This window comes from Phyllopteryx taeniolatus, chromosome 11, assembly GCF_024500385.1.
Source record: "Phyllopteryx taeniolatus isolate TA_2022b chromosome 11, UOR_Ptae_1.2, whole genome shotgun sequence".
Lineage (NCBI taxonomy): Eukaryota > Metazoa > Chordata > Actinopteri > Syngnathiformes > Syngnathidae > Phyllopteryx > Phyllopteryx taeniolatus.
In genome coordinates, this window is record NC_084512.1 from 27,812,703 (window position 1) to 28,270,651 (window position 457,949).

The window sequence follows — 457,949 nt, forward strand, 5'->3', positions numbered from 1 at the left end:
GGAAAAAACGAAGTTGACGAGAGCAAAAGAACAGAAAATGAAAGAAGTCAACCACCAGAGGACAAACTCGCTTCTTTTTTTTTTGGTTTTGGAAAAAAAGTGTCAATGTCCAATGTGTGTGCGTGTGTTGTTTTTTTTTTCAAGAAGGAAAACAATTGGAGGAGGGGATGGAAAGAAAAAGGAAGCAAGGAGAGAGGGAGGATGTGTGGTATTGGAAGGAAGGAAGGAGTGATGGAGGGAAGAAGGACAGAAGGAAGGAACTTTTCTTCTTGTCGTTTCCTCTCTTTGTGACATCGTCCAAGATTCGTCCAATCGGCGCGGAGAACGTGCAAAGCGGAGGCCGCTTCGTGACCTGCGCAAGATGGAAGCGACGAACGAATGAGCGGAGACGCCGTTGCGTTCGGGAAGGCGAGGATGGAGGGAGGAAAGTGGAGGGAGAGGGAGAGGAGAAGTGGATGAGGAAAGGCGAGATGTTGAGGCGCCCACAGCAGATGGCGAAGGTCCGCCGGATAACCTCGCGCTCTGCTAAATTGACGCACGCACACGCGCAAAGTCAATAAATAGCTTTGCGTTCAGCAACAGCCGAAGTGGCTCAGACATGGAAGTAGCCAGTGGGAAGGCTGCCGGAGCTGCCGGCACACGTGCGCTTGCTTACTCCAAATTGCTGCACGCACACACACGCTTGTCCTCACTCGTGTCTGCTCTTCGCCGTCCTCCTTCCTCCTCACGTGAACGCACACACCTTGTAAATTGCATCGCACACAGCTGCCACAGCAGAGCAAATAACAGCAATCAGGCTGCGGGAGTGCCGACGACTCACACACACACACACACACACACACACACGCGCGAGTTAAGGGCGAGTGGTCCGACGTGAGGTCAACGCGGTCCAGCTCCCGCTTGAGGTAAAAGTTTGGTTTTTTTTTTATCCCGCGAAGGCGATTTTGCTGCAATGAAGACGGAGGTACGACCCGCAACCGACACCAAACATTCTTCAAAAGAGCAAATGGCGTGCTAGGGAAGTCGGCGTGCAGTCTATTTCCGCCTCAAAATCTTCTGCGTATAAAGTGGGCCGACTTTTCTATTAGACGGCTTTTGCCGGAAAAGCCACAACAGCAGCAAAGTTTCTCAGCTAATAATGGAGGGCGGGTGAGAAAATCAAAGTGCTCACGACTCGAAACACGCCTCGTGAAATAAAATGCGGCAGGCGCTCATCCAATCAGAATCCGGCCCAAAGTGGGACAACAGTTCCCACGATCCAAAGTTTCCGCTGGTTGAAGTCGCACACTCACTCGGAGCGCATGTCAGTCGGTGCAAAGGAAGTACAAGCTCCGAGAACTTTTCCAATGCGACTCCCGAGCGCCAAAGTGTTAACGGTGCGTCTGCGCGTGCGTGTGCGCTTGTGTGCAGCACAGCGACGGTACGCTAATGATTTATTGGAGACCAGTCGCATTGAGGGAACGCCTTCATCTTTTTACACACACGCACGCGCTATCTGAGTGCGTTGATGCAGCTGCACCGCAGGCGTGCATCCTCCCTAAACACAGTCAGGAGCGCCTTCCCAGATCCATGTACAGCTTCAATTCCGATATGCTTCCATGGAATTGAATGAACGCATTCCCTACAGTCTACTCTCCTCATTTTTGTAGCGTTTCTCTTTGCTGCTTCCAGTAGTCGTATGGGAATGGAAGATTTTTGTTTCTGTTTTTTGCCCAATCAAATTTGGGCCTCTGTAGGTTGTTGCTATGTCAATGTAATCTGCCCAGCGCCGTCAGAATCAGTCCTACGAGCCCTTGTAACTTGGATGATATCAGGCTGTTTCGTTAACCAATCGCATTTCAAACACGCCCTGGCGCGCAGCGGCGCTTCGACTTACTCGTTGAGCCGACTTACAGGTTTTCCCAGATACGAGCCGTTTTGTCGATGTTTTGGGCGCACTGGCACGGATTCATGGCATTTCCGTTCATTTCAGTGGGGTACATTCCTTTGTCATTCATCCAGTAAATAGACCGAGACCGAGGAAGAAGTTCGCCTTTTCCGCATGCGGACCGACCGCTCGAATCGCTCGAAATTCTTCGCACGCTCTCTCGCCGTCATTGCGCCGCACGAAGACGACGAAAGAAGAAGAAAGTTTGCTTGTGATCTGTTCTCGTCCCGTCTGCTTTGTGACTAAGTGACTAAGTGTCGATGCTCGACACGTCTCAGACGGTTAGTCGCCCTTACGGCTCCAAAACTTGAATAACTTTCTCCATTTTGATCCCATTTTCAATAAAGTCGGCATCATCGGACAAATTGCTCAACGCAGAAACCGACAACATATAACAATCATTTGAAAGATTTTGTTGAAATAATTCTGAAGTTAGAGAATGTGGCACAAAACACAAAAAGAAAAACAATTCACTGTTGTTAAAATACAGAGGAAGGAATAAATATAGCACTGCAAAGAGGCATTTGTAGTTGATAAAGTTCACGAAATTAGCGTTGCACGCGAAAGGAAATCTACAGTATGCGACGTATGTGCCGACCGGAGTACGTCACAAACATTTGCACGTGCCCAATTGCAGAAAAATAGATCAATCCGATTCTCGTAGCGATTAGAAAGAAGACGTCCGGAAACACACACAATCGCAAATTCCTGCTTTGGAGTTATTATCGTTACAATTATTATTATTGTTGTTGTTTTTATGAATGACTGTAGTTGCAACACGGTGTGCATCCTCGGTAAAAGATGTGTTTGACGTTTTTTTTCCCAGCACCGATTTGTGCGTACGCCGATTGTTCGCAGAGCACAAACCAAAACAAGTACGAACATATCGATGAATCACAGATTCGTGTGTCAATCGTGCGTACGCACGATTTAAGCGCAATTCTGCGCGTACGCTCGGTTGGCGAATGAGGCCCAAGACCTGCAAAAGAGCGAGCAAAAAACGTCTGCTAGCTTGACGGAGAGAGCAGTTGGAAATCGCCAAACGGCAGAGAGGCTTTGACCCGAACAAGACGCGTCGACGTACCGCTCAAAATGAACGGCGTTCTGGCTTCGGGGCAACCGTGCCCAAATGGATTCAATCAAGGATCAGTGGATGCTGGATGAGACCTCGGTTGCGGGAAATGTTGGTGAAATTCAAACAAACAAATACAAAATTGCGAGCAATTATTCCCTCTTTTTTCGCTTTGTTCTCCTTGCATCTCCTCTTAAAGTGCTGCTGCCAGCATCTTCCATTCTCCTCTGAGCAGCGGACGTTTGCTTCATCTGGCAGTCAAACGCTGCCACGGCAACGTTCAAATAGACCCCCCCACACACACACACACACACACCGCCCCCCCCCCCCCCCCCCCCCCCCGTCGTCGTCGCGACGATGGTTTCTGCCACTCAAACTGTTCTCAATCCACACGACCCTCAGGGTTCATATCTGGGCCTCATCTCGCTCCTCTGTTAATATTGACTTCCTCTCGCGGGGGGGGGGGGGGGGGGGGGGACGTGAGCGTCTTACTTGCAAAGTCCCATGCACACACACGCACACACACACACGCGCGCGCGCACACACGCCATTCCATCCAAATGAGAGCCATTCAACTAAATGTCCCTGCTGACTACTTCAGCTGCAAGTGTGTGTGTGTGTGTGTGTGTTTTAAATGTCTTTACTCTCATTCGCGTGCGTGCGTGCGTGCGTCTGTGTGTATGCGTGTGCCCCACTGATAGCCAGCTGTCCCTTCAGGTAATGTCACGGTTGACAAGAGAACGAGTAAGATGGGGAGAGTGGGAATTTAAAAAAAAAAAAAACATTTAGTACTGCTTCCTTCATGTTGGCATTAATATTCCAAGTGTGTGTGTGTGTGTGTGTGTGTTAAATATCATTTTTTTTTGTCACCTATTTATTTGCCCGCGTGTCTTCAATGTAGTTGTGATGGCTTGCGTAATTTATTCCACCCCCTCAAAACAGCACAATACGTCTCACGGGGGTGGTAATCATTAATAAAGGGCAAAAAAAAAAAAAGGGCATTTAGGAAGTGTGCGGATGACAGGTGAAGCACACACACACACACACACACACACACAACCAGGAAGTGTGCAAATGGCGTCCAGAAAGGTTTAACTGCTGCAAATGTTAAATATTTAAATCCACAATAGTTTGGCAGCTGCTGGTAGCAGATAGTGGAATCGCGCGCACACACACACACACACACACACACACGTGCACGCACACGCACTTTGATCCATATGTACTTCACAGAGCGAAAATACTTGGACAAATGTAAGACTGTGAAAAGCAGTCACGAGCCGCAGCTGCGCTTGTCCGAGCGCTGAACTAAACAAGGTTTAGGACATGTTTATTATTCATGAGTTCATTTTCTTTGGACACCACAAAAAAGTTTAGCAGTGATTGCAAAGAGGAAAAATATCACCGTCATCCTCCAGGCGTCCATCTTCTGAGCCGCTTCTCCTCACGCGGGTCGCGGGCGTGCCGGAGGCCGTCCCAGCTGTCATCGGGCAGGAGGCGGGGTACACCCTGAACTGGTTGCCAGCCAATCGCAGCGCTCTGGACCGCACCCGGCCAATCACAGCGCAGATACAGACAAACGAGCATTTACACTCATATATCGTACAGCTGACTTTTCCTCGCGTTGGCAAAACAGCTGACGAGCAGAATCGATGCCGGGCCTCCCCCGAGGCGCTCGGGATCGCAAGCGAGACTTTTGCACGTCACTCCTGCCGCTTGACCGACGGATTCCGCAGTGTGGAGGTTGAACTTGTTCTCATCGAAGACGCTTTTTGTGCGCAAACCGGGAAGAACTCGCTGCGAGGGTGGTCTGGAACATGAGCCAGCGATGGAGGCGGGATTACTGTACATGAATGTGGAAATTTCATTTTTGCGATATGACATTCTCCTATTTCGTGACATTGAGAGTGTGACAACAGGCGCTAAAGAATGGTTTAAAAAACAAAAAAGTGTGTTTGAATAAGTTTGTACATCTAAAAATGTCACATGAAGAATCCAGCGTTTTTCTACGTGGAATTACCTTTCGCACAGCACCCAGCAAAACGGTGTCAAAGCTGAGCTCAGAGCGTTAGCCGCCATCTTGTCGTGGAAAAATGCTTTATTGTCCCCGAGGGAAATTTGCAACAAGCGGATTGGATGCATTATTTATGATTATTGTGGTCAAGAAGGCTTCCGTGCAGCGCAAGGTTTGGCGGGATGTGCTTTTGTGCCACATCTAAGGCCTGAAACAAGCTTGCTTGTTTGTGTGCGCGAACCTCATGACAAGGCTCGGCGGGGGGGCACTTTGTCGGCCCGCCGCAATCTTGCGCCGCTGTTAGTAACCGGCGGATTCTCTAATGGAGACCATTAGGACGAAGTGCACACCAAAACCAAGGGAACTCAAGAGCCCCGGTGGCTTTCTAATGCTGCCGTGCGTTTGGTAACCGTGGCGACCAGGAGTTCCACTAATGCACTTGTGAGTCTTTCCAAGGTACAGCACAAATGTCAGCCGTCACTACACACACCTCACTTTCATACAATGACGAGGAAGGCTTTCCTGTTCTGTTCAAACCAAATGACTCCTTACATACGATGTCTCATTTGGAAGCAACTACGGTACTTAAGATTACAATACGGTGCGTTTACAGACAAGTTGCGCACATGAAGTGCAGTACCACGTTGCGCCACAACACGCAGGGCAACACTGAGCTCTACTGGAAGAGATGCAGCGTAATTAACAGCAGGGAGAAGAAGCAGAGAAGGTCGCCAACTAAACTCCAGTCACAGTCGTCGTTCCCACCGGGCAGAATGAATGTGTTTGTATGCGTTTGCAGCGCCGTGATTTACAGTCACCGTACCATTGATGCTAACTTCCGTTAGCCCGTCTAGGGCGGTTTGCACTATAGGTTAGCATGAAGCTAGCAGACTATTTGCAGTTCGGCATTTGCGAATTCAGCTATTTGTGGATTTTTGGGGGAACCTAAAAAAACCTGTTAATGTGTGTCTGTGCATGTGTTTTAGTGTGTACGTGTGTTAGTGTGTGTGTGGTTTAAGTGAATGTGTGTTATCGTGCGCATGTTTTTCATGTGTACGTGTTAGTGTGCAGGTGTGTGTTATAGTGTGTGTCTGTGATTGTGTGGGCGTGTTATGGTGTGTATTAAGAGTGTGTTACTGTGTGTGTGTGAGTGTGTTAATAAGTATAAGTGTGTGTTGTAGTGTGTACGTGTGTTAGTGTGTGTGTTCTTTTGGTAAATGTGTGATAGTGTGCGTGTGTGTGTTTTTTGTGTGTACGTGTGTTAATGTATATGTGTGTGTGTGTGTGTTTTAGGGACTTTGTGTTTGTGTGCGCATGTTTTTAGTTTGAATGTGTGTGTTTGTGCACGTGTGTGTGTGTGTGTGTGTGTGTGTGTGTGTTTGAGGCCCAATCATATTCGGCTGCAGTGGGGACAAAGTGGCGCCGTGACGCATTAAAACACTGCAGTGGAATTTCTATGATACACACACACACACACACACACACACACACTCATTGCCTATTCCTGCAGCTCGCTGTCTGGATCGTATCGATGGCCAATCAATACGCTGTGATCGATTGACCCTATCGCCATGGCAACCAGCATTTAGCCGCTCATCACGGGCCATTCATTTCGCAAGCCATTAAGGAGTGAGTGCGCGTGTGTGAGTTATGGCGGCCATTAGGGGGAAAAAAAAAAAAAAGCCGCAAAGAGGGCGGCCCGCAGGCCGGACGGTTCGCCGGCCGGCATCGAACGACGGCCTCTGCTGCGACTCGCCGTTGTTGTTAATTGATCGCAACAAATAAAATCACAAGTGCTCAGCTAATTGCTCCATAAACATCCGACACTTGTTTGTCCGCCTCACTTTTACGAGACTTGACTGTAGATCGCAATAGGCGCTCTTCTCTCGTGATACAGTATCAATACTGTCTCGCTACTGTATCACGCGCACCGCTTCAACTGCTACGCTGCGTCTGATAGTCTGAACTATCGCGTGGATGTTTGCAAGTAACCAGAGACAATGAAATGGTGGTGAGGCGCTTTTTTTGGCATTGGCACTGATTGGCTTAGTGAACCTAATGAAGTGTCCGTTTTCCCCGTGCGGAAACTGGATCGTGAAGCAGCATGTTGCACAGCAGCGCGCTTGAATCTGAGCGTGCGAGAGACAGCTAATGAGCTCCGCGTGCTTGATATCAACGGGCGCCGTGTTGTTAATGCATGTCATTGATTCCTCTCGACTTTTTTGGGGCGCGCGAGTTAGTTAGTTAGCCGCAGAGCAGCCGAGCGGCACGTCTGTTAGCATAATCGATGGGGTGCGCTGACATATTTACAATATTCCAAACGTGCGGTGCTAATTGGCCCAATGGTCTAATTGTGGCTGTCAACGCCGATCCGTCCGTTGGGCAAATAACGGAAACAAATGTTAGCTTAGCACGCAGCACGGCAATTCATCACACACACGCGATGTTTGCTCAAGCTCTGACCTCGTGGAGTTTCCTGCTTTATGACGAGTCATCTAACTTCAATGCCAAGCCCCGCCCACATGCAATGAGCAAAACTCGGATTATTTACCATTTAGTGTCGTCCATCTGTCTCACATACGTCCTTCAAATTTGGTCCTTCAATCAGACAAAATCTCTTTGAAGGAGACCTGAAAATAAGCAAAAATGAGCCTGAAATGGCTGCTTCAACACAAAACGACATTTTCAGACATTTTTTTTTGCGCTCTGCTCGTTATAAATGTGCCCACCAAATTTCATGCTGCGAAGTGGAACTGGTTTCAGGGGCTGAATTGTCCAAAAATGACAAAAAGTCACTCGGACTGTTGCTTTATGCTGACGTATGTTACATACGGGCATATGGGCCATTTGTGTGTGTGTGCGTGTGTGTGTGTGTGTGTGTGTGTGTGTGCGTGTCATGGGGAGAAGAAATCTGTTGCACATGGACATCTGACGTAAGGAGTGAAACACACACACAGGGAGATGGTACAGTATGTACTTCTTGCTGACATTGCTTTTAATATTTTCCTCCATGCAGTGATTGCCATATGCCATCCTGTCACACACACACACACACACACACACACACACACACACACACCACTGCCAGTCAACAATCAACTTGAATCTTTTTGTTACTATTTCTGAAAATGTCTGTCAGCGAGCCCTTCTAAATTTGACCAATTGTGACGTCACAATTTGCCTCTTTTCAATAAGAACCGCCCCTTTTTGGATTTTGACCAAAGACTGTCAGAGAACCGTTAGCAACCCATCTTGGAAATGTTTTACATTGCGAAAAAGCACAATATGGCTCCTTTATTTGCCAACAAACATACGCGTGTGAAAACGTACGGGAAAAAAAAGTTCAAGATGAAAGGCGGCGAGAGCTCGTGCGGGAAATCTGAAGTCGTGCGTGTTCGCCGACCCGGACCTGAAACTTTTATGCAACTCCTGAGCTTTTTTTTTTTTTTTTTTTGCTGACCCAAATGAATAATTGATGTGAGGTCAAGTCAGTGCAAGATTATACAAAGATTGCTTGAAACAGAATCCTCAAATAACAACTTTGCGCTTTCTTCTCAATTTGGCCACCAGGGGGCCACAGCTGGGTTCCATGCGAAACCTAATATTCCGAAAAAATCCGTTTTTTCCTCAAGTAGTGGCCATTTGTTTCTTTAAGTCCAGTTTTTGACTCAATGAGTCATGATTGGCAAACTCACCTGCTTGCAAATTCTTCTGTCGAAAAGAACTCACGTCGTCACACCTATCCGTGTTTTCGATGTGAGCGACGACAAGAATTAAAAATGGTCTCCGTCAAACGTGGAGCCTGGAAGGTTGTGTTGTCGCACTCATCTCAAAGCGCAATGTTATGTTGAGGTTCCTGATGATGAAAACGCAACGCTCGCGGCTCAATTAAAATCTCCTTCTTTCTCTTATTGGCTCGCGACAATTATGATTATTACGATATAATGATGGTGTCCAATGCACGCGTCATTTTAATTGCTTTCCTCTGATGAAATATTCTTCTACGCTGAGATAATTATTGTTTTTCACGCAGGCCAGATTGTTGATTTCTCATGTGACACACGAAATGTTGGAAAAGAAGGAACTAATAATAAATAAAGAAGGCCTGTTTACTGCCAGGTAGCGCTTGAAGTCTTGTTAGCGCTGAACCACTTAACACCACATTCCCTTTTTTCCGCATAATTAGAATAATTGTAATTCTTTTATAAATGGGAACTCAACCAAAGATGTCAAAACGTTGTTATAGTTCAAATGTGCATCCCTTCTTTATCTGATACTGTTTACTGAAATCTAAATAATGTTTAAAACACTGCATCGACTCGCTTACGGAGGCTGCCATTTTTCACGTCTTTTCACTTGGCACTCGCGATAGTGCGAAGTCAGGACAATACGACGTGTGTCCACTTTGTTTACCATAAAGCAAAGTTATTGAATGTTCGGCAACAACAAGCAACACATCGTCGGTGTCGGGCGGAATCTCGGCTGTTCTCGCGTCGTTCGAGTTGGTATGCTACCTTTTAAATACGCCGCTAGCTTGTCGGCATTAGTGGCTCGCAGCTAGCTGCTCTCCGGACGCCGTCGGCCATCGGCGTACCGACTTTTGAAACGTTGACGGGATTTATTTCCCCTTTAAAATGTATTTTGTTATGATCAAATACCATACAAATAATGTTTGTAATCATTGTTAGCCTCTCGCTCAGCATAAGAAAAACAAATGGGGGGGGGGGGGGGGGGGGGGGTGAAAGGGGCATCAAAAGAATCAATAAGACAAGCGCCAATAAACTTTGTTTTTCTTTCCAAGGTTATTTTGTTGCACTCTTTTGACTTGGTCTTATCATACAGGTTGATGCCAGGTTTATCGATCGATCGAGTGATCGATCGATCTCATGTTTGGATCGCATTGGATAAAAAGAAGCTACCCGTCATCATCTTTTCTCACAAATCAGAAGCATGTCAAGCGTCTTGCGTTATTCTGACCTTCATGCAAATTTGCAACTAAATGTACCACAAAAAAAAAAAAAAAAAAAAAAAAAGCTCTTGTTGCCCATTTGGGCATGCAACTGCCTAAGTAGGAGCTTATATCATATCCATATTTCATATTTATCACACCACCACTAACCTCGCTGACTTTGATAACTCTGCATGCCGCTCCTAAGGTGTATGTGTGTGTGTGTGTGTGTGTGTGTGTGTGTGGTTGACTTTCAGAGCATCTGCTGGGTGGGTGCGGGCATGGCAGGGGGGGCACAGGTGGTATATTGTCTCCACTCCCCTCAAACACACACACAGATTCTGACCTTGTACCAGGCCTGGACTGTCAGCACTTGTCTGACACAAACACACGCACATACTGCCGTTCTTCCCAATGGGGGTATGTGTGTACCACTGGGGGGCCAAGGGGGGCTTATTGATGAATAATGCTGAGGCTAATGAGATGTTCGCTGATGGTGACAGAAGCCAAAGGAGTCAGGAAGTTGTTTACTTTTCCCAAAAAGTAACAAAGAACTAGTGGTAGAAGAAGAAGAAGAAGAAGAAGAAGAAGAAGAAGAAGAAGAAGAAGAAGAAGAAGAAGTGGGGTGGTTAGCACATCATAGTTCTGATTTCAGCGATAAGACATAAGCTAGTCTGCTGTTTGATGCCTCGGTCAGGAGGAAAATGAACGCAAACGGGTGAACTTGTGATCAGCGAACTGCAAATATGATGGCGATAAGCGTTGATGCAGCCGAGAGAATGAGGGAAGGAGGAGGGCGGGGATGTGAAGCAAGCAGAGGTCAACAGTTGAACCAAAAGCAAAGCAGCTTTCCTCACATGCTGTTGTGTCGTATGCAAATGCGTGTGGTGCTGTGTTTGTTTTTTTGGTTTGCGGCGCAGGCGGCCGTCGCGGCTGTCTCCGCCGGGGCGTCGACAGCCGGTCCACCTCCAGCGCTAAAAAGAGACGCCCCATAAAGCAGCGGCGGGGAAATGCATTTGGCAGCGTTTACTTTGCCAATAGGCATCATTTCGAAGAAATACACATATTGATTCAGCCCACGTCAACGCGCTGCTGCGAGCGCGGCTCCGAGATCCTAAACATTTTGCTTCCGTGGACAAGTCATAAACAACAAAATGGATTGAATATTACTTGAGCACATATCTTTTTATAGTCTCCGCAGGGTTCTGGATCAGCACAACATGAACAAAAAGTAGCAGCGGTAGTCTGTGTAGATGGATGGATGGATGGATGGATGGATGGATGGCATTGTCTCGCTCAAGTAAGCGAGGACATCCCTGAAAAAGACGTTGCTTGGATGGCAGCGTATGTTCCTCCAAAAGCTGTATGTAGCTTTCAGCATGAATGGTGCCGTCACATGATGTGCAAGTTACCCAGGCAATAGGCACTAACGCGCCCCCATTCCATCACAGATAGTGGACCTTTGAACTTTGCGCTGAGAGCAATCCGGATGGCGCTATTCCTCTTTGGGGCACGACCGGGGTCATCGAACAGCGGGTCAAAACTTGACACTGTCGAGGGGTTAGCGTTAGGCCCTGGCCATTTTGAAGGTGCTTTGCTTTCATGCATTCTTTACAAGTCTGTCATGTAGCTTTAGCCTGTTAGCATTGTTAGCTGGGGAGACACGCGCGCATCCCTTAGTGATGAACTTGCTCCTTTATTTGCCATTTTCACCTCCCTTTTCTGTTCTTTTCTGAGTTTTCTCTCTTCCTCCCCCCCCCCCCCCCCGAGCCTCACCCCTCCCAGCCTGCTCTGTCAGAGAGCAGATCTGCCTGAATAATTTCTTCCCCCTGGACCAGTGCTGCTCTTTAATTCATGAGCCACAGTGCCAGCCATGCAGCTTCTCTCTGCCAGTGTGTGTGTGTGTGTGTGTGTGTGTGTGTAAGGTGGTGTCAATGAGTTGAGTTTGTGTGTGTGTGTTTGTGTGTGTCAGCAAGTAAACCGACCCAAAAAAAGAACTAGTGACAAAGTTTTTGAAGGTGAGATGTTTTAGTGGCGTTTAAAGGCCCCTGCAAGTGTGTGTGTGTGTGTGTGTAAAGTAGTGTCACTGACGTGTGTGTGCTTTTGCATGAGTGTCAGCAAGTAAAACAACCAAAAATCATCAACAAAAATGATGAAAATTGCATACGTGCGCGTGTAGTGTGTGTGTGTGTGTGTGTGCGTACGTGTGTAAAGAACCAGTACCCAAGTTTTTTTGGGATGAAAAAACACAACCACTGTAACCACTCTGTTACAGCGCGTGCGGGCGGGACGAAGCTCTCCCCCTTGGCATCGCTCATTCCGGGAGGAGGAATGTTCCACTCGTTTCAAATCGATGCTTTTCTCGATCTTGTAAATTGCTCCATTCGGCCGACCGCGGCGTCATTAAGCAGTGAGCTCATTTCACGTCCATTCGAAAACGAGCTGCGGCGGATGAATGCGACGCGATCCGACTCGAGCGCTCGCCGTCGTGCCGTTCGCCGTGCAAAGTCGGTCTGCGGTGTTCGTCTTCGTCTTTTCTGCGTTTTGTTTTATTGGCGCTAACGGTCGGTCAGTCAGTCAGTCAGACCCTGCTGCTGATTTACAGGTTTCATTTCACAGCGCAATAAATTGATCTGCAGTGTCTCCAAGTCATCCGCTAACGCCTCACAAACACACTTTATTAAGTCCTTAAATCCTCAGCGTTCGTCCGGGCGGCGTGACGAGACGGACGAGTGAACAACGTAAAACAACGGCGCAGTCAGGATGATGGCGACAATTAGCTCACTTTCTCCACGTCCAGTGGAAACACGCACGATACGCCGCTCTTCCGGCACAATCCAGATTCCCGATTCCCGAAAATGATCGGATTTCACTTCATTGTTCTGAAAATGATGAACAATGAAGAAAGAAAGTACAATCATATTACTCCGATACTGGCTAACTCCCGGTCCACTCCAGATGCGATTTGAAGCTCCTGTTACTTACTTATGAAATATGACACGGCTTCGCACCCTCCTATCTCACCGACTCAGCGGTACCGTATGTGCTGGTCTTTTAGTGACTCTGAGATCCAGAAAGAAGTCCGCAGACTCGCGAGCATTTTCTATCCAGGCTCCAGTACTCTGGAAAGCCTGACCCACGGATACTAGAGCTGTTACCTTGGTAGAAATCTTTAAATATGGAAATAAGATTTATTTCTACTCCCTGTCCTGAAGTAAAAGTACACGTAGGGCTGTTTTACTGCTGCTTCTCCTCTTCCTCCCCCCCCCCCCTCCCTCCTAAAAGCGATGACTCTCTTGCACAGATGAAACCACGTATATTGTGTGCGCGCGTGTGCGTCACATGGAACATATTTGAGAGTCGGCGTTTGCGTGCGTGTCATCAATAATGAACGCAGAACGCCGCCGTCTACATTTTTAATGTTCAGACGTTGAGTTGTCTGAACATTGACACGCTCACTGATCTCAAGTCACTTGTTTAACGACTCGCACTGCTTCACATGACACAAGGTTACACGCCGACGCCGACACGCATGGAGGAGCATTTAGGCCTCACGTGTCATTTTTATGTTTCTTACACAGGGCGATGATTTCCCATGAACGCAAATGTGTTTATGTGTCCGACTGATGAAGCGCTTCCACTTACCGAGCGCAACTGCAACACGCTATTCAATTCCTATCAAATTTGTGACCTGTGCCAAGGAAGCACACATTACATTTTGGGGCTCATCCAGATTAAAAACTGCATATTTATTTCTGGACTTATTGAGTCAGTCCGTCAGCCAATGATGGCAAATTGACACGACGGTGAATTCCTTTGTGTACATTGTTACGTGACTGTAAGTGTCCCACGCGTGATGACTGACTAACGTCCGATGAGACTGTTGAGCACGTTCGCGCTACGTTCGATTGAATCCGAGGGTGACCGAGTCACACGAGGCAAGAGAAAATAATGGTAGTCGGCCTGCTGTCTGCGTTTAGTCAAGCTACCTTGGGCGTGAGAAACTCTTGAGTGTTCTCTGAACAACCGCTGTAAATGCACGCTGCTTTTGCCAAACGCTTTATGCGTTGTAAATGATGCAAGCACCATTTGGGATGTCATCTTCTGCGGACCAGGAAGAACAAACAAGCCGTAAACGCTGCAATGATTAACCGTTCATCTCCAATGATGAGGAACGGTGTCTGTAATGCACTCGCCAACGTTTGACTCTCGCCACACGCCACAATAGAAGTAGCTGCTAAATGATTACATCGCGTTTGAATGCTCTTATTGTTCTTTCACTTCTTCTTCTTCGTCTATGTCCCCGGGGAGAAATGTGGCAAGCGGATAAAATGATGAAATGGAAGAAGCGTGCGAGGAACGGGACGTGGGAGTGCACGTTCAAGCGCACGCACGCGCGCAGACAAACAACAAGCGAGACTTTTTAAAGAGAGCAGCCCGAGCTAATAAAAGGCTGCAGGGAGTCGGCGGAGGCTGCAATAAAGCCGGAGCGCCATCAAGGAGACGAGGAGAGTGTCAGGCGGCTGAGTGACAGTAATAAGCCAACAAAGTGCACAGCCAACACCGCCGACAACCTTCGGAGACACACGCGCCGAGCAGCACGTGGAAACTACGGCTACATAGGCCTGGAAACATTGGGATCCGTTGGAATCTTAGCTCCTTCGTAGATAAGGTTGTGGGAGGGGGGGGGAGGGGGGGGGGGGGCCGGGATGGATACAATAGCCGTGTCAAATAGTTCATTTTCACACTAAAAGTCCTTCATTCTCATTTGAATATTCTATTATTGTTGATGAATAATAATTACAATTACAGGACACGATATGTAAACGACTTTTCTTCGTGAGATTTGGCCATTTTGCGCTATGTGTGCAATTCAAACATAGTTTCAAGTGATTATTATTATGATTCAGCTTAATTTCATGTATATTTCATCATTGGTTTCATAAAAACATGGAATCCAATAGTGGTCTATGTACAAACATCTATCTTAATCTAGCAATATTCATTGACAGATGATAAATAACAGTTTAATTTGAAAATATATTTAGTGCAATAGTGGTCTAAGTGCAAACATCCAGCTAATTTATCATTATTTCATGAAAGATGATAACTTATAGTTACATATAGTTTCGTTTCAAGACCAAGTTTAGTGCAGTCGCGGTATAACTCCAAACATCAATATTTGATGAAAGTTAAGAAATAATATTCCCTCGCACTAACTTGCAGATGCACTGACGCCCAAGCTCAAGCGAGTCTTCTTTCACTTTCGGAACGTCCTGTTTCGGGGGCGTGGCCATCTTGCAATTGGGACTTGGCCCCGTGTTGCACTCATCAATCAGGAAACGTGCTCAGCGCAATGATGCACTGGGCCCTGCATATGAAAATGATTCTGATTCTGATATGAAAATTGGGCATAAACCCTATCGATCTCTTCTCTATTCATTTCTGAAAAATAAATTCATTTTGGAGCAGCTCATTTTTATTATTATTATTATTATTATTATTCAATCAGATGGGAGCAAAAGGGCCCAAAAGCGAGCAGGCGAACGTGACCTATTTTCCCTATTTTCATGCAAATCCCGAGCACTTTGTTCCACGCCGGCCGTCCGGCCGCGTGTGGACGCGGGCCACGCATGTCAAAGGCGCCAGATGAAATCACATTTGCAAGTTGAAGGCAAACGCAATTAAACGAAGGGAAATCAGCAGCTCAAGCGGTAAAACTCCTGCTGGTCGCCCGGACGGCCCTCCAGCCACGACGCTCGCAAAGACGCAGTCACGACAAAACACGTGCGCGTGGAAAAACCTTGGAGCATTTATTGCATATCCTTCATAGCCAAGCCTCAGGTCCTGTACTAGTACACTGTTTGTCATAACTAGTGGGACAAAATGTGCGACTCGTGAAGCAAAACTCAGCACAAGTTGCCAACTGTATGCTGCTATGGTAACAGTATAAAATAGTAGTAGTCACATTTTACGCGTCATAGTGCGCCGCATATTTTCAATGGGAGACCGGTCTGGACCGCAGGCAGGCCAGTCTAGTACCCGCACTCTTTTACTACCAAGCCACGCTGTTGTAACACGTGCAAGAATGTGGTTTGCCATTGTCTTGCTGAAATAAGCAGCTAGGGTGAACTAGTAGCGTGACTGTCTTACTAGTAACATTTTTCACTACAAATGCCACTTTGGGCCTACTTCTAAACCTGGCTTGTAAACTACTATGCTGCACTAGTAACACTACTAGGCCCAACTAGTAGGCATGTGTCAGACACTAGTCGCCTGCTGGATCCCGTTAGTAGCACCAAAATGCCCACTAGTAGTTTTGCCTCACTAGTAACATGTAGTTGTCCAACTAGTGATGTACAGTACTAGTGCACTCTTTGTCCTCACTAGTAAGTCAGTTACACCTAACTCATAAACTACTGTGCTGCACTAGTAACACTACTAGGTCTCTTCTCCGCCACCTTCTACTTTTCCGCTGCCGTCTTCTTCTTGTTCCTCTTGTTCCTCTTTATCTTCGTCTTCTTCTGATGTGTTTATTTATTTTTATTTTTTTTCAACTTCCTTCTTCCCGTCTGCATGATTTGCGCAGAGCTCAGGATCGATTCCGACTGCGGCTGGCACACACACCCGGAATCTCATCCCAAAATGCAATCAAGCACATGGCAGACGTGTCGTAATGAACCATTGGATAAAAGTGCATAAGGGGGGCTAATAAAACACTTTTGTCCTGCACGGGACAGATGGCACGTCTGTATAACGACCATTTCACTCAAATAGCAATAAAGCACACAGAGTGGACAAAACACAGTTGATGCTTTTGTGGACATGTAAAATACACAGACTTCCCCTCATTTATCCTTATTTATATTTTATTCATAGAAACTTTTATCGTGTCCCTGAACTCCCGAGTATTTGTTTTTTTTGAAGACATTTATGTATTCGATTGCCTTCGGTGTAATCAAAAACAATGTTCACTGTGTTATTTGTGGACTCGCCAGCACCAAGACACGAGCACGCCGGGCTGCACGGCGGCACAACGCTGACACCGAGTGCACAAAATGGAAACTGCTCGCTTGACCCCAAAATTGGATTTCGTGTTCGTAACACAGGCAATGTTTGAACAAAAGGGTTAAGGTTTCAAGTCATGGTTTTAAGGCCAGTGTTCAGGTTTCAATTCTGGTTTGGGGTTGTCCTTGCTTCCTCCTTTCCTTCCTTCCTTCCATCTTTCTTGCCTTCCCTCTGTTCTTCCTTCCTTTCATCCCACCATTCTTCCATTCGACCTTCCTTACATCCTTCTCTTCTTCCTTCCTTTCTCCCTCCTTTCCTTCCTTCCTTTGTTCTTGCCTTCCCTCCTTTCCTTTCATACATACTATTTCCTTCCTTCTTATCCTTCCTTACTCCTTACCTCCTTTCCTTTTTTCCAGCCTTCCTTCCTTCCAATTCCTACAATCCTAGTTTCCTACCTTTGTACCATCCATTCTTCCCTCCTGCTAAAATAGTTTCTTTCAAAAAGTGTAAAACTACTTTTGGCTCACGCTATATATTCATATATTATAATATTTAATTAATACTAATACTGTATGTAGATGTATACGATTTTTGTTTTCAACATGCTCACAATTTACTAGTTTTTACACTCTGAAGAATGGTAATCCATTATTAGTCATTTTCTTTTTACAAAAATATGATTGTAAATTTAAATATATACTTATATGTCACGTACTTTGTGTTTTTTTCTGCAACTGTTTGATGGTATCTATTACATACACCAGAGGTCACCAACTTGACCCCAAGGACCACGTGAGTAGCCCGAGGGCCAGTTCTAAAAATAGCTCACCAGTTAAGGGACATTGCGATGTTCTCGGAATGTTGTAGAAGTGATCATTTGAAAATTTAATCATTCGCAGAGAGTTATAGAAAGAAAGTATTGCAAATTGATATTCATCAGCTTCCTAATGATTATGCAAAATCAATAACATGATCAGTGTCTTCACATCAATGTTAATCCTTAATTATTAATAACATAATAACAATAATAATACCATATTATTCAAGGTAAATTGAGCAATTTTGTTTTTTCGGAAATGTGTATCCAACTGGTAGCCCTTCGCAGTAATCAGTAGCTCTCAGTAGTTTTAAAAAGGTCGATGACCCCTGATATACACTAACACGACCACTCGAAGGTTTGGCCTCATCCAGACAATTTCATGTTTTCCACGCAAACACACCGTTGTATAAACACACGTACACTCCAGCATTAATGTCCTTATTTTTTTTAAAGAGAAATATTTTCCACATTCACAATGTCTAGAGTGTATTTGTGGTTAATTTAATGTTATCTTCATTGAGAAAAAAAAAAGTGCTTTTCTCAAAACAAAATAAAAATCTTTGAGCGGTCGTGTATGTCGCTAATATGAGACAAAATATGGTCCAGTTAGTTCCGACTCCGGTACATATTCTACTCGTCATAAAACTACAGTTCCCATCGTGATTAGCAAAATGACGTCACTCGCGTCATCAAATGACGTGCCTGGGTCGAGCGAGCCCCACCGCGTTAGCAGCAAGTGGCTAATGTGAAGCTGAGAGATAGCAAGGGAAAAAAGCGAATATTTATACGTTGTTTTTTTTTTAAGTTTGGCTTTGGCAACAACAACATGCCTCCGAAGAAGCCGGCTCCGGCCACGGGGAATAAAAAAACGCAAGAGAAGAAGAAGGAAAAGATTATTGAGGTACCAAAAAAAAAAAAAAAAAAAAAAAAAAGGAAATCACGAGTTAGCATGTTGGCTTGCGGCATGTCGGCGCCGCTGCTAGCGAGAGCAGCACGTTGGCTGAATGGACATTTAGTCGAATGTATTTCTTTTGAGTGATAAACAGTCGACGATTTAGTACTATTCCGAGTGAACTAAGCCCTCAAGTTGTTCCGTTGGCTAGTGGGAGGTCGCCGTAGAACGTTAGCTCCCCAATTTGACCACTAGCTGCTGGCCGTGACGTCATAACAAGCTGGGGACCGCGAAGAAGTCCTCGACATTTGCTTATAATGTCAGCAAAAAAAGCTTTTTAAACGCTGTCATTTGTCCTCTATTCGTTCGGGGGTTCGGTAGCGGCGTGTCCTCTTTTTGTTGGGCACGTCTTAAGTCAAGCCACGTACTCATTCATCAAGTCTTTTTCGGTATGTTTTGGACTGATAACAACGTCGATGTATGGCTATGACTGCATATGCAATTGGGAAATGGCACTTCCGGCTTTAAAAACGTTGAAAATGCTCAGAGATTTTGTTTGCTGAGCTCAATGGAACTAGTGCCTGGTTCCCACATCAAAACATGGTATCATGCCTCTTTTAGTCATTAAGAAGGAGAAAGTGGGCAATTTCTCAAGCCTATTTTACTCAAACTAGCGCGTCAGAGTCAGTAACATGAAATCTGCTTGTGTCTTTTACATAGAACCCAAATAAGTGGCATATTGCCGCCGTTACTGCACGCTTTTACACACAGGACAGAGTCGTGTATAAAATACTTAATACTCCTCCTTTTGGATGTCCAGATCACTTTTTTTTTTTTGCAGCCGAGTCTGAGTCACTTGATTTAGAGTATCTGCCGATACAGAGTCCCGATCCGATACCGGGGCACTGCATTAAGATGGAAATAAATGCGTGCATCCAAATTGTCTTAATTTGTTTTTATTTGACACAAAATATTCCACTGTGTTACATTTGATGGCTATAAGTCAAGTGCAGCAGTGATTCAAAGCAAATAGACAAAACGTTTTCCTCGCGGCTCATTGATGCAGCACAAAATAATGACGCAAACAAATTACATTTAAACATCCTGTCTTAAATTAACAACCTAAAATATACAAAATCAATATCAGAAAATTCAGTGTAGTAACAGAAAAAGGATCATCTTAAATGATCAATGAATACATTTCAGAGTGCAACATTGTAGAAGTAAAATGAGAGCACTTGGCTCCACTTCACTTCCGATCACAAGTAAAAAACAGATCGGGACAACCCTCTCTGTGATCGTACCCAAGGACGAGGAAAACTGAATTTCATGTTGATGCCTTTTACGCAGAAGAGCGACACAATGTACACAAAGGCGGAAAATTCCATCTTTACGGGCATTGTGTGTGTACAAGCTCCAGGAAGTTGCTTTAACAATTCATTCTTCTTTGACACAGAGATCTCGTCCTGTTTCGTTCATTGTCATTAACCAGCGATGTGCTCCATGTATTTCAGGACAAAACATTTGGCCTGAAGAACAAGAAAGGAGCCAAACAACAGAAGTTCATCAAGAACGTCACACAGCAAGTCAAATATGGACAACAGAACGCCCGACAGGTCAGTGAGAAACAATCCTGATTGGCTTTTAGAATAAAAATGTGTCCACACTCCTGACGCCCGCCGCACGTGTCCAGGTTGCTCAGGCTGAGGCCGAAAAGACCAATAAGAAGGTAGACAAGAAGAAAGAGTTGGATGAGCTCAACGAGCTCTTTAAGCCCGTCGTCATCGCCCAGAAAGTCAACAAAGGTAACCCAAGTAAACTGAAGTTATCGTTTTTTTTTAATATATATATATAAATATATATATATATATATGTGTGTGGATCTCATACCCATCCCCCTCTCTTCTCTCTCCTTTAGGTGTGGACCCCAAGTCGGTGCTGTGCGCCTTCTACAAGCAGGGCCAGTGCACCAAAGGAGACAAGTGCAAGTTCAGCCATGACATGTCCATGGAGAGGAAGTGCGAGAAGAGGAGCGTCTATGTGGACGAAAGGGACGAAGAGCTGGAGAAAGGTGAGAGGTCGCAGATGAGTATGAGGAGGATGGTGACTAACGAGAGCTTCTGGGCCACGTAGACACCATGGACAACTGGGACGAGAAGAAGCTGGAGGAGGTGGTCAACAAGAAGCACGGCGAGGCCGAGAAGAAGAAAGCCAAAACTCAGATCGTAAGATTTGCAATGTTTTTGTCAGCTCGCCGAAAGATGTCCCCAAAAGATGCTGATGAGGTTTTCATGTGGCGTACGGCAGGTGTGCAAGTTCTTCTTGGACGCCATCGAGAACAACAAGTACGGCTGGTTCTGGGTCTGCCCAGCAGGGGGCGGCGAGTGCATGTATCGGCATGCCCTGCCGCCAGGCTTTGTGCTGAAGAAGGACAAGAAGAAGGAGGAGGAGAAGGACCAAGAGATCTCCATGGAGGAGCTGATCGAGGGCGAGGTAGACTCAGCCATTGTGTTGTGGCACTATCCAGGTCCACTGAGGTTCTGGGTGTTCCATAATTGTCCTGTATTTTTTTCCCTAACCCTCTTCAGGGGACGGCCCAAATCAAGTAACTTAACCCAAACCCTTGCCCTAAAAATATCAAGTAACAAAACACTTTCAGAAGTGACATAACCCTTACAGTAGGGGTGTGCGGTCTATGGTATAGATTTGAATTCTCGCGACTAATCGCAGTAACGCTTGATGATGACATCATTGCATCTGCCTCAGTGTGAAAATTGCACCCAATACATCTGACCGTGCAGCTGCCAGGACCAGTTTATTTTGAACCAGCTCCGAGCTGGTTCAAAAAGAACGGTGCATCCGCATCTAATTGTCACACATCCTTTTTGCTTTCACCGCTGCTCGGGAAGGAATTTATACTATATTAAATATTCATATTCGCAATGTCTTTTGCACAGTGCTGAGTCTTAATTTTTACTTTAGAGATCTGCTCAGTAAATGTTCTCAAAGTTACATTGTCTTTTTATTTGTCTCAATTTAGGGACTATGTAATCCCTTCAGAAATACTTCTAATTTTTACACTTACACATCACATCACAATATACTGTTACCGTGCCTTGATCAAATGTCTAAAGTGATCTGAATTTTAGGCAACATCCCCCAGCCCGAGTGTAAATTGCTTCAAAGTTCGCTCCATGTTTCTGTGTCTTTGCCAGCGTGCGGCGCTCGGTCCCAGCGTGACCCGCATCACCCTGGAGACGTTCCTGGCGTGGAAGAAGAGGAAAAGGCAGGAGAAGGTGGGAACGCTCTCCATTCACTCACTGTGACGTCGATATCGTGACTAAAGGAGTCGTCGTCTCGCACAGGTGGACAAAGCCAGGGAGGAGATGGAGAAGAAGAAGGCCGACTTCAAGGCCGGGAAGTCGCTGGTGGTGAGCGGCCGCGAAGTTTTCGAGTTCCGGCCCGAGCTGGTGGACGACGACGACGACGAGGCCGACGACACTCAATACGCCGACAAGGAAGATGAGGACGATCAGGACAAGGTAATCGTGAGGCTCGCGCCAACATCTTTGACATAAAATAAGATTAAGTTTCAAAAGGGTTTATTTTGAGAGACTAATAAACAGTAGCAGTCGAATGTTTAATTTGCATATTTAATCTGTGGAGGTAAACAAATATAAATTGAGTTTATTTTCTTTGTTGTCCAGACTGTAGGGACACCCAATTATTAAATGAGCCACTTCCAAACTTGACCACCACTGTTCATGTATGCGGAACATTGTTTACAGGCACATTTAATAAAATACATACGTATATGTGCCACTCGCTTACATCCCACTCATGTTCCGTCGGCCTTCAGATGGACACCACGCAGGTCCAGGACATAGACCTGTCCCGCTTCGTTCCCCAAGAAGTGGACCACACGGGAATCACTGTGGCAGCCATGGACCGCTTCACCTCCAGGAGTAGAAGTCAGATGAAGGACCAGGACAACGGTAAGAAAAGCTCAGACCAAGCCACAGTGGAACCTTGACGTAGCAGTGCCCAACTTAAGAGTTTTGAGAGTTACAAATCATCGCTTGGTCGATTTAGGAAAAAAACTAAACATTTTTTCTCCTTTGAGACAAAATTTGAGTTACGGATGAGCTTCATGCACTCTGTGTGAATAGTTTTTTCCTTCATAAATAACATCATTTAAAAAGTGCATTTTGTCTACTTGGGTTATGTTTAATGTTTCCGTTTGATGCTTTTAAAGTGGGGAAACTATGCAAATGAAGAGGTTGAGAAAGGGGCCAATACTTTTTCAAAGCACTCTAAACTATTTTATTTTTTTGTGGTTAGCAGAACTCAACGGAGCATGCGGCGGCTCCGAGGCTAACGGGCCGTCGGGGGCCGAGGAGGCCGGAGGAGGGGAAGATGAGGACGACAAAGACGTCCCAGTGGATGAGAACTTGTTCACTGGGGAAGATCTGGAGGAGCTGGACGAGGAGCTCAACACGCTGGCACTGGACGACTGAGCGGGACGCAGAGATGACGACGACGACATAAAAAGGACCGACGGACAGATGGATGCATGGACACGTGAAGTTTGAATTTTAAGTCACAGAGACTCTGTAATAAAAGCCTGATCAAATCGTTACCTCTGCCTGGCTCCGTCCCCCTCCCCCTCCGTTTTCTGTTTCTCTCTTCCCCCTGACGAGTGAAATCATCAGGCCGAGGAAATGCAATGGCGAAACGAACAGCAGTGATTCTGTTCTAAGAAATTCAGTCTGTTCTCATACCAAAACTCCACAGAAGATCATATACCATGTATTTAACCTTCTCTTTTGATTAATCTTCATTATGTTGGATACGAATGAATTTGTGTTGCTCCAAAGGGAGACCCGGGGGGGGGGGGGGGGGGGGGCGTTCCCCTCACAACAAACAGGCGAGTGATGCGATTGTAAATTATGTTCACTAATGTCATTGAGCAGAAATAAAAAACAAAATACTGTGCATCCAAATTGTCTCCTTTCATTGATAACTACTAGTCAAATTTCTAAGTGGAAATGCCCTTTAGTGGCCGTGAGCAGGTCAGGACTCAAAAAGTAGTAATACAGTAGACCTCCACTATTTGCTGTGGAGGGTGAAAATCCACAGATAATTGACACTCATTTTAATTGAAATCAGAAAAGAAATAACCCCAAAAAATTATTGAATAAGCGGGGATAAACCACCAGAGTATTGTTGTAAAACAATGTATGTACTGTATACTTAGACTGTGTTTTTATGTATGAGACTCGCTCACTAGAAGCTATAATCCGCAGTTTCTGGCCCCCTCACGCTGGAATTCAGCATTACAAAGCCTTCGTCGCCGCGATATGACGTAAGCTATATGCTTGCGCGGCCTCCTCCTCCCAACCCAGCAATGCTTTCTCCTTTTTCTCTTTGGCTCAGTCGGCCTGCCCGTTCGGAGGTCAAATACGTCATTTACCCTATGTCATTTTACAGCGCCACCAAATGATCCAGCGCGGGAATGTAAAGGATTGTCACTAAATAGGCATTCTGTCATCTACTCCGGTAGTGGCTTGGTCAACATTTTCTTTCAAAAAAAAAAAGTTGAGGATTATAGCTTTAAAGCCCAGAAATGCCGTGTTGCCGTTCAGCTGAGTCGAGTGGGCAGATACTTGAATATTAATTGACAAAACTCGTTTGCGAGTGGTTTTGGTGTTCACAGGCTATTGCATTCAATCGACAAACTGCTTACTGTCAAACTTAAACCATGTCACAGACTCATTTTGACCTGGTAGGCATAAAACTGAGAAAAAGATTCTGATGGAAGGGGGGCTGGGCGATATGACCTTAAAATGAAAATCTGCTCTCTTTTTTTTTGTCACAAAAATAGAATTTCCTATTTTAATCAATTTGTCTATTTCCTTATTGGCCGCAAGTTAATTTTAACCAGATATAACTTTCATCATCTTCCACAGAATGCAAAAATAGAAAAGAAAATTCTTTATATAAAAGTGAAACAAAGTGCTTCCTCTTTGTCAAAATATGTAAACACTTTATATATTCCCATTTTAAAAAGGTTCAACAATTTACCAATTTGCTTTATTTCTCCTGACACCAAACAAGTTTCAAACATTACCTTTCATCAACTTCCAAAAGAAATACAAGAAATGTTTTACCCTTTAAAGATGGAACATAGGCGCTTCTTGTAAACACATAACCTTGCTTGGGTCAAATGTTTCCAATGTGTTGATAAATCATATCAATCACATTGAAATTGAGTTTCATTCCCGTTCAGAAAGACGAGCGGAATCATTTTCACATTACTTTGTGTACAGACACTTGGCGATGCCACTTTGGAAAATCCAAGTTGACGTGCAAAGCAACTTGGGATATGGGACGTTGAAAAGAAACCCACACAAGAGGACAAGTTGGTGACCTGTTTTGGTTTTTATTTCTACTTGGAAGCGTATCACAGTGGGAACACATTTGAACATACAAAAAAACAAGGATGACTAAAATAAAGAGAGAGCAGACGTCTACTTGAGGAAAGTAAAAAAATTCAATTATTAGACTCAAGTTAAAGCTTCTATCAGCTAAAGTCAACTTAGTTTCATGTAAATGAGTCAAATGTGGTATTGTGTTGCTCCTGTGAATTCTTCCCACTGTTAAGAACTCGCAGCAGTTTGAAATGTGAATTGATTTTGAATAGTAAAAAGAATAAAAACACTGGACTGACCCACTACATCAGAGGTCAGGGCAAGGTCACCGAGCAGAAGTACAAGGTCAGACAGATGTCAAAGGTCGTGTCAAGAGGTCTCCGTCCGTCCGTGTTGGTCGTCGGGTCTGTCAGGTCAGGGGGTCGTATTGTCATGACAACAGTCGCCTGGGGAACGAGAAGCTGCAGTTACTCACACACAAACGTCAACACACACAATGTCACGTGACTTGAAAAATGAGTCGTTTCTGTTGAATTTAGTCCAGCGGATGTTTGTACGGCTGCTATAAAAGACCACCACTAGGTGACAAATTGCTCTACAAACAACTTGCTGTTCTCCCGTCATGACATGTCTTCAAACGGTGAGTGCTTTTACTTTAGTTTACTTTTAATACATTACTCTTTTGTCTCACTTGCTTCCCTCCTAAATTCTGGCACATGAATACAAGGCGCTGCACCCATTTTTTTGGACCAATGCAGATGCTAAGCTATATGCTACTTCCTTAATCCATTCATTGTTAACGAAGATGTTGACATAGTAATAAAAACGGCCATAGTGGCTAACTTACCTGTCACGTGCTGGCATCCTAGTACGTGCGAAGTCTTTTGTGCGATTCTTCTCTGGGAGGATCGGCGAGCATCACCTTCATCTTCACGCCGTTGACCACGTGACCGTGGAGCGTCGCCATGGCGTCGTCGGCACACTCAAAATGAGGACGAAAACACACGCTTAATATTTGAAATTGTTTTTTCACTTTTTCTTCTGTCAGACTGGATTGTCACCTGCTTGTCTGCATACTTCATGTATCCAACCTTCCTGCCTGGAACCAAGTGGACCTCCATCAGGGAACCAAAGCGGCTATAAAAAAAGAAAAAAGAAAAAAATAAAGATTTTGTTTTTTAAATGTTTGTTAAGCAGCAAAATGTATAAAGGGGGTTCAGATAAAGGGTCGGCAAACCTTTGGTCTCAAGGACCATATTTGAGTCTTAAAACTTACAGATGGACTAAGTAATTTGTAGATAAAGTAAAAAAATAACAATAACAATCCTAATGTGGATGTGGTAGTTTATTTTAATAAGACCGTCAAATAATTCACTTTTTTAAAACCGTTTTATAATCCAATCATTTAATAAAATTAATAATGCATCGTTAAATGTATATATATACAGTTGTTTATAATAATAAGTAATATTACTTGCAACAAGATACATTTTGAATAAAACTATTTAGTGTGATTAATAAAAATGAAGACACTTTAGTAAACCCAATTTAGAGAAATACATTTTAAAATAATGCAACAAATGAAACCTTTTTTTTAAATAATACAATAAATAATCATTTTAAAGTGTACTACTTAAATAAATATAAAATGAATGAATACATAACCAATTTTGGGAGAAAGAAAACCACTAAATGAATGCAACAAATAAAATAGGTTACTGCAATTATAAAATAATGCAAATATCACATTTCATTATAATTTAAATATAACCCAATTTTTTTGACCAATGTTTACAATAAATCCATTAATTAGTAAGATAGCTGAAAATATACATTTCACCAATTTTTAGGAACAAAAATGATAGGACTCTTGATAATGTAAGTACACGGTGCTTTGGCCCAGCCTGGTCAATTTGTGCAAAATGTGAGAAAAATCTCTCGGCATGATTGAATCACAAAAATAAACACTGTTAAATGAATACCTCAAAACTGAGCATTCTGGATGCAGCCTTTTGTATTGGACCGCGCAGCCAATGTAGTGTGCATTTGTACGAGAAGCCACGCGTGGGGGGCGTTTACCCGAAAACATCCTCCAGCACATCCACGGGCAGGGGGGCGGGGCTGAAGACCACAAACAAGCGCTCCTTGGACTTGCTGTCGGGGGGCGCCAGCTTCTTGGGAGGCGGCAGGCTGACGTCCGTCTGGATTCTGGACACGGGCGGCGGCCCGGCGAATCCCTGCGGCACAAATGTGTTCATTCATGCACACGCGTGGAAAAAAGAGGGACAAATGGAAGGAAGACAGGTTGCTACGTACCAGGTGAGAAGCGACGGGAGGTTTGATGGCTTGGCTGTTGGAGGGTCCGTTCCAAACTGATGACATCATCTGGGTGGCCACAAACTGCATGGCCATCCTACCTACGGAACTGCACACGCACACACGGCGTATGTTCATGCCTTGGTCCCTCATTCCACTCCAGTCAAGCAGTCGAGACAAATGACTGGCCCACACAGAGTCTTGATTGTGCTCAAAGTTTCTTTTTTTTGGTGTGCGCACGTGTGTGTGTGTGTGTGTGTGTGTGTGTGTGTGTGTGTGTGAGTGTACCTGCTGCGATCTTCTCCATCGTCCATAAAACTGACAACCAGTCTGTTTCCTGGTGGATACTCAAATCCGTTCAGTTTGTCTTTGGCGTAAAGTGCTGATCCCAGGTTGCTGTAGCGGATCATTGCGTGACCTGCAGCCGCACCAACAAAAAACACATTGTTAGACAAAGTTGTCATTACATTGAACCCCTGTTCATAGCAAGGGAATTTGTCCTCGACCCAACGGCTCAAGGGGAAAATCTGCTATATAATTGACCATATACAAAAAAAATTGCAAGCATAAAATAGAAATAGAAAATATTGTACATACTGTATTATCTGTATGTTTGCTGAAAACAGCGCCTATGTGCATTTTTCTCAAATTTTGGGGTGACACTTGCTTTGTGCAGATTGTCGCCATTCCTGATTGAGCTCAGTCCCCGGCACCTGCAAATTGTGGGTATCCGTCGCATTGCTTTGGCGCCATCTGGTGGCAGCTCAGTGACGAAGTTAGCTGAGGCGCTTTAGTTAGGCAAAAGTGGACTTTTGTCATCATCGGGACAGTCTAACGTAAAAAAGCTTAACATTGCTATATGTCCACTGACTGCGACCAAAGGTCACTAAAATGGATGTGGACATCTACTCATGCCCACTTCAACCTCTGAAAATATCAAAACGATAACCCAAATATCACAGAGTTTGTGCACGTTCAGCCTTTTTCTGTCCATAGGCGCTCACAATACAGAAAAAAAATTCACGTCGCTTAATGAGGAAGAGATTTAACGTACACAAAATCCGTAATATTGGGGTTATCGATTTAATATTTTCTGAGGTTTAAGTGGGCATGAGTAGAGATGCCCACATACATTTTTGTGACGATTGATCGCAGTTTTTGGAAATTCAGCTTTTTTTATTTTAAGCATTTTTGACTGGCCCACACTGAAGGGGCAAACATTTCTATTGTGACACTAGTCCTGGAACTTTTCTGATGTACCTCGTACGCTCCACAGTGGGGGGGTCTACGATATCGCAGGGGTGTAAACGATGAAGCACGATATCGCGTGGGAACTCTGTTCCCACATCTTAAACGCTCACCTTTACTCATCCCGTAAGCGTCCCGCTGCAGCTCGCAGTATTCCATCCCTGGAATGATGTCAAACAGGGCGAAGATCTGCTCCTGGGACAGCGCGGCGCGGGTCGACACCATCAGGCAACGGGTCAAGTCGCCGCCGCCGCTACCGCCGCGGTAGTCCATCATGTTGTAGCTGACGGGCTCCGCTGGCGCGGCCATGATGAAGGGGTACATGTTCATGGAGTCCGCGCCGCCCGAGTAGTCGCTCCTGACCGCCATGCTGTTGTAATCTTCTGTGGCCGAGGCTTTGCTGCGAGGTTCCGCCAGGATGGCCCTGTAAGCTGACACGAACGTCACAGAGACACACTTACGAGGTGTCAATCATTTGTCGGGCACAACCCTGCGGCCTCGCGAAAAAAGAAAACCTCAAAACGAGAACCTTTAGTGTTCCAGTAACACGCCGTTACAAATAAGGTGCTTTTCTCGGGCGATGAGGCCCACACAGTTGATTTCTTTACATTCTTTTTTTTGTTTTTACACAATACAGCAGCATTTTTTCTTTATTAAAAACATTTGCAAAATGGCAGTGTTTTTTTTCATGAGCGCAATAAACCCGAGATTTTCTCATCTCACTATTTATAGAGCACTTTTAATAGCATTTCATTTCATCTCAATGGGAACATTTGATTTGGTGGGAGGGTAAACTGAGTTACGGGCATGGTCACGGGCCAAATTAAATTCGTAAGACAAGGTACCACTGTATTTATTTCCTATTTATTTATTTCAGTATACATATACTTTATGTGATATTTGTGTCTGGTGGTGTGCCGTGAGAAATTTCCAATGTAAAGTATGTGCCTTGCATGATATGTCTATCTGTAATCTTCAAGATACTACTATTCTTAAAAGGGATGAATAGTTGGTTCAAATAACAGCTGCAAACATACAATAAGGAATTGGGGGGAAGGTATGCAATTCCATTAAAGCGTAACCAAGATTGAAGAAATCTTTCAAATGGAAAAATTAACACAGACTGAGACTGCGAGAGCCACAGCTGAACAATAAAGTGGAAAAATTGACAATATTTGGACAAAAACAATATACACTGTCTGCTGAGATCCATGATTTTAGTTTCTATTTTTTTTTTTTTTTAAACTTAATAAAAGAAGTGACAAAAAAAATATGTGCCTTGGCTCAAATAGATGTTGGGACACACGGCACTAAACACGTCGCAGTCATACCTTTGTCACAGTTTTCGATGGCCACGGCCGCTTGGGAGGGTTTGTAGTATCTCACGTAGCCCAAACCTTTACTCTCCCCAGTCAGCTTGTTCTTGATGATGACACAATATTCAATGTCACCGTACTCCTGAGGGGACAAAAGAGACAGCCAAACTCTTTAAAATGCCTTAAACAATCTAAAGTATGTGACTGTAAAACAATCGGTAATGTTCCGCCACATCACTTTGCTATTTACCGCATGAGAAATTCGCTGTGCGCACCTTAAAAGTGTTCTTCAGGTCTTCCTCTGAGAAGGTTTTTGGGATCATGACGAAGATCCTGGTCAGCTCCTCGTCCTCCACGTCTCTGTGGCTGGAGGACGAGCGCGACTGGGCGATAAACACCTGCAACGAGACCCACGTCAGCAGTTCGGTCGATGATGACATCAGGCCATCTCCAACACAAATCCGATAGACAACGAGACAGCTGATGGATTGTTATTAAACAGTTCCACCAAGAAACATACTACCGGTAAATCCCATGATCTGCATCCCATTCCATAAACGCTTCCCACATTAATGCTTTTATATTATTGTTGCATCGAGTTGTATCAAGTGTTTGGGTTCCATCCCTTTACTAAAAAAACAGGACTTTATTTCAAATTTGACACAAGTTGATTACAATATGTAAGAAAATAGGTAAAAATGTTGGTCATTGTTTTCCAAAGTACAAGCAAATGTTTGCAAATGTCTTATTTGGAATGAATAAACAAAGACAAACAGTCTGCTATCATAAAGGACAACTGATATGAGAGAATATTTACTGTTGAGATGTTGAATTGAGAGGATTTGGGCAATTCCAAGTTAAGCATGACTCTAAACGATTAATCGATTAGAACTCCTTCACTGCCATTGGCGTCTGTTGAATTCAAATATCCATGTTAACATGAAGGAACTGGCAGCTTTAGTTGTCGATTAATTTGATGATGGATTAATTGTCGCTTACTCATTTAATTGTTGCACCCCCACGTCCTTGTTTCCTTCCTTCCCTTAGTAAGTTTTAAAAAGTGTGTAGCATCTTTTGGCCCACTGTGTATATTTGTGCTCCTGAAACCGAACTGTACTGCAACGACAGGACAGTTAGCATGCTATCATCGGAGCTAAGTAGCACAAGAGCTAGCTGTCCGGCCGGTATTTTGCATATTGTTTGTTGCTATCCAAGTGAAAACTGTTGGGTTCAGTTCCGACCTTGATGGGTTTGTTTCCGTCCAGCAGGACTTTGCCGTGCATTTCCTCCATGGCCAGGCAGGCCTGAGACGATTTGGCGAACTTGACGTAGCAAATGCCTTTGGACTCCTTCGTCTGCTTGTCTTTGACGACCCACACGCCCTGGATGTCGCCGAACACGGAGAAACGGTCCCGGAGCTCATCTTCGGTGACGGAGCGACTGGCCACCAGGAACAGACGGCTGTTGGGAGGGTCGTCTAGGTTCTCCGGCGCCGCTTGTCTCGCGTTCGAGTGGGACTCGTCCATCTTGGAATCTCAATCCTCCTGTCTCTGCTGATGCGTTCAAGGAACCCCGTAATGTAAACTATCGCCTTTCAAACGGCTATCGAAAACTGCTGTTAATCGTTTTGTAGTGCTATAAAACGTATTTAAGCCTTAGCTGAGTAAATGTTTCATGCTTAAGAAAAATACAAATCAAGAAAGCAATTGATCTGCTGTGTTGTGCTGTACCACACACACGAAAAAAAAAAAAACGAAAAGTTGTGTGAATTCCGTTTGCTTTGAAAGGCATTGAATGTCTCCTAGAGGACAGTTTGGGATGATAATCGACACCTCCAAATCTGAGACCGTGGTCCACAGTCGGAAAAGGGTGGCGTGTGATAACACAGTACTGTACTATCACTTTTTAATCCTAATCAAGATATGGGAAATTAACTACCACAGTTAAAGCCATATTGCCACAATTGATGAGGCGATGCTAAAGCAAACGTGGCAAGAAATGCAAACTTTTGAGCAACTGATAGTGACCCAATAAAGGAGTATAAAACGTGGGGGGCGTACTGTATTTACTCTTAATAATACATAATTCCCAGAGATCTGTCAATTAATTTGCTTTTGTAATGCATGTTAAATTGTAAACATAATAATTCATGGACACCCTGTAATTAGTTTACCAGATCAACTAAAATAAATAAATCGTTTTGTTTTTTTAATCATAACAGCTTGACGTAACATCTAGAAATGTATTACGAGTGCAGTAGTTACATAGGAGGAAGAGGGACGTCACGTCCATGTCTGAAAACGTCTTAACACCTTTTCACTCCTCCTCTCTACCCTCCCCTCGCTTCTTCAAGGTCAAACAAACACTCAAAAGCTTACATCGAAAGTCAAAGCACAAACACAGCACACCTACGACTTTCCATCTTGATTTTATCTCGGATTGACCACGAATGTGTGCCGCTTGTCAAATACTCGAGACCATAAGAAATTACTCGCGTTGAAACGAGACGCGGCTCGAATACGGCGGGTGACGTAACCACCGTCACATGATCGGATGACGCCATAAGCCTGCACCGTAACTAGCGGAGTGACCTTCTGTGCGACCGCCACAACGCGTCGGTGTCTCGCAGTGGAGAGGAACCACGAAGGAGCCATTTCAACTGAGCACAGTTAAGGTAACTACAGGTAAGCACATCACATTCGGGTTTATTGCGCTCAATAAACTGTGTTTAATTATGTTGAAAATTGTGGCGAATGAACGTGAACTGCCACGGTGGTGGGAACATTATGATAGCTTTCGTTGGTATTTTCGAGTGGATTATGGCCATTTTTTGCTTTAAAAAGTGTTCTTTTTTTTTTTTTTTAAAAAGATGTTTATTATACCGGTCAACATTCCTTACAAGTGTGGCGAGTGTCTGCTTTAGAGGGACGCCGACCTCCTTCAAGCATCCTTGGGAGCCGGCTGCGGGCGACATGAGCCTACCGCTTCCTTGGCTTTCTAGAACATTAAACTCATTGGCGGAAAATAAAATAAAAAGTACAGCAAGACATTTGAGTCAAATGTGAAGTCTGGGCTTAAAAAAAAATAGGGAGGGGGGAGACTTATTCACCCGGGCGCCATGTTAACGGTCATCCTTGAGCTAACTGCACTGCTTGGTAGCTGCCAAGGATGTACAATGAAATGCGATACGTGAGTTAAAGTTCACCACCGGTCCGCTAAGAGCATTAATTGCGCCCCATTTAGTGCATTAAAGGTGCCCACCTATTAGCCCGTTAATACACTCCCTACTACCGGGGAGGCTAATGCTAACTAGCTTTGGAGCTAACCGGCCGATTAGTAAAAGGGGGCGAAGGCTAAAGCTAAGCTAACGCATTTGAACGCCGTTTCGTGGCTCTTTTGACCTCGAGCGGGAAGTCGCGTCGTGACGTGTACAATGGTGACGTCACGTTTGCGCTGAAGACCGCGTGTAATGTAATAGGAGCATGCCCGGTGCTGGTTACCTTAACGACCTTCACTCACTGTAGCACTGCAGAGGACAGAGAGGAGGAAGGAGAGAAGGTTATTGCTTTTAAGGTCTGACCCCCTAATATTATACTTTTACGCTGACCATCTTGAGGACTGGAAACGTGCATTTGGGCAGTAATATTTCATCTCCAAGGACTTGGGCTTTGGAACTGGCGGGTCACTTGAGTAGCGCTGAAGAAAAATGTGAAATACTATACTGGTCAAGTGTCTCGATACTGAAACGAGACCGTGGCAAGAACTTAAAACTGGAGTGAATACAGTCTCATTTCAGATGAAATTATAAAAAAATATATACACTACTCTCAAAAGGGTTCAGGATGAACCTAAACGCACTTAACGGGTGCACTTAATTTGAAATCACATGCTGTCCAACTGTTGAATGGTCCAGTACTTTATTGCACCATTTGCTGCTCGACAACAAGGAGCTGAACGACTAAATTCACCACAGGTTTTTAAGTCGTGAAAATATTCTAGCTATGCCTTTCTGAGGGAAGTGGCCGATGCTCTTAGTACAAGCTTAGTGTCATCAGCATGTTGCTACAGAGAGACTGGAAGAGCCACAGAAAGGCATGGAAGTTGATGTCATTGCGTCAAAGACCTGAAGAAGAAGAAGAATCATCTTTTATTGTCATGAACATGCATGCATGCACACGAAATTTGTTCTCTGCATTTAACCCATCACAGTGAACACATACACATGTTAGTGGAACACACTGGAGCAGGGGGCAGCTGAAGCGCCCGGGGAGCATTTCGGGGTATCAGTGTCTTGCTCAAGGACACCACAGCCGTGAGTCCGGGGGATGTTGGCGGATGGTCCAGTCGGGGTTTTGAACCTAGGTCCCCCACGGTGGCAGGTGATGATCTTAACCATTGGGCCACGGCTGCCCATTGGGCCACGGCTGCCCAATGCCCAACGGCTGTTGTGAATGTTTACCGTTCGCCCCTTGTTGTCGAACAGCACGTCGTCCAAAAAGTAATGAAACGTTCAACAGGTTAATAGTCCTGACTCATGCCAGATTCAAAGTTCTAATTATTTTCATGCCCAAGTATACCAGAGTATAACCTACATGCGTCACAAATATACAGCAGAATGGGAGTTGAATTTCCCCTTAAGGTATTATGAGTATAATAGTTAATTATTTGTATTTTTCTCTCTCTGGTTCCAGCTGACAATGGGCGACGTGGCTAAAGGCAAGAAGGTGTTCGTGCAGAAGTGCGCGCAGTGCCACACCGTGGAGGAGGGGGGCAAGCACAAGGTGGGGCCCAACCTCTGGGGTCTGTTCGGCCGCAAGACGGGCCAGGCGGACGGCTTCTCGTACACGGACGCCAACAAGAGCAAAGGTCGGTCCAAGTGGAGTTAAAAAAAAAAAAATCCTGTGCTAACTTTGAATTTACAACCCCGATGACGTTCGCTGTGTGTTGACAACATTTAAAGGTCAAAATCCTCTGTGACGTTCACGCGAAACGATTCCAATATCTCACACGATGCGTTCGTGTGCTCCTTTTTATAAATGCTTTTACAGGTCTATCACCACGCAAAAACAGCCAGTCTTAATTTTTAATAACAATATTGTAGCGTGAAGGTGGTTCTCTTAACACTTCCTTAAAAAACAATGATAGGTTTTTCTCCGGAACCTATTGTCACCGAAAAAAAAATTTTCAGCCCTTTCTGAAACACGCCAACATGCCGCAAGATGGTGCCAAAGCCCAGTGTCATAGGAAAGTAGTACATTGCCAAGGATCGATGTTGGAGTGATGCATCTCCACTGAGAGATCATCTTTGTATGTCAGGGAGGAGCCAAGTTTAGCCCGGGTTGTTAGTGGACGTTGCGGCAAGTCTGCATGTACACATGCACTTGTGGTGCATTAAAAAAATAATAATAATTATGCTCAAATCATTTGTCAGCCATTTATTTTTAAAGGGTAACTAAACTATTAAAGTAGGCAATTGTACACATTTTAAGGGGGTGGGTAATTCATTGTTTTTTGCTGTTCATATTGTTCTAGTTCTAATAAAACACCTGATCTTAACTTTTAAAGACAAAGGCCTAGCGTGAACTGTTGCACTAGTTTTAAAAAAGTTAATGACTGTTGGTAGCGAAATGTAAACGGCGATCAAAACAGTCTTGACTACCTTTTTGATAATATTTGACGTGACATCGCTTCCCGTGTGTATTCGTCTCGAACACCCCTCGTCGACGCGGCGCCCTCACAAGACACCAAAAGGCAAACAGAGCTCATCTTTTGGCCCCGTGAGGTGCACTGGCATCATGTGATATCATACATGTGAATGACAAATCAAATGTGTTAAAAGTTGGTTGCATAACTTAATTAAATTGACATGAGTGAGGCATGAAATTGCAACATTTGTTCGTGTGCGTGTTGTCAGGAATCGTGTGGGGCGAGGACACCTTGATGGTGTACCTGGAGAACCCCAAGAAGTACATCCCGGGCACCAAAATGATCTTCGCCGGCATCAAGAAGAAGGGCGAGCGCCAGGACCTGATAGCTTACCTCAAATCGGCCACATCATGAAGTGCACGTCCGTGTATTTAACATTTTATTTTGGTTTTACTCCTTCAAATTCACACGCTAAAAACGTCACGTGTTGAGTCATTTGAACACATGCTGACGAGAGGCACAGACGTGTGTGACTTCTTGTTGGCTCTCGAGCATGTGGCCAAAGCAGTATTTGGAAATAGACATTTATAAACATACTCAAATCATTTCGTAGTTGGTCCTCAACATCATCTCTGTAGAGTTACCAACAATTATTTTTCTCGTGTTTCGATTTTAAAAAAAATGTCCTGTTGTTGTTTAAAAAAAACAAAAAGCAGCAGCCCCTCCTCTCCGCCACGGTTCAAAATCATTCAAAATGAGGTGCACTGAAACGGAGAAATGAAAATATACAAAACGTGCACGCACGTAGAAGGAAGAAGGCTGTATTGTTATTTACCTGGTTTCACAGGCCGGAAAGAGTTTTAACTTATTTTACTGCCACATACGTGACCGTCTGTCTGTCAAATGTTCCCGAGTGGCTGCTGAACACGCAACGGAATACTGTATGTACATGGAAATAACCGTGTTGTCGTACGTGGTCGTCATGTCGACAACAACACGGCTGAAGGATTATCTATTAAACACAAAAACGTCCACAAATAAGAACTTGGCTGTTGTCTATTTTTAGCAGGGTGGGCTGATAATTGACCCCCCCCTCCCCCCCACCACCACTCCAGTGGCTTCAAAGCGCATCCCTGCTGACATGCACTGCTTACACTAACAATATGGCTGCAAACAAGAAGGACCTAGTTTGCAAAATAATAATAATGATGAAAATAATAAAGCAAATCCCTAAAGTTGAAAAAAAAAAAAAAAACTTGTTTTGAATGGTATTGTCATTTGCTTTTTCTACAATAGGAAAAGAAAGAATCAATGCTCAGAAATCAGATTTTTGTGGAAAATAAATAGATTTTAGTTTGCCGCCCAGTGCAATTGAGTAGTCCAGTTTGTTTGCTGTCGCATGCACGTAGTAGGTTAAAGTTCATCTGAGCTTGACAATCTCCGCTATTTAACTCGGCCGAACAAGCATTTACATGATCAAAAGTCCTTTTCTCCCTGAAATTGTTGAAATAAAATGTGTTTATCCATTTTTTTGTATTCTCATTAAATAATTGGTGTATTATAAATTAAATACAAATAGTAAAATATTTACATTTTATTTTTGGTATGGTATTACAGAATTGGTTAATTTAAGATGAAACATTTTTACATATGCACTTAACATTTTTCTATTTCAATTATTTGGTAAAATAACATTTCCTTCTAAATTTATGTATTGTATGAAGTAATTGGTTCATTATAACTGAAATACGACTAATTTACTCACGTTAAACGTAAGGATGAATGATTAAAAACAATACTGGTGCAAATCTCAGTACAATATGGCAGATTATTTATTCATTTTAGTGCTCAGATCATTTTCCATTAACCACGAAATACTTTACAGAAGGCCAATTCCTGCCCAATTTCTGTATTTAAAATAATTTTGAATTTTTGCTGTCAGCTTATAATCATTCGTCATGCTATTGTAAATAATTAGAATACACAAGTTGATTTTTTTTTTTTGTACCTCATCTAAAAATGATCTGGCCCATCTGTCCGTTTTGACTAGCAAATGTGGCGCTGAGCACCAAAGTGTTAAAAACTTGCAAAATGTATTTGGCTGGATGGGCCACGTAGTGCTGCAGTTCAACGTTTGTCCACAAGAGGTCGATGTCGTGCAGATAATCACCACTGAGTGTGCGGCGTTTACGATGGCACTCTCAATTAGCACCGCCCTTACTTGATTGTTTTATATTTATCAGGTTTTTTTCTTGCAAATATTTACTGTAGTGATGACTTTATATTAATGATAGATTACGACACGTAAAGGTGTGGATTAGTAGTACATTTCATATTTGTACAATTTTAGTAGATGGAGTTTGCTTCAACAGTAATCATTCTAATTTAATCTGAACCTTCAAATTGGGTTTATAGACATGTTTGCGGTTTCATACAAGCGTAAATCATAACTTTCACCAATTGATTCTCTTGTTGATCCTGCAGTACATTGTATGGCGCCCCCTACCCTGTCCAACATGTTTCCATTGAATTACAGAATACAAAATAAAGTCAATAAACAGTCCAGGGGGGCATCAAGGAATCCATAATACGAAATTCGTTTGTGCTTAGTCAGTGTCTCAGTGCTTGGTGGTTGTTGGTAAAAAAAGAAAAACTGAGATTTTTGCCTCTTCGCCGCCTAAGTGCTTGTGTGTCTGGGACTGTTGCCATGGCGACCAGTGTGAACTCTGAAACATTCAAATGGCCAAACAAGCCTTTTCTTCTTCTTCTTCTTCTGACGTCTGCTCCACTTTTTGTTTGAGGGGGCAAGTCACGTTATTGTGCATTCAGCTTCAAATGATTGTGTTGTTGCTTGCCTAGTTTGACCAGGTCTGTTTTTTTTTAATTATCGTTTGTATTCATGTAAAAAAAATTGATTGACAAAAAAAACAAAACAACTCTGGCATTATGTCAGGATCTTGGGGCAGTCTTGTAGGATCTGATGTTTTTAGTGATTTTTATTTATTGAAAATGACATTGAAATCTTGAGGCAGTTTGATAAGAACTGATGTCTGCCGCCCCCCCCCCTCCCCCCATGTATTTATTTTAAAATGAGTTTAAAATATCAAGGCAGTATTTTTTAAATGCCTTTTTTGTTCATAAAAAATTACATTAAAATCTTGAAGCACTTTAACCCAATCTGATCTTTTTTTAAATTAAAATATGGATGCACTCGATCTGATTTTATTCTTTAATTTAGAGTAAATGTTCCCTCACCACATGAATCTATTAATCCAGAAACTGTCCCCAGAAAGCAATTTTTAAAAGATGCTTTGTTAATTTTATTTAAATTCAATTAAAATCTTTTCGGGACAGAATTTGATGTTGATATTTTTGAACACATTTTAATTAATTAGATACAAAGTATATTATAATCATTTTTTGACTGGATTTTACATTTTATTACTTAATTTTACCATTATTTCCCCTCATGATGAATGAATCCCTTTGCCTTCATGCAGCAGATTTCTTAGACAAAATTATTTCTTATTTAAATTTCGTAGGAATCATTTTCATTTCTTGAGCTAAATTAAAATGTAATTTCAAATACTCTCCATATGAAAGCGAAGTTTGGTGTCATATTGACTTAAAAAAAAAAATCCAATCATCAGTGCAAGCTGGTGTCAAAAAGAGTTCAGGAGCATTCTGGTGCTGATGAAAAACAAAAATGTTACAAAGACGTGTGACACCAATTAGCAAGCAGAAGGTGCATTCCTTGTAAAGATGATTGAGTGCAACACACGCACGCACGCACGCATACACAAATACGATAAAGTGCTTGTCAAATTTGTCACCAGCTTGAAAAAAAATAGCCTCAAAAAAAAAAAAAACCTAGATTGAAGATAAATTTCATCATCAAGCCACTTTCAATTCCGTGTCATGTGACTACTTTTTCAAGGTGACCCGAGTGAGCAAAACTGTTTACAGCACAGACGGCGAGTTTTATAATATCATTTTTGTCATCGCCATTTCTCATTAAGTGTTCTAATGAATAATCCAGTTTTTGCTTTCAAAATCTCTCCTTTATTTTTTTCCCAATCGTGGATCAGAAATTCCAATATGAACCGAATCTCGACTTTGTGTCTCGTGGTGCAGCGTGGTGTCAGGATTTGCCGATCGTTTTGAATATTCGCCATGAAGAAAATCGTCGGGTAGCCCGCAGAGACGTTTGGGGGGGACATTTTTTTTTTGGGATGCACTCCTGCTTGGGAATTGGCCCAAATGAGCGCCAATCCCAAGCAGACTTTTCTTCGCGATTTACTTCCACGAGCAAACGTCTTGGCTTGCAGGAAGCACCATGTTTGGCTTTGAGCCATTTCAAAAGCTAAAACATCAGAACGTCGCACTAAGCTGACATTGGAATTGCCTCGCATGTCTTAAATTGCTGCCTACTGACAGATTATTATTATTATTTTTTTTTATTATTATTGATCACTGCAGCTCTCATTTCCACGGTAACCTCAGGCAGAGCGGCCATGATGATGATGATGATGCAGCAGGAGGAGACGGTGGCTAAAAATAGAGCAGCCAATCAGAGGACGGCTAAATGTGCCGAGTCACACTCAGGTTCCCGTCTGGAGGATGACTTCCGTCTCTCCCGTGGTCCCTTGCGGCCATTTTCGTGCTTCCCCGCACTCCCGGCTGCATTTCTTTTTTCCCCTTTTAATCTCCGCATAAGGTCAGAGACTTTTAGATGTTCTACACACCTGGCCTTACTGGTTTTTATTATTATTATTACATCATGTTTGTGAGTTTATTTTTTCCCACAAGACAACATTTACAACGTTTATTAACATTATCGTGAATGCAACAATCCCCCGGTGGCCATTTTTGTAGTTCCCTCCACTGATCTAGATCTGTATTGAGCGCCACTATCTGCTCGACGCTTTGTCATAGCTCGTCATTTATGTTCAGTCGTCTTTCATGTTACCGTATCTGCTTTATTTCGTAGTCAGTGTTTCCTCTGGTTTCAGAAGTTTAGTTTATATTAGCAAGTTGTTACTTTTTTTTTTTTTTTTTTTCCTAACTGTAAAATCTCCTGTTATTTTTCACAATTTGTGCCCGAAATGCCCAGAATGTCCTTTTTCAAGATAGTCCAGTTGGTCTTTTACACCTGGCTCTTGAAACGAACATATTTCTCCTCAATGTGACGTGTAAATAAACTTTGCTCCGATTGGCTTGCTTAACTTCCCCAACTTGAATTTGGAAAACAGCTTGGCTCTGATCGGTCCATATCACAGCGCCGACTAGCGTCAAGAGTTAGCTTGTCGGTCCCCTAATGAGGAACATGATCTGAGAAGAGGCGTAGGTGAAACTAAAACATTTGAACTGAACCTGCAGCGACAATCATCGCTGGCGACACCGCAGTTACATTCCAAATTAGAAATACAGTTAATACATATGTATACTTTGTAGACTGTATTTGCACGGCTTGAGGCTCGCTCGAAACCCGGAAATTCCGTGTTGCGGTTGAGCTGTTTTGAGTGGGCGGGCACATGAATATTAATTGGCCAAACCCCGTCGCGCATTGCAAATTCCTGTCGTTTGCGAGCGGTTTTGGTGTTCGCTCGACAAACCGCGTAGATGTCAAACTGAAGCAGGTTACAGGTTTTTTTTTTTACCAGTTATGCATAAAACGGATGGAAAGGGACCTTGAATTAACCAGCTGCAATATTATGCACGCCTGCACCGTATCATATGATGCGGTACAAGATAATGTCATTTATGAATATGATCATCATTGGCCTTCTCAATAACGTTAAAAACGTTTCAAAATCAGTGGTGCAGTCCAGTCCTCTGCACTGCCATCACGACTTGTGACTTTTTTTTTTTTTTGCAGTTAAATGTCATCCAATAGAAGGGCTCCTTTTCCCTGAGGGGGCGTGGCCGCATCCGCTGCCAGTCTGTCGCTTTTGAGAACAAATCAAGTTTTTGTTTGAAATTAACTTTGAAACAAAGTGCCAGTGAAAGGGAAGTGGAAAATGTGGACATGAATGAAAAGCTTCCTCTCTCTTTGCTGGTCCCCCCCCCCCCCCCCCTCTCCATTTGGAACCAATGTTCCTCCTTCCTCTGCAGCACAATTCTCTCTCGCTCTCCCTCCCATGTTGGCGTCGCCCCGCTCTCCCTCACCTCCTCCCCTCTTCCTCCCTCCTCCTCCTCCTCCATTAGCAGGACGAGCAGGCGAGGACGGGACAGCCGAGGCAGCACAAGAAGCAGCAAAGCATCATGGATGTTCTGAAGAAGGGGTTCTCCATCGCCAAGGACGGCGTCGTGGCCGCCGCAGAGAAGACCAAAGCTGGCGTGGAGGAGGCCGCCGCCAAGACCAAGGAGGGGGTCATGTATGTCGGTGAGCAGGGGGAGGCCACATGTTCATTCGTAATGATGATGATGACTGTCAATGAGTGCATCTGGTTTCAAAGGAAAGAATATTGACATTTTTTTTAAATTTATTTTTTTTCTTTTTTTAAATGAAGAGCACCAGGGAAGATGAAGCTGCTCGCATTCCCTAAACAAAATTATTTGCCTGTGGATGAAGGACAGAGACGCAGGTCACGCAGAGTACGTGGTGGAAGGTTCCGGGCCTGACGGGACGGGGGAGGGCGGGGCCGAGACGGAGAGGAAGAACAGGCGGCGGTCTGGGTGTGGCTCGGATCGATTCTTCCGCTTGTGATAGCCGAAGCCTTTACGGTGCAAATACAAACAAACCGGGATGCAACTCCAAGTTAGTGTTTTAGAAAAATACTGCAGCGGTTTCAAACTCAACTTATCCAAGGGGATGCCGGAGAGAGTCCGGGCCGCATCAAGTATTCCACAAAAAGTACAACTAATCCATCCAGCTATCCATTTGTGCCCCCGCTACCTATACCGTGGATTTTGAACTTACGGTTGGGCCTTCAGATACGAGCTGTCATCGGGACGTCTTGTTGACGGGCGACTCGACTCGCTTCACAACAAGGAGCCGTTTGGAAAATACTGAAACAAAAAACAAAAAACGGTTGACGTTTACTGGCAAATGAAACATAAAACAAAGAATGACACGTTTTGTATTTAAAACCAGCATAACGTTGCCCTCAAGTCCACTAGCTTCAAGCTAACATAATGGGAAAATGCCATAGCTGGGCTAATGAATAGCATCTCTGTGGCGGTCATATAACACTTTACGCAAGGGGCATTTAAGCGCAAGCAGTGGCGCAACACATGTAGACAGACAGTATAACAATACTCACAGGCGAAAAACAACTAATCTTACCGCAATTTACCGAGGAGTTGGGCCCGTCTCCACGTAGATCTACTATACTGCCCCCATGTGGCCAAGACATGGACACGAGAAGGAACGATGCCGTTTCATTCTTTACATTTGATTTAATTACTATTATATGTGATGTAACTATAATAATATTATTATTATCATCTTATAACCCCTTATTTGATGACGTGCTAACTTCTTCCTGTTTTTCTGCATTTATTTTTTTTTAATTTTGGCTCACACGTGCGGTTCACGAAGTCGTCCTAAATTCCACATACGCGCGCTCATCTTGTGCTTAACGTGTTATTTCCAGGAAACAAGACGATGGAGGGCGTGGTGACCGGCGTCAACACAGGTGCGAAAACAGAATCATTCACTCATTTCGCACTCCCTCATCACTGTCGCGGAAAATGTCCACCGCAAATCCCGAGATAGCGGTGAGGAAGTAAGGGGAATGAGCTGAAAGACTCCGAGGGCAGCAACTGCGTTCGGAATCGTTCCGCTCATTACTATAGTGGTAGCAAACGGTAGGATTCCAGTTGACAAATAGAAACGCTCATGGCAGTGAAGGAGTTAAGGGATAACTGACACTCCGTACACATTTGACCAAATGTCCAACTCGCTATACAGCGGCTCGGGAGTGATTCCCAACACAGGCGAACGCACGACATTCCAACTTCCTGGTGTCCTTCCAGTGTCCCAGAAGACGAGCGAGCAGGCCAACATCGTGGCCGACACCACCATTTCCGGGGCCAACGAGGTTGCCCAGGCAACGGTGGACAGCGTGGAGAACGCCGCCTTATCCACTGGATTCGTCACTGTGGTGAGCGATGTCATCTTGGGACAATTTTTTGCAATTGCTGTTTTTCTTTTAAAAAAAAGGAAAAGTAGATTTATTCACTACTGTGAACTGGGGGTTGAACCGATTAATCGACTTAACCACTGTGCAACGTTTAACGCTTTAAGTCGAGCTAAGTTTAGCCTGGGTTGTCTTCCGGTGGATTATTATTATTTTTTTTAAGTTTAAATCAAATCATTTGTATGCCTTTTTTTTTTTTAATGCAAGATGACGTTGAAATTATATCAAGATCACGCTGTAGTTTGTGGTATACTTTTCCCACATTTATAATTGTCTTGGTTTGTGTTTGTCTGGACCGGATAGAAACAGGAGGAGGCGGTACCGGCGACCGAGGAGGTGCCTGATTGGTTGGATGGATGACTGACAGATTGCATGGCACGAGTCTCTCACAGCTCGCAAATTCTGCCGCTGCCGCTTATTAATGCTTTTGCGCCATAACGGCATTAGTTGTAGTAGTTGCAAGTAATGTTTTAATATTCTTTTCCAGTTGGCGGGTGTATTTGAAGTTCGACTTATCATTTTTGTAATGTTCGCAGCATGTGACGACCGACGTCAGTCTTCTTCTAACCACGACTAATCTAGTTTCTCCTCCAACTAACCCTCTCGGTTTCCCCCGTGTCATCGTCACTTTCGTTACGACTTGAATATGAATAATGGCGCCGCCATTCAAATGTTCTCCCATTCACTGACGCCCACGTCACTCACCAGGTCAGGCCCCGCCTTACAAAAAACAAAACACACATTCAAAGTCACAAGGTACTACAGTGGAGAACGTGAGGACGGCGACCCCGAGTGGAAAAATAAAATAAAATAATTGTACCTGCAGCTCACATGCAAATTTTGTATTGGTTTTGTTTAATAGCCTAATGCAAAATCTAATTGTATCTGATTAATCAGTAGAAGACTTCATTCATTCATTTTCCATAGCACTTATCCTCGCTCGGGGCGTGGGCAGTCAAAGACTTGATTCTAAAAAACATTTTTGTTTTGTAGGGGTCACGCAAAGGGACACCTCAAAACTGGTTCAGTAGTATCCTTCCGAATGTTCTTGCTCGACTCCGCATCATGAAATTCGCTAGCCCCATTTCTCACGAGAAGGGCTCGAGAAGCCATGCCGGAAAGACACAGGAAGGCTGCCATTTTGGTTTGAAGTGCTCATTTTAGCCATTTGCGGGGATTACGCAGCGGCAAACTTGTCCTTGAGATTTTGTCCGTCTGTTACCAAATTGAAAGCACGCATGCTAGACAGACGGGTGACACTAAATTGTGACAAATTAAAACTAGGAACCACAGAAAAAAAACGGAAACTTTAAGCTTCCAAAGCCAGTTTGCTTATATTCTGTCTCCTATTATAGTCAGAGCTCTGATTTTTAATTCAATACATTAACTTTCGGAACTTTCACGCACGTGCCAATTATTTTAAAAGCGACTCTCTTCAGTTGATTTGGGCCATTTTTAGCGGTCCTTCAAAGACAAACTTGTCCTGGAGATTTTGCCCGACCTGCACAGTATATTACACAGATCCCAAATTGTGAAACGTTTTAGTTTTCGATTAACTTTGACACACAAAACTCTTAACAAAGCCAGTGCTAGAGGCAGGGACAACTACGTCACCACCACCAAACCGCTGAAACGAAGGACAGAGTTTCTTTGTTTTGGGTGAAAGGCGGTTATGACTATCCAGTAAATGTCAGCGCGACAAGATGGTGGCGGTCATGTGACGTGGGTGCTCCCTATCTCCCACAGACTGACGCTCCAAAATCCCAAGATGGTGGAGAACGCACCGAACAAGCTGCTCAGTAGGTGAGTAAACAAATGTTGTGCGTCACATTTCGTTAGCCTATTAGCATAATGGCCCAAGTTATTTTTAACTTACTGTCACTATCATAAAAAAAAATAAAACATTTAATATTTCTTTTTGTTTGTTTGTTAGATTTTCCCATTATCTCGGTCACGGGAATCCACAAAGGTTGAATCGATTTCCGAAAAATAAAATTAATTAATTGGGCAATTGCGCGATGAAGCTAACGATTTATATGCTAGTTTTGTCTCTTTTGCTTCCTTTAGCGTCACGTTCGCCAGTCAGCAGTCACTTCCTGTTTCTCCCCGTCCAATGAGGAGAAAGAAGACCAAGCCCCGCCTTTCCCCTTGTGTTGTCATGGCTACACTTGCTCAGCATTCCCGCCCTCACGCCACGCAGCTCTCGGCTGATTGGTCGGTGTGTCGTGTGACGTCACTCAGGCGCAACTCTGCTGCCTCAAGCGTTCAATCGCAGGGCTGCAAGTCAGAAACGCAGCCGATGCCCTTTACCGTGCATGTCGCTTTGCCAACAACACACACAACATTCATTCATCACTAAACACTCTTAACACACTTACCTGCAGTCTCTGTCTCTGATATTAACCGAGCTTCACTGCTACTTTTATAAAACGATAGAAAGGAAATAAAGATACCTCAAACATCGGACTGTGCTCATTTTATTTGGAATTTTACACTACAAAAATTTCAGGAGGAACTTAAAAGGCACTCATAGCCTTTTCACGTGAACCGAATTTAAATTCATAGCGAAAATATGCAAGTAATTGGTGTCCCTGTGAAAGGTTTGCAATTGCCTATGGATGCCACAAGATGGCAGCACAGCACTTTTTCCCCTATTGGACAACGCTATGGCCTGACGAAAGGAAGCAGCAGATGTCCGGGCGCCTAATCTCACCCGATCTTGGAGGTGAACATGCCGGATGTGGAGGTCCTGAGCCGGTGCGGTTGTGAGGCCGGTCGGATGGACTGCCAAATGGTCTGGAACGCCTTTGGAGACGGTTTATGGTAGAGAAATGAACACGGTGGACAATCCGGCAGTCAGCATGCCAATTGCACGCGCCCTCAGTACTTGCGACATCTGTGGCATTGTGCCGTGCTGTGTGATAAAACTGGCCTTTCATTGCGGTCAGCCTATGGCACACCTGCGCAATAATCATGCGGCCTAATCAGCATCTTGATATGCCACACCTGTGATTATCTCGACAAAGGAGAAATGCTCACTAACACAGATTGCCGAAAAGGTTTGAGACCAAAAACATAAGTGTTGTGTGTTCATATGTTTGTTCAGTATACATTCTTGGTAGCCAGATGGCGCCAAAGCAATATTTATGACCAATGGCTTCTTAGCATTAATAGCAAATAAGCGAGGATTGGTTCCCCAAATAAAATCCGGAAATATGCAAATTTGGAATTAGTTGCAATTATGATGGGTTTCACTGTCGTTTACATCTAGGAGGAATCGCACACACTACAAGAAACTTTTTCCTGTTTTAGTCATAGTAAATATTTATTCCAGTCCAGACCTTCGATATTGAATCACTGTGATTTGTAATTGATTTAGTGTTTGGTGTTCCACTTAGCGCACTGACACATTTGCACACACGCATTCTTTGATGTGGCGAACATACAAATGATGATAATAAAGAAATAATAATAATAAATATTGCGGCAAATGCAGCACGAGTGAGAAATGCAATCATGGATAAATGACTTACGATTTGAGATTATTCTTGATGGCTGATTGCATTACAAAAGGGTCCACCCCAAATAGCTCCAGATCACTTATGACGCTAACACTGTAGCGCCCCCATGCTGTCATTTCGTAGCATCGCTAGTGGCTGTCCTAAACAGCCAAAGGTAGCCTACTGGAATCACCAAATGTCACTAGTTATAATTACAATGATATAAGAAATACTTTGATAAATTCATTGACTAGTTACACTATTACATTTTCAACAGGGCAACTTATAATTGTAACCAACTATTTTCCCAACAGTGATTGCGAAGCAGGCACAGTTTGTCTAAGTGGTGTACCCGTATGAAACTTCCGCTTAGCTTCCGTGCACGTTTGTGTTTTTGTTTTTTGTTTTTGCAACCGAACACACACGTCGGGTGGACTTGTTAACTCAATGTGCTTTACATGATTCAAATCATTTTAAAAACACACAAAGAAAAAACAGCTTATAAACATTTATAACAAAGAGCGTAAAATAAGGGCATAATTAAATGTTAACTTCTGTTGGCAACTTCTTCCATTTGTGTGCAGCATGACGGCTAAATGCTGTTTTGGACTGTTTGACCCGATCGGGTCTGTAGACCTCGAGCCCAACTGGCTTCATATGCCATTAGCATTTCTTTCACATATTCAGGATCCAAACCGTTTAGTGATTTGTAGACCAGTAGCAGAGCTTTAAAATCTATTCAAAAGCTGACTGTCTACTATTAGGAAAACGATCATTAAAAGGAGCAACGCAACAACGTGGCAAATGAAGAGCCACAAAAAGAAACTACTAGTTAAACAAACAAAAAAAAACAATCCCACATTAACCCTTTCACCAACGTCCATAAAAAGATTCTAGCAATATTTTCTGGAAAACTTTAAATTCATCTTTAATATTACCGAAAAAATGAGGAATACTCCTTCCAATAGGTCCTATATGCAATTACAGCTTGGATACATTTGAGTGAGCTTGTAATTATTTTCTCGCATTGTCTAAAAAATATCCAGACTTTCAATCTTGAGGCGACATAATGCCACACGGCTCCCGCAGAATGAGAATTACTCTCTACAGCACTTCTGTCTGAGAAGTTTATAGATTTGTTTGCGAGCTATTTTCAACACTTTAAATTGGTTATTGATATGTGCAAAAAAAAATAAAAAGTTTTCAAAAAAATATTGACATTTTTCATGATAGTCAATGTTTTTTAGATGTTGATGTAATGTTCTACTTTGACAGAGGTCCAATGTTAATTTGCATTGTTGCTACTAAATGAACGCGTACTCATCCGTTACATTGTTTTCCCATCCGTCCATCCATCTTCTTCCGCTTATCCGAGGTCGGGTCGCGGGGGGCAGCAGCTTTAGCAGGGACGCCCCAGACTTCCCTCTCCCCAGCCACTTCCTCCAGCTCTTCCGGGGTTGTTTTTATATATTCTAATTAAGGTATATAGTGGACCCGCGCTATTCGTGGGGGATAGGCACTGGGCCGGACTGCGATTAGTGAAAATCTGCGGATAGTTGACGCTGTTTATGATTGCATTGGGGGAAAAACAAATCTTTTTTTTTTGTTTGTTTGTTTGTGTTTGTTTCCCTATAGCCCCCACAATTCTTGAATAAGTGGGGATAAACCACCATTTAGCTAGTTTTTGGGGGGTTGAAAAAGAAGAAAAAAACAAATGAAAACAAAAAATCTACAGGTAGGTGAATCCGCAGGCGGGCCCAGTTGACGCCCCGCCGCTAATCCGAGCAAGCGACAGCTAACTCAAAACCACAAAGTAGGGTTTCAAGAGCCTTTTAGGGATTCAAACAGGGTAGGGTTTCAAATTATGGTTTCAAAACTGTTAGGGTTTCAAAGTAGGGTTTTAAAACAGTTAGGTTTTCAAATTAGGGGTTTAAAATGGGGTAAGAGTTTTAAAAACTTGGTTAGGGTTTCAAAGTAGGGTTTTAAAACTGGGTTAGGGTTTCAAATTAGGGTTTTAAAACAGGATTTAGGGTTTAAAGTAAGGTTTTTAAAACTTAGGTTTTCACAGGGTTTTAAATTAGGCTTGGGGTTTCAAAGCAGGATGTCAAAACAGGGTTAGGGTTTAAAAGTAGGGTTTCAAGACAGGGTTAGTGTTTCAATACAGTGTTTGGTTTTAAAATTAAGGTTTAAAAACAGGGTTAGAGTTTCAAATGAGGGTTTTAAATGGGGTTAGGGTTTTAAAGTAGGGTTTCAAGACAGGGTTAGTGTTTCAAAACAGTGTTAGAGTTTCCAATTAGGGTTTCAAAACAGGGTTTGTTTTTAAGTCAGGGTTTCAATACAGGGTTAGGGTTACAAATTTGGATTAGGGTTTCAAATTATGGTTTCAAAACACGGTTACGGTTTTTAAATTCAGTTTAAAAACGGGTAGGATTTCAAAACATGGTCAGGATTTCAAAACAAAAATTAGGGTTTTAAAACTGGGTTAGGGTTTCAAATTAGGGTTTTAAAACAGGGTTAGGGTTTCCATTTAGGGTTTCAATAAAGGGGCAGTGTTTTAAATTAGGATTCTAAAACAGGGTTAGTGTTTCAAAGTAGGGTTTTAAAACTGTGTTAGGGTTTCAAAACAGGCTTAAGGTTTCAAGGTAAGGTTTCAGGACAGGGTTCGGGTTTCGAGACATAGTTATTGTTTCAATTTAGTGTTTGAAGTCAGGGTTCAGGTTTCAAATTCGGGTTTCAAGACAGACTCGACTAAATGCAGACTTTATGTGCAACGTTTGACTCGGTAGCAGTTTGAGTCGTTTTCAGCACAAACGTCGGCATTAGCTACGTTAGCTCGCTAGAATCTTCTGGAAATTATTTGGCCACATCATGGAATATGAAGGATCAGAACGATGCAAATCTATTTACTCAGACTGGACGACCGGTAAGCACATCTGCTTCACAGTTCTGAGGACCGGGGTTCAAATCCCGACCCCGCCTGTGTGGAGTTTGCATGTTCTCCCCGTGCCTGCGTGCTTTTCTCCAGGCGCTCCGGTTTCCACCCACATCCCAAAAACATGCATGCTAGGTTAATTGAAGACCCTAAATTGTCCGTAGGTGTGAATGTGAGTGCCAATGCTTGTTTAGGGTTAGGGTACCCGTGACCCGCGTGGGGATAAGCGGTGTAGTTAATGGATGGATGGATTTTTGGGTAGGGAGGTGAAGAGCAAAGACCCACAAAACCATCACGAATAAGGATGGACGTCATTACTTTGTTTTAATAAACCAAGTGTCAACAACCTTGAAAAATGAACATTAGGTATTCTAGGCAGATTATAGACACATTCAAAGATGGATACAGTATGTACAGTATTTGAAGAGCGACGACTCACAACACTGTTGTTACTTTGTTTTATTAAACCCAGTGTCGACAACCTTGGAAAATGAAAGTTCTGCTTTTAGCAGATAATTGACAAAGTAAATATTTTTGGGTAAAGAGGTGAAAAGCGAAGACCCACAACACCATCAAGTCATCCTTACTTTGTTTTATTAAACCAAGTGTCAACAACCTTGGAAAAAAGAACATTACGTTTTGGACAGATTATAGACAAACGTATTCTGTATACTGCATATATTTGGGGAGAGCAAATACTTTCAACAAGGTTGTTATTTTGGTTTAATAAACCCAGTGTCGACGACCTCGGACAATGAACGTTTTGGTTTGAGCAGATTATTGACAAAGTACAGATGTACGTATAATATTTTTGGGCGGGTTAAGACACATCATCATCATCATCAAGAATGGAGCTGATTGCCGTGACTTTGTTGAAATAAATTTCGCGTTGCAACCTTGGAAAATGAACGTTTTGTTTCGAGAGTATCATCGACAAGTGTAAAGACGCGTTTACAATATATTTGGCGGGTGAAGAGAAGACACGTCACGGTTAAGAATGAAGAATGTAGCTGATCGCCATGACTTTGGTTGAATAAACCAAGTGCAAAGGAGCGTTGTCCTGTTTTGGCACGGCCGTAGCTTTTTTTCCAGTTCATTTCCGAAAACGGCGAAAAATGTCAACGTGAAGCAAAAACTTCTCCCGACGTGCATCCGGCACACAACACCCAAAAATAAATGCCCCCAAAAACCTCATCTGTGTGCTGCCCTGGTTTCGGCCCTCTCGTTAGAGGAAGCATCAAAGCGAGGACGCGGGAAGCAGGCGAGTGTCCTTCAAACGCCAACCGCGGCATGTGAGCTCTTAATATAGCAGCGGGCCGTTATCTTGGGCTCGCATGTCCGCCGGGACCGTTGTTCCCGGCAGGCTCGGCGTGTTGTCTGCGACGTGTACGCCGTACGCATTGTCGCCCAGATAGCGCGCGACCTCCTCCGGGGAGGTGTCGGGACAAGTCTCGCATGCCTGCCGCTCCCGACAACGACGGGTTCTTTTGGAGCCTGAGCCAAGTCGGCGCCAGGAAGAATGCAGCTGCTTGTCGTTACTTTGGTTTCAGAACCCGAGTGTTGACGTGGTTGGCAAATGAATGTCGCGCTTCCAGCAGATCAATGAAAAATATATCCGCGATGCATTTGATACAATATCCACATCAAGGTGGCCATGGTTGCTTTATTTTAATTAAACAAGTGTCAACAACCTGAAGAAATTCATGGTATGATTTGAGCAGATTATTGGCGAATTAAAAATGCACAGTCAATTGTTTTTTGTTTGGATGAAGGTCAAACGCAGCTGTCGTCGTCACTTTGTTTTAATGAACCAACTCTTGACCACCTTGGACGTTTTGAACAAATGATTGAAATACCTTTCATATTTTTTTTGTAAATCTTTTGTTGAAGACGCACTGTTAAGAATAAAGCTGGTCGTTGTTACTTTGTTTTGATAAACCAACCGCTGACAACCTTTGAAAATGGTCCTTTTGAAGAGAGGATTTAAAAAAGTATATACTGTATGCATATAACTTTGGCTTGAAAAAGAGACTCACAACGTCAACAATAAAGTTGGTTGTAGTTACTTTGTTTTAATAAACCAACTTGACAACTTTAGAAAATTAATGTGAAAAATTGTGTTTGGGGCAGATAATAGACAAGACACGCTAAGTCAAAGGGGGCTAACGAAGGGTTTAATGACAAATTATTCTCACTTGTTTGCATAGGCAGTCAGATTTTTGTATTTTTTTCTTCCCCGTACATTTTAAGTGCTCGTGCTTGAGAGCCCTTCTTATCGCTCCGTCGCGATACAATCAGCTGTTGACAATCACCTACTTGTCTAAGAAGCTAAAATACAATAAAAAAATAAGAAGAAAAAAAACAACATGTACAACATTTTGTTTTTACTGGCATTAGTCTCACAATCGGCTGGTGGCAAAGTCACTTGACGCTGAACACATTCGCGCACTTTTTTGGCAACAGTGGCCCCCTCCCGCCCCCTTCTGTCCGTGGCTGGAAGTGTCATTGCTGCATAAAATTGCAGAGAGGATGCTGAGCTCTTAAAACAGAGAGCATAGCTGTCGTTTTTTTCCGTGTACGCCGGTCAGCATACACGCCTATTAAAAAAAACAAAAACAAAAAACTAAACAAAAACTACAGTAATCCCCTGTATATTCGCGGCTCACTATTAATCAATTCACCCATTTGTATTTTATTTTTTTCACTTTTTCTGAAATGTCCTGACATGCTACAAGAAAACCACCAAAGCCCTGTCTGAATGGGAATTGGTGTCAAGGAAGTATGCTTTGATTTGTATGTCGGGGAGGAGCTAAATTAAGACCGGGTTGTTGCGGAGCGTTTGTTGTGTGCGCACATTTTTTTTCCAAATCAAATAGGCTACAAGCCGTTTTTGTTTTTGCTTTTAAGTGTTAAGGGTAATGTAAAATGAGTTTGGAACGCTATTAAACTGCTTTGGGTTCATACTTTTTGGTCCAATCAGATTACAGATTACATCAGCAGTGACGGCCCGTGTAACATAAACTATATTAGTAATGCGAGCGTTTCGTCAGCCAATCACATTCCAGATTTGTCCTCACAGGACAACACACCAACAAGTCAACTTCTGAAGGGCTTAAAAAAACAAAACAAAAACAAAGGTTTAGGAGTGGCCTAGTTAAAGTCCAGATTTGAATCCGATTGAAGTGCTGAAGCGTGACCATAAAAATGTAGTTCATGCTTGAAAATCCTCCAATGTTGCTGAATTAAAAAACGACTCTGCAAGGAAGAGTGGGCCAAAGCGTCTCCACGTAGATGTGAAAGATGAGGGGGAAAAAAAAACCATAGAAAAAGCGTTTGGGCTGAATTCGGACCCTGGACCTTGAGTTTGACACTACAAAACCAACAACAAAAACAAGTCCCTTTGTCATTCTTTGATTTTCGATTGCCAGTTGAAAACGCAAAAGAGGAAGGCGACACGGATCGCCGGTCACGAAGAGTTGGCGCTTCGGGGGTGGGGGGGGAGCTTGGTGTGATTACTGTACTTCGATTAAACTTGCATACATTTTGTTCCTAAACGACTCCATACAGTCGTGTTTAAATCAAAGTCACGCGCTCTAAAAATTGGATTCCAACATGGGCTCGCACACTTCGTTGCTCTCGTTCTGTTCCTTCACGTCCTCGTCGTCCTCGTCCTCGTCGTCCTCGTCTTTGACGCCGTACTTGGAGGCGTCCTGCGTCTCGGCCGAGTCCCGCGTCAGCACTTGAAAAAAGTCCCAGCGCTCGGAGATGACGCCCTTGTGGAAAAGCAGCGAGGTCAGGAAGGAGAAGGACAATATGGCCGCCACCGCCGACAGCATGCAGATGGTGCGGATGGGCCAGATCTGCACGTACACGCCGTTCACCAGCGCGCAGCCCGGGAAGCGGATGACGGGCGGGATGCCCAGCACGGGTTCGCCGCACAGGACCCGGAAGAGCATTCCGGTCAGGCAGCCCAGGACGGCGCCGTAGCCGTTGGACACGGCGAAGAAGAGGACGCACACCAGCTGCGGCAACATGAGCGTGTAGGTCAGGTCCGAACGCAGCAACCAGATCATCAGCACGCTGTTGTCCAGGAAGGTCAGCGACGTCCCCGCCAGGCCCACCGCCACCACCGACGCGCGGATCACCCACTGCAGCTCCTGCTCCGAAGCCTGCGCGGCGCCGACGACGACCACGACAAACGCAAACGCCGTTAGCCGTTTACCTTGTGTCGACAAGGTGCGAAAGTTCATGTTGTTTTGAGCAAATGAGGGAAAAAATATTCAATATATACCGTACGTACATACAGTACATATTTACATAATTCTGGGGAGTATGTACAGATTCAGCTGGTCGTTTTTACTTTGTTTTAATAAAGCAAGTGTTGTCAATTATGGGAAATGAATGTTATTTTATTGGGCAGATTAAAGGTTTTTCACAGCATATTTCTTGAGGGCCAGACTCACAACACCATCAGAAATAGAGCTGGTCGTCATTACTTTCTTTTAATTAACCTAGTGTTGACAACCTGAGAAAATGTGTTATGTTTTGAGCAGATGAGTGGAAAAAGATATTGTATGTCGTTTATGTATATAGATCTATACATAATTTGGGGTTTTTTTATGTAGAGATTCATAATGTCAACAATCTAGCGAGTCACTGTTACTTGGTTTGAATAAGTGTCGACAACATAGAAAATGGAACACCATGTTTTGGAGAATTGAAAATATACAGTTTGGGGGGAAGAGCAAAAACAAATCGATCAACAGTGAAGCTGGTCATTTTTTTTTGGAAATTAAACAAAGTCTGGACAATTTGGGGAAATTGGAGAAAGCTATTCTTGGGGCATAGGACTGAGAGTTTTTTTGCTGCCATCCTCACCTGCGTCCTGAGGATGTTCTTGTAGATGTTGGAGGTGAAGATGGAGGCGGCGGACAGCAGGGCCGAGTCGGTGGACGACATGACGGCGGCCGCCACGGCGCCGATGCCCACGATGGAGATGTACTGAGGGGTGAGGTGCTGCAGCACGATGGGCAGCACCAGGCCCGTCTGGCCTCGCTCGAACGGAGACGGAGAACCGTAAGACGTCATGTTCCAGTCTGGGAAGGCGCGCAAATCACAAGACTTTTCAATATGATTCTGCCGCATGTTGATCATCGCTCGCCTCACCCGTGGAGGCGGCCGCCGCGCCCAGCAGGATGGGAGGAATTCCCAGCGTGGGGACGATGAAGGCGGCGGCGAAACAACTGATCTTGGCCGTGGTGGACGAGGCGGCGGACAAAGTCCTCTGGTGGAAGTTCTGAAGGCCCAGGTTGCCCAAGCCCTGGACGAGAAGACGGGGAAAAAAAGTGAAGGCAAGACGAGGCGAGGAGATGGATGGCTGGATAGATAAATAGATAAATATGCAATATTCACACATACTGTAAGCACTTGTGTTAATAATATAGCACAAGCAGCAAAGTACAAAGATGGGAGGCAATTTAGCCAGATTGTAATCTCATCTAAACAAGAAAAGCGAATTAAGATGTTGCCATGTGGTTAGCAATAAATAGGCCAGAGTAATATTGTACAGCTAGTGCAAGGTGTGCTTTTGTTATTGGCAGTGCCATGTGACATAACGGTGAATTCTAATGCACCCAATATGTATGAAACATATGTAATTGTGTAACTAACTCCTCATAATATAGTCACATATTGTACAGTCAAACAACAAGCGCCAAAAGTATGACTCATGTACGGAATCTAAAAGCAAGCCCTCTTTGTGTTCGCCATCTCTATTTCCCGCTCCCGCTCACCAGGATCAAGAAGTTATCGATCCAGCGCCACACTCGGTTGTCCTCCAGCGTGCCGAGCCAGGGCGGCTGGAAGGTGTAGTTGGACGCCGTCCGCGTGATGTCCGTCACGGCCGGGCTCATCAGCGCGAAGGGAACGCACAGCCACTGCGGGAGTTTCAACCGCGACATCTTTACCTCGCTCCTCATCCACATGACGCTGAAAGCGATTCAGCTAATGATGTATTTTCAAGTACAAACAAAAGTTAGACAATTTGGAGTTCTACCAACGCAAATCCGCTGCGGGGGTTTGAACAACGATGACGCTTGTTAGCATGCTTCTTGCCGAAGAGTTTAAACTACAACAGGGTGGTAAACCTCTCAAAACGATGCAGAGAAAGGTCCGGATCACGATTGGCAGCGGCGGAAGTTAAGACCAGCTGCGGACAGCTAGATGCTCAACGTAATGTATAGTAAGTGCACAACAAAGAGTCTTTTGTGATATATGCATTAAAAACAATCCAATAAAATACATCAATAAATAAATGGCTAATAGGGAAGTAGTACGCGATGTTTTGATGGGGTAGGAAGCAGCGTGGCAGATGAATCTGAAAAGATATGTGCGAGTGGGTTTTTAGTGAGTCTTAAACCTCTGCAGTGGAAAGCTACTTTGGTGTTTTGGGACCTTTATGGCTGTAAAACAGGGATGGATGAATGGATAGCAGATAAATCATTGTGTGACAATTACATTTTTACAAATTGGTTGGTGGTTGCATCCTGAGACATAAGAGCAGCAACAACAACAACACTAACCACCACCAACAACAACACCTTACAACAGCAACATCATCATCAATGCCAACAGCCCCAACAACAATGGCAACAACACCGCTGGTGCCACCAACACCAAAAACAACAACAATAGTAACAACAAACACCAACACCATCATCAATGCCAACATCACCACCAACAACAGTAACAACAGCAATACCATCATCAACATCAACACCACCACCACCACCACCAACAACACAACCAAAAACAACAACACACGAGCAAAAACAACCACTTCTATCACCAGCAACACCACCACATCAACAACACACTAACAAAAACAACAACACACTAACAAAAACAACCCCAACCACCAACAGCAACACCACAACAACAAAAACAGCCGCCACCAACAACAACACCTTACAACAGCAACATCATCATCAATGCCAACAGCCCAAACAACAATGGCAACAACACCGCTGGTGCCACCAACACCAAAAACAACAACAATAGTAACAACAAACACCAACACCATCATCAATGCCAACATCACCACCAACAACAGTAACAACAGCAATACCATCATCAACATCAACACCACCACCACCACCACCAACAACACAACCAAAAACAACAACACACGAGCAAAAACAACCACTTCTATCACCAGCAACACCACCACATCAACAACACACTAACAAAAACAACAACACACTAACAAAAACAACCCCAACCACCAACAGCAACACCACAACAACAAAAACAGCCGCCACCAACAACAACACCTTACAACAGCAACATCATCATCAATGCCAACAGCCCAAACAACAATGGCAACAACACCGCTGGTGCCACCAACACCAAAAACAACAACAATAGTAACAACAAACACCAACACCATCATCAATGCCAACATCACCACCAACAACAGTAACAACAGCAATACCATCATCAACACCACCACCACCACCAACAACACAACCAAAAACAACAACACACGAGCAAAAACAACCACTTCTATCACCAGCAACACCACCACATCAACAACACACTAACAAAAACAACAACACACTAACAAAAACAACCCCAACCACATACAGCAACACCACAACAACAAAAACAGCCGCCACCAACAACAACACCTAACAACAGCAACATCATCATCAATGCCAACAGCCCCAACAACAATGGCAACAACACCGCTGGTGCCACCAACACCAAAAACAACAACAATAGTAACAACAAACACCAACACCATCATCAATGCCAACATCACTACCAACAAGTAACAACAGCAATACCATCATCAACATCAACACCACCACCACCACCAACAACACAACCAAAAACAACAACACACGAGCAAAAACAACCACTTCTATCACCAGCAACACCACCACATCAACAACACACTAACAAAAACAACAACACACTAACAAAAACAACCCCAACCACCAACAGCAACACCACAACAACAAAAACAGCCGCCACCAACAACAACACCTTACAACAGCAACATCATCATCAATGCCAACAGCCCCAACAACAATGGCAACAACACCGCTGGTGCCACCAACACCAAAAACAACAACAATAGTAACAACAAACACCAACACCATCATCAATGCCAACATCACCACCAACAACAGTAACAACAGCAATACCATCATCAACACCACCACCACCACCAACAACACAACCAAAAACAACAACACACGAGCAAAAACAACCACTTCTATCACCAGCAACACCACCACATCAACAACACACTAACAAAAACAACAACACACTAACAAAAACAACCCCAACCACATACAGCAACACCACAACAACAAAAACAGCCGCCACCAACAACAACACCTAACAACAGCAACATCATCATCAATTCCAACAGCCCCAACAACAATGGCAACAACACCGCTGGTGCCACCAACACCAAAAACAACAACAATAGTAACAACAAACACCAACACCATCATCAATGCCAACATCACTACCAACAAGTAACAACAGCAATACCATCATCAACATCAACACCACCACCACCACCAACAACACAACCAAAAACAACAACACACGAGCAAAAACAACCACTTCTATCACCAGCAACACCACCACATCAACAACACACTAACAAAAACAACAACACACTAACAAAAACAACCCCAACCACCAACAGCAACACCACAACAACAAAAACAGCCGCCACCAACAACAACACCTTACAACAGCAACATCATCATCAATGCCAACAGCCCAAACAACAATGGCAACAACACCGCTGGTGCCACCAACACCAAAAACAACAACAATAGTAACAACAAACACCAACACCATCATCAATGCCAACATCACCACCAACAACAGTAACAACAACAGCAACACCATCATCAACGTCAACACCACCACCAACAACACAACCAAAAACAACAACACATGAGCAAAAACAACCACTTCTATCACCAGCAACACCACCACATCAACAACACACTAACAAAAACAACAACATACTAACAAAAACAACCCCAACCACCAACAGCAACACCACAACAACAAAAACAGCCGCCACCAACAACAACACCGCAACAACAAAAACAGCCGCCACCAACAACAACACACAAACAAAAACAACCACCAACAACAACACACGAACAAAAACAACCACCAACAACAACACACTAACAAAAACAACCACCAGCAACAACACACAAACCAAAACAGCCACCACCCCCAACAACAACACACTAACAAAATCAACCCTCACCAACAACAACACCACACTAACAAAAACAGCCACCACCACCAACAACACACAAACAAAAACAACCACCAACAACAACACACTAACAAAAACAACCACCAGCAACAACACACAAACCAAAACAGCCACCACCCCCAACAACAACACACTAACAAAATCAACCCTCACCAACAACAACACCACACTAACAAAAACAGCCACCAACAACACCACACGAACAAAAACAACCACCAACAACAACACACAAACAGAAACAACCACCAACAACAACAACACACGAACAAAAGCAACCACCAACAACAACACACTAACAAAAACAACCACCAGCAACAACACACGAACCAAAACAGCCACCACCCCCAACAACAACACACTAACAAAATCAACCCTCACCAACAACACCACAACAACACACTAACAAAAACAGCCACCACCACCAACAACAACACACAAACAAAAACAACCACCAACAACAACACACGAACAAAAACAACCACCAACAACAACACACTAACAAAAACAACCACCAGCAACAACACACAAACCAAAACAGCCACCACCCCCAACAACAACACACTAACAAAATCAACCCTCACCAACAACAACACCACACTAACAAAAACAGCCACCAACAACACCACACGAACAAAAACAACCACCAACAACAACACACAAACAGAAACAACCACCAACAACAACAACACACGAACAAAAGCAACCACCAACAACAACACACTAACAAAAACAACCACCAGCAACAACACACGAACCAAAACAGCCACCACCCCCAACAACAACACACTAACAAAATCAACCCTCACCAACAACACCACAACAACACACTAACAAAAACAGCCACCACCACCAACAACAACACACAAACAAAAACAACCACCAACAACAACACACGAACAAAAACAACCACCAACAACAACACACTAACAAAAACAACCACCAGCAACAACACACAAACCAAAACAGCCACCACCCCCAACAACAACACACTAACAAAATCAACCCTCACCAACAACAACAACACACTAACAAAAACAGCCACCACCACCAACAACAACACACTAACACAAACATCTGCCACCAACAACAACACACTAATAAAAACAACCACCACCAACAACAGTAACAACAACACAACCAACAACAACACCCAACAACAGCAACATCATCAATGTCAACACCACCAACAACAACAACACAACCAAAAACAACAACATACTAGCAAAAACAACCACCTCTATCACCAGCAATAACACCACATACATAAGACACGAACAAAAAACAACCACCACCAACAACAACAACAACGCCGCAACCAAAAACAACAGCCACCAACAACAGCCAGAAAAACAAGAACAATCACCAACACCCAGTCGACCGTGGGCGGGGTTACACGAGGGGATGTCGTCAATCCTTGCCAACTGTGGGCCTATGAAGCCCTTTGAGACTCTTTTGTGATTTGTGATAAACGCGACTTGACGCCACCACCGCCACGACAACCAGAACGCCAGCAGTAACGAGAGCAGCTACTCACCAGGCTGATGAAGATGAGCACCAGCTGGATGATGTCCGTGTAGGCCACCGAGTAGAGTCCGCCCAGCAGCGTGTACGTGATGGCCACGGCGGCCGAGATCCAGATGCTCACCGTGTACGACAGATCCAGGATCACGCTCATGGTCACGCCTGTTGCACACACGTTTTTACATTTACATTTTGCAACCCTTTCAGCTTGCTCCTGGACGCTTTTGGACATGTACAGACATTACAAGTCTTTTTTTCCCCTTGCTTCTTTTCTCCAAAACGTTTTTATCCAAGGTCAGTTAGTCATTAGTATACAATACTCTTCGTGTTATTTTTGGTAACCCTTTAAATTCCAGTTCGTTTGCACAATGTGCATGAACACAAACACAAAACGATTAAAAACACGAATGTCCAGCGTAGAGAGAGCCCAGAGGGTCCAAAAAAAAAAACAACAACACGACCAACCGACCGTTGGTTCTCACTTTACTGAGAACCAACGGTAAGTAGACAGGAACCATAACAATAACTCTCAGCAACACAGTTGGATTATGTGGCCTGGTGAGCACAATAACACAGATGCCGTGTTTTCCTTGTCAGTTATTACTCATCATTTGTGCCACGAGGGCGCTGTCGCTCCGTCGGGGCTACAAAAACACCCGCCGCTTAACCCATACACACTCTTTAATTCACCGCAAAGTACTCTTTTCTGGTGGCGAATATTGTTACACGCATTGATATTGATCAAATGTCTGCAGGCAGGTCGGCATTCCAAATGAGAATCTGTTCTCAGTTGCCCTACCTGGATAAATAAAGCTTGAATAAATAAGAAGAAGAACTTCAAAAGTCTCCCCACTAAAACAAACCCAGTCATATTATTTCATTCCCTCAACCGATGAGAATCCATCGGAATCGGATTATTCTTATCGATTCCGATTCCCACTTAACCAAGTACATTTCCAAAATAATCTTCCCGACTTTCACCCTTCCGACAAGATATAACTCGTAACTTTTGCGGAAGTAGCAACACAGCTAAACGCGTCGGCGCCCTAAATTCCATCTCGTTTGGCGTCGGGACGACGGGCGCGGGAAAACACCGCACACACATTTGCTGTATATAGACAAGCTATAAGCGGACGTATGCGTCGGACTCCACACGTGCGGCGCGCAGCTGCCGCGGCGCGCACAAGTATCGCGTGCGGAGGCATTCTTACCTAATCCAATCAGCGTGCCCGTCACCCACATTATCTCGGAGACGAGCGCGGCCAGAGACAGGGCGGCCGTGGCCGCTTTGCCGTACTTGATGTGGAACGGGTCCATCATGGTCACGTACTTGCTGTTGCGCATCGGCTCGGCGAAGAACAGGCCGCCTTCGGGACGCAAAAAAAAGACAAAGAGAAAAATTGCGTCGGGGGTTTACTTGCGCGCCGTCGGCTGGAATTCGACATTATGACGGCAAGCGTGCGATCGTTGACAGCGAATCGTGCTTCTTTCCCTTTCGGCGTGTCGTCCTTTTCCACGCGAGCCCGTCTCCTCCATCGTCCTCTCGAACACCAACTGCCCCCATGTTCGCCCTCACCGTAACCCTTGTTGACAGCCCGCACCCAGGCTTGAAACCCCAACCTCGGCTTGAAACCTTAACCCTTGTTTAAAGCCCTACTTGTAAACACATTTTTACCCTGGCTGGAAACTTGAATTTAGCACCCTAACTCTGATTTGAAATACTAACATGGCCTTGAAACCCTAACCCAGGCTTGAAACCTGAATTTAGACACCTTACACTGGTTTGAAATCCTAATTTGAAACTTTAACCTAGACTTGAAACCTTAACTCCTCTTTAAAACCCTAACAACATACTACAAACCCAAACCGTAGCTTTATAACCTAATTTGAAACCTTAATCCTTGTTTGGAACCCTAATTAAAAACCCGACTCTAGATTTGAAACCCCAATTTTAAACCCTAACCCAGGCTTGAAACCCCAATTTGAAGCCTTAACCCTGCTTTTAAACCCGAACCAAGGCTTGAAACCTTAATTTGAAACCTTAACTCTTGTTTGAAACCCTAATTGCTTGAAACAATCATTTGAAATCATAACCCGCACAAACAACAACGTTTTAACAGTGAACTTCAACTCGGAGTGACAAATAAACAGCTGGATGCAAGCACGCTTTGCATCTCATTTCGAGAAATGTGCGAGTCGTCGTTTCCTTTCCGCAAAGTGACGTTATACGATAGTCTTCCGCTTCTCGACAGCGCGAATGTGAGAAAAGGCGCAAAGGAATACTTTCAACGTGTCTTTGACATGTTTTGTTCGGTGTGACGTAAAATACAGAATGTGCCTCTGCTCAGTAAAAAAGGTTGGGAAAATCGGAGTTAAGGAACCGTTACATAATACATGAGACGCTGCGAGGAACTACTAAAGACACACACATATACACACACACGGGGAGAGAAAATGTCCGCTGATCAAGAGTAAGAGGATCAATCATGTGACATTCATGTGGCGAAGGAATGTCCGCTAATCTGCACGTCCAGTACGTGACCTTACGCAACGTGTCGTCTGAGCGCGCTTATGTCATGTCGCATTTATTTATTGATTTTTTTAATCCCGCCCACCCAGCGTTTATGTTATCAAGACTCCTTTAATATCTGTTCGTTTCGTCGGCCATCCATTGTTGAATCACTGTCATGTCAACATGCTATTAGCATAAACGCCATGTGGCTTTATTTCATGCATTTGGTAACTCTATGCTAAAAATGGAAAAATGGACTTCTGCTACATTCAGTCCTATTACACAAATGGAGAGTTTCAGTACAATAAAACAATGACATTAAAAAAAAAATAATTGTAATCCTCTGAGATGGGCGAATACACTTTTTGAGATTTAGAGTTGGCCCGTTTATTTTATCTTTCATTCATTTATTTTGAATCATAAAACTTGGATATAAAATACAGATGAAATAAAAGAACAACAACATAAAAAAAGGTTTGACTTTTCATCATGTATTACACGGATACCGACGCTTTTTGATGATCTCGCTATGGCTGTATTGTGATACTGCTTTATATCGAGAACCTTCTAGATTTTCAACATCTCAATGGATATGATTTTCATAACAGGTGAAAATCATATCGGAAAATGGTTTTCTTCCGTTATATCACTGTGTCAATATATCAACAATCGCAATACCGAAACATATGCCTCGCTGTGTTCTCGCCCTCACGCCGCTCTGTCGCTTTAAGAGATTTCCAGTGTGACCTTGGAAGCTATCAGTTAAGCACTCGAAGGTCATAACAATGAAGAGCACATAACGCAGGCTGCATACGTCGGCATCGTAAATCTGTTCAAAAATGTTATTGTGTCAGGCATTCACGTTATTCTGCACTCAAAAAAACAATCTTTTGATGATGTCGCCACTTTTTTGCCCTCCAGAATTCCACATTTTCCATCTCCACCAAACTTCATTATTGTCATTATTACACCGATATTTGGAGTTCTACTCCTTCCACATTTCTCACGTTTTCGCCCCCACACAATTCCCCAAATAATGACGAAATTGTAAAAGTGTTGTTTCATCTTTTGAAATTGTTCAGCGCATTCGATTTGCCGCCGCGTTTGTGTGTTGTCGTGCTACATTTCGCCATTTCAAATGTTCCAATCCCACATTTCACTGAATTTGAGTTGATGGTCAGCATTCTGTAATGATTGTTGTTATGGTCGCGATCACGTGCTGCTTCCAGCCAGGCTTTGTGGTCCCACTTTTTATTCTCCTGAACCAAAGAGGCGTCAGCCCCGGACCTCGTAAACCCTATTTGGACTCGGACGCCAACACGACTTAAGTGTTCTTAAGGACACAAATCCTCCTGTTGTGATGGCGCGAGGAGACTCTCCTTGTTTGGACGTCACCGCTTCGGTTTTTCGGGGGTATTTTTTCGTCGCGCTTTGAGCAAATGTCGCCACGGCGGCGAGCGAAAGGCGCTGAGCCGCTACGGCGTGCCCTAAAAAGGAGCGCTCACCGAAGATGAAGCACACGGTGGCCGTGACGGGCATGACGGCCCAGATGAGCCCCATGGACGGGTTGTACACGGCCTCGGCGGTGCCCACGATGAACCCGCCGCCGACCCACGTGGCTGTGGAGACACACACACACATCATATTTAGCCTTTTGATATCATGCACAAATTGAATCTTTATGCATAATTCATGTATCATATTTACATCATCTTTAATGCCTATACAGTTCTTATATACCATTCATCATATTGTATGTATGTACAGCACCTACAGAAACGTAAAGTGAAAGTTCATGTCCACGCAGCCAATCAGGACGCCGACCAGAGTCATGTGACCTTCAGTCTTCAGTGACATGTTGGATTTGTTAAGAATTGGGGAATTTTCCAAACAAAGATGCGCTGTTGAGTGCCGTCCACTAATACATTATTAACTGGTAAACTGTTACCGGTTAACCGTTACCATTATTCACCGGTAACATTTTAAAGTAGCGTTCTGTGAAACCGGTACTTTCATACAATTCTTTATTACTGGCGTCAACTCTTTTTGACATTCAACTACTTCCTTATTTGTTATCTGATTCAAGTCATTCAGGACATGGCTGCTATTATTTGTCACCTTCCCTCAAAATGTCCACATTTCCCGCCCCAAAAATCCCATTCATTCCCAATGAGAAGTCTTTTCACGTTTTCCGCAAGGCCCTACAGCATGTCGGTGACTGACCTTCCTCAGAAGCAGAAGGTTCAATCTCCAAGTTGAACTTCGAATAACGGCGAACCTATGAAGATTTAAATCATGACGACGATCTATGGAGGCTCCCGCCCACACCCGCTAATTATTCCACGCAGACGATTCGGAAATAACTCTCAAAACACGGGAGATCTTCGAGCTCCGTTTTCTCCAAATGAGCAAAAACTGGTTCATTCCTAGCCAACGACTTTGTGAGTAAATTGAGACGAGATCATCATTACTTCACTATTCATACTTTTTGTGATATTTTTGTTTGGTGGTGTGTCGTGAGAGTTTTCTCATCGTCAATAAAGATTGGGAAACACGGCAATAGGATTTCGAAGAAAACCGATCACACAAGAGAATCGTATTAGCTTTGTGTTCGGCCGATCAGGTCCACATTTCATGTGGCAGTTCGTACATTCACGTTTGGGAGAGATCGGCAGATTTTTCTCATAACTTCATCAAATATCTGCCTTGGGTCAACAAATGCTGTCATGTACATATTTAAAATTCTATATACATTTCATCGAATATATTCATAACATTTAACGTATAAGTATCATATTTGCGCCATACTTAAGACCTATATCTGATTTAGCACAAGTGTGTTTGTTTTTCGGGGTGCGGATGCGTGCGCGCACTCAGCACGCGGGAATCGACGAATCGCGCGAAACCGATCGATCGTGTCCGGAAGCCAAAGTGGGCCAAACGGAGCGCAGTACTCGGTTGCGAGCAGCGGAGGCGCTGCCGCGATGGCCGGCACGAATACTGTCAAGTACGGTACGCAAAGTACTGTACCGAGTTCCTGTGGAAAGGGTCTCGCTCCCCTTCACCGCTCGCACTCCACTACGCCAACTTGTCCTGCTAATTTTAGGTTTGGCAACAATTTTGCAAGACGAAACTAACGAAGGTATTTCAACGTCCTGACCCCATTAACTTTGATCTTTGAGCTCCGACGCACAAATAGGTGTTAAGTGTAAATCTAATACTTCATGAGAAAATCATTCAAAGGTTGCGCTAAAGTTGAAAGTGCTCCGCACTTCTAACGTGTCACATTTACGTTGTATTTAATTTGTATCCACTCTTAATGCATCATTTTTTTCTCAAATAAAATTCGATGTCCTAATGTACCTTATGTACATACTGTGGTTATAAAAATTCTTAAATATGGCGTAAATGAAAAAAAAAAAAAAAAAAAACCCAGCAAGATAAATGACTCCATCACTTTTTTCCATCATTAATGAACAACTTCAAAATCTTTTCAAGAAGGGAATGAAATACAAATATGAAACTGAAATAATGTGGTTGCACAAGTGTGCACACCCTCTTATAACTGGGATGTGACTGCGTTCAGAATGAACCAATCACATTCAAATTCACTTTCGAGGGGAGTCAACACACCTGGCCACTTTGAAAGTGCCTCTGACTAACCCCAAATCCTTTTCGGCTGTTCTAGTAGGCTTTTCCCGACCATGTTTTATGCTTCTCTGAAGGTTTTGTGTTCACATTTGGAACTGTTCATAATTCCCTCCACCTTGACGAAGGCCCCAGTTCCAGCTGAAGTAAAACTAGTAATGATGCTGCCAGCGCCATGCTTCCCTGTTGCCATGGTGTTGTTTTTGCGCCAAGCATACCTTTTGGAATTATGGCCCAAAAAGTTCAGCCTCGTGTGTTTTTGTAGCCAAGCTCGGATATTTTCCTTTGAAGGTAAGATCTTGCCACCCTAGCCCATAGCCCAGATATGGAAAACGAGAGTTTGTCGCTCACCCGTACTTAACAGCCATTACTTGCCAGAAATTCCTGCAGGTCCTTCCGCCTCTTGGCAGCCTTCCTAACTCGTTTCCTTGTCGTCTTTTCATCACTTTTGGTGGGAAGTCCAGTTCTTGGAAATGTCTCTGTTGTGCAATATTTTCTGCACCCCTCTCTCGACTAACACCGTGGGGCAACAAGATACCTCTGATGCTTTGGACGTTCTCTACAGACCGTGGCTTTGTGCTGTAAGATGCAACGGCAAAAATGTCAGGAAACGCCTACAAGAACACCGGAACTTTATTTGGGGTTAATCAGAGGCACTTTAAAAGTTGGCAAGTGTGCGCTGCCCCCATTTAACAAGAGTTTGAATGTGACCGCGAAAGTGGGAACACAGCCACATCCCCAGTGATAAGAGGGTGTGCATACTTGTGCAACCACATTATCTTAGTTATTTATTTTGACTTCCCCTCTATAAAAGATGTTTTGATGTACCTTATTTACATGATCGTGAACGTCTATCCACCTGTAATGTATTTTTCTTGCATGTATAAGCTTTTGGTCTCGATTTACTGGTTGCATTCCCTCCGCCATTATAACTCACGTCATGTGCCGTACTGACATCATACGTCATGTTCTGCGTGTCTCTAATCGGTACCGTTTTCACACGTGTACCTCTTTGATGTCCTATTTAATGCCTATGCATTACTACATCCTATTTCACATCCATACACCTATAGTGCAACTGAATGTCCTATGCGTACCATTTGCACATCCTATTTGAGTCTTGCACAGGCGCGTAGCTGTAATGTAGCGCGTTTTCCATATTTCATGCCGTCTATGGGCCTCAAACGGCGCAATGAGAGTTGAGTCGTCACGTGCGGGAGGAGGTGAAACGGAGGTCGAATTCGGATTCACTTGACACATTTGACGGCGGCAAAAACACCGAGAATCTTCGGCGGCGCCGGTGGTGTGTACTCGCCCGTCATGGTGAAGATGCCGACGGCCAGGTTGATGCCGCGGTTGCCGAGCAGCGCCATCTCCGTCTGGTCTCCGCGGCCCTTCTTGGCCTCCCGCTTGGACTTGAAGGAGGCCCACACGCCGATGGCGAGCACCAGCAGGTAGAAGAACATCATGACGCTCACGCCGGGGATGTTGAGGGCCATGATGGACGAGCGGGAGGACGACGACGACGCAGCGACCGAGACACCGAGAGGCCGAGCCTTAGTGGCGGCGGCTCGGCGAACACCCCACCCCAACCCCACCCCGCATCGCATCGCACCGCACCGCACCGCACCGCAGCGCCCCCTCCCCTTCCCTTCCCTTCCCTTCCCTTCCCTTCCCTTCCCCACCGCCGCCTCGAGCCGGGCGAGGGGGAGGCGGGAAGGAGGCAGGGAGGGGAGGGGTGCGGGTCGGCCCCGCCCACGGCCGCCGCTGCGCCAATCGGAGGCCTGCCCGGGCGTCGCGTCACAGCCGCAAAACGCTCCGTTGACTTTAGTCCTGTGTGAGCCGCCCCGAGGTGACGAAAAAAAATAAATACAAAAATATAAATCAAGAGATCCAACAGGCAGGGAGGAGGGCTGCTAAAAAAAATAAAAATAAAACATAAAAATCAAGAAATACACCAGCCAGGGATGAGGGCTAAAAAAAATGAAAAAAAAAAAAAAAAATAGAAATTGAAAAGATTTAATAAATCAAGAAATCTACCAGGCAGGGAGGAGGGCTCCAAAAAAATAAAAATAAAACATAAAAATCAGGAAATCCACCAGGCAGGGAGGATGCCTGCAAAAAAATACAAAATAAAAAATAAAATTGACAAAAATCAAAAAATCCACCAGGCAGGGAGGAGGGCTGCAAATTTTTTTTAAAAACATTAAAATAAAAATTGAGAAAAATCAAGAAATCCACCAAGCAGGGAGGAGGGCTGCAAAAAATGTTAATAAATAAATATTGAGAAAAATCAAATCAAGAAATCCCCCAGGCAGTGGAGAGGGTTGCTAAAAAAATTACAAATAAAACATAAAAATCAAGAAATCCATCAGGCAGGGAGGAGGGCTGCAAAAAAATAAAAATAAAAAAATTGAGAAAAATCAAGAAATCCACCAGGCAGGGAGGAGGGCTGCAAAAAAATAAAAATAAAAAAATTGAGAAAAATCAAGAAATCCATCAGGCAGGGAGGAGGGCTGCAAAAAAATAAAAATAAAAAAATTGAGAAAAATCAAGAAATCCACCAGGCAGGGAGGAGGGCTGCCCTCCCCTCGCTGGATGCTTAGACCTGCACGATGTACATTAGCTAATCAATATGGAACATCCATAGGGAGCTTTATGACTTACGGGGCTTCTTACTTGATGAAAAGCCGCCATCACATATTGGAGTCTTACTGTACGCTTTCATGAAAGGAACAAACGAACAACACGGTCATCAGATATTTTTACAATTACAATATCAGCAATTGTTGAAACTGTTAAAAGGTTAAAAACACAATGTAGTAAAACATTCCATCAGTGGGATGCAGTGAGTCGCAAAGTCTGGCACGAGTACCACGAGTGGTACGTGAAGTAAATCACTGTTGTGTTTAACTTTTTAGTACAATAGATTTGCATTTAATCTTTAAGAACTGATTTTAAAAAATGTAGATACAATTTTGTTTTACTTTTATATGCGATACATTTTAATGTGATCATTGTTTAATTTCAGTTTTATTTTCCTATAGTTAGGTGCAGTGTTTCTGTTCAAACTGCGCATAATGCTACATTGGTTTATAATAATATCTAATATACATTTAAAAAATAAAACCTCTGCCTGTTTTTTTGATGAACACTTGGGCCTATTACGCTGCTGTATTTTAAGGTTGATCATGCTGGTGATACTTTTATGTTTTTTTTGTTTTCGGGATGGTACTCGGTGTAAAAAGTCGATTTCAGTTGCACAGATCAGTTACCTATGCAAGTAGAATCGAGAATCACTTTCGACAAATGAGTAAAAGTAAAATACAGCGGGGCCTTGACTTTCGACTGGAATTTGTTCCGTGACAGTGTCGGCGTCATCGGGGGGAGCGGTCATTAAGGTCAGTTAGGTTAGTTAGTTAGTTAAGTCAGTCAGGAGTTACTGTGCCCGCTCTGCCCGCCTGCAGTGAAGCCTTTTCACGCCAAACTTTAGAAATGTTTTCATCTACGTGTAAATCGATGTATTCAAGCCGCTAAATAGTGAGATAACCGTCGGACCGAGAAATATTCTCAGTTGTGAATGTACCTTTCACCCGTATTGGCGATAAAGAATCAGAATCAGAATCTGATTCTGATAAAGATAAAAAAGAATCAAAACAAAGTAAAAATGAGAGAATAGAATAAACCCCCCAAAAAAGGATCAAATCTGTGTTTGCATGCACACTCACGTGCTTATAGAACGGCAGAATCGTTGGTATCGAGAGAGAAGAGCAGCGGAGAGAGGACGCATCCTTGGGGTGCCCCGGTGCTGGTGGCGCGTGTAGATCAGGTGGCCTCACCTGACGTGTCCTGCCCGGCAGGATCACAATCACAATCACTTTTTGGGGAGCGGCACTGCTAATTTACAGCATCAAGACACACCTACCTGAAATACATGACGAAATACGCAACGCAAGATAAGGTATCGACAAGTTACGTCGCGTAAATATTTGGCGGAATAAAACCTTTTCATCGGTGGCTTCCATACGTGGTGTTGTAAAAACCTGAAGGACGATATGATCGATAAATCGCGCTATCCACCTTAAAACTTGACGTTAATACTGCTAACATGTAGCCACCTAGCATTGTGACGCAAGGGTGTCACGTTATCATCGTCGTAAATGCAGACCTTTTGTATCGGATGTGATGTCATTCTTTTCATAAAAAGGTCATTTTCTCCAACAATTTTGCGTAACAATTGTGTCTGTGTGTGTGTGCGTGTTCAAGTTGGTGCCAGTTTTTTTTTTTTCCCCCAGTGTCGGTCCACGCTTCCGAGAAGCCTCGCTGACGCTCAGCGCCCACCGCTGCCCGGTAACCTGTCCGTGCTCGGGCCCCCGAAGCGCTCGCGTCGTGTTTCCAGTAACAACAGTAAGAAAAGCCGCGCTTCACAGCGTCATCCGGCTTCCCCGCTGAGACTCGGACAATGTCTGCCAGCTCACGGGGAATACAGTGTAGGGCGGGCGCAAGGCTGCGGGGGGGGTTTAAAGAGGCTTTAACACTCAAGCGGGAGGAGGATGATGTCTTCAAGCGCTCACTCGGGCCCATTCCCGACCGCCCATTATCCCGTTACGAAGGGCCGAGTGAACGAGTCGCGCCCTAAAAAAACGCCGTTCACACTTACGTACTCAGTCTTGACATTTGACAAAAAAAAAAAATAGCCTAAATCTCATTTTCTCACCTTCAAGTGACCTAAAACACACAAACATGAAAAGATTTCATTTCTACGGTTGCTTCAAAGTTTGTGTACACTGAGTCAAATTTGGCCCGTATCTACTAAAACGGATGAAGGTAGATTCTTCAAATATCTCACAAGTCTTTTTGTCTTGCTGAAAATTTGGAAAAAAAAGGCAAAACTGGCTTCAGATAAGGACAATAAGATATTTTTCCTTGAAATGTGATAAATTCACAAGGTAGGATTTTGCGTTTTTGCGGTGTACGAGCGCTCACAAGAAGTCACTTGCCAACAAGCAGCAGCTCGGCAGATAGTGAACAATTCCTCCCAAAAGAGGCGACGGGCTGTTTCGTGACATTTCCTGTCGAAATGAACATATAACAAAAACAACTACACATCGTGTATTGAAAACAACAACAAAACTTTGCCTTAATAAAGTCAGTTTCGCTTAACGCTAACAAAAACTGCAAACAACCACAGAGGGACTAACGAATAGCATCGGTGCTGCGGGTGTTGTGGAATGGATATTTCAAAACAAATGGTGCGGCAACACGTAGACAGACAATATAACAATAGCCACGGGCATATATTCTTTGTCCTTTGTGAAAAATGACTTCTAGGACTGCTACATAATGTTGAGTTGAGCTCACTGAGTCCTCTTCACGCGTCTCTATGTCTGGCGAGCACACCAGAGGGAGCAGCACAATGGCCATTGAAGTGAAGCAAAGAAAAACCCTTGAATTCTTTACGATCGATCTAATTAGGTCATCGCTGTATGTTTTTACACCGTACGACATTCCAGGGGAGGCTGGAGTGCCGTTTCCAATGGGGATCCATCATTTCAGGCCTGACAACTTTCGGTGTTCTCACCACACACGATCACACGTACGAAATACGAAAAACTCCTGATCGTAGATCTTTTTTTATCCAATAACAAGTGATGTAAATATGAAACAAATAATTGAATAAATAATCATCATTTTAAAGAGATCTGTTTAGTAGTTCATCATTTGATGAAGACAGTTATTATGAGACTATACTTGGCCCTGGTCAAAATGGAATATATTATGCATGCATGGAAAATTGACCGCGGGTTCAGAGCGATGAAAAGCGCCGAGAAGGCCCAGCGACTTGAGCCTCCCATCTTTGTTTTGGTTTAAGCCTCCCGAGGCTATTTTGGGAGCGCGGGGCGGAGGTGAGGAGCGGCCAGGGATTAGCTTTTGAAAACAGATACCGCTAATTCATCTGCTGCTAATGCTAACAGCGCTAGCGAGAAGCAAAGCAAATTCTTTTCTGGGGAGGTTCAGGATTGCAATTGGAAGCGAGTCACGTCTTGTATGTAACGTTCTAATCCAAATCAGAAGGAGGCTAAATATCACATAATAACGACTCACCAGCAATGACCTTTGTGGTGAGCAATGTCCTGTATATGACATAATGATGTCAGCTACCACCATTTAATGAATCCCCCTGTGTTCTAGTTGGCTTTTCCTGGCATTTTGGATTCATCACATCGCCAGCACAAAACATGTATGTTGCGCAAGAGCGTCAGACGGAGCGTGTTTTTCAACGATATCAGTCAGGAGGAGGGCACAAAAGAATTTCAAAGGCGTTACGTCATAGGTCACATGAATGATGAAATGTTTGAAAAAATGATTCTCATCTTTTATATCACTAAAAGCCGCCATTTGAACAGGGGTGTGTAGACTTTTATATTCACTGTGCATTTCAGTCTGTTCCTTCTTTTTTTTTTTTTTTTTATTTGTACTTCCGTACAGGACTTGAATAAGTACTTTTTTTTTTTTTTACTTAAGTACAGTACCGAGTGTGAGTACGTTTTGCACCTCCGCATATGCACGTTGACAAGTTTGTTTCCAAAATGTCCGCCAGCGGTCAAATTCTGAAATGAATCCCACGTTTCAGCTGCTAGCGTACTTGTACGCGATATAGCACGCTATATTTGACCAAAGTCAAACGATCAAGTTGATATTTTTGCATAGCAAGTATAGAATCTGTAATGAGATATGGGATCGCCAGCTGGTTCCGTACCCTCATAAAAATATGTTACATAAAAATAGAGAGAAATGTAATTTATACTGGACAAATCAAAATAAACCCAAGAGAACCTGACGGCACGAATTATATTATATCCCACCCAGCATGCTAACTACCTTTTATGATGAGAATGGAATTGTTACGAAATGTTTCACCGACGTTGCGAGAGGCTCTCAAGAAATTCAAGACTTGGCCCTCAGATGGAACGCGCGACTGCGCTACCGACACCATTCGCGCTCCCGCAAGCTAACAGTCACGCTGTGAAACAGGCTCCTCGTTAAAGCCAACGCTGACGCAACTACAACAAAATGATGCGCAGCAAACAGTAGAACAAACGTCCAACTGCGATTACGCTATGAGGAAACACTAACGGCAACTAATATGAACGATAAAACACATAATTAGGCGCAACTATTGACAAATGCCGCTGGGCAACTTCACTCCCGCTACAACAGGAGTTGAAGCCGCACTTGCTAGCATGCCGAGTGGCATTTTGTAAAACATTGTTCGGAATTATTGTTGTTATTGTGTATTCATGTACGCAGCTGGCCCTCGCTCCAGCACAAATTCCTCCCGAAGGAATAAAGAGAAACCTTGAACCTTGAGCACGAAAACACCGGAGTGGCGAGGGAGCGCTCGGAGATTTTTGGGGTGGGGGTTAGGGTTGTCTTACACGCTCGGGCCGTCCCCGCGCGACCCGGACGTTCCGTTCTGAAGCTTCTTCCGGCTAGCGTTGAACGTCGGTCGCGGGGGTCGCGATGCTTATGGGAACAGCTGCGCACATAAATAGACTCTTTACGGCTCGCATGAGCGCAGCGACGACAGCCGTCCTACGCCGGAGACGCCGCCTCGCGCACCTCCGGCCAGGTGGAAGACACTTTGACTTTGACGGCCACCAGAACGCTTTTAAGGGCCGCATGTCCAGACGTACGCATTGGAGAAAGAAAAAAAAGAAAAAAAGAAAAAATTATTCTTCCTTCCAGGCTCGTGCCGATGTGATGATTTCTTGCTACTTGTTTTTACACAGATGATTTTTAGGTTTGCTTTCATTTCATGAATTTGTAGATTGGTGCTTCAATTCAGCGTGAGCAGCCCAAAGTTTCGCCACCAAAATTTGAAATGCCCGCCAAAAAACTCATACATGGTCTGAGTCCGGATTCGAACCCGCAACCTTTGACGTTGAGGCCGACGTATGCTGAACCGTGCAATTTCAAAATCACGTAAAACGACAACTTTGCCAAAGGGCCAATTGTAACAATTGATAAATGATCTTACCCGCACCCCATGTCAACAAACAACAACAAAATGCCCCCTCGAACCCTCAGCAAGGAACAGTAAACGACAGCTTTCAGCAAAAAAGTCCAGAAAGTCCAGTTTCAGCGCTTTATACACCACATACTGCATACACAAAACTGCGCACAAAAGTCAGGAACCTAATGGGAGTCAAATGAAGTTCACTTGTAAATGTTGGAATGACATTTCGGGCCATCCTGACATTTCATATGCTGAAGCTTTTGTGAATAGTGCGCATTCGCACCAAGCCTACAAAAACTCTTTGTCCGTCATTTGGCATTCTTGGTCTCCAGAGGAACTTCTTCTTGCCCTTCAGAACTAAATAAAAGAGGAAACGTGAAGAATTAGCAACACGCTAACAACTCAGCGCAGGCGAGATGACGCAGAGGAGTCACGTGACCCACCGCCCGGGGGGCTCCTCCACATCCCGGATGGTCTCGGGCAGCCTGAGGTCCAGGGTCTCGGGCAGCGCCAGCGCCGCCAGGCCGCAGAACGTCGCCCCGGCGCACAAGACCACCTGGGGGAGGAGGGTCCACGTGTCCTCGAGGAGGAGAAGCAGCGGGGCCGCGGACACGCCCAAGCGACTCATCACGCTCGTGAAGCCCAAACCCTTCTGTCTGAACACAACACACAAAACACACCTGCAACGTCGACCGTTATGTATGGACCTCGAATGGATCAGATTTATTGTCTCGACACCTTAAATGTGCCACAGTTGCATCGGAAATAATGTTTACACGTCTCTGATGTACCATATTTACATATGACTGGTTCTATATCTCTCTTACAGAGCACACGCATATTTCATGAATGATACATCTGTAACATTTCTTGTTGATGTCACATTTACTGTATCTAGGTGCTTGTAATTGACCATATTTTACAACATTTTTTTCATGTCTCCACACCTTTAATGTGCCATATTTGCATTACATTAGTAGTTTTTATACCACGAACGTACCATATTTATGTTGTATTTATTGTTGTATACACCTACTGTACCATATTTATGTCATATCTAATAGATGAAGCCGTAATCTACCATGTTTATGTTCTGTACACCTATAATGCCCCATATTCACGTCATATTTAATGTACTATACATCGCTAATGTACCATGTTTACATCATATTTAATGTCTTTACACATTTAATGTACTGAGTTTAGGTCGTATTTATTGTTTGAGACACCTATAATGTACCATATTTATGTTCTGTACACCTATAATGTACCATGTTTCCATCATATTTATGTTTTACACACATGCAACGTAGCATTTCTAGTAAGGATACACCCTCCTCACCAACAGGGGGCAGCAAATGATCAGAAAGTAAGCTTTCATTTGAAGGTTGTTGCTCTTTTTGTGCACTGATTGGGTGAAAACAAGCCAATCAGACGAGCAATCACTCAACAGCCAATCGGAGAGCGACTCACCTGAGCACGGTGGGATAGAGCTCCGTGGTGTAGAGGAAGATAGTTGTGAAGGAGGCTTCAGAAAGCCCTTTGCCCAAAATGGCCACCACAGAACGCACGAGCCACAAAGCTACAAAAAAGAAAAAAGAAAAAAAAAAAAAGCAATATTATTATTATTTAAATTCATCCATCCAGCCATCCATTTTCAACAAAATGCGGACTACGGAGTGCGAATGGTTCTCCGTGTCTATATGTGCCCTGCGCCTGACTGGCGACCAGTTCAGGGTGTAGTCCGCCTTTCGCCCGAAGTCAGCTGGGATAGGCTCCAGCATCCCGCGACCCTAACCGGGATAAGCGCTGTTGAAAATGGATGGATGGATGGACTTTTTAATGTTTGTTTCTGGAGTGCCTGACCACACATCGAGTGTAAAACCAAACAACCGAGTCAATCTTATCTGCTTATTTTATGAAAACGATGCAAATTAACCCCAATTGCGATGTCATAAATGTATACTAATTGCGTGTATGAAGTGCTGCCTCCGCCAGTGAAAATGCTTTTATTGACTCGCTTGTTTTTCCACACTCTGGGCACTGCTTCTGCAAGTCGAAGCCGCTCGCCCACTCGAAACCCCGAACGCCGCCCTGGTCATCGTGGGAATGAATGCCATTGGCCAAGCACTTTATGGGGCGGTGACTCGCTTGGATGAGACGAGGCCGCCCCCTCAAAACAGGCTAGTTTCAGCAAGACGAGGGTGTGTATTAAGATAATTGGGAACTGCTTTAATTAGTTAAAAGAAATTAATACAACACATGCAATAATTAACACTCTTTTACCTCTGGGCACCAAGATGTTGATGCCGATGCAAGTTCCCGTCAGCACCAGCGTGCCGACGAGACACGGCCGCCGACCGATTCTGTTGATCAGCACGTAAATCAGCAGCTTGGCGGGAACCTCGATGGCGGCGTACACGAACTGCGTCAGGTACACGTTGAGGCCGAAGCCGTCCAGGTTCAAGCTGATGCCGTAGTACGTCACCGCCGTGCCGTACCTGATGTTTGGTTAGCATCCCGTCAAGATGGATATAAGGGAGAGTTTTTAAATTTTTTTTTTTAAGAGTTATTTTATTTTATTATTTTTTTTAAAACGGGAGATGAAAATTGGACTTTTAGACATTTGACACAAGTCAAATGCCAGGGACAAAAATCCTGATTTGTGATATGAAATATGGTATATATTTAAAGTTAGGTGCCACCCACCACGCGATTCCGGTGACCAGCGAGATCTTTCTCAGCTTTGGCGTCTTGAAAAGATGAAGGAAATTGTACTTTTTGTTCTTGTCCGACATTTCCACGCTGGACAAAGCCTGTTCGGAGACATCACTGGTGATTAATAAGCTCTACAAGACACGATTACAACAAAACATTGATGTGAAATAAAACAAAACACTGCAACAATTATTACTTAATACTTGAAAGCTTGCCAGGAAAGGGAATTGGCTGTTGGTGTGGCTGATTTTATGTCTTAGAACAAGGCCACTAGCGGTAGCTTAAGTGCATTTGGGGTATCTCTTATTTTAAATTACATTATATATAGAAAAAAAAGTGCAATGTTATTATATTAAAGCTGTATTTTTTCTTGAAAATCAAAAAAAAATTAAATATTAAAAGATTAAAGTTGTACATTTTAAAGACCAAAATTCATATTGTGATTGAAGTTGTATTTTTTGTGGTATTTTTATTTTCAGAAATGTACCTCCAATTGGACTGCGGATGAGATTTTGGGTCTGTTGTTGGCACGGGCACATTTATCCAGGTACAAGTGCGCCTTTTCCACTTTGCCGTTGGCCAAAAGCCATCGAGCCGATTCGGGCACCCACCTTGGGAACGACAACAACAAATGACACGGAACGACTCGGACCGGACAACGCGATGCCACGTGACCGGCGGGTACTGACCACCAGGTAAGGATGGCCAAGGCCAGCGGGGCCGTGACCGTCACGATGAGAGGTCGCCAGGCGTTGACCAGGAAGGCCAAGCCGGCCAGCAGCATGTTGCCTAGCGACCACGCCAGGCTGCCGATCACGCACATGGACGCCCTGCAAGACGTGTCCAGCCACTCCACGCCTGCATCAGCGCAAACATCATGACAGCAAAATTGCGTTTGTGAGAGCCCAAAAATTATATTTATGCTTATGTGTGTGTGTATATATATATATATACATATATATATATATATATATATATGTGTGTATATATGTATCGAGGGTGCGTGGGAGTTCGCCCAAGCAGTTTACATGTGTTTTGTGGACTTGGAGAAGGCGTTCGACCGTGTCTCTAGGGGGGGGTCCTGTGGGGGGTGCTTCGGTTGTATAGGGTACCGACCCCCTGATACGGGCTGTTCGGTCCCTGTACGACCGGAGTCAGAGTTTGGTCTGCATATCCAGCAGTAAGTCGGACTCGTTTCCGGTGAGGTTTGGACTCCGCCAAGGCTGCCCTTTGTCACCGATTCTGTTCATAACTTCTGATTCGGACGCCCCGGTGAGGTGGTCTGGGCACGTCCCACCGGGAGGAGACCCCAGGGGCGACCCAGGACAGGCCGGAGAGACTACGTCTTTCGGCCGACCTGGGAACGCCTCGGGATCCCCCCGGAAGAGCTGGATGAAGTGGCTGGGGAGAAGGAAGTCTTGGGCGTCCCTGCTAAAGGTACTGCCCCCGCGACCCGACCTCGGATATGTGGTAGAAAATGGATGGATGGATGGATGAAATAAAATAGCATATATAATGAGATTAAAGTTGTATTTTTTTGTTTAGTACATTTTTTTTTTTTTTACAAGATTAAACTTGTATTATTCTGAAAAAAAGTTCAATTATAATAATATTGAAGTTGCCTTTTTTCAGGAAAAAAATATGAGCTCAAACTTGGAATTAAAAAAAATGAGATTAATGTTTATTTTCTTTATGAAAACAGTCTTAATATTTAGATTAAGGTTGCATTATTACGAGATCAAATTTTTTTTCTTTCGCAAAAACGTAATTTAAGAGGTTATAGGTTTTTTTTTTGGTTTTTTTTAGAGACAAAAAGTTGTAACTTGTTGATTTGTTCTGCTTTTTTTCATATTAATAGAGTGAAGTTAATGTTTTTAATGTTTCCATGATTTAGCAAGAAAAAAAAATGGTAATTTATAAGATCAGGGTTTTTTTATTTTGGAAAAAAGCTTTTATATTTTAAGATTAAAGTTGAAAAAAGGCTAAATGTGATGACCAAAGTCGTACTTTTTCAAGGAACAAACAATATTACAAAATTCAAGTTGTTTTATTTTGTGAAAAATGGACAATTTAATGAGTCTCAAATTAATAATTTTTTTTTTTTTTTTAGAAAAAGTTGTAAGATTGTGAGATTCAAGTTGTATTCCCCCCCCCTCCCCCAAGAAAAAAGGCGCAACGTGGCAAGATATTGTTGTGGTCAAAAGGCGAGCGGGCGCGTTGCCTCACAGAGGGTGATGGAGATGAGGCTGATGCCCGCCAGTGCCGCCCCGCAGCAGAACCTCAGCACGGCGAACACCACGTACGAGTTGGCGGACGCGCTCGCCAAGCCGAACATGATGGACAGGACGTAGGAGGCCAAAAGACTCCATTTCCTCCCGTAACTGCGCACACATGAGAGGAGGAATCAATAGAAATACCATAAAGTGCTATCTTGACTGTTTTTCTAATTCTGTCGCTTGGTGAATTTGTTTGTGAGCTTTTAGATTCAGCGGATGGCGCCCAAACTCGACTTTTATGTTAGACGGGGCTATGGCCTGACTAAACGAAGCGCGTCCTCTCACTTCAACATAGTTCCTTAGCACCAATATTCCCCAAGGTGGCGCCAAAGCACAACTTTTATGTTAGACAGGTCTATGGCCTGATTAAATGGAGCTCCTCCTCTAACTTCAACATAGTCCCCCAGGATGTGATAAGATGGTACCAAAGCACTAGTTTTCTATTAAACAGGGTTATGATTTGACTAAATGAAACCCCTCCTCTCACTTCAACATAGTTCTTTGGCACCAAGATCCCAGGGGATGGCGCCAAAGCACTACTTTTCTATTAGACAGGGCTGTGGCCTGACGAAATGAAGTTCCTCCTCTCACTTCAGCAAAGTTCCTTAAATGGTGATGTTTTGGGGGGGGGGGGGGGTAATGGGTGGAACAGATTAATGGCATTTCAATTCATTTCAATGGGGAAAATGGATTTGATGTGAGAGTAATTTCAATTACAAGGTGGGTCCTCTTAACAAATCCAAGTGTTAAGTCAAGGTAGCAGCGTATTATGTTTTAAACGAGACGGTTGGGTCAATCTTCGTACTTATCCGAGAGGACTCCAAACACGAGGGAGCCCAGCATGAGTCCCACGAAGAAAATGGTGTTGGTGGTCTGGGGGAGATGCTTCCAGTCGCACACCAGATCCCACTGCAGCAGCAACAACAACAACAACAAAAAAATATATATATATTGAAAGAAAATCTGCAGGTGGGTTCGGGTGCTGAACCGCGAGTATGCGGGTGTCCGCTGAAGTCGAAACGCACATTTGAACCGTTTCACTTCACTCAAATGTGACCCTTCAAAGCTTGTAGAAGTTGGGCTCGTACCTCTGTGACGATGGTGGAGGAGAAGGTGGAGTTGTCATAAACCCAACCGTGCAGACATTCGGTGGTGGGCGTCGCCTCCGAGCCGTTTCCCGGCAATCGCGAGCTCGGCTCGGCGAACATACGGCACGCCCGCGGCTCGCCGTCATCGCCCGCGGGAATAGCGGCGGCCGCCTTCTGGGCCTCGCTCAGGTTCCCGGACGCATTCCATCGGCTGACGTCGCAGCGGTGAGGCGGCACGGCGGCGATGAAATTGTTGAGCAGGAAGTTACACGGCAGCATGATGCGCGGGCTCACCATCAGGACCGCCAGAACCACCTGGAAGGGCCCCAAGGCGCCCACCTCCTCCAGGATGGCGTCAAACGTCATCCTGGCGTGCCGCACGCGGACTGAGACGCGATGAGACGGGAGTCTTTGTTCTAAAGACGAAGATGTCCTTATCATCGACGCCACCTTTGGACATCCCGTTGTTAACCATTACAACACAAATGCCTCATTCGTTGGCCCGACCATGATGGGCGTGCACTAAAAATTCATCAAGCTGCAGTCATCATGCAAGGCAATAAAATCACAATATCATGGCATTCAAGCTTTATTTTTCATTTTTTTCAAGTTTGAATATTACATGATCAAATTTGCAAACATGATGACATTTTAAATTACAACCCCAATTCCAATGAAGTTGGGACGTTGTGTTAAAGAAAAACAGAATACAATGATTTGCAAATCATGTTCAACCTGTATTTAATTGAATACACTGCAAAGACGAGATATTTCATGTCAACCCGATAAAAACTTGATTGTTTTTAGCAAATAATCCTGAACTTAGAATTTTATAACTGCAACACGCTCCAAAAAAGCTGAGACAGGGTCAAAGTACAATTGCAAGGAATTTCGGGATTTCATCATCTACGGTCCATAATCTCATCAAAAGGTTCAGAGAATCTGGAGAAATCACTGCATGGAAGCGGCGAGGCCAAAAACCCACATTGAATGCACGTGACCTTCGATCCCTCGGGCGGCACTGCATCAAAAACCGACATCAATGTGTACCATCTGTGATGGTATGGGCTGTGTTAGTGCCAATGGTATGGGTAACTTACACATCTGTGAAGGCACCATTAATGCTGAAAGGTACATACAGGTTTTGGTGAAACATGCTGCCATCCAAGCGACGTCTTTTTCCCGGACGCCCCTGCTTATTTCAGCAAGACAATGCCAAACCACATTATGCACGTGTTACGACAGCGTGGCTTCGTAGTACAAGAGTGCGGGTACTAGACTGGCCTGCCTGCAGTCCAGACCTGGATCCCATTGGAAACGTGTGGCGCATTATGAAGCGTAAAATACGACAACGGAGACCCCGGACTGATGAACAGCTGAAGCTGTACATCGAGCAAGAATGGGAAAGAATTCCACCTCCAAAGCTTCAACAATTAGTGTCCTCAGTTCCCAAACGTTTACTGACTGTTGTTCAAAGAAGAGGTGATGTAACACAGTGGTAAACGTGACCCTGTCCCAGCTTTTCTGGAACGTGTTAGCAGCCATAAAATTCTAAGTTAATGATTATTTGCCCAAAACAATAAAGTTTAGCAGATTGAACATGAAATATCTTGTCTTTGTAGTGTATTCAATGAAATATAGGTTGAAAATGATTTGCAAATCATTGTATTCCGTTTTTATTTACGTTTAACACAACATCCCAACTTCATTGGAATTGGGGTTGTATCATGAGATTAAAGACGGATTTAAAAATTTTAAGTCGTAATATTATGAGCTTTACGTTGTATTTTTTTCTAGAAAAAAAAAAATCATGAGATTTAAGAAAAAAAGCTATGTTGTATTTTTTAAGCAGTAATATTGATGCAGTTATATATTTTTTGAAATATTGTAATATGTTTATATTGTAAAATGTGAAAAATAAAATATTACGAGTTTTAAATTGTTTTTTTTTTTTTTAGAAAAAAGTCATATTACGAGATTAAACTAAAACTTACTTTTTCTCGACTGGTATTTGTGTTTGCTGCATGCGCCACATGCACAAACTAATTAAAGTGTAATTCGGGCTTGGTGATGAAGTGCTGCCTCCACTAGTGAAAATACAACAAAATCTCTTTATGGAAGGGGAATATGTTTAAATTGAGTGAGTGTGAGTTTCAGTCTTCACAAGTCTCCAATGACGTCACAAGACGTTGCTCGATTCGGTTTTTGCTCGGACTCGTTAAAATGTCTGAACACCTTAAAGGAGAAATGCTTGATCAAAGGTGGAAAGCTTGCGCGCTGCAGTTGTTTGTACAAGATAGGCAGCAAACAGTCAGCTTGAAGACAAAACAATCAAAAAGCTGTAAGACACAGAGAATGTGGTTTACAGTATGCAATGCACAGCGAAATCTTGACGACACGTGATGGTCATGTTTTAAAAGGCAGTAAAGCTTGAAAATAAAGTTTGTAAATTGCACTCTCATGCAGCGTTTTTCTGTTTCTTTTTTGTGTGTGTGTGTGTACGTGAAGAAGTCACATGGCTTTGGTGTGAAGTGAGGAGCTGAAAAGAATTTTCAAGTCAATCAACACACTTGTGTTTTTATCTGAAATGTGAAAAAAAAACTTTTTTTTTTTTTTTATCGTCGATCTGCTCCTTTTTATTCCAGTATCTTCTTCACTGTATTAAACTTTTTAGAAATCTAATAGTCAACGTGATTTTACATCGCAACATATCTAAATCTATCATTAGGACATGTTTGGATGGACACTCATTCGTTTCAAGGAAGAATTTATGCCAAAATACAAATAAAAAAAGTTGGCCACTTCTGACTTCACTTGTCGCCAGGCAGACTTTAGCCTGCAAATTGCAAAAAAAAAAAAAAAATGCTTGGTAATCCTGGTGCTGCTGCTAGGCAGAATTTATAGCTAAAAAAAATGATTGGCAACTTGAGTCATCAATTTGTTCATTGGCCTAATTTATGCCTCAAACTGCTAAATTGGAGAAAATACCTTTTGTGATGTCACTTGTTGCGCGGCAGAATTTAAGTGCACGTTCAGGGGATAAGGGGTAACGTGGGGCATCACTTGTTGCTAAGCAGATTTCTTTCTTCTTCCTCCAGAAATGCATTTTTCATGTGCCATGATAATCCATCATCATCATCATCACAAAAGCAACGCTGCAATGACACCTGCGAACTCTAGAGGGAGACATCGTCTAATGGTAACGTCAGCCAGACCAGGGGCCTCATGCACAAAGACTTGCGTGGATTTCCTACTGAAACATGGCGTACGCACAGAAACATCCAGATGTATGAATGTGTGCGTACGCATGAATCCAAGCACATTTCCTTCGTACATCCCAATCGAGCGCAGAGTTGAGCGCACATGTCGGAGTAGCCGACCCAACGGAGACCGGACGTTCCAACGGTTCTCTGCCTCTTCAAATCAATCACACAAAAACGGGAGCAGGTGAAAAATTGCTCTGCAAATAAAAACGCGCCGATGATTATTTCTCGCAGGCCAACCAGCGCGACAAAACGGGTCACAATGATGTGATACAGTGTATAATAACAAGAATAATAATAATGTGTAGGGCTTGTTTATAATACTGTACATCACTTATGAGGATTATGAGGATAGGATATTATCCTAGTATTGGTATTCAACTTCAAATTGATGCAGCTGTTTTCCCCCCCCCCCCCAATAACAGAAACTCAGCCAGAAATTCCTTTTGAATGTGGGACCAATCAATGTTTCTTCATTATCTTGATTTTACATCATTGATTATGTAATTTATGCCTTGGAAGTACCATCGGTATCTAGTTTTGGACAGCAATTGCTTAACTAAAACGCGGCCTTCGTTTTGAGTGGAATAGACAGCAGTTTGTTTCGCGTAGCTTGTAAAGATGTGTGAGATCGAGACGCGCGCACGCACACGCACGGACCGTTCTCACGAGAAAGCCGACGCCGGGCCTCTCCGGAAGCCGGCCCCGCCTGCTGTTTGCCTCGTCGTCCGCTCAAAACCCCGTCGGGGGGCCCGCGCAGGAAGTGATCCCCGTGGACGTTGTAACGTCGGCGCGGGAACACATATTGACGAGGATTCAAACATCCCAGACGCTTTTGGGCAAATGGTGCAAATGGTGGCGTCCACCCTGGTCCGGTTGCCAGTCAACTGACCATTTGCACATATACACAAACAAGCTTTCATACTCACATTCACACCTACGGACAATTTAGACTGGAGAACACGCACACGCGCGCACACACACTTTGCAAAGGAAAGCGCAAAGAAGGAATTTGTAGATAAAAACCTTTTTTCTGGGACTTTGGAGGTCAGTCACTTTTGCTCTCCGGTGCAAACTTCAATTGTGAGCGTCTGTGAGACATCTCGTAAACGTTGTTCGTTTCTGTGTGTCTTGCGATTGGCCGGCGACCGGTTCAGGGTGTGCCCCGCCTCTCGCCCGAAGATGGCTGGGATTGGCTCCAGCACGCCCGCGACCCGCGTGAGGAGAAGCGGTCAAGAAAATGAAATCCAGCCCCGACGTTTGGCCCGTCTCGCAACGGAAATAACTTCGCTTTACCTTTGTCGTGTGAACGGGAAGCACTTTCCTCGTGCCATATTTAGCCAGTTTCTATTCATCCGAGCTAGAAAATTCTTTCCGATTTTCACTTGTTTTCTTCAGGCTGCGGGCGGCGAGGGGTCAAAACTGGAGGATGATTAAGTAACGCTTGCGTAAGCCGCTTTTGTCTGGTTGAGCTTCCCGGAGAGCAACAATCGTCCCAGAGACAATTGCGGGGCTCTGTTTGGGCCAAACATCGGATTTCTTGTGAGTTCCTGCACACGGACAAAAGAGACAAAGGAGACAATGACTTTGTGTGGATATTTGTGTGATGTAATCACGCGTTGCTGGGAGGCCTCCGGCCACGTCTTCCCCCTGCACACACGCACACATTACGTAGCGCATTTTATTTGCGTGTTCTGGGACAAAGCTGCTTTTTGAAATGATTTTGGAGCATTTTCCCCCCGTAAGAAATCACGCAATTACAAAATGTGTGTATACCCCGATATTCAGGCACGTGCACAGATAGAGCCCAAGCGGTGCTGCAGCACCTGCCCTTTTGCCCTGGATGAGGAAAGTACCTTTTTTTCAAATTTCGTCGACAAAACACTTTCCCATCGAGAAAGCTCCGCCGCCCTCCCCCACCGATGACTATTTTTCCCCGGGTGCCTCGTTTTAGGGTTGGAGCGCCTGCGGATAAGTGCTACAGAAAATGGACGGACGGATGGCCGATTTTAACGGGGGATACGGTGTTTGTGTGTACAGGCACTGGAAGGAATTTTTAAGGTTCAAGGGTCACCATATACAAACGCGAGCTCCAGGGCTTGGCGTGCACACACAGTGGACGCACTAAATTCTGGACGCACCAGTGGAAAATCAACTTGGTTGCTGGGACAAATATGTTGTGCGGGGATTTCAATTCATAATAATAATAAACTTTGTCAAACGCTCTTGTGTGTATCGCGTAAGACTGAAAACAAACGGAGAGCTTCAGACATGGGAAAAACACTTGTTTGCTGATCCTGATTCTGTGTGTTTGCGTGTGCGTGTACCCAACCCAGCGAGGGAATCTCTGGATCAGGATAAATATTTTCAGATCAGCTCACACTGTTTTTTTGATCGAATACAGTATTGCTTGACACCCCACCCCCCCAAAAACAAAACACTGTGGTACTATCAACTAACTGATGTAATGAGTCAAAAACAGGTGTGGGTATTTGCAATGGACCAACATCTGCGCTAATAGAACGGCAGCGGGTTCAAGAGGGCACTTTGTGGGCTCTCGTGCGGTCAGGATTGGTTCCAATGGGGCCTATGTCGGTTCTCCTGGGGGGGGTCAGCGGCTGTCTTTGGATGCTATCTGGGTTCCGCAAGGGAATTCAAAGGTTCTAGTGGAGTCCAAATCTCGACGTCACGGGTTCTAGCTGTTATCGGGGCTTTGGCGGCTTCAGAATGAGTTCTACAGATGACTGCGTCAGCAGCAGCTTCTAGAGCGGACTTTGTGGATTCAGACGTGACCAAAATCTATTGGCAGTGGTAACTGGTATAGCGCTGACCCATCCCAGATGCCGCCCCCCCCCCCAAAAAAACCTCGGATACATCCAGACCGGACCCCAGACCACTCGCCATCCTGTTGGAAAAGGAGAAATGAACCCCAAAAGCATCAAAGCAACGAGGCCATTGATAACAAAACTAAAGCCAGTTAAGATCAATAATATGTTTTAATAACAAGATATCAGTGCAGAAAAGACAAACTTTTGAGCGGGTTAAATTCCCCATCATAACAATGGTAATAATACAGTATATGAACTGCGTAATGTATATATCGTAAGGATTTGTAGCATATACAAAAGCAGAATGGGCTCAGTGAACTAAACAATACAAGAAGTTCAACGTGGATCCCAGAGTGAAAAACGAAAACCCTGTTTTTCGACACAAATGACACAACATGCTGATATCGTCTCGATCATTCCGGAAGGTTGCGCTTCGGAACGGGTGTGATTGGAGGGTCTACTGCGGTCCCTTCAAGGAGCACGGCGGTGTTAAGCACTAACGCTGGTGACGAGCCTTCTGGTGTCCGACTCGAGACAAAGTCCATCGTTTACGGCGTTAGCTTCACAAACGTCCATTTTGAGGACGTTCGGAAACTTTTCAAAGCAGCCAGCGGAACTGCGGCTAACGTTCTCACGACGACGAGTCCCACTTACCGCCACGTCCGTTCACCAACCCTTCCCACGTACGGTTACACAGTTCGGCTAATGCTAACTAGCGCGATGACAAATCTTTACAACAACAGCTACATTGTTGACAAATCACAATTTTCCCGCTTCGTCTTCAATACGATCGATTTTTACTAAAAACTCACAAGCAGCGTCATGGACAAACAGACCAGTTCAGGCCTTTGATTGGCTGAAGAACCTTAAAAGACAAAAAGGTCTGAGCCAAGTCACCAGGGGGTTCTAGCGGGGGCTACACGGGTTCTACATGGGGTCGAAGTGGATCTTTCTAGATGACGTCGGTTCTCGTAGATTGTATACTTTGTACTGGGGTTAAAGTGGGTTCTAGAATGGGACCCTGTGGGTTCTCGTGGAGACAAGCATAGGTTCAAGACTACAAGGGATCGAGTGGGGACGTCGTGGGCTCTAGTAGGAGTCAGAATAGGTTGGAACAGGGACCTCGGGTGTTCTGGGTTGGGTTAACATGGGTCTTTTGGCACTCTGGTGGTTGTAGAGGGGGATTACGTGGTTTATGAAGGGGGGCTACAAGGGTTCTAGTCGAGTCAAAGTGGGTTTGAGAGAGGTCTAGACTATGTGGGCCAGAGTGGGCACTTGTTAAGATTTTAGTAGTGACTCACTGGGATCCAGTGGGTTCAACTGAGTTTCGATAGGCTTTGGTGGGCCTATTCCGATTATAGTAGGGATTAGGAATTCTAGGACTATGTGGGCTCTACGGGGGGGTTCCCCAAGTTTGCACTTGAAGGGAGGGCTGGACGGGACTGGGCCACGTTTGGGGGGGGACCAACCGAAGCAAGCTTCCAGAAAATATCAGCATGTTCTGTAATTGAAGAGCACTTGTATATCAACTATCGATACAAATACAATTAGAAATACCAATAGAAATATTAATATCAATGCAGCGTGTCGGTTAGATGCAGATGTGCGCGTGAACTCGATGGCACATACAAACTACACACTCCTGCCTTGAAGACGAGGCCGGATGCGAACGACAGGACACCGCCGTACGGCTGCCGGACCTCCTTTACAATATCCAAAAAAATGCTACATATCTGCAAAGTGACAAAGAACTTTGCATCCTTTTTTGACTTAAAAGTTCTTCGAGCACAAAGAGAAAGAAAGAAGGAAAGATTAAGAAGAAAGTACTGGCCGGCCAAGACGAGGGGAGGGAATAGAAACAAAGAAGGTGACGACCACGTACCAGGACACCTCGGCGCTACGAGTCCACCGTCTACATTCGGAATGCGCGACGTGCACGTGTGCAAAGCTCTACGGGTGAAAAGTGGTCACCGCACCACAACAATTACCTCCGCATTTCTAACAAACAAAAGAAAATATACGGGAACATGGCAAGAGGCGAAAAAGACGACATCGGGGATCTTCGTGACATCATTTGGCCAACGGCTTTTACATCGAAGGAGCGGAAAAAAAAAAAATTGTCCAATAAGGCTTCTGCTGCTAGCTACATAAATAGATTGGACATAAATACAAATGCGAGAAAGGCATGTTGGGGATGGTCGGGGGTTGGGTGGGGGTCCACGTTAAGCGCAAAAAGAGCAGAGGAACACTGAACGACCTCTTTGTCCGCTGGCATCGGTCGGATCCAAAAATCCCGAAAAAATGGCCACGATTGGCACAAATTCGACTCGACGGCCCCCCCCCCCCCAGCCCGACCCCCCCACAATTGTAACCGAGGAGGATTAGGGCCACATTGAAAAAAACAAATACAAAAATGATATGAGGGCGACAGTCCAAATACAACAACAATATATATACAAGGACGCATCAATTCAAGAGATCAAAAGCACACAATTATGAGATTAAGTCAAGAAGTCCGCCAAAAATGGCCATAATTTCATCAAATCAGAGTCATGTTAGTTGCTGATTTTGGAGTATTGACTTCAAGTGAAAATATGAACGATAAAGAAAAGTAGTGCAACTTTACACGGATACCATTCTAATCCATAGGAAAATAAAGTTGTTCAAGGGAATTTGACAAGAATAAAGTCAAGTCGTCGTCATTTTATGACAAATTATAGAAGAATTTTACGTCATTTTCAAAGCGCGGTAATATGACGACCCCAATTCCAATCAAGTTGGGACAAAATAAAACCAGAATCCAATGATCCGCAAATCACGTTCAAGCTAGATTTCATTCAATAAAGACGAGATGTGTCACGTTCAAACTGATCAACGCGATTGTTTTGAGCAAGCCTTCATTCGCTTGGAATTTGACGGCTGCAACACGTTTGCAAATCATTGCATTCTGTTTTCATTGATGTCTAACACAACGTCCCAACTTCAGTGGCATTGGGATAAAAAGTGAAGTCAAAATCATATAATGCAGTCAGAAGTTAATGAGGGGAAAAGATTGAACAATAAAGTCCTTTACAAGAAAAAGAAAGTCCATTAAGAGAATTTTTACAATAACGTTGTAACCTTGCGAGAATAAAGTCCGTGTATTATTAATGTTGTCATTTTATGACAAATTACAGTAGGATTACAGGAGAATAAAGTGGTTACTTTTCAACAATAAAGTTGATTTTACAAAAATAAAAACATTACTCTGATAAAGCTGTCATTTTATGACCCAAAGATTTGATATAATCATTTTACAAGGGGAAAAAAAAGGTGCAAAAAAGGTTTGAGGGAATAGTCGCAATTTTACAAAAATACATTTGTAATTTTACGAGATCAAACACAAGAACGAGGTCAAAATATATTAATATAATAATGTAAATTCTCTTTGTTTAAAAGTTGTGTCCATTTTATGACAATAAAGTTATAATTTTACAAGAATAGTCATAATTTAAAAATTATTACGTTGGAATCTTATGAGAATTGTCCAAAACTAAAGTTATAATTTAGTGCAACGAGCGTACAGTAAGTGTACGAGTGATCAGTTTACGATAAATTCGTCATAATATGAGAAAATAAAGTTTTATGTTTATGTGGAAAGAAGTTGCAATTTTACAAGAATAAAGACATCATCTTAAAAGCATAAAGACATTAATAAGACAACCATTGAACTATGGGAATAAAGTGCCAATTAAAAAAAAACAAATACATTTGTAACATTAAAGAGAATACAGCACTAATTTTACAAAGAAAGCCAAAATATTAGAAAAAGGACGTCCTCATTTTAGACATTTCTTTAAAGATTAAATTAGGTAAAAATCTAAAACGTCTTCTTTCAGTCATACATGTTCACGAAAAACAGTAACGTCATAATTATACAGTTATTTTTTCTTCTTAACGACTATATATTCCCTTACACGCAATTGTACGATGTAATTGTTCCGTTTTTAATTTTTTTTTGTTTGTTTTGTTTTTATTTCAATGTGGCTGCAATCCTCCTAGCTAGCTCAGCTTTAGCCTCGTGACAAGTGACAATTGCACAACAACAACAACAACAACAACAAAAAAGGTAAGAAAACAAAAACACCCTGCGGTCACGCTCTAGCGTAACATCCGACAAAGTAGAATAATACGAGTGTAGCACATCAAGGTTCGTGTACGTGTATTACATGACGCTCTTTTGAATTAGCGCGTCGGATCGGATCATAGCGCGATATATATATATATATATATATATATATATATTAAAAAAAAGGTTGTTTGAAATTTGTTTTACAGCAGTTTTAACAGAGTAGCTCTTCTTTAACGAGCGCAAGTGACATCATAAGGGAACTAAAAATGCTGCTTTAAAACACGATTTGACGTACAAATTTTGGACTTTAAGGACATCATACGCTCATTTTTGAAAAAAAAAAAAAAAAAAAAAAAGGCTCTCTTTGGGATGCAAAATTGTAATAAAGCGTTTTTTTTCTTCTTTCTGTTGACATTTTGGCACAATTTGCGTTGAAAATGGTCCAAATGTGGTTCCTGAGACCCAGAAAACGGGTCATTTGTACCCATTTATACATTGTATTTATTATTTATTCACGTTGGAAATGTTCGACCCGAGGTATCTGCAATAAATCCAAGCTGCAAATATTTTCCCGAGTTGGCCTTGCCTCAGTGTTTTTTTTTCCATGACATTTTGGCTCAAGTTTGCGTTCAAAATGGTGCAAAAATGGTGAGGAAAGATTTTAATTCTGTGGCTAGCATTAGCATTAGCCACATAGCTAGTGTGGCCACGGCGGGATTTATAGTCCGGGAACGACGGAATGGCTGAAGGCGGGTTTTTGTGCGCGAGTCCCGCTATAACAACGTGACACCCCGAGAACTAAATAAGGCAGGATGTGATTATGAGTTAGCTTAGCGTTGAAGCTCTCGCCAGGCCTCCAGTCCGCGCAGAGGCCGGGTCGTGTTCGGTTGCCGGGTTGCCGTTGGGATCGGAGGGGCTTCTTCTAGGTGGCCTGGTCCAAGGCTGTGAGCAGGTCGCAGCCTTGGAGGAGGTGCAGGTTGCCCTGCAGCGGCACGTTGACTTCGCAGTCGTAGCGGGTCAACTCGGGCAGGAAGGTGCGCTCCAATGACGGGCCCAGCAGGCGACTGGTCAGGCCTGCAGGAGGGAAAACACACACGGAGCACCAAAATGTTGAAAAGACGCTTTGGCACAGTTTTTGTGGCGTAGCGAACAGAGTGGCGGGGCACCCAGTCAGTCAAAAAGAATTGTATCACTTCGATGTTCAGTTTTTCTCATTTGTAATTTTCATCATTATATCATTATTTGTTTTAAATGATGTAATAAAACAACTTCAATTTCTGAGTTTTTTTGTAAATATTTTTTTCAACAATTTGTCGTAAAAACGTATTTATAATAAATTTGTTTCAAAGACAGTAAAAAATATGTAACTAATTTCAAGCTTTTTATTTTGTACTACAATTTTATTCCTAAAACATGCATTTACAATAAATTAGTTGCAACAGTTGTAATAAAAATACACAGATCATTTGGAGTTTTGTTATTGTTTTATTATTTTCTTTACAATAACATTCATAAAAAAATATTCATAATACATTTGTTTCAAAAGTTATAATAGATCATTTTCATTTTTTTTATTTTTGACATATATACGTACACACACACACACAGTGGCTGAAATAAGTATTTAACAATTTTTCTCATATATAAATATACTTCCAAAAGTGCTATTGATCTGAACATTTCACCAGATGTTGTGAACAAGCCACCCAAGTAATCCATACATGCAAAGAAAGTAAAACAAATCAGCTCGGAAATTAAATTGCGTGTAAAAATGTGAAATGGCACAGGGGGAAAGTATTGAACACATGAAGAGCAGAGAGCTGTCTCGAGACCATCGCAAAGTAATTATTGCAAAACATAACCGTGGGTTAGCGGCGCATATCTAAGCTTCTGAACGTTCCAGTGAGCACGGTTGGGGCCATAATACGGAAGTGGAAAGCCAATCGTTCCGCCATAAATTTGCCTCGATCAGATGCTTCCCCACAAGATTTCTGACAGAGGAGCGCAAAGAATAATCAGAAGAGTTGCATACAGGCCGCCATGGCCCGTATGCACTCGTACCACGCAACACCCCATTGCTGGGGAGAAAAAAAACAAAAAACATTTGGACAAGCCAGTTAAATACTGGGAGAATATAGTCTGGTCGGATGAGAGCAAAACTGAACTATTTGGATGCCATAATGCACAGCACGTTTAGAGGAGAAATGGCACTGCACATCACCCTAAAAACACCATACCAACAGTGAAGTTCGGAGGTGGGGACATGACGGCGTGGGGCTGCTTTTCAGCAAACGGTACTGGTAAACTTCACATTATTGAAAGAAGGATGAATGAGCAAATGTACAGAGACATTCTTGACAAAAATCTGATGCCATCTACGACGATGATGAAAATGAAACGAGGGTGGACATTTCAGCAGGATAATGATCCAAAACAAACTGCCAAGGAAAATCTCAATTGGTTTCAAAGAAAAAAAAAATGAAGCTGCTTGAAAAGGCCCAGCCAATCACCTGACTTGAATCCATTGGAAATCTATGGAAAGAACTGAAACTCGAGGTCCATAAAAGAAGCCCACGGAACATTGAAGATTTGAAGACTGCTTGTGTGGAGCAATGGGCCAAAAATCACACCAGAGCAATGCATGCGACTAGTTTCTCCATACAGGAGGCGTCTTGAAGCTGTCATTGTAAACAAAGGCTTTTGTTTTGGTATTCAAGAAATACCAGTTGGCGTGTTCAATACTTTTTCCCTGTTGTTAATGTCAGTGTTGTCTGGTGAAATTTTCATGGCAATAGCACCTTGGCAAATATATTTAGTGTGAAAAATGACGTGTTAAATACTTTATTTCAGCCGTTGTATACATTTTAAAAATTATTTTGTATACTTGATAAAAGAAATTATTATTATTAATAATAATGCATTTATTTTTAATTCATCTGTATACTATTTTAACAATCACATTTTATAATTTATATAATTTTCACGTAATATTATTATTATTTGGTACTGAAACACTAATACTAAATTGCACATTTTTCCTGCATTGTTATTCTTTTCACATCAAGTCACCAACACGAAGGCCAACATTCCTGACCTCGGCAGAGCTTTTGACTGCAAGCGCTGGTTTTTTTGGGTTTTTTTGGTCCCTTTATGACCACCAAACCCTTTTCCACCTTCTTTTGTCTCCGGCCAACGGGGAAGTGCGCAAACCGCCGCCTCACCTGTCATATTTCCTGGATATTCGGACTTCCTGTGTTGCTGCAGAGTGTTGAAACACGCAGTTGGGTTGCCCGCCATCATCCTGCCCGGCGCGGGTTCTGCAAGACAACGTAACGTGTTAAGCGAGAATCTTCATACATTTTCCTGAAAATCACACAGGATGCGAGCTCGCACCAGGCAACGATCCCGCTCCGGGGTCCACGTCGCCCCTCATCTTCTTCCAGCTGCTTCCTGAGATCTTACCTTCACCCTGGTCAACGCAAAAACACACAAGAAAAAGAACAACTAAACACACCGCCTGGACAAAAGTCGACTAAAATCAGACATCAAATTTTTGTACTACCGCCCACCCGTTTCTGGCCAGCGTGACGTAACTCACCATCATCTGAATGAAGGAGCGCTTGATGTTGTTGGCCGCATTCATGTCGCTGTAGGAGTGGACAAAATCCTCCATGCGCCTACACACACACACACACACACACACACACACACATTGAATTTCTCCCTTACATACCACTTGGGTCAGAGTTGACCCGTTTTGCCATTTGACAGCAATAAAATAAAAAAACAACAATCTAAAAGTTCTTCTCAGACCGTAAAATTTGTAAACTTTTCCTGAAGTGACCCGCGTTTTCGTTGACACAGTCATTATTGCATGATTGCTTGCAGCTGCAGAAACCTAAAATCATATGTTTAGTGAGCGTCTTCCAAAAGGCGCCGCGCTCCGCCCATTGCGCGGTAAAATGCGTCATTTCTGTGCTGACATTTCCCCAGGTCAATTTCGGGCGGGCCAGTGCAGCAAATGAATCGGGCATTCACTACAGTTAAAAATAATAAGAAGAATAATGACTAAATACTCAAATACTGAAAAAAATGTCACGACGGTAAGATGTTAAGAGGAACAGTGTCATCTCCTTTTGGGTGAAAAGAACTAAAAAGGTGACTACAATGGTGGAAAAAGTGGGAACGTTGAAAGTATGAAAGGTGAATATTGTTTTTACAGTAATGTGGTAACAATGTTCCAGACGGAGCTTGAAACAGTCCTGAGAACTGTCTTTGTTCCCACCACATTTGCAGCCAAACCAGTGAACGTGTCAATTTACTTTAAAAATGTAATCATAATAAATACTATGCGTGCATTGAAAATAACAGTACTCGAGGGTTGGGTTGATTAAATCCTTGTCATCACCTTTGTTGGTGCATGACGTGCAGCAGGTTCTGCTGGAAAGATGGCCGTCGCTCGGTTGCCATGGCGTCCACGGGGTAGGCCTTGTTGCAAGTCAACAGGGGGTCCGGGGGCCACTGCAGGTTCTGAATGCCCCCCATTGAAGACAGAGGGGTGCCGGCGGGGGAACGGTAGGGCGGGTTCCGCACTTGCCCCATCATGTAGGCCCTCGCCCTCGGGTCCAGAGCCCCCTGACCCGGGGCTCGCTCTTCGCCCGGAGCCCAGGACGGGGCCGGGGCGGCGGGGTGCGGACGGTAGCGTCTTTGCTGACGGGGGGGCGAGGAGAGGGGCTGGAAGAGGCTGGCGATGTTGCTGAAACTCTGCTGCTGGGAAGGAAGAAGACCACCGCTGGCGGCACCGCCGCCCCCCAGGGAGCCCACATCCAGGGGCTCGGCGGCGTCGGGGATGATGGGATGGAGCTGGAAGTCCTCCCCGTCCATGGGGATGTAAGGAGCCAACGTCTCCAGGTCAAAGTCGCTCAAGTCCCTCTGAAAGAACGCAAAAGAAATACGTGAAAAAATTCCAATAATAATAATGAGCTCACGGGAAAAACAATGAAATTAGCAGATAATGTTTTGTTTGCTGTACAGGAGGTCAAATAGAAATGTTTTGAGGCCTCCTCCATTAAATTCAAGACCTTTCGCTCACTAAATAATGACCACGAGAAATGGCCAACATCGTATGAAAATATTTTTCATCTGCGAGAGAATCTGCAGGTTTAAGGAGGCTCAATTCCACAAATGTTAACACCTCTCCTCTATTAAATGTGACAACTACACGCTGATATCTTTCCAAATTTGTAGATCTTTATTTTCGATTTACTATACAGTATAAGGAAGGCGAATTTCAAACTTTAAAATAAATTTGAGGTCCCCTTGTATTTTCTTTGTTACCTCCACCAAGGAAGATTTTACACACACACACACACAAACAGACACGCACAGACACCTCAGTGTTAGCGGGACTGCCATCCTCCGTGTCCAGAGCAAAGAGCCTCTCCGTTAGCTCCACCTTCAGGTCTCCATCGGTAGTGCTGAAGTAGTCGCCGGGGCTGCTGGGCTGAGGACCACCGAAGCAGAACCACAAGTTTGCTTACACGCACCGCAGGGTTGCCGCCACTGCCGAAAGGGGCGCCGTGCCGCACTCTCACCGTGGAGCAGCCGCTCAGAGTCGGGGTGGCGCTGCAGGGCGGCGGCTTCTGGTGGGCCGTGAACGTGGCGGCCACGTTAGCCGCGAAGCTGGCCGGCGGAAGCGGGGCGCTCTTGAGGGTCTCGCAGGCCCAGGCCGGAGTGCCCGGCACGGCCACGGAGACTGCGGGGCGCTGGGGGTACGCCGCCGGCTCCTCGAAGTGAGGATGGCCTATCGGAGGAAATCAGCATGTGAGGAGTGAAGTACTGCAGTTCTTTAGGCTGCTTTGACAAAATTGAAGACCTCGCCTTCAGTAAAAACATGTACGAAATTCCGTGTCAATATTTTTGATATGCTACACAATCTGTGGGTTGAAGGAAGATTTTTCATGGCCAGAAAATTAAAGACCTCCCTTTAGTAAATATGCACACTAGGAAGTGGGTGATATTTTTTCAAAATTTGGCAATAATATTTTGGATAATGCTGTACAATCTTTGGGTTTAAGGAAGCCAAATGGAAACGGACTTTTTGAGACCACTTAAATACAATTTAAGACCTCCCTTCAGTAACTATAAACACTAAGAGTAGATCAACAAACGGACTATTTTTGATAAGCTATACAATCTGGTTTTCACTTTTTGAAGGCCACTTCCATAAAATTTTAAATCTCACCTGAATAAAAATGACCACTGAGATATTTTAACAATATTCATAGATGATATGCTACATGAAATAAATGAAGCATTTTTACAGTGTTTCCTTTGAAGACTTTTATTTATTATAAAACAAATTTTTATATACACACAATCACTAGGAGGGGGAAATATTTTATGAAAGTTGCCACCAATATTTTGTATATTCTGTACAATATTTGTATGAAACCGCTTTAATGGCTGTAAATGTATTTTAAGGCCATGTTGAAAAAAAATGAAGACCTCTCCATTAAAAGTTACTACGTGGAGTTTTCAATTTTAATTTGTTGATATATTTATTTATTATAAAAATTTCGCAAAGTTTTTTTTTATATGCTCTAGCAATCCAGGTTTTTTTCCCCCCCGGTGCTTTAAGACAACTTTTTGAGACCATTTTGATCAAATTTAAGAGCTCACGTTCATTAAACATGACCAGTGGGCCGCTATTTTGTTCCGTCCTACTTTACTACTACTAGTTTAATAGGTGATAATTCAGACCGAAATCCAGGCTGATGATGGTGTCCCCGGGCGTGGGCGCCAGCTGTGCGAGGTCTTCGGGTTCCTCTTTGAGTTTGGTGAAGAGCGGCTCGCCGCCGTTCTCCCCGGCGAAGAGCCCGCCGCCGGCCAGTCGGGGCTTGAAAAGCGACTCGGTCTGCTCCAGGGAGAAGATGGTGCTCTTCTCTTCGATGTCACTGTGGATATATAGGGAGAGAGAGGCTTCCATAAAAAAAAAAATCACTACCGCCCAGATAAGTTTCCTAAAATGTCTATTCAAATCGCTTTGTAGTGATGAGGGAATGAGCTGAATGATTCCGAACGCAGTCGATTGAGCTCATCCCCTACTTCCCAACAACTACTGCAGATAAGAGTTTTTAATCATCTCGAGAAATTCCTTCATAATCGACGTAAGGTAAGTGTAAAAATGAATAAAGAAAAGATGAATCTTTCAGAGGAATGTTGGTCCAAAGCAAGGTTTAGTTCCAATTTTGACATATGGAGGGGCAGCGCTTATTTTTCAGTTTGAGTGTCAATGCATCTGCATGTTACTTTAAGGTGAATTAAAAAAAAAATATATATTTTTTTTAAAATCATATTTCATGAAATATTGAAGAATTTGACAGATGTTTGGACTTCGACCACTATTGAAGTAAACTTTTGCCGGCAGCCGTACAGCTTCGAACATCGCTCAACTAAATCAATCTCTGGCAAAACGGAGAAAAAAATGGAGTCAGCCGACTGTAGTTCTCAGTGGCTCACTTTGCTTGTCAAGTGTTTTCTATTTTTACTTACACTCACGATACTTTTGAACAGCACTGCAAAATGGCTGACCCGCTCTGTAATGCGCGCACTATGAAGTAGATGAGGAGTGATTTGGAACATAACCAGCGAGAGCGCTCCAAGCAAGACGGCGGCGTCTGACCTGAGCACGTAGTTGATGCAGACGATGCACTGCGGCTGCGAGTTTCGGCTGTTGTAGATGACGGTGCCTTGCGTCTCCACCCACACGAAGCCGCCGCTCTTTGCCAGCATGCGGTACTGACCGCTCACCGCTTGGCCTTTGCTGCACACTGCAAAAAACACATTCAAACATTTACCTTTTGACTTGAACTGGGTTTGTCAACGAGCTGGTTACTCAATTTTGTCTTCATTGACATTCATTTTGTCCGTTTTTCTTTTTTTTGGGGTGTAACCAACCCAGAAAATGCTTATTAGTGGTTTATCCTCAAGATCTTAAAAAAAAAAGTTCATCTTGAGATCTTTTATTTGTGAAATTTCATGAGCAAAATGTTAAAATATTAGTACCAACAGCTTTTTCTACGACCGTATATTCCGGAGTTGTACAAAGCTCCACCTCTCCGGGCCTCTGGGAATATGCTAACGTCTGGGATACACAGAATGTTCGAAAAAAAATGGACCCAAGTGACATTTGTTGCAGTGTTCAGTTGTGTCGTGGGAAGGAAGCAGCCTTGAGAGAACGCCAGGTCGTTGACCAAAGATGAGGAGGAGGAGGAGGAGGAGGAGGAGGAAGTTCAACATGACCACACAACATGTACAGTGGTGTGAAAGTGTTTGCCCCCTTCCTGATTTCTTTTTTTTTTTTTGCATGTTTGTCACACTTAAATGTTTCCCATCATTAAACAAATTAAAATATTAGTCCAAGACAACACAAGTAGACACAAAATGCAGTTTTTAAATGAAGGTTTTAATCATTAAGGGAGAAAGAAAATTCAAACCTACATGGCCCTGTGTGGAAAAAGTGATCGCTGCCCCCGACATAGCGAAGTCGAACAAAAGATCCTCAAAAGCTAGACATCGTGTCCCGAGGTCTAAAGAAATTTAGCAACCAACAAGAAAAAAAGTAATCAGTGTGGAAAAGTTTCTAAGGCCATTTGTAAAGCTTTGGGACTCCAGCGAACCACAGCGAGAGCCATTATCCACAAATGGCGAAAACATAGAACAGCGGTGAACCGTCCCAGAAGTGGCCGACCGACCGAAATTCACCCAAGACCGCATCCAAGAGGTCACGAAAGACCCCACAACATCATCCAAAGAACGGCAGACCTCCCCTGCCTCAGTTTGGGACAGTGTTCATGACTCCACCATAAGGAGGAGACTGGGCAAGAAATAGCCTGCAAGGCAGAGTTCCAAGACAAAAACCACTGCTGAGAAAAAAGAACATTAACGCTCGTCTCAAAGTTTGCCAGAAGACATGTTGATGACCCACAAGACTTTTGGGAAAATACTACTCTATACTAAATATAGGTGTGTCTCCCACTACATCTGGTGTGAAATTGACACCGCATTTCAGAATCACACCAACAATGAAATATGGCGGTGGTCGTGTGATGGTTTGGGACTATTTTGACACTTCAGCACCTGGCCATGAATTCCGCTGTCGACCGAAAAATCCCGAAGGAGAATGTCCGGCCATCTGTTCGTGACCTCGAGCTGAAATGAACTCGGGTTCTGCAGCGGGACAATCATCCAAAACACAGCACAGCAAGTCCACCTCGAAATGGCTGAAGAAAAACAAAATGAAGACTTTGGAGTGGCCCAGTCAAAGTCCTATGGAGACGCTGTGGCATGATCATAAAAAGGCGCTTTCATGCTGGAAAACCCTCCAATGGGGCTGAATTACAACAATTCTGCCAAGATGAGGAGGCCAAAATTCCTCCAGAGCGCTGCAAGAGATTCATTGCAAGTTATGGCAAACGCTCGATTGCAGTCGTTGCTGCTAACGGCGGCCCAAGCAATGAGTCGGCTTAGGGGGCAATCACGTTTTCACACAGGGCCATGTAGCTTTGGATTTTTTCCCCCTCCCTTAATAAGAAAAGCATTCATTTAAAAACTGCATTATGTGTTTACTTGTGTTGTCTTTGACTAGTGTGACAAACGTGCAAAACAAATAAGAAATCAGGAAAGGGGCAAACACCTTCACACCACCGTAGCTTAGCAGTTAGCATGCACTCATCAACACTGACACGACGGAAGAGGAACCTCCTGCAGAATGTGTGTGAAATAAATGCATGTGTGTGTGTGCGCGCCTTACGGTTTTGGTGGCTCTTGGTGACGCTGTCCGAGTCCAGAGCGTGATAAAAGTCGTAGACCGAGCGGCCCAGCAGATCGTCAGGTGTGTAGCCCACCAACTCCGTCACCCTATAGTGCGCGCGCGCACACACACACGTTTCTACACATCTCAATAAACATAATTCATTTTAATAGAAAATAAATAAGTAATTTTTTTTTTCCAAATTTACTTTCACTGAACTAACGCTAACATTGCTAACGATGAATAAACACCTCCCTTAAATAAACGCCCCCTTTTCCCACCAGGAAAGAAAACGGTTACGACGTGTCATTTACATCTCAGTTCAAAGCAACATCTATAGACTGTGACTTAACGTTAACTGCTGAGCTCTGTTGCTAACCGAAACAGCAGCACCTAACCAAACATTTGTCAAATGAAAAAAAAGCATGGCAGCTGCGTTTTTGTGACAGGTAACGAGGCAACGCATAAAATATTTGGAATCGGCAAATTTTAACCGATTGAACTCATGTCTGCCGCCCTCTTGTGGCCACTCCGCGCGATTCATCATTTGTGCTGCCTTGGTTGCCAACGACGCACGACTTTTTGACAGAAGCCCTTTTTGCCGAGTGAGACCTCCTTTTCTCACTGCGACCACTGTGTGTGCGTGTGTGTGTGTGTGTGTGCCCTCTAACAAGCGCCAGCACCTTCAATAAACTCATTCACTTAATTGGACGCAGGATTTGAGCCACTATTAACCACCCCTAAAAAATTGGCCGAAATAAAAAATGGGCCCTTGTTTGTAGTGGAGTCACGCAAACACAACGCACACACACGCACGCACGCCCACACACTCGCCCAAAAGAAACCTTTGTCCCGCATGAGCAGCTTGAAAAGATTACAAGTCTGCATGCACAAGGTTGTGTAACCCCAATCAGTGTGTGTGTGTGTGCGCGTGTGTGTGTGTGCGCGCGCGTGCCAATGTCTTCCGTCCGCCAGCAAAGATTGAAAACCAGCCTTTGGTAATGCTGCATCACCGTTACCATGGAGACGTAACCTTAAAGTGTGTCCATCACAAAAATGAACGCCTCTCCTCAAATAAATAATACACGCCTCCCTGTGCTCATTGAAGTCTGTTGCAAAGCCAACGAGCGCATTAAAATTACTAAATTAAAAATCATGACAAAGTGAAAGAACGTGTCTCAACTACTAATCGGGCGTCTACGGAAGAAAAATAAACGCCGCCCTGCGCTGCCGTTTTTACGATTGTTCACACACATTGAAAGAGTTGACGTCTGAGCCCAGTCCAGCTGGGTTGCTAGCCAAAACAGTAGCAAATGAGAGGGGCGACGGCGCACCTGTCGTCGCAGTAGGTGAACTTCATGTCCATGCTGTGTCGGCTCAGGAAGGTTCTGCTGTCCAGCGGAGCCTCGATGTTGGCCGGGTGCGGGACGGGTCGGCACATCAGAACGGTGCAGGTGAGCGCCGGCTCCTTAAAGCCGCACGCCGGACGCTGCGGGGAGCTCGTGTACATCTTCAGCTGGCCCGTGCAGTGCAGCACCTGCCAGCGACACGACCGCACTTCACGTCATCCCGCACGCCGGATTTTTTGTAATCAAACGACCTTCGTTCGGATTGGCTCTGGACAGCCGTTGTGCCGTTTGATTGTTCAGCCACTTTATTTTGGTAGATCTCTACTTCCTATTAGCAATCAGCTTTTGTGAATAACAGATTTCATTTTGGGTCATCGACTATATCTGTTTGATTGTTAAGTGATATTTAGCATGATTATTTGGGTAGTTTTCTACTTTCCATCCACATTGGTTTGTCGGGATGCTAAGGCAGCAGCTTTTTGTGAACAGCAGATTTTGATTTGGATCCTGAACAAAAGGACCGATTTGGATCTTCCCTGTTTATGCTCTTTGATTCTAATGTTTACTGCCTTTATTTTGGTAGGCTCTACTCCCCATCCCGTGTTGGACTTCCAGCCAGAAGTGGCATCAAACAGCTTTTTGTAAACAAAGGAATTCCACGTCGATTATCTATTATCTTTTCGGTCCATTTAAGTGGGGAGTAAAAACGACTGCTACATTAGCTTCTCGTGCTATTTATATTCTTGTCAATTGACGGCAGCCTATCGCACCTTCCAGCTGGCCGACTTGAGATTGACGGTGCGCCCCCTGTTGGTCACCGTGCATTTCATCCGCATGAAGAAATCCCGCTCGGTGCTCTGCTCTTTGCTCTTCTTTCCAAAGCCGCCGCCTGGGAAAACAACAACAAAAAGAAACGAGGAGTGCGTCACTTGATTTGAAAACACGTCACTCGCTGGCCTCCTGTTTGTTTACATGTTTGTCATTTGGCTTTGTTGACTGCGGATCTTGGCCAGGGTGCTACCGAGCCTTCTGATTGGCTGACAGCAGTCACATGTGACACTTTTGTTTAAAAATGACTTTTTCAAAGGCTGGCCGCCGATATTGCTTTAAAATGATTGCAGATTCTTTCTGCAAAAATCCAAACACTTCATTTTCATCTTCTTGGACTTTTTTTCTCGAAGTGTGTCACTCCTCGGCAAGAGTGAGACTTATTAGGGCGCTCGTGTGTGTGTGTGTGTGTGTGTGTGTGTGTGAGGAAAAGGAACTGTGAAACAAACCAGATTGCTCCGCTTGCACCGCTGATAACTCTTATCGAAGGCATGAGTGTAATGTCGTGTGTGTGACTTTCTCACACACACAGACACACACACACACACACACACACACGGCTGTCGAAATGACCTCTGAGCCCACGGTCGTATGTCACTCTCATGAGATAGCGGACGTTACGTAACTAGTGTGGGGCTTCATTTTTGACCCACAAGCACATTTACGTTGTCTCGGTCAGGTGGCCTGAAATATGCTGATGTCAGCAAATATATTACACTTGAAGGTACAGTTTTTTTATGATTTTGCCCTTATACACCATCATTGATTTGAAATAAAACCATTAGCGTGTGATGAATGTGTAACATTTCAGCTTTAAAAGGACACAATGATGTAAAAGTGACTTTTTTAATGCTTTGTATACAAATACTTGTGTCCACCTACTAAGTGTCAAATTAAAGCATTAAGACCTTCATTTTGTCATTTGACTATTTCTAAAGAAAATGTGTTTGTGATTGCGCCGAACGGAATTTGTAATATCTGGCATCTAAATTTAGTTAGCCCTTAGTGTTACCGGAATTAGCTTCTGATAAGCGGCACATATGTTTTGTTTGTCGAGGTGGTCGACGTGGGGGTGAGAGGCGTTGGTGGATCCGCTCCCCTAATTGACAAAGCGCAATTCGGTGGCCCTGGTGATCAAGTGCTGCCGCCGTTATGGGAAATACAACTCAAATATTTACCGGCGCTCACTTCACAGCCGGTCCTAAAAAATTCTGAAAAATGCCGGTGTAAAAACGGTGCCAAATCAATCATGCAAGTGACTCGCTGTGGTGACTCCATTGGACAAGTCGCAATCAATTTTATGGGGGGGGGCGTATGATTAAGTTTGCGGACAATTTGGGGTAACAACGTTCTGCTCTGGTGTTCAAGTCTCCAATAACAGATCATAAAGTCACTAGATTTGTTGCTAGTTGCTTTTTTTTTTATTATTGACAAATAGTCACAGGAGGGGTCGGGAAAAGTTGCTAAGTTGGCAACACTGAGTAGCCCTCGCTTTGTCGCTGCCCCTGGTCGTCATGGTAACAAAAGCCACCCGCCCAATACCGATTGATTTCAAGCTGAGTGTGGATGTCGTCCAGACTTTCAATCTTGAGGCGACATAATTCCACGCAGCTCCCGCCGTGGCGGGAGGGAAGAGGCGGAGTTTTACAACATTTTTCAAACAAGTTCAAGAGAGTTGATAAGATTTGTTCTCAAGATACTTTCAGGATTTTATATTGGTTAATAATCAAATGACTCAAAACAGCCACGATATGTTTGTGGAGGTAGGTGGGGGGTGGGGTTAGGGGTCACACTGACTGGCTGTCTTCAGGCTGAGGTTCTCTCTGATCTCGTCGTGGTCACACGGGTGCGTGAAGTCGAAGATGCTTTGGCCGGTCAGCTCCACCTGGCAACAACAAAAATACAGCCAACACATTTAACACATGATGCAAACGTGTTGAAGTGCAGAGTGAAAAGCTGTTAAAGACGCCTCAAAATAAAGCAAATGGTTGGTTCCCATGGTTACTTGCAAGGACCAGCGTCGATAAATACAAAAGCGGTTTGATGATGATTGCTCTGGTCTTAAAAGCAACAACAGTAACGCCGCAAAGCTGTCTGCTGTTAAGACAAAATCTCATTATTGACTCAAGTAGACTTTTAAGATACACGTAAACGCGTTAGGATACCACACAAATCGAATTTACGGGCCAAACATGCGTGTATAATGCAATTAGAAATTTATTTTGCTTTTTTGTAAACAGATCACAAAAGACGACTGTGGACTGTTTTGCGCATGCACAATGGGTGACTTACCAAAACGCACACATGATTAATACGTTTTAAACATGATTCATATTTATTTCAAGAACACTTTTAATTTAAAGAATACAATTGCAAACACACTCGCTAACACACTTTTTGTGATGTTGTAGATTAAAGGGAAGTAGCTCAAACTCATTACAATTATACTTAACGATATGATAATATAAAAATGTGTTTGGTAAATACAATAATTCTTTCAATGACTACATTTAATTCACTAAAGACAATTGGTTATCTTTCAGTGTGTGTGCGCGCGCGCACGCGCATATACCTGCGTGAGACCCATGAACTTGTTGATGTTCTCGGACAGGAAGATCATGTCGCCGTCCGACGTTACCACGGTGATGAAGCCCTCCAGAGACTTCAGGTACAAGCTGCTCACGTGCTCGTCATCGCCGCCATTGCAGCCTGAGGGCACGCACGCAGACACACGCGCACACATTAGAAAGGCGCACATTTGTGTGCACACGCTACGGTGCACTTCCTCAAACGAGCACTGACCATCCACACTGTTTGGACGTTTAGCTCGCTCGAGCGTGAAACACTTTAGACCATTTACCTCTTTTCACACTGGCCGGCTGCGCGTAAGGTGGAACACCCGACACTCATTGGCCGTCGCCCTCGGTGTCGAAAGCAATTGTCACATCATCTACCATCCGCGCCTTTCACAGCGGTGTACAAGGGGATAGATAGCGGTAAACCGGGATCCAGGGTCACTCCTTTTTTTTGCGTCGAAAGCAATTGTCGCTGTGCCCAGACGCTGAGGGCTACATTTTGGTTGTCTTATCATCTTCGCCTTTCATACTGTCGATCAAAGTCGGCCGTTTGTTGGGAGAGCGCGGGAATTTTGGTAGACGCATTTAGGACGTAGGAAAAAGTCAAGAACCGTGCCAGAAAAATCGAACCAGAAAGAAGTTAGCCATTTTGGTTTGACAAAACAACAACAAAAAGACATCAGCCCTCTGACGCCAGATTCAGCAATCTGCACGAAATTTGGTTGACGATGGTTGATGTTTAGAAGCACATTATCCACAAATAACGTCTCGAGAACCCATGCCAGAAAAATAGCAGGTCGTCACCTATTTGGGTTTGAAGACGCAATTTGCAGGGCCCTTCGGCCAGTTCAAGTGAAAACTATTCTATTATTTACATCATAATGTTGTGGTGCAAGTTATCTCCTTGGACGTGACAAATTGAAATTGTGAGCGTGTGTGTGTGTGTGTGTTCATCCACAAAGGCCAGCAGTGGAAGAGGGAGGAGGAGGAGGAGGAGGAGGGAGGAGGGAGGGAGGGCGGGCCGGTTGGGCTTTGGGGGGGTCCGAGGGGAAGATCGCAGTTCCTCCAGTGCTTCCCTCCGATAAGACTTTGACCTCTGAAAACTTCCAGCACGGCCGGTGGGGGGGAGCCCGAGAGCTTTCTCACGGGGGAGTCTCCGGGGTCCACTCCAAAAGGCCGGCGGCGGCAGGCACCTTTGGCCTACATACTTAGCTGTGATTAGCGGACATTTGGAGCCCGGTTGCACTTTCCTCTCTCTGTTGTTCTTGGGTTGCGTAAGCGTCCCGCTCGGACCACAATGGCCGCCGGGAACACGTCACGTGATCGCGTTTTGGCTCTATTGACCAATCCGAAACAGGACACGCTTGACGCCACACACAGACTTCTTGACAGGGTTTATGATAAGTCTTTTTTTCCCCATCAATATTGGGATTTTAACTTTTCATTCATTTTTCTATTATTTGTTGACTACTGAGGCGCACAAGCACATCAACAGCTAGCTGACAGGCGCTTCGCCTAGCTTAGCTCAGTTCACGACGTGAAACACGTTTCTATTTCCATCTCTGGTGACAACATATGGCTGCCAGCGTGATATGGGACAAACGCGTTGAAAACAAAAGTATTGTCTCGAAACGTGGGCTCAGAAAACAAACAAATGGTTCAGTTTGATGACGCGCAAAGACATCTTGACAGGTTTTCGGTTGAGCAGAAATGAGTCTTAGCCCCGATATTAAAATGATGACAAACTACAAAGCTCGCAAAAAATGTATCGTATAGAATTGTGTAGTACATTAGGTTCTACTATTGTTATATCATAACACAGGCAATATCACAAACATACTTCTTTCAATAATATACAACAAAAGGTGAACAATAATTTGTTAATATTAATAAGTGACCTGATAGTGCCAGAAAGCATAAGAAAAATTACAAAATGCAAAATATTGCGACGGCACGGTTAGAGCGTCTGCCTCGCAGTTCTGGGGACCGGGGTTCAAATCCCGGCCCCGCCTGTGCGGAGTTTGCATGTTCTCCCCGAAGCGGCTCAGAAAATGGATGAACGGAAAATATTGTAGCGCATGGCAAATTTGAGTTCTACGCCAACGACGCTAAGCTAAAGGCTAATTCCAGTCTTTTTTTTTTTGCGTGCCAAAGATGCAGGAATAGTGACGCTGAATAAAGATGTGCGCGAAAGGTGATATAAATAATGTAAACGAGTTTGCGGCGAAACCTGACTTGAACGCGCGTGTGTACATATGTGTGCGCGCGTGAGCATGTTGGCGCCACGTCGAGGGGCTGTTATGGCTAGCTGCAGTAATGCCAGCAGCCGTCCGCCGTTGGGCAGAGGCCTTCACTTCCTCTCCAATCTCCCCTCGCATCTCGCTCAGCTTTTTAATCGCGACACCCATCTCGCAGTCCTCGCATGCACTTTCGGCTCTCCCGTCGCCTCCTTTACCCGCTTTGAGCCACCTGCCGCAAGACAAATGGAAATCATCCACAAAGCAAAAGTTCAGCCTCAGGCACGTGCATCGTGCAGGCAAGGAACCAATGCAGTAATTGCAGCTAAAGGCCACTCGGCAATGGAGAATGATCCAGAATGACTTGAAATAATACACAAAGTCAGCCGAGATGCAGGATAATTAAGGCCTTCATTTTGGAATTTTTTTTCACATTGAGACATTGTAAAGGGTACGTGGACAACGGGCTAATGAAATGAAATAATCCACAGTTAAAGCCCAACACATCATATAACTAATGAATTATTAATGATAACTGCCAACAAGAGCGACTCGAAAGGATCCACAAAGTCAAGATAGATGCAGGATGACTTAGGCATTAAGTTGGGAAAACCACATTTAAGACTTCTTAAAAAGATTTGTGCAAACCAATCGAATGAAAGCAAATAGTCTACAAAGTTAAAACTCAAGCACGTCATGTAATTAATAAATCCGATCCTACAGCCTCAGTTAATAATGATAACGGTCATCGCATGTAATAAACATCACCGAGTCAAAGCCTAAAAAAAACAACACAAACGGATCATCTAACCAACGTGATCCTCCCTTGCCACTTGGCGAACTAGAAATAACCACATTGACTCGAAATAATCCACAAAGGCAAAGACCAAACACATGCTCATGCAACGAAGACGCATCAGGGAATAAATCAAATTGATCTTAATGATAACAGCACAAGAGAAATGAACGGAATGAGTGGAAATAATCCACAAAAATCAGCAAAGGCATAGTAATATATTATGTGAATTATGTGTCTTTTTTTTAAGGATAATTACAGTCTTTGTTTTGGATAATCCCATTTGAGACTTTTTAAGGAATATATATATGCACACGGTGCGAATAGAAACCACTACAAAGAGTCGAAATAATCCGGAAAGTCAAAGCCCAAGCAAGCACCTGTGTGCACAACATAGACAAATCATGTAATCAATACAATCGATACCACTGGTTATTATTGATAACTGCCACTTGGCACTATAAAAATCAACACAATGACTGGATATAATACATAAAGTCAGGAAAGTCTCAGGAATACAGTACGGTGACGTCCACGCTGACGTTGACACTTTTGAGGAATGTGAAAACAATAGCGCACGTCTTGATAAAGCTTTTGAAATTAAAAGCGACACGGAGGCCAACAAATATTTTACAAACATCGTGTGTGCGCGCGTGCGTACCGCTGGCAAAGAGTCGGCGCGTGCGCAGGAAGCTGATGGCGAGCCTCGTGATGGACGCTTTGTCCAGGTGAGCGCTGACGCTGTGCGGCAGAGGGAGCTGGCGAGCCAGCTCGTAGAAAACTTCCGTTTCTTTACTGCGGCGGCAGCGAGCGGCGTCGCGAGACTTCTCCTTGCGACGCTCCGAGCTGCTCCTGAGCAACACAAAACAACATCACAAATTCACTATTGGGACTGCCTGATGAAAAGCACTTTTCTTTCTTTCTTGGCATTTTAATTCAATAATTGAGATGTTCGATTGTTTACTAAGACAAAAGATGAGAGCGAGATTAACTGCTCAATTAAATCACCTTTTTTATTTTGTTTTAATTGAAAAATAATTAGTGACTGCCAAATGAAAACCATGTACCACCCATTTATTTTTTTTTATTACATAAGTGTTCCCGAATGTCCAATAAAAAAAGTCCACCATTTTTTAATTTTGGTTTCATTTTTTTCAGATGTATTGACTGCCCAATTAAATCATTTACAAAATATTCAATTTAAAAATCACTTTTAAATGCTGTGACTGACCAATGAAAACCACGTACAGTATCTCCTAAAGTTTTTTTTATTTGACAGATTTTAGATAAAATTAAAAAAAAAACCTCTTTGATTCTCTGATTAAAATTAAGCCTTAACTTTAATATTTTTCTATTTTGATTTAAAATATATTAAATCAATTTCCTTGACTGTCCAATGAAAAGCACATACCTCCTAATTTGGTGTTTTTTTTTTTAAATTGATTTTTTTGTAAAAACAAAGTATCTTGAACAATCCAAATAATGTTATTTGAAAAGAATTTGAATCTCTTAAGTTAACTGACCAACATAATGCATGTTGTATCTCATAATTACTAACAATTTATAGAAAAAAAATATTCTAAAAACAAATTAAAATATCGACTACCAACGAGAAGCATGTATCTCCTAGGTTTTGTGTTTAAAAAAAAAAAAAAAAGAAAAAAAAAGTAAATTGCTACATATACACACACACACACACGACACATTCATATATACACACACACAATATTTTTACCACATTTGAACCACATATACCAGAAAGATGGCTAACGCTTATTTTCCAAAGAATATTGTTTTCCCTCATTGCATGCGAGCGGAGCGCGGCGGAGAATTTGGGCTCGCATATGAGCCTACACCGATTAAAAGTGATGAACATCTGTTGACACAATAAATACAAAACTAACAACACACATCTTGGATCGACCACGTATAAAAGTCCTCTTTGTTTGTGTACTGCAAACAAGACAACAACACAGTGATTTCATCACAGCTTGATTGACTGCAGTCGCAGTGAGAGGTGACAAAGGACGGTCATTTATTGGCTGTCGGCCGGCCGTCGCTTCTCGCCGGCAGACATCACGTGGAGGTGTTACGCTGCTTTTCATTTTAAGGGCATTTTCACACCACCGTGACGCTTTCAAACCGCAACGATGCTTGCTGGGTTAACAGAGTTCAGCTAAATATCGACGTGTTCAAGACCACACGATGCAACACCGAGACTTGCTGGAGACCAAGAAACAAGGCTAAAACGTTTGGGAGTCGAGACCGAGTCAAGGTCGAGTGCGTGACAAGACCCAACATCATCATATAAAAAAAAATAATAATAATAATAATAAAAAAAAGAATCTATTTGAAAAACCAAGACAAGGTTGCACAGTTTAAGGGCATTTTCTTTTAAATACATCTGACAGCCAAGAACCAAGAGCCAAGTGTCTGCAACCCTTTCAAAGCACAACATGCAGAAATCTCAAATAAATTCTTGTAAAAAAATGAATCTTAGGATGTTATTGAAAAATGAAGCTTTAAAGGGGAGCTTGGTTCCATTTAAGAACAAGACCGCAGCATTTTGTGGGGTTTCATGATCAAAAACTGAGTCCTGTCCTGAGCTGTGCTTTTTGAGAGCCGAGCGCTTCTCCTTATGATCACATTCAATGAAGTTGAAGGGTAGCAAATCAGCGCCGGTGTTGACAGAAAATCCAGAGTCCGGCCAGTCCGAGACCGAGACGAGACAAGAGACTTTTGGGAGTCGAGTCCCGAGTCGAGGACTTCGAAGATTGGAGTGTTACAACGCTACTGAATATACGCAACATTTGGACCGCATTCCCAATGTAATGCTGGCCGCACAGCAAGTAAAGATGCACACACCAGAGAGTCTGAGGTCAAGATAAGAACTGAACATGGCAGGAATTGAAAGTATGTGACTCAACAGGTCAACAGGCACAACAGAAAGTCAAGGTGCAAGCAGCCATACATTGAACGGCGTAGACAAAAACATTTTGGGCTGATTTCCGTAGGAGGAGTTCGCCCCGAATTTTTCTTGCAGACCAAAATGGCCGACTTCCTGTTCAATATCAGGCAGGGGTCAGTACGATAACCCTGATCAAAAATATAGAATTGCAATTACAGCTCGAAAATCTATTCCTTTGAAATGTTTGGGGAAATGTACTTTTCTCCATTATGCGCTTTCATTTTTAAACAACATATTCAATATTTGGTAGATTAGGAAGTATATAAAGAAAATCAAAATGTAGCGCAACAGTAAGGGCACTTATTTCTCAGAAAACGAGTAGCTATTTTTCAGCTTTTCGCCACTTTGTGAAGTAACGTCAGAGCGGAAACAAGTTGATGTTAGCCATGCTAGTTAGCTAGTCATCGACCTTGGTAGCGAGTCTACGGCATTTATTTCATCAATTGAAGACACACTCGTAGCTGGTTGCAGACTTTCATGTCAGGGCAACATCTGATCTGATATATTGCCATTATCTTGAATTTGTCAAAGAGTGACAGGTGGCGCTCTTGTAAATATCGTATTGGAAGTATCGCCTCGTCTAGTAGCCACTTTTCCGTAAGCACATTTTTCATATCCTTCCTCTACCAAGCTGCGGTAGTCAAAAAAATCTACTGACAATGAAAGGGGGAGGGGGTCGTGACACACGCCCACCCAACATTGTGTCGGTCGGTGAAACTGGTTCCCGGGGCAGATTAGATTTTTTTCCAACTTTCCAAAGGGGGGCTAGTGAGTGAAATTTTGGGCAGTGGGCGGGATTGGAATCGGGACCCCTGAAATACATACATATTCTCATTGCCAAAAATAGTTCAGTTGGCGGTCGTTTTGAGGCCCCGCCAAAACCTTTTATTTCCCCCCCAAGAATAATCAGTGATTCCAAGAACTGCGAGTGAGTGTGCGCGGACACACACACACACACACACAATCATCAAGAAACACACACAAACACGCAATGGGGATAATGTCCAGGAAAAGGCTAAGCACAGATCTTCATGATTTTCTATCCAATGTGCCATCAGTGCGTCTCCCTGCTGTTTACACTCATTAATCTATGCACTAATGAGTGTGTGTTGTGTGGTGGTGTGTATGCGTGTGGTCACCCTTTGATTGTGCGCGTCCATTGTGGACCTACAAAGTTGCAGGATGCCAAACAATGGCGGCGGCGGCGGCGGGGCTCCTGGCAGAGCATCGACTCTTCTGATGTGCTCGCCATCGCCACCCTTGCCAGCGAGGCCTTTCCTGTCTGGAAGCCCCACAAGTGACTACGCTCCGTGATAAGGCACAACCACGGCCAACGAGTGAAAAGCTTCCCGTTTGCCACTGTAGTGAACTGCAGGGATAAGTTCTTGACACACTCGCGATAGGTGAAAATAAGTTGGATCGCTTTCATTTCATCAACAAACGTCGGCTAGCTTAATGCTAACATACGAGGGCCAGACAAGAAGTCGCAAGTCCCTTTTTCCATCCATCCATCCATCCATTTTCTGTACCGCTTCTCCTCACGCGGGTCGCGGGCGTGCTGGAGCCTATCCCAGCTATCTTCGAGCGAGAGGCGGGGTACACCCTGAACCGGTCGCCGGCCAATCGCAGGGCACATCGAAACAAACAACCATCGGCACTCACATTCTCACCTACGGGCAATTTAGAGTCTTCAAACGACTACCGCACATTGACGAATGTCGAATGGGGCGAAAGGAGAACAAAATAAATGGGTTTCCACTGTGACATGTTCTGTGTACTCCAGTACAGCTGTGAGACTCTCAGGAAATTCTTCCAACACTACATTCCTACGCTTAGATCATCTATTTCGACACAGTGATTGAAAATTAGTTGACCAAGAGTCTTAAGACAGAGCAAGATGAGCTTTGAGCCAAGCTACGTCCGCTATCCATCATCGCACGACAGCGTGCGCTCACTCGCACAGACAGACTTTAGCCAACATGTCAATGTTTGATAAAGTTGGGTTGAGCAATGCGACGGGGAAGGGGGGGGGGCAAAATCCCCTATAGTCCCATGACTTCAGGACTACAAATATGGCTGACTGCAGGGGTTTTGTGCGTGTGTGCATCTAAGTGAGGCTGTGGGCCATTTTGGGAGTGATAGTGCATGTGCGCGAGTGTGTGTATGCGTGAGTGAGTGAAGCCGTGAGTGACTCTGTGAGTGTGCGTGAGTGCGCCGTTGTGTGAGGTGTGTGTGACACACACACACACTTTTTAAGGCCTGGCTCAGATGTGCCACGGGGCCAAACGCCATCAACAGTGTCATTAGTGAGCATAGAGGAAAGCAGACATGACTTTATTGTTTTCATCAGGCAGCGCGTGTGCGTGCGTTGCCGGGAGCGTCATCATCTTCATCTTCGTGCTCACCGCCGCCAATGCCAAGGCTAATTTGAGGCGCGGAAAGACGCGGTTGAAAGCCGGCGAGGAAGACAAACGAGCGCCACGACGCCAGACGTTTGGCTGGCCGCGTGACTCTGATCTCCACGCAGGAAAAGACGTAAGCGCGCCCGGCGGCCTTGTTGGCGCGTCCGGCTTCCTCTGTGCCACCCGTGCGAACATCTTGCGGCTTGTCAACACATTGGGAAACGTCTTGAAAACATTTGCGGTCCGACAGTGTGCAACGCAGCCACATTTGGCGGCCATGTTTGTAGTCCAAAAGTGATGGGACTACAAACCGGGGGTCTGATCCACACACACGCACAAAAGCACTCAAATTCACTCTCACTCAGACTCCATGGCAACAGGCAGCGTGACACACTAAGTCAAACATGCGTTTACCTTTGACCTAAAAGCATGTGCTCAGGTGTTGTGTTTTGCATTCAAACACACACAGACACACACAGTCTTCTAGTGTTGTGATAACAAGCTGAGCGGTGCTTATAGGAAACACGAGGCCTCCAAAAACAGCAAGTGTTTGCATTCATGTGTGTGTGTGTGTGGTTTGTCCATGTAACTGTGAGCGTGCAGTACGTGTGTGTTGCATATATTGTGTCAACTTGTGCCTATCAACCTCTGTGTGTGTGTGAGAGTGTGCGTCTGCATGCGTGATACCTTAGTTTATGTGCTTGTACATCAACGTATGTGTGTTTGTAGGTGTGTGTGTGTAGGTGTACAGTTCATCAAGGTGAGTTTGTGTGTAATATGTCTGATCACGTATGTAATGCGCGTGTGTGTACATATGCAGTGCAGTATGCTGTATATATGTGTGTGTGTCATCTACAACCCCAATTCCAATGAAGTTGGGACATTGTGTTAAACAAATAAAAACAGAATACAAAGATTTGCAAATCAACCTATATTTAATTGAATACACTACAAAGATAAGATATTTAATGTTCAAACTGATATTTAGCAAATAATCATGAACTTAGAATTTGATGGCTGCAACAGGTTCCAAAAAAGCTGGCACAGGGTCATGTTTACCACTCTGTTACATCACCTTTTCTTTCAACAACATTCAATAAACGTTTGGGAACTGAGGATACTAATTGTTGAAGCTTTGTAGGTGGAATTCTTTCCCATTCTTGCTCGATGTACAGATTCAGCTGTTCAACAGTCTGGGGTCTCTGTTGTCGTATTTTACGCTTCATAATGCGCCACACATTTCCAATGGGAGACAGGTCTGGACTGCAGGCAGGCCAGTCTAGTACCCGCACTCTTTTACTACGAAGCCACGCTGTTGTAACACAGAATGTGGTTTGGCATTGTCTTGCTGAAATAAGCAGGGGCGTCCGTGAAAAAGACATCGCTTGGATGGCAGCATGTTTCTCCAAAACCTGTATGTACCTTTCAGCATTAATGGTGCCTTCACAGATGTGTAAGTTACCCATGCCATTGTCACTAACACAGCCCCATACCATCACAGATGCTCGTTTTTGAACTTTGCGTCCATAACAGTCCGGATGGTTCTTTTCCTCTTTGGCCCGGAGGGCACAACGTCCACAATTTCCAAAAATAATTTGAAATGTGGACTCGTCGGACCACAGAAGACTTTTCTACTTTGCGTTAGATGAGCTCAGGCCCAGAGAAGCCTGGGTGTTGTTGATAAATGCCTTTTGCTTCGCATAGTAGAGTTTCAAGTTGCACTTACGGACATAGCGCATTCAATTAAATATAGGTTGAACATGCAAATGATTGTATTCTGTTTTTATTTATGTTTAACACAACGTCCCATTTGAATTGGTGTTGTAGTTGAGTTTACTCGTAACGTGTGTTTGCATATCTAAGAGAGCCGTGTTGCGTTGTGTGTGTGTGTGTGTGTGTGTGTGTGCATATGCATAAGAAATGTCGTGGTCATGTGACATAAGACCCTGCCTCTTTGTGTGTTCTTAAAAGAGCAACGTGTGTGTGTAAATTGCTGACGCACTTTAGCACGACCCAAAGTGAAACAAAATGTCCTTCAGCGATGCCAAAACACAACTGCCTTGGACACAAAATGGCCGCTGTTGTCCAAACACTGACTCACACAATGGTGATGGTCCACCATCATGTCTTCTTTCTTAAAGACACATTTGAACTCAAAAGTCCAACAAGTTCACGAGTGCACATAGCACACTGCAAAGACCCAATTTGTCAGGAAGATGAATGCTACTTTATGACAATTGTTTCTCAAGACGACCTAGCCTTTTCCTCGTCTGCTGACCCCAAGGTTAATTTGTAATGAATTCCAACTCAACAATACCGTCCTGTCACACCCGCTGGATGAGAGAGATTTCCTTCAATTGGAGAAAATCAGACGGTCCTTAGGGAAATGATGGGGACCGACGTGCAACTTAGAAATGTAGAAATGATATTTTTGCTATGATGAGGGACATGAATGACTACCTGCCTGCTGCTGCCTCTATTGCAGTCGACCTTGGTTGGTTGGCTTGGCTGTGTACTACTTGATTTTTTATTTACAGCATTTTATTTTGTCACGACCATTCAAAACTTTGGGGTCACTTGGAGATGTGCTTATCTTTGAAAGAAAAACAACACTAAATTAATCAGAAATAACGTGTAGAAATTATTGAAGTGGAAAAAATATATATAAGGACATATCTAAGTGATCCCAAACACTTAAAAGATATGTTACAAATATGTGAAAAATGTCTTTTCACAGAAAATGTAAAATTGTCTAGCTGACCCCAAACCTTTGAAAAGGGAAGTTTTTTCCCCAAGAAGAAGCACTTATTTTCACATGAATCTGTAAAGAAACAATCTATTTATTTGTATTATTTATGTGTAATTGTGAGGGGAAAAAGTTGCTTGGTATCTGGAGAAATAAAGATAATCCCAGATGAAAAAAAAACAACAACAAAAAAAACCCCAAAACTTGTGTCATTGTCATTGAATTTTTCTATGAGCAAATGGAAAAGAGATTAAAATGTTATTTTAAGGCCCAGGTCGCCCAGCCCGACTATTGTAATTCTTCAGTTCCCTGAAAACACAAGGACGGACTTAATTACATGACAATAGGACATTGAACTTGCTACCTTCCATTTTTAATACGACTTGCACACGCATGCACGCGCACGCACGCACGCACACACCTTTCCTTGCTTACAGTTAGCCTTCCTGCGCTTGTGGCGCCTGGCCGACACACAAACAACACGGCAACAATACAACGCTGGCTAATCTGTGATCCCGAGGAACACGGAGTTCTGGAAACTCAGCCAAACGCACACACGCGCGCACACACGCACGACCGCACACACGGCCAGACAAACACGTTTTCCCGCTCCGGGGCCCCAGATTGAGCTCAATCAGGGGAAGAACGATGCAGGAGATTGCTGATGATTGTGATAGGCCATGAAAGAGGAGCGCAGCTCGCCCAAGAAATAAACAAAGCCGCCCGGGTACAGACGGGCCGATTGAGAGGCGCGCGCAGGCGACGGCGAGCGGAGGGCACAGGTGGCGTTTGCCGGCCAGACGACCAGTCGGAATACCAAACGAGACGGACGGCGAGAAGCCAGAAGGGCGGGACAGGAAGTGGCCCTGAAACACACACACACACGCACGCACACGGTGCCATGCGCACGTTGTGTTTTACCCTTAAAACCATCGTCACGGTGACATGAGGAAGGAGACGAGTGACGAAGACAAGTGAAGATGTTCTTCATTCTTTGGTGCAAGCGTGACAACGTCTCTGCCAAAACAATTACGGCAAATTAGCGGCGAGAGATTGTCGCATTGTCTCATTTGCGAGTTCAACTCCGATTGGTTTGTGAGGGAGGCCAGCATGGTGAAGCCAGTGGTTAGTGAGTCTGCCTCACTGTGGAGAGGTTCCGGGTTCGAATCTCAGCTCACGCCCAGGAGTTTTTATTATTATTATTATTTTTAAACATCTTAACTTCATTGTCGCCTGTGAATTATCAATAGTTGTGAATGCTTGTTTGTCCATTTGCGCCATGTGATTGGCTGACAACCAGTTCAGGGTGAGCCCCGCCCCTTCCCCCAACTCACCTAATAAGGACAAGTGTTGTAGAAAACGGCCGGCCGGAGCCGAAGACGTCGTCTTACGTTACGTGCAAAATGAGTCCTTGGCATCGCAAGAACGCGTCCAAGTTGGAAATGTTTACCTCGAGCTGGCGCCTTCCCGTATTTTCTTTTTGGGATTTCGTTTCTCGTTTCCGGATACACGGCGAAATATTCTGCCCGCCGGTCGGTAGCGTGAGACGTAACCGCGACAACAACATGTCCCGCCAAAAAACACGAGCACATCTCCCGACGGGCGGACTGAGCCCGTCTTGTTATTGGGTCCAGGCCGGCTGCCAATTAACATGTCAGGTCACATGACGTCAGGCTGCGCGCGCACGTGTGTGTGTGTGTGTGTGTGGGCGCGCGCGAGTGAGTCCGGTTGAAAGCGTTTAATGTGCTACACTAACAAAAGACTCAAAGAGATACTGAAGATATTACAACGTATTATATTTAATAGCTGGGACCGAGTCGAGATTAGAATCAGAATCAACTTTATTGGCCAAGTATGTTACAAGACACACAAGGAATTTTAGAGGACTTAAAAGACTTCCTTCATACCACAACTACCACATTGCAATTAGTGAAACCATCAATACGATATAAAAAAGGCAATATAACAACACACAAATGTGCCGTGTACATTCACAATTAATACTACAACAAATATTCATCTCACTCACCAGAGACGCTTCGATGATCAAAATATTGTTACGATATTGTCACAATATTACAGCGGCAAAATATTGACAACAATGTCGTCAAGCTTCTGTCAGTCAGACAGTGACAGGCTGATGATGTCATCGCTCCCAAAAAAAATAAAATAATAATATATATTTTTTTTAAACTGCAGCTAAATGCTTTTCTTCCCAACAAGTCTGCAAAGAACCCGGACCCCCGCCGAGGCCACGATGGGCGCCCGAGCTTCCATTTTGGTCGCGGGAGGAAGCGGAAGCGAGGGAGCCGATGGCGGCCAGGAAACAGGAAGCGGCGAGGAGCCAAGACATGTGAAGGAGGCCAGCGGGGAAGAAAACCAAAGGAGACAACCGTCCTCATTTCAAGCGGAAACCTACACAAGCCCCTTTCACACCGAGATCCTGCAACACTGGAGCCGCCATCGGCCGCGCACGCGAGCCAGCCAAGTGGCGGCGTTCCAAATTAAGCTTGTCAAGACGCGCATTCAAAAATGCATTAGGGTTTCAAACTAGGGTTTAAGTTGCAAATATTCTTTCAAATTTGGATTTCAAACCAAGGGTGAGGCTGTCAAGACACGTTTAGGGTTTTAAATTACCGGTAGGTTTTCAAACTCAAGTTCAGGTTTCAAACAAGGGTTAGGCTTTTAAATTGGGGTTTTAAAGTAAGGTTTCAAATTAGGGTTTTAAGACAGGTTCGGTGTTTTGGGATAAGTGTTTAAAATTGGGGTCAAATTAGGGTTAGGGTTTCAAGCAAAGTTTACACTTTCACATGAGGGTTTTTGAGGTCACAACCCTGACCAATGAAAAGCAGGCGGAAGTCGAATGTCCACCAATGGGATCGACTGCTGCCTCCTGGCTTCTTCGACCCCTCGTGGTTGCAACTCCCCCCCCTCCCACTCCCACTCGAACTATTCCACTTTTTATCAAACCGCCTTAGCGCCATGTGACCTTCTCCACGGTCTGGCTTCAACGTTCAAGTCACGTGTGCGGAAACGAAACGCGTTTGTCCTACGGGAGGTAAAAATAACGCTGTCGACGCACTGGAGCCTGACTTGCTGGTCGCAGAGGACGCGCGGCGGCAAGATAAACAATAACAACTGGACCTCGGCCAGGGAGCGACGGACGGATGCCGACAAAGCGTCCGTCGGCCGCCTTCCGTCTCCGACGTCGCGCCACGTTTCATAATGGCAACTTCTGCGAGAACATGTTTGCCTCCAAGTTTAATAACGCCCATTTATTATGACTCCGAGATTTGATTGTGCCAACTTTCATCACCGATGTTCAATTAACCCCATCCAAAAAAATAAAAATAACGCCAACTTTAAAGCTCAACGGCGGCCGTCGTCAATCACGGAAATCATCGCCATAACGTCATATATACATATTAATACTTACAGACAGCAGTGATAATTTTCTACTGTCACACACACTCAGGAACACACACACACACATTTCCCCTGCAGCCACACTGGTCAGCTTCCCTAAAATGGCCGAAGGCGGGAACGTGATGATGAGGAGAAGCAACAGGCCACAGTGGCTCCAGTGTGTGTGTGTGTGCGTGCGTGCGTGCGTGTGTGTGTGTGTGTGTGTGTGCCCGCTTAATACCTGGCCGCCCACCAAAACGCGCGTGGCACGGAGGTGACAACATAATTGCGCGCAGCCACAGCCGGCAAACGAGCTCGCGCGGGCGCCGACGGACGGCGACGAAGTCACGGACGCCCGCGGCGTGGACGCGCGCATCCAAGTCGAAGCGGATCACGGCCACAAATTCCATCGAGAAGCTCCCTTGCATGTTCTCTGCCAGGAGGCGCACAAAATAGATCACAACAAGGAAAATAGCAAATATTGATTCGGGATTACATGGAGAGGTACAACGATTCATCGGCGACTAATTGATTATCAAATGAATCAACAATGTCTTTTGATCTTCAATTAATCGATGAGACCTTGTTTTAAAAAAAAAAAATTCAGCCTCTCAGCAGTAAACATGAACAATTATATTTATTATAATAACGAAGCAAACGGACAATCGCGGTGTATCATCAAATTAAGACATTTGCAAACATTTCCTTTTACTTTGGAAAACAAATATCAAAATGATTCCTGTTTTTTTGACAAAAACCAGGAGCTGAATTAAATGAATGGTTTTGCATTTTCTGCACTGTCAATTTAAAATAATGTCCTCTTTTAAAAACAAAGGGATGTAAATTAAAGAACCTTTTTAATCCAATTAATAAAAAAAATTTTAATCAGCAATTGCGGCTCTAATTTCATGTAATGTGAACATAAAGTGTGCTAATCTAATCTAATCTACTCTAATCCCCCCAAACACCAGAAGATTAAGATGTTGGTATATGCAAGCAATAAATATAGTCTGATTATATCCCAGCGACATTTGGCCAATGAGTGCAAAGTTGTAATGTAAAAAGCACTTTTTGCAGAGCGACACCAATACAAGCATTCGCACTTCAGTGCTCACAGTTACCGCCAGTAGGCTACTTGTGATACATTCATATTTCAGTTCATACAATGACGGGTATTTGTGAACAAAGACCTCTTTTGTTTGTGACGATTCGCCGGTGTGAAACCGCCACGGCGTAGCGCCAACTACTGGAGAGGAGGACTGACTCAAGGGCAAGATTTTTTTTTAATTTCTTTTTTCTTTAGTATCGGTGGCTGATATCAGCAGCCTTCAAGAGTACCCGATACCTTGAAATAAGGCCAATAACCTTTCGGTACCGGCTCGTGTTCCCGCACGCACCCTTTTCCTGGTGAAGGATTTTAATCCGCCATAATTTGACAGGTGAAATGTGTTCAACATCTGCACTTTTCCTGGTCGAAGTGATCAACATTCGCCAGCCACACCACTTTCCTATGAAAAGGTTCAATTTTCCAGTCCGGCAGTGTTCAACGCCCACACTCCAGGGGTTTAACACCCGTACCGGCCCACAGCATCCACACAATTGTGCCAATGAAGGGACTTAAAAGATATATTTATCATTTATTTTCCCCATTTAAAAGAGTTCAACAGTCACACAACGTTCCTGGTGACAGGGTTAAACATTGCCACTTTCCCACTATTATGAGTATGAAATGCGAACTTTCATTTCAAGAAGTCAGCAAAGTTTCAGTCAACCTACGCTTTGCTTCTGAGTAGGAATAAAAACAAAACACAACCGGAATAATTTCACATTACAATGCCCAAAGCTGTACAGACATTTTTAAATGACCTTCGACCTTCCAGAGAAGTCACATCAACCACAAATAAGGAATTAAACAATATAATATAATATAATATAGTATTTACAGCGATATGCGGTGTGTTACAATAAAGACAATGAATTCATGGCTGAGTCTTTCGGGGACTGTAATATGAGCATCGCCAGTCCCTATAAACTTATATAATAAATCAAACACACATTGAATCAATCACATCGGAGGCTTTCAAAAGTGTCAAACTCAACTTTCAAAGTCCAAAAGAACATATATTCAATTTAGACCAAATGTAAACTGCTGCACTTCATTGAGAGGTTCTGTTTTGGTTCTTTTCATACAAGAAGATCAAAGTATTAGAAATACAGCATGATGCAGCTGCATCCCCCCCCCAAAACAAATAAAATAAAATAAAAGCCTTTTAAGTGCAACAAGAGTTGACAGGACTTCTTAAAAAAACTTTAAAGTTTGAATAAAGCCATTTGAAGACAAAATAAACGTCATCTTACCTCTTTTTGTCTTTGTCGGCTGTCATCTTTCCAGCGGCAACAAATCCGCTCAAGTGTCCAATGAAACCAAAGCAAAGAGAGAGAAAAAAAAAAATACAAAATAAAAACAGGGAATGAAAAAGTGCGTGTTGGTCAGCGGGACAAAGCGGCGCCGCTCGAGTCCGCTCAGAGTGAAGGTGAGGCGGCCACGAGCAGGGCGGAGGGTCGCCGGTGGCTCGCTACCTTGGGGAACCGGGGGCCGTACAGTCTCAGGACACTGCCGAGGATTGTACAGCCTCTCCCCGCACAAGAGCTCCACGAGGGTCGCCGGGGGAGGGGGGGGGAGGGGGCGGAGGGAGCGACGGCAGACACGCCGCCGTGGAAAAACAAAACAAAACAAAAAAACAAAACAAGTTGTCGTCCGGCCACTGAAGTGACCGCTCGCTTGCTAGTCGTCGTCACACTGATTTACTGGTTGACTGCTTTACTGACTGGCGGGCAGCGGATTGCGGCTCCTGAGCGCTGATTGGCTGAAAGTCACAGCGAGGGAACGCCCCCCCCACCTTACCGGCCCCACCCCCCGGAAATCTGCCCTTTTTTTTTTGGGTGACCTTCTATCTTCAAACTAAAAGAAAATTCAAACGATAAAAAACCTGCTCGTTTTCCATGTGACGGGTGGCAAAACGTTTTCTTCCCCAGGGATATTCTAACTACTCAAAAGTTTCTACACAAAAAACTATGAACTGCATTCATCACATAATGTTGGCGATCAATAAGGATGCAGAAACACGTGACATCATGAGTTTAATTTAATACACTTCACGTCCTTTGAAAATGCAGCACACTTGGCAACATGGGGAACTGACACAAAGAAAGTAACGAAAATACCCAATGTACACGTAACACTTGGCGAGGGCAACGAGGTTGACGCGAGTTTGATCAGGATCGGTTATTGCATCTGTACATTTCTGACAGCCGACTTAATTCATTTTACATTTTATGGCCAGACATCAAACTTCGGCGCCGTGCTCCGCCCACACACAATGACGAAAAGTCAAATTCCTCACCACGGACTTTTCAAAGCATTCCTGTGCTGAGCTGTTTGCCGATATGCTAAAATGGCCACTTTAAACCAAAATGGCGAACTTCCTGTGTCTTCTCAGGAAGAGTTTCTGGAGCGTTTTTCTTTTTTGCCGCAGGGGGCTGAATTTTCAAAACATCCGTGAGCTGCGTTACTAGCATTTTTATTTTTCAAGGCAAGTCAACAAATTACAGATTTTCCTCAACATTAACACGAATGCAAAAAAAAAATAAAAAATGTCTTGAGTATGCAAAGCCGTCAAGGTGGTCATTTATTTGACCTTAGAATAAGCGAATATTGTCAGTAATGCGGGCAGAATTGCAGCGTATGAATGCTCAAAACGTTTAGCGGGAAGGCGAGTTCCGGGACGGAAAAAACGAGCCTGCGCAGGTCAACCAACGAGCACGACGACAATCTTGCTATCGACGACACGCTTATCAACCTTGTAAAATCAAATCAATAAATAAAATCTCATCTATGCGGTCTAAAGCTCGTCAGCATTGAGTTTCCTTTGTATCGTTTTGTCTTCTACCGTTGCAAATCATCGACAAGTTGAAAAATGGGAATTTTCCTGACAGTACTAAATCTCATCAACAATATTCATAAATAAAATAGTATTTTAAAAGGAGTTGCTGTTGCTCAATAATAAGTCATATCTGACAATTTCCCCTCTCGGATTTCTGGTGGGAAAGAAAATCACATGGAATTGATAAGTTCAGCCACTTTCCCAGGGCGTACAACGAGTCAATTGTGATGTTGCTTATGAAACTTTGTTTTGTTTTGGGGTCATGCTTTATGTTTCAGTTTCACTGATTTGAGCATGAACTATTCACTTGAAACCCACACAACAACTTTTTTTTGCACTTAAATACACATAACAGGGACTGAAATCCATCCATCCATCCATTTTCGGAGCCGCTTCTCCTCACGCGGGTCGCGGGCGTGCTGGAGCCTATCCCAGCTATCGTCGGGCAGGAGGCGGGGTGCACCCCGAACCGGTCGCCAGCCAATCGCAGGGCGCATACAAACAAACAACCATTCGCACTCACATTCACACCTGCGGGCAATATTAGTGCAGTGGTGCCTGGACGAACTCAGTTTCCTTGGAAATCAAATAAATTCTTCTCATTGAATTTAAATGAAATTTACCGTTCAGTAAGTGGATCGTTGGTTTTCATTCACTCTAGTTTTCGGACAATTCGGTTTTTGACAATTTTGTTTCATCCAAATTTTGCCCCAGCTTCCATACGTCCATTCAGTTTTCATACAAAAGAAACCGAGGCATTCATTTCCCGGAATCGGTGCACACTCTTCCTAAGCATTTCGTAAGTTGTGTAAAAAAGGGTACAACGGACAACGGAAGGCGCACTCCACAACGCAAGCGTTTATTAATGACACACGGCAATAACAAGCCTCCCGGTCTGCTCGGCAACATCAGCGTAACACATCCTGCCAAAAGTCAGACCTTCAAGATAAAAGCTAGCAGTAAAATAATAGTTTTGCCTCACTCTCTTTGACCTCTTAGTGGCTAATTTAGCAGTCGCACTCAATAAACAAGAACAAAATAGTTTGGGTTATTATACTGCCGTGCTTTTATTTTGAAGGAGGATGTTATAGCGATGTTGCCCTGCTATTTCAAACTGTTTTCTGTCTGTGAAATTTTAGTTATTCTCTAGAAGATGTATGTGTTGTTCATATTTTTGGATGCCTAGATTCTAGACTATGGAACTTACATTATTTACATTATTTCCTATGGAAAATATTGTTTAGGGTTTTGTACAATTCGGTTTTAGTCAGACTTTTTGGAATGGATTCATCATAAAAACCGAGGTTCCGCTGTTAAGTGCATCGGCGACCGCGGCTCGCCTTGCCCACACGCAAGGGCATCAGAGTACAGAAGACCCCCGCGGGGCCAAGCCGGACCGCGAAAACCGAAAATCTGCGGATACTTGACGGCCATTATAATTGCATGGGGAGGATTTTTTTCCAAACAAAACAAATTCTTGAATAAGCGGGGATAAACTGCCGATTGGTGTTTTCAGGGTTTCAAGGTTGAAAGAACTAATTCAATTTAAAAAAAAAAACTGGGAAAAATGTGGAAAAAATAAAATAAATCCATTAATCGCTGAATCCGTGGGTGCCGAAGCAAGTATGCGGGGGTCCACTGTACCTTAATTTCCACTTCAGTCGAGCAGCGAAGAAATATGAAGCTCTCTCGTCATCTAAAAATTTGCCACGTAACATGCAAAACTCATAAGTTGGGGCACTTGTAAGTCAAGGTAGCACTGCATTGGCAATGCAGACAAAATGTGTTTTTGCTGGTACGAACGCTTGCAGGTGAAAGAACGTCGCTTGCGCACACCGCACCAATTTTGACCCCCAGGTGCTGACCCAAAGTCACTCAAGCGGCATTTGACTGACAACTCAAAATAGGAAAAATAAAAACTTGAAAATGTTCAAAATGTCAGAAGAATGTCCACTTTTTACCAAGAAGTCCAACAGGTGGTTTTAATACTGCTGTGCTGGAGCACTACAACGCACGTCGTCGGCTTTCGATGCGTTGAAAGCGCGAGAAAGCAATGCACACGGTGGTGGTGAATAGGAAATGACGCGTGAGAGGATTTCAGGCCACGAGTCACACATGCACAAAATCAACGGCGACTCGGGTTCATCGGCGGATGAACGCTCAAAATCGTACATTGGAACACAGATGGCCTAGTATAATTCCTGGCGAAGAATCAGCCAAGTTCACTTTTGGTTCTGCGAAGATGTCGTCGTACGAGTCGTAAGCGTCGAGGGCTACGTTATGCGTCTACGCCGCAATGTCCTCCGCAAAGTAGGAGAAACCTTGGAACTCGTCCTGGTTGATCTGCTTGACCACGCTGTCGTCCACCGGCGTCAGGACGGGTTCTTCCCGCGTGAAGTCCTGGTCGAAGTTGTTCACGTCCCGTTTGGTTTTCTACCAACATCACATTAAATATGCTATATTAGAAGTTCATATATCAAATAGAATGTAAATATCGTCAATCCTCGCATCTCTAAAATGACAACTTTTTAAGAAAATGCCATCTTTCTTGCGTAACCAAACACTGCGTCGTTCAAGTTGGTATTATACCTTATATTAAAAATGAATTCATCACGCTGTCATTGAGCCACATCGAAGGCTGCGCTCAACAATCCCGATCGGACAAAAAGCGATGAAATGAAAAGCAAAAGTCTTTGGCGGAGGTCTAACAGTCGTGAGAGAGACGAAATCTGCACACACGTACCTTCGTACTAAATTAGTCAATAAGGCGTTACAAAAAAAACAAAAAAAAAAAAAAAAAAACGACAACGTGGGGGAAGACCAATTGTATCAATTTGTGAAAATATACTGGATGAAATTGACCATATTTGGACTTTTGGGTTTCCGCCCGACAGCGATGATATGGTGCATTAGACGTGTTAATTATGATGTAAATATGCTACATGAGGATTCGACATTAAATAGGACTTCAAAGGATGTTGCGCGTGTCGTAAATATGAGCGAAACACAACGCGCAAAACAGCGGTGAAGACAATAGAATGACAATGATTCAACAAATGCTTCTTTCACATCTGAACATGGCAGTCTTGTAACAATCTCAGAATCATTGCGTGTGTACTGACGATGCGAGGCTTGAACGGCGGTTGCATCTTGCGAGCCTCCAGCAGCGTCCAGTCGATGGCTCTGAAAAAGGGGTGGAGCTTGATGGCGTCCTCCAGGCCGTGAGCCGCCACGCAGCCCAGACGCTTGCTGGGATTTTTGGTCATGAACTGTAGAGAGGAAGGTCGACGCGTCAGTGTGTGCGTGAACCAAGTCTCACGATGTCAATTTCATTCCTCATCAATTCGACGAAATGACACGCACGGTTCGACGCGCCTCCCAAAAGTTTATCAATCAAACCGCGACTAAAATGTTTTGTTATTATGCAGAGACAAAACATGTTGATTGGACAGGCGGCTGGATGGATGGATGATTATAGATGATGGACGGGTGGGTGAGCGGATGGATGCTCGATGCTCGTGAATGATAGCTGACGGGTGCATGATAACGGATGGAGTAATGGGATGGATGGCGCTGAACATATCACGTGTGGGCGGTCGGACGATAGGTGGATAATGGCGGGCTGGCTGACAATGCTAACAGATGATGGATGGATGACAGATGGGTCGTGGATGGACGGATGCGAGGTGAAAGAAGGATAGACGGACGACAGCTGTACAAACGGGTACATTGCTGGCGGACGGACGGACGGCTCGCCGAAGCCGCGGGCGGCGAAGGTGCGCGCTGACCTCTTTGAGGACGCCGACGGCCTCCTTGCTGAGCCAGACCGGGTAGAGCACGTCGTCGTGCAGGATGGACTCGAACAGGTCGTCCTCGTTGTCGGCCTCGAACGGAGGCTGACCCGCCATCATCTCGTACATCAGGACCCCCAGAGCCCACCAGTCCACCGACGGGCCGTAGTCCAGCTCCTGGAGGATCTGTGCGAAAACACACAACAACCAATCAGGATCAGCGAATGTTAGGACAAAGTTTGAGTGCGTGCGGTGACGGGAAGCGCGCGTGTGTGTGTGTGCGCCTCGAACTGACCTCTGGCGCGATGTAGTCTGGCGTCCCGCAGAAGGTGTTGGTGCTGACCCCGTTGAGGATGCCCTCCTTGCACATGCCGAAGTCTGCCAGCTTACAGTGTCCGTCTGCGTCCAGCAGGATGTTGTCCAGCTTCAAGTCCCTGGAGGCCAAAAACAATTCCAAGCACTTAGCGGAGGCGAATTGCACAAAAAGCTCTTTTTCTCGGTTTTAGGTGACAACGCTCGAAACAAACTTTTCATGGCGGAGAAGAGAGTCGACTCTTTCTTTTGGTAGGTTTGGTGCTGATACGGTCACAGAACATAATATTCGTTTTTCGTCTCGAAAGATAAGTCAGTAAGGCGGTAAAACGGGACAAAAGCCCGGTAGGGAATTGAGTTCTAATCTTCATCCGACAAATAAACTAATAGAAACATTTGGAATACAGCATGAAACACAACGGCGGAATTTCAAGCCCCATGCAAAGCTGTCGGTGGGGTACAGTTTGGGAACGTCACGTGCCCCTCCCACCCCCCGCCGGGTTACCAGGCGACGGCGGCGGAGGGAGGAGGAGGGCGCCCGAGCATCGGGAGATAAGAGCGGACGCGTTGAGAGACGACAGAGTCGACGGCGAACGCGGCCGCTCGGAGCTTGATGGTTGATTGCGAGAAAAATGTCAACATCGCCGCCGCCGCCGCCGCCGCCGCCCTTAAGCGACTCTCTTTTCCAAAGTACAGCCGCCCAGACAAGCCCAAGCCGCGGCCGGCACGAGGGAGGGGGGGGGGGGGGGGGGGGGGCGGCGCAGCTCTCATTCGCTTATGCAACTGTGCAGCTGCTTTTTTGTTTTTCTTTTAGAAAGCCAGCGAATCAAAAAGTCGATTCATCCTTCCGATTTGCTGGCTAAGAGACTGCCGATCGCCATAGCGACGGCGCTACTGGAAAAGAATCATTTTTTAACATGGTGCTCATTCGAAATTGTTTTTTTTTTTTTTTTTGTTTGTTTTTAATTTTCCCTTAAATCAGGCATCATTGCCATCAAGCTCAGCAAATCGATTCGAGGCGATTCGCTGCGCACTCTTCCATGAACTCCTTTGACACTCTCGGGCGGATGTGTGCGCAAGTTAACATTTCGCACATTTCCATTCACTTGTTTTTAATCGAGCAACAATGCACAGCAATTGTCATTTCAAAAAATACACTTCAATTCAAATGTATTCATACCCTGGCCAGATTTACATTCTCGGTTCCGAGGAATAAATCTAATCTGTTTTGCATCATTATTGACATCATGACCCCCCCCCCCCCCCCAAAAAAAATATATATTACAAAATAATCAAATACAAAAATTCTTCATAGCCTTGCTAAAGTGCCGTCTTTACAATTTGAATATCTTTTGGGCGGAACTGATGTGGCAAAAGTGTAAAATGCATAGAGGTTTAAGTAAAACACATTTTCATCACTTTTGACATTTTGACCCCCCCCCAAAAAAAAAAAGAAAATCCCAAATTATTCATACCATGGCAGAAATTATTATTATTATTTTAGCTGAATTTGTCTTTGGTGGATGAGGCAGCACGGTGGAGGAGAGGTTTGGGCGCCTGCCTCCCTAGTTCTGAGGCTCGAGGTTTGAATCTCAGCTCTGGTCTTCCCGTTTGGATTTTGCGCATTCTCGCCTCTCTCTCTCCAGCTCCCCTGCGACCCTCATTAGGATAAGCGCTCCACAAAACGGATGGATGGATGAATTGAGTGGAAAAACAACCTGTAAAGCCAGCCACACATTGGGCGAGGCACCTGAATAAGATGGAAGTGGACAATCGCCAACAATTTACAGCCGGCAACCGACCCTCGCGCACACACGCGCGGTCCCAAACGCGCTGCGATAACAAAAATATCAACAACCACAAAGTGGGATCCCTTGTGTTCTTATTGGGGAAGACCACCTACAGTGAGACCTCCACTTACAAGTGCCCCAATTTACGTGTTTTTCCAGTCGTGCACGGTCGCTTGGTCGATTTTTTTTGCTTTGTGTTGTGTGTCGAGGAGAGGCAAATATGTGCATCTTTATGATGCTAGCGCTAAAAATAATCAGGATGCGCAAATGTCAGCCAACTCCTGGCGTGAAATTTCCGCGCCGCTAGGTTTAGAGGCGGAAACTCACGCGGGACGAAGACGTCCGCGTGAAGAGGAGAATGGGCGGAAAATCCCAGCGTTCTGCCGTTTTGTTGTCGCGGCCGTCTCCCCCGTGTCGTGTCGTGTCCGGCAAACGTGAGTCGGACTCGAACTTCGACGGGGCGCAGGTAAGCGATGAAGGTAGCCTTCTTTAGGTTCCTTGTGAACGAGAATTCCAGTGCTGGTGTGTGCCGACGGTTTTTTGGTCACATGGCAATAACGTGACAATAGCGGCAGAATAGCTCACAGTTAAGTCATTGTCGTGTGGACACACACACTGCCGGAGTTACGGGTCAAGGATTTTATTTTTGAAACGTGGCTTTGATTTCCCGGAAAGCGACTTCGGGTGCCATCGCAAAATAAAACCCAGACGAAAGTCAAGTGAGGAACGGTCCCGGGAAATGGAGAATCGGACGGCTGAAGGGAATTGGAGCGGCTACTTTTCACATTTCTGCCAGTAGGGGTCGCCGATGGATGTCTTCGGGACATGACCGTCACGCACAATATCAGAATATTTGTCATATTTTTGGGGTGAGTTTTCTTACGTGAAATGGACGCCTCGGCTCAATAAGGATGGGACAAAAAGTGATTTCATACAATTTGTTAGCCATCCGACAAAATCCCTTCGACAAATTTGAAAATGAACCAAAAATGTCTGACTTCCTGTGTATTTCCATGCGTGGCCTCTTGAGACTTTTTGTGCCTCTCCCCATGACAGACATCTCGATCGAACTTTATTTCCCGAAGTCGAACTTGCTCCGAGGGATGGATTTTCCAAAAATTCATCAACTGACTTTTTAGTTTGCGCTTGTACGGCCACTCATCAAACTCTGCTTCCATTTTCCGCCCACGTGCAACTACAACAAAGTATCTAAAGTATTTCACAATTTTGATGAAAATGATGAAACTATTTCAGAATTTAGCGGCACCCAAAATCTCGAGGGCAAGTTGGTCTTTGAAGGAGAAAATGAGCCGAAAATAATCAGCGAGGGTAGTGTTAGAAACCGACTTTGAAATAATATGACATTTCGGGTTGAAACTATATGTATCGTCAATTGTAGACGTTTTCAGGAGGCATCCATTCCTCGTGATTTTCCACTCTTGGCGTCACGGCTTTGCCGTCTAACGCTTGCCGATAGCGAGGATTTAACTGTACGAGGAATTTGAACTTAATACTGACTTTTCTCAACACACTACCGCCATTATTCTCTGTAAACGATCGTGTGAAATGAGCCCGGTAATGGTGGTTAGTAATAACTCCCAGTGCGTAATTAGCATTCGGTGGCCCAAGCGGTCGGGAGTGCGAAAGCGCGTCCAAAGGCTTTTTTAAGCTCGCGCAGGCAGCTGACCCGAGCCCGACAAAACGCTTTGGCATTTGCGCTGGGAACTCGGAGGAGCCCAAATACAATTGAAGTTCATTCATCGGTCACTTAGAATTCTGATGGGAGGGGCTGTTTACATACGCATACATCATCAGGAGCAGCTCAATATTTGTTTTTTCAAATAACAAAGACAACAAATAAAAATACCTCATACCCGTCAAAGCACTTGATCATTAAATGTATTAATTATTGCTACAGACCGGTTTTGCTCATTGAAGTTGGCCGTAACAAGTTTTGCTCTGAGCAACCAATCAGAAGACGGAAACGCTCTGATGTCATCGAGGGCGATTTTGAAATCTGCTCGGTTCAAGAAATAGTCCCATCGCTAATATCGTTGAACTTAAATGCTTATTGGAAGGCCGTGGGCAGATTAGACTGACGTGGCAACACACAGAGGCTGAAATCTGATTGGTTAAAAAAAAAACTGGAAGCTACCACAATTTCATTGTATCTGCACCATACAGAATTGTCATTCAGCTTTTCTATTCTATTCAATATTCTCGCTGTCTTTCTCTGATTTTCACCATTTCATTCACCTCAGTCTTTATTTTGTTATCTTGGAATAACGTTTGTATTGCCCATTCCATATCCAAGTAAATTATGGAAGAAAACCGAGAAGCGTGTGCGGAGTTTTATTTTCTCGGACAAAGTTGTGGACGACCAAAGAATGATTAGCGCCTCAAGATCATGTTTGGCTAATTAGGAAGCTTACACTCGTCATCTGTGACTTGATTCTCTTTCGGGGGTGCGCATCAGAAATCACCTTCGACGCAACGCATTGTTCAGGAACACGCGCGCGCGCGCATACAAACACGCGCACACGCGCAGCAATCAGGTTTAATTGAGGACATTTCCTGTGTTTGCTGTTGATCTTGGAGAGATTTTTCCATGACATTCCGATGACACTTTGACAGCTAACCCGTCTCAGCTGCACACATATAAAGTACACACACACACACACACACACACTGCACATCTATACATCTTGGGAAAAACAAAAACATCCGCCTCAACATCGCAGGGGTCGTTTCTGCGACGATCTGTGTATATTTGGCCTGCTTGTGTTTGAGTGTGTGAACGATTCAAAAAGATTCAAAAGTTGTCGGGGTTCATTGTGAACGCAATCTGGCTTTTCATTTAGTCTATTTTCAAAACAATTTTCCGAATAGGAAATAAAGGAAATCCTCTGTTCTAAGTTGGACTGGGTGACGTGGCCAGGGAAAAAAAAAACAAAAAAAAATAATAATAAATGTTTCAAAGATGGTTTGGAGAAACATAGTACATTTCAGAAGTATATTAAAAAAAAAAAAAAAAAAAGGAAAGAGCAAATTTAGGTTTGAAGAATGTCGTAGTCCTTGTTCTATAAGCACGGAAGATTTATTTATTTTTTTAATTAAAATCATAACTCAGAAAGCCAAATAAAAAACCTGGTGTGATTTGCTGTTGATGAAGATGACATCCGCGTTTTTGTTTGACTTTTTGAGGCCTATTTTTCCAGAAAAAAACTCCAAATCGTTCTATTTTCAGGGAGGCGTTCGATTTTAGAGGTTCCCCTCGCACGGAGGCCAGAATCTCCTCCAAGTTCGTGTAAGTTCACGCTGCCGTTTTATCTCCCCGCTGAACCGGTCCCAACCTGCTCACTGTCAACTTTCATTCAGACTGTTCACGTGACATCGGCTTGTTTTGGAACATTTTCTTTTTCAATGTGACGTGACTGAAAGCGGTGCGAAGCTGCGGGAGAAAAGGTCGGTGGCAAAAGCAGAGCGAGAAAGAGAGGACATCATGTTTGGGGGGGGGGGGGGGGGGGGGAAAGAAAGCTTTGGCGTTTACCTTCAGCGCTGCAAAGTCAGTCGAGGGCAAGGAGGGAGGAACGGGGGAGCTGTTTTTTTGGGCAGCGGGTAGCGGCGTTCAATCCAATGTCCATGAAGTGAACGCGTGTGTGTCAAAACAAAACGGCGTCACAGAAAACAACCTCAAAGCCGAGATCGAGACTCACGTCTTTGCGGAGGAGCAAGATGGAACGTGTTCAAAACTCATCAATGTCAGGCCTGATCCCAATATAGTCGTTAGATACCGTGTTGAGGTCGTGTACGTAATTGCTGAGAACGATAAGATCTTAACACGCTGCCGTCGCACGTTTTTCAAGACGTGAAAAACATTACGACATCCGGAACAGCGTCCCGTGCGGTGCCGCTTTCGTGGTTGAGCTTCAACCTTGCGGAGTTCGGGGACGGACTGGGCATCGGTGGTGGTTCGGGTGTCAGAAATAGTCGACTGAGGCCGCAGCTGGTTGAAGGGCGATCGGTTGATCGTTCAACTTATAGAAAGGCGAAGGGATAGGAGATCGATTGTTTGGTAGGACCTTGTCAACAAGGGGGATTTACTCTCGTTACAGGGCTCAAGTACGCTACATGGGGGCTTGCTAGCTAACTGAAAGAGCGGTTCCAACTATACAGGGATCACACTCCTTAGGCTTCTTGAGGAAGTCCATTACAAAGTACCACAGAGAAGAGTGCAGCTGTTGGTCGAAATTCAAAATGTGGTTTTCTTGCTGGTCGCGCAACAGGAACCGTGTTACTTGCGGGGTTCTGTGGGCGGTATTCCAGGAGGATGGATTCCAGGGCTCTGCTCGGTCCCGAAAAATGTTGGCTGGACTCCCAATTGTACAACTTTTAGGGCAGTAGACTTTGGAGGTTCCGCTGGCTGGAGGACAGAAGCTGCTGAGGGTTGATAGGAGTTCACAAAAAACACTCTGAACCTGTTCACTCACTGCAGCTGTCAACTTTGATTCAAACATTTATATGACATCTGCCAAAAGCTCAAAGTCTCAGTCTACCTTTTTTGCTGGTGGATGTTGGACTACGCCAAGGACAGAATTTCTTGTCATAGCCAAAGTGGGTTTCCAGTTCAGTGGTGTCTGGATCTTTGTTACTTCCAGATGATGTCCTGATGGCCTCATCGAACTATCACCTTCAATTTGCCTGGGAGGCAAATAAGCGCCTCCAAATCAAAGTCCATGGTCTTTAGTTGGAAAAGCGTGGATTGTGGCCTCCATTTTAGAACAGTGACTTTGACGCTATTATTTTTGGGGGCTTTTGAGACGCCTTAAACTACAACCCCAATTCCAATGAAGTTGGGACGTTGTGTTAAATACGATGATTTGCAAATGACGTTCGACCTATATTTCATTGAATACACTACAAAGACAAGATATTTAATGTTCAAACTGATCAACTTGATTGATTTTAGCAAATAATCATTCACTTAGAATTTTATGCCTGCGAGACGTTCCAAAAAAGCTGGGACAGGTGGCAAAAAAAGAGCGAGAAAGTTGAGGAATGCTCATCAAACACCTGTTGGGAACATCCCGCAGGTGAACAGGCTCATTGGGAACAGGCGGGTGCCATGATTGGCTAGAAAAGGAGCTTCCCTCAATTGCTCAGTCATTCACAAGCAAAGATGGGGAGAGGTTCACCTCTTTGTGAACAAGTGCGTGAGAAAATTGTTCAACAATTTACAATGTTCCTCAACGTACAATTGCAAGGAATTGAGGGATTTCATCATCTATGGTTCATAATATCATCAAAAAATTCAGAGAATCTGGAGAAATCACTGCATGTAAGCGGCAAGGCCGAAAACCCACATTGAATGCCCGTGACCTTCGATCCCTCAGGTGGCACTGCATCAAAAAACGACATCAATGTGTAAAGGATCTCACCACGTGGGCTCAGGAACACTTCAGAAAACCAATGTCAGTAAATACAGTTCGGCGCGACATCCGTAAGTGCAACTTGAAACTTTACTATGCAAAGCAAAAGCCATTTATCAACAACACCCAGAAACGCCGCCGGCTTCTCTGGGCCCGAGCTCATCTAAGATGTACTGACGCAAAGTGGAAAAGTGTTCTGTGGTCCGACGAGTCTACATTTCAAATTGTTTTTGGAAACTGTGGACGTCGTGTCCTCTGGGCCAAAGAGGAAAAGAACCATCCGGACTGTTATGGACGCAAAGTTCAAAAGCCAGCATCTGTGATGGTATGGGGCTGTGTTAGTGCCAATGGCATGGGTAACTTACACCTCTGTGAAGGCACCATTAATGCTGAAAGGTACATACAGGTTTTGGAGAAACATACGCTGCCATCCAAGCGACGTCTTTTTCATGGACGCCCCTGCTTATTTCACCAACACAATGCCAAACCACATTGTGCACGTGTTACAACAGCATGGCTTTGTAGTAAAAGAGTGCGGGTACTAGACTGGCCTACCTGCAGTCCAGACCTGTCTCCCATTGAAAACGTGTGGCGCATTATGAAGCGTAAAATACGACGAGGGAGACCCCGGACTGTTGAACGGCTGAAGCTGTACATCAAGCAAGAATGGGAACGAATTCCACCTACAAAGCTTCAACAATTAGTGTCCTCAGTTCCCAAACGTTGTGTACCGTGCGGTGTGGTGTGATCCAAGATGGCGCCTACCAGTGTGGTCGCCTCGGTAACGCGCTCTCTAGTATTGTTTTTGTTTTTGTGTTTTTCGTCCGTCTTTGGAGACCTTACACGACTCACTTACACAAGGGGAGACCTGCTAACCATCAAGGAGGCTACTCTGGACTTTCTGTCACCAACTTTCGCAAATCCGCTCAGTTTTTTCCCCCCCGAGTTACTCACCGGATGTCGTTAAAAGAAAAGGTGATGTAGCACAGTGGTTAACATGACCCTGTCCCAGCTTTTTTGGAACGGGTTGCAGCCATCAAATTCTAAGTTGATGATTATTTGCTAAAAACAATCAAGTTTATCAGTTTGAACATTAAATATCTCGTCTTTGTAGTGTATTCAATTAAATATAGGTCGAAGATGATTTGCAAATCATAGTATTCTGTTTGTATTTGTTTAACACAACGTCCCAACTTCATTGGAATTGGGGTTGCATCTCAGGATCGTGTTCACAAGTCAGGGAAAAACAGATCACGAGATTGCCGACTATCGAGCCCAGACTGGACTTGAAATCGACCCTGATGCAAAAATACTTTAAATGGGCTCAAATGCTGAGAGTGGGGAGGATCATTCACCGAGGACTACTACTTATGCGTTTTAAAAGTCAGTTTCAGTCTGTTTCAGTCTAATCTGGTGAGATGCACTTGTCTATGCAAAAAGCTGTGAAAGGGCGTCACAGCTGGGTTTACCTGTAAATGACGCCGTGCCGGTGCAGGAACATCAGCGCCGACGTGACTTCGGCGGCGTAGAATCGCGAGCGGGCCTCGTCGAACTTCCTGGAGCGCTGGATCTGGAACATCAGGTCGCCGCCGTTCACGTACTCCATCACGAAGAAGAGGCGGTCCTGGGAGAGAGGAAGTCGGCGGCATCATATCACGTCCGTGCAGCCGCTTTCGATACCATTTTCTTGCCGCAGACAAACAAGCGCTCGAGCTGAAATTCACACCTATGGACAATTTCGCTTCTTCAGTGAAGCTAACAAGTTTCGGGAACGTGGGAGGAAAAAGCCAAGGCCGGAGCCCAGATTCGAACCGAGAACCTTTTGAACGTGTGGCACACGTGCTTACCATTTACCCCACTGCGCCGCTCACATCACCAAACAACAGAAAGAAAAAAAAAAAGAAAAAAATAAATCGGGTCCAGAAGTTGCATCAAAGTCCCACAAATCGGGTGGAATTTGAGCGACGGGCGAAAACAATGATCCAATCGACACCCTTCCTGCGACACGCGCGCGCGCACACACACACACACACACACACACAATACTGTACTGCACCCCGCCACCTCCGTTTTCTTGCTGCTCCAAATGGACCTTCCTGAATTCCAGCTTTCTTTCTTCATATCGGAAGTCCATGTGTGTGTGTGTGTGTGTGTGTGTGTGTGTGTTTTGTGATATAAACAGCACTGTATATAAAGAGGCTGAAGGAGACTCTTGGGGCCATTGTGCGAGTACAGCGGGACGTTGGGACGTTTTTGTGTGTGACCATTTGTCTCTTGAACAAGCGAGCTCATCCAAAAAGACATTTATGTATACGATATGATTTTCTTACCCTTGTTTGACTTTGTCTAATGCAGGGGTGTGTAAACTTTTGCGCTGAAGGTGCCACATTGTATTTGTTTAAATGGAGCGATGGGCTCACTCATTCAGAGATTAGTTGGTTTTTTTTTAACTTGCGAAAATATGTAAAGCAGTTTTTAATCTCTTTTGAATTGTATTTATACTGAATTAGTTATTTAGTCAACTTTTTGGTTAAATGTACTGTACACATGTATTTATAATTGTTCATTGTTTTTTATTGTATCATTTATAATAAATTGACTGCGTTATTTAATGAGCCAAATAAGTGAAACCATTTTAATTAACCAATTACAGGAAAAAGAAAACCTAAATAATTTAATTTAATCCAATAAATATTAAAGAGAACTGATCATGTTAATTAAAATGTTTGATTTATTGTTCTGATAAAACGGACTGACTGAATTTGAGCTCTCTATCTCATCAATGAATGAATGGATTTTCGATCACCTGAGTTATTTCCTCTCATCGATCAAATTGTCCCGTTGGTTGCCATGGCGACACCCGTCATTACGTAAGAGTCGCACATCTGTCGGAACAATTGTTCTCTCTCTCTCTCTCTCTCGACTTCAAACAGGAAGTGGAAATAGTTTGTTTAAATGGACTCCCGAAACCCGACTTCAGGAGCCGCCCAATCAAACGCGAATAAACATTTCCCAATTTGTGTCATTAGAAAACGAAAATGCCGACTTCCCACTGCAACACGCATAGTCTTATACATAGGAATTGTTTATAGACTTTTTTTTAAATGTATTGGGAGACACGTGCTAGAAATCGATATATAGTTTTAAAAAATTGTCCATGGTCATATACAAAAAAATAAATCAAACAGTGTCTTTAGCACAAACATATAACATTTTTAAAACTATAAATTGTCTAGAGCTGAAGGACTAAAACTAAAAAATAATGATATGCGTAGCTCAGGGTCGTATAAATAAATGTATTTTCAAACAATTTTTGAAAGTCATAAATACAAATACACACATTTTCTAGAGTCATACATGTCAAAATGTATGTGTTTACAAACTGTCTGAAGTTATTTAAATGAATATTTAATTGTCAAGGTCATACATCTATCTAGGGTTATATAACTCAGGGACTCAAATGCTGCAGTGCATTCTTAGAGTTCTATGTATATTGCGGATTTTCACTTCTCACGAGGGGGTCTGGACCGTAACCCCCCTCGACGGTGGGGGTTTTACTGTATTTGAAATTCTACTGAAGAGTTCAAAAGCAAAAGCAGACAAGCGGCATTGAGACAAAAACCAAACCGACCAAAATGTAAAACTGGAGCCAGAAATATTACTTAATTCACAAAAACAAAAAAAAAGGATCCATTTGCATTTTGTCCTCCTCTTAATCTAATAGCGCTCTGAGAATGTCGTTTTCACTAATAATAAAACAACATCATTGGGATGAAGGGTTGAAAGCAGTGAAAGGGTGTAAAAATCAATCAATCAATAAGCAAGCAGATCAAATGAATGAATCCAAAACGGCACAAAGTTCACTGAGCAGCTGCACAAACCCAAATGCGTGATGTGAACTCGTTTCGTTCGCCGCACAACAAAAACAGAAACGGGGAATTGCTGTCCTATTTTCATGGGAACATCGCTCGCTATTAGCACGCGGCCTCAGCCCGCTAACGATGACCTCGCTGATTTCCACGCGCTCAACCGGCCAGTTTAACCTCAACTTCTGTCTGTGTGGGGGGGGGCCTGGAAGCGTATCAAGAATTTGTCCTTTTAAAAGAATGAAGTGAGTCAACGTGTCAAACTCAAGGCCTGGGGGCCACATCAGGCCCGCCACATCATTTTATGCGGCCCGCGAAAGAAAGTCATGTGCGTCGACTTCATTTTTCTTGTGAAAATACCAAAATTGAAAATTGTCTTCCATTTTAGTAACTAAGAGATCTTACAATGATTTTTTTTATTTTTTATTATTGATTACGAATCCCCTTCTTACAATAAACTGAATAATAGTTGAACAAATAATATTTTTACTGGCTTCTAATTTCAAAACTAGTTAGTCATCAATTTGTTATGCATGTGTCATAATGTGTCAATGGCACATGCATGGGAGTGAGTCAGTGAGTCTCTTTTAAAATATCCATCTTTTTAAAGGCTAATAAATGTGATCAAGTACAGCCTCGCTGTTCATGGTGTCCATTCATCCAATCGTTGGATGTGCGGGGGTGAGTCACCAACTGTCAAATTTTTTGGTGTGTTTTTGTTTTTTTTCACGATGATTGTATTTCTTTTTACTCCCTAATTCTGTATCCCACCCTCCACCACCACCACAACAACAACACACCAGCATGCATGGCTTCGACAGAGCTGCTGAGCTGAAATGTCAACTGGATTGTGTTACACGCCTCATTAACATAAGCAGAGCCACAAATCAACGGCAGTAAGACGATGCAGAGAACGACATCGCTTCGCAAAAGACACCGAAAGTGATTGTTGGATCAAAATTGATTTTATAAAGTGTAATTACTGTGTCTATAGTAGTTTCATGTGCTGTATGTGTGCCTTTGAGGGGCGTGGCCTACCGAGTGACATGAGAAGCTGGACTTGGTTTGTCGGCGTGTGAGCGTCTGGGCGTGAGTTGTGGCCTACAGCAGCTCCTCGCGAGTGTTCTCATGTTGTATTTGTGTGTTTTTAGCTTCCCCACTTCACTCGAATGGCGGCATACCTGAAGCTGAACTTTTTTTTTTCTCGATTTTAACACCATGTCACCATCCCTAAAAAAGACAAAAGAAAGTTGCCCTCTATTTATATATATATATATATATATATATATATATATATTAATTTACATTTGAACAAATATATAAATAACAGGGCAATGGGGCTTTAGTGGTGATTACAATCTTGGAATCTAAGCAACAAACAATTTGACTGCAGTAGTATTTTTGTAATGTAGTTCCAAATACTCTCTCTGGGCATCTTGGTGGCCATAAAATGTACGCGCATAAAATCTATGAAATCATCATTTTTTTTTTTTACATTTTTTTTTATGAAAAAAAAAAAGATCAAATATTAAATCAATTTCTGGATTTTAACTCTTTAAATACTCATAAAACAGAAATTATTTCCCATTTCTAATCTTGAAATGATTGACAGGAGGGGGCGGGGCTTCCGACATATTATTATTTTTTTTTTTTATTTTATTTTTTTTTTACAACCATCAAGTGTGATTTGCTTTTCACGAGACCACACAGTTCCCATTTCTCCAGTGTGGCATTTTGTCTCCATTCCTGCTGGTAGTTTTCTGGGCACCCAGTGGAATGCGGCCGCCGCTACTGTTGTGTAACCGTATTTACATTTCTGCGGCGTAATTAGGCTGATAAGGAGCGCGATGCCACAGTTGATTGCAAAGCAGGGAGGGAGGAGGGGGGCGGGGGAAGAGGAGGAGGAACAACGAGGGAGGAAGAAGGCTGGGGGTTTGTTCGAGACAAAGTTGACAGGAAGTGTTGGACCCAAAAAAGATGAGGAGAGTGATGTCATTATTATTATTATTATTATTAAAGGGGCGAGAGAAATGTATTCTGTTATTCATAGCGTACGAAGCCACGGATATGCTGGTCCGGCCCACTTCCGATCACATTGGGGCCCCTGAACTAAAAGGAGTTTGACACCCCTGTAAATGTAAAATGATACGACATGACACGGATATTGTATCCGTAAATGTTCAAACCGTAAATTAACAGCAGACTTGACCGGCCAGTGGGAGGCCGAGCGTTCGATTCCCAAGTGAAGGAATGCATTGGGATTGTGTTTCAAACGGATTCTAAAACAAAAACAAATCGAGAATTCGCACGGCTCGCTCGAGTCACCTCGTTATTGGTGGGCTGAGCAGACGTTACGCAACATGTCAGAACCAGGAAGTGTGTGTGTGTGTGTGTGTGTGTGAAAGTATAGCATATACAGTGGGCCTGTTTATTGTGATCAGATGGTGTGTGTGCGTGCGTGCGTGCGTGCGCGCGTGAGTTTGTGTGGTGAAGTGGTGGGTAGGTGGGTCCATGTTTTACGCATGATAAGCATCAAAAATGTTACATAAGCAGCCAAAATCCCTTTGTCTGTATCCAGTGTGTGTGCGTGTGTGTGTGTGTTGTGTGTGTGTGTGGTGTGACGGCAAGTCGACGGGCATAAGCAAACATGTAAACAAACATGTCATGTGACCTCCCGGTCGCCCACCCAGCGAGCGTGTGTGTTTGTTTGTTGCGCGAGCGACATAACAGGAATTCATCATTCGTAGAGACGACGCCATCGTGCAGTGTTCCAGAACCTTCTGAGAAAATAAACAATGCACTCATCAAAATTTGTGACCTCGGCAAACCTTTGTAAAGGACTTTAATTACACAACCTTTGTCCTCATTTTGTTTTTGGGGAAACTGAAAGTCAAATTGAATGTTCAGTTGTTTTCGGGGAAGATTTTGCCCGATGAGAGGCATGAGGAGGTTTCAACCATGTAAAACGAGAATTTGGAAACAAAACTGGATCCAAAAAAGAAAAGAAAAAAAACACACACAGGGCAAAGAATGGATGGAGAACACGTAAAAAAAACAAAACTGGATCAAGAGCGTGCACAGAAACAAAACTCCACCGAGAACGTATGGAAATAAAACCGGATCAGCAACAGGTACAGGAAAGAAACCGGATCAAGAATACGTATGGAAACATAATTAGATCGAGACCAGACTGAGAAATAAAACTGGATAGAGAACACGTACGTTCACTAAACTAGATCGGGAACATGCACCGAAACAAAACTGGATGAAAAAAATGCATACGGGAACAAGACTGGATCGATAATATGTATGGGATCCAAATTTGATCTCAAAAGATACTGAAACAAAACTGGAACAATGAATGAATCAAGAACACATTTGGAAAGAAAACACACGTCGGAGGAAATGGATTAAGAACGCTTAACAAACAAAACTAGATCAAGAACACGAACGGAAACAACAGCAGGTCAAGAAAATGGATGGAAACAAACGGGATCAAGAACACATACGAAAACTAAATTGGATCGAGATCACATACAGAAAAAAACTGGCTAGAGAACATGTGCTAGATCCACTAAACTAGATTGAGAACGTGAACCCAAACGAGACAATACGCGCATTAACAAAACTTGATCAAAGTAGTTTGAAAACACAACTGGATGGAGAGCAAATATGGCGAGAAAAAAAAAATGCATCCGGAACGCAGACAGAAACAAAAGCGGATTGAGAACACTCAACAAAATACAATTTACAATCTTCGAGGAATGAACCTCAAGCCCGGTACACTTCAAAAGATTCTTACTTTTTTTTTTTTTCCCATCTGCTACAGATCCCACACATTTAAAAAAATAAATAAATAAATAAATAAAAAATCAATCAATAAATAAATTTTAAAAAAAATCCTTTGTTAAGCATTTAACAGGTTTGGTTGTATGGTGTGTGGTGCGCTTGGATAATCTCAACACATCATGATTCTGTGCCGCCGTCCGTCAATCTCGAGATCGAGATCTCGCGTGCTCACGCGTGATCTCGCAAAAACAAAGCAGGAGAAACGATTCCAGGTGCCGGGCGATCTTTGTTGACTGGAGTCGATAAATCAAAAGACTTGAGAACATGAAGAACATGAAAAACTAACTTTTACACACACACACAAAAAACAACATCGGGTAAGATGTGTTTGTTTTCATGAACGATCGTTTCCGTGTCCATCGGTATAGGCCGCTTCTTCCCTTTCACGGCACGATTGGCGAACTCGGGAGAAATGGTAGTTCCCGCACACATGAAGAGTTTTGCTTGAAACCGTTTCATATGGTCGACTCCGACCCGTCGTGGACCCTAAAATCAGGACCAATGATTCGACGGGAAGGGGCAAAATCGGGACAAAAACAGCCCGATTGTCTTTCGGTAGCATGTATCTTAGCATGTATGGTACACATTTTCACATTCACGACATTTCCCATTTTCGAGAATTTAGGAACACACCCCAACATGATCAACTCCGACCGCAAACATCAAGATGACCCATGACAGCACCGTTTGCTATTTTGAATCTGAATCTATTTTGAATCTTTTACTCCGAGCATGAATCATGATCCAACCTGATCGCCTTTTTTTTTTTTCTTCCTACCACCCGGTACTCCGTGTACAGTTTGCAGCGCTCGCCCCGGCCGGCTGCCGATTGACGAGCGGCCCCACCTGCGCCGGCGTCTCAGCGCCGTCAGGCTCCGTTGGAAATGTAAAGATGTCGACTTCACCTTCAGCGCACACGCACGCGTATGTAACGCATGTATACATTCCGCGGCGGGAACACTTATGCAACACGTGCTAGACAAAACATAAAGCAGCCACAGGAAGTCGTTGCCCGTGGCGTGCGCGGTGCGGCGCGGCGCCCTTTAAGTGCCCCCTGAGTACGACTCTATGTAAAGACACGGGCGAAGATGAAAAGTGAGCGTGTGCGTCTGGGGTTTTCTTTGGCTTCGTATCGTTTAATACCTTGACTCAATTTTCAAAATGAATTCAAAAGGAATTCGGCCAAAACACAGCAATTGTTTTTGTTGTGTCAAAAACAGAAGTGTATTGCATAAACACACAATAAAGGGGAATGGAAAGAAATACACTGCTTTTATAATTACTGCACGTAGCGTAGTATTGTGTCTTGGATGTGTGCCTTTAAGGGGCGTGGCCTAGTGCGCAACAACAGGAGCCGGTTCGTCTGCGTGTGAGCGTGTGGGCGCGAGCTGTGGCCTACAGTAGCTCCTTGCGAGTGTTCTCATTTTGTATTTGACCGTCTTTCCTTCTTTTCACATCACTCGAGTGGATCGGTGTATCTGACGTTTGCTTCTAATTCAAATTTTGGCTGGCAACACGAAAGCAAAATGAAATCAATAAATACATCGACCAACCGTGCGACGGCTCGTTATTGAGAAAATGGAAAAAGTTGGGCCACTCGTGAGTCATGGTACCACTGTATGCTTAAGTGATCCATGCCGACATAAAGACGAGCTTCGTACATTCCGAAGGGTTGTACATTTAGCGGCGGCACGGTGGCCGACTGGTTAGAGCGTTAGCCTCACAGTTCTGAGGTGCGGGGTTCAATCCCCGTCCCCGCCTGTGTGGAGTTTGCATGTTCTCCCCGTGCCTGCGTGGGTTTTCTCCGGGCACTCCGGTTTCCTCCCACATCCCAAAAACATGCATTAATTGGAGACTCTAAATTGCCCGTAGGCATGACTGTGAGTGCGAATGGTTGTTAGTTTCTATGTGCCCTGCGATTGGCTGGCAACCAGTTCAGGGTGTACCCCGCCTCCTGCCCGATGACAGCTGGGATAGGCTCCAGCACGCCCGCGACCCTAGTGAGGAGAAGCGGCTCAGAAAATGGATGGATGGATGTACATTTAGCCTGGGTTGTTACAAAGAGTCTCCGCCGCGTGTGGACTTCCGGTGTATTTTTTCCTAAATCAAATCTCTAAGTCATTTATTTTGAAGGGTAATTCTGTAAATCGAGTTCTAAATTATATTAAACTGGTTTGGGATCATACTTTCGAGTACATTTAGAGCTTAAACTATTAACATAGGCAACTAGAAACATTTCTACTGGTTGCGGCGGGCGAATAGCAGTGGTTCACTGTACAAAATTTGTTAGGCATTCACAGTTGTAGATCATTTTTCTTGTGTAATTCAGTCCCCCCCAAAAAACCTGAATTTGATTAGTTAATACTCATGCTTTGCTAAACTTAAGGTTAGTTATTAAGTTATTATCCTGAATGAATTTGACGGCACAAGAGGTGTGGTGGGCTTCAAACAGTATTTGTGTTCATAAATGTACCTAGAATCAAGCGAGCCATGAATTCTGGCCCAGCCTTGTAACGGGTGGCCATTTGGCGCCCCCCGCAGGCGTGCGCGTGCTCTTACTTTGGTCTGGAAGCAGCAGTGCAGCTGCGTCAGGTAGGGATGTTTGCGGGCCAGCGCCAGGATGCGCTTCTCGGTCAGCGTGCAGTCCACGTCGTCGTCCTGCAGGATGACGTCCTTCTTCAGCACCTTGACGGCGTAAACCTCGTCACCGCCCCTCAGCTCGGCCAGCATCACCTGAACGCCAAAAAGTTTCGAGATAGCTGGAGATAAGCTAGCGCTGGCCGTTTTTTTGGTCTTGGAGTTACGATGGCTAGAAGGTGGGAAATGTTTGTTGCCGTTTGTTGTTATTGTGCCTCCCAACTGAAGATTACAGTCAAACTAAACAAAGAAAATGACACCTTGTTTATTGAACTACGCCACAAAACTTCGATTGCCTCAGAGTCAGCTAGCTTAGGCTAATGAAACTAGCACCACGATCGCAGTCAATCATCAATCTTTCAGCGAGGGACATTTGAACACAAATAGTAGCAAAACACGCAGACTGACAATTTTGCGATAATCACAGGCATATATTCTTTATCCTCTGTGAAAAAAATGACTAACATGACTGCAGCTTAGCGAGCGGTTGTGCCATCTTCTTCGTGTATATACAGGTATGCGTGTATTATACTGCCCACCGGTGGCCAAGCTGCGCACACCAGAATGAGCAGAACAATGAGTTAAAGCTTGAAATCTTCATCCAAAAAACATTGAATTCTTTCTATTCAATATACCGTCATTATTACTGTATGTTTTTGTTTTTAGTGTAGAGTGCTATTTTTGTCATTTGTCATTTTTGCCTAAATTGTAAACCGCAACCCCGAGAATGAAACCCCAATGTTTAACCTTCGACCCTGACCGCTGACCCTTAACCCTCGAGCTCCGGAAACGTAACGTCTCACCTTTCCAAAGCTTCCTTTTCCCAGCACTTTGATAAAAACAAAGTCAGTCAGGTTGATCCGTTTCGGCTGGGCGGCGCCGTGACCCTCGACCTCGCCGTTTTCCCGTCGGTCTTCTGCGACCGTGGCGACGGACGACAGCGCCGACGACGCGTGGCCGCGGTGGTCAAAGGACAGAGCTTTGCGGATGTTCTCCAGCTCCTTGGCGTCTGCACACGCGTGAACAATGAAAAATGGACATTCATAATGAGGGGCGGTGGAGGTTTTCCGGTCGTTCGGTGGCGGGACGGTCGGTACCCGGGTCGCACGGAGACGTCGGGGCCGACCTGGACCGGTCCTCTTCCGTCCGAGGCAAGCCGGGAAGTCGCTCGGGGTCGCGAACCTGAGGGAGCTGTTCGGACACGAATCACCGACGACGTGCCACATTTCGCCTCGAGAACGTAGCGCAATCGTTTCTTTTGTTTGATTATTATTATATGACGTACTGTAGATGAGAGAGATGTTTGTTTGGTTTTTAAATTTGTATTTCCTTTTTTAAATTAAATTCATGAAATTAAGTGATATTTTGCCAAAATGATTATGATTATTATGATTTTTTTTTATTTTTTTTATACAGATTTTCTTTTTGGATGAAGTTGTTATTTTCTGCTTCAACTTAATACAAATGTTTCATTTTGTATGAAAATCAAATATTTAGCTTTTCTTTTTTTCTCCCAGAAAGTGATATTTACTGATGATTTCATCATTTCACATTAACCTTAAATGAAATTGTATCAACTTTCTGCTCAAATGTTTTTAGCTGGAATTGTTTTTGTAAATTGAATGAGAATTTTGTGCCAAAATCAAATTAGAAACGTTCCACCATTTTTCAGAAATAATGTATGATTTGAAAAAGAAATGAAATTTGCATATTTCAACTTTTAAGAATGTAATATATTGCTGAATAATTTTTTTTTGCTTAACTCAACTATAAATGTTTCCCTTTTTATACAATTGTTTTTTTTTTTTTTTTTCTGAAACCAAATTAATCATGCTGTATCTTTACAAATGCGATACAATTTTTTGCGAAAAATTAATTTACAACTGACATTTCTCACTCAAATTGAATGAAATTCACTACAAATGTATTTCACATTTGAAGCTTCATTTTGGTGATTTATTTGCTGAAATGATTTTTTGATTCAAATATTTGAAAATGTTTCACTTTCTTTGCTGTCTTTAGTATTTGCTGAAATTAAATTACAAAAGTTTCACCTTTCAGTATTTGAAAAACAGCGGAATACATAAATTTCGACGTGGCTGCATACAGTCGTTTGTCCCAGTGGAGTAGCCGTAATTGTCGCGGACGCTACGGGACGGCAACGGCAACTTCGAGCACGATGCCAATTGGCTGTCAGAGACGGAGGGAGTCGACGCCCACCTGCGGGTTCGCCGACTTTTTGCGCCTCTGCGTGCTGTTGGAGATCTTGTCCGGGGTGACCCCGAGGTCGGACAGGACTTTGGCGATGCCGCGCGCGTCCACGCCGCAGTTGGGCGCCACGTTACTCTCGCAGCGCCGGTGGACGTTCACCTTACACACTGACACACACGAGCAGAAGCACATACACATCCGGGGTTTTACCGGGTTTTCCCAAATATTTGAAATCCCTGTAAAGCGAAATCAATATTTCATGACACTGAGAGTGTTGTTAACAACCCTGCCGAATTTGATGCATTAAAAACTATCGTAGCGTAATCTCAAATGAGGCTACAAAATGGTGGAAAATCCGGTTATAGCGGGGCTTTTCCACGCCACGACAACGAGGCGCTCGCTCTAAAGCGGTCATGCCAGCGCGAAGCCTCTGTCTGTCGAACTGGCTGTCGAACTGGACTTCAGAGGGAAAAAAATAAATCATAGAAATCCCTCTTCCTTGCTATTCCGACTTTCCCTGCATGACGTGTGCACTCACGGCTGACAACAAGGCACTCTATTCTTGAAATGTCATTATTTTCTCATATTATTGCAACTATATTGATAAAATTGCGACTGTTTTTTTTTTTTATATTAAGAGGTTTTTTTCATGGAATATTGTGACGCTATTAGAAAATGACAACTCCCCCCCCCCCCCCCCTCCCCCCTCCCTCGCACTGAAACATTAGTCTCATAAAATGACAACTTTTTTTTTCCTGTATTCAGATTTTTTTCTGGGAAACTTGTGATGTTATCAGAAAATGAAAACTTTTTTTTCTCACATCGCAACATTATTCTCATAAAATAAGAAGAATAATATTGGAACTTTTGGACTGAAGCCCCAGTCCGCACGCTGGCTGTCAAGTTGGACTAAAAAAAAAAAAAAAAAAAAATGTCTTCCCCCCCCTCGTTCGTCTTTCTTTGCGTGACGTGCGCGCACTTGCGGCCGACAACGTGGCGCTTTAAAGCAGCCACGCCGGGATTTGAAGAGAAGATGTGTTTCCAAATTGTGCCAGATAAGCGCTGACGTGAACGAGGGCTCTCAAGCTCTTATAAAGTGGGGAAGGGGAGACCCATGTTCCAGCCAAAGTGCGTTATAGACTGCATTTTAACCATGTCCAAAATAAAAAAAAAAAAAAAAACAATAAAAAAAAAAATCAAGAAAACTGAAATGTTGAAAACAAGTTTAACGCTATATCTCCACAATAGAGCCCTGCAGACCGTAGTGGTGAGTTTTCTCAGCAATTACCTTCAAACATTCCTTTATTTCGAAAGAAACACGTCCCGTACCTTTGCACTGCAGCCCTTGCCTGAGGAGCCCCCACAGCAGCGAGCCGCAGTGGTCGCAGAAGGTGAGAACTTTAAAATTGTGGATGCGGAACTTGTGCGGCAAGTTGACGCTGAACCTCTGCGAGGCCACCGGCTGGAAGAGCCCGCGAGAAGACCGAGATGAAGAATGCGCTTTCCTTCTCGCGCACCTCGCGCCGCGTTTGGGCGGCTCTCACCTCCTCCGCTTTGTCTTCCTGCTTCTTCATGGCGGCACACTTGGTGATGATGAGCTCGTGGCAGCGCTTGTGGACCACGCACGTGCATACTTGGACAAGAACGCGACAATAACAACACCGGAACACACACCACGCATCCAGTCCGGGGGCGGAATCATTGCTGAGATCTTTCCTACCTTGACACTGGTAGCCCTGCTTGCCCAACACGCCCCTGAAGGCAACACACACAAGAACATCACCATTACCATCACGATGTCCGATTTGGAGACGCTTCTCCATTCAATAGCACGAGGAACTGTTGACTTGTAGTGTATATTAACACTACTGTCCATTATCCACATAATGGACAAAAGTATAGCGGTGCCTTGAGATACAAGTTTCATTCATTCCGTGACTTTGCTCGTAACCATTTGTATCACAAATAGTCTCAAATAAACTTTTTTTTTTTTTTTTTTTAAATAATTGAATCAATTCAATGGGCATCGTGTTTCTGGTGTGCTCGCTTTGGCCTTGTGGGGGCAGTATAAGAAAGCCAGGCGGATTTACTCTGCTGTTCATTGCGACGTCTCTGCTCCTCGCAGCTCATCAGTATGGCACTAATATCAGCCATTCTTCACGGGGGATAAAGAATATATGACTGTGAGTCGTTATATTGTCGGCGAGTGTTGTCTACGTGTGTTTCTGCACTGCTTGTGTTCAGTCTTTTGCCAACATGCTTATAGCACCTCAACCTCGATGCTATTTAGCATTAGCATTGAGCTGGTGCCCTGAAATGCTAAGCTATGTGGTTGTTTTAAATACACAACTGGTAATTCTCTTTTACAGTAAACTTCAGATGGGAGTGGCATTAAACAGCTTGAAGACTCTTTTTTGAAGAAGAAGAAGAAGACAGAAGGAGAAGAAATAGAAGAATTGTTCCCTAGTTGCGAAGTCAGCTGGGTTGCAAGTACAAGTCAAAGTTAAAAACAATTTTGTTAAAAAAGGCTCAAAATTCATAAGTCAGGTCACTCATATCTCAAGGCAGGAAAAACAAAAATAAATAAACGATGACTGTGAAGCGCAATCTAGCGTGCAAAGCCTGCGTGTGATGGCAATTGCGTGCGCGCGCGACTGACCATATGAAGTCGCGGCAGTGCGAGCAGTAGGTGGGCTGCCTCAGGTAGGTGGCCATGAACTTGTGCCCGTTGACCTGGTGGACCCGTCGGCGAAGGGCGCCCTGACGCTTCCTGGGACGCATCCGCTGGCGAAAGACGCGCTCCTCATTGTCGCTGCTGACCGTCGCCGCTAACGCCAACACGCACGCAAAAAAAAGTCAGAATGGATAAGAAACATTGGCTCCATTCTTGCATTGTACTTTTTGTTCGGAAATTGGCTGTGTGCTCTTCTCGGCCGCGTCGGCCATCCTCGGAGGACCGTTTGACGTGAGGTTTCCGCACCGAACGATAACACCTGTTAAGCACTCGCACCCGAGACAACAGGGAGAGAAAATGCCTGATCGGGTCCAATTTGGACATTTGCACTTGGAGGTGTACTCACTTTTGTTGCCAGCGGTTTAGACGTGAATGTCACGATGTTGAGTGATGAATAAGCTTGACTGATTTTCAAGCGGACGGTAAATTTACACTGTTGTCGTCCTTGCATGAAAAGCGTTTTTTTTTTGTTTTTTTTTCAAGCTATCAAACGTTGCATCGTTAAAGTTGAAGCTATTTGCAACACAATAGATTTTACAATAGATTTGTAAAAACCCACACATAGGAGCCTTCCGCCAAACGGCAAAACTACACAAGTTGTACACAGACTACTGGACATTGTAGAAGTTTTTATTGGATTTTTGAAAAAAAAAAATGGTTTTACGTTGTACCTTAAAACCAGTTCATAACATATCTCCAAAATGTGAGGCGTGTCTGCACTTTCGCGAGATACTCTACATACATTCTGTGACATTTTACTTTTCTCATCTTAAATTTGGAAGGCAGGGAAAAGCAAGTTTCACTGCTGATTTGCTTTGCGTTGTCGAAACTGCACGCTTTGGCTTCAATGAAAAGTGCACTTACAGCACATGTACACTAGATGGCAGTATAGCACTGCGGACCAAAATGAAACGCAGACACCGTGTGTGTAAGCCCGTGCGTGTGTATGTGTGCGTGCGTGTGCGAGTGTGCGCGTGCGCGCGAGTCCTTGCCCATCTTTGCGGGTCACCAACTTTGACACCCCATTTTGTCTTCGTGGGGACATTTTGTCGCTTCCACACAAGCCAACCTAAGCGCCTTTTACCCTATTAGACATTTCAGAGATAATATAATAGAACTGAATATTGCTTTATTGTAGCATGGAGCATAGAAACAGGGGGCACTTTGTCCTTCGTGCGTGTGTGTGTGTGTGTGTGTGTGTGTACGCTAATAGGTTGATTGCAGCTCTCAAGTCAACCATGTGATGTGGAGCTGTGCAAACACATTTAAGTACTGACTACAATTTAAAGCCACACACACACACACACACACACACACACATACACATACACATACACATACACATACAGTATGTGAGAAGAAGAAAAAAACAAAGTGGACATTTTGCCTCCTAATGACGCCTTTCCCGACAAAAATGTCACCAAAAGTACGAATGCCGCAATGAGGATGATCTCAATTGACTCCGAGCCGGCCAGTAAACCGTTGAGTTGCTTTTGAAGAATATAAATGTCCACAAAAGTCAATGAGTAAACAGAGTTTTCTTGTCAGTTGAGCCTAAAAATAAATAAATAAATACAATAAAATCAAATTCATACCTTCACTTGTCGATTCGGAAAGATCAATGATAACGTATACTTTCCCCTCAGGTTCCAAGTCTACCTGCAAACACAGAGTCAAGAAAGTCAAGAAAAAGAAACGAGATGAGCCCACAGCACGGGACAATTGCTTTCGACACACCCGAGCTGGAGAACGCCGTGTCCGGGTGGTCAACGTGCGTGAAACATCCTGGCTTTCCTGGCTTTCCTGCTATTCGCATTTCTACAACCTCCGTTGGCACAGAGCAATCATGTTTCGGCCCGTTTTGACATCGTACGAAAGTCACAGTTTGAATTGTGTCCGCACCGCCTAACCTCGCGCACGCACGCAATAAAAAGGGAAAATGTCACCGTGTGTATACAGATGACAGAAAGCAGAGACGAGGTACGAGGGCTGAGAAGCTTTACTCGTTTGGGAGGGTCCGCTGATTCCTTTTGTCTTTTAGCGCTCACGTGAAAGATGAAGCTTTTGTTTGGAACCTCCGCCGAGCACAAAAAGTGCAAAAGAGATCAAGAGAGCTATTTTGCTCGCCATCGGTTCATGACTTCGAAAAAAAAAATATATATATATATATATATTCTAAATAAACTATTTCCACCGACCTAGGAGGCCGTGACAGTTTGGTGAGGAGCTGGAGAAAGCGATAGATAAAGAAATTGATTTATAAAGAAAGTGACTTATTGTCAAAGTCAGGTGACCTCAGACCTTCGAAGACGTGACAGTAAATGCGACAAATTAAATGCGACCATTCAGTCCGTGTGGCCGCGTTGGAAATCCCATCATGTTTTTTTTGTTTTTTTTTATGAATGAATTTATGAATTAATTACGAACTATGAACTGAACTGGTTCATTTTCAAATTTGGGGAAGTGAACTTTGAAGTCGTTCATGTGAAAAATGAAATTCCCCAACACTGTTCGAGGCAACTCAAACAAACTTGACTTGCAGGCCGAGTTGATTGTTCAAAGTTGTTACTCTTAAAGGTGTTCTAGTTAAAGCAAGCCATGTTTGCGTTTTGTGTGTATTTGAACAATGCTTGATGGAAATTAAATCCATTTTCGTCATAATGGCAGTACTCGCTGCATTCTTTATTGCGGACTAGTTGTGACAATGCGAGCAAAAACTAAATGGAAAAATTCATTGCGAGTTTCATTTATTTACGTTTACGCCGATGACGTCGCCGCGCCGGCCTAAAGGTCAACGTCCCGAACACAACACCTCCCTTCCTGCCAGCGCTCAGAGACGCAGGTGCACGCCGATCCAAATATAGCGCGGGGCCGAGGAAGGAAACCGACGCACACGCAACCCACCCCGCGCGCGCGTGTGTGTTTAAGTCCGCAACTCGATTATGTATCGCGACACAACAACGCACGCAAACAACATCAATATGACATTTAACATGCACTGTACAGACTGCAGATTTTTTTTTTTTTTCTTCTCAAAATTGTACATGCTCTTGTTTTTGTATACTAATGAATAACACACACACGCGCGCACACACGCGCACACACACAAATCCAATTGCAGCCTTTAACTCAATTGCGCCCTGCAAGCTGCCACTCCCGCTTATGAAAGTGATTTGCTTACATAAAAGCAGAATTATTTATCATCATGTGCAAACAAACCTATGTCCTGTACAGTATTGGTAAGAATTGATATCTAATGATTATTTATCAATGTTTCCCCCCCGTCGCTATTTGTGATCCTAAAATATTAAAAAGTTCTTCAGATAGTGTTATGATCACCAGTCAGCTTGGACTGGACGCACGCACACACACACACACACACACACACATGCAATCATGTGCACATGTGCATTAACAAACAGTTTGAGATATAAAGACAAAGTACGCCAGCGTGCTGTAGCAGCCTGGCTAACCGACAAGCTTACGTGGCGGCCATGTTGGTGGGGGCAACGTTCCCGTCAAAGGCAACGCATGGACATTGAAATTGAGTCGTAACTCGCTAGTTTCGCAACCTCTTTTCATGAGATTGACTTTTTTTTTTTATCAATGCCAAAGCATATGCTATCAATACATAATATTTGAAAACACCCCCCCCCCCAAAAAAAACCCAAATATTTTCACTTGTGAAACATAACTTTCAGTTCCCTTTTTGTGATTGTACTGCATTGTATGCAACCGTATGCGGCACAATGTGCTGGAATCCTTGCTAGTTATTTCAGTTTTCTTCGGAGTTCACTTTGCGTTACGAGCACGGAACGAATTGAGCTCGTATCTCGAGCTTTGCGTGGTGGTGGTGGAGAGGCAACACAAATGTCAGCGTGTCAAGATTTGTTGTGCACTTTGCCTTCCATACTTGCTCTGCTGTGAAAGCATGATGGACTGTGTGTTTATGCGTGCGTGCGTGTGTGTGTCAGTGCAAAGAGGCCGTGTGCGCTCTGTCGCCGTCAAAATGTCCTGCCTTGTTTTCGCTCTGTTGTCCATCTCGCTTCTCGTGGTGGCCGCCTTCTATTTGACTTCTTTGGCCTCGGTGTGACGCAGTACACGACAGTGATAAACATCTTGATCAATTTCAAATCCTTGTGGATCCATTTTAACTCACAGGTTGCGCAAACAAACAAAAAGTGAAGAGAATTAGAGCTGCGAGGAGAGATGAAAGGGCCCTCGCGCCCACTTTTTCGTGGCGAAAAATCCAATTGTGATGTCATCCTTTCCACACATTAAAGGCCGTAGGGACAAAAACAAAAAAAAGTTGGTGTGTCCCATCTGTTTATGATTCCTGTTTCCGATTGTAACCCAAATGGCTACTTTAAACCCGAATGGCCGACTTCCTGTTCAATTTTGGGCACGGGTCCTTGACAATTTTTCATACGCCCTGTTATGGTAGACATGTCCACCAAATTTCATCCTGATCATTTAAACGGGAGTGATGGGCTAAGTGTTTCTAACTTCTCAAAAAGAGGTTGCCAAAGTCCAAGTCCAGGAATTTGCACCAAATGGCTGCTTGACCCCCAAATGGCCGACTTTCTTTTCAGTTTCGGCCACAGATCCTTGAGACTTTTTCGTGCGCCCGCTTATGGTAGACCTGTCCACCGACTTTTGTGTCAATGGGTGAAACTGGTGTCAGGGGCAGATTTATTTTAGATTTTTTTTTTAACTCCATGCTCCAGCCACATTGGATACTGTTGGCAATTAACTTCTAGCATCCGTCTAGCCTACCTGCTTCCATTTGGGGCTCATTTAGGCGAATTTTCTAGTCACAGTTCCATCCATCCTTCCATTATCTGAGCCGCTTATCCCCACGCGGGTCGAGGGCGTGCTGGAGCCTATCCCGGCTATCATCGGGCAGGAGGCGGGTACCCCCTGAACCGGTTGCCAGCCAATCGCAGGGCACAGACAAACAAACAACCATTCGCACTCGCAGTCACACCTTCGGGCAATTTAGAGTCGTCAATTAGCCTACCGCGCATGTTCGTCCAATTAAAAGCCCTGAAATGTCTCCTTCAAACCAAAATGGCCAACTTCCTGTTCCATTTGATAGACGGGTCCCGTTACGATAGACATGTCCACCACCCAATTTTATGTGGATCAGTTAAACAGGTGCAGGGGGCGCTACTGAATGAGTTTTCTCATGTTGAGGGCCTTTAAAATACAATTTTCGCAGGATACACACGCTAAGAAAAATTCGTGAATGTTGAGATCCCCCCCCCCGAGAAGGCCGTCCATTGGCTGGAAAATTAAACACCATTATTCCAAGAGGGCTTTTCCCGAGAAACTACAAAGTGTTAAAGTAAAGCACGTAAATATCCCAACTATTCCCAGAGCGAGTGGGAGATGACGAATGAGAAGAATGCGTGTGGGCAACATGAACTCGTCACTACTATAAAGCATGAATGTACTTACTATCCTCATCACATTGTGTTGTTGTTTGGAGCATCTCCATAGCAACTAAGACTTGGCAAGCGTTTCATTTTTTACCCTTAAATATTTCTCTTCATGTGACTGTGGTTTTATGCATGTAGATTATTACAATGTACTGCCTTGCAATGTGCTGTTGTTTATTATTTTCGTGAAAAGTAAGAGCTGATTTGAGTCGAGCGTTCCCGGAACGCAGAGACCTCCTGTTCGTTCTTATCAAACGTACACTTTTTGTGTTGTTGTCCACTCGTATCACATCTACGCGGAAACTCATTGCCGTTAGCAACATTCCAGATATATCGGGAATTAATACCTCGATGGCTGAGTCAATCAAAAGTGATCTTTGCAAAGGCAGAATCTTTGCACAGACTTCTTGTATTGGAGCTCATTAGCAGGATTTAATGAGGAAACGCAAATCTCGCTTCCGCCGCCTGTCAAGTATACGAGGTTTCAATTTGGTAGCAACCCAACAAAACCCTTCAAAGACAAACAAGTCCCAGATAGTTCATCTTTGAACGATATCTAGTCGGAACATCTCGTCCTCGCCTTCCCTGCCAGAGAGCTGACATTCCATCGAATAACTCAGCAAATGAATATTTTGTTCCATTTAACGACATGAAATTTGCTGAAGAAGACGACGATCACGAGAAGACCCACGGAAAAGTCTCAATGAGCCGTGCTGGAAAAGACACAGGAAGTCTGCCATTTTGATTTAAGCCTCAGCTGCTGTGTCCTGCCCGTCAGGAAGCGGTAAATCCACTGGCAGGTGGCAGGTGAGACGCTGAGCTGGAGAAGCTTGGAGGAAAGAAGTTCAGGGATGATGGTGTTGAACGCTGAGCTGAAGTCCACGAACAGGTCATCCGCAGACCTGTTTGCTCGGTAGGCTAACTGCAGGGGGTCCAGCAGGGGTCCTGTGACGCTCTTGAGGTGGTCCAGCATGAGACGTTCAAAGGACTTCATAACCACAGATGGCCTGTAGTCATTTAGACCCGAGATTGCAGGTTTCTTGGGGACTGGAATGATGGTGGAGCGTTTGAAACATCCTGTTCGCGGATGGTTAACGCAGAAGTCGGTGGTGTGATTGTGGTCGGGGGTGCGGCCGGGTGGGTGTGGGGTGTGAAAGTGTCCTTTTCAAATCTGCAGTAGAAGGTATTCAAGTCGTTGGCTAGTGTGCTATTGTTCTCAGCTTGGGGGGGATCGTCGCTTGTAATTTGTCAGCAATTGGAATGCATGCCAGACTGATTTAGAGTCGTCAGCGCTAAACTGTTTTTCCAACTTTGCTGCATATTTCCTCTTTGCAATGTTAATTTATTTAGTCAGCTGGTTTCTAGCCCGATTATACAGGGCGCTGTCCCCGCTTTGATATGCGTCCTCCTTAGCTTGGTGAAGCTGCTTAAGTTTGGCAGTGAACCACGGCTTGTTGTTGTTGAATGTGCGGAATGACTCTTAAGTCCACAAAACACACGTAGACTGGTTGGGCGAAGTTCCATGCGCCCACGAGGACTCAGGTCGCAGTAGAGCTGGTCCACTGTTCCACGGCCAAGGAAGGATCTGGGAGGGTCTCAGAGTAGAGCCGCTGCTCCTCCGCATCAAAAGGAGCCAGATGAGGTGGCTGGGGCATCTGATTCGGATGCCTCCCGGACACCTCCCCCGCGAGTTGTTCCGGGCACGTCCCACCGGGAGGAGACCCCGGGACGACCCAGGATATGCCGGAGACGCTACGTCTCTCGGCTGGCCTGGGAACGCCTCGGGAACTGGATGAAGTGGCTGGGGAGAGGGAAGTCTGGGCATCCCTGCTAAAGCTACTGCCCCCGCGACCTGACCTCGGATAAGCGGTAGAAAATGGATGGATGAGTTATTCGAATTTCACATTTTGTGGCAAGTCATCAAACTTTGCTGCCATGTCTGGGCCACACGCTATGAGGGGAAACTAAAATATTTCAACATTTTGCAATCATAAAGCTGTACCAAACGTGCCTAAAATTTGGTAGCAATTGGTCAAAATCTCGAGGACTAGTTGGTTTTTGAAAGATCCTTGGAAATGACCAAGTGTTTGCTTCCAACCAAAATGGAAGACTTCCTGTTTCTTTACAGGCATGGCTTTTTTTGTGGGTCTCCTCGCGATAATTGGGCCTGTCAAATTTCATGTTGCTAATTGAAATTAGCTTTGGGGGCAGATTTCCTGCTGCTGAGCCAATTGGAGTAATTATGTAATTGTGAAGCAATTTAAAGACATCCTTCATATCGTGTAAATGATACAACAGATGACTTTCAAAAAAATACAGTATAACCAAACCCTCAGTCCACTGAAACAAATCCAACAACATCCGTTTCACATTTGTGTTGCATTAAAAGGCATCATTTACGCATAGCTCTGACTATAATAGGAGACAGAACATTAGCAGCTCCCGTCCGCTTGATTTTACGAAGGCAGTGAAAGTTTTGTTTGAAGCGAGCGACGCCGACGGGTTGGCGTTGCATTCCGCGCATTTCTGCGTGACGGCATGTCTCGCGACAAACACGAAAGAAGCACGAGAAACGCTGGCGGGGCCGGCCCGGGTGGGCGCACCTTCTTTGCCTTCTTTCTTTCTCTGGGAAGTCCGCTGACAGTGAAAACAGGAAGTTGCGCCTGCATCATGCTGCCTTTATTTTTAGACGCAAACACACACATTAAACACACCGATGCCGGCCCCCGCTTCTTCGGGTCCGAGCCTACGCTGCACCCCCACAGGGAAACGGGTTCAAGTGGAGGTCAAGTACAAGTTATTCCTTGTATTTACAAGTAACAAGCTCAACGTTTCAGTGTAGGATGCGCATGTGCACGTTTCACCACCAACTCGTACAGCGCCATAAAAAAAAAAAAAAGACATCACAATTCGTTTTAAACCTTACGATATATATTGTGACGTCCACGAAATGTGGGGAAACAGCACACATTTCTCGTTTTCCCTCTCTAGAAAAACTATGCTCAGCAGAGCGCAAAAGTATACGGACGGAGTCATTTGGAGGAAGTCGACCTGCATTTAAATGCACGGTCGTATTCATCAATAGGTCAAATCATTTCTTTTCTTGCCCAGTTATACGGTAAAGTCATTAGCACATTCCTAACACTATTATTTTGTTTTTAATATTTTACACCTCCAGTATTGTTTTCACATATGCATGAGTAGTTCTATATTTGAGTTGGAGCTCTGCAACAGCGAAAAGAAAAAGCGCCTGTGCTTGTTGTAATGTTTGGGATAGTTCACGGCAGGAGTTCCGAGCCATCAGGCAATCTTAATATTGCTTAAAATTTGAACGATATAAAGATGGCGATACTAGTGGATGGACGCCTGCTTTGAGCAGCGCTTATACAGTATGAGGAGCTCCGCATTCCAATGTTCCAATCCAACATGACAACAAACACAAGGCGCTCTGCTTCTTTTCACTTTCGCAGGGCGACCAATCGGATTATAAACGCACATGTCAGCGTGACAATCGACGGGGACGCGCGGGCCAATGCGCATGGGTGGAACGCGTACCGACATGCACCCGGAAATGCAACACGAATGGAACCGTGTGCGCATCCGCGCTCCGCGTATGAACAATGCGAAAACTGCGGAAGAGTGAAAAACAGGGAGACTTTCAACCACAATATCGAAGACGGTGTCTTTGTTGGGGGAAGCATTAAAACCACCACAACCAGATGAAACTCTTACTTGCACACGCTGAATAAAAAGCTTCCCTATGCGACAATTTTGGTCGCAGACTCGGGCCCTGGCTTGACGTGAAACCGGACGGTGGCTCAAAAAAGGCCGAGGCAGCTCCACGATACATGGACGATTTACTTTGGTAAAGATGTGACCCGAACCGATCTTTGAGATGGGAAATCGGACAGATGTCAGCAACATTTCATACTACAAAATAAGTACATTCGGTAGGATTATTGCCGCAATCCGATCCGACCGATAACGGTATCGGCCAAAACTTAAGGCTGCAATATCGGTATCGGATCGGAAGTGAAAACAATGGATCGGGACATCCCTACCCTGGTACTTGTAACGATGGAACGCAAAAACTATTGTGTACATACATCAACGAAGCTAACAGATGTTCGTCACACTGCTGTTTTTGAATGCTAGCCTTCTCGGGATGAGCTAGCAAAGCAAGGAGCCAAACTCATCCAACAGGCATGCGGACGATGTTCGCGTGTCACGACGCGATAAATCAGGCGAGGATACGCTGCCACTGATATACTAGCCATGATGATTTTTTTCCCCCCTTTGTTTTCTTTGGAATTCAACCCCCCCCCCCCCCCCCCCCAGAGGGTGTCCTCTTCTTCCAGAAGCTTCTAATCAAGTGTTTGGAACACGGCGCGTGTTATTGTCACGCTTTGCGTCCTTCAAAGTGCTCCTTCCGTACAGCGTGAAAGCCCGACGGCTGACGTACATCAAAACATCAACGCCGAGTTGCTGCTTCTCTCTCGCGTCATGTTGTCCTCTCGGCACAACGACAATAACAACGGAGTAAAAAAGGCGTTCTTCGTTTAAAGACATCCTTGCGGAAACCAGTGAAAACAGTGCAGTGTGCATGCCAGGCCACTTGTTGGCGATGTCACAAACGATGCGAGTTCAACCCCGGTTTTTCTTTTCGGAAGCATTTCAGCAGTCTTAATGCGAACTTAATTGACTTCTCAAGGGTTCTAATTGTTGTCGGATTTTGTCATTTCCAACTTTAGCTCTTAAAATATGTCAATGATATACTCCTTACTTCCGCTCGTAATATCCTGGCATCTTTTGGCCAATTGAAACCCATGATAACTACATTTTTAATTCCTTCTTATTTACCGAATTGGATGGATACAAATTTTGATTTTTTTTGTGTGTGTGTGTGTGTGTCTTTTCTACCAGTTTGTATGATTTATCGATTTCTAGACAGGGGAGCAATTTCACGTAATACTCTTCGATTTGGAACGAGGCGTTTAACGGCTCACTGCACTTGAGTGGCGCAAATGAACAAGGCAATTTTGATTTGAACAAGTGGAGATGCCCTCTGCTGACCACGGAGAAGAATTACGCTTTAATTCACGACGTGGACGCTCCCTCTGCTGGCTGTACAAAGACGATACCCTTGCGTGTTCGTCCACACTGAACACATACAAACATATGTAAAGTGGATTTTAAAAAATTTAAATAAAAAAAAAAAAAATCTATAAAAAGGACGTTGCTTGATGTTTAAGGACACTGCGTAAACGCTGAAAAAATTATCCGAGAAAAAGTCACAACGAACACAATAGCCGACCGCAGTTTGTGTTGTTCAAGACAAGTTAAACACGTTACCGTGTCTATTTCCTACGTGAGCACGCTTGACTCCGTTTCTGACCTTGTACTAACTTGACTCATGACATTTTGCTGACGTGCGCTTTTGACAAGCGGCGACGTGTCACAACGGGAGCGCCAGCTTTCGGCTCACGGCATGTTAGCTTTGGGATTCGCCAGCGACCGCGAGCTCATTTCCGTCGCTGGTAACAGCTATCTACATTTCAAAAAAATGGATTTCAACCTATTAAAATACACTTGAAATGATTTAAACAGTTTCCCTTCGCACCTTTTGCCATTCTCTCGCTCACACAGTTCTCCAAAGAGCCAAAGCGTGCTTGCTTCAAGCTGTTTATTTGTTTCGCCCCGGTTTAGTAAAACAGACACACAAAAGACTAACTTTGCGTATTAAAACACAGAAAATGTTCAGCCAAACCATATCATTTCATCTGACAAAAGAAATGTAGCTTACTGCTAATATATAATGTCAAACGCCATAGACGAGCTAACAGAAATTAGGTAGATGTTCCGATGATTCTAAACCTTCAAACAGTTTCTATTTGAAAACACACGTTCTATTATATTCTCTCCGCTCTGTGCGAACAATGGCGACTACTGGAGCTTAGTAGGAGACCTTCTCTGCCTCTTCTTCTTGCTCTCAATTAGGTCTTCCAGTAGAGCTCAGTGCCGTTGTGGCACAACGTGGTACTACACTGAAGGCACGCAACACCACATTGGGATTTGCCTGTATACTGTAAAACTTCGTAGACGGGAGTCCCGTCGTCCACACCAAAATGGCCGACGGCGGCAGTTTGCCGTCTTCATGTCGACCTCCTCTCATCCCCTCTTTCTATTTCATCTTCCGCTACTGCCTCGTCAATAACGCTCGCGTCCGCATCGGCACATTTCGGTGACAAGACGAGCGCTGCCGGCGACGAGCGCGTGTTAGCACCGTAACGATAGCGTGACGACGTGTGACTACGGCGGCGCGGTGAGGAACGCACGGGGACTCGTTCCAATCAGAGAGAAGCTCATTTACATGTCGCATATTAATGAGAAAGCCAGGTAATCGAAGTTCATCGATTATGCGACAAGAGAATCGCAACGGAATCGGATCGATAAGCGGTATCGATAACGGTGTTATCCGTTCTCGTCCCTAATGGTGACGTCATGAAAGCCAGCGGAAGGATTTCAGACGGTGTCGTGACGTCACCACTTCGCACGTGTGTGACAGGCAGCCGCAGACTGTTGTTTTCTTTGGTTGACGATTCCTGGAGTCACGTGACGAACAAGGAAGACGCCAGCCGAGCGCGGATCACGTGACGCCCGAAGCAAAGAAAAGGGCCGCGGTCTCACCCAATCCTCGAAGTGTTTGCTGCCGCCGTGCAGGAGGTCGTCGAAGCGGATGATGCAGTTGGCCACGAAGTCGTCGTAGCCGATGGGCGCGTCGTGGAAGACGGCCAGCTCGATGGCGCGGCCGTCGCGCACCTCCGCCGTGAAGTCGTCGTTCCACGCCGGGCTGTCGGTGCGCGGCCGGGTGCACGTCTGGCCCACCCGCGACTCGTCCACGTTGAGCGCCATGTACGTGTCCAGCACCGAGCCCTTATTGGAGCTCTTGGCGGCGGCCCCCACGGCGTGACGCAGGGACCACGCCGTGGGCTTCAGGTCCAGCGCCTCGCAGATCCTGATGCGCAGCTGCCCGTTGAACACCACCATGGCTGGGGAGGGGAGACGAGGGGATGGAGGGGGGCGGGGGTCCGGACGCCTCCTCCGGAACCACCGCAACGCTTACAGGTGTCCCGTGGGCTGCAAGATTCACCCCAAGCCCCCTCTCAAAAAAAAACAAAAAAACCGGAATGTTTGTGTGTTTTGGGTGCTCCGGGTGTCTGACAGCCGCAGCAGAGGCGGGGAAAGGGGGGCGGGGGGTCCACGCGGTGGGTCGCCTCCAGCCGCAGCTCATCCGCGGCTGTTGATCTTCCCGTGGACTCGCGCACCGTCACGCCTCCCCACCCCCAAGACGGCGCCGGAAACACGTCAGCTGCGCGGTGATGACGTGCAGCCACCAGGGAGGTCCGTGGAGACGAGACTGGCTGCAAGACGCAAAGTGCTCACCGTGCAGGTGCAGACAGAGGAGCCAAATCCCCCTCAAACCAGCACTTTCTGAATATGAGTCCGCGCAAAGATAAGAACGTTGGGAAAGGGGATTATTTAACGTCCAAGGTTTCCTGTAGATGCCCCAAGATGGCGGCAAATTATATGACAACACATTTGCGTGCAGATGAACTTTCTTCTCTCGACCAAAATCACTGCAGTTAACTGTGCCGGTCTTCATGTCCAAGTCTGTATTCTACTGCCCCCAGGTGGCCAAGGCGCAAACACCAGAAGGAGCCGCACACTCGCAATGAATTCATCACGATGCACAAACGCCTTCAATCTTACACTTTCGTTTTATTACTTGGAAACATTCTAACAAATGTTTGTTGTTTTTTTGGTTTGTATTTATTTCAATGGGGAAAAGATGATTTGAAAGATGAGTGTTTTAAGTTACAAGTTCAAGGAAACAAATGAAAGTTGTATCTCAAGGCGCCACTGTATTTGTATTAGACACGGCTTAGGCCGGACGGAATATTAAAAACAGCAAACAGCCAATACCGGAGGATAGTCGTCGTCCCCCCCACCCCAAAAAAAAAAAATCTGTGAATAAGAAGATTCTGAGAAAGGAGGGGTCGAGCAGTTGAAACCATCACGACAGATTTAGCATTTTGATGTTTTTTAATGTCTAAATTAAGAAGAAAACTATAAGAGAACTGCTTTCAATTGAAGAAAATATCTATTCATCCCTTTTTTACACTACTTTTTGGGGACCCGTATAATTGTCAGGGCTCGCTTTACGGTCATCCGCCTTTGTGAGGCACAGTACTGTCTGCCTCACCTCTCGCTTTAACTGTTGTTTAATATGATCAGCAAAAGTAAATATGTAATGCACAAATATAAAATAGATTATCCTGATTATGGAAAATTGGAGTGCATATTTAAAGTGTCTGAAAACATTATACTGGAGACATGGAGACAAACAAGGCACTTGCCAATTACAAGCTTCCTCAACCAAGTTCACGAGGGATTGCGTAATCTGGGGTGAGGCGAGGTCGCTTGCTGCCACGCTTTGCGTTTCGCCCATTTTTCTGAAACAGGGAACAATCAAATTCAGCATCTTTCACAGTGAAACCATGAATGTCATTAAATTCACATAGAAAATCAGTATTAGTTACACACCACAGAAATAAAATTGAAAGTAATTTTATTCAATCTTGGTGTGTTTAGTCACATTCTGACAGGTTTGAATATCAAGTGTGGTGCCTCACAAAGATAGAAAGACAAATGCAAACATGCTAGCATTTTAGTCACGCGGACCAGTCAAAATGTCCCCACAAAGACATAGTGTATAACACAAACACACACAAACTCATGTTAGCAATTTGTTGTATGGACCAGTTGAACTGCCCCACAACAACAAACTGTCCCCTGAATAATAACCATTTTTATTGATTACTTTCTTTATTATTATTATTATTATTATTATTGTCGCTCAAAACATCACGTTGTATAAAAGAAGTGCAGTGCAAAACTGCGACATGACATAACTGTCAGTTGCAAGGATGGAAGTGACGTCACCGAGCACCAAGGAACGTCGCTGCCCCCTGCTGGTCTGCATTTATTATTCACTTTACCTTCAAACGGTGTCCAAATAACACCAAAATCACACACTGGGGACTTTTTTCATTTTTTATTTTTTTTTATTTTTGAGTAGAGTTTTTTGGTGGAATAGACAAATGTATACAGATACTGCATATAAAACATATTAAAGCTGGATATGCGAATATTTTGTTGTCAATCATATTCGTAATGTGGATTCTCACTTGATGCTGAACAATAAAAATACATTTTAAAAGGGGACATATTATGGAAAAGTGACTTTTTAATGTCTTGCGTTCAAAATTGCAATGGGAGCCAATCACAAATATCGTCTTTAAAAGGAGGAAGTGATATGAAAACAAATCTGAATTTTTCAAATGGAGCTAAAATTGTAATCACGGAAATTTACAAAAGCAACTGTCATTTAATGACCCATGTTCTCCCAGGAATGGAATGGACACTGGTTATTATTATTATTAGTAGTAGTAGTAGTAGTAATTATTATTGTGTATTTTAAGTATGATATGAAAGAGTGCCATTTTTTTTATACAAAAGTTACATTACAAAATGTGTTTTTATTTTTTTGGCTAAGCTGGAACGGATTACTGGCACCTTTTATATATATTTATATATATATATTATGCTTTATATAATAAACTTCACTTTTCATTGACACTGACGGAGATCTATTCATTTAACAGTTTATTAGGGTAAAAAAAAAAAAATGTAAACCTCATGAGCGATGAGTTCCACAGCTTAATTACAAATAAAGCAAACCGCTCAAAATCAACGTTAATTGTTGCTGTTGTTGTTTCCACTGTTGTTTCTTTGTGCAGGCAAATCAATAGCTTGGTCCTCGGAGGCGGGGATTAAAACGGATCCATAAATGGGATTCAAGTCCTCGGGCTGGAATAACAACCAGGCCGAACGCTTTTCCCACACTTTGAGCTTTCAAAGCTCACGTTCGCTCGTCAAACATCTGAGATGAGCGCACTGATGAATCCTCCGACTTCATATTCCACCAGGCGTCACGTCTTCACATCGCTGAACCTCGGAGAGCATCTCGCAATGCAAAAGCGCCTCAGAAGTGGAGCCCGGCGGGACGAGGCCGACGGAAAGGGCGCGGTGCCCGGAATAAGCGGGAATAACAGCCGACTCGTCAAAAAAGTCATTTGATAGCAGATAATCGGCAAGCGCAGAAAGTTAGCTTGCGCCTCAGGTCAGGCACGTGCACACACATTTTTTGGGGCACGTGCTCCAGCTCCCCCCCCCCCCCCCCCCCCCCAAAAAAAAGGGCACCTATTGACAAAATCATTCATACGATAATGAAACAAAACGCTTGTATGTATTGAACAAATGCATTTATATTGTTAACACAATCAACACAGTCAATAATACAAATATCAACAAAGGAGGTGATCTAAAAAGTCAACACGGCCATGTTCAATGGGCGTTTTTGGAAGGAGGAGGCGGGTTGGGGATAAAGCGGGAGCATATCGCCGGTGTGTCGGGCGGAATCCTTGCATCTCCACGAAAGCAAAAAGACTTTATGGAGCCTTGAAGATTGCGTCGTCAAAGAGAAGCGAGAAGCCGTTTTAAACCCTTCACATTGAGCAATAACACACCACCAACGTGGGGACGGACCAATAGCATAGATTTGTAATTGGAACAAATCTGGTTTTGGCCTGACAAGGCAAACCCAAGATATTTCATGTTGAAATTCAAAAATTCTTGCCTGCAACACTTTCCCAAAACGCTGGCACAGGGGCAACAAAATTTGTGCCACAAACAGCTGTTCGGAACATTCCGCAGGTGAACAGGTTACTTTGAAAAAGGTGAGTGTCACGATTGCATCTCGGCTCGCCATGTGTGAGGTGCCCTGTCCCCCTTTTGGAACCATCTTCTTCTCGAGTTTATCGGCGGTTGGCACATTTCTGCCATCTTGTGGTAAGGAGCGCGGAACCGGAATACAAACCCTCCTTTGGCAACATCCTCCACGAGCAAAGCGGGAAGTTGGAGACGACGTGGAGGAAAGGGTTCAATTAGCATCTCAATATTTGACATCTGGAATCAATACGTTGACTCTCCTTTGTGGTGCAGCTGTTGCTTCTTCCTCATCCAACTGCCCCTTGAAAGCTTATTGTTACATTTAAAAACAAATAGATACATTTTCTTGAGGTGGATGCGCCATTTGTTTGATTTTTCTTCTACAGCATCAACCTCGACTCGATGGGCTCGGAACCTGTCTCTTTAAACGCCGTGGCCGCGCTGCTCGTGCGCGGCGCTTTGTGCAGAAGTTTCTCCCGTTAGAGAGCAGCTGCGCACCGGGCACAGCGGGGCTCCGCCTGCCGCAGCATCCCGGGAAGCAGAGCCCGCCGCCGGCGAGAGGAGAGTCGAGGACCTCCCGCCGGGCTCCGTGGAGCCGTCTATTTCCTGGACGAGGCCTCGTTAATGTTACGTTCGTGCGCCTGTGTTTAGCCGGCCACGAGCTTCTTCAAGTCGTGACGTTTTTTGTTTGGCATTGATCAAAACAAGCTTTTTTTTTTTTTTTTTTTTTTTTGGAGGAACGGATGGAAAGAAGCTTTTTGACGGGGAGCAGGTGAGGGCGGGGCCGAGTGGAGATTGAATGATTGATTGAATTGATTGACAGGCAGCTCGGCGCGCGCACGCTCCAGCCAGCCATGAAGCGCGCGCTCCAGCTGTGCGTGCTCGTCACCGTCACGGCGGCGCAGCTGGCTCTCCACGTGGGAACTTCCACGCGGTGCGCCACCGGCTGCCACGCGGGCTCGTGCGTCAACGGCTCGTGCGTGTGCCACCACGGATGGGTGGGCGAGCAGTGCCAACACTGCCAGGGCAGGTTCAAGTAAGTTACGCACACACACCTTTTTAGCAACTTTATTTCCAACTTAAGTTTGACTTCAATATTTGCGGTTCACGATTCAAGAATTCACCAATTTGTTTTGTTTGTTTGTTTTATTGGTGTGAAACTTATTCGCAGCGATTAGCTGAAACACTCGCTCACTTCCTTAAAAAACAAAAATGTGTTTTTATGAATAAAAATGGAGCTCTTTAATATTTCACTGTCTAAAAAACAAAATAATGACATAAATGGAATGTAAAGCAATTCAAGTTTTTGCCACATACCCTTGGCCACCTGGGGGCAGTATAACACAGACATGCAGAAATAAAATTTGACGTCTCACTTCCCATTAAGCCGCAGTAATATTAGTCGTTCTTCGCAGAGGATAAAGACTGTAGTATAGAGGAGATGGCAAAGTTGTTCGATGTTTTTAAAACATGCAACGTTTTATGTTTACTTTGACAGTAAACTTCAGCCGGAAGTCTCATTTTGCTTCTTGTTGAGTTGGCTGCCAGCATACAGCGCTCGTATCTCAAGTTTTTGTTCGTAAGTCAGAGCAAAAGAAAAAAATGGTCTGAATGTCTGCTCGTATCATTAAAAACAAACAAACTTGTAAGTCAGGTCGCTCATAGCTCGAGGCACCACCGTATGCTCAAGTGATACATCTGAACTGAGAGTAAAAGCTCTCGATGTCACGAGGAGCTCAGTTTAGCCTGGGTCGTTAGTGGGAGTTGGGCAAATGCGTTTCCGGTTCATTTTTTTTTTTTTTTGCCATTTCTTGCTATTTTTCGCAGGCAGGTCTTAAAGTGGGAAACAAAAATGGAAAAAAATATGGATTCCACCACAAATTTGGGAAAATGGACAACCCATGAGCATAAAAAAAACCAAAAAAAAAAGTGTCACAGATGATTTGCTGTCTGGTTGGCATTGCAAATGACAATACCAATTGCCTCACCTGGATGAGTAAAGGTTGGATAAATAAATTGGATTCTGAAAAAAAGTGTGAGTAAAATAAATCACGGCAAATATGTGGCGGCACGGTGTGGAGTTTGCATGTTCTCCCCGTGCCTGCGTGGGTTTTCTCCGGGGACTCCGCTTTCCTCCCACATCCCAAAAACATGCACGGTAGGTTAATTGACAACTCTAAATTGCCCGTAGGTGTGCATGTGAGTGCGAATGGTTGTTTGTTTGTATGTGCCCTGCGATTGGCTGGCGACCGGTTCAGGGTGTACCCCGCCTCTCCTGCCCGACGATAGCTGGGATAGGCTCCGGCACGCCCGCGACCCGCGTGAGGAGAAGCGGCTCAGAAAATGGATGGATGGCAAATATGTATCAGGGTGCGGTCGGGCTCAGTGGCTGTCATCTGTGAGTAATGGGGAATCCACTGTACACAAGTATTATTTTAAAAAATCCATATCCAGTGCCAATAACTGCATCATCTTGAGATGTTTACCGCCCTGCTTTCTCCAGCGGAGCCTCGCCTACCTCGGACCTCCCCTGGAATCTTCCATCACGTTGCCGTTCGTTGCCAAACCGGCCGGTTAGCAACGCTAGCTATTATGCTGCTAACATGGCGCCCCAAAGCGCAAAAATCTGCAGATAGGCGCGAATCGGTGAGTCATTCGCAAAAAGTCGTTAGTTCGGTTCTACAGAAAAACTGGCAGGGTTCGCTGTGTTACAAAACAGGAGCATGGCAGGAAAAAAAGTGAACATTAGCTGTGGAGTTGCGCTTGGATGTACGTCATCGCCACCTCTCGGTGCCTGGCTCAGATTGTGTTCATGATGTGTGTGCGTGTGTGTGTGTGTGCGCGCCACAACAAGCCTGACATTGTATCAACTTGGACATTAACCAAAAGAGCAGCATGGACGGAGACAAAGTGTTTTGCAAAAAGACAAAGATGGGGAGTGGCGAGACGACTTCTGCCAAGGCCAAAACAAGCAGCAAAAACAATATAGTCACACGTACGCCTTCACTTTCTAAAACAAAAAAAAGTCTACACACTGCTGTTCAAATTCAACCTTTTTGTTATATATATAAAAAAAGTAGACCAATATAAAGCATTTCAAAACCTTTCCCACCATTAATGTGACCTTTAACCTTTTATAAATCAATTGAAAAAAAAAAAAGTTTCTTGCTGTAGGATGTGACAACAAAAACGCCATGAAAAGCCTACCAGAAACTCTGAACTTTATTTGGGGTTAATCAGAGGCACTTTAAAAAGTGTCAGGAGTGTGCTGTCTCCCATTTGAAATGAGTTTGAATGCGATTGGTTCATTCTCAACACAGTCACATCCCCACTGATGAGAGGGTGTGCACACTTGCGCAACAACATTCTCAGTTGTTGTTTTTTTATTTTGTATTCATTGTGTACGTGATTGATTTGCCGTGCTTTTGTTTTTGTCGTCCCCCCCCCCATTTTGTGATAAGGAAAAATGAATGGGGGTGTGTCGACTTTTTATATCTGCTGACTGACTTTTGTACTATTAAGCCCCTATCCTCACTCATGCCACCGCAACTATACTGTCAAGCTGTCGCGCTTCTATTTGTTTCGCTTCTGTCTCTGCTATCATCGGTATAATAAAAAGATGTGTGTGCGTGTTTGCGTGGCAGATGGAGTGCTGCCTGATGGATTTTCGATCAAGCTGGCCGACCGAATAAAAATGCCAAGAGAGTCAAAATATACAAGTCGAAATCAGGTGGTGCCACGTGCGTTGTTGTTGCCCATGCAGTGTAGGTGGTGACTGCCACCAAGCGGCTTTTACCACTACTATGGGTGGGCTAGTGGGGTATTACCGCCACTGTGGGTGCGCTAGCGTGATATTTCCGCCACCGTGGGTGCGCTAGCGGGATATTAGAGCCACCGTGGGTGCGATAGCGGGCTATTACCGCTACCGTGGGTGCGCTAGCGGAATATTTCTGCCACCGTGGGTGCGCTACTGGGATATTAGAGCCACCGTGGGTGGGCTAGCAGCATATTAGCGCCACCGTGGGTGCACTAGCGGGATATTAGAGCCAGTGTGGGTGCGCTAGCGGGCTATTACCGCCACCGTGGGTGCGCTAGCGGGCTATTACCGCCACCGTGGGTGCGCTAGCGGGATATTTCCGCCACCGTGGGTGCGCTAGCGGGATATTAGAGCCACCGTGGGTGCGCTAGCGGGATATTTCCACCACCGTGGGTGCGCTAGCGGGCTATTACCACCACCGTAGGTGCGCCTTCACACAGCGACGCGGCAGGGAGTCGCGCAATCAGGTTCAAATTGTCTGAGCGCAACAATTGCTTTCAACGCAACAGGCTGGAAGAAGTGAGCGCTATCGCCGTCACTTCTGTCCCCTCTTGTCCTTGGCAAACGATTTCTGCCAACCTTCACGCTGCGGATCCAACTCGCCAATTTCCATTAAGTGCCTCTATTGGATTGAATAAAATCATTTTTTTTCAATGTACATTTCAAGCGTGTTTACATTCACGGAATGTATGACACATTGAGGAAATAACTCCACTGAATTTCAACACCAGGTAGTGAAAACGCAAAAGTAAACATAAATACTGTAATACAAATATTAAACAATACATAGTGTTCAGCGGAACTAGACCAGGGGTGTCCAAACTATGGTCAGGGGGCCCATTTGTGTCCCGGCCTTAATTTTTTAGCAGCCCGCGACATATACTAAAAATAGCATTTGTCACTGGAGAGAAAAAAAAGTGTGTCAAAAGAAAACTACTATTACTTATACAGTATATAGAAATACATACTCGCACCTATCTATAGATTTATTTTCAGTTTCTTTCACAATTTTTTTCAGAATTTTGTTTTGTTTTGTTTGTTTTCCATGTTTTTGAGGGGAACCAACTCCAAAAACAGTTAGTCGGTTTATCCTCGCATATTCAAGAATTTTGGGGGGTTTAAAAAAATAAATATATACGTGTGTGTGTGTGTATGCATGTATATACACACGGTGGGTACAGAAAGTATTCAGACCTCTTTAAATTTTTCCCTTTGTTATATTGCAGCCATTTGCTAAAATCATTTAATTTCCCTTTTTCCTCAATGTACACACTGCACCCCATATTGACAGAGAAAAAACGTAATTGTTGAAATGTTTTCAGATTTATTAAAAAAGAAATACTGAAATATCACACAGCCATAAGTATTCAGACCCTTTGCTGTGACACTCATATATTTGTCCATTTCTTCCGATCATCCGTGAGAAGGTTCTCCACCTTCATTGGAGTCCAGCTGTGTTTGATTAGATTGATTGGACCTGATTAGGAAAGCCACACCCCTGTCTATACAAGACCTTACAGATCACAGTGCATGTCAGAGCAAATGAGAATCAGGCGGTCGAAGGAACTGCCTGAAGAGCTCAGAGACAGAATTGTGACAAGGCACAGATCTGGCCAAGGTTACAAAAAAAAATTCTGCTGCACTTAAGGTTCCTAAGAGCACAGTGGCCTCCATCATCCTGAAATGGAAGACGGTTGGGACGACCAGAACCCTTCCTAGAGCCGGCCGTCCGGCCAAACTGAGCGATCGGGGGAGAAGAGCCTCGGTGAGAGAGGTCAAGAAGAACCCAACGATCACTGTTGCTGAGCTCCAGAGATGCAGTCGGGAGATGGGAGAAAGTTCTAGAAAGTCAGCCATCGCTGCAGCCCTCCACCAGTCGGGGCTTTATGGCAGAGTGGCCCGACGGAAGCCTCTCCTCAGTGCGAGACACATGAAAGCCCGCATGGATTTTGCTCAAAAACACCTGAAGGACTCCAAGATGGTGAGAAATAAGATTCTCTGGTCTGATGAGACCAAGATAGAAATTGTTGGCCTTAATTCTAAGCGGCATGTGTGGTGAAAACCAGGCACTGCTCATCACCTGTTCAATACAGTCCCAACCGTGAAGCATGGTGGTGGCAGCATCGTCCTGTGTGGATGTTTTTCAGCTGCAGGGACAGGAAGACCGGTTGCAATTGAAGGAAAGATGAATGCGTCCAAGTACAGGGATGTCCTGGATGAAAACCTTCTCCAGAGTACTCAGGACTTCAGAATGGGCTGAAGGTTCTCCTTCCACCAAGACAATGACCCTAAGCACACAGCTAAAATAATGACAGAGTGGCTTCAGATCAACTCCGTGACTGTTCTTGAATGGCCCAGCCAGAGCCCTGACTTAAACCCAATTGAGCATCTCTGGAAAGACCTGAAAATGGCTGCCCACCAACGTTCACCATCCATCCTGACAGAAGTGGAGAGGATCTGCCAGGTGGAATGGCAGAAGATCCTGAAATCCTCTTCATGGTTTTCCACATTTTAAAATGTTTTTAAAATTTTTTTGCAAGACGCCCACAGCTGCGGCACCCGTCAACTTCGACCCCCCGCCTCCCACCCGCTCGTCACGCCTCAGCCACTTCCACGCAGATCAGACAAATCCGGAATGAAATTCGCACTAAGTGACCATGTGGAAATGTCAGGTGGCGTTACAGTTGCTGACGCGGCCACAGTTTGACCCGGGACAGATTATTTCCCATCGTGACCTTTACTTTAAATCTCCTCTCTGCACCCCCCCCCCCCTTCCCCCTCCCACACACACACACACACATAATCCTGTTCATAGACAGACAAATAAAGCACGTGCGTGTGTGTTGATGGTCACAGATGCGTCAAAATATATACATGTGTGTGTGCGTGCGTGTGTGTGTGTGTTAATGCCCGTAGAAGGCAACTAAGCCATTCAAGGACAAAACATGGTTGTTTTAGAATGAACAGAGTGCTTCTCTCTTCCAGCACTCATCTGCTCGTGTGTGCGCGTGTGCATGTGTGTGCGCGCGTGTGTGTGTGTGTGTGTGTGTGCGTGCGCGATTAAGCCTTGTGCACGGTGATGACGACACAGCCTGGCAACCAAAAGATACTACGCGACATTTCTACATTTCTCTACTTGGTGTGTCTGCGTGTGTGCGTGTGTGCGTGCGCACCATCTGTCCGGTGTGAGGTAATCCTGTAATGATGATGATGATGATGATGATGATGATGAGCTCACGTTTTTCTCAGCAGTCGTCTGACCTGAATCGTTATCATTGTGGGATGTGTACATGACATTTCATTAGCTACAATATGGCCTAAAAATATATATATATATTTTTTTCACAAAAATCCTATTTACAAGTTTTTGGAAAAAAACTTTCGTTATTAATTGTATTTTGTGTGTGCGCATCAATCTACGTAAGCGGCTGAAAGAACACAAAAAATACATTTGAATGACTCGGTCTACACCCGTTTCAATATAACACTCTCTGGCATATATTTATACTTTCTTTATTACTGCGTGCGTATCTCATTGCGTGCACCACACTGCCCCCAGAGGCCAAGACGTGCACGGCAGTTACTTCAAAAAAATAGGAATGACGTCATCGGCAACTCGTTGACGTCGATTCGACTTTCAGCTCTTGAGTGTCGACTTTAAAACTCTGAAAGTCACGAAGGCCCCAATGTGGACGCCGACTTCCATTTATCGGAAGGATCGTCTTTCCAGATGATCTGTATGCGTGGACGATGCTGTTGCGTGTTCTTTTTTTTGTGTGTGTTAAGGCCGAGGAGCTCAATGAACGTAAGAATCGTTGAACAAAAGATGATCGTAGATGACAAACCTCGTAATGTAAAACATTTGCTCAAATAGGTTCGAGGTTGCAAAACGTCAGACGACGTTCGAGTCTTTGTGTCTCCGAGGCAGCTTCGAGGGCATGGAGTCTCGGTATCGCGCCTCTGCACGAAGTTCCGCGTGGACGTTGACCTCCAGCTGCTGTTGGCGGCACGCAAAAGATGCTGAGTCAGCATTCGCATGCAATTCTTTCTCATCTGCGCCAATGTTTTTTGACTACGCACGTCGTTTTGCAGCCGGCCACTTTGAATGAAATCTCAACTTCCCCAACAGCAACACGTCAACGCTGAGCTCAACTTTCTCACAAATATACTGCGACTGTAAACGTTTTTAGATAACAATGAACTTTCACTGTACAGGAAATGTTTTAAGGAGCAATTTGCGATTCTTGACGCTATTTTTCTTTTTCTTTACTTTTCAAACTGGGCTCCGTTTTGGACGAAACGGCGGCAGAGGTCGGGTGTGTCGCTCCGGGGATTTCGCTCGCGTGTCCTCTGCCAAGTACAGCAAAGCATCCCATAATCACATCATCATAATCATATGACGGGACTGACTGGGATTCCTGTCGTTATGGCAACAGAGACTCCCTCGCTCCCCTCCCATGTTATACACAATAGTGTTTTTTAAATGAGACCACAAGTAATGCGGCTCACCACAGGGCTACACACACACACACACACACGCACGCGCACACAAACACACACACACTCTTGCCTGAAGGACGGTGTATAATCAGTTTGCGGTCAGGCTGCGAGGACGTCGGTCACAACGCAGCGGCCTGTTGTCACACTGCAATAAAATGAACATTTGAAACATATCTTTTCAAAAATGGAATATTCCAAAGATGAGTTTTGCCCATTGGATGTCATGCCAAGGGTGTACCTAATGAGGTGGCCAAGAGGACGCAATGCCAGGAAGTAGACGGATCCCTCAGCTTTCCTCGGTTTTCCCAGCCGTCCGCGTTTTTTTATAACATATGTCGTTGTGGGCGGAGTCTATCCCAGCTGACGTGGGCAGACGAGGCGGGGTACACCCTGGGGGCACACCAGCGCCCGGTGCTCGTCGAACTTGCCAATCCTAAAAAACAATCACTGACGGTGTGTGTGTGTGTTTAGGGGAGGGGGGGGGGGGCACGTGCCCTCAGTGCCCCCCAAGTTCCGCCGCCTCCGCACTTTTTCCCCATTTCATTTTTCCCTCCTTTTTTTTCTGTGTACTCTTTCTTCTTTTTCTTTCCCCTCCCTTTCATTGTTGTATTCCAGCCCTCTGTCCGACAGCTTGGCTTGTGTGTGTGCGCGCGCGTGTCAGTCAGTGTGTACAATAAATGATGTGCTGGCTGGCTAGTAAGCCATTGGTTCGTGACTATACTGTGTATGAAGTAAGATCCATTCCACACACAGACACACACACACGCATACGGTCCGGTCAGGGCTTTTCTTGGCTAACTACAGAGAAGGTCAAGGTCATTCAATTGTTGGTCATTCATCTTTTGTTGTTGTTGCGCTGCCTTGCCGCACGCACACACTCGGAGCAGATGTGTCAATCTTCACGATTAGCCCGGCTCGGGCACGCCCGCGGCGCGCGCCGACGCGCCGCGCTCCTTCATAACAACGATGCGGCCGTCATCCCCGCGCTGCCGACTGATTCATCACTGGCTTCGTGTGCTGTTTCGGGTTCGACGGTGATTATATATACAAATATTTCTCAGTGGAAATAGGGCATCTTTATTGTAGTTAATTCAAGTTATCAGAATTATTATTATTATTTTTTTTTGTCCAAAGAGCAAACTTTCAAAGCTTGTTTCATATCAGGCTAAAAAGCAAAACTTGATTCGTCAGGGGAAAAACATTGACATTTAGATTTTTTTTCAAGTGTGATAAAAAGTTAGCTAGTATAACTCGCGCCTTCTCCTCGTCCCTTTGGATTTGTTACACAAAAGCCAAAGAAAAAGCAAAACTGCCTCAGCTAATCTTTTGACAGTCGCCGAAGCGAACTCTCGTTAAAATGCGCTGTTGAGGAATTTGAATGTTTGCCGAGCGTTGCCGCCTGCTGAGGTCACTCGAAGGATGCCGCTGAGCTCAACGCAAACGCGTGCGCGCGCCCATCGCCGCCAGTCGGCGGCGTTGGGCGAGCGAGGCCGCGGAAGACGGCGACGATGTGTCTGCGTGTCCGTGCAAATGTTTCGCAGCTAAGCCAACGGCATGATTGTGTCAACGTTTGGAAAGTTCGGCCAGTTTCACTTGGCTACATGCAATTTGCTCGCCATGCCTTTCATACTCCTCCGTCGTCGCTTCATTTGCTTCCACACTTCGTCGCTCTTTCTTCTGTCTGTCATCAATTATTTACCGGCAGCAGTTGAATATTTCAAAGGGCGTCCCGCTGTCTTTTGACTTTCTTCTTTTCCTCCACACCTTCATCCCTCTGTCCTGTTTCGTTTTGTTTTGTTTTTCTCCCCCCCTCCTATTGGTATTGGCTATCTCAACCCAATCCGGAACAATCTTGCGTTGGTATCGGTTTGCGGCAATTGCAGTGCCGCGATCTACTTCCACAAAAAAAAAAAAAAAAAGAAACGTTTTTTGATTTGTATTTTTTTGGGTCATTCTTTGATTGATTGCGAATGTTACTCAAATAAAATGCGCTCATCTGTACATAAATGATGAAGAACATGTTTTTCCTCATCATCTTCTAATCTTGGCTCAGAACCAGCGGATCAAACTGTGATGGGATCACACTGATGGGAAGTGTGAGCGTGTGCGTGTGTGTGTGTGCGTGCGTGCGTGCACATTGCATCCTGCTGTGCGGCAATCTGCTCCCCTCGCACTCGTAATCTCACGCGGTGTCGCAATTTTTTGCGCGTGGATGACCGCTTTAGCTTTAGCATGTAGCGTCGCCATCCGCGCATGTTTTAGGTCGGGGGTCCTCGTCCTCCCCGTCGCCATGACGACCTCACTGCGATGTTTGGCCGGCGTGGCATCGGCGCGATCGTGATGTTTCATCGTCTTCTGACTGGAACATTATGGCCGGCTTGCAAAATCGCAAGTTTCCAATTTATGGGAATATGTTGGAATAAAGCAGAAATGTACAACTTTAAAAACGAATTTAAATTTAGTTGGCAAAAAAATCTATTATAGTTTATTTCAGATTATTATTATTATTTTTTAAGTCATGAGCTGTTGCTGGGTCAATTTTTGGGCTTCAATTAACAATTATTTTAATAATCGATTTTTTTTCAATGAATCAATGAATTAGATAAAGTCATTCTTATTCAAAAAGAGGAAATTATTAAAACTCAACAATGCACAGACAAACATTGATGATGATGATTCAGTTACTGGTTCGGTTGGTAACGTATCAGAAAATCGGCGACAATGTTGATGGTTGTTTTCCAAAGTGAAAGCAGATGTTTGCAAATGTTTTATTTTGATTCATCGCAAAGATAATTGGTCTGCTTTCATGGAGGACGACACAAATCGGAGAATATTCACTGCGGCGATGCTGAAATTCTGAGGATTTGGACAATTTTCCGTCAAGCGATATCTCCAAACGATTAATCGGCTACCAATTAATTGTTGATGAATCTGCACAAACGAATCATCTGCTCGGAGAAATCAATCTTTACGCCAATAAAGATGCTTTTATGGTGACGAACGTGCTGCTATTCATCCTGGCTTGTTTCTTATTTTATGAATGTGTTTATTGTTTCTGTTGTCAGGTTAACCGAGCTGTCGGGTTGGCTCAGCGACGGCCCGATGAATTACAAGTACAAGACCAAGTGCACGTGGCTCATTGAAGGCTTGTAAGTCACGCCCCCCCCCCCCCCCCCCCCCCAAAAAAAAAAATCTCTTCAGAAGGTGAATGAAGAATATTAATAATCGGGCTGTCGTTATCAGCGGACCTCTGATATAGTCGTTACGCATTTACATTTTGATTTCCTGGACAAAATGTAAAAGGGGAATCGAGTTTTTGTGCGTGCAAAAATCAAGTCCAATAAAAAGAGCATTCAAATATGAATGAATGAATTCATATGGGAAGTGAATACAATGTGTTTGTAATAAAATATTGTAATATAATATTTATTAATTGATTATCTGGAACCTATTTAATAGGTATTTATTTCATGACAATTTTAATTTATATCATTTAATATGTAAATATTTCATGTAATTACTTAATTACAATGTTATTTATGCAAGCGTGTTATATCATTCAATTGAATTTTATTTTGCTGCAATTATGAATTTGTATCTAGTTGATATATTATTATTACTGTTGATGTTTATTTATTGGCATTATTAATAAGGTCCTGAAATATCTATATCATCAACAAATAACAATTTATAATGAATAACTAAGGTTAAAAAACTAAAACTAAAAAATAAAAAAAGCATGACTACGACTGAATTCAAATGTGAAATTTAATCAATTACATTTTCAAATATTTTTAATAATTCTATCTAACAATAATTGATTTCTATGTTTAATGACATTTTTAGTCCATTTATTTTGATACACCTTTCATTATTTAATGACATTTAATCCTTTTTTTTTTTATTTGATGCTGTTATAACTTTAAATTGTATTTTATTTCTTTAACAGCATAATGAATCATTGAATCAACATTTTGATCATCGAAAGGCCTCACTGCTCACAAACCCTTGAAATATCTAAATAAATATAATTTCGATATTATTGCTGTTTTGTTTTTGTGTTCCGGCCCCAAGTCCCCAGGCGCCGTTGAGGCTGCGCTTCAGCCACTTGGCCACCGAGTGCGGCTGGGATCACATGTACGTGCACGACGGCGACTCGCTCTACGCGCCGCTCGTCGCCGCCTTCAGGTCAGTCCCGCCCGCCTTCCCTCACTTCAACATAGTTCTGTGGCACAGAGATGCCACAAGATGGTGCCAAAGCCATACTTTTATTTCCGACGGGGTTTTGGCCTGAGCAAAAACAGCAAATGGGTGATTATTATTATTATTATTATTCTTTTTTTGGCCAAAATAATGGAGGTTCGCTTTCAAAAACAATCTGCGAAGAGGTGAATCCACAAGTAACAAATCGTGAATATGTTGGGGGCGCTGTAGTACAAACCCTATCTGGAAAAAAAAAAAAAATGTAATTATGTAAAATTTTGCTGCATGCTTTGAATGACACAAAGTAGCACCATCTGGTCGATGAACTCAAATTTGAACTTTTCCAAATAGATTCCCTAAAATAAAGGTTTATTTACGTTGTGCCATTTTTGTACTTTTTGGATTCGTGTTTTTCCCTCAGCGGTCTGGTGGTTCCCGAGTCGGGCGGCAACGAGACGGTTCCGGAGGTGGTGACCACGTCCGGCTACGCTCTGCTGCACTTCTTCAGCGACGCCGCGTACAACCTGACCGGCTTCACCGTCTCGTACTCGTACGCTCACGCTCATCATCTTGCCGCGTTAGGCACGATTTCATCGATCGCCAATCGTTACGGAAGCGCTCGATTTCACATCATTGCATTGTCTGGAAGCCGCGCAGTCGTAATTGGCGGCAAGCGGCAAAGGGCGCCAAATCGTTTGCTGACGAAAAGAAAAAGAAATTCAGAAAATAATAAAAATAATAATTTCAATTCGCAAAGGTAGAATAAAATGACTACACACAATCACAATTCAAATTCCAATAAATTAAGAAACAAATGTCATTAAATAATTAATCAAATATTTCCTAAAAAGCCTTTAAAAATAGAAAGATCGGTTACATAAGTTAAAATATTGTAAAAAAAAAAAAAAAAAAAAGTGACATAATATTTAAACATTTAACTAATACCAATATCATAAAAAAATAGAAGAAATAGATAAAAGAAATAGAAGAGAATAAATTGCATTAACTAAATAAAAATGTCAAAATGAATACACAATCAATTATACACTTACGAATTCCAATGAATAAAAAATGATTCCATTAAATTAATAATAATCAATCAATTATTTTTTACAAAAACATTTAAGCAAATACACTTTAATAAAAAGGATTATATGAATGAAAACATTGTAAAATAAATTAAACATTGAATAAATAGTTTAAAATATAATAAATACAAAATGTCATTAAATAAAAAAACAATAGGTAAAAAATAATGTATGTAAAATACAATATCATAGGATGACAACGGCAACGGTGGGCGACTGGTTAGCACATCTGCCTCACAGTTGTGCGGTTGCGGGTTCAAATCCCGGCCCTGCCTGTGTGGAGTTCGCATGTTCTCCCCGTGCCTTTCCACCCACATCCCAAAAACATGCATGCTAGGTTAATTGACGTCTCTAAATTGCCCGTAGGTGTGACTGCGAGTGCGAATGGTTGTTTGTTTCTATGTGCCCTGCGATTGGCTAGCAACCAGTTCAGGGTGTACCCCGCCTCCTGCCCGATGACAGCTGGGATTGGCTCCGGCACGCCCGCGACCCGCACGAGGAGAAGCGCTACGGAAGATGGATGGATGGAAAATGCCAACACAATCAGTTCATTACAATGGCCAAGAAATCAATAAAAATATCATTTTATAATTTAAATATTTTGTTCGAATCCAAATTTGAAATCATATGCTTTATCAAATAAAAATTAAATTAAAATGCTGCAACATACAAATTTTAATAAACAGAAATGAATTAAATGCGTAAAAATGTCATGGAATAAAAAGTCCTTAAACAAGTAAATCCCATTTCATAAAATGAATCCACAATAAAATACACATTCTAAAAAAATAAATAAGTCATTAAATATTTGTTTTTAAAATCTGTAAATACATTTGTTAAAATCTAAATATATCACATACATAAAAAACCGTAAAATAAATGTGAAGTGACTAAATAATCCAAAATCAAAAGTCATAAATAATTAAGAAATTCATGAAATTCATAAATCAATCAGGAAACTAAACAGGTCATGAAATAAATTCTTATATAAAAAGGTTCAATAACGTTATTTAAGATTGTATTTCATAAATGAATGAATTGATTTCTAATTTGTGTTAAGGACTCACTTCATAGTTCCATGTATATTTAGAATTTGCTTTATGGTTATTTCTTCCATTTTGAACAGGGTGAACTCTTGTCCCAACAACTGCTCGTCGCACGGCCGCTGCAGCTCGGCCAAGTCGCCGTCGGCCGGCGTTTTCTGCGAGTGCGACGACTACTGGAAGGGCGCCGCCTGCCGCGTGCCGTACTGCCGACGGGACTGCGGCAGCCCCGACCGAGGCTACTGCGACCTGACCGGGGAGAAGCTCTGCGTCTGCAAGGATGGCTGGCAAGGTCACCCAATCGATAATTAGACAGGGACCCATGTGGCAAAAAAAAACAAAAATCAAAATATTTGGAATAACACTCAAATTATCATTCATAAACACCAAGTATTTATTGGACTACCAAAACTCTACTTCAAATATAACAAATGAGTTAGTCACAAGTAGACATGTAAAAGAATATGTTAGGATCATGGTAGCATCCATCCATCCATTTTCTGAGCCGCTTCTCCTCACGCGGGTCACGGGCTGCTGGAACCTATCCCAGCTATCTTCGGGCGGGAGGCGGGGTACACCCTGAACCGGTCGCCAGCCAATCGCAGATCATTATTGCAGTCAACAACAACAACAACAAAAATGTTTTAACACTGCGGTAAAACTCACAAAACTCAAAATCACGATCAGTCCTATACGACGATCGGCTGACTTGAGGGAATTTCAGGCTTCGTCATACCGCTCGTTTGCTTACTGATACCGTAGCTGGGAAAATGCAGGCCGGTATGGCCAATTGTGAGATTGTAAGACTTGAACTCATTCACTGTCAGTCCTCTGTGTTAACGTGGCTATTTAAATTCAACAGCCGTCAATGGCAGTGAATGAGTTTTAAAACTCATTTACGCATCATTAGGCACCAAATTTGATATCAAATGTCCCAGATTAGCCCAATAAATCAATAAATACGTTTTTTTTTTAACTTTAACTTTACTTTTTTTATTCAGAATCTTTTGCATTTTTGTTTTTTTAATTTCCTTTTCATTTTTATGTTTACTTGTCCACGCAGTTATAATCAGTTCAAATATCAATATTTTGTCACGGAAATCAATTCCAGTATGAGAGCCACCGATCCGCTCGACACCAGTTTTCAGATTTACCCCGGGAACGTGCGCTTTTCCTTTTAACCAATTTTCGTATCAATCCTTTTCATGTTTGTGACCAGATTGACTCCAGACATATTTCATCTGCATATTTACTATGATCTATTATGTGTGATATTTTCTGGCCAAATCAACGTTATTTTTTTTCATGATTTGACATGGCAAAATGTTGAAAATCTAGTTGCTGGTTAGCTCAAACAGATCAAAATAGTATGTCACTGCCCTCTGCTGGAAAAGAAAGTAAATTACAACAAATGTTTTCAAAAAGGGCCACGCTTTGACTTTTTTACTTTTTTTTTTTTTTTTTAATTAAATGAAGTCTTCTATTTGTATGTATTTATTTGGTGTGTGTTTTTTTTTTCCAGGTCCAGACTGTTCTGTGGCCGTCCCGTCGGCGGAGGCCTTCTGGTGGCCGCCCAGCGTCAAAGCTTGGTCATCCTCGCAGTCCCCGGGTCGGGCGTCCCACAAGGCTCTGGTGCACGCCGGGCTGATGTGGGTGGTGGGCGGCTACTCCTTCGACTACTCCAACTACCACATGGTCCTCAAGTAAGCGGCGTTGCGCTCTCTTGGTGCAGCGAATGTGGCATCTTCGTAGTTTGCAATTTGTGAATCTTTTTTTTATTTTTTTTATTTTTTTTGGGGGGGGGGGGGGGGGGGGGGGGAACCTGTCCTCCGTTATTGACAGAAAACTCACATTTTAAATAGAGTTTAAGAAATAACAGTATTGCTTTGGCACATCTTGTTGTCATGGTCGTATAGTGGGATTTTGGAAAACTACTTTTTGGGAACGGATTAAAGTATTTTCCATTCATTTGAATGGGAAAAGTTGACTTGAGCTACAAATGATTTGAGTTACAAGCATGGTCACGGGATAATCACTTTATAAAAGATGCGACTAAGTTTGGGAGCTCAGCTCATTGCAGATAAGATTTAAAAAAAAAAAAAAAGTGTTGGAATTTGTGTTGTTAAAAATGCAAATGAATATCGGCTCGGAATATCGGTTATCGGCCTCCTTGACTGCTGATCATCGGTGTCGTATCCGCCCGAACAAAAACAAATTGGATCAATGACTCACAGATTTCACGGCCGAGTTCAGCCCCCCCCCCGCAAATAGTAAAATACACTTAGCTTCATTTTTTATTTTATTTTATTACATTTTTTGAGAGGTTTAGACGTTGATCTGATACGTCGCAATTATACGACAGCAATGACGTAAGGCCCCCCGAGTAGTATTCAAAACAAAATTTCGTTTGAGCGAAAGTCCACAAATGCGGATATCGTGATTAGCGAGTCGGGAACGAGTGAATGATTCACTCGTTCCCGACTCCCTAATCACGATACAGCGTAAAGATTTTGATATGTCCTTGATTTGAGTTTTGTCGTCTTGGCTCAGTTACGATCTGGAGAGCAGCACGTGGGACGTGGTCCCGACCAGCGGGGGCCCTCTCTTCCGATACGGCCACTCGCTGGCTCTCTACCAGGTGAGAGTTCAAGACTTCCATTGGGGTAAGCTAATATTTCACGCGTATTGTCGTCATCGCGTAGGACGACATGTACATGTTTGGCGGGAAGCTGGAGTCGGGTCCGGGCGACGTCACGGACGAGCTGTGGGTGTTCGACATCCCCCGGCGCGCGTGGTCGCCCAGGACGCCGGCGGCGCCCCCTCCCTACGCCCTGGAGGGTCACACGGCCCACGTGGTCCAGCTGGCGCCGGGCGAGCCGGCGATGCTCGTCTTCTTCGGGTACTCGCCCGTCTATGGCTTCGTCAGCGAAGTGCTGGAGTACAACATCAGTAAGTAGACGGCGTCGACGTCGGAAAGTAGACTGCGACATCACCGGGAAGATGACATCACACATCACATGACGTCACATAAGCGCTGTTTCTTTGTTGAAGTATAATAAAAGTTTGTTACTTCCTCCATGCTGACAAACGGTGGATTTCAGGTGGAGTTATTCCCTTGTCATCATAGCAATATAATCTCATGTTGTCGATCCTGGACATAGTCGGCTCCAGTACTACTGCTGCTTATTACCACGCTAAAAACAACCCAGGAGGTAAACGGTGACGACACCACTAACTAACAACACCAGTAAGTAGCATGTGACGAAACCACTAAGTTTAAAGTTACGTCACCAGTAAGTAGACGCGGACGACGCCAGCAAGTAGACGGTAAAAGCACAAGTCGGCACCGTCAGTAATTATTAGACTGTGGCAACATCAGTCTTTAGACTCTCAGATCTTTATTATTATTATTTTTTGTTTAACTTTGAGAACATTACACTCTGCAAATGTTTTATTTTTTAAAAATGATTCTTACTAATTACTCACAATAACAGCATATAAGACACTTAAATGTGTAATAAATATGTTTGCGAAAACATTTTGATCATGCGGTGCCTGTGCGGCCACTAGAGGGCAGCGTTGGCTTGCTCAATGGCCGCTGCTTAGCTCACACGCACACACACGCACACACACACACACACACACACACACACACACACACACACAAGTAGTCATTAGGCAGCGGTGTTGTCTTGTGCTAGAAGACAAAGATGAATGAGTCGTCCTTCCTGTCATCTTTTCTTTCTTCTCATCCGTCTTACCCACAATCCCCTTCTCCCCCCAACCCCCCACCTGCTTGTGACCCCCCCCCCCCCCCAGTCATCCGCCAGCCAGCGTCAATTAGTCGCGGGAGTGGAATCGGCGGCGTTGACCTTTTTTTCTTTTTCCCCTTTGCTGAGTCGTCACTTTATCCTTCTTTTAATTTTCATCTCTCAAGTTGAATTCAATGCGCTTTTCTTTATGTAAAGGTGACATAATCACGGAAATTGGATTTGTTTTCCAACCTTTATCGAGCCATTTTTTATAACTAAATAAATCAAACACAAATCAGATTTAGTGAGCCCTCAAATTCATTCTATTTGTGGGTAATTTTTTGGAACCTGTCCTCCGCTATTTGCTGACAAACTCAAACTGTGTTCAAGTGAGTTGGGAAGCTTCATTGAGACAAAAGTCGTGTTTTGCCACCCGTAACTTTTCGTGCTGTGGCGTCGATTAGTTTGTCGCTCTTTGAGTTAGGGCGTCCAGAAACAGTTTAGTCGCTTCTGCCATCTGGTGGGAGGGCATTGAATTGTTCTGCTTGTCGCTCACTCGATGTCGCTAAATTATTTGTCGTAAATAAAGAATCCTTTTGGGACCGATGAAGTGAAATTGGATCATTTCCGTCTGCGGTGTTCGGGAATCCCGGCTTTAGTCATCTGGCTAATTCCAAAATGTGTCTGTAAGCGAGCCCGCTGTCATGCAACAGTAGGACTAATTAACATAATCGGCGCCCTCATAATGAGCATCGCAGCCAATGACTTGGCAGCTAGGTTGGACCGAAAAACGCTGAAACGCAGTGGCTGAAACGCTCTTATGTTAAAGCCCCAAGGTAAGCAGAGCTGCAGTGTTCGCACAGATTAGCATTAGCTCCTGATAATAATGTTGGGCTAAGCGGTTGACGTGGGCGTCGTCCATTTTGTCTCCAAGTGTTTGCGTTTGTGTGTTCGGAGGGTCCAACGCGTGGCGGACGGTGTCGGCGGGCGGCGCGGCCGTGCGTGGCGGTCACGGCCACAGCAGCGCGTACCACCGGGCCGGCGGCGCCGTCTTCGTGCACGGCGGCTACAAGGCGCTGGGACACGGCAAGCACGGCCTGGTGGACCACTTGTACCGCTACCACGTCGCGTCCAGGACATGGTGAGACGCAGCGCCACGACGCCGACAAATCTTACTTGGTTTTCCTTCTTCAGTCCTTGTGGTAGCCCGCAAATAACAGCTATAAATGACTAAGTCATCGGAAATATTAGACGTATTTTCAAATATTATTCGTGCCTGTGAATTGGAATATAAATGAATTATTATAATTGTCCAAGTAATTTTTTTTTCACGTTGTAAACATGTTCAAACAAATACATCATTTGTGGTTATTTCCAAATGATTTTGCGATTCATTTTGAAAAATCACTAAAAACAGCGATGATCATGAAAAATAGTTCATCAAAAATCTCCGCTATGCAGTTTGGACTCTTACATGGAAAATAGTATCGAGAAAATAGTAAAAATAGGAAAAATACATATTTGGAATTTTCTGAATAAAAGGCTTTAATATATTACATTTTCAGAGTGAGCACATTCTATGTTACTTCCCGTCGCTCAACATTTTTGTGACCAGTTAGGCTCCATTTTTTTTTTTCTTTGATTTGAATCAGCGGGAACATATTGATTGTCGCACACACAGCAAAACTCCATTAGGGGGAAAAAAAAAATCATTTTAAAAACTGCGTCCTTGTCGTGTTGAAGAACGAAAAGCGGCCATGTGGTTTCTCACTCTTCATTCTGCATCTTTGTGCGGCCAGTTCGGCTGCAAAAAAAAAAAAAAAAAAAGAAAAGCCAGAGAAAAAGCCAAATATTTCATTTGGTCTTCATCAGTGTGAATTGTTGCGAAACACGGCAAAGCTCCATTGGGAAAGCTAGCATTTTAAAATCTGCTTCTTAGTCTTCGTGAGCAAAGAAGGGCGGGGACGTATTTCCTTACTTTGCAACGATCGCCGTCTTTTTGTGGCCAGTTCGGCTTCAAAAAAGCCAAAGAAAAAGCAAAGCAATCCAATCCAAGAAAATCCTTTGACACTTGTCTGATGTCTCGCAGTTTTACGCCACTTTGGCAACCCGATTATTCCCGAAAATCTGTGCAGTCATAGTGTTACCGTAATAATAATAATCATAATCATAATCCCAATAATCATTCCGATGTGTTTGTTTTTAGGGGTAAGCGTGTCTTTAAGAACTTTGTGCTGACACGTCGTTAGTGGCGGAAGCTCACATTTGTCTCACTTAATGAAGGCGCCGCAGCTGGTGTCCGACCAGCAGCCGGCGGGTCGCATAGCGGACCGAGACCTCCGGCCGGGTTCGGGTTGAGTGTGCGTGGTGATAATTGTGCCTATGTGTGTGCGTGCTGCCGACGAACAGTTGGCAAGGGGGCTTGGGGGCGACCACCACGGGAGGAAATGCTTCCAGACAGACGCCATTAGTAAGATGGCACCGCCGACACACACGCACTCGTATTAACCCTCTCCCGTGTGTGTGTGCGCGCGCGTAGGTTGATACTGCGTGAAAGCGGCCTGGCGAGGTCGCTGCACTCCGCCGTGTTGCTGGGTGGCGCCCTGCTGGTGTTCGGTGGAAACACGCACAACGACACGGCGCTCAGCAACGGCGCCAAATGCTTCTCTGCTGACTTCCTGGCCTACGATATAGGTACACACACACACACACACACACACGCACACACAACGATGCAATATTAGTGGCGACACACTTTTATCATTATAGTACTGAGGCAGAAAACAGTAAATGGGGTGGCTGCATGCTTTGAATGTCGGGTGGATGGCGCCATCTGGTGGACGAATCCCAAAATACTCAATTGAAAGCCACGAGTCCTTAGTCGCGTTCACATAGAGTTTCGCCAAAAGTTGGCAGAGGAGATCTGGATCGCATTCCTCTGTACCTTTCATGCAGAACCCAGCGAAGCCCGCGGGACCGAGCCGCAAGCGCAACTCGCCGTTCTTCCGATCTGACAATTAGTCGCCATCACTATTTGGAGTGACAATTGCTTTCGACACAAAGCGGGCGTCGGCCGTTTAACGTCGCAACGCGGAGCCCCCTTTCATACAAGTGTGGTGGCGTGTCGCGTCGCTGCGGAAAGGCGTTGAGATGTGCAGATACGAGCGCTAATGAATAAATGATCATATTCATAAAAACGGGGGGGGATATTGCGGCACCGAGGGGCGCATAAAGCGGAACGTTTACGGCCGGTGTTGACGGCGCAAAAAAAAACAAAACCCAAGTTGCTGGCTCGCAACTTCATTAAGGCCGCACAAAAGCTTTATTGCTTTTTCTTCAGCTTTTAGTCGCCCGTGTGCCGTTGTTGTTGTTGTCGTTGTCTTTATTCTCACTCCCGACGTCCCTTCTTCGTCACCTTGCCGCTTGATCGCGTCGTCTTCCGTGTCATGGCGAGCTTTTTGGCGGTGCGTCAAACTCAATTGAAACTGGCCGTTGGAAAACCAGTTCTTCATTGTTAATGCGTGGATTCATTGTGCCGGCTCCTTCTGCTGTGCCCGCCTCGGCCGCATGGAAACGTTCAGGGTTCGCCTCGCTTCCTTTCAACGTAATTCCCTCTCGTCTGCAGACCCCCCCCCCTAGCCCCGCCCACATATTCTAATTAGATTTGGTGTAGCTTTTGATTAAAAAGGCCACCCTGGCCGTCTGGAAGTGAGAGCTCATTTGGAAGACGGCGCGTGAATATACTTCATCCTCTGACGAGACAAGACAACCCCCCCCCCCCCCTCCCTCCCTCCCTACACCCCTGCACCTCCCCCACATCAGGGCCTCTATTAGCGCGGATCAGATCAAACCGCCAATCAGCCGGCACGCCGGCCTGCTTCTATCTGGACTCACCGTCCCAGCATGCATTATTAAAACACGCGCTGCTCATATCCCGGGAGGAAATTAAAATCTCGATATACGCGTGTGTGTGTGTGTGTGTGAGTGTGTGTGTGCGCGCGTGTGCGTGTGTGTGCGTGTGTGTGTGTGTGTGTATAAGAAGGCAATATATTTTTGGGATGAGACAAACTAACACACAGTGTTGTTGTTGTGATGATTCTTCCTGCGGGTGGCGCTGTTGTGCCACTGGTGCAAAAATGGTGACGTCCTGTATTTCGAAGCAGCTGATTGGTCAATTGGAAAGAAGACACTCAGCGGACACTTGATTAGGGACACACGAGATCCTGTATGGAAAGAGAATGAAGCTCACTTACGATTGATTGATTGAAGTGCATTTAAAAAATTAATTATTATTATTTTTTTAAACTTGATTAAAATAATTTTATTTTTGTAAATCTAAAAGTCTAATAATTAAAAATAAACTCATCATGACAATGAGTTTATTTTAAAATCTAAAAATATCTTCAAAGATAAACAAATGATTAGCACGAGTTAATTTTTCGAATCAAAACATCTATTTAATAAATAAAATAATTGAAATGAATTTAGATTTTCAAATAGATTGAGGTAATATTAGGGTTATTGTGATGTTTTAGCTAATAATAAATGATTCACGAACAACTTTGTAATCATTTAGGTGTAATTATTTGCAATAGTCATTTAATCCAAATGAAATCCTCCCGCACGTGTGTCTTTTTTCTCCACTCATCGAATGAAGAAGCATATTTGCGCTTGTGTTGTCGTTGTTCAGCTTGCGACGAGTGGAGCGTCCTCCCAGCGCCGGAACTGCACGCCGACGTCAACCGATTCGGACACTCGGCCGTCGTCAGCAACGGGTCAGACAAACCTTGACAAGCTTTAAGTTTTACCTTGCTATTCTTCACTCTGCATTCCCCCCCCCCCCCCCCCCCCTTCACGCTCCACCTGAACCTCGCTGTTTTCATACTTTTCACATGAAGCAGGTTTTATTTGACCTTCTGTGCGCTCATTTGTGGCCCCCCCCCCAAAAAAAACTTGGAATAGTTTGCCGATTTACATACAGATAAAAATATGTGGACACGCTTCTTAATCCATGAGGTTGAGAGAACAAAGAGCCCAGAAACGAAATTGGAATTGTATTTGGTACATCGCACATATGAACATGTTTGTGGGGAATTCTGCTGCGTGCTTTCAACGGGTAAATGGTGGACAAAAATGACGTCGTCTGAACACAGTCAAGGATCACATTTGTTGAGGATAAATGTGTGCCCGAAACTGGTCTTTTCAGTGCTTTTCAATGGCATATTTTATAGTAGTCATCATTTTGATCAATATGATCTATTATCATAAATGATCAGATGTACGGGGGGGGGGGCGTGGGAGGTGTTTACAAATTCAGAAATACTAAAAACAAATATTTCGTAAAACGGAAGAAACGAACAAAAATACGGCTAACTGACGTACTTGTAGAGTTTTACCTTGCACAAATATTTTCATTTGGTGCGTAGCATCATGCGAGTCAAAGTCGTTTTTGTCACGGGCCACATCGCAGTTGTGGTTCCACTCGGATGCAAACCCATATGAATGTATGACTGCCTCGTATTATTACATACACACAAATTACTTTTGAAATGAAAAGCCAGTAAAAACTCTTTGTTCTACTACAGTATGAATCCATTTTATTTTAAATGTGCGGTTGGTCACAAAAAAAAAATGCTTGCAATATCTCAATATTTTTAAAAGTGAAGCCAATTTGGAATGTTGGTATTTTAGCGAGAAACCCAAAGTCGATGCCCACATAAAATGACGTGGCGGGCCGGATCTGGCCCCCGGGCCACCCGTTGGACACCCGTGGCTTACGTCAAGGCTTGCTGCAGTGTTCTTGGAGGAACTCGCATTCACTCAGTCAGATGGGACCTTTGGCCACGTCACCAGCTGCACTTGATTTGACTTGATGATGATCCCTGAGGCGCATGGAAATCAAAGCAGAGTGGCGTCCCTCAGGGAAATGTTCCAAGTCCATTCACTTTCCCGTCCAATTGGATTCTGTTGTTTCAGCTCCATGTTCGTCTTCGGAGGCTTCTCCGGTCTCCTCCTGAACGACGTGCTGGTCTACACGCCCGCGTCTTGCCGAGCCTTCTCCGCGCCGGTACTGTGCGGCGCCGCCGGGCCGGGCCTGCGCTGCCGCTGGCTGGACGGCGCCTGCGTCCCGTGGGAACCGACGCAATCCGACCTCCGCCCGCCCGCCCTGTTCTGCCCTCGTCGGCCCGGTGCGTCTTGAAATCATCAACGTGTGTGGCGGTTTGACACGCGAGCACAGAGTAATCCAAACAATTTGGCTTTTTCGATGCTTGTTTGCATACGTTAATGAGGAGAGCGGGAGGTCAACGCTGCTGCAATTATCTCATTTTGAAGTCATTAGTGCCCTCTGTGATCTGACTGATGTTCGTGCTGGAGCTTCTGTGTGTTGTCAGCACAGAGCTCGCAGAGTTTCTGTTTATCTGGCGGTGGAGAACATCAACATGTCATTTACATTCTTTTACACATTGCAAAAACTCCAAATCTTGCACGAATGCTTGCATAAAAAAAGGTTGCGTTGGTCCTCGCTGCAGCTTGAAACAATGGAGGCATTGTGGATTTATTTCAATATGCCCTTAAGTCAGGCCCGGCGAGTTTGGTGCCCAAATGGGCTGCTGTTCAAACAAAACATTTTCATGTATTTTCTTCCTTTTTTCCTTCTCCGGCCTTGTTCCAGACAGTACTGACGAACAGTGTTTCCCCTTTTCCGATTGCGCCAGCTGCACGGCCAACACTCGCGGCTGCCAGTGGTGCGAGGACAGGAAGTGCATCTCCGTCTCCAGCAACTGCACCGTGGTGAGGACGCGCTCTTTACTCAACCGTAGAGGCCACAACGCTTATGACACATCGAGGAAAAAAAAATCCATACCCGTATCCACGTGCTTACAAATATTAAGTAAACGCGGACCTCTAAACGATCTAAAATAGCCATCTGATTGACAAATCATGACCAGGCGATGCTGGTCCCCTCCAGGCCTAAAGGTGGCGGTAATGCAGATTGCAAAGTGTCGTCGGGCAAGCCACCCGGCCCCGATGCAACGACAAATGAAAAGTGAAAATATATTCCTCCTTTTGCGCCTCCATCTGGATCCACAGAAAACTCTTCTTCTTTGGTCCATGCGACACCCCTTTTGCCGGCAGCTTCGTCTGCTGGATGTGGTGGGGCACCGCCCCACTTGGCCCCAATGCAAGTGGACTACAATGACCAAAAGAATGAAAATAAGTGCATGCATCTGTGCCCCTGTGACAGCTATGTACAGTATAAAGTTTCACACTGAGCCTTTTTTTCAGCAACACACCGCCATCTGCTGGCTCTGGTGGGGCACGACCCAACTTGGCCCAGATGCAAGTTGGCTGTAGTGACCTAAAAAAGTGAAAATCAATTCCTCACTACGCAACGTTTTCTGAATTCGCACCAAACTCTGACATCTTCCTTGGTCCATGTGACAGCCCTCTACAAAGTTCCACATCAAGCTTGTTTTCTTGACGACTGCTCTATCTGCTGGCGCTAGTGGGGCACTGCCCCACTTGGCCCCAATGCAAGTGGACTGTAACAACCCAAACCATGAAAATGGGTTTCTCCTAGTTTCAAACCAATGTTTTTTTCCCCCCACCACCAGCTCTGTTGCTTGCTGTGGTGGGGCACAGCCCCACTTTTCCCCAATGCAAGACAACTGTAATGACCCAAAAAACTGAAAATCCACAATACGATATGTACTTACGTCTGGATACATCTTATACATTTTTCATGTCTTTTATTCCTTCTCCCGTGTGTTTTTGTATGTGTGTGTGTGCATGTAGCCAACTCTGGAGTTAGCCCATCAGCATGGTGGCGCTCTTTCTCTGCCTTCACGTCCGTCCACGTTGTCCGAGCAACAGCTGAGCTTTTGGAAGCACGGCGCCCGCAGGAAGGGACATGTGAGTATCATTTGACGGCCTGGTCGGGCTGCGTGCCTGAGGCTAACAATCAATGTTATCGTTTTATGTAGTAGCTAGTAAATTGAGCTTGGTCACGCAAACAAATTAAAGTCATACAGTAAGTCAAAGTAGCACCGTATACTGTACATACTTTTTCTGGTCGAAGGCGCTGACGGAGGCGTCCGGTTGTGAGCGGCGTTCCGAGCAGGAATGTTTGCGACTGACCGACTGCAGGAGCTGCGGCCTTAACGCCAACTGCCAGTGGGAGGCGCAACAACAGCAGTGTCAAGGGCGGCCCGGTGAGGTGCCCCGCCTCCTTGTTTTGAAACTTCTATTTGGAATCCGTATCAGTATTAACCGCGATGTTGGCCAGATCGTACAGAGCACCAGTTCAAAGATTTTAATATTATATCTGACAAATGGACCTTCTAGTAGTTTTCAGCTTTAACGGGTTGCTGTACAAACAGAAAGCGAAATCGCTCTTATCTTTCTGTAAACAAGTTGTGTTTATAAATCATTGAGCAATGTAGTCAAAATAGATTGCAGCAGATCGGGTCGCAGCAGAAACGGAAAATCACTCAGACGTCCGTAGTAACAAGCTGCGAATGCAATGAAGCGATGTCTTAATATGGATTTTACAACAATAATAAGAATATTGTTAAATTAATTCGTACCTTTCTGACAGTGTTGAGCAATTATTGTATTTATTCATTTTTTTTAAACAGATGTATTTATATGGGCTTTTGTGCAGTGAGTCTAAATCTCAGCAGGAAATGTTCTTTATTTTTGGCTGATTCAAGTGACTAGTAGTTACGCAGGAAAATTAAAGCACTTTTGAGGAACTTCATCAACACGGTGAAGGACGAGGGGAAAAAAAAGCCATGCGTGCAAATTCAAAGGCCGACAAGCTTGTTAAGTGAGCAGCCTGCAGTCTTCCTCGCCGGCATCCTCATCCTCGTCCTCCAGCCGTGTTGTGTTCTTGTGTTCGACATACAGTGGACACAGGCTTGTGTAATGCAGTTTAAAAATAAGCTTACACGCACGCCGCACAGGCAGGGATTAGCATACATTCAAGGAGGAAGGAAGTAGGCCAGCAGGAAGTGTTGACGGCGTGTTGTGCAAATGGGAGCACGAGAACAAACAAGTGTGTGTGTGTGTGTGTGTTCGTGTGTGAACAGCAACGCCTTGAACTTTCCCAACAAAATTTCCCATTGAGATCAATTGTATATGGAATAATTTGTCACAAATCCATGACAAAAGTCACAAATGATGCAAATCGAGCCCTTTTTTGGGGGGATGAAAAGCTCATCTATCAAGTCGTCGGAAATGGAACAAAAAAACGAGAAGTAGCAAAAAGCCAGCTAGCAGCTAGCATGAGGCACTAGCGTGGCATACAAAAAGTTTACAAAAAAGCTCCTGGATAGAAGATCAGGATGGAAGTCCTATCGAGCCAATGGCGATGGGAACAACAAAAAAGAGGAAGTAGCCTTCTATAAAAACGCAAGCTCGCAGCTAGCACGAGAGGCTAATTTAGCAGTCTACATGTTCCATCACAAACAGATGGACTCAAATGCACCACGCCGGACACACAAGATCTGTGGCATGCTTTCATGAAAATACTCCAAGGATAGAAATGTACAGTCATCCCCAGCATATTTGCGGGTTTCAAATTCACGTTTTCTTTTCTTGTAAAAAAGTCAAACATTTCCGTTGAGAAAAAGTTGGATTTGAAAAGGTCCTTTTCTAGAAGTGATTCTGTCAAGAAAATAATTATTAAATAGCAATTATTTTGTCTTTAAAAAAAGTTTTTATTGATATTTCGTATTTTTAGCGAAATAAGTTATTTTGTTAAAAAAAAAAGGTTGTTTTTGTAAACAAAAAAAAAAATGGAGATGTTCTATTTCGTGAGGAAAAGAAAAGTCCATCCATTTTCCATGCTGGCGCCGATCCCGGCTGAGAGGCGGGGTACACCCTGAACCGGTCGCCAGCCAATCGCAGGGCACATACAGACAAACAACCATTCGCACTCACATTCACACCTACGGGCAAGTCTTTTGTGATTAAAAAAAACAAAAACAAAGTTTTGTCAAGAAGTCACACTGTTCAACAAGTTGATTGACTCACTGTATTATTTTGTTTAAAAAGGTTATTTTTTTCTCCAATTCTTATTTTTTTTTGTGTGAAAATAAGTTCTATTTTGTCAAGGAAAAATGTTCGATTGAAAAAAGTCTGTTGGATATTCACAGGCTGAGATTCTCATCCTGTCAATCCAACAGCAATGGCAACACAATCAAAGTAGTAAGAGAATTAAATCATCTGCAATTAAGCTTCCCCCCTTTGCATGCAGTTGTTTACGTCGTCCCCACGGTAACGACCTCTTTCCGGTTACGTTCCGAACGTTGACCGTAAACCAGCAGACATGTTTATCGCCGCTTATGGCGCCGTAACCCAATCCCCGCCTTTTGTTTGTCTTCCCTCTTCCTGATTTTCCCTCTTCCCTCAGTCTCATTCCTCACGGTCGTCGGTCCGGAAAAACAAAGAAGCCGAGCGGGTATTTTTCCCGAGCCGGTTCCGGGCCTGTGAGCGTAATCGCTACCACGGGCCAGACTAAACGAGCCGGGCTAATTAAACCGCTTGCGCAAAAAGCCGAGCGATACGGAACAATTAGAGCAAGGCGAGCTTTGATGTGTTTTACAGATGAAATTGACTTTCTCGCGCTCCCGTGTGGATCGTATCCGTAAAGTCCGCCGACACGGGAAACTCGACATTTGTACTGTTAAGCTAATTGAAGCTTTGCCACAGCAGCTGCGTGAATCAAAATGACTGCAGCCTCTAAAATCCTTCTAATGAGCTGGCAAACGCTATACACCACAAATGCTTTGTCATGGAGGTCAATCTGTAAAATATTATCCACTCGTGCTACGGCTCACCCCCTAAAATCCAATCGCTATTCGTATTGTGCGAATCACAACGAAGTTGTTACGCCTTTGTACTAGTGCAAAATCATAGTCCAACAAATGAAAAATCCAATTTGAACCAGTAAGAGAATATGCTGGCAGGTTTTGATGCATTTGATGCATTTGAGCTCCTGTGTCTCCATACAGAAACGGTTTTCTTTTTACTTGAAAATGGCTTCCTTTAACCAAGATCCCTCGCCGTAGCTTGGCCACGGGTCGAATCCCGGATCTGAGTTCTTCGCTCCTCGGTGCCGTAAATCCTTGCGGACCGGACCAAGCTGCCGCCTTTGCAGCTAGCCTGCTGCTACTTAGCTTGCTGGCTATCGAGCCGCTGCCGCTTTTGCGGCTAGCCTGCTGCTGCTTAGCTTGCTGGCTATCTAGCCGCTCTAGCTTCCCGCAACGTTCTCCGATTAAAACTGCCGCCGTGCCGCGGTCGCCTTCTCCAGCGATGGCTCCTTTTCCGCATCCATCTTTAGGTAAAACGCAAGCCTCCTTCAGCTGAGAGCTGTTTTTAAATGTTTTAATTTTTTTAAACAAACTGTAGGAGATCTCGGTGAAGCTATAATGCGTACATGCGCGCCGAGTCGAAATGGCAGCGGAAGCAAACAAAAGCGTTTCAGTTCTTGTCAGAATAAAATGCGTAGTACTTTGATTCCTTTTCATTCGAATGTGAAAATTGTGATTTCCATAACAAGTCGTCAATGCGCGACGCAGGTGAGCCGTGCGGCGAAGGCTGGCATCACGCGGGCGAGGCGTGCCTGCGGCTCAACGGCAGCCGGGCCACTTTCGACGACGCTCGGCATTACTGCAAGAACCTCGGAGGGAACGTCGCCTCCTTACGCGGAGACCGGCAAGTGGCCTTCGTGATGGAGGAGCTCGACAAGTACCGCGCGCAAGCACAGGTCAGACTGGGCCGTCTGGACGTTTCCCATAATGCTCGGAGAGGCGGCGTACGTCCCGTCAATGGCAGGGCACATGTAGACAAACGAGGGACGGCTTGCCACATCCAATGACCAAACTCACAACCTTGGCAAAGTCTTTTTGGGTAATTTGGTCGCGCTGCTGTTAATGCGTCCGCACGCGTCCCCGTCCGCAGCCTTTGTCGCCCTGGGTGGGCCTGAGGAAGATCAACGTGTCGTACTGGGGCTGGGAGGACGGCTCGGCCTTCTCCGACGGCGCCCTGCGCTGGCTGCCGGGAGAACCCAGCGACTCGGGCTTCTGCGCTTACCTGCGGCCGGCGCAGACGCCAGGGCTGAAGGCCAACGCCTGCACCGCCGCCGCCGACGGACTCGTCTGCCAAAAAGACGCCGGTGAGTCCGAAGCCCAGCGATTGCCGCCAATAGCTAAAATCTGTTAGCTTTCAACCTAAGGTTCAATATGGAAAATGTCAGATTATGGTTTTTTATATTTGATCTTGTATTAGCTCAAGAAAAGTTCTTTTTTTTTTTTTTTTTTTTTTTACATGATTGTCTGATGATGATCCCAAACATAACTTTCTGTGTTTTCCCCCCACCCCCCAGGGAGTCCCCAGGGCCCCGGTCCGCGTCCCTGCAAGACCCCGTGTGCCCTGCGCACCAGCTGCGCCAACTGCACCAGTCAGGCCACAGAGTGCATGTGGTGCAGGAGCGCTCAGCGCTGCGTCGACTCGTCGGCCTACGTCGTCTCCTTCCCCTTCGGACAGTGTCTCGAGTGGCAGACTCAGGACTGCGCTGGTGAGTTATTCGACTTATTTTGCCGTCTTAAAGTGGATATATTGTGCGCCCCCCCCCTGCAATTTAAAACAGTTCCCAGGTGCCTTGATGGAGGGTGTGTGGTACGGGTTCATCAAATTAGCCCAGGGATCAACCGTAATCTCCGGCATCTTCGCAGTCCACTATTCGCAACTTCCTCTATTTGTGTTTGTTTCTGAAGAACCTAACCCCAGCTAAAAGACTGGATTCTTATTAAAAAAAAATAATAATAAATACAAAAAAAACTGAGACTTTTTTTTTTTGTCGGGGGAAATAAAGGTCGGATTTTCTTTCGAGAAAGAAGTCGTTTTTTAAATATTGTTGTTAAAAGTACGTTTTGTCATGAAGAAAGTTGTATCAGTTTGTAAAAAAAAAAGAAAATTCATATTAAAAAAATCAATTTTTCATAAAAAAAGTTATGCCGTGTTAAAAAATGTCAAGAAAAGATTTTTTTTAATGTGAATTGTGGTTTTTTTGTATTTTGTCAGTGAAACAAATATTTTGGGAGAGAAAAATGTCAGTGTTTGTGTATTTTGTTTTTTCAAATGTCATTTCCGAGAAATACATTGTAATACTATATATTCATTAAAAAGTTATTTTGAAAAAAGTCAGACATTTTTAGAAAATAATTTGTATTCTTCTTTTACTTCGTTTGTTTTTTTAGGAATTTTTTTTATAACTGTGAAAGAAAATTATAATTCTTACTTTTGGTGAAAGGAGTTCTATTTTGTCAAGAAAAAAAAATTACATTTTAAAATGTTGGATTTCTTTTTTTATTTGATTTTTTTCTCCATTTTAAAATTTTTTTTTCATAGAGAGTTTTATTTTCAGGAGCTAAGTTGTACTTTGTCAAGAAAAGTCATATTATCATTATGATTATTATTATGATTATCATAATCATGCTTCACCATTCCCAAGTTCACCTACTAGCGTTTTTTTGTCCGTGGAACATATGGCCAGCGATTCGCTGAACGACTCCCATATTCATTTTTTTTTTGTGTGTGCTCAGATACCCCAAGATGCAGCCAAAGCCAAATTTGCCCTGCTATGACATCACAGTGGGCAAAAGTGCCGAGTAGTTCACTCATGGAGCCATTTTCAGTGATACTATTTGTATACCGGACATTCAAATGTCTATTTTCCATGATGTGTCCCCTTTAAATAAGTTTTTGCAGTTGTCTATTTTGTTGCGTTGTTGACAGAAGGCGCGTGGGAGGCGTTTGTCCCGTTACGTTGCGCTGCCGCTTCCAATGCAAAAACATGCCGCAAAAGCATACGGCACATCGTGTGCGTCGGACTCACCGCTACGACGCGTTATGATAATGACGTTTGTGTTACACAACTGAGACAAATCGCTGGGTTTGAAGAAATAAAACAAAAGCCGGGTCGAGAAAGTGATGGAAGAACGGAAATGGAAAATGTTGCTGTTGCTTGGCGGTTGGGAACTCGCAGGACACCCCGCAATCGCTTCTTGTCCATGTTCAGTGTGGTATTGACTTGGACTCGTTGTAATTTAGCGAAATGAAAGAAAGTCAAATTTATTCATATGTTTCACCCAGAACGGCCACGGTGGCGAGTTCCGTGTGAAAAGCGCTTGTAATGACGCCCGTTAGCTCCGGCGGCTCATCTCATCGGGCCGCGAGCGCCCGGCGTCGTTTGCAATCTCACGCGTTGATCGGATCGCTCCTCAAGCGTGACGCAGATCGAGTCCGATAAGCGAAGCGCTCTTAAAAAATAGCGGCGAACAAACGACATTAAAAGATAACACGGGAAACGTGGAGGAGCGACTCATGAGAAGGTGCTTCCTGTCGTCACGCTCGCGACGCCCGCGGGAATCTTCTTTGAGGATATTTGCGGCGGAACTGCTCGCCTGTCGCATCCTTTCGTCGTGCGGTTCAAAAACCTCGCCTCTTTTTAGGAACATTTTGTAAAATGCGAACACAAACACATGCATGCCATGTGCCGTCATTTTTAAAAAAACAAATAAAAACAAAAAAAGGTTCATCTCAATCTGATATTTGACATGAGAGACTTAAAAGCAGGTGATGCAGCATAAAGAATTGAATCGAACTTTATTGTCACAAGAACAATGAAAATCAGTTGGGCATCTCACAATTTGCAGCACCGAGGTAAAAAAAAAAAATCCAAAAATGAAAAAGGAAATATAAGCACACAATTATCGAGACACTTACTTACAGAACAAACAATTGTTCACATTTGGGAGCGTGAACGAACATATTAGTTATGCTATTATTTACATTGAGCGGTAATATGGGACAGTTCTTGCTCACGCTATTGCACTTCCGTCTAAAAAGTGGCGGCCGTATTGGAACCCGCAACCCGAGTTGCTCACTAAGCTGATGCCACATTTTTCCAGTCCATGTGGATCAACTTCCAAATTCTCTCTGAGCATTTTTGAATTCGGGACTTCCGGCGTGTCGTTTGCGTGTCGACATCATAAGCGACATTCAAAGCGGCTTTAGCGAGCCTCGCGCCGCCGTTCGCTTCATGTTCGGTCAGAAGATCGCCGATCAGAAGGCGCTCGGCGCTGATGATGAACCGATGGCTTTATTTATTATTGAGGTGGTCTGCGAGTAGTAAATACGCGCTCGGAGCGTAGAATCCCAACCGAATTTGAAGATCCTCTCAGAAGAAGCGAAAAGGCGAGCGGAAACTCACGAGGGGCAAAGAACTTGAAGTTTTTGCGGGACGTCTCGGGGAAATGAGAGCAAATGGTGACGAAACGCAGCAGGACAAGCAAAAAGACGTTCAAGTTGGATCCAAAATGCGACAGATTTGACGGAATGAAGTATGAAGTGTGCGAACGTGTCAAAAGCATCCTTTTAGATTGATTTGACATTATTAGCGCTTGTGAGCCGGCATACAAATGGAGGATTTGGCAGGGTGACATTTAAAACAAAAAGATCACGTGAAAACTTGATTTGAGGTTTATTGCGTTCAAAGTTTGTCAATTCTACAGTGTAATGGGAACGGCCTTGGAAAAATGGGAATAACAAAAGGAATCCTCAATCTTCGGCTAATCCGTCTGTCTAGGATACCCGCTTCTGATTGGTTGCGCATTTGGGCGGGAGTTCATCAACGTCTGCTTTAACCAAAATGGCTGACTTTTGTCCAGGATCGGGCATGGGTCTTGGAGACTTTTTGGTGCGTCCTGTTATGATAAACATGTCCACCCAATTGCGGGTTGATGAGTGAAACTTGGCCCAAAAATCTCAGCTCAAAACCAAAATGGCTGACTTCCTGTTGAGTTTTGGTCACGGGTCTTGGAGACTTTCTTGCGCGTCCTCTCATCTACGGTGTTGTCTGGTTCGTGAATCGACGACCGAGGGGGAAACACGGCTCCCGTGCTGAGACCGGTCGACCAGCCCGGATATGAAAAGAATACATTCAAGTCAGTTTGCGCGTGGCCGGATAGAAGGAAACCTCTCATGTGGGTTGTCGTCTGCTCTCAGCAACAAGAACAAACGTTTTCGTGGAAGCTTCGAGGCCAACGACTCGCAACCCTTCTTCACTTTTGTTGTTTAATGTCGTTGAATGCCACACGGCTTGAAAGAAAGTGTCATTTTTTAAAAAAAATTTTTTTTTAACCCCCACTCTTTTTCTTAATGTCACATCCACTTTATGAATATAAATGTGTTTGTCTGCACACTCGGGAGGGGAGAGGAAAAGTCAATTTCTTTCTAAACGCCGAGGGTCAGGGAGAAGGTGAGAACACGGGAGTGCAAGTATATTAGCGGCGCTAAATTACATCTCCAGAGGCTCTGATTGTGTTTGTGCTCCACTGCAGCCTTTTAGATTGAATTTGATGGACACAATGTGCTCACTGTAATGCGTCTGGGAGCCTTTTAACGCACGCCGGACCGCTTCCTCCTTCACCGTATTACGCAATTTGCCATCAAACGCGCTGTTTTACGCCACAATAAATGCAACATTTGGGCAAACGTCTCGGGACGGCGGTCTTAATTAACCAATCAATTGAGAAACTGGAGCAAGCAACAGGATTGGCTCGCGATACATTTCTGCTATGGGGACGATGTGCAGGTACTCCAGGTGGTTTGTGTTTTGTAACGTGCCATCAAACTTTGCTTTATGGCCCAAACTCAAATGTTTCTCATTGTAGCGTCATACCTTTGTCTCAGATACGTGGCACCAGTTAAGTGTCAGATTTAAGCTCGAGGATAATTTTGTCTTTGTAGGAATCCTGGAAATGGCGCAAATGAACCCAAAATGGATGTCTCAAATAAAAATGGCGGACTTCCAGTCTGTCAAACTTTGTAGGAGGACTTTGTCTTTGAAGGACACAAGGAAATGAGTGAAAAATGGCAGACTTCCGGTGTCTTTTTTGTGGGTCTACTGACGATAAATGGCCCTACCAACTTTCAAGTTGTAACGTTAAGCTGGCTTCAGGGGCTGAATTTTCTAGGTCGTTTTTGAAGGACACCTGGAAATGGCCAAAATGAGCCAAAAATGGCTGTTCAAAGCAAAACGGCAGACTTCCGATATCTTTTCAGGCATGGCTTCGTCAGGCTTTTTTGTGAGTCTACTCATGAGAAATGGATCTACCGACGTTCATGTTGCGAAGTTAAACTGGCTTCAGGGGCTGGATTTTCTCAACACTTTAGGACTAGCTAGTTTTTGAAGGACACCTGGAAGTCTTATGACTTTTTTTTTGTCTACCGCATTTCACATGGGGGGGGGGGGCTGGGTTTTCACATACCTAACAGTCAAACCGAACCCATTTATTCACTTGTGCCTTTCACACAGAACCCAGCGAAGTGGAACGTCGGCATAACTGTGCGACACGACATCCCATAATCGAATAGTGGTCGTCATCCCACTTGGACAAGCCCCTTTCTCTTTCCTTGTAATACAATGTGAGTGGGCTTCAATGCAAAGTCATTCATGAAATCTAATGGATCCATCCTCTCTTTTTCCACGTTCAGCCCAGAACTGTTCTGGCGCGAGGACTTGCGCCGAGTGCCTGGAGCGGCCCGAGTGCGGCTGGTGCGGCGACCCCACCGACACGGGCCGCGGCTTCTGCGTGGAAGGGTCCTACCGCGGACCCCTGAGGCTCGCCCACGCCCGGGCCGGACCCCGTGACCGCTACGCGGTCCCGGATCAAGGCCTGTGTCCGGCCGACAGAGGCTACAACTGGGCTTTCCTCCGGTGCCCGTGTGAGTGGACGCCCTGAACCTCAAATCCAGAACCAGAACCAGAATCCGGACCATGTTTGCATCCTACAGCTTGTCAGTGTAACGGGCACAGCAGGTGCGTGAACGGAAGCGTCTGCGAGCGCTGCGGGAACTTGACGGCCGGGACGCAGTGCCAGAACTGCGTGGCCGGTTACTATGGCGACCCCACCAACGGAGGGAAATGCAACGGTAAGTCTGACAAAAAGTCTCATTTTTATACTCTCAAAGCCAAATTCTTGACTCCAAGTAGCCTTGCAATTGTCAAACAATGTGCACCAATAACAATTTGGGCACTTACATTTTGCACAGGTTCAACATTGCTATTTTCCGAGCATATTGGGGAAGGAAAATGATTCTTAACACGCCACACACCACAGGATAATCTATCCGGACCGTATTTACAAACATCCGACAGTCCGGGTTTTGCCGACTTTGATCGCCGTTTGTGTGTTCCGAGTTACAACTACAATAAAACCGGTACATTTCTGGAAACTATACAGGAAGACAACACTAAAAGTTGTGAACACTTTCCATGTGGATCTAGTGGAGACCTAAAAACAAAGAAACAAACAAATAAAACCGAGCATTATATGTTGTGTATTTAAAACAGCCACCATTTTGCCTCAGGAAACGTCTTTAGCTTCATGCTAACAAGCGAAGCATAACACCATAGCTAGGCTAACGAATAGCAACGGTGTTACGGGTATTTGTATTCCGTATCGGGTATTTGAACACACAGGCAGGAGAACAATACTCCCAGGCGTATATTGTTTATGCTGTGTGGAAAATGGACGAATTTCGACTGAGAAGATGTGACCTCGTATATGTGGATGCAGGGGCGTCAAACGGAAGGGAGAAGGGGGCACGTTTTGGCTGTCTGGCAGGGGCCCCCAGTCAGCCCCCCATGGCTCTTCATCGTTTTCTTGTTTCCCGCCTCGCGTGCGAACCTTCCTTGACTTCTTCCTCTCTTCTCCTCCTCCTCCTTTGCATCCCTTCATCCGCGGACACTTTTCACACTTCCTCTTTGCGCCCCTTGATCTTATTACTTTTGGATTATTTATTGTTCTTACTGTTGTTTCATTCATTTTGTATGTTTCTTTTCTCGTGTCTTTCATGTTTTCTTTATTTTCCTCTTTTATCATCGTTTCTCTTTTTTGTTTTTTATTGTCTCGTATACTTTTTTTTTTTTTACCTTTTCCTTTCTATGAACTCTACATTCTATCAATTTTTTTCAGCCATAGTTTATTGCATGGTGTCAAACTCAAGGCCCGGGGGCCAGATGCGGCCCGCCACATCATTTTATGCGAGTGCAGTGAGGAATGCACGCATGCGTACATTGGGGAAGCCAAGCAACCACTGAGCAGACGCATGGCACAACACAGACGGGCAAACTCCTCCACTTTCTATCTGCACCTGCGAGAGCAACAGCACTCTTTTGAGGACAAAAATGTGCATGTTGTGGACAGGGAAGACAGGGTTGAAAGAGGGATGAAAGAGGCCATCTACACAAAGTTGGAAAAGCCATCGCTTAACAGAGGAGGGGGCTTCTGACGAGAAGAAACTCAATCAGTCCCTTAGGCAACTCCACGGCCACTTTACAACTGAACGGAATACATACGACGACTCTGAGCCTCTCGGCCAGCCGGCTTGACGGCTCTCTGCCTTTTTTGGACATTCCAAATGGATGATTGCATACGTGGTGTGGGGCATGCCTCTAGGTTGGAGCATAAATAGTTGAGTTTTCCCCACACAAACAGTGGCTAGTGAGTCCCAACTAAGCCTTGTTGCACAAACTGATGAAGCTTGCTCGGATGAGAGGCCAAACGTCTTTTAACACAATCAGAAGAGTCCAGTTGCCCTGAGAATGAAATGAACTGAATGAATGAGAATATTCACAGGCATGTTTACTGTCCTGTCCTTTCCTTCCCTCCTTGTCTTCATCCATTACTCGACAACAGCTGCTCACTCTTTGACTTCGCTCCTTTTCACCGAGCCTCCATCATGGCAACATTCAGCTTGGCTTTAACGCTCTCGAGCGATGGCGGGACGGCGACGCGGAGCGGCCGGCCTCTCATTGGACGGCCGAAAGCGAGACGTCGCTGGCGCGAAGGTCGGCGAAGTAGGAGGAGGCGAGTGACGGAGGGCAGACAGGAGAATGGCGGCTCTTCACCTTGGTTTGCCGGGGTTGACGAAGGCAGCTCGTCATGGTTCATGTCCCACCCGTCGCCTCGTCCTGACAGGAGGGCAAGGAAACGTTGCAGCATTCTTTCATTTGCCTACCTTTCATAATCAAATCCAAATCGAGTTGACTTGTGCTTTGAACAACTGTAGCTTCTTTGGGATTGTTGCATAACTGAGCAGAATCTTCTAGAACAGAAAACTTCTTCAATCAGAGTCCCGTGAGCTGGAGCCTTTAGATTCGCAAAATCATTTGCAAGAAATTATTAGGCAGGGTTCTTTCTGGCTCAAATTGAGGTTGAGGTGGTACCATTTGGATCAGTAGCACAATGCGTTCCCCCTACTGGCTCACACAAACACTTTTTCTGTATTTGCATGTATTTCATTGTTCTTCAACATTTGGTTTTCCTTAAAGCACTCGTCGCCACCTCACCTCGCAAAATACTTATTTTACGAGACATTTCTGGAAAGCCAAAACAGAAGGTCTGACGCTTGTTTAAGATACTAGAAATCAGATGTGGCCAGTTACAGAAAATACAATATTAAGCTGTTTGAAAGTCCACGAAATTGCCCGACGCATTTTCAGTAGGAAAGAAAATTCCTTATTCGCTACCTTCTTCTCCTTCAACAGTTTTAGGAGCGACTTTCAACTGTTTCCGATGCAACGCAATTGCCATGAAAAATTAACACCCAAATAGCAACGCAGGTAAGATAGTAGATAACAGTTTTTATGATGTCAGAGGTTGTAGAGCTAGAGGTCGCCCGAAGTTAGGTGGAGGGCCGCCTCTAAATTTGACACGCAGGAAAAACCCAATTATATTGTATCGTTAAAAAAAAAAAAAAAGCGCATACGAACACATGGGGATCCCGATGCACACCAATAAAACAAATATACACCCGTTACTCGTACCTGCTCTACTTCATTTAATTGTGATGTACCATCACATCAATCTGACATCACATTCTTATTTGAAGCTAAATGTGCTCATTTCCAGTGATACAATCTAAATGAGTAAAAAAAAATAATAAAAATACAAAGGCAACTTCTTAAATCCTATTGCATTGAAGAGATCCACATGGTAGTTATTTTTAATAGGCTTGAGGATAATGAAGGGATGATCGGCAAAAAGTTCTTTCCTGGAAGCAAAATGTTGGATTCCCAGACCAAACGTTTTAGGAGAAGCGAAGCGACAAAGAAGCCGCGACAGTCGCTCCACCGCGGCCCAGCTGCCCCTTTAATGACGTCGATAAAGCCCCAATTACTGCTCTTCATCACGGCACTAAACTAGATCGCGATGTTGTTTTTTTTATTATCACACTAACGGCAACACTCAATGAATCAAAGTAGCTGCCATCGTGCAATGTAAATCAAAATGATTAGCCTCCATCAAGACGAACACAAACACAAGACTGACTAAAATGACATGCGGGATGGAACTTCAGACTACACAACAGATCGTGAACACGCAATTTACCTTTTGGATCCGGCGGAAACACAACCAACAGGCTTTGGATTCTTTGACATTGGAACATATTCAGCTTCTGGATCCTTTGCGAATATTACCTTGAAGCATTTGTATACTTTCGAGAGAGAACATTTCACCTCTTGATCCTTTGCAAGCAAAATCTCGTGCATTTGGATCCTTTGCAAAGAGAACTGACAGCCTTTGGATTCTTTAGAACCACAGTCTTTGGAGCCTTTGGAAATGTCTGGTCTATGTGAAACAGAACCTGCAAAAACAGAGCTTGCATGTTTGGGTCATTTACATTTAGAATCAGAACCTGCAGCCTCTGGATCTTTTGCAAACAGAACCCAATGCCTGTCGACACTTTGGAATCAGGGCGAGGAGTCTTTGGATCCTTTGGCTACAGAACCTGCAGGCTTTGGATTTTTTTTTTACAAGAACCATCAGCCTTCGGACCCTTGGGAATCAGAAAAGGCAGTCTTTGGAAACAGAACATTTAGCGTTTGGATCTTTCAACCGAAACCAAAAGCCTTTGGAAACTGAACCTGCAGCCTTTGGATCCTTTGGATATCGAAAATGTAACCTTTGGATTATTTTGAAACAGAACTTAGTCTTCGGATGCTTTGGAAACAGAACCTGAAAACCTTGGATCCTTTGGAGCCTGCAACCGTTAGATCCTTTGGGAAAAGAACTTACTGCCTTAAGATCTGCTGGAAAGAGAGCCTGCATTCTTTGGATCCTTTGAAAACAGAACCTACAGACTTCAGCAGAACATTGGGACTCAGCTTTTGGATCCTCTGGGAATATAACTTGCATTTTTTTTAAATATATATAATTGGTGAACAGAATCTGTTGCCTCTGCAAACCGAATATGCAGTCTTTGGATACTTTGAAAGCAGAACCTACAGGTGGACTGTACCCCCCAAACGAGATCATTTCTTGCATCGGCACCTTAGAATGAAAGGGCTTCTGCACCAGCGCTTCATTTGTGCACATTCGGAGAAGTGACGAGATGATTTGCACTTGGTGGCAGTAACGAGCACCTCAAAGTACTTGATGTCACATTCTGCTGAGGGATGTAAAAAAAAAAAAAAAAAAAAAAAAAAGCAGATTTTCACGCTGTGTCAACATTTGTAAGTGAGGCTGGGTCTTCCCACATGTTTTACTGGCCGCTTTTAAAGTGGTTCTGACCCAATAAAGAAAAGTCACGAGTCAGCCGAAGGTGGAGCCGCTCATGATCGTGATCAATCGTATCAGTGTGTGTGTGTGTGTGTGTGTGTGTGTGTAATATGCCAACCAATCACTTTTATCTTTGTCAAGGCAGCATGTTTTGACATTAGCTGTGCCTAATGAAGTGGCCAGAGGCTTTGTTTAGATTTATAAACGCCCAGGACTCCAACCTTCTGTGTATGCGTGTGCGTGTGTGTGTGTGTGTGTTTATGAGGCAGCGGAGTGAAACATTGTACTCCCTCTGGGTGCACATGTCGCAAAGAAAATAGTTTTATATCAGCCCGATTTTTTTTTTTTTTTTTAATGTACTCAGCACAACTCTTGTGTGTTGTTGTGTCGACCATTGTTGTGCCTGAATGAAATGCCTTTTGAGTCCACAGTATTTGGTTGAGCTTTTAGTTGTGCAATGATGAAATACGGAGCGTCTTCTAGGTACCCATGTTAGACCAACGATTGCTTCTTTTTGGCAATCTCCACCTTTCAAATTCATTTCAAATTCAACCCCCAAAAAGTCCAAGGGTGAAGAATTAGTCAAACAGCTGGTGGAGAAATTTAGGTAAAAACATTTTTGTAATCCCTCCTCAATGCTGCTCTTTTTTTTCTTGGTTGTTCGTTCAGTATATTCTTTATTTGAGTGTATACACTATGGAGGAATATTGTTCACATATTGCTGCTGTGATTTTCTGATGCCGGGGCTACAGAGCACTGTCGGGGTTGAATAGGCCAACAGCTTCCGGAAAGAAGCTGACCGTCAGCCTGGCGGTCCTGCATCGGATGCTCTGTAGCCTCCTGCCCGGAGGGAGCGGATGGAAGAGAGGGTGTGCGAGTGGGTTGAGTCTTTGATTTCAATGGGGAAAACCGATTTGATATAGGAGCATTTTGAGTTAGGGTTTGCTCACAAAGCAAATTCAAATGAAAGTTCACTGTAATTGACGTTGAAAATAAATTTGTACTTTGGTGCTGAAGTATATTCAGAGTCTCCTTTTTGACTTTTACATAAGGAGTGAATCAATACTTCAAATTCTTCTTTTTCTTCCGTACTTCTTCTTAAGTACAGCGCGTGAGTACTTTTGCCGCCTGTGTTATCGACACACCGAACGGTTGTCGATCATGTCGACCGGAGTCTTTGTCTCTGGCTCCTCCGGCGCAGTCGGGTCTCCGGGTCGCGTGGACCTGAAGGTCCGCGGTCCATTCTGAGGAAGGAGCACTCGTGACATTTAAAAGCGGCCCGCCTGCTGTGCTCCATGCTGAGCCTGCAGAAAGAAGGACTTTTAAAGCTGGACCTCCCAGGCAGAAGAAGAGAAATCAAGATGTTTTTTTGTTCATTTCTTTTCTTGTCTGTTTCTCATCCTCGGCGTGGCCTTGACCCCAGTTCACCGGAGCTTTATTAGCGTCTGCCCCGGAACCGCGAGGAGAAAACAACAAGGAGAACGCAAAGTGAATACAAATAAGTGAGGAGAACATTTTGGTCGGGCTCTGACTTTTCTCGACTATTTGATGTTTTGTGTACCGCTTATCTTGTTCAGGGTCACGGGGAGTGTAGTCTTTCCCAGGTTTCACACTGCGTGGCTTGTTTTTGGATTTTTCACGTATCGCTGATGTGTGAGAGGTACAGACGCAAAAGACGTTCACGGACATGTTGTATTACAGCCTAATTAAAGGGTTCTTTGAATCCAGGTGTGTGTGGATTACCACCCGACACTCACTTCTTCTTCTTCTTCTTCTTCTTCTTCTTCAAGACCTCTCTCGCACTGGTCTGGAGACGCGTTGGCTGGTTGCCGCGACGTCTCCTGGAGACGAGCCGGCTCGCCGGGGAGTCACGGTGAAGTCGAGTTTCACCTGAGACTTTTTGCAATTCTAGACGCTCCCAATATAGAAAAAGCTTAACGTCGCTTAATGTCACAAAACTACAATCAATTGTCACCAAAATGTATGTGGGCATCTCCTATGTATGCCCACTTCAAACTCCGAAAGTACCAGAACGATCGGCCCGGTATTTTGGATTCATCCTGGTCAGAGCGCACCCCTCGTCTGCGGTCAACCGCGTACAATGCTACTTTTGGGACCACGCGGACTGAACGCGCAAAAGCTCCAACCACACATGCGCCAGAACAACAAACAGCAACAGCAACAATGGACGCATACTTGGTTCTGCAGTTGCATAAGGAGATCTGCCGGTATCGCCATCCTCATCCTTCAATTCCAATTGAAAGCAATATAAAGACTCAAAAACTCTGAGTTCTTGCGCCAATGTGCTGAATGTTCCGTTCCTGGTCTTATTCTTGTTCATTGGTGGCGCATTGCATCTTCTCCGCCTTCTTCGTCCAACCAATGCGCACGCCTAGAACACATGACCCCCGATGCAATAGTCTATGAACGGAAGAGCGCGCACAACCGCGGTCAGCGTGCGAGTTCCAAGCGGTCGGCGCCGGAAACTGCGGACGCTGCGTTGAAAGCGATTGTCACTGTTCGATTTTAAAATTGTATTCGTGTAGCGTCGGAGGCAGGCGAAAGGAATCGAGTGAACGCAACCCATGCTGATCACGACAGAACAGAAAAAGCCCGAAACTCACTTTTGATTCTTGTAAAAGAAGAGCGTCTAGGTTACTGTGAGCACAACATTCTGTGGGTCTTGAAACATCAGTCAAAATGCTCTAAAACAGCTTTCAAATCGACTGGCAGTCAACGAGATAATACATTTGGAAAAGCTCTGTCGCTCATCATTTGAAATGGACAATCATACTCGGGATATTTTTTCAAAACACGCGGGATGTGTGTGTGTAAAATGAACAGTATGTAAGGCTCAAGCTTATCCAGGTCTCCTATTTCACTCGTTTTAACGCAAACATAACGAGCCGCGATGAGTCTTCCTGCGCGTCGGTAAGGTGAACCGCGCAGGATTTGATTTCGTGTCGGAACAAGCGCCCGGGCGGCGTGCAAATCATCCGCTCGCTTCTTCCTGCCGCGCTGGTCTTGAACAAGACGATTACGCCGATTGGTCACAGATCCGAGGCCGGAGTCGGCAAAGCAAACAAAGGCGTCGCCATTCCAGGAAGAGATTTTCTGCTGCTGTTGTTGTTGTTGTTACTGTTGTGGCGTCTTGACAACAAACGGGATTTTCTGCCGTTCCAGATAAGCGTTAAGGTGAATTAAAGGTGAAAACAGATATTTCTGCATCCTTGGTTCCCAATCTTTTTTTTTTTGTCTTGTGAACTGCCTGAGCCTTTTAGTCATAACATGCAAATGGTACCTTCACTTACGTTGTACAAGTACCTCATTTTCCGTTCCTCTCTTCCTCGGAAAAAAAAATGTTAGTTTATCACATTTTAATCATGTGCCACTGCTGTACATGTTCGAGTCAATTTAAAGGACTCAAACACTCAAAAGGCAATTTAGCAATAAGCAACAAATATTAACGTGTGTGTGTGTGTGTGTGTGTGTGTGTGTGTAGCTTGCAGGTGTAACAGCCACGCTAACGTGTGCCACGTCAACACGGGCAAGTGCTTCTGTACCACCAAGGGCATCAAAGGAGAGCAATGCCAGCTGTGAGTATCCGATACGCAAACAAATCCATCTCTTGATGAATTTGTTCCAGAAAGTCTCCAACCAAAATGTCCGAAAACCAAAGCAGTATTTCCCATAGGAAATAATGCAAATCCAATTCATCCGTTTCAGGCACCCAAAAATATGAACCCCCAAAACATTTTAGGGAATAAGTATAGCTTTTCAAACAAAGCAACGTGAAATAAATATCAACGATTCATGAAGTGATTAAAGGAACATTTAACATCACGTTTACCTTTAATAAAGACTCTTGTTTGCACATACAGCAAGCGGGGGGGAGAGGGCAGCCGTTTTTTGAGTTCTTTCTTGAATTCTGTCATGTTTCTCGCATTCTTTGCCGAATGGCCGCCACGAGGAACTTTCTGTCGTATTGTGCAAAAAAGCTTAAACAGACGGCGAGGCTAGAAAACTCGAGGCAATAACAAAACGCTCCCGGCTTGCTCGGCAACACTGGCGCAGGTTGGCGCAACGTCGGAAATCAGGCCTTCAAAATAAAAGCTCGCCAGTTTCACGACACTTAATTTGGCCCCGTGGTGGCTAATTTGGCGGTCACACTCAAACTATTTTGTGCTGGTTTATTGAGTATGACTGTTAAATAAGGCATTATGTAGCCCAAAAAAATGGGAAAGTGTGTTGTTCTACTGCATGTCTTTATTTTGAAAGTCGGCCATGACAGAATGCGTTACGCAGATATTGCCCGAGTTTTGCGGAGGGTTTTTGGCTTGAGTTGTTTACGAAGGCTCATATTGTGGAACACTTAATCCTTGTCGTCTGTTGAATCCTTTCTACACATCTTACAAAACCGAGCAGATGTACGAAAACTCGAACAATATTTAGACAAAACAAAACAAAACATTAAAAACCGAATCGTACGAAAACTGAGCTTCCACTACATGAATCGTACGAAAACTGAGCTTCCAATACATGCGTCGGCAACTTTGCGCATCAGTCACGACAGTCAACACTAACGTCTTATCCCGTACACTAGCAAGTGTAAAGAATCTTTTTGGGGGAAATTTTACTGGAACACTGACAACAGCTGGCCAGTGGATGGCAGTGTACGGGATAGACGCCCTCGCTTCCGCTGGAGTGACTGATGCACGTCAAGTGACGAAAAATAAAACTGCTGTCCAAAGTCAATCTTTTGTGCAAACTGCAGATGCTAGTGTTGTTAAGCAACGTGTTTCAGTTATATAGTGTGTGTGTGTGTGTGTGTGTTTTCCCTGCTGACTGGGCCACTTTGGAGCACTGCAGCAGCACTATAATATTCAAAATGGCTTGGCAGACCTGTACAGCGTGTGAACACAACACACACACACACACACACACACGCCAAACTGCTGCATCCATAAATCCAGCAGCAGAGGCCTCCAGTTCACTGGTGTGTGCGTGTGTGTGTGTGTGTGTGTGTGTGTTGAGCCAATAGAAACAAAAAATGTGATGAGGCAGCAGCGCTTGTGTAACTTTCGAGTTTTGGTGTGTTACACTGATCCTTTTACACCATGAGTGTGATGTCGTGTACTTTGTGGGGGGGGAAAAAAGTGGTGAATGATACCAAAATGTTGACAGTTGTCATGGTTACATCAAGACCCGTGTTTCGCTTTCATGGACAAAAGCGCAAATCTAAAGGGAGACATTTAAACCAACAACAGGATGAATGTATTTATGTATTTATTTATTTATAATGTATTTATCTTTCTACCATCTGACGACATGCTCAGCTTTGTAAAGGTATATAATCAATGTTATCGGTATTAAGAATTTGCAGAGTGTAATGAGGCACCTAATAATTTACTTTTTAGCATATTTACCGTCATGCAGCGTTGCCCATATTTTGAGTTTGCATTTCAAGCCCCACAGAATGTTGTTTTCTGCGACAGTATAAGCGCCAAACAGACTACAGGAAAGAGTAGATTCTCTTCTTTCACCAGAAAGAAAAAGTTTGTTTGTAGCTTTTCCCGTTCTTTGGTAATAGAAAACCGTAGAACAGAGCGCGACCAGATTCGGACCAAAAAGCAGAGAAAACAAGCTTTTTGTGAAATGCGATTGATATTTCTTGCTTTTGTGACAGCTCAAACTTTCAAATAAAATACAACTTAGAAATAATCATTTATTTACAGATATACAACTAAGAAACGCACGGATTCACCGCACGGCTCCAGTTGACCTGGCGTTTGCCAGTCACTTTCTGCTACCTGCCGACACATACTGTGTTTATACCATCCAAATACATGCTATGTACAAGTTGCAGGTGCCGAAACTTGTCCGACTACGAACATGTTTTCATGGTTGACGTGACGAGCTGCGCTTCACCGCCGAATGTTTCCTCCTGCTCCAAAGCTGTGCTGAGCTCAAATCCAAAGCGATGCAACACCGCCGTCTACTGGCGCCTGTTAGTCATTACAGCGGTGTACAAACCGGAATTTCACAGACAAGCTGGCCAAGACTCGTTTCCGCGCTGACCCGATGGAAAAACTTGCTCAAAGTCTTCATGAGTCGATGGCGGTGAACGCTTGGATACCAGGCGACGGATAGAAACATCCGGGGCAGTGAATGAGCTAATATATCGTTATTAATATATACTTTTATTTATTTGATTTCACTATTTCCTCTAGTTTTCTCTGTAAAAATCAATCAAGATTGTGTTGCGCACAATGTCACAATGTCACATTAGCGCACACGCGCGCGTGCCCGCGTGGACTCTCCAAAGCTTTTGTGTTTGTTGTTGTTCCTTCATTGAGTCAAGATGGCGTGCCATTTGTTATTCATTTTGTCTGAGCTCGGAGGTGCGTGTTGAGACCCCCGGGTGACCGCAGGTGTGTGCGTGCGGGCGCACACACCTGCGCATGTCGGGTGAGTCAGAAATAAAAGACAAGTTAGTCCGAGTGACTTTTCCAAGGTTCCTCTTGAATATCGTTCCGCTTTTCACATCCCTGGCGTGTGGTTTTCCACGCTAGCGCACCCTGGTGGTACGCGGGCGCGCTTATCTCCAGTAGCAGGAATCCCAGCACGGCGACCTCTGACCCCCGAGCCGCGACGGGCCTTTATCTGCCCCCCATTAGGCCCCCTCGTAAGCCGCTTACATTTGTTCGACCGCCGCCACCCGTCCGCCTTCACGCACGCGCGTTGCTAATCTCGCTCGCCGTGTCTTCACCGTCGTGCCGCTTTTCCACGCGGACGCAAGTATCGAGGCCCACCTCGTTTTGCCATACGGCCTTACGATGCTTTTTTTTTTTTTCCCCTTGAAAAATCCGATTTCCAATTACGTATTTTCCGCCTTAGTTTTTAGAAGAAGCAAAATTTATGACAATGATGTTATTCAAAACATGTTTTGCTGTTTCTCTTCTGGGATTTGCTTTATTTCTCCTGATACCAAATAAGCTTTTTTTTTTTTTTTTTGCCCAACCTTTAACCTTTAATCAACTTCTACATCTTGACAGAAAATGTGAAAATAAGTGTTGCTTCTTCTAAATAATTTTTGTCAAAATACCGATGTGGTCCTCTGTGTGTCCCAATACTTTTGCATCTGTAATAAATAGTGCATAAAGAATTCACACTGCTTCACTTTTTCAGCATTTTATGTTACAGCATTTTTCCGAAATTGATGAAATTATTTTTTCCCCTTAAAAGGACAAATTTCAGCATGAAATAAAAAATGGAGCTGCTTTTTTTTGTTGTTGTTGCCAATGAAACGAAATACGAAATCACGTGTTCTTTTTGTACTTTGTCCTGAAAAAGCGGAGCACTGCGAATCATTTCCAGATGGCGCGGAAGCGAGTCAAGGTGCTCGGGATCTCGTCAACGAGACTCGGACGCCGACGAGGGCCCGCGGCTTTAAGAGGAAGTCGTCTTTCCGACGGTAACGCGCGAGCCAAATTGGAGCCGGCGAGGGGGAGCGGCTGCGGTCGTTCATCACAATCAGTCCTCGGGACAAATTCTCCGAGCTGTGATTGCGAGGCTTTTTTTTTTTGGGGGGGGGGTGGGTAGTCTTAAGAGGCACCCGCCCTCCTCTTCGTGTCCTCCACATCCCCGACTTATCTTGTCCTTCTTACATCAAGGACACCGCCGAGGGTTTTTTTTTTTCGTGGTTGCTTCACATGCGAAGTCAACAGCGTGAAATAGGGACGAGGTCATTCCTCGATTAAAACTAAATTAATAATAATAATACAAATAAAATAACCATTTCATGAGGTAAATGACTTAATTTTTGAAAACATTTTAACTGAGCAATTGTAGCAAAAAAATAAATAAAAAGGATTCGATGACTCTTGATAATGTAAATGCTCAATAGGCCGCATTGAAGAACAGAATGAGTCTTATGTGAAGCGTCCCAAAAAGTGAGACGCTACCAAATTGGGATATGGTGTTTTTTTTCTGAATTTTTTTGGAAGCCTTCACTGTGTTTCGCAACGCTATCAAAACATATTTTGTCACGGCAATTGTTTGGAATGACGACTGCGCCCGGTACGATTGGCGGCGGCGGCTGCGTTCCCGGCGTCTGCTCCGTGCAATTTGTCCTCAGAGCGGCACGTTGCTCGTTCCCCAAGATTATTGTCTTTCCTAAGCCATGGCAACAATTGTACGCTTGGGATCACCGGGCAGTAATCTCCTGGTTTAGTCTGACAAACGCTCGTCGACAACCTCGCGCGTCGCATTCCGCGCTCGGCCTCCATCAGCGTGTGGCGCTATTGACCAAAGATATTTTGAACATCCTGGCTCAAGTCGTCGTCAAAAATGCTTTGTAGCGGCTGCTTTTGTCAGTCACGTGACCTTGCACTGTATACTGCATTCTGTGCATCTGCTCTGTACAGTTTTTCCCACGAAATCAAATTTTGCGTGTGTGTGTGTAAGTGTGCAAGTCGGTGAGACTGTCGAGGGGAATCTCGTCAGAGAAGGCCGACCTGAAGCGCGCGCGCACACACACACACACACACGCCATATGTGGAATGCTAATAACCTTTGCACTGTTTTCTTCTTGTGTGTCACTCCAGATGTGACTCTGAGAACCGTTACCTTGGAAACCCTCTGCGAGGAACCTGCTATTGTAAGTAACGCCACCGCACACGCACGCACACGCACACACGCTAAAGGCATTAGCCCCCCCCCCCCCCCCCCGCCCTCCCAAGTCTAAAGTCAGCCCAAAGTTGCAGCCTTGACTTCCAAGTTGTCCAAATACCAAAGCAAATGTTCCCATAGGAAATAACGTAACGTCAAAGATCATATTAATAATTTGTAATATCGTAAAAAAACAACGAAACAAACTAAGCGAAAGAGAGAGGAAGAGACAACCTGGGAACAGGAGAAAAATTCTGCTCTGTTTGCGTCCCACACGGATTTCGTCTGAGAACGTCAAAGAAGAACTAATTTCATAATGCCATGTTTGTATGAAATAAATTAAAGCCACGGTTATACATTTAGCGTATTATTAAAACATGGGTCATAAAATCTGGAGAATAACAATAGTCAGACCTCTTGACACGCTCTATTAGTCACGATAATTTCAATCAATTGTATCTTAAATCATCTTTCCCCACTGAACTGATTGAACGTGCCGCTAATCCGTTCCAGGCCCCCCAAAAACAACTTCCAAAAAATGAAAACAGGAAGTCTGTGCAGAGAGTGTAAAAAAAAAAAAAAATGAAATTCAATGGACATTGTGCTGCTCCTGCTGCTGCCTTGCCCACCCGGGGGGGCGCTATAGAGTTTCACAATGGGCTTAATACGTCACATTTATATTTTTCCTTTTTCGCAGAGGACGACCAATAAATGACCTGCGAGTGTTGTGATATTGTCTGCGTTTGAGAATTTGATGAACTTTTGTATTTTGTTGTCGTAATCGTTGTTGCAATATTCACAATGTTGTTCAATCAATGTTTTATTTGACTAAACATCCACTGGGGAAAAAAGCAATTACAGAACAATCCTACCAACATTTACATTTCAAGTAATAATAATAATATCTGTTACTGTATAATGTAGTAATAATTGTTATATGTTAATATTGTGCAATGAACTGTATATAAAATATGATAGAATAAAGATTTTCAAATGTCTGAGAGTATAGTTTTCCACAAAAATACTGAATGAAATATTTAATTAAATAATTAATAGATTCTACTTTGTATATTTATCTAGCACACGATTCTTTTTAAAAAGTGTAAATATACATAGTAATATGTCATATTGTGTCGCTGTAGCATGAGTTCACTCACTCACGATTATAGTAAAACCAATTGAGGCAATAAAGAATAGGATGACATATTTATTGGAAAATGAACCAAACCAAAATGTATTCATATGTAGCAAATACATGAAATAGAAGATGTGTTTTGATGATTTATTGTTGAATTATTTTGCATTTGGTGTTCCACAAGTTTGCTTGTGCTGGATTTCTCCTGCTTGGCGTTTCTCCACGGGGAAAAAGAAACACGGGCGACATTTTCTCTCGTTCGCTCTTTTTTTGTTTTTTCTTCCAAATCCGGCCAGGAAGGTCGTTCTTGTAGCTTTTATGGCTCGTTTGAATTTTATTCTGCGGGAATTAATAAAAGTCAGACCTGGATAATAAAACAAGTTCCCGTTGACTTTTCTGGATGGAAAGTTTTTATTTTATTTTATTTTTTTTTATAAATGAATCTTGTGTTGGACTTTGTGTAAATGGGACGTGACGATCGCGCCGCGTTGCCGTGGCGAAGACGTTTGGCCGCACGCCACCCGGGTAAACAAATTTGGCAGATGGCGGCGGCGAAAGCGCTTCGAGGGCGCGCGGAATGTTTGCCACCCGACTCGACGACGCGTTGGAAGCGCTCTCCGCCACGTTCGCCGTTGCTCCGTGCGTCCACTGATGCCACGTTAATGGCTCTCGTTCGCGTAAGGCCCAAAAGCACACGAGGTGACGTGGAAAGGGGACGCTCGCACGTTTGCAGCAAGATCAAGATGGGCAGCGAAGATGGGAAAATGCTTTCACAGTTTTTGTTCAAATAAAGTAGTAGTAGTTGGTTAAATAAGGTAGCTGGATGGATGGTTGCTTATTTAGTAAGTTGGATAGATAAATATCGATATATTCCGAGGTTGTTCAAATGTCCTATCTATCTTCTCTTCACAAACAATTCATTTTTACGCGTAATGGAGTTTCGAGGGTAGACGGTGTTCAGGCCCGATGAGGTCGCTGCCTAAATGGGGCGCGGGAGACCTAACCGTACATTTTCGGAGCCGCTTCTGATGACGCGCTACCGACACTTGTCGTACCGCATAATGCGGAATTCAGAGGGCGCCGGACATTCGGGTCGCCGCCTAAACGGCTTGCGTTCGGTGTGTCCAGACAACCTGCTGATCGACTACCAGTTCACCTTCAGCTTGCTGCAGGAAGACGACCGACACTACGCCGCCATCAACTTCATGGCCACGCCGGAACAGGTAAGCGCGCCACAAACGCCATATTGTGTGTGCGCGTGTTAATAAGTGTGTGTGTGTGTGTGTCTTTGCGGTGCTTAGGCCAACAAGAACTTGGACATGTCCATCAACGCTTCCACCAACTTCAACCTCAACATCACTTGGTCCTTAAGCTCCACAGGTGCTCAAATGTCTCCTGACCATTTTGTTTCTTTTTTCTTTAAATTATGTTTTATTTAATGTCATTATTTTTCCGGGTTGTTAAGTATCAATTCAATGTATTTGTGATCAGACATTCATTTACTTTTATTTTATCTAATAATATTAATGTCCCAAAAACATGCGTGCAAGGTTAATTGAAGAGTCTAAATTGCCCGTAAGTGTGAATGCGAATGGTTGTTTGTTTGTATGTGCCCTGCGATTGGCTGGCGACCGGTTCAGGGTGTACCCCGCCTCTCGCCCGGAGATAGCTGGGATGGGCTCCGGCACGCCCGCGACCCGCGTGAGGAGAAGCGGAACAGAAGATGAATGAATTAATTAATGATTTTATTTCCAGTATTTTTATTATTTTATTTTCAAATTTAAGTTCTTTATGTGTTTACATTTTAAAAAAAATATTATTTTAACTTTTATATTTTTATTTTCTTTGTTTTTATTCCATTATTTTAATCTTAATAAAAATTATTTCACATTTTATTTTCATCTGTAATTTTAATTCATACTTTATTTTTATTAGTTTAAATTGTTTTGTCAACATTATTTGTATTTTAATAATTATGCTTTTATTTTAATTGTAATTAGAATACATATTATTGTTTTTATTTCATTTGCCTTAAATTATTTTTATTTTCTTTATTGAAATTGCTCAAATTTTAATAATAGCTATTTTCTTTATTTGATGATGAAGTTGATTCGATTTTTTTATTTCAATGCTTGAAATTGTAATCGTTTTAAGTTTGCTTATCCGCCAGCACATTTTCAAATCGGCCCTCGCCTGAGCCGATTTATCGGAAGCCGTTTGGAGTTTGAACACGAACGAGCGCGACGACATTAGCCGCCGTTTAAGCCGCCGCAGGTGTGCGGAATATTTTATTTGTATTTTGTTATTTATTCATATTCGCGGCAGGAAGCTGATGTTGACCGGCAGCGGTTGTCACGGAAACGCTCGACAACGTTTGACGGGAAAGAACACTTTGCTCGCTGTTGACCACTTCCCAGCTTGATTGCATTATGATGTCATCGGAGATATTTCTAGGCAAGCAGATGTTTTTTGTTTTTTTGTTTTGTTTTTTATGCGCTAGTGCAGTGCATGAAAAGGGAAATAAAGCAAATAAAACGTGCATAATACCCCAAAAAGATGCAGAAAATATATAGCATATAAAAACAAAATTAATGAAATGACCTTTGAGTAAAATATACAAATTATACCGCAGTAATTCTCAATAATACAGTTGACATGAAAAAAATCCCAAAAAATCAAAAAATAATAAATGAAAAAATCCAACATTTTTGTCAATTGAAATGATTGCGTTAGTTTGTTTGTGTGTGTGTTAGCCGGGAGCATCTCGGGGGAGGAGATGTCCATCACGGCGCGGCGCAACATTAAGGAGCACCGAGACAGCTTCTCGTGCGACAAGTTCAACTTCAAGCGGCGTCACAACGTCACCTTCTACATCTACGTGTCCAACTTCAGCTGGCCCGTCAAGATACAGGTCGGACGCCGCCAACGCACACACACACACACACACACACACACACACACACATACTTTCATTTCAACAATCTGTTTTTTACTCTTATTGCTATTATTATCATTATTGATTACAAAATGCTATGAAAAATAGTCCACATTTTAAAATCAAACAATAGGTTTTGTTTTTGTTTAATCATATTATAATATAATAATATAATATTTAATAATTATACTTTTGTCATTTAATTTACTTTTGTCATTTAATTTTTTAAAACACTTTTTTTGCATTTATTTGGTAATTACATGGTTTGTGATTTACAATGTTTTGGTAATATTTTTTAAATCATTAAATTTTTTAAATTATTTTTTATATTCAGTCATTTGTTGTTTTTATGCTATACATTTATTCAATCATTTTTGTTTACTACTTTGAATGATTGATTTTTCATTTTATCTCTGAATATTTGAGAATATCTTTTACATTCACATTGATTCATTTTTAAACATTTGATTGTATTTTATTTTTCCACTTAATCCGTTTCTGTTCATCAAAAAGTTTCATTTATCTGTTTTATTTTATTAGGTCCTAATTTTATTTTACTAGTTGTTTTAATTTTAGTTTTAAATTTGTATTTAATATTTTCAACATTTATTTATTTTGGTTGTATTTTAGCACATTTTATTTTTCATTTAATGAGATTTGATACATATAACAATTTGTTTTCAATCATTCAGTATAATCTATCATTTGTTTTATTTAGTCACATTTTATTGAAAAGTATTGGGACATGCGGGAACAGGAAGTGCAAAGTCAAGGAAATGTGGACACCTCAAGGAAGTGAAAATTGAGTTTGGACAATAGTATTGGGACATGGACGGCAATTCAAAGAAAATGTGGAATTTGGATAAAAAGTTAAAAATAAAGGATTGGGACACCTAAATGAAGTGAAAGTTAAGAAATTGTGGAATTTGGACCAAAGTATTAGGACACGTCGAGGATGAAAATGTGAAGTCTGGACAAAATTACTGGGGAGTCAAAAATGCCTTTGGACAAAAGCGTTGGGACACGTCCAAGAAGTGAAAAGTAATGTGGACAGAAGTACTTGGAAGTGAAAATTGAGTTTGAGTTATAAAATGATGCGGACATTTACAGGAAGTGAAAAGTGAAGAAAATGTGCACAAAAGTCTTGGGACAAGTACAGGAACTGAAAATCGGGCATACAGGCAAAAGTATTATGACACCTACAGGAAATGTACAGTAGCGAAAATGTGGTCCGTATAGCGTACAGATGTAACGATATGATGACTAAAGTATTTCCCATAATCCTTTGCAGTCACAGAAACGTCGGCTCATTGTGGCATGTTTGAAAATGTCGTTCAGGGTCATTTATCCTTCTGAGGCGCCGTCGGCTCGTCCGCTGACCTTCTGGCGACAAAGCCAGAAATTGTTCATGACACCATCCCCTTGCATGTATATTATTATTATTATTATCATTGTTATTATTATGACATGCGCTATGATGATATATAGTTTATTTGTGGTGGGTCTGCATCGTACATTGCATTCAATCGTTCCGAAAATCCCGTACCGTACCTTAGGTTCGGTGAATAGTGAATTATTTGACGTTTACTAAAACGTCAAAATCGTAGTAGATTTAATTGATTTGATATTCATGGAAACGTTAAGTTTTGTTCAAGACTAATGCGTCGTTGATGTTTACTAAAATGCGTGTGATGTGTTACGCAAACATGAAGGTTTATGACTAGGTCGTCTTTCATCATTAGGCAAATAGCTACGCAAAATTGTCTTTGATGTTTATGAAAACTGCAAAACCAAATTGTGCGATCGTTACTGAAAAGAATACGACAGGTTTGTCATGAATTAAGTCGTCTATGATCTTTATTTAAAAAGCATATAACAGGTTTGTCGCAGAGCAAATTGACTGATATTTCAGAAGGTTCCTTGAGAGTCTAAATTGTCTTCGATGTTTCTGACAACACGTACGTCAGGTTTGTTAAACACGAAATTGTCTTTGATCTTCACGACAACGCATTGTTGAAGTCGAAATTGTCTTTGATGGTCACCAAAAGTTGTTTGTTAGATAATTGGAAAACTAAATGGCCTTTCATCTTGCCGAAAGAGGATACGACAGGTTTAGCGTTAATTACGTTGTCTTGGATTTTTACGAAAACTTGCAGGTCAGGTTTGTTGAAGACTGAATTGTCCTTGATGTTTTCTAAGAAGTTGTATAAATGGTATTTATTTGCTATTTACGGAAAGACTTGAGGTTTATTGATCTTTAAATTGTCTTTAAAACTAAGGAAAAAAATGTACGTAACTTTGTTCACGAAATTGTCTTTCTATGAAACATCGTGTACGTTAAAAGTATGTCGAAAGACAAAATTATCTTTGTTTACAAAAACAGGTTTGTTCAACACTAAATTGTACTCCATGTCGACTAAAACTTGTACGTTTGTCGTAGATTGTTGAAGATATTTATGAAAACGTATGTTAAACGCAAAAGGATCTTTACGAACACACGCACGTACAGTTTGTTTCTTGCGGACTGAAAATTATATTCGATCTTTATAAAAAAACACACACTGAGGCAGCATGTGTTGCTAATTTGCATGTTACACTAACTTTTCAAAGTTGGTGAGGCGTAAAACACACACACACACACACACACACACACACACATCGACTAACGTGACCTGTGAATGTTTCCCCGGCGGCGTGATGATGTCATCAGCGCCTGGGGATTCTCGGAGGTGTTGTTCAGGACGTTTGGACTCGTGGTGCCGGAACAGATTTGCTGATGAGCGGCGTCATCACGCCGACCTTGCGCCTTCGTTCTCGCTCGCACGACTTCACCGCCGAGTTATCGTCGGCGGCGTGACGCCGCCGCTACCTGCGCACGCCGCCGGTGCGTTGTCCGGGAAACTTACGCCAGCAACTTTGACGTTCATCTGCTAACTTGACGCTCACGAGGCAAGCGTTACACTCCGTTCTTCACCTTCACTCGTGTATCCGAAGCAAATCTTGGCTCGCGACAAAAAGCACAGAAATCAAACAAATGGACCGCTCGCAACTTGAATGCCGAAAGTCGAGGGAGCGCTGTAAAAGAAGGAAAAGACTCATCGCAGATTAAATTGTCTTCAATTTTAGTTCATTCAAGACTCCAAATTTGCTTTGTCAAAAGACAGTTGTTTTTTTTTTTTGTTTAAGTCAAATTTGTTGAAGACTAATTTGTCTTTTATCTTGGCGAAAACCTGTACTTTAAGATCACTGAAGACTAAATGTATTAGTATAATCTTTATTATTTGGTGAGTTCATTTGAGACTCCAACATTTTCTTCGATTAGATTAGAAGATTAGATTGTCTGTGATCTTTGACAACTATTCAGTCGTATTTGATATTTAGTAAACATTTTTTTTTTGGGCAACCCTACATTTTCTTTGCCAGTTCCGAAAACGCAATCAAATGTTTTGTTGAAGACACGATGGGGCGTATTCACACGTAATACTGTACTTATGACTCAATGCATGTTTGGAGGTCCCGCAATTAAAAAAAAAAACCCAAAACAAACAAACAAAACAAAAAAATGGGTGTGTCCATAAAACCTTGCTCTAAATCCTCAGTCCCCAAAATTTCTTGCACCGGTTTCATGTACACATATTTTGACAGACAAATAAAAACAAAAGGTTAATAAATATACAACGCACCATTACACCACGACGATGAATTTGGTGTTGTAATTAGTTCTTTCAAAGGAACTCCAAAGGTTTGTCTTTTAATGCCGACCGGGAACATATCGAAAGCGGAATCGCTCCTCGCAGTTGTAGGTGAGCATTGTAAACAAAGAGCGGGGGAAAAAAAGTCCGCTAAAAGCCGCCAATAAATATCACGGCCAATTGCGCGGTAATTGCCGACTCCCGGCGCCTGTTGGAGCAACTCAATAAATATGTTTTGTTCGGTCTCTCTGCGCGGCCACGTGCGGTGCTTGGAGATCTTGCTGAACAGTCGATTATCGAAATCGTTAGCCTGTTAACTTTCCATTCAGGGTGTGGCCGATTGCGCTGCCTTCAAGTCAATAGAAGTACAGCTGGATGCCAACGTTAGCTGGCTGCCTGAGACTGCGGTCAATCAACGGAAATTTAAAAAAGAATATCAAGAAAGGAAATGTGATGAATGTGGCAGTTTAAATACATTTGATAGCTTTCTGGACAAAACTGACTCTGATCTCCGTAGAAACGCGTACATTCCGAATCAGAATCTTCTTCATTTGCCAAGTATGTCAAAAACACTCCGGTAATTGGAGACGCTCTAGTACTTCATCATCATCATCATCATCATCGTCATGGTCATCATCAACATCGTCTTCATCATCATCATCATCACCACGCGCTGGCATTCAGTTTGACTTCTTCTGTTTATGTTTGTGTGCGTGCCGGTGTCCTGATTAAAAGTCTTCTCCGGGAGGTGCAACCGCTTGATTGGTCGTTTGATTTGATTTGCCGCCCGCCCGCCCGCCCGCTTATTTATGGTCTCTGCTCGCCATCCTTTGATAGGAAGCCTCAGCTAATCAGATATCGCGAGCACACACACACACACACACAAACAAACACAAACGCGCGCGGTGCAGGTGAAAAAGTGTCCTTGATTGGATTAAAAGAAAAGCGGAAGCAATTAAGCGTCGGGGTGCTGATGCAGCTCATCCGGGGGCAAAGCGATTTGAACATTTTAACAGCAGGAAGTCGACAGTAGATTCCAGCAACCGTCCACGTGACTTAGTGTGTATACGTCCACCTCTGTGTGTGTGAAGTTTTTTCCATCCACTGGTAAATTGTGAGTACCTGACTCCCACCGCGTGCGTTGTCATGCTGATTTACGGCACCGACATTAATCTCATGTTAGCGTTTATCTGCCACACAGTACGTGCACAAATGTTGACCGGATGGATTTACACGGGAGGTCCAAGCGAGCGCTTACGATTTAGTGCTTGTATCGGATTTTTTGTTTTTTTGGGGGGGGGATTACAATTGGTAAAAATCTGTGCTATCGAGAGACCATATGGAAAAGAACATTTTAAAAATAGTTTAACACATTTAAACATATTAAAACACACTTAAACTTATTAAAACTCTTTAAAGTATTCGTTAGTGCCTGTTTTCACTCTTTCATTGTCAAGAAATGGGAACGTCGTATAACATCGCTGTCTGCTAGTTTATTGCTAACACAATTCAAAACACCATAGATGGGCTAACAGAGACTAACAGAAGTGGATTTTGCTCAAATGCTTTAAATAGGGAGACTAGACACCTGAAATGTTGAACTGAAGAAGTCTTTTGGATTAAATACAAGAAGAATCCAGTTGCCTCCATTCAAACTTCGCGGATTACCGTGACCTGGATGACTGAGAATCTACATAAACATATTTTCTTGTCAGACATTTTTTTTGAATTACTAGCCAGCTGGCATTTGATGTTTACAAAAAATGTTTAGTAAAAACAAACCCAATCATTGTATATATTTTTTTATTGCTAAAGTTACTGGCTAGCAGGCTTGGACACACTTCATATGTTACGTAAGAGGACTGTGGCGTACACTTTGAGGCTCTGTGGAAGAGCGGAAGGAAGTGGGTGTGGCCGCCGCGGCATGATCGATGGCGTGTGTGTTTAATGACTGCGGCCATTGTAGAGTGAAATGATGACGACGACGCTTTTGGGAAGTTTTAGGGTCAAAACGTGTAAGCAAAGTGTGAAAAGTGCGTGTGCATGTTTGGGGTTTTGCTAACAATTGATCTGATTGTCAGGATGATATAAACTGCTGCATTGGCCGCCAGGAAGCCCAGCCAGCTCCCCTCCCTCCCCGACGCTCGCATTAATGCCCCGTCCCTGTGGAGCAAAAAGCAGCTTTTTTGTTTTTTTTCCAGGACATTTTTACCTGGCTGACGCTAAACCTCTTTAGCCCGTTCTCATCCATTCCTCCCTCCATTCTCCCACGGGATTCACCAGAGACAAAACTCCCATTCTGCAGCTATTAGGGCCATTTAGCGTCTCCCCGGGCCCAATGTAGACCAAATCATACTTTATATTCCGGCTGTTTGTAGTCTATACAGTGGGCACGGAAAGTATTCAGACCCCCTAACATTTTTCACTCTGTGTTATATTGCAGCCGTTTGCTAAAATTATTTAAATTCATTTATTCCCCTCATTAATGTACACACAGCACCCCATATTGACGGAAAAAATGGAATTGCTAAAATCTTTACAGATTTATTAAAAAGGAAAAACTGAAATATCCCCCAGCCATAAGCATTCAGACCCTTTGCTCGGTATTTAGTCGAAGCCCCCTCTTGAGCTAAAACAGCCGTGAGTCTTTTTGGGAATGATGCAACAGGTTTTTTCACACCTGGATTTGGGGATCTTCTGCCATTGCTCCTGGCAGATCCTCTCCACTTCTGTCAGGTTGGATGATGAATGTTGGTGGGCAGCCATTTTCAGGTCTCTCCAGAGATGCTCAATTGGGTTTAAGTCAGGGCTCTGGCTGGGCCATTCAAGAACAGTCACAGAGTTGTTCTGAAGCCACTCCTTCGTTATTTTAGCTGTGTGTTTAGGGTCATTGTCTAGGTGGAAGGTGAACCTTCAGCCCAGTCTGAAGTCCTGAGTACTCTGGAGAAGGTTTTCGTCTTTCCTTTGATTGCAAACCAGCATGAAGCTGCCGCCACCGTGCTTCACGGTTGGGACTGTATTGGACAGGTGATGAGCAGTGCCTGGTTTTCACCACACATGCCGCTTAGAATTAAGGCCAACAATTTCTATCTTGGTCTCATCAGACCAGAGAATCTTATTTCTCACCATCTTGGAGTCCTTCAGGTGTTTTTGAGCAAACTCCATGCGGGCTTTCATGTGTCTCGCACTGAGGAGAGGCTTCCGTCGGGCCACTCTGCCATAAAGCCCCGACTGGTGGAGGGCTGCAATGATGGTTGACTGTCTAGAACTTTCTCCCATCTCCCGACTGCATCTCTGGAGCTCAGCCACAGTGATCTTTGGGTTCTTCTTGACCTCTCTCACCAATGCTCTTCTCCCCCAATTGCTCAGTTTGGCCGGACGGCCGGCTCTAGGAAGGGTTCTGGTCGTCCCAAACGTCTTCCATTTCAGGATAATGGAGGGAACTGTGCTCTCAGGAACCTTAAGTGCAGCAGAAATCTTTTTTGTAACCTTGGCCAGATCTGTGCCTTGCCACAATTCTGCTCTTCAGGCAGTTCCTTTGACCTCCTGATTCTCATTTGCTCTGACATGCACTGTGAGCTGTAAGGTCTTATATAGACAGGTGTGTGGCTTTCCTAATCAAGTCCAATCAGTATAATCAAACACAGCTGGACTCCAATGAAGGTGTTGAACAATCTTAACACATTCACTGCCACTGACGGCTTTAGAAGTCAAATATCCATGTTAACTGGGAAGGCTGGCAGTGAATGAGTTAAGGATGATCAGAAGAAATGGACAGCACCCGAGTTAAATATGAGTGTCACAGCAAAAGGTCTGAATACTTATGGCTGTGTGATATTTCAGTTTTTCTTTTTTCATAAATATGCAAAAATGTCAACAATAATTATTTTTTCTGTCAATCTGGGGTGCTGTGTGTGCATTAATGAGGAAAAAATGAACTTAAATGGCTTTAGCAAATGGCTGTGATATAACAAAGAGTGAAAAATGTAAGGGGGTCTGAATACTTTCCGTACCCACTCTACATTGCAAAATGCTGAGCTTTTAATCAATCAATCCGAGGTCTTGTTTTGTTTTCTGGCAAATCATCTAATGTCGCCACCCACTCAAACTGGCTTCGGGGGCTGCATTTGCAAGGAATAAACCTGAACTCTTGGTGTTTCCCAGTTTTTATTACCATAATCTAAACAATATTGCTATACTGTACATCTGGAAAATTCATGTATTAATAATGTTGTAAATGCCAAAAATGTTTCTTCTCCATCAGATTGCATTCTCCCAGCACAACAGCATCATGGACCTGGTTCAGTTCTTTGTCACCTTCTTCAGGTATGCTTTTTATTTCTTATTATTTTTTTTACAATTAATATCTATAACTTATTTCATTCTGTTATGAATTTAAGCAACAATACCAAGTTTTGACGCTGACTAAAACGTACGTACGGTTTGTCGAAGTTGAAGTTGTATTCAAGATTCATGAAAACGCGTACAAAAGGTTTGTTGAAGAGTAAATTGTCTTTTATGTTTGCAAAAATGTGAGATGAGACGTATGAAAATGTACGTTTGGTTTACCCGCGAGTTAAAATTGTCTTTGATGTTTATGAAAACTTACTTGACGAAAGCATAATTCTCATCAAAATTTAAATTGTATTTTCTTGTAAATTAGGTTAGTTGAGGAGTCTAAATTGACTTTGTGTATGTTCTGTTTGTCAGCATTTAATTGTTTTTGTTGTTTACAACAACACATACGTGAGGTGTGTTGAAGATTCAATTGTATGACAAAATGACGTGCGTCCGGTTTGTTGAAAGTTTCAATTGTACTCGAGACCCGTCCAAACGGGTCAAAGTTGGTCGTTGGTTACGAAAACACAGTCGTGTAAAATACGTTACGTTATCAAAGATGAAAATCGTTGAAGTTCTTCAAAGACTCAAAATAAAATTATCTTTGAAGTTTACAACATCACGTACGTAAGGTTTGTCGCAGAGGCGAAATTGTTTACGAGTCTGTCTCAGTGTCGCACGTAGCGAGACGAGTTTGTCGCGCGGCCGGACGTCCGAGTAACGAGCTGACGGGGACGTCCGCTGTCCTCGGGCGACGTGCTGCCACGCCGCAATGCGTGTGTGTCTGTGTGTGCGTGTGCAGCCACGAGTGGCAGCAAACTGTTGTCAAGTGCCCGAGGCCCGCCTTCAGACATCAGCGACCTTTAGGCGAGCCGAGAGTGATGATGTCATCAGTAGGGGACACTCACTGCATGTGTGTGTGTGTGTGTGTGTGTGTGCCAGTTTACCACCAACAAAGGCATCATGTTGAATCATGTGAACACGACGTCTTTGGAATTGGTGAAGCAGCGTGTGGTTCATTACTCAAGCGTATTGTGAACACCCGGTTTCAAAGTGCGTACGTTTGCAATAATGATTATTCTTACCACCAGGTGTTTGATGCGTCGAACACATGAAGAGCTTGTATGCTGCATTCCCGTGTTTGCTCTGCCCAAGTTGCCCCCACCCCCCATTGGTGACTTCCTGCTCGTTCGTCATTTGGTTTTGTTTTGTTTTTTTCACTCCCGAGTTTGATGAGGTCGAGCGGCGAGCGAAGAGGCCAAAGCTGCAGCCTCCTCGGCAAATGTCACGCTCATTACGCCGTACTTGTAGCCTTTTCAACCAGCCCGCGCACGCACACGCGCACGGATGAAGGCGCGCATTGTCGCAGCGCCGCCGCCTCAGCAGTTTCTCAGCCGCTTCCCCTAGCTGGAAGTCGTCGTCAGACGTTCTCCTTGAGAGGCGAGCTTTGTTTGCCAACATGACTTTGGCCCGCAGACATTGAACCGTGCGTGCGTGTGTGTGTGTGTGTGTGTGTGTGTGTTACACTTGTTCATTGTTGTAAAGCACGGTGGCCTCTTGGTGGCTTCCATCTCCAGCTGCCTGAGATCCACACAACATTCTCCCCCCCAAAGTGCTCATTTCCTCTTTGATTCTTGGTCTCTATACCACATGAACCACTTCACTACGACTACGACTACTAGGTCTATAGTAGTCCAGTTATCCTGAACTGATTGACCGGCAGCCGTTTTCCCATCTTGCAAGTGCTTTTAGAGTCTGTTGACTGACACAATGTTGAGCTCTGTGACAATATGAGCACTGAATGAACTTCTACGCCAGTAAAACCAAGTTTGTTTCTAGACTTTTCTGTTCCTTCGTAATCAGCGGTAGAGCGTGTCGGTTCTACCCAAAACAACCGGTTTATGAGCAAAGCGCGTCGAAAACATTTTCGTTAAAAGAAACGCGTCAAGCAGAACAGTGACTTTGATGCTAATATTTTGACTGTTTTTTTTTTTTTAATCCTCTCAAACTATCAAACAAAAACAAGACTGAGGAAGGGCTTTTGAAATGTACTTACGGGTATACCACTAAGAAACGCAACGTGAGCGCCGCTGACTCACCGCATGGCTCGAGTTGAACGTCAGCGGCTTTTTGACACGCCGTTTGTCTTGGACTTAATGAACTGCGTCATCTTTTTTCACGGTCACGACGCACACTTTGTACTAGCTACTGCGACACATTCTGTTTCTACCATACATAAACACACTCTGTTCGAGCGTCAGGTCCCTAAACTTGTCCGATTTCTGACATGCTGGGATTTCTCTTCTTCTCTTCCTTCATCATCTAATGTTTATCTTCTACTCAAAAGCTGTGCTGATCTCAAATCCAAAGTAGTGCGACGTCGCCATCTCCATCTGCTGGTCATTGACAGCGAAGTTGTTGTTTCAGTGTTTCACGCGATTTATTTAACACTTTTCCCACCAGCTATTGATGATAACGGTCAACTTGCACAAAGAAATAAACCGAGCGACTGGAAATAGTCCCTCGAGTCAACGCATCCTCCCGCCTCCGAGCGGCCGACTCGAAGAATAGTTTCATGTTAAGATGGCGTCTCTGCTGATTGATTGATTGATGTGATTGGCGTTGTCCCCGCAGCTGCTTCCTGTCTCTGCTGCTGGTCGCCGCCGTAGTTTGGAAAGTCAAGCAGACGTGCTGGGCCTCGCGGCGCAGAGAGGTACGACTCCCGCTTTGCACCGTGCTTCTCGGCGCGCTTTAGTAGTCTGTTTTGTTTGTTATTGTTTTATTATTTCAGAGTTTGGGTACAAAAATCCTACTAAATAGTACACTAAAGCAACAAGCTGGTATTTGTGTCCCGTAACGTTCCCAAACCAAGTCTCCATTTGGCCTTTTGATCAAAACAAAGCCACACGGCTAATGTAATGATGCTACGCTAGCTATGCTAGTACATGCACAAACACAAAAACAATAACTCCTCCACTCGATGGAATCTTTAAAAAAAAAAAAAACATATTCACACCTAATCTTTGGCATAAAATCCAACAAAAAAAGTGACGAAAACCAGCTCATATTTTAGTCTTATGATATTGTTGATGAATATGCCTAAAATACTGTACATAAACTCCTCAGCTGGATGGTGCAATGGAAATGAGGTAGAAATTTCCAATTAACTCAAACAAATGTCATTTGGCTACTAATTATGTTTTTGGGTACAAAATCCCACTAAATGTCGATAAGATCATGTTCCTTCTTGACTGTAATTAAAAAAAGTGATAATGTTCTTTTTCTACTAATTATGACTTTTTGGACAATATACTACTAAAAAGTGGTCATATTTGTGCCATACTTGTAGAATGTTCCTGATCTAAGGTAATTAAAAATAAGTCCCTTTTCTACTACTTAAGACTTTTTGTGGAAATCCAACTAAGCAGTTTCGCGAAAAAGCTCCTATATAAAAAGCCATATAATCCTAAACGATGGTAATTTAAAAATATCAACAAAAACCAAAAATATATAATTTTCTACTAATGATCCATGGCGTTTTGTAGCAAACCTACCGAATGTTGGCGAGTGTAGCCGTGTCCTGTTTCCGGAACGCGTGCCCGTGTGCCCTGCACACGGCGTGAAGGGTGAAGCCGGTGACCGCGCCTCCTGAAGGGGAAGAAAAAAATCTTAACGAGCGTCACTGAGACAGTAAACAAGACCGTTCCCCTTAATTAGCGCTGCTCATGAACCAATTAAGGCCCATCAAGTGATGCTAAATGGAATGGAAAGGAGTGACACGCGCACACGCGCACACACGCACTGGCAGTCGCTTGACTCACTCGTTTCTGTATATTTTTCTCTGTATGCATCTGTCACATGCAAAATGCAAAATCCTACTAAATAGTGGCATGACCAAACCTTTACACATAATTAGGCAATGTATCATCCTCCTGATCAAAGGTAGAAATAGTGTGGACAACAAGCCTAAATTTATCTGCACATTTGTATTTTTGTACAAATTTTATACAGAATTGTCTTAAATATCATCAAGACCAATCTCTCATTTCTTTTTTTATGTATTTATTTATTCATTCATTCATTCAAAAGGGACAGTGCACGTTGATGAACATTTGCATATACATATATATTCCAGATTATAGCTAGGCTATGGCTAGTTTCCATCTGTAGTCCCTGGCAAATTTATTTAAATTTTAATTATTTGTGCCCTATAATGTTCCTGATCTAAGGTAATTTAAAAAAAACAACAGAAATGTCATTTTTCAACTAGTTATTATGACGCTTTCATGATGATGATGATGATGATGATGATGAGTGCTTTCACATGGAAATGGACTTCTGAATATTTCAGTTTCACTGGCCCAATTAGGAAGATTTGTTGTCTTTGACTTTGCTGCCTCACTGTGAGCTGTTTTGTTGTTTGTGTAGCGGTGAGACGCACCCAGGCGACGCTAACAATAGGAACGGGTGACAAAAAAGCCAAGGCTAATGGTGCTAATTTGTTTTCCTTGTTTTCTTTTCAATGTGGCTGTGTCGGGGATGTTGAAAGGAGGTTCAAAAGTTCGGAAAATTCCACTTATGCTCATTTCATTTCTCAAGCTATCTGAAAACGCACCAATCTTGGGAAGTGAGTAGATCCTGGTCAATTCTTTTCTGTTTAAGGGGTTCCAAACGCGACTTCTGAAAACTTTCTCAGTAGAAAAGAAATCCGAATCAGGTACTAGAATTAGGTATACTACACAGATGGACGATGCTAAATTAGCATGCTTTCTTGCCTATGCTATTTATTACAGGTGAAGCAGGTCGCCAAAGTCCGATGATCATACGGCTTAATTTCAAGGTATCGGGTACTCGTGAAGGCTGCCGATACTAAAGGCAGAAAAATCTGACCTCGAGTAAGTCCTCCTCGCCAGTAGTTGGCGCTACATTCTGGTGGTTTTGACACATCCGCGAGTGAAGTGCGTCACAAAAAAGAAAGAGCTTTGCTCACAATTATGATCATCATTTTATTGCTTCCAATTACCGCCACTGTAGATGGCGGCAGAAATGATATGGGCAAATTCCAGAGGTTATATTTAATCGTCCAAATGAGCTACAATCGGAGCTGAGTGATACGAAATGACAAAGGTTTTTAGCCTACGCCGTCTTGTGTAGGCGCGTTGGCATCAGAGGTTGAAGAGTCACTGAACGTAGATAAACCGCAATTTGATTAACAGTGATCTTGTTTTGGGTGTCATTTAAGATGAATTTTCGAGTGCGTTCACATATCAATCATCCCAGACGGGCGTCCACCCGCTCGCACATCAGTCACATTGACAACCTTGAGCAGAGGACGGCAGCACAAAGCACAAAGACACGGAGGAAGAGGAAGATGAGGAAGAGGAAGATATATTAGCGCAGACAGGGCCGCCCGGGGCGCATCCCGGGAAGAATCCTAAGCGGACGGGACGGGACGAGATGAACACAAAAAGGGTATCACGGCAGCGCGTGTCTTGAGGGAGATGTCCTTGCTCCACCGTATCGCTTTCCCGCCTCCTGTCGCGCTCGCTTAAAGTCGCCTGGTGGCGGCGTGCCCTCGCTCGCCGGAATCGCCTCGGAAACAAACGTCAAGCTAATGCGCAGCTCGGCTGGCGACGGCGCTCACCTGGCGGCGGCGAGGGCGTCCGAGCGGAATCGCCCGCGTCGGGGCTCGCTCGCGCGCGGCTTCCCGGCAGGTGAAAACAGCCAGGGAAAAAAAGTGGCTGCAGTTGAACCCCGTTTCGCGCAGTGGATACTTTCCAGACCAACTCGCATTGGGTGAAAATCCGCGAAATACACAGACCCTAATTAAAGCGAATCGTATCGCATCGCATCGTAATTTGAGTGAATTGTATCACATCGAATGTGGAGTGAAACATATCATAATTGGAATGAATCACATTATGCACTTATTACAGTGAATCATATCACATCATCATAACAGTACATTTTCAGTGGAGCGAATCATATCGTGTTACACCGATCATGTCGTATAGTAATTAGAGGATGTGCGCATTCGGCAAACCGGGTAAAAGCACTTCGTCCCTGCTCAGGTGAATGGTGAAGGCCACCGTTTCAAAGCACCTGCGGGAACTTTAAACAGCAAGACGTCACCACAGAGCCACCAAATATGACAATAGACAATGTTTAGGCTTGGTTTGTGTTTACGTGGATCGGATTTGTATCAATAAATGATATACATGTATTTAACTTTTATCCAAAGACACCAGCCACAAAGTTCGCCTTCAAACAATCATGTCATCGATCCTAGTTATGCTCGTTAGCATAGCATACACAGGAAGTCACTCAGCTATCCCGTGTTGGTCATGTGACGTTCCGTATATAGCGGATTGCGTCATAATTGTTGTGAATCTTAATACAGAGGTGCCTCGAGATATGAGTGACCAGACTTACAAGTTTTTTTATCCGTCGCTCGGGCGATTAGTTTAAGTTTGGTTTTTTTTCTTTGGCTTTGGCTTGCGGGCAACACACTACAAGTAGACGACCTTTCAAAAAGTGGCTTCAAGCTGTTTACGGCCACTCCCTGTTGACCTTTACTCTAAAACTAATCATAAAACAAAGACAATTACAACCAAACAACTTTGCCTTAGCTTAATGCTAACACATAATGGAAAATGCCTTTGACGAGCTAACGATTAGCATCGAAAAAGGTTACTTGTAAGCAGGCACAGGGTTGTAAAGTTTGACAAATATTCAACCTCATCTAATTATCTGAATGCCGAAGTCAGTGTCTTTGTGTGGAATTTGTGACTTCATCCTGCTTTGCTGGGTTCTGCGTGAAAGGTACAGTGCTTCCCATGGTTTGGAAGGTCTTCGGTTATTCCTTGGCTATTTGTTTGCTCAATTTCCACAAATATTTACACACATCCTGGCTCACCACGCATTAACTTTTAATACCTTTGGCGCTGAAAAATGGAAAGCGTTAAAGCGTCGACAGACCTTGTATCCGCGTGACTTATTCATTTCCAGTTGATTGTCGCATGAACAAACAACGAACGCTCTGACGGAACGCTTCCTACGCGCAGTTAACGCCAACATCGTCCCGTCCTCCCCTTCCACGCCGCCGTCCCCGGAGAGCCCGCTGTTGCCTCGGCAAGGTAATGGACGATGCGCCATTCCCGCCGAGCCGATGTGAATTTATGGAACGACGAAGCCGGCGCCAGGTTGGAATCCCCTGACTGGTCCAACCTGGAGGGGGCGGCGGGGGTCTCCTCCTCATCCATCATTTCAGACGTTAAAAACAACAAAAGAAGAAAACACCCCCCCCCCCAGCGAGGAAACGGCAAAGAAACATGGCTCCATAAAGGATGCATTAATGCTGCATGCTGCTGCGATATGCTGCTCATCAATAATGGAGCCCAGCGTGCACACCCCTTAAATACACACAACAGCAACAACGCACCAGTCAGGGCACCAACTAAGCTAAGCTAGCAGCGGCTTTCATATCACAGCAGCTCACTACCGCCTGGGATCTTATCATCCTTTTATTGATGGAAGGCACCGTTCCATATAAAAACTTTATAGGCTGCGCTAGCACTGTAAGAAAAAATGCTGACCACGGGTTTTGTATTGCCCCCAAGTGGCCTGGAGGTCCGATGCAAGTGATAAAATGAGCTTGGAAATACTGGAGAGCAAGAGGTTCTCAAACTTTTAACACCAAGCGCTAGCTCAAATATTACTTAGCTCTCCAAGTGCCACCTTTGTGAGCAACGTTAAAATACAGTAGCGTATAGTAGGCCCAGGTGCTCATCAAAAATTAGGCTTTATTCCCAGTGGTGTCCAAAGGGGGCGGTGGCCATGGGTGTCCAAATTCTGGGGGGGGGGCATCCAAACGGGTTTGTGTGGGCATCAAACTCCCCCCGCGCCCACCTCTGCATGCCCACCACTGTTTTGTAACGTTGTGCAGAGTTTTAACATTACAAACTGTACTTCATTATTCAAATTTTGCAGCTCTAAAAACAAACAGTTCTGAAAGATTAAATCTAACTATATTGCACTTAAAAGTTAAATACAACTGAACTGTACTTAACACATATACTAAACTGGATTTTTTTTTTTTTTTTTAAAAAGGGGGGAAAAAGACGTATCATGCAGTTTGAACATTCAGCAATTCTTCTTGTGCCCGTGAGCCACTAAATGTACTTGTACCACACTGAGAGTCACCGATTAGTAAAACATGGGAGAAAAACAAAATCTGAAGGATGGTACAGTCGACACATGAAAAAGAAAAAAGCTTAAAACCAAAATGGCAGACTTCCTGTAAGGGATGGCTTCTTGAGACTTTTTGGGGGTATCTACAAGTAATAGACATGGCTACCAAATTTCCTGTTGCTAAGGGAAAATAACGTCTAGCGCAGATTATTATTATTATTATTATTACTTTTTTAAATAAAATCATTCATGAACCGTGTTATAAAAACTGTGTTTGTTATGGTGGCTGCTTCAAACCAAAATTTCAGATTTCCTGTGTCTTTTTTAGCATGTCTTCTTGGGACTTTTTTTTTTTTTTTTTTTTTTAATGGAAGTGGCAGAAATTACCCTAAAATGGCTGCTTTAAATCAAAATGGCAGACTTCCTGTATGTTTTCAATAATGGCTTCATGAGACTTTTTTGTGGGTCTGCTCATGATAGACATGTCTACCGAATTTCATATTGCTAAGTCAAACTGGCTTTGGGGGCTGAATTTTAAAAGAAATGATACAAGGCCCTACTTATCCAACTTTTGGGGGTCACGCCTGCAACTCCTACCGAATACGAATTATCACCAAGCCTGCAAAATTATGTAAATTTGTTTCGAGTATAGAAAAGTGGTGATCAGCAGCATAACAACGTAGTGATGTGTGTGTGGAAATTCTCCCATAGATCAGCACAAAATGTACATTTAGATTTAAAAAAAAAAAAAAATAAAAATAAAAAAAATAAAATGCTGGTAGCAGAGCTGAGTCCAAAATTCTCCCTAAGCTTCATCTCCTGCGTGCCGGCCTATTGTGGGAAATGCGCTGCTAAACATATCTCTTCAGCAAACAAACGCCTGTCCTGGTATAAGCTCGTGGACAATGATCATGCTAATCCTGCTCCTCTAAGAGGCTTTGCGTCTTCTTCATCACCATCAACCCAGCCATGACACCGATTCACTTTAAAAACAACCACACACTGTTCAACTTAAAATACACTTATTGTTGGATGAAAGATTTTTGTTTTTAAAATGGGTATCTTTATCACTAAGGCTTATACCATACATGTTTCAATACATTACCAATACCGTATATTCATCATAACTATAAAAATGCTGCCGATACAGTTCGATATGATTCACTCCAGTTACATGACATTAAGAATCACTAAAAGTACGATTTGATTCACATCAGTTACGATACAATTCAATTCAATTTTGATAGGATTCACTCCAAATTCTGCTACGATTATCTTCAATTACGATGCAATAAATTTCAGTTTAATTGTAATGATTAACTCAAATTACAATGAAATATGATGTGATATGATTCACTTCAATTAAAATGTGATACAATTCACTCGAATTACTATAGGATAACCTAAATTCGATGCAATACGATATGGTAAAGTTAAGTCAAACTAATATACGGTGACAAAATACGATTCAACGTAATTTGATTCACTCAAACTATGATAGGAATCACCCAATTCGGATTCAACATGATATGATTCACTTCTTGAATCATTTGGTATTGTAATCAGAGGAAACGCATCGTATCGTAATTGGTTGGGAATCGTATCATGTAATCAAAGTGAATTGTATTGTATCTTAATCATAGTGAAGACACCGTATCGTAATTGGAAGTGAATCGTATCATATTGTAATCAGAGTGAATTGTATCTTATTGTATCGTGATTTGGATGAATTGTATCGTAACTGGAGTGAATCATCTTTTATCGTAAACAGAGTGAATCATATGGTAACATAATCGGAGTGGATAGTATCATATTGTAATTGGAGTGAAAGCAGTATCATCATTGGAAGTTACTTTTTTTCATATTTTAATCACAGTTAAGTCGTATTGATTAGCACATAATCGGACTGAATGCACCTTATCAAAATTGGAGTAAATTGTATTGTAATTGGAGTGAAATGTATCGTAATGGGTGTGAACACATGATTGTAATCGGAGTGAGTCTCATAGTCGATGTAAATCGTATCGTACAGTTTTGTAATCGGAGTGAATTGCATCCTATTGTGTTAAAAGTCATTGAGTGACCAAGTTTCAGCCTTTCTGTCATTTTCCCCATGCTATAGACTAAATATGTCTTTTTGTGTGTGTATCTTGGTCATATGAGAGTGCGTGGTCTCGTGTCTGATGCTCAGCTACTCATTTGCTTAACTGTGCTGAACGCTACTGAAGCCATCAGAGGGTCTTTAAATCATGGCCAATTACACCGCGCACATTACCCGAGCTGCCAGAATGGCCGGTTGCGGTAATACCATTAACACCCCCGCGCACGGTGACAGGACCTGCTAGCGCCCTCGCCAAACCCTGAAATGATCCTGTCACTTAAAAAAATGTTCACGCAGTTCATTTGCATCACTGCGTCATCAAGTTCTCTAAAATAGAAGTCTGTAAATTTTGCACAGCTGTGTGATACAAAATTGAAGTGAACCACATCATATCGTAATTGGAGTGTTTCATGCGTATTGAGTCGCATTGTATCATAATTGAAGGTGAATCATTTTGCATCGTAATTTGTGTGGCTCATATCACATCGTGATTGAAGTGAATCATATTACATCGTAATGAGAGTGACTCGTTTCATATTGTAAGAAATTTGAAGTGAATCATATCATATTGAATTCCATCACACATATTGAATTGTATGGAGTGCTCACTGCTGCCTGGCATGTTGTGGCATAACGTAGTACTGCACGGAAGGTGCGCAACTCTAAATCCGGACTTGCTTGCGTACTGTAAAAACCCATAAAAACAATTGCTTAAAAATCTGCAGTATAGCAGGGGCGTGAATGTATTCCGAGTAAATATTCATGACGGCGATCTAATCTCTGCGGTTATTAAAGTGCCGCTAAAAGTTTCCATAACGTGGAAAAAAAAAGTCTGTGAGTGTTTTAATGAAGCCGGCAAACACATCATTAAGTTGCACATAATTACAAAGAAGCGCCAATGTGGAGTGTTTGATTACAAGCGGTCTCACACGCGATCAGCGGGCGCCTACGTGGCGTCACTCTGCCTCCACCACCACGCACGCTGCCGCCTGTGTCACCGCGGGCGGTTAATGTCGCCTCTGTTTTGCTTGATTGTCGCGCTTTTTTCACCCAACCCCCCCCCCCGGAGACTTCACAAGCGTCTGTTCTTTTCGGCTGTTTTTGTTGTTGTTGTTGTTTTTGGGTGACATACGTGATCTAAGGACGTTTGGCAATTCAGATACCTGGAGAAAAAGCTAACATGGGATCTATCTGTCTATCTATCTGTCTGTCTGTCTGTCTGTCTCTCTCTCTCTCTCTCTCTCTCTCTCTCTATCTATCTATGTATATATTTATAAAACTAATAATGGCATAAGCCCCAACTGCAAAAGGTTGCACTTTTGTGTAGTCTGCCTTTAGAGTATGTATTACTGAATAATGACGTAAAATGTAACACACTACAGGATACGATTCAACCCAATCACGATACGATGCCTTCACTCCGATTAGGGACTGATTCGATACGATTCAGTCCGATTACAGTACAATTTGATACGATTGACTCCAATTATGATACGATGAGATTCACTCCAATTATTGTATGATTCACTCCGATTACAATAAAACACAAGTCACTCCACTTTAGACACTATTCATTTTGACTACAGTACAATACAATACTATTCACCTTGATTTTCAATATGATGTGTTGAGTCCAATTACAATATGGTACGGTCCACTCTGATTATGGTTCAATGAATTGACTCCAATTACGATACGATACCAATTCACTCCGATAACGATACAATATGATATGGTTTACTCCTATTACGATACAAGATGATTCGGTTCGCTCTGAATACAATATAATAAAATTCACTCTAAATACAATACAAGATTTTTCACTCAGAATACGATAAACTACAATTCACTCCAATTACGGTATGTTCTCATTTATTCCGATTACAATACAATACATTCAGTCCAATTATGGTACCACGTGATCCATTCCAATTATGATACAATATTATACGATGCAATGTGATACACTCCAATTACGTTATGATTCACCACAATTACAGCATGATATGATTCACTCCGATTACGATACAATAGGTTACACTCCAGTTATGATACGACTAACTCCAATTACGATACATTACCAAGTGTTCACTCTGATTACGATATGATGTGATTTACTTCAATTATGATGCCATTCACTCCAATTATTGTTGTATATAATATGATACAATTACCTCAGATTACAAAACAATATGATACAGTTTACTTTGATTACGACAGGATTTGATTCACCTCCGATTACATTAGGATGCATTCACGCTGATTATGATACGATAGTCGGTTTATGACATGATTCACTGCAAATATGACTCCCGCAAGTTTCAGATTCTTATTATTCAATCATCAAACTGTATTGATGGCCGATTTTAGAGGAATCGTCCATACATGTGCATTAACTTGAATGTATTTTTTCATGTGCCCCAAGCGAGGATGTAAAAAAGCTAAGTGGCGGTCGTGGTAGAAATACTATGACCACGATGTGGTCATGTGACCCTTTGGACTTTGATGAAGTAGCGCAAGTAGCATTGTGGTTGATATTAATAATAACGCAAATCATGACCTCCTCTTCAAAGCACACAACGAGGCCATGTTTGTTTTTGCTCAAACGTAGTCTCGTCATCCATCATCCTGTACAAAAGCCAGCAAATACGCATGCAGTTGACGCCACGTATGACCCGCCTTTAATAATACCTCGCCCCAATTAAATGTAACCATTCATCACCCGGCGAGGTATTCAACTATTATTGTCTCATGGATAAATATCATTTTTCATCGGAAGCCTTGTTTTTCTAAAGGAGCCGTGGCCTCAATGCAACTCTCATGTTAAAATCACCATCTCAAAGGGGTCTGTTATTAAAGGGGGAGGACCTTATTTGGATCATTTGAATAATCAGTGATGTACTGCAATTTATGTCAAGTGAAAGAGTTGTTTAAAACAAAATAAAAAGGCAAAGTGAATTCAAACGTCACGATATCGCGCATTTCATACGCAAGATAACTCAATGTGCTTTACATGATTAAAAGCATTTGAAAACAAAATACAGACACGTAAAAGGCGGCTTACTAAAATTACCAAAATAATAACACTGCAAGAAAGATCATTTAAAAAAATGGCAATACTCGAAAAATGTTCAATCATAGGCATGAGAAAAAAGAATACTTTTTTAGCCTGCACTTCAAAACATTGACACTTGGGGCTGACTTGACTTCCGTTTGCAACTTATTCCATTTGCGTGCAGCATCGTAGCCCTACTTTCTTTATAATCTATTAGCATTTCTTTCATGTACTCAGGACCTCAACCATTGAGTCATTTATAGATCAGTAGCACAACTTTTTCTAGCTGACTTGGAGCCAATGAAGAGACTTTAGGAAAAAAAAGGCCTATTATTGATAAGGCTGACTGGACAGAACAAACAAAACATAAAAAAACATTGCGAATCAACCAATCGTCGCTTAAGACATCGTCTCCACATCGCGTAAGATCATTTTTTTGACTCACGAGCGCCGCAACTTACGAGTGTTTCCAATTACGAGCCGTCGCTTGGTTGATTTTTTGTTTTTGTTTTGCTTAAAACAATTGTACTGTAATGCAAGTGGGCCAGGAGAGCCACTGTCACCAATGCTTTTTCAGCTGTTTATTAAACGGACAAACATGGGGGTACGCAAGTAATGTTTGTTGTTTTTTTCTAACTGCTAGTGCCCTTTAAAACCTCGTTCTGTCTGATTGAAATTGTCAATAAATTTCCATCATAACTACAGTGGCAGTATAAAAAAAACTCCACTATTGCACAGTAAAACTGTTCCGGTATAAAAAGGATACAGATCCGCCATTCTGCTTGACTAAGCAGGCAAACAGGACACGTTAAAAACAAAACAAAACAAAGCAAAAAACAGGACAAATAGTCAAACCCAAATAGAAAATGAGAACACTCACAAGGAGCAATTTCGGCTCCAGCTGCTACCGTTCTCTCACTTGGCCCCGACCCTTAAAGGCACACATCCAACATGAATACTACAGTACGTACCGTAATTACACTTTATATAACTAGTTTATTTAACGTCTCTTTTATTATGTTTTGTTACATTTCTTATACAACACAGTGCTATCTTTATTTATGAAAAACAGGTAGGAAGTGGAATGTTTACGGGTTGCAAAGATTTGACAATACCAGGTCATCGCACTTCTGGTGCATTTTTTTCAAAATCATTCATTTGAAAGCCAATTCCTTTTCAGTTTTGTTATAAGATGAGCGGGGATGTCTATCATTTGCCATTTCTTATTGGGTCTTGGTGCAGAATAGCGAGGGTTTACTGTACAGTACAAAAAACAAAACAAAAACCTATGGTGGTGATCAGTGGGCGGAATGACGCGCAAGAAACGCGGGCAGATGTCGTCGTCTAAAGGTTTCGATTGTCGTTCGGTACGCTCGCTCGCCATCTGTTGTTGTCGTCGTCGCAAGCTAGGAATGATGAGAGGAGGCAACAAAACCCAACGGTACACAAGCTTGCTGTTTATTGTTTTCATGGAGAGAGTCACAACTTTTGTATTTCAAAGGGAAATCTCTGTTGCAGTACTGTATTGTTTGCATTTAGCCATAATACGTTTGTGGATGACGTTTAATGTTAGTAGCATTTTCACGGTTTATGAGCATAATCTCTCAAGTGGCTACCTGTTTTATTAGCATGTTTGCCAGTTGCTTGTTGATTGGTGTGGCTCGAAAAAATGTTTATTAGCAAGTTGGCTAGCATGGCTAATGTTACGCGTTCATTAGCGTGGTTAATATTTAATGCTTAATAGCATTTTTTTAAAGCTTGATCTAGTTTTGTTTCCGTTTGGGTTCTTGATCCAGTTCAGTTTCCATACCTGTTCTGGACTCAGTATCATTTCCATACATGTTCTTGGTCCACTTTTGTTTGATATGGGTTTATATTGTTTCCATGCAACATTGTCTTGGTCTGGTTGTTTCCATATCTGTTATTAATCCAGTTTTATTTCCATACATGTTCTTGATTCAGCTCTGTTTCGGTACATTCTAAATTCAGTTTCGTTTCCATGTGTTCTTCATCCAGTTTTGTAGCTGTCTGTTTTCTAAATCCATACATGTTTTGGATCCAGTTTTGTTTCCATACAACATATTGATCCACTTTTGTTTCCATACGTGTTCTCGATCCCGTTATGTTGCCATAGGAGTTCTTGGTCCAGTGTTACTTCTGTAGGTGCTCTTTATCCAGTTTTGCTTTTGTGTTTTTTAAATGATTTTTTATTTCCGTACGTTTTTGAGTATTAATAAGGAGTATAAATATGAGTCATAGCTTGTTCCTGACTTAGATGTTTTTGCAACATGTGAATATTTGACATTATTGTTTGTTTTTTGTCGTCGTTGTCAGAGCAAGTCGGGACGTTGGCCTCCCGCCGATCGTCCCTCCCACCATTGATTCTTCGTCTGTAATTTCCTCACCTCACTAAGTTGCTAATTATAAGTCTGCGGCATCATTATTAGCACTCGCAAAACAAACAGCGAGAGCCCCTGCAGCTGGCCACTCAGCCATGACGGCCCAAAATGCTAGCTTATTAGCATTCACACACGCACACACACACACACACTATAAAAAAATTTAATATCCAAAAGATCGCTCCAAATAACTGACGTGCTTATTATTACATTATGAGTTGAAAAGGAAGACGCTTAAAACAAAATGAGATATCCAGCTTTCAACAGTTTGACACTCACTGAAAGTCATTTCCTCCTCCAAGGCTCCAGGTGGAAATATTACAAAATATTTGTAATATGCCCATGAAACAGGAGGTTAAGGTTTTATTGGCTAGCATCTTGGCTAAAATTGTGTTTTGTTATGAGCAGGTTTACTAGTATGGCTAACGTTTTTTATTTATTAGCATACTTGCTAGCACTGCTAACATAAAAATAAATTTTGCTAGTGAGCCTTTTGTTAAATGTCGATTAGCTCATTTACCTTTTAAGTCAATTAGCATAGTCGCTAGTGTAGCTAACTATAAAGTAGGGCTTTCATTAAATGTGTACAAGCTACTTTACCTTATTCATCAGCATGTACACTAGGTTATATACTTGTTAGCTTGTGAACTTGTGTGGCTAAGCTATATGTATTTTTAGCATGTTCAACTTCTAGATATTTATATTGTTTATCAGCACGCTCGCTAGCATAGCTAATTTAACATGTTTACCAATGTGGCTTTCATTAAATGCCATTCAGCGAATTTACTGTACTTGTTAGCTCACTGGCTAATGTTATGTTACTGTTAGCATGTTCACGTAGAGACTATCTTTGTTAGCGCACTGGGCATGTGTATATATTTTTTAAAAAGCCGTCAGATAGCTAAAGTATATATTTATTAGTATGCTTGTTAGCATGGAAAACATTAAATACAATGTTTGCTATTGAGTTAGAATGCTAACTTGTATATCAGCATGTTCCCCTAGTGGTTAATATCATATATTTGTGTGTTGGCTAGCGGACATTAACATTAAAGTATATTTTTACTAATTTGGATTCTAATGGCCGGCACAGTGAAAGACTGGTTAGCATGTCTGCCTCACAGTTCTGGGGACCGGGGTTTAAATCCCGGCCCCACCTGTGCGGAGTTTGTTTGCATGTTCTCCCCGTGCCTGGGTGCGTTTTCTCCGGGCAGTCCGGTTTCCTCCCACATCCCAAAAACATGCGTGGTAGGTTGATTGAAGACTCTAAATTGTCCGTAGGTGTGAATGTGAGTGCGAATGGTTGTTTGTTTCTATGTGCCCTGCGATTGGTTGGCAACCGGTTCAGGGTGTACCCCGCCTCCCGCCCGAAGGTAGCTGCGATAGGCTCCAGCAGCCCGCGACCCACGTGAGGAGAAGCGGTACAGAAAATGGATGGATGGATTCTAATGAAAACATTTCCATCCCTCAAGGGGAATGCTAACTTGGCATATTTGTAAACATGTTCCCTTGTGTGGCTATTGATTAGCACGTGAGAAGCACAACTGAAGTGGTACGTCTCAAAAATGCTTTGTTTATTGGCACAATCCCCAGTTTAGCTAGTTGTTTATTAGCATTAGCGTCAATGGGCTGGCAAGCTGAAGTATTTATGTTCGTGGCTAATCCATTTCAGACATAAGGAGATTTTATCCCACTTCTTTGACTGTTTGTGAGGAGACTGAAGAGACGTGCTGTGTCTTCATTGTCGGTCTTGTAGGGGGCGGCTTACATTGTATCAATGCTGTAAGTATTTTTTGGTGTGTGTCGCTGAGGTTGTGTGACTTGAGAAGTGTGCTTCACTTGAAGGTGATTACAGTGTGGAGAGTCTCTCAGAAACCAGAGCAGCCTCCATTCTCACCGCCAATCACACAGCAGAGAGCATCCATTCGTGAACAAGGACAAAAGCTCCTTACGAGTAAGGTGGCAAATCAAAGCGGATGCTAGTTTTTGTTGTTTTGTTTGGTTTTCTTTGTTCTTTAGTCTTTCGCTTTCTTTCACAAGACGTGTTTGTGTTCTTGATCCTCTTTTGTTTCCATACATGTTCTTGAGCCAGTTAAATTTCTGTACTTGTTCTTAATCTTTTTTTTGTTTTCCCATGTGTTCATGATCCATGTTCGCATGTGTTCTCAACCCAGTTGTGTTTCCATAGGATATTTTCTTGATTCATGTCCATACATTTTCTTGATTTGTTTTGTTTCCAGTGGCACTTCTGATTGACTTCAATACTTTTATGACATCGTAAAATTATGATCCACATTAAAGACACTAGTCTTTAGCAGTCATTTACTGTCCTTCTTTTTTGCTGCCTTGGACTAACTTTATTGTTCATCACAATAAGAAGTGAACCGGTTTGCTCAATCTGAACACAAACACGCCTTTCAGGTTACACTAAGCAGTAAGCACTCCTAAAACTCTTCAGTCTTATTGTTATTGTCGTCTCCAAACTGGCGCTGTAATTCAAAGTGGAGACAAAGAAACAGTAAAAAGTCGTCACTCTTCGTTTTTTCACGCTGGCGTTGGGCGCTCGCTGTTGTTTGAGACACCGCAGCCAATCAATGACGGCGGGACTGGAATGGTCCTCGGGGAGGCAAGATGGAGATCTGCTCAGATAACAATAAACTGCTTCACACACACACACACACACACACACGCAGCCACGCATGTACACACTTTGACCATTAAAAGATTAAACGAGGACACCAGATGTGCGCTGATTTCATCTCAGGCGAAGACAGAAACACATTCAATCAAAGTTTATAGACCTTTTCAGCATGACGTCACACGTACTTCCGGGTGGCAAAAGATCAAGTGTTCTCCTTGTAAACAAACCCTTAGATGTTATTCAACCAAGGCAGAGCCATTAAGAAATCAGGGGAAATGGCTTGAATGATGAGTTTAGCCTTCTTCTAAACCACCGTAGTTGAATGTGTGACGTGTCAGTTGAAACTCGGATGATGTTACATGAGGTAAATTGCTTCAGTGGGAGAGCCATAATTTACATTTCAACAGGTAGATTGATGAAAAAAATAAATGTTATGTGAACTCAGACATGGTTAACATGATCATTCAGTGACAGGCTAATGAATTGACTTTCATGTTGCTCGGATTAATGGCGCACACGTGCTCCTTTTACTTCAAATTAGTTTTCTAAATTACTCAAGACAACCCACACAGACATTTTCTACACGCCGGTGAGAAAAAGTCTTCCATAAACCCGATGACGGAGGTTTGGTTGCCAGTCGTGCGCTTTTGAAACAGCTGGCAGTCTTGCCAGCTTCTCTGTACAAATATTTATGAAGATGACTCGATTTATCCTCCTCACCCGCAGGTTTCACTGAATTAATTCAGATTTTTTTTTTTTTTTTTAGAGAAAAAAAATAAAATAATTGAACTTAACCTTTTGGGTAGCAGCGCCACCCCAAAACCGTAGTCAATTACTTTCTGCCACCCAGAAACCACCGCCGTGTCTCTTGTTTACAAACATGATGTAAAGGTTTATTGCTATCGTTGAGCAGACGGCAATGTAAATAAGTGTTATGTTAAGATGGCCGCCGTCCAGCTTCTGATGGCTAGAAAATGGTTGTTGTGGATGGAAGTAAATGTGAAACTCGAGTTAGAGGTGTTGACAACATAGCAATCGGATTGGATGATTAGTACATTGCTTACCTTTCCGTGTGCTTAAGATGCATTCAATGAAATTGGGAAATAGGAAACTTGGCCATCAAAGTGAACATTAGTAGCGGTTATGTCCAATGTTGACATATGTTTCATTTACATATATTTTGGGCGTGTGTGTGTTTGTTGTTTGACGTGTTCACAAAATGCAAGCGCAGTGTTCTGAAACCAATTTTGTGTCTATACATACAGTATGTGGTCTTGATCTAGTTTTGTTTCCATACACATTTTTGATCGAGTTTTGCTTTTATACGTTCTCAGTCCAGTTTTGTTCCCATACATGTTGTTGATCCACTTTTGTTTCCATTTGTGTCCTTGACATGTTCTTTATACAGTTATTTTGTACTTGTCCTTGTTTGTTTGTTTTTTTTGTTCTTGATCCAGTTTTGTTTCCTTAAACTAACCCCAGACCTGCGCATAAATCTAAATTGGAATTGTTGAAACAGATTTGGTGCAGTGTAAATGGACTTTCAAAGTGACATGATGTTGCATTGTGCTTTGTTGATATTGAATATTGCTGCGCTGGCTTCTGGTTGGCACTTTGCCTCTTTTCTTTCTTCTCTCTCTTTCACACATCTTCAAATCTCTCTCTCTCTCTCTCTCTCACTCTCTCTCTCTCGCTCTCTTTTGAGCATTTGTCCATCCGGGCCGCCATCAACTTCTTCTCACTGCCAGCTTCCCGTCTCGGGCACATTTAGCTGACCTGAAGACGCTGCTTCATCCTCACCGTTGGCACACGGCGCGCTATGGCACACACACACACACACACACACACTAACACACACTAACACGTGTGCACGCATACACTCGCACACACCTTAATGGCTCCACATGGCTATCGATTGGAGATTGATTGGGCTCTCCTTGTTAGAAAGTTCTGGAGACAAGGCCCGCGGGCTGACTGGCAAAGATGCTGAGTCGGCCTTCTATCCAGACATGTGCGCGCATGCGCGCACGCACGCACACACACACACACACACACACACACACACACACTTGGGAAGTTGTCCATATTGGTCAGCGAAGTGTGCTATAAAAAAATCTGCCTTGATTTGAATATGATGTACGTAAAATGACCAAGAACACTTACAGAAGCAAAACTAGATTAAGAACACTTATGGAAACAAAAACTGGATCAAGAAAACAAAATGGGACTGAGAAAGTTTACAGAAATTATGTGAAAAACACTTAAGTAAACAAAACTGAATTAAGAACCTGTGGAAACAAAACTAGATTAAGAACAAGTATGGCAACAACTGCAGTAAATCAAGAACATGTACAGAAACAAAACTAGATAAAGAAAATGTGTAGAAACATAATCAGGTTAAAAAAAACAGGTATAGTAACACAACTTGATCCAGAAACTAATAAATGTTAAAAAAAAAAGGAAAAAAAACTGGATCCAGAACACGTAAACAAAACTGGATTTCCTTTATAGCACGCGGCCAGCTAGCGACTGGTACTCGTAACAGTGACAGTCTGTAAGGAGCGCCGCCATAAGACGTCTCCTCGTTTGCGACTCGTCAGCATCTCCCAACTTCGACCTGGTCACATGACACACGCCGTCGGTCACGTGACTAGAAGTAGGCATTGCTGCTTGGCGGAGCTTTTGGTCTGTATCCCGGTGGGCTGCTTGATCCAGGTGTGAAGTAAATGTATCTGATGTTTGATTAGTTTGCGGAGGGCATCAGAACAACACACACACACACACACGGAGGTCTCTAGTGGCTGGAGACAGATGGGAGCTTGATGCTAATGGGACACGCGGCTAAATGGTGTTAATGACCAGAATAAACACAGTCACCAAGGAAACCGTGTGAGTTTGTGTGTGTGTGTGGGGGGGGGGTTACTTGCTTCAGTTTTGCTTCAGTACCATATGTTGTCTTGGTTCATTTATGTTTACATGCATATTTTTAATCCAGTTTTTTTCTGTATTTGTTATGCCAACTTCAGACGACAGGATTTTAGCCCCGATATCGGCCAGATTAGCTTTCATGGCCGATTTCCCGGATCAGGCGCTACATTTTTTGTCGAGAACAACAAAACGTCTTGTAGTGGGATGTAGTGTAGTGTGAACGATTTGGCCCTACCATAGCCCTCTGACTCCAAAAAGAAAAGTCTAGCATGTTTTCGCATTGCTTCCGTGTAGTGTGCCGTATCAATGACAACTGTCCGACAGCGCACCTTGAGGTCGACCAATAGGATTCCGATTGCCTCCCGTGCTCGCCGTTGTCAACATACTTGAGCTTCGGTGTGAACATTTATTCACGCACACGAACCAGTGCTTACTGAAGCTTTAGAACATGATTAGAAAGAACGTTGGCATGTTTACGTACAAACGTTAGTGCTAGAACTAGCTTGCTCAGCTACATAATGTTTTGTTGCCTGCCTGTGAACCGTATCGTATTAAAAGTGAGTGAACATACCACAAATTATTCTTGAATGGACAGCCCTCTCCTGATCACCGGTGACAAAACCACGTTTTTCCTCTTTTTGTACCCCCCCCCAACGCGATACAATACATTGGCACGATCCATTGTTGTGATCGTCAACATGGTAACGGGTGTATCTCGTCGGGTTGACCGATGACACGTTTTTTTGGTCCCGCGTCCCCGACAGTGTTTGATTTGACAAACTAAAGCCCAGTAATCATAAAAGACAGGATACAGTGGTATCGTCATAAATGTTGTGTCGTGTTGCCACTCTCTGACCAAGATACGGCAAGATTTTATAGCAGTAGTCTGACATAGACCACATTTGTCTTGTAGTCTGATCCAGGCATTATTGATCCAGTTTGTTTCTGTACGTGTTCTTGGACCAGTTTTGTTTCTGTACACGTTATTGATCCAGTTTTGTTTCCATTGCTCTTCTTAATCCAATTTTGTTTTAGTGTGATCTTGATCCAGGTTTCTTTTCATATGCAGTCTTCGTCCATTTTTTTTTCCATACATGTTCTCGTTCCAGGTTTGTTCCCAAATGTGTTCTAGATCCATTTATGGTTTCATCCATGTTCTTGATTTAGTTTTGTTTCTGTAAGTGTTCTTGATCTTGATATTTTCTGTTTTTGATCCAGATTTCATGCCATACGTGTTTTTGATCTAGTTTTATTTCCAAAACTGTTCTTGATCCGATTTTATTTCCTAGCGTGTCTTGATCCAGTTTTCTTTCCATATGTGTTTTTGGTTCTGTATTGTTTCCATGTGTCCTGTATTATTATATTATTGGTCTTGTTATTTTCTATACGTGTTGTTGATCCAATTCATTTTCCATACGTGTTTTCGATACAATATTTTTTCCACACATAATTTTAATCCTGTTTTAGTTCCACAAGTGTTCTTAATCCACTTTTGTCTCCTTACACATTCTTGATCATCTTTTGTTCCTACGGCTGTTCTTTTGATCCAATTTTGCTTCCATACCTGTTTTTGGTCCTGCTTTGTTTCCATGTGTTCTTGATCTTGTTATGTTTCTGTAAGTGTTAGACTCCAGTTTAGTTTCTCTACGTGTTCTTGATCCAGTTCATTTCCCATACGTGTTTTCGATTCAGCGTTCTTTTCTCGATCTCAATCTAGTTTTAGTTTTGTGTTCTCCACCCAGGTTTGTTTCCGTACACTTTCTGGATCCACTGGATCAAAGGCTGATCTTGATCCAGTTTTGTTTACAAATATGTTCTTAGTCCAGTTGGTGATCCAATTTTGTTTTCCTTTCATGTTCTTCCATATGTCCACAACAGAATTATTGCGCCACAAAGAGAATACAAAACGCATTTCTCAAAGGGAGATTGAAAAAAAAAAAGTGTGTTTGTGTTTGTTTGTCTGTGTTTTAAAAGTGTTAGACCAGTTGTGATTCTCGGTGATAACGAGAAGCATGTATGCTTTTACGCCCTTTCACAGACCAGACGCGTGTGTGTTTGCTCTTCAACGACTTCCATCTGCTGACACTTTTTTTTTTTTTTTTTTTTTTTTTTTATCATCGACTCAAAAATGTATTCGAGTGTTGCAGTCTGTCCATCAAGTCATAAAATATGATTTTTAACGTGCTTTCCACAGCGCCTGTCCATGTAGAGGCTGAAAAACATGTACGCGCACGCATAAAATATCGTATGGAGTTTTATTAGTTATGGAGCAGACTCTATAGAATGGAGGCAGTGTACATGGAGCGGATTCATGATGTCACTCATGAATCGCTGAATCCAGGAAAACGGTATCGAAACTATCAAAATTAAAGCCCTCGACCTTCATTTGCTGTACAGATAGTGTTTCAAGTAAATACATTTACGCAATTATTAAATGACATTCAAATCTAAGCAGACCTGAACCAGTTTATTGTTACATTAAAAACAATAAAACGCAGTAATCTCATTTTTTAAACGTTAACTTTTAAGCAAGAATTTATGGGCATATCTTTCACCAAAGTTTGGGTCATACTCCTAATGAACATTTTGAGCGTTTGTACTTTAAAGTACCACTCGACTTGAATATCTGTTAGTCACTATATATTGGTAAAACAGCAAATGTATAATTGGGATGGGTGTAATGTTACGCCAAAAATCCCGGTTCAGTACGTTTCACTGTTGGCTTAACTTTGTGGACAGTACACGCGAACAAATTGAATCTTTTTGTGCAAACAGGAACACATGTAATGGCATTCAAAATTAAAATACATCAACAAATACTTCAATCTTTTCTTTTTAGGAACGTGCAACATCCATCGTTTGTTTTCTTTTTAGGAAATGAGAGATGCAAACAAGTGCAACAGTAACACTTTAAACAATGTGAATTATCGTTAGCCTAGTAGCTGAATTGCCTAAGTAATTTTTGGAGACGAGCAAGAAGAATCCAGCTGCCGCGAATCGACGTTTGCAGATTACCTGGATGACTGAGAATCTTAATTGACATAAAGAAAAAACTTAATTTGTAGCAAACACGTGAGTATTTTGCTTTGACATTGTGATAGTAAGTTCAAAATGACTTAGGCAATGATGGTATTAGGCTAACGTTATAGTGCGATACAAACACTAATAATGATTTTTGCAATTGCTTTGACTCCATCAAGAGAGCCCAGGGGAGTTTGTTTTCATGTTGAAACATTATGACCAGCCATGACGTCTGCTAGCCAGAAGGTGAGCTGCACTTTATTTGTTTGTACGGGCTAAGCTAGCTGCTAGAGTGTGGGTGCGAATCTATTTTTTTGTGACAAACCTTTTACCCATCGTATTACGTTATTACCCTTGCATTTGGTTCAACAATTTGGAAACCGTTCGCCTTGAGTCGGACTGCTGTGCTTCAGAGCGTTCGCGGTATTGTCAGCTTTATTAGCATGTTCGCTGTAGCATCAGCGTTAGCCATGTTGTCACGTGTATCAGATGGACTCCAGCTGTTCCTTGTTCTTGTGACGAAACCAAGCGTAACATTTGGCGGACACGCTCGCAGCTCGCTTGTGATCTCCGCCGCCGCTCCTGCGTGGGAACGACACGAATGGACGGCGTCTGTCCGAGGAGGACGCTGATGAAGGATGATGTAATTGCTTCAAATGGAGGACCGCGTGCCTGCTTTTAACCCGGTTCGGTCAGCCATCGCCACCAGAGACGTCTCATCAGACTTGAAACGCGGCTGATTTAACGCTTCACTGAACTCTCAAAGTGTTTTTTTTTTTTTTCTTTGAGACTTTCGGCTCTGCTAAATGGTGTCAACCAAAAGCTTTCATGGAATATTAATAGCCTCTTTTGCATACATTCAAAGACGAGAGAAAAGAAAGTATTTTTTAATGCCGCCCACAGCTGAACTTAATGACAACAAATGCACAACTTGTGTGAAAGTGCACACTGTAGAAACATTTACATTTAAAATATACTTATTAAGAATAACTGTTTATTTTACATCCAATGAACACACACACACAGACACACAAATCACCTTTTCTGAGCCCTCAACATGCCGGGAAAATGTTGACAATTTCGGTTAGCGTATGCATTCTGAAATTGGGTACATGTGTGCATGTTGAACAAGAAGTAAGCCATTTTGGGCAAAATGGTCAAAATCAGCCTAAAATGGCCGCTTCAGACCTAACGAGTTGACTTCCTGCGTCTTCCCGGGCATGGCTTCGTCAGACTTTTTTGGTGGGTCCATTCATTATCGACATGCGTACCAAATTTCACGTTGCCAAGTCAAACTGGCACCAGGGGCTGAATTTTCCAAAAGATTCCGGCAGTGCGAGTTAGCCAATTTGATTCTTTCCCGCTTCTAAATGTGACCGAAATGCAGTGTTTTATTTCTGTCAGAGTCTGACGACTTCAACTGTGTTGCTTGTGTTCCGTCAGACGTTTTGCAGTCACAGCTTCACAGTAATTGCCGTCCGCTTCGTCGGGAGTGCTGAACGCAACGGGCCGTGTGTCCAGTCCAACAATTCCTGTCTCTCTTTGTCTGGCAGCGCTGGCTAATTAGTCCTCCATAGAAATCGTCGGGGTTTTTAATTCCCCCGGCAATGCGAGAGGTCCGCATCCCGAAAAGAAAGAAAGTGGCACCAGACGCCACACTGCAAGAACTCAAATCAAACATGTCAAGTGAATCTAAAATGTCTGATAAAGATATTTATTCTTACCAAGCGTTTTTGTGCAAGAACATTTAGCTTGCTTCAATCATATTTTCCCTTTAAAATCTTAATAAGGTGTTATAAACTTGCTATTGAGATTTTATTACAGATATATTCAGCATAAAATAAGAAATAGGATAATTCTATAGGTGTAGTCGAGGACTACACTTCAGATTTGACACTATTTTTTTCACTACAGTATATTTAGAGAAAACTAAATTTGCTATGTCGAAATATCTTGGTGGACAAACAACAAACATACTTTGCCTTGATTTGAGATCTTTAATCTTGCAAAGATTGTACTTTTTGCAGTGCATGTTTTAGTTAAAAATAGAATTGTCCTGTATTACTGGCAGATCGTTTTGCTTGAATTAATATTTTCCTCATTTCATTATATTTTTTTTTTTGTAGCTTTTAGCTTTGCTGCGTATACAGCATTGCAATGTGAGAATCCTCTCGAGCCAAATTTGCAGCCAAAAGTCGTCCCACCTCTTGACACGCGTCTCAGGAGCATCATCCTCACAGACGGACGCTCATCAGCCCGGGAAATCTTTTTCCTTGTTTACGCCGCTCGGATCGCACTCGCCAATCCTAGCGGGAGACAAATGCTTGTCTGGAAGGCTGACAAACATGGCGGAAATGAGATTTGTTATCGGCGCTCTGGCGTACCAATTGCCACGTTCACACACACACACACACACACACACACACACTTACACAGCATCCAACCGGAGCCAATAATTGTGTCCGATATTCCGAGTGTTTTTATGTAAATCCAAAGAGTGCACTGAAGTGTGTCCTTTTGTAAAGCAGCTGCTTTGAAGCTCATAATGGAACCAGCAGTGTGTATCAGTGTGTGTGTGTGTCATTCAAGAGCATCCATCATGATTATTCATGCTGAGAGACGACGCTTCAAAAGTCACGAAATGGGCAAATAATTGATATTTTTATCAGTCGCTATCAGCAGGCTGTTTGTTTGAATGGATTTACAACAGGATACTCTGTGTGTGTGTTTGGCTATGCGTGTGTAATTATCGTTCATATTGTTTGCTATAACCGTGTCAATGTCTGATGGGATAGCCGCGTCAAAGCTAGTGCTCTGCGATATTCCAAGATTTGGTATTGATGTAATACCAAGCAAATATAGGGCCAATATTTTGCTGTTACAAATATTTGTTTACAATAGTTAAGGTGGTTGCATCCTCAAAAGGATACATCTGACCTGTACGTCTTTTTGGGATTGATTTTTTATTCGATTTTTTTTCTTCCCCCCCTTTTGGATTTTTGTAGCGACTTTCGTCAATCGGCACAGCGAGTCGCCGGCATGATTTGTTTGGGCACAATTTTGACCCTTCCTGACGCAACCCGCTCAAATGTTTTATCCGGGCTTCGGACCGGCAATGGCTGCATATTGAGGCACTGGCCAAGAATTTTATAGTGAGTTAAAACCCAGGAAAGAATTTGGGCAACATTTATACTCAATCAAATAATATCTGATTATCATTATGATAAGAATATTCATACACTGTTATCAATTAATGCCAGCATTGCTACTGATATTACGATTATTTGAATCGCTTTTCAGATCCATTGTCTTTTTTTTTGTACAGTGGTGTTCCTCAAGGTTCAGTAGTAGGGCCCTGCATCTTTTAAACATGCAATGCTACACTCGGATGTCCACATTTCCAAAATGTCTGCATCAAAACAAAATAGGTGACTCCTTGTTCATTTTTGAGCATGGGTCTCTAAGACTTTTGGGTCGTCCCCTTGTAATAGACACGATTTCGTGTTGATCGATCAAACTCGTGTTGGGGGATAATTTTATTGATATAATATAGTATATAATATAATCAATCACAATGTTCAAACTGTTACTGTTTCCCAAAAAGTTGTCTTCTTTTCGGGAAACAGTAGCTATTGTGTTGCTCTTTCCGAAAAAGTTTGTGTCACAAATCAGACAGTTCAAAACCTTTACAGATGCACTTGGCTGCGTCGTTCATGTCCTAACAAGAAGACCGACTAATGATGTTTCCCTTCCCTAAAAAAAAATTGAAACGCTATTATATTTACAGTATTATTAAGGGCAATGATGTTTTTATAGCACAATTCAGACTGTTCCAACTGTGACTTGTGCTGGCTTTGTTTTTGAATAAGAACACAAAACTATTGATGTAACACTTTTCTTAAAAAGAAAGCTTGGATATTTAATTACATTTTGCTCCCGCGTTGAGCTAAACTGTGAACACAAAAACGAGGATTTTTGTGGTGGCGTTCCACCTACGCGGGTGCCGTGATGTGTCGAAATCTCCAAAGTACAACTCGATGAGCTGCGAAATGCCAACCGATCACTCACTTTGAGCGAGTAAACAGATTTGTCGGCAAACAAACGAGCACGTTGAACACGGAGCAGCTGCGCAAACATCAACGCCGCATCGAGGCCGAAGTATTGAATCCACAAAATCCGTACGGCCTTTTGTTCACATTTTGTTCCTGGATTGCCAACACAGACGACCGCTGAGATAGGAGAGACGTCGGCCGTCTCCGGGTTACCTTCGGCCCTAATTGCCGTCGCCGGCGACTAATTGCTCTTGACACCTTCTTTAATTTGCGTGACGGGGAGGAAATCTCCTCTCTTGGTGTTCCATTCCGCGTTTCAAATTCAACAAGATGAGTCCAGTTAGGAAGATTCTGCGATGCATAAGATAAGAAAGATCATAGATTTTATTGTAAAAGTCCTATGGTGGGGAATTGGAAAAAAGCTGTTCCACGAAGCCAACGTATTCCAAATATTCTCTTCTTTATGTTTAATTTCGCTGGCACTTTAGACACAATTTTTGTACAAGACATTTTAAAAAGTAGCTAATTTTGTCTTCTTTAAGACTTCTCAGAATGCAAATCAATGTAAAATCCTTCAATGGCTTTTCCATTGAGATGCATTGCAAATCCAAACGGAGTCACCGAGGACATGCTAATGGACTCGCTGTCACTGGAGGGTTGCCACCTGTTTCACACACAAACCTGCGACTTTTATTCACCGCGCAAACGCACACAAAGCCCTTCAAGGCAAACACACACACACACAGACACGCACACACAGTGACTCTGTGATGTTAACGAGCTGTCAGGTGCCCTCAATGAGTGTTGCACCTGTAGCGACAGCGCTAGCACGCTGCCGCAGCGCCTCCGGGGATGCGATGCCTTTACTTTTTGCTTGTCGCCCGTTAGCGCGCTTATGTTAGGGCAGCTCGCGTGCACGTGTGCGCATATTAAATGTGACAAAAAATGATAACGTTAATAGCCGAAATAAAGATTTAGAGGAACACTATTTTATCTTTGCAAGGAGGGAAGATATACCGTGATGGAAGCGTTTTGGTGGCACCACAGGAAAAAAAAAAAAGACAAAAAAGAGTTCACGTTATATATAGGTGCTGCTCATTGTGGGGAAACTTAATTTAGTTAAGTACAGTGAACTGCCGTTTATAGATGAAACTGATATAGGGAGACCATATAAAAACATTTTAAGGAATATTTTTCCGCTCCTATATCCTTTAAACATGTTTAAATGTCACGATTAGGTTATTTGAAGGCAAGGCAAAAACGTGGAAGACCCAAGTGCAGGGAAGCAGGGAGGCAAGGCGGGAGTCTCCAAAAATTATATTTGAGTTCCAAAAAAAAAAAAAAGGGGAAAACAAGCAACACGGATAAAGCAAACTAAACAAAGCAAAGTAACAAAGAAACACTTGAATAAAGCAAAAATGGAAACAAAACATGACTGGTAACTAAGACGTGGCACAGACAGAGACGATGACACCTGACAATGACAATGAACCCACAAGAAGCGAAAGAAACCAGGGAACTAAATACAAACAGATTGGCGAGACAACGAGGAACACCTGCACAAGACGCGAGTGGCTGGAGAGAGCTGATTGGTCGACACAAGGGAGAAGGTTGACGACAACAATAACTAAATGAGCACACGACATGAACAACATGGAAAACAGGGAACAAAACTAAACACAACCAAAACCAAAACCCAGACCATGACATGAGACTTACTAAAACACACGCACATTTATTCAAACACACTTTTTAAAAGTATTCCTTTAGCACCTGTTCTCAATCTCTTGCTGTCAAGAAATGTGCGACTATCATATAACATGACTTTGCGACAAGGAAAAGAAGGCTCGTCTCTCACTCACACACTTCTCCAAATAAGAGGCAGCGAAAGTTTATACGTAAACGGAAAGTACCTGATCATCATTGGAACAAAAACATTTTACTCAACGTAACGATTTCATTACACTGATATCAATCAATGCCAGCGTTGCTATTGATGATTATTTGAATGACTTTTTAGACAAATTGACTACTTGCTCTGTACAGTGGTATTCCTCAGGGCTCAGTCATAGGGCCCTCCATTTTTTAAACATGCAACGTTACACTTGGAATGCAAGTGTTACTCTTCAAACCAAAATGGCTACGCCCTGTGCAATCGTACGCATGGGTCCTTGAGACTTTTTCGCGTATGCTCTCATAATAAATGTGTACCCAATTTCACGTCGATTGCTCAAATTTGAGTTAGGGGCTCATTTTTAAACTGACACATAAAATAATTGACAACTAAACATCGTATATTTAAACACCCAATTGTTCAACCAAACCATCACATTTCATCTCAGGAAAGTCCGCTAGCCTAATGCTAACATATAATATGAAATGCCATAGACAGGCTAACCTAAATGAACATTGTTGTCACGATTATTCTAAACCTTGTGGAAGTATTAAAAAATAGTTTAAACAAACATAGAACTGTTTGTATTTCCGAACTGTTCGTAGGGTGAATGTTTGTGAATAATAAAAGTTTGTGATACAGTGAGGCACGTGAAAGATGAACTGCGATGTAGTGGAAGAGCAACTTTTTATGCAAAAAATATATTGGGTTATTGTTCGTCATCTGTAAGAAAAAAAAATAGTCGCGTTAATGTAAAATATTAAAAATAGTTCAAATGTATGACTTTTGAAAAGTTATGCATCAGTAATTTACTTCTGTACACGACGACAACAAAAAAATATCAGTGACTTTGAAGGCTTCCATGATGAAAGTTTTGATGACAAAACATTCTCCATGTGATGATGATGATGATGATGGTGATGGTGATGGTGATGATGATGGCGAGCATGACAAATGCGTGTTGCGTGTGTGCTCCAGACCGACCGACCACCGGCCTGTCTGCCACCTGAATCTCGTTCCAAAGATTCCAAATGATTAATTCCTCCGTAATGGGCATCGATGCTTGCATCTTAGCACTTTTGGAAATGGCCGTCTGGTACTAATTGTCTATTGGAGTGTGCGCCGCATGCAGATGTTTGTTTGAGGAGACGACAAGGACGAGGTGGCGTAAATCAAACGTTGAACTGCTAACTTTGCATGATTCGATTCAGAAAGACACAATGGACAAATTCGTTTCGCACTTCACACCGTCGATGGTCAAATCGATGCATTTTCAAGTTTAAAACTTCAGAAAGAATATGATCAAAATTAATGAGCTTAATTATCTAACTTTTTCTGCTAGCTTTTTAAAAATGATATATATTTATGTTCACAGCGTATAGTTTTTCATCGGCACAGTATGTTAAATGGCAGCTAGCAGTGACGCAAGAGGTGTGAAATATGTCACTTCAACAATTTTTACAGTGTTTTCTCTCGCTTCCCGAATGAGTTTATTTTGTTTTAATGCAAAGATCTAGTTGCTCGGGTCATATTGACCCATGAAAACTTTTGTTGTCCCAGAGAAACAAACAGCAGGTGGGTTACAAAATGTTGATTATTGTGCACATCCTGTTTCTCATATTTTTATTTTAGCCTCTGACGTGGCTTAATAAGCAGACGATGTAAGAAGTCGTTGTTGTCATTTTTTTAGCAGCTGCTGAGGGAGCGTCAGCAGATGGCCAGTCGTCCGTTCGCGTCGGTAGCGGTGGCGTTGGAGGCGTGCCCCGACCGCGAGGCCTGGCTACAGGTGAGCGCTTTGAGTGTTCGCTTTTTCTAATTGGTTTCCTTTGCTGTTAGCAGCATTAGCTTTTGATACTAAAGTCATAAACCTGTTCGGCTAAGCGATCTACTTGGCGATGCGGTGATATTTGCGTTTGGCCGCGTCATGCGCCACATGCTCCGTTTTGATCGTGAAGGTTGTTGTTGGGGTCGTCTTCCAATTGGTGATGTTCTGTACGGGACTGGTCATGTTGTTTTCGTGCTCGTGGATGTTCTCTTTCAAGCGTCGGGAATGTTGACATTTGATGTGGATTGTTGATGTCCTCTTTGTGATTGTTGACCTTATCTTTGTTTTTCTGGATGTTCTCCTGCGATTTTCGATATCGTCTTTGATTGTTGACATTTTCTGTTTCTGTTCTGCTCCGATTGTGAGCGTTCTCTTTGGGATCATTGTTGTTATGTTTGTGATCTTCTCTGTGATTGTCAGCATTTTATTTTGATTGTTGACGTCGCCCTCGTAAATGTGGACGTTCTGTTCCGGCGCACGCTCCTTTAAGTGCGCTTTGAGCTTCACCGGCGAAGGTGCGCGTCCATCTCGACGGCGCGCTTAACGACGCAACATCTGCTGGGTTGCGAGGGCGTGCTAATTGCACACTAAAGCACGTTTACGCGCCGCTCCCTCTTTTTTATGTGATGCTAAGTCGTCGTCATCCGCCCATTACACGCCGCGCGTCTGTGGAACGCAACAGCTGTTGTTGTGTTGAACGCCGTGCTATTTTACTGCGTGTTTACGCAAATTATGCATTTATTTTTTTTAAGTAGAGCTGTGAAACCGCAAGACATTAATGCAATCTGCGAGGTAGCGCTCGTCTCCTGTTGCCTCACGGATGAAAAGTGATTGTTCTCACACCGCATCGCAGCTTCGTAGCAAAACGTGACGAGCGCCACATCCTTAACTCGGAATATACATTCAATTATTTGGACTAGCGGCTAGTCTATCATTTGTCATACGTGCCCTGACATTTGTTGGCAACCAATCAATTATTAACCCAAAACACCTGGCACAGTTCAAACGTAAAACAGGTGTTGACCTCCCAAAGTGCAAAAGGGCGAATATTGACTCGCAAAAAGTCCCAAATATTTTGGATGATTTTATTTTCACACACACAAATCACTTTTCTTTTCTTTTTCTCCTTTTTTTTTTGGTTTTCCCTATTTTTCCTTCCAGCTCGGCACACTTCACCTTTCACCTTTGAAAATGGCACCTTACACACTCTTAGCCACTGTGACAAAACAAACAAACAAACACAAAGTTCCCCAGCCGTACAGTGTACACCCCAATACTTGTTAGGCGCCTTCGCCCCCTTCACCCCCACTTTGCCCCGCGATCGGCTCCGTGCGTTCGCACCTTTGTGACTGATTAACAGCGAGCTGCCATTTTGAAAATGTCGCTTCAAGTAAGCCATCCATCAATTTCCGACACGCTCATTTAATGTGGCGTCTTGACTCTGCCATGGCGGGCGGGCCTTTAATGTAGATCTGCACGCAGGGGAGGAAGACGGCGATGAAGAATATTTACGACGGGTGAGCGTGAGGATGTTTGCGACGAGGTACACAACGAAACGCGCACACACACTGCAGGTGAGCCTCCACTCGTTTGTCCGATAAAAGAGAACAAAAACTACGTCCGTGTCGCTCATTTCAAGAATAATCTTCCTATTGTCTTTTATTTATGAAGCAAATTATTCGATGGATTTATTGATTTGAAATGCCACCGGCCGGTGAAGGATTTAACGTGGGGGGCAAATGCGGAGAGAGAAAAAAAAAAGAATAACACGAACAAAGAGATGACGACACCTGACGATAAAACAAGGAGAAACGACAAGTGCTTGTCTCTGGTTCGGCGGTCAGCTGCGCTCGTGGCCCTCGCCTAACAATTTTGCACATTTTGTAATAAATGATGTTTTCTGATAGAAAGATGAGCGAACACAGCCGGCTGAACCGGCAGTCCATGTTTGTTTAAGCACACCAGTGACATTCTGAGATTGAGGAGCAAAGTTCATATGTAGTCTTCTTCTTAGATATACAGCTACAGATACAATGAGAGTGTTTCGACGATATAGTGCGAAGTACGTGAAGTACACGGAGCGCACGTAGTTGGAGTTGTGTGCGCGTCGATATCGTGTGTTGCAGTGTGTGCGTTGTTGTTCTGCGGAGGGTCGGCTGAGATCTTTTGTGCTCATGAGACGATTTTGTTCACCTTTTCTTGGTGTTCGCGAGCGGGTCGATAATAATCCTCCTCATCCATCGATATCACACCCGCGGCAGGAAAAATTGCATTTTCGCCAGCCGTCGCCATGACGGCCTTGTGTGCGCGTGATGTTTGTGTGTTTGCGTGTTTATTTGAGCGGGTAAGCGCATTCATCTCTCCAATGCTAAGAACGGTTAAAGGGGAAAAAATGGTGGCGATGTGAAAGCGATAGAAAATAATGACGAAGACAAGTTGACGAGGCGTCGGGGGGGACGCGCTTAATTTGCGGCGAGAGCGACAAGAGGAGAGAAGACCTCGCTGTCGTCCTCCACTTGCAGACCACTCGAGTGGACATTTTCCTACGCAGGTGTGCGGTTTGACCTGCTGTCTACCACCTGTGACGAGGAGAAGACAACGGTGATGACGGTGATGTCGTAGGATGAATCAGTCGAGGAATTAGACCACGAGGAGCTAATTAGCTCCGCGTCATTTATCAAGTGGCATGAAAACATTTATATATATATATATATATATATATTACTTTATTACATTTATTTTGTTGTTTTTATTATTTTATTACTATTATTGTTGTTGCTTTTTTATGAACTTATTCACGTGTGTTTTTTTTTTATCTATTATGTGTTTATTTTTATTTACTTGCTTATTTGTTATTCACTTTTTTATATCCATTATTTACTTGTAATTATGACTTCTTGACTTTTTACTTGATTCGTTCATTTTGTATTATTCTATGTACTTATTAGTCACTTATTGTTATTCGCTTGTCCGTGACTTTCTTTTTGCCATTTTCTGTTGACATTGTTGATTTGACATGTAGTTGTTTACTAGTCATTAGTAATTAGTTTGTTGTTGTTGTTGTTGTTGTTCACTTGCAATTTTCTCCTCGTTATGTGTTTATTATGTATGTATTTATGTAATTGTTACCTAGGGACTTGTGATTTCCTTGCTGCGCCACCGTTGAACTGAAGAATGCGAAGGTGTGTATTTGTTGTTGATCTGCCGCAGCATCTCCTCGATTGCAGGGATAAAGCTGCCACTTTGCACCCGAACGCCGTCTGAGCCTTGAAGGGATTTTTTTTATTTATTATTCTTCTTGTTGCCCTCAGGAAAAAAAAAACTACCTCAAACGATGTGGACATCCCCCCCCAGGAAAAAAAAACAACCCCCGCGCCCCCCACCACCCTTCCCTCACGTCGACATCCTCAGGCTACAAGATGAATCTTCACGCTCTAACTCCACATTTTCACTCCTTTTCTTTGAGACACACACACACACACACACACACACACGCGCACGCGACTCCCCAGGGAGGAGCTCCATAGAGCCGTCCCATTTTTTAGGACGTTGAGAAGATTGGACACGAGCACTTTGCGCACGGCGGGGGCCGACACGGATGGACGCCCCGATGGGTTGCGGGGGAAGCGGGGTCGGGCGACGGGCCGGGCGGGGGGGGGGGGTGCTCGTTATCGACACGACCGTGTTCTCGGAACTCGGGAGGTTTTGGGGAAGGTCTGCTTCAATCTCGATCAAAAGTGGAAGCGGGGGATGAGTCGTTCTGACCGACAAGAGCTTCAACGCCTCAAATTCGGGTTGCAATGCAGGGTTACTGTTTCAGAGGAGGGTCTCATGGCTGAATTTGGGTTTTTAATGAAGGTCTCGTGGCTGAATTTGGGTTTTCAATGAAGGTCTCAAGGCTGAATTTAGGTTTTCAATGAGGGTCTCAAGGCTGAATTTAGGTTTTCAATGAGGGTCTCAAGGCTGAATTTGGGTTTTCAATGAGGGTCTCATGGCTGAATTTGGGTTTTCAATGAGGGTCTCAAGGCTGAATTTGGGTTTTCAATGAAGGTCTCATGGCTGAATTTGGGTTTTAAATGAAGGTCTCAAGGCTGAATTTGGGTTTTCAATGAGGGTCTCGTGGCTGAATTTGGGTTTTAAATGAAGGTCTCAAGGCTGAATTTGGGTTTTCAATGAGGGTCTCAAGGCTGAATTTGGGTTTTCAATGAAGGTCTCAAGGCTGAATTTAGGTTTTCAATGAGGGTCTCATGGCTGAATTTGGGTTTTTAATGAAGGTCTCGTGGCTGAATTTGGGTTTTCAATGAAGGTCTCAAGGCTGAATTTAGGTTTTCAATGAGGGTCTCAAGGCTGAATTTAGGTTTTCAATGAGGGTCTCAAGGCTGAATTTGGGTTTTCAATGAGGGTCTCATGGCTGAATTTGGGTTTTCAATGAGGGTCTCAAGGCTGAATTTGGGTTTTCAATGAAGGTCTCATGGCTGAATTTGGGTTTTCAATGAGGGTCTCGTGGCTGAATTTGGGTTTTAAATGAAGGTCTCAAGGCTGAATTTGGGTTTTCAATGAGGGTCTCAAGGCTGAATTTGGGTTTTCAATGAAGGTCTCAAGGCTGAATTTAGGTTTTCAATGAGGGTCTCATGGCTGAATTTGGGTTTTTAATGAAGGTCTCGTGGCTGAATTTGGGTTTTCAATGAAGGTCTCAAGGCTGAATTTGGGTTTTCAATGAGGGTCTCAAGGCTGAATTTGGGTTTTCAATGAGGGTCTCATGGCTGAATTTGGGTTTTCAATGAGGGTCTCAAGGCTGAATTTGGGTTTTCAATGAAGGTCTCATGGCTGAATTTGGGTTTTCAATGAGGGTCTCGTGGCTGAATTTGGGTTACAAATTAGGGTTTCAAGTTTCTTCTCTGGGCTACAGGCTTTTCAAGCCTGTGTTATGGTTTCAATCAAAGGGTATGGTTTCAAGTTATAGAGTCAAACCTCGTTTAGGATTTCAAACAGGAGTTAGGGTTTTAAACAGTTGTTAGGGTTTCAGATTAGGGTAAGGTTTTGGGTTTAGGGTTAGAACCTGGAGTTTGGGTTTGAAATTATGGTATTAAGCCTAAATTAGTATTTCAAACAAAGGTTAGTGCTTCCGGTTATGGTTTTAATTAAACAAGACTTCGGGTTTCAAGTCAGTGTTGCAGGCAGGGGTTAGGATGTTAAATTAAGGCTTCAAGCCTAAATTAGGGTTTTAAACAAGAGTTAATGTTTCAAATTGTTTTTACATAAGAGTTTGGGGTTTAAATCACGGTGTTCAAGTTTTGAAGAAGGGTTAAAACAAGGTCTTTAAACAAGGGTTTCAGTTTCAAATTAGGCTTTCAAGGCAGGTTGCAGGTGTCAAACGACAGTCAGGACTTCAAATTGTCTTTTAAACAAGGCTTAGGATTTAAAATGATCGTTAGGGTTTCAAATGAAGATTTCAAACTAATGGTAAGATTCCAAGCCAGGGTTAAGAGTTTTCAAACAAAGGCTAGGTTTTCGCCTTCTGCTTTCAAGCCGTGGGTAGGGTTTGGAGCCTGGGTAAGAGGTTTCACACAAGCACGATTGTATTGTTTGAACTTCGACTGCCGACCACCCGCCCACCGCGCTGCCTGCGCAACTCGAGCGTCGACGAACGAATGTGTCAATGTCGCCGCAAAACCCTCCGGGGAGCAGGCCGCCCCCTTAACAGACCTTTTTGACATTATGGGATGTTTTTCGTGCGTTAAGGTAACGCCGGTCGCCGAGGACGACGTTCATCCAAAGTTCAGGAAACGGCGGAAAGACGTTTCGATTCTCATTTCCAACCGCAAGTCACGTCTGCTTTTGACATTATGAAAGATCTTCACGTCTTGTACTGTTTCCTAAGACTTGAACAAGACCTTGACGAACCCCTGCGCACAACTCTTTTTGCAGACCCGGCACCAAAACCGCATCCGGCGCGCAAAGCGGACATTAGGGCCATTCGTACCGCAACCTGACCCGCTAAAATAACATCCACGATTTTACCCTTAAATTGGCAAACAGCTGAAATATCTTGCTGCAATGTTTCTATCATAGCGTTGGGGGTGTTCAAATTCAATTTGACATGGCAACATGACAATTGATAGGCATGTCTGTCGTGGCGACACCCACAAAACCAGCAACATTTTGGTTTAAAGTGGCCATTTGCAGTGGCAGTGAGATTCCCTCGCCATGTCTAACTGGCTTTGACTTGACAACATGACAATTGGTAAACGTGAGTGGCGTGACGATTCATTCATCAATATATCGATGTATCCATTTATACAATTGACCCACCGCTCCCCCTTTGTTTTATGACAAAACAATACAATTAATCAACCTTTATTCAGAAGACTCATAGTCCATTCGAAAACACATACAGTACACAATAAGGCACATTAAAGGAAAAGTTTCATCTTTAATGGCCATAATTAGTTTTTCCGCCGACAACAATGAGAGTCTCAGAAGAAATGTCCCCTGCGCTGTCCACTAGGCAGGTTTTTATTTCACATTCACACTGGATGAATTTTTGACTCAAAAGTTACTGAATCGATTTCCAGCCACTGGATCATTTCCGATCGGATCTTAATGAACCAATGTCGTCCTTGAATCGAATCGGCAACCATAAATCGTGATATGAATCGAATCTAAAACGAACCCTTACGCCCTTAGTAGACGTGTATCGTGAGGAGACCCACAAAAAATTCTCAAGAAGTCACGCTTGAAAAGACACAGAAAGTCTGCCATTTTGGTTTCAAGCAGCAGCCATTTTAGGGTTGTTCTTCTTTCCACCCACCATGTGTAGGATTTGTGTGTGTGTCGGCACGGTTAATTGTCAGGTCTTGGCGTGCGACCTTTGTGGCGTAGCTGAGCATAAAGGTTGAACGCGATCGATAGCGCGGAAACATCATCCGTAGCGTCGGATGTCGTAACGCGATGCCCACCATCTCGTCTCGCCGGTGCCCGTAAAGATTTGATTTTGCGTGTACTTAATGTTCATGCGTGCGTATGTGTGCATTTGCAGGCGGCGCCGAAGGCCATCGCCACGGAGCCGTGTTGGGGGAGCGGAGCCGCCGTTCTCACCGTGCTGATGTTTTTACCCAGAATGTCGTGTGGAACGCCGCCGCCAGGACAATCTGGTACACGCGTCAACTTTTAAGTTTCATTTTTATTTTTTTTTTCTTTGAAATAAGCAGAGATCTGCTAGCTCCTGAGCACAAAAAGGTTTCAAGAAGCCACGCCCTTGGGATCATTTGGGTTGTTTCCGGGGGTGCTTCAAAAACCAAATAAGTATCGTCCTGGTTGCTGCCAAATTTGAGGCAACTACACCAGACAGATGAAGGAATCGAACTTGTGAAGAGTTTTAGTTTTCGTGATTGTGTGTGGGTGAAGCATGGCAGCAAAGTTTGATGACTGGCAATAAAACTTTTTAAAAAAAAATTTAAGTCAACCCCTGGAGCCAAATTTGTTCGGCAACATGAAATTTGGTTGGCCCATTTGTCATGAGGAGACTCCAAAAAGTCTCAAAAAGCCATGCCTGAAAAGACCCGGGAAATCTGCCATTTTGGTTCAAAGCGGCCAGTTTCAGCTCATTTCAGTAATTGTCGGGTGTCTTTCCAAAAGATTTATTTCTGATTGCTTCTAAATTTTAAGCACGTATACTAAACAGACGGACGGCACTACTTTGCGAATAATAGGAGTTTCTGTTGTTGTGAGCGGGCGGAGCATGATACCAAAGTTTGATAAGTGACCATAAAAGGGGTCAACAAGATACAGGAAGTCTGCCATTTTGGTTCAAAGTGGCCTTTTAGTGACAATTTGGTCACTTCCATGGTCCTTTTCAATAAAGACACAATTGTAGTAATTCAGTTCTTGAACTTAAAACTAAAGATCAGCAAACAAAAGTCAGTTTATTGGCCTTCTTACGTACTTCCGATCTCGCCAAATAGTTCCCGGTTTACTTCCTGCTCCATTTACAACATTTGCCAACATTTACAACAGACAGCAAAATTGGAGCTCTTGAACTTTCTGAAAAATGAGGAAATATAATATTGTGAATAGTGCAGTGAGTTTAACCCGAAACTAATTTGCTGATGACGCGCGAGAGGGGAAGTGTCTCACAGACCTGGTTCACAAAGTCCATTAAGCAGCACGAAATTGGGCAGACGTATCAATCGCGAGCAGACCTCCCAATCTGGATCGATGCCGTCGACTCTCCTGACGCCGTGAGATCATGTGACACTCGATAGCCCCGAAACACCTCACGAGATCTTCCCAACTGGACCCTCAAAGCTTTTTGCTCACTCGGCACAAATCTTTTGTGTTCAGTCTCAATTTTGTCTTCTCGCCTGCAGCTTTCGCGTCTTTCGTCGTTGTTGAGGGTTGGATTTGGGGTTAAGGGTAGAGTCAGGGTTGGTAGCTGTTGTTATGGTAAGGGTTAGTCACATCCCACTTCTAATTAAAATTCGATAGCCGTTCATGAACTTCCCCGTTACGGCGAAGCGTCTCCTGGCTTTAGTTTAAAAAAAAAAAAGTGTAAAACCACCAGGGAGCGTGAAAGTGGAGATAAAAGAGGAGGCGCCCACCCGCGTCCCCCCCCCCCCCCCCCCTTGCCTCCCCCAGGGAGACTCTCAGAGGAGGGTCAGGCCGCCGTCCTCCATTGATGTCGGCCCTGCGCCAGCCTCGTCTACCGCCGGCCGGCCTCGCTGGGAGAAGCTTCAAGAGGAATACTCCATGAGGACGTTCCACTTTTAGCTGCTTTTTGTTTGCGCGGCGGCCTCCTTTGAGTCGCATCCCTCCAGGTTTTCCCACTAAACCACCCAGACCAAAGCAAAAATAACCATTTCAAAATAAAGAGGCATTTTAAAGTTAAAACATGGGGGCGGGGGGAAACTGAATCAATAAATACATACATTTCAAATTCTAAATTCTGAGTTTATTTTTGAAATAAGGAACTCAAAATGTAATTCAAAAAACATGACATAATTGCACAAATTGCATATTACATGAAAACACTACAATGTAATCAATAATGAAATCAATCAAATGAAATTAATAATTCTAATTCAACTAAATCAAAAATGAAATCAATCACATTCAATGAAAATGTTTGAATTATAAATAAATGCATTTCTTTTAAGTTCACAATACAAGACTGAATAACAAATCTAATAAAATTATTTAAAAAATCAAACTAAAATTCAGTTTAAAAAAACTATTGCCTTAACTACAGCAACATTCAATTAAGAAATACAATTTCACGTGATTATAATAACATTCAATTAAAAAGCAAACATGGAATCAATAATTAAAATGAATAATTCAACTGAAAAGAACATTTTAAATTCCACCAAATAATATGCTAAATAATTTTTGAAAAACTGGCGACCAGTTGAGGGTGTAACCCGCCTCTCGCCCGAAGATAGCTGGGATAGGCTCCAGCACGCCGCGACCCGCCGGACAGAAAATGGATGGATGGATTCAAATTTAAAATATAAAAACAATTAAACAATTATTACTTTTACTTTACCACAGATAGCTCCTCACAAAAAACAAACAAAAGGCAAAAGTTTTGTTATGAAATTGTTATGAAATAGGACAGGAAAAGTCTCCTCCCATCACAGATGCTTTTGTCCCGCGTTTCCGTGACGATGTTCACCAACGTGGCTAACGACATCGTTGTGCCACCTGCTTTGATGATTAAGGAAAGCAAAGTAAAGCACATTTATTTATCCGGCGCATTTCATACACAAGGTAACACAAAGTGCTTTACATGATTCAAATCATTGAAAAACAAAGCAAAAAAACAGCTGATAAACATTTAAAACAAAGAGGAAAAACAAATAAAATACAAATACGATCAAAACAGCGTACAGTGCAAGAAATAAAAGTGGAAATGCTCTAAAAAGCATGAGAAAACAAAACTTTTTTAACCTGGACTTCAAAACATGCACACTTGGGGCAACAACGTCTTCCATTTGTGTGCAGCATAATCGCCAAATGCTGCTTCACCGTGTTTGCGTTGGACTCTGCGCTCCGCTATTTGACCCGGGTCTGTCCATCTCAAAGCCCTACTGGCTTTATATTCCATTAGCATTCCATTCATGTGTTCAGGACCCAAACCGTTTAGTGATTTATAGACCAGTAGCAGAACTTTAAAATCTATTCTCAAGCTGACTGGAAGCCAGTGTAAAGACTTTGGAATTGGAGTCATATGCTCTGACCTCTTTGTTCTGGTCAGAACTCGAGCTGCAGCATTCGGAATGAGCTGCAGCTGTTTTAATGCTCTTTTTAGGGAGTGCAGTCAGAAGACCATTACAATAGTCAAGTCTACTTGAGATAAAAGCATGGATGAACTTCTCCTGGTCTGCTTGACACATGCAAGCTCTGGATATGTTCTTCAGATGGTGGAAGGCAGTTTTAGTTTAATTTAGGTGAAATAATATTTTAAATTAGGTTAATGTCACGCAAGTCAGCTGCCAAAACAATCCCAACAAAGCTTGCTGGCCCGCGTGCTCTTTTGATGACTTTTGAGCAATTTAATTTGCTAACTGATGTGAAAAAAGAGGCTTTGTCACACGTGGAATATTAATGTTGTTATTAAAAGTAATCCACTATACGCGGAACGTCACGTGACGTCCTGTGTGAGCTATGCTACGCTAACGAGCGTGACTACGATTTGATGACGTGACGGTTTGAACCCAAACTTGCTCAAATTTAGTTTTGTGTATGGCTAGCGTCTTTGGACAAAAGTTAAATACATTTCATATCATTTGTTCATACAAATAATACGATAATATAAATAATATATGTAAACATGGAATATTGTCATCTTTGTTGGCTCTGTGGTGACATTGCAGCCGTTTCAAGTTTGGACGGGTGCTCTGTCCCGATCCCCATCACCAATCCCCCGAACCGAACCGGGATCAAGTGCTTCGACCCGTTTTGCCGAATGCAGAAGTAGGTTGCGTGTATTCCGGATTGGTCAAAAGACACTAAGATGGAACCAAAAAGGTACAATTTGATGTAAATAGTATATTATAGATACATTTAAAGGGTTTGAAATGACAAACTCAGACAATCAATATCAAATGTCAAACGTTATTAGTGCTTTGAATGGAGGGCGTTTTTTTGATGGAGGCCGTCTTTCACACTAATGTTTCTTCCTATGTCACTTCCTGTTTGGTCCTCTGGGACGTTGGTGGCTGTTTTTATTCCTTTGGGACTTCCTACTTCTCCTGTGACTTTTTGTGACTTGTCTCTTACTTCCTGTTCGATGTTGTATGTCGCTTCCGATGTGACTTCCTGTTAGACTATGTGACTTCCTGGTTCTTGACATTAGCGACCTCTGGACTTTCTTCCTCTGACTTCCTGTTCGACTTTCTACATTAATTCCTGTTTGACTTCCTGTTTGTCTTCTTCTAGGACTTTCTGTGTATATTCCTATGTAACTTGCTGTTTAAATTTCAGTGTGACTTCCGATGTGAGTTCATATTTGTCTTTCTGTTCAACTTCCTGTTTGACTTCCTATGTAACTTCCTGTTTCTGTGTTAGTGACTTCCTGATTTTCTTCCTCTGACTTCGTTTCTTTACAGGACTGTCAGTTTGTTTTTGATGTTGCCTTTCTGCGTAACTCCCTGTTTGTATTCTTTTCTGACTTTATCTATCACTTCCTGTTTGACTTGTAAAACTAAAAAAAACACGCTGAAGTCATTTGAGCTTATTTGCTGTTGTGGGTGCATTTCGTAACACAAAGGACCATTCCGATGATCTTTTTCAACTACCTTCCGTCAGGCGTGGCCATCGCCAGCGCCCTGGTGGACGCCTCGTCGCAGCAGCGAGCGACGGACATCCGAGAGCGAGGCCCGGGCCTCAAGCAACGCAAACACGCTGTGCAGCACCAGGGGACTTGTGTTTGAACCCTGCGGTACACCACGCTGGGACCTCGAGTGATCTCCACCGGTGGAACAATTACGGAATGGAAATACGGATATTTTTCATCCGTGGTGGAAACTGAGTTCAATGAGGAAGTTGTTCAAAGCTTCCCACTTGGACATGAAGCTCAGATGAAGAATCTGACCCAGTAAATCCTGATGTCTCCTCTGGAAGCTGGAACATCTCGTTTGTTTGTTTGGTTTTTTTCACTTTTCCCAACAGCTATTCAGCATGTCGTCAGTGTCTCATTAATAAATCGTCTTGGACTCGTTGGTGAACTTGACACTACAGGAGGAGCTTCTAAGAGAAGCGTTCAAGCTACTGCTACTGATGGAATTTGTAGAGAAACTTCACGTTAATTATGCAACTTTGACAAATATTATTAAAACATGTTTTTTTTATGACAGACAGAAGACTAAAAATCACCCTCCTAATTTTTTCCCCCACAGTACATGTCTAATTTACGTTGTTTCTGTCCTGTTGTCCTTTGACTTTTGTTATTTTAATGTTGAATATGTTTCGTCTGTATTATTAGCATTATTTTAATGTATTAATTTTCTTATTAAGAAAGGCAGCCAAGCAGGGTATTGACAATAAAAAGAACTTTGCTACTGAATCACTCGTCTCACTAGCAGTTGCAAGCTTGATTTTTAGCACACCAAAATGTTTTGATTTTGCAGCAAAAAAGAAATGACTTGAAATGTTCTTTCAAGATAGTCGCATTTGTTTTTTGGGAGGAAAATGTTTTGTTTTTTTGTTTTTTTTTTAAGTACGACAATCATACAAGAATAAAGTTGTATAGTCGATGGACAAAAAAAACAACTTATCCCAAGATGTTGGTGATTATCATTATATATAATGAAAAATGGTTTGAAATCAAATGTTTTTCTACCAAAAGTCCACCATTTTATTTTAGCGAAGATTCTGTTTTTTTTTTCTGGAAAAAAATGACTATTATCGTAACATTGCAACTTTTTATTTAAAATGACGGTTTTTTTTTTTAAATATTGAAAATAAGTTTTGAAATGTGCTCCCCAAAATCATAATCTTATGAGGATAAAATATTTTTGGGGATTTCTTTTTTTAAATGATCATTTTGTTCTCATAACATGGCATTTTTTCCCCTCAGAATAATAATTCAAAATCTGAGGGAAGATAAATTGAATAATTTGTCTCTCAAATAAATCAGAGGAGGAAAGCGGAGTGCCCGGAGAAAACCCACGCAGGCACGGGGAGAACATGCAAACTCCACACAGGCGGCGCCGGGGATTGAACCCCGGTCCTCACAACTGTGAGGCAGACGTGCTAACCGGTCGTTCACCGTGCCGCCTAATATATCTTAATATATATCTTTTTTTCAAGAAAAAAAAAAACACTTTACAACAAAAGATGAGAATAAATTCAAAGTTGTCAAGATTGATGTTTTATTTCCAAAATTATTAAGAAATTATTAAATTATTAAAATTAGAAAATTGTAATCTTCCGAGAATAAAGTCAAATTTTTCAAGATTCAAATTTTCTATCCAAAAGAAAACAGTTTTAATCGTACGAGAAGACAGTTGTACTTTTTTCAATAAATAAAAAGTCATCTCAGGATGCTGGTGATGTTAAATTATTTCATCAATATTATTGTACAGTAACAAAAAACAAAACAAAAAAACCTTGTATGTGACATGCCAATTTAGCAGCGTTATGATTTGATTTGGATGAAAAGAAGTTCTTGGAAAAAATACAAACATTGTCAATGTTGAATAGAAGGTGATGGCTCCTGTGGAGGAACTTGAAGAGTAAGTCAAACGTTGGGCCTGCTGGTTGATGGAGGTCGATTTTATAGAAGAAAAAAAAAGGCTGACAAAGTTGATCTGACTTTTCTGTTTCAAGATGTTTTAAAAGGCGGCCGGCGGCCATTAGTGGGGAGATAAGTGCTGCTTTTGTGTACATGAAAGACGAGCGTTTTTAGCTGTAAGTGGACGGCTGGCAGCGACGCGGCTTCACACGTCAGCAAGAAAACAACCGAGGCCAACCCCCCACCCCCCCACCCCCCGGAGCTCTCCTTAATGCAGCCCACCACCACCACGCGCCCCGCCTCCCTTCATCCAGCCACGCGATGTTGGAAGATAAGATGTGTAGACGTTCAGCAGCGCTTTCTGTGACCTCATACACGTCCTTACCAAGTCGACAAAACGAAGGCCTCCATTCGTAAACGAGTATTACCACGAATATTCGAATCATATTGTGGAAATCAAATCTTATCTGGACAAAGGGGTCTTAATCTTACTGGTCATTATTTTTTTTCAAGACAAAGTCAAAATCTTACGGCAGTAATGTTAAGAAGTAGATTTTGGGTGATTTGGGGAAAATGTGCCAGAGAAAGTTGCGATTTTTTTAAAATATATTTTTTGGGGGCGGCACGGTGGCCGACTGGTTAGAGCGTCAGCCTCACAGTTCTGAGGTGCGGGGTTCAATCCCCGTCTCCGCCTGTGTGGAGTTTGCATGTTCTCCCCGTGCCTGCGTGGGTTTTCTCCGGGCACTCCGGTTTCCTCCCACATCCCAAAAACATGCATTAATTGGAGACTCTAAATTGCCCGTAGGCATGACTGTGAGTGCGAATGGTTGTTTGTTTGGATGTGCCCTGCGATTGGCTGGCAACCAGTTCAGGGTGTACCCCGCCTCCTGCCCGATGACAGCTGGGATAGGCTCCAGCACGCCCACGACCCTAGTGAGGAGAAGTGGCTCAGAAAATGGATGGATGGATATTTTTTGGGTGGATAAAATTTAGTTATTCATTCCATTCATCTTTAGTTCCACTTGTCCTCACGCGGGTCGCGGGTGTGCTGGAGCCAATTCCAGCGACCTCTGGGCGAGAGGCGGGGCACACCCTGAACTGGTCCAGCCAATCGCAGGGCACATACAAACAAGCGACCATTCGCTCTCACATTCACACCTTCGGGCAATTTAGAGTTGTCAATGAACCTAGCACGCATGTTTTTGGCATGTGGGAGGAAACCGGAGTACCCGGAGAAAAGCCACGCAGGTATAACCTGCCGGCCGTACAAACCTCCATTGCCCGTTTCTTTTATTCTGGTCGAGGTAAAACTTCAATGATTCGGCCGGATGAAAAGTGGAGCAATTTATTCGAAAATACAAAGTCAAACAATAAGGTTGGTGAAGGTTCAGCTCCTCCAATTGGTTCAGAGTAACGCCCATGGAAAAGAGACGGCAAAAGTTCTTTCCCGTTTGTTTTATGGCCAAAACGGCTTCCCGTCGTGACGTCATGCAGTCGCCGACCAATCCTAGCTTCAGCCTAGTCTTTGGGGTACGTTCGGAAATTCAGTCCGACGTTCCCACCGCGCCCGAGACCCCGCGGCACCCAGAGACAGAGCGTGCGCCACTAAAAAAAAACAACAACATTTTGTTCCCTTTAAAAAGGTTGTATTATTTTATTTAAAAAAATCTTGTTTATTCAAGATGAAATGTATTTCCAAAAATGGGCTGCATTTCTTCAATGTTTTCATGAATAAAAGTGTATTTTCTTAAGAGAAAATAATTATAACCTTCGGGAAAATGTCACATTTTTCTTTGAATGTGCTATTGAAAGAATAAAAGCAAACATATTTATTTATTTTTTTTAAAAGTTGCATTACTCGTGAAAAGAAATTTTAAGAAAAAGAATCAATGAAACTTTGAGGGGGTGAAATAAAGTAAATTATTTTCCTAAGAAAATATTTTGGGGTGATTTTCTTTTTTTCCTTTAAAGCAATCATATTGTTCCTCAAGTCTCATCTTTTGAGTAATGAGCCGTGTTTTCTCAAGAGAAAAATTGGAAGTTTTCATGAAAAAAATATTTTTCAGAGAATAAAATTGTACATTTTGAAAAAAATATATATGTTTTTGGTCAAAAAAGTCATATTTCACTGAATGAAAGAAGAAAACTATTGGAGAATAAATGCTGTATTTTTTGTAGTTTTCTAGAAAGAAGCTGTATTTTTGTGTAAAAAGATCCTATTTATTCAAGATAAAAAAAAATATCTCCCCCCCTCCTTTTTTCTTGTTCCCGCTGATGTCATTTAATCATTGGTGTGATGTGTCTGTGTAGATTATTTGCGGATTGAAACATTTTTTTTTTAATGAGTTTATAGGCTGGTGTGAGGACCGTCAAAGGCGTGATGCCGTTGAAAAGTTTGTTTGTGGAATCACAGAAGAGCTTTTGGGGCTTTATTGCTGGTATATTTCTTTTCGGACTGTAAAATTGCGGTGTTGGTTATTCCCGAAGGCATCCCGGAACGCTGTCGTATTCCGACGACGCATTTTAGTATTCAGCATCTATTCGTCACCTGGACACCAATTGGCTCGTGGGGACTCCTAGCGAAACCCCGGACACCCCCCGCTCACCTTGCCTTCGTCGTGTTTATGACGACTTTATTACAGCGCCCTCTCAAGTAGCGTCCGATAACGAGCTCAGGTGAGAGGGCGGCTCGTAGAAGATGACGATGTTTGCGATGCTAATAAGCAAAACGCTAACGACGACCATCGTTCGTCATCACCGCTTTACAACCAGCTGGCTAATGCTAACAGTGTATGTCACACGTAAAATCGAGTTTGTTGGTGTCATGCTAGCTGGCCAATGCTAATGGAGTATTTAAAAAATAGATGTGTGTTGTGGTTATATGAGCTGGCTAATGCTAACGTTGTGTGTAAAATAATGTGACCAAATAAAGTAACATTTTATTGAAAACAGCCCGCGACCCTGGTGAGGAGAAGCGGCTCAGAAAATGGATGGATGGATGAAAACAAATGTCTCACATGTTCAGGATGAAGTTGTATTTTTTCATGAAAAATATTCAAACATCTTCATAATTGATTTTTTTTAATGAAAAAAAGGTTTCCTGGCTAAATAGGGGTGTGCAACCTTTCCACGAAAAAAGTTTTAGCAAGAAGTTTTCTTTCTTTGGTCTTATTTTTTTTCAGTTAAAAATGGCAAAAATCTTTACATTTATGGAAAAAAGTTTTTTTTTTTTTTAAATGTCTCCCAAGACTACTTTTTAAAATGAAAACATGTCTCACATTCTCACAATAACTTTATTTTTTTCTGAGATAAACAGTTGGCTGGCTAATGCTAATGAACTGTGCATGCAAAATGGGGTTGTGCTGTGCTGTGGGCATGCTAGCTTGAAGCTGGCAAAAGGCGACCGCCATTTTTTTGGCGAGAGAGCACAAGTCGGTCAGTTTGGGTGATAGAACATTTTTCATGTTTATTTTGTATTTTATTTATTTGTACAACAGATTTGACATTTTTCACAAGCGCGAAGACGATGGCGGGAAGCTGAAGAAGATGAAGTAGAGGAAAACTCGCCATCTTTTTTCTTGTGCGTCAAAAACATGGTGACGCCATTTTAAAACCCTCAACCGCCAAGCAACCACGTCTTATTATTATTATCATCACTATTATTAAAAACAAGCGGAGGCCTTCATTCATTTCAACACATCAAAAAAGCAAATCAAACAATCAAAATGTAGAAAAATAAGTCAAATTTTGTCTCAAGAAAGAAATAAAGTCATATTTTAGCAACATTGAAAACAAATGTGCTTATATTGAAGTACAACAGGAGATACATGGCTATCCTCTCATTTACAAATGTGAATGGAATATTGTTTATATTGCATACAGAGCGGGAGAAAATATACATGACATATATGTAAAAAAACAAGAATCTTCCAGGTCAAAATAGTTGATGAAAGAATATGAAATCACTGTTTTCTGAGTTAAGAAAAACACCATGTTTACATTGGCTAATTTACAACTGTGCGTTAGCGTTAGCATTCGGCAACGTTTCTCTTTTGGGAGCCAACTTTTTCCTTGTTTCGAGTCCATCAGAGTAAAACGCTTTGGATTTTTCACCATGTTGTGCCGTACTTATAATAGCAAAATGCCAACGATAGCGTGGGTAGCCCGCTTGTTTTGTTTTTTTTTATTGTGAATTGTCGCTAAATAAAAAAAACAACACATTGGCAATGATAACGGTGAGGCTAACTGTTCCTGTGACACAACATGTTCTGACTTTGTCATTTAGCTTAGCTTATTTTAGCGGCAGGTCCAGTAGTAGTTTAACTGACCAGAGACATTCAGTGGGTGGCTAACGTTCAAGGCTTATATCATTATATTATCAGTTTTTTCTAATGATTATTATTATTATTGAATATGGATGTTTCCTGCATTCCAGAAAGTACATTTTTTATTTCATGGCTGTTTGATGGTGGTAGCTTTAGCAACCACGCTAGCTAAAATTGCGAGTCTAATGCGCTATTAATGCTAAAGCACAAAGCTTGACAGATGTGGTGGGGGGTGGGGATCATTTCCAAGAACAAAAACTATACAAGAAAATACAAAAAAAAACTTCATAAAAACATGAAACGTGGCTTTGAGGTTGAACCACTTCAAGTACGTACAATTACTTGATGAGTCACACTGCCCTCAGCTAGCCAAAAAAAGGCATTTTTTAAAAATCTGTGCGTCTTAGCTTATCATTCAACTTTACCACCATGCTGTGCCCGTGCGTGAAATTCGGTTGGAATGGGATGCAATCTGTACGACGGGTTTGTTTTGGAATGACCCCTGAAAATGGCCAAAATAGCAGACTTCCTGTATGTTTTCAAGAATTGGTTCTTGAGACTTTTTTTTGCGGGCCTACTCTTGAGAGACATGCCTGCCAACATTTCAAGTTGCTAAGTGAAACTGGATTCAGGTACTGAATTTTCAAACATTCCAGCGGGTGTTACAGTCGAGAAGTTCGTCTCGGAAAGATAGCTGGAAATAAGGCTAAAACGGCCACTAAAACAAAATGGCAGCCCTCCCTGTTTTTTGAACATGGGTTTTTGACACATTTGTGTGCTTTCTGCGATGTTAGCGTTAGGATACAGGCTACGCTAACCTTAACTGGAAAAACGTCAGAAGCTTCTCGCATTTCTTGACCAACGCAAAGAAGAACACACGTCGTAAAGTCGATCACAGCTGAAAATGACAAAAAACAGCAACAACCCCAAAAAAAAAATTCTAAAGTGATCCAGAGGGAATTTCGTACAGTGAGGAAGTACTGAGAAGGAAGGAAACAATTTCACATTTTTTTTTTTTCAAAAAATTTATTTTGTCAGTCTGACGTTTTTGGCCACGAGGCTACAAGTCGCTCGGTGAGGATTCAAGATGACGGCCGCAGTACCACAGCCACAGCAGTAGGGGCAGCAGATACGTCGCCCTGGCGGGTCGTCGGCGGACGGACGAATTCCTCACGACGGCGTTGGACGTGCTCGGACCGTCCATCTGAGGGTCCTAGGGGAACGAACAAGACACGGTCAACTTTTTCTCCTTACACTTTTATTGACGATAATGAGTGAGGATTATTACAATCTTTACTGTTTTTACAAACGTTAATGTTAGTTCATCCATCCATTTTCTGAGCCGCTTCTCCTCACGCGGGTCGCGGGCGTGCTGGAGCCTATCCCAGCTATTATCGGGCAGGAGGCGGGGTGGGGTGCACCCTGAACCGGTTGCCAGCCAATCGCAGGGCACATACAAACAAACAACCATTCGCACTCACAGTCACACCTACGGGCAATTTAGAGTCTCCAATTCATGCATGTTTTTGGGATGTGGGAGGAAACCGGAGCGCCCGGAGAAAAGCCACACAGGCACGGGGAGAACGTGCAAACTTGAACCCCGGTCCTCAGAACTGTGACCAGTCATCCATCGTGCCGCCTAATGTTAGTTCAGTAATTTTTTAAAATGTTTTTGACACTGTAGTCCACAAAAAAAATAAAAAATTTACAAACGCAAAAAACAATTTAAAAAAAGTACATTGCATGGTACAATACAAAAACATAAAAAATTAGAACAATTTACAAAAGTAAAAAAAAAAAGTGAAACCCATTTTTAAAAATGACAAAATAAAAACTAAATTGTAAAAAAAATAAAAAATAATTGTACAGTTTTTGAGAAATTGATGGAAGTTAACATTTTTTAACTGGGAAAAACAATAAGACATAAACCTATAAAATAAGAAAAATTGACCAGAGGGGGGAAAAAACCCCACTTTTTTTAAAATACCAATTATAAACACACACACAAAAGTAAAATCAAAAGTAAAATAATTTTTGAATGCGAAAAATTTAGTAAATGTTAAACATTTTTAAAAAGTTAAAAGTGAAATTCCAAAATTTTAAAAAGTTGTTAAAGTTACAAAAGGTGAGGAATTTATAAAAGTAACAAAGTTAAAACTACTTATTATGTAAGTTCTTAAACGTTACAAAAGTAAAAACCAAATTATGAGAAGTGCAAAAATATGGTTAAGCAAATTTACAAAAGGTAAAAAAAAATGCTAAACTAACTTTAGCTTTCAAAATTTTACAAAGTGTAATGAATATTCTAAAAAGTGAAAAAATAAAATTTGCAAAATCTATAAAATAAATATGAAAATATTTACAAAATGTGAAAATACACAAAAGTAATGTAGTGTAGTGAAAGTAGTGAAAATATATAAAAGTAAGAAATGCTTACATGAAAAATGTACAAAATGTGAAAAAATGTCTAAGTAAAGTGTAAGAAATGTACACAATACGTTTACAAAACATGAAAACTAATTTAAAAATACTACAAATTTCTAAAATGCGATACAAGTGTACAGAATTTTAATTGTACAAAATGTGAAAAAATTAAAATAGACGTACACAATATCAACATTTTACAAAAGTAGTAACAATAAGTAAAAAGTGGAAAACAAAATCTGAAACTAATTGTACAAAATGAGAAACGTGAAAAACACACCGGAGTAAAAACATTTGAAGTAGAAAATGAACAAAATGAAAAAAACAACATATTTCCACAAAAATCCCAAATTTCTAAACTGTGCTATACAGTTTGAGAATTCCGTTTTCCAAAATCGTTCGCCCGATGGCATAATTGCCTGGTCCATCTTTTTTTCTTGAAATCTGTGTAGCTTGTCAGTCATCCAGATGATGGCAATCCGCAAACGTTGAACAGACGCTCTTCTTATTTGCTCAATTTGTTGTGTTTTTCATGTTTTGAAATATGACCAAGGCAATTATGCTATTTGGCTAATGAAATCTAAACGTATTTGATATCGGTTCAAAGTCTTTTACATTTTGTCCATTTATTTACATTTTTGTCACTTGGTTTATACTTCTGACTTGAGTCTTAAACGTCACTGAAGGTTTATTTTACATCTCCAACATTGCTGCTCACTTTTCCTTAGCGTGTGTACAAAAAGTAGACTGCGCTCGTTGACGCACGCCAGAGTTCAAGGCGGCCGTCTTCCCGTGGACACAGCTAGCGAGGCGAGCGGACGCCGCGGTAAATTGAGCCGACGACCGGAGCCTCGCTCAACGCTAACAACGTTTAAATGAATTCATCTTCTTTGACGGCGCACGGGCGCATCAAAAGGTTGTTTTTATTACTTGCTAAATGCCAAGCGGCTACTCGTGTGCTTGCTAGCGTACGCTAATAAAGCTGCGAGCTAACAGGCGGGCCATCGCCATGAAATGTCACTGATTGTACATGGTGACATTTTAGCTGAACTTTAAGAGAACTCGTCGCCTTTGCCACCCGGAGGCCGGAGCCATCGCAGGTCACGTGACACCTTCGCTTGATGAGCGCGTTCAACTTCAGGTGCGAACAATGTGTGTGTGTGTGTGTGTGTGATCCTCACACTATCACACTAAGTAATACAGCGCAAGTTGAACAAAAACAACTCACCACGCAGAAGACGCTGTCAACGCTGGAGTTGGACTTCAAATTCTGAGCCTGTTGAGGAAAAACACACACAGTCAACAGTCGTGTTCTTGTTTTACGTTCCTTCCTCTGCGTCATTCTACGTCCTGTTCACCAGTAGGGTTCTTGCTTTAGTTCCACTTCCTGTGTGTTTGTCGCTAGGGTTCTTTTATGTTACACTTCCTATTTGTCGCTGGCCGAGACAGGTCACAACAATTGCAAACGCCGCAAAATTGGCACATAACAAAAAATTTGAAAACGTACATGATTTCAAACCACAACGCAACAACATTAACACACAACGGAAATGCGATAAAACCACAACGCAGTCAAGTGACAAAGTGAGCCCCCGCTCCCTCCGACTGTCTTAATTTGTCCAGTTTAACGGGGACCTTTATCTTTAATAAGGAAAAATCGATGCAAACATTATCCTAATGAAACTAAAGCTGGCGTTAGAACTATATACCTCACTGTACCCATATCACCAAAAGCCAAAGAAAACCAGAAACGATATCTTTGCATTGACTCTGATTAATAAAGTAGAGGACAAAAAAAAATTGACCGAGGCAGAAAGCTGAACAAGATTGAATGAACAAAGTTGGAAAACTCCGTGAAAGTAGGCTATTTTGGAACTATTTCCGAAGGTTAGCACTTTTGGATTGTCATAAATCATCAACATTCCAACTTCATTCATTAAAAACCCGGACGAATTTTACAGTCGGAGGGAGTGAGAACTCAATTGTGGTCTGCCTACGTGTCGCTATGCATTTCCGTTGTGTTTTCGTGTGTCGCGATGTTGTGATTGGAGTGTGTTGTGGTGTGTCGTTCGCATTTCCGTTGTGTTTAAATTCCGTTGTGCTGTGGCATTTGCAATTGTTGTGACCCGTCTCGGCCACCGTAGTTTTTTCGGTCACTAGGGTTCTTGTTTACGTTAAACGTCGCATGTGTAGCTACACTTTTGTGTTTTTCTTGTTGTATGTTACACTTCCTGTGTGTCGTAACACTTTGTTTATCTAGACGTGTGGTAAATGTCTTCTGTATAATAGTCCAATCTGAAGAGTTATTCAAATGCAATCGGTTAAAGTTGCCAGCTGATTAAGTTTGTAGAGAAATATTCCGCGAGACTTTTGTAAGCAAATGTTGTTGACGGCAACCGTGCTGCAAAGTTGATTTGCTGAGCAATCAGCATCTTCGCATTCGCGTTTGATTGTGTGGCGGCAAGAAAGCTCTGCAGGCTGCTCTTATTATGAAACAATATTAATAAGAACAAACGACTTTGGTGTTAACGCGGCGCTGCTGCTTTTCGGCCTTCGGATTTTGATGTACTGTAAGTAAGAAGTAGCCAAGGAAATGAACGTGCGTGTAACGTGGAAGCTGACCTTTCAAAACAAACGTCAAGTTGACATGATGTAAATCATTTAAAAGAAAGAAAAAAAACATTCACGTGGCTTATTTGCAATTCAAAGAGATGTAAACAAGAAAAGGAGAAGGAAATGTATTCCTGTCTCGCATCCGCACGCTTGGGCTTCGTCTAATACCTGGATGAACCCAAAAGTCACATTAGCATACGAAGCAAGCACAGGAAGACCCCAGGCTATGTGTGCGTTTGTGTGTATGTGTTCTCATCTGTGTATATTTGTATAGATTTAGTTTGTGCTGTTTCAAATCACTGATGAAAGAAGACAGAAAGTCTTTATCGCCCAAACAAAACAAAGAAAAATACAACTTTTTTGGGGCGTGAAGTTAGCTGATGGACTTCACTGATCAGAAGAACTTTATTGTAGTTTTTTCTTGTTTTTACTAGCACGGGTAGCTGAGCACCATTGTGCTACAAACCAACAAATAAATCAAATGGAGATTGTATTTCAAGGCCGTATCACCTATTCGTATGATGATATAGTTGTTGTGGTTTTCTGTGTCGCTGCTAACAACACTCACGTCACTGACTGACGTCTCGCCCGGAGGCGCGATTGCCGCTAACAGTGGCTCCGTTTCATCAACTGCGCGAGCTCAATTCCCGCTGGTGGGAACATTGCCACTCCACTAGCTACACACACACACACACACACACACACAAGTACACACCTGCAGACTTCCGCAGAAGTGGTATATACCGGGGTCGGTGTTGATGTGGTTGTCCAGGTTGTTGTTGCGGTTGCGATGGTACGGCGACGTGATGGTCGCGGTGGTCTGGGCGGGCGACACGGGCTGCCACACGCCTATGTCCGTACCGTTGCCGAAGGCCTGGATGGCGTTGCCTGTGGACGGACAGACGGACACACACGCAAACACATTTCAGAGTTAACGTAACGCTACGCTAGCACGTCGGTACGCGACGACCACGATATATTGTATCCTGTCCGATCTTGGATAGTTTCGCACATTTCGAATGCAGATGAAGTAGTACAATTACTGCAGACTTCAAGTTTTGAAGCCAAGCAACCCCTCCGACATCCCACATCGGGGTTATGGCGAACCCTCAAGAGCGTGCAAAATCCTCTCGGACCCTCCGCATCCCGGTCACCGGCTCTTCCGGTTCCTTCCCTCAGGTCGGCGCTACCGATCAATGCAAACTAGAACTAGCAGACATTCCAACAGCTTCTTCTCTCTTACCATCAACTTCTTAAACAGCTAACCTACAATTCCATTGCAACGTGCTGCCATTTTTTTGTCTTGAGTTTTTTGTCACATTTCTGTCGGGCCAATTATATATTACTCGTGCACTCACTGTAGTAGTCTCGCCACGCTGCACTATTTGCATATCTGTTGTTGACCAATACTGGCCAGAGTAGCATCTGCTCCATTTGCACACTGATTGAGGAGTATCTGCAACATTTGCACAATCGACATTGTCCCAGATGATTGCACTACTCGCTTGAAGTCTCGGCGCCCTTTGCACAACGGTCATTGCACCGGACTATTGCAATATTACTCATTCGAACTGCTCTAAGTGCTAACGGACTCTGCATCTTTTTGCACAATTGTCCAAAAAAAAAATGTCTTTATGTCTCCAAAGTGCTCTCTGTCAATCGACCGTCTGTTGTCGTACTAGAGCGGCTCCAACTACCGGAGACAAATTCCTTGTGTGTTTTTGGGACATACTTGGGAAATAAAATGATTCTGATTCTGAATCTTAACCCGAACCTTAACCCATACGCTAGGCTAACGCAAGGAAAATATTTATATAGCACATTTCATACACATGATAACTCAATGTGTTTTACATGACTAAAAGGATTTCAAAACAAAGTACAGCAAAAAAGGACAAAAGAGTACACAAATAAAAGTGCTTTAGCCCTAAAAGCCTTTTTACGCTGCATTTTGAATGCCTCGTTCATGCCGTTCAAAACGCACGGCGGGAGCGTCAAAATTGCCGTTTACCATTGCGGCGCTGCGCCTCGACTTCTTTTTTTAAACTCGCTTTATTTAACAACATTTCAACGGTACAGTTGACTTGAGTAGCATTGCTGTGCCGTCAGACAGCGCATCCAATAATAGAAAACAGCCCAAAAAAAGGGAACCCTTTTCGAGGATTGTAGAAATAACAAAGAAAAGGAACAGACTTTGTTCACGGCGTGTCACGTGGCTACTTTTTCCAGTGACGGTCACCTGGCCGGAGCGAACTAAAAACTAACGCTAATGCTACTAGGTGCGGTGGAGAAGACGAAACATGGCTGGTACTACTAAAAAACCTGAAACTGCAGACTCTCCAAATGTCATAGCGTCGTGGAAGGCAGTAGTACAATTGTGTTGAGTTGTGTTACTTTCGTGTCCGAGCTCCTCCTGTGAAAATGTGTTCGAACTCCGCCTGACCGAGACGGACGTCTCCACTTAGTTCCGCCTCCCACCTTGAATCGACATGACCGAGCGGAGCGCGGGACTCGCCGCAAAAAAAGCCTTCAGGACTTCAAGAGTCCTCACGTCAAGATAACAAGTTCGAATGCTTTCACTTCCTCGGGGATCGATAAAATATCCCGCCAACATCAAGTGTCCGCCAATGATTTAGTGATCCATCGAAATTTTGGAGTTTCATGCATAACTTCACGCGAGACCAAATGTTCAGGATAGGGTTTGGGTTTTGGTTTCAAAGGTGAAATTAAATAAGTCAATCTTTAATATCTGCCGAAAACATTTCTACGAGTGAACCATTCTGAATGTTGCCAAATCGTGACCTAACAGTGCGGCTAATTGATATCGTAACAAAACCCGTTCGCCGGGTTTCTCCGCCCATGACTCGGGAGCTCAGCTGGCTGAAGATCCAGAGCCATTTTCCAGGTACAGCCTGACTCCACTGTGGGAATCTAGGACAAAAGTAATCATCTCTTCCTGTCAGAATGACAACCCATCCAATTGTGTCCACTACTCGGGGATGAGAAAGACAACAGCAAGCGTCTTCAGCATGACATCCGATAATAAGTCGAGAACAAAACGTCCTCCATCTCTCGTGATGTGGACGTTCACGTCGGTGGTTTGGGCGGTGTCAGATCCGGTTACTGCTGAGGAGGCTTAATGAGAGGCGAGCGGACGGGTGGGAATCAAAATGCGGAAAGACGGTGAAGAATAAGAGAGAAAGAAAGGAATCCAGGATGTCCACAAGGACCCCCGAGAAATTTCGAGAACTTGTTGTCATGACAACCTGACCTGAGCTGCAAGGATGAGAGCCGAAATTGAAACAGAAAGAAAAAAAAAAAGTCTATTGTCAAGGAAATGAAGTTCCAGTCCTTTTTCCTCTGCTTGTCTTTAGTCTTTAGCTCTGTCTTGGTATTTAGTCCCACATTTGTTATACCACATTTAGTGCTGAATCCCAGTCTTTAACTCTAAATCCTACATTTTTATTTCCATGTTAGTCCTGTCTTGGTCTTTAGTCCTGTACTGTATTAGTCATATCTTAGTCCTTAGTCTTTTTGGTCCTGTTTTAGTTTTCAGTCCTTAGGCCCAGTCTTAAATCCTGTCTTTGTCCTGACTTTGTCTTTGGTGCATTCTTCTTCTTTAGTTCTAAGCCGTAGTCTTCAGTCCGAAACTTTGAGGTGATCGGAATCGGCTAAAAAAAAAAAAAAAAAAAAAAAAAGTTCTGATACATTTTTGAAAATTATTTTCTGAATTTTTAAATATGTTTTATATATATGTATACACATAGATCATTTTACACTTGAGACCATGTGATGCAGGATGCACATGTCTCGTAACAATGAGTCCCAGCCCTGGAACAAAGAGTCCCTGCAACTTGAAAATCACAGTCCAGTTTCAGATATATATATATATATATATATTGCAGATTTTTATTTGTACAGTATTTTTGTGTTCTCCATTGCTCTTGCTCTCTCTCAATATATTATGTTTCAGCCTGCCACGGTAGCCATTTTTGGAGGACGATATATTTTCTCAAAAACTATCACAATCAACGATAGCATCGTTGTTTTTTCATGCCACTGATATGCTAATGATATTATAGCTCATAATAATTCAAGTACATTCTTTTGAAGAGAAATTAACATTCAATTCTAAAGAAGATTGAATAGTGGCATTGTAATGGAGAGCAATCAATAAAATATCTTAGATAAATCAACAATAAACAGCAACAAAAAAATGTCTTGCCAAATTTGAATGAACACAGAAAACAACACAAAAAACACCACGTATGTACTCCAAAGCATTTGGGCTTTGTCACTGTTTTTAAATCAGATGCCATACATTTGAATATCACTGTTATTTCTTTAGTCTTTATTTGTATTGATGGTATGAATGTTGTGGTGTTATGTACTGTATCATTTCTGCTTGCTTTTGAAAGAGAGATTTTAATCTCTCAATAGGCTTTTACCTGGTTAAATAAAGCATGGGATATGAAATAAGGACAACAAAAAAGATGCACAGAGTGAGATGTGGAAACGTTTTGCCTACACGGTCGACAGTTAGAGCGAGCCGTAAGATACTACAAACTTAAGTCTGCAAAGCCTGATGTAATAACACACGATGTGGTCAAAGAGCGAGCGACAGGTTAGCAAATGTGACCCTTTTCAAAGACTTACCTTTCAAATAGAAATCCAACGCATGAAATAAGTGCCAACAGACCCTCAAATATCACATTTGTTATTTGTGGGCCATTTTTCTTGAAGGTGTTCTATTTTTCCATTGAAATAACTGTAATAATAACCCCATTGAAGCTGAATTCAAACTCTTTTCTCGTGTTGGTGTGGAGAGACGTTGGCCTCCCACAGAGTGGCAGCCATTGTCGGACAAAAATGCGCCCAATTATCCTAAACGCATCCGTTGGCATCATCACACACTTGCCGTTTGTTTGTTTGTTTGTTTGTTTGTTCGTTCGTTCGTTCGTTTGCTTGTCGGCTGAGCGGACTCACGCAGGCACGTGTTGTCTGTGAAGAAGGTGGCCAGCCTGTCGCACTCGTCCTTGTTGTTGCCGCTGTTGCTGCAGTCGCAGTACGGGGACACACTGATCTTGGGCGAGCGAAGGTAGTTGGGCGTCATCACCGTGCCTGCACACGCACAACAGACAAAACGTATCGGTCCGCATGCCTTCAATATTACATTCGTGAGGGGGCGCGGCCTGTTTAAGCAAGTCAATCAATGACATGGCAAAATTCTCCATCCATCCGTTTTCCGTACCGCTTATCCTCAGGCGGGTCGCGGGCGTGCTGGAGCCTATCCCAGCTATCTTCGGGCGAAAGGCGAGGTACACCCTGAACCGGTCGCCGGCCAATCGCAGGGCACATACAAACAAACAACCATTGGCGCTCACATTCACACCTACGGGCAATTTAGAGTCCTCAATCAACCTAGCACGCATGTTTTTGGGATGTGGGAGGAAAGAACATGCAAACTCCCCACAGGCGGGGCCGGATTTGAACCCGCAACCGCGAGGCAGATGTGCTAACCAGTCGTCCACCGTGCTGCCTCAATGTAGTTGTTTTCATGGCAACGTCATGTATTTAAATGGGAAAATAGACTGCATGACAAAAAACAAGAAATGATTGTAATGGCCAAATATAGCATTTGAAGACAAAATACTATAACATTTGATAATTGTCAAGGTAAAATATCGCCTGGGAAGATTAAAAAAATGAATGTTTTTGAGTCCTAATATACTGTTGCCCTTTCCTGTACAAGTACAGTACGTCTTAATAGGTAGGCGTCTTCAGGAAAAACAAAACATCAGCAAATCTATGGCAACATGTTTTATTTACCTGGGAAAATTGCAATTGGCTGGCCACTTTTGTGACATTCTGAAGCATTTGGGGGGGGCAAAATACACGTTTTGGTGGTCGGCCATTTCATTTGCTCATTTGTGTCCAAATACGACACAAGAAACTCATCCGATCGTGCTTTTGTCTCCTCGGAAAAGAAAGGCCCCACATTAACGGTAAACACGCAATCGGAAAAGATGAACACTGAACATGAAGGATGACAGCGAACACTTCCTCATGTCGAACTTTTTAGATCGAAGACTTCTCCCGGTGCCGAACCGAAAGTCTCGAGACGCTCGGACGATTCTTGCGTGTTCCCGTGATGAATAACAGCAGTGTTAACCCGTTGATACTGTCAGCGTGCGTGCGTGCGTGCGTGCGTGCACGTTCGCAGGAAGTGGAGTGCAGCGGAGGAGTGAAGAAGCGAGAGCAAGTAAATTGCTTCAGTCAGTGATTCTTCACTCCCTGGCGCTGGCCTCGCTCCAGGACCTTTAGCCTTTTGGTTAGGGGCGGGGCTACGTCAGGACGTTGTGCCAGTGTGCGCTTGTTTCGCAGCGGGGTGAGCGGGGAGGGGGTAATGAGGGAACCTCCGTGAGGACAATGTGTGCGTGTGTGCGTGGGCCGAGGACTTTGCTCCGGTTTCGATTTAAACGGCAACTGCGGCTCTCCTTGCCCACATGCGAGGGCATGACGGTACCTAAACTGCTCCCTTTTTCACCCGAAGTTCGCTCGAGTCAAACCTCTCGTGTGTCTCGCAACATGCGAGGCCAATCGAGCGGATTCCGATTGTGACATGACTCCTTTCACAGGTAAACATTTGAAGTTCGAAGCGGCGCTGCGCGTCACACAACGAGCGTCGACTCACCGACGAGACCCGAGTAGGCCAGCAGACAGTCTGCGTAGTTTTCCTTCAGGCAGCCCGACAGCGAGCGCGGCTCCGACTGGCAGTTGGCGAAGAAGTCGGCCAGACGCGACCTGAAACACGGCCAAAATGATTACATTTCACGGCAAACACATTGAGCAGTTGCGGTGGAAAGCTCAAGTGGCAACACATTCAAACGAAGCATACGACTCTGTTCTTCTTCTTCTTTTTAGACCGCAAGTCTCACAGTAGAACTCAGCGCTGCCCGGCATGTTGTGGCACAACTTGGTACTACACTGAAGCTGCGCAACTCTAATGTCAGACTTGCCTGTATACGGGGGGGAAAAAACCATAAACAAAATGTTCACTTCCAAATCCGTGACATAGCGGCGGCGGCGCGAACGATGAAGCGCGATACGCACATTGTCAGCGGCGATCGGTCAGATGGTCGCAGTCTGTCAGCAGAGAGCGTCGGCCATTTTACAAATGGCTGACATACGGCAGAGCGAAGCGGAGGAAAAAGCCAGACTTTAATTCATCTCTCGGCCACCTGACAAATGGACCGCCGAGTGCGTGACGGCACCGGAGCAAGACGGGACGCTAACGCGTCGCCAGCTCACAATTTACTGCGCAGTCAGTGTGTGTGCGTGTGTGTGCGTGCGTGCGTGTGCGTGTGTGTGTTGTGAGCCAATGCCTCGGTCCAAATGGAGCTCATTTATGATGCTTCAATTTAATTCTGGTGAACCACAAGCTGCAGGCTCCGGAGACCGCCAAACACACACACACACGCACACACACGCACATGGAGGAATGGTAGTGATGAGATCACTACATTCGTGCTGGGTCATTAGCATTAGCGTGTTTACGTCGGATGCCTGAGGTCAGCAAGGTAGTCAGCAACACACGCACGCACACACACACGCACACACACTGACTGCAGAGCAAATTTCGAGATATCGAGAGTCCTGTGATATTAAAATGTTAAATTAATGATTTAATCTCATTAAATAATTGGTTGATTGATTGAAATAATACAATTAACAAAACATTTATAAATGGTGTAGCGGTCCACGCGCCTGACTTTGGTGCGGGCAGCGTGGGTTCAGTTCTCGCTCAGTGACGGTGCGAATGGTTCTCCGTGTCTACATGTGCCCTGCGACCGGTTCGGGGCGGAGTCCGCCTTTCGCCCGAAGTCAGCTGGGATCGGCTCCGGCGCCCTGTGACCCTAACCAGGATAAGCGCTGTTGGAAATGGATGGATGGATTTATAAATGATCCTTTTCTGTTTATTTATTGAATATGGCTAATGAATTAAAATGAAATTAATGATAAGTAATGCAATTCAAACATATTTTTTTTAAATAGGTATTTTATTAATAAAACAAACCATTTTACATATTTTACGTGTATTTGTTTTACTCATCTTCTAATAACCTGGCCCATTTGCCCAATTTATTTAAGTATTTACAAGACATTCAATGACAAGTCAATGTTAAATGTAAATGTAAAACAGTTTATTTTACATTTTAGTTTTAATCTTATTACTTACAATCAATCAATTGACCCATTTTGAATGAGATAAAGTAGTCATTCTCAAAGTGTGGTACGAGTTCCGCTGGCAGGTTATTTGTAGTGCTACGCAAAAGAATTACTGCCCAAGTACAGTTGAATTGTTTGTATTTTCCTGTATTTAACTGCTGTGTTAATGTACATTAACAATGACATTCAATGTACCTTTTAGGAATAAAACCTAAAAAAATCTCATTTTTGGGATGAACGCAACTGTATGTTCACGTTGGTCATGATGGTGGCACTTGCAGGGCAAACAATTTTTCAGGTGGCAAAAGTTTGAGAACCACTGAGCTAAATGAATTAAAAAAACAAACAAGTACATTTGAACAAACCCAGTTTAAAAGCGAAAAGGGCAACGTGCGTGCAAGCAATATTGCAGGCATGGTGGATGAAGTCAATGGCGCAAACGGTCACGGCACCTGCAGATGTAGTTGGTCCTGCACGAGGCCTGCAGCTCCAGACAGTTTGGCTTTTGCTTCTCCTCGTAGGAGCAGACGGGCACGATGGTCTGACGCCGGCGCTCCGAGCACGCCGTCTGGTCGCTGAGTGGGCACGAGCAGAACATCATCCCGTAGCTGTGCTTGGGGGGAACCTAACAAGCAGACCACAAGGCGGCGACAACAACAACAATCAAGACAATTCTACTCTTCTTTTTAATACAGTGAAACCAAAGTTCAACCAACTTTGCTATGGTACATAGAGGAATGTTACGTGACTGGACTTGATCCGAGATGTAAACCTAACCCGCTAACCATAAACCACTAGCCCTAACTGTAGCCCCAACCCAAAGGCACTAATCCCAATTTACTAACCCTAAGCCAATAACCATAAATTCAGACCTGGGCCTCAGCAAAGATCTCCCATTACGTTGAACACACCGCCAACACAACAAAGGTCTTCATCAGGGGCAAAAAGTGGAAGGTCTTCGACTGGCCAAGTCAATCACCGGACCTTAACCCAATAGAGCATGCATTTGACCTCCTGAAGAGGAGACTGAAGGGAGAAACCCCCAGAAACAAACAAACTGAAAGAGGTTGCAGTAAAGGCCTGGAAAGGCATTTCAAATGAAGAATGCAACAGTGTGGTGAAGTCACTGGGTCGCAGGCTTGAAGCAGTTATTTATTGCAAGTAAGGGTTACGCCAACAAATGTGAAATGTTATTCACTGAATTTGATCATGTCTGTTCCAATAGCTTTGCTCACTTGAAAAGTGGGTGACTTCAAACAAAAGGTGCTCTGTCCTAAGTTGTTTCGAGATGTAAATACCATGAAGTAAAAGTTGGATTTCTGAACTTTTGTCTCATATTCATCTTTTGATCTCTAACCCAAATGTCTTCAGTACACAACAACCAAACCAAAGGAATTGACCTTGCCGCTCCAAGACTTTTGGAGGCGACTGTCAATCCATTTCTAGCCAGCTCAGTGTTTTTGGGATTGCATCACTCATGGATCTTAGAACTTTCAAAGATGGAGTTTGGGAAAATGGTGTCACAACAGGTCTTAGTTTTGGTTGACTATTGAGGCCTTTTGTCTTGGGTGCTCAGGACGTCTCCGTACCATTTTAATTAATGACAGCATAATCAAAGAAGTGATTTTTAGCGAATTACATTCGCAAATACATTTTGAGGAGGTGTGGCGTTGACATTGGTGCACAACATTATATAATAGCAATATAAGGTACAATACCCACTTTAACAATGCAGTGTTTGATAACTGGAGAAATATGCTGGTTTTTTATTTTCTTTTTTTTATTTCCTGTAAAAGTGAGATTTTTGAGATGCGAGAATTCCGCCGGACATCGACAATAAGAAAAGCGACACGTGAAAGCCAGCGTTTTGCTGGATGACTCATGAAAAAGAGTCTAAAACATTTGTTTATGTACTGTAGTTGAGCGGACTGCGAACGTGTCAAGGACGATAACGTAGGCGTGAAACCAGACAATCCAAGCAAGCGGCGGTTTCTGTCTGCTCCTGTGTTTATAGATCTTATTTACAACGATTGTTCCCACTTAAGTCGCACGTCGAAGCTCAACGTGGGTATTTATCATACCGCACATCACATGAAGCCACGGGTGGAAAAAGAATCAGGTAGAAGTACCGATTCAACTCTTTTACTTATTTAAAAAAAATACTCAAACTAAAAAGTACAACATATGTTTTTATTGCCATAACTCTGTATATCCAAGATAGTTTCCCTTTTATTAACGTACATGTGGTCAGACTAAGAAGAGGGGAAAAAAAATCACGTTAGATGTTACATTTGGCATGTTGTTGTTTGGTAAACCAAGAGCAAGCTAGTGATGGCTCAACATATATGCTAGGTTGTAAACTGACTCACAAAAAATGCTCAATTACAGAAGGAACAATGAACACAACTGGAAAAATACACCTTACTTGTACACAACGTGTTTTGTCAGATTAGACTAAATTAGTCATGCGATTATGTTCATTTTTGTATTTTATGTTGTGCTGCGAGCCAAAATGTGGATTACGAGCGAGCTTCAGAATCGCCGCCACTAGGTGGCAGCAGAGAGCATGTCGCAACATCCGTCCTATCAAGGAGTTACTCTTAATCTGTAAAGGGCGGAAAGTTAAAAAGTCATCAGAAAAATAAATACTCAAGTACAGACAGCTAAAAAAGTCATCTTGAGTGAAATAATCACGTATGTGTACTTTGTTACCTTGTCGAAGAACTGTCTGAGGGCCTTGTGGCACTTCCTCTTGTTGCAAACTTCGGCGGTGGAGACGCGGCTGGTGCACGGGCTGATGTAGGCCGAGCGGTACTTCTTGCACGTGTCGTTCAGGTTGCAGGCCTTGGCCGCGTTCAGGCAGTTGTTCTCCCGAGCCACCGCCGGCTCCCCTGAGGCCGGGAGAAGAGAGAACGAGTCAGGACCGAGCGGAAATTCCACATGAATTCTGTCACTCGTGATACTAGCCGCAGTCATGGAACACACAAGCGCTACTTCTTCTGAAAGCCACGTCAATCCTTGTTTCGTCCCCTAACATCAACCCTTACCACCTTGCAGTTGTCTTCTGTGAATTGTTGTTAGAAATGTACAATTCTGACTGTCTGCGAAGCCGTGAAGGGATCTGAATGTGCTTGGATGAACGACTCGAGGACGACGCTGTTTGTGTGTAGACGCCGCACAGTGAGCTGTCGAATCGAAAAAGCACACCAATGACGTCATCGGTTAGTTCAAGTCGACTCGACTATCATCAGCGTAGCGTCGACTACAAACAAATCTGAAGTTGCTCAACCCCTAACTCTAACCCTCTTCTGGAGTGTTCTCCTGAAACTAGGGCAGTAATCCTAACCTACCAACCCACGTTAACCCGAAACCCCTTTGCGAGATTTCCCAAAAGGCTAGACCCGAACACTGATCCACGAACCCCAACCCTAGACGTTAGCCTCTAACAAAACACCTAAGCCAAACTCACAAACCCTCAGCCTAGACCTAAAGGCTAACCCACTAACCCACTAACTCTTAACCCTAACCACTAACACTAATTCTAGATGAACCTGACCCATAACCTTAATCCACTAACACAAACCCACTAATCTACTCACAGTAAACCCAAAAAATATGAATTTATTACTGGACTTCAAACGATCCCTTTCATTCCCTCTTTAGCGTACAGTGTGTTTCCTAAATGCAAAGAGTCCAAGCTACAAAACCAGAACCTTTGATGCTATCGCCTACTTGTTGCAAGGCAGAGACAACAGAAATATCCAAATACATCGATTACATGATTATCAAAAGTCTATCTTGCTGGAAAACATGAAGCGCCACACTGCGTTTGTTTCCGAATGCCCTCGTCCGGCCAGCCTGCACGAATTCCCAGCGATTGGTCTCTCACTTGCACGGCCGCGGTGCCGCTTTGCTGAAAATGGAGCAAAAAGAGTCAAATTAAGCAGTGCCAATTAAGCAGAGGGGAGGGCCAGCGTGACAAACATCTGGGAGCAGGCGGGCGGGCGGGCGATGAACTGAATTAAAAAGTGTGCTAATGAGAAGCAATACTTCAAACGGGCCGAGCGAGGGGGGATGGAGACCAGAAGTAGTCCAAACGGGAACGGGTGGCCGGGTTTGGGAGGGGGAGGGGTAACGAGGTTGACCACGTGCTCATGTATTCATTAACAACAGATCATCAAACCGGGGGAAAATGGAGGAGGATGTATGGAGAACAGGAGATTTCGGGTCAGGACTGGCTGTTCCTTACATGCGACAACAATTTCCGGTTTCCGGATGAAAAAATGAGAATCAAAGTGATCAAGGAGGCTGCAAGGAGTAACTCATAAACTCTGCAGGATTTTCTGGCAAGTACGAGCTGGGTCCTGTGAAAACAACCTCCCGTATCCTGACAAAGGATGAGAAGAATCTCCCATATTCTAATGGGAAGACAAAGAAGTGTTTAGTGAGGCGGTGAAGAGAAAATTAAAGCAGTTGCAGACATTTCTGGCAATGTTTTCCTCTATCCTACATGTCACATCAACCCCCTGGGATATGATGAAAAGTTGAGTAACAAACGGTCAGGTGATGATGCAGGAATTTCGAACAAGTACTGATATCCCATACGCTGATGAAAAAAACGAGACAGAAAATGGTCGGGGTGGTTTCGGCTACCTCTGGAAAGGGCTGGTTTCCTTTGGCATGTGAGAAGAAGGCAGGCTGCAGGAATTTCTGGCAAGCACTGGCTGTGTCCTACATGTGACAACAATCTCCCATATTCTCCATGAAAAGACAAGACCAAAAGCGGTCAAGCAAGTTGAACTTCAAATGAGCTGCAGCAATTTCTGGCAATTATTGACTGAATCCTACATGTCACAACAACCTCCAGTGATATCATGAAAAGTTGATTAAAAAATGGTCAGGTGATGATGCAGGAATTTCTGATTGTGTCCTACATGTGGCAACAATCTCCCATACCCTGACGAAAAGACAAAATGAAAAGCGGCCAAGCAAGTTGAACAGCATATGAGCTGCAGGAATGTTGTGTCCTACACGTAACGACAATCTCCTGTATTCTTCATAGCGCCAGGTTTTAGGGTAGCATGTTTTAACAACGGCTTAATTTAGCACATCCAAGCGCTCGCAACTCCCCAAAAGCAAAAGAAAATTTAACGAGGAGGAAGGCCTGCTCCTCCTCATCTTCACGGCTCTCTCCGGACCTCGGTGACGTGACGAGACGAGACGCAATTCCACATCGATTCTTGCGCCGGCGGCTCCTCGGAGGCGGCTTGCTGTTTTTATGTCGGAGCCGGAGGAGGAAACTGCGGGCATCGCGCGGCTTGTTGGGCAAGAAACAATCGATGCTCAATCTGCACTTTTTCACCCCCCGCAGAATCGGACCCCCGCTAAGGCAGCGCCAGTCAAGTGCGGGCAGACAGCAAACCTAACCTAACCCTAAAGTCACAGTTTTAAAAAGTCAAGGTTTCAAAATCGTTATCAAAATATTATAGACTTGCTACCGAGGCAGAAAACTAGCATGACCAACAACAATTCATTTCCACGCTGACGTTACTTTACAAAGCGGAAAAGAGCAGGAAAGAAACTTCTCATATCCTGAGAAACAAGCACTCTGACTGTGGAAAAATCGATGTTCTTTTCGTGTTCACTAATGTACACACAGAGCACGTTCAAACGAAAAACCTTTCACATTGAATCCGCACTAGTTTTGCTCACATCAGAATTCTGAAGACGAAGATTGGCTGTGACTCCGCCGTCAAAACAAAATGAACGTGCAGCATTGCAGCAAGATGTAATAAAATAACAAGACATGTTTTCATTGGCTGTTTAAGTACACAGAGTTGAAATACCCCCCCCCCCCCCAAAAAAAAGTAAATACAAATTCCGAATTGTATGACGTCAATTAAGGACATGAAAGGCTCCACTGTAGTTGTCAACAGCGCCCCCTGGGGTCAGAAGGTATACGACTGCAGGCCGATGGCATCGTCGCACGCTCGCACGCACACACAGACGCAGGGTCGGGGCCGGGGCCATCTGGACGCCTGGCAGGGGGAGCGAGGACCCCCCGGTGGCTCACGTTTCCAATGCAGCTGCAAATTGATTATCACGTCTCCTGTTTCCTACAGTCCCGACGGCCCCCCTCCCCCATTTAGCCAGCGGCTCCCCAAAACCGCCCCCCGCCCCCTCCGCCCCTCCCTAATTATAATCAGGACGGTGCCGGGTCGAATGGTGACCTCCACCACGACAACATTCCCCTGAACACAATGACCCTTTCTGATTGCCCCCATCGTCATCGTTTTGGGGTAACGTGAAGAAGTGCACACATTTCAAATTCAAATGGATGCATTACACTTCTTTACAAATCTGAATTTCAGAGACAAGCTGGGCGAGACCCTTGAAAAGGGTCAAGAATCATCGAGTTCATTCGTTCATGGAGATTCCATGGCAAATAAGGAAAAAGGAGGCCTCATCGCTCGGACTGAGGAAGACGAGGAGGGCGAGGAGGAAGGCTGGCTGCTCATTCTTTCTTTCCCAAAAACAATAATAAGAAGAAGAAGCAGAAAAAGCATCTCCAGTGGCGCTCTGGGGTCTCGACTTTGCGTGTCGTTAATAACGAGCATCCCGGCACAATAAAGCGGCGCGGCAGCGAGTGAGCGCGGCGGCGGCGGCGGCGGCGCTTGTCGCAAGCAGCATAAGTCACATTTGCAGTAATTGATCCCTGCAGTGTTGACTGCAGTCCACAGTTTCGCCTCCTCGTCGTCGGCGGCGGCGTCTCGGCACTTTATTGAGCTTTGGGGCCCAGCGACGATAAAAGACAAAATCACACTGAGGAGTCGGTGACGCTTTCAGACCTTCGTCGGAAGACGCTTCACAATAATAGCGAGGGAAGGAACAACAACAACAACAACAACAACAAAACAAGACGCTTAGCTTCAAAGGCCAATTAAGCCTTGCTTGCTTTAAAACTTGAACTTGAAACCACGACACTGCTTCAACCCAACATCGAGAGCCCTTAACCCGGGTATATAACCCTCAATTGAAACCCAGGCTTTAGCCCTGAATTTGAAAGTTTCTAACCCCAATTTGAAATCCTAACCTTGTCTTGAGGCCCATGAGCCAAGTGGCTCCGTTGGAGTGAGCGTTAGGGACAACGGCGGTCCTATCTTGAATAGCGAGACCCACTTTTGTCATTTACATTTCCCGATGCCAATAGAAAACTAATTCACGTGGCATTTTTTTTTGTGCGGCCGCACATATCGCACACAGCAGAAACCTCCCCTGGACAAAGGCGCTTGCAGGAGGCAAACGTAAAGGAGTAACCTACTTTGTTTGAAGCTAAGCTAGCTTCATCAGTCCTTGAGCGGCGTCAGCACCAAACCGCTTCGCTTGGCGGAGATGTCCAACGGCGCTCGACGGGGAAGAATAAATGGCAGCGGGAAATCTTTGCTGCAATCATTCTGCAGCGAGGGGAGGCTTTCATTAGTGACGCTCGACACCGCACGAGTCGGCCCAAATAAAGAAACACGACACTACACTTAGGTCTCTTTAATGAGCTCCACAAACGTGCGCCAGCTCGCTTGGCTGACTCAGTAAACTGCAGTAATAGCAATCGTTTTTCACAGAGGATAAATAATACATCCCTGTGAGTATTATTATGTTGTGTGTCTCCACGTCGAAGCACCGTTTGTGTAAGTGGGCTCCCTCTAGTGGTGTGCAAAAGAATCACTGCCTGAATTTAGTTCAGTTCGATTTAACATATGTTCAAAACATTTTTTTTTATATTTAGTTATGTCCATCCATCCCTTTTCTGAGCCGCTTCTCCTCACGCGGGGTTCACCCTGAACCGGTCGCCAAACTCCACACAGGCGGGGCCGGGGATTGAACCCCGGTCCTCAGAACTGCGAGTCAGACGCTCCAACCACTCTTACCCCATGCCGCCTATTTAGTTATGTATCGTTTTTATTTATATTTTATGTGCAATACATTTGAATCATTGAAGTAAAAGATGTTTTTCTGACATTCAAGCGCAGTGTTAATGTTGAAACTGTGCAAAATGTGACAGTGGCTTACAAGAATATAAATATATATGATTTTAGGACTGATGTTGGTCGTGATGGTGGTACTTGGAGAGCTAAAAGTATTTCTTGAGGTGGTAAAAAGGAGGCTGTAAAAAGAACCACTTAGGAACCACACAGTTAAACAGTTACAACACCGATTCGTTAGCCCGTCTATGGCGTTTTGCATGGTGTGTTAGCATTAGGCTGGCGGAAGGCACAGTTGTGTAAATCGTGTGCTTGTTTTAAATACTCAAGGTGTAATTGACTTTATTTTATATTTTGTTTGTTTGTTGGGAGTGACAAATAAACAGCTTTTGCACTTATTTCAAGAATTGCACGCGCGTCAGCTGTGCGATCTCTCTGTCTTGCGGCAATTTTAAGATATCGCAGGTGGGACTTGAAGCCTAAGATGGATGACACCGAACTTGTCGGCCAATTTAAAATTTTTGGGACTGGAGGTGTCCAAGATGGAACATCCGGAGGTGAGCAAGATGGATGGAGAGGCCTGACCATGATGAACGACTGGAGACAAGTTTGTTGTGCGTTGGGATTGTGACAGAGTGTGTGGTGAGTTTTAAAAAAAAAAAAAAAGGTCAGCTCATGGAGAAAATCCAGACGTGAACAGACAACATGGACTTAGATGGGGAGGGGCCAAAAAAAAAAGATAAAAACACAACTTTGAAGCATAAACCTTCATCCAAAGTTGACTATAATGTTGAAGAAATGGTCTTTATTATAAAGTTTTGGACGTTCCTTGACAACATAACCTGTACACACACACACACACACACACACAGTATATAATGTATATAAATGTACATACTCCTCACACAAATGTCACTCCACTCAAGTACTACAAGTACACTGCTCACTGAAGGCTTATTAAAAAAAAAATACTAGAAGTACTTATCTGTACATAATAGTTCTCAGAAAAGCAACAAAGGGAAACACAGAAGTACGACAAGTATTCTAACTCCACACAGGCGGGGCTAGGATTTGAACCCCGGTCCTCAGAACTGTGAGGCAGAGGTGCTAACCAGTCCGTCACCGTGCCGCCTATGTCGTAATACACACAAGGAATTTGTCTCCAAGTAGTACAAGTCTTCTTTGCCATGGAAAGTACTACAAGTACTGATAAACATTCCGCGTACTGATAAAATATTCCTCACATATTGTAGGAACACAAAAGTAGTACAGGTACAGATAAAACACTACTCATAAAAGTGTCACATAAAGATACGAGTACTCCAAACGTGCACACACACGGCAGTTGTTGAGGTCACGGCGATGAGACCAGTTAATGAGGACTTAACGAGCGTCCGGCGACCAGGGGCCGCTTTGCTCATGATGACTTCCCCTCACTCCGTCCGTCCGTCCGTCCGTCTGTCCGCTCGCGCTCTCCCAACAAAAGCAACAGTGTGCTCATATGTGCGCTAATCACATGAAGCCGGGATGCTGTCTGCTTTCACGCACATGCATGCACACGCATACTACAGTAGTGCTACTACAACTACATGCCCTACGTCCTTATCAGACTGAAAGAAGGGCAAATAGGAACACCTCATAGGAATATTTGTTTTGTACTGTTTTATGCATCACGGAGGTCTAAATGAAATCTGGTTGAAGTTTGCTTGCAAAACAGGTGGATTTGAAACCCGCTTCACCCTATTTTGAGGGGCCGGTCCTATCTGATGCCAATGAGTGTTCACCACGACAACTGGGGACGAGGCCAGGGGCTTCTCTGTGTGGCACCGAAGCCCAGGGTGTGGGACCAAAAAGAGAGCATATCCATTTTCACTGGTTGGGGCAGCACTTCATGGACTTGTCAGTTCGTGTGCTCGTCCGTCCATGTGGAGGACGCGTCGGCAAACGCAAATACTGTACACCTCCAGTATTTGGAGGCAAACGTTTGAAAGAAGGTCCGAAGTGGATGTTTTTGAAAAAAATCTAATGACTGTGATGGATGCCACGTAAAGAAAAAAATAAATACAAATGCGTTCAGGACTTCAAATCCAAAGCAATGACATCACATTTAATGAGGCAAACATATCAAATCCAATTGATGGAATTGATTGGAAAATAATCAATAGCGACAACCCCGAGTTCCAATTAGCCCTCTCTGACGGGTTGATGCCCGCGACTGCATCGAAATACGCTACAAATATATAAATAAATACATAAAGTGCAACTAATAAAGTTGAATCCAGTGTTATATTGCCTCTTTACCATCATCTTTCTTTTCAAGTACATAGTAAACGATAGATACAATGGCAATTTTAGCTTGTGACATTTTGATCATTTTTTGCTCATCTTTTATTGACTCCTTTTTATTTTTAGCTGCTTCAATAGTTCAGAGTGCACTAAACCAACAGCATGCCTGCTTGACTTACAACTTGGCAGTTGTGTCCCTACATTACGCGACTTTTCTTTTTTTCCAGGCAAGCGACTCGAAGCTTTAATTCTGGCTGAAGTCTGCCGTGAACTGAAGCTATCTGCTGAGCAAAAAGGCATTCGAGACCGTTAGCTAAGCCGATAGCTCAGTGCGTGCACGAGGAGTTGTAGCCGGACGTCTGTGTTATACTGCCCCCAGGTGGCCAAGGCGTGCACACCAGAAGGAGCAGCATAATGTCCATCGAATAGATCAAAACAGTTGAATTCTTTATACTCTAGTTACATTATGATTTTATAGCGTATGATAGCTAAGAGTGCTATTTTTCCTCATTAAAATGCACATTACAATTATTTTTTGATGGATTCTTGGCATTTCCATTCGTTTGAGCGGGGAAAGATGGTTTGGGAGTGTTTTGCGTCATGAGTGTCGAGACGGAACAAATTCAATTTGTATCTCAAGTCACCGCTGTAATTCTCGTTGCACTTCTCCAATGCTGCGGTAGCTCTCAAGTCTTAGCATTAATTTTTTTGCCAGCGTCTTGACTTTTAAGTCCATTCTGGTGGCCTATCCAACCTCGCCTCCAAATCAAGGCAAATAGAAAGCACTCAAGCTAATCACGGCGGCCTCCGTAGTGCCCGCGGCCTCCTTCCGTTTGGCCCGAGTGCAGCGGTCGCCAGGCGGCCGGACGGCCACTCGATCAGCACTCGACGGCTTTTACTTTGCGCCCGCAAACGACCCGAAAGCCCGATTAACGAGGACGACGCGGCAAGACCAGCTGGCGTCCGGATGCGCTTTGATGGACTTTGATCAAATGTCCGCGAGATGTCGACAAGCTCTTTGTTTTCGTCTCGTTTACTTCAATCAGACGGCGGCGCCTTGACCACTAAAGGTTCACACAGGCGACCTTTCATCGCTAAGCTACAGCTAAATGCTAAATGGCTGCAGGACGTCAGAAAGTCTCGAGACATTTTTATTTAGTTCCATTAGACAATACCTTGACCACTAAAAAGTCAACTTTTCACCGTTAAGCTACAGGTGAATGCTAAAAGTTCACTCGGTCAACTTTTTATTGCTAAGACACAACTAAATGTTAAAATGTGGAATGGCTAAAATGCTAAAAGGCTGCTGTATGTCAACAAGTCTCCAGCCGTGCTCGTTATTGTCACCTCATTTAGTTCAACCAGACACCTTAACCACACAAAGTCAACTTCACTGCTACAAACTGGCTGCAGGACATCAACAAGTCTTCAGATGCGCTCTTTATTTTCACCTTGTTTACTTCAATCAGACAACTGCTTGAAGTTCACTCAGTTAACTTTTCATTGCTAATCGCTAATGCTAAAATGCTACATGCAAAATGTCTAAGGGACATCGAAAAGTCTCGAGTCCCGCTTTTTATTTACACCTAATTTGATACAGACAATGCCTTGACCACTAAAAAGACAACTTTTCACTGCTAAGGTTCAGCTAATGCTAAATGGCTAAATGCTAAAATGCTAAATGGCTGTAGGATGTCAACAACTCTCGAGACGTGCAGCAATCATCCGACACGCCTTGAGGTTCAACGACAACTTTTAAGCGCTAAGCTAAAGAGCTAACCTCGTGACTTTTTTGATTTCACACACACACACAAATATTTTTAAAGGCTTTCTTCCCCTTGTTGCCATGGCAACCACAAACCAAGACCTGACCTACAAGATTGGTTGATTGGTTGTGTGTGTATGTTTGTGGTGTGTGTTGTGTATGGTGAGTGCACGTGTGCGTGTGCATGTGTGTTCGTGGTGAGTGCGCGTGTCCTGTCCAGATGCCTGGCTGTGGTTTATGGATATTCATTAGAGAACCATTACAGCTGAGGTTACACGGGACAGGAGGGATGTTTTATCTGGGAACGCATAAAAGATACAAGACACAAGCGCGCACACGCACACGCACACGCACGTCCATATCTCTTGACACGGGAGAAATGAAAGCGTCGATCATCCGTGTGGCGGCGACGGACCCGCTGATGAGAAGCAAATCCGGCAAACACATTTGTTACAAAATGCAGGCCGAGGAAACGCCGTCCCCAAGGCGGCCGTCGGCGACTAACTCGCGACCAGGCATATCCACTTGTATGCCTTTCTGTGACTCTTCCAGTCTCTCTGCAACCTGCCGATGACACTGTAAGCCAGGACTACTCGATATCCGGTCGGCTGTGTGCATCAATGACAAAGTGAGTAGCGACACAAAAGTGCACTGTAAGTGCCGTCTACTATTTTCATATTTCTCCTACTAGTTTTCCATTTTTTTCGACTTTTACTAGTATATGTTGTACTTTTCGTTTAATATTATGCCGTACTTTCTATTACTCGTGTATGTTTGATCTTTTCTTTTTGAAAGCAGTCATAATAAGAGTGGCTATTTCTCTTTGTATGGTTCAAGATGTCGTGAAGCGAGGACTGCACATGTAATTCTGTGAGACGTGCTCGCAAAGCCGGGAGAGCACAAAGCGGCCTGGATGTCATCAAGCGAGCGTGCCGTGTAAACAAGCAGCAGCATTAAACACATTTAACACCTGAGGGCTCCTCGCTGGGATTTACATGCAATTTATTATTATTTTTTTTCTCTTCTAAAGTGACGACAGATGTGCGTTTCAATCTAATTGCGCCGTTTCAGCAGTGGCGTTGGCCCATTAGAAGGTTCATGAATCCTGCGGGCTGACAGCGCGCCTGTCCTCCAGACGCAGTCCAGATGTCCCGGTGGACCCGAGGAGATGTTCCCAGGTTGTAAAGACGGCGCCAAAGATAAACAAGACGGCGGGGGGCGCTGAGTCGAGGGGAGCGCAACCGACCCCGAGCTCTCGTCTCTCTTGAGCGACCGCCCGGCGAGCGTTCGGGCCGCGTCGCTGAGCTTGTGGAACTCAGGAAATGCGACTTTTAGCGGGTTTAATTTCTTGACTGAGAGACCCTTCCTCAGATGTTCCTCAGTCGAGCAAAGCCTCAAACATCCACCACCATAACAAGAAAAGAAAAAAAGAAATCCCCTTTCACGCAGAATTAATCTTCTGGTGCTCACTGCTCTCGTGGCCTCGTCGTGGCTTCATTGATTTTCGGATGAACAAATTCATCCATAGTATTAGATATGCTTCAAACGTCTGAAATGCTATAACATCAACAAAAAGAATAATATGAAAATAATAATGAAAATATGCATGCATAGAAAAGATTTTAAATAGATTTATTTTTAAAAATACAATTTAAACATGCAATCTATGTGAATCTCTCCATGTGATTAGATGCTCGCTTTGGAATTTGATATTACTATAATCAGCAAAAAACAAACAGAAAAAATACGATTTGAGGTTATTTATAATGACTCTTAGTAGGTTATCTAATATGTATTTATTTATTTTTACATTTTTTTTTTTTGGGTGATTGTTCATACAATAAAATGAAATGATCTAATATGCCTCAATCTCACCATGCTATTAGATATGTTCCAGTAAAAAAAATATTCAATCAAAAAAATGATCATTATATAATTGTTTTAGGTGACTGCGCAAATGCTAAATTAAAACAAAATGAATGTGAATTCGTCCAAGGAGTTACAAAATTCTATTTGTATTATTATGTTAATAATATGCATTTTTTGTGTGCGTAAACGCTTACACAATAGAATCAAACTAAAACTACAACGAGAGGGAATCTCTTCATGGAATTAAATATGTTCACTTAATCCGATGGTATTTGGGGGTAAAAACATTCATTTAGAAATAACTGATTTCAATTTGTAATTATTTCCACAACTTTTGTTAGTTTGAGAAAATGTATTTTGAGTTCCACTGAAAATACACAACAAATGCCAATGTTTATTTTGTTTTCGAGCACGAGCATCACAGCGTTAGCAGCAGTATCGTCCCACGCGAGAAACGCGCGGAAGACTTAGCGAGTAAGCTAAAGGACACGAGGCGGGATGGCAGGGAACAAAAACAAATTCTCTTTCAAGCAGCGCCAGGCCGCAGAACGCGCTGTGGCCGACTTCCAGCCACACCCAACGCGCCGGCGCCTTCATTAAAACCTCCTCAATTGGCCGCAAACTTTTATCGTCTTCCTCGATTTGACGCGCTCTCGCGTTGCGGTTACGTCATCATTGTGTATATATACAGTACATATTCCACTTTTTACATTAAAATGAGGGATGTTTTTTTTTCAAGGTTTACTTTTGACGCATTTAGCTCCTTCTTCCACATTTCACAACAGATTCCAACCATTCCAACTTGAATCTGTTCAGCTCATTCGGGAAATATATACGGAACTATTTCTGGCATTCCCAAAATCCCCAACCTTCAAACTAAAATTCCAAAATGAAAAGATATTTGACATATTTACTTTCTCCTTCCACATTTGTTGACCAATTTAACCCCTCCAACTTCAGGGCTCACATTCCACATGTCAACAATTTATTACAATGACATTTCAGTTCAGCGTCAGCTCTTTGCCATTCAAACTGCACTTTCTAGTGATTATTTTTACTATTTCGAATAATGGGAGGTAGTCATTTTGTTGAGAACAAGTCCAAATCCAAAATGTCTACAGGCTCCAAATGTGAAGCATTTATTGTGTGTCCACTCTGACAGACGAGCTTTGTCCTTGAAAAGTGCACATTTGGGTCAAACGCACACACACACACACACACCTACACACAATTAATAGCCCTGCCCCCATGACGCAGACGTTTCCGTCTGACGAATCTCACGCCGTTCAACCCATTGTCTGTTTGTTTGTTTGTTACTTACTCAACTGCAGATGGGAGGAGGCAAGACCAGTATCTTACAATTGATTTCAAAGTGGAGTTTAAAACAAAAGGGGCTATTCCGGCCAGAGGATTTGAGGCACGCTTGACGGGGAACAAAGAAAACTTCAACAAGGACAACAATGTTGCGCGACCACATGTCAGATCGGACTAAAACGCGGCCTGTGGCTAAAGACGGCATCGCCACATAACGCAAGCACATCTTTGATACTCGCTTACAACATGTGCTTGAACTTATCCGAGAGACTGTTGACCCGCCCTTTTTAGTTGCTGCTGTTTTAGTTAGCAACAGAGTGAAATCTTTCACGACGGCATGACAAATTGAGGCGCTGTTATTTCAGCAAATAATCCTTGACCTCCAATCTCAATGCAATATGCATTTCCGGGATTGTTTACGTGGCTCGCCAGGTGCTGCTGTTTTGGCAATCCGCAAAGGCGCCCTTGAAAACCTTTCACCTTTCACCCAAAAGGCTTCTCCAATTGTACGTTGTAAATGTTTAGCTGTGAAGTCCGCCTATCGCTGCTCGGGTGGGGGAGGTCAACAATATGGTGTTGTCGCTGTTGTTGCCCTACACGGCCGGTGAACCACCGTCCCGCATGGCGACCGTCCTGTTCACTCGCCTCGTGGCAAAACCGCTCGTTAGGGTCTCGTGTGTTGAGAGATGTCAGGACATCGTTAGCGGCAGACGTTAGACGATGCCTCAAACCGCCTCCTCTGATTAGAGACGGCTTTTCTAGTTTGACATAGACATAGCTTCTTCTACACCTCTTTCAAACAAGTGTTCTTTCCCGTCCAGAGTTTGGACGTTGTTGTCCTCGAAGGAATGTCCCTTCTTCTTGAGATCCAAAGTCTGGGCCCGAAGAAGCCACCCGCCGATGTCGCGCCATGCGCCTGTGCAAAGGCGGCTTGGTCTCTGCAAATTAGAAGTTATAGCACTGCACTGCAATGCACAACATTGCTGAGTTTAAAATAAAATATACAATATATTACAAAAAACAAAACAAAAACATAGTCTCGAAACCATAGTTGAAAATGTTCTTCTGGACGATGAGACATTTTTAGATTTTGGCTTTAATGCCAAAAATGCCACGTTTAAGTTGGATTGAGAGAGTGTTCTACATTTGTGGAACGTATCGTAATAAACTCAAACGCAAGTCAGTTGGGGATTGAGCAGCGTTCCGTGGGCACGTTAGTGCGCTGACGACTAAATAATAAAATGTGTTGAAGGTCGTAAAGCTAGAATCAGCTTTGATGGAGGAGAAGAAGCTGGAGAAAAACACTTCAATCCATCCGTCCTCAGAAAATGCAATGACCCTCCCGAGTCCAGCGAGACGCTTTTCCCATTTTCTGATCGAGACATTCGTCGCGTTAATGCGTGAAAGAAAGAACGTCCGTCTACGTTCCTCGTGCAGGTGCGGCGACATCGTTGAGCGGAAAAAGCTGAGATCGGCGGCGAGTGCGCTCACAGGCCATCGCTGGGCTGGCCGGCGTCCAGATGTCTCATGTCGTTTATTTCTTTTCAGGGTACGAAAAAACAAGCGTGCCGCACACTTGACACATTTCCAGAAAGACGTCGGGCAGACGGATTCAGGCGCGCAACGGTCAGCATCCCCGAAATTCTTTCGTTTCCCGGGCCGGCTTTCCGGAGAGGACGTGTGAAGTGTGCCTGGATGTTTGCCGGTCGACGTGTTGGAATGCTAAGAAGAGCTAATTGTACAATTAAACATTTGCCATTTCCCCTTGACTAACGTTTCCAACTCACAACAACAGTAATTCCCGTATTCATGATTCATGGCTCTCAAATTTCACTATTGAAATATTTTCTGTGAAGCCTTTTGCGAGCTACAGTATTTGCTGAAAAATTTGCAGTTTTCACCAAATTCTTGAAACACCTGAAGATGCTGCCAAAGCCCTGTCTAAATAGGAAAGTAGTACAGTGATTGGTGTCAAGGAAGTATGCGAAAGAGATTCTCAACTGAGAGACGAGCTTTTTATGTCGGGGACAAGCTAAGTTTAGCCTGGGTTAGGGGTGAGGATATTGAATATTTTTAGAATTGATCATTCTCGCATTTATCCCGGCCGTAATTCAAGTAATCATATAAAACATTATTTTGCATTATTAAACAACAATACCAATGTACAATATGCATCTGAGGTGCAGTTATTATTGAACTATTATTATTATTGAACTTGAGGTTCCCATCCTCTGTGACTTTGAGTGTGTATGGCTATAAAAAAAAAGTACAATACCGAAGTGGGCTTTTCTTTTTTTTTTTTAATTAAAAAACAAGTCACAAATTTGTTTTTGTTTTTTTGGGGGGGATTAATGGCATTTCAATGGGGAAAGATGAAGTGCTTTGTTCTACAAGCAATATCAAAGGCACGAAGGTTTGTGACTAAAATACATTTGGTACAAACACGTCTCACAAGAGAACACTTGATCATCCTGTAACTGTTTGGAGCGTTTTTTAGGCAAAACAAGCCACTCCGCTGTAATTAAAGGCGGCGACTAATTGCACTGAAGTGGCGTAACCGAGCGGGAGTGCGGCTTTTTTTTGGCAGACGTCCACCGCGAGGTGCATTAGAGCGCACTGGGGTGGCAAACCTTTGGTCTTTGTGAAGCAGCATGCGGCGAAGCGCACGAGGACAATCGAGCGAGACGATGACGCAGACGTCAACAACAAAAATGCACCAAAAAAAAAAAAAAAAAACCCAAACAAACAAAAGAAAGCTTTAAATGCTGAAAATTACAAGTTTGGAAATATGAGCATGAAAAACTTGCACCTTATCGTGAGTGGTGCACTGGTGATGACCAACGCAGCACACCACCAGCGTAACCAGGTCGGTCGTTGAAACGGTCGGCAAATACAACAAAGAAGACACCTGAATGATTGTCGGTGCTGATTGTTTTTCGGTGCTGATTGAAGATCGGGGAGACAGAAATTACTCTTATCACACTCCACATTACATGATAATGGCTGAGGATCATATGATAATCACATCTTTACAGAGTTTGATCGGAAAGGGACAAAAATGCTCAACTTCGGCCTGATTATCTTGATGTGTGTACTCTTCTTTACCCAGTAAACAGATTGTAGGGGAAAACAATGACTCTTAACACACCCCAAACCACAGGATAATCACTCAGAATTCTCTTCAGGTACATCCGATAGTTTTGCCTTAGCTGACTTTGATCGGAAGGGAGGGAAAAATTTGGACCAGTTATCATTCTGTGTGTACTCTACTTTGGCCAATTAGAAGCTTTGAAAGGAAAAACGTATCTTAACACAGCCTACACCACAGGATAATCACTCAGAATCATCTGTAGACACAACCAATAATCGGGCCTTTGCTGAAGTGAGGGAAAGTGCTCAAATTCGTCCTGATTATTGCGATGTGTGTCCGATACTTTAGCCTGGGAGATTTGAGATTGAGGGAGGAAAAAGGACTTTTATTGCCTTGCACACCACAGATGAATCGCTCAGGATCGTCTTTAGAGACACTTGAAAACGAGCGCCTTGCTGACTTTGATCGGAGGGTGCGAATCTGGCTGAAAATTGGGTGCATTCCTTCTTTTCATTTTAGGATTATTGGCATGTGTGTACCTCGCTTTTGAGACGACGACTTGGCTATCGTTCCGTTTCACATCGCAATCACAAGTCCGTGGCCCCGCGGATTCCCCACTATAAATATTGACCTGGTTGAACATTTACGATTGTCAGCCTGACAATTTACAGGACAAATAACTCTGAACTCAGACCCTACACCCCAGGATAATCGCTTGAGTCTCCCTCCTCGCTCGGCGTCCGTCAAACCTTCCGCCTCGTCGTTTTATTTTTAGCTTTCGCTGGCTCCGTGTTCTTCTTCTTATTAATTAACGAGTGCAACATAATAATAATAATAATAATAATAGAGTCAAGCAGGTGTATGTTCTTGTTCCAGGCCTTATTAGGGCCCAAGCGCGACTCCAAGTGTAAACACAAAGATGGATGACACGCCAATGCACACGAGCACAGCCCGTCAACAGCGGAGACCTCCCCCAAGGCTTTGCCACCTCACATCACGACGCCACCATTCTGTCCACTAGCATTCATATACTGTATATACATACATGATATATAAATAGGCAAATAATATAAATCATTTGAAAATCCTAAACAAAAATGTAAAACGCTAATAATATATATTTGAATGTATACTGTATCAAAAATTTAAATGCAATTTACAAAAATACATAATAGAACCCTGAATGTGTATCTATAAAATAATCCTGAATAATAGTCAATATAATAGATATTGGGATATATAGAGTATATACAAATATACAATCAAAAATATTTATAGTTCATTTGAAATAATGTATTTGAATTCATCCTGAAAAATACTCAACAAAAATCTAAACGCAAATTTCAAATAATATATATTTGATTGCATGTTTATAAAAGTGCTGAAAGATACTTAAAAAGAAAAGCAAGAGGAAAAAATATAATACATACAAATAAGTAAATCATTCTTTTCAGCGGAGTCATCAGTGTGGTGATTTTATTAATTGATTTGTAAAATATTTTTTGAGGACTTTAATTTCAATGCGATCATTTACAATAGCGACTCATCAAATAATAATAATTTAAAAAATCCAAGTTAAAACATGTCAACATGTGAGCCCCTTGGTGGTGCGAATAAATAATTTAGTATTTCATAATATGTTATAAATGATATACAACATATCCTTGTTCCTTTGTAAGTATGCTTTAAAACAGCCTCTTGTCACTTTTTAAACATGCGCACGTATTGTGCGCCGTTAAAAGGATGACGATAAAAGAAAGAAAATCTGACTTTTTTTCCAGCTGGCCAAAAAACGTGGAGTTGATTTTTTTATTGGGCTAAGAAGAACATTCAGCAGCACATCTCGGCGGCTCTGACAATAAATGTCACCATCTCTGACAGCTGCTACTTTTCTGGAGCGCAGATCTCGTTTCACGCTGTCACACAATTCTGCGGACATGCTCCTGTGCGTGGGCCACAATATTAGGCACGACGACCTATTAAAAAAAGGCCTGCACGCCGCTGGAACATATTATATATCAAGCTGACTGCTTCATCAGGTTCGTCTGTCACAATTTAAGGAAGTCACGTTTAAGACATTTCACAATTCTTTTGAATCCATCAAAACCTGGGCTGGGGGGCTGGGGGGGCGGGGGGGGGGGGGAGAAGTGGAATCACTCGGTTAACTCGACTTCAAAAATGGGCCGACGCAGAATTTCTGCCTCGAAGACCAAAAAAAAATAAATTAAATTAAAAAAAAGGCAGAAAAAGTTTCACCCGGAAATATGTTTGCGCCACCAGAACCAATGTTTCACACGGACATTTATTGCAGACGACGGACGCAGTGTTGGGCCAGTGATAAACTGCCAAAAAGGAGAGAGGAGCGTCTGCCTGTACGTGATTTTTAGGACACTGCTAGATGTGTACTGTACATATAACAAGATGTATGAGTGAGCTGAATGGTAGTTAGCATATATATTTTTTGCTAGCGCGCGGTAATGCTAATGGCTAATGCTAACCGTGTAGCAAAGGCTAATTTTGCAGTCTCAAATTCTATACAGAGTTCATACCATACACTCAGTACCAACATATGCGGTTTAAGGGTAGAAGTCCAGCTGTCAGAAATGAGAATAAAACGCATGTTAGAAGTAATAAATAAATTCCTCTTAAAAATGAGTTGATTTTTTTGGGGGACGAAATAGCTATCGGATAATCGATTCCAAAAAGATTTGATTGTGACAGCCCCAATCAAAACGATACAAAAACACAATTTAACAGCACACAACTGTGAAAGTTGTAAGTCATCTGGAGCAGATCAAAATCAACATTTGCCTAATAACGTAACAGAAACATACAAAAAAATCCATAAAATACATCAGACTCACCATAGATTCAAACTATTAAATGTATTCACGTGTGCTGATTGCTACAGATGTTTTTTGCTCTGACTAACCAATCAGTCCATGATCAATATGTATCAAATAACATAACAAAAACACAAAAATGTAATAAAAAAAAAAAAGAGATACTGAATATTAAATGTATTCATGTGTGCAAATAGCTCCAGGCGTGTTTTGCTAGTTGAACAGTTTTGCTCTGACCAACCAATCGGTGGAGGAAAAAATGCTGACGTCGTCGAGGAGGACGCATTTCAAACGTGATTGGTTAAGAAAAAACAAACAGTCCCATTGCGAGTATCGGTGAAGTTACAGACTGCATTAATTTAGTAGTGTTATCTCAAATTGATTAATCAAAATGCATGTATTCAATTGTATTTATTCTTAATTAATTTATCTCATTAAATAATTTCTTGACTAATTTGTGGTTTCGCAATAAAATAGAAACTATTATGAAATAAATTCTTTTAGATGCATTTTTTTTCATTAAAATAATAACTGGTTAATGAATTAGGAATAATACAATTTAAAACGAGCATGAATTGATTATTAAAATATAATACATTGAAACCAGAGGTATACAAAAACGATGTAAAAAGCTACGTATCTTTTTTCCCCGCACTGTCTGACATAAAGTTAGATTATACGTTTCCTATTTATATATATTTTTTTCTATTGTGTAAATGCCAGTATGCCAATCATTATGGTAATCCTATTTGACCTAAAACAGGAAAAGTTCAGTCTGGCTGCATATCAGACAATGAGGGGAAAAAAAGCACGCGTGTCTTTTTGTAACGTGTGTGTGTACGTCTGGCTTCAACTCATATATAATATACAATATCATGTGATTTTTACAATGAAGACTTGAGCGAATGGAACGAAGGCGGATACGAGCAAAATTGGATTTTCGGCTTGCTGGCCGTGTGAACGAGGCCAAAAAGTCAAACAAAGTTGGAACGCGCGCACGGGCGTTCATTTTCCATGACACACTGGGTTTGCTGCCACTTGATATGCCATACGAGCTGCCGTGTAGACACCGAGATTAGTTGCAGTCAGTACCGGGTCGGCACACACACACACACGTACTCACTCACTCAGACACACACGCATCTGTTCTTCAAGCCTGATTTATGATTTAGAAATGATTCATATAAACATAAACACATAAACCCTCTGAAGCACATATTATATTTTATGTCACCCACTAAAGCGAACAAAGTGTCTACTTCATGTTTCTTACTCAATGTATTTCATCTCTTCATTCTGGCAGAAAATCTGTACAAGTATTCAAACTTTTTACAGACATTACACGAATTTTTTCCACCAAATCTCTTCTTAATGTAAGAAGAAAAAAAAATCACACGATATAATACTGTCCTTTCTAAAGAAAATAACATACAGTAATAACATAAGTAAATACAATGTAAAGAATTAAACAGTTTGCATGGCGATTTCAGGCTTCAACTCAACATATTGTGCTGATTGTTCTCGTGTGCTCACCATGGCCGACAGTGGGCAGTAGAAAACTGCCGTGCAGACACAAAACAAGACGAATAGTTTCACAACTACTCACTAAGCTGCTGTAATATTGGTCAGGTTTTTGCAGAGGATAAAGAATATATGCCTGTGAGTATTGTGGGCACCCGCAATTTGCAGGGGATAGGAACCAGGCCCGAGCGCAAACAGCAAAAATCTGCAAATAATTGACGCTCATTATAATTGCCATGACAAAAAAAAAGTAAAAATCAAAACAAAAATCGGAAAAAAAGCATGAACAAGAAGGCATCATGAAAAATCCTCCAATAAGCGAAGGTTCCCAAGAGAATGGGGTTACGCCCACCCCAAAAATATTTTTTTTTTACAAAGTGTGACTAAGGGGGACATCAGGAAATAAAATACTGCCAATAAGCTGGGGCTTTTGTGAAAAACATGGATAGGTCCGCCCGCCCCCTGCCCAAAAAAAGAAAACATTTAAAAATCTGCAAATAGGTGAATCCACGGCTGCTGAAATGCAAATATATGGGGGTCCACTGCACCGTAATATTCTTTGTCTACGGTAGTTGCTCCACCCTTTGTGTTCAAATATCCATTATTTAAAGGGTTATAACACTGCTAAGTGTTAGCCTGTCAATGTCGTTTTCCATTATGTGTTAGCATAGAGCTAGCGGCAAAGTTCAAGTGGGAGTCGCAAAAAACAACTTGAAACCTTTTTTTTTTTTTTCAAAAACGGTTTCCTACCAAAGTGCTGCTTGTTGTGGACTGAGTTGATTCATTCAAAGCGACAACAAGAAAAATAAAAATCAACCAGTTGGCGGATAAACTTGTAGGTGAGCTCACTCTTATCTCAAGGCACCACTTTATAGGTCATATTATAAAGAGGTGATTTTACATTTTGATGCTTTCCCTCTGACGCAAACAGGAACTCGAGTCCAAAGCGACCAAAACAAGTTTGACAAGCCTGCTCGGAAGACTTTCAGGTTGCATTTTCCCTCAGCTGCGTTCAATGAAGAGCAACGTATCAGCTCAGCAGCACGACCCCGCAATTAAACGAGCGCTTTTGACACGTCGATTCCAAGCAAAATGTATTCCATCTTAACCGTTCAGCTTAACCCGCAGCCACCGTCTGCACATAACGGGGTACGGCGTCATCCGGCTTACTCCGACGCACTTCGAGGCCACCAAAAATAGGCGGCCGAGTCAGGCGCGCCGAGACGCTAATCTCCGATCAAACGCGGCGAAAAGTGGAGGTGGGATGAAGAGGAGGAAGAGGAGGCTGCGAGCCGGCAAAGAAAGGAGCTAGCTAAGATGCAAGTCAGCTACAAAGCGTGACCACAAATTCGAGGCCAGCTCCAAGATTTGCATTAACGTCTCGTCGAGGCGGAAAGGACGAATCGTAGCTCCCCCACCCAAAAAATACAATCATAATAACAATAATAAGGGAATACGACAGCAGCGACAACACAAACAGATCTGTGGAAGGGAAACCTTCCATGGACGAAGTCATTGAAGGCAGCACGGTGGGGGGGCCTCGTGGTTACATCATTAATTGTGAATGAATGTTTGTCTACACGTGAGCCGACGTTGACTCGCAAGCAGCGCTTCGTTTGTCCAAAAAAAGGTGAACTCTGAGAAGTAGCGGCATGATTGATATATATTGGAAAGCTGTATGAACCTCCCCCCCGCTCTTGATTAATCTTCCTCACACTCCTGTTAACATCTACCATACTCTTATAAACACCTGTTAAACTCTTAAACATACAGTAATGCACAGTAGTACCGTACATTATGTACATTATATTCATTTTAATGTGTGTTTTAATACATTTTTCTTTGTGTTTTAGGCTTGGAAGTATTTATGTGTATGTGAAGTATTTATCTCATTAGGGTTTTTAAACTGTAATTAACGTTACTTACTGCAATCAGAGGCTGAGCTGCACTGGAGTTGTTTCCTAAAACTCTGAACACATGTAGCACCTCAAGCATTCTTTTTGGCTTGCGAAACAAAGTCACCGAATGACGGCACTTTTCATTTAGGAACCGTTTCGAAAGCTCATTCATTTTCCCGAGTGGACCGTCCATCGTTTCGGGACAAAGTTTGGCGACTTTGACTTTGCACTTGCAAATGAAATAGCTTTTCTCCCCCCGTCTTCTTCTTTCCGCCCTCCCTCGCTCACGCTCGCTCTTTAAGCGCATTTGCTGCGAGTACATTTCAACCTTCACTTCCCCGACTTAAGTTGCACCCGCGCCGCACCGCACCGCGCCGGCCGCTTTGCATGTAAATCTCCCAAATTGAAGCGCGCCGCCTACGCCGGCCAGTCGGCCCCTTTGCGCGTGCGCGTCTTTCTTGAGCCACACACACAGACACACACACACACACACAAACATGCACGACAGCGCTCAGTTTGGGATGCTTCACTCCCGGCGCGAGTGTCGAAGCTGAAGTGCTGCTCACTGACCTTTCTTTTGTTTGACAACCTCCGACGGCTTGGCGTCTCACCTCCATTAATGCGCACGCTCATATTTGCGTTACCGGGTGCGATAAAAGATAATCCGTTAACAAGGGTCCATTTAATCACATGGACAGGAAAATTGAAGGAGGTGCACAGCGAGAAGCTTCTCTGTGATATTAAAAGTGTGGTTTCGTATGCAGTAATCACGTGTATATATATATTGGGTTCCTCCCAATCACGGCCTTCCAGGTCTCACTGTCATTGCCCACGTGAGCATTGAAGTCCCCCAGCAGAACGACTCCAAAAAGGGTGGGTACTCTGAACTGCTGTTCGGTGCATAGGCACAAACAACAGTCAAGACCCGTCCCCCCTACCCGAAGGCGGAGGGAGGCTACCCTCTCATCCACCGGGGTGAACCCCAACGTACAGGCGCCGAGCCGGGAAGCAATAAGTATACCCACGCCTGCTCGCAGTGGAAGAGAGTCCAACCCCTCTCGAGAGGACTGGTACCAGAGCCCAAGCTGTGCGTGGAGGCGAGTCCGACTATATCTAATCGGAACTTCTCGACCTCGCACACCAGCTCGGGCTTCTTCCCTGCCGGAGAGGTGACATTCCACGTCCCTAGAGCCAGCTTCCGTCGACGGGGATCGGATCGCCAAGGTCCCTGCCTTCGGCCACCGCCCAGCTCGCACTGCACCCGACCCCTGTGGCCCCTGCCACAGGTGGTGAGCCCGTGGGAAGGGGGACCCACGTTACCCTTTCGGGCTGTGCCCGACCCCGTGGGTGGAGGCCCGGCCACCGGGTGCTCGCCTTCGAGCCCCACCTCCGGGCCTGGCTCCAGAGGGGGGCCCCGGTGACCCGCGTCCGGGCAAGGGAAAAGCAAGTCCATCGTGTGTCGTCATCATAAGAGGTCTTGGAGCCGTGTTTTGTCTGGTCCCTCACCTAGGACCTGTTTGTCATGGGTGACCCTGCCAGGGGCATAAAGCCCCAGACAACTTAGCGCCTAGGATCATTGGGACACACAAACCCCTTCACCACGATAAGGTGACGGCTCAAGGAGGGGAAGGTTTTTATGTATTTAATATTTTCAACGAAAAAATAGTTAGGCTCATAATAGTTTTCCATATTGTGACAACACAAATTGCTAAATTCAGAAAGGCTTCCTCTTTGGGAAACTACTCAAATAAGAAAAGATTAAGTTGGTTGTTTAATTTCAAAAGTCATTCCAGACACACAACTAAATCTTTACAATGCATTCAAAAGTCACGTTTCCACTGCAGAACCTTCCTAAAGAGCTTTTGCAGCCACAGCAATCAAAGCTATTATTAATATTTCAAAAACAATAAAGGAAATCCTCATGTCTACCTGACTAAATCCTGTGGTTTTTTTTCTTTCTGTATATGCTAACCTGCTTCCTCTGGCACAAAGAAGGCTATAAAAGCCCACTAAAAATATGAGCTGATATTAAATATTGGACCGACGCGTCCTGAGGGCGTAAAGCCAGGAAAAAAGTGACAAATCACACGACGGTACGTGAAAAGCAAAAGCGGCGAATCCATTTCATTTATTGCAAATCCTCTTTGGGGCGCGCTTGAATCGTCAATTACTGCCCGGATGGCTTTTCCGTGACAATTTTGGGGAGAGGCAGCGTTTACAGTTAAGCCCTCGGCTGCTTCCTTATTCCTGTCAGAGAACACAGGGATTCCTTTTTAATTAATCTGGATGCCAGCGTCCTGGCACACACGCACGAGCAGTGCCAACAGTTGGGCGTGACAAGCGACCAAAAGGACTTAATGCATCAATCACAGTGTGTGCAGTACAAGTGTGCACAAGTGTGTACAAGTTGGATTTTTTTTTTTTTTTTTAGAAATATCAGATTTCTGATTGCCTTCACTTGGAGAAAAAGAAAATGCCATTGATATTATTCAAGACATTTGCTTAAATTCTCCTGATACCCGATCTTGCATTCACTGCCGCAGAAATAAGATAAATAAATCCGTTTTCTTTACCGCTAAAGTAAAATAAGCACCTAACAACAAATTGTGGAGAAAAGGGTGTCTCACGGGTGTGTGTCCTGCTTGTTGTCTCGTACACACCTGCCCCTGAGAGCATCTTTCCCACCTGCGCCTCGTCTAGCCTAATTACCCCTTGCACTTAACCTCGTGTCTCATCCTTTCTGGTCGCCAGTTCGTTGTACCTCGTCGTCACGTTCCAGCATTCCTTGTTTCCACGTCACCGACACCTAGTAGGACTAGACCCTGTTCCGATGATCGACCTTGCCTCCTTTTCGGATTGCCTGCCTGTGTACCGACCTCTGCTCGTTGATGAAACCTCTCTTTTGTGAAACTGTCCATTTGTATTGGAGTCGTGCATTTCGGGTCCTGTAAAAGAAACGTGTCGAGCAGCTTTTGTTTTTGTGGCACCTCAAAGTCGAAAACCACAAAAGCAAGACTGAGAAAGGACTTTTGACGGCAAAATAAATATGCATTTGCAGATATGCAGCTAAGAAATACGCCGCGAGTGACGGTGACACACCGCGTGGCTCAAGTTGAACGTCACTGGCTTTTTTACGTGCCGCTCGTCCTTCTCTCCATGAACTGCGTCATCTTTTCTCATGATTGCTTGAAACGTATGCTTTCTACTACATACTGCGACACAATATTTGTTGGAGTGTGAGGTGCCTAAACATGTCCGACTTCCAACATTTTTCTCCCTCACGATCGACGCGGCAAGCCGAGATTCAACGCCTAACTTTGATCTTCTACTCAAAAGCTGTGCTGCTCTCAAATCTAAAGCGATGCAACACCGCCATCTACAGGGCTCTGTTAGTCATTACATTGGTTTACAACCCTGAATTTCACAGACAGGGTGGGTGAGACCCTCTTCAACGCCAACCCGTTGAAAAACGTACTTGACGAACATATTTAGCAGTGGCAGTAAACGGCTGGATTGCAGCTGACGAATTTAAACGTCCACTGCAATATTCTAATAAAAACAAGCTGCATGGATAGCTTGCCGAAACAGAGTTTGCTTTTGTAAACTAGCTCCTTTCTGGGCGCAGTCATGTTTTTAATGTAAGCAGTGCACATCAGCAGGGATTTGCTTTTAACTACGGAAGCTGGAAAAAAAAGTCTTGACAAATAAACTCAATTTAACGGTGAAGATCGATGAATCGCTCATTTTCACCTTCAGCTCTGCACACTCGATTAAAACGATAACATCTCCGTCGCGCCTCAGGCTGGATTGCAAGGAGCTTAATATGTCCTCGGCGCCATCGGGCTGCCTGCCCTCTAAAATGGAAATGGTCCAATGACACAGCGGGAATATCAGAAATGTCGGCGCATCCGTCTTTTCCCCAGGGCTTCTTCACGAGGAGCACATCTGCTGCGGAAACTCCTCCGAAGGACATGTCCATCACCAATGACGGACCCACTCGCTCAGTGGGCCGCCTGGGTCCCAAACTACAACCCCAACCTTCTGGTGTATGCGACTTGGCCACCAGGAGGCAGTGTGATAAAACCCCAATTCCAATGAAGATGGGACGTTGTGTTAAACATAAATAAAAACGGAATCCAATGATTTGCAAATCCTGTTCAACCTATATTTAATTGAATACACTACAAAGACAAGATATTTAATTTTCAAACTGATCAACTTGATTGTTTTTAGCAAATAATCATGAACTTAGAATTTTATGGCTGCAACACGTTCCAAAAAAGCTGGGACAGGTGTCAACAAAGTTGAGGAATGCTGAATAAACACCTGTTTGGAACATCCCACAGGCGAACAGGCTAATTGGGAACAGGTGGGTAGAAAAGGAGCTTCCCTGAATTGCTCAGTCATTCACCTCGCAAAGATGGGGCGAGGTTCACCTCTTTGTGAACAAGTGCGTGAGAAAATAGTCCAACAGTTTAAGGACAATGTTCCTCAACGTACAATTGCAAGGAATTGAGGGATTTCCTCATCTACGGTCCATAATATCATCAAAAGGTTCAGAGAATCTGGAGAAATCACTGCATGTAAGCGGCGAGGCCGAAAACCGTGACCTTTGATCCCTCAGGCGGCAACTGCATCAAAAACCGACATCAATGTGTAAAGGATAACACCGTGTGGGCTGAGGAACACTTCAGATAACCATTTTCAGTAAATACTGTTCGGCGCTACATCCGTAAGTGCATCTTGAAACTTTACTATGCAAAGCAAAAGCCATTTATCAACAACACCCAGAAACGCTGCCGGCTTCTCTGGGCCCGAGCTCATCTAAGATGGACTGAGGCAAAGTGGAAAAGTGTTCTGTGGTCCGACCAGTCCACATTTTCAATTGTTTTTGGAAATTGTGGACGTCGTGTCCTCCGGGCCAAAGAGGAAAAGAACCATCCGGACTGTTATGGACGCAAAGTTCAAAAGCCAGCATCTGTGATGGTATGGGTTTGTGTTAGTGCCAATGGCATGGGTAACTTACACATCTGTGAAGGCACCATTAATGCTGAAAGGTACATACAGGTTTTGGAGAAACATATGCTGCCATCCAAGCAACGTCTTTTTCACGGACACCCCTGCTTATTTCAGCAAGACAATGGCAAACCACATTGCGCACGTGTTACAACAGCGTGGCTTCGTAGTAAAAGAGTGCGGGTATTAGACTGGCCTGCCTGCGGTCCAGACCTGTCTCCCATTGGAAATGTGTGGCGCATTATGAAGCGTAAAATAGGACAACAGAGACCCCGGACTGTTGAACAGCTGAAGCTGTACATCGAGCAAGAATGGGAAAGAATTCTGCCTCCAAAGATTCAACAATTAGTGTCCTCAGTTGCCAAACGTTTATTGAATGTTGTTCAATAAACAGCAGTGGCCCGACTGGACCATCCGCCATCATCCCCTGGACTCACGGCAGTGGCGTCCTTGAGCAAGACACTGATACCCCGTAATTTCATCATCAGCAATTTCCTTTTAAGAAAATCATTGTTTGAATTGTACCAACGCTTCCAAGAATTGGAGTGGGATTCCTGGAATTGTCATTGAGTTGAGTAAATGAATAGATTGCTACTCTTGAAAAACTGCTTTTCTGTGTTGTTTTTGCTTGTGTAGCCCCTGTTTATTTATGACTTTAGGACAGGACCATCGTGTCTTTGGACCTATTGCTTAAATTTAGTTCTGGGGTAATTTATCAGGGTCAAAAGAACTCCTAAACAGCTGGGTAGTACTTTGTCCAGGCACCTTCGGAGGACCATTATGTGTTTGGACTGAGAAAAGAACTGGGAAGACACTGCTTGGGCTGGGGTAATATTTTTGAAAGGTGCTGAAACTCTTGGAGGACCGGTGTCTCTGTGTTTGGACCACAAGATCGATGGGAAACGGGGTCATTTATAAATGTCAAAAGAAGAACCTGCTAGCCTTTGTTTTGGCATTTTGGGTGGGGTCTGCAGCAACCTTTTAGTTCCAAGAAGTACTAAAAGTTCTTGTAACTTTAGGAGAGTACGAAAACACACACACATACACACAAAGACATGTTACCCAGTCTGGCCCAGTTGGGGTGGGCCCTCCTGTTTCTACTGGGGTCCTGCAGGTCCGTTGGGGAGGGGCCCCCCCCGGGACAGCGCAGGTCCTCGGGCCCGCCCCCCCCACCTCGCCGGTGACAAAGTGGCTGAGCTGCTCCAAGGTTCGGCCCCCTCTGCAAGAAACGCGCTCGGTTCAGGACCTCCGGCCCGCCACCATCGCAGAAGTCAAAGGGAGGCCGGGGGTTGCTTGGGTACGACGGAGAGGAAAAGTCAAACAACTGGGTCGACTGGGAAGCTGACTCACATTATAGCAGGTAGGTTGAAGGGGGGAAGGGGGTTTGCTGAGTTTCATTAGCCTTCCACACACAGAAGCCACTTTCACACTGACCACGAAAGCAGAATTTTTTAAGCTTTGTACCCGTGTCAATGTGTGTAAGGTACCGATATGTGAAGTTTAACACCTGAGACTCACTTCCCTTGCCCCTTTGTGTTGAAAGCAATTGCCACAAGCTAAGTGAATTATCTAAATGCGTCAAGCCGCAGTAGCTCAACTCACTTGAGTAACTCCCCACGCAAACTAGCTGACGGTTTTGCAAATGATCAGCCAGCTAACTCTACACTCTCATCTGCTGACGCCCACGTCACTCACCGGGTCAGGCCCTGCCTTTCAAGCCATATACACTCATAGTCACGGATACTACAGTAGGCGATCCGAACCGGACAAAAACAGTACCTGCACCTCACATGTACGTTATTGCGTTTAATAAAGAAACATCTATTTCTGTCCAATGACTCGAATAATCAGTGGGCTAATCGATCATAGACTAATAAACTAATTTACAGGTGGACGTCAACCCCGGACTCTTTCACACAGACGACTTTGAACGACAGTGTGAAAGGGGCTACAGGAGGAGAACTCTTTGTTGGCACGAAGGAAAGAAGCAACATCTTTGTGTACAATCAAAACGATCTGCTGCCTGCTCGCTGGCGCCACAAGACGGGAGAAATTTCCGCTAAAGTGGAACACAAAGGGGCCGCGCGCGGGAGGGATGTTTCCTCGATTACTGGCTGAAAAGACGACAATTGTTTGTGAGGAGAGCGGATCGATGGGACGAGCTCAGCAAACGAGGAGCCCGGAATAGAAGCTTCCCCAAGCTGCCTGGCAAATTGGGGCCGGGCGGCTATAGATTTCTTTAGAGATGAAACAAATGCAAATGTTTGTATCAATGACCTCATTTAACGCGGTAGCGGGCAAACGCTGACACAAAGTAGGCTGCCGTGTTGTCCGCTCACGGGAGATTGCTGCGCTTTGTGATCGAAACGAGGAGTCTTTATCAGTGTTTCTCAAACTTTATTGAGCCAAGGCACATATTTCAAAGTGCATGAGAAAAATATTACAAACATGAACATCAAAAAAAGTATTTAAAAAGTATCATGAATACCATATCCCAATATGAAACATGAATAAAAAGAAAAACTGTTATAAAGTGCATTTATTGTACATACTCTCATATTTGTGTGTTGGATGCGTGCCTTGAACGGCGTCAATGATGTAAATTAGCCCCACTGTGATGCCACAATTCAGCTAAATTAAAAAGCTCACAGACACAGTTTGAGATATACTCCGGTAACGAATATTAACTAAGTTGTTTCATTTCATACTTGATGGATGGGCAGTCACTCAAGTTGCACAACGATATGTATACAAAAAATAGTCTCTTCTACATAACGTCCCCTCTCAAATGCCTCCTGCATTCAAAGACAAACAATGCAACGCTACATCCATCCATCCATCCATCCATTTTCTGAACCGCTTAATCCTCACAAGGGTCGCAGGCGTGCTGGAGCCAATCCCAGCCATCTTCGGTCGCCAGCCAATCGCAAGGGCACACATAGAAACAAACAACACGTTCACAATGAACCTGCCACGCATGTTTTTGGGATGTGGGTGGGAAACCGGAAAGCCACGCAGGCACGGGGAGAACATGCAAACTCCACACAGGCGGGGCCGGGGCTTGAACCCCGGTCCTCGGAACTGTGAAGCAGACGTGCTAACCGGTCGTCCACCGTGCCGCCGCAAAGCTACATTAGTTATAAAAATGACAGGAAATACTCTCGTCCTGCTAGTTGTTCTGGGAAAGCGACAAGCGAGCGAGGATGTTTAATCAAAGAATAGCCGCGCGGTGTCCACTCTAGAGGAAATTCCATTAAGACCAAAGCCTCGTGAGGCTGATGCTTTAATCCCGCCGGCCGACTGTGCGGCTGACAGCTCGCAAAGCTCGGCCGACGGCGACTTGACGCACCTCCCCGTGGATACTTGGCACCCTGACCGGCACGATTATTACCACGCGTCGCTAAACACGCCGTGAATTATGAAAATACAGCCTAAAACGAAACGATGTGTGGTTTTCCCTTCTGGGTAGTGCCTGTAAAAGATGACATTTTACACCTTTTTGGGTCGGGGAAATGTTAACCCTGCAGTTTTCGTAGTATCAAGTTGCGAAAGGAATCGTGGGTTTGAGATTTTAAAACCTCACGCTTGTTTTTGTCTTTGCCTGTTGTGTCGAAAGCAATTTTTACTGCAACTATTTTCTACATCAAACTCGTCACTGCTGCTGATGTTATGTTATGCTCTGATCTGAAAACGAGAAGCCGCAACAGTTGCGTGAAAGTGGGATAGTGGAAAGTTCGCACCGTGGTGTGAGGTTCCACACCTGACACTCGCTTCTCTTGTCCCGTTGTGTTGAAAGCAATTGTCACTGTCCGAAAACTATTTGATACATCAACGCTAATCAATTTGAGACTCCTGTGCCAATTGTTTTCACACTGCCTGTAAATGTTGGAGTTTTCCGCCTTTTTTTCACTCTCCAGTTTGAGAACCACTGGCGAAAGGATTCCATTTTCATTTCGAGTCATTTTGGTCGTGACCGCGCGGATGTGTGTAATGTGCTCTCAAGTTTCTCCACACTGCCGTCAGTGTGTTTAAAAAAGTTAATCGGGCGTATTTGCATGCACGGCAAAGCGACGGCGGGCGGCAGACCTGCCGGACCTGGCGCGGGGCCACCTCCCGCTGATTGGAGCTGTCAGCCGCTTTTATTAATGATGACAAATCACCCGGCGGCCTCGCATCCAATAAAAGGTCTCTCGGAGGGGCTCAAACCTGCTCGCCTTCGACTAAATGATTTTCTTGGCCCGCCGTGAGCCCAGCCGGCGGTCGGACAGGCGACCCGGCTGCCATCGGAACGCCGAACAGCCGGATGCCACCGTTGTGACGCGGGAACGTGATCAATTAGGAGGCGCCGTGGGGGTTAAGAAAAAGGTGGCTGGAAGGTTTGACCTTCGCAAGGATTTGAATGGAAATTAAGCACGATTTGAAAACTAATACCTCATAAATGTCTTCATTTACTACTGTAACAAATACTTAAATGAGAAAATATATAGCTGTGACAAACAACCATGAACGAGGCCTCACAAGCCAGATGGACTCAATGCGAACGGACAAAATGTGCAATTCAGCTTTGCCCGTCCGCTGCGTACGAGTGCTTCAAATTTGCGAGCAATCAGACAAAATCTCGAGGATGAGCTCACCTTTAAAGAATGCCCCTAAATCGGGCACTTCAAAGCTAAGTGGCAGACTTGTTGAGACTTTTTCATGATAGATAAAAGTTCGTGCTGTTCAGTCAAATTGGGTTGTGAAGATTACTTTTCCAAAAATTCTGGTGGCGCTACCAAGCCCACTTTTAGACTGTGACATGTAGCAAACAAACTCAGCGTTGTTTATCTGTTTAGTGCACACTTTCACATTTGGAAAAGAAAAATTCTGGAGGGGGCGAAGTCTTTAAAAAGGTACATTTTCACCCGGATGCCTACCAAAAGCGTTGAGTTTGCAAATGGGAAACCCTTCAAACTGGAGATTAATTTGGCCTGGGAGTAATAACAACAAAAAAACTAAACAATTTCAAGAGGGTTCTAAATCTCCAGAGATGAAATAAGAATTTCCAAACTAATTCCAGCCGCTGACACTTTCATGAGTTTTTCCTTAAATTAGAGGCTGATGGGCTGAAGCATTTCAACTGGATAATAGTGTTTTTAATACCTGGTGGTAATAATTTGTGGACATGGCGCATTGCTTCCCTTTCCTGACTGCGGCAGTAAACATCTCCATGGCAACAGAGCCGTACCAATAACAGATGATGGACTACATGAGAAAATGGTGAAGTACACCACAGAGACTTGTGGTCTGTACAGCGGCACGTGGCGCAAATGTAACAAGCTGCTGCTGATGATGCTGATGATGATGATGATGATGTGATTGCTAAGTTGGTGCAGTCGGGCAATCACAAAATCAATCTTTCCAAAACCACCGACAACTTCAACCAGATAAATCAGATTCTGGGTCCCGCATTTTCCTATTTGCGCGAAAAGTCACCAACCAATTTTATAAATGTGCCACGGTGGACGACTGGTTAGAGCGTCTGCTTCACAGTTGTGAGGTCTGGGGTTCAATCCCCGGCCCCGTCTGTGTGGAGTTTGCATGTTCTCCCCGTGGGTTCAATCCCAAAAACATACATGGTAGGTTCATTGACGACACTAAATTGCCCGTAGGTGTGAATGTGAGTGCGAATGGTTGTTTGTTTGTATGTGCCCTGCGATTGGCTGGCAACCAGTTCAGGGTGTTCCCCGCCTCCTGCCTGATGTTTGCTGGGATAGGCTCCAGTATGCCCGCGACCCGCGTGAGGAGAAGCGGCTCAGAAAATAGATGGATGGAGAATTAAACAATTTGTGCATCATGGTGAATTCACTGCGGCACTTTCTGGTGTGTGCGACTCGGCCACCAGGAGGCAGTGTAATAAAACCCCAATGCCAATGAAGTTGGGACGTTATGTTAAACATAAATAAAAACAGAATACAATGATTTGCAAATCATGTTCAACCTATATTTCATTGAATACACTTCAAAGACAAGATATTTAATGTTCAAACTGATCAACTTGATTGTTTTTAGCAAATAATCATTAACTTAGAATTCTATGGCTGCAACACGTTCCAAAAAAGCTGGCACAGGTGGCAAAAAAGAGTGAGAAAGTTGAGCAATGCTCATCAAACACCTGTTTGGAACATCCCGCAGGTGAACAGGCTCATTGGGAACAGGTGGGTGCCATGATTGCTTCCCTGAATTGCTCAGTCTTTCACAAGCAACGATGGGGCGAGGTTCACCTCTTTGTGAACAAGTGCGTGAGAAAATAGTCCAACAGTTTGAGGACAATGTTCCAATGTTGGGTTGTACATTCATGCAGACATAAACAAAGAAGAGTTCCACAACTACTGTAAGTGATTCAGTAACCTTCAGTAACATGAGTTGGTTTTCGCAGCTCATAAATTATATATGCCCGTGAGTGTTGTCATATGTACCGTCTGTGTTCAACTACCCATTGCTTATCACGGTATAACACTGCGAGTAACAATGCTATTTGTTAGCCTGTCTATGGCATTTCCATTTGTGTGTTGGCATTAAGCTAGCTGACTTGAAGGCAAACGTATCGTTGTAACTTGTCTTAAAAAACACAACAATGTGTAATTCACTTTGTTTTAGATTTAGATTGACAGCAAACGTCAACTGGGAGCGGCATTAAACAGCTGGAGATCTTTTTGGAAGAACTGTTCTCAATGTGAAGTCAAATTGGCTTCAGAGGCAATTTTTTTTTTTTTTAAACTCAGTCGCTGCCATGGACGTTTATATTTGTCAACCGGAATCCAGCCATTTGCTGCCAAGGACGTGTGTGCGTGTGTGTGTGTGTGTGTGTGTGTGTATATATATATATATATATATATATATATTACAGTATTATGTTCAGTATGTTCAGGAGTGGAAGGCGATCTTGGTCAGCTGGACTGTGAGATTCAGGCTTTTAAATCATCACATTGACTGACAGATCCCTGTAGATGGCGTCGTTGCATTGCTTTGGATTTGAGATCAACACAGCTTTTGAGTTGAAAATACAGATGAAGCCTCACACCCAAACAGAGTATGCGTGTCGGTTGGTAGCACAAAGTGTGTGTCGCAATTGTGAGAAAGATGACGCAGTCGTTGAAGAGAATGGCGAACACAATTTAAAAAAGCCACTGACGTTCAACTTGAGACATGCGCTGAGTCAGCATCGCTCATGGCGGGTTTCTTCATTGTATCTGTAAAGATATGAATTTTTTTGTCATCAATAGCATTTCTTTGTATTTGTTGTTTTATAGTTTGAGGTGTCACAAAAGCAAAAAAACATTAGCGTCACAGTCACTGTTTCTTTTCCCAAAAACCTTTTTGGTTAGAAATGGGCATTTTGGGTGAAATCAACCCATGTTTTACTGTCGATTACTAAAGAATGGAAACAGCTAGAAACAAACTTTTTTTTCTGGTGAAAGAAAAGAGTCTGCTCTTTCTTCCGGTAGGGTCGCAATATTCTGTGGGTCTTGAAAGATCAGTGAAAATGCTCTTAAATGTTTGGCAACGTGAGGAACTCTGCTTTGAAAACCGTCCGCGACCCCCGTTTGGGAGCCAAGCCACCAGTTAAGAATCGCTGCGTTAAACCGCATCTAACTGTGAATCTGCTGACTCCTCCTCTCCCGCATCAGCGCCGCATGGCTGCCTGTATGCCCCCCAAAAAATTCGAAAGAAAGAAAAGAGGAACGTCAAGGAGACAAGGTCAGTGATAGCGAATCCCAAAAGGGCCGCTTCCTTCTCCACCAGCTGCGAGCGTCCATCGCGGGCCCCCGCTGACCAATAGCGCTTTGGAAGCTTCCGTGGGCAGAGGAGCAGAGAATGCAGAACGGGAGGGTTGGGGGTAGAGAGAAAAATCAATAGATTCTTGTAGACACGGCCTCAGGTTTCCAATCTAACACGCGGCGCTATTGATCGGGCGAGGAGGAGAGCAGACCGACTCGGACGGCCGTGGGCATGCCGAAACGGGCGACGTCGGACGATGATTTCTCCAAAGCCGACCGAACTTTCCAAGCGACACGCCTCCGAAAACACCTTAAAAATAAAATCAACGCAAAAACATCCAAATTAACTCTATCATCATGCAAATACAGCAGTGACGGAAGGACGCTATTTATTTGGGGGTATTAAAAGGCGTGGTTTTTTTTTTTAATTTGATTGATTTTATAGATGGAATGATATGGCCTCAAAAATAAAATCGCCATTTTGTTCACAAATTCTGATTTCTGATTTTAATCGCTATTTCCCCCTTTGTTTAGAAATGACAATCAAAAACATTATTTTCTTAAAAATCAACGTGTTTGATGGATTTAGGATTTGTGATATGACCTCCTAAAACTCTCAAATCTGATTTTCATTGATTTTCCCCCTGTTGCTTTGAAAAAGCAAATGTCAATCCAAAATGTTTTGCTTTTATAAAAATCAATCAATCAATAAATGTCTCTTTGTAACTGTTACACCAGACTGGCATTATACTTTGAATCTGGCGCGCAACAGGGTCATTTGTGGCTAACTTGTTGCTTCAAAACATGTTTATGGATGGATTACGATGAGGGATATGGTTTTTCAAATCAAATCTCAGATATTTATTCACAGAATTCCCATTTTCACTTAGAAAAAGTAAATGACAAAAAAGTTTGTATTCATCAAATTGATTTTGTAGATGGATTTAAGGTTCGTGCTATTGTCATAAAAAAAAAACAAAAAAAAAACATTGATGTGTTTTCATAAAAATCCGATTTATTTGTTTCCCCTCCCTTTTGCTTGGAGAAAAAGCAAATGACAATCAAAAGATGTTTTATCTCCAACTCAATTTTATAGATGGATTTAGAATGAGTGATATTGTCATAAAGAAATAGCAGAGATTTAAAAAAAAAACATCCAAATGACATTTCTGATTTGAATCAGTTTTTTGCCCTTTCGCTTGGAAAAAACAAGTGGCAATCCAAAAGGTTTTGCCTTTATAAAAATATCTAAATAAATCAATGTTCATTTGTCATTGTTACACCAGACTGCCAGTATACTTTGAATCTGACGCACAACATGGTCATTTGTGAACGTGTGAAAGCACTTCAAATTCCAAAGTAAAGCCCCCCCGTCAGCGTGAAAGGATTATCAGTCGAAGCGCCGCAGCGTTAAGTGGAATGATGTCACAGCAGCTTCAAGGAACTGACGCCAAGATGATTCTATTCTGGGAAACGATGACGACGACGGAAGGTGCAAATCAATGAGTTGATCAGCCGGAAGTGAAGCTGCGCTGTTTGTGCGAACATCTCCATCAACTTCTGATGTGCTGATGGTCAACTTGCTGCCAGCACGCCAGAGCCTTTCTATTTTTAGGCGCTCGTCGTCGTCGTCGTCATCTTCTTCTTCCAGCTCAACCTCTGCTTTATCTTGTTATTATTATAACGTGACGGATCGTGTCTTACATTACAATACAGGGGGTCCACTTTTTAAAATCTTATAACAAGTCAATCCTTACTCAAATGATCTGCTTTTAACGAGATGTGGAAAATCTAACTCATTATAAAGGAGACAAATGATGTGTTTGTTTGTTTGCAATTTAAAGAAGTCCCCAGGTGACTGAACATTTTCTTTTGTGGCATGCCTTCGTCAAAAGACCCCAAGGATCAACAATTATCGCACTTTTGGAACATCCTATTTCCTTTCTTGCTAAATTAAATCAGCCGTTGCAGGGGACGGCCTCATCCTAAATCCATTTTTTATTTGTCGACACAAATTGATTTTTGTCTGGCGAGGGTGGTGCTCTCAATGTTTTTGGGTTCAGGGAACTTCTACAAGAGAGACATTTCTCCAAGGACACCCATCAGTTTTATGTGTGTACGCCTGAATTTGGAAAAACTCATACTAGGGAATTTGGAATTATTAGCACCGATGGGAAGCGAGGCTAAATTACCAAGCTTTTTTTTTGCCTACGCCATTTAGTATACAGTAGGTGGAATATGGGGTCAATATTTGACCATCATGTCACAGATTTGAAGCAGCCATTTTGGGCGAATTCCAGAACTCGCACGCTGACAAAGTCCGACAAGGAAATTCGGCCAAATGAGCCACGGCGACATGAAGTTGGACAGCAATGACAGGTAAAGTGACGCGCTCAACTTGTGAACTAGGAAGTTGCTGATGTGAGCCTCCATGAAGCATAGCAACATACTCAACATGTCGTCAGTCAGCCAAGTGTAAATTTTTAAAAAAGTTAGAAAGATCAGGCAAGATGCTTCTTCACGGCAAAGCAAATCCTGTTTCTACCTCTACAAACTCCTCCGCATTCCCCTCGTGACTTTATCTTTATCTCCCATGAGCGCGAGCACACACACAAACGCGCACACACACACACACACACAGTTTTATCTCCACACATTGGCAGCCCATAATGTCAAAAGCCTGAGTATAAGATTCACCCCCCACCCCACAACATTTTTTGCAGCCTGCTAAGCAAATACAGTGTGTCTACGTCAGGTTTCTTCCTAAACGGATTTGTTGACAATCTGTATCAAACTTGTTTTCTTGTAACATATATTCCCTGCATTTCCCCCCCCCCCCCCCCCCATACAATCCTATATTTAAATTGAACAATAGTTGTGATCCTCAAACTTGTGGACAGGAGAGCATAAATAACAATAACAATCCAGTGTAAGCGTAACTTACTTCCGCATTTGGCAAAACAGGTGAAACCAGGAAGGATCGGGCCAAAAAAACAAGAATATCGAGGGGATTAGAAAAAAAATAGATCTTGAATGAGCGGAGGTTCCGCGAATAAGTACATCTACGAATGCCGAACCACAAATACGCGGGCGTCCGAAGTATTCTTTATTCTCTGCGAAAAACAACTGATGTTACTGCAGCTTACTGATTCCCTTGAAGTCGTCGTGAAACTCATCTTTATTTTTCTGCATGACTGCATTACACTGCCCCCCAGTGGCCAAGTCCCGCCCACCAGAAGGAGTCATTATTTACATTCCATTTAGTTATGTTGTTACGATATATTTTGGTCAAGTACACTATTACAGAGTGATATTTACCTTATCAAAAAAAAAAAAAAAAAAAAAATTTCAAAATGATTCGTTGTTTTGTCGGGGGAGGCTGGAACAGATTAATGGCATTTCCATTCATTCCAATGGGGAAAGCTGATTTGAGATAGCAATGATGGATAATAATAACAATGTTGTGTGTGTGTTATATTATATATATATATAAAATGAGTTAGTGGCCTCTTGAGAAGGACTTGCTGCGCAGCCAGCGTGGTCGGAGCGGCGCCGCCAGCCCTCCGGCTTCTGGCGGCCGCCCCCATAGCAGATGTTTCATGCACGCCGGTTTCCGCGATGCGTTTGAAGTGTCGACACGTCGAGTGGGTGAAGCTCAGCCAGCCAGCCGACGGGGAAGAGGAAGATGCAGATTAAGGAGCGAGGGGGCAACACAAACACACGTCAACACACAGTGAGCGAGGGAGCGAGGGAGCGGGGGGGGGGGGGGGGGGGGGACCTCCTTAACAAGCCGGGGAAGCGCTTTGTAATTCCTGCAGGGACGCTTGTCAAACATGCAGCTTGAAAAAGAAATTGCTCCCAAATACAGGCGGCGAGGAGGCTAATCCAAACTCCAGCAAGAGTGTGAAAAGTAGGGCCGGGGGGCTGCATACTGTACATACCACCCGCTCCGTTCTTTAATCCAGGCGGTTAATTAAAATGTATGTATTAGCCCAGCCGTTGTCAGGCCGCGATCTCCAACTCTCGCTGGAGCGGTTCGCAGTCGCCTGTGAAGCGGTCGGGATGAGAATCGCCAATATTTGCATCTTTGATTATCTGAAAATTGAATAAAAAATATTGCTCAAACAATTTTTACGTAAACATGGCCCTTGAGCACTACATTTTCCCGCCCCTGCCCTCGAGTCTGTCTTGTGACAAACCTTCAAAACTTTTCTGTTTATTTCACAAGGTCCTTGAGGATGCTGCGTTATCGCTTGCAAACAAAAAAAAAAAAACTGCAGGAATATTCCTGAGTGGCACTTTGAGGAAGCTCTAATGTAAATCTCATCTGTTTGCAGCCGTAGCCCGACAAGTCTGGCCGCTGCCCAGACACTCCATTATGTCACTTTTTAGCCTGACTTTGACATTTCTCTCCTCATACTTCTTTTCAAGAGATTTTCTTTTAAAAGGTTCTTTGGCGCAGCGGCCCGACATCGTTTCAAAGCCGGCCGTCTACTTGGCAGGAACAGGAAATGTGCGCGATTGCCTAGACGGGCTGCTCGAGGAATCAAAGCAGAGTCAACAGGATAAAGGAGCTTGCCGTGAGACCGCTTTCAACTCAATAAATAACAAGCTCACAAAAAGAGTACGCAATTAATTCAGGCCTAACTGGTTTGCTGCTTCAATGGGCTGCTGTAAAAATAAAAATAAGTCAACAGGAAAAGAGCTTTGTGCGAGACCATTTTGAAGCATTAGAATCAAAAACACAAGATTGCACAATTAACACATTTCTTTCTGCCTAAAAAGGCTGCCGAAAGAGGAAAATCGTTTGGGAAAAGGGAAAAAAAGCATCACAAAAGTACACAATAAATTCAGGCCTAACTCGTTTGCTACCTAAATAGGCTGGTGTATAAATGAAAACAGAAGTCAACAGAAAAAAAACCAAAAGTGCCAAGTGTGAGGCCATTTTCAACCAAAGGAAAAACGCACAGCAAGCCTGGTTCAGGCCCAGCTAGCTGCCTAGCATGCCGCCTAAATGGGCTGCCATATGCATTTTACAAAAGAACGTAAAGGAGAAAACATTTTGAAGTACAGCAATAACAGCCACACAAGACGAATGCACAATTCATTCAGGCCCAATTAGCTTGCTGAATTAGCTTCTTTGGCGTAAGACCACTTACTACAGCTACAGCAATAACAACCATGCAAGACGGATGCACGATTGCTTCAGGCCCAACTAATCGCTACCTACACAAACTGCTTGAGCTCAATTACGATTGTCGACTACGACCCTATTGCCGGCAGATCTGGGAGGAAAAGTGACTTAGAACCCATCATTCACCACGCGACAATCACTCGGGATCATCTTTGAGAGACGTCCGATAATTTGATCTGACTTTGATCAGAATGCTGGAATTCGTCCCGATTATCGACCTGTGCGCTTGTGCGCTTTTGACCGTTTGTTGGCTATGCTTGACTCGTTCTCGTCTGTGATGAGCCGTGTTAGCTGATTTGTTTTATCGTCATGTGTGGGGCCTGCTGGCATTTTAAAAATAGCAACGTGGTACGCACATCCGCTTTAGATGCTATTTATTCTCCGGCCACCCACGATATGATGTCACTCGTACGAGTAGGAAGAGCATTGTTGTTGTTTTTAGGGCACCCGAGCCCACTGTGAGGCTAAAAGCAAGTTGTGGAGGATGAGGAGGCCCGAGTGCGTCCCTTTGATTTGACGTGTCTTCCGTATGCCCGTCCGTCTTAGCCTGCAGCGGCGATCGCGCACGACTCGTGAGACCGGGCAGAATGTGCAAATATCAGAACATCGCCATCTAGGGATGATCGTGGCTTTGACGCACGCACACACAAACACACACTCGCAACAAAGTGGAAAGATTTGGTTACTGCACTGGTTACTGTTGATTTTTCAGGTGTGTCTCCTTTACTGGAGTATGGAAGGGCAACAATTAATCCATTAATCGACAATTAATTGATTATCAAAATAATAAAAGAATTGTTAGTTGCAGCCCTAGTTGAGTATTGATTTTATTGAATTATTATTTTTTTTTTACTTGTACTCCCTGCATTTGAAAAACGACATTTGAACGTTCTACTCCTTGCTTGGCCAAAATGGGCTCGTTACCTTTTCAAAATCCACGCATGACGACGGAGCTTTCAAAGATGCAACTACAGAGATTAAGAGAAGCCAAGAAGAAGACATTCCTCACCCATGGCCTTCTTCAAGAGGTTTTTTGTTTTGTTTTGATGTTGTGGGCAACAAGAATGATTTGCGGTGAATGTGTTGTGTGAGCTTAAAAACTTTCAGCTTCTGGTATTAAAAAAATATTCAGCTAATTGGTACTCTTTTCAGTTGTTATTGTTAGCTAATTTAGCATTTTTTTGTTATTTATTTGTCCCCAATGTTCGGTAAACCTATGACAAAGTATTGTTTTGATAGCGTGTCTAGTAATTTGTTTTAACTAATTAGCAGTATGATTATGCAAGTTAATAAAAGAGAAAGATGATAAAGAGAAGGAATTGGACAGAGCTCGAGAAGGGTGAACATAGGAGGTGGCTTTAAAAGGTGGAGGAGCCAGCCTCGCAGCTGTGACGATTCAGATTAGAAGCGACGTGGAATAAGCAAATGAATGAAGTGAGACTACATCCAAATCTCGCTAGCCGTTGAAACACTGCAAACTCCCGTTTGAAATCCACAACTGGAGAACTTTTGCCGGCACATTTGCCTCACAGTCCTGAGGACCCGGGTTCAATCCCCGGCCCCGCCTGTGTGGAGTTTGCATGTTCTCCCCGTGCCTGCGTGGCTTTCCGGTTTCCCACCCACATCCCAAAAACATGCGTGGTAGTTTGATAGAAGACTTTAAATTGCCCGTAGGTGTGAATGTGAGTGCCAATGGTTGTTTGTTTCTATGTGCCCTGCGATTGGCTGGCGACCGGTTCAGGGCGTACCCCGCCTCCCGCCCGAAGATAGCTGGGATTGGCTCCAGCACGCCCGCGACCCCCGTAAGGAAAAGCGCTACAGAAAATGAATGGCTGGAGTACTTTTGCCCTCTCTGGTCGACTCCCACACACAAGCACAACGCTGCTATCTGAACAACCTTCACCCAATCTTCCTTCACTGCTCAATGAGACTCAGAAGTTATCTCCACCATGCGGGATCACTTCCTTGCGGCGTGCATGGTCGGGTGGCGGTGAGGAAGAGGAGGCGGCACGGGTGATAGGGGATAGGGTGCGGATAAACGCCGGACAAACTACGGGACGCCGTCGGCGCAGAGCGGTGGCCGGAAAGGCGAGAGACGGCGTGGACGGTCTGGGCTCGACTCACCGATTATTGGGGCCAGGCGGAAAATGTCCGACAAGCGACCGTTGACGGGCTCGTAGGGAGAATCCTCCAAAAAGTCGTTACCTGCCAGGAAGAACACAAAGTTATAGACAGACGCGAAGGAGAGGAAAGCCACCAGACACTTCATTAAATACAACTATTGACATGATCTAATGCAATTACTCTGCCTTCGCAAAGATAATAACGCTTATATTTTGGTTTCATTATGTCGCTACATGAGAGGGCACGAATATTAGAAACACCTTAAATCCTACTTTGTTGCTTGTAACATTTTTACCATAGTACAGTTAGACACCAATGGAAACTACAACAGCAATAATAAAACATGAATACAGTTATCCTAATCCCTAGCAATACTGTATTGAAACAGCTGGATCAAATATTGATATTTCAACTGTCTGATAGCTCACGTCTGGTTGATATTTGTCATATGCTCTAAATATTTGTTTGTTCATTTGAAAGCAAAAGCATTTCACTTCAATAAGTTTCCCTACGTGGATCTCATGACGTATCGCACGTGCTGTTCTCCCACGAGACGGACCGTCGCGCAATTGCCGGATCGTGATGCGATCAGAATTGTTTCCAAACTATCGCAATAATATCCGATCACAAGTTACTCAGCGATTCCCAGGCCTGGCACAACGATGTGTAGAAATGTCTGGCGTGCATATTGGCGTGTTGTTCACGACTGTTGTGCGTCTGACACGCTTATTTGGGTCAGTCGATATCCACGCTGGCCCGCGGCCTCACGCTTGATTAGGCAGGTTGGTCAGCGGCGTTGCGCGAGTGGAAGTCGCCTCGCGGGGACGGGGGATGGAGTTTACTGTCGGCCACCCCCCCCCCCCCCCCCACGCGTGCCGCCCTGCCCCCCCCGACACACACGCACGCACAGAATGACCCCGCCCCACTTATCATCCATCCTCCTCCTTGTTCCCTGTAGCGGTGGTGCAGCCTTTAAGCTGGAACTGGAAAAGCTCCATTATGCCCGCTGAAAGTGACTGCGGAGGTCAAAGTGCGTCATAGAAATAAGAAGGGTGAGAGGGTAAAGGGGAGAGTAGGGGGTTGATTTTTTTTGTGGGTAGAAAAGTGATTGGTAAGGGTAGGGGATAGGGGGGGGTTAGGAGGGTAGTTGAGGTAGGGGAGAGGGGGTATTGTAGGTAATTTTTATGGTGAGGGGGAATAAATTTATTTTAGGTTGGGAGATTTTGTTATATTTTTGGGGGGGAAGTAGGGGTGTGTTTTTGATTTGTAGTTTTTGTATTTTATTTTTTTTTTTTTTTGTGAGGGTGGGGATGGGAAGAGAAATGAGGTGGGGGATTTATTTTATGATTTAGTTGTGTTGTGATTGGGAGTATGTTATTTTTTATTTAAATGTGGATGTTGTTTGAATAGGAGAGAGGTTTGAGTTATATTTTGGAAATAATAATTGTAAGGCTAGAGAAGGGGTGTAAAAAATAATGAAAAGTGGGAAGGTGAGGACTGAAATATGTGTTATGGAAAAATGTGGAATAGAATTTAAATATAAGATTTGATATAGTAAGGTTTTGTGTGGGTTTTAGTATTTTAGGTGTGTGTGTGGGGTGGTGGGGGTGTTTTTGAGAGAGAGGTATTTGGGTAAGGATTAGAATTAAATATTGATTTCATATAGAGTTTTTCTTGATATGCGAAGATGCAAACAAACTATATTTACAACAAAGTAGTGACAACATTTTAATAATTCAGTTTTAGAAGCTAAAATGGTTTGCTCCACTTTCCGCTCCTTGCCAAGGCCCGACCATCAATGAACTGCTTTCAAAATGATCAGCCTTCTACGGATTGCCTTTGCTTTGGTTCTGAATGTCGAGAGCTGCTCAATATAGAATACAGTATACAGTGTTCCCTATTTTAAACATTCTGGTACCCACATACAGATACACGAAGATTCCTAGGGGGGGCAAATCCTACGTCGCGGTTTTTCATCTTTCGCGGGGGGATTCTGGTCCCCATTAACCGCGAAAAACGAGGGAACACTACAGTGTATGAATTCTGGTGGGATTTATGGATCCTGGAATCCTGGAAAATCCTAAACTCTTTGCTTTATCACATTTAATCAAAAGCTTTGACATAGGTTCTTAAAAACTAAACTTGATGAAGTGGTTTTAGTGTGTTTAATCAATTAAAGGAGAGGAATGTCAAAGTGGCCGTCACGTCCTATGAATTTTCTGTATACGGCCCTCGCAGGAAAAAGTTTGGACGACCCCGGGCTAACGGATCGCATCAATAGTCGCAGTGTTATAACCCTTTAAGCAACGGATATTTGAGCACAAACGGTGTTCCAATGTAGACAGACAACAACACGAGACTCATCCTCTGTGAAGAACGGCAAATATTACAGCAGCGTACTGAGTCACAGTAGTTCTGAAACTATTCTTTCTTTGTGTCTGCATGACTGTATCATACTGCCCCTGGTGGCCAAGGCGGGCACACCCGAAGGAGCAGCACAATGAATTGGATTGAAGCATTCAATCATGATGCACGAACCTGCAAATATGTGAATACACACAAAAAAATCTGCAAATATGTGAATACACAAACTGTCGAACCGCTGTAGAGTAAAAAATCTAAAACTATTACAGCCCTGGTTCAAAGAGGGGCAACATTTCAAAAAAGTAAAAAAAAAAAAATGTATCGTAGTAGCAGTAGTTCTAGTAGTCATTAAGGCTGTGCCAATAAACAGCTTTGTTTATTGTTATTAGACCAAGAATCATGTTTGCATACATGTTTTGACATTCACTTCTTTTTTTTACCAAAAGTACAAACTTATTTTACCATTATCTGTAAACATAAAACGCTTATCTCTATTATTTCTGTGCAAGATCAAGTAAGATAACGGTTGGGAAAAAAAAAACATCTAAAGTATCAGGAAAAACAAAGCAAATCCCAGAAGAGGAAAAAAAATACATGATGTCACCCAGCTCTATGATGTGTCTGATATATTACGCGTACATGCTGACATTCTGTCTCATTTAGCCAGACACCAGGGAGGGTACAGTGGCCCAAAGGGACAAAAGAGGTGGTGTTTTTGTTCTAAAAAGCTGCGATGAGTCAGTAAGATGAGTAAGATGTGTCATATTGACACAGTCAGCAGAGTTGAGTGCGTAACAATGTGTCATGTTGACTTGCGGATGCAGACGCCAGCTCACATTTGAATTTTAAAAAGGACAGATGGACCAGGTCATTCATTGATGAGGTATTGTTTTGTATTTGTATGTATAACGGGAATGAATTGAATTAGAACTAAGACAAATATTTAACAATGAATAAATAGGTGTGAACTCATTCACTCCCGTGGACGTATATATTCGTCAAGTGGAATTCAACCATTTCATAAATTCGTCAAGTACGTTTTTCAACAGGTAGACTGAAATTCAAGTTTGTGAACCGCTGTAATAATGCGGTGACGCCATTGCATCACTTTGGAGTTTAGATCGACACAGCTTTTGAGTTGAAGATAAAGATTAGGTGGTAAACCTGGGCTTCTCGCGGCGATTATGAGGGAGAGAAATGCCGACACGTTGGAAATTGGACACGTTTAGTTTAGGCACATCTCCATTGAACAAAGTATATTTAGGGTAGTGGAGAGTATGTGTTGCAGCAGGTCATAGAAAGTGTGTGTCGCAATGGTGAGAAAAGATGACACAGGTCATGGAGTCAACGGAGAACGTCATGTAAAAAAGCCACAGACATTCAACTCGAACCATACACTGAGTCAGCGTTGCTCATGGTGCGTTTTATTTGGTCAAATATTTGTTTTTTGCCAACAAAATAGCAACGTGACTAGTGGCCACCATCTTTGTAGAATTTTCTGAAAACACATGGCATGAGCATTTCAAATGGTGCTAGAATCAAATAGTGAACTGATACTGTTCTACTCCAACTTGAACCCGTTTTTTTGACCAGGCGATATCACACAAAAAGCCTTTTTTTTCCCAGACACACACACACACAAACACATTTCCCCACAACCCTTTATCCGATTTTCAAACTTTGCGGTGCATTGCGCTCAGGTTGAAGTGGCCATGCCAACCTGACTCAGCATTTTGACATTTCTGGTCAATCTTGTCAAAAGCTCTTTCTCACTCGTTACAGTTTGAGGTGTCCACCAAATATTAGCATCAAAGTTACTGTTGTGCTTGACGCTTATTTTCACAGAAAGCTCATTTTGGACACTTTTTGGTCGGAAATCGGTGTTTTTGGTGAAACAACTCATAATGACGAGTCAGGAAGATGTGTGACATCGGCCTGGACAGCAGAGTTGAGCGAGTGAGTGACTACTAGTCGATGTCGACGTCAACCCAAAACTCCAGACTGACAGACTGACAGACAGCCAGACGGCCGAACACACCTTGTAAGGTCTGGTAGATGCCCCAGTAGATGCGCAGGCAATTCTTCTCCTTCTTCATGCCCCTCTTGCAGCGGCAGTTGTACAGCGGGCTCCGCTTGAGCGCGTCCACGGCGTTGCGGCACTCGTCCTGAGCCTCGAGCCGCGCCACGGCGCTGAAGTTGCCCTGCTTGCCCGCGCCCGCGCCGCACTGTCGCATGGTGCGGTACTTGCTGCTGCACGCCGCCTCCTTCAGGCACTGCTCGCTGGCCCGCACGCAGTCCATGCGCGACGCCCGTCCACCCTCCTCGGCCCCGTGCAACACATCTGGAGAAGGCAAAGGGGAAAATTATTAGGTACACCTGGAAAAGTTCGGAGGTTTTTTTTTGTTGACAGATGATATTTGGTTAGCTACTAATAAAAAAAAAAAAAACTATGTAATTGACACCTGCACAGGAAGATTTGTAATTGCTTATCGATGCCAGAAGACGGTGGAGAGGCTTTTTTCAGTTAGACAACGCAATGGCCTGACAAAAAGAAGTCGGCAACAAAGACGCTCGACACCAAGTTGCCACCAGATGGCGGCAGAGCAATATTTTGATCTGAGGCATGGCTTTGGCCTAAACACAGAACAGCAAATAGGTGAGTTTTTTCCAGCAAATCACGGAGGATATGTTCCAACAAAGAAATCAGCAAATCGGTAAATTTGCGAATGGGTTCACTCTTTTTTGTTATGTTACCTCTTTTATTTACATGAAAGGCTCAACATATTAGAAAAACTACAAAGCAATTATATATTCCACGGTATTGATATTTGTTCTTGTTTCTTTGGGACAAAATGTCAAATAAAGTATCATTAATGATACAAGTGGATCAAATAACAATGCACCTACAACACATATCGATATTATCATTGTCCAATATCATGCTTATAACTTATTTGCCCCAGTCAATTAAAAATAAAACTGTTGGGACAAAATATCGATATGAATATTGCTATCGTATCCTTGTCTTGGATTTGGTTACCTTAATAGGCTGTATGAAAGGCTCAAAATATTCGAAACACCTCACAGTATGGTACAACAAATATTTTTTGGACTGGGACAAAATATCAAAGTGTCATTATCACTTATGAGACACTATAGATACAGCAGGAAAAAATATCAATGTTTAGTCTACCTGATATCACACCAGATATCAAACGTATCACAATTTTAAAAATCTTTGGGACAAAATGTCGATATCGTGATATAGCATATTGAAGTGTTGTCTCTGACAAAACATTACTGATCCGTGTTTGTTTTGTTCAGTTTCTGATCAAGTGTTTTGATTACCCTATTTCTCCAAAATACTAGAAATACAAAACAATATATCACGGTGGCGATGTTTTGCCATCTTTGGGACAGCATATTGATTTCGTCACATATCAATCATTTGAACAATATATATTTTTGAAATATCGATATCATCGCGTGTTGTTATCTATAATTGTGCAATACTTTTTTTTTTTTAATGTTTCAGATATTTTCATTGCATTATTTAGCTAAAGGAAATGCTCAGAATGTTAGAAACACTTTCTTCATATTGGAATCATTTCCCATCACATTTTGATCGGGACCAAATATCGATATCGTCATGTATCGTTTTTGCATCAAGTCTCATACAAGTGTTTCTGCTATGTCGGTTATCTAATTTAGCTCGATGAAAGGGTCAAAAGATTAGAAACACTTCTGAGTACGATCGTAGCGGCATCACGATACAGTTATTGGGGGGATCAATCCATCATTAAAATTGCAGTCAAAATGCTTCAACCCTCAGTGTAAATTAAATACATTTACAAAATGTACAACCTTTACTATCCAGTACAAGTGAATTTTGCACTATCATAAGTATGAATTCCAAGTTCTATGGAGAAAAGTTGATGATCCTGACAAAGCGAACAAGCTCTCTGCGTAGCTGACTTTCGAATGGACCCTGAAGCAGGCAGGCTTGGCCCTCAGAGAAATGCCAAAACAAAAACAAAAACAAAAACAACCAACAGGCGAGCATTATACCTAAAAGAGGCAGAAGAAGATAGAGTCCAGCGAGCATCATCCTCTCCTGACGCGCGTCGAACAGCCTCGCTGGGTGAAAATGCGCAAAGTTGGGCTCACTTTAAATCCACGGGAAGCAATCCCATCGCCGCGCATTTAAAACCCCCCAAATGTTGCAAAACAAGCCGTGAGAGTCCTTGCGCTCGTCCGGCGGGCTGCTCGCGTCGCGTGTGTGCGAGTGGCGCGTGAGCGAGCAGCAAGAAGAAGAGCGCGCCAGCTTCCCCCACCCGGTGCGCCACCAACAATGCTCGCTCGCACACTTGCGCGCAATCGAGACCGACAGCAGCCGCAAATTGCAGAGTCGTCTTTCAGGAGCACCGCGAAACCAGCGCGCGCCGCGCCTAATCCAAATCATATTCTTTCTTTTCTTTTCTCCCCCTCCGAACCCCCCAAACTATCATTGCTGCTCTCAAAAGGACAATTTGGAGCGTTTTCGAAGTGTTTCATTAAGTTCTCTCGCATCCGCCAATCTCATTTGCACGCCTATTACAATAAAACACGCACCAGAGTTGCATTTATAGCAAGCATTTTAATTGTGGAGTGGTATTTTGGGTTGTAATTGGACATCATTGGACAGCCGCATGTTTATCACATGGCCAATCATGACAGAAATGCATCCCCTGTTAGCGTCACATCGTTCACATGGTACAGCATGTAGTGTTCATAACGAGGTCAATATGTGTATATATATATAAAGAATATAAGGGAGTGTAATAAACTCGCGTCCAGATCAGAGCGACACACAGCGGACACTGGTGCCACCTGGCGATGATTTGAAGTAAAGCACCACGATGCAGGTCATTCAAAACAACAATAAACAACAATACAGCAAAAGTAAAATACAAACCCATCTCATTTGAATTTGTCATTAAAATAATCATTTCCACACATCTCATTTGAAGGGGAGCTGGAGTCGAACCCAGCGGACTTTGGGCGGGAGAATTATAATTAATTAACCAATGATTACACATTAAAAAAAAAAAAAAAAAAAACATGCTGAATGTATATGTAAAACGTGTACCAATATTTTTATGTTATTATTCATACTAAATGAATCAGCCACTTATTTAATTACAAATTAATAATAATAAAACAAAATAAAGAAAACTGCTAAATTAGTGCAACCAATATGGACTTTTGAATGTAAATTGTTTTCGGGCCATACATTGCCGATTCCACTACATTTTTCAATCCAATGGAAGCAAATCCAAGAGATGCATTTAAAAATCATAAGAAATGCAAAAAAATATATATCGTATAACTAACTTAGAAATACCGATAAACGAATGATTATCTTTGTCCGTGTGACGGACTGGAGCATTATTTGGCAAACGATCTATAAAATGGCAGAAAAAGAAAACAAACTCCAGTAACGTGGTTAACTTCAAAATGGATTTTTAAAAAAAAAAAGAGACTTAACAAGTAAATGACTGTGAGAAATGAGACATAAAAATCACCTACCTTGCGTTTTGGAGACGTTTTAGCAATGACCGGAGGGACTTGGAAAGCTTGAAGCTTCTTTCACAAGTGAGTCTCAAACAACAAGGTTCACCGGGCAATCAATGGGACATTTTGGCTGAACTTGCCTCACCGTCACAGCCATTAAATGACTCGTGTTGACTCGCTGACACTTCACCGACTAAGTACGCGACGTTTTGGATACAGTTTGTTCGTTTTTTTTCCTTTAGTTTATTGTGAATGCATAATTGTCTACTTGTGCTCCGCCTGCTAGCAATTAGCCAACTACAGCTAGCTAACGCATTTCGGTGAAACGTAGCTTCGCTCGGTGATTAAATTGACACAAAGGTACAAACGTTAGGTAACATACGCTGGTAATAAATGTTCGATATAAAACACCGAAGGTTCACATTTGAGCTACAAGGCAAGTCGGTGTGAGGCTGTCCAGCTTGTGACGAAGGAACAGGTGCTTCACGGCTAGCTGTGTAAACTGGAACGTTTCAAAGATTCATTGATGGACATGAGACCAGCATTATCTTTTAAAGTCAACTCCCTTATTTTGGGATAAATATTGAGACACTTGTGAATTTTACAACTGGTGCCCAATTTGTTTTTAAATCCCAGGTTGAACCTTTGATAAACTCCTTAATCGTTATCCTATTTTCAAAAGGTTGGTATCACGGGAAAGCTTTTAAACAGAAAAATACAACATGATAAAGATGTTAATTATTTTTCATTAGTTCTAAAGTGAAATAATGAAAAACAGCTCATTCACTGCCTTTGACGGCTGCTGAATTCAAATATCAATGTTAACATGGAGGACTGGCAGTGAATGAGTTTTAAGAGTCAAGAAAGGACAACAACTGCATATGTAGTTAAAAATACATCGTAACGAATAAATATAGCACAGTAAAGAGGAATTTGTCTTCATAAAACATTGCAAGTGACAGAAAATTTGACACGTACCACCGGTCGAAGTAACATCACAAGTTGCGGGTTCGAAAAAACTTTGAATTGATCAATTTTTATCATATTTGGCAGAATTACACAAAACTATATAATTCATATTGAAATGGGGATTTGAAAGAATATTTTCCATGCCTTTGATGTTTTTGAGGGTCGTTTGTCAATTTCAGGAAATGTTATCTGAGATTTGTGCGTGTAGGGGCTAATTGGTGGATACAAAAATGTCGAAATTGTGGCTAAACTAGCAATTGTGTTCTATGTCGTCATTAGTGATGTAGAGTGGTAAGGAAAATAACGTGAACGCATTGAAATACAGCGGACCGATGACTATTCACGTGGCGGCATCGAGCGTGTAGCTTGTTGTGAGACCTACAGTTAGCTACAATCGTTCGTTAAAACTGCTTTTTTTTTTCTCGTTTGTTCAGCTCTCCTCACATCCACGATGAGTTTGGACAAACTCTTTCACCAAATCCTCCGGGCAGAACAACACTTCAGTGAGCAGACTCAGAAGTTGAAAGAAGGTCAGTCATGTACTTTGCTAGTTTGGGGCTAAATTATTTCAAATTGAATCTCTCAGATCCTAAACGCTAGCCTGGTTAGCATAGCGGGTTTACAGTCTGATGGTCAGAAGTCTTTTTTTTAATTTTTTATTGTGTTTTAAAATCTCTGAAGGTACGCTTAGGCTTCAACTGTATGGTGTATCATGACATTTGTAATGCCTTTTAATATTGTATAGTTTTCATGTCTGTCACAGTGAAAGCAGCCATCATCAGAAGCAACTCTCAGTTGAAAGCTACCACAGAAACGTACCAGAAGACCACTGAAGAACTTGAAGTGAAGGTAAGCAATACATAATAAAAGAAATGTATTGAACTCTAATTTAAAAATGTGGACTTTTTATCCTCAATTTTCTTGCTGAATTTCCACCTAGCTGCTGTAACTAAAGGCCAATTGTTTCCAAGTCCTTTCAAATGTGCACGCAACTCAAGACCTGCTGCAAAATGCAACAATTAGCGAATTGTAGATGCCCCCTCATGTTTTTCATAATTGCCCATGGTAACGGTTGAAATCCTAAATATATACCCCAAACTTGAATCCCACCTTGTGATCACGTTAATATAATTTCAAAATCATTACTGAGCATTGGCCCCCAAAAATAAATGGCTTACAGATGACGTGATTTTAAAAACAAAACATGTCAAAGTCACAAAAACTACTTTCCTATTAGCCTTTTATTACACATTTGACTCAGTCAGTGAATAGTTGTTAGGTAGGTGCATTAAAAAAAACAACAAAAAAAACACACACACCCACAAAGAGTTCATTGTACTTTATTTCCCAAATGGTATGTTTGTTCGGCTTGATAATGTTGCATTTTAGGAAACATGATAAGGAGCGTAACATAAAACAGTAATATGTGTTTCTCCTTTGAAGAGGCATTGAGGACGAGTGGCAAGTGACGCATCAGCAGAAGTCGAGCGTATTGGCACATTGAAGATCTGATCCACTTTATGATTTAAAACGCTTTACCTCTCCCATTTGTTAGATGAGCGTAGCGGTGTATCGATGGCGAGTGCCGGTGTCAGATCAGTGCCAAATTTCCACCGGATAACATTACCCAACGCTGGTACCGCGCGCATGAGATGCCGTGTCCGAGACAAGCTCGCTTGAGCAACTGATCCTGTGCTGCAGCGTCAGATCAGCAAATCTTCCAGTGAAATGCGTGTGAGCTTCATCTGTATTGTGTGTCTGTGTGTGCGTGGGAGCCATCGCCGCAACCTCTTCTGACCCGTCCCGAATGAAAACAGAAATGTTTACATGCCGCTGCCGTGTTTACATCCCGCTTGGTGTATGGCAGCGGCGTGTAAAGGAGGTGTCTTGGCGCAATGACGCTGCTTAGATTCGGGCTTCTCAAAGTGTTTGGGTCCAGGGATACATTTTTACAGTTACCTGCTTACAATTCTAATTAAGCCTATTAAATGTAACCCTCAATGCCATTAGATATAAAAAACAATGAATTTCTGGATAAAGTCATAATCTTGTTAAATGTATGTAATATCACATTGAAGTCATATTTTGATTTCAAATATATGACTATATTTGTAAAATGCCTTTTTTGTGGAAAAGATGCTGTTATTCTCTAAAAATTGGAACTATATTCTTGAAAGATATGCCCTTTGTTCTTGAAAAAAAATAGGACAATATTCTAAAAAAAAAAGGACATTATTCCTGTAACAATATACCTATGGATTGAAAAAATTACTATTCATGGAGGGATGTCAGATTCATGATGATATTTCACAATCATATCAGAGCTTTTAATAAGCCCAAAGCTAAGGTAGGGAGGAGTCAATGACTTATATTTGTTTTATTGGCACGACCATCCCGACATTTTTAGCCTAACATGATAATTGCCCGAGTCATTTTTTATGTACTGTCACAGTGTCGATAAAAAATGTAAATACCAATGTGCTCGCTAAAAAATCTTTTTTCCCCCTTAATATCTGTAGATCGTCAGTCATCCCAAAGGTTGAATCGAGTCAACTGGACTCTTCTTGTTTGTTCAATTTGTTGAGTTTTGTCTTGTTTTGCGAAAACGTTCAAAAATCACTCTGGAAGTTACGCTTATAGGTTAACAATATGTAGGTATGATATATATTTTTTGCAGACCCCCAGGGGTCCGCAAAGCCAAGTTTGAGAACCACTGTGGCGCCCTCCTGCATGACCATATAAGCAGCGATAAACTTGCTCCCTCCTCACAGAGGCGGACAGTTGACCTGCGAAAAGTTTGAAGAACCTCTTAAAGAAAACAACACTTGTACTATTGGATTGCTTTTGTGGACGGCAGCGTAATCACACAGTGCGAGGGGATAAACACCATCACGTTGAGTTACGATCGTACCGATACATTGGCAGCTAGTTGTTTTCACAGCGACGGGATGCAATGCATATGAACTTGCGTGCCCTGTAAAAGTTACGGTTCATCACTTTGGTAGTCTTTCTCAACTATTCTGCACATTTGTAGTGATGATTTCATCAAAGAGATATCTTTATTGACTTGGATTTCGATGGCTAATGTCAATAATGAATTGCATGGTCTGTTAGCAGGCCGTGAAACAGTTCTCTTATTGAAAAATGTTGAGATGTGAAATTAACTTTCATTTATTGTACACGAATAGTAATTTGGAGTGCCTGCCCACCCATCAAGTGTGAAATTAAACAACCAAGTAAATCTCTTATGACCTTTTTCTGAAAAAATGTGTCTGTAAGCAAGCACTTCTCAAGAACAGAGAACTTCACAACAGGTTTTTGTTCCATCAAGTGATCAATACATTTTCTTGTTCAATTCGAATTAGTATTCAAACATTCCTCCTTGCAGAGAGGCCAAGTGTTCTGATTTCACCGTATTACAGTTGACATATGTACCAATTTTATGGATCAGTTGAAAATGTTCCAGATAGGAAATTTTGCGGGCTACGTTCACTTGAGCCGAGAGCTGTACGATATAAGGCTATATACAGTGTATAATATAGTGCGATATAAAAAAAATGTCTGCAGTTGGATATAACTCTCTGTTGTTTGTAGTGTTATTTTGATGTGTGGGGTATTGTGTCATCACTAATGTAGAGCGTCTGAGACGGTAACACAACAACTATTGCCTTTGTATTACGTCATCATTGTGCCTCGCGCTCCAGGCGTGATCAATCAACCCACGCTCAATCCAAGAGTTACATTTGCGCAACCGTTGGATTGAGCGTAAATCGATTAGTCATGCCTGACGACCGGGCGCAGGGATGACGCGTTAAAGAAGCACGACTGTTGTAGTTCGGAGTACCGAGTCATCAAGCAGGAATAGAGCGTCGCTGGCTGTCATCAGCGAGTTGCTACAGAAACACTGGAAGAGTCACAGAAAGGTATACAATTAGCCGTCCTTGGAAATTTTCATGAATCAAACATCTCTTGTGTGTTTCGCTGTTCAGTTCCTTGTTAGGGAAAAGCAAAATGTGCAAAAAAATACTGAAACTTTGAACAGTTGAACAATTAAGTTCAGCTGTTGAGGTTATGGTGCATTTCACGTATGTTAATCCCTAAAATTTCACCCGAAAGCCCCAACGTTTTTGTGAGGAGTGTACCTTACTCTTTGTGCATCTGCTTTGGATTTTACCTTCTCACGTTGTTTGCGCTTCAGGACCAGCAGTTGTCTGTGATGAGGCTGCAGTGGGACTTGATGAAGAAATGTAATGAGCAGATATCCCAGAAAAGCGAGGAGCTCCTCGCCGAGAACGCTCACCTCCAGGAACGTCTGGTACGTTCGTGTCGTCTGATCAAGTGCGAGGAGTTCAAGCCGTCAGTAGCACTCGCAGCAGCGGTAATGCGACTATTGAGAGTGTTTCTCATGGTCTGACCTTGCACACCAGGCAAGGATGAAGACGGCGTTGAAGGACGAGGAGCGAGAATTCCTGCAGGAGATATCCAGCTTCAACTGTGATTTCAGTCTCTGCGGGAGCTCAGAGATGAGCGGCCATACGCTCGCGGACATCCTCAACCTGGACATGGAGGTGGACTCTTTGTACAAAGGTCATTAGGCACACTTTTAAATGATTCATCTATTTAATCAATTATTTGTGTTTATTGTACAGTGGTACCTTGACTAACGAGTGTAATTTGTTCTTTGACCAAGTTTGTGACTCAATTTACTTGCCGAGCAAATCAATTTCCCCGATTGAAACCCTTAACTTAAACTTAAGTAAAGGTAGCGCTCTATTTCAAGGCACGTCTGCGCTGATGTGCACTGCTGCACGGCTGCTTGTTCACAGAAGATCCCGCTAAGGACTATTATAAAAAAAAATGTGACTAGCGACTTTAATTCCTGCTAAGAAATAGACAGCATTAGCGGAATCATCTTCATATTGTTTGGCGCGTGACAAGAAAGGAGCCCGGTGGAAGTCAAAGACAATGAACATTGCCAAAGACAATGTCCGTTTGTCCGTTTATGTTAAGCGAGAGCAGTCGTTTATACACGTTGAAAGCCTTTGAGCCGAGGTATGTGCTTCCGAGCAGAAAATATCTCGCCATAGTTTTCTTGCCTCACCTGTGCAATTAAAAGAGCAGAAGAGAACTCGAGATGGTGCGGTGTTACATGTGCGACTCAACAACTTCTTCTGAACAATGTTTCCTTTCGCTGACAACTATCCAAAAGGTTCCTGTGTGCTTTGATGACTCGGTTCTTCTCGCTGTCTCGTTTTTTGTCCCGACAAACTCAGTCATGGAGGAGATGATCCAGAGTAACTGTCACGTGAGCGACTTACTGAAACGGAAGAGGAGTCTCCAGCTTGAACTGCAGGCCCTCAAAAGCGTACACGCAGGTGAACTACCGTGGCGTCTGGCGTAGCATCCAAATTGAATCCGATCAATAATCCCGGATCGCCGTTCAGACTTGGAGCGGCAGCTGAGCGAGGCCAAAGAAATGACAGCAGTTCTGCGGGCCGAAAGCCACGCTGCCGGTCAGAAGGCTTTCACGGACAGCGACGTAGTCACGTGAGTGTTCAAATAGCGGTCGTCACATTAACATACAAGCAAATACGGTGCAACAGATGTCAAACTTAAAAAATACTTATTTAATAAGCCCCAGGAACATTTTGCACTTTGAACATGAACACACGGCTTAAATATAGCGAAATCAAATACATCAATCAAATACATTGCGCATACAGGTCTTATAGAAATTGTTCCGCAAAGTTTAAAAACTAACAATTCTAAAAGATAAAATATAAATAAATTGAAATGCAGCTGACCTGTACTTAAAAAAATGTACTGTAGTTAGCTTACACTTTTATGACAGACTAAAATGCTAAAAGAAATGAAATTTGTGAGGCGTAGGGATGCAACGATGGCACTTTTTTCAGAATGTACAAGTACTTACTTCTGAGTACTCGCCGAGTACAGATACTTGAATATGCCATGACGTCTTGCAATATTGATGAATATTTTTTATTTGAATCATATTTTGTTAGAAAAATACAAACCTTTACTGAACATGGAACAGGTTTCACTCAAATCAAAATTCTATCCACAATGAAATATCGTTCAAAACAAAAACTTGAGTATAGTAGTGTATATGAGAGACTGGTATCAGTATTGGAGCGGCTTACGAGTATAGACGTACAGTATCGGTAATCGGTAGTAAATTATCCTTATCGAAACGTATCTAATGCGACTCACCATCACATTACGTCCTTTCTGAAAACGGTAAAACTGAGTTTTATTTTTATTTCTTGACATCTTAATTTAAGTGGTGTTTAACATCTTTTTATACTTTCATGACAATTAAGAATGTAAAAATAAAAGATGTGTAAGTCAATGCTGTGACATGAATCAACCTCACATGACGCCTTTGTGTTTAAAGTGAACCTAGTGTTTATTAAAAATGTTTTTTACATGTTAATATATTTTCACACTTTGTAAGACAGCTAAGAATGTTAAAAAGTGAGACGTTTGAGGTTCATCTGTGATGCAAACCACGTTCACATTATACTGCGTAAAAATCATCAAATACGTTCAAATTACAACCGAGGGTTTTCCATGTTCATAAAACCTAAATGGTTAATTGCACATTCATTACTAAAATTTAAACAAAGCGTTTTTCATTATCATGTAAGCACTGGTTTACTTTTTGTTGTTGTTATTTTTTATTTTTTTGTACGTGTGTGACAGTAAGAATCCATCTTATATAGCATGTGGCACACACAAAAGCATCAGACCAAGCAAGAGCTCCTTGGCAGAAATAACAAAAAGTAATAAACTGCAGCTTTGTGTCAGAGGCTGTTTGGAGGCGTCCTGCTGTTGAAATATTCCAGGCCGAGTGTGCTGTGATGTTTAATTGGTTGTGAAAGCGAGTCCTCTCTTCCATCTGGGGGTGTTTGCTTCCTAATAAACGTTGGACATCTCGCCAGCAGCCTCCATCGCTCCTCTAACGTTAAATACGCTTGAAAGCTGCAGCTGCAAATCCATCTTTTAAAGACAAGGGCAAGTAAGCTGTGTTGCTGCTGCTGGCATCCTGCTGGCCCCAGTTTTTTTCTACCAATGTTAAAAAACCCATTTTGGCATAATTAACCTGTCATTTGTTCTTTAAACACGTGGAGAAATGAGGCCATTCCATTGAGGCCGTCAGCTTTTTGACACAGTCTGGATGAGGGGGCAGGCAGGTTGGAGCTTTTAGCGAAGATGCTTAGCAGCAGGCGCCCATTACAGACGTCCCAACTTCATTGGAATTGTAATATAATGTAAAGTATAGCGATAGACCCCCTCTATATCGTGGATTTTTAAGATACCATTTTTGATGCATTTTTACAGTGTACAGGCAAGTCTGAGTTTAGCGTTGCATGCCTTAAGTGTAGTACCACGTTGTACCACATCATGCCGGGCAGCACTGAGCTCTACTACAAGAGATAAAGCTTAAGAGTAAGAAGAAAAGCCAAAGAATTTCCCTGTTCTCACAGCACATAGAGAATATATGCCTGCGAATATTGCTGATGCCTTGTTTGTATGTGTTAAAATTGCAGTTGTTTGTAAATACTGTAACACCAATATTAAGTACTGTTAGCCCATCTACTGCATTTGTGATTGTATTTTAGTTTTAAGCTAGCGGATGTTATACAAACTTGTATGGTTTGGTGAAACATTTTGGTGTCTAACTCATCTATATAATGTTTAATTCTGTTTTGTTTTACTGTATTCTCTATTTGTATGTGTTGATGCTGCAGGGTTAAAGTAGCAGTTTTTGAAGGTTGATGATTGTGTAACATCTGTGCTAATTTTAGTGTTTAAGTATACAATGTTTAATTGTCTTTTCGTTTCTTTTTTTTGTCAGTTTCACAACAAACTTCAACTGGGAGTGACAAAAACAGCGTAAACAAGCACACTTTTTGCCTTTTGTCTCAAGTTCAAAATATAAATTAAGCTGTCTTGAGTTAAAAGTAAGAAATGTCTGCTTTCTTTAACAAATATGAATTTGAAAAATAGCAATCTAGTTTAACAAAATCTAAAAAAAAAAAATAATAATTTGAGTTACAAAATGTGTATCAAAACCAGAAACAACAACACAATGCAAACAAAAAAGGTCATCTGGACGTAAAAAGAAAAACCATCGCCTCGCTGGCATTAAGCAAGCACAGAGACCAGGAAGGAGGTTTACGCTGGAGTTTTATTCAAAGGTTTAGCGTTCAATAAGAGTCAGACGCAATGTTAGTTTTGTCCTAAACGGAGAACAACTTCCATGACGTGACGTGACTTGTCATGCCGGCTTAGCCGGGCGCTAAATGAACGTGACTGCCGCTGCCTGTCGATGCTCCGCGAGGTTGATGCGCCTTTATTTCATTGCGGACGGAAAATCAGTAGACTTCCAGGAAGCAAGGAAGAGTCATTGTTATTGCTAATGCCGCTACTTTTGATGATGTTTCGCCATTTATTCATTGATATACAACCCTCCACTGTGTGTGGGATGAATACTGCTTGGACACTTGGACACACAATATTCATATTAACATGCAAAATAATGTTATACATTGATTCATATTTATACCTCTTTGCATTCATTGTTTAAATGTGACTTTAGATAATTTGACTACATCATTAGCACATTGTCTCCAATACCTAATTAAGTATCACTGCCAAAGTGCCAAGATTACACTTCCCACTTTGGAATGATTGTAAAAACATGACAGGCATATTTGAGAATAAATAGAATACTTAGCATATACCAACCTGCAACGTCTTAATCTTTTTTTGTTTTTTTTCAATTCAAATTTCTTTTAATCCCTCTCTCAGTGCTACTTTTTGTTTTTGTTTGTACGTTGTTGGTTGTACTATATTATTAGTACGACAATATACAACGTATACAATACAATGTATCCGTAGTACCTACTGTATCATATCGACTGCAACGTATCTATCGTACTACTGTATTGTACTGACTGTATCCTATCGTATCGACTGAATGTAATCCATATACTCCTGCTACTGTATCTTCAGTAATCTATATAAAAATCCACTTTTTTTTAATCAAAGTGAGCCTGTTGACATTCTGAGGAACAATCTAGGTTGTTTGTATTGTGTCTTTGTCACGCTATTGGCTTTTGCCAAACCCCCACCCACCCATGAGCTGACCCTAAATCATGCATGTACATAGCGTGTCCTCTTCATCAATCAGCCTCATTAAAAGCCGCCCTTCATTAGCCCCTCCGTCTTATTGCCCCCCAGGAAGTGCTGAGGATGTGCCTCGGCTCATTCTTATGATGACCAGGCATCAATCCCGCCCCGGGCCCGGCCACGCTGTCTCTTTAAGTGGCATATTTAACTCTCTGCGTATCGACTGGTGGAAATTGAATGTGTGTCAATTTGAATGAGTGCTGGAGTCGTTTAAAAAGTGGTCAGTGTGCACATTGTTTCCCTCTCACAAAAGGCACAGGCGGAGGATTTAGAGCCGTGCGTGTGGGGGATTTTCTTCCCACTATACAAGACAGTGCTGATGTACAGAAATGTTATATAAACAATCGAAAATGGCAATCTTGGGCATGTGGGGGTTATTCAACAGAAAAACAGAAATACCCCTGTAAAAAATTTTACTTTATAGCCTATCAAAAAAACATAAGCGCTGCCCTTTGCAAAAATGTAATTTTGCCTTAGTTGTCCAACTGTTTGATTACTTTCCAATTGAAAAGATGGAGGCGTTCAAAGTGCAACTCAACCTTCAAGCAGTGAAATTACACCACCCAAAAAAAAGACACTTTTTTTTTTTACTTTTACAAATGGGCCACACACACTTTTTTCATTTTTACCATTTCATTAGGTATAAAATGAGATCCAATTAAAAAAAAAAAAGCTGAGGATAGTGCTCACTTTTGATTGACACAAAAATCTGAATTTAGGAATGGTAAACCCGAGATAACCTTAAATGTGTAATTTATTGGGTAACACAATCTCATGATGATGTGTTGTCCGTAAGTTCTTTTCATTTTGCATTAAACTCGCCTTTTTGTTTGGCCAGGCTGAGGAAGGAGCTGGAGATGCACCAAGAGGGAGACATGGAACTCCTGCTGGAGACCCTCAAGATGGAAGTACAGCACCTCCAGAGCGTACGTACTCCGTGATGTCATCATTGTTAGTTAAGCCAAGATCGAGGTAGCACAGAGAGTCTCCATTCTGACGCAGCGAGTATGTCACGGTACACCACACCAGTGGTTATTTTTAGACTTTTAGTCATGTTGTCTTTTGAATGTTTTTCCTTATAGAGGGTGGACAGCCGGAAGGGCGGCGAGAAGACTTAGAAGCTGCACATTGTTGTTCTTGTTTGTGGAAAGTAGGTTAACAGACAAGTTGACATCGTTACCATGGTGCGATGAAATAAGTTGGGAAATACTCAAGTCTATGTGTTCCTTTTGATACAAAAATAGTGCAAACTTGGAACCTATATTGTCATTTATATTGATTTGCAATTTAAGTGTGGTACACACATATGTGTGGATTTTGAGCCCTATTCCTTCTTTTCCATCAAAGTCAACAAAGGCCTGAATATAAGTTGTCTCTAAAAGATGTAATTATCCTGTGATTTGGGAAGTGAAGAGATTGTTTTATTTTTTTTGCTCGGAAAATGGTCGGGCTGACAATCGTAAATGTTACTTTGATTCTCCATTCGAAAGTCATTCCGTTCCATTGTCCACCTGTGTGAGGAAAAACAACTCAGGTCAATATTTCATTTAAGTATAGATCATTGGGACTGGGTAATGTACTTCAGTAAATGTAGTCTAAAATTAAGTTTATCAAAGCATTGCTGTAAAATGAATAAAGATAATGAGCCCATATCGCCCTGTTGTGATGCTCAGCGAAGTCGAGGTGTTCAATTATATCAAAGTAGCCTGAAAAATCTCTTCAATGTGGCTTCCTTAACGCTGATCTCGCCAACTAGAAATCAAATGAGTTCAAGTGGATGTCTTTGTAGTGTTGCTAGTCAGTGGTGCTATGGTGTCCTCTAGTGTGCAGCGTGTAGAATGTCTCTTCACTAACATGTTGACTTGAGGTGGTCGCCTCAATAAATGTAATTATTGTGTTTACTGTTAAAGAACATCACAAAAATGGGAAGGTTAGTTCAGCTCAGTTTGTCAACTTGTTATAATTAAACTTCTACAGTTGATGTTGGATGGAGCACAATCTGGGACCTTTTTCTCCAATTACACAAATCTACCTTTTTTTTTCACAATTTAAAACAGTTTGCAGGTGTCGTAATAGCATGCCAGTGAAATGCTTTTATCAAAATACCCCAAGGATTAAGAATCATAGTTTACAACCAACATCATTAGCTCGTTTTGAGGAGGCAATCCTGTCTCATTGAAATGAGCGACATACACGTCGGCTTTCCTTACCATGACATCCTGGAGTGGAGCTTATGGGATTCTGATTAGTTGTGTCAAAAAGCTAGCATTTTCATTGGTGAAGGCAATTCACTTCATACCTAGTGTGCACGGACACATCTACACGCACAAATTGACAAATGGGGTCAACAGCTTCACCGAGGAAGCAAGTAGAGGCCGTCTGTTCTGCTGACCTTCCGCTGCCACGTCATGGGTGGAGAAACTCGGTGTGGGCCCAGGTTTTATGTAGCCAAAATGTGACATCACAGTTGGTCAGAAGTGAGTAGCTCACTCAGACACAAACAAGAACTAGATACAAGTTTTTTTTTACTATCACACTTGACAGGTGGACAGGTACTCCAGACATGCAACTATTTCAATAGAATTAGTCACATTGATTAGGTGATTTGAAACTCATTTGCACTTTGTAACAAGTATTGTTTTATTCAGAGGCCAAATTGCCCAAAGTTTAAAAGTGAACATTTGATTTCCACAAAGTTCCTTGTACACTGGGTTTGAATTTATCCACACACCAGGCACAGTGACTCGATGTCTCCGTTTACGCCGTCGTGACGCTTGAGCTCCTCTGTGAAGTCTTGAAGGATGTCGCTCTTCGTTTGTTCGCTCCGCTTGGTGGTCAGGCAGTCCTCGTCTTTGGCAAAGTACGCCGTCTCGGGCCCCACCGCTCGAGTCGCTTCTAGAGGCAGCAGAGACGCGACAAAGAGTGGCAGTATTAATAGAGTAGTTTAGTTATTAGTATAGTGTAGTAGCAGAATTCAAGACTGGATTGGTGACAACTACACGTGGTACAACGGAGAAACGTCCTAAAAAGTCCTTCCACTCTTTCACCCACCGTTACAAAAAGCCAGCTTGTTTCCACCTACGTACTGACTGCTCCACTTGTAACCTGTCGCCGCGCTACACTCTTCAAACACGCGACTTCTCCTCAGGAAGGCAAAGTCGTAACCCTGCGGGAGGAGACAAGCTCGTCATGTCAACTTCACCCACTTCTCCTCCCCCTGATGTGTGACGCTTACATGGTTGCACATGGGTTTGCAGTAGCGAGCGTTAGCCACGGTGGCGCACACCAAACCTCCGTTTTCAGGAACCTCGGGCTCCGGGCATTTCACGGGCTCGGCTCCTTGGCATTCTGAATGTAAACGGCACTTTTGACAAGTCAGGATTTTCAAACATTGTTTTACGTGTGCAAATGTCACAGCGAGGATTTCTAGTCAGTTTATCGGATGGTGAGGAGAGTGTTCATCCATTTTCAGCAGCACCAGACCTCATTAGAATCTGGTGGCCAAGTCAATATCAGGGCACACAGACAAGCATTCACACTTGCACTTATGGACAATTTAGTCTTACTGTAAGTGAAGCTAACATGTTTTTTGGGAATGTGGGAGGAAAAAAAAAAAAAACCTGTAGCTGAGATTCGAACCCCCAAAATGTAAGACAGACGCGTAAACCACTAACCAGCGCGCTGCCCATTGAGCAGACTGTAATACAGGTATATTGACTGTCTGTTGTCGTACTGGAGGCAAATAAAGATGATTCTGATTCTGATTATTGTAACATTAGGTTGCTAAAATGAGGAGTGAATATTAGGAATTGTGTGGTACTTTTCCATCTTGCACTGAGCTCCATTTCCCTTTTCTCTGGTTGCATCTGCAAGAAATGCATAAAATAACCAAAGAAAAAGCAACATCACTTGTAGACTTACTCCTTTGTTCAGAATGGTAACGTCTCACGTGACATCAAGACTGTGACATTTTTACTATTTAACCATAAGATAAATGTCGATTTCTCACCTCTTATCCAGAACTGCACTACCAAATGACAGCAAATGTAATGATTCTTATTTGGCACATTTTGTCACTTCAATTTATTGAAATCCGTTTATGCAGTACCAATACTGTTGACAAAGCAAATAATTGAGCCATTTGTACTTTGTGGACGCTCTACAGATCCTTTAAACATGGGATTAATTGTCCAAAATGTTCTTTTAAGAAGTAGTTTGAGCTTTTTTACCTCTCAGCTGTTGTGTGTGCAGCACCTCAGTCAGATTCCTCATGTAGACCAGCAAGGTCGCCCTCTGCTGTGGGGTCCAATTCTGCTTTATGCTGCACTCTACTGCCACCTGGTGTATCATACCAGGAACACATTTTAACGTGCCGTTTTTGAGTACATGTCCAAACATCCATCCATCCATTTTCTGAGCCGCTGCTGGAGCCAATCCCAGCTATCATCGGGCAGGAGGCGGGGTACACCATGAACTGGTTGCCAGCCAATCGCAGGGCACATAGAAAACAAACAACCATTCGCACTCACATTCACACCTACGGGCAATTTAGTTAACCTACCACGCATGTTTTTGGGATGTGGGAGGAAAACGGAGTGCGGGAGAACATGCAAACTCCACAAAGGCGGAGTCTGGGATTGAACCCCGGACCTCAGAACTGTGAGGCAGATGCTCTAACCAGTCGCCCACCGTGGCACCAAGTCCAAACAGTAGCTTCATAATTTTATATTGGGGTGCATTGCACCACCGGAACGAGGAGATTTTGGGCCACGGGAAGAGTTGTCTAAATAATTTGTGTCAGGGTTAGTGCTTACGAAAGATTCAATAACATTTGGTTGGGGTTTATAAACTTAAAATAATCTGATTTTTCACTTTTAAACATCGCCAGAATAATTTCCCATGGTCGAAACATTTATGCATCCTTTTTCTATAGTCGGAGGACCTACAAGTACCAAGAACAAAAAGATCCTTGAACTTGTTAGACATCACGCGCTGGACCTTAGAAATACCTCGAGATCAGAAGTTAGGTCCTCCAGCAACTGAGAGCTGCAGTTCTTCATTTCAACGTCATCCTGTTGAGAGTACGGAAACACTACCAGAAGAAAAGAAAAAAAAAAAAAAAAAAAAAGACATTGTCTCATCGTAAACATTGAAATATACATCTCTTTCTGCTAACATTACCTGCTAGCAAGCAGAGATACGCCAATATTCCTTTAAGTGCCATCTTTGTATGTTGTCCAGCACAACTAAAACACACCAAACAGAGGCAGTGAATTTGTTGACTCAGCCTTTGGGAGCAAAGTTTACAGAATTGGTCAATAGTGAAGTCAACGTTCATTTCAAAACAGCTAGTTCATGGTCGCTTTTACCCATGCAGCATGGAAATGAAATGAAGATTCTTCTTAATTGGCAAAATTAGCAGAAACAATTGGTTCTTGGTACCTTTTGTTCTGCATTGGAACTACATTCCAAGGTAATCTGAACATTTATCAGGCTGATAAGGCAACGCACCACACCTACCTTGTTGCAAATTATAGTAGAGTATTTTCAAGTATAGCTTTTTGTTAGGTTTGATAGATGTCCACCAAATGTAGGATGTAGGATGAACCTACTCAGCTGATGACAATGGGAAGCAGGTGCCGCGCTCACCGACGGTCACCTTAACGACTGGAAAAACACAAACACATGGGGCTCGTCTCATTTCTCCTTTGCTACTTCCTAGCTCCTCCCACCAGAAATTCCATCGAGGAGATGCGGATATTAACAGAGGAACAAGGCGGGACGAGGTAGGAATGTTTGGGGGAATTGAGACCATCATTCCTCAATGACATCATTTCATTCCATTAGCAATGACATGACACCATTCACGCGTGTCACAAATGAACCGTCTGTAGGATTAAATTCAAGTCCATTATAATCAACACACAACTTTGGAGATGCAAAGACGATTGTGATTGATCTATGCCGAGCCCGTTTCCTGGGCCTGTCAAAAATGCCAAGCTCCCGAGGAAGGTCTTCATTCAGCCTGAAAGGGGAATTTGCGGACTGGAATGCGCACTGTTCTTCTTGAAATTCCTGGTCGGGGCTTCTGGCGATGTGTGTCCTGATGGCGGTGCTGTTAGGCCACGCTATGAGCACAGGCAGGCTACCGCCACTCAGTGAGTGAGTCTGCAGCGTTAACGCCATATGTCAGCACGAAAGCAAACATCGCGCCGCCAAGCGCGTGAATAATAAAAGGTGATGTGATCCATTATGGATGCGTGACAATCAGCAGCCGCATGAATAATTGAAGCTTTTAGCAGAAATGATTGAGCTCGTTAACGCGCACAATTGTCTCTTTGCCTTTGATTCCAGCTGCCCCGGAGACTTGTCATCGTTTTCAGTGTGCCGCCGTTGAACTCTTTGCCTTTGCATTTCGTCTCTCCCGCTTTGTGCTGGCGTGTGTGTTTTTCCACCACTTTCATCCTGTCAAATCAGAGTGACGCTGTGCATGCTGTGATATGGCAGATACACCCAACGCTGTTAGTTGACTGGCATGTGGGTTCTCATCCATTGTGCTTATCAGTGAGCCATTAAGTGATTGCAATTGCAGTACATTTTGTCTTTTTAAAGACACATACGATTTGTGTGTGTGTGTGTGTGTGTGTGTGTGGTTTTCTTGGTGCTGGAACAGATGAACTCATTGACTGCCTTGGACGTTTCTATTCATCAACTGGAATTCAACCATTTACTGCCACCGACATATACAGACCCTTTCCAAAAAAAAAAAAATATCATGGAAAGGTTTTTTTCCATAATTCCATTCAAAAAGTTAAACTTTCATAGATTATAAATTCAGGGCCCACAATGTAAACAATTGTTACATAATTTGGGCTTCCATTTTGGGCTCTTGATAATATCCCATCGATTCTCAATGGGGTTTAGATCGGGCGAGTTGGCTGGCCAGTCAAGCGCTGTGATGGCATGGGCAGGGGCCAGGTCCTTCTGGAAGATGAAATCTGCATCTCCGTACAGATCCTCAGCAGAGGGAATCATCGAGTCCTCTAAAACATTTTGGTACACTGTTGCAGTGACCTTGGATTTGACCAACACCTGGACTGGACATTGAACCCCAAATCATGACTCACTGTGGATATTTCACAATGGACCTCAAGCAGGTTGGGTTCTGTTCTTCAGCCGTCTTCCTCCAAACCCTTGGACCTTGATTCCCGATTTTCCTTGATTTCATGGGAAAAGACGACCTCTGACCGCTGGCCTCCAGTCCGGTCCTTCTTCTCCTCGGCCCAGTTGAGACGCTTCCTACGTCGGCTCGGGCTCACAAACGACCCCCCCCCCCCAAAGGACTGGCTGACAACTTGAACAGCACCTACTGCAGATTTGAAAAGGACACTTCAGGAAGCATCCTTTGCCACAACTGCCCCTCACGCTGTCCAACTGCCCTGTGTCAAGTGTCGAGACCTTCAAGTTTCTGGGAATCACAGTTCTCTCGGGACCTGAAGTGGGAGACCAACATCAAAAAAGCACAGCAGAGGATGTACTTCCTGCGGCTTCTGAGGAAGCCCGGTCTGCCACGCTCCTGTTGAGGCAGTTCTACACAGCAGTCATCGAATCGGTCCGGTTCTTCCATCACAGTCTGGTTTGGTGCTACCACAAAAAAGGACAAACTCCGATTGCAACGGACAGTCAGGACTGCCGAAAAAAAGGTCTGTACCCACCTACCCACCCTTGAGGACTTGAACACTACCAGAACTAAGACAAGGGTATGCAAAATCCTCTTGGATGCTCCACATCCTGGTCACCACCACTTCCAGCTCCTTCCCTCCGGTAGGCGCTATCGAACAATGCGAACCAAAACCAGTAAACATTCCAACAGCTTCTTCCTTCTTGCAATCTTGCTTAAACAGTTAACTTACAATTCCATTGTAACATGCTGTCAATTTTGGACATCTCTTTTAAGACACTACTACATTATTCGTGCACTCACTGTAGTAGTCTCGTCACTCTGCACTATTTGCATATTGTTGACCTATACTGGCCACTCGTGCTTGAGAACTATTTGCACCATTTACACAATTGTCACTGTTCCCGATTGTCACACTACTAGTCACTTTAGACTGCTTAAATTTCCTGAGGACTCTGCACCATTTGCACACTTGTAATTGTATTAGCATTACCACATCATCTGTAACCTTTCATTGCTCAGTGACTCTCCAAACTGTGGTTTTATGTCCCCAAAGTATTGTTTGTCACAATGGCTGCCTGTTGTCGTACTACAGCTGCTCCACCTACTAGAGACAAATTCCTTGTGCTTTTTTTGACTTACCTGGTAAATAAATCTGATTGTGATTGTGATGGTGGGATTTCATTATTTTATTACTTGGGGGGGGGGCAAAAACTCACAAGTCATGGCACCTCTGGACTCACTCGAGCTGGGCGATATTGCCTGAAAATAGAAACTATTTTTTGTCACAACAATGAGATTTTTTATTTTTTTTTATTTTTTTCCCCCCTTCTTTTATAATAAAAGCAAATCATGACACCCCCCCCCCCCCCCCCCCCCAAAACAAGTCCTGCTTTTTGTCCCAGGCATTTGCTTTTTTCTCCCGATACTTCACAAGCTTCAAAACAAATTTTCCCTCCAGCATTAATGTAAAGCAACTTCCACAGAAATAATAGAAACATATTTTTGTTAATTTTAGCTAATTTGAGGAAAACGGATTTCATATACAAGTAAAAATGAATTGACTGCCAATCTGAGATTAGCCCTACCTCATTAGCATTCTGGAACATGCAAGGCTAGCGAGCCAGCGGGCCTGGTTTAGAAATGGCTAATAACATGTATTAGCTTGTTGTAATTACTTTTGTGCGTTTGTCGATGTCGTAAACACATTTTACAGCCCCACTCAGAGCTTTTGTGGGATTCGTGTGAAAATTGCGTCGGACGGAACGAAGTCAAACAGCCTTTTAATTCGCAACATCGCTCGGCTCTCCCGCCGTGAGCCATCAAACGGCCTCAGCGTGGCGGGAAGCCGCAGAACGTACTTTACTGCTTTACTCTCATTAATTACCCAGGATGTGAGTGTGCAGGTGGGATAACGTCAGGCCTCATAAACCACAAATTAAGAGCAGGTTTGTACCTTTAACGAAGACATATTATGCATTTTGTTTGCATGGGTTATTAAATACTGTACATATAGAATTTACCTATTTTTTTTATGTATCAAAGAATGACCTGGGCCATCTGTATAATATAATTATAATAATCTAAATAAACAAAAAAAGAATTTGAATTAAGTTACTTGTAGACATTTTGAATTTGTTTTTATTCATTTCTCATTAAATAATTCAATTTATTTATTGTAAATAAAGTATATTTGTAAAATAACAATTTGCATACACAGTATTGTTTATTTTTATTCAGTCATTGGTTAATTAAATCAAAGAACACAATTTAGACATGCAATGTATTTTACATATTCATTTTAAAAACATGTTTTAAAAATCTAATCTACGAATAGCTTGCCCCATTTAACCCTTTTAAAAATCAAATTGGGCACAAAAGTTTGCAAACCTCATCTCCTTTAAATTCTACTTTTGTAAGACTGGCGACAGTTTGACCCAAGAATGGATTATTCCCATTATTTCCTATGGGAAAAAAAAAACAAAAATCCAGAGGCATCTCAAAATGGATTGTGTACAACATTAATGGTTTGGACTAAATAATCCAGATGAGCCTGCGGTGAATTACGAGAACCTCGTCATCACAAGTGCACGACAGATGGCGGAAGCTATTAATTGATCAAATATTTACGCGCTGCAAATGGCTTAGCGTGCTCTTGTTTATCACCTGTCCTCGTCGCCTTATTCCCTACGAGATGTGCGAGCCTCCGCCACCTACTTGACTTTCTATTTCAAGCTGCTGCAGTCTTCTATCATTACTACTACAGTATATCATGCACTGTTGTGACTAAAGAAGAATTGACCATGATATCAATGCAAATATCTACACATCGACCAGTTCAATTTATGTTTTATGCAACAGGCAGCATGTCATGCAGTATCTTGAGAAAAGAACCATAACCATATTTCCATAACAGCATAGTCCGACTATCCAGGCAACAGAATCTGATTTCTTAGTTTTCCTTCTGAGATCAGTGAAGCATTGTGCAGTGAGCTGCATATCATGCACCAGCTTGACTAACTAAGCTATTTCTGTGACATTAATGTATGAATTTATTCATCCACAAGTTCAATGTCTTTTTCTTCTTCCGGAGTTAGTCAAGGCATAGCGGCAGGCAGCATATCATGCATTGTCTTGACTAAATGGTCTTAATTCCATGAAATTCATGTACGACTATCCACGTCCACAAATATTTTCTTTCTTACTTTTGTCCTTATTTACTTAAGCTAAACATAGCCGCAAGCAGCATATCATGCATGAGTGTGACTAAATTTATTATTTCCATGACTACAAAATCAAAACACAACTATACACACGCGTCTACATCTGTCTTCCTTTTTTTCTTCTTCCCGTGTATAGCAAAGCTTGATTCATTGCTAGTATCCACACTAGCATACGATATAACGTAAAATAAGCTGTGTATTGTCTATGCATGCAGTCCTTTGACGATTGGCTGAGGTGACAAAGAACGTTGACCATACAAATGTGTTGCAAAGAGTTGTTGCTGTTTTCCGCTGGTTAACACAGAAATAATCCAGCAACACAGTGTGTGATTTTTCTTCCATTTGCAAAAACAACAAAACAACAATTTGCCACTGCGGAGGCGTGAATGAATTAGCACATATACAAAACAAAAAGAGAAGTGGCGACCTGTTGGCTGTTGTGGACTAGATTGATGCGGCTAATGTGCGCTAAAAGCTTTTCACACTACTACTCTCTATGAAACATTTTGCCATGCTCACGTTTGAACGAAGACTTCTAAATTATGCCACCCGTGCGCCCGCATAGAAAGCGTGTGCCTAATGCCTTCTGCAGGTTGCCTTTACCCGCATTTCCATACCGGAGAACACACCAATGTGATTTACGGCAGTGCCTGTGCTTTTTGTAAACAAGCTCCATGCTAATCTCAGCCATGTTGTTAGTGTAAGCAGCGCACATCAGCACAGCCACACTTTAAACTACGGAACCCGCTAGAAAACAATCGATAAGAACATAATTGATAAAAATCGATTAATCGCCTAGCCCTACCACTCAGTAAAAGTAATCTGCAACTTTTTATGTATTTTATTTATTTTAACATGTTTGGTTTATATGGCTTTTTGTAATATTTGAGCCACCCCTGGCAGAATAATTCCACTGAGGTTTATTAAAGTTTTTATCTAACACTCAGCCCGCTGATAAATCTTCCTTTATAATCTTCAGCCCGCAGTGAATGTGTTGATTTTATTCGGAGTTTGCGCTACTTTTCTACTCTGCCGGCTCATAGCAGAGGATTTCCCATAATTGCATCAAGCCCAGTGCACATAAATGTGATGATATGGCATTAAAATGCAGCTTTATTCTTCTATATGTAAATGATTTTTGTTTGCTGGATTGCAAACGTTTATGCTTCATAGTCACACTCATGCCTCTGCGGAGCCTCACAACACCTTGGAAGTTGAGTGTTCAAAAATGCTGTTCTTATCCTTAAAGTGAAAATGGAGATTTTGACACACCAATTTATCAACCCTGCCAAATTTGAATAGTAAACAAATTCACGCCAAGTATCTTAAAGGAGGCTTTAAAAATCAGGACTTTCTCTCCCCTCTCAAATGCTGCGGGCGTGTCCGATGAGCGTGCTCTAACCACGCCCCGCTCAACTTCTACGACCTGGGAAAATGGATTCTACTTTGTCTAGCATCTTTCTTATGTTTGAGCCTCGAAAATCTATCCGCTTAAAACCTCCGGTAGCTGGACTACATCCCACTGGGTTGGTGTCCACACGCTTGCACTCACCGCCGACAATAAGGCGCTCTAAACAGACTATCCGAAGAGAAGATGCATTTTCGGGTTGTAGGAATACTGTAGCTAGCTAGCTGACTGCACGTCGCAACTGCGCCGGACAACCGCCGATGCGAAAGAATGTGCTCAAATTTTGCTTGCTCTGTTTTTTTAAAGCCACGCCCAAAGAAATCAGGAAAACTGAAATGGTGAAAATCGCTTTAATGCTATAGCTCCACAATTCAGTACTACATAGTTCTCAGTCTGCATGTTTTTAGCAATTATCTTAAAATATCCATCCATCCATCCATTTTCTGAGCCGCTTCGCCTCACAAGGGTCGCGGGCGTGCTGGAGCCAATCCCAGCAGGAGGCGGGGTACACCCTGAACTGGTTGCCTGCCAATCGCAGGGCACATACAAACAAACAAGCATTCGCACTCAGATTCACACCTACGGGCAATTTAGAGTTGTCAATGAACCTATACCATGCATGTTTTGGGGATGTGGGAGGAAACCGGAGTACCCGGAGAAAAGCCACGCAGGCACGGGGAGAACATGCAAACGCCCCACAGGCGGGGCCGGGATTTGAACCCTGGTCCTCAGAACTGTGAGGCAGACGCTCCAACCAGTCGTCCACCGTGCCACCTGTCTTAAAATATCTATAATGATTTTAGAAATAATTTTGTTAATTCACTTTCCAGGATCTGGATCAAAAATATCGTACTGTTAAATTGTTTTGTCATACTATTAATTTCATATGACCCGTAAACGTATATCGTCAACGCAATATCTTAAATTTTACTTTCAAAAGTGGCCTTAACTCTTAAAAATGTCACTTTTGTCAAACCTAGTATTTAAAAGAGGGATGATCTAATGGTCATTTAATGAATAAAGGTCCTTCAATTTCCAACATTTGTGGCCATGGGTGACTTGGGAAAGTTTAGTGTGTTACTCCAGTGTGACAAGTTGAAGCTGGCGTGCGTGCGTGCGTCGCATGCTCCATTTCCTCACGCCTTCGTAACACGAGTGAGCAGCGAGGCGGAGGAAGTTGTCTTGTTCGTGAACTTTTCCCTCTGCTGAGCTGAGTGGGGGAAAAAAACGAGCTAATAAGGACGTCGAGTGTGTACATGCGCTTGTGTGTGTGTGTGTGTGTGTGTGTTTTTCAGTTTGTTCAGGCGGGGACGCAATCCAAAGACAACGCTGACATTTCAAAGTGACGCTCTGATGTGTTCACCGAGGCGTCTGCTCTCACAAGAGCACCTTTTCGCTTTTTCTTGACTTTATTTATTTTGGGGGGATGACTTGAACGCAAGCTGACATGCACAATGCGACCGCTCTGCATTTGACGCATGTGACTCACATGCTAATGCTAACCCGTACACGTATATAGACAACGGCCTGAGAGGGAAAGTGACGCTTCAACCTTTTGAGTGGCACCTTTCAAACGGTACAGCGACTTTTTTGGTCCAAAAGGCACCTAGCAACAATTCAGCTACTAAAATTTCTGTGAGCAATTTTTAAAAAAGTCACTCAAATGCTAAAATGCACATAATTCCCCCTCTAAATGACACAATAAATAAATAAATTCTCAATCACAGATTCAGAAACACTTGTGCATAGTTAGTGACGTTTTTACTACATTTAGTTCCGAGTGCAGTTGTTTGGTTCAAAAGTCCCAAAGTCGCACACATTAGCATTAACAATCTGAAAAGTGTTTATTTAACCTTCAATAATAATCCTACATGTCGAAGAGAGACATGTTAGCATGTGACACATTTCAAAGACTTGCTTTCAAGTCAAACAAGTGTCCATTATTTTGCGATCAGCAGTCTTGTTCCAGACTGCTTGCATTTGACGCGGCAATTCATAAATACCGTTTTTAGCCGAGTGGAGTGTACAGCCCCCAGCCACGCAGTTGCATCGAGTCATTAGCGATGAAACAAACACTGTATTGTTTACTAGGGAAGAAATCAAATGCAGTCAAATCAGAGCACACTGCACACTATAAGCTGATAAAAAATAGTATCGTAAAAGTGATATAAAATCAATATATGAAATGTTGAATAGTGCTTACAAATGGTCAACGTTTTGTGTTCAAATGTTCAGAAGTGTTTAAAAATGTTCATTTTATCAAATGTATCCTAATATTATCAAAATACAAATAATTTGAAGTTGTTTTGTCGGCTATGAGTGCACTGCTTTTACTGATGTTTTAGGTTTTTGCCGCGTTAGTTTTTCACTACCAGAATCAAGGTGCTTTATAAAGCAGGTATAATATAGTATCAAAGTCGAAATGTTGGTAAAGTTACAATACTGCTCATAATGCTACTTATGCAGTCTTTCACTCGAGATGAAAATCAAGCTAGTGTTGCAAAAGGTTTTCAAAATGATTTCACCTTTTTGGTTAAGATCAATTTGATGATTGCCTCTGTGTAAACTACTTAATTGATGGACTGGCAGCCATTTTCAGAGAAGAGATCCCCACATTGTCAGCAGTTTTAGAATTTTGCATTTTGACTGATCTTTCAACACCAACAGACTATTGTTTTCTGTGACAAATATAAATATAGAACCCAGCAAAAGAAAGTAGACCCTTAAGCACGTCCGCAGTAGAACATGGGTTGGATTCACCAAAAAACAAGAAGCGGCAAACAAGCTTTTTGTGAAAAGAAACATTTCAAGCAGAACACTGAGCTAGACGCTAATATTTGTTTGATTTTTTTATTAATTTGTTTGCTTTGGTGACACCTCAAACTATAAAACAAGAATGAGAAAGTGTTTTTGGGTGCTAAATAATTTATTGACAGAAACGTGGCGCGAACGATGCTGGCTCACCATATGGCTCGGTGACTGCGTCATCTTTTGTCACAGTCGCGACGCACTTTCTACTCCGTACTGCGACACATATTCAAGTCAAGTCAAGTTCATTTGTATAGCCCGTAGTCCCAAAGGAGTCAAAGGGCTTCACAGGCCCACAGTTGCTAATGATTGACGACATCCTCTAATCTAAACCCCCAAATTGGGCAAGGAAAAACTCAAAACTCAAAAAAGGGGAGGGAGGGATGACCAGGCTGCAATGGATGTCGAGGGGGCAACATTTATCCCAACATATAGCACACAGAGTGTGAGGTGCCGGAACTTGTCCGACTTCCAACATGTTGACGTTTCTCTCCCTCATAATTGAGGGGACAAGCTGAAAGTCAGCCCCTAATCTTTATCTGCGACTCAAAAACTGTGCTGACCTCAAATCCCAAGTGACGCAATGCCGCCATCTACTGGCATCGTTTTGCGAGTGCAGTTGTCTACAAGCTTGAAAGTCACAGACGAGCTGAGCGAGGCCCTCGGCGGTAGCGGTAAACGTTTGGATTCCAGTTGATGAATAGTATGAATGAGTCTTTATTGAGTGAGTCAAGACAATTTTGAAACTGTCGAATGGTTGTCCGTGTCTGTGTGCCCTTTGACTGACTGGCGACCGGTTCAGGCTGTAGTCCGCCTTTCGCCCGAAGTCAGCTGGGATAGGCTCCAGCGCCCCGCAACCCTAACCAGGAGAAGCAGTGTTATAAATGAATGGAGGGCTGGATCAAAAAATTGCATACGATATCTCCTTTGAAGCGCCTCAGGACTTTTAACACTTGACGCGTTGAGATGAGTCAGCGGTGGGCGCCGTTCGTCAATTATGACAATTTGTCGTTGAAGATGTTTAAGAGTTGGCCGAGCGCCTTCTCGTTTATTTTGCATGAAAAGGCACGTTAATATTTATCCAAACTCGTTTATTTTACCCAAGCACCGACCGAGCCTGTTTGGATTTAATTTCCCGGGGTGCCTTGCTGCCAAGTCACGTTCTTCGAATGATATAAAATGCAAGAGAAGACAGTGTAGTGGGTGATTGTGTTGATGAAAGTGTTGCACATTGCGGCAGTTAGTTTGAGACGGACAGACAGACGAGCAGATGAGCAGATGGCCAAACAAACATTGGGCGGCTGCGGGGCCCGTTCACACTACATTGACGACAACTGGAGCGTTTCCACGCCGCTCCTAAAACACACAGCAATGCAAATGTGTACACACTTTAGAAAAAAAAAAGAAGCAAACACAACAGCATCCTGTCTCTACTTTATAAACAGCTTATGCAATGTGTGTTGGCTTTACGAGGACTCTCTATAACACTGTCAATCAAAATAAATGCTCCAAAATTTACCCGGTGGGTCGACATTGATTTGTTCCTAATATTTTGGGAATATGGGAATATAAAGTATATTGATATATTGATATATAACCTCTGGAATGTTTTTCTGATTCTACCTCTGATGCCGTCAAAATTACCAGGTCGACTTTGTTCTGTGACTAATATTTTGGACTTTCCATGCTACAAAAGGGGATGTAAATTTAAAAAAAAAAAAAAAAAAAAACATCTTGAAATATTTTGGGGTATTAACTATGAAACCTTAAAAATTACCAGGTTGACTTTGTTCTCTTACTAATATTTTGGGCTTTCTGTGTTACAAAAGTGACGGCAAATATTTAAAAAACAAAAATGAAAACATCCTGAAATATTTTCTGATGTTACATCTGAAGCTGGAAAATTTGCGGACCGACTTCACACCCCGCTACCCTAGTGAACAGTTCAGAATATAGATGGATGGATAGTTTAAATGATCTCTTTCAAATATTTTTTTTAACTTTTCCATGCTAAATATTTTCCAACAATGAAAACCTCTTGAAATATTTTACGATACTACCGCCAAAGCCAGAAAATGACTGGGTCGACTTTCATCTGTTCCTAATACTTTGACCTTTCCATGCTAAAACAAGGAAGCAAAATACTGTATATTTATACTGATGTCATTTGTTTACCTGGAATGTGTGTGGCTTTAAAAGGCGGGGCCTGGCATGTTGAGTGACTTGGGAGTCAGTGAATGAGAGTCTAGCGTTGGCTGTCGTTGGCACCGGATGGCGACTGGCTGTGAGCTGGCTAACTGTTAGCCTCTCTGTGCGTTTAGTACCTCAGGGTGTCAGTTGTGGCCGTGCAGCAAGTGAATTAATGTGCGAATGCATATATTTATAAAAAAATAAAAATAAAAATCTCAAGTATTTTTTACCCCAATGTTCCTGAGATGTGGGCCTTTCTGTGCTAAAAAAAAAAGTGTTTTGTTCAATTTGACATAATATGAATGGACGTAAAACATTTCCCTGAAGAACTCTACTCAGAAATGTGTCATGCTACTGATTGAGAGATTTACTGTATGAATGACACTATACACTTACATACACTATTTATATTTAGATATAAGTAATGGGACAAACTTCACCTTCAGGAAGTGAACAAAACCAATTTTTCAGAAAATGAATGTACCTCAAACGTTTCCCAGTGGAACTCCAGTCTAAAATTAGTTGTGCTACTGGTTACTTGTTGGATCCCTGTTTCGAATGTGTACAGAAAGTATTCAGACCCCTTAAATTTGTCACTCTTTGTTATATTGCCGCCATTTGCAAAAATCTTTTAAGTTCATTTATTGCCACAATAAATTCTCTTTAGCTCGAGCTCTGTCTACTAGAACAAATGGACCTAGATACTACGCGGGACTATAAAGAGGCCTTCAGCTGCTACTTCTGAAATAATAATAGAAATCATAAAAATGTTATTGTAATTGAACACAAAAACACGTAATGCTCAAATGATATTTATTACTAGCCACTCACGAGTCATGATGTGTGACGTAGTGGTTCCGTAGCTCTGAGAAGCTCATGATATCCAAGTTACCTTCTGTCATGAGTGAAACACTCGACAGCAGTGGTTCTCAAAGTGTGGTACGTGGGCTCAGAATCAGTGAAGGCTCAAAGTGTGCGTCATGTTACAGTGTCTTAAACTTTTTAGAAACGTTTTTACAGTACAGTTGCATTTAACTTTTAAGCACAATACACTTGCATTTAATTATTTATAAACCTTTTAAAAGCATTTCTTGAGGTACAAGGTTTATTTAACTTTTATGTGTGCAATACATTTCAATTGAATCATTAAGTAGTTTTTTTAAATTTTCCTATATTTAAGTACACTGTTAATGTTTAAACGGTATCATTTTACAGTGTCTTACAGTAATAAATGATGATGATGATGATGAAATATTACTTAGATTCCACGACGGTCAGCAAACAGTTATTGCATGCCTGTCATGTTTTCTCCTTTTTTTTTTTATGAAAACCTTTTCTGATACCACCTCCAAGTTTTTACTGGGTCAAGTTTGATCTTTTTCTAATATTTTAGCCTTTCAAATGCTAAAACAAGGCAACCAAAATGTACTCTAGACTAATTTCCCCTAAATAATTCCTACATAAATGCTTCTCCTCTAGCTCAGAAGTTGTAAAATGTCGACTTTTCTTTGTTCCTTTGTTATTTTGGCTTTCTCTTGCTAAACAGCGGCACCAAAATTAAAAAAAATATATATATGTCAAGAAAACATTGGAAATATTTTCTAATAATACTGCCGAAGCCAGAAAAATGACCAAAGGTAATTTGTTTGCATGCTCCATGTTGTTATTCATCAGAAATCCAGTTTTCCCTTCAAAAGGTCAAAGATAAAAACAATCAGGACAGCACTCAGCTATTCTTTATCTGTCCGGCCCTGGGATTCTTCCGCTGGGCTTGGACTTCCCGACTCATTTTCCTTCCAGTGGCTTTTATAATCAGCTCTTCATCAGGGCTGTCTCCGGCCCGGCTTCTTAATAGCTCTCCCCGTGGCTAACAGCGGCTCGTGGCCCGTGTACGCCATTAGCCTCCTTAATGAAAGCGCCAGCCAGCATCTCACTTTTTCTTTTCTTTTTTTTTTGTTAGTGCTCATTCAATTTGATGCTAGCCGCCAGCGCGTCTGGTTTCTTTCACCTTGTCTTTGTCTCCTGCGTGAGCGATAAGATCGCCAACTTGGGCAATTTCTTTGCTGTTCCTGGTGAAATAGAATATTTTTGTCTAGTAATTTAATCTAAAATATATTTCTGGGCATGTTAGAAGTTCCGTCATTGTAAAATAAGAAAAATAATCAATATAATATTGCAACTTACTCGGGTATAATATGGATTCCTCCCCCCCCCCCCCCCCCCCCCAAAAAAAATTATCAAGTCAATAGTGCATAAGTATGCATAGGTATAGGAGAAAATGAACAGAACTTTCACATTTTATAAATGTATGCCGCCATCTAGAGCTTATGAAAAAGCTGTACAGTTTCATTACAATATGCGAGCTCCACCTAGAGGTTATGAGAAAGGTGTACACTTTCATTCTAAAATGCCAGCGCCACCTAGAGGTTATGAAAAAGGTGTAGCCTACACTTTCATTCCAATATGATAGGGGTACGTATGACTGCATATATGTACAGTTGTGCTCAAAAGTTTACATACCCTGGCAGAATTTGTTAAATATAGTTTTTTTTTTAAATATGACTGATAACTGAACAACAACCATCATTAATTTCTTTATGGTTATGTTTTGTTCAATGATAACGCTTTTCTGAAATGCTTGACAGTTTAATTTGAATCCCATTAAAATAAAATGAAATGTGTTTCGCCTGGCGTGTCATGTCTTCTTTAAAGAACTGTGCCCATCTTATAAATTCTGCCTGGTAATCAAACATATAAGCACAACTGTGGGTTTTCTCATTTACTAAATAAAAGTAAGGCTGTGAATTTCAAAATAAGAGCAAGTAAATAAAAATAAAGTATTACATGTTCAAATAAAGTGCTTAACTTCAACTTAAAAACTAACAAAATACAGATACTTCATGTTTTGATCATATGGGTAGAAGCAAAATCATGCATTGTAAATAAGCATTATGCATAGGTAGAAGGGTTTTCCAGAAATTTGAGGTCAACTTTGGGGGGTGCATATTATACATGGGTGCGCATTATACACGAGAAATTACGGTAATCCTCTTTTTTGTTGTTGTAATAACCGGGCACTCCGGTTTCCTCCCACATCCCAAAAACATGCATTAATTGGGGACTCTAAATTGCCCGTAGGTGTGACTGTGAGTGCGACTGGTTGTTTGTTTGTATGTGCCCTGCGATTGGCTGGCAACCAGTTCAGGGTGTACCCCGCCTCCTGCCCGATGACAGCTGGGATAGGCTCCGGCACGCCCGCGACCCGCGTGAGGAGAAGCGGCTCAGAAAATGGATGGATGGATATTTTCAGTGGTGCCTTGAGATATGAGTTCAATTGGTTGTGTGACCAATCTCTTAACTCATCTTTTCCTATGGAAATGCCATTAAATTTGTTCCAACCTTCACCCCACCCCCCCTCCCCCCACTCCCAAAAAACAACATTTGTTGTAATGTGCATTTTAATGAGGAAAAATAGCAATGCATAATATTATACTTCATAAGGAACATAAAGTAATGACATAGTTAAATAGAATGAAACAGTTTTTGTTGCGGCGCATCAATCGAATGGCCATTGTGCTGCTCAGAGTGTTCCCGCATTAGCCACCTGAGGGCACTATAACACAGACAAACTCAGCTCATCAGCACAGCACTAAAATTAGTCGTTCTATGCAGAGGATAAAGAATAGATGACCGAGTACTGTTATATTGTCTGTCTACTGTGTCGTTGCACCGTTCAGTCAGTTGCTTAATGGGTTATGGCACCGCAACATCGATGCTATTTAGCCTTAGCATTAAACGAGCCGACTAATAAACTTAGCTGTGTGGTTGTTTTAAATACTCAAGCTGTACTTCTCTTTGTTTTATCTTTAGTTTGACTGTAAACTTTGACTGCGAGTGGCAATAAACAGCATTTCACAGGGACTTTAAATATGTTTTGATGGTTTCCGAAGTCGAGAGGTTACAACACGCAACCACATTTTTGCCCCCTACCATTCCTCTGTACTCGCAAACGTCCAATTAGCCCGGAGCACGTTTTGTAAAGCAGATTCTCCACTACAGTGGATCCACATTGTGTTTGTCACATTGCGACTGAGGAAACGAATCAAAGCAGAATCTGCGAGAGATGCGGCGAGCGGTCCAAGTCCCTCCCGTAGCTCCCCTTTTTTCTCACATCAAAGACACATGCACGCACACTTGCTCGCCTTCCGCCATCTTGTTCTCGTGCCCACCTGCTGTGTTTGCCGCCTCCGACACCCCGACCCCCCAACGATCTCCCGCCTTTGCTGATACAGTGCACTCAATAAATCTGCGCTGTGCCCAATAAGCATTACTTCCAATTAGAGCAGTTCGCTCCAGTGAGGAAAATCAGCTGACGCCTTCATAAAGACACCGTTCACTAGTCGACATTGACTGGGAGGAGGGAGAGGGACAAGTGGGTGAGGGGGAGCTGGGTGACAAATCCAAATGAAAAGTTGGGCGATAAATCCCCTCTGCCAGAATGGATCTCGGGTCAGCGCGTCACCGAATTGCTGTCGGGGAAAAGTGGCAGCGTGGTCTGAGCCGGCCGGGCTGCAGGTGTAATGATAACTGGATGAGCTTGATATAGTGGCGGAGGCCCTTTTTTTTTTGAAGGCCTTTTTGACATCTAATAGTGGCCAAGTTCAGTTGCTTTCGCGTCGCTCGGTGTGCCGCGGGCCGAATGTAGCCTTTTTGTGAGCAAATGTATTGCTTTCTTTGCAAATATCAATTACGTGTGTGGGAGACTGAAGCAAAGCAAAGCAAATTTATTTAGATGGCGCATTTCACACATGAGGCAACTCAATGTGCTTTACATGATTACAAGCATTTCAAAACAAAGGAAAAAAACAGCTTATAAACATTTAAAACAAAGAGAAAACAAACACAAAATAAAAGTACAATTAAAACAGCGTACAGTGAAAGAAATATCATTTAAAAGTGGAAATACTCTAAAAAAGAAGAGTTTTTAACCTGGACTTCAACACATTCCCACTTGGGGCTGACGTCACTTCTGTTGGCAACGTCTTCCATTTGCGTGCCGCATAATCGCCAAATGCTGCTTCACCGTGTTTGCGTTGGACCCTGTGCTCCGCTATTTGACCCGAGTCTGTCCATCTCAGAGCCCTACTGCCTTCATATTCCATTAGCATTCCATTCATGTGTTCAGGACCTAAACCGTTTAGTGATTTATAGACCAGTAGCAGAACTTTACAATCTATTCTCAAGCTGACTGGAAGCCAGTGTAAAGACTTTGGAATTGGAGTCATATGCTCTGACCTCTTTGTTCTGGTCAGACCAGCCTGTTTAACAAATGTATATTCTTTTCGTGGCAAAAACGTGGCTTTTAAATCCAAAAATGTTTTTGTGGCCTAAAGTAGCCTTCTCCTGAATAACTACTTTTGTGAGGCAAACAACATTTTTATAGCCTAATGTCACCCAACGGCACCATTTTGTATTTCTGTGCGAAAAGTCAAAGCTTTCCAGGCCAAACGTAATCATTTTCCTGTGACGATATTTAATGCTATTTGGGCAAAATGATGTTTTTCAATTTTTTGGTTTTGTGCCAAAATATACACATTTCTGACCTCCTCGAGGTAAAATATAGTGTCGATGTAGAAATGTAATGGTTTCGAGGCCAAACAACAACATTGTGTTGCACACACAACATTTTTTTGTGAGCAAATATTGTTTTAATGGTAACATATTACATTGATATGAGGAAGTAGCCTGTTAGAACACATTTCTATCCTTCTCATGGCAAATTATACGGTCTAAAATGTCAAAATTAAATTGTTTTGAGGCAAACGTAGTATAACCTTTTGTGAGCAAATATGTTTGAATGGCAAGGTAGTATTTATTTATGTGGAGAACTAGTGTATTTTGAGACATTTCTATGCTTCTCATGGCAAACTATAGTGTCAAATTGTTAAACATGTCAAAGTGGAGTGTTTTGAAGCAAAATGTAACATCACTACACCTGCTGTAGCAAATATATCATTTGAATTGCCAAATGTAGTCTTGTTTTCATGGCTCAATATACTGTAGCCTTATGTGGAATAAAAAGGACTGTTTTAGTGTCAAGAGCTCGTGGTTTTGAGGCAAAAATGTAACATTTGTCTGCCTAATATAGAATTTTTATGAACAAGTATTTTGCTTTGATGGCAAAGTAGAGCCAGTCAAACCAAAAGCTGCCTTTTCCTGAACAAGTGCAACAGGCCGCCCATAGATGGCAGTGTGGCGTTAGATCGTTGTGACGAGCGCCGCTTTGAGGAAAATAAGCACCTTCAGGAAACACACACTCTCACACTCACTGCACAGTGCCATCCGAACGATGAACCCGAGAGTGCGTCGCATGTAACATATTCATCTTCAATAAACGACACGGTGCCACCTTCACCTTCCTCTTCTTCATCTCCTCTCCGTGCCCATGCGGCGACGACGGCTGGACCGCTCACCATCTTCTTTCCGTTTTCAAGTGCGGGGCAGCGAGGCTAAATTAGCACGCTCTGCGGCGCTCTGGGCTCCGGCCCGCCCGTGACGCCAGACTTGATTTTCAGTGTGTGGGAATTTTGATGCATCGGCGAAATATCATATCTCCATCGTCAGGTGGCAGTAAACAGTTGCAATGCAGTTGACAAATAGATCTGTCCACAGCAGTAAATGAGGTAATTGCACAATTTTATTACTAGCCTTCATAGTGAAATTTCGATTGTCAAATTGGAGTGAATGCAAAAATAACGATGTTAAGTTATGAATTGACCTCCCTTTCATCAGCGCTCCATACCCACGTGATAACTCCCACTCCACCATCTTCTTCCCGTTTCCAAGTGCGCCTTGTGGCTAAAATTAGCCCGCTAAACACAGCTCGACCCGCTTCACAACCCCTGGCTGCACTGCGGCCCGTCTGTGATGCCAGATTTGATTTTCAGTGGCAAGCTGCCGCGGTTTGTACACGGTTTGATTTCCTCCCCGGGCACGCCGACGCTAGCGTTTAGCGCGTCATAATTGAAAGCGGACTGGGGAAAATCGGACAGGCCGATTAAAGCGACCCAGGACCTGGCACCGGTGGACGGCGACAACAGCGGGGACGCTTGCTTCATTAGCGGGGACGATCGCTTCATAACGGCATCCTCCGCTAACCGTGACTCATCTCACTCATCAGATGTGCTGAAGAGGAGGAGCAGATGTGTGACGAGACCTAACACCTCCGACAAGTTCTCCTTCAGAAGGAATATACAGGAAAAGAGCGAGAGAAACCGGGGACTCAATGAAAGTGTGCAGAGTTTCAGGAACCATGACTCTGAAAATGGCAGACCGCTCGTGTCTTCAGGCATAGCTTCTCGACACTTCTTTGTGCGTGACTCGTGATAGACATTTCTACCAAATTTCACATTTTGCTGCAATTTAGTGTTCTGCATTTGTGTCTGCTAAACGGCTTTCAAATGTGGTTGCTCTCGGACAAATCTCCAGACACAGTTGGTCTTTGAAAAGGGTCTTAATATGGCCGCTTCAAACCAAAATGGCAGACTTCCCTTGTCTTTATTGGGTCTATTCATGATTGACGTATCTGCTAAATTTCATGTCTATCCATGCAGCCGTTTTCTTCCACTTATCCGGGGTCGGTCGGGTCACAGGGGCAGCAGCTTAAGCAGCGCGTCCAGGTTGCGTCCTACTCAAATGCCCGAGCCACCTCATCTGGCTCCTCTCGATGCGGAGGAGCAGCGGCTCGACGATGAACGAGATTCTCACCCTATTCTCGCAGGGAAAGCCCATACACCCTGCGGAGGAAGCTCATTTCGGTCACGATCTTGTTCTTTTGGTCACGACCCACAGCTCGTGACCACGGCTGAGGGAAGGAACGTAGATTGACCGGTAAATCGAATATTCACCACGACCGACTGACGCTGTCAATTTCCCGCTCCATTCTTCCCGCACCCCGAGACCCTTGAACTCCTCCACTTGGGGCAGGATCTCTTCATTTTGGTGTTCATTTTCATCCCGGCCGCTTCACCGTCGGGTTGAAGATCACAAGTTCCATGAAGCCGTCAGAACCACATCATCTGCAAAAAGCAGTTACGCAGTGCTCAGGCCAACAAACGGGACCCCCTCAACACCTCGGCTGCGCCTAGAAATTCTGTCCATAAAGGGAATGAACAGAATCGATTCAAATTTCAAAGTGACTTCCAACTGGCTGAATTTCCAAATATTCCAGGTTGTCTGTCCAAGAGTCATCAAACTTTGCTGCCATGCGCTGCCCACACGCAATGACAAAAACTCCAGTGACTCACAATTTGGTGTTATCCGTCTGTCTTGTTACTTACTTCAAATTTGGTGTCAGATGGAGGAAATCTTGAGGAAAAGTTTGTCTTTGACGGAGCCCTGGAAATGAGCCTAAAGAGGCTGCTTCAAATCCAAATGGCAGACTTCTTGAGACTTTGTTGTGGGTCTACTCGTCATTGATGTGTCGCCTGAGGTGTAAATAGGGAGACTCCGCAGCTAAAAATCTAGAACTGAGGAAGTCTTAAAGGTGATTAAAGGTGAAATGTCTTCAAATAATAGTGCAGTTGCCTCGATTCAACCATGACCTGGATGACTGATAGTCTACACTGATCAGAAGTCGGGCCGACTTCAAACTCCTATTCTGTGTCTGTGCCTCAGGACTGAAGAACAACTAATGGCACAACCTCTATTTTATCCGCTAATCGATCGATTGCTACTTTTGACTCCATACTCTAGCTTCTTCTCGGAAATCCCGATTGGACTCCACAAAACTCAGTGAGATTGTGTCCGCCACCGGAGTCTTTTTCCCTGACAGCAAATACATTAAGTGACTTCATCTACTTTTCAATTACCGTCACAGCGGATAGCACGGCGTGGCCGGCTTTTCCGTGCGCCTAATAACTGCGCGGCGAGTGGGATCGCCTGGCGGAAATCCAACGGGATATGAGGCTAAGTCGCTTTTTTTCCCTTTCTCTCGCGCTCCCTCACTTGATCCACATTAATCCCCGAGAGCCCCGGGATGATAATGGGTAATGGATCCGCAGACCCCTCCCCGGCAGGCAGCTGCTGTTAGCCGCGCATCGCCCGTCTGGACCGCACGTCGACGCCGATTAGCAGGCTAACGGGATTAGCGTCCGCCATCGCTCTCTGTGTATGCGCCTTCCTCTTCCACTTCTGGAGGTTTTAAGTGGAACTGAGACTGAGAGGGGGAATTTGGGAGAGGAAGGCTCATGTGCAACAGTCGGTGGGGAATTACAGCGATAAAGTTACTTTTTCAACATGTACATGGTTCAGCTCTGGTCATATCGTCCTATTTGACTTAAACAGGATCAAAAGTCCAACAACAATCCAGAATCTGAACATAAAACACAGAAAAATGGTGACGAGGTGGCTGTGCAAAAGTATGGGGAATGCCTTTTACCGTAATGTCAAAAAGCTGCCGACGGGACTATGTTTAACCTTTTCACAGGGAAAAGTGTGGGTGCTAAAAGATGCCCCTGGTAACCTGGTCAAGTTGCTCAAATCTAATTTCGTTTGATTGTTTGCTTTCCGTATTCAAGCTGTTTTTGTAGCTTTAGCGGAAAAGATGTGGGTGTTGAACCCTTTAATTGGGAAATGTGTGGGTATTGAAACAGCCACATCCCCACAGTTGCGACGCCCCTGTTAACCAAATTGTTACTCGCTGAAAGTGATTCACATCAGAGTTAAAGTTTGCGGTACGCGTTCCTGTCTGGTCTCGGTAGTAAGGCAATTTTTGCTAAGACAGCGGGGAAAAGTGCGAGTGTTGAGTAAGTCGCTCATTGGGATGTCATGAAAGTAAAACTGATTCAAGGAACTCAGGCATAGCGTTTGTGGCTGTTTTGACCCAAAATTGTGGTGAAAAATGTGGGTGTGACACCCATGGTAACTCCATACTTAATGCTGAATTTCTCACATCAAAAGAAGTTTTTGGGGTTGCTTAGTGAGGCTGTTTTTGCAAGAACAGCGCGACAAGTGTGGATGTTGAACCCTTTGACCAGGAAAAGTGTTTTCGGGTTTTTAAACACGATGCGCCAGCCCTGGCAACCAAAGAATGATCGCTAAAACATGCTCACGTCTAAGTTTAGGTTCATGATACATTTGATTGTTTGCTGTCAATAGTTGAGGCAGTTTTTACAAATACAACAGTAAGAATGTGGCTGTCGAAACACTCCCTTTCACTGGGAAAAATGTGGGTGTTGAAACACCTACACCCACTGGTGCCCGTGGTAACCAAATACTTACAAATAGTTACAATACAAGTCGGTGCGAGTTGCACTCACTAAGGTAAGATTTGATTTGGTGTCCATAGTAAGGCTGTTTTGACCCAACTCCCTCGTTGTCGTGTCATGGAAATAAATGTTTCTCGGTATTTATACAACATGTCCATCCATCCATTTTCTGTAACGCCTATCCCAGCTATCTCCGGGCGAGAGGCGGGGTACACCCTGAACCGGTCGCCAGCCAATCGCATGGCACATCCAAACAAACAACCATTTGCACTCACATTCGCACCGAAGGGCAATTCAGAGTCTTCAATCAACCTACGGCGCATGTTTTGGGGATGTGGGAGCAGGGGAGAACATGCAAACTCCACACAGGCGGGGCCGGGATTTGAACGTCGGTCCTCACAACTGTGAGGCAGATGTGCTACCCAGTTGTCCACCGTGCCGCCTATACAACATGTAAACATGCAAATTCAACCATTGAATATCGCCTCCATTCTACGTCTGGGGGGTGGGGGGGGGGGGGGGGGGGGTTCTACAGGCCGTAACTCTCAGCTGATCCCCAAACTTTATCCCGATGTATCCGTGCGAGATCCCTATTGATTTAGAGCCCCGTCGGACAGCAGGTGTTTGCGTCTCTGTGCGCGAGCCGTGTCGCCGTGGCAACCATCGATCGCGCTCTCCCTCCCCCGCTGTGGTTGTTTGTTTTCCCCCAGCAGACGGGAGAATGATGACATTGGTGTCCCCACGTTGCATCTTGCGTTCGTATTGTCATATTTTCATAGAAGCAATGAAATCCAACTTCTTGTAGCGGCGGCAGCTTGCTTTGAGGTAAACCTTTGAACGCAAATGTTGCCGCGTGACAAAACTACGGCATGAAAATTCCATTTGCTGTCTTGAATCACATTCTGCTTCAGACGGATGAAAGACCAAACCCAGTGGTCCACCAAACGGCGGCACAGACCAAGCAACCGCCCCCCTCCCCCGCCTGCCCTGATGCTGGCTCGCCTGAGGGGCGTGGTTGGAGTGGGGGGTGCGAGTGGCATTCCCACAACGTTCCCTCTCAAAGGTCTGAATGGGTTCAAGTGATACCCGCCGGCGTCCGCTTTTTACATCCACAGCCAAGTGATTTGTGCCCCGTATCGGTGTTGATTTATTATATTATACTTGATTATTTTATTTTTTTATCACTGAGGCCTGATTCAGGTTTGAGGATATCCGATTGCTTGTATTCTTCTGTTTTGATTAAAGGGGAGTTTAAAATTTTCAAAATAGAAAAAAAATCACCTTTTGTCATATTGGTTAAAACTGTCAGTGTTATCTGACAATAATATACAGTATTGGTACTATCTGTGCAAAAATCATCCCTCTCTGGCCCCATCTTGTATCTGGAATTCGATTTTTAAGTTACCACTGTGACCGAGGAAAAACAACCAGAGACAGAAGGCGTGACCGACGAGGTTTCAATCATTTGCCGTGTACTCACGGGCACATCCATAGCGGGCACTCCTCCACGGCCTCGTGCTGACATGTTAGCTTGGGTTCAGGAGCTTTGCTGAAACTGTTCCGGAATATCCATCTCCGGCTAATGCTAAGCTAACTCACAAGCATGCCTTTGTGGATCATTTCCAAACTAACGTGTACCCTAACTACGTCTCCAGTTAATGCATCAAAAGACGCTTAAATGCAACTGCTACTGTACGTGTACTATAGCTAAACTAAGCTAACCTTTGGCCATGCCTAAGTGGAACATTTCCAAAATGCCAAGAAACAAAGTATATCCTGAATGCCTCTCTGGTGACCTGTTAAGACACTTTATGTCCTTGAATGACTCTCGAAGACGACCTCTGCTCCATTTGTAACAAAAACGAATGCTAGTCTTGTTACCCATGATAGAGAATCTGTCCAAGATGGGTTGCGCGCCGCTGTCCAAGACTGAGGCAGTATCGATGTACGCGTGGACATAATCTAGCCGTGTTGCTATCGACCGGCACCAGGAGACGGCGTCCGCCTGGCTCACTTAGCCTGGGATCAGAACATCTTTTGCGGGTGGTAAATCATGTTAAATAAAACCGCTTGCTGTGAAAAACGGACATAAATAGACACGTCGTCTGTGTGAAGACAACATCATTAGCCGTCCGGGAACAAAAAGCTCCTTCCCTGGCCTCTCTCTGACTCAATCAATCAGCGCCGTAATAGATCACTTTGTGCCTCAAACTGCTTTCAAATAATCCATAATTTACATTCAAATAAGTCCCCCTCTCAAGAAAATGCCTTCATTTTCACAGAAAAGCTCACAAGGTGGTTTTAGAAGAGACGATTGCTTTCAGCAATCAGAACACGCTACATTTGCATTCATTAACCGCAAGGAACACTACCAGAGTACTTGGAGCTCTTAAAGCAATTACAAATGATTTTGCAATACGACACTTAGCCGGTTCGCTCTTAATTAAATCTGGCAAATAGTCAAGAGAAACTTTGTCGAACATGACCAATAAAGTCCAGTCGCAGACCAGACGGGTCGCTTTGTCTCCTAAAGATTGAACGTGAACCATCCTTGATTGTATTGCGACAAACTTCGAGGAGACGTATTGGGCTCTGTATTTTCGTAGACAGTGGCTCTGCAGCAGAGCGCAAAAAACGGCCTTTCTTGATTTTCGTGCAAGTGCAAGGCTCGCTGCGTGTGTTTGCAAATTTGGCAGACCGCTCTGCGACAAGATGGGTGTACCGGCTAATCGACCTCATCTAAGTCCGATGCAGTAGGTAGACCGCGGGTCTAATGTGACTTTGGTGAATTAGATCAGGACACAGGCTTACAGATTCGGAGCTCATTGGTGTGTGGATGTCAGATGTAATTCATTCATAAATATGTGAACAGCGGGTCGGAGGGCGGTCTCCAAGTAGCCACTTCACGGCACAGATATTTATGGTATCCTTGGACCCGTGGAGGTCTTCTTGCAGTTCCGTACTTTGCGTGCGTCGACCTCCTGGACTTGAGCAGATCAGTTCCTTCTTCCGCCGTGTTAAATACCATCAGTGCGCTTGTAGCGCACCGCATTGAAAGGGAATGAGAGGAGCCGCTTTGATTGGACAGGATGGAAGTCAACTGTGATTACGGTCCCAACTGCGCAGACGTCCTTCATTTAGAAGTGCTGGCGTGTGCTGGTCCAGGAAATTACCAACACGGGGTCTAAAGTCAGCCACGCGTTTACACCAGTCCCGAAAATCGAGCCCATTATGTTTCACATATTTGAGAGAGGCCACACTTGTAAGCATGACAGAGTTCACACGAAAGAGCGAGAGAGTTTCAAGCACACCGAACAATTGGACACTTTTTGTGTATGTTTGAGTGTTCCTTCAGTTGCTTGATGATTGAATGTTTGTCTCTAGCTACCCTTACATTGTGACGACGGTGAACACTAGTGTGCGTTTATCTCTGTGAGTGTTCCTTCAGGTTCTTGACTTGACTCGATTTGAATCTTGCTGCCGTCCTTCTGTTGGGTTTACAGGGTATAATTATGACAGAAGGCAGCAGAAGCCACAAGTGTTTGAGAAACTGAAGCCTCTTGCACGTCGAGTTCACGCTAAATTAGCGCGTCAAAGATGTCACAGTTTCCCTGTGCCTTTCACACAACCCAGCAAATATTGCCATGGGTTTGGGACTCCGCAACAAAAGGAACCAGTGCTAAAGCGTGTGAGGTTTTGTGCTGTAACAGCCACTCGAAAGCAAAAAATAAGTGGACACGGGGGATGATGGCCATATTGACGTTGTGGCATACTGCTCATCGATTGTTGTACAATGTTGAACCCTTTCACAAGAAAACGTGGGGGTGTTGAAACATCCACATCCCCGCAGGTGCAACGGAAAATTCAACCTTTTCCTGGGAAAAGTCTGGGTGTTGAAACATCCCAGACAAGTGCGATGAAAAGTACGGATGTTGAGACCCATTCCCTGTGTGTGTGAGTAAAATGGGGGTTATTGAAACTCGACCGGGAAAAGTGCGGGTGCTGAAAACCCCACATCCACGAGGCTGCGACAGCAAAAGCGGGTGTTTCACTGACCCCAATAAAAGGGTAACTGTTGAAAACTTTCACAGAGAAAACTCTGGGTGTTGAAACCCCCCGCCCCCCTTGTGGGTATGGAAAGATTTCACTGGATAAAGTGTGGGGTTTGAAATGTCCACTTCCTCCACGGGTGCGACGAAATGTGTGGGGTGTTCAACCGTTCACTGGGCAGTGTGGCTGCGGAACCATTTTACCAGGAAAAGTGCGGGTGTTGCAACATCCCCAGAAAGGGACAATGGCTTTCAACAAGTTCAACTTGGCACACGTCTGTCCCGGCTTTCCGCTCTTGCCTTCCCCACAGCCGCCGTCCTGCGTTTGGAAGCCGGGAAATTCACCGGCTGAACGGGAAAAGCTTGGAAGCAAAAGCGTGTAACGCTAAGCAGCTCCCGTGTGACGGTTGGGTCACGACAGGAGTCGGACGTCTCGCTTGGTCGTCGCCAGGCTAATGCGGCGTTCACTCCTGACATTCGGATAAATCTGCTGGCATTCGTCTGCTCGGCTCTTGGAAGCAAAAAGACACATTTTCGTTCAGCTTGTGTTGCTTGCTGCCTGATGGAAGCCCAGAGTCTTGGAAATTCTGCCTATTGTTCTGTGTATTATTATCATTCAGATTAATCAGTTGCCGTTATGACCTGAAACCTCGTTACATTTGAACCCTGCTGAAAATGTATGTATGTTCGGGGTCCCCTGCACTAAGCCACAAATCGAGCTCAGGAGCAGAGTTGGTCGACTTCAACCCCTGACGCAAGTTTCAGCGTTCAACACAAAATTTGACCATAAAAGGTCGCACAAACAAGTCTCACGCATGCATCCCCGAAATTGAACTTCCTGTTTAATTTCGTTATTTGGTTTTGAAGCAGCCAAGGTTTTTCTCCCCAAAATTTGTAACTTTTGAGGTACATTATTTTCCAGGAAATTGTGGTTGTGTTTGTCCAAAGATTTTGGTTGGACTCCGTTTCAACTGTTGAGGCTTTTTTTTTTTTAACCCCCAGAAAACAAGTCTTGAACAGCAGTTTCCACCCATTGCCACCAAATTGGTGGTCTATCGTACCAGAACACACGAACAAATCTCAAGGAGTCATGTCGGAAAATCCAACAGGATTCAGGATTTTGATTTGAAGCAGGGATGAATTCTCTTTGACAAACACCTCCTTTGTCTAAATGAGCCTCAATCAGAAGCCGGGATGCCAGAAGATAAATTGCAAACATATTTTGCCCACGTCAATGTTTTATGATCATTTTGCGGATTTGCCCCCCCAAAAAAAAAGTGGTTTTCCCTGTCGAGTCGCATTTTCTCGGCGGACATGAAAGGCATCCAAGCTTTCAGCATCGTTTAGCGCTCGTCACGTATCGTCCCTCCTTTGTATTCTCTGTCTCGTCGGCGAGATGGAAAGCCCGGGTGCATCGGCTTCACGAGGAGCACTCCCGTCGCTCGTTACCATTCCAGTCAGACCGCGGCGATGTGTGCTCACGCGGCGACTGTCTCCATCTGTAAAGCTCCGAATTTAACAACTCGGATGCTCTTAAAGGTCTTAAAGGCTCTGCGAGGATCCAAACAAAGGTTACGACACTTGACTTCCCAACATGCTAATGGAGCTTCGCCTTTTCAGGGAGGCCACAGCCGCGTTTGGATGTGGCAGCCGGTCGCGTCATTTCCACAAAAGACGTCGACGTCTGCTGTCACTCCTTCTCCTCCTCTATCCTCTTTTTTGGTCATCCTCACCTTCCCTCCATCTTCCTTCTCGCCTCCATCTCCTCTCCTTGTGCTCCATCTCCTTTATCCTCCCTCTTTTCGATCTTCCCTCCTCCTCTTCCTTTCCTCATCTCCTTCTTTCTTCTCTTCCCACGCCTGTCTCCTTCAACCCTTTTCTGACTGTTTGGCATTTATGATGGAGCCACTTCATTAAGTTTTCCTTTAAAGTTACACACGACAAATACTTCAGAATAACAAAAAAAACATCACCTTTGTACTTTTTCACGCCTGCGGTGGACGAATGACTGCTGGACGCATCGTCATCCGTCTACTTGGCAGAGCCACAAGGAGACGGAGGAGCTGGAGGAGAGGAAGATGGAAGAGGAGGAGCGAGGAGGAAGGAGGGGAAATGGAGTAGGAAGAAGAAGAGGATGGAGGAGGAGGAGGCAAAGTGAGGATGGGGAAAGAAGAGATGAAGGGAAAGAGGGAACACAACATCGTTTTTTTAATTTTTAGAAAAACACTTTATTAACAAAAAGGACATTGCTACAAAATTGCCGAGGCAACCAAAACTCAGCTAAGAATAGCGCTGAACGTCAATTCTTTTAGAGGTGGAGGAGATGGCGGCTGGTGAGATGGGATAGGCTGCAGGACAAAAAAAAGATTAGGGTAGATGGAGGACAATGAAGAGAAGGGAGATGAGAGAGAAGATGGAGGAGGAGGAGGAGGAGGAGGAGGAGGAAGAAGAGATGTTGGCTGAAGGAGGTAGTGATAGAGGGAAAAGGATCAGAGGAACATAAAGAGATGAAGGGGAGGGAAGATCAAGAAAGGAGGTGGAGGACAAGCAGGAGAGACAGTAGAGATGGAGGTTAGAGAAGATGAAGGGTGGAGGATGAGGAGTACAACAGAAGAGATGGAGGACAGAAGGAGAGTGAAGGAAAAGGAAGTTGGAGGTCAGAGAGGAGGATGAGCATGAGGAAATGGGGGCTGACGGAGAAGGAGGTGGAGAAGGAAGAGTGAAGAAGGCGGTGATGGTGTCACACACGCGACATCATGCAATGATGCGATTGCAGGACTTCTTGTCATCTGCATAAACGCAAACACACTCAGCGTGCCAACTTCCGGCTGGGTTGTGTACTTTGTGCACTTTGACAAGGACACGGGGGTCCTGTTACGGCTCTTTTGTGGAAACTGCGTGGAAGAGACGAACGCCTGAATGAAAAGGGAATGGATGTCATGTATAGAAAACATCAAACCTCGTTTCTTAGTATTCCTGCATATTTCTTTCCATCGTGACAGAGAAAAGCCAAAAGTTGCTCCACTTGCGATGCGATGATGTGTGTAACGACGGGAGGTACTTTCATTGTCGTATAGCGTCACTGTCGAGCGGAATACTCCCAAAAGACGACTTTTTAGGAAATGAAAAAAAACATCTGGCTTGAGTTATTAAACACGTGTCCTTTAAGTATGGATTACTACACCTCATATTGCTATCATATACGGTTGCACACAACATAAACACAAATGCATCGAACGATTTTCACTCGTGATTGTCTAAAAAAACATCCAGACTTTCGACACACAGCTCCCACAGCGTGAAGGAGGAGGCGGAGTTTTGCAACACTTCTCAGACCCGTCGGTTAATCATGGGTAAAAATAACAGACAACGTCGGGACAGACCAATAGTGTGGATTTGGGGAAAAAAATATGAAATTGACCATATTCGGACAGACGAGGTTTCCGCCCGGCAGCGGCGATAAGTGTTATGAGAGTCAATTCTGTTCGCCGTTACCACATTCAATAATTATTAAGCCGGGCTTTTTGTAGGTTTGTATGTCGGCCGTGTGCAGACTCGTCATATCGAGTGGGTAAAAGCTTTATTTTGTCCAATTGTGCGGTCCCAGCTGTGTTGTTCCTCGTGGCCCCGCAATGCCGAGGACGTCAATAATTCATGAGGTGCTATTCTTCTAACTGCTGCAGTGGAGCCGGGCTACACACTGCTGTGCGTGTGTGTGTGTGTGTGTGTGTGTGTGTGTGTGTGTGTGTGTGTGCACCGCAGCTTAAAACAACAGTAAATTACGAGTGGCGCAACAAATGTTTCTGCTTTAGTGGAAAACTCTTGTGGGACGTGAACCTGAGTAAGTGTTTTTTTTTTCTTGCAGCGAAGCTAAATGGATTTTGTGTACTTGGAAAAAACACACACAAAAAAAGTGACTAAATCAGGAGTGTTGCACCTGAGCTGGCAGCTCGTGATGACTTTGGTGTAGCCGCCATTAGCGAAATGGAATGGACTCGCTGAGTTGCAGGCTTCTTTTAGCTTTAATCAAAGTTTACACTGCTTGATCTGTCCTGTAAACAAACACTGCAAAGTTATTTATGGTTTCCCTCAGGGGCCGTCAAGACTGCAAATCAGATAAATGTATAATTGCCCCATTGCATTATTACATGTACACAACCGTCCCTGAATTTGTCACATATTTTTAACATCAGCTAGAAATTGAAATCAGAAGACATGAAATATAGTGGAACCAAATAATTCAACACAGTGTTCCTCCGCGACATCGCAGTTCATCATTCGCGCCCCTATTAAAAAAAAAAAAAATCAAATTGCATATTTTCATCTATTACAGAGGAGCGTAATGCTTGGGAATTCACTGTATGCACTTTTTATTCAGTTCATATTTCCGTTAAGAGGGTATTTGATTACAAAATATGTAATCTCTGTTAAAAGTTTACATTTTGGTCAAGATTTTTAATGAAAAGAACAAATCCATTCAACAAGAAATATGTCAATTCCATTCTTTTTTTTTTTTTTTTTTTGGCCAATGTGACATCAGATTTGTTTTCATTGTCAGGTTAAATTAATATTTTTTTTTTTTAAATCTGCCCTGGGTCTCTTTCTTATGTGGATATAAATCGGATGTATCGGTATCCGTGGATGTGCTGGTCGCGCTCATCTGACCTATGATGTCATAAAAAGGCGACAAACATCAAAGTTGTTTGACAAAACAGACGCAACAAAAGCAACAGCGGACAAAGGAGCAGAAAACAGTCAGCGGCAAAAAGAAGTGCTAAATATCAGAAAATGTTGGCTCCGTTTGCACAAAATCTTTGAAATTGCCACAAATTCGTGATGAGACGCACAGGCGGGACCATATTTACTTCGGTAAAACAAATAGCGCCTCGTGTTTGTACGCATGGGTGTCATTTCATGGACGCATTCCGGGCATATTAGAAGTCGCATTTGTTTTTGTAACGTGAACGGCATCTTAAAAAGATCGGATTTAATAAAAACCTCTGAATTGGTCACCATGCCCTGCAGTGTGAGCGTAGCCGCAGTCGGCCAGACAAAATGATTTGTTGGACCAGATCTGGGCCCGAGCTTTAAGTTTGACACCTGCACTCGAAGCACAGTCAAAGAGAAAGCCAAAGAACAAAAACAAACAATTCCACATTTCTAGTGGCTAATACATATAAGGAATGGACGAGCTGCGTAATGTGAGAGGAAACAAATAGCTATGTTATTTGATGAAGCTAATAAAAGTTTTGTTGACAGCGGTGCTGTTTTTATTTTCTTCAATTGCAAATTTAAAACACTTGCTGCATACTCGGCCTTGCTTTATTGCTTATCTAATCACACTTCTCAGCCCTAAAGCTCAAACTGGATTAAAAGAAAATGATGAGCATCGATGTGATGTTTTGTTAGCTTTGTGAAGTAGAGATGCTAAAACGCTACCATTGGTCTGTTAAACGAGTGTTTAAAGACATGACATGTAAAGCCATTTTGTATTGCAAAACAGAAAAAGTAAAATGTAGATTTTGGTGCTCGGTTTGACCTCGTGAGTTTTTAATCTGTATTTTTGGGTTGAAAGTGATTTTATACTACACACAAAAAGTGGACAAGAGGGCAAATATTGAATTGTTTTGAAGACAAGGCTTCCTGGTCTGGGCTGTTTATGATGTCCTCCCATTCCCAGCCAACCTCAACAAGTGGTATGGCTTGCTTGGTTTGTTTTTCTGTTGTTTTTGTTGGTTCTTCGGTTAACTTTTTTGCCCATTTTGTTTGTTTGTTGGTTGTTTTTTTGGTGGGGGAGTTGGTTGGCTTGTTTGCGTTGTTTGTTTTTTGTTTGGTTGGTTCATTTGTTGCCTCGTTTGGTTTGGTTTGTTTTGCGCTTGTTGTTTTTGTTGGTTAGTTGGTTGTTTGACTTGTTTGCTTATTTGGTCTGTTTGTGGTTTTTTGTTTGTTTTGGGGTTGGTTGGTTGGTTGAAAATGATTTGATTGTGTTGTATGTTGATTGTTTTGGTGGTTGCTACGTTGGCTCATTTGGTTAGTTGCTATGTTGGACTGTTGGGTCATCGGTTGCTTGTTTGGTTGAATGAATGATTGGTTTGAAATGGTTGGTAGGTTGGCTGGTTGACTGATTGGTATGTTTGTTTTGTTTTTCTTTGGTTGGCTTTGGTTTGCTTGTACTTGGGTTGTTTTGTTACTAATCATAGTTATTTTGTAGGAATTGTTAATAATTGTTCAGATTTTACTGTTTGTTTCTGGCCCCCGGAGGACTGGAGTAGAACAACATCAACTGCAACGTTTGACTCTGACAATGACTCTTGGTTTTGAATCGTGTTTGCTTAACTTTAGTATTACCAGTAGTATACATCCCAAAATACTACATTTGGTCCCACAGATAAATCTGTATTGGGGTGCCTTGAGTTACAAGTGCGAGATAGATACGAGCCGTTACTTGCAAAACTTTGAGATACGAGTGCTCTTTAGACCTTCACCGCTAAATAACCGTGGCACACTTCCCAAGATCTGGCCATCATCAATACACATTGTTTTCCTTGCAGTGGAAGGACAAAATCAGCTGGTGGTGCTAATGCACCATTAAGCTGCAGAAGAAGAACCCACAAGGACAATACCTTAGGTACAGTCTTATTTTGTGCTAGCAATAACCGTGTGTGCAGGTTGTGTGGATAGCAAATGTTAGTACTGTGTGTTTCATACGGTACAACACTGTGGAGTGCAATTTTGGTTATGGTAGAAACACATTAAAAAACACATTTTTGAGTTTTTGGCCGCGGCTGGAACGGATTAATTGCATTTCAATTCATGAATTGATATACAGGCATGGTTACAGGAATCAAACGAGAATCTCAAGGCACAGTTGATCCTTGGGAATGATATTATGATATTCCACTTTGCATCAGTCCATCCTTGATGAGCTCGTCGGGCCCAGAGAAGCCGGCGGCGTTTCTGGCTGTTGTTGATAAATGGCTTTTGCTTTGCATAGTAGAGATTCAAGTTGCACTTCCGGATGTAGCGCCGAACTGTATTTATTGACATTGGTTTTCTGAAGTGTTGCTGAGCCCACGCGGTGAGATCCTTTACACATTGATGTCGGTTTTTGATGCAGTGCCGCCCGAGGGATCGAAGGTCACGGGCATTCAATGTCGGTTTTCGGCCGTGATTTCTCCAGATTGTTCCCCAAGAGGTGAACCTCTCCCCATCTTTGCTTGTGAATGACTGAGCAATTGAGGGAAGCTCCTTTTCTAGCCAATCATGGCACCCGCCTGTTCCCAATGAGCCTGTTCACCTGCGGGATGCTCCCGACAGGTGTTTGATGAGCATTCCTCAACTTTCTCGCTCTTTTTTTGCCACCTCTCCCAGCTTTTTTGGAACGTCTCGCAGTCACAAAATTCTAAGGGAATGATTATTTGCCCAAAACAATCAAGTTGATCAGTTTGAACATTAAATATCTTGTCTTTGTAGTGTATTCAATTCAATATATATAGGTCAAACATGATTTGCAAATCATTGTATTCTGTTTTTATTCATGTTCAACACCACGTCCCAACTTCATTGGAATTGGGGTTGTAACAGTCTTCTTTTTTTTTTTTTCTTTTTTTTAAACTGGAATTTTTCACCATGGTTTCCAGCTGTGTTTATTCAAGTGTTTCCGTGGGAGGATCAGCTCGCTGCCTCTCAGTTGAACGCCTCAGAACAAGCAGAGTTTGATAGCGCGGCTTTATTAGCGCATTAATTAGTCTTCTCTGCGGCTTTACTGGTTACATGACACAGATCAGAGGCGTCATCAAAGCTGAAGTGCCAGAGAAAGCCTGGGTGTCCGTCAGAAGGGGGTTAAAAAAAAAATTAAAAAAAATCCCTGCAAAGTCATGAAAGCACTTTTATAATTGAATTTAAAGCGCAAACAACAAAGTGCGTTTGGAGGGTTGTGTAACCACGAACCACTGCTCTTGCTTATCCCTCACTCGCTTTGTTATTTTAATCCCTCGCTCTTTAATTACAATTTGTAGTAACATACACTCGACGTGTCGAAGCAAAACTCGCCGTTCTGATAGGCCACTTCATTAGGTTCGAAAGCTAACGACGCCCAATGCAAATTCAGATGGTTCTCAGTTTACAACGGTACAGTGTTTACCCGCTAAATTGCAGATTTTTAATACTATTTTCAAACATTTATTGGACATCGCAACACTGTCTTCTGTGTCATTTCTAATACATCTTTTTATGTTTCTGCAAGTCTGAATTTAGAGGTGCGCACTTCCAGTGTAGTATCACATCGTACCACAACGTGCAGGGCCGCACTACGCCCTACTGGAGGAGATGTAACGTAATTTAATTTTGTTTCATGCTATGTTTGTGTGTGTTGCTGCTCCATGTTAAAGTAGCAGTTGTTTGAACTTTACAATTATTGTAAAATATATGATAATTTCCGTTAGCTCATCAATGGCGTTTCACATTATATGTTAAGCCAGTGGACTTTCATTGGACAAAGATATATATATATATATATATAATTTTGTTGTTGCTTTTTTACCAGTTTTACAGTAAACATCAACTGGGGTGGCAACGCTTGGCCTCCTATTTACTTCGAGACCTGTGCCAACAAGAGTCTTCTTTTCCTTTCCTCAAAGTAATCTTATACGGTAGTCTCCCATTTCTTAAGAGCAAAAAAAGTGAGAATAGATGCTTAGAAATACTTTAAAAATTCAGTTCATAAGTTTAAGTCTGTATTAGGTTAGATATGTTAAAGCATGTGGGAGGGCTAAAAGAATTTTGAAGAAAACTTTTTGATATGGTCTACATTTTCACCTATGGCGTGTGGGTGCGTAACATTTCCCCTGCAATAAATGGGGAATCACGGTTAGTTCAATTTTTTTGTGGAACTTCTGCCCACAACTCCCCCCAATGACAACAATGTTGCTATGTGTGTCAAATGACGTCCTGTTAGTGCTGGTGTGCAGCTGACAGTCGGTCGTCTCCCGCCACTGCCTGCCAGGCTTCCCGGCGTCCGTCTGACCGGCGCCCACCCATCATGGCGAGGCGCCAGCGGTATAAACACCGGTTACGTGCGAGCCCGCAGGCGTCCGGTTTAGCGGGGGGGTCGCTGGGCTTCGGCCTCTGCCCCTCGGCCTCGACGCCCCGTGGCTCGCTGCTAGCGTACGCCGCCCGACGCCGAGGGTTGCCGCGAATGGGGTCGGCTTCGGCGAGGCCGTGTGCCGCCCGAGGGGGAGTTAATGGATGAAGCAACGCGCAAAGACGACTTTTGACAGAAACCCCGTTGAACAAGTCAACTCGCTCAATGCTCGGCCTTTGTGTGCTTCGTGGACACTACACATGATGTCAATATAGTGCAAAAGAGCATTACATATGTAGCGGACATGCGCGCCGCAACTTTGAGGCGCCACAGAGACTCGCGACCACCTGAGAAGCCCTCCACGCTGCCTCCACGCTGCCCTGCTGTGACACGGCGACTAGGACAGGGCCCGGTGTACGTCAAGTGGACCTTAACCTAATTAGCAGCTTCCCGTCAAATCTCGATTCCTGTCTTCAAAAGACCCCTTCCCGGACCAAATGGTTGGGGAAGACTGTGTGGTTAATATTCACCCATGCGCGTGAGGCGCCACCCACTGGCGTTGAGAGGAACCGGAAACGCCGGAACTTGTGGACGTGCCTCTGATGTTTGTTAACGGAAGATAAAATGTCTGTTTTTATATCTTGCAAACTGTATAAATATTCCAAATGTACGCCTCGGTGTCTGTGTCCCCATTCTCACCTTGACAGGTCCTCTGCAAGATTCTGAAAGTACAACTGAGCATTTGGGGGGGCCCTGGCTGTTCGGCACGGGCACCCAACCCCGAATCAGACTAAGAATTTATGGAAGGAAATTATCCGATCATTGCCGTTTCTTCTTAACAATAATATTCAATTCAAGGTAAAACGTGTTGCATTAAAACTAGTCTGATTTGTCTAATCAGTAAATGTAACGGAGTAAGTGGAACGAGTTACTACCCGCCTCTAATCGACACGCTTAAGGAAGTATGTTAACAGTATCACTTTCTTTCCAACTCCTCAGTCGTTAACAATGCTAAAGCTGCTCAGGCACTCGTCCATTGTTTCCAAACCGAAACACTCTTAATGTTTTTGGATGTCATTTTTGTCCTTTAGATTAGCGCGGTTGCTACACGCCCTCGTGGCTAATGTCCCGCACATCTTTTGTGTGTTTAATGACACAAATCAATTAATGACTCACGCTAATGGCACTTGATGGGCGAGGGAGGATGTCATTGCCTAAGCGCTGTAGCAACGAGCCCTCCGGCGCGAATGATGGACGGCGGTGGCTTTAAAAAAACATAACAAAAAATCATGGGGATGATGATAGCGCCGGCGAGGGCAGCGCCCCGCCCGACGTTCCGCAAACAACGTCGCGGGTGACAAGTGATTCCGCGAGGGAAAAAGCGCTGCCCCCGGCGCGGATACATACAAGCATTACTCGTCCATATTGATTTCATCTTTACAAATGTCATGGAGTCATTTCATGCTTGGTGTGCCGCGTTAACTCATGTCACACCCATCGCCTCAACTTCTTCCACCAAACAAACACAATTCTGCTACATACAATACAATAGAATAAACCATTATTAGCACCGCAATTGTGAAATAGGTATGTAACATAAAAACTATATATATATATGTATGTGTATGTATCAATAAATAGTATGCACTGTATATGTGGGTAGCAAAAAAACTCTATATGCATCAATAAATAGTCTCCAGTGAATCCTTTAGGCTATGTTCCAGAGTGAAAACTCGCAATAAAGAGAGACCATGTAAAAGTGTTTTGTCATTTGACCCCTCCCACGAGCTTGAAACATTGAAGCATTCAAACACACTTAAACTTATTGAAATGCATTATTTAAAACATACCTAAGTACCTGTTCTGTCTTGCTGTCAAGAAATGATATAACCTCACTCGGAGGAAATGAGAAGAAGACTTCTCCAAATGACAGACCAAGCATGCCTGCTTCAAGCTGTTTATTTATCACTCACAGTTGAAGTTCACTGTAAAGCTGAAACAAAAACAAACAAAAAAAAAACGGTTTTAAACACTAAAATGTTCAAACAAACCATATCATTTCATCTAACAAAAGTCAGCTAGCTTAATGCAAATGAGGGTGTGTACACTTGTGCAACCACATTATCTCAGTTATTTCGAAAAGATGATGTTGTTTTAGACTTAGTGGTTTTAGTTCACATGAATGAGGGCAAAAGCTTTGAAATGATTTCTCTTGGTCTCTTCCCCCCCACATATCACAAAAACCTGGCTTTCGAACAGGGGTGTGTAGACTTTTTAAAGCCACCGTATACAAGTGACTGACCCAAGCCAAATATTGAACGTGACCTTTTCATTAGGGCCTTAGCGCTCCACTGGCATTCATTTTGTTTGTTTGAGGCATTTTTGCAGCTTTCAGCCCTCGCGCATCATTCATATTCACGTCCACGAAGCATTTTGGGTCCGATCAATGGTTCATTTAGTTCAGCTTATTGGCTCACAAAAGAGGCCGCGGCATGTGCAAACGTTTGCGGCTGACAAAGCGCCTGCAGGTGGCGAGGGGGGTGAAAAGGGAACGGCAAATAATTACGGCTTCCGTTTTAATTGCTCTAATCCAAACAGACGCCTGATTGGACCACGCTGCCTTTTGTGTCATGATTACATTTCCACTTGTGCTAATGCGCTAATGATAAATGCGCAGTGAGTGAGCTTCTTTTCAAAGGAGCCAATCACAGCTTCCTGTTTGCTATCTGGGACAGGAAGCCGCTTGCAATGCCAGCAATAAACATCAGCAGCAAGGTTCGTCAACACGAATGCAGGAATGAGAAGGGGCTTTTCTTGCCTTGCTGTTCGGTGTGAAAGGCACCGACATGAAATTAACTGCTGGAGGTAGCGCTTCTGTACGAAAGGCACCAATATGGAAAAGGGGGGGGGGGGGGGGGGCAACCCGACAATTTCCTGGCTTTCTCCCAGTTGCTGTCATGTTTGAAAGGCTATGATACGAAGTGATCGAACGAAGGCAACCCGACTTTTTTCTGTTCTGTGTCAAATGTTACTTGTGTTTGAATTATGTCCAATATTGAGCAGGCTGAGCCTTTAGGCGGTGAGCTTAATGCTAATGCTAACACATAATGAAAAACTCCATCGGCACGGGCTGACGGGCGTCCGTGTCGCGGTGTTATGCAGTGGATATTAAAAAAACAAACAGTGCAGCAACACACTTGGACAGACAATATATAACAATACTCACAGGCATATAGCTTTATCCTTTACGAAAATAATATTACGCCAGATTACTGAGTCACCTACAGTCGTTGAGTGAAACTCTTCTTCAATTGTCTGCTTGACTGTATTGTACTGCCGACTGGTGGCCAAGAAGTGGCTGCAGTGAGCTAATCATGATGCACAAACTGTAATTCTTGACATTATGTTATGACTTATGACTTTTGATAAAGTACCGTACAGTCATCCCTCGATTTATCGCGGTTCACTTACTACGGATTCAGAGCGTTGCAGATTTTAATTTTTTATTTTTGGTTATAGGTCAGTGTAACACAGTTTCTCACCTGCAGATCTCTGATACAGTTAGCTTTATTATTTTAATGTGGCAGCAATGACTCGCGTAATGTATTGAATTGATTAAATCGTGTTGAATATTAACTTATTATTACTTGGTTCACGGTAAACCTTGCTAAATGATGACACTTATGCAAATAATAATGTGACATATGCGGTGTGTAATACTACAGCATTATGCTAATTCCAGCCGTGGGTATCATGAAGAGTAATTTGCATTTACATAGAAGCCTTCCAAGGCTTTTATAGATTTCTTCCTGTCAAGAATAAATCAACCTTATCTTTCTTGGGCTACGCTTGCAAGATCCAAACTTCTTTCAAGCTTATAGCCAAGTGAGGCCTTATCTCAGCGGAACTCAGATCTCGGATCAGTTGATGATTTTTTTTTTTTTTTTACATTTTAGTTTAAGAGCAATCGCAAGGCTTTTGATGATTCGCCGCCTATACACTCATTTCATTTGCATATCGCACCATGGACATTTTACCCCCCCCCCCCCGGCTTGATTAGTCAGTGCGTCGTCACCACAGCGCCACCGCCAGGATGGTGGGATGAATGGGACCCACAGTTTCCAGACATATTTTCCGGCTTGCTGTTGTGTGTGACAATTTCCCTGCTTTTTTTTTTACGTGTCGCTGTTCATCGGTGTGTAAATGTATGTCGTACGTTACCTGAGATAGCGTACCATCAAAGAAACACTTTGCCCTTTAGTGCTGTCGCGTGCGCCGTCCACGTCCAATAAATCTTTGCGCTTGTCATCTGGACTTGAACAATCCCAAACTGACTCATTAATGAAGAATATCAGCTGTCAACGTCTAAACGTGCGCAAGCAACGACGTGCAACACAAAAAGCAAGCCATTAGCGCCTGCTGCTACCACGCTAACAATCGAGGACCATATCGGTGACTACGTCCGCTATCAATTAGCTGCTATACAAAACACTAAAAGTCAATGGCTGTGGCAACAGTGCTTACAATTAGGTGCGACACATACCTAACACGCTAACAATCAATGATCATTTCGGTGACTCCGTCCGCTAACAATTAGCAGCTATGCAAAACACAATCAATAGCTGTGGCAACAATGCTTTCAGTTGGCAGCTACATACTGCTAACAATCAGTGATCATATATACCGCCGCTAACAATTAGCAGCTACACACTCAACAATCAATTGGTAAGATTGTTAATGGGTTTGACGACAACAGCAGACGTACTTACAATTAGCAGCTGTAGAAAATGCTAACGTAATAACAAGCAACCACCATATTGATGGGTAAGTTCACTAACAATTAGCAGCTACACATGTTACAAGCTAGTGGTACGTCGACTTACGGGTTTAATTCCTTACATGACCAAGCTCGTAACGCAATTTACTCATTCACTTATTTAAAAGAACTGAAATGCCACTAATCGTTTAGAGACCTTGATTTACTTAAAATGGTCCAAATACTCGGAATTTCAGCCTATCAGCTGTAAATACTCTCCGATTTCTGTCGTCCTTCGTTTTTGTTGAATCAAAATGAGACATTTGCAAACATCTACATTTACTTTGGCAAACAATGATCAACGTGTTTGCTGATTCTGACATGCTACCAAACCAGTAACCAAAACATAATCAATTTGTTTGTGAATTTTCTGCGTTGTCAATTTGATATAATGTCCTGTTTTTGAATAAAGGCATGGGATTTTCTTTAATCCGATGTATTCATTAGATTAATCCATTATTAAAATCCTCATGAGTTGCTGCCTGAATCTAAAGTCAGTATTTGTGTGTTGCATGTGTGCCTTTAAGAGGCGTGGCCTCGCGAGTGATGTCGGGAGGTGGAGTTGAAGTCTCCCTTTGCGAGTTCATCAAAATGTAATTCGCTATATTACTTTGACAAAGTCATTGAAATAGTTACATTGCTGTTATATTTTCAACAGGGTAACTTGTAATTGTAACCAACCACATTTCCAAAGTCATCTTCCCAACACGGAGTAATATCAATCTCCCCTCCTGGAGATCATGTGACCACCCAGCGCCAACATCCTGCTGAATAATGCATAGGCACGTCTGCCACCTCCCCTGCGTGTATGTGTGCGCACGTGTCATCAACATGCTAATTGCGTGCAGCTAGTGCTCGCCACGGCAAATTGCAGAAAGATGGCCGACTCGTGCGACGCTGGCGGGATCGATATCGCCGTCGCCATCGCGAGCGTTCCATCAATGTCGCGCACCACAATGATCGCATACAACACACACACACGCTGGAGGTAAACTTGCATCTAAGTAGTCACATGTTACATTTTGAAGACATTTCAAAATATTTTCTGTGCGTATTTGCAGCACGGTGTGCTGTGCTAGTGGTGCACACACCTGCCTTCCAGTTTGTAGGTTCTGGGTTCAAATCTGGGCTGTGGCATTTCTGTGTGCAGTTTGCAAGTTCTCCCTCCCACATTCCAAAAAACATATTAGCATGTTAGCTTCAATGAAAACTTGTCCATATGTGAGTGGAAATGTGCTCAGATATTTGAGCACAAATAGTACAGCAAAACATTGACGACTAGTAGAACAAAACTCACAGGTATACATTCTTTATCCTCTGCGAAGAACGACTATTACTTACTGAGGAGCTGAGACCGGCTCCACGTAGATCTGTTTGTCTGTAGTATGCTGCCCCCAGGTGGCCAAGGCCTGCGCACTAGAAAGAGCAGCACAATGTCCATTGAAGTGAAGTGAAACAATTTTTTTGCAATTTATTTAGTTTTGTCATTACTGCATGTTTATATATATATATATATATATATATATATATGTTCCACTGTCGTGTGACGCCTCCATTGGCCCTGTATTGACTTTTTCTCCAAAAGCTAGAGTAAAAAGTCCAAAAGTTGATCCTTTGCTGGTGTATAAGTCGAGGAGGTGGGCGATGATGATGATGACGACGATGATGATGATGATGGCTGCGGCGGGCGCCTCATTAAGAACTTCCTACTGTCACACATCAATACGAGGGCGCCTGCTGTTTTGAGCTTTGTCGTCTCGCCAGCGTCGTTTCGGCTTGCGGGAAAATAAAGCAGCTTTTGACAGCCGTGGCCGGCGCAGCTCGACATCTTTTTCAAAGCTGAGCGGAGGATGACAAATTCAGTTTCAGTTGAAAGACAACCAGTCAAGTCGCTCGCTGGCTGGCGAGGACGCCGACGATGTTCGGCGACAGTTCAGCTCAAATCTTGGCGTCGTATTGCACAACTTTGCAATCCTGATGTGATACTTACATTTCAGTGCAATATAGTACGAATCTTGATAATCTGATACATAAAAAGCTACTGCTGATACGATAACATTTATTCCAAATATATGCTTTTCACATGCAATCGTTCACTTGGTAGTCCGTCAATGATATGATATATATTCATGATATGTACAGTAAAAGATACTCCTGATATGATATGGTTCACTCCAGTTACAATATTGTACGATACAATTCACTCCAATTACGATGCAATTCACTCCAATTCCGATACGATATGATTCATTCCAAACAGGATAGGTTACGATTCCCTCCGACACAACCCATCCATCCATTTTCTGTAGCGCTTTTCCGCACGCGGGTCGCGGGCGTGCTGGAGCCTATCCCAGCTATCTTCGGGCGAGAGGGGGGGTACACCCTGAATTGGTCGCCAGCCAATCGCAGGGCACATAGAAACAAACAACCATTCGCAGTGGGCAATTTAGAGTCTTCAATTATCGGGAGGAAACCGGAGTACCCGGAGAAAACCCACGCAGGGACGGAGAGAACATGCAAACTCCACACAGGCGAGGCCGGGTTTGCCAGTCGTCCACCGTGCCGCCCCAATACAATACAATTCCGATACAATTCACTCCAATTTCGATATATGATCAATTCCGATACAATGAGATTCATTTAAACTACAATACCATAAGATATCGTCGATATTCTGCCAATGATACGATTCGCTAAATTTATGATGCGATATACGGTAGTTGACGTATTTTGATACAATACAATGTGACTTGATGCAAAAAAATGCTGTACATCTAAAAACTAATAATACTGTACATTGCCTTCGTTCTTGGTGAATTCAAAATACGTGTAGCTCTACTTCTGCCACGACACACTCTGTTTAACGTGATAATAGCTCATTTTAGTCATGTTTGAACCGATACATCTTAAATGATATGTGTTGTTCAATTTGGTGACATTGTCCTTGATGTGTATTGTTGGCAACTTAGCTTCCAAGCTTCCCACGAGGGTGTTGACACATAATATAGGACTTTGCACTCGTCCCGCCTCGTAATTTGCTCTTTCCCGACGCCTGAATTCCAAAATGTCATTTTGTCGTGTTTACCTAAATGTCTAAATTACCTGCAGCGGTTCATTTTCTCCAACACCTGCCATTTGACAAACTACCCGCACAGTGTAGTTTTGCTGGGGGCGCCTTAATGAATTGTGTGCTAATTGCACTGATGAGTTTGCCTTTCACGACTAATTAACGCTGATCCGCTTGACACGCTGGCATTTCGGAATGGCGGCGACCCGCTCCGCCGCATCAAATCAAGCGCTCCCAAACCAGGAGCACCAAAGCGACGCCGCCGTCGCTCACGGCGACCCCCGCCTCTCATCAACGAGAACCTGCTGCCGGGAATTGAGCTTAATGACGGAATTCTTGCGGAATAGTTTTATTGTCTTTACAGAGATAATTCACGTTCACTTTGAATGGACACTATTTGAGAGCTTTAACATGCTCAAACAACATGACTAAATCATTAAGGCCCATTGAGTCAGCTCATGAATGTTTTGAAAATTCCGCCCCTGAGCAACACGATATTTGGTAGACATGTCTATCATAAGTCGACCCACAAATAAGTCTCATAAAGCCATGCCTGAAAAGGCCCAGCAAGTCTGCCATTTTGGTTTCAAGCAGCCATTCTAGGGTCATTTCGGTCATTTCCAGGTCAAGTTCAAAGACGAAGTTGTCCTAGAGATTTTGTCCAATTGCAACTGAATTTGAAAATGTTGTACACTAGACAAATGGGTGACCAATGATCTCCTATCTACATAAATATATACATATTTTCATACATAAACACTGTTTCATATTATTCCCAAAATTCAACAAATAAAGGCGCACAAACCATATTATTGTGCGTCATTACTAACCACAAGACCGCCATAAATAGATGATAAAATAGTAGTTAGAAAAAAGTTCATCACAACATATATACTTGATATATCATATTTCAAGTATCCCAATGTTCCTTTTGTTTTGCCATTTCATCTTATCGCCCCGTTGCCATCTTTAACAATCATGTGGACAATGTCCTCTTGCCACATAACCCTTCCAGCGCCAACCTATTACACACGTTGCGAATGTGCTAGTGTGTGTGCGCGCGCGCGCGTTGCTAATCCCTCCATTGATTGCACGTCAGTGTTAGTGCCGGGCTGCACATTAAATCGACTTTGTTTGCTTTCTTTGAGGCTCTTTTTCATGTCATTCTTTTCGATTGAGCCAATGTTGCGTGAGCGCATGCGCGTGAGGACCCGGCGTCCCTTCCTGGAAGTTGTCGCCGGCGATAATGTGCCAATTATCAAGTTGCGGCGAGTGTCAGAAGACGGGGCTCTCCTCTCCGGCTGCGGTCGCCATGGCAACCTCCTCCGGGGCCGACTCCTCCGTCACTGTGGAGGCACAATCGAGTCAGGCATCAGGCGGTCGCCATCTGCACCGCTGCGCCAACGCACGAGTCCTCTTTACTCGGCCGCTCTCAAGGATTCCTTTTCATCAAAGATCTTCGGCAGAAACGTGACAAAGTGGTTCAATCTTATGAGACCAGTCGACATTCGTCGTTTTGTCAACATCACAGCAGAGAATTTGTTGCTGGTCTTTGTCTGCTGTGTAAAGATGTGCATACTTTGTGCCGTAGGTTCTTCTTCCGAAATCTTACATACAGCCTCTTTCACACCGACAAATCTAAACCGGCATCTTCCCGGTGTGTAAGGGGCACAAATGTGAAAACTGGGATTTAAAAAAGAGGAATATACTGTAGTGCTTATTTTAACCTTAAGTATCTGTCAATACTCTGTCAAAACAAGTAAGCAATGCCCTGAAACTAATTAATAAATAATTAATAATTTTCAGTGGATATAAAAAGTCTGCACACCCCTGTTTTTGTTGTTAAAAAACAAACAAACAACCAAGGTCAATCATTACATCACTGTGACCGACAGTGTAACTTGTACCGTTCAATTGGGAATTTATCTTTTTGAGAGGGGAATTAAAAATAAACAACTGAGATAATGTAGTTGCACAAGTGTGCACACCCTCTTATAACCGGGGATGTGTTCAGAATCACATTCAAACTGATCTTAAATGGGAGTCAGCAGACACTCGCCACCATTTAAAGTGCCACTGACTAACCCCAAATACATTTCAGCTTTTCTAGTAGCTTTTCCCTGACATTGTTTTGTTTTCTAGCAGAAGCCTGGGGGTTTTGACTGCTATTTGGAACTGTTCATAATTCCCTCCACCTTAGCTAATCTGAAGAAAAGCTGCCAAAAACACGACACTGCCACCACCATGCTTCACGGTAAGTACGGTGTTCTTTCTGCGCCAAACGTAGCTTTTGGAATTATGGCCAAAACATTTAACCTTGGTTTCATCGGCTATTGACAATGTGCGTGCGTGCGTGCGTGTGCGTGTGTGCGTGTCTAAATCCAATTAAGAAGTTGTTCCATCGCTCCTGTCAAAACAAAATGTCATCACATGGCTTAAGGTCAGGTGTTGGCTTTCGGCTTCTCTTCCTCTAAAGCCCTCATAGATCATGTATGTACCGTATATAAAATATAAATATAATTTTGGTGTGTATTTCTATCTGTGTGTGAGAGATGAAGATGCGCATTGTGTGTCTGGAGGGTTTGCAGGCTGAGCGGCGAGAGAGATTAAATGTAATAAGTTTCCATATTCATGAGCTGGTGTGCAAGCAGCTTATTATTCATTGTCGCGTTCACGTGTCGCTGAACCGATGAAGGCACGCCACCACACAGCTGACACATGCTCCAAGATGCTTATTATGTACTTATTATTACAAGTGAGACTCGGTGTCACTTTTAACGACACTTCTACGGCGACGTCGTCTTGCAAAATGTCTTTTCTGCATGCATTTTAACAAGTGTTGAATATATCTGTTTTTTTTAATTGTATTTACCAACTTCGACATTTTTTTTTTATATGGGATTCATTCATTCCATGGTGTTTTTAAATAGGAACAGAAATTAAAAGAGTTTTGCCACATATTTTGCTTCAATTCAATGGACATTATGCTGCTTCTTCTGCCTTAGCCCCCTGGGGGCAATATAACGCAATATAACACACGAATATACATGCAGCCCATCCAAACTCCTATAAGCCACAGTCAGATGAATTTTTCTTCACGGTTGATAAAGAATAGATGCCTGTGAATATTGTTATATTTGGAGTCTACATGTGTTGCTGCACTGTTTGTGTTGAAGTATCCGTTGCTTCGAGGTTATAACACCGCAACACGGATGCTATTCGTTAGCGGCATTTTGCATTGTTTGTTAGAATGTTAGCATTATGCTGAAGTTCCAAAGGCTAAAGCTGTGGAGTTGTTTAAAAAGGGAACTAAAGCCTTTTTTTTTTTTTTTTTTTTTTTTTTTTCTCAAGAATACGTTCTATGGGCCCCCAATAGTCTAAACACGGTATTCTGATTAATTATTCCGAAGGTTTGTTTTCAGTGTGCTTCTCAAACTCATTTGACAAGTCAGACACGTTGATTATGATTTTTCACTTTCCTTTCATTCTGCGGTGTGTGCGTGCGTGCGTGCGTGCGTGCGTGTGTGGTAAATAGCAGTGGTACAAACAATTGGTGCGTTATTAGCAAGGTCCATTAGTGTGTCTGCTACCCCCGCATTTACACACACACACACACAAATGGCAAAGTTGTGATGTAATAATAACAAAAGAAAGGTGACATTTTTGGTGAGCTTTTGTGTTGTTTGAATTTTAATGCATTAAAAGCAACACAAAAGCTCCCAGTTGTGCTCGTGTTAATTATTCAGCTTCGACCCGTGGAGCTGCTTTGAGCTGCTTTGTGTTTCACCACAATGGCAACACTTCTCAAATGTTTTTCCCTCGCTTTGTGTAAATCCCAGACATCGCTTTTGGGGGGGGGGGGGGGGGGGGGGGAAACAACAAAACGAAACACACATTTATTTGATCCCAGCAGGAGATTCCTGGTATAAAGTCAACGCTTAATAAGCAGCAGACAATGTAAGGAGCTGTTGGGAGGACATCATAACACACACGCACGCACGCACGTGTCATACATGTGTTATGAGGCACCCTCTTTAGTCATCAGGTTAAGTGTCTAATCGTCAGTTTGATGTGCGACACAATCATCATCGTATTTGAGTGTGTGTGGGGCGTTTTGTGGATTCAGGTGGTTTCCTGTGTGTAAGGGCGGTATGAGAGTGTGTGTGTGTGTGTGTGAGCATGTGTTTCTGTGTGCATTTGTGTTTGTGTGTGTATTCGTGTTGGTGTGTGTGTGCATGCCTGCATGCGTGTGTTCATGTGTGTGTGTCTGTGTGTCCGCGTGTGTGTGCACATGTGACGGCGATAGATAGAGGAAGTGTGGTTTGTGTGTCAATGTGCGATGTGTTTGTGTGTGTGTGTGTGTGTCACTTTGTGTCTGTGGGTGGATGTTACAGTGTGTGTGTGGTGTATGCATGTGGTCATCAAACAAGGGTCATTAACACACACACCCACACACACACGTCCGTTTGTCATGTCGAGTGAAGAATGTTAGCATTAGTGTCTAATTAGCGGCGGGCCCGAAACCAAGATGGCTGCTGGCAGCGAGCATCCGACGTCCGCTTTGTGTTGCAAATAATGCAAATGAGGCGTGCGACACCTCGTCAGTGTTTGCTCTTAATTAGCTCGTAGCTTTAATTGAGCTGGTTGGCAACATCTGAAAAATGACACTTTGACTTTGATTTGATGACTGATTGACTGTTCCAATTTCAAATATCATTTATAATGTCTTTTATATTATTTTTGGCGTATGTTTGGACACTTATTTGAAACGTGTGTACATATACAAAAAGACGTTAAGCACTGCTATTACAACAATGACATTTTTTTGGGAAAGAAACTGCCATAATTTAAGATTAGATTAGATAACGCTAGTAATTGAAGAGTGTACACATCGCGTGTGTAAAACCCTAACGCTCTAATCTTAATCCCGCCCCCTAGTCCTAACTCCTTAATCCTAATTGTAACCACAAAACCAACCCCTCATCTTAACTCCAGGTCCTACATCCCTAATCCTAACCCTACTTTATCTCCTAACATCCTAACCCCCCGATACTAACCCTAATCCAAACCCCCTAATCCTAACCCCTAGTCCTATCTGCTTATTCCTAACTCAAACCCCCCAACTAATTCCCTTATCATAACTCCAACGCCTAAATCCCTAATCCTAACCCTACTTTATCCTCCTAACGTCCTAACTCCCCAATCCTAACCCCTAACTCCTTAATCCTAACTCTAACCCCGAAAAACCCAATGACCTGAGTCTAACCCTAATCCAAATTGCTTAAACCTAAGCGTAATTCTCTATTAACCTTAACTTGTAACTCCATAATCGTAAATCGAACACCCTAACCTCGTCAGCAGTTTTCAGCAGCTCATATTGTATTTCATAAGGGTACCCGCTCACATTTTCTGTTGTGGCCGAGAGCAGTGACTAATGGTCCTCTCATGCACCTCTCAAGCGTGGCTGCCATTCTGCACCTACGGACCCTTTGACCACCACAACATCCAAGCACATTAATTTGTGGGTTAAGTGTCTTGCACTCGGGCTGGGACACAAACCGGAGACCCTCCGGTTGCAGGCCTTACGCTTACCCTCTGCACCACACCGCCCACTGTCCGGACTGGCATTGTCAGAATCAGAATCATCTTTATTTTGCCAAGTATGTCAAAAGCACACAAGGAATTTGTCTCCGGTAGTTGGAGCCGCTCTAGTACGACAATTGACGGAGAACACTTCTGAGACATAAAGACATTGAGAAGGACAGTCACTGAGCAATAAAAGTTTGCTAGTAATCTGGTAATGCCGGTACAATTTTATTTATTTATTTATTTATTTATTTTGGACAATTGTGCAAAAAGATGCAGAGTTCTCTCGCAATGAGAGCAGTTTGAATGAATAATAGAGCGATAGTCCGGTGCAATGACCACTGTGCAAAGGGCACAGAGACTTCAAGAAATGTATGTAGTTTAACGTGACTAGTAGTGCGATAATATGGGACAATGTCCATTGTGCAAATGTCGCAGATACTACTCAGTCGATTGTGCAAATGGTGCAGATGCTATTCAGGCACATGAGTGGCCAGTAGTGGTCAACAACAGATATGCAAATAGTGCAGCGTGGCGACACTACTACAGCCACTGCACGAGTAGTATATAATTGGTCCGACAGAAATGTGACAACAAACTCAAGACAAAAAAAATTGGCTGCATGTTGCAATAGAATTGTAAGTTAACTGTTTAAGAAGTTAATGGCAAGAGGGAAGAAGCTGTTGGAATGTCTGCTAGTTCTAGTTTGCATTGTTCGGTAGCGCCGACCTGAGGGAAGGAGCCGGAAGAGCCGGTGACCGGCTTCTGCATTGAAAGGGAATAAGACGAGCCGGGTTGACTGGTCGTGAACGAGGTCAGCTGTGTTAACTCTCACGATGGCGCAGACCACCCTTTTTGGAATATGGAATATGGAAATGACGAAAGCCCGGTCTAAACTAGCTCTACGCAGGCATACGCCACCTGCTGCGCCGGATTTCCGCCGGTCGTGAAAATAGATCTCTTGCCGTTGACCTCACTTTTTGGGCTTTTGCATCTTTTTAGGATCATAAACCTCACACCAAAGACGTTTTGTGTGATTTCATGTTCTATGGTGTTTTTTATTTTTATTTTTTTTTTTTTACACAAGCAGGATAGCGCCTTCACTTGCTTTTGTCTGACTGCAGTACATGGGAAATTACGAATATATCGAATGTTGCTTTTATCCCAAATTGTGGCACTCTTGATGGCATGCTTAGGTGTCGGCATTAGCGATCATCACTAGCTGCTTCTCAGCGCCACGTCCCAGGCTTCCTCTCATCATCACGGTGGCCCGTTTCCAGCTTTTACCCGCATCCGGCTCGCATCCAGACACGGCACCCCCGCTGCGACGCAAGGACGAGCTGTGCCTTCTTTTCCTTCCTTTCGTGTCTTTTAATGGAAGGCCAGACACAAACATCAAAGGAAGATGACTAGCCCCTTTCACACAGCCACCCCCAAGCCCTCGTTTTGTGCTTTCCAAGTACCAAAGCAGGTGTCAGGTGTTAAACCTCACACCCCATTCTGGCTTGGCACCATTCCTTTCGCCTGACGTGCTGGGAAATATTCCGTTCTCTGTACTACTTTTGTCAGCTTCGACACCCCCTTTATTTGGTCGGAACTTTTCACGCAGAACCCAGTGAATCGATTATTGCGACACTCACGCAGGATAGCGCCTTCAGTTGCTTTTGTCTGACTGCGACAAACGGCTGCTGATACTCCCTCACTAGATGGGAAATTCACGGGTCGATTTCAAGTCCAGGTTTTTGTCTGTACCTTTCACGGGAAATCGAATGAAAATATTTTAAACTTCGCAGCCCCCGTTCCGTCCTTAAGCTATTCCCTTTTCACGTAAACTCGTAAAAAATGAACGGTTAAACTAGACCCAGAATCTGATTACCGCTATGACGTGAGCGTTCACTCTGCCTCTGCGCTCAGATCACTGACAGTTGCAATTGCTTTCAACGCAACCGGCCGGAATCCCTGGTTTTAAACTTCACGCCACCGTTTTGGCTTTCCACTACTTCCCTTTCACCGGTGTGAAAGCCATATTGCTTCTGATACCACTTCGGAAGCCAGGAAATGCGCAGTTGCACTTCACACACACCACATTTTGTGTTTGTAACTTTCGCACACAACAGCAAGAATTAACAAAATATCCAGCCATCCATTTTTTGAGCCGCTTCTCCTCACAAGGGTCGCGGGAGTGCTGGAGCCCATCCCAGCTATCATCGGGCAGGAGGCGGGGTACACCCTGAACTGGTTGCCAGCCTATCGCAGGGCATACATAAACAAACAACCATTCGCACTCACATTCACACCTACGGGCAATTTAGAGTTGTCAATCAACCTCGCACGCATGTTTTTGGGATGTGGGAGGAAACCGGAGTGCCCGGAAAAAAACCACGCAGGTACGGGGAAAACATGCAAAATCCACACAGGTGGGGCTGGGGATTGAACCCCGGTCCTCAGAACTGTGAGGCAGATGCTCTAACCAGTCGTCCACCGTGCCGCCGAACAAAATATCTTTAAAAAAAAAATAATAATCTGTCTTAGAAATGAAGTGTGCAAGGGGTGAGTGACGAATGTTCCAGTGCAAGTCTGAAGGTGCTTTCAAGTTGTTTCAAGTTGTTGTGTTTCTTGGCGTAAGCCACAATCAGAAGCACTCAGCGGCCATGTTTTATCCTCATTGTCACCGTGAAAGCATCCTCAGCATCCTTCCGGTACTTTCTACCGTGCGAACAATGTGCTTTTTGCTCCTCTGAGAACAGGCCAAGAACGAGGAAAACAAGATGCGCTTTCACACGGTCGTGCTCGCAGACATTCTTCTTCCTCCTTTAACTGTTGCTAACCAAAACAGCAGCACAAAGCAAGTCACGTAAACACTCTCTTTAAAGAGTGGTTTTTACCTGACCCTTTTTTTCTCACGTTTTTGTTATCATTTGCATTTTTACACGACACCATCCATGTTAGAGTTTTCATGTTACTTTACTTCATGTTAGCATTTTTTTGCTTTCATGGTAGCATTTTTTTCCCTCACAATTTTCATGTTAACATTTGGTTGACATTCTCTTCTCACCTTTCATGTTCGCATGTTAATCGCACCTTACATTTTTGCATTTGTTATAATTTTCCTCGCACATTTTGTGTTCGGATTTTTTCATTTGATACTTCGTTACCATTTTTCCCAAATCTTTTTCATCTCACACATGTTCATATTTCCCTTGCACTTTTCATGTCAGCATTTTTTCCTCAAGACTTTCGTGTTAGCATTTTGCTCAACCTTTTCATGTTAGCATTTTTTCCTCATGCCTTTCATGTTAGCATTGTATCACATCTTTCATTTTCACATTCCTCCCCAATGCCTTTTATGTTAACATTTTCCTTACACTTTTCATGTTAGGATTTTTTCTCACAAATTTCTTGCTAGCATTTACCACCAGCTTCTCCCATTAACATTTTTTCCCTCACATATTTTTAGGTCACACCTTTCATGTCAGTCTTTTTTTCCTCAACCTTTTAATGATTACATTTTCCTTGCACTTTTCAGGTTAGCATTTTTTCCTCATGCCTTTCATGTTAGCATTTTGCTCAACCTTTTCATGTTAGCATTTTTTCCTCATGCCTTTCATGTTAGCATTTTCCTCAACCTTTTCATGTTAGCATTTTTTCCTCATGCCTTTCGTGTTAGCATTTTGCTCAACCTTTTCATGTTAGCATTTTTTCCTCATGCCTTTCATGTTAGCATTTTCCTCAACCTTTTCATGTTAGCATTTTTTCCTCAAGCCTTTCGTGTTAGCATTTTGCTCAACCTTTTCATGTTAGCATTTTTTCCTCATGCCTTTCGTGTTGGCATTTTCCTCACACTTTTTATGTAAGCATTTTTTCCTCGTGCCTTTCGTGTTAGCATTTTCTTCACACTTTTCATGTTAGCATTTTTTCTTTACACATATCATTTTCCCAGGACTTTCCTGTTAGCATTTAGGTCACAACTTGTCATGTCAGCGTTAATTCCGCAGGACTTTGATGTGAGCATTTTCCTCATGCCTCTTCAACAGCTACATTAGCTTTTTTTCCCTCACGACATTCTCCCCACACCTGTTTGCATTTTTTTCCTCGCAACTTTCATGCTAGCTTTTTTCCTCCTCCCATTCTTGTTAGTGTTTTTTTTTTTTTTCCCATTACACCTGTCACGTATTTATTGCAAACCCACTTCTACCAGCTAACACAGTCGTTATGTGCCATTGCGTTACTTGTTGTCGCTCACATCCTTTGTCGTTTTGGCTTGTTTTGTGTTTCCGCCGCACTCTTTTCTTGTTTTGCTGCTTGTTTGTCTACTGGAGCTCATCCACGGACCACATTCTCTCCTCAAAACACTTTTTCCTTCTCCTGACAGCTGCGACTTTTTTGTGCCGCGTGCACGCACACTCACACGTGCACACACACACACCAGAGATAGTGTGTCTATCAGAGAGTTCGAAGCACGACAAGACAGTGGAGAACACAGACGGTGATTGTGTCAATCTCATAAATCAGACACAAAGCCACAGGGCGCCTGTCATTTCTGCACAAATGCGATAACTGAGTGTGTGTGTGCGTGCGTGCGTGTGTGTGTGTGTGTGTGTCACACAGCGGGGCAGCGTGTTTCTCGCCATCAAATGGAGACAAGTGATAGATGTGAATCCCCTGCAGCCGAATGGCTTTATTGACTCCATTCTGAGTGTTGCCTGGACACTCTTATTCTACTTACAGTACGTTTACTGTATTTACAAGCCAAGTAGTATGTTTGGGAATGCTGAGAGCATGTTCTGTACTATCCCATTTTGGTTCTTTGTATTTTTAGTCCCCAAATTACCACTTTTTCAACAAGTCCACATTTTCCAGGAAAAACAAATCCCATTGCAATAGATCGAGATATTTTCCTAATTTAACTAATCTTTTCCGATTTTTCTTCTTATTCAGATTTTATTCAAACCCTTCGAATTCATTTTTGACATATTGGAAAGTACTTTCCCCAAATCCCACTTTTCCAGAATTGCACATTTCCACACGACAATTTGAGACATTGTATATGTTTAACGCTTCCTCCCACATTTCTCAACAGATTCAAACAATTCCAACATCAAAATATTTAGCTCATTCACAAGACCTTCGCGCAATTGTTTTTTACATGACCCAAATTCCCACTTTTCCCTCAATTCCACATTTCAGTTACAGTGAAAGGAATAGAGACATTTTCCAAATGTAAGTAATCTTTCCATATTTCTCTTGTTATTCAGTTATTATGAAAACCATTCCAACTTCTAAATATTCAGTTCATTTGAGAGACATTGGAATTTCTTTCATCAAAGAAAGAGTTAACACACTGAACATAATAAACACAAAGAATTGTCCAAATTTGGTCAATTTCATATTTTTCCACAAATCAATACTATTGGTCAGTCCAGACGTGTGTTATTTATTTTTACAAACGATTGATTATTTTTGGCTTGCTGTCTTTGACGATTCAATGTCAAATCCTCCTTAACACATTCAGCTAAACTGCTTTCCTTTAAAATGACTGTTGTCCCAATTTGAGATAACAGCGATGTATTATTAAAAGATCAGCTTGAAAAACTCTTCTCCACAAGCTAGACACCAAAAACCTTGTTGCCATCCCACACTGGATCACTTTGTAGTTTGTTGTCGATGTATTTGCATTGGTTTTTATTTTGCTTGGTTTTATTCTGTCGCCTACTGCCGATTTCCTTACGTGAATAAATAAAGGTTACATAAATGAATCAAATTAAACATGATTAAACATTTTGTAACCTGACTTTTTAAACGTCAAAGTAAAAGGTAAACTCATTTTCACCATTATCAAAAGAGCCACGGGAATAAAGTAGGCAGAAGAGTCTCGTCGTATTAACAGCAAATATTTAAAAAAAACACACACACAAAACCAGCAACAAATAGGCACACGCGTCCCTTTGTAACCTGACTTTAAACATTAAAAGGGTTTAACATGAACGAGCGTTTGTTTTGGCAGAGAGGCGAGGGGGCGGGGACTAAAATGAGGCTAGACTCCAATCTTGCTAGCATTTTGAAAACTTGCATATTTTCCCTTTACGATTATACCGCGATATAAACAAACCATCGTTGGATTTATACCATAACATGAAATTATCACCAAGCCCTGACGTCCGACGTTTCTGTCTCAACTTGTTTCTGCGTCGTCGAGATGGGAGGATTGACGCTTGTTTGTGTTGTTTACAGCTCTTGCTACGCTCCATTAAGCTAATGACGTTAGCTTAGCGGGCTGCCTCTTCTCACTGTGTGCGTGTCTGTGTGTGTGTCTGCGTGCGTGTCCGTCGGCTTGATGAACAGAGATGGATATATGCTCTGAAGGAAGGAAGGTCGCTGGGTCGGTCGGTCGGTCGGGTGGATGTGGCGGATTTGGGAAAACAAATAATAAGAGTGTGAACAGATGCACATTGTTGTGTACGCGCGTGTGTGGTTTGCCAATTCTAAACTATTTGACGATGACAAACTCGATCCTCAAATCTCCGAGCAGGGGGGGAAAAGCTTGACGTGAAAAGAAAGCGAGCACATTGTGCTATTTCTCCGCCGCTAGCCGCGGCAGCTTTGTGGATTAACGACGTCTGGATTGTGAGTCAATTCCGTCTAAGCCCAAATCTTCGACAAACGCTTGCGTGAGGATTCCAGCGTTCGGTGAATGAACGAAGAAAGAGAAAGTTATCTGAATGATAGAAAGAATTCGGCAGAAATCACCACAAAACGTTTGAATGCTGTGTGTATGTGTGTTTGGATGAAAGCATCCTTAATGTGCGTTGTGTGTACGTATGTTTGTGTGTGTGTTTGCATGAAGGCATCACAAGTGTGAATGTGTGTTTGTAGTGTGTGTGTGTGTGTGTTTGCAAGAAGGCATCACAAGCGTGTTTGTGGTGTGTGTGTGTCTGTGTGCGTTTGTCGGCTTTGAGTGCACCCAGAAGCGAGCGGCCCCGCCCCCTCTTAAAGCAACAGGCGCACAGAGGCCCGCTGCTCGTTTGACATGTTTACAAGCGTCCAAATTGTGTCAGATTTACGCATGATTGATTTTCATTATATAAAAAAAAAAAAAAATGAGCACGAGCACCGAGCCAAAAAGCCGCCATAAAACAATCAAATGAAAACATTTGTGGGACGTGTAATCAATTGATTATAAGTATTCACTAACTGGAACCGCCGATATACTCTGTGGCCGAGAACAGATTGGATGTATAAATATCGTGTCAAAATATGAATTCATGAATGTTAATGTGTCCGTGAGGCCTCGGAGGGCAGCCGTCCGGCATATTTATTTGTTGATTTTACTGCAGCAGCTGCACTCGTTCATCTGTTTTACTTCCTTTACGTGCCATGCTAATCCATGCTACGCTAACCCCGTTTTTTGGCTTCACGCGTGCGCGCTCTCCTTTACAGAGTTTTGTTCAGTGGTGGTCCACTTCATTCTGATCTCATGCAGCAGCAATCTCTGGTCTATATCCTTTGTAATACTAAATATTATTTGATTAATACTTCCATGAGAGTGTCAATCAAAAGTGAGCGTTATGATCTCGTGTAACTCGGCAGTAAATTGCGTCCACTGAGCGTATAGGTCCCGTTTATGCACACTGCCCACCACTTTTAATAGGAACCTAAACACTATTGATCTCGGCAATCCATAACAAGAAATATGAGAGAAGAAACACAAACAGCTTTTATGTGGCTCCGGATTGGTTTGCAAACGGGATATTTAAGAAACCATACATGACTTCAAAGACTCCAAGCTACGTCTTGGAGGCACTGTGTTTAGTAATATTGTGATTATTGTTTAGACCACAGGTGGGTAAAGTAATCATTTCATCATTTACATGATCAAGAGTCAATATTTCCCCTGAAATTGGCTTGTAAAATTGGATTTCTTTCAAAAATTCATTTATTTCTTGTAAGTAATAAATACATTTGTAAACTACATTATTATATACATACTTAAATTGATAATAACAAAAAATAATGTTAATTTAATATCAAATAATAAAAGAAACAAAATTGTAAAATCAAGTTAGACACATACATTAAACTATTCATTTTATGAAATAATTGAAGAAAAACTATGAGTAAAATAAACAATGCAACATACAATTAACACTTTAAAATGTATTTTTCATAAATAATTGATTAATTTATTCATGGTAAATGAAAAATTGCAAAATACACAAATGTGCATTTCCAAATTAACAACTGTTTCACAAATCGGCGCAACATCGGGTCGACATGTCTCTCATATGGGGACGCATCAGAAATTCTCCAGGACCCCCCCCCCATTCAATTAATTGAACATAAAATCGGACATTTTGCTTTGAAGCGATTTTTCCACAAAACCAGTATCATAATCAAATTTATTTGCATGTTGTGTGTCAAAAACACACAAGGAATTTGTCTCCAGTAGTTGGAGCCGTTCTAGACAGCCATTTGACAAAAAAAACATAAAAGCATAAAACCCAGCACGGCGACAGAATGTTGGCTGAATTTCTTTTTTTTTTTTTTTTTTTTTTTTTGAGGCACATTTTCCTGAAAACATGTTTCTTAATGTTTATGATGGTGTTATGGTGGCTTTTTGGTTTGGCGCTCGTGCTCATTTTTTTTTTTGTAATGAAAATCAATCATGCGTAAATCTGACACAAATATTTTTCCTTTTGATTTGTATTTTTCTCAGACATGTTGGTTGAACTCCATTTCTTTGGACATTTAAGGCATATTTTTCCAGAAAACTGGCCCCAAAAACTGAAATTAGGTGGCCATGTCTAGCATAACAGGACACATCAATAACTCTGAAGAACCCAGGTCGGAAATTAAACAGGAAGTCAGCCATTTTGGTTTGAAGCAGCCATTTTAATCTTACTTTGACAAAGTCCTATGAAGAAATTAATCCAATTGAGGGCCAATCAGAATCAGGTATCCTAGACTGAAGGGCGACACGAAATTGCCAAGCTTTCATCGAATGTAAGCGTAGCATAGCCTCGAAATCGAACATCATTTCGAGGAGTCTCAGAAAGTGAGAAAGAAAAAAAAAAATCAGCCCCTGATGCCAGTTTCACCAATCAGCCTAAAATTTGCCGATCATAACAGGAGACAGCAAAAAAATCCTTGAAGACTCGTTGACTTCATTTAACAGGAAATCGTCCGTTTTGGTTTGAAGCAGCCATTTCGGGTGAGTTGGAGGGCCCGATCATTGGCGCTGACAGCTCGAATGAACACTGCAATCGTAGGAATACTGGCGCGGTATTAGCATGCGCAGAAGTAGTGCGAACAGACATTTGAAGCACACACACATATACACACACACTGAACGGGTCATGTGATGACAATCGCAGCTGCAGGCAGAAGGCAGACCAAGTGAGACGTAATTAATTCTTCATGCTGGCCTCCTTTTTTTTTTTTCTCCTCTCTCACCTCCCAGCTCATAACCGCTTTAATAGAAGCCGTCATCGCCTTGATTGCTTTAATTAATCACCTTTCCTGCGATGACGCGGCCGTGCGAATGCGAGACGAATCATGTGACAGAGACGTTTAAAGGTTGACGCGTAACATGAGCGGGAGCATGTTGAGGTGTCGTGTGAATGCCAACTGCCAACACTATGTGAATATTTACGTACTGTACATGTCCACAGTGAGATTATTGAGTTGCAAGTGTTTCAAATGTTATAGTTGTACTTATGTTTTGGGGTGAATACATGGTCATATAAAAGTTCCTTGGTAACGTAATGAAATATCTAGAAAGCTGTCATCCTGGGCTTTGATTTCATATGTGACTGGATGCGGTTTGTTGCAAATGTTTACCTCGTCACTCATGAACTTTAACCTGAGGCCATTGCCTTGAGATTAAAGCCAATAACCCAAAGAATTACTAAAATAAGAGGCTATCTTCTGACTACATGTCCATTAATTTTGTTGAGGAATGGAAAAATATTGTGGTAAATTTAAAGAGGGGAAAACCAACCAAAAAGAACCAGATTTGGGAGGGGGGGGGGGGCGGGGGGCAGGGGGGCCTCTGGTTCAGCATGTGTGCCTGATCTGAGGCTCCTCTCAGGTGGCCAACAATCCAAGCAGGCCTGGGCACTTTTCTCCAGAGCCGCGAGAAAATGTCAGAACACGCAAATGAACCAGACGTTGGAAGGGCCTGGCTCAGGGTTTGTGTCTGACCTGAGGCCACTCATGTTGGGCAGCCATCTAAGTAGGGCAGGCCACTTTGCTCCAGAGCTGCAAGCAAATGACCTCGAAAAAGAACCGTTTGGAAGGGCCTTCGTCAGCGTATGCGTCCGACCTGAGGCCACTCTACTCAGGTAACATTCCAAATTGTCCTGGGCACTGACTCCGGAGTGCTATTAGATTCTAAAATTCAAGACTCAAAATTCAAATTCAACGCAAAACGTACTAAGCTGAAATGTTGGCAGGTTGTTTAAGTTATGCAGAAAAACAGGTGGTGATCTTAACCCTAACCATAGGCTCAATTCAGTCAATCAGAAGGCAAAAGAAAATCAAATATGGAAGCGTTTGGAAGGGCCTTCATCAGCGTGTGTCTGTCCGACCTGAGACCACTCTTGGCATGAAAGAGTCCAAGTAGACCTGGACCCTTTGCTCCAGAGCTGCTAGCAACTTTCTGAACATGAAAAAGAACCAGAGTTCGGAAGGGCTTTTGTCAGAATATGTGTCCGAACTGAGGCCACCCTACTTCTGCAACAATGTGAGGAGGCATGGGCATTGGCTCTGCATCTCAAATATGCTATAATTCAAGATTGTAAATTCAGGACGACAAATGGATAAACCAACACAACGGAAGGGTATTTACGTTATGGCAGAACACCAGGTGGTGCTCTCAACACTAACCATTTTAACCAGTGAGAAGCCTGAAGAAATTCAAATAAAGAAAAGACACAAGTACAAAAAATACAAACCTTTGCTGTTAGACGGGACAAGAACCAGCAGAAGCTTCCAGGAACATCTCCAGCGGCTCGATATCTCATCCAGGAAGTGGTAGCTGTGTCCCGAAAAGGAATCGTTCTTCCGGACTTCTGGAAAGTTGTCTGATAGAAGCAACACACTTTGAATGTAGATTTCCTCTCGGTTCAATTATACACGGATGCATTCTTTAACGTCTTCCACAAAGTACTTAATGCCTTTATGACTTACTGGTGTTGTTACAGCGCTAATGGTAAAGACGGCCTCTCACAAAATTCCTGTAAAACACACCCAAGGAGATGAACGGTCATTAAGGGATCTCGCTAATATCAAATGTTGGGCAGAAATAGCAACGAGTGCACAATGGAGATGTTGCACATTAAAGTAGCATACGGAATGATGGCTTCTCTATATGTTAGATACTAAATGATCCCTCCAGAGCCTTTTTCATCTTAAACCCAAAAAAGTTCAAAAGCAGGATGGAGTCATTAGATTTTTATCACTGCACATTGTGACCTGTGAGGTACTCCAAGAACTTAATTTTGGGGGACTCTTGGGGCATATTTTTATCGAAAATGTTGGTTGAGCTCTAAAAGCTTTTACTTTTGAGGTGTATTTTTCCTGAACATTGGTTAAATTCCAAATCGTTTGACTTGAGAGGCATATTTTTGCAGAATATGTAGGTTTAACTCATTTATATTTGATTGCGATGCATTTTGAGGAAGCTGGAACCGTCTAGCGAGCGGAGGGGGTGCGCTTGTGAGTTGGGGGATTCCCAGAGGTGAGATAAATGATGCGCATCTAGCCTTCGTCAATTCGTCACTCATGCGCAATGACACCCTAAATCGGTGACGTCAAATGACATTGACCCGGGCCCTCGCCGGGGGCCTCAAATTGCATTTGTGCTGGCTTCTAGCGATGACATCGTATTCATCAACGCTGCCTTTTTACCCGTTCTCCCTTTGCTTCTGGTGGCCGTGCTACCACCACGCAGGATCCCCAGGTCAGTGATCTGTATGAAACGCACCAACGCCGAGGGGCGGCTTCCGAGCTGCTATCAGAACTGTAAACAGACGTGGGAAAGGGAATAGCGGAAGGCTAGAACGGTTGGGGGGGTGTGAAGTTTACCACCCAACACTGACTTCTCCTGGACCTCCGTTGTATTGAAAGCAATTGTCACTGTCCCACAACCAGAACCCTCCTGCCTCGTTGGATTCTGGGTGAAAGACAAACGTTTCTTTCTCACTGAATATATACGTCTTTGGCAGTAAATGGTTGGATTTAAGTTGACAAATATAAACGTCAACAGCAGTGAATGAGGAAGTACAGTTCAGAATCTGCACGTTTACTGCACTAGCGTGTGAGCACTTTTGCAACCGCAGGGTCGGTGTGTGTGTGAATGAGGATTGTTATAATGTCTATGTTAAACCTTTAGGACCAAAAAAAATGTTTTAAATACAACCCCAATTCCAATGAAGTTGGGACGTTGTGTTAAACATAAATATAAACAGAGTACAATGATTTGCAAATCATGTTCAACCTATATTGAATTGAATACACTACAAAGACAATATACTTAATGTTCAAACTGATAAACTTGATTGTTTTTAGCAAATAATCATGAACTTAGAATTTTATGGCTGTAACACGTTCCAAAAAAGCTGGGACAGGTGGCAAAAAAGACGGAGAAAGTTGAGGAATGCTCGTCAAACAACTGTTTGGAACATCCCACAGGTGAACAGGCTCATTGGGAACAGGCGAGTGCCATGATTGGGTAGAAAAGGAGCTTCCCTGAATTGCTCAGTCATTCACAAGCAAAGATGGGGCGAGGTTCACCTCGCTGTGAACAAGTGCGTGAGAAAATAGTCCAACAGTTTAAGGACAATGTTCCTCAACGTACAAGTGCAAGGAATTGAGGGATTTGATCATCTACGGTCCATAATATCATCAAAAGGTTCGGTGAATCTGGAGAAATCACTGCATGTAAGCGGCAAGGCCGAGAACCAACATTGACATTTGAAATTGTTTTGGGAAATTGTGGACGTCGTGTCCTCCGGACCAAAGAGGAAAAGAACCATCCGGACTGTTACGGACGCAAAGTTCAAAAGCCAGCATCTGTGATGGTATGGGGCTGTGTTAGTGCCAATGGCATGGGTAACTTACACAACTGTGAAGGCACCATTAATGCTGAAAGCTACATACAGGTTTTGGAGAAACGTATGCTGCCATCCAAGCAACATCTTTTTCATGGACGCCCCTGCTTATTTCAGCAAGACAATGCCAAACCACATTCTGCACGTGTTACAACAGCGTGGCTTCGTAGTAAAAGAGTGCGGGTACTAGACTGGCCTGCCTACAGTCCAGACCTGTCTCCCATTGAAAATGTGTGGCGCATTATGAAGTGTAAAATACGACAACAGAGACCCCGGACTGTTGAACAGCTGAAGCTGTACATCGAGCAAGAATGGGAAAGAATTCCACCTCCAAAGCTTCAACAATTAGTGTCCTCAGTTCCCAAACGTTTATTGAATGTTGTTAAAAGAAAAGGTGGTGTAACACAGTGGTAAACGTGACCCTGTCCCAGCTTTTACGGAACGGGTTGCAGCCATAACATTCAAAGTTCATGATTATTTGCTAAAAACAATCAAGTTGATCAGTTTGAACATGAAATAGCTTGTCTTTGTAGTGTATTCTATTAAATATAGGTTGAACATGATTTGCAAATCATTGTATTCTGCTTTTATTTATGTTTAACACAACGTCACAACTTCATTGGAATTGGGGTTGTAGGTCCTCAGGTACGCTCCATGTGCATCTTGGTGGAAACTACTGTGGAGGTCCAGGGGGATGAGGATGAAGATGAGGAGGACGAAGAGGGTCCAAGGGGGAGAATTGAGTGATAATGCGCGCCGTGTGTGCTGACCTTTGTGCGAGGCAGTCAGTCAGCACCAGAGTCCATTTGAGTCGCCGGCTAGCGCACTTCAAGACATCACTCCGCAGGACAAAAATGCACGTGTGACACATTGGCGCCGTCTTTTTCACGGCATTATCGCCCGCCGCCAGCGCAGACACGCCTTCCTCCTCCCGGGCGTCTTCATCCATCACATGAAGCAGCTGCCTGCCCTTTGAGATGACACCCGCCATCCGTCATGTGTTGTATCTGGGCCACGAGCGCGCACACCAAGTTAATAGTGTCACACCGTCACACTGTTGTAGGTTAGTTTGTTTGCTCATTGGTTATTTAGTTAGTTAGCTAGTTACCTCGGAAATAACACCAATCTGAGAAACCACGTTTGCCGTTTCCACTCCAGAGAAGCTAACGCCTGCTACTGCTAGTGCAACGGCGGACCAGGCACAAACAGCGACAGTTGAAACGCTTTCAACTTTGCCACCCAGTTCAGAGAAGGCCAAGAGAATTACCCCGTCTGTGGCCGCTTTCATAGCGAAGGATTTACGTCCGGGTTTCGCCACCTTTAGGTGCACTGCACTTTATCAACTACTTGAAACATCATTTGATATTTTAGTATTTGTTGTTATAAATACTACTGTTAGATTTCATGTTACAGTTGATGCGGTGAGACTCAATTCATTGTTGTGACGTTTGCTTCTTTCTTGGAGCAGAAGAAAGTTGCTTGAGAGGTTTTTCTTTCTTTTTGACAGGAGAGAGCATTTTCATAAATACAGGGATGCTAGAGCTATTTATTTTTAGTTTACAGTGTAAAGGTGTTCATGTTGAAATTGATTTCTTAAGCATTTCTCAATAATATAGGGATTTGAAATGTATTTGACTGCTTGCCTTGCCTTTGTTGATTTAAAAGTAGTTTTTCCATTTACAGAAGAATTCAGGATGTAAACCGTTCTCATGAATCGTAATGCATCGTGATATCGAATCGTAGGCAGAATAATCCTAATCGAATCGAATCGTGAGACCGGTCAAGATGCACAGCCCTGTGGTCAAGTCGGTTGCTTGCTTGGATCAGTCAATTTGTTGTCAGATATGTAGGTGCGTGATTTATTGCTTTGACAGTTTGGGAGGTGGTTGGCTGTCAGCTGGTTGGTTCAGCCAGTCAGTCACTTACTTGATTCAGTAGAAGGGTGGTTGGTTGGCCAGTTACGTGGTTCGATGATTTGTCGGTTGGTTGGTTATTAGTGTGCGTAGCTAGGATATGTTGGCGCTTCCTTGGTCAGGTCGGTTTATGGGACGGTACATATGTAGGCCGGTGGTATGGTTGGTTGTCTGGTTGTTTTGTTTAGTCAGCTGGTCAGTTGGTTTGTTGCTTGGATAGTTTGTAGCTAGCGAGGCAGATCTTAGGTTTGTTGGTTAGTAGGTGGTTGGTGGGTTAGTTCGGTCAGTAATTCAGTCACTCAGTCAGTTAGTTTTTTCTGGTTACTTGTTGTCTTGTTTAGTTAGTTCGGTAAGGAAGTAGATATCTTGGTGGTTGCTTGATCAATTCTGTTGGAGTGAAGGTATATTTCGGCAGGTAGTCAGTTGGTTGTCTGGTTGGTTTGTTTAGTCAGCAGTTTGTTGGTTGGCTCGTTTGTAGGTAAGTAAGAATGGGTGTATTGTGTCTTTGTTTATGTTTATATTTTTGGGGGGCTATTGTTTTTGTGACAGTGGGCTCTTGGGAAAGCAATTTTGGCGCTCTCTACATTCTACATATATTGTGGACTGACAATAAAAAGCTACCATACCATACCAGACCAGAGGCTCTAACCAGTCGTCCACCGTGCCACGGTTCTTTTTATCAATTGATAAATAGATTGCAGGTTAGTTGGTCAGTAAATGAGTCAGTTTTCTTAATTGGTTAGTTCTTTGCTTGTCGACAGATAGGTTGGTAGGTCATTTTTCACTTCCTATAGGTGTCCCAATCCTGCAGTCCATAAATCTTGTTGTGTATGTGCTTGCGTGTTGGCAGGACCGTGCTAATGGAGTGTAAAGAAGCTGGAGTGTTATTTAAGCTGGTTAAAAAACAAAAAGGCAGGCTTTTTCTCATTCCATCTCCTTAAATCCGGACACACTAACACACGTGAATATGCTGAGGCCTGACCGAACGTGACCCGCTTGTCCGAAAGCGGCATTCCAGCCACGTTGGACATCTGATGTGCCATTAGCAGAAAACGACTCCTCGCTTTTTTTGCACTGAAGAGAGGCTGAAGTATGTTTTTGCCGGGCTGACTTCTCCTTCTACAAAAGGAGGCGTGCAGCCAACACAAGGTTAGCTGATGGCTTTTAAAGCAACTGCAAATAAAAGTGTGTCTCAGTCCATCAATGCAAACACATATCAAAAGCTTGATTTAAAAGAGGGAACAAAAACCTTGGCTCGGCCCACCGGTGACATTGAGCAAGTGTCAGAGATGATTTGAAATGAAGCGTCATCTATTCAAACGTGGCTCACATTTTGCTTGCTTTCACACTGCTTCACGCTGATGGCCTCTCAAAGGACGGCGAGATGGCGGCACTTTCCAGTGCCAGGCTAAATAGATTGTGCGGCTGAAAGTCTTTGCTTTTTATTCAGCTGGTCTGAGACTCGGAGCACATTTTCCACCAGCACTCTAATAGAAGTCAAAACCAGCACATTTGTCAAGAACAGCCTTTGGAAAGGTTGTTGGTGACATAAAGACCAACATTTGTGTTCAGAATAAGAGCACTGTGTTAAGTACAGCTCAAAATCGGGACACAGTGAACCCCCGCATTATCGCGGTTCATGGTCCGCACTTTGAGAGTATTACAGGCAAGCCTGAATTTAGAGCCGCGCGCCTTGAGTGTAGTAGCACGTTGTACCACAATATGTTGGGCAGCACTGAGCTCTACTGGATGAGATCCAGCGTAATTCGGAGCAAGAAGAAGAGGGCGAAAACGTCCCCAACTAAACAACAGTCGTGGTGGTGGTTCCCACAGAGCAGAGAGAATATATGTTGAAGTATTGCTGTATGCTCTGTTTGTATGTGTTGCTGCTCCATGTGTGTTAAAGGTGTACAATGTGTTGGAAGGTGTACAATTACCATCAAGGTTTTGCTCATTTCTGTTATCCCACCTATGGCATTTCACATTAGTTAGCAATAAGCTAGCGGATTTAGGGAACTGTGAAATTCGAGGGCATTACAATACCTTAATTGCTCCATCTTTGTACACTTGAATCGAGCGGCGGCGTATCTGAAGCTCTCAACACAAAGCAAAAAAAAATAATCATAGTAATAATAATAATAATCCCTTATTCAAGTCTAAAATTGATGTTTTGATTTTGTGGAATGTCACCATAAACAAACAACGCTTAGTTGGACATCCCGCGCTCCACATGAATTCCCTCCTCAGTGAGTACATTTCTTTCACAGATTCCAGGCAGCCGTCCAGTTTCTGGCTGATGCTTTGAGTCTCGCAGCTGCACTCCAGTCCCAAACAACTCCTGGTGTTCTTGCAGCATAACTGATAAGCGCTAGGCTATCCTCAGTGATGGGAAGGCGTTCGCAGCTTTCAGAAGGCTTCATTCATGGCCTGGCTTTGATGGGCATATGTCAAGAAGAACGGCTTCGCTTTGTCCCAGAGGTGTCGCCGTCATCTTGCGAGGATACCGTAGCGCTGTATGTGCGGAATAAGCAATGCCAGACGTTTGATGCTGATCCGGCAAACAGGTATCGGGTGCCTCGGGGGCCACTTTTGGCTCCGATCGTTCCTTGTCGAGGATATTTCCTTGTCAAGGATATTTTGGAGAGCACGTGAGGTTTCCAACTGGAAGACTTGCATTGCAATCGTTGTTCAGTTGCCATGGAGACGCAAGTGGGCGTAAACAATGGCAACGTTTCAACGGGAAATCTTCTCGACAGTATTTGTTTTGATATTTCACACGTATTTGCACAGGTTCCACCACGCCAATAAGACGACGTTCCCGACACAATTTGACGTTTATCCTCAACGAAGCCCCAGCTTGAAATTTCAGTTTTCAAGGGGAAGAGTGGCACTAACGACCCGTTTTGCAAAAAGACGCGTCAACGACAAATTAGTATTCGTATACTAACCACACCGGGCAACCTGTTGTTATTTGGTGTTTATTTTGTTGCCAAGGGGGCAAGAGAATGTATTGTTGGCGGTGAATCAGATCCAGCTTATGTGTTGGGGGGGTGAGGGGAGGGGGTTATTAATCATGTGTATTGTTGCTCTTGTAAATATTTGTTTTTCTGTTAACTTGATGCTTTTTTATACCAGGTCACGTTGCCATTGCTCCAATGGAATGTAGCATTTGGGTGCATAATACCTTTTATCGTTGAAATGTTTATTCTAGAACAGCGGTTCTTAACCTTGTTGGATGTGCGGAACCCTTCCGAATTAGAAAAATAAAATAGGGTTTTTCAAATTCAAAACAGGTATATTTTCTTGTCTGTGCAGATTCTCAGTCATGCACAAATTGAACCACGCAGCAGTTGCGCACAAAATCATTGTGTTAAAAGAATAAAACCGACAAAACAGGAATTTCACACACAAAAAAACTAAACAAATCAATACAATGAAAATGTACTGTAAGTGAATTTTGCTCCTGCCATTCCCCTTCGTAAGTGCCACTCTCATATCAGAGAAATGGACACAACAAAATCTGTTCACTTTCTTGATGTTATTTCTTCATAGGTAAGAGTAGATTTTCTGCGGGCTCTTTTTTATGATTGGAAGCGCTGTGTGACGCCACAGCAATGCTCCCAACCCAAGTGTATCGTTGAAACGTTGTTCAATAGAGATAGTTTAAAAAACAAAACAAAAAAACTGTTCAACTGGAGGCGCAGCGCCGCAATGGTAAACGTTGCGTTTTGAACGGCATGAACGCGGCATTCAAAATGCAGCGTAAAAAGGCTTTTTTACGGATGTGTGTCGGGTCCTCCGTCCAACCCCAGCGGCTGCCTCGCCGAACCCCCGGGGTTAAGAAACACTGCTCTAGAATCAATAAAAGAGAAAGAAAGACCACCCTCAAGGAACACACACACAAAAAAAACAAACATTTAGGATGAAAGGTGAAATGTCGTCAACAAACTACAACAGTCCGGTGTCCTTAATTCCAGAGTTTTGTATGGGTTACATTTGACTTTTTTGTCATTGTGAATACTGTCGCGACATCGAAGGGTAAACACAACAGTGTGCATGAAGCGATGCATACAAATAGAAAAGCGGCTAAGCTTCTGGCAGGTATGTGCGGTATAAATAGAAGATGTTGGAAATGTACTGTAGGTGGGGAAGAGGTCAGCGGGGAAGCAGCAGCAGGCAAGAAAATGCTGCCGGTGGTCTTATCGCCTTCAATTATTCCCGAAGGACAAGAAAACAAACATCGTGCTGGCGTAAACTCTCGCTTCCCGCGGACGGATGTACTCGTACAGTAGCCTGTGTTGGGAGGAGGTGAGCAATCCCTACCTCCCTACGTACTCCCGACCGACCGACCACCCCGAACCAACTCTGACTCAAGTGACTTACCAACCACTACACCGGCTTAGCTTCTCTGCTGCTTTCGGTAGCTCGTAATTACGCTACGAAGCTCAGTGCTGCCCCGCAAGTCGTGGCACAGTGTTGTACTACAGCAAAGGCACACAAGTCTACATTTGGACCTGCCGGTATAATGTAAAAACCCATAAAAACGATTGCATAGTAGTCTGCCCGTGATGGGGGTTTAGTGTAACTTAACATTTCCGTCCAAGTACATCTTTATGACGACACTGAGACACAAGCCGAGTGTGCCTGCGAGCTTCTCGCGCCGCAGGCCGACGGATCTCGGCGGCAGACCCGTCGGCTTCCGGCTGAGACAAAACGGTGACGTGAAGCAGGCCAGAAAAAAATAAAAGACAACATGCCGCTTTCGCACAGAGCGAAAAATAGAGCCGCCGCAGCAGTGTGCAAGGGCGCGGGCGAGACAAAAAAAAAAATGAAAAAGATCACCTTGCTCCTCAGCGGTGGAGCTGATTAGGAAGCGTTAGACGGGGGTTGAGGCCAGAGACGGAAACAACGGGGACGAAAGAGGCAAAGCCAAACAGCCTGAAGCTCCTCCAACATCTTGCAACATCTGGCTCCTCTTAAACAGCCGCAGCCTATCCGCTGATTACAGCACCCACCCACGGAAGTGCGTGCCTGCGTGCAATCATCAATGGCAGAGGAGATGCATTGTCTTTGGGAAGAAGAAGAAGAAGAAGAGCCGTTTATTGTCGTGAACACGCATGCATGCATGCGCACAGAATTTGACCCGTCACAGTGAAGACACACGCACGTTAGTGGAACACACTGGAGCAGGGGGCAGCTGAAGCGCCCGGGGAGCGTTTCGGGGTATCGGTCTTGTCTTGCTCAAGGACACCGCAGCTGTGGGCGGACGGTCCGGTCGGGGTCTTCAACCTAGGTCCCCCACGGTGGCAGGCGACGATCTTAATTAACCATTGGGCCACAGCTGCCGTTCAAGATGTAAAAGAGGAAAATAATGTGGGGGGGGGGGGGGGGGGGGGGGGAAACGCTCTCCGACCCCATCTTGTACCTCTAATTTGATATCCAAGGAACCGCCACGCCTGAAGAACAACAACCAATCAGAGACAGAAGGTGTGACTGACCAAGTGTCAATAATTTCTTGTGCGCTTGTGGGCGCACACACATAGCAGGCACACCTTGTGTTGAGCGGTTACCATGGGCTTCAGGACCTTTGCTGAAACTATGGCAGAATATCCACCTCTGGAAAAGAAAAGAAATCCCTGGTTTTTGCCATAATAAATCAATTAAGAATGCAATAATCAAGACGATCAAATAAAAGCAGAGCGTGTTCTGATGCACCGCGCCGTCCTCCAATGGTTGGCGTTACTTCAGCCTCGTATCGCTGCGACTCCTCGACAGCCCCCGACTGAGCCTGGGGTCCTCCCGCCCGGACTCGTTCTAGGTCGGGGGTCACAAGTTACCACACTCTTCTCTTAGGAATCCTAAACAACAAAACACTGACTGGACATTGCCTCAACTACAATGTGGAATATTGATATTCATATTTACCAGTGGCGCATTCGGACGTGGGCCTTCGCGCGGCAACTCCGTGTGACAAATGTTCTTCGATGGGGAGAAATCCCCTCTCCCCACCCCACCCCGTTGACGAATGCATTTCGATCATCGGGAGAAAGTTTGCTCGCCACGAAAGCCGCCGCTGACGAATGTCTTTTGCTGCGCAAAAACGGACACACGATGGAAAATTGTTGCCGGTCATTCTGATTCCGAGCGACTCGTAACTCTGGGAAAGCGCAAACCACAGTGCCTGCTGGCCACAAATGTTTCTCGTGTTTTGCTTCCACTACGACGTTCGACATTCGAATCTTGCTAGCAGTCGCTTATCGCAATTCTTCAACATTTCACTTCAAGGGAACACGTGAGGCAACGCGGTGGTGAAGTGCTCAACACATAAGCCTCACAGTTCTGAGATGCGAGTTTCAAGGTTCGACACCTGCGAGCTCTTTTCGATTTTTTTTTGGGGGGAGGGGGGGGAGAATACATCGTATGTCTCCTTGAAGTAGAAGACTCTTGCACATATTTGTACATGTTTGTGCATCACGCAGCTTGAAAGGAAAGCAAAAGATTAAGAAGCAGTTTACGTGACAGCAGGGAAGGAAGGAAAGAAGGAGGGAGGGAGGGAAGGAGGGAGGAAGGGAGGGAAGGAGGGAGGGAGGGCTCCTGCATGGCTCCCTCGCACACGACAACAACTTGACTTGAGAGTTCCTCCTTGCAATATTTCTCATATTTGTCTTTGTGTGACAGCGTCGGCCTATTTGCATGCGCGCGACGGCCGCCTGCGGTTTTCATTCTGACTCCTCAATTCCTATTCTGAGCCCAGCCTCGCGTTCCCCCCGCGAGCACCCCCTTCTTTATCACCCCCCGTCATCCTCCAGACGCACAACATTTAAATCCCTTCGCACTGGCTGTGCGTGCGCGCGCGTGTGAGTGAACATTTTCCAGCCGCAGACAAACAGAGACGCTTCACACCGGTAACCGGGGAACACAAGAAAGTAGCAGAGGGTGGAATGGGGGTTGTGTGGGGGGGGGGGGCACTTCTGTGAGATGAACAAGAGGAATAGAAGAAAAAAAAGAAACGGAAGGAAACAACGCGAGGAAAACAAGGCCGCGTGAATACGCTTGGATTCATGCTCAACGGCCACCAGCCGCTTTTATTCACCGCCTAAATTTTCTCACACACACACACAAACACGCACACACACACAGGGTACACACGAGATGCGACACACACGCAGAAACGTGACACATTTTGGACCTTCCATTTTTGACCATCGGTGCAGAGATAACGTCAGCGTGCCAGATTCTGTTGGGATGATAACCATCCACATGAATATGGAATTTTCAATTTTTTTTTTTTTTTAACACAAATTTGATTTTTTTTTTTCTCCCTTTTGCCGATAGAAAAATAACAATACATTTTGTTTCCCAAACTAATTAGAATCATAGCGAAAATGTCCTTCATTTCCATCTGCCAGTTTATTTCATAAACAAGGTTTTTGAAAAAAAAAATTTGTATTCGATTGCTGGACGCTTCTGATGTGTGTGTGTGTGGTTTTTTTTTTTTTTTTTAAATGGTATCTTTTGTTGAGTTTTTATTACACAACTGAATTGGAAATAGTCAATACAATAGTGAAAACGAAATAAACATTGCAACTTGTGAAAAATGTAAAGCTATTTTTGACAGCAAACGAGGTCCTGAGCAGTAAGCGCAAAAATCCATGAATTGCGCAGCTGTCGTTAATATTCCCCATTTCCAACTCTTTCAACGTCAAGTCGACAACATGCAGGGTGACAACTACTGGTATCATGGGCCAACGGTGGGCAAATCTTCGTTATGCCACTGGCCTCTGATCTGAACACACAATGAACTTTCAGCGTGCCTTCGGGTGTTATTTCCTTTCGTGTGCCTTTGGAAAGCGACGCGCCGGCAGAAAATCAAGCAACAAAACGTCGCCGCGGATACCCGACGTTGGACTCCGTTTGTGTCATCGTGTCGTCTCGTTACGTCTCAGCTCTCACGGTGTCGTCTTTGCTCTCCCGACAAATCATTTCTTATTTTAAAAAGTAGCTTTTATTGCTGATATCTGGGGAAAACGACAAAGTGCTGGCAGAAAATTCTCAAAGTTGTTTTTTTTTTTTTTTTTGCTTATTGACACATTTAGGTTTTATTCTTGAGCAGACGACTGCTTGCAACAGTTCATCAACGGGAGCAGTTCACGATCAATATTTATCTAATAACGTGACACAAACATGAAAATAACACACATCATACTCACACGAGATGCTAACTATTAAATGTATCCATGTGTGCAGATCGTTACAGACAAGTTTTGCTCGTCAAAGTTGGCTGTAACAACCGACCAATCTGAGGACAGCAAAATGGCGACATCATTGACGGTGAGTACAAGATTTTAAAGTGATTGGTGAAAGAAACAGTCCCATTGCTAATATAGTTGACGTTACATGGGCCAGCCCTCCAGATTGTGAAGGTCATGGGCAGATTAGATTGCCATGGCAACACAGAGAGGCTGAAATCTGATTGGACAAAGCCATCTAACGTCCGCGGTGCAATCGAGAGAAACGCTGCACTGAAAAAAGGTTAAAGCTGTCACTAGTTTCATTTAAAAAAATTAAAAAAAATCATCAAATGGTAGAAAATGTTAGTTTGTGATTGAAATGATTCTTCTTCTTTTTTAACTCGACTGTAATTTAAATGTACCGGTAACTAACCCTAACCCTACTCGGATGGAAGGAGCGACGTTAAAAGCGCTAACATTTTGGCTAACACTGGTCATTTTTCACATTCAGGTTCAACTTTCAGGCTACACTAATTGAATCATTTTAATGGAATCGAAACGACAATATCAAATGTGAAAGATTCAATCATTTTTAAGTTATGCAGTGTTTAATTTTTCATTGTATGAAATGAAGAGAAAAGACCGTTGGGAATGAATGAAAACAATTTCATGGAACTTTAGGTTGTTTTACAATTTTGGCTCGCAAAATTGAGCGGCTCGCAACACGAGCTGCTAAATTGCCACCATTAAAACATCCCGGATTAGATAGCATGAGTGTATATTTGAACAACGCAACCAATGGAAAATGTCTCCAATCAATACCAGTGTGATAAGAACATTTCATCAGAACATTTGGATGGAATTAAGCAGCTTGGCATTAATGCCGATTCCGTTGCAAAAATGATTTTTGCCCAGAGAATCATTTTTAATAAGTGTATCGACGCAGACTGCTGCCAGCGTTAATGTAACATCACCTTTGAAAATCGCATCAGCGTGAAAACACCGACAGCTTGTGTCCTACAAACCCGCAAAGTCAATGTTTTACGCGCTCAACGATGCGATTTGGTCTCGTCGATAAAGCCAACGCGTGTTCGGGACGTTTTGATGGCGGACAATACGCGGAACGAAGGCGACGTGCGGGGCGCGAGGACGGACGTGGGAGTTCACCTTGACGTAGGACGTTTGCTCCTAAATCCGCGTTCACCTCGTCGTTAGCTTGGTTGTATTTGCTGCTGCTAGGCGAGGCTTACTATAAATGCTTTGGAGGTTGTGCTAGACATTCCCAGTTTGGGAAGGGGGAGGGGTGTGGCCGACGGCCAGCCCGGCTGACGAGATGCCCGCAAGGTACGGGGAGAGGAAAAACAAGACTAGCCTGAACTCAACTCCCTGAGAAAGGTGTGAGTTTAGAGCAAAATGCCCCCGGGGCGGGGCGTCGGAAGAGGGAGTGCCGACTTGGAGAAGACCACGCCCATCAGCCTGAATCTTGTCCGCATATTTGAGTAAATGGCTTTTCAAATAACTTTGTAGTCTCACGCATCGAATCATTGCTTCAACTTTGGCGGTGGCAGATGCTTTGCTTATTGGTCAATGCAACATTTCGTACTGTTTTTAATTTCAAATCGTGAGCAGCTTTGAGAATCTTGCAGAGGACCTGTCAAGGTGCGAATGGGGACACAGACATACATTTGGAATATTTCGACAGAGTTTGCAAGATATAAAAACAGACATTTTATCTTCCTTTAACAAACATCAGAGGCACGTCCGCAAGTTCCGGCGTTTCCGGTTCCTCTCAACGCCTCACGCGCATGGGTGAATATTCCGTCAGTTTTCTTGGTTGGTTGGTTGTTTAGTTAGCTAGGTTTATAGGTCGGGTTGGTTTGTTGGTTCAGTCAGTCACACTGTTCGCCAGCTTTTATGACTGTTTAGGTATTTAGGTAAGTCGGCATTTGGTTGGTTCAGGCAGTTCTTCGGTTATCGGCGAAAAGAACCAAGTCTTGCACATAGTTGCAGTTGAAATGAAATCAACTTGAACACCTTTCAGTCCACACAGGAGGTTGAAATCCAACTCCAGTATGTACCTACCTCCTCATCCATCCATCCATCCATCATTGCGTCGTGAAAGGGAGGTGGGAGGTGCTGCTCGGGGTTTAATGACAGGAGGCTGAAATCAACGGTTCAGCTGATGTCTCAAAAGCTTCCTGCTCATTATTGGAGCAATTCCAACCGTCGGCACCTTGCCGGTGAAGAGCTGGAACGAGGCACAACACAGAATGGCAGCACTAATGCAAAATGACGTCCGTGCGTGTCTACGTACATGTAAAGAAGGCAACAAGGCTCGGTTTCGAAAAGCATCCTCCGAGGGACAGATTGCCCGGGAAGGAGCAGGATGGGATGTGAATCACGGCTCCCGGGTGACGTAACTCCACCTCCGCCTCCTCGGGCTGCGTGGAGATAAATATGGATTTAGGTTTTGTTTTGGTGAACAAACATACAAGCGGTGAGATGTTTGCGGCCGCTGTCATTCTCCTTTTGCTCTTGTCACGACACAAAAACAAACGCATTCCCGCCCGGCGCAGGTACGCCCGGGAATTTACCGCAAAACTCAAGAAATAAATATAGGAAATAATCAATAATATGGCGCTTACAGCACTCAAGCCATTTGTTAAACTGACTTCTGAACTAATGAACAGAGCGAGGAGGTCGACGTCCAATGGGCAGAATCCGAAAGAAAAACAACCCGAGGACAGTCGGCTTTATCATTCAAAGCAATAACAGAGCGGAACCGATCTATCTATCTATCTATCTATCTATCTATCTATCTATATATACGCATACTTTGTCAGTTCCTGCAGTTGTCACAATACTTTTGTCCCTTCTTGAACTAATTTTGCCTCAAAAACACGTTTGGTTCCTTTTTCATGTCCCTAATATTGTGCAAACGACACATTTTCTCCACTTTGCGTCCCAATAGTTTTGTCACTTCCTGTTGGGGTCCCAATACTTTTGCTCGCGGCAGTGCAATTGTGTTGTGCAATCATTTAGCTGGAGTGCGAATCGACGTCCTTCTTTTCAGGCCCGCACAATAGCTGCCACGTTGTAAGGCTCGACTTCACAGACTCATTATCAACACGGACGGATGCCACGGCGGCGGCGGCGGCGGCGGCGGGCGGCAATGGCGACGGGGAAAGTCGAGAATGTTCCAGATATGCCAGATATAAATCTTGAAGCAAAGAAAACATCACAAAGGCTTTTTGGACTCCATGTCATTGGAGAGATGAGATAAAGCACAAAGACCTTCGCGAAAAGCACACCTTTTGGATCGAGGAGAGATTTGGGATTTTTCTGTTGAAAAACAAAATGTGTTACTCAAACTTGATGTGATATCATATTACTTACTTTTCACTTCCCAGAGGTGTCCCAATACTTTGGTCAAATGTCCACATTTGAACCCCACTTTTTCCCCCTCGTGTAGAGGCGTCCCAATACTTCTGCCCAAATATGTTCACTTTGTCGCCTGCTGTCGGTGTCCAAATATTTTTGTACAAACTTCACGTTCTTATTTTGCTTCCTGTAGGCGTCCCAATACTTTTGTCCAAACAGCACATCTTCGCGACTTTTCGCTTCCTGTGTGGGTGTTCCAATACTTTAGTCACTTTGCCGAGGCGTTCCAATTCCCACTTGGTGTAGCCTACAGTCGTGCCGACACTTTTGTCCGGTGTCCGAAATCCCCATTTTCTCCACTTGTTCAGGTCGTTCACGGGTCCCAATTTTTTTTTTTTCGTCCCGCTCTTATTGTCGCTCGAGGGCGCACTTTGTGACTCGCCGACGCACGGGCAGCGTGTTTTATCTGCGTGCTCGTGAGAGATATCATCTGATGTTTCCTTCACGGCGGGAGGACGTTATCGGAGGGAAGGCGAGATGGAGATCAGCTGCGTCGAGATGGAGACCGGCGCTGTCGCGGCCGCGCAGGACGGAGCAGATACCGCCGATTCCGCCGTGTTCCAAATGATTCCCGAGCCGCGGTGTGTGTAGAAGTGCACGATATTGTCAGTCGGGCATTCCGAAGTGTTCTTCAAATGTGTCGTCATTCGAGTTTATGCGCTGCCCTAATTGGTATCCAGCATCGCATCTTGCCAAGTCGTGAGCGACGATGGTTGAATAATTGTCCGTTTCAGGGCTTTTGTTGGATTTTCGGTGTGAGTTGTGACGCGGAAATATCTTGGATATCGGTAGAGTGACACATCACAACAGACATGCACATCAAGTGCTTTGTTTGTATTCAATTTGTCAAATAAACACGTCTTTAAAAAGCATGCTATTGTAAATGATTGATTTGTTCAATATTTCTCACGGAAGATGACGTCGATGCGGTACGCCCTAATTAGTAGTGTTCCAAAACTGCTTTAGACTTGAATGAGAGGTCCACAATATCATATCAATTTTGTAATCAAATGACATAATCTCGTTTTTTGTAATTAGTTACTCCCCAACACTGATAGCGGACTCAGCAGTCAAATGAAAAATTCTTTTGAGATGCATAATTACAACACAACACACAAAGTTGAATCGGAGCAAAAATATATTATATTTTTTGTATTCAGTATATTTAGTCCACTATATAAAAAAGTGGACTATAGACTATAAAAAAAAAAAAATGGTGAATATGCAATGGGTGAACATTTTCAAACACAGCCGCCGTGTTCCGAAAACTTTGTGCTTTCCGAACGTGTCCGACGAGAACCCGAAGGCAAGAAGTCAACAACGACGTCGCTCAGTCCATCTTTCTCCAACCTGCTTCTTCTCCTCCCACTGCCAAAGGTCAGGCCAATTTTCCCAGCATGCACCTCTCCAGCCGTAATGGAGTTTTCTTCCCACATTTCTTCCCAAACGCGCGTATTGTGTTTTTCTGCCTCCTCGTTTCCGTCATCGCCTGTCGTGTGATTGACTCGCGGCGAGATGATCGACAGCTGCGCACGCCCGAGGGGAAACTGCAGCTGAGGCTTTGACGTGCTTCGGCATCCGATACGTTGTTGTTGTGCTCCTGAGAAATTGCTAACGTTTTTGTGATGTGTTTTTAAGAACAAAAAAAAGCAATCTATCGTATTAGCCTTTTTTTAAAAAAAAAAACATACACTCTTGACATCATTGAAATGAACGTAAAAATGAACTATTTTTTTGCTTTGTGCTGGCAACGGAATAACGAGGCTAAGTTGACGACAAAAATAGGTTGACGCAGAATTTCTGCCTCAAAGAAAAAGAAAAGAAAAAAAAAAGTTCCGTCCGCAAGCATGTTGGCACCGCCGGAGCCGATGTTCCATACGGACATTTATTGCAGACGTACACAGTGTTGGGCCACTGATAAACTTTGCCCAAAACGACAGAGTACGTGATTTTAAGAGTGGGGGGGCGATTACTCAAATATCTATCGGATAATTGATTCCAAAAAGATTCGATCGTGACAGGCCCATTATCTTGTCTACTGTTTGTGTACAAATATCTGTTGCTGAAAGGGTTGTTTGTTAACACCGTGGCACCGATGCTATTCGTTAGCCTGTCTATGGCGTTTTGCATTTTGCGTTATCATTCAGCTAAACTGACTTTTACAAGGCAAAGCTTTGTGTTTGCGTTCAATACACAACTTGTAAATTGTCTTTGCGCCATGTTTTGTTTGACTCCAACTGGAAGTGGCACGAACAAGAATTTTTCATTGTCTGTCAAACTGCCGCTTGTTATGAAATGAGAATTTTCCCTCGCGAGTCAAAGCAAAAAGAAATCGGCATGACTCGTATCTCGGGACTCTCGTATGTGGAGTCGCTCATATCGCAAGGCACCATTGCATAGCTGTCAAAGCAAAATCTTTAATATCAGTCTCAATAATATGTGATAGTCACCATCTGGTCTGTTTTGTTTGTCTTGGCGGAACATTCCAGAAGAATATTCCAGCAATATTGAAGGGATTTAAGTGTTCTATTTACACGAACGCAGCCAAAATAAAGAATTGTTCTGTTTCTGTTGTTTTATTTCATCATCCGCAGAAGATTATTCTCATTTGACCAACGTGTGCCATCACACTTGGCTGTCATCTGCGCGAGAAAATGAGTGTGGATTGTTTTTATTGAAGCAATTTATGATATTAGAGTCGCACATCAATTAGTCAGGACGGCCCATCGAATCACGTATCGTGTCCAAAGGTTAACGACAAAGACACACAAACAAACGCACGCATGAACACACAGCTGTGCGCTCACACGCGAGCGAGCAGATCAACGCCACACGGGAATGATGGCGGCCGCCTCGGAGGGCGTCCGTATGTCACAGATTTGGACTTTTTTTTTACCCCCATACAAACATGAACACTTTCTGATCAATTATGTGGCAGGCGCTTTCATCTTGGGGAAATTGTTACATTTGGTCGCCACCTGCGATGTTTTGACAATTCAGCCCTGGAAGCTAGTTTGTTCGAGCAACATCAAATTTGGCGGGCATCTCTATCATGAGGAGACCCGCCAAAAAAAAGTCTCAAGACGACATGCCCAAGAAGACACAGGGAGGCGGCCATTTCCAGGGCTCCTTTAAAGACTAAAGATATCAGCCCCAAAAGCCTATTTGATTTAGCAAAATGAAGTTTGCTAGTCTCCGGCACGGTGGGCGACTGGTTAGCACATCTGCCTCACAGTTGTGGGGACCGGGGTTCAAATCCCGGCCCCGCCTGTGTGGAGTTTGCAAGTTCTGCGTGGCTTTTCTCCGGTTTCCTCCCACATCCCAAAAACATGCGTGCTCGGTTGATTGAAGAATGTGAGCGCAAATGGTTGTTTGAATGTGCTATGGGCACCTCGATTGGCTGGCGACCGGTTCAGGGTGTACCCCGCCTCCCGCCCGAAGATGGCTGGGATGGGCTCCAGCAGCCCGCGACCCGTGTGAGGAGAAGCGGTCCAGAAAATGCATGGATGGAAGTTTGGTAGACGTGTCTATCCTGGGTACGCCCACCAGAAAAGATACGGGAAGTCTCCCATTTTCTTACATCCTTTAAAACCCTCTGCTTAAAATCTCAGAATTGTGCTTATGCTCGTGATCATAACAATTAGCGAGTTTGTGTGAATGACAGGCAGGATGTCGCCGAGTCATCGCAATCCGTTTTGGTCCCAAACTCATCCAAGCAGAAGGAAAGTGAAATGTTTGTCCCCATGAAACATTTGGTTCAAGTCAGTCACCTTGTGCGTAATTAAATCTGCCTCCTTTTCATCGCTTTTTGAAGAAATGTGTCGGAAGTTGGGGCACGCCGTTGTTATCCTTTGGTGTTCGTTTTAATAACGTTCGGCTCGACGCTTTTTGAATAAATTAGGTTTAAAAAAACAAACGAACAAAAAAGTGCCGTCAGGAAAGTCAGCGGCTGTCAGCGGAGGCGAGCGTCAGCGCGCGGGAAATCGGCCGTGACGTGAAGCGCTAATCCTTACTAGCCGCAGCGCACCCTACAGGCAAAGAGCAGAAGCGCACTCTGTCAGACACAAGTTAACAAAAACAAACAAAGATGACTGGCTAGGAGACTGGGGGCACAGTGAAAACTGAGCACCGGACATTCGGAGAGCATTCACACGCTCCGTCACGGAGCGGAAAGCAAATGCGAGCTGCCTCAGTAACGTGGGAGCATATTCCGTAATGTGGACGAGTGCTTTGTGCTTTCCGCTTCGTCTCTTGGCGCTGCGACTCTTCGGGTGCGGACTTCACGCCGTCTTTCCTCAAGCGGTCGAGTGCTTGTCTCCCGACCGCGAAGGTCGCAGGTGGGATCCCCGCGCCCGAGTGTCCTCGAGCAAGACATTGACTCACGTTGGCTGGCGTGAAGGAAGGCCAGTTGACTTCAACAAAAGAAAAGTCAACTTCCTCAATTGAAATGTCGCTGCAGAGAAGGTCTTATGTTACGTTAACTCACCGACAAATCGACCACATTTTATACAGAAGGCCTTGCGCGGAATGTCGTCCGAAGCAATGGCGCTTTATGAAGTCGATGTGTGGTTGTCATGGTTACGCCTCAGTGCGTGTGTGTGTGTGTGTGTGTGTGAGTCATCTGACCTTGATGGACTCCCGCTGAAATAAGAGCCAGACGCAAGCCATTGATTGGACTCTGCGCGCACACGCGCACACACACGCATGCTCATGTGAATTAGCATTAGCATTTCACGCTAACACAATCTGTGACGGAGACCGTTCGTTTTCTACAGCGCTCGTCCTGAGGGGTTGGAGTCTATCGCTGCTGACTTTTGCTGAGAGAAGTGGGATACACCCCGGACTGGTCGCCAGACCATCGAGCAGTCGCGCGTAAAGACAAACAATGAATTGGTCGCCAGTAAATGCGAAGGCACATGTAGACAAACAGCGTTTGCATTCCCCTCCCGGGACCATTTCGTCTTCGACGAAGCTAACACGCTAACATGTTTTTTGGAATGTGACATTCGAACCCAGAACTTCTCGACTGCGAGTCACATGTGCTGACCACGACCCCGACATGCTGCCTGGCAACAGCGGCACGTCAATATGACCTTGGTCCTTGCTTTGTGGCCTGAGATATAAGAAGAAGAAGAAGAAGAAGAAAAAAAAACAGAGAAGCTCTGGTACGAAATGGTGGCGCGGAAAATCTACGTCCCATTTTGACCTTTGAGCTCGACTTCCTTGGCCGTGTTGTTTGTTGTTGTTCCTCAGGTCAAGACTCCGCCGTCCACAAGAGAAACCAAAACAAAAATGTGCAGGGAAGGCAGATGTTTGAAAGAGGAGTGACGGTTTTTTTACGCAAATAATCAAATGATAACAAAACATGATGAAATGTAAAGACATCATCAAGATTGTTTGTTGAATTACATGTGTACAGCGTGTGGAAAACATGATACCATGTTGACCTAATGGCAAATGCGCACAATTTTTGACAATATCATACGACAACCCAGATAAGTAAATGTTCCATCAAAATGTCTTTTATGTGTTCAAAAGTGGAACCGTGAGTCGAACCTTTTCAAAATCTCAGACAAACTAATAGGTGGCGCTTTGAGGTCATATTTGGAAAAATGTGTCATGTTTGAGACGACAGCCCGATAGCACAAGACCGGAGAGAGCCAATCGCAAGCGATGGCATTGGAAGGAGGAAGAGATATGAAAAAAGAAAAAGCGATTTTGCCGCTATTTTTCAACTGTCATTTAATGACACATTTTCTCCCAGTAATGTAATGGATTCAAATGAGATGCATTCACGTGAGCGGGTGGTTAGGGAAGCACCACCAGTCTGATCGCAAAGGTCACTTCGAGGACAGCAAGGAATAATTAGGAAGGATGTGCGGGGAGGGGCGATCCCGCGAGGAAGACGCCCGGCACAACAAAGCACGTCGCTTAACGAATGAACGAAAAGCCCAAATGAGGTTTTTGTCTGCAAACGTGTCAGGAGATTTTCTTGCGTTTTGATTCCTGTGGCGGCTTCCTGCTTGTTTGAAGTCCAAATGTCCTTGTGGGAAGAACAACTTCCTGCTAATCCTCAACACTTTCCTCGCGTGGCCAGCAGCGTCTTCGTCGGTTATTTCTTCTTTCTGCTTCCGTGGGGACGAGAGAGATTATGACATTATGAAGTTGTTTTTCATCAACAACAAAAAAGCCTCGTTTTGTCTCATTTGCTTGAAGAGAGGCTGAATGGAATGCTCCCTGGGAGCGGGCGTCTTTCGATAGCCGCAGCTAGACGTGTTTATTGTTTGTTGTTGTTTTTTGGGTTTTTTTTTTTTTTTTAAATAATGCGTGAGTTTCCCGTGTGGGGATGGTGCTGAGGGAGGTGCAGCCTCCTTGGGAATGGACATCCCGCAAGGAATTGGTTCACTACACGAATCTTTTGTCTGACTTTTGTTGTGCTGTGCAGTCCAACTATTTTAATCTGGTTTTGTCATATTTTGCATTCTGTTTTACGATTTAAGAATGTTAGTATTTTATCTCATAATATAAAAAAATGCTGAATTGAATATTTATTTTATTTTGTACACATTTTGTTTATTTCATAATTACTTTATTATTTGATTCTGGATTTAATATTTATGTCATGTATTCATATTTTGTATTTTCCATTATTTGAAAATGTTATATTTTATGTCATAAAAATGTTACCATTTTATTCTGGTTTTAATATTTGTTTAATTTTTGTCATAGTTTGTATTTTTACTGTATTTGTTTCCTAATTTAAATCATGGAAATGTTATTGTGTTTGTTTTGTGTTCATTATGTAATTATGTATTTTGTATTTAATATTTGTATCAAATAATTTACATATTTTTAGTCAATTACTTTCATTAGTCTTTTGTTTTTACTTTTTATTTTAATTTACTTTACATTTTATTTTTACTTTGACTTATAATTATTGCAATTTTCTTACGTTGTTATAGGAAATATTTAGGAATACTTGGTTTATATTTTATATTAAGTATTATTTATTGATATTTTGCGATTTAATGTTTTACTTTTTATTTTAGAAAAAATGTTTTATGAACATAATGAGAAAAACAATTTGTGTAGTTTATATTGTATTATGTATTTTATAGAGAATATTTGTATTATTTCTTTTATTTTCGAAAAACATTGAATGAACAAAAACATGAATATTTTTTGTTTTGTATTTTTAATACTCATTTTATTTTGAATTGAATATATTGAATTTCTTTTTTTACTTTGTACAATGATATAATCATTTTCGGGGGGTAAAATATTTAATGCACAAAAGAGAGCAAGAATATTCTTTTTTTATTTGTTACTCATTTTATTTTGTCTTATATATTGGATGTTTGACTTTTTACGAAATAATGATTGATTTTATTATTGAGAAAATAATGCACAAAACAGATAAAGAATATTTGTATGTATTTTACATATTTTTTGATTAATCTTGAATGTATTTTGTCTTGAATATTTTCCTTGACATTTGTCAATATTGAATCTATTTTTTAAGAGACGAAAAAAATGTCGAGAGGAAACCATGAAGTACTGCTGTAAATTCCCTCAGAGAGTATTTTTTTTTTTGCCCAGCAGGCTGATATTTACAAACGAACTGATGTTTATTTAATGCACTCAAAAGTCCACTAAAGATTTTCTTCTCGAGCCCCGCGGCGGTGTTGTGATTGACAACTTCGTCTGAACTGTGCGTATGTGAGTGTTTCTACTTTTTCAAAAAGCAGTGCGCTGCCATTAAAGTGGCGTCCGAAAGCTTCCAGTGGTGTTTGCATTTGTACTCAAGTCTGCAGTTGGCTGTTTTAATGGGGGCGTTTTGCGTCGGAGGTCTTTTTGTGCTTCAGGCGGCCGACAGCAGGGACACGACAAGAGAAGTTGACAGCGCGCCGGCGTGTCTCCGAACTCGACTGCAGAGTGTTTCACTGCTGAAAACGCTTAAAAGAGCACGTGTCAAAATGGGAATCCTTTGGGAGCTTCTGCAGACGTTTGACGATGTAACCATGTTGACAACTCATTTTCAGGTTATGTTGCTCAACTTAGAACAATTTGTTGCTAAAAGTCGCGAAATGAAATGAAACCTCGAAACCAGACAGCCCGACAAAAACATAGACAATGGAGAAAAACATATTGATTTCATCCAAGAGGAGACTCTGGAGTACTGGCGTTGGGGCAACATGCTAAGATAATGCTAGCATTAAATGCGATAAAAACGAGTAAAGGCAAAATGCATTCTATTCACTTCCTCTTTTAATACCATGTCTTTGTGCATGTTGTTCATGAATAAATCTTTAATCTTAGTGTATGTGCTTAATGAATACAGTTCTTTGTACGTCATTGTGTGGAGTCCCACAAGGCTCACTTCTTTGACCACAGTGTTTTCACAGAAGTCACAATAAAACTGATTTGCTTCACGAGCATATAGCTGACACACAAATACACATTATCGTTTCTCTTGACACAATTTGATGGTGGTAAGCAAAGTTAATATATTGAAAAGGTCAATATGCTATCATAGAAGAACAAGTGGGAACAAGACAATCGTCTTGTGGATTAATCCAGCGCCTCCCACATGTATGTTGTCTATTTTTAATACCTCCTGCAGCACGGCCAACTGAGCGTTAGCGAGGAATTAGCGGCCCACCGCCGGCTTTATCTGCCGGCTTCAGGAAGGTTGATCCTTCCCACTGAGCTAATGCTAATACCCTCCACTCACACAGGATCTCATTAGCGTGCGTGTGCGTGCGTGCGTAATTAATAACTTGAAGGTGGTTCCCGCAGTCAACAGTTGGTTTGTTTCCATGTCAACTGAATCAAGCTTGATATTTGAGGCTGGCTGAGTATTTTTCTTGTTTTTTATGTCAAACAAGATGTTGATTAAATTCACATTCATTCAAGACTGAATGTGTGACGGGGAAGTCACAAATACAATTTTAAGGAGCAATTTGACATCTGTTGACAATAATGATTACATTTTGGGATATTGTAAAGGGTATTTATGGTTAAAAATCAGCATGTGCTATCTAAAAAAAAATGCAGGCTGTGGGTGGAGGGAATATCGAGGAAGATTTTGTGCTCCTAAATTTACACCCCTGGCAGAATTTGTGTGGAAAACATGACTGATGACTGAACGGGAACAATCTCATTATTTTCTTTATTGCTATGTTTTATTGAATGATTGTGCTATTCTGAAATGCATTACAGTTTAATTTGAATCCCATAAAAACAAAATGAACATGTTTAGCCTGATGGTACGCATCTTTAAAATTCTCCCAGGGTGTGTAAACTTATGATCACAACTGCATACAGGAATAGATGAGCACAGGATTCTACGGAGCGTATGAATGAGACATATGGCGAAATCTTTGGGATATATATATATATATATATATATATGTAGGGAGATGGGCAGGAATTTTTGATAAATAAATAAATTCCTAAGAAATATAAAGGAATCTATAAAGAACATATTGGGAATATAAAAATGTCAGATCAAATTTGATTTATATGGCACTTTTCATACATTAAAATGCAACGCAAAGTGCTTTACAAAAATTAACATGGAAAATGAAATATGAAATATACAAGCGCTAGTGTTTGTATAAATTCAATCAATCGGGATTTAAGGAGCATTCTTAATGGCCCGGTGACCCCGGAAGTGAAAGCAGGAAACCGGAAGTGTGGACACTTGGAAGAGTGAAGAAGAAATGAGAGCAAGCAGGAAGAAGTTCAAATGAACTTTAAAAATGGAGAAAGGCGTATGTAGGGATCTTGAATGTATGTACGCGACTGGATGAGGAATGTACAGGAGTCTTTGCGGACTAGCTGTGAATCTAGGAGGGATATACAGGAATCTCCAGCGCTAAAATGACCTTCATGTTTGGATTGTGGTGAGCAATTTTTCAGCATGGAAAGGTAAGGAGCGACATTTCACTGATTGGTTGGGTATAATTGTGAAATATTTTCAAAGTTTATAAATGTGTGACATTCCAAGCCATTCATGGGTCGAGACGAATAAATGTGTTCCGACCGATGGTGCGCCAAGGACCTGACTCCGTTGCAATTTGATGCAAATGAGTCAAAGTTTGTCAAAAGCATTGTTGGCTTCCAAACGTTTCAAAGTGGACCGATGATCGCGTGCAACCGATTTTGCTCAAGTTCGGCGTTTGTGCCCTGAGCCGCTACAGCGAGTTTTTAGCAGTCATACTCCGCAAATGTACGACCCATTTAAGCAGTTTTAAGCAAATAAGTCCGTTAAAGTCTGCTGTTTAACGCATTGAGATGGAATTGTTTTTGTGAAATTTCAAGCCACATTTTCTGATGCAATGAATTTTCAGACGTGCACACGTCTGCGTTTGTGCGCCACATGCAGTAGAAAATATGAGGTGACTCGAGTCGGTTTAAGCCAATCAGATCAATTTCTCTGTGGTGCGAAAGCCCTTTCGTTAAAAAAAAACATTGAGCCTCATACACAAACCCAAAATTGACAAGCAAATCAATAGGTTTGTACTTGAAATGTACTCTGCGTACGCACAAATACTGATCAGCTTTCAGAAACGTTCAACACACATTTCTGTCCAATGTATCAATAATAATGAAAAATAGTCATCATCGAAAGCTGGAATTCGGAATGTGTTGACTCCTCAATAAGCGTGAAATCGACACGTCTCCGCCATTTGTATACTTTCGATCTTGAATTTGGAATTTGACACTTCATGTCCAACACGAAAGGTGAGCATGTAAGTGAAATTAAAAAAAAAAAAAAAACGTCTTTACTCGTGCATAGCAAGATGTTAAAAACTTCAAATAGGATGAATGTCACTACTTTCACCCTCGTTCTGTTCCCGTAAGTTTCCGCACCCGGTGCAATGACAAAAAAAAAGATTCCAATTTTCTCATTCTGTGGAGTGAGATCAGGTGGTTCTCGTCCATTTTTTCTCTGCATCCGCCTTGATAACAAAAAGCACTTCTTCTTCACCCGAGGCAAGATGCGAACCTCAGGTGACGCTGCTTTGACACTTTTTGGTGAGTCATCTACACTCTGGTTGAAAGGCTTCCAAAAAGTCTCGTTTTCTTCGCCTCACACGAATTTCTGCCGTTGTGAAATTTCTTCTTTTTAGTTTTGGGGGCCATCGCTCGCAACTTCAAATCGCGCCGATCTCGTTTCGATTCATGGTTTATGGAGATTGCAAAATGGCGGGCACGAGCTTTGTCAATTAGAATGAATTCCGATTCTCAAAGTGTGCCACGAGGACCACTCGTGGCACACGGGCTCCCTCTAGCGGTACGCAAATGAATCACTGCCCAAGTGCAGTTCAGTTACACGTTCAATCTCTATGAACTGTTTGTTTTTAAACTTTGATTGAGAGAAAATTTTATGTACAATATAGTTGCACTGAATCATTGTTTGGTCGAGTTTTTTTCACCTGCAATTCATGTTTTTACTTGTAATATATGGACTTTATTGCTGGATTCTTTTTTCTAATATTTTGACTTTTCTTTTGTCAATTGTGATTTTTTTTTTAATGTATATATATATATATATATATATATTTCTTGTAGTATTCCGTCTTTAGTCTCAGATAATTTTTGGGTTTTCTCATAATATTTCAATTTCATTCCTGTAAACCTTGGGATGTTGTTTTTCCACATAATATCACAACTTTGTAACATGTTCTTATAATATTCTGACTTTATTTACGAGTAATTTGAAGTTTTTCATTTGAGCTTTATTTGTTCCCCCTAGCACACTCCTGTATTCTAATGTCGGTCATTAAATTGGTACTTGGAGAGCCATTTCATTAACTTAAGCGAGGTAGTGAGAAGAAAATTGGCCGTTGTGCACGTGTCACGAATCCGACGGTGATTTTGCATACATAGTCAACTATTTCATTTCTATGCGTTTAGAAGTGAATTGTGGCGCCGTCTGTGGTGTGGTCTTAAAATGCTTTAGCGGACGCCCCAAGACTCGTTTTATGAAGATATGTACACGGTTTTTATAAAGATTGGACCAGCGGCCAGCGACTTTTGGCCGATTAGCCTCCGGGTAAACGCATAATGAAGTTTCTTCGATGATGTTCATTTATAGTTTGTCTCTCTGTGCCCAATGATTAAAATGGAAAATTAATCAAAAGCACACGCCTATCTGTCACCTTTGCCAACACAGCAGAGGTCATACGCACTCACACACGCGGGCACATAGAAATCTTGTTGCCATGGCGACAGCGCCTCCTCAGCTTTCACTCAGTGAGACTTGATCCTTTCAAACGTTCCATTTTACATCTTTCAAAAGCGTGTTTTCAATCAGAATCGCACACAGACAACTTAACTTTTCTTGACACATTGTGTGTGGGTGTGACAGACTTTATGTTGACTTATTATTTATTTCCTTTGTGCAAAGTGGCAGTTATCACGAATAACTGGCAAGGAATTATCCCTCAATGATTGGATGACACACTTATGTTGTGCTCACATGTTCAGGACGTTTTTTTGTCTCTGTGGATTACTTCTAGTTGTTGTGCTTATTTCTATTGTGCACAGTGGCAGTTGTTGTAAATCACATTAATCATATGAATACTTGTACGTATGCACGTACTCGTGAGCATGTCATGGAATTTTTGGGGACATTGTGGATTATTTTTTTTTTTCTGCCGTTGAGATGATTTCTATTGCGCATGCTGATGCTTCTAATGAACGAGAGGAGCCAGCGATCAATGATATGATGCGTGCAATGAGCGTGCGCATATGCCAGTGCATGCCATGAATGTCTTTGACTGTCTCACAAATAAATAACTGTCGAGCGGAGCGATCGAAAAGATTACTGCATTTGAGCCAGCGCGCATGTGTGAACATTGCCGTCAGTGACACGTAGATCTGGCTGTCATCTCATAGTTCCGGTAGGACACTTTATAGCTACGTGTATGCATGTACAGATTGAACAAAAAGGGTGTCAGGATTGACCTCTGGGGAACGCCACAGGTCATAGCCATTTGCTCTGAGACACGGTTACCTATTTCAATAAAGTTTGTCACATGCTCAATATATGACTTGAACCATAGTCTGGTTCATTTGGCAGGTACATGTTGTCTGATACATACTCAAGTTCTATGCACTTTGGAAATATGTAAATACAAGTATTAAAAATAATCCACAGAGTCAAGAAAGTTGCAGTTGTCTAGGATTGTAACTAGGGGAAAACTTACTTTCATGTTTGGTCGTTACAGTCCACTCGCAGATGCAGCTGTAGTGCAAAAAATGTACTGCCATCTACAGGACTGGAGTGGAACAACATGACACAATATGATTTCATTAACCAAGTGAGTCTTACATAACCTTCTCATATTGACATTCTACTTAAAATGATGAAATGAGCTTTGACATTCTCGTCACGTCTGTTAAAAACGACATTCCCCGTCTCTGCGCTCCACCTGGTCGGGAGTGTCCTTTTGTCGGGCTTTTTGCCTTCCCATGTCTCCTAAAGTGGGAGATTGAACATTTGCCTGCGAGTAAGTGCTGAAGAGAGAAGAGTCTGCTATCAGGCTGCAGGCTGAAAGGTTATCAGCCAATCCGCTAGCAGCGAAGATGACATTCTGCCTGGACTTTAAACACTTCTAATGCCTCATGATAACATTCCATTTTCCCTTCTGACAGAGCAGCGAGCAAATGCGGTACGATAAAGTATATAGAAACAAAAAAAAAAAAAGAATATTTGTGAACCCCCTGCTGTACTGTATCACGGTTCATCATTTGCAGCTTTTCAGTATAAAGGCAAGCCCGAAATTAGAGATGCGTGCCTTGGCGGCAGTACCACGTTGTGCCACAACATGCTGGGCAGCACTGAGCTGTATTGGAAGAATTGTAGTGTAATTAGGACAAGAAGAAGAGATCACCAACTACGGTCCAGTAATAGACGTCGTTCCCACAGAGCAGAGAGAAAATAGGGAGTATTGCTGTATGCTCTGTTTGTATGTGTTGCTGCTCCATGAGTGTTAAATTAGCAGTTGTTTGAAGCCTTAGAATTACCGAGACATGGCTAATTTCCGTCCGCCTGTCTGTGACATTTCACGTTATACGTTAGCTTTAAGCTATCAGACTTTTGTTATTAAAATTGTTGGGCGAACATTTTGGTTTTCACATTTAATTCTCTGACGCTAAACTTCAACTGGGAGCAATAAATAAAAGTTTTTTTTTTTGTTTGTTTTTTTGTTTTTTTTTAATATATATATTGTCTCTCAAAATCGTAGATTTCACCTATGGCAGGCAAGTCTGGCAACCAGCGAATTGTTAGTCTGTACGCGCCGTGAACTTAACTGCCGACCAGGCCGTCATTCATCACCATGGATGTGAAGGCTTTCGTCACATCACATTTAGACACGACTCCACGAAAAAAAGAACGTCAGACAAGGAAAAGCAGAGCAACCAATCTTTTGGGCAATGACATCTAAAAGCGCGCGCGCGCACACACACACACACACACACTTGCTCGCGTGTTTTCAAAGGCTGGAGACGTTTTCATTTTTTTTAGTGCTGATGCTGATGAAATAGTTTTTATGCTGAATGGAGCAAAAAAAAAATAAAGTGTTAAAAAGTCACGCTTTAAATAGTCATTTGATAAAATAACTGCTATTTTATTTGAGAAAAACATTTTCCCCAAAAAATGTTCCATAGATTGTAAGCCGGTGTAAATCTTTTGTTTTGTTTATAACAGTGTTTCCACAAGGTCTGAAAAGAAACATTGTCCCCACGATAGCGTAAGCACGCGCTCATCTCTTTGGCACGTCCGTTCAGGGGTCAATCTCTTCCCCAAACAATGTGTCATGGCGGACGGCCAGCGGGTCAAAGGTCGGGTGTCTGAAGGCAGCTGCCGACAAACGAGGACGCTCAGGAAAACCGGGCCTCCCCCGAGGCTTCTATCAGCCACACTTAGCAAAGCAAGCTTTGGCCTTTGGCCTTTGGCCTTTTGGCCTTTGGCCTTTTGGCTTTGGCTTGCTTCTATCAGCCACACTTGATTTATTTATGTTTATTTACAATCGCACAAGTTAAATAGTAGATTGTGCTTATACATTGGCTTAGATTTGTATGTATAAATCATTTTGGCACTCAAAGAAAAAGCACAGTCTCGTTTCTTTATTGTTGCATCATTCTTCGATGAACATAAATGGTAAAGTTAAGTGAATTGTTTTTCAACAATTTTTGATTTTAGTCGATTGTTGTTGTTGTTTTTTTATTAAAAAAGCAAATGACTTACATGTTTGAACAACCTTTTGAAACTTTTTTTTTTCCAGTTTCCAAGTTTTCTTTTTTTTTTCCCCCCCAGCAATTCCACAGAAATAATATTTTTTCTTTACAGATAACAGTAATTAAGTAGTTCCTTTTAGTGTACTTGTTTCAATAAAATGGATATTTGTTAAAATGTGCGTGTAAGTGTGGGGTCACTTGGAAATGTCCCTATTTTGAAAAGCTTTTTAACCAGATTAACATTTCCTAGACTGTATTACTGTTATCTTCATTGAAAAAAATTTTTTTTTTATATTTCTTTCAAAAATAAGGACATTTCTGAGGCACTGTATGTATAACAATTAAATAATTTGAATACTTCTAATTTTCTCTACATGGTATGACAAGTTTGGACAGGCCTGCTGTCAGTAACGTGTTAACATGTTGCTCTTTTTGGACCATTAAGCAGACATTGTTGTCGCTAAGTTGGCGTCACGGAGGTCCGGCAATGCTCAATGAGTCTCTGGAGACCCCCCTGATGAGCCCGCCGGGAGAGCGCAGAGGTCACTGCGCATCTCGTTAAACCGTTAAAGTGTGACTTTCCACTTCTTTCTTGCAAGTAAATTAAAGCTTGGGGCTCTTAGTGATGTGTAATTATGTGGCACATGTTTACAAGGATGCTTTATTACCATTCTTTGGATATTTTAATCACCTTTTGTGGGGCATCAACAAGACGCGTGTTTATATTATATTTTAAATAGCGAAGGAGGGGCTGGGGTCAATTCACGCCGTCGAATTCTCAATTTGGACCGATTGGGACGTCATTGTTATTTACATTTAAATTAATATTACATGAAACACTAATTTACATTATATGAAATCGATTTCGGGGAACAGCCGCTATATTGCGGTTGCCCACTGTGGTTTGTTATCATTTTGTTTCGGTTTTCACAATACACAAGTACAGGCAGGTCTGACTTCATAGTACTAATATAGTTAGCAACAAAGGGGAGTTTGAAGTTTTTTGTTGTTGTTGTTTTTTAATCATTTTTGGGGGGAATCACCATCGCCGAGTCAGATTAACCTATCAGAGACAGAAGGCGTGACCAATGAGGTGTTGGTCATTTGTGGCCATACACTGTCGGGCACATTCTGGTCACGACGCACACCGGCACCCTCATGCTGACCTGTTCGCTTGGGCTTCTGGAGCTTTGACTATTTTGGAATATCTACTGCTGACAAAAAAAAAACAAAGTCCATCCCTTGTTTGTTATCAACTGGGACGAAAGACGAGCAAACAGAAGGAGAGAGGACTCAGTAGTGATCCGGAATTAGCAACATTTCTGCTTGTTTATCGCCTCTTTTTGATTTTTGTTTTTTTTGTTGATTGTACATTCCCCCAAAAAGTAAAACTTCAAACCAATAACGTTGAGTGTTATAGTAAGACCATTACGAATAGTTCATCCGACTAATGTTAGCTTTTTGACAGTGCTAAGTCTAACTCGATATTGTTAGCCCTGCTATTTTGTTGAAGTTGGACAGCGTCGTCGGTGATTATTTATTAGGATTATGCGCTTTCATAATTGCATGCCATTGTGAATGGCCACGTTTGATAATCGGGCTAAAAACGGCAAAAGAAAACGTCTCTACGTATAGCAACAAAGTTTGCAACACTGCTGTGGCCCTCGCTTCGTCGCAAAGGCGGTTGTCACGGTAACAAACGCTGCACTCTGCATTTGTTTAAGATATGTTGTGGATTGTTAGGTGTTCTGTAATTCTTTTTGACCCAAGAATATCAAAGAGCTTGAATGCAGACACCTGGGAACACTTCAGTTGTGAAGACATAAAAGTAAAATACGACTACCGCAATCCCCAAATTCCGCAGTTGCTCAGCACTGTTTTTGACATCACTCCAATGGCCCTGATGGCACACAGTTTAAATGTGAGCAACATTTTGGGGGGAAATGAGTCACTAAAGATGCATCAAATTTGACACGTGCTTGATGAGATGCTCGCCAGTGGACAGCAACATGGTTCAAACAGCCCCTTACACAGATATTGTGCGCCAGCTTGGTAATCGACACTTCTTTCATCGAATGAGTATTGTTGTCTTTCACAGAAATGCATTTGCATCCAATTTCACCACGAGCTCGTCTCGGGTACATCATTCATTATGATACGCTACATCCAGAAAGTATTCACAGCGCTTCACTTGGTCTCCACATTTGGTTAAGTTACAGCCTCTTTCCAAAATGGAAGCAATGATTTTCTTTCCCCCCCCAAATTGTATACACAACACCCCATAAAACCATGTTGTTATATTGGGGAAAAAGCTGGTTGAAATCTTTGCAAAATGGGTTGAAAATGAACGACACACAACCTTGAAATTTGCTGATGAACCTTTGGCACTTTAATGGAAAATGTCATATTGATATTGTATCACTGGTTTCTGTGTCTTTTTGTACCTCTAACCTTAAATCGCCGCGGTTGGTTTTATTTAGAATACACAAGACGTGACTTCAGTCTGTCGGCTCAAGAACAACGGCGAAAGGCGGAGGTGTGAAGCCGACGACGAAATGTGGGGAAAAGTGATGGAGTAAAAGAAAAGGTTATTAGCAATGATGAAACCGATAACATTTCATATTAGCATGTGTGCAGGTGCACCCGTTTGAATGTCTCTGCTTAACCTTGTGGATCAATTAGCATAAATTAGCATTCAAGTGGCCTGAAATTGTTGAGCTGAGAGATCCACCACAAATGAGAAATAATAAGAGGGAAGACTAAACGGTGTTCTTATTTTTCAAAAAGAAAAGTTAAGTTTCCATGATTTGAAAAAAAAAATATGCTTTTGTGTACGTCAGCAAGCAAGCAAGCGTCCCTCTCGAGCGCCGGCACTTTGATAGTCGCCGCTAACGACCATCAAAGATGACGATCAGTGTGCCCACACAAAATGTGGGGGCTAATTAACGCGGAAGAAACGCACCCAGCGCCGCCCGCAAAACACACACACACACACAAAATACAGCATATAATATATATATTGTGTGTTTGTCTTGTGAGTGGTTCTATGCTGGTTGCCATGGTTACCGGCGGCGTCAGCCTCTTACTAATGAAGGCGGGAAACAGTCGGTGTCTGTCCGTGGACACGGGTCAGTCGCCCACTCGCCCGAATTCCGTGACCAGCGCAAACTGTCAGGGGAAGACAAGGAGAAAGCCGAAAGAAAGGAGAGGAAAAAAAAAAAAAAAAAAGACGACAAAGACGCCAGCAGGGAAAAGACTCGTCCAAAGATGAAGGTGAAATTTGGGGTCCAATATTTGAACGTTTAAGTGAAACACATATCACGCGCTGTCTTGACGAGCTAAACTTATTTCAATTAGGACGACAACGTACAACTACCCGTCCAATGTTTTCTTTTGTATTCTTTCAGAGTTCAGCAACAGATAATAGCCGAGCAGCTTGAATAAAAAAGCTTATTTGCGTGACAATTGCATCGATATACGACTGTTCATGTCTCCAAAGCCAATATAGTTTTTTTCTTCTTGTTAAATTTGGTGAGGTATAGCTGCAAATAAACATATCGTGCACTGTCTCGACTAAAAATGCTTGTTTCTATGACAAGGACAACGTACGACTGTCAGTGTAATATTTTATTTGTATTCTTTCAGAGTTAATTAAGTTACAGCACATCATGTACTATTTGAACTTAAGCTCATTTTAACGTCGTGTGCAACAGTCTGCATGTCAGCCGGTCCCGTGACTTCTTTTTTTATACCCTGGACTCTTGAGTAAATAATCCTATTTATACGACTATCCACATGTCAATCCGTCAGATTTCTTCCATTTGCCTCTTTTCTGAGCCCGGGGAAGCAGAGCAGCAAGCATCATATCATGCACACTCATGACTAAACACGCTTACTTCCGTGGCAATCACATCAATGGATGACAATGCACACACCTACCAATGCAATGTCTTATTGGTCCTTCTTCTTGAGTTAAGCGGGGCGTGGCCGCAAGCAGCGTATCCTGCACTGTCTCGACTAAAAAAAAAAAAAAAAAAAAAGAAGCTCCTTTCCACGACGACATCGAAGCACGACTGTCGCCAAGTAAGCATACAGCGTCATGTAAAATCGAAGGTAAGCTTGACTGTTTTGTGGTGATTTATAACTTGACAAATGTATCTCTTTTTTTTAAATGCCTGTACAGTTCATAAGGGTTAAAGGGAAGGTTTTTTTTGTTTAGTTTTTTGAATACTGTAAGTTGGTCTTGTTTCCGTGACTTTACACTTGACGTTATGTGCGAAAACAACACAAGCATCCATTCATAAGAGACATTATTTCTTTTTTGTTTTTTGTTTTTTTAATGACTTCATGGAACACACAGTACGTGCAGGGATCTAATAATGGTTTCCCTTGGCAACGCAGGCGTACACACGTCGTCGTGACTCAGGAAACATTTGAATGCCTCCTTTTATTCGGACCAACGCAATTCAACAGCGAAGCAAACTCTGCACTCGACGACACGCACGATCACCAACACACACACCAGTAGCGTTCACTGCAGCAAGAAGTTGATTTCAACATCAAGTGTCTCAAGTGGTCGCAACTTTACAGCATAATTGAACACATCCATCTGGATTTTTATCACTTTGATCATCCACTTCACTGTGTGTGTGTGCGCGTGAGAAAAGATGTACTTTAGTAGGGGGCCAGTAGAGCTGCTAGCCTAGCAACATCAAATCCGGCGTGTAGGCCTGTCACGATAATGACTATATTGACTTATCGTTAGTTTTTGCGGGCTCGATCGACGGTCATTGTTGCGGTGAGGCGGCGTGCGGATCACACAGTGAGCTGACGGCTGTGCGATTGGCCGCGAGTGGGATCGTGGAACGCCAGGGGACGGCGGTCCGACCTCCTTGCCGTTGTGGGCTCCCTCCAATACTCAACAACATTGCTTCATGTGTAGATTCTCACAACAGAAACACTTAAGGGAAAGTTAACTTGTTTGTTGTGTTCGCTAGCTAACGAGCGAGCTCGCAAGTTAACGAGCCGGCCTGCGAGCTAACAAGCTAAGGAGCTGAACAGCTCGCCCGACCGCGGCGAAGTCGTTTAAAACATCAGCGCCTCTCTCCGAGTTCGTCCCCAATTAGCACAAACACGGGAATATGAAGTATTTTGAAAGCATAACCTCAGCGGCACAACGTTAGTCAGCCAGCAGTCGACTACAGCGAACGTCGACGTGTATTTGACTGACAGGTCAAGGGCTCGTCTTCAGCGGAGCGAGCCCACACTAGCCGGGTTACATGGAGACTTTTTTTGTTATTCCCATTGAAATCATTCCGATTGTCTGAGTCTCTGGTCAGCTGATTGCATCGGAGCTTCTAAAACAATTAGAATTTGGAATAGAAGGCTAAACCAGGCTAGTCTTGCAACTCTTTACTTCAGACACAAGGGGAGCCACGTCACAGAGTAAAGAAAAACTATTTAATAGGCAAACAAGAGAAAATAATAACAACAACAATACAATTTAAAAGTTACAAAATAAAATAAAGATGGCGGGCCTTATTTTTCATGATTTCAGATGCATTCAAAAACAACAATCATTTATCGTGATAGTTTTTGGGAAAATAAATGGTCTTAATTTTATTTTTATTTAATGGTGACAGCCCACTGGTGTGCGTCTCCATAACAGGACGCACAGAAAAGTCTCAAGGATGCATGCCCAAAATTGAACAGGGAGTCCGCCAAAACATTTTGGGTGAATTTGCCCAAATGAGCCGTGAGCAGAAAGAAGCATGGATCCTTGACAGATGGGTGTTACAAATTTGCCAAGCTTTTTTTTTTTTTTTTTTTTTTTTTTTGTTTTTCTTTGCCTACGCCATCTAATGTGAATGAAGCATGGTGTCAAAGTTTGACAATCATTTTGAGTATTTTCCATCCAAAACGGCGTCCAAGGGCCTATTCGTGGCTTGACGCCACTTGAATTCTCGAGCTAGAGAATTATCGACCACGATGCTCTGCCACACTCCAATTTGGTGGAATTGCCCTGGATATGCTCAGATGGGTGACTGGACTGTCGGGAAATGATGACTGTATTTAAGATCTGTGAGTTTTTCCTCAATCATGCAAGTGCAGTCATGGAAAAAAAATATTGGATCGGTTGTTTTCTTGAATTTCTTGTTCATTTGAATGCCAGCTGATAACTTAATACTTTGTCCTTTTTGATATGCTTGAGATTAATTGTATTCCCAGTGATTTTGGTTAATATCAAGCAAACTCTAGAAAATGCTTAGATATCAGCTTTCAAATTCAACTTTGGACTCTCCAACCTCTGATTTGATTCTGAGCTGTGTCGCAATGCATTTAACCCAAGCACGTGGTAAACACGGCCGAGCGCGTCGCTGCCTGAACGCGCGTGCCACGTGTCCGTGTCACATGACAGTGTGGAAGAAGGATTGTTGTCAACAGCTCCCGATGAGATTGGCACGTCTTGCAGAGGCGCCCCAAAGGCTCTTCGCCACCCTCAAACTGGCCTGTCAGTCAAACGGCGGCACCGCGGGGCGACTGATGAAAATAGACTGCCGTCACTTCGGGGCTGTGGGCGGGGCGGGGCTGGGGGAGCATGTCGGCGGTAACTCGTCCACTGGCGACAACGCGCACGACGGCGGTGGGCGTTCGGGGCCAGCAAGGCCTTCTTTTCTCGCCTAAACATCATCGGAAGCACTGAACTACATTTACAACCTTAAGTCTTAATGAAATTGTATTTAATGTGATTTATTCTCAACAGTCTACTCATTTCTCTTGGCTGCCCTGCTTTCCAGTACAAGGGGATGTGTTGTTTTTTT

The 457,949-nt window shown here is 43.2% G+C and overlaps 12 protein-coding genes and 4 long non-coding RNA genes across 54 annotated transcripts; 6 read left to right on the top strand and 10 right to left on the bottom strand.

Moving 5' to 3' along the window:
- Positions 1-18,478: 18,478 nt before the first annotated feature.
- zc3h15 (zinc finger CCCH-type containing 15) lies at positions 18,479-23,684 on the top strand. 2 transcript variants are annotated; one of them, XM_061791116.1, is made up of 10 exons: positions 18,479-18,690; positions 20,196-20,297; positions 20,375-20,486; positions 20,600-20,752; positions 20,815-20,906; positions 20,989-21,174; positions 21,897-21,977; positions 22,047-22,223; positions 22,541-22,676; positions 23,023-23,684. In XM_061791116.1, the coding sequence occupies exons 1-10, from the start codon at positions 18,616-18,618 to the stop codon at positions 23,196-23,198; spliced, it is 1,290 nt and encodes a 429-aa protein (XP_061647100.1). In that variant the 5' UTR covers positions 18,479-18,615; the 3' UTR covers positions 23,199-23,684. The 2 variants fall into 2 exon arrangements, with proteins under 2 accessions (XP_061647100.1, XP_061647101.1); XM_061791117.1 differs by having other exon boundaries at positions 18,480-18,690; positions 23,026-23,684.
- Positions 23,685-25,107: 1,423 nt separating this feature from the next.
- On the bottom strand, positions 25,108-31,734 carry rbm45 (RNA binding motif protein 45). The gene is made up of 10 exons (XM_061791115.1): positions 31,234-31,734; positions 30,268-30,390; positions 30,008-30,134; positions 28,790-29,107; positions 27,717-27,846; positions 27,429-27,537; positions 27,192-27,349; positions 26,174-26,249; positions 25,960-26,094; positions 25,108-25,558 (listed from the first exon to the last, which is right to left on the bottom strand). The coding sequence occupies exons 1-9, from the start codon at positions 31,516-31,518 to the stop codon at positions 25,978-25,980; spliced, it is 1,443 nt and encodes a 480-aa protein (XP_061647099.1). The 5' UTR covers positions 31,519-31,734; the 3' UTR covers positions 25,108-25,558; positions 25,960-25,977.
- Positions 31,735-32,507: 773 nt separating this feature from the next.
- Positions 32,508-36,682, top strand: LOC133486248 (cytochrome c). 2 transcript variants are annotated; one of them, XM_061791125.1, is made up of 3 exons: positions 32,508-32,666; positions 34,684-34,858; positions 35,907-36,682. In XM_061791125.1, exons 2-3 carry the CDS (start codon positions 34,690-34,692, stop codon positions 36,050-36,052), a joined length of 315 nt encoding a protein of 104 aa, XP_061647109.1. In that variant the 5' UTR covers positions 32,508-32,666; positions 34,684-34,689; the 3' UTR covers positions 36,053-36,682. The 2 variants fall into 2 exon arrangements, with proteins under 2 accessions (XP_061647109.1, XP_061647108.1); XM_061791124.1 differs by having other exon boundaries at positions 32,521-32,676.
- Positions 36,683-41,889: 5,207 nt separating this feature from the next.
- On the top strand, positions 41,890-46,245 carry LOC133486247 (gamma-synuclein-like). 6 transcript variants are annotated; one of them, XM_061791120.1, is made up of 7 exons: positions 41,890-42,023; positions 43,237-43,278; positions 43,619-43,746; positions 44,086-44,118; positions 45,529-45,585; positions 45,716-45,751; positions 45,826-46,245. In XM_061791120.1, the coding sequence occupies exons 1-5, from the start codon at positions 41,903-41,905 to the stop codon at positions 45,583-45,585; spliced, it is 381 nt and encodes a 126-aa protein (XP_061647104.1). In that variant the 5' UTR covers positions 41,890-41,902; the 3' UTR covers positions 45,716-45,751; positions 45,826-46,245. The 6 variants fall into 6 exon arrangements, with proteins under 6 accessions (XP_061647104.1, XP_061647102.1, XP_061647103.1 ...); XM_061791118.1 differs by having other exon boundaries at positions 45,850-46,245; XM_061791119.1 differs by lacking the exon at positions 45,716-45,751 and having other exon boundaries at positions 45,850-46,245.
- LOC133486249 (uncharacterized) lies at positions 42,018-47,263 on the bottom strand. Its single transcript, XR_009790970.1, has 3 exons — positions 46,496-47,263; positions 42,561-42,649; positions 42,018-42,357 (listed from the first exon to the last, which is right to left on the bottom strand). It is a non-coding gene; the product is annotated as an uncharacterized LOC133486249 (long non-coding RNA).
- A 3,250-nt stretch (positions 47,264-50,513) lies between these two features.
- Positions 50,514-68,894, bottom strand: LOC133486244 (high-affinity choline transporter 1-like). 2 transcript variants are annotated; one of them, XM_061791113.1, is made up of 8 exons: positions 68,533-68,894; positions 65,075-65,188; positions 62,269-62,424; positions 61,071-61,219; positions 56,007-56,150; positions 55,381-55,534; positions 55,093-55,310; positions 50,514-54,383 (listed from the first exon to the last, which is right to left on the bottom strand). In XM_061791113.1, exons 1-8 carry the CDS (start codon positions 68,825-68,827, stop codon positions 53,808-53,810), a joined length of 1,806 nt encoding a protein of 601 aa, XP_061647097.1. In that variant the 5' UTR covers positions 68,828-68,894; the 3' UTR covers positions 50,514-53,807. The 2 variants fall into 2 exon arrangements, with proteins under 2 accessions (XP_061647097.1, XP_061647098.1); XM_061791114.1 differs by lacking the exon at positions 68,533-68,894 and adding an exon at positions 65,793-65,936.
- A 133-nt stretch (positions 68,895-69,027) lies between these two features.
- Positions 69,028-71,940, bottom strand: LOC133486250 (uncharacterized). The gene is made up of 3 exons (XR_009790971.1): positions 71,336-71,940; positions 71,143-71,260; positions 69,028-71,066 (listed from the first exon to the last, which is right to left on the bottom strand). It is a non-coding gene; the product is annotated as an uncharacterized LOC133486250 (long non-coding RNA).
- Positions 71,941-75,352: 3,412 nt separating this feature from the next.
- On the bottom strand, positions 75,353-87,423 carry LOC133485978 (solute carrier family 22 member 7-like). The gene is made up of 11 exons (XM_061790478.1): positions 84,308-87,423; positions 81,320-81,769; positions 81,037-81,140; positions 80,182-80,336; positions 78,645-78,813; positions 78,443-78,566; positions 77,947-78,053; positions 77,524-77,738; positions 76,711-76,819; positions 75,681-75,893; positions 75,353-75,594 (listed from the first exon to the last, which is right to left on the bottom strand). The coding sequence occupies exons 1-11, from the start codon at positions 84,377-84,379 to the stop codon at positions 75,546-75,548; spliced, it is 1,767 nt and encodes a 588-aa protein (XP_061646462.1). The 5' UTR covers positions 84,380-87,423; the 3' UTR covers positions 75,353-75,545.
- A 136-nt stretch (positions 87,424-87,559) lies between these two features.
- epas1b (endothelial PAS domain protein 1b) lies at positions 87,560-123,610 on the bottom strand. 2 transcript variants are annotated; one of them, XM_061790473.1, is made up of 17 exons: positions 123,223-123,610; positions 123,001-123,048; positions 109,783-109,973; positions 106,085-106,221; positions 105,310-105,397; positions 103,455-103,573; positions 102,670-102,872; positions 101,336-101,442; positions 99,206-99,353; positions 98,284-98,477; positions 97,116-97,324; positions 96,908-97,024; positions 95,930-96,453; positions 95,120-95,198; positions 94,915-94,990; positions 94,743-94,838; positions 87,560-92,595 (listed from the first exon to the last, which is right to left on the bottom strand). In XM_061790473.1, the coding sequence occupies exons 2-17, from the start codon at positions 123,024-123,026 to the stop codon at positions 92,444-92,446; spliced, it is 2,466 nt and encodes an 821-aa protein (XP_061646457.1). In that variant the 5' UTR covers positions 123,027-123,048; positions 123,223-123,610; the 3' UTR covers positions 87,560-92,443. The 2 variants fall into 2 exon arrangements, with proteins under 2 accessions (XP_061646457.1, XP_061646458.1); XM_061790474.1 differs by having other exon boundaries at positions 96,914-97,024; positions 123,001-123,610.
- Positions 123,611-123,766: 156 nt separating this feature from the next.
- On the bottom strand, positions 123,767-164,105 carry LOC133485977 (protein kinase C epsilon type-like). 2 transcript variants are annotated; one of them, XM_061790477.1, is made up of 15 exons: positions 163,334-164,105; positions 152,801-152,864; positions 151,131-151,299; positions 150,192-150,226; positions 150,016-150,104; positions 149,801-149,933; positions 148,481-148,638; positions 147,358-147,451; positions 147,064-147,269; positions 146,183-146,356; positions 137,378-137,532; positions 128,673-128,811; positions 128,375-128,563; positions 127,709-127,855; positions 123,767-127,019 (listed from the first exon to the last, which is right to left on the bottom strand). In XM_061790477.1, the coding sequence occupies exons 1-15, from the start codon at positions 163,691-163,693 to the stop codon at positions 126,873-126,875; spliced, it is 2,259 nt and encodes a 752-aa protein (XP_061646461.1). In that variant the 5' UTR covers positions 163,694-164,105; the 3' UTR covers positions 123,767-126,872. The 2 variants fall into 2 exon arrangements, with proteins under 2 accessions (XP_061646461.1, XP_061646460.1); XM_061790476.1 differs by having other exon boundaries at positions 150,016-150,226.
- Positions 164,106-167,663: 3,558 nt separating this feature from the next.
- On the top strand, positions 167,664-273,978 carry atrnl1a (attractin-like 1a). Of its 10 annotated transcripts, XR_009790832.1 has the most exons (31): positions 167,671-168,533; positions 178,880-178,963; positions 179,889-180,002; positions 180,439-180,567; positions 182,232-182,440; positions 183,671-183,851; positions 184,699-184,786; positions 184,851-185,097; positions 186,858-187,041; positions 188,440-188,594; positions 190,591-190,675; positions 191,877-192,088; positions 192,574-192,692; positions 193,698-193,814; positions 193,981-194,113; positions 197,486-197,673; positions 197,868-198,081; positions 198,292-198,483; positions 203,466-203,696; positions 203,766-203,903; positions 212,040-212,133; positions 217,144-217,196; positions 219,471-219,565; positions 219,644-219,722; positions 221,096-221,253; positions 229,234-229,295; positions 231,942-232,020; positions 261,279-261,374; positions 268,453-268,567; positions 272,288-272,441; positions 273,222-273,355. XR_009790832.1 is itself a non-coding variant. In XM_061790192.1 (30 exons), the coding sequence occupies exons 1-30, from the start codon at positions 168,352-168,354 to the stop codon at positions 273,344-273,346; spliced, it is 4,155 nt and encodes a 1,384-aa protein (XP_061646176.1). In that variant the 5' UTR covers positions 167,673-168,351; the 3' UTR covers positions 273,347-273,978. The 10 variants fall into 10 exon arrangements, 7 of the variants coding, with proteins under 7 accessions (XP_061646180.1, XP_061646181.1, XP_061646176.1 ...); XM_061790192.1 differs by lacking the exon at positions 272,288-272,441 and having other exon boundaries at positions 167,673-168,533; positions 261,282-261,374; positions 273,222-273,978; XM_061790191.1 differs by lacking the exon at positions 272,288-272,441 and having other exon boundaries at positions 167,674-168,533; positions 273,222-273,978.
- Positions 273,979-278,543: 4,565 nt separating this feature from the next.
- Positions 278,544-344,244, bottom strand: gfra1a (gdnf family receptor alpha 1a). Its single transcript, XM_061789861.1, is given in 12 exon segments — positions 278,544-280,686; positions 283,126-283,173; positions 285,226-285,398; positions 289,497-289,631; positions 291,205-291,314; positions 293,192-293,364; positions 295,452-295,630; positions 323,384-323,456; positions 323,458-323,540; positions 337,400-337,480; positions 341,802-342,104; positions 343,832-344,244. Coding segments are annotated over 12 exon segments (1,551 nt in total). The 5' UTR covers positions 343,872-344,244; the 3' UTR covers positions 278,544-280,533.
- An 865-nt stretch (positions 344,245-345,109) lies between these two features.
- ccdc172 (coiled-coil domain containing 172) lies at positions 345,110-435,834 on the top strand. 6 transcript variants are annotated; one of them, XM_061789863.1, is made up of 10 exons: positions 345,110-345,397; positions 346,720-346,815; positions 347,049-347,134; positions 350,484-350,600; positions 350,713-350,872; positions 351,559-351,660; positions 351,730-351,832; positions 356,340-356,427; positions 432,449-432,532; positions 435,506-435,834. In XM_061789863.1, exons 2-10 carry the CDS (start codon positions 346,737-346,739, stop codon positions 435,530-435,532), a joined length of 846 nt encoding a protein of 281 aa, XP_061645847.1. In that variant the 5' UTR covers positions 345,110-345,397; positions 346,720-346,736; the 3' UTR covers positions 435,533-435,834. The 6 variants fall into 6 exon arrangements, with proteins under 6 accessions (XP_061645847.1, XP_061645846.1, XP_061645850.1 ...); XM_061789862.1 differs by having other exon boundaries at positions 345,338-345,513; XM_061789864.1 differs by lacking the exon at positions 345,110-345,397 and adding an exon at positions 345,520-345,998.
- si:ch1073-126c3.2 (uncharacterized protein LOC555816 homolog) lies at positions 358,117-361,191 on the bottom strand. Of its 3 annotated transcripts, none has more exons than XM_061789870.1 (7): positions 361,022-361,191; positions 360,683-360,747; positions 360,511-360,593; positions 359,731-359,839; positions 358,737-358,849; positions 358,553-358,667; positions 358,117-358,396 (listed from the first exon to the last, which is right to left on the bottom strand). In XM_061789870.1, exons 2-7 carry the CDS (start codon positions 360,723-360,725, stop codon positions 358,221-358,223), a joined length of 639 nt encoding a protein of 212 aa, XP_061645854.1. In that variant the 5' UTR covers positions 360,726-360,747; positions 361,022-361,191; the 3' UTR covers positions 358,117-358,220. The 3 variants fall into 3 exon arrangements, with proteins under 3 accessions (XP_061645854.1, XP_061645852.1, XP_061645853.1); XM_061789868.1 differs by lacking the exon at positions 361,022-361,191 and adding an exon at positions 360,944-360,972; XM_061789869.1 differs by lacking the exon at positions 361,022-361,191 and adding an exon at positions 360,871-360,896.
- Positions 377,307-435,946, bottom strand: LOC133485703 (uncharacterized). Of its 13 annotated transcripts, XR_009790768.1 has the most exons (15): positions 435,829-435,946; positions 434,747-434,873; positions 434,515-434,680; positions 430,127-430,291; positions 429,754-430,059; positions 429,627-429,657; positions 429,369-429,542; positions 429,044-429,269; positions 423,059-423,258; positions 420,367-420,413; positions 420,132-420,260; positions 401,868-401,942; positions 397,561-397,703; positions 388,602-388,691; positions 387,735-388,511 (listed from the first exon to the last, which is right to left on the bottom strand). It is a non-coding gene; the product is annotated as an uncharacterized LOC133485703 (long non-coding RNA). The 13 variants fall into 13 exon arrangements; XR_009790769.1 differs by lacking the exons at positions 387,735-388,511; positions 397,561-397,703 and adding an exon at positions 377,307-380,463; XR_009790777.1 differs by lacking the exon at positions 397,561-397,703 and having other exon boundaries at positions 429,754-430,015.
- Positions 435,947-445,555: 9,609 nt separating this feature from the next.
- LOC133485483 (uncharacterized) lies at positions 445,556-454,122 on the top strand. The gene is made up of 3 exons (XR_009790705.1): positions 445,556-445,806; positions 449,115-449,207; positions 453,609-454,122. It is a non-coding gene; the product is annotated as an uncharacterized LOC133485483 (long non-coding RNA).
- The last annotated feature ends 3,827 nt before the right edge of the window (positions 454,123-457,949 follow it).

Excerpts from the sequence above, each read along its gene's own strand:
- zc3h15 (XM_061791116.1), top strand. The coding sequence starts at position 18,616 with ATGCCTCCGAAGAAGCCGGCTCCGGCCACGGGGAATAAAAAAACGCAA. Across the intron at positions 18,691-20,195 it reads AGAAGGAAAAGATTATTGAG|GACAAAACATTTGGCCTGAA; the intron begins GTACCAAAAAAA and ends CATGTATTTCAG. Across the intron at positions 21,175-21,896 it reads AGGAGCTGATCGAGGGCGAG|CGTGCGGCGCTCGGTCCCAG; the intron begins GTAGACTCAGCC and ends TGTCTTTGCCAG.
- rbm45 (XM_061791115.1), bottom strand. The coding sequence starts at position 31,518 with ATGGACGAGTCCCACTCGAACGCGAGACAAGCGGCGCCGGAGAACCTA. Across the intron at positions 27,847-28,789 it reads CGCTTACGGGATGAGTAAAG|GTCACGCAATGATCCGCTAC; the intron begins GTGAGCGTTTAA and ends GTGCGGCTGCAG. Across the intron at positions 27,538-27,716 it reads GATGGAGAAGATCGCAGCAG|TTCCGTAGGTAGGATGGCCA; the intron begins GTACACTCACAC and ends GTGCGTGTGCAG.
- LOC133486248 (XM_061791125.1), top strand. The coding sequence starts at position 34,690 with ATGGGCGACGTGGCTAAAGGCAAGAAGGTGTTCGTGCAGAAGTGCGCG. Across the intron at positions 34,859-35,906 it reads GGACGCCAACAAGAGCAAAG|GAATCGTGTGGGGCGAGGAC; the intron begins GTCGGTCCAAGT and ends GCGTGTTGTCAG.
- LOC133486247 (XM_061791120.1), top strand. The coding sequence starts at position 41,903 with ATGGATGTTCTGAAGAAGGGGTTCTCCATCGCCAAGGACGGCGTCGTG. Across the intron at positions 42,024-43,236 it reads GGAGGGGGTCATGTATGTCG|GAAACAAGACGATGGAGGGC; the intron begins GTGAGCAGGGGG and ends TGTTATTTCCAG. Across the intron at positions 43,279-43,618 it reads GGTGACCGGCGTCAACACAG|TGTCCCAGAAGACGAGCGAG; the intron begins GTGCGAAAACAG and ends GTGTCCTTCCAG.
- LOC133486244 (XM_061791113.1), bottom strand. The coding sequence starts at position 68,827 with ATGCGATGCGGGGTGGGGTTGGGGTGGGGTGTTCGCCGAGCCGCCGCC. Across the intron at positions 56,151-61,070 it reads TGCTCATCTTCATCAGCCTG|TGGCTGTGCGTTCCCTTCGC; the intron begins GTGAGTAGCTGC and ends AAACTCCCGCAG. Across the intron at positions 55,311-55,380 it reads CGCGGCGGCCGCCTCCACGG|ACTGGAACATGACGTCTTAC; the intron begins GTGAGGCGAGCG and ends GCGCCTTCCCAG.
- LOC133485978 (XM_061790478.1), bottom strand. The coding sequence starts at position 84,379 with ATGCCCCACGTTACCCCTTATCCCCTGAACGTGCACTTAAATTCTGCC. Across the intron at positions 81,141-81,319 it reads CCTCCACCATCGTCACAGAG|TGGGATCTGGTGTGCGACTG; the intron begins GTACGAGCCCAA and ends TTGCTGCTGCAG. Across the intron at positions 78,054-78,442 it reads CATCCGCAGTCCAATTGGAG|GCTTTGTCCAGCGTGGAAAT; the intron begins GTACATTTCTGA and ends GTCTCCGAACAG.
- epas1b (XM_061790473.1), bottom strand. The coding sequence starts at position 123,026 with ATGACAGCCGACAAAGACAAAAAGAG. Across the intron at positions 105,398-106,084 it reads AGTTCATGGGTCTCACGCAG|GTGGAGCTGACCGGCCAAAG; the intron begins GTATATGCGCGT and ends TGTTGTTGCCAG. Across the intron at positions 103,574-105,309 it reads CCTCAGCCTGAAGACAGCCA|GCGGCGGCTTTGGAAAGAAG; the intron begins GTCAGTGTGACC and ends TTGTTTTCCCAG.
- LOC133485977 (XM_061790476.1), bottom strand. The coding sequence starts at position 163,693 with ATGGTGGTGTTCAACGGGCAGCTGCGCATCAGGATCTGCGAGGCGCTG. Across the intron at positions 147,270-147,357 it reads GACGTCTCCGTGCGACCCGG|ACGCCAAGGAGCTGGAGAAC; the intron begins GTACCGACCGTC and ends ACGCGTGTGCAG. Across the intron at positions 127,020-127,708 it reads CGCCGTTCAAGCCTCGCATC|AAAACCAAACGGGACGTGAA; the intron begins GTCAGTACACAC and ends TGATGTTGGTAG.
- atrnl1a (XM_061790191.1), top strand. The coding sequence starts at position 168,352 with ATGAAGCGCGCGCTCCAGCTGTGCGTGCTCGTCACCGTCACGGCGGCG. Across the intron at positions 192,089-192,573 it reads GTTCTGCCCTCGTCGGCCCG|ACAGTACTGACGAACAGTGT; the intron begins GTGCGTCTTGAA and ends GCCTTGTTCCAG. Across the intron at positions 219,566-219,643 it reads TCATGGCCACGCCGGAACAG|GCCAACAAGAACTTGGACAT; the intron begins GTAAGCGCGCCA and ends TGCGGTGCTTAG.
- ccdc172 (XM_061789862.1), top strand. The coding sequence starts at position 345,477 with ATGACTCGTGTTGACTCGCTGACACTTCACCGACTAA. Across the intron at positions 346,816-347,048 it reads GACTCAGAAGTTGAAAGAAG|TGAAAGCAGCCATCATCAGA; the intron begins GTCAGTCATGTA and ends TGTCTGTCACAG. Across the intron at positions 350,873-351,558 it reads GGTGGACTCTTTGTACAAAG|TCATGGAGGAGATGATCCAG; the intron begins GTCATTAGGCAC and ends CGACAAACTCAG.
- si:ch1073-126c3.2 (XM_061789868.1), bottom strand. Across the intron at positions 360,594-360,682 it reads GTATCTCTGCTTGCTAGCAG|TGTTTCCGTACTCTCAACAG; the intron begins GTAATGTTAGCA and ends TTCTTCTGGTAG. Across the intron at positions 358,397-358,552 it reads CAAGCTGGCTTTTTGTAACG|AAGCGACTCGAGCGGTGGGG; the intron begins GTGGGTGAAAGA and ends TGCTGCCTCTAG.